The 563,786-nt window shown below is 51.3% G+C and overlaps 14 protein-coding genes and 2 long non-coding RNA genes across 46 annotated transcripts; 7 read left to right on the top strand and 9 right to left on the bottom strand.

The window, feature by feature from the left end:
• Positions 1–1,500: 1,500 nt before the first annotated feature.
• On the bottom strand, positions 1,501–29,103 carry LUC7L (LUC7 like). 4 transcript variants are annotated; one of them, XM_030577025.1, is made up of 11 exons: positions 28,919–29,103; positions 27,545–27,615; positions 26,361–26,455; positions 16,257–16,355; positions 14,396–14,506; positions 13,594–13,737; positions 12,894–13,070; positions 11,146–11,234; positions 7,535–7,564; positions 6,325–6,495; positions 1,501–3,602 (listed from the first exon to the last, which is right to left on the bottom strand). In XM_030577025.1, exons 4-11 carry the CDS (start codon positions 16,350–16,352, stop codon positions 3,461–3,463), a joined length of 960 nt encoding a protein of 319 aa, XP_030432885.1. In that variant the 5' UTR covers positions 16,353–16,355; positions 26,361–26,455; positions 27,545–27,615; positions 28,919–29,103; the 3' UTR covers positions 1,501–3,460. The 4 variants fall into 4 exon arrangements, with proteins under 4 accessions (XP_030432885.1, XP_030432883.1, XP_030432886.1 ...); XM_030577024.1 differs by lacking the exon at positions 27,545–27,615 and adding an exon at positions 4,904–4,965 and having other exon boundaries at positions 3,516–3,602; positions 28,919–29,065; XM_030577023.1 differs by lacking the exon at positions 27,545–27,615 and having other exon boundaries at positions 28,919–29,065.
• A 23,716-nt stretch (positions 29,104–52,819) lies between these two features.
• Positions 52,820–60,048, top strand: PERCC1 (proline and glutamate rich with coiled coil 1). The gene is made up of 2 exons (XM_030578750.1): positions 52,820–53,550; positions 58,628–60,048. Exon 2 carries the CDS (start codon positions 58,675–58,677, stop codon positions 59,506–59,508), a length of 834 nt encoding a protein of 277 aa, XP_030434610.1. The 5' UTR covers positions 52,820–53,550; positions 58,628–58,674; the 3' UTR covers positions 59,509–60,048.
• Positions 59,206–65,005, bottom strand: LOC115659039. The gene is made up of 3 exons (XR_004002427.1): positions 64,602–65,005; positions 63,234–63,384; positions 59,206–59,271 (listed from the first exon to the last, which is right to left on the bottom strand). It is a non-coding gene; the product is annotated as an uncharacterized LOC115659039 (long non-coding RNA).
• Positions 65,006–82,441: 17,436 nt separating this feature from the next.
• Positions 82,442–143,023, bottom strand: CLCN7 (chloride voltage-gated channel 7). 4 transcript variants are annotated; one of them, XM_030577078.1, is made up of 25 exons: positions 142,812–143,023; positions 120,999–121,070; positions 116,518–116,589; positions 116,057–116,122; positions 113,766–113,898; positions 111,802–111,911; positions 108,428–108,508; positions 107,144–107,206; positions 105,778–105,861; positions 104,114–104,207; positions 102,738–102,802; positions 101,994–102,110; positions 101,470–101,524; positions 99,855–99,915; positions 97,503–97,641; positions 95,734–95,827; positions 92,127–92,296; positions 91,552–91,603; positions 90,452–90,579; positions 89,927–90,012; positions 88,104–88,296; positions 86,939–86,998; positions 86,189–86,365; positions 85,787–85,867; positions 82,442–85,666 (listed from the first exon to the last, which is right to left on the bottom strand). In XM_030577078.1, the coding sequence occupies exons 1-25, from the start codon at positions 142,950–142,952 to the stop codon at positions 85,580–85,582; spliced, it is 2,481 nt and encodes an 826-aa protein (XP_030432938.1). In that variant the 5' UTR covers positions 142,953–143,023; the 3' UTR covers positions 82,442–85,579. The 4 variants fall into 4 exon arrangements, with proteins under 4 accessions (XP_030432938.1, XP_030432939.1, XP_030432937.1 ...); XM_030577079.1 differs by having other exon boundaries at positions 121,011–121,070; XM_030577077.1 differs by having other exon boundaries at positions 88,164–88,296; positions 142,812–143,007.
• Positions 143,024–152,746: 9,723 nt separating this feature from the next.
• Positions 152,747–164,270, bottom strand: PTX4 (pentraxin 4). Its single transcript, XM_030578692.1, is given in 3 exon segments — positions 152,747–153,387; positions 161,141–161,957; positions 164,034–164,270. Coding segments are annotated over 3 exon segments (1,695 nt in total).
• A 15,299-nt stretch (positions 164,271–179,569) lies between these two features.
• On the top strand, positions 179,570–190,392 carry ECI1 (enoyl-CoA delta isomerase 1). The gene is made up of 7 exons (XM_030577820.1): positions 179,570–179,642; positions 179,740–179,844; positions 182,326–182,453; positions 183,072–183,218; positions 186,219–186,340; positions 186,775–186,953; positions 189,830–190,392. The coding sequence occupies exons 1-7, from the start codon at positions 179,597–179,599 to the stop codon at positions 189,994–189,996; spliced, it is 894 nt and encodes a 297-aa protein (XP_030433680.1). The 5' UTR covers positions 179,570–179,596; the 3' UTR covers positions 189,997–190,392.
• Positions 190,393–190,484: 92 nt separating this feature from the next.
• Positions 190,485–210,000, bottom strand: LOC115658613 (deoxyribonuclease-1-like 2). Of its 3 annotated transcripts, none has more exons than XM_030577821.1 (9): positions 209,963–210,000; positions 202,366–202,538; positions 200,102–200,190; positions 198,172–198,255; positions 196,279–196,379; positions 194,179–194,291; positions 192,702–192,856; positions 191,877–191,973; positions 190,485–191,105 (listed from the first exon to the last, which is right to left on the bottom strand). In XM_030577821.1, the coding sequence occupies exons 1-9, from the start codon at positions 209,982–209,984 to the stop codon at positions 191,052–191,054; spliced, it is 888 nt and encodes a 295-aa protein (XP_030433681.1). In that variant the 5' UTR covers positions 209,985–210,000; the 3' UTR covers positions 190,485–191,051. The 3 variants fall into 3 exon arrangements, with proteins under 3 accessions (XP_030433681.1, XP_030433682.1, XP_030433683.1); XM_030577822.1 differs by lacking the exon at positions 209,963–210,000 and adding an exon at positions 207,247–207,287; XM_030577823.1 differs by lacking the exon at positions 209,963–210,000 and adding an exon at positions 206,645–206,663.
• Positions 210,001–227,490: 17,490 nt separating this feature from the next.
• Positions 227,491–248,031, bottom strand: LOC115659107 (deoxyribonuclease-1-like). The gene is given in 13 exon segments (XM_030578907.1): positions 227,491–227,544; positions 229,812–229,908; positions 230,944–231,009; positions 231,011–231,087; positions 232,407–232,468; positions 232,471–232,518; positions 233,785–233,838; positions 233,841–233,899; positions 234,563–234,646; positions 236,904–236,925; positions 236,928–236,975; positions 244,033–244,044; positions 247,890–248,031. Coding segments are annotated over 13 exon segments (825 nt in total).
• A 10,484-nt stretch (positions 248,032–258,515) lies between these two features.
• Positions 258,516–273,906, top strand: C10H7orf26 (chromosome 10 C7orf26 homolog). 2 transcript variants are annotated; one of them, XM_030578941.1, is made up of 7 exons: positions 258,516–258,612; positions 260,131–260,329; positions 261,104–261,325; positions 263,109–263,274; positions 263,872–264,399; positions 268,735–268,774; positions 273,378–273,906. In XM_030578941.1, the coding sequence occupies exons 2-7, from the start codon at positions 260,138–260,140 to the stop codon at positions 273,412–273,414; spliced, it is 1,185 nt and encodes a 394-aa protein (XP_030434801.1). In that variant the 5' UTR covers positions 258,516–258,612; positions 260,131–260,137; the 3' UTR covers positions 273,415–273,906. The 2 variants fall into 2 exon arrangements, with proteins under 2 accessions (XP_030434801.1, XP_030434800.1); XM_030578940.1 differs by having other exon boundaries at positions 271,999–273,906.
• A 3,623-nt stretch (positions 273,907–277,529) lies between these two features.
• Positions 277,530–301,363, top strand: NAA60 (N(alpha)-acetyltransferase 60, NatF catalytic subunit). 5 transcript variants are annotated; one of them, XM_030578946.1, is made up of 8 exons: positions 277,530–277,693; positions 289,816–289,835; positions 290,512–290,627; positions 291,490–291,619; positions 292,429–292,525; positions 294,339–294,573; positions 296,202–296,388; positions 297,063–301,363. In XM_030578946.1, exons 3-7 carry the CDS (start codon positions 290,518–290,520, stop codon positions 296,356–296,358), a joined length of 729 nt encoding a protein of 242 aa, XP_030434806.1. In that variant the 5' UTR covers positions 277,530–277,693; positions 289,816–289,835; positions 290,512–290,517; the 3' UTR covers positions 296,359–296,388; positions 297,063–301,363. The 5 variants fall into 5 exon arrangements, with proteins under 5 accessions (XP_030434806.1, XP_030434802.1, XP_030434807.1 ...); XM_030578942.1 differs by lacking the exon at positions 289,816–289,835 and having other exon boundaries at positions 277,531–277,693; XM_030578947.1 differs by lacking the exons at positions 277,530–277,693; positions 289,816–289,835 and adding an exon at positions 277,874–278,249.
• Positions 301,364–305,207: 3,844 nt separating this feature from the next.
• NUDT16L1 (nudix hydrolase 16 like 1) lies at positions 305,208–310,039 on the bottom strand. Of its 2 annotated transcripts, XM_030577932.1 has the most exons (3): positions 309,803–310,037; positions 307,522–307,782; positions 305,208–306,297 (listed from the first exon to the last, which is right to left on the bottom strand). In XM_030577932.1, the coding sequence occupies exons 1-3, from the start codon at positions 310,001–310,003 to the stop codon at positions 305,905–305,907; spliced, it is 855 nt and encodes a 284-aa protein (XP_030433792.1). In that variant the 5' UTR covers positions 310,004–310,037; the 3' UTR covers positions 305,208–305,904. The 2 variants fall into 2 exon arrangements, with proteins under 2 accessions (XP_030433792.1, XP_030433793.1); XM_030577933.1 differs by lacking the exon at positions 307,522–307,782 and having other exon boundaries at positions 309,803–310,039.
• Positions 310,040–318,084: 8,045 nt separating this feature from the next.
• LOC115658687 (forkhead box protein J1-B-like) lies at positions 318,085–332,265 on the top strand. 16 transcript variants are annotated; one of them, XM_030578028.1, is made up of 5 exons: positions 318,085–318,225; positions 323,622–323,887; positions 325,257–325,801; positions 328,248–328,792; positions 330,039–332,265. In XM_030578028.1, exons 3-5 carry the CDS (start codon positions 325,286–325,288, stop codon positions 330,280–330,282), a joined length of 1,305 nt encoding a protein of 434 aa, XP_030433888.1. In that variant the 5' UTR covers positions 318,085–318,225; positions 323,622–323,887; positions 325,257–325,285; the 3' UTR covers positions 330,283–332,265. The 16 variants fall into 16 exon arrangements, with proteins under 16 accessions (XP_030433888.1, XP_030433881.1, XP_030433880.1 ...); XM_030578021.1 differs by lacking the exon at positions 323,622–323,887 and adding an exon at positions 319,599–319,684; XM_030578020.1 differs by lacking the exon at positions 323,622–323,887 and adding an exon at positions 319,596–319,684.
• A 1,359-nt stretch (positions 332,266–333,624) lies between these two features.
• Positions 333,625–351,399, top strand: LOC115659075. The gene is made up of 3 exons (XR_004002440.1): positions 333,625–333,636; positions 336,134–336,141; positions 351,319–351,399. It is a non-coding gene; the product is annotated as an uncharacterized LOC115659075 (long non-coding RNA).
• Positions 351,400–358,579: 7,180 nt separating this feature from the next.
• On the bottom strand, positions 358,580–472,268 carry MGRN1 (mahogunin ring finger 1). The gene is made up of 18 exons (XM_030578844.1): positions 472,101–472,268; positions 450,309–450,427; positions 448,351–448,439; positions 439,721–439,867; positions 431,438–431,555; positions 430,327–430,328; positions 408,463–408,527; positions 395,968–395,977; positions 395,285–395,330; positions 393,230–393,277; positions 384,937–385,005; positions 382,157–382,316; positions 373,615–373,724; positions 369,498–369,721; positions 367,260–367,383; positions 366,429–366,474; positions 364,487–364,594; positions 358,580–361,143 (listed from the first exon to the last, which is right to left on the bottom strand). The coding sequence occupies exons 1-18, from the start codon at positions 472,186–472,188 to the stop codon at positions 360,920–360,922; spliced, it is 1,797 nt and encodes a 598-aa protein (XP_030434704.1). The 5' UTR covers positions 472,189–472,268; the 3' UTR covers positions 358,580–360,919.
• Positions 472,269–493,437: 21,169 nt separating this feature from the next.
• UBALD1 (UBA like domain containing 1) lies at positions 493,438–511,937 on the top strand. Its single transcript, XM_030577764.1, has 3 exons — positions 493,438–493,721; positions 504,815–504,874; positions 510,680–511,937. Exons 1-3 carry the CDS (start codon positions 493,602–493,604, stop codon positions 511,001–511,003), a joined length of 504 nt encoding a protein of 167 aa, XP_030433624.1. The 5' UTR covers positions 493,438–493,601; the 3' UTR covers positions 511,004–511,937.
• An 11,845-nt stretch (positions 511,938–523,782) lies between these two features.
• C10H16orf96 (chromosome 10 C16orf96 homolog) lies at positions 523,783–557,762 on the bottom strand. 2 transcript variants are annotated; one of them, XM_030579013.1, is made up of 16 exons: positions 557,149–557,760; positions 548,254–548,358; positions 546,979–547,059; positions 544,912–544,998; positions 543,748–543,901; positions 541,290–541,375; positions 537,928–538,038; positions 536,324–536,398; positions 533,696–533,860; positions 529,955–530,073; positions 528,791–528,853; positions 528,582–528,677; positions 527,335–527,491; positions 526,892–526,991; positions 526,165–526,254; positions 523,783–524,974 (listed from the first exon to the last, which is right to left on the bottom strand). In XM_030579013.1, the coding sequence occupies exons 1-16, from the start codon at positions 557,569–557,571 to the stop codon at positions 524,835–524,837; spliced, it is 2,052 nt and encodes a 683-aa protein (XP_030434873.1). In that variant the 5' UTR covers positions 557,572–557,760; the 3' UTR covers positions 523,783–524,834. The 2 variants fall into 2 exon arrangements, with proteins under 2 accessions (XP_030434873.1, XP_030434874.1); XM_030579014.1 differs by lacking the exons at positions 533,696–533,860; positions 536,324–536,398; positions 537,928–538,038 and having other exon boundaries at positions 557,149–557,762.
• Positions 557,763–563,786: the final 6,024 nt, after the last annotated feature.

Genomic DNA, 563,786 nt, shown 5'->3' with positions numbered 1-563,786 from the left:
ACTAGGGACTTATCTAGCTGAACACTTAGTTCATGGCAATCTGGGTTGTAAATCTACCCTGCACTAGCCTGCTGTGCACCAATTAATTATCTGCATGGACTCCATCACCCTGCACTAGAAGTCCCACCGTCACTATAATATATATTGCTTTGAGTGGGAGTAAATTAGAGCACACTATGGAACTCAGTGAACAGCTGCCAGGTCCACAGGGACAGTTAAATGTATGGCTGGCTAGAGCAAGTTAGATATGTACCCCCTAGGGTGACCAGACAGCAAGTGTGAAAAATCGGGACAGGGGATGGGAGGTAACAAGAACCTATGTAAAAAAAAAAAAAAAAAAAAAGCTCACAAAATCAGGACTGTCTCTATAAAATCAGGACATCTAGCCACCCTAGCACCACTGCTTGCTGCAAACTAAGTGCATAGACAGAGCTTATGTTAAAATGCCCTGAAAAAGGGGCAGTTGCATGAACAAGATGAAATAAGTCTCACAGTTCTAGTCCCATGCTAGATAGTACCAGATAGCTTAAAAGGCAGGCCAGATTAGTCACAGCTGTAGATCGATTCCTCAACCACTTATCATGGGGGGAGGTGGTAGTGATGTGGAGATTTAGGCTGCTATCTTATGTTTTAACCCCTTCAGCACTAGCCACATGCTTGGAGCTGAGAGGGTAAGAGAAGAAAAGTGGAAGTGCAGCTAAACACACTGGCCAGGAGAACAGTATGCAAGTCATAGCATTGACACTTGCTTCAGTGTTTCTAGCAGAATCCTTGCTCGGTGTATTTGATAAGCTGCAGTATTTGCACGGATTTGGTAGTTTCAACCATGATGTCATACCATATACAGGTACCAAGCTAGTTAGTAAGGAAAAGTATCAGCATTACTTCATTTGCTTAGTAAAACATCTGAAGTGCCAACAATTCCCTCCTTTTATTTATAGGTGAAGTATGGTGCACTTGGTGAATACATTGGCAATGAAAATGCAACACAGTATTGACCAGCATATGCTGTAGAAAGGCACAGGAACAGCCCTTTTGGATAGGGTGACAGCAACAGGTAGGTACAGAGACAGTTCTGGCCAATGCAATAAAGAATTGCCTTGAATTGCAATGAACAGAGTCTCTACCCATTGAGCACTCACTCCAGGAGATGGCAGTAGCTCAGCATTTGGAAATGCACCACAAAGGAAGCTGCACCTTTCCCTATGCAACAGCTTGTTTTCACTCTTATCAATTTCCAAACATTTAAATATAAAAGCAGCAGTGGTTTGCATACATAAGAGGCATTACATTCCCCATGACATGGGGCAGGATTGCTGTCGGTACTGGTCTCCAGAGTGATTGTGCAATGATTTTTCCAAATTTACAGTGACCCAGTAATTTGCAGAACTTATTGGTCAGATAAATGGCTTTGGGATCCATTAAAAGGGACCATGTCAGTGCAACATCAGCAGAGTGCAGACACTAGACTTGTACACAAAAGCCGGAGTACCACTCCAAGCCACAAACATAAATCTTTAATGTGAGTAAGACTGGCAAGAGAACAGCATATTTTACTTACATTTTTATACTTAGACCAAAACTCCTCATAAGCAAAGGTGCTATAAAGAACAAAATGCTCCAACATGATAAACCGCAACATACAACAAATCAATGCATGGTGGGTTCCTTTCTAACACTCCATTACACTTGTGTGATCAGCTTTAGAGTTTTATTTGTTATTAAAGCCTTTGTATTCCTAGAAAGGAAATATGCTGGGCCAGGCCCTGCTCTAAGCAACATGTACACCCCTGCCATTGGCTTCAACAGGAGCTGCAGGTGTAACTGAAGACAAGAGTTGAGCCCAGCATATCAATCAGCTGCCAACCTGTGTGATGTTCCCTCATCATAGGTTAATTTATTCTAATGATGACCTTGTAAATAAGAGCCCTGAAAAGCAGGAGCTCACCAATTGTGATACATAGAGATTACAAAACAATAATTAAAATGCAGTATTAGTTGTAAAACAAAAAGGAACTAGATTCCCCCGCAATACCTAAACATGCATCTAGAAGACTAACACACCAAGGAAAACTCCTGCACCTCTTCAAAAAACAAAAAACCCCACTCCCCTGCAAATTAAAGAAAATTGAAGAGTTAAGTGAATTATCAGAGGCTCAGCAAGGAAAAAAAATGGCTGGAAAACCCTAACACGCTGGCCACACTAATGCAATAGTATTTACAAATACCTTAAGTTTCCACTACGGGAAAATGGTAAGATTTAACTGTTAATTTCAGATACCTGCCTAACCTAATTAATGAGTAGGTGGGAAGTCAAAACTGGACAGCAGTGGCTAGAGTTACATTACTTTAATTCATGATTCTGCACATATTAACTGCTTCAGCTAAATTATTCTGTGAAAAGTCTCACAATAGCACGATCCTTGTGATCGCCACTGTGGCTGGCACAGTGAACTCAGAGGAAGTTTTTCCTCCCTAATTTTAAAATTCATCTAGTTACAGGTATTTGATTCTTCCCACACTGTGTTACAGTCCAGGCTCCTTTCACCTCAGTTGTAAGCACCAATGAGATAAGTCAGTTCAGTGTAAATTCACATACACAAAAACCAGGCCAAGGGCCCACCCTTATTAGGCAACCTTCTGTCTTAAGAGGCCATAGCTCACGGTGCCATCACATGTACAAAGTACAATTCTGCTCCACCCTGATTGGAAGGCTTCCTCCATTAAGCATGACTGAACTCTGTTACAAAGAGATCAATCCAGATACTGTGTTTCACTTGAACACAGGCCTTTTTATAGTAGGTATGTGTAAATATTACTAGGGATAGGCCCAAGTGTATCTCAGTATTGTGCCCCAGGTACTTTGGTCATCGTCATGAAGATGAACTAGAGTTGTTTAAGAGGGAAATTAGGGGCTAGTTTTGTTTGTCCTAAATTAGCTGGAATACAGAGATGTTTCTCAAACACTGGAAACACAAAATGAGTTGCTAAGCACTTAAAAAAAGCAAGAAAAACCTTAAATTCCTCTGAATGTGCACAAACCAAAGGAAAAATGTGAATTGAGGTAGCACCAGTGCTACTGATGATCTCAAACTCGAATTGTGTGAAGGGGCAAGTGGACATTCCAAAAGGGCATCAGTGTTACAAATGATACAGCAGGATACGTTTCCAATCACAGCACTAGCTCTAATTGCTGCATTCCTTGGGTCATGCCAATCAACACATGTAAATCACTGACCTGTGTTGAAGTCAATTCATCAGATTTATTTATTCCTACTAAAACAAAATCCTGGTAACCAGTACGTAACTCTGTATCTCTACAAACTCACAGCTATCTGCCAAATAATACAAATTCAAAACTACAAAAGATGAGTTGTGTTCAGTAAATATAAATGGGAAATTTAGGCTTGTTGTAGAATGTTTATCAGACTATTTACAGTGCAATACAGATCATTTGAGTTCAGATCTCGCCAGCTTCTCTCTCTTCCGATCTCTTGGAACGAGATTTGCCGTTTGTGCTCTCATGCCGTCTTTCAGAAGAGCTCTTCTCTTTTCTCTCTCTGTCTCGTGACTTTTCTCTTGAAGATCGGTCTCTAGAGGATCTGAAGTACAAACCAAACCACTGTAACATTTTGCCTCAAAAAGCATTCATGAATGTGCACTTGATGGCAAAGAGCTGTTCCTATCAGGAAATAAAGTATGTCTCAGGAGGTACATGCACAGATAATGCTAGGTCAGGACTACAGGTCACCCTGCAGTGAACTGAAAGATCAGTCAGTCTCCAGTGAGCTTTGTGAAACAGCCACCATCATCTGACTATTTGTAGAAGTCAAGGAACATTTCTCAGTGGTAAGAGAAACGTGTAGGCTTTGTCACTCTTCCCTTAAATAGCTTGACACAAGAGACTCTTTAGGGTGTTGCCTACAGGGCAACAGTAGAAATGCGTATGGTTCCTCTCACTTCAGCTCTATTTCAGGTTCTCTTACAGCACTTTTGGCGATACTTTGAGACAGTGGCTTCCTGCCTAGAGTGCTCCTTTACATTAAATTGACTCTCCTCCTTGGACTCAAATGTTTGTGTAGTCCTGGGCTTTTGGTACTTTGCCTCTTGAGAACTGTCAGTTTTGCCAGCATCCTCTGTTCAAAACATAGCTGTAATTTTGGACTCAGGGACCACTCTGCTAGCACGTTATCATGAGGTAGCTAGGATTTTAATCAAGGCTTGACTACTTCAGCCTAGGCAGAATTAAGTCAACTAGCTTCCTTAGGCCCAGTCTTCCAGTAGTGACCTATGCTAAGAGTCAACTAGTCATCGAGCAGCCTTCAAGAGGTGCTATTCCCATCAGGTTCCTTACACCTCCGGTACCTTCAGAGGGCATGGGAAGCATTTTATTCTAGAGCTCCTACGATATAGGAACATTTCCTTGAAAGTCACAAAAGGTTGGCATAGAGTTTCATTTACACGCAAGCTTCAATTACTCTAGAAAGTAAGGTTGAGACACTATATCAAACACTTTCATAAGAACCCAGATACATCAAAGCCACCATTTTGTCTTCATCTCTACTTCAGTCATTCAGCCCCCAAAACAAGCTAGCCTGTTTGAGAAGGTGTATTCTTTAGCCCTTCCCCTCAATGGTGCCTCTTGCCCATAATTCCATTAGTTTCGAGACGTTTGGAGAGCTCTGCTTTGCTATGGAACAGTAATTGTCAGGCTCACTAATTCCTTTTTAGAAAATGGAATTGCCACCGACTTTTCGCCAATCTTCTGGAACCTCCCCAGTTCATGAGTTTTCAGAAATGCTTGTCACTGGAACAATAAGTTTGTTAGCCAGTTCCTATGGGGCACATGTTATCCAAGGGGGCTAGTTTGTATATGTTGAAGTTTTCCGAAGTATTCCCTTACCTGCTCTTTAGCAATAGTTATTACAGGGTCTTCCTCACTTCCTAATTGTCCAAACTTCTTTTCTTTATTTTTCATGTTCAAGACAGATTTAAAAAAGGACTTTAGTATCTCAGCCATTTGTGAGTCAACATTATTTTCACGCCCCCCCTTATTTATTAACAGGCTACTTTCTCTCTGTTGATCCTTTCCCTCCCCCTTCACATATCTGTAAAAACCCTTCTTATTCCCCATAGCTCCTGAGCTAGCAGTCGCACAAGCACCATGTGTGCATAATGCGTTGTATATCATTTGCATTGTACTGAGGTGGGTTCAAGAAGGGGATGCAGTACTAAACACAGCTTCCTCAAGCTGTCCAGAGCACCGTTAGAGCATGCTATGGCCGACTTCAGCAAAAAACCTGGTGACATGCGTGCACACACAGGATCAGCATTTAGGTCTTTGGCTTTTGGTCTTACAAGTACTGCAAGGGAGCATGCTCATCCCTTGAGGTGCAGAATATTTAATATTACTTAGATGCCTGCTCCCACCCTTCAATAACCCAGGGACTGTTTTAGGGGCCAGCTCCCAAAGAGACACATCAAGCTCTTCTGTAATATGGGACCTTGAGGGAAGAGAGGAGTAAAGGGGAAATGCCATAACTCCTGCAGTCCCCTTGCCCTCCCAAAACAAGAGAATTCCTAGAGAACCATCCATCCCTCCTGCCAGAACATGCCAGAGACCATCAAGATGTAGTCCAGGCTCCAGCAAAAAATATACCCCTTTCCCAATGACAACCCACCAGAAAAGAACATGTGTCTGAGACCCCCTTAAATGCTGAGATGATATAAAACCATACCAGGAGGCAGCTGTGCAAGCAGTAGCCAGCCCATGGCATGCTGATGCCCAAACATCCTTTTGTACTTTGCTTTTAGCAGGCCAAGAGGGAAGTTCCAGATTTGCCCCAGCAGGCTCTGGCCTTTTTCTATAGAGGCGTGAGTGAGGGAAAGGTTTCCCTAGCAGCGGGCCCTCACGTTGTGATTCAAAAAGGAAAGCAAAGGTTCTCCTTTAGACACACATCTCTAAGCTGGGACTCCATTACACCAGTCATGCCTCAGCTTGCTCCCTGGCACCATCATCTGCAGATGACCATGGGGAAGAACGTCACAGACTTGGGGGTTAGTCACAGTTCTTACAGAACAGTGGTTTTCAATCTGAGGGTCTGCAGATTATGTCTAAGATTTCCAAAGGGGTCCACACCTCCATTTGAAATTTTTTAGGGGTCTGCAAATGAAAAAAGGGTTGAAAACCACTGTCCTACATGCTTTAGTTCCTGACTTTAAGGTTAGCCCCACTCCATCTGGGTGGAAAGCCATTCACAACATCAAGGACTCCCATAGAAGGGCTCCCCCTGCTGGTGGTGTTGTGTGAAGGGGAGTACATACTTGTGTTTTGAACTCCTGTCTCTGGAACCCCGGCGGTGACCTCTGCTGTGGCTGCGTGAGCGGCTCCGATGGCGTCTGTGTCTATCTCGCTCTCGGGACCTGGAGCGGGACTTCCGTTTCTCACGGGAAGCGGATCGTGAGCGCCTTCGTCTCCTGTCCCGAGATCGTGACCTGAGAAAACACACAAGCTGTTTCAAACCCCAAGGTTCTGTAAACGTGAGACACCTCCCTGTCAACATGGTCAAGACAGGGGCATTCCAGAGTAACAATGCATCTGAAGAGACAGCAACAGCCAACTTCAGTTGTGGTTCACTGTACATCCTTCCTAACATAGGAGGCAGCCCAGCCCAGGGAACACACACCAGCCTGGGATGGAGGGCAATCAACCAGAACCCAACGCTGGTAAATTCCAAACGGGAAACCAGCTGGCAAGCTCCTAACCTCAACATCCATTAAACACATGCTGATATAGCGCACAGCTACAGTGCGGCAGTCAGAAATGGATCCACACATTAAAGGAAAAGAAGCTGAGGAATAAATGGCTATGGGAAGTGCCATGCAAGATCCTTAGAAGGACTGCAAATGAACTCTTTCCTATGAAAATGCTGCACTTTAAAAAGTAAACTCATTTCAATCTGTCCTAAAACAAGCAGCAGAGGGTGACAATATATTTGTAAGGAAGTGGGGAGAAAAGTTAAATGATCACAAAGTTGTTCCTGGCACAGAATGCCATTGTACTGGATGTGCCAGGGACATCCGGAATCCATCTACAGTTGCAGGAATCTCAACAACTTTGTACTTACAAAGCGCATTCCATTCAGGGACTGCAAAGCTCTGTGCACACAAACGATACAGACATCTATTGCAAACAGGAATCCAGCACATTCACTTGTTTAAATGCTGGAGTTAATGTGCGCCATGCCTGAATGTCTGGAGTAGTTGACACTTCTCTCAAGTTACCGCATTCCTCTGCCCGCACAGATCACTTTTAGAGACTAGGGAAGTGTAGGGTCCTGAGAGTGCACTTGTGGCAGTTCCCATTTTCATTCAATGAGGGCAACAGGTGGGTCTGGGAAATCACAGCAGCTACTGAAAGTATTACTAGGCTTCTGATTACCATACTCAGGAACCAAACACAATTAAACTAGGCAGGAACAAGCACATGCACATGCTGCATTTGAAGAAGCCTTCGTAAGATTTACACACTCACCTTCTGCGATCTCTGTTTTTGGAGCCAGACCTAGAAAGAAGAGCAAAGTTTATTTCAGAGAGTGAACAACAAGGACGTCACTATGGGTTTTCATAAGATCCTCCAATCTATAACATCGCTGTTCTCAAGGACACTACAGCACACTGAGTAACTTGGCCCCTCAACTGCGGCCACCAGTGTAATGGAAATCAGATGTACATCAATGGCTTGTTCAACTCCAAAAAACTGCACTGGTCCAACTTGGTTTCGGGTGCTCCAGGTAACAATAATTAAATGCAAAACCAACACACCCCCATTCGCTGTAGTGTTAAGGATGCACACTGCCCTCTGTTATGTACAGTCTTAACATCTCATTTATCTACCACCTTAGACCAGTGGTTTTCACCCTGTGGTCCGTGGACCTGAGAGTCTGCAGACTATGTCTAAGGTTGTCATTACTATAGAACAGTGGTTTCGAACCTGGGGTTCGTAGACTGAAAGCCACTGCCGTAGACACATGTAGCTGAGATTTCTTGGGACCAAGAATTTTAAAGCTATCTAAGGAGTTGCACAGTAGTTCAGACTTAAGGTTGCATGTTCAACCTTTAATTCTGCAATAACTCCATTCTGGCAGTTTAACCTTGCACAGATCCATTAACAGAAAATTACATAAAAGAAATGTTGAGTGAAGGGTGAAGTCTTGTTTTAAATGGACATTATTAAACAAACAACACTTGGCTAAGAGAACAGAACCCCATACTCAGGAAGGGACTTATACTGAGAGGGTGCATTTACTGAATGAAGTCAGTATGTATCATGACTTAGCCACAAAGAAACATTATTAGTTAATTAAAGCACTGGAAGAGAAAAAGGGAGCTAGACAGATTGAGCACATGCTGACAAGCTGGGCTTAAGGTACAGCTGATACATGAGAAAGAAGTTAAATCAATGTTGTCTTGCTCCTGTGATGTAGCTCAACTTGACAAACAGAACAGCAGAGCCTTCTTATAGACAAGCAAGGTTTAAGATAATTTTTGGTGTTCCCTTCTGTATCTTCAGATAAAAATGTCACGCTCTAACAGGTATGGAATTTGACAGCTTTAGGAAGAAAATGTTCCCTTCAAAAGCACTGACCACTATCCGACTCTCCAGAAGAGGCCTGAACTTTCAGACGGGTGGGAATGTGTGCTCTGTATGGGTCAAAGGCTGAAGTAGGGCTGTGGTATCTGCTCAGGCAAAGCCATATGGGGAGCCTGCAGGTACCAAGTGAGGTTCCAGGCCAACAGTTTAAGCACTTAGCGTGTATAGCATTGTGTATGTCCAGAAGCATCATGCTCAGCTGGCTCTGGCATGGGATCCAACACTAATAGCTGGCACACCAGCAATCCTACACCTAAGGAGCCATTAACCTGCATCTCCCTCCTGACCCTCAGGAACCAGGCTTTTGGAAGGATATAAGTAAGAAGGAGCTGAGAGGAGGCAGCCTCTGGGGGAACTGAGCCAGCATTGTTGGACAGTCTGACCAAAGAAACTGAGTATTTTCTCAAGGCAGCCAGGTCGGGTTTGGTGAGTTTCTGGCAGAAACAAACTCCACAGTTGAGAGGCTACCATGGAGAGGACTCTCCTTAAATAGACAAACGACAGCATCCAGGCATGCTATGACCGTGAGGTGGGTCAGAGAGAGAGGCTACCAGGAGGCAGCTGGATCGTAAGCCATTTAGGTTTTCATTTTTAGGAACCAGCACCTTGCATTTTTGTGGGTTCAATCCTGGCAGCCAACACAGTGACCTCATCCACATCAGTGCCTGCTGGGCAACCCCCCGATCGGTCCAAGGTAAAGCACATTGTAGCAGCATTTCCTAGATGCCACAAAAGCAGGACGACTGAAGCAAGGTCTCTGATGAGAGCACAGCGCTCCGTTTTTGGCCATCCAAAGGCAACAAAACGATTTTCTGGACACCATGTTGGGGGTCTCGTTGCGGAGATGTATGCAGTAATGCCCTGAGACTGTGGACAATTTTCACAATGAATGGGGAGATGCTGCCAACTGATAGGGCACTCAGATGTTGCCAGTTCCCCCAGAGGCTGCCCCCTGCGAACAGGCACGATCATGTCCAGGCTGAGCTTAAGTCAGCTGGTTTCCATGCAATATCCTTGTCTGTCAGTCACACTGGAGGAAGGAGGAAGAGCGTTCTTTCTGGGTCACCAGCATACAAACACAATAGCTCACGCTGTCTCACTCTCCCCTAGGGTATCTACATCCACACTGAACAAGAGGCAACAAGAACCACCCACAGCTGAAAGCCACCAAGAAGAACATCCTCTGGGATTTCTCAAACAGGAATGAGCAGAACCATAGCAGGAAGATTCCTGGCACTCCTGTTGAGTCCAAAGGTAAGTCAAAAGCCCCTCACTGGTAAGGTATGAAAGGCTGCTGAAGAAAGGGATAAATAGTAAGACAAAATATAGTATTGCCTCTATATAAATCCATAGTATGCCCACATCTGAATATTGTGTGCAGATGTGGCCACCCCATTTCAAAGAAAGATATATTGGAAAAGATTCAGAAAAAGGGTAACAAAAATGATTAGGGGTATGGGACAGCTGCCATATGAGGAGAGATTAATAAACATGGGACTTTTCAGCTTGGAAAAAAGACAACTAAGGGGGGATATGATAGAGGTCTATAAAATCATGACTGGTGTGGAGAAAGTAAATAAGGAAGTGTTATTTACTCCTCATAACACAAGAACTAGGGGTCACCAAATGAAATTAGTAGGCAGCAGGTTTAAAACAAGCAAATGGAAGCATTTTTTCCACACAACGCACAAAACCCGTGGAACTCTTTGCCAGAGGATGTTGCGAAGGCCAAGACTGTAACAGGGTTCAAAAAAAAAACTAGATACATTCATGGAGGATAGGTCCATCAGTGGCTATTAGCCAGGATGGGCAGGGATGGTGTCCCTAGCCTCTGTTTGCCAGAAGCTGGGAATGGGCAACAGGGAATGGATCACTTAATGATTACCTGTTCTGTTCATTTCCTCTGGGGCACCTGGCACTGGCCAGTGTTGGAAGACAGAATACTGGACTAGATGAACCTTTGGTCTGATCCAGTATGGCTGTTATGTTCTTAATTAGTGAATATGGCTGCCATCTGCTCCTTGCCTCGACATCTTCACTCACAGATTGGTGCTGTTTCACTACAATGTCCTCACCTGAAGTCTGTTCATGGAATTAGTGCATGGCAGGAGCTATTTGAGCAGACCCAGCAGCACCTTCTTAGTAATTTCAGAAGGAGAGAGACTGGGCCATAGCTGAAGCCGTGTGTTCAGAGTTAGTTTCTTAAGCAGGGGATAAGCCACCAAATGCCTGAAAGTTCCTAGGAGCCTCTAGCTTTCAGCAATGCAGCTGAAGATTAAAAAAAAAAAAAAAAAGTCTATATAGTGCTTTTTTTCTTAAATCAAGGGCACTCCTAGGAGCTTACACAGGGTCAACAACTTAGCCCTTAATGACACCATTATTTTGGAAAGGATCCGTCTGTCATTTTCAGGACTCTTATAATAGCCACAATTAGGAGAGCTGCACTCTTTTACAGCCCATCCCTGCAGAAGGGCTCACTTGCTTTCACTCACCGTCTGCCCATTCTCTCCTCTCTCTCTCTCTCTTCTCTCCGCCTCAGACGATCTTGGTTTCTTTTCTCCTGTTTTTCTGCCACCATTTTCTAAGTTGAGAAAGAATTCGCACACGGCGTTAGACACACAACAAGGGAGTAAACTAAGACAGCAGGAAGACCTTGCAGTTGGAGGCAAAACGCAGTAATTCAATGGAAAAGGCAAATGTTGCACAAATCTAACACATCATGTCATCTCTTTATTGGTTTGAAAGGGATTCAGATTCCAAGGCCACAAGGGACCATTGCAATCATCTTGTCTGACCTCCTGCCTAACAGGCCACAGAACATCCGCATAGACTCCTCATTTACAATTTCACTTTGAAACCTATCAGCTAGCCAGCTTTTAATCAATTTGATGTGTGCCATGTTAATTTTTTATCACTTGAGTTTTTAAATCAAAAAGTGTTGTGCGGCATCATGTCAAATAACTTACAGAAGTTGCAGTATATTATTACAGTAACCCTACTACCTTTATCAAACAAATCTGTAAATCTCATAAAAAAGACATCAAGTTAATCAGACAGGATCTAATTTCCACAAACCCATGCTGATTGATATTAATTATATTATCATCCTCTAATTCTTTATTAATTGAGTCCAGTATCTATTACATTGCCCAGGATCGATATCAGACTAACAGGCCTATAATTACCCATGCGATCCTGTTTATGCTGGATGTGAGGATATAAAGAACTGCTTATGAGATGAGACAAAACATGGATGGTACAGACTTTGTTACAGATTATTTAACACCTCAAAAGCAGTTGCTTACTTGCCTGCCAAGACCTCTATTCAAAGTCCTGTGTTTCCCTTAAATCCGTTGAAAGCATCACTAACATATACCAGTGCAAGGCATACAGCTCTGGGTGCCTGTGGCTGTTAGGAGTAGCATTAGCGGTTTAGGCTGTAGGCCGTATGGGGCAGGGATTGTCTCTCACTGTTTGTATGTAAAGCACCTAGCACAAGGGGATCCTGATTTTGGTTAATGCCTCTAGGCCTCATTATAATACAAATACTCAATCATAGCACAGAATGGAGAACCCTGATCCGAGCAAGCAGAAAGCACCAGTTCACTTGTAAGGTTTGTGAAGTGACTGACTTGGCTGAGTGTCAGTTCTACCATTCACATGAGCCAAGCTACTGTCTGTGAATCCAACTTCACTTCAAGCTCATGTTTTGAAAATCCTTCCATCATTAATACTTCAGCTTCTGCTTCACTTAGACCTTCATTGTCTGCACTCTGTAAACACACTCTGCAGAGCTACAGCATCTCACCAGTAGGTCTGAGTGCTTTATAAAAACACTAAAAGCCAAAAAATATGTGTGTCATTTGTTTTAAAAATGATAGACTTCCCACTGCAAATTGTGGCCCAGTCCTATGGACTCCAGTTCAGAACATACCAAGAGCCCCATTTATGTAAGGAGGAAGCCAGTCTAGTGTAATTCTTTGCCCTGTTCCTCTATGGGTACAATTTCAGTTACGCAGACATTACAGGGCTGAACCAGAAGTGAGGTTAGGCAAACCTCCACTTGGAGTTTCATCGATCTTGAATTCAGCGTGTTTCAGAACAAAGACTGTGTAGAATTTCTATACAAGCCAAAGCCAACAGGTTACAAAACAAATTAAATGAATAAGTATTCACAGGAGAGCTGTCAGGCCACTGCTGGCCAAAGTGGAGGGATGGGGTTTAAAATATAACTGATTACCCTCAGCTGGTCCAATTTTTCACGGATCTGAATGAAGCCCAAGTGTAATTTGCCTCCAAAGTGATCAGCGAGACGCCGGTCGTTGTCATGGAGACCAAGATACGCTGAGCAGACCTCACAGACGCGCAGCTTCTGCTGCTGGAAACTGGATGCGGGCATGGAATTGCGGTATTCTTCCTGCGGAGAGGCAGACAGCTCAAAACCAGAGGAAACCACCCTAACACATACAGGACACATGCAACCCTCAGAAAGCTTGGAGTGAGTATTTTAAATTTAAACAGGAATCTCATTCTCAACATTTGGACCACTTCCAACGCTCCAGTAAAATCTGTGCAAGAAATTACTATTACTGTGCAACCTCCTGCTTTAAAAAAAAAAAAAAAAAAAAGACCTAAAAAGCACCTACTAATAAGAACACAGGAACTGCCAGATTGGATCAGACCAAAGGTCCATCTAGCCCAGTATCTGCTCTCTCATCATGTCTAGTACCAGCTGCTTCAAAGAAAGAAATCCTGCAGCAGGCATTGTTAGATGGATGAAAGCTTAGAGCTTCTTTCATTCTTTGAGACCAATCACTTGCTAGCTCACTGTGCAGCTGCAGAGGGGAGGCTGCCCAGCTGGCTGCTATGTGCTCTGTTTACTAATTCAGTTCACCATTACATAAAACATGGGAACACAATAAGTGTTGATATTGGCAAACCTCTGCTTCTTTCTTCTTTGCTCGGACCTTCTCCACTTCCATCAGGATCTTTTGGGATTCATCCACATTTCCTTCAGCTCCCAGCTGCTCAGCTTTAGCCAGCAGTTTTCCTATGTCTTCATTCAGCTCGTGAACTTTTTCTGCCTAAAGACAGGAGTTTGCTTTTAATAAGACAAAGAACCCTGTAAAGCTTGTGGGATTTGCAGACAATGAATCCTTCACTTGCATTCATAGCTACAGATACATAGGGACCTACAATAAACTATTCCATCGCCACCATGACCCAGGGCTGGTTCCAGTGACCTGCAGTCCCCCCACAGAGAGGGGAGAAAACTGTCCTCTCTCTCCAGATCCCAATTTCTATCCCTTGTTGTTCCTGCCTGCCTCCCACCACTACCAGGATCTTTTAACGATGACTGGAACTTCCTTCAGGCCCACTCCCCCCCTGCATGGATGACAGCTCCCTTGGGGGATTCCCTCCCTAGCATTTGCTAACACCCCCGCCTGAAGTTTTAACAAATGGGATGGAACAAATAATTACACAGGGAAGGGCCCAACATCCAGGTGCTTGGACCAGCCTTGCAAGTTTCACTGACCTCTCCCCAGCCAGGGCAGCTCTGGGGCTGGGGCCAGGGAGAGGCACCTCTCCCCATCTGCGTGGCCCTTGATAGCCTGCTGTGCAGCACGCAGCTTAGAAGTAACTTAGATCTCCTGTTTTAGAAATCACATTTTACCATAGATAGGCCTAGTCATAACAGTGCACACAGGCCCTCAGAACAAATGTTGAACTGAAGAGTGATACCTTTGCAGACACTTCAGCACTGATCTCCTCTTGAGTTTCGGCCAGGCGTTTCTTAGCCAGCTCAGTTCTCCGGTCACACTCTGCGATAAAGGACTCCAGGTGATCCATAGCCTGTGTGTGTTCAAACCAAGAACTGTAACTATGGATGCTTTTTGCTATACAAGCACCACTTGCTGGGCTCTGGCTCTCTCTCACTAATAAGAGCCAGCCAGGAGGATTCCTTTACGGATCACAACCCACCACACAGCTTTCCTTTTTTACCAGAGTGGATGTAGGGCAACATTTTCAAACTGGGATCAGACGGCCCACTGACCTGATCCAGTACAGCAATTCCTATATTCCTCATGCTGGCAGCACCCACTCTGGGGAACACACACTTGTAAATGGATGGTGGAGATTAGCCTGTCTTTTTCCCTTCATCTGTTAGTCTTTTGAAGCAGTGATACAGTTGGGATTTGAGCTCCTACTCCACAAAGGAGGTTGTGCTCAGCCCTAACACCGCCTCCCCCCCATATATATTTTTTAACTCAGTGTCGTTTACTCCTCTAAGGGGCCAGGATACAGTGTTTCCTCAGGCTATGGACACACTACCACTTACTGTGGTATAATGTACATCACTCAAGGGTGTGAATAAGCCACCATCTTCCCCACCCCTGAGTGACATAAGTTATGCCAACCTAAGCGTCAGTGTAGACAGCGCTATGTCGGTGGGACAGCTTCTTCGGCCGACATAGCCATCACCACTCGCGGGGACAGGAACAATTAAGTTGACGGGAGAGCTCTCTCCTACTGGCTTAGAGCGTCTGCAGTAGAAGTGCTGCATTGGTGCAGCTGAATTCACAGCTGTAAGCTCTGTAGTACAGCCATAGCCTTAGCGTGAGGGAAGAGAGGTAGGATGCGAAAGCAAAGGTAACTAGGAGACCAGGATATCAGTGATCTCATAAAGGGGGGAAGGGGAATGGCAGGGTGCCAGTAATTAATGAGACAGTTGAGAAGACAAATTTACAGGTTTAGCTAGAAAAATACTGAGCTAATAAAGGAGGAGGAGATAGAAAACAGTCAGCAGAAAGAGCATTGGGTTCTGTTATTTCAAGAGAAATGAAATTAGGGAAGGGAGCAACAGAATCAAATGCCAGACTCTTGTGACACCAAGATGAGGCAAACTCAGAGTCAACAGCTGCTTGAATGCTTAGGGAAGGGAATTTCACTGACCCCTGTTCCCCTCCCCACCTTTCCCAGGTAAGTAACGACAGCAGGGTCATTACACCTTATTTTGAACATAGATGTGAACAAAGAGAATGAAGACTGCTCTGAAGAGTTTCTGATCTGGCTGTAACTTGACAAAGTCTCTACATTCTGAGATCTAGCAGGGGATTCACACTTAGATGGCAGATGTGGTGCACTGAAACACCACTACATGGAGAACTGGTGCACACAGATATGCCGGAGTAGCCGGGCTGGGAAAGCTAGCATTGATTTTACCCTTGAGCAGCTCCAATGCACAAAATCAATGTGGAAGCACAGGCTGACAAAGGTACGACACAGAGCAGGTTTCTAATGTTAGAATTCACCTCTGTTCGCAGCTCATCAGAGCATGATATTTCCCGCCTTGCTGAGGACAGTGGCAGTTCTGAGCAGGAAAGGAATGCAGCCTGTTTTTATTCTTAGGTTTTGCAAATGCCGTAATTAATTTTAACCTTTCAATTCAGCATCAGGCTGACATGGGGAAAGGGACTACAAATTAGCAAATAGTACAGTAAACAGAAAGATGAGCAGAAGTGTCAGCTGGACTCTGCTACTCTGATATCAGAAGTTACACTGATCTGTTTACACACAAATAACTAAAAATCACAATACTTACATCCAGCTCAAAAAACAGGTCCCTCTCTTTACTTGCAATCTCATAGTCTGCTCTCAGCGCCAAGTCATGGATCTTTGTACATTCTCCCAGGTCCATGCGCTATGGGAAAGTAAAGATAAGGTCAATGTAAGAACTTTCTACTGCTGCAACAAGCACTGATATTTAACTGCTGACAGCTGTGTAAATGCTCATTTCATGTATCACACCCGCAAAGGCAATTTAGAAACCGATTTTCTTTCTTGATTTACCAATATGAGAAGTGGCCACAAGAGATATGTTTGGCTGGATTATTCTTCCAGGTGCTTCTGAAGTAGAACTATTTGACTATATGCAAGCAAAATATATCATTCAACAGTCAGAGGCAGATAGAATGAACTAGTTATCTGACTCCTAATATTAAAGGGCAACAGGAAAAATGCATGGGGTTACTGAGAAAGTGTCCAAGGAAACCCAATACAACCCCACAGCACTCAGGTGCTGCTTCCTAGTTAAGAGTAACTCAGTCTGAAGGTGAAAGAATGGGGCCAGTGACCAGTATGTCCACATGTCTGCTAGCAACTAACTTGTGGAGTAGTAGTAAGAGTTCCATTGACAGCTACCTTGCACAGGATTAGCCTAATGCAGCTATGGATATGAAGTCCCGATGGACCAACGCGGTGGCCTCTTTTGCAACAAACCATACGATATGACCTGACTAGCAAGCAGGATTGATAAAAATAATAAAAAACACTACTTAAATAAAAAAAGGTGTTTTAATTAAATTACACATTTAAAAAACCTATTTACAATTAAATTTAAAATTGATAAACTATAATTATTAAAATCATGTAATTAAACAAAAAATAGTATTAAGGAGTATGTGTATGCTGACCAGCTTTGAAGAAAGTCAAACCACTGAACTGGTGGAAATCACTAGCTAAGCACTGGGAAACCAAAGTTTGTTGAAATGCTAAACCAGTTTTTGACAACAGTACCCTTTTCCTGCAAGTGGAGAGAGAAATATTTTCTTCACTTCAGTTTATTCAACTACTTCAGGCCCATGACTAGTTAATTTGAAGTTAGGAGTTGAAAAAGCAGGAAAGCTCTTCCAATCGATGAATAAAACTAGGTATGAGAGGGTGACATCTACTAGTTCTAAAATGTTGAAGGACATGGTGACCAGGAACAATAAGGTCAATTCAACTAATTATAGTAATACTTCCTTAGTTTTAAATGCCAAACATGTTTTGATAAAAACTCTTTTCTTATGCATCCTGCATATTTAAAGGAATAAAAATGTGAAATGCTGTTTGTGTGTGTTTTTAATTACATTTGAATTACAATCCAAATAGCGCTTGACACAAATCAACAGTTAAAAATTAGTTTAATAAGAAATGCATCAATCCCCATTTTCTAACATAACAAATAACGTAAAAGAATAAGACTAAGAATATATATAAGCTGAGTTATACAACTGCTTAAATGAAGGTATATAGATATAGTTTATCCTCCTGGTTAGCAAAAAGAACCAACAAAATAACCACCAAATTTAGTGTAAAAGGCTATATTTAGTTGCAATCAACATATGTTAATGGTTACCAGCCAATGAGAATCAACCTCTCTTTAGGAAAATAACTAAAAAGTAGAAACACAAAAAAATTAAAATACGTGATTTAAAATCGCATTGATTTAAAACTAATCCGCCTTGCTAACAAGAGACTAAATGGGACTGCCTCCTTGCCAAAAGAGGCTTCAATCACTTATGCCATCTGTTCCCAATTTTTAAAATCTATTCCAAGGTTATCACCAAAAAATTAGGGGCTTCAAGGTTTTAATTAAAATATTTACAACTGACCCCCTCTAGTTTCATCCTGCGTTTATCAGCATCTACTGCCACGAACTTGGGTTGTTTTGTTTTTTAAAATGGAAAAAAAAAATTATTTACTATGTGGAGAGCTCCAGAGCCAAAAGGCCCATTTAGGAATGGAGAACAAATTCCATCAGAGCTTATAGAGTCATGCTGCAGAGATGTGTCTGTCTGTATCTGTACTCCCAGATGATTAGCGGGGTTGAGCAGGACTAAGGTTAAAACTAAATATCTCTAAAATTAGCTAGCCAGTAACTGAGGAAAATACCTAGAGAACTGCCTACAAATGTCTGATCTATAGGGAACAATCTTGCAGCAGCAGCCCCAAGGTGATGGAGGACAGCTCCAATTTCTATTATTCTGCAAACAAGAGAGAGCAGTGCAAGTCATGCGCACTAGCAGAACAGGTACAAAGAAGGAGGACGGCTAAAAGTTTCAGAATGAAGCAAGCACATTAACACAAAAAACAGACTATACAGAGATGAAATATCAGTTTTTAAATGATTACTTGTGACATCAACATCATTGTAGTTATTAACAATGAAACAACTGCTCTAACTGACTTATCAAGCCATTTACTCTTAGTTTGAGCTGCCAAATGGAGACATGGCTGTGGCCTTTAAATACAGCCACCACTTCCAGGAGCAGCCTTGTTCCAAGATCCCTTTAACAGGGTAACATTTGGATTAAGTCTCTAGAAAAAAGCTCTGAAGGACTAGTAAGATATTACGATCGTGTCGAGCCCAAATTTCTCCAAGGGAATCTAGAGTGGCTTCAGGTCAGTACTGGTAATTACAGCTTTCAGCAATATCAGACTGGAGAGTATCCTTTCACCCCTTTTGTTCTGTGGGGCCATTCTAGCAGAATTCCTTTCCAACACCAGCCAGAGGAGGATTTTCCATGAGATAAGGAGGTCCAGTCACAACCTAGAACCATCTTCTCCTGAAAACAAGGTTCAACATTTTTTGCAAGCAGAGATAACACTTCTCCGATTTGAGAGGCAAGCTCTCAGGCTAAAGACCTCACTTTCAAGAAGTCCCCCAATTCATTCTACACTCTTCCCTTCTCTCTCTAGATCTCATGAAAAAGCAATGCATCTCGGAACTTATCTCCCTTGGGGTAATCATCCTGCTTTCAATCAGCAGAAAAGTCTTGATTTCTCTTCCACTTTTTTTTGTGGTAATCTAGACGTCTAGAGGTTTTCACAGGGCCCTTTACCTCAGCGTACCAAGCTGATTTCCTGTTAGAACACTGGCTTTTCTGATCAAGAAAATCTCCCAGAATTTTTCGAGTTCCACAGGCCTCAACAGGCTTATCTTCATCTGCCAATATTACCCGGCATTAACATTTCTATGCTATAAGGGATGACCACTATCAATTACAGGCAATGTCCTTTGGACTATCATCTGTTTCACGGGTGGACTATGCAATTGATGTCTCAGCATGGCTACCAAAATGGATAACAGGGCACTGATATTTACCCCCTCCCTATCTTAACAACCTACTGGTTGCAGGGTCACCACACTTGCCCTAGGATCTGGATGGCTAGGCATCACATGTTTCTAAAGAAGCTCTTCTGCAGATTCAATAACTCCATCACAAGAACTCTTAACTCCAAAGAGCATCTTTCAGAACTAACTTGGATGCTATGAGTTGCCCAAGGAAAAATTTAACAAAATTCAGGTCCTCATGGATGAGATCTCTGCCATGCCACAGGTTTCATCAGCTCACCACTGTTTCTTGCTAGCAGGCACAATGGTAATTTGTGCCAATACAATTCTCTGGGCGATGCTCCACCTCTGTCACTCTCAAAACTATATGATCAGTTCACAGAGCTACCCAATTTAGGAAATATTACCAGCCGACACTTCCTCCAGAAGTGCTGCAGTCCCTTCACTGGCAGAAATACTGCCATTGTTTGTTCCACAGCAATCTGTTGGCAGATCCACTAGCGATCTAGACAACCACCAGGCCAGAGCTATCTGCATTCACTTCAGGACAAGTAGTCCCTCAGAAATTCCAGCTAAGCACCAGCCTCTGGGAGTGCAATAGTCCACCTCCCTCCTCCATGTTTCTCCACCTGATTGGTTGCAAATTCTGAAGGGTGACAACAAAACAACTGTAGCTTGTTGCAACCCACGAGGTGAAACGGACCACAAAAGCGTAAACAAAGTTTTCTTCACTGGGAAACTCTGTACCGACTCCCTATGCCACACAGGTCTGGAACCAGGCTCAGCAGTCACGAGACAACAAAAAAGAGAATGGAAGCTGAAGCTGAACCACAATGTCTGATAGATTGCTGATGAGGTGGTTTCTCCTGCCAGTGGATGTTAAAAACCAGCCCAATGGGAAGAATGAAATTCCATCCTGGCATTGGCATTCGCAAGCCTGGTGAGTGGACATCCTGTCCCCAGGATAATGACTTTTCATGCTTCCTTGAAATATCCATGATGGCCAGATAAATCTAACAGGAGCAAGCACAGTTGTTACAGGAGGAGAGCCAGCTCTGCTATAGTTAAGGTGAGAGCACCTTTCTGTTTAAAGGTTAACTCTTGTGAGTGCTCTAAAATCTGTATGGTTACTCGAGATGCCTTCACATTTGGTGTGCCTCATGGGGTTGCCAGGTGGTGTAATGATCCAATTTTAGATCCTTTCGGCAAAGGATTCCCAAGGTATATCCATCCTGAATAAAGCACACTAGCTTTTCTTAAGTTGACAGATTCTACCAAACTTTCTTTTAGCAGACCTAGGGATCAAACTAGGTCTCCAAGGTGGTCACATGGTCTGATTAGCTGGACTTTAACCCCTCGGTAGTGCATGGGACCCACCAACACAAATGTGCACATAGGGTGCTTAAGAGTTTGCTAGCCAGCCACAACTCATAGGACCTGCACAGCTCAAGAGGACATATTACAGCCATCAAACCTGAGCAATACTGAGGCACTGTAAATCAAATCCACACTCTGCGGCAACAAACAAAAAAGAAAGAAGTAGGCCTGTTGCTATAATATGCCCCTGTCAAAGGATTGGGGGGGGGAGGGAGAAAATGGGGGGCGGAAACTCTGAGTACAGCAGAAAATTCAGAAGGTGCTCAAATTCTGTCTGAAAATATGATAGATTAGACATATGAAAGGGGAGGGGAGACAGAGGTGGGTGGCAGGGGAATTGGGATGGGCAGGGGCATTGGTTAGACTCACATTCTCCCCTCTAGGAGTGTCTGAGCCCCCCTCTGTGCCACCACATATGTGCCATGATCTAGGGGGCCTTGCCCCTCTTGGGGACGTCCAAGACCCCCTTCGATTCTCCCCATGTGAGCCAGCACCCGGGATAGCTCTGCACTTTCGAGTGAGGAGCTAAGAATTCGCATGTTAGGAACATACACAAGAATATACAACATGCTGAAACTGGAGTAAGGAGTTGAGACTAGACATGCTTGATGTATATCAACCCCCTCTTATGTACTAGGGAGGAGGTGACGAGAACACTCACTGACATGAATGGGGCAGATTACATGTCTCAGTTCTATTTTTTCAGGATGTATTCAACTCCAGGGGGTGCTTTCAATCTGCTGACACCATCACATTGATATGAACTGAGCCTCCTATGTATTCAAGATTATACTGTGTGGGGGATGTGGACACAGCAAAGCACTTGCTGATGATTAATTTCATACAATTATTATAGCAGAGAAGACTGTTCTTTTAAAGGACGATTTTTTAAATGCTCTAAAATCTGCATGTTTACCTTGAAATTTGCTGTGCTTCATCGGGGATGATCCAAATTTGCAATCATTTGGGCAAGCAGTTTCTAAAGCAACTCCTGAAAATTCTACCAAAATTTTCTGTATACACCTGGCTTCTAAAAAGTTGATGGCTTATTAGGATGGGAAGTAGAAGTTGAACTAGAAATGATGGCAGGATTGGAGGCAGTGATGAGAGAGAATGTCTTTTCTCACATGCTTAAAGTTCCTGTAAACCACCATCTAACTGTCAAATTTGGGGACACACGACCATGTTTGACATTTCCCTCACCAGCTCTCTTAACAAGAAAAGTCCAGGACCTTCAGAGTAGCATTCTCTGAAATGCTTTCACTTTCTCCATGTGACAGGTTGAGCGTTCTGGAGGGTGACAACAAAAGAACTGGAGGCAGTCAGACAGAACTGCAGGATCTCAAAGCATGGATGAGAGGGTGATTTTTGGAAGAGGGATTTAGATTTATTAGGAACTGGGGAACCTTTTGGGAAAGAAGGCACCTATACAGGAAGTAAGGGCTCCACCTAAACCAAAATGGAACCAGATTGCTGGCATGAAAATTAAAAAGGACATAGAAGTTTTTAAACTAAGGGCTGGGGAAAAGCCAACAGGCGCGGAGCAGCACAAGGTTCACACAGAGACATCTCTTAGGTGAAGATTTATAAATGGGGGCTACTCTATATCCTAGCAAAGAGAAGAGGATAGAAGCTGATAAAAATACAGGTAGGAACTGAAGAGCAAGTGTAAACAAAAAAGATTCCCATTCAATTACATCAGATGAAGGCAGACAACTAAATACTGACAAAATTTAATAACGCTTGTTTACAAATGCCAGAAGTTCAAATACTAAGCTGGGTAAACTTGAGTGCCTGGTATTAGATGAAGATACTGATATAATAGGCATCACAGAAACGTGGTAGAACAACAATAATCAACAGGGCACGATAGTACTAGGGTATAAAACATGTAGGACTGAGAGAGTGTGTCATGGCTGGTGGGGGAGTGGCACTACATTGAAAGAAAGCTAAGAGTCAAACATAATAAAAATCTAAAATGAATCAAACTGTACCACAGAATCTATATGGATAGAAATTCCATGCTTGAACAAAAGGAGTATAGCAGTAAGACTATTCTACCCAACCATGTGGCCAGGATGGTGATGGGGGACTGTGAAATGATCAGGGAGATCAGAAAAGCCATAATATCAGAAATAGTAACGGGTGATTCAACTATCTCCATACTGACTGGGAACATGTGACCTCAGGATAGGATGCAGAGATAAAATTTCTGAACGCCAGTAAGGACTGCTTCTTGGGAGAGCTAGTCCTGGATCCAAAGGGGAGAGGCAATTCTTGATATAGTCTTAAGTGGCACACAGGATCTAAATCAAGAAGTGAAGATAGCTGAATTGCTTGGAAATAGAGACCATAATGTAATTAAATTTAAAATGTTTGTACAAAGAAAAAAGAAACCCACCCACCCATAGTAGCATTTAACTTCAAAAAGGGGAATACACAAAGATGAGGAAGGTAGTTAAATGGAAATTAAAAGGAACATTCACAAGAGTGAAATACTTGCAAGCTGCATGGAAACTATTTTAAAACACCTAATAGAGGCTCAAACTAAAACATATACCCCAAGTTAAAAAACAAAAACAAAAAAAATAGAGGACCAAAAACCACCACCGTGGCTAAACAGAGTAAGAGACTGTTAAGAGACAAAAAGACATCGTTTAGTATCTGGTAGTCAAATTCTACTGAGGAAAATAGAAAAGAGCAGAAACTCAGGCAAGTCAAGTGTAAAACTATAATTAGGCAGGCCAAAAACAAAACTGAAGAGCAAGTAGCAAGAGTTTGTAAGTACATCAGAAGCAGGAAGTCTGCTAAACAATCAGTGGGGCCACTGGATGACTGAAGTGTTAAAGAAGCACTTATGGAAGACATGGCCGTTGTGGGAGGAGCTAAATTAATTCTTTGCATCACTTACTACTCAGGGAATTCAAAATTAACATCCCTTGCAGATTTTACTTTCCTCACAGAAAAATGGATTCACACGCCTAGGGCATGCGTCTGGTTTAGATGTCAGGAAGACAGAACCTTTCCTCTTGTTAGCAGCAAGTATGCCAGCTCCAGCCCCCATATAATAAAGAGAAAGCTATAAATAGTAACTGCATTTTAAGCAGTTTAGCTTGACTACAGCAATATAAAATGACTTCTTTTATAGTACTTTAAGATTTACCATCAGAAAGCAAGGCTACAGAAATTCAAATACTTGAATTCTTATCTCCAGCATGCAGCACCCTAGTTCTAGTGTGGCGATGACAGAACACATGTTGCATTTTCTTTTGAAATAATCTCAGTTTACTGTATCTGTCTGGTGGTATCCATTTTCCGTAAGTAATTTTTTTCATCTTTACTCCGTTACCCCAAATTAGGATACTTTTAATTGCATAAAATCTCATCAGCACCATCAAAATCCTACACTCTCTTTTTTGCTCCTACAGAATGCATTTGAACTGAACACTCAAGATGAGCCAGATTTTTCCCAGGGAAGGAGGCAGAAACTAGAAAAGCAGGGAGGTGCAACTGGGTTCCTTCTTTCATCTGCAGATTAAACAAAATCTGCTTCGACACTTAAACATGCTACTTAGTCAAACCAGTCCTAAGAACTAAATTACAGTGAACTACAAATTGCCATTAATGCTTTAATATATTCCCCATCAAAAGAAAGTTGTTCCCTGGGGAATCCATCAGGACAGGGCCACATGCAGTAAGATTGGAGACTGGAAAGATGAGGAATTGAGAATTAAATTAGATCGAAGAGAAACAAGGTTGTTTAAAAACATCTCAGAGTTCCACAAATGAGCCTTGATCCTGCCTGCTGAGGGCAGAGGGTGGGCTGGAAGGGGAAGTGGCTATGTCCCATTGAAGATTCATAAATGGCAAAGTCAGAAGAGACCATTGTGATCATTTAGTCTGACCTCCTCTATAACAGAGACCAGAGAACTACCCCACAATAATTCCTAGAGCAGATCATTTAGAAAAACATCCACTCTTGATTTTAAAATTGTCAGTGATACAAAATCCACTATGACTCTTGGTGAATTGTTTCAATGGCAAATTACTCTCTCTGTTAAAAATGATGCCTTATTTCCAGTCTGAATTTGTCTAACTTAACTTCCACAGCCACTGGATCACGTGAGACCATTCGCTGCTAGACTGAAAAGTCCATTATCAAATATTCACTCTCTGTGTAGATACTTTACTTACAGACTGTGATCGTCACCCTTTGAGATAGGCTCAAAGGGCTCAGTCTATCACTATAAAGCAGATTTTCTAATCTTTTAGTCAGTCTCGTGGCTCTTTTCTGAACCCTCTCTAGTTTATCAACATGCTTCCTGATTTGTGGACACCAGAACTGGATGCAGTATTCCAGTCACACCAGTGCCAAACACAGAGGTAAAAATCTCTCTATTACTACTCAAGAAACCTCAGTTTTATGTGCCCACAGATCTCATTAGCCCTTTTGGCTGCACCTTGAGAGCTGGTGTTCTGCTGATTATCCACTATGACACTCAAATCTTTTTCAAGTCCTGCTCCTCAGGATAGAGTCCCTCATCCTACAGTCCCCCGCGGGCCTACATTCTTTCTTCCTAGATGGGTACATTTATATTTAACCATATGAAAACACACTGTTTGCTTGCACCAAGCTTACCAAGAAATCCAGATTGCCCCATCAATGACCTGTGCTCTTCATTATTTTCTACTCCTTCATTTTTCGGGTCATCTGCAAACTTCCCTGATGGTTTTAGGTTTTCTTCCAGGTCAGTGGTAAAAGTATTTAATAGCATAGGGCCAAGAACCAATTCACCTGTTCAGCGATGATTCCCCAATTACAATTACATTTTGAGACCTATCAGTTAACCAGATTTTAATCCATTTAATGTTTGGCATGTTAATTTTATATCTTTCTATATTTTTAATCAAAATATGTGATACCAAGTTAAATGCCTCACAGAAGTCAAGAATATTACATGAACGCTAATACCTTTATCAATCAAACTTGCTAATCTCATTTAAAAAGATACCAAGTTTGTTTGAAATTATCCATTTTCCATAAATCTATGTTGATGGACATTATCCACTTTTAATTCTTGATTAATAAAGTCCCATAACAGCATTAGAAAGTTTCAAAGGCACCGAGTATGTCAAACTGACAAGACTATTCTATTTTAGTACCAGATACAGGATTCCTAAAACCCTTCTCTTCGGACCACTTCCATATAATTCTACAGGCAGATTTTTTTCAACAGCAACATGTGTGTGTCACAGATGGTCATACTGAAAGTCATGCACTAGGTACACTGAGAATGTGCAGAGAGAGTCTGATCTTTCCTAACTGGCATCTCCTAAGATATATATATATATGGCACAGGGATGTGATCTGAACAACTTCCACTGCCTTTTAGTTCACCATATCTTACTACTACCAAGACAGTCACTTACTGTTCCTGCTAGGATATCATGAGGGCAGCAGTCCAGGAGGTGGCTCTTGCAGACACGATCATCTGTAAACTTCACCCTTTGCCTGGTTTCATCTCCTGAAATTCATGTGTTGGTTTAAATAAGAAAGCATTAGAATGCTGATAAAGCATGATGGTGCTGGTATGATCATTTCGCCTCTATATGCAGATTAAAAATACTTCATGTTCCTGTTCCCCAAGATTGTTTGGAAAAGCTTAGAGGAGAATAAGGTATTCTGGAACTTTTATAATTGGCAACTGAAATATTAACATTGCATTTAGATAACCAGTACACCACATATTAAATGCGGTGCTGGAAAGCCAGATAGAGCCATGGCCTGTTACCTCTGCAAATAGACAGCCTAGCCAGGAAAAAAAGACAACCTGGCTGATAGCCCTGACAATTTTTTAATTTTCTCTTTTAAATATACAAAGGATAGGGGCAGGAGATACCGAAACCCATGCTATCAGAGGGCCATGAATCACAAAACAGGGCTGTGCCTGGCAATTTCTACAGGCAACTGCTACTTACTAAATCCAATAAGCTAATGCTTCAATCCTATTGGTTTGGACAGCCAAATATGCAGTGTGTTTTCCAAGGCCATACGAGGAACGAAGCTTTTTAAGTGTCGGCCTGGAACACAAAACATGTACTTCCCACCCCACCATCCCACCCTCAGAACACACTTTACACTTGGGAGCCACTTAAACAAGACAATATCAGAAAAGCAAAAAAGAAAAAAAAAGAAACGAAGTTAGTCAATACACACTGCGAGCTCCAACACATACTATACCCTTCTGCATTCTTCAAGACCTCAGCTGCAGAATTTTATGCCCACTGTTGAAAAGTTTTAAAGGAAAAGTTTTCTTGCCCACACCTGCAGTAAGGAAGTCAGGGGAATGATACATAAAAGTAAAGGCAAAGTGGCAATGGTATGTGACAATTTTATAGCTAATCTGTGTATATGACACAGGTATGTGTAATACTAAAGTATGAAATAGTTTAGGATTTGCAAAGCATCCAGGATTAATGTAGTGTCTATTGAAAATGTTTTTTTTTCTCTCTCTCCTCTTTCTTTCTTTCTAAGCTACACTCTTAAAATTACTTGTGAAAAAAAGCAAACACTTTTTTTGTTATAACAGCTTTAAAAATTGGTTGTGACTCACGGCTCGATGAACATGAGGCTTTTCTGCAACTCCCTTGCAGATTGATGTAGGCAGGCAAAGATACACTGAACCTTTATAAATAAAATAGAGGGGCCACAATTGTTCAGTTTGTATGAAATAAAAATATGGGAAGCAATTCAAAAGCAACTCAATACACAAGAAAGAAAAAGCACTTATTCACTTACGAAAAAAAGTGCAAAATACCAGGACAGCCCTGCTAACGTGCCAGAATAAGTTTAAATATTATTAGCTCAGGAGAAAAGAAAATACAAACCATCGCAGGAAAATAGTTTTGCATAGGATGCAACATTCCTGTCCTTGGCAACTGGTATGAGCTCAGTTTCTACATACAAACCTACCTAGCATGCATCTGCGTGTAAAGCACTGACTGAACACAGAGCTTTTCCTCTGAGCTTAAGGCCGGAAAGTCTCTCCATATAACTATATATTAAGTCAGGAAAGTTAGACTTCCAGCTCACCTTGCAATGCAATAGCAGAGGCACTCAAGGCTGTTTTAGGGGAGGCTTAGATTGTCTCTGTTACAGAACCGCACACTAAGCACATATCCTCTGCTGAAGTTTCCAAAGAGTCCCAAGAGAGTCTGCACAGGCTAGACCTAGGCTACTCTGATTAATTACTATAAAAGAAGAGGCTCCACAATTTCAAACCCAGGCTCCCTATAAAGGAATCAGCCAAATCCCACCTGTGGGAACTCAAGTTGACACAAACAGAGAGAAGTGTCAAACAGGCACTGGAGTCCTGAATCGAGTTGTTCAAAGGTGAGCTGCAGAAGGCCCTGGTGAGACACCTGGGCAGTCAATGTGCCCCCCTCCCGCCCGGGATAGGTACTGAAACACACAGACTCTGGTAACTCTGACCATGCAGATGTTTCCAGCAGCTGCCGAGGGCTCTACACAGATGACGACAGGCGCCACAGCTGGACAGGGCCCCTGCAGGCAGAGGCTAGGGGAGCATCAGCAAAGTTCAGGTGCTGGATACGGAGCCTCCACAGCTGGGGGCAGCAAGAGAACCGGGCTCTGCCCCTGCTCGGGAGAGGGGCTCAGGCCCCGGCGCCAGGGCCCCCGCTGGGACGGAAGCGGGCAAAGGAGCGAAGATCAGTCCTGGGAACCAGACTCGGGCCCAGGAGCCAGGCCTGGCGGGGGAGAAGGGGGCGGGCTCAGCCCAGGAGGCAGAGCTCGAGAGGGGCGGACGGACCCCGGATGGGCCCCCCACGGCGGACGGACCCTTCCCCAGCTGGAGCGGCCCCGCTCAGAGCCCTCGCTGGCGCTTGTCCGGGCCCGGGCCCAGCGCGGCCGATGCCGGCCCCCAGCCAGGCCGCGGCGTTTCCGGCAGGCCCCGCCCGCCCCTACTCACCGTCCCGGGCCGTGCCCATGAGCTGGTCCAGCAGCGCCCGCATCTGGGCCTGGGCCGACATGGCGGGAAGCGGGCGGCGCGCGGCTCCTCACAGCGGGGACGGAGCGAGCGGGGGGCGCAAGCAACGGCTCCGGCGCCGACTCCGGCCGCAACAGCAGCCAGCGCGGGGCACGCTGGGCGGAAACAGCCCCGCCCTGCCCCGCGCGGCATCCTGGGAGATGTAGTCCTGCCCAGAGCCGGGCTCCTAGGAAATTGGGGAGGGGGCCCGCTCTGGTCCATCACCCCCCCCCCCCCCCGCCATGGGCCTTCCCGCAGCCACCGCCTCCGCTCCTCCTCACACTGACCCGCCAGGGCCGGGCTGAGCATGCTGGGGGCTCCCGAGAGCCCCAATAGCACCTCAGCACCAGGGGTCTCTTATTCCAAATCCCAGCCCCCCCCCCCCAACATACCAGGCCAGGGTCTCCAATCTAACCCCACGTGGCATCCAGAGCCGGCTTTAGGAAGTGCGGGGCCCAATTCAAACACTTTCAGCGGGGCCCTGGCAGGAATGACTTAAAAAAAAAAGTGTAAGAAAAAGCCTTCCATTTCTTCCATGTATTATTTACTTTCCATAACTGTATACATAATACAATTGTATAGTATGTACATTGCATCATATATGCTGTTGATTGGTTATTAATGACTGCCGTTTCACATGTGTGTGTCCCTGCCACTCCCTGGGGGTGTGCACATGTGTGGGTCCCCGCTGCTTCCTGCCCCCTCATTGAAGCAGGTGTGCAGGTTACTGGCCTGGGAACTGCAGGGCAGCAGTGGACATGGGGCTGGTTGGAGGCAGGGCAGGGGCTGACTGGAGGTAGGGTCTGGCTGCAGGCAGGGCAAGGGGTGCGGGGCTGGCTGGAGACAGGGGAGTGTGGGGCGGGCTGGCTTCAGGCAGGGCCACGGGGGGGGGGTGCAGCAGGGGTTGGCAGGGCTGGAGACAGGAGTATGGGACTGGCTGGCTTCAGGCAGGGGAGTGCAGCAGGGGTTGGCTGGAGACAGGGCAGGGCGGGGCAGGCAGTGCAGGGCTGGTGCAGGCAGGGATGTGTGGCAGGGGTTGGCTGGAGACAGGGCAGGGGGTTTGGTAGGGGCTGGCTGCGGGCAGGGGGTGCAGAGCTGGCTGCAGGCAGGGCAGGGGGTGCAGCAGAGGCAGCTGGAGCCCCGGCCCTTTAAAAAGCCCCCAAGCCCCCCCGCTATCCCAGGGCTCTGAGGGCTATTTAAAGGGCCCGGGGCTTCCCTGCTTCTACCCCGCCTGGGACCTTTTAAATAGGTGTGGGAGCCCTGGGGAATGCATGGGGGCGGTGGGGCTCCAGCGGCTATTTAAAGGACCGGGATGGCAGAGGCAGCTGGAGCCCTGGCCCTTTAAATAGCCCCCAGAGCCCCCGGCTACCCCAGGGCTCTGGGGGCTATTTAAAGGGCCCGGAGCTCCAGCCGGGGGCATGGGGCTTGTCGCGCTCCGGCCGGGGCCGCGGAGCTTGTTGCGCTCCGGCCGGGGCTCCAGCCAGGAGAGCAGGGCTGTGGGGCTTGCGGCGCTCTGGTCAGAGCTCCAGCTGAGAGAGCGGGGCTGTGGGGCAGCCGCGCTCCCGCTGGCGCTTTGGTCAGGAGAGTGGGGCCATGGAAGACCCCGGAGCAGACCGCAGCCAGGGTAAGTAAAAAAATTTAAAAGGCGCCTAAAGCGCAGGGCCCTCTTAGGCGCGGGGCCCGATTCCCAGGAATCGGGCGAATCGGCCTAAAGCCGGCCCTGGTGTCACCTCTACCCCAGAAGTTCTGCAGTCTCGCTCCAGCCCACCCAGAAAGCTCGACAACCATGGGCATGGAGCAAGGGGGGGATGAGCCTTCTCGGGCCCCGCCTGGCCTGGGACAATTGCTCCTGAGAGGATCCCCACCCATTTATACCTGATGTTCCATGGCTCTGCTGTAGGCCGAGGCCATTAGGCGTAAGGCGTCCCCCCGCAACAGGGAGAGGGGAGCACCAGTGCTCCAGCCAGGAGAAGCTCAGTGGATTGCTTGTAACAAAGGCAGCCATGGACTTCAACCATGCAGGCCTCCTGTCACAACTGCCCCACTTGTACAAGCAGCACCCACACGCATTTTGGCTTGCCGTGGCAGGTCGCAGGGCCCAAAGACCCAACGTCCTGCAGCCCCAAGCCCCTCCGTGATGGGCCCTTGCGGACAATGCCACTTTGTGAGGCACGCCCCGAGAGAATGTGACCTCGGCCAGGCTGTTTCTGCCTGGCCCGAGCTGGGGAGATGGGTGCAGGTGCTATGGGAGGGAAGGGAACAGGAGGCAGAACCCACCTATGGCACCTGACTCTGAGAGGTCCCTCCAAGCACCGAGCCCATTGGTTGGCCACACCAGGCGGGCTTGTCCAAATGGCCTCACCAGCTCTAGATCTCATGGAACAGCTAACCCGGGCCACCCTGCCAAATGGTGGTGCTGGAAAGGGCAAGCATGCAACACCCAGCAAAATGGCGGCAGTGTCCTGTGCCCAGCTTGTGGCTCCAATTGCCTCCCGTGGCCCTGACCTCTTGGAGCATTTACCCTTATTCCACAGATCATTGACCCCCCGCCCCAGCTGGAGGGGCACATGGGGTTAGAATGGAGGCTTCTGGGGTGTGTGTGGGGGAGTATAGAGGAAATACATGGGGTTAGAATGGAGATCCTGGGTATGTGTGTGAGGGAGAGTAGAGGAGACGCATTGGTTAGAATGGAGGCCCCGGGTGCAGTGGGGAGGGTAAAGGAGGCACAAGGGATTAGAATGGAGGTCTCTAGTGGCGGGGCGGAGGGTAGAAGAGGAACATGGAGTTAAGAATTAGGGATGCTTGCACCTCCTCCCACACCTCAATCCCCAGCCCTGAGCCCACTCCTGCACTCCAAATCCCTTGGCCCCAGCCCGAAGCCACCTCCTGCACCCCAAACGCCTCAGCCCCATCCCAAAGCCCACACTCCCTGCTGGAGCCCTCACCTCCTCCTGCACCCCAACCCTCTACCCCAACCTGGAGCTCCCTCCTGCACCCAGACTCCCTCATTTCTGGATCCATCCCAGAGCCAGCACCCACAGCTGGAGTCCTCACTCTGTTGAGTAGGAAAGGTTCAATTTATTAAGTGTCCATAGTTGCCATTTTGGATTGGTAAAAGGACAACTTGTCCTCCATCTTGGCCCCCCTTCTCCTTCAGCTTTTTGGCACTCTTTTCAAGTTTGGAGTCAAAACAAGGAAAAGGTGGGAAAGGTAGTGTCTTGTGGCAGTAGAATCTGCCTAGCAACAGAGTACGGATATAAGAGAGTGTCACCCTTGAACAGCACCATGTGTCTGTGGATGCTGTGAAAGCAGGTCATCCCAGTGAGACATAGAAGACAGAATACCAGCCTTGCTATTAGCTAGAGCCCTGAGGGATTAGGACTTGAGGTGAACCACTAATATCTACCAAGTTTCCCTTAACTTGCTGCCACGCACCTATTCCATCGTCATGGGAGATAGCGTTCGCATTCAGCATGCAGGACAACGAGATCAAAAACATAAGGCAGAAGACACCATACTGAAGATCTACTTTACCTGTCACCGAAGTTCCTGAGATCCTGTTCCTGCAGCGTTCCTGTTTCTGGCACCTGTCCCTGAGATCCTGGTTCCTGTCCCTGTTCTCCTGTCCAGTGTCTGCAAGATATGGTATAGTCCTTCTTGGTTAGTCCTGTGTACCCCATTGTGTATAGGGTTTGGGTTCATTTACATCATTTGTGTTAACAACCAAGCTGTTACTGTATTTTCTTCGTTTGCAGGGGGTCCTAGACTGTTATTGTTACTCTTAATAAATATAACCTGATGTTTGCAACCTCAATCTGCCTTTGTCTTAACTACACAATTACTGATGCTAGATGTGGAGGGGGTAGAATGCTGCAGATAGCCCATCTTCTTGTAAAGTAAAGCCCGTAACAGTTGGAACTAGGTTAACAACCCCCTCCCACACTCCAACCCCCTGCCCCAGCCTAGTAAAAATGAGTGAGGGTGGGGAAGAGCAAGCAATGGAGTGGGGAGGGCTGGAGTGAGGTGGGGGCCGCAGAGAAGGGGTGGGGCAATGGTGTTCAATTGTGTGCAATTAAAAAACTGACAACTCTAGCTAGAATGGAAGCAGGGGGTGGGGGGCAGAGGATAGAGAACACACATGGGGTTAGCATGGAGGCCCCTGGTGTGTGTGTGTGTGTGGGAGGGATAGAGGAGACACATGGGGTTAGAATGGAGGCCCCCGGTGCTGGGGGGCGGGGGGTAGAGGAAACACATGGGGTTAGAAGGGAGGCCCCTGGTGTGGGGGAGAATAGAGGAGACACAGGGGGTTAGAATGGGATTATATGAGTAATTTTACCAGGTGTTCTATATTCAGCAAAGGGAAATATGGTCACCCTAAGTAAAGTCCTCTCATCAACGAGGGGTTCTCACAGCAAAGTTTTTGGTGGCCTCAGTGTGTGGCTACCAACTCTTGCTGGTGGCTGCTATGATAACTTTTTGTAAAATAATTAACTTTAGGAAAAAAATATGCACATATACATGTCCAAACCTTAGTAATTTATTTATGTAGGGGTTATTTTTCAGACTCAATAAAAATTATGTATGGTTGCCTCTATTCTTTACTGCAGTGGTTTTCAACCTTTGCAGACTACTGTATCCCTTTAAGGTGTTTGATTTTGTCGTGTACCCCAAGTTCCATCTCACTTAAACTGTTGTAAAACTAGGCATATGTATAGATGAGTTGATGTACCCCTTGGAAGACCTCTGTGTATCCCAGGGGTACACATACCCCTGGATGAGAACCACTCCTTTATTGGATCTAAACTGAATAGAAACACAAATAAGATACTTTGCATGTTCTTGTCTTTTTTTGTTGTTCCTTTTGCTTTTTTGGTTGCTTTTTTTTTTTTTTTAAAAGACTTGCTGGTTAGTAAGTCTGCTATCACTTTTCACAGCAGCAAACTTGTTAGCTAGCTTGGAGGCAGTGAAAAATTATGTAAGCAGAGTCTGAATGAACTCTCCCCTGACATCTAGTGGTGAGCTGTGGAAAAAGACTTCAGGCACTGATCTTGTTTGCATGGACACCCCCACCCTGGCTACCTGCTCAGCACGATGGGACTGCTTGCCAAATAATCATTTATGGTTGGTGTTGGATCCCCAGGAGCCTTGTTATTGGGGCAGGAGTAATAAAGCGTTGTTATCCTGGTTTTGTGACCCAAGGGCAGCAAAACTGTACCTGGCATACCCTGATGGAGGGACTCACTGGGTGGGGGACATGGATTCCAAAATCCAATGAGATGAGAGAAGGTAGGCACTGGTGTAGATGTCCAGACACCATTTGACTCCTCCTCTCTCAATGGTATAATACAGGGGTCAGCAGCCTTTCAGAAGTGCTGTGCTGAGTCTTCATTTATTCACTCTAATTTAAGGTTTCATGTGCCAGTAATACATTTTAACGTGTTTAGAAGGTCTCCTTCTATAAGTCTATAATATAGAACTAAACTATTGTTGTACGTAAAGTAAATAAGGTATTTAAAATGTTTAAGAAGCTTCATTTAAAATTAAAATGCAGAGCCCCCCGGACCGGTGGCCAGGACCCGGGCAGCGTGAGTGCCCCCGAAAATCAGCCTTCAGCACGCTTGCTATAGGTTGCTTACCCCTGGTATAATACAAGAACTAATTTTGATTCAATTGATAGCTTTGTTATATGCTGCAGAGCTGAAATCACTGATACCTAGGTCTAAATATTAGACCTACTTTGGGACAGTGTCTTATTGCATGAGACTGCCCAGTGTGCACCAGCAGTGAAGCTCCCCCATTAACAGTGGAATTCACTAAGAGCTGTGTTAAGTGGGGATCCTTGAAGATATCTTGGTGAGTGGCCAGCTGGCGAGAGGCGTGGTGAGGCAGTGCCGGTGGTGAGTGGCAGCGGGGTGGCCCGCGGGGTGCGGTGGAGAGGTATGGCGAGTGGCCAGCGGGAGGGCCGGAGCAGAGCCCTGCAGAGAGGCACAGCAATTGGCCATTGGGGCAATGAGCGAGTGCCCAAACAGTGGAGCATGTAAAGTGCCTGCTTACCCTACCCCCCCCTCCACACCACGCAGTCATAAACAGATTAAGGGTTAATGTCTCTTGTACCTGTAAAGGGTTACAAGCAGGGAACGGGACACTGACCAGAAGACCAATCAGAAGACAAGATACTTTTAAATTTGAGCAGGGAAGCTTTTGTCCGTTGTGGGTTCTTCTCTTGGAGGGTCTGAGAGAGACCAGACATTACTACAGGCTCTCTAAGTTTCTTTTCTAATAGTAAGTAAAAACAGGTGGTTTAGGTTTTTTTGATGTTTTTCTTTATTTGCAACTGTGGATCTGGCTGGTTAACTTTATATGTGTAATTGCCAGGAATATTTTGATTTGTTGGTACTGGGAAAGTCTCTTTCTGGTGTCTGTAAGCTATAGGACCCTGTAATATTTACATCTTGAAATTAGGAAAAGTAAAGAATTATCTCTTTCTTTTATTAAAAATCTCTTTTTAGAGAACCTGATTGATTTTGTTTGTTTCCCTTGTTTTAGTCCAGGGGATTGGGATAACCACCAGGACGGGTGGGGGAGACGGGAGGAGGAGAAACAGAATCTCTCTTTGTTTTCCTTGAATCTCTTTGCCTCTTGTGGAAGGGAAGGGAGATGCTTCTCTGTATGGTGATTTAGAGGTTAGATCAGTATCTCTCAGGATAGCCCAGGGAGGGAAATTTGAGAGGGGAGAGGTGGGAGAATGGTTTATTTCTCCTTGTTTTAAGAACCCAAGGGATCTGGGTTCTTGGGGTCCCCAGGGAAGGTTGGGGAGGTCAGAGTGCCCAAAACACTATATTTTGGATGGTGGCAGTGCTATCAGATCTAAGCTGGTAATTAAGCTTAGAGGATTCAGGTGCTAGTATCTCATTTTCTGAACTCTAAGGTTCAGATCTGAGAAGGAATGCTATGACAGGAGGTGAACTCTGCAGATGAATCTCTGAAGTCTGGGGCTGCACTGGCCAAGGACAGCAACTCTGAGTGCGGTACAGAGAAGGGATGGGTACGTTAAAGGAACTTTTGGGTTGCTGGACTTAAGAACCTGAGGGGGAAAGGACACTGCCCAACTTACTTGGGCGTGGGTCTTTTGCTCATGGTTTATGTTTATGAACTCTAGTTGTGGTGTTTTCCCAAATTAATGCTGAGTTACTTCCCTCCTTTTATTAAAAGTTTTTGCTATACAAACTCTGTGCTTTCAAGCAAGGAAGTATTGCCTCTTAGAGGCTCCAGGGGGCGATGTGTAATTGTCCCAGGTCACTGGGTGGGGGCTCAAGCCAGTTTTGTGTTGTATTGTTGAAAAGGAACCTGGCCTTTGTTGCTGCTGGCTCCACCTGGCAGAAGGGTTACAAACGGTTTTGGAGCAGAGCCCAGAGCTGGAGCGCGGAGCAGCTCCAGAGCAGTGGAGCTGCAGGTTTTTGCCTGGAGCTGGAGTTGAACTGGGGCACAGCTCCAAAGCCCTGGTTACAAATATCACTTTTCACAGCAGACTTACTCAGCCCTGTCCAACTGGGGCACAAATTAAGAGGTGGGTAGGGGGGGCACCAAGGGCTGGGGTGATGGGGTGGATGGGTGAGGAGGCAACGAATGGGGTGGTGAGGCTGAAGCCCCACGGCCAGGGGATGGTGCCTTGCGGCCAGGGCCTTGCAGCCAGGGAGTGCCGCTGTGCAGCCAAAGCCTGCAGCCCTAGGTCAGAGCCTGTGGCTGAAGCTGGAAGCTTGCGCTCCACTGCGCCCAGGAGGGTCGGGAACACACAGTGGCTGTCTGCTCCTCCGCTGTTTGTGGCTCCAGAGCAGGACAGGGCCCAGGATAGATCGAAGTGCCCAGGGATACTGTGTGTGCGCCTCTCACTTAAGGCTGTTTAGTGCCTGAGGACTTTATACTTAATAATTGGTTGGTGAATTCAAAGTACAGAACTCACAACCAATTTAGGATTTGTGCCCTGGCTCTTAACAGTCTGCCCTGAGGTTGGTACTCAGGCTTGTGTACTGCAGTACAGCTTGACAGCAACACTGACCAGTGAGACTGTGGACAGTGACTATATACACTGGAGAAATGCAGTTGCCCAAATGCTCCAGGGCCCGCAATACAGGTCTCCCCCAACCCCAGGCTGCAATCACTCCAAGTCCTGCTAGCCCAGCATGAAACCCTACCTGGCTGTGCTGCAGCAGGTCAGGTTGAGGGGAAAAGAGGTTTTACCCCCTGGAGGAAGCGGTGCTGGGCAACGCTCCAGTGCCAGAACGGAAGTTACTGCAGAGTCTGCAGTGAGGTCCTGATGGCACTTGGCAGTGCACCTCTCTCTCCCCTTAGAGAACTGAGATGCCCAAGCCCAGGAGAATCTCCATAGTGGCCTAGGGCTGATCTCCTTTTGCAGCAGGATGCGGCCAGGGTGAGAACAACTAGCTGCAACCCAGAGGGACAGGGTTTTTGGGTCCTTCTTGGCCATGGAGCCCTTTCCCAAGCCCTTGGCATGGTAGGGAGAATGGGGGACCCTGATGTGTGTGTGGGAGGAGGACAGAAGGGAACCAAGCTCTTGGAGTAGCAGGGCAAAGGAGGGACCTCTTCTGTTAATTCAGATGGAAGATCTGGGCCTAAAGAGTTGAAGGTGTTAACAAGACTGTCACTGTCCAACATAAAGTTTTCAACAAGGTGCAGGGTTTGACATACAGAGCCCTCACCTGCTTAGTACCACAGCAGACACACCAGAGTCACGCCACAGGTTACAAATTTACCAATTGAAGCGCACGTGCACGCACACACGCTTTACAACCCCCCCCCCAGTCCCCTTTTGGGTCAGGACTCCTACAGTTACACCATCATGAAATGTCAGATGTAAGTTTGACACCATGAAACTGACTATTTTTAAAATCCTATAACCATGAAATTGACCAAAATGGATCATGAATTTGGTAGGGCGCTCAGTATGAGATTGGCACCACCATTGCCTGGGCAGAGCTGTGGGAATGATCCAGGGCCAAAGAGATTTTTAAGGGAAAAATTAAGAGCTCTGTGGGTCCCCAGGAGGGTGTGCCCCCTCCCACCCCACAGTCCTCAAGAGGATCCATGTGTTGAGGATGAGAAGGGGCAGTTCCCTGTTCAGGGCCTGTGAGTCCATCTCCTAAACTGCTCAGTGACTTGGGAAAGCGGGAGTCAGTCTTTCCAGCCCCGAGGCTCTTCTGGAAATTCACCCTCATCTCTCTCTTGGGTTTGTCTTTCCTCTGGATGCCAGGGGCCCCTCCCCTGATCCTTCCTAGACCTGCAACTCTCAGCCTCTTCTCCCCAGTCTCCCCTCTGTTCTGGGAGCACCAGCTCCAGGCAGAGGCAAAGGACAAGCAGAAGCAAGCAAGGTGGCCATGGAAAGCCCAGCTCATCTGTGCCCCACGGGGCAGCGCCCCCATGCTGCAAGCTCTCAAACGCCCACTAGAGACTGGCGGCAGAAGCTGGACCCCACACGGCCCAGGCACACAGCACCCCACAGGAAGAGATGAAGAGTTGCTGGGACAGCTTGCTCCAGCTAGGGAGGGCCGCGTCCCCGTGAGGCCGAGCAGCTGTAATGCATGTGTCACAAGGTGACCACTAGAGGTCACCCACATTCCACGTCCCCATGTCTGACAGGTTGTGGCTGTTGGGATTCATGTGGGTGGTAGGGCTGACAGTTTCCAAAGTGGCTGCCCCAGTTGGTGGCTGCCCAGCTTGGGAGCCCCTCACTCAGCAGTGGTCATGTTGTGGTGGGAGGGCCCAGCTGCCAGCTCATGTGTGTGGATTAGGGGAGCAATCCTGCTTTCCTTTGTAGATAGCGTCGAGTCCCCCACCCCACTGTGAGGAGAAGCCTGATTATCATAGGGCCTGCATGTCCACAAAGGACAAATCCAAGAACCCCAGATGGAGATGTGTCCTGGGTGTTAAGTCAGTCTGTAATTCTGGGGGGCAGGAGTCATGCTCTGTGAATGCTGGGGACTGGCAAGCCTGAGCCAGGGGGCAGCAGCAAGCACTTGATAGTTCTGAAAATCCAGTTCAAGCACCTTAAGGCTGGGCACCCAGAAATGGAAGCTACCCAAATAAGTAGCTGCTCCTGCAAACATGGGTGCCTGTTCCTTGGTTTACACAGATTATCCAGGTGTGAGCTCAAGTTCCCCTGCCCCTAGCAAGCTGGACATGAAGCCTCTGTCTATCATGGCAGCTGCCCCATAGGTAACCAGGCAAGTTCCCAGGCAGAGCCCTATTTATCACTCTCCTCTAGAATCTGTACATAACAATGTATGGGGCTGAAAATTAGAAGGGGTGCCTCTGCAACAGGTTTCACTCACCACTGGAAGCACCCCTTGGTGGCTGGGCGATCAGCTCTCATCTGGTCTAGTACCCCCTTCCATCACAGGGCTTGGGATGCTCTCTCTTCATGGCTCAGCCCTCTGGCAGGCCATTTGATAGTTTTCCTCTTCTGAGGTATCAGCATCTCACCAGACCAGCTTCCTGGATGCTGACTTCAGCAGTCCTGTGCCACTTCCCAGAGGCTGGTAGGGGGATCCAGGGCCTACCTGCTACTCCAGCTTCCAGCCCAGGGACCCAATGAGCAGCAGCAAAGGTCTGCACAACCTCAGTGCTCTTTCCCTGGACTTCTTCCCATTCTGCCTTCTACATGCTTTCTTTCCCACAGCTCCTCTGGTAAACCCTTCCTGCAGGGCAGGCTTGGGCTCAGGCTTCCCCCCAGCAACTGCAGCCTCTCTCTCTCCCTACAGCCCTCTTCTGCTTGCAACTGCCTGGCTTTATGCAAGCTCAGCCTGCCACCATCTAGCTGGCCTACATCATTAATTAGCTTCATCAGTCAAGCCTGGCTCTCCCCCAGGTGCAGCCTATAAGGTTAATTGGCCCCTTCTGAGCCAGTTGAACCCCCTCAGGGCCAGGGTGAACCCCCCATCACTGCCACTAGGGTGGTGCCTGTGTCATATTTTTACCAAGTTTCATGCAAATCAAAAGGAGGGTTTTGAGGCTGCAGCTCCCCATTGTGTGCCAGGTGCTCACAGCTTGCAAATTCGTATAGTTTGTTTTGCTCATTTGTAACTCTGCGCATAGGGCTGCAGACGTGAACCACCCATCAATGGACTCCTGTGAGCAGGGCTGGGAGTCTCTTAACGTGGCCCTGCCCCTAACAATGTCTGGGGCAGGGTAAGGGGGAAAGCCGTAGGGATGGTGCCCAGTGAAGCAGAGCTCTGAGCTCCAGTCCTAAGCTAGCCTTGGATCCAGTGAACTTCTCCTGCTTTGCTGGAGAGAGAGGGTGCTCTTTCTAGACAAGCTGGCACGTTCTTGTGGGCACAAGTCAGTTGCTGGGAGATTTGGGAAGGAAGCTGTTCCCTTTTGTCACAGCCGGACAGTCACTATGGGAGCGTTAGCAGAGCAGGAGGGAGTCTCCACCCCTCTCTGTCCTGCTGCTCACATAGGCCATACATAGCCAGATTTCACCACCCACCGAAGAGCGATCAAACAAGGTGCTGCCATCCCTATGAGGGCAGAGTTAAAGGTATAGGGGCAGTTTCACCCCCACAAGGGCTGAGTTATGTTGTAGGGGCAGTGTCACCTCGCAAGGGCAGAGTTAAGGCTGTGTTATATGGACAGTTTCACTTTAATGGTGTATTTCCTGGTTCTTCTAACATTTGTTTTGTATCTCAATGCCTCACTAGCGTCATTATAAAGGGTGTGAGTGGCATAGACTCAGTAGAGGTCACACCTTCCTCTGAGTCAGTCCTGAGCAATGCCCAGCCTATGGTGCCAAACAGCACATGAGATATCAGCTGAGGTTCTGACCACTCAAGGCCATTGCAGTCACCATGTCAGGTGAGGGAGGAAAAGGAAGCGGAAGCACAATAACCTGACCATTAATCAGAATGGAGCCCTTGTGTCCCAGGCCCAGCAGGAGCCAGCAGCAATGCAAGGGGAGGAGAGGGTCCTGGCCCTCTAAGGCCAAACAAGGGTGGTAATATGATCTGTCTCGAAGGCTTTTGGCACTGGTGGGCAGCCAGGAGCCAAGTTCAAGGGAGAGTTTCTGGAGCCCAGGACTCTCTGTGGGTCAGACCCCCTGCTGGTGTAGCACCACTGAAGTCATCAGAGCTGGGGTGAGTCACAGCCAGTGAGAACCTGACCCCTGTTTATAAATGCACCTGGTGCATTTGATTTTGCAGCTCCCAGAAGAGAATCAAGCCAAATGGCCTTGCCTCATGGCTCAGGGCCAGGGTTGCAATGCATTGGCTGGCCTGTAATGTGGCAGAGGGGAGCTCCAAGCCCCTTTGTGGCTCCATGGTGCGCCCTCCTAGCACTCCTCCCTGCTGCAGGGACACATGAATTAACCCCTGGCTTTGATTAGCTCAAAGCACACAGAAAGGTCTCGCGGGAGGGCCTAATGTTCTTCTAATGGCTTGGGGCGGGCCGCCGTGCTGCTGTGCTGAGTGGCTGCTGTCATTTCCTGCAGCTCCCCTGGAGTGCTAACATATTGGGCTATTGATTTTCCGGCAGGAAGATCAATAAGAGGTATGAGAATAGCAGAGACTCCGAATCCTCCCAAAGGGATGGAGCAGGCAGGGCCCAGAGCAGGGCTCAGGCTTCCAGCCTGATGGGGTGATAAGGCCTAGGTTGGCAGGGAGCTGTGTTTTGATTGGAAAGAGGAGGCAGAAGAGGCCATTCTGCAGAAGCATATGCTGGGACATATGCTCCATCTTCCCTGACTGCATCATCAGGGTGCTTTATTATTGAACAGCCAACTAGGCGCCTAATCAAACACCCTGTTATGAGGAACAGGTTGCAAGATGTCCCCCCAGCCCGGCCACTCCTCCTCCAGAGCCAGACTTTGGGCTTGATGAAGCCCGCGGCCTCAAACTCCTTTGACTGGGGGGGCCTAGAAATGTGGAGGAGACTCCAGGCTTTCACTGACCAGATCGGTGGGGTGCTGGAAGCTGAAAGCCCAAGTGTGCATCTTCTCCTGGCACCGGGGGCCTGGCAGTATTGGCCACGAGCCCCCGAGTTTCTAGAGGAGTCAGACCCATTTGTGTTGAGGCCACACAGGTTCCCTCCCAGCAGAGCAGGCTCCTCCAGGGGACAGCCAGCATAGCCACTGGCTGAGAGGTGGGGGTTGGGGAGCCCAGGCCACCAAGGGTTCCTGCCTTAATCCCAACTCAGACTCAGCTACTGGAGCACGTCAGTCGTATATATCTCTACCCAATGACTCTGCCCCAGCAGCCACACACCTAGCTCTGGCATGAGCAATCCCTCCTGGCTGTGCAGCCAGCATCCGGCACCTCGCCCGGAGGCAAAGCTTCAGCCCCTTGGCTCTCCAAAGGGGTCAGGGAGGGATTCCCCCCATATGCTGGTTTAGTTTGTTTTTCCCACCCTCCTTCCTCTGCAGCATGTGGGTGCAGGTCATGGGCCAGGATTATCTGGGTCTCTCTCGCTCTTGGGCACGGGGCACCTTGGTTCCCCCAGAGCTCTGCATGTGGCAGGGGACAGTCTAGTCTCCTGTGAGCTGTGATACTTCAGTCTGCTGCAGGCTTTTGGGTGGAGTGGAGGTGGGGGTGGCATTGGCTCTCTTAGAAAGCAGGGCCCTGGAGTCATCACACAAGGTGAGGGGGCATCCAGTGGATGTTCTTCCCCAGGCCTCTTCTCCCTCCAGCTGTTCTGTCCTCAGGCAAGCAGGCTCCCCCCATACCCAGCTCCTGTGTTCCTTCAGACCCATCCCACAGCTGCCATGCTCGCAGCAGGCATAGACTGGTGGCTGCTATCCCTGAGTCGGCCTCCGCCGTCCTGCCCCAGCCGGCCCAAGGGCTGTCAGCCCCCTGCCCATGGGATAGAGTGGGTGTGCAAGGCTCCTCCAGGGGTCACTCCTCTCCCTGTGCCACAGGACTGCCAGAGAGGCTGCTCCATGTCCAGCCCCTGGCGCCCACAATGGGGCAGCTCATCTCAGTTTATCCAGTGCCTGGATCCAGCTGGTGCCTCCACCCCAGTCCCTTGCACGTGTGCCTCCGGGTGTTGGGGGGGGGGGCGGGCAGAGTAAGAGACCACCTCAGACCTATAGATGGGGACAGTGAGGCAATGCCACTCCCTGCCCCTCCATCGCACCAGGTGTGGGGCTGGCATGGAGGGAGTTCCCCATCCCTTTCGCATAGATGGAGGGCCGCAGCAGCCAGAACCCAGGATGGTGGGGCTGACTGGGGAGCCAGGCAGAGAGGCTCCTGGGGTTCCCATGTGCTGCTTGCCTTTGGAAGCACCTTGAGCTGGGCTGCGGCTGGGGGCGCTGGGTTAACCCTTGTGCCCGCTTGCTGAGCTCTGCCTGAGGTAGCCCCGGCAGCTGGCAGGGAGCCTAGGCAGGGCTTTACGAATGTGAGGTGAGTGGCTATGCCGTAACCATGGCCTGTCCCCAGCCTCCCCGGGGCACGCAGCATCCTCTGTGCTCACCCACACACCCTTTTCAAAGTCTCCTGGGCACCCACCACAGCCCCTCTTAGCCCCCAACCTGTCAGCTTCTGAAAATCTGGCCTAAGCCATGGCTCACAATGCCCCAGGTGTGCTATGGCCTTGTGCCCAGCCCCAATCCCAATCACACCGCGACCCTGTACCCAGACCTGGCCCCTGCTGTACTGCAGCCCCATGCTCAGCCACGCCGTGGCCCCATGCCTAGACCCAGCCACAGCAATGCAGCACCCCTGTGCCCAGCACCAATCCCAGCCATGCCACACCATGACTCCAACTCCAGTCCTGTGCTCCATGTGCACCCTCTTGAGAGCTCTGCGTTGGAGACTGCAGCTAGGATGCCGTGGGCTGCGCCCCTCAGTGGGGCAGTCCTGGTCAGTACATGCCTGAGAACCACTCGGGGAAAGTTCTGATCACGGGGGCAGGAAGAGCTGAGAGTGTCATGGGGAGAGGGGTGCTGGGCATCAGCAGGGGCCTTCTGCACATTGCAAACCAGGCCTGGCTGTCAAAAAGCTCCCTGAAGGCAGCCCGGGAGGCTGCTGCTCAGGGAGGGAGGTGAGGAGCAAGTACCTTATCATTACTCCACTGGGAGACGCTTAGACCTCCCTGCACTAGTGCACTGAGAATAGCAGTGTCGCTGTGGGTCCATGGGCAGCGGCAAGAGGGACTTGTCATCCAAAGTACAAACCCACCACAACCCCCTGGCTACGTGCCCCTATCTGCTGCCTGCAGTACTGTGGCTCCCCTACTATTTTAGCACACTAGCCCAGTGAGATCTAGCAGCTCCTCGGGCTGGGAGCCATCCCCCAGCTGCAAGTGGTGACGGAGCCTTCAGGTCCTGCTCGGGGGAGAGGAAGGCGGCTGGCGGAGATCAGGGGCTGTGCACGCAGGACCAGCATTGCTTCTTCCTCTCCCTGTTCCCGTGCAGCTTCAACTGTGGCAGAGTGGCTGGGATGTCCTAAATCAGCCACTTCTGATCGGTTGGCATCATCCTTCCTGGGGGGTCCCCGAGCCCTCCGCAGAGCTTCATCATGCTGATTTTCATACTCGGGAATTTTAATATGGCCTCCAGCTCTTGCCTTTGGACACAGAAATGGGCAAACCCTGAGATGTTCCAGGGCACAGTCTGGGCACCATAGTACAGATCTGAGGAGCCCACTACGTGATGGGGGCAGCCTATTACAGGCCCTACATTTGAAAGGCACCACATCTGGGGTGGGGCGCTGTCCCTGTGGCAGGGGTAGGGGGTATTGATGAAGGAGATCAGTGTTGGGGGCTCAGGCATTTCCAGCTGTGGAAGCACAAAGGTCAGCTCCAGGATGCTCAGGATCGACTGGTGCCAAGGGAGTGCCAAGAACAGTCCCACAGGGCATGGGCACAAATAGCAGAGGTTGACTGCATAGTCCCCGCAGCATTTGTAGCCCAGGGAGGTGAAGTGACAGTGACATCATGGCACCATAATGCAGGCTTGTCAGCTGCTGCTGGGATCTGGCTGGAACTAATCATGTTTGCTGAGCAGGCAAATGGGCTAGATGGCTGCTATTCCAGCAGGATCATTGCCAGTGTGAACGTTTTGGAGAAGAGAACAGTAAGTGCTCCCACAGGGCGGGGACCACCCTGCGAAGGGTACAGGGAATGGAGGCCATGAACAGTGCCGCAGGCCTTTGTGACTGGGCAACAGAGGACGGCTTCCCCTGCTCTCCTCAGCTATGTACCTTATAGGATCTTGTTTCCTGCACGCTGTACCTGCCCAGCAGCCTGCTATCTTCAGAGGGCAGTGGACATAATATTGGAAGGCAGGTGCAGCCTGGCTTGGAGGAGACACCCCAGCAGGGCTCTCTCTCTCCTGGGGACTTGACATTGGTTCTTTCTTGCTTTGTTATTTTCTCCCTAACCCCCAGAGATACAAGGCTGAGATGGTTGAAGCTCTCTGCTGCCTCCTATGGGAGAAGGGGGAAAAGCCATCTCTGGCAGGCTCATTTACATAGTAGCATTTCACCTCAGTGCATTTCTGTGCAGAGTTTCATGCTTGAGTGTTTGGAGTTTGGTGCGTTCTGGTATTAGATGATGTGTGTAAACATATCTGGTGGGTGAAAGAAGTCTGAAAGGTACAACCTGCTGAAAGAAGATCACCACAAGCCAAGAGTCCGTGGTCTCTGGTTGGGTAATGCAACCAAGCTCTCCAGTAAGAGAAGAGGGGCTAGAAGTGGGAAATTGATAAGAAAGAGGATTCTGCTGTACGGGGGATCTCTTGGCCAGAAATTTTGGACTGTGCATGGAATGGAGTTTTGTGGCTGGACTGCTAGAAGGTGAGGATCCTGTTCTGGATTGGTGGTTGCTGCCCCAGCTGTGTGGACTCTGGGGTCTAGGCTGAGGATGCAAAGTAGATTCTGTGAGACTGGACCAAGCAGCTGCAGTTCAGAATAGCTACAGGTCTAGAGGAGCTGCACTGTCATAGGGAGGCGTACAAAGCTTCCATCCTGGTGCCCACTCAAGCACTGCTGAGCCTGTTTGGACTGGTGGGAGGGGCTGTCTGCCTGAGAGCAGGGCTGGCTCTAGGCACCACCAAACCAAGCATGTGCTTGGGGTGGCAAATTTTCAAGGGCGGCATTCTGGCCATCTTTTTTTTTCTTCCAGTGGCAAAAGCCTAGAGCTGGCCCTGGCAGTAGCAGCACGTCATGTCGGGTGGGTGCCCTGGGGCCGCTGTGGTTTGTGCCGTGGGGGAGCAGCACCCAAGGCTGGGGTGGGGTGTGTGTGTGTGTGTGTGTGTGTGTGAATAGAGAGCCCAGGGTTGGGGCAGCAGGGGGTGTATGTGGCGGGGGGGAGAGGGAGCCCAGGGCTGGAGTGGGGGGGGTGAGAGCCCAGGGCTGGGGCAGCAGGGGGTGCTGGGGGGGGGTGGCAAAAAACCTAGGACTGGCCCTGCCCAAGAGTGTGGGCCCCCAGCAAGCAGGGTAGCATGAGGACTGGGATCAGGGAGGCTGCATAGCCCTCTCACTTCCTGGATGTGCTCATTTTCCTTGCAGTGCCACTAACAATGATCCAAAGGGCTCCTGTGTGTGCAGGAAGCACCTGGAAAGGGAGATTGTTTAGCTCCCTGAAGCTAAGAGTGGGAGTTTGTCTCAGTGGGGGACGGGGCCTCAAGCCAAGCCTTGTATTTTGTTTAGAAAAGATCCCCTAGATTGATTATTAGATTCAAACCTCACTGCTGCCATTGACACATGGCAGAGGGGAATATCCCTTAATTAGAGGGGCACCTGGGATTGTAATTAGGTTGCTAGAAACTTTCCATTATAAAAGATTATTGTGATTTTGTGTTTTCTGAGATACTCACTAATGCCACCGCTGTTAGCAGCGGGGCCTTTGAAATTCAGCAGTGAGACGCTCTGGGGCCAGAGAAGTGCCTTTTCTTTGTCTGGGGAACTTCTGTTCAGATGTGGCAGAGATGTAATCCTTTGAAAAGGGCCCTTTCCCTGCTGGTTGGTTGCTTCATCAGCAATGGTTTGGTAGCTTGTCAAAAGAATGGAACATGATGATGTGAATCTAAAGCCAGGCTCCTGGTGCCCCAGCAGCAGCGCGCACTGCGCTGGGAATGCCAGAACCAGACAGCCTCTCTGGGAGGTGAGAAGAGCACGCCAGGCTGGGCACCCCCAGTCCAGCACATGGCACCAGTGGACCACATGGGGGAAGGAGCTCTCTCCCCCGCCTCAGGATAACAACCTTCTGCTGCTGCCAGCTAACATAGTTAGGTCTGTGGTTCAAGCTGTGCTTGAGGGTCCTGCCCAGCGCTGTTCCTATGGAATAGCTCCATGCGTGGGATGAGAGTGGTGAGTGCTCGCTCCAGCTCCCACGTCAAAAACTCTGCTTTGCACTAGCTTGTGAGTTTGTCTCTCCCTTGGGTTGTACAGCACCTCTCACAATGGGGCCTTGAGCTCAGCTGCAAGCATGCCTGCAGCAGAGGCCAAAATTGCCTTAGTCACGATGAATGTGCAAGAATTGGCAACAAAGTTCACGCACAGACATGTTGGGAGGCAGGAGGGGGAGCAGGGACAGCTCAACAGGCAGCCAGACCAAAAACCACCATTCAGTCCTTTAACTCTTTCCTGGAGGAACCAGACACCTGATTCTTGCCCTTTTGGGGCTGGCAATAAACGGGAAGCGAAGAGCAGATCGGAGCACTTCTCTGTGGGTCCATTCCAGCCTGGGCCCCTAGTACTGCAGCATCTCTGAGGGCGGGTGTAATCCACCCCACCACCCTAAGGGCAGACTGCATGCCCTGGAGTTGAGTCCTGGGGACTGGTCCCTGCCTCCCTCTGTGAGGGCATATTGGGAACACGACCCCTGCCTCAGCAAAGGTGGGGGGGACCCTGTGCACATGCCTAACCCCGTGGGAAGCATAGTGGTCCCTTGCTCTGGAGGGGGAGTGAGGCCATTCCACCTCATTACAGGCACACAGTAACCAACAGTCTATGGGGGAGCCCTGGCCCTTTATCCTACAGCTTTTGGGCTGAGCAGACAGCAGTCCCAGCATCTCTTGCCTAGAATGAGTCTGCAGTCACCCCAGGTGTGGGATGGCAGCAAGGGGTAGGGGGACCTGGGCCCATCCTACTCCCCCAAATTCCAGCCCAGGGCACTAGCTGCCGCAAGTGGTCCCGCCACTGGATCAGCGGGGAAACCACTGAAACATGCTACCTCACTTCCCGGCAGCACAACCGGCTCAAGATCTAGTTTCCCCTTGGCTACATCCTACTCTACTTAGTTCCTGGTGCTCTGTTGAGCTGAGGGCTCTGTCTCATTGCCTCGCAGTCAGGTGGCAGCCACTTCAGCCCCTCCTTGGGATCTTGTCTCCTCAAAAAGCAGGGTGCTGCTCCACTCAGCGTTCTGGTCTGGAATCTTGTAGAGGGCAGCTCAGCTCCCCGGAAGAGATGTCTGCTCCCTCCAGTGGTCCAGCCCTAACTGAGCTCCAGGGCTCTCCTTTTATACTTCCTGTCCTGCCCTGGTACTTCTGGCGAGGGAGGTGGGGTAGATTTGGCTCTGCCCACCAGGGGAGAGTGTAGTGGCCCCTTGCTCTCCAGTTTGGAGGGAGGCCACTCCACCTTACTGCAGGGAGTGGTGCTCAGTGTGAGTGAATCCTTGCAATGGGGTTGTGTGTGTGTTGTTGTGTGAGGTCACAGCTGTGTGCAGGCTGCTCCCCTGGGCATGGGTCCTGGCGTGAGCGCTCCCTGCTCCGGTGGGGGGATGATTGGGCTCATCCGTAGCAGATGGGCAGTTAGGCAGGGAGGGGGCCTGCTCCCATGAAATCATTGCTAACGCCACTATGTGGGCCTCTCGGGCTGTTTACAACCCATCAGCTGTTGGAGGCAGCTCAGCGATTCCCTCAGCTGCTGCACTTCCTGGCCTGTGCTCCCCGCTGAGGGGCTGACCCCCCGCTACTCTCCGGGGTATGAACCGCTGCCCACTCAGGATAGCACCCTGCCCTGGGGTGGGGCACAAAAGAGCAGGGTCACTGCAGTCAGGCCCCAGTGGCTGCAGGGGCTTAGCACAGGCCGGGAGGGCACTGCACAGACTGAGTATGGCCCTCGTCTGGCCAGAGGCCTCAGGTCAGTCCCAATCAGCATTTAATGGGGCCGCGACCTGCCAGCCTCACAGCCACTTCCCAAGCCCTGGGTCTGTCTGGGGTTCTGAGGGTTTATCCTGGTGCTCAACGCCGCAAGGCCAGCCTGTGTGTTAACTGTACCCATATGTTTGTGTCCAAGGAGACGTTTCCATCCCACAAATGCAGCTGGATTCCATGAAGCCACCTCAACTGTACCGGTGTTTAGCCTCGATGCCCTTGTGCAGCGCGCTGCCATGGCTCAGCCTGGGAGCAGAGACTCACCCGGCACTGTGGGCCCTCCCCACCTCTCGGGGTGCCCAGAGCCTGGCTCACCCACAGGCCGGATGGGAAAGTCGAATGACACAAACAAGCAAGAAAGAGAGAAGAAAAGCAGAGTCAGCCCCAGGAGGCCTCACTCCATAAGGCTGGTGCCTGCAGCCTCAGCCCCTGCTCCCTAGACTCTCCATCTCTGTGTGTCTGTCTGGTTGCTGGCTTTGGCTGGCTTCACCAGGCTAGTGCCACCCCTGCAGGCAGCAGTTCCTGTGGGTAGCAGCTGTGGGGAGTTTGCCTTGCAGAAAGCAGAGACCGTGTGTGCTCCCAGGCCGTCCTACAGCCCTGTCCTCCCCTGGCCTGGTGAGGGCTGTGCCCGTGGGATCACAGGGCACAGGCTGGCCATGGGGCTGCAGAACCTTTCAGCCAGGCCCCTCTGTCACCAAAGGAGCTATGCTGGCCAGCACCTGGTCCCACCTGACTTGTCAAGCTGCTCGCTGGAGGCTGCCCAGTGCTGGGAACATCCAGTGGAGGAAGGGACAGGGCACCTGGGGTCAGCTCCCAGCTCTGTGAGTGACCTGGGCAAGTCCCTGCATCACTCTGGGCCTCAGTTGCCATCTGCACAATGGGGATATTGGCCCGGCCATGGCACAGGGGACTTGTGAGGATAAACGCATTAGGCCTGTGATGGCGATGGGGGCCACAGGAGCAGACAGACAATGGGAAGCCAGCTGCATGCAGAGCTGGGAGCTGAGCTAACCTCCTGCAGAGATTCTCCCATGGGATTCCTGGACACCAGGCTCCCTGTGGCTTGTGTGCATGCAGAACCCAAGCACCTGGCGCCTGGCCCTGAACATGAGTGGGGCCTTGGGGGAGGGGCCGTGCACCCAGCACGCCAGTGGCAATTTCTGGGCCCAAAACACAAGGAAACGTTTAACGGACCAGCCCTGAAGTCAGGATGCCCCTGGAAACTGGAGCCCTGTAACTCAAACACCTCATCCGAAAAGCGATGAGTCCTCGCTTGGACTGTCCCACTCCTGAGTCCGGGCTGTCTGCCATGCTGCTTCTTAGAAGAGGCTGGGGGGTGGGGCTGTGCTAATCCCAGGAATTGTGGGGCTGGCTGCCCACTGTGCCCCCCAGTCAGGGCAGCTCATTAAGGCCTGTGCATTCCTAGGCTGGGCTGGGAAGCGGGGGGCTGTGGCGAGGGAGCATGCTGCTGGAGGATGCTGAGTCCCCCAGGAATTCAGCACACTCTGGAGCTGTGCTGTGCTGTGCCCTGCCAGCAGAGGGCGGTGGTGTTCCCCCAGCAGAAGGTTTGCAACACAAGAATAGGCCGAGGCCAGATAACAAAGCTGCTGTGTTCTCCAACTGGGTGTTTACTAAATAAAATTATGAGGCTGTTATCTGTAATTTACAATAGCCACTCTCACCAATAAATCAATTACACCAGGGGCTGAGCTTTCCCAGTAAATCACTTACTAAACCATTAGTCCTGAGCTTCCGATCACACCAGCTTGTGTGGGCGCAAGCCGGGCAGGCTAGCGAAATATTTCAGCGGCTAATTAGCCCTGGTGCATTTGGGGGTGAAATGATTCTTGCATAGGGAACTGATGAATGAGTTCCTTGCTCTTATCTGGAATGTTTCAGAGCCAGTGTTTCAGGCAGTGTCATAAACAGATAGTTAAGGCTCAATGTCTCTTTTACCTGTAAAGGGTTAAGAAGCTCAGTAAACCTGGCTGACACCTGACCAGAGGACCAATAGGGGGACAAGATACTTTCAAATCTTGGTGGAGGGAAGTCTTTGTTTGTGCTCTTTGTTTTGGGTGTTGTTCGTTCTTGGGACTAAGAGGGACCAGACGTACATACAGGCTCTCCAAATCTTTCTGAATCAGTCTTTCATTTTTCAAAATTGTAAGTAATAGCCAGGTAAGGCTGATTAGTCTTATGTTTATTTTCTCAACTTGTGAATGTTTCCTTTTGCTGGAAGGATTTTTACCTATGTTTGCTGTAACTTTGAATCTAAGGCTTGGTGCGGGGGTGTCCCTCTGGTCTATATGAATCTGAGTACCCTGTAAAGCATTTTCCATCCTGATTTTACAGAGATAATTTTTACCTTTTCTTTCTTTAATTAAAAGATTCCTTTTTAAGAATCTGATTGATTTTCCTTGTTTTAAGATCCAAGGGGATTGGGTCTGAACTCACCAGGGATTGGTGGGGGGAAAGGAGGGGAGGATGGTTAATTCCTCCTTGTTTAAGATCCAAGGAGTTTAAATCTGTGTTCATCAGAGAATTGGTGAAGTCCCTCAAGGCAGCCCAGGGAGGAGAAGTTGGTGGGGGGGACAGGGAGTGTGCCAGACACTGAATTTCTGGCTGGTAGCAGCATACCAGATCTCAGCTAGTAATTAAGCTTAGAAGTGTTCATGCAGGTCCCCACATTTGCACTCTAAAGTTCAAAGTGGGGAAAGAAACCTTGACAGACAGTGGGAATGTGATGGCAAAGGGTGAGAGTCGCTCGCAGCTGAGGAGCTGAGATCTGACTCTGGGCCTAGTCTGGCACTGCCACCACGGCCCCCATGCCCAGGGATTCATCTGGTTAAACCAGGAGTGTCTAGAAAGTCTAGAAAGGCTGCAGGATGCTCCCTGCCACTCTGGAGTGAGCGCACTCACATCAATGGAGCTGCCCTGGTGTAGAGAGAGATGAATGGAGCCCTGTGTCTGTAGCTCTGCTGTGATAACTGGGCCTACCCGTGTATTTGAATGGTGACGGGCAAAAGGGAGACGGGCTGAATTAGTCTAAACCAAAAGGCCTCATGATAATTCAAGAGCTGTATTATGATCATGCCTGGGAAACGAGACGTGCAGGTCCAGAAATCAATGGAACAAAATCGATGTGTCAGTAATTAGGCCTAATGAGTGAACATAACCCTGAGGGGATGGGCTGTTCCGCCGGCCATGCCTTCTTACCAAGAGGTTTTGGGGGAGAAAGCTGGCTGTGGCGACACTGGAAGACAGGAGGGGAAGGGGCAAACTTCACTATCACAGCAGCCATCTCCTGGGGGACGGCCTGTTTTGCAACCCTGCTGTAAGCTGACAGCAATGCCCTAAACAGTTTGCCACTGGTAGCCATTTGCCAGCCCTCAGGGTGACTGATCAGGCTGTGGGCATGGCCCGTGTTTTCCCTCACTAAGGCTGCAGCTGAAAGCCAGTAGCAGTGCCCGAAGCTGCATCTTCTCTCTGCTGTTCTTCTCTCTCCCCAGTGCGTCTTGTTTTGTCTTCTAGGAAACAGGACTGGACTTTAACAGCAATGACAGCTCCAGTGGGCTCAGCGAACTCCCTTTCCCCAAAAATACCAACGAAAAGACCGCCAGACTAGGGATTCTCTCTTTGAAAGACTCTCGCCAGCTAAGGATGTTGCTGAAATTAAAGCCTTTCTTCATACTTTACATTTCAGACCCTTTTACTGGTTTTCCATCTGTATTTTTAATAAAAGGTTCAAAGGCTGTTTAATGGCGTACCCTGGCACCAGGCAGGCGGAGGTCTCTGTATGCCAAACCCCAAACCTTGTTTAACACTGTTAATGTTGGACAGTGACTGGGTTGTGTTAGCACCTGTGGGCCCCTTATTCCATCTAAACGAACACAACAGATCACAGGCGACTGGGCTGTCTCTAGTCCTGCAGCTGATTCGAGAGGCTGTTTCTAATGGGAAGGCCCCCATCTAGGGCATGTCCCTTGCCCGGTGTGGCCAGTATTTGCACAGGGCTTGTTTGATGAGCATTATGTTCTTCAGAAGATGCCTACTCCAGGAGTCAAAATAGCATGAAATTTAATTTTACGCCTGTTTGACAAACCTTGATTTCGCCTCCAATCAGCAGCGGAGATAAGAGCCCTCTGCACAAGTGTGCAGGGCGGTTTGGCAGCTGTGACTGCAGATTTAATAGGTGAATCTACAGGAACAACACTTGAAAATCCCCTGGGAAGTCAACCATTAAGGTGAGCCCTATCTTCCGTCCCACTGGCTCCCTTGCTGCAGTGTTCTCTGGTTGCTGGGCGCTAAAGCAAACCAAAGCTCTGTTTACTGAGTCTACTATTACAATACAGCTACCAAATATTTGCCAGCCGTCAGTCCAGCTCCACTATAAATACTTCAGCCCCAGGTGGAGGGATGGCCAGGGGAGAGAAAGAGCCTGGGATGCTACACATGGCACGGCTGCAGCAGCGAGGTAAGTGCTGAGGCTCCAGCAAGGAGGGTGCAGTACAGTGACTTGGTGCTGATGAAACCCAGCGACTGGGGACTGGGTAGGAGGCACCTGGCTTGTTAAGGCACCAGGATGGTATTACAGTCGCTTGCGCTCCAAAGCTGGCCTCTTTCCCCCTCAGGCTGATCGCTTAGGGGAGCGAGAAGTATTCTTCCCCATGCACAGCTGCAAGCAGGGCCAGCTTTATGGCCTGCGGGGTCCAATTGGAATACTCAGCAGTGGTCTGGGGCTTCGGTGGCACTTTGGCGGCAGGGGGTCCGCTCCGGTTCTTCCACGGCACCAAAGGACCCCTCGCCACCGAAATACCACCAAAGACCCCTGGAGCAGACCTCCTGCCACCAAAATGACACCAAAGACCACCGGAGCGGGGCCCCCTTAGGTGCAGGGGCCGATTCCAGGGAATTGGGAGAATCGGCATAAAGTCGGCCCTGGCTGAAAGAGAAGCTGTGGAGTTGGAGCCTTCATTCTAACCACTCCCTATTTAGCACCTGGGTCCCCTCTCTCCCCAGCAGCTGAGCGCTGCCAGGGACAGCCAGGGTCAGAGACTTACACCCATGGTGCATTGAATGGGCCAAGGAGAAAAGGGACATTCTGCCTGGGCCTGCTCAGCCCCCGGTGCACCCCAGCCTTTGGCCACTCTGCATGCCCAGTGCTGGCGCAGAACATGCGTGGGCCCTGCAGATGAGAGAGCCCAGCTGGATGGGGGAGGTGTCTGGGGACAGCAAGGCTGGGCTGTCTGCGGTAGGTTGGAGGTGGGTGAGGAGGGGCTGGTGTGAATGAGCCCTGCTTTCCTGGGCTGGCTGGACTTTCCTGCTGTGTGATTCCCCTCGTGAAAATGCCATTGGCCCAGGACACTGGCAGGGGCAGCTGCTGGGTGACGGCACTGGTGGGGTGGGATCCTGCTCTCGTTTGCTGTAGGTCAGAGAGACCCCCTGCTATCAGTGGAGCGTGCTGGTGTGCAGGAGCTGGAGCTCAGGTTCAGGCCCATTCTGCATCTGTCTGTAGCATCCCCCACCTTGCAGCTGAACTCACTCCCACAGTGGGGCATCCCCAGCGTCCAAGCATCTCCTCCCTCAGTACACCCATGGTCCCTGTTCTCCTGGGGCAGCACCATTCAGTGCAGGGGTGATGCAGGGGTGACCCCCAGGCTGACTCCGGCCAGCTGGCTCCCAGCAGGGTGCTGTAGTGTGGAGCATCCTGCCCAGCTCCCAGCCAGAGCATTGCTCCTGCTCTGTATGGGTGGCTTGGGACACTACTCTAGCCCCTGCTAAATCCTCTCTCTCATCACTCATCCCCTCTCATCCCACCTGCATGCACGCTGCATAGGATGGTCCTGCCAATGTGCAGCACACCAGCCAGGCCCTTGGATTCGTGGGGACAAGAGGTGAGGCTGCCCACTTGGCAGCAGGTTGTGTGTGTCAATCATACTTTGCCCTTCTCTAGCATCCTCCATCCACAGAGCACAATGTGCCTCACACACTACAGCAGTGTCACCCTTGCTTTACACATGGGGAAACTGAGGCACAGAGCAGGGACGTGACTTGCCCAAGACCACATGGCAAGGCACTAGCAAAACTGGGAATCAATCCCAGGATTCCTGATTGCCAGTCCTCTGCTCTAGCCACTAGACATGGCTCTCCTACCCATCAATTCCTCTCCTAGGGCCTTGCTGTTTGTTGTGGCTCTCCTAGCTTTCTTTGTATTGGGAGTGCTGTACTGGTAAGAGATGGGGAGCTGAAGCCACCTAGGCACAGGGCAAGTGATTTGTCCTCAGTTTCTCCTCCAAGAACATAGAAATGTTGCCTGTTTCCCAGGGCACTGCTGAGGTGCTGGGACTGTTTGCCAAGTGCTGTAAGATCCTCTCTGGGAAGGGCAAGGAGTTGTTAGCATCTTTGCCTGATGATAGGAATGCCCCCCCACTGAATACGCATGGAGCGCCCTGAAGGCAGTGAGCCAATGGGGGCTGCTCTGCAGGGGACAGGCTGCAGGAAGCTTGCGCTGGGTGCAGGGAGCCCAGTTCTGCAGCTGTCTCTGCATTCCAGCCTGCAGAGGATGGGGATCTGCAGCTATGCCGAATCTAGGCATGGAGGGGCACGCAGCAGCTACTGGGGCTGGACCAGGCCCAGTGGAGTTCCCCAACCTGCAGTCTGCAAGCTTAGACACAGGGTGGTGGCACACATGTCTGCCCCTGCTACTGGGTGGGATGCCACCAGCCCTCTCTGCTTGGTTTGCTCAGGGAGGTGAGTGCAGGGAATGAGGGAACGCTGGCGGATCTCTCTGGTGTTCTGGGGGGTGGGTCCCACTTGCATAACACCTGCTATGGGGCCCTCCCCACCTGCATTACTGGCCTCTTGCCTGCCCTGCCTCACCCTGGGGTGGGGCTTCAGTGCCTTCTCTGAGCTGTGCATGTTCTATCCCCAGCGGTGTTCAGGCTGCAGGGAGGGACAGCCCCTGAGCTCCAGCACCTGAGGGTGGGGGCTCGGGGTGCAGCTATAAAGTGGCTGGGGATGGGTGCTCTCTACACTGGTGAAGGAAGCCAGACACTGGTAAATGCCATGCCCCATGCACGTGGCTAGGGGGCGGGGGGCCGGGCTGCTACTGTCAGCAAGGGATGGGCCTGTGGGGAGGAGTGGATAGGGGCCATGCCCTGGCACCAGCAGCATGCCTGGAGGACTAGCTGGGCAGCACAAGCAGCACCTGCAGTGGGGGGTGCCCAGCAGGAGACGCCCGTGCCCCAGTGGCTGAGTCAGCACTCACAGGTCCCCAGCTGTTTTTCTCCGGCCAGGTGGCTAGTCCTGGGGCAATGGCAGTGGAGCTGTAGCGCAGACAGGGCATGGCAGGGATGTATGCACTGTGGTACGAATGCCCGTTGTGTGCCCGCACCCTTCCAGCCCTGCCAGAGCTGCTGTTTGCTAGCGTAGGGCCTAGAGATAAAGGCCCAAGTGGGGCAGTACAGCCCCAGCCAGTGCAGCCGGCAGGCAGGCTGAGGGAGAGGGAGTGTCTGTAGGGCAGATGGTTCCCTAGCTTCCCTAGGAGAACTGCTGGGGAGGGGAGCGCATGTCTGGAGCGAGGCGCCCAGCTGTGCAGGGAAGTCACCAGCACGGTGTGCCAGGGATCGCAGGGGGGAGTATGTTGTGTACAGCTCCTTACACTTGCCACAGACCTGCGCTTCCTCAGCACCCGCCGCTGGCCACGCACCCGCCTTCCGATCAGCAGCTCATGTCCCAGCGGGACAAGGAGGTTCCTAGTGAGGCCACTGGAATTGGAAGGCCCTATAGACATGACTCTAAATCAGGGTTTCTGAAACAGGTGTCACCGCTTGCCTAGGGAAAGCCCCTGGCGGGCCGGGCCAGTTTGTTTACCTGCCCCTTCCGCAGGTCTGGCCGATCGTGGCTCCCACTGGCCGCGGTTTGCTGCTCCGGGCCAATGGAAGCTGCTGGAAGCAGCACAGGCTGAGGGACTTACTGGCTGCCACTTCCAGCAGCCCCCATTGGCCCGGAGCAGTGAACCGCGACCAGTGGGAGCCGCAATCGGCTGAACCTGCGGACGGGGCAGGTAAACACACCGGCCCGGCCCACCAGGGGCTTTCCCTAGGCAAGCGGCGACCCGTTTGAGAAACCCTGCTCTAAATGCCTACAGACCATGCAGTCTCCTCCCAGGGCTGGGAGGGTCAGTTATGTTCTGTCGGATGCTTGGAGAGTGGCCCTTCCCAGCGCAGCTCTCTGGGGCTGTACCGGGGAAGTGTGGGGGGGTCACAGCCCTGTGCCTTTCTCCCCTGCCAGCTCAGCAGCCACTCCAACCACCTCCCCCCGGCTCAGGCAGGCAGTGTAAAGCCACTGAATGGGCATCAGCACTGGGAGGAGACAGAGACAGAGGAGCTTCGGCTTGAGCCCAGAGGGGCCAAACCCAGCCCCTGGGTCTGAGAATCCCACCCCCCGGGTCGGCTAGCTCTGGGGATCTGAGATCCCAGTGCTTTGGCTATGGGATGTGGGTTGGGCCGTGCTCAGTTCTAAGCAGGTGCTCCAGCTGCACATGGACAATCGGTGCCTCCCTCCCAGAGCTTTCCTGGGGCTGGCCCAGCCCAGGCTGTGCCTGGACCTTAATGGTATAAGAGCTGAATGCCCTCCCCACCCCACCCCACCCCACCCTACCCGCTCAGCACACCCAGGGGAGGCGTGGGGTGACCACCATGGCAGGGCAAGCAGACACAGAGGGGAGATGCTGATCTGTTACCCTGGGTTCTCTCCAGTTACTCCCCATTGACACAGGGCGACCGAGATCCAAAGCAGGGGCTGATCCCTGGCCTGGGTCATGGAAGGGAGGCTCTGCCTCCTGCTCCTGCCAGACCCTGCTGACAACAAATGCCCCAAGCTGCTGGTTGGAAAATGTGCCCAGCTGCACACCAGGTTCTCTCCCTGCCCCCGGCTGGCTGGCTGGCCTTGTGCTTCTCAGGCCCGGCAGATGTTAGGGGGGTTGTTTGTTTGCTTAAGCAGCATAAATCCCATCTCCAGTTGTGCAATAAAGCTGTTATCCTGGATCTGACCTGCTCCACACATGGCAACAGCCTGTGGGCTCTAGTAACGCCCGCACTGCTGCCCCCAGAGCTGCTTCCAGCAGGCAGGGGCCCTGCTATGGGTGTCGGTCACGGAGTCGGGGTCACCATGATCCCATACTGCAAAGCAACCACCTTTGAGCTGTAGAGAACAGGCACTAGCCCCAGATCGCAGCGCAAAGGCAGGGGTGCAAAACAAGACTGCGGGGGAGGTGCATGAATACAGAGCTGCTTGAGCCATTCCCACTGTAACTGACAGATGGACAGGCAGCCCCCAGGCGCGTGGAGAACCAAGTGCAGGATCCTCCAGCTCTCAGCACCACAGTTCAGCGGGGAGGCACTGACATTGCGCAGGAGGAAAGCACCTACACGGCTGGGGTGGGGAGTTAACACACAGAAGGGAGCAGAAGTATCACTGCATCAGCCTTAGCCCTCCACCGGGTCCCATCCACACAGCCCTAACCATGTGTTTTCCCTTGTGTCCTCCAGTGTGACTGCACGGCCCAGCAGCACCTGTCCATACACAGCGAGGTAAGATGGCTGCAGGAGTGATCAGGAACCTGGCAGAGTTCAGGCTGCCCACTTCCTTTCAACACTCATTCCTCCACCCCACCGCTCCCCAGGACATAGACTTCCAAGACCTGTCAGAGGAGGAGGAGGAGGAGGTGGAAGAGGATGAGGACTACGATGTGGAAGAAGACAGCCATCCCTGTCACAGTCCTGGCACAGAGGGGCAGAAAGTCACAGCTGATTGCAGCCAGAGTGACACAGAAATGACCCTGCAGCTCCTGAAGTTCTCCGAGCTGATCAGCTGTGACATTCAGAGATACTTTGGAAGGAAGGCCAAGGATGAGGACCCCGACTCCTGCAACATCTACGAGGACTGCTTCTCTCCCCGCCGGCTGGGGCGGGAGCGGTACTACGCAGACCTGATGCGACTTGCCCAGAGCGACGAGCTGGATGACGAGGATGCCCAGGGCCCTGCGCCACCTCCGGGGCAGCTTGACCATCAAGTCTGGAGGTCCATCTGTAACAAGGACGGGGCGCAGAAGCTGGGGCCATTAGCAGAGCTCTTTGAATACGGCTTGCGCCGCTTCCTCAAGCAGAGGGTGGCTGATGGCAGGAAGCTGCGGCTAGAGAAGAAGTATGCCCACATCATGCCCATGCACAAGAGGAAGCTGCCACAGTCCTTCTGGAAGGAACCGTCACTCAGCCCCCTGTGCATCCTCAACACAAACCCGCCTGACTTCAGCGACCTCCTGGCCAACTGGACCTCAGAGCCCGGGCAGGAGCTGCCCAGCACCGGCAGGGAGCTGACCGGGGAGCTGGCCAGGCCAGCCATAGAAACCGATCAGTTCAGTGTGCTGTGAGGCAGAGGAACTGGGAACCCAGCCAGCCCATGCTGGACAGACGCTCCATGCCCATAAAGTGCTGCTGAGGATTGGCTCTGGATGGGAGCACCATGCCCACCCACAGTTCTGACTCCAGACTGAACCACGCCCCCAAACCGACACCTGGCCTATGCACCGAGGGCCGTAGCCTGCTCTCACCCCTAAAACCGGGCAGGCTCCGAGTCCCTCCCAGCTGCAGCATCAGCCTTTGTGCCGATCCTGTAAAACCATCCACGTCTATGTGTCCTGAAGGGATGCTGGGCAGTGTCAGGCTGCAGCTGCTGCCATCTGATAGTTGCATCCCCACCATGTGCCACGCTGGTTAATGATAAAGCTCACTCCTTTATGAGACAGGGCTCTGATGCCATGGGTGGGGGTTGGGAGACACATCACCTGGGATTTACCAGCAACCCAGACACGGGCTGTGGCAATGGAGATGTTTGATTTTATTTTCCTCGGATTGCAGTGGCATTGGCTAGGGCGAATAAACTCTTCTTTTGAGTGCATGTGTATCAGCAATGCCCTCTGATCCCAAACGAGGGGCCCACGGCACTGAGACAGAGGCTGGCCCCAAGGGCAGTTCACAGACTGGGCCAAATCCTAGTGCCACTTATTTCAGGCTTGGATCTGGCTCCTTGTGCACTGCAGGCAGGTGGGGGCCAGTGGGATGGGGTGTGCGTCCCTGCCCTGTCGGACACACTGTACTCTGGCAGTGCTGAGCGCTCACTGCGCTGGCAGTCGGGGGAGAGGGGCCTGCAGACACTCAGTACCGCTGAGGAGAATCAGGCCTGAGAGTCTCACCGTGGACACCCAAACCACCCGCATTTCACTTCCAGGGCAGGTGAACAGAGGGGACGAGGAGGCAGACACTCCAGTGTGGTTGTGGGGGGAGGCTCTCACTCCACATTCGACTCCAGGGAGGGCCAACTTCTCTTGCTCTGGGTGCCCATGAGCATCCTCTATAGTGGCTCTATGCAGGTGAAGTAGCGAAAGGGGGCATGGCTGAGGAAAGTAGGTGTGGCCTGGACTCCCCAATGCTGAGCCTCAACTGTGTTTTCAGCCCCCTCCTTTCCAGCCAGTGTAAGTTAGAGCAGCCTATAGGCTACTCTAAAGTGGGGCAGGGAGTGCAGAGGAAAGCCTTATGCCACCTTTGCCTGCTCCCTGAGGCTGGCAGCACCATCTCCCCTGCTGGGTACTGTAAGCAGTTCTCAGCAATGAGACAAACCTTCTGTCTACAAGAAACAGCCCAGGGAACACACCCCCATGGAGCCTCTCGGGGAGGGGCCTCTCCCACAGCACACCGATGGGGAATGTCATGTGTTGCTGGCCCTAGGAAGTTGTGTGTGCCTCCCTCCCAAAAAGACTCACCCAGCACCCATGCAGCCAGATCCTGCTCTCCTGGAATGGAGGTGGGGGCTTTTAAATCTCTCCCAAGCAACTCCCACCCTTCCAGTCATCCCCCCTGCTGTTAGCAAACACCTCTTGTTCTGGGGGGCAGCACATGATGGGGATGCTCTACTCACTGTAGGATGGTGCCTCCTGGCCATTGTGGGGATTAGGTCCAGGAGGCCAATGCCCCTTTCTGCAGCTGCATGCCATGTCTGTGTCTCTCTCTCACTCACTCCAGGAGCTTCTACTGCCACTTCATGACTCAGCCCTGGGCCAGGTCACTCAGTGTCCCTCCCCTCTGGGGTACAGTCCTTCAGCCTCTATCACTCCCAGTGCAACCCAGGTAGCCTTCCAGTTCACTACCCACCCCAGGGGTAGGCAGGGGAACCTGGGCCAGTCTACTACTCCAGGTCCCAGCCCAGGGACCCTACAACACACAGCCAAAGTCTGCTGAGTCCCTAGCCTTGCTACTTCCCACTGACTCTATTCTCTTTAGGGTACATGCCCCCATGGGGAGGGAAGGAAGGGGTTGACAACTTTCCCTGGGTTCCTACCTTCCCACTCTGCTAAGCAGACAGTGACCACAAACATCCTCCAAACAACCTTTGCTGCTGCCAGCCTCCTGGGTTTATACTAGCTAAAGCCACCTCTCCTCAGGTGAACTTCCTCTTAATTAGGGCTTTCTCCACCCTTAATTGCCCCCAGTTTGCAACCTAACTGGCTGATTGGGCCACCTGGGTTACCTCAGCCCTCTCCCAACCATCTATTGGGTGTCTGGGAAGTGGGCAGGCAAAGCCCGCCCACTGCTAAAGGATCCTCCCCCAGCCTAAGGGGAGGAACCACAGGGCCACAGAACCCACTGAGTGCGGGGGACAACTAATAAAAGAACAGGGACAGGAGTGAGGTCAAAGGGTCAGAAGGAGGGAACCTAATGGGGACACCGAGCAGAGAACCCCGGACAGCGCCCACTGCTCCTCGAAGGCGTCAAGGGAGCCAGTGGACGCCGCCCAGAGGAACTCCGCCCAGATGCGTGATCGGACCATGGAGCGGAAGCAAGCCCCACAGTCACCGGAGCCTCCGTCGGCCAACCTCCCCTCCCTGGTCGCGTGGATGGCCTTTTTCGCCAGGGCGAGGAGGAGGTTGACCAGGAGGTCCCGGGACTTCGTGGGGCCACGGATAGGGAGTGCATACAGAAGGAGGTGAGGGGAAAAGTGTAACCAAAAACGCAAGAGGATGGCTGTGAGGAGCCGGTGTAGGGGCTGCAACCTGGCGCACTCTAAGTACACGTGCGCCAGGGTCTCCCTCACGCCGCAGAAGGGGCAGGTGTCCGGGACAGGGGTAAACCGCGCCAAGTACACGCCCGTGCTCACGGCCCCATGGAGGAGCCGCCAACTGATATCCCCAGTGGGCCGTGGGACCAGGGTGGAGTAGAGGCTGGCCCACCGGGGCTCCTCACCCTCCAGAGGTGGCAGGAGGTCCCGCCACTTCGTATCAGGGCGGGACACGAGGGTGAGGAGGTGAAGGGTGTGGAGCACGAGCGTGTAGAGCTGTTTCCTCGGCGCGGTTTGGAAACGTACCGGCTGCAGGTCGTGCAGCCGGCTTGCGGAGAAGGGACGGGGGGGGCGGTCGGGCCTACGGGGCAGGGGCCCGATGAAAAGGTCCGGAGGGCTTGGGGTGGGCGGGGCGTGCCCTCCCGCAGGACCCGGTCGAGATAGGCCCGAGCAGCGGGCGGCAAAGCGGCCTCCACCTCCTGGAGTACACGCCGGGGAGTGCAAGGTCTGGAGAGCCCCATGCGGTGAGCGAGCGTCAGGGGATCCAGCCAGCCTCCCCAGTCGTAGTCCAGGAGGTCTCCGACCCTGGTGGCTCCCGCCAAGACCAGCCTCCGGCGCACCGCGGGGGACTCCGCCACCTGCACACGAAGCTGGGGATTGTGTAGCAGGGGCTCCGCGAGGAGGTCGGCCCCCACGGTGGCCGCCACGGACCTGGTCGCAGAGAACAGCTTCCAGGTCCGGAGGAGGTCCTGGTAGAAGACCGGCAGCCCGGAGAGGTCTCGCGGAAGACCTCTCGGATGGAGGTAAAAGAGCTGCCGGTCGTATCGGAGCCCTCGAAAGCGGCGGAGGAAGGCGTGCGCCAATACGCTCCACGCCGGACTACCCGCACCAAACAGGAGTCTCTGCAGGGCCTGGAGGCGGAAGACGTGGACCTGAGTGCGCAGGCACTGCAGGCCCTGCCCCCCCTCCTCCAGGGGCAGGTGGCCCTCTCCCAACCAGTGTGGGGAAGACACCCCAGCACAGGGCATCAGATGGGGAACTAACCTTCAGTCTAGCAGGTTATTTCTCTGTCAGCTTTGGGGCCAGCAGTCCTCTGTGGATGACAGAAGGGTCTGAAAGCAGGATCCTAACGGGCTCCTGGCTACAGCCTCATCTCCAGGAAGGGTGTGACTGCCTCCGGGCACACAGAGTTTCCCTACCAGAGAGCACAGAGATGGGCACATATCATCATCCACAGGCAGCTGTGAGTCCTCAGGCCAGGAATAGGGCTGCCTTATGCCCATAGCAAGGAGCAGTGCAGAGGCCCAGCACCCAATGACTGCTGTGAGCCACCATCACTCCCTGCTCCAAGGGTCTGCCCCTCACAGCAGGAACTGTGGCTTGACTGCTGGTTGACACAGTGGGGTGTCACACCTCCCACCCACTTGTGCCAGGGGAAGGGGAGTAGGAAGACACATTTCCAATGATGAATAAATGTGAGAAAACTGCAGCTTACTCCTGGGCACTTTGGGACCTGAAAATATAAGCAAACTCCACCCAGTAAAGGAGTGGCAGAGACCGGGGGGGGGGGGGGGGATTCACCTTCCTATGCAGCAGGGGGCCTGGGGGGTTAAACTAGTGTAAATGGTGGATTCTTTGTAACTTGAAGTCTTTTAACCATGATTTGAGGAGTTAAGTAACTCAGCCAGAGGTTACGGGTCTATTACAGGAGTGGCTGGGTGAGGTTCTGAGGCCTGCAATGTGCAGGAGGTCAGATGAGATGATCCTGATGGTCTCTTCTGACCTTCAAGTCTCTGAGCCCCAGCTGGCTCTGCTCAGAACAGGGCCAATCCCCAAGCCCTGGAAGTCAGCTGTTCTGTACCAAACACCACAAGGGGGCTGGGACAGGAAGGTGCTAGAACCTTCTCTCTCTTGTGCCCATGGGCAGACTGGGGAGAGGGGTTGGTCATTGCCATGGTCCCTCCCCTTACACATGGTGCACCCTGTCCAAGGTTGGAGAGCTGATACTGTGGCATCACCTTCCAGGAGCCCCCGGGGTCTCATGCTGAGCCTGCAGGAGCTCCTACAGGGCTCCAGCCACAGCGCTCCCTTCAGGGAGCAGGCAGAGTTCAGGGTATGAAATGAGCATTCATTGTTGATGGAGCAGGCAGAGTACTTGCCATGTCCCAGCCTTGCAGTACACACAGACCCAGCTTCAGTACATGTCTGAGGCTTGGCTGCTGGTCACTGCCTGGATGTAGTTGTCCCTGAAGTTTCCATCCAGATCTGCCCTGGCCTAGTCCCCTCCCCAGGAAGCTGATCCTACCCCTCCATGTCCCAGGTGGAGTTAATAAGCCAGGCTCATCAGCCAACATTCAGCTGCTGAGTATAGGGCTGAGTCGACTGCAGGGCCCAGTCTCATTGGGTGCCTACCTGAGTTTGCAGAGAGCCTGAACCAACAGCTGTGAGGATAATTTTTCCATTCATATCATATCACTCAGTGATGATCCTTTAATGTCAATGGTGATCCTTCAGATGGCCCCACTGCTAACTTCACTTCCCAAGTACATAAGGAAGCAGAGGGGGCATCAGACTATGAAGAACTATACACCTGCACGGAGTGGCTGCTATTATTAGTGCCACGAGTGGGTGAGCCTGGAAGTTACGACTTGTATTTTCCCCAATCAAGGAGGAGACATCTGAGCCCCCCCCAAAGATGAGCCAAGCCCACGGCGCCTTCAGAGCTCACACGATCGATGCTGATCGTCTCTGGAGAGTGCTGTCTCACGCTGGTGGCTTGAGCTGAGCTGGTGAATTGTTGAAAATCCCCCCCGCCTCGCATCCAACTGCGTATCATTGATTAGATGAGAGGGAGCTGCCAGCCTGCACTGGTTCTCTATAGAGCAGGGCGGGCTCTTTACCAATGGAGTTGCTGGCTGGTGTGTGGGCATTTGAACACTGATCAATAGCAGCCAGCTTTTAGTTTAGTGTCTGAATCCATGTAGCAGTTGGGAGAGTTGTAGGGTGGTTAGCAGCAGTACTAATACCAGCTCTGAAGTACCGTAAGGGCTGTCTGGGGGCAAGCTATTCCAGAAGGAGGTAGGGTGTGAAATTAAAGCCCAATATCTACCGTGGAGGACAAGTGCCCACAGCAGGAGGTGGTGTGAAATAGCCATTCCAGACCATTCCCTGTGTACACAAACCCTTATGAACACAGCTTGGTGAAGAATAGATTTTCCAATGCTGTGGCAATTTCGAGACATTAGCAAATAATCGTTTCGGGTCAGACTGAGTCAGAAACATTTTCACTGTGTGCTGAACGAAATGGTACATTTGCTTTTGACAGTGTTTGAAGGGCTTTGACATTTCTAAAAGCAAAAGGAAAGGAAATTTGGAAATAAAAAATTGTTTTTAAAAAAAAACAAAAACAAAAAAATCCAAAACATACGTTTGTTTCCTAGATGAAGAGTTTGGTGAACCTGGCCAGAAGGAGAGCCCTGGGGAGCTCGAAAGCTTCTCTCTCTCACCTCCAGAGGTTGGTCCAAGAAAAGGTATTACCTCCCCGACCTTGCCTCACAAATTGGGGAAGCGTTTCGGTGTCACTCACTCTGCATTTTTTGCTCCCAAAAAGCTTCAGCTGAAAAACAGAGCTCATCTCTGGTTACAAACATGAAGCCAGAGACATGCCCAGCCCAGAGCAGGCTCCTGTGACCTTATCACGGAGTCAGCAGAGTGCCATGACTTGCTACCTTGCACGGTCAGAAACGCAGAAGACTGGGAAGCCCCAGGGGTCAGTGCTTCAGGAAAGGGCCTGCGGTTTGTGGAGGGCAGCTGGAGCTGGGTGCATGCACAGAGGCAGATTGAATGAAGGCACAAAGAGACAGTGGGAGAAGCAGGGGCACAAGTGGCTGGGAGGAGTGCGGGGGGGTTGGAGGGAGATCAAGGAGGGCTGTGATGGGGAGGGGTAGCACTGTGGACTGGACACCATCCAGGTCAGGAAGGCATTGGAGGGGTTGGGTCGAGGTAAGGTGGCCAGCTGGCTGCAGGGGAGCGGGCACTCATTCTGTCAGGGGTTCTTGGGTTGTGTTCACCATGCCTGACCCTCTCTCTTTGGAAAGGGCAAGCCAGGCCATCTAGGTTGTTCCCTCAGTCCCCCTCCTCCCACACATACTGGCCCCTGTGAGAGGCCCCATGTGTTTATCTCTGGGCTCTCTGCCTTACTCCCTCCTCTGATAAGAAACTGCCAAGGGCCATGGGCATCACTCCACTCCTGAGTGTCAGTGCCAGGGCCAGCCCTGCCCTGCAGGTCAGCCCGGGGGTGGGTGATTCCTGCCACATGCCCCACTGGGGTTAACGGGGGAAGCACAGAGCAGAGGGGGTAGGGGCTCCTGGAAGGAATGTCTGGGACATCCCCCCAGGGGCAGTGATTGGGAAGAACAACAAACAAAGTAATTTGTCTTCTTCTGAGCAAACCTCTTATCTGCCAGGAACACCCCCTATCTCCCTCCTCCACAGCGAGTCAATAGCTCCTGCCAGACTAGGTAAACCATCCCTCCATGCAGGGGAGGGCAGCTGAGATCCAGCAGCCCTGCGCCCCCTCCCCAGACAGCATGGCTACACCCTTCACTGTGGGGAAGAGCGTGCTTTGGCCCACCCACCCTGACCTGCACACAAACCTGCAGGCCAGGCTGCCAGCAACCAGCGACAGAGCTCGCCTGGCATTGGCTCTGGCCTGTGGTGATGGAGTGACCTGGGCATAACTAGGGGAATATGTAATGAGCAGGGATGTGACCTCCCCCATTGCCTGCCATAGGTCACAGTGGAGACAGGAGGCAAGGGTAGGATCCCGATCCCCTGCCCCCAGCAGAGCCCAGCCTCCCAAGCTGTGGCTTCACTGCTGAAAGGGGTGTGTTTACACTGACTAAGCAGCCTCACTCACACTGCGAGTGCAGACGAGGTGCAGTTGGGTCTTACTGCCACGTGGCTAGTCCTGGTGCATGTTGGTGTCCCCTCCTGGAGTCACCTGGACTAGCCACAGCCCGGTAAATATGCCAAGGCTGCACTAGGACTTGGGGTGGAGGGAGCTGCCTTAGGGTTGTCAGGCATCTGCTTTTCAACCAAAAAGGGACCCTGGCGGTTCTATTCAGCATTGCTGACCAGGCCACTAAAAGTCTGATTGGCTGCAAAGCAGGGCTAAGGCAGGCTCCCTGCCTGCCCTGGCTCTGTGCAGCTCCTGGAAGCGGCCAGCATGTCCCTGTTGCCCCTAGGCCCAGGAGCGGCCACAGGGGCTCCATGTGCTAAGCACTGGCTCCGCAGCTCCCATCGGTCAGGAACCGCAACCAATGGGAGCTGCCAGGGCAATGCCTGCGGGTGAAGGCAGCGTGCAGAGCCCCCTGGTCCCTGAGCCTAGGAGCCAGACATGCCAGCTGCTTCCAAAAGCTGCCTGAGGTAAGCGCCACCCAGATCCCGCACCCTGAACCTCCTCCCACACCCCAACCCTAGCCCTGAGTCCCCTCCCACACCCAAACTTCCTCCTGGAGCACATCCTCCCTCCACCCCCTATGTGTAGGAGCAGCCAGGGGGCTCCACACATTGCCCCTGCCCCAAGCACTGCCCCCTCTGCTCCCATTGGGCAGGAACCACAGCCAATGGGAGCTGCAGGGGCAGCGCCTGTGAATGGAGCAGTTCACAGAGCTGCCTGGCTGTGCCTCTGTGTACTTCCAGGAGCTGCTTGAGGTAAGCGCCACCCAGAGCCTGCACCCTGACCCCCCCTATGCCCCAAGTCCCAGCCCTAGCCCTGACCCCCCTCCTGCCCTCTGAACCCCTTGGTCCCAGCCCAGAGCACCCTCCTGCATCCCCAGCCCCACCCGAGAGCCCACACCCCCAGCCAGAGCCCTTGCCCCCTCCCAGACTCTAACCCCCCAATTTCATGAGCATTGATGGCCTGCCATACAATTTTCATACCCAGATGTGGCCTCAGGCCAAAAAGTTTGCCCACGCTTGGTCTAGACAAACCCTCAGACACCTCAGAGGATGGATGAATGCAGGAGCACTCACAGGCAGGTTTCCATTGCCATTTGTGCTGGGTTGGCGAACATCAGGCTCTGGGGGGTCTCCAGCCAAGCATTTTCCATCTTCATTATCCACTTGTGGAACTGAATGCCCCATTGGGTGCATTTTATAATGCAGGACACATGAAATCTCCAGCCAGCATTAAGGGCACCTGCTGATTCCCTTACTCCCGCCGAGTAGAGCTCAGGCTCCAGCGAGTGCCATGGATTTGATGGGAATACTGCCAGAAGATGGGTATGGGTAAGTGAGTGAGTAATTAGCACATGCTGCAGCCCCCAATTTCTTTGCAATCATAATTGAGATCTGGGTGTCAGGACTGCGCTGTCTCAGGCTAGGCTGGCGTTGGGCCCGAGTGGTTCTGGAGGGGGAGGCATCTCAGTGCCTGCTCCCAGCAGCACAGGCAGAGTAGGGGCAGTGCTGTCCTGTGCATGGTGCTCAGCACAGCAGGAAATCTGCCCAGCCCCTAAGCTTCCAGTTCCAGGGGGAGAGGAAGCAGGAGAGCAGCAGATTGTGCTGAATCCCAGCTTCTTGTATTTAGTGCTAATTTCAATGCACCCTCCTCTGCCCTGCCTGGCCTTTAGGACATGCCCTGGCCTGGTGCCCCCCCGCTCCTAGTCCAGCCCTTCAGCTGGGCGGTCAGTCTGTCATTAGCAACCAGCCCCCAGATTTTGCAGCACACACTGCGAGGGGAACTCCAGAGATACTCAGCAGCGGAGCTATCTTGGCAATTAAGAGCTGTGCGTTCGGGGGTTGTTTATGGATGCTAAAAGCTTGTACTAACACTCCTGCTCTGTGCCGCTCGCCGGGGCTCACAGTGGGAGCAAAGGGCCAGCATCTCTATTTGCAGACCTGGAGAGGCTGCATTTCAGAAATATTCAGCGACTCCCTGCATTAACATTCCTCTTGCAGCGTTGGCACCAGAGAGAGTACACCCGCTAACAAGGGAGGGGAATTGGAGGGCCCCCCCCCCCGCTCTCCTCATGTCTCCACTGGGCTCCCATAATGCTTCGCTGGCTGTGCTGGGAGTCACAGCCCAGGGAACCTCCTGACACACATTGATGTGTGTAGCACTTCCCCAGTAGTCACAAGCCAAAGTCAGCAGGAGAGCGAGTTGTGGCAAGCATGCAGACACAAGCCTGGTCTAGAAGCCCCTCAGCTTTGGGATCACATCACCACTTTGGAGATTGGGCCAGGTCACTGGGGAGCTCTAGTGCGGCACCCCCAGCTGGCGCATCCTGCAAGTCAGGCCTTTTATGTGCACGTGGAGAGTGCAAAGCCAGGACTACTCCCTCTCTGCATCACAGCCTCTGCGGGAGGGGGTGGGCCTGGAGCACTACCCTGGCTGGCAAGATGGCCTCTAGCAACTGTGGCAGCCTTAAGACTGCTCTAAGTTCTGCAAAGAGCTAAACTGGTCTCGAGCTGACCCCAGGATCAGGGAGCTGCAAAAGGTGACTTATAGCAACATGGAGCTCACCCAGCTGGGGGCTGAGCCAAAAGCCACAGCATTTCCTTATCCCCACGGTGACTCCTTGAACAGAGATATAGATTCAGCTGCTGCTCCCCATCCCCAGGACACTGCACCTAGCAAGCCCCCAGCTGCTTCCTGCCCCCAGTGGGCCTGGTGACTCTCCCTCTGTGATGCTGTGCCTGAGGCATCTCACAGCAGCTGGCAGGACTGGCTGGCTGCTGCCCTTGGAGCCTGTGGGTGGTGGGCAGGCCAGGTGGTGCCTGGAGGATCACAAGGCATCCTGCATGGGAGGCTGGTGTGCTCTGGAGGAAGGGGGAGCCGGTGGAGGGATGCAAACAGAGGGGTGGCATAGCTAGCACTGCAGGCAAGGACGACCATCTTTGCTGCTGCAGGGTAAGACAAGACTACAGCAATCATAGGGCCACAAGCCGATGCGAGCCTGAGCAGGAGTTTAGCAGTGTGAAGGGATAGGAGGGGCCTATCTTAGAGATGTTTTGCAGAAAGGATTGGCAGATGTGGCTATAGCCTGGATGTGAACAGAGAGGTCAAAGAATGCCAGGCAGGCTGGGGGTGGTGTTCACAATGATCGAGAAAGAGGATGCAGGGAGGAGTGGGAGGGAAGAGCTGAAGTTCTCTTTTGGTCATGGTGAACATAAGCTGATGGCTAGATGGGCCTGGCTGAGACGGATCTGGAGCAGAGAGGCCGATCTGCAAGTCAGATTGTATTGCTGGATGAGGTGACCCAGGGATGAGCTGTAGTGAGAAAAGGTGCCCAAGGAGAGAGCCCTGCGAAATCCTCCCAGCAAGCTGAAACAGGGCTGAGAAGAAACCTCCACAGAACACACTGAAGGAGCCATCAGAGAGGTCCAGGGGGAACTAGGAGAGGGCAGAGTCAGGGAAGCCAAGAGGACAAGATTTCACGACCAGCTGGGGTGATGGTGTCCCAGGCGCACTGGCTCTGAGCATTGGCTAGAAAGAAGGCAGATTCTTTGGCAAGGTGTAAAGGCAGGTGGAGGGGGTCCAGGATGGAATTGGAGGACAGGAACCTCAGACAGCGATTGCAGATAGTGCACTCAATGGGCTTAGAGCTGAATGGGGGATGGGGCAGTGGCTGGAGAGACAAGTGGAGTCAAGGGGGTGGGGAGTTTAAGATGGGAGAAACTAGAGCATGTTTGTATGGTGAGGGGAAAGAGCCAGAGGGCGTGGTTAGGAGAGGAGTAAGGGAGGGGGTGGGAGGGAGATCTGGGAGGTGGAATGTGGTCACAGGGACCAGCAGAAGGGTTAGTGGGGTCAGACAGACACTTCTGCATTGGGGAAAGGGAAAGGAGAAGAGTGTGGGAGGGGATGGGGGAAGGGAAGGTGAGCTAAGGGGATGGGAAGGTCCTGGTGCACTTTTCAGTTCTCTTGAAAGAGCTCAGCAAGGTCCTATGTGTTGAGAGCACAGAGGCCAGAGAAGGGGAGGGCTTGAGGAGCAGCGAGAAGGCAGCTGGGATCGTGGGTGTGGGCTGCAGTTCGGCTGGAGAAATGGAGCTGGTTCACAGGGAAGATGCCAGGCTGGCTTCCTCCCCTAGTTCTGGCAACAGGGTTACACCAGAGCTGCTTTGCAGCACCAGGGCAGGCTGGGGGAGTGAGTCAGGGCTGGACCTTACAATGGGAGAGGGGTCAAAGAGTCCAGGGGGATGCATGGAGAGAATGGAAAGGAGGGAGGGGAGGGGAGGGCTGAGAGCAGATGAGAAGTCACCAGCTCCAATGGACTGGAGGTCACGGAAAGGCCAAGTGCCAGGGCACAATGGAGGGGGCTGCTGGGCCATGGTGAAGGAGACCAGGAGATGGTCAGAGAGGGGGAACTCAGAAACAGAGAGATCAGAGGTCAGGGCTTGGTGCAGGCCTAGTCCAGTGACCAGCTCTGGTGGTGACGTGACCCAGGGCTGCAGGTCAAGGGAAGAGGTCACGGTGAGGAAAGAAACGGTTACTTACTGTGTATTCCTCTGTGTGTGTGTGTGTGCGCGCGCGTGTGCGTGCGTGTGCGCGTGCGCGCATCTGCTTACCAGAGAATTTGCCTAGCAGTACCTGTAGGGGGCAGTGCTCGCACCTCAAGATGGTAGCTCCTCCCCTGGCTACATGAGGCCATGCAGTCTCCCCTCCCCCCCACCAGTTCCATTGCACCGAACACCCAGAGATGAAACTCCGATGCAGAGGGGATGGAGGGTTGGTCGCGGAACGCACATATGCATTACGTCTCGAAGAGCTACAGTTACAGTAAGTAACCATTTCTTCAAGTAGATGCAGCCGTGTATTCCATGTAGATGACTCAAAAGCAGTACCCCCTCAGGAGGCAGCGCTTGGAGTCCACCCAAGCAAGGATCACAGGACGGCTTTCCTGAAGGTTGTGTTCCCCTTGGAAGATGCAGTAATGGCGTAATAGTTTGTAAACCTATCTGTGGACAGGACAACCGCACAGCAGCCCAGCAAGTGTCCAATACTGAGACATCACCGAGGAACACTTCTGATGGCACTTGCACTCTTGTGAGTTCGAACTCATTTGACCCCACTGAGGGGGCATAGTGGAAGCTATTTCACATGCAGTCTTGATACAAGATGTTATCCATCTAGAGCTCATCTGTGAAGGACTCGTGTGACTTTTCATATGCTTTGCATATGACATGAGCAGGCGGGGTGAAGCATGAACCGGGTTAGTCCTGCCCTGACAGAAGGCTAGACATGTATGGAGATGCTGCTCCTCTGAAGATGAATGTGGCTCAGGAAAGAACACAGGTAAACATACGGCCTGGTTCAAATGAAACAGAGGTCACTTTTGACAAAAGTTTTGGATGTGGTTGTAAAGTCACCTTATCTTTGGAGAATTGTGTATAAGGAGATTCTGCCATCAGAGCCTGCAACACACACAGTCTCTTAGCAGATGTTATTGCTACCAGGGAAGCGGAAAGAGACAAGATGCTAGGGATGCGAATGGAGGTCCCATCAGCGCTGCTAGGACTGTGTTACGGTCCCATGGAGGATGTATACGAAGAAGTCCTTTTAAGAATCTTGGTACCATGGGACTGGAGAAGATTGATCTTCCCTGAATGGACAGATAAAATGCCAGTATCGTTTCCCGGTGCATTTTCTGTGAACTAAGCGCACCTCCCATTGGCTGAAGGTGAAGCAAATCCTCCAGGATGTCCTGGATGGAAGCCAGCAGCAGCTGAATTTCATGGACCAATGGCCACATGGCAAACCATTCCTGTTTTTCTGAATAGGCCATGCTGGTAGAGGGCTTTCTACTGTCGAGCAGAACCTGCTGAATAGCCACCACACACTGCTCTTCCTTCTCAGCCAGCCATGGAGCAGCCACACCGGGGTGCAAGGTGCAGCTGTGATTCTGGGTGAGTAGGTTGGAATGGAGAGGAAGCGAGATGGGAAGTTGAACTAGCAGTGCAAGAAGGTCAGGGAACTAGCACTGCCTCAGCCACACCAGGGCAATGAGAATGAGGTTGGGAGCGACCTGTCCTGTCAGACTGTGTTGTTCACCATGGTTACTACTGAGGAATTTGGAGCTGAATGGGGGGAAAAAACCCTCAAATCCCTGTGGAATGAGGTAGCTTCTGCATGTGCTTAGCTGCAGGCGGTACCAAAGCTGGTGTGCTCCAGCGGGCCTTAACAGGCTCAAGAAGTGCATCGTTAGACTCACCCAGGGGCAGATGGTTGAAGGACATCCACTAACTTTTGGGTATTCTCCTGCAGGAACTCCACTTGGATACCAGGGAAGCAGCAACATGCCACCACAGGGCCTGGTATGCCTTGAAATCCTCCAGTACTGATGGGGAGGAAGAGTCTGGCATCATGGAATTGTCTGGGGATGAGGATGAGGCAGTTAACTGTGCCAGGGCTGGGATGACAGGCCCAGGTAGGACATCGCTGGGGGCTCCTCGGGAGAAAGGTTCACCGGTACCTGGACCTGTGATGGATCAATGATCACCACTATCACCTGGCCCTGGCCAGCTCTCTCAGTTTCGAGTGGGAGCTCCGTGACTGCAGAGTGGCCCATAGATTCCACAGAGACCACTAGTATGGAAAGGGCATTGGTAGCCAGTAGGTCCTGGGACAGGGGCCCCCATCTTCACTGCGAGATGAGTGCCAGTCCTGGTACCCACATCACTCCATGAATGGCCCTCGCTCAGGCAACGGAGAGTGGGAGAAGTAAGACCATGACCTGGACACTGAGGAGGGCAGCGGTGGGACCAGCCCTGAGGGTGCGAGCAGCTAGTCTGACTCAGCCCCCGAGTGATGAGGAGCTGGTGCCGCCAACAGAGACAGTCCCACCTGCACTGAGTCCACTTCTGTCGTTTCTGGGGCCAGGAGCAGTTGCAACCCCGATGTCAGCATCAGTACTGATGTGACAACCGGTGCTAAAGTGCAGAGTGGTGCCTGTTGCCATGGCAACATTGGCAGCACCGGCCACGTGGGGACTGAAGAGGTTCCCGGTGCCAAGGAGGGCCCTGTGCCAAGTCCAGTACTGGCTCCATTTTCACTGAGTGTAGAAGGGAAACCCCAGGGTGTGGTGCTGACAGATCCATAGATTCATCAGCCCACTGAGCCAATGGGGCTACAAAAACAGCCCTGGCAAAGTCCTGGGCCAAGGGAGAGGGTGGGACAGAAAGGCAGAGGATGCCCCTTGCTGCCCGGTACGCCACTGGTGCCAGTGTCGCCCTTGGGGGTACTGGAGTCAACAGTACTGGGTCTCTGACCCCACTGCGTGGTGCTGGGGAGAGGATGGCGGGACCTGCTCCATCCCGTGTGCTGGCATTCGCACCATGCCAGTCTGCGCTCCTCACCGTTTCCATGAGCGACACCCCAGAGAGCTGTAACCACCTGTTTCACTGTGTTGCATTACATTTAACTGGCTTACGATTACTGAAGTGTGAAGTACTCCCAGTCTGTTATTGGGGGCTGCCACTAGAGATCGCAAAGGTTGGGCTCCAGCACCAAGAAATAGAAAAGAAAGGAGAGTGTTCTCACATGTTCCTTTCAAGAGCAAAAGCCCCATGTGGCTGCTGTCCTCGTGTGCACTGAGGGAGTACGTCTGTGGAGAGCTGAGACGGCCATTAGACGGGAATAGTGCAATCCGAGCAATCTCAGCACAGCATTCGAAACGGAACCCGCTGCTCCAAATATGATCCAAGGCAATCCAAGTGGGGATAGACTGGGGGTGGGTGAGCGATTAGTGATGCCCCCTAGTGGCACATACACGAGCCATTACAATTTTAAGTAACAAAACACCAGCTGCAACTTCTGCTCCTGAAAACATCAAACAACAAAAGTGCCATAGCCGGGGAGTCGGAGAGCTGGGCGCCAGGCCCGATCCAGCCCCACCGCTGTACCTAGGGGCCGCAGGCCAACACACATTCTGCCAAGTTGGAGTTTTAATAAAAATCAAATTTTCTAGCCCTCGTGGTTGTGATGAACTCTTCCGGGGCCCAAGTGAAGCCAATGCAGTGCTGTCGGCCCACCTGCACTGACAGCTCAGAGTGGGGGCCTGCCCCCTTAATGTCACTGGGGTGTTGCTAGTAGAGAGATTGTGCAAGTTTACATGTCGGCCTTAATTATCGCCTTGCAGATCCTGTTCTCCTTTCCAGACAGCCATCGAAGGTGGCAGTGTGAAGGCAGCTGGACAGGAAATGCCAAGGTAGGGAAAGCTAGGGAAGGGAGAGAAGCAATAGGAGCCCGCATGGGAGCGGCCAGCTTCGCAGTGTTTAGGGAGAATAAATCTATCCTCACATTTATTATGGCAGTGACTAGGGACCCGGGCTGTGGTGCTAGGCCCTGTACATGCAGTAGCAGATGGCCATAGCCCTGCAGAGCTTCCAGTCTAACTAGAGCAGAGAGAAGCAGGGTAGGGGTAGGGCCAGGGCCAAACCATAGCTGCAGTGTGAACACTAGGCTGGGACCTGGTGTAGGAGGTGCGGGTTAGGTTGGAGGGGATTAGCTGGCAGGAAAGGAACGAGGAGGGTAAGGTGGCAGCAGGAGTGATATGAAGGTGAAGGGGGGCACTAGAACAGAGGGCAGCAGGGTGGTGGTGAGGCTCCCAGTCAGCACTATGCAGGGAGAGCCCTAAGCGCCCTGCATTAGCTGTATCTGCAGCGGCTCCTTGTTCCTTGCTGAGTCTCTGGCAGGCTCCTCCTGCAGTTTCTTGCCACATGCCAGGGGAAAGGAGGGGGGGTGTCGCACGGATCCTGCTGGCACATCTTAGGTGGTGGAGGGTGCCGGTCCTGGCACCCTCGGTATGGGCTTGTCCTGGCCAGCGTTCCACAGGGAAGACTGGGCTGAGCCTGGCACCACTGACAACGCCAACCAGATCACCAGCCCCCTAACTACACTGTGTGCAAGGCACAAAGGGAAGCGCTGAGCCAGGGGGGCTGAAATTTGACCCCTTGTAGGATTCCTCTCTAATCACCAGGGAGGCAAGCGGGAAGGATGGGACATTGTTTCCCACCGGTTCCAGTTGTACAGTCCAGGTTTGTTTCTCTAGTAGTTAAATGGGCAGTGTTGACAGGGCACTGTCCTTCCTGACCACCAGGGGTGGGTGATGCTGTGCCTGGCACTAAGCAAGGACCCTGCAGATTGGCCACAGCCCTTGGCATCACCCAATTGGTTTCCTTGAGGAGGTATCACCAGGATGGGAGGCTCGCTCTACCCAGTGCTCTCCCACTGCCAGCCAGGCCCCAGCAGCTCTGCATGTCCAACTCCCTGGTGCATGTGACAGTAACAACCTCAGCGCCCATTGACGTGGGACCCGAGGGGTAGCATGATGCTCACCAGCCAGACGCTAGCCCATGTGCACCCTTCTGGACCCTCTCCACTTCCTTCCCAGAGACGGGACCATCGCTGGCTGCCTTCGCTGAGGCAGGAGGGCTCAGGATAAACAGGTTCCCAGCAGACACGCTTTCAACTCAGCCCCATTGGTCTGGGAGCAGAAAAGACGGTTACTCACCTTTGTAACTGTTGTTCTTCGAGATGTGTTGCTCATATCCATTCCAGTTAGGTGTGTGCGCCGCGCGTGCACATTCGTCGGAAAACTTTTACCCTAGCAACTCAGTGGGCCGGCAGGTCGCCCCCTAGAGTGGCGCTGTCATGGTGCTCGATATATACCCCTGCTGGCCCACCCGCTCCTCAGTTCCTTCTTGCCGGCTACTCCGACAGTGGGGAAGGAGGGCAGGTGTGGAATGGATATGAGCAACACATCTCAAAGAACAACAGTTACAAAGGTGAGTAACCGTCTTTTCTTCTTCGAGTGATTGCTCATATCCATTCCAGTTAGGTGAATCCCAAGCCTTACGTAGGCGGTGGGGTCGGAGTGAAATGTGGCAGAATGAAAACTGCTTAGCCAGAGGCTACAGCATCTCTTGACTGTTGAACCAGGGCATACTGCGAAGCAAAGGTATGGACCAAGGACCAATGGAGCTGCGCGACAGATCTCGTGGGTAGGAACACGAGCCAGCAAGGCGGCAGATGAAGCCTGAGCCCTGGTAGAATGCACGGTGATGTGGCTTGGGGAAATATGAGCCAAATCATAACAAGTGCGGATGTACGCCATCACCCAAGATGAGATCCTCTGAGAGAAAAACAAACAAGCCCTCCCTTTGGTCTGTTACCGCGACAGAGCTGGGGCACCTTACGAAATGGTTCTGTCAGCGCAATATAAATGCGAGCACTCCACAGATGTCCAGGGAGTGCAATGGTTGCACCCATTGCGTTGAGCTGTGGGTAACATGAAAGGCCGAAACCATCTTAGGGAGGAAAGCCGGGTGCGGTCATAACTGCCCCTTGTCTTTGTGAAACCTAGTGTACGGTGGAACCACCGTAAGAGCTCTGAGCTCGGAGACCCGTCTGGCCAATGTAGCAGCTACGAGGAAAGTTGTCATCCAAGACAGGTATAGCAGAGGGCTGGTCGCGAACGGCTCGAATGGGGGAGACATAAGTCTGGTTAAAACTAGGTTGAGGTCCCAGGTTGGGGCTGGGCGGCGCACCCGAGGGTGCAAGCGCTCCAAGCCCTTGAGGGACCTCGAACCCATAGAGTGTGAGAACACGGAACGTCCACCTTAGCCTGGCTGGAAGGTAGAGATGGCTTCCGAGTGTACCCTCAGCGATGATACCGCCAGGTCCTGCCGCTGAAGGCCAGAGGCAGGCCAAATAGAGGGGATCGAGACCTCAGTAGGAGCAAGATCGAGCGTATTGCAGCTGTAGAAGAAACGCTTCCACTCGGCCCGGTACGTTGACCAGGTGGAAGGCTTCCTGTCACCCCGGCTCAGTTACGCAACAACCACACCGTGAGGCGAAGAGGCTGCAGGTCCGGGTGACGAAGCCTGTCGTTGCCCTGAGTGATGAGGTCTGGGTGGGGTGGCAGGGTAATTGGGTCGGTTATTGACAGGCCGAGCAACATGGTATATCAGTGCTGCCTGGACCACTCTGGAGTGATCATGATGATGCGCGCTCTGCCCCTGCGGAGTTTGAGCAGGACCTAATGAACCAGTGGGAACAGTGGGAAGGCATAATGGAGTTGGCCTTTCCACGGCATCAGGAATGCGTCCAAGATCGATCCCGAGGAGAGACCTTGGAAGGAGCAGAACATCTGGCATTTTCTGCTCTCGTGGTGAGCGAACAGGTCTATGTGAGGAAACACCTCCACTTCTGGAAAGCAGAACGCCTCACATGGGGCAGAGTGATCATTCGTAAGACAGGAAAGACCTGCTGAGTCAAAGCGCCAAGACGTTCCGAACGCCTGGGAGAAAGGACGTCACCAGCTCCATCGAGTGGGCCATGCAAAAGTCCCGGAAATGGATGGCCTCCTGACAAAGTGGGGAGGATCATGTCCCTCCCTGGTTATTTATGAAGCACATGGACGTTGTGTTGGCTGTAAACACCGAGATACCACGGCCTCGCAGCTGCTGCTGGAACCCCTGGCACGCCAGGCGGACTACTCTCATTTTTGGGGCATTGATGTGGAATGCCGGCTCCCGAGAAGACCAAAGGCCTTAAGCTCGGAGGTGACCATGAGCACTCGAGCAGAGAGATGACGCGTCCATCGTCAGGGGCAGTGAGGGCTGGGGCGGATGGAACCGCATCCCTGCCCACACCAGGGAGGGAGTTAGCCACCACTTTAGGGAGCCTAAGGTGCTCGAGGGAACGGTGACTACCATGACCATTGGCTCCCTGTCCGGGTGGTACGCTGAGGTGAGCTGGACTTGGAGAGGACGGAGGCGGAGTTTGGCGTGTTTGGTTACAAACTTGCGGGCAGCCATGGACCCAGGAGACTGAGACAAGTACGAGCCGAGGTCGTTGGGAAAGCCTGCAGACCTCGGATGATTGTTGCCATCGCCTAAAACCGCAGTTGTGATAAGCAGGCTCCGGCTAGGTAGGAGACCAGGATAGCCCCTAGGAAGTCCAACCTCTGCGTGGGAACCAGAGTGGATTGCTCTATAGTAATCATCAGGCCTAGACCTGTGAATAAGACCGTGACGATGCCCACGTGCTGAGTGGTTTGTGTCTCGGAGTCTCCTCGGATAAGCGAATCGTCCAGATACGGAAAAATGCATATCCGACATCAGCGAAGGTAGGCGGCGAATATGGCCGTAAACCAGAAGTACTGACGGTTGGCTAGAAAGCGGAGGTATCTCCTGTGCGGAGGGAAGATGGCGTTGCGAAAGTACGCGTCCTTCATATCGAGGGTGGCATAGTAGCCCCCAGGAGGCAAGGATGGAATAATGGTTCCCAGGGATACCATGCGGAACTTCAACCTTATCCTAAACTGGTTGAGTCCGTGCAGGACTAGGAAGGTCTGAGACCTCCGTTCGAGCGGGGGACTAGGGCATAACGGGAGTAAACCCCCTTGCCCCTTTCGTCAGTCGGCGTCTGCACCTCTTGTACGAGGAATTGCTCGTGAGAGGGGTCCCTGAAGGGGGACAGGGCTGGAACAAATTAGAGGTGGTACCTATGCTCCACCGTGCGCAGGACTCAGCGATCTGAAATTAACTGGGGCCACGCCAGGAGAAAGCGGGATTGGGATCCCGGCCTGTGACTGGTACACCGCCCTCAGGCGCACCTTGGAAGGTTTATCTTTGGTCCCAGTGGTAATTGCGAGGGACCTTGACCTTGGCTCTTTAGGGGTCCTGACGTTAGTCTGCGACCACCTTGGCCTCGCCGTTTGCCAAAGTCCTGTCTCTGGCTAGGCACAGAGTATGGCGGCTGGGGACAGAAAGGCCTGCGTTTGGTCGCTGGCATATGCATGCTGAGAGAGCGCATTAGGACCCTATTGTCCATCAGGCTTCGCAGCCTGGGGCTGTCTCTGCCGCGAAGAGGCCTTTACCAACAAAGGGTAAATCCTGAATGGCATACTGCAGCTCCGCCGGAGGTTTGAAACCTGAAGCCATGAGATGCACCTCATGGCGACACCAAAGGCCAGAGTCCTGGCTGCTGAGTCTGCTGCGTCCAACGAGGCCTGGAGGGACGCTCTGGGTACCTTTTTCCCCCGTCCTCCAAGACGGCAGCGAACTCTTGGCGGGAGTTTTGAGGGAGAAACTCCATAAACTAAACTACCTTCACCCAGGTGCTATAATTATAGCAGCTAAGCAAGGCTTGTTGCTTTGCTACCCAGAGCTGCAGGGCCTCTGCAGAGTACACCTGGCGGCCAAGCAGGTTCATTCGCCAAGCCTCCTTCGGTTTCGGGGCTGGCGCCCGCTGGCCATGCCAATACCTCTCCTTAACAGACTGAAAGACTAGTGAGCAGAGAGGAGAGCGGACAGACGAGTAGTCGTACCCCTTAGAGGGCCCCATACCGGGTCCTCTACCTCTGGGACCTCCTCCACCTCAGGTTGTCGGGGGGCGTATCAGAATCGTGGTCCTGAGCATAAGATCTGCGCATGTGGGATGACATGGATGCGTGTCTGGATGGCCATGGAGGTACTAAAAGAAGGCACGGGCAGAGTCTCTGACTCTATCGGACCTTGCCCAACTCGGCACCGGGGACCGGCACCGGGAGGCGTACCGGTACCTGGAACGAGATCCAGACCTGCAACCAGAACGGTGCCAGGAGGTCGACCGAGATCTCGAGGCTCGGGGAGAGGCTACAGGAGTCAGGTACCTGTCGCGGTGCCGGGAGTCGGAACGGTGCCGATAGCGGGTCGGCGAATGGGATACCGACCGGTGCGGCGAGTGCGACCAGTACCGATGAGGAAAACAGCACCGGGACTGCAAGTGGTGTCGGGTGTGCCGACGGGACCTGGAGTGTCTGCGGGACCGTGATCATGAACGGTGCCGCTCTGCTATGCTGACAGAGGACGGTCATATGAAGAGACTGTATTACCCGCACCGGCGGTGCCGGGGTCAGGCAGCATCGACTCTGTCATGGCAATGAGATCCCTTGCCGTTGGTAATGTCTCCAGCGTGGAGGGAACAGCAGGCTCAACCACAGTGCATACTGGGGAGCTGTCAGGCACCGGATTTGACAGCCCTCGTGGGACTGGGATCGACGGTACCGAGGTCATCAGAGCTTCGGTAGGTGTTGGTGCCGGGCGATCCGACTTAGACGAGCTCTCTGGCTGCGGTGCTGTCGGCACGGAAGCAGCAGGAGCAATAAGCTCAACCACGGCGCGTGCCGGGGAGCTGTCAGGCACTGGATTCAATGGCCCTGGGGGACTGGAATCGACGGTGCCGATGTCATTGGTGCCTCTGCAGGTGTCGGTACCGGGCAATCCGACTTAGACGAGCTCTCTGGCTGTGATGCAGGTGGCACGGAAGCAGCAGGAGCAGGGGGCTCAACCACGGCGCGTGCCGGGGAGCCGTCAGGCACCAGCAGGAATCGTAGGCTCTAGACCTCGGAGAAAGGGAGCGGTGCCGAGTCGACTTCGGTGCCGGTGCCGGCCGGTGCCGAAAGGCCTTGGCAGTACCGGCGGGGTCCGGTGCCGAGGAGGCGCTTCTGCCAGCCGCTTGATCATCGCTCGGCGCCAAAGGTGGAGGGGTAAGTGAAAAGTCCCGCTCCTTTTTGTTCTCGGCTTAAAAGCCTTGCAAATGGGGCACTTAGCGGTCAAGTGTGATTCCCTGAGGCACTTCAAACAGGAGTCGTGTGGATCTCCCTTCGGCATTGGCTTCTGGCAGGCCGAGCCCATTTTAAAACCCGGTGAGCCGTGCATGGGCTCCGGCACCGGGTTCATGGAAGGGGCTACTTCCTGAACCCCGCTAACTATTACTAAACTAACTATGTTAGCAAAGAAAAAAGTATAACTATACAAATATATATATAAAAGGATTATAACTGCATAACTATATACGAGAACTACGAGTAGCTATGGGAAGTGGAGGTCAGCTAAGCCGCACTCCATTGTTCCAACGACCGACACGGGTGGTAAGAAGGAACTGAGGAGCGGGTGGGCCGGCAGGGGTATATATCAAGCACCATGACGGCACCACTCTAGGGGGCGACCTGCCGGCCCACTGAGTTGCTAGGGTAAAAGTTTTCCGACAAATGTGCACGCGCGGCGCACACACCTAACTGGAATGGATATGAGCAATCACTCGAAGAAGAACTCCAAAGCTGCTTCTCTGCCCTCACCCTCCACCTGCGTGCCCAACTGTCTGGACAAGCCCCTGTACACACTGGCGAACGCTGCCCAGCCTGCGTGGCCTTGGCCTTTCGCCCCAACCAATGCTGTAGGGCAAGAGAAAGGAGCTGATGCTGGGATAAAAGTATAAACAGCCTTTATTTCAGCACAAAAATATCTCCAGTGGGTCATCTTCCTATAGAAAATCTCAAGGCTTCCAAGACAGACACTTGGGGTTTGCAACTGCTCCTTTTACAAATTCAGTTACCAAGGTGAGAGGAGAGGCAGAGAAGATGGTGGCCTGCTCTGAGAGATTATTATTTGGGTCCCAGAGGGAGGGCATCCATTGCCCTGCGTGCCCCCCTTCAGAGCCCGATCCTGCCCCCGAGATACAGGAACACACTTGCTGGAGCAGTACTAGCTGACTGTGCGAGATCTGCATCTACAACGCAAGCGGGCTTGAGCACTGGGTGTTTAAAGCAGCTCTCCGAGGAGACACTGGAATCCACTCGGCCTGGAGGGGGCAAGTTCTCTTGGTTGGAAAGACTCTTGTTTCCAAGGGCTCTGGGGAGGCTGATCTCAGCCCTCTGGTAGACACAGGTGTGTAAAATCTCTAGCCCCAGCCCCCTACACCTGGTGATGACCGAGCTCTTGGCTGTGACCCGCAAGCTACTCATGAACAAACTGCTCCACCCCCGAGTAACTGGGACACTGAGATGCGCGCTGGGGCTAGTATTTCAGACTCCAGCGGGAGACACTGGCTGATGAACAGTCTGTACACTACCGGTGATGCACAGCCTGCTGCCAGGGGAGCCCAGCTTTACAACGGCTGCAAGGGGCTGGTCACTACTGCTTGTTTCTAGCAGTGGGTGAAGTCCTAGCTCCAGGACTGTGCCCACAGGGGAGTAGGGCCCGTGGAAGGGGACACAGGAACAAGGCTTGCACTGACCAGAGGCCTCCTCTCCCAAGGCTGCTCTAGGAACCCGTGGGCTGGAGCAATGGCTGACCTGCAGCAGGCAGCCTCTGCCACCTCCAAGCCGGCCAAGATGAGTCCTGGCTGTCCTGTTGTCTCCCCACCTGCAGCCGGCTCTCAGGGCAGTATGATGAGCTGGCGCCCCGGACCTTTCAGCTGTCATGGTCCCTGCCCCTTCTGGGAACTGGCACCAACAGCATCTTTCACTTACCGCTTGGCTCTGAGCGCAGCTGTGAGTTCAGGCCAGACTTTCACACCCCAACTTGTAAAGGCTTTGCATGAGGCTGAGACCGCCATGCGGCAAGCTCAGGTGTGCCGACTGGCCAGCCCTGGCTCCACACGCACCGGCCTGGCCTTTCCCCTCAGCCACGGGGCATCCCTGCTGGGCAGGATCTGAGCTCTGCGAGGTGGAGGTGGGGATGACTTCACGCTAAGCCCCAGTCGTGCAGAGCTGTTTCTTCCTTCCTGAGTCTATCCCCTGGAACCGGACACTGCTCCCTGCCCCGGCCTGACCTCGTTAGATCTCACCAGGCTGCCCAGGAGCGGTGCGACCGGGACGGGGCGCAGATGGAAAAGCAGATCCAGCAGCAGCTGTTTGGTTCCAGTGATTTTATTTCTTACGGTCTCTGTGCATTTCGGCCCCACCCACCTCTCGCCAGGAGCATGAGCTGCACCTCAGGCCTGTGCTGCCAGCACTCAGTGGAGCCCAGGAGAGTGGGCAGAACGGACAGGCGCTAGGGACAGAGGCTGCCTGCCTGGGGCGAACCCCTCTCCGGGAGCAGGGGATCGTTTGTAAATGCTCCACTTCAGCGTCCCACATGGCATCACTTCATCCCATAAATATTCACTAGGCAGGTCCCTCTTCCTTTCAGCCTCCTACCCCATCCCCTAGAGCCCCTCGCCTAAGGGAAGCCAGGCTCAGGATGCCCAGCAACCGGGGAAGGCGGCACAGACTGGACAGAGGGGGCAGCCCTGCTCTGCTGAGACGGCTGCTCTCCAGGAACAGGCCAAGGGGGCCCAGATGCTGCACTTCCCATTAGCAGTCGCATGGGTGCCTGGGACTGGCTGCAGCTGAAGGCCACGGCCGTTGTTGTATAAGGCCTTTGATAAGCACTGTGCTCTACAGAGAGAAACCTCCTGTCCCCAGCATGGGGTCCAACCCTGCCCAGCCCCACAGCTGGGCAGCACTCGGCACCGGGTACCTTCCTGTGGCGCCAACACCCACTCGGCACATACGCCCCAGGAAGACTTCTTCACCAATCGCCTGCATCCAAACAAGCCCTGGCCCCAGGCCATTCAGCCTCCCCAGGAGGGGCCCAGGGTGATCCCCGCCTGGGAGAGACAAGAGGGTGTGAGGAGGGCGGGGGCTGCGTCGTGTCTGAGATGCACAGCACAGGCAGTGCCAGGAGGGGCCGTGCCCACAGGCTGGCCCACGGTCTCAGACAGGCCCAGATATGTCACAGCCAAATAGGGCCTGGCTGCAGCACATGGCAGAGCCAGTTGCACCCAGTCCCTGGCAGCTCGGTCATCTGTGCGTGTCTGTGTCATCGGAGCCCGCCGAGCTGCAGGGCTGGGGCTGTGGAACTAGGGTATGCTGCTCCCTTCGCAGGCAGGTTTAAAAGCCACCTCAGCTGTGGGCAGCATTGAAGACACTGGTCCCCAGTTGGTGGCCCGTGGATCCAGGGAGGCTTTGCGTGGCAAGGTCCCTGCTAGAAGATACTGGACCAGGCCCTGCCAGCTCCCAGGCCTGTGTCCCGGGTGAAGGCTTTGGTACAGAGGAGGCCCAGGCAGGATGGACATTGGTCAATCGCGGCTGCAGACTGGGTCAGATCCACATGATTCTGGTTCCTGAAGTCTGGAGCACATATTCCAGGAGGCAGTGTGGGGTGCGGAGGCGGCTCTGGCTTGTTATGCGCCGGCCGGGGATTAGCCAGGGTATGTCTGCTGCCCCAGCTTTGTAGCATGCTCTCGCTCCCCCAGGGCACTGGGCTCGGCTTCCCCAACCCAGTGCTCTCTAGCCTCAAAGCTGCTCCAAGGGCCCAGCGTGCAGAGGAGGGAAACCAGGAACCTGCCCAGCACCTGGTCCCGCGGGTGACAGGAGAGGAGGCTGCAGCGACGCCCAGCCAACACAGGGACAGGCAGCCAGTAAAAAAACGGGAACACGGCGACGGACAAGATGCACAATCAGGGGCTGGGCATTCGTTCTGAATGCATCGGGTGGCGCAGCAGCCTGTGGGGACCAGCTCCCTGCCAACGCCTCCAGGGGAACGGGGCTCAACACAGCAAAGCAACCGCGCCAGGAGCGTCATGTCTGCGCCAGGGACAGTTCCTCCAGCCCTTCCTTTCCTAGTCGGTATCTTGCCAGATCCTTCCTGGTCACCAGCCCGACCACCTGCAGGGAGGGAGGCAGAGAGACCAATGAGCGCCCCGCACAGCTCAGCCCAGCATGTGTGTCTGTGGTGACGGGGCTCTGCCACAGCTGGCTGCCCCATATGGAACCAGGGGAACTCACCTCATTGTGATTATCCACCACCACCAAGTGCCGCAGGCCCAGCGCCCGGAACAACTTGAAGACCCTCGGCAGAGATGCCTCCTGCAATCCAGAGTGAGGCCAAGTGGTCAGAGAGCCCTGGAAGCTGCCAGCCGCTGCCCATCATGGGGCCAAGCAGGGAGCACTGCCCTTGTGGTGCCAGCCCCCCAAGAAGGCCTAGGGGACTGAGCAGCCCCTTTGTAACAGGCACTCGTCCCCTCCTTTCGCGGGGTAGGGAGCCCCACTGGACTGAGCCCCACTCGCCCCGGGGGATGGGTGTTTTCTTCCCATTTAGAGTGGGCCCGACTCAGCCTGCCCTCCCCCTGCTGGCTCACTTCCAAAGGCGGATCTGCAGCACCATGCCCTGCCCCCAGCGAGCCATACCTGGGGCACCGTGTAGGGCGACGGGTTCATGAACTCAGTCAGGTCCATCATGCATTCGCGCTCGTCCTGGGAGACGTGAATGGACTGGATGGGGGGGAAGCGGGGGTAGGCATCCCGGAAATCCTTCAGCTTCAGCCGCCTCTGAACAAGGGTCAGGTTGGCTCTTTCCACGAAGACCTAGGAGAGGGGAGACCTTTGGTACCAGTGCCGTGGCTCCAAGCTGGCCAGGAGTCCTGATCTGGCAGATCAGCTGCCTTGCACCCCGACAGATCACACTCTGCTCCTGCAGGCCCACTGGCAGCAGCCAGCAACTGTCCACGGGCAGCAGGAATCCCAGCACTGCGCAGATCCAGTTAGTCTGGGGTAAAACCAGGCAGCTGCCACTTGACAGGGTGAGAACGTAATGGAGCAAACAGAGAAACGTCCTTCGCCCCAGAACATCCCATCTCGACAGCAGAGGGGTAGAGGAGCCAGGAGCTGCCGCGGAAGTGGTGGGCATCATGCCCAGTAGTACCTGGGCAACGAGGACAGTTTAGCCCCTGCAATACGACAGGGAAGGGGAGTCCGGTTCCTGGTTCACTGAACCAGGCTGATGCCACCTCCCTGAGCTAGCCCTGGGCAGAGGACGGGAGAGGGGCTGGGCCGGACGCACCCCCCCAGAGGGACAGAGGGGTCACATCCAACGGTGCCCGTCCAGGCCGTTACAGCGAGTCCCCTGGGAGGAGAAAGGCTCCCGATCAACTCATTTACCTTGTGCTTCAGGAGAACAATCAGCTGGGAGCGCAGGATCAGGCCTCGCAATCCCGCCACCTGCAAGAGAGAATGCTGGGTATGGGCAGGGGCTGAGGAGAGCTCAGCAATCAGCCCGACAGGCCAGAGACAGGCCCTGGCTGCTCATCGCCCTGTGGTTACAAGCAGGCAGGCCTACGGGGATGCAGAGCCGAGAGCCCCAGGGTGGACTGTCGGCCTGCACACGCCACGCAGGGTCCAGCCCTGGGGATGGCGAGAGGCCACCATACGGCAGCAATTCAGCACGAGCAGGGTGGAGGACTTGGTTCGCTGTCCCCAGGGGCTGCACAAAGAGCGTCAGGGTGCCCCAGGAAAGGGCAAAGGGGGAGGTTGGGGAAACAGGGGGCTGGGATCAGCAGGGAATGCTGGTTTCTGATGGAGAGTCAGGGTTTGTTCCCCAATGCCAGGTGGTGCAAGATGCTAGCATGCAGGGCCATGCATCACCAAGGCTTTGGCAATGGGACACACATTGCTGCGCGCACCACAAGGCTAGCTGGGGAGCGGGTTGTTCTCCTGGTGTCTGCCCCACAAGACACATGTGCCAGCCACAGCACCTTTGAACAGTGCTGGCACTTTGGGTCACCCCCATACCACCCCATCGGCTCCTGGCTGCCAGCCAGCAGGTCACACGGCCCATCAGCACAGGAGGCACTGGAGAGTCCTAGCTAGAGATGGAGGAAGTCGTGACCATCCCCCTGGAGACCACACCAAACCCCAGCCAGCTCAGCAAGGTCCTGCAGCCCCAAGGAACGGAGCAGCCTCTCCCCCATCACTGCTCACGCTGGGTCGGCTTCACCAGTGGCAGCAGCAATGCTGGGAGCTGCAGGGCAGAGAAGCCTCCAGCCTGAGAACACCTAGGTGCAGAGAACCACGACAGGAGCAGCTAGTGCCCATGAACCCAGGGCTCCTAGGGTACCCCGGAGGCTGAGCTGGTGTGCACATGGGAGGAGTCTTGGTGAAGGCCCCCTAGTGCCCACAAGGATCAGGGAGACGTCACTGTAGCTGCCAGGTCTCCAGTCGGCTGGGGCCCTGCACTGGCAGCCAAATGTTGGCCCGATTCAGTGGTTCAGGCTGCACCCCAAGCGCTGCAGAGTGCCCCAAACCCCACTCCCATTGTGGGTGTTACTTCAGCTGCCCATGGTCCTGGGGCAGGGCTGGCGGCTGGCCGGCCAGTGGTCTGCCCCACCTGCGTGGGGTCCGGGCTGCTCTCTACCACGGGAAAGCCGTTGTGGTTGGACGATGTGTCGCTGAGGATGTCCACGACCGTCCCCACCTTCTCAATCCTCCTGAGGCAGGTCACGGGCGCGCTCATCACCTCCCTGCAGGGGACAGAGCACCAGGTGACGGCGGGCTGGGACTAGCCTCTTCCCCACCGGTGTGGGGGAGTGCGCTGCCCGGCCCAGACAGAGGGCAGTGCCCACCACACCAGCCAAAAGTCGACTCCCCACCCTACCCCAGGCAGGGCCCTGGTCCCCACATTATCACGAGGGCCTTATTTAAACTTGCTAGGCGGGCCAGGTTCTGCCTTTGGGTCTGCAGCTTCTTTCAAGTTCCCGACGTTCTCCCCATGCTACGGCCCAGGACAGCCACTTAGCAGCAGCCTTCCAGAGTGTCCCAGAGTTTAAAGGCCAGAGGGGGAATCTAGTCTACTCTCCTGCACAGCCTGGGCCAGATGCAGGTACCCCTGCGCTGAGCCCAAACACCCTAGCTAGACTGAAGACTAAACTGTCATGTGCACAGGCAGAGAACAGGAGCACCTGAGGTGCCACCAGTGCCCGGGACCCCTGCCAAGGCAGGGAATTTGGTTGGGGAGACATGCCCAGATCCCAACTGGTGCCCCATTCCCCATGCTGCAGAAAAAAGTCGCAGCCCATCTGACCACAGCCACAAATAACCCCCAAACAAACACTACGTTAGCTAGCATAACGGGACAAACAGGACAGTGGCCGGAGGGGTCCGTGGCACAGCTGCCATCGCTGTGATCTGCCCTCCCCAGGGCCTGGCAGGCTCTGTGCACAAACCCGTCTCTATGGGTTTGCCTCTGGATGAGAGCAGCTCCAGACGGCTACTTTCCTTTGCCTGTCACTAGGGGGCAGCCTCTAGGACCAGACACTATCCAGTGAGCGGATGCAGTTCCGGGACCCCTTCTGGAACAGCCCAGGCATCCAATGGGCAGCAGTGACTGAGAACCCAGCTCCACCCTGCTCCATAGAGCACTGTGCGGGCTCTCCCTTTGGGGAGTTTGCCCAGCCCCGGCACCACCTCTCCTCCCCCCAGAGCTTTCTACCCACAGGAACCTCCCAGATCCCATGCAGCAAGTACCATGCAGACGGCCCTGCCTCCTGGGAGAGGACCCGCCCCCATGCCGCTCTTACGCCTGCCGCCAGTCTGAGCTGGGCGCTGGGGAGGGCAGAGAGGCAGACCCCCTGCACTGGTGGGCTGTTAAGCAATCACTCAGCTACTAAGAATGGGCTGACATCCAGACACCATCAGACCGTCGAGAGCTCTCTCTGTGGGGCCCTGGGGCTGGCAGTGGGGGGCTCTGTATCAGTCCCAATCCCAGGACCCCTTGCCACCCCATCCCCTTCCCTTTTTAATCAAACTGCCTAAGAAGTGGTAAAAGAGCTCAGGTTCATCTTGGTGCCACCACACTGACGTGGGGTGGGAAGGGACAGACCCACCAGACCCGCTGGCAGACATGTTCAAAGCTCTCAGACCCAGCGGCACTGGGAATTTGAACTGGCAGATGCCTCCTGTGCAGTTTGCTCTTGTTAGCAGCCAGTCTTGGGAGCTCTGCAGCCCAGGGCACAGAGTTCCACCTGCTCTCCCCTGCCAGACTGCAGCCCCACCCGCTGCGGTGCCAAGGGCTGTTCTGTCCAATGCACCCACTAGAGCTCCAAGGAAGGTGGCCAGGGGCCTAGCAGCCCTGCAGAACAGCAGCTCATTTACCTGGCTGTGAGGGAGTGAGACGTCACTGGAGCCTCCCAGTGCAGGAAAGGAACGCTCTGCAGCTGGATGTGCATGTCATATAGACCCTGCAGCAGGAGGAGAGGCAAAGCAATCAGCCACAGGGCAGGCACGACATGGACACAGGCCGCAAGCGCCCTCCAAATTGCTTGAGCCTGGTCTGCTCCCTCGGCTTCCCACACGCAGTGCTGCCAAAGCCCCTCAGTGCTCAGATGATGGGTCACTAGCCACAGCCCGTTAAGGAGGTGGTAACTCTGCTCCACTCAGGCTAATGGAGCTTGGCAAAGACCCCAACATCCCCACCAATCAAGTGGTCTCCCCAGATAAGCTCAGCCAGGCTGCGTCAATAGGTGGCGGTGCCCAGTCATGACCAGTCAGCAGGCTCCCAAAGCTCCGCCCGCCCCATGTTCACATCCAGCCCCAAACCAGAGAGCAGCCGCTGGCTCCTGCAGCCGTTGCCTCACCTGCTGGCCCTCATTCATAACGGAAACAGCCCAGACTGCTCACCTCCACGAAGTAGTCACCCACGATCTTAGCAGTCATCAGTGCCAACATGATGGGGAATCCGTAGGTGACGTTGCCTGTCGCTTCCATCATGATGACAGTCAGGCTCAGGGTCATTCTCACTATCCCACCTGAGGGAAAGGCACACACGTTGGTGGGACCCAGGAGGGAGAGCAAGGGGAGGGTCCCACAAAGGCTCTGAGCCCCTATGCTGGGGAGTTAGCTGGCCCCCATGGCTGCTGCATGCACCTGAACTTTGCGGACGACCCTGCCTTGGGGTTTGGCCTGGAAAGATGGCTCCACAAAGGGTGTATGGGGTGGGGCAGTGCCTGTGTTGTGTGTGAGTGTGGAATGGAGGCACAGAGTCTAGCAGGAGGGCAGGGTGCCAGCTGGCTCACGTCAGCTGTATCCTGCCTAGCTACTTGCACCCCAGGACGACTCCATGTTTGCTAGGCTCTTCAGTGCCTGTGTGGAGAGCTCTGCTTTCTGGGCTGCTGCTGGACCCGGGGCTCGTCCATGCCAGGAGTTAATGTTAGCAGCAGCGAGGCAGTGCAGAGTAAGGGGGCAGCACACAGAAAGGGGCAGCACCTGCAGCCGGTGTTGCTCTGCGGGGAGCCACTCAAGGGCCGCGAGGGGACGCGAGGGAGCTCTGTGGTTCCACACCGGACACGGTCAGGCAGCAAACAGACAAGCCTGCACTGCAAAGTCTGACGTGTATAACCAGGTGCTTTGTGCCATGCCGCCAGCAGCCCTCTAACAAGACAGGCCCAAGCCAGTCCTGGGAGACCTGCTCTCCATTAACAGCCCCTCCCTTCACAGCACCCCTCTTCCAGTGGCTGCACTTCAGTCTCCAATTCACAGGACAAGCTGAACACCTGACATGCCAGGTGCACGATTCCCTTCAACATAAAACGAAAGATTTTCCCCCACAACAGTCAGCTGCCAACACGCTGCCTGAGGCTGGCCAGCAGCTCTCCGAGCACAGAGAGGCTGGGTTTTCTACCAGATGTTCCCAGTGGAGACACATCCAGACACAGCCCAGTCTCCATGGAACGCAACGAACGCCTCCTACTGGGTGTTTCCTAATGGCGAGCCGAACTCACCCAGCTGCGCTGCGGCCCCCATCAGAGCGTACTTCCCAGGGTCAGCCCAGATCTGAACAGGAGAGACAGGAATAGCGAGTTACACGGGGTGAGACAGATCCATCCAACTTGTACCCCCACAGTGGCAGAGGCAGCCACCCTACATGCCAGCCACAGGTCGAACAACAAAAGCCGCAGCCACTCATCTTCTGGAGCATCCAATACACTGCATGGCAGGAAAGGCCCCTTGACAACAGCCTCACCAAGCTCCAGCAAGCACTGCCCCGGGGAAGCTCTGCAGGGAGCCTTAGCCACTTGGGAGGACTTGTACTGCGCTTGCTCAGGAGCTGCTGCTGGGTGAGGTGGCGAAGGGCAGCAAGCAGGATCCACTTCCCTTCTAGCTGGGATTTTGCAGTATCTACGCTTGTCTTTCTTTCTTCACCCACTAACCCAGCTAAAACTCCAGCATGACCTCCGCCCTCTCAGCTGACCTCCAGACATGGGGCACTAATAAATCTGCAAGCAAAACGTGGCTTCACTGTCAGTGCTCCATGTCTGGAGGTCAGGGCTCCCTCCCCGCCCAGGGGGTAACTCACCGCTCCACTGGTCAGGTAGGCCAACGATATGCCAAAGAGTCGCCCCCAGGCAGCTCCAATCAGCAGGGAAGGGATGAAGACACCTGCCGACACGGTGAGCCCATAGGTCCAACAGGCCAGAAAGAAATACATCAGGGTGAACATCCCCAGGGTCATGGGATTGTAAGAACCTGGGGGGGAGGGAGGGAAGAAGAGAGGTCCAGGCGGTTGGATTCACCCCTTCCACACCTCAGAGCTCATTAGCAGCCCCCCCATTACTGCCACGACGTGGGTCTGAGAGGATGGGCGCCTGCAAACGCACACCAGCCTGTCAGACCAGAAGAGCAAGGTGCATCCGTCTGTCATCGCACACCCTAGAGAACAGCATCCCCGAGGGGGCTGAGAAGGGGCAGAACCAATTGTACAACCTTCCCCATCCCCCGGATCCAGTGAAGCTCCTCACCTCCCTGCTCCAATCCCCCTCTATTAATGGTCATGGCAGCAGGATGGACCCACCTAGCCACTGTAGATGTCTCACAAGTAAAGACTGGTATTTCCCCTCAACAAACGAGATCTTTCTCCCTCTCATCCCTTGGCTGCTTCCGATCGCCAAGCCCTCCGCAGGCAGGTACTTGGAATGCAGCCCCAGCCTGAGACAGTCTGCCCCGATCCCTGCAGCCAGCTCATGCCCTGGAGCTGGACGGTTCACAGCCCTAAAACATTTAAAAAATCTTGTAACTGCAGCTGTTCTCGTGGGCCACACAAGGGCCAGGCCTTTCCAAACCCTGCTCTGCTCCTGGCCCCAGTGTTCTCTGGCCAGGGACGCCACAGGTTACTTGTGCTTTCCTTGCAGCTATTTTATACCCGTTGCCTTTCAATAGCACCAAATCCCCTTGCTCTGAACAAAGGGCTCCCATGAATGCTCCCCCACCCCATTCGTTAGCCAGCAGGCCTTTCTCAGACCCGAGTCACCTCTTCACAAAACACTGTTCTGCAGGAAAGTCTTCATTGCCCCTCCCTGTGCCCGGCTGTCCCTGCTCGCTGCCCCCTTCAGACAGGGCTGAGCAGTTCTGACACGGTTACATTGGGGGAGCAGCTCACTCATTCAGGGGGTTCGGTCTCATTCCTAAACTGATCTCTGCTCCCGTGAGCAGAGGTTTGCGGTGAGCTGCCAGGGTTAATTCAGACTGAGACACTTGTAGGAGCAGATCCGATTCCTCTTCCCACCGGGTTACCCACCAGCTGTCAAGCAGTTCATCCGCCTGCATGCTGCTCATTCCCCCTCGCAGGGTCAGGCCCTTCTACGTGTCTCTCAATCGTCCTGTGACTCGCCCTCACCGCTCACCCCTCTTTCTGGGTTGTTAATTTCATACTGAATTCCAGGCCTAGTCCAGGATCTGCCCACCCCCGTAGCCTTTGGCCACAATTGTTTCATTGGCTTTCTGCTTCTCTGTTTCTACCCCAGGACGATACTCTGACCCTCCCCTTGGAGGACGTACTCTCCTTAACAGCCTCTTGCGAGGGACTTCAAAGACTTTGGAAAGCCCAGATAACCTAGCACAGCCAGTTCTGGAGAAGGCCACAGAATTCTAATCCACTGGAGAGGCCTCGTTTTCCTTTGCGGAAGCCAAGGCAATTCAACCCGGTGTATCGTGTTCCCTACAGTGCTGTGGCATGATTGTTTCCAGGCAGAGCAATGAACCTTCCTGCTCTATATTCACCAGGGACACCCCCTGCTGCTTGTGCATGCTACCTGCCACAGAAGTCTTGCCAGCCATACTGCAGCTGCCTCACTGGACATCACCTGTGTAGAGGCTCTTGTGCAGTGTCCTGAAGTCCCCCCGACCCAGCACTCTCTGGATCTGCATCCTCAGGCAACAGCTGTTTAAAGTGTGTCAAGTAGGTGAGCGCCCCCACCCCGTCCCCGCTGAACATTTCCACAACAGCTGTCAACCAAGGTTTGAGACAGGGGCAGGAACGGTCTGCGGCACCACAAGCTCTCTGGGTCCCATCCTATCTCCATAGGAAAGTCACCATCACTGAGTGCCAACCAGTGCTGGAGTTGCCAGTTCAGTGCACTCAAGGGACAGCCATCTCTGTGCATCAGCTGTCAGTGAAAGACCAGGCATGAGATTCAAGCAGCTGTTACTGAGGTAGAGGCGGAACTTGTGCCTTTTCAATTAAAGTTACCCAGGCATCACGTCAGCCGAGAAACGCAAACCCAGACAGGACTCTCCGGGGCACTGTGAAATGGGATTTCATTTCTAGACAATCCACATTCCAAACATGACCAGAAGGGAAAGTCATTCAGAGGAGAGAGACGTTAGCAAACAGGAAGCAGCCAAAGAACATTTCCAGAACAGACTCCAGCTTTCGGAGCGAGCACACGAAGGAGAACGGCTGGAACAGAGACCGAAGGCGACGACTGGAAAATGCTTGGCTGATAGTTAACAGGAGTGCTCATGGGACACTGCAGCCTCCTTGTCAAGGTCCCATCTATACACAATCTAACACACCACAACTCTCATCCTGCCTGTCTGAGCGCATGTGGCCATGGACGGGGTGCTTATCGCAGGCTAAGGGAGGGGGAATTTTTGTGGGACCATCAATAAAACATTGATACCACTTTGCAGATCCAAATCCAGACCTTGACTTTTAAAAGCCCCAAATCAGCCATTGACATAAAAGCACAAGTCTTCCGACACAGGTCTCCTACTCAGACCTGACGTAGTCACCTCCGGCTGAGTTCGCTTCAATGCATATTCAAGAGCAGATCACCCAATTCATGCTAGTGAATGGCAGGCGCCTCCCAAACAACTGCATTTTATGAATTAGTGAGTACGAACAAAACAAAGCTCTGTTCCTCCGACGAGGTCAGGCTGAAAGATTTAGGATGTCACACAACAGGGTATTTGTAAACGCTATGAAGCGCTCCTGCTGCCTCTGCTCTTAAAGCTTTGCCGAGAGGTATGGAGGGCACGTCATTGCGAGTGAGAATGGCTCTGCACTAGCACCAGCTGGCCCGGGCTGATTGGTGGGTTGCTCCTGTTCCCTGAGATGGGGAGCTGTGCGGGCATAGCCGGGACTGTCCTTGTTCTGTTTGTATAGCACCCGGCACAATGGGCCTTGGCCCACACCCTAGGGCTCCTACGTGACACCACCACCATTAATGTGTTACACACTGCAGAGCCCTGGAGCCTGCACACCCAGCAGGCTCTGCGGAGGGTTGCTATTCGCCAGCAGGGAGGATCTTTTTACAGAGGCTCAGGGTAAATGGTGAATTCTCTGTAACTTGAAGTCTTTAAACCATGATTTGAGGAGTTCAGTAACTCAGCCGGAAGTTAAGGGTCCATTACAGGAGCGGCTGGGTGAGGTTTTGTGGCCTGTGATGTGCAGGAGGTCAGACTAGATTATTGCAATGGTCCCTTGAGTCTATGAGCATTACTGAACAGAGCTCACTCGGCAGGGTGGCAGGGCTGGGCTAACACAAGAACGTCTGACCACAAACTGAGCAACGTGACTTGCTTCCTAAAACTGGGTCTGCTGCCCTGGACCTGCCACACTAGCCCCAAGCCCCCGCCCCGTTCTGCCTGCAGCTCAGCGGCCTGTCAGCCGAGCCGGAACTGACCTGGGGGATTGTGAAAGAGGCTGACGACACTCTTCTCAGGTGTGTTGAAGAAGGCGGTGGCCATCGAGTTATATTCTCCATCCGCACAGAACAGCTGGGGAGAAAAAACAAAGGCTGGCTTGTGAAAACTGGCAGAATCCACACGACGATCGCTGCTGGGACGTGTGGCATATGGAGACAGAGGAGCCGGCAGAGAGCGAGAAGGCAGGAGTGGAAGAGGCTCCTGGTGAAATACACCCCACTAGCAGAGGCACAGAGTTTCATGGAGCCACATGACACAGGCATTGCTAGCAGGGTACATTTGCGTTCAACTAGGTAGACTTTTACGCCCAATATTTTAAAGGTATTTAGATATTTCTGTATGCATCAGTGCAAAGCCTCACTGATTTAGGAGCCCACATATTTTCAAAAGGGATTTAGGCACTTTTGGGAATAAGAATGCCTAAATCCCTTTTGAATAGATTTACACTCCAAGATCAGTTAGGTTGCAATGGTGGGCACACTAGGCCTAGTCTCTCACTTCAGTACCTGTACAGCGTTACCCACCTCAGAAATGTAGTGTCATGATTAAGTTGAAATCTAGCTAAATTTAGCTGAGAATTTGGCACATTACTATTTTTCTTCGTCCCCTTTACTAGCTGAATGACTGTCACAAATAGGGTACACTTCCTGACTATACAGGGGAGCAGGGAAAGCAGAAAGGGTGGTGAGACATTTCTCTCCCATCTCTAGCCGTTCGAGTAGTTTTAAGTATCGGGGGGTAGCCGTGTTAGTCTGTATCCACAAAAACAATGAGGAGCCCGGTGCACCTTAAAGACTAACAGATTTCTGGTAGTTTTAGAGGTTCCTTAACAGCAGTCGGCAATACGTTATCAGAGACTGGTGATTTTTAAATCCACAGTGGCCCCTTTACCAAGGTGGTGCAGTGAACGCTCACGTTATTTTCAAAGCCTTCACTTCTGCTGGTGCACTAGGATGGATCATCAAATCCCAGCTAGATTCCATTAGACACCTTTGCTGAGGCCAATGAGCTCGCATAGACATTTAGCTCAGCCTCCTGCCCCAGTCTTGTCCAATCAGCTGATCACACACTATTCCCTCAAGCATACAGCTCTCTCTGCAACCTTAGATACACACATGCCATCCTGTGCTACTCTGGGCATGCCGCTGCACAAGGGGCAGAGTTCAGGCTGCACAGGTGACGTTACCTTTGTCATTCCCCAACTGAGTGCTTGGTTTGCAGATTGCATGTTCCAGCAACAGTTTGGATGAAGTTACCCAATTCTTTATTGTAGTCCCTTAAACTGTGAGTCTCTGGCCAGACCCTGCCAGGCCCACCTTGCTGGCCAGGCACTCTGTGAACCATGCCCCCCCAGCAGAGCCTCGCCTCATTCAATGTGCACTGCGTGACCCTGCCCAGCACTGCTAGACTGTCTATAATGGGAGCCCAGGAAGCTCAGGCCCTGCCTGGGGCAGAGTTCCTCTGCCATGTATGGAGCCCTGTCTCATTCACTGCCCATCTCAGGGGACAGTCCTGCCTCCCTTAGTACTTGCAGCCCCCTGGCTTGTCAAAAAGCTACAGAGACCTCCCCCCTGCCTGGGCCTAGCCTGGACCCTTTGAGGCCAGCTTCCAAAGCAGGCAACAGAGATCCTGCCTGGAAAATCCCTTAGCTCTGAGCACCTGGCTGTGCTGTGACCCGATTCAGCTCTACGGGGCAGTCAGGAACAGACACTGCAGGGGACAGGGGATTCACAGCCATGTTTCCTACCTGCAATGGATAGGCCACGGAATCTCCTTGGAGGGGTTGGCAATCGCTAGAGCAGTAGATCATCACAAACCCCACGGCTGCCGTCACAGCCGCCACCAGCATGGCCTCGATCACCTGCAGGCATGGGCGGTGGATATACCTGCAGAGTCAGACACAAGCCGTGTGAACAGGGAGAAACCTCCAGGCTGTTCTCTGCTGCCCAGAAGCACCCCCGGGTCGGCTGGTTCTTCAGACCGGTTGCAACTACTGCTGGTGGCGTGGGGATATGGAAGTGGCTGGTGCAGACTGCCACCTTCCAGGGGCGGAAACCAGACAAGCAGCAGGATTTCACAGGCCCAAATGAAGGGGCAAATCACAGACAAGGTCCCTCCCAGCCCAACGTGAGAGCTCATCTAGTCCAGCCCCCTGCGCTGAGGCAGGACCCAGTAAACCTAGACCATCCCCAACAGGTGTTTGCCCAACCTGTTCTTAGCAACCTCCAGTGACGGGGATTCCACAACTTCCCTTGGTCACCTGTCCCAGTGCTTAGCTACCCTTAGAGTTAGTTACAACGTTTTCCCTACCACGCTAACCTGAATCTCCTTTGCTGCAGATTAAGCCCATTACTTCTTGTCCTACGTTCAGTGGACAGAGAACAATTAATCACTGTCCTCTTTATAACAGCCCTTAACATGTTTGAAGACTTATCAGCACCCCTCCTCCCCCCATCAGTTGTCTTTTCTCAAGACTAAACACACCTGCTATTTTTAACCTTTACTCATAGCTCAGGTTTTCTAAACCTTTGATCATTTTTGTTGCTCTCTTCTCTCTTGCTCTCTCCCCCCAAGTTGTCCACAGAAGGTAAACAATCCCCTTCCCCAGCTCTGCTCTTGGATGCTGTCCTGCCCCGTGGAAGGCCATCTGAAGGTTACTGGGGCTGTATGAACGAGGAGCTGCACGGAAATCGCCCTTATACTTTTAACAGTCCTGCAGACTTCTGGCTCATGTGCACATGTGCACAGAACCATCGAACACGGAACGTACCCTCTGCTCTGAATCCCTCAACTCCCGTCTGTTCCATCTGCAAAAGCTACAAGCACTCCCCCCATCCTCCCAGCAGTCACGGGATGTTATTTGTCTGAACTAATTGCTCTTGAAAGCTGAGCTGTGGTGGATAAATGAGAAGCCAGGTCCCAAGAAGGGGGAGGGAGGTATTCCAACATAGAAAGCTTAGCCATTTTAACTGATTTTTGAAGGAAAGTGACTACGGGGACAGTTTCAAAAGCATCTAGTGATTTACGAGCTCACTGGGACTTGAGCGTTTGAAAATGTTCCCCAATGCATTTATATAGCACGTAACCCAAGTACTGAACAGCAAAGGAATGGATAGAGATGAAAATCGCATTGTCCACATAAATATTTGCATCAGAATAAAGAAATCCATCAGATCACCATCACCTGAACTCTGACCCATGGATTTGTTCTAAAGTCTTTTAGTCGATCCTCAGCCTTCAGAATCTATGTGTTTCTTCAAAAAGATACTGTTAGATGGGAGTTGCATCATCTGTTAATATACTTACAGGTTGTCAGTTGAATCTAAAGAAATCCAACGCGTCTCAAGAAACAGTAGTTATACACAGTTCAATAGGAAAGCATGGAAGAGTTATTGAATTTAGATATGGATTTTAGGTGATTAGTGTACTGTGAATGGGCACATGTAATAGAAGATTGCTTTCTCAGAAGGGTCTCTGCTTTAGGAGATGATGGAAGCAGGACCGCTCGGGGGGGAGGGGCAGGTGGGGCAATTTGCCCCAGGCCCTGGAAGGACCCCCACGGGAGTTTTTCGGGGCCCCTGGAGCGGGGTCCTTCACTCACTCCAGGGGCCCTGGAAAAAAAATTCTCATGGGGCCTGGGCCCCTGGAGCTTCTTCCGCTCTGGGTCTTTGGTGGTAATTCGGCGGCGGGTCCCGGAGCAGAAGGACCTCCCGCCGTCGAATTGCTGCCAAAGTGGGCGGCCCCCCGCTGCCGAGGCCCCCCAGACCTCCTGCATCCTCTGGGCAGCCCTGGATGAAAGGGATAGTTACTTTGGGTCAGAGTTACAGTTGTGATGAAATATGGATTTCTCTGCGATAGTAGCTGTCAATTCTAGTGCGTTATAAAGTGATGGCATCCTTAGCTAGCACTTCCTTGCTTTTAAGCACTTGAGTTTTGTGAGTGACCACATGCTAACACCACACATCACTTACCAGATCTGAAGCTGCAGGGCTACAGAAATGAAAGGAATATCCTTTGGTTCAATTAATCGGCCCCAACCTGAACACAACCCATGATAATACTGGGATTTTGTTTTATTTAGCATCTCTTTGGCTCTTACCTGATTCGGAACATGGTTAACCAGTAATTCAAGGCATTGAATATTGCGCCAAGAATTCCACCTGCAAGCAGGAAAGAGGGAAAACAGCTGAAAACCTCCTGAGTGGATTTGAAAGAATCCAATATTCCTTTATGCCACATTCGGGATTTTTCTACATGCAGAATTAAACACATCTTAAAAAAAAAAGAAAAGAAAAGAAAGATTTCTCCTGACTCAGTGTGCCTTTGGACAGTTCTCTGGCCTCGTCAGCAACGTGTTATCACTAACACAACGTTTTTAAGCCATTGACAGCAGCAGTTTTCATGGAAAAGCAGCAATTTCCTACTGTAATACTCAGTGTCAAGCCACAAAAGAGAGCAAGCCGAATGTCACAGAAGAAACTGCACAAGCTGCTGCCATTTCTCCCTAAAGGTACAAATCTCCAGTTTACAAAGACTTCAAAATTGGAAGAGTCAAAATTTAACTCTACTGCTTTGGACGGGGAGAGAAGAATGAGAGTGAACACATCCTTGAGAAAGATCCATCCACACACCTGGCCTCCCCCTTTATTTCTCGTTTTTTCACTAAAGGAAAAATCAGCGCCTGAGCCCGATCTTATTTCTCCAACACGAAGGTCATAGATCAGCATGATGCATTAATGCAACATTAGGACTAAGAATTTTAACAGCACATCAGGCTATTCAGAGGCCCAACGTAGACTATAACTGCCACATTTTCCATTGTATACTGGCATGTGCAACGTGGCTGCATCAGGGTTGCTGTGGTAATGGTTGTTTTCATCGTTCCAGGATGTGTGTTTCAATGCTCAGATACAACGTGGCATTAGGAGAGTTTGTCGCCTTACAGCAGCCAGCCAACTGGAGACCACATTACTCCCGTTTTTGTTCTGAGCAGAGAGTAGTGGGCGGAAGGTCAGAGATCCAACCACCATCCAGACCCCAGGGCAGTGAAAGAAGCAGGTGACATCAGCATCCTGGCTGGGGTCCAGTCCAATCCAAAGGGTAAAGCTTCTACGAGGAAAAAGTTATCTACAAGGAAAGTCAGCAGCAATTCCTCGCCAACTTCAGCCTGACGTTTCCCTGCATTTCTGGTCATTTTGTAAAATCCAGTGGTGGATTGTTAGCAGTCACCTGATTGTACAGAGAACTGAGGTAGAGGTAGGCAAGGCTGCCACTGACAGACAGATTTCTAGATGTGTGCTGTGCCCAGCACAGCAGAAGAAGGCTGTACGGAAACAGCGATCAGAAAATAATTCTCACACAGTTCACGTTCCAAACACTCTGTCTACAGACTCACAGCGGGCAGGGAGTTTTTCCTAAAACACCAGTTTCCTTCCCCCAGCTGCTCAGGGGGCCAGACCTCAGACCAATGTCACCCTGACAGGCTCTGCCACACCCCAACCCAACCTGACAAGGGGGAAGAACAAAGATCAAGATTGGCCAGAGAATCTAGCTGTGGCCCTTGAAAGCATCAAGCAGCAGCAGGCTCCCCAAGGGCCCTCTTTTTTTGTGCTTTTTAATGGCTTTCCTGTTCTCCCCAGGAAGTGGGCTAAGGCAGCTTTTCAGGATGGGATTATTCAGAGATGTTAACGATTGAACGAGCAGACTAAGCTTACCAACCACTCCCATAACAATGAAGATCGGAATTTCCTGGAACGTGTAGCCCAGTTTCTGTAAACAAGGAGAAATGGATTTGGAGACCTTTCAGCACAGCAGTTTGCTTGGTGCCAAATTGCTGCCTCTGCTCAAGGTCTTTATAGCTGGCAGCTGCCTAGAGCAATGGCTGCAGCAGGGCTGCTCACTCCCAGCCCCACAAAACCCCCGCTCGCAGAACCAGAGCCCAGCAACAGCTGGACAAATGCTTCCAACTAAGGGCTGAACAAATGCTTCCAAGAGGCTGCTCGGCAGGAAGTTTGGATCTAGGTGCATCAGACCTTTGCAGAGTCCCCTGCCCCAGCATGACACCCTCAACCTGAGGTGCCTCATACTGTCAAAATATTCAGATGAAGGGCATAAAGGGAATGAATGGCCCCATCTGCTGCCTCCAGGTCCTGCCACTACTTGCAAGGCTGCAGAGCATGCCTGGTATGGGACATGTGCCTGCCCAGTGACGGCACAAACTCAAAGCCGGCAATTTTACCTCGCTGTCGAACCTTCCAAAGTTGATGAGACCTGGGCTGGAGAGGTCCCAGGGGTTCCCGTGGTAAAAGCTCAGGATGGAGTTCAGTGTGAATGTAGAGATCATAGAGGCAAAGAACTGCAGAGAGAAGAAAAAGAGCATCACGGCACGAGACAACCTGCTGCCTTGGCTGCCTGCCATCACATCCCTCCAAACCCCACTCCATCCGCCAGGGGCCTACTTCAGCCCCACTCATTCCCCGAAGTGTTCTTACAGCAAGGAGGGGCAGGATTTAGTTCACACCCTCAACCAGTGCCTGTGGCCCGAATCAGCATGTCTATTACGCTGCAAGCTCCACAGGCAGGAACCATAGCTTCCTGGGGGTCATGCAGCACCTTGCGCTCCGTGCTTATACACAAGTGCCTCGCGCCTCTTCTGTGCTGTTCCCTTTACGTCCCATCTCCCTCTTGCCACCTCTCCGGCACAGGCCACTGCAGGACTCCAAGCAGCTTCTTTGGGAGGGGAACCATCAGCATCCTCCATCTTGGCCTCAGACTCTTACATCAGTCAAAACCTAGATTCACTCGACAGTCTCCTTCTGATGGGGGCGTCTCTACCCAGCGCAGGCCCCTCGCTCGTAAAGGCATCCTGCCCTTCCCCGGCCCGAGTCAAACCCCGAGTCAAAGCCCCAGCTGGCAGCTGAGTTTTTCAGAAGCTGGTGCTCAGCCAATTGCCCAGCCTCTGCCTCAGGCTGCTAACACTTACGATTCTCCACGTCAGGAACTGATTCCAGAAGGAAGCACCTTCTTCCAAGCTGAAAAGAACTCCCCCTAAGGACACAAGAGGCCATGGGGCCATTGTAATGGATCAGCTCGGGTAGCTACCACCTCTCTGCCGAGGAGCAGCTGGGCCTTTCAGGGCGAGTTCTGCTCTCCCAGTTATATGGGCTGGAAGGAACCTGCCCCTTGGGTGTGCAGAGACAAGGGACACAGCTTCACAGGGCTGGAGACCTCACACCCACATTAGGGACCGATACCTGGCTGTGACTGATGACACAGTAGACCCCCACCCCACAGCCTGAGTCCTGGAAGCAGGCCAGCGGTTGGCCAAGCCTTGGGGAGGGTCACAGCTGCAGATGCACGTCTACGCTAGCAGCCCTTGGTCATGCCACCACTGCACTTGGGAGCCAGGAGGCTTTGGGGGAGCATCTCACACGGCCACTTTCGGCGAAGAGACAGAAATGCTGGGCGTTCGGACACCTGTCTCCATGGCAGCGGGAAGGCTTTGCTGTGGGGACGAAGCCTGGTGCCCTTTGGTGACCGCGCTCAGCCTACATCCTGCCACTTTCCCAGTCACTCAGTAGGGAGGAACAGCAACGCTGGGCATGGGTTCACCCTGGATTTGGGCTGCTTGGGGGGGGGGGGCAGGGACAGCTCTCTGAGGGACTAACTCATTCCTTAACACGCAACTTTACGCCTAGATTTCAGGCTCGCATTGGAGGAGGGAACACGCACCAATATCGACACCCCTCCTGGGAGGGCTCCGCAGTCCCTGGGTGGGGCTAACAGCTCTCCCAGCCCTACCCAGCCATGCACGACCCCCTCCGCTTCACTGGCGCTGTCCAGGCTTCTCTTGGCTGGCTCACAGACTCAGCAGTAACAGGGCCAAGTGGTAACCAGGCATTCTGGCTGTATCTGCATGTCAGGACCCAGTTCCCTCTCTCTGTTCTCCAGGGGCTCCTCCCGGCATCAGAGAAGCCCAGCAGAGCCAGGCAGCCTGTATGCGGCTTGTTTTGTTTGCCACCAAGCTCAATGGGCAGGAGCAGAGGGACAGACGGACGGAGCCGCCGTTGTTCTCTAGATTGGCCGCGCTACATGGGAACACGGCTCTGAAAGCAGCAGTTTCAAGCACTGCCCGAGAACAAACATGCAGAGCATCCAAAGCTGCCGCTCCAAGCTCTATCCAGCACAGATCACTTCCTCTTTGAGCGTGATTAACTAACCCACCCATCACAAGAGGGCTGGGAAAGTCAAGAGTCTGGGTGACTCTATCTGCCAGCTGCCCCTAGCTGGGGGGTGAGCATCCTGCCTGGGGCAGGGTCTGGCCTGCAGGGGTACACACAGCATCAGAAGACATCTTACCAACTGGGGCGCCAAAAGCGGCTGAGACGCCAGCAGCTGCTCCGGCCGAGACAAAGTCCCTTTTCTCTGTGTCTCTGCGGAAGTACTCAAAGATCTGAAACAACACGAGGACAGCGGCTTTACCGGCTGCCAGCAGCCCGAGAGTGCCCCCGTAACGTCAGCATGGAGAAGAAAACAGGCCGACATTGCCTGCTCTCCTCCCATGCAGAGAACGCAGCTCGGAGCTATCCCCGTACCCCTGCCAGTGCTGAATGGAGAGGTGTTATACCCCGGGAATAATTTATCACACTGCCTGGCAGCACGACTCATCGCAGCCAGGACGTGAACCAATAAAAGCAGACACACTGTGCACTCTGCTCCCCTCGGGGGTACAGGGACGATGAGGGGGGGCAGGGGAAGCCAGTACAAATTACTGGGCCCAGCGGTCTCGGGCCCGTGGCTTGGCTTCCCCGGCCCTATTTAGCCGGTATGCCCTTGCTGGGGGGTCCCGAACCTGCTCTCGGCGGCCCTGGGGGGGTACATCACAGAGCCGCTGGGAGTGTATTTTCCAGAGGGGTGATACAGGCTAGCTTTGCTCATGCCAAGGTGCTAAAAACAGCAGTGTGGCCACAGCCACATGGTGGCAGCTTTTGCTGCCCACCCGACCTCCTGATGATGCACTCGGGCAGCTAGCCAAACCGCCGCGTGCAATGCCGCAGCCGCAGCTATTTTTAGTGCGTTAGCTCAAGCGGGGCTAGCGTGTATTCGTCCACCTGAGCTGGATTCCTCCCCCAGCCGCAGAGCCAATGTCCCCCTCGCATACCAATGCGAACAGAGTGCACACGGGACCAGTGCCAGCCAGCGGGCCCCTTCGCAAGGGCCACCTAGCCCAGGTGGCAGCATCACGGGGTTGCCATCAAGGCTTTGGCTTCCTGATACAGATCAGTGGCAGTGTGTTCAGTCTGCTGAGACCACTTAGACGGTTACATCAGCGGCCAACTGAATTAAGTGTAACAACGTGGAGAGCCTTTCACTGCCCCCTGCCCTCCTCACTAGCAGTGCCGGACCCAGAGGGGAGGGATGTTCCACCACTCCTCTGTCTCTCCCCAGTGCGCACAACCCTTCTCCCACCACAGCTGCAGTGGGTGCTATGGGGAGAGAATATATTCATTTCAAGCTCCCCCCAGAATGCACTGCTGCTGGGAACTGTGGGATAGGTACCCAGAGAGCACTGCAACTGGAATAGTTTAGGGCAAATGGGATTGGATGGAGCCACCTTCAGCATAGGCCACTATTGCTCCTTCCAAGCCACCTGCCGCTGACTGCTCGAGCGGGGTTCCTGGCCCCTGCCACCCTGGGGAGCACAGCAGGCCGAGAGTTTTGTCTGCATGGAAGTCCACAGCACTCGTGCCTGCAACAGGTCCATCTCCATCTCACCACTTTACCCACCTTTTCAGTAAGGCAGGCTCTTCTGGATTCAGCAGAGCTAGCTGGCTGGCCCTAGATCACACTAGGAAGGTGAAGGGCACTTCGCTATATTGATTCTATCCACTGGACCAGAGATAGATTTGTGTCCTCCCAAGATGTCATGAGCCAGTAACCACAGCTCCTTCCCCAGCGTGTGCGGACACGGACACACACAAACATACACACCCCCGTCAGACTCTGGGAGCAAGCTAACCAACCTTAAAGTCTCGCTTCAAAGAAGTCGACCTTCCTTGCGAGATCCCCGCTGCAATGACTGCTCCGGAATGAATCATTGGCCCTTCCTGAAGGCAGGAAAGCGGATGTCAGAGGAGAAAGGCAGCTTCACTTTTTGGAGCCTCACCATGAAGACACGGTGTGAACTCTGTGCACCCCGCCCACCCCCTAGCTCGATTCCAAAGGCACTCTGCACAGCCCGCGAGGGAGTGCAGCCACACGGGGATTCTACGGCCAAAGCAGCCCTGGCTCCAGCAAGGGAGGTTTCTTCGCAGGAAGTGGAAACCTCACCTTACTCCTGTACTTCCTAGTTCAAACAAGTGGCTCTAAAGATAACATCCAGCAGCCCTGGACAAACCGCCATGCTGTCTAGAGCCTGGGGTGTGAACTCCTGAAGAGCCGAGGATCCCCAAGACTGTGTCAGAGAGGACCCAAGCCCCATGCATAACCCTGCACTGTACCAGTGACTGCATCTCTGTCCCAGCAGGACTCTCTGGAAGGCCACCTAACGGTGCAGTGACAGCATTGTAGGATTCAGTCTCTAGATGGCCTCTAATATGATACTGAAAGAACCAGAAAGCCACAGGGCTGCGACTCCCTTACCCATCTCCTCCAAGTCATGGCAGGTCAGCAGACGTCATTGGGATACATCGCCATTACCCAGGGTCCCCTGAACCCCAGTCCCCCAGGAAAGCACAGCACACTGCTGGTGCTGTACTGCAGTGGTCCTCAACCAGAGGTCTGAAGCCCCTCGGGGGGGCCACAAGCAGGTTTTAGGGGGGCCACCAAGCAGGGCTGACAGTCACCAGGGCCCAGGACAGAAAGCTGAAGCCCTGGGCTCTGAGCCCCACCATCCAGGGCTGAAGCTGAAGCCTCAGCAACTTAGTTTTGTGGGGCCACCTTGTGGCATGGGGCCCCAGGCATCTGCCCTGCTTGCTACCCCCCCTAGCGCTGGCCCTGCCTTTTATATGTGGAAAAACAGTTGTGGCACAGCTGGGCCATGAAGTTTTTATGCTGGGGGGGGGGAGCGCAGCGCAGGGGCTCAGAAAGAAAAGGGTTGAGAAGTCCTGCTGTTCTGGGAGGCACTTCAAGGCAGCCCACTGATGAGGGGCATCAGAGCAAAGGGGAAAGTGGCAAAGTCATTGACCCAGGATAAACGTGAAACAAACTGCTTAGAATGGAGCCACTCTGAGATGCTAGTGATAACTGAGGCATCAGAAGGGCTCAAGCAAGACACACGAGTGTGACAGCAGCAGCTTGCAGGGCCACAGTGCAGCACACGGGGTGACTACACACCAACAGTGAGCTTGGGAAGGTGGCTGAATTAGATTCACTTCCTGGGTAAATTACCTTCCCGACAGCCAGGCCTCCGACCACTGACAGAATGACCCCGCAGACTTTGATCATCAAGGTCTGGAAAACAAGGAGAGAGTCCCTGATTAGCACAGGAGAGAGAGCAAGTCATGGGGCAGTCACTCTCAGTGCCAGGCTGGTGGGAGACACGCAGAGAGCTCCAAAACAGACACAGCTGCTCTCTGCAATCCAGGTACTTGGGAGAGAGCAAAGGGGCAGATGGGGTTACAGCCTCTTTCCCCTGGAAATCACACTCACAAGGCAACAGGTGAGGCGGGTAGCTAGCAAGCTAGCAGTGATAGCAGCATGAGCCAGTGATGCCAAAGAGTTCTTTGGCTCTTGTCTTTGGCTTGCTATTTCACTGCTGCAGCTGCAACATCTAAACTTGTGCTGCAGCAGCCTCTCTCCAGCGTGGAGCACCAGCTCTCTGGAGGAACAGCAGGGCAGGAGTCACGGTCGTTACAGAGGATTGGGCAGTCCAGTAACTGCCCCCCACCCTGCTTCCAGGGGTCAGCAAGTACTTGCAGCACCAGCTTCCCCCATGCGCCTGCTGGAGCCCTGCTGAGCGCTCAGATCTAACCCAAGGGAGTTGTCTTACTTTACAAAGCTCTGCTGTGTGAGAGACCTCATGGCCAACTCTGAGCCCCCCGGTTGCTTTGTAGGGCCTGCAGACCGGAAAAACGCCTTTAGACAGCACACTCATTGCCAATGGGTACACGCAATGACTGACTGCCACTGGAAGGGAGCAGGTGGGAGAGCAGCAGCCTATGTTGGGCTGAGAGTACAGGAGGCTACAAGACGCAAGCATGCACGTGCACCCCCCGGGTACAGTCAGCACCAGCAGTGATACTGCAGTTACCCAGCGCTTCGCCCTAGATGGCCCCAAAGGGATCAGCACTGGTGTATTTATTAGACAGAGCCCCAGGGAGGTGAAGGGACTTGCCCAAGATGAGTCACGAAGCTGGGCAGGACGGCGACCGCTAGGGTCATGAGCTGGTGACTCAGGCCAGTTTCCTCCCCGCCAGAAGATGCTATTATTAGCTGCAGATGGGAGGCCAAGGGACGTCCTCGCAGAGCTGGGACAGGACAAGCGCGGGCAGCTGGCAGCACATGGGGGCACTGGCACGGTGTGGAGGCAGACCGGGCTGGTGAACGCCAGAGGGAGAAGTCCTAGATCCTGCATGCTGCCAGTCTCTTGGTCTGCCTTACCACACTGGTGTGCGGGAGGGACGATAGAGTATAGGACTGCCAAGTGCCTCGCACCAAAACCCAGTGTCTTACCTTGAGGCGGACAACATGAGGAATCTTCACGCCATTGAGGTAGCACTTAATCTGGGGAATCCCGCTGCCGGCAGCTACAGGCTAGAAGCACAGGGAGAGTTTGTTAGCATCAGTCCTTACACAGTGGCCTCCGTCATCCCAGACAGCAGCAAGGGCCAGAGACTACTCCCTGATCATTTCAGCACCCTACCCCCTGCAAGGGGGAAAACATGACAGCTATTTTGGGGCAGTCTGAGCCTTGCTTCCTGTACGGATCATACCCCGTCCCCCTATCCCCTACAGCTGGCCAGGCATGTTCCAGAGGCAAGGCCCCATCTAGCCAGTCGCTCCTTCCCTGGAGTAGGATTTGCGATTAGCCCCCTGAATCTCAGGGAGAGATTATTCCTCTGGCATCATCTCTATTGTGCTTTTAGAGGTAACTTTTTAGCTGTCCTCTAGTCTCAGCCAATCGCTTGTCAGACCTGCCAGGAGTACTGAAGCAGGGTGGACTGAATCGATTCATAAGATATGAGGCGGTTCCCCTCTTTGAAAGCAACTAGGGAACAGACCATGCCTCAGGAGATGTTCTCCAGAAATCAGTTCCAAGGAGAGGACGACTCAACTGAAGCCAGCTCAGCAGATCCTCTGGTGGAGGGCTGAACGGGAGCAGGGCCGTAGAAGGGTTTATATTTGCCTGGCTTCCTTTAACTCTATAGAAAGAGCCAGGTGCTTTGACGGGAGAGCGACGGCCTAGCTGAAAGCGAGAGATGCTGCTAGACCAAACTGCTGTTCAATGCTACTTGGGAACTAACACTCAGCTGGCAGCCGGACTGCCCCAAGAGCACAGGTCAGCCCACGTCACCACTGAGTAACAGCCGCAGCACCATGCATAGTCCAGGCTATTCTGGACCTGCTCCAAAAGGGGATGGTGTGACAAAGAGCAAAGCTGGCCGCCTCTTTCAGGGGGCTTACGAGTGCCGTGTGAACCTTTATTTCTGCACCTGTTCTGCCTCATGGCTAAAGGCCCTCCCCCGCCTCCCCTTTAGACAGGGCAGGACGTTTATCTTCAACTTCCTCATTGCAGAACAGGTCTAGCACACTAGCCAAGTCAGACTCCACTGTGCTTTAAGGTACCGTTACCCCGATTCCCCACTAGAGATGCTGCTCATCTGCCCTGTTACTGTGATTTGTTCCCTTCATCTCACAATAGCTCCCCAATTACAGGCCCCCTCTGGATGGGCAGCAGTTTAAGGGGGCTGCTGTGTGCTTGTCTTAGAAGTGCATTGTTCTGCCTAGAGCTTTTCATCCTTAAACATGTGGACATGCAGGAAATGTAGAGACTGGCCAAGACCAGAACTAGTGTAAACGGGTGCAGGTCAACTCATGTTGAGGGAGCTGCACCATCTCCCCAGCTGAGGATCCGGTCCAGTGGGCAAACCATTACCGTCAGCGTTCCCAAAAGCTCCCTCCTTTACACCTCACCTCCTTGGGCTCTGACCATTGGCTGTGCTCCTTCTACCTGCTGTGTTGGATGCTGTTACCTACGGTTGTGCGCATGTAGCAAATAAAGGATCACACTGGAAAGAGACAGTGCCTCGCTTAAGACTGCTGGCCGAAGGCAGAGCCCTTAAGGAAAAATCCTTGCCTGGCAGTAGTAAAAGAACTCCGTCCCTGTGCTAATCCACAGAGGAATTATGGTTATAAATAACATTTGAAACAACAAAACAACCCTGAGCTTTTTAAATTTTTTCATTTTCTTTCCCTCTTAGAAAAAACACTGGATCTCCAGCCAGCATAATCCTCCTCCAATGTAATCTCGTCAAATGCCCATGGCAGCTGTGTGTCTGCTTTACCAGAGATTTGAGCACTACCTGCAGTAAAGAATTTTTGAGGCCCAGATTCATAAACTCTAGGATTGGAAGGGACCTCGAGAGGTCATCGAGTCCAGTCCCCTGCCCTCATGGCAGGACCAAGTACTGTCTAGACCATCCCTGATAGACATTTATCTAACCTATTCTTAAATATCTCCAGAGATGGAGATTCCACAACCTTCCTAGGCAATTTATTCCAGTGTTTAACTACCCTGACAGTTAGGAACTTTTTCCTAATGTCCAACCTAAATCTCCCTTGCCGCAGTTTAAGCCCATTGCTTCTTGTTCTATCATTACAGGCTAAGGTGAACAAGTTTTCTCCCTCCTCCTGATGACACCCTTTTAGATACCTGAAAACTGCTATCATGTCCCCTCTCAGTCTTCTCTTTTCCAAACTAAATAAACCCAATTCTTTCAGCCTTCCTTCATAGGTCATGTTCTCAAGACCTTTAATCATTCTTGTTGCTCTTCTCTGGACCCTCTCCAATTTCTCCACATCTTTCTTGAAATGCGGCACCCAGAACTGGACACAATACTCCAGTTGAGGCCCAACCAGCGCAGAGTAGAGCGGAAGAATGACTTCTCGTGTCTTGTTTACAACACACCTGTTAATGCATCCCAGAATCACGTTTGCTTTTTCTGCAACAGTATCACACCGTTGACTCATTTAGCTTGTGGTCCACTATGACCCCTAGATTTCTTTCTGCCATACTCCTTCCTAGACAGTCTCTTCCCATTCTGTACGTGTGAAACTGATTGTTCCTTCCTAAGTGGAGCACTTTGCATTTGTCTTTATTGAACTTCATCCGGTTTACCTCAGACCATTTCTCCAATTTGTCCAGATCATTTTGAATTTTGATCCTGTCCTCCAAAGCAGTTGCAATCCCTCCTAGTTTGGTATCGTCTGCAAACTTAATAAGCGTACTTTCTATGCCAACATCTAAGTCGTTGATGAAGATATTGAACAGAGCCAGTCCCAAAACAGACCCCTGCGAAACCTCACTTGTTATATCTTTCCAGCAGGATTGGGTACGGTTATCCAGCCAGTTTTGCACCCACCTTATAGTAGCCCCATCTAAATTGTATTTGCCTAGTTTATCGATAAGGATATCATGCGAGACCGTATCAAATGCCTTACTAAAGTCTAGGTATACCACATCCACCGCTTCTCCCTTATCCACAAGACTTGTTATCCTATCAAAGAAAGCTAGCAGATTGGTTTGACACGATTTGTTCTTTACAAATCCATGCTGGCTATTCCCTATCACCTTACCACCTTCCAAGTGTTTGCAGATGATTTCTTTAATTACTTGATGATTTGTGAAGCCACCTGCTCCAGCAGGGGGAGCAGAGCACAGACAGGCAAATGCAGGAAAAGAAACTGCAAGTGACTTCCCACTCCCCCAAGTAGGGGGATTTTACTAGAAGGTTTAACTGGCTGTTGAGTCTGCATATTTCACTGCAGAACTGATGCAGGGGGAAGTGAGCAAACCAACCTGCCCACTGCTGGTTCTCAACTCTTACCTCTATGAAAGCGACAATAACAGATCCAACCATCACCACGCTCGAGTTCAGAATGGCCCACAGTAACAGGGAGAAGGACAGCCCCCCCTTCTCGGTGAACTTGTCAATATCTGGGAGGGACAGTCAAGAACCTCAAATATCACCGGTTGGAGAACCCACCTCCTCCCCCCATTGCCACTGCACCATCTCACAGGAGACGGAGCACACTGCAAGGCAAACACATACATACAGAGCAGCACATCTTTCAAGGAAGTGTTTAAACAACTTCCCTGACAAGTGTCATGCAATACAGCAGTAAATTCTTACCACCCGGTGATTCAGTTTGTGAACACACTAACGCACCTTTAATTTGAACACATCACAAGGGAAAGTGCAGGCTCCAGGCATCAAAGAGTTAAAGGATTTTCACACTGCACCAAGCCTGGTGAAGAAGATTTTAATACAGGAAAGCAGGTGACTTGGCTGGTGTGTTTCTGCCGTATTTTCACTAGTGCCAATTCCTGAGCTCTCCCCTCTGCCGGGCATCTTCTCCCCAGCTGAGCAGTGCAGGGAGCCAGATGCTTGAGCTCTGGCATTACAGGGTGTTGCACCAAAAGGGACTGGGATATTTCCGATTCAGCCAGATTTTAGCCCTTCACTTTAAGGCCAAAGCGAGAGACCATGATGCACCAGTACGGGGCTGGGACAACAGCTGAAGTGTAGTGTGACTATGCAGAGTCACTAACAAGGCCATGGTGGGACTCCTTGTTTATGCTCTCAGTGACCCACCAGCCAATTTGTTCTATCTGAACGAGAAGGTTTTCCCTAACTGCCAGGGCCTGCTCTCAAGGGAGTAGAGAATCGAGCTGGGTTCTTGCCTTCTCAAAGTGTTTAGGCCACGTTATACAGCAACTTTCATCCTGAAGAGTCCCAGAGTGGATCTGCCTGCTTCTCCAAGTAGCTGCTACTACAACTCCTGGAGGGCCCAACTGAGACGGGGCAGCCCACAGTGCTGGGTGCCATAAGGACAGAAAAGAGGCAGTCCCTGCCTGGAAGCGCTCACAGCCCGATGAGTAGTCATGGCCTGCCACAGGGTTAGGTAACTGGGTATTACACTACTCTGTTGAAGATGCGTGAGGTCAGTTAGGCCGCAGTTCTCCCCACCCCCCTCGAGCAGGGACAGAAGACCGCAGGGTGAAGAATGCTGGCACAGGTTTTAAATCGAAATAGCTCTGGTTTTTGGACATCTGAAAGATGTCAGCCAGCTCTAAGCTGACATGTATTTCAGTCAATAGCACAGCAGCTCCAGCGCTAAGCACACGGGGCTGGTCTGCAGAGCGAGGGGCTGCCGTTTTGCAGAGCAGAACTGCTCTCTGACCATGAATCGCTTTAGTAAGCAGCAAACGTGATAGGAATCAATTGTGCAGAACATCTGAAAGGTACCCACGGTAGGCTGGACCATCTATTCTGAGGGAGTAATGGGAGTTGACCCATCCTTACTCTCCAGGTAGTAGCCAGGAATCAATCACATTATTCCACCTCTCTGCCTTTGACAGAATCCCATCAGAGTTGGGAGCCCCTCAGCAGGCCTGCCTGTTATGGGAAATCTCGCTTCTCGGGAGCTAATGAGACAGGACTCACAGCACGCTGGGCTCCGTATGGTATGTCCACTGTGAGATCAAACCTCCCCTCCTGACATGGATCACATGTGCACCCACTACTCTTGGCCCAGGGCATTCACAGATCTAACCAAAGACTCAGCTTACTCCAAAGACAGAGTTCTTGCAGGGTTAGTTCACTCAGTGCCAACACACATGCACCCGACCCTACAGACATTTCCTTTGGGAGTTCCCTGATGGGTAAATTCCTCTGCTCACTTCTGTGATGACGGCCTCTTGTTCCATCGCCTGGAGAGCACTGCAATACCCTGTCCGCACCTGCCTCACATCATTCGCTCCCCCAGCCGCGGCACAGCCGAAGGATACTGTCTTTCACCACTCTGAACTTCAGCCCAGCCAGTTTCTCCACCACGATGTCGATGAAGCAGGCAACGAGGCCTGTGAGAATCCCAATCATGGCACAGATGACCCAGCGCTTGATCTCCACCGTTCGGAATGCCTGTGAGAGAGATCAGACTCCTGTACCCCAGGACCTCGGCTGCTCCTGAGCACAGCATGCTCTAGCTATCCAAACGCACCCACAGGGTGAAGGATGGTGTCATGCACCTTAACACCCATACCCCTTCCCCAAGAAATGTGACTTACTCGGCAGTGCCGTACCCGTAGTGATTTAGTTCTGCACAAAGTACTCAGGGCAGGGCAGCTGCCAGAGAAAAGCTGATCAGATACATGCCCTCTTCTGATACTGGACAATTACAGTCTGGAAGGGTTTTATTTATTCTTTTGAACATTACAAGCTCTGGTCTGTTCTACTCTTTTTCCCGGCAGTCTGGTGACAGCTGGTAGGATTATACCCAATTCACTGCAGGGGAAAGGATTTTCATTCAGACCATTGAAAACGGTCTGTATTCACTAAACTGGTATTAACAAAGACGTTTTCTCTCCCAAGCGTTCCTTGGATGTTTGAGCTGAAGAGTCGACACTCCAGCCTCTTCGCTTACAGGCTTAGAACTGCGTTCCTACACAGGATGTTTCTAAGGACGTACCATCGACTCATGGAACAGCATCATCATAGAAATGGAACGGGATGGAAACTATGATGGCCACAAGGTTGAGAGAGGGTCTTCCCTAGGAGTGCGGGCAGGAGCTACTCTGCAGCACTGCGCCCTACTTATCAGTCGGTACCACAGCGCATCCTGTTTTGACACTTATCTCCTCAACATCCTCTGTGGTGGAGGCGGATGCAAAGAAATAGTTTTGCCTTTCTGCAGTGCCCTTATCCTTACTACTGTCACTCCCCGGGGGGGCCAGCAGACCCCCGCTCAGTCTGGCAGGTTTCCTTGCTAAAATACTTATTTCTTGTTCTTCCCTGTTTGGCTATTTGCTCTTCCAGTGCCCTTAGGCCTCCTCACACATCAGCAGCCATGGTACATGCTCCTTCCTGTTGGTTTCAAGGTCTTGTCTGGGAGGAGACCTGGTTTGGATCTTGAGGCATTTAGCCACACTACTTGGCCTTCCTGCTTTCATTTTTGTTAGGGGTAGTCGCCTTCTGGGACGGCAACGGTAGCATCGCCGTGCAGTGACTGCAGAATTTAATGTCACCACTTTGGATGTTAAGGCCTTTGGATCAGTTTCCTTCCTTAAAATCCCCCTTGCTGACAGAGGGTCCCACGCCAGGTCTCCCCCAAGCAAGCTGGCATTAATTAGGCCATGGTCACAGCTAGAAGTGGCCCCAAACGTAGCGGAGTGGGCTCATGAGCTAAGTGAGCAGAGTCTCTCCTCTGGGGGGCCTGGGGCTAGCTATTTACGGAAGCAATGGGTATGCTGCTGAGAAGCTGCATCTCTGACCCTTGGCCCACAGTGACATTTGACCAGTTTCCACAGGGGTGGCTGGAGTCTCAGCAGGGCTCAGGCTGGCAGGCCAGTGCTATGGTGTGGCGAATTGGGAATGTTCTTAATGTTTTCGCTGAATACTGTGTTGGTGCCTCAGTGTTCCCTACGAAGTTCTTAAGTATCTAGGTGGTGGGATAAGGGTGTATGGCTGCTGCAGAGCAAAGGGCCAGTGTACAGAAATGCCTGAAACTCTGTCTCCTAGCAACTGATGGCCTGGGCTCCTCCTCTGCAAAGGTGCCAACTGAAGGTGTTGGAGACAAACAGATCAGGTGACTTCCTGGCTGGGAAAGAGATAAAGGCCAAAAAGGAGGGGCTGGAGGGGTTTTCTGTCTAGAGCTGGCTGGAGGCGAGGAGTGAAGTGCAGACATGGGTGTCTGGCTCACTGCCCCCCAAAATAGACCCAGCTGAAGGGTCCCATTCGCTGTACCTACAAGTTCTGTTTTAGACCATGTTCCTGTCATCGAATAAACCTCTGTTTTACTGGCTGGCTGAGAGTCACATCTGACTGTAAAGTGGGGGTGCAGGACCCGGTGGCTTCTCCAGACCCCACCTGGGTGGACTCGCTGTAGGAAGCACACAGAGGGGCAGAGGATGCTGAATGCTCCAAGGAGAGACCCAGGAGGTGAAGCCGTGTGAGCTTCTTGCCCTGGAGACAGTCTGCTCCAAGAGAGAAGAGGCTCCCCAAAGTCCTGACTGGCTTGGTGGGGAGCAGTTCCAGAGCATCGCCAGGGGACTCCGTGACACATGGGCACAGCCAGACTCACCGTGTGATTGATCCGCCTCTCCTCCTCCAAGAACAGCTGGTTTTCGCAGTTGTCGTAGTCCAGGCTCTAGATTCAGGGAGAGGGAAATGCTTTCACTAGGTAACATAGCAGAGGATTAGTTCTGCTCCACCCCTTCCCAATGAAACCTACTTCACCCCCACTGTGCTCATGCCCCCAGTCCCAGCACTCTTCTCCGCTGAAACCTCCCGCTGCTGTCTGGAACCCCACAGATTACTCTGGAGACCGGTGTCCTGCTGTCCCGCAGGGACTTTTCTGCTCTGCAGCACCAGAACAGCCTCAATGCTGAGGTTTTCCATGAACCAGGCTATAACCCCTCAAACCCACTGCCTCCTCCCCCACCCAGCGCCACTCATTCGCTGGCTTGAGCGCCACCAGTTTTCAAATCAGTATGAACCAAAATTTTCTAATCCCAACTAACTAGACATCACCTGGGTGCCTACCTCATATTTGAGCAAGAGCAGCTTCTCGTTGTGAGGAATCTCACTGGGAAACTGGTTAGTGGCCTCCGTTTCCTGGGGGAGGCAAAGATCAGGCGTTAGATCAGCCAAGACACTGCCCCAAAGCTAGGCTGCTGGAGTTTGCCATTTGCAGCAGCTACCCCCAAGTTCCAGCCCCAGTCCCAGCCAACAGCAGCAGCACCCAGCTAGTCTTCCGAGGGACCAGCCAGGGTGCTCACAGCATGCGTGCTAGCTGGCTGTGTCAACAGGTTGCATCGCCTGCTTCCACGCAGCTCCCGCTACAAGCTTCTGTCAGGAAGCTTTTCACAAAGACAACGCGGGGGGGTTGTTCACTGCCAGGGGCTTCAGGCAGAGACATGAGTAGGACAGCGTCTGCTCCAGCTGTTCACACCAACATCCTAGATGTCACCATGAAGCAGCCTCTTTACAGCTGTTGACTTTAATGGGCTATAAACAGAGTCTACTTAATGAAGCAGGACACACCACTGCCTCAGGCACAGAGAGTCCTGTGCAGAGAGCCAGGAACACAGCACGGATGCTGTCTGATACCGGGGGATTTCCTGCAGAACTAAAGAGGACGGGACTGGCTCAGCACGAGCGTACCAATATCAATACCACTTTGCCCACGGAGCTATGAGAACAGCCTCGATGCCACAGCCAGAAACACCTCCCAGGATGGGTGAGCTGACAGCTTTTATTGCTCAGCTTATCAGGCAGAGGGGGACCCCTGCTGTACCTCCCCTCAGTCACCCATTAAGTACAGGGGAAATGTGAGTTAAACCCCTCGGTAGCAAGGCAACTCTGTAATGAGACGTCCTTAACCCAGGAGGGCGGGGGGGAGCTTTTCAAATGCTCAGAACCAAAGCCACCCATGGTGCGGCGAGATTCGAGGCTGGACGCCCTGTGGTGCTCCCTCCTGTGTACATCGCCGCCTGCCCCTCGCTGCAGCACGCTGGGAAGAGCGGCACGTTAGATGTGGAGGTGCTACAGCTACTCCAACATGTTCCCTTGTCCAGAATAGGGAGGTGGTAAGGGAGCTGCACTATTATAGCTATATATTCATACCAATTGATGCTTTAAGACCTCCAGCCTGGTCCCTTGGGAGTGTTTCTTAGGAACAGTTCAAGCCTTTATCGTTGTCATTTGTTCAGGTCTCAGTGACCGAAACTTTTGCCTGAGATACTCATGATCAGCAGCGAGCAAAGGCTGGAGGGGTCACCGGTGATGATTGGCACAGGGCTGGCACATTCCCAGGGCAAGGAAATTCTCCCTCCACTTCAGAGCAAAGCAGGCTCCCAATTAGAGTGCCCACTGGGAAGGGAAGATCTGCTTTAGCTGGGAGACAAGAGGAAACAGAGCAGCTGGATGATACGCTTCCAAGGCGTCCGAGACACCCCTGGCAAGTTACCAACAGCATGCAAAGCAGTTTTCATGGAAATAGTCATTGTTCCCAGGCACTGAGATCTGGGAAGATTCAGGAGCAGATGCTGGCACTCCATTTGCTTCAGAGGGTTTGGAGAAAAAAAGTCAGGCGGGAAAGCACCAAGAAGCACCAAGCTCCACAGAAATTTCTGTCCTACTGTCCTCAACTACGTGCCAACCCTGGACATTAAAAATCCGGTGTCAGACCCCCAAAATCGTGAGATTGGCTTAAGAATCATGAACCATTAAGAAGTGTGAGGGTCTTTTTACTTGCCTTCAGGTGTTAGATCCTTAAGGGGGGGGGGGCATCACATTTTTAAGCTTTTCTTTGAAAGACAATGAGGGCTAAAATTCTTTCTAAAAAGAGAGATGAGAGTTTCATGTATTCACATGACCCAAGGAGCTGGGGCTTGAAGAAAACCACCCAGTACCACAGGAGTTGTGAGAGTCATGACAGTTGGCAACACTGGCTCAAACAGGCTTTGTGAGGTCTTGCCTAGCATGCCAGCGCATGGCCTAGGGGCCTGTGGCACTGCACAGACAGACATCAAGAGGAAAAGAGCTTTAAGAGAACAATCAAGAACTACGATCCAGTCCCAGATGTCGAGAATATCGTCACCCCTCCCCCTTCCCTTCGGGAGCAGGGAGCACAACCTTCGTTGAGCTAATTGATATAACGACTGCGTGCGCAGGGAAGGGGTGGGGTTCATTTACCAGTGCTCCATTGTTGTCCTGGGCCCTACAAATCCCCGCAGAGCGCACAGCAGGGAGCACGGGGCTGCAGAAAGCAAGAAATTGCTACCTCATAGTGGAACCGTAGCTCTGTTACTCTGATCTTCTGCCTGCCCCATTTGTTACTTTCACTTGTATCCTGCCTCTAGAAAGTTTGCAAGCACTGCCGGGCAGGGACTGGTGTTGGTACAGTATCTAGCACAACTGGGCCCTGATGTCAGGTGAAGACCAGCAATACAACCAAGGCCCTGCTATAGGATAAGAGAATGGCTATGAGGCAGCCTTAGTCCCAAGCAAAGACAGAACGTGTGTCCTAGTTCATACCACTGCAGCTAGAAAGACAAAAGAGTTGGAGTGTCAGATCACTGTAGCTCAGCAAACCTGAACACCAGTGAGTCTAGAGGCACTTCAGGCTCCAGTAGCAGTGTGAACACAATCCACCCACTCCTGCTCCCCAGGCCTGCTCACAGCGGTTCGCACTCAGAGATGCCACGTGAAATGGTGCATAAGGGTTACTCTAGATCAATCCCCCTGAGGGCCAGCCCCGCCCTCTGGGGTACGTGAGGTTCCGGAGGAGCTTGGGGGCAGCTTATGAAGGGGTGGGGGACACTTCTCTGGCCCATGGGATCTGACAGGTGAGAAAGAGGGCACAGAACCCAGCTGGTGAATAGAGAGTCAGCCACTGGTGACAGGACTTCTCCCACTACATAGGGTTACGCCTGCCAGAAAGGAAAGACCGCTCAGCACCCACTCAGCCTGTCCACTCTTCAGGCAGGGCCCCTGGTCCTATGGTGTCTGTGAGTGACCTTGTTTGGTGCCACCATAACACAAACAAACAGCAACCCAACGGAAATGGAGGGGGAAGCCCAGGAGCTGAGGGAGGCAAAAGTCAGATACAGGATGTGAGAGGGGAAGGGAAACCAGGCGAGCACCCACTGCTCTGGGAGGAGACATAATAACCGTGATCCCAGAGGGGCTTGGACGGACCATGGCCTCTCAGCCAGGGCTCAGGTGCCTCTTGTCCCTAGAGGGCTGTTTTCCCATTAGCAGGGTATGTTCTGAACCGGATTTCTACCCCCATGCCCAGGATCAGCCCTCACAAAGGTGAAGCTGGGGGCAGGAATATTCCATGAGAATCCAGTCACATAGAGCATCCCCCTGGCACAATGGGCCCCAAAGCACAATCCTGGCACCCTAGTGCCCATCCCCTGCCCTCCACATGGACTCCAGTTTCCGGACTAACAGGTTGATAGGACCAGGTTTGGAGGACAATGTTCAGCAGACAGCTGAACGCCCCCTTCATAGAATATTAGGGTTGGAAGGGATCTCAGGAGGTCATCTAGTCCAGCCCCCTGCTCAAAGCAGGACCAATCCCCAGATTTTTACCCCAGTTCCCCAAATAGCCCCCTCAAGGATTGAACTCACAACCCTGGGTTTAGCAGGCCAATGCTCAAGCCACTGAGCTATCCCTCCCCCCCAAATGGAGAGTACATGTCGGGGGGAGGGGCAGATCCACCCTTCTGCATACACACCCGAGGGATGCTCTGAGCCAGAGGATGCGGCTCTTGCTTGGGGACAGAGCCGCAAGGAAACACTGAAGAGAACACAAGACCAGGGCTCAGCAGCGGGGAATGGAGAGGTTAGTGAGTGAGAGGGGAGTGCAGGAGGCTGACCACGTCCGGGGGTGACAGCATGGCACGTGAATGGCCTGTCCAGCAGAAGCTCTACAATCCAGAGATCTGGCTCAGACAGCAAAAGCGAGTTTTCCATGGAGCCGGATTGGAGCTTCAGCCTCGGATGCTCACTGACCAGCCGTGAGCTCCTCTCCCATGCAGCTGTGCTCGCCGTTAGGTCCAACTCGGCAATGCCACACATGGGCACCAAGTGTGACTTCCATGCTCTTCTTTGGGACTCCCCTTCCCCCATTACGCATACCTGTCGAGTGAGTGCTCCAAGCACAGCCTGGAGCACCGGCTGTGGCCACGTGGGAGCTCAGAGGGGGTATGGGCAGGGAGGGAGGGAGTCAAAGACACAGACTAATTTGTCCAAGACACGTCATCCGTTGACTAAGTTTTTCAAGAGGCATCTCCTGGGTCGGGGGCTCACACATGATAGTTTCCAGGAAGAAGTAGGCAGCTGGTTTTGGTGGGGAAGAGGAAGAAGTTAGGCAGACTTATAATGGAAAGACAGACCCTTGGCAATGGGTTTGCCTCCCACGGACCATGCTGCTGCTCTGTGAGGAGCCATCTGCTGCAGCCTGGCCTCGGTTACCAAGAAGGGGAACGTTTGCTCCTTTCTGTGCCACTCACCAGTTCACGTACATCATCATTGAGATCCACACTGCTCAGTTTCCCGAGGCGTAGAAAGGGTGAATGGGTGATCTGAGAGGAGAATGGAAAACTAGGTCAATGCACAAATAGTCCGCATGGCCACGGGTCAGCAAGCCCCGACACTAGAAGGGAGAAATCTGGGTGCCCCCGCTTTGCCCTCCTGACTCTCATACGCAAGGGGGGCAGAGCAGGAAGGGAAGTGAGGTTAACAGCTGCCTGCCTTTAAGTTCATGCTGCACTCAGCCCAGCTGGGGCATCCCATGCTCTAGGCCAATGACAGCCAAATGCAGGACCCAGGCCTAATGCAACCCATGGTTGTTCTATGTTGACACAGAGAGTTCTATGTTGACAGGGGCCACTAGTTTGTAATGCAGAAGCCACACCAGTCAAGATGGAAGTTGGTACACCAGGATCTGGACTTGCCACAAAGTGACCACATGGCAGCTGCAACCTGCTCTGGTTTAGGCAAATTGGTTGTAACCCTTTGGTGGGCAAAGTTTGGTCGTCCCAGGGCTAGGCTCACTTAGCCAGCGATGACAGGCCCAGGAAGCAATTTGAAGCCCTGTCAGCAGTTGTTATTAATACTATTAACATGAGTCTACCTTGCAAGAGGCTGAATAAATTACTCCCCTCCACAAGTCAAATGCTCCTCGGCTGTGTTTGCTGGAGGAACAACTGAGCTGCTTTTGGATCATTTTCTTGCATCATGGATAAAGCTCTGCAGACGAGCCCGGAGCTGGAAATGGCCCACTTGCTGCAGCAGGGGAGCATTCAATTTTACACTGCACCGTATCGTGCTGTGAAAGGATCTCTCCGAGGCCCAGAGCGGTTAGCTCCTGTGCATGCTTCTTGCTAGTGAGCTGTCGGCCTGTCTCATGGAGCAGAAAAGAGCATGCTGCCATTGGCGGCAACCAACCCACCAGCCAGCCGGCGAGGCCCAGAGAGTTAGGGGCCATCTGTCTGGATCTCTCATAGTACCTAGAACCCAGCACGAAGGGGCTGATCTTAGCTGGGCCTCTCCCTCCATGCTACCTTTCATTCACCTACTGCAGCCAATCTCCTACCCCACATCACTACAGGATGCTGCCCAAGCACAGGGACAGAAGCTAGGAGTTGCTCTTTACTGTGTATGGGGCTGGACACCCCTTGTTCCACTCCCAGCAAGACTGTAAGGCCCTCTGCAGCCAGATTTGGAGACTTCCTGGTTAAATCCCAGGGTAAATCCAGCAGCCCCCCCTAGAGAACAGAGGCAGAAGCAGCACAAGGGAGGGATGCTGGAGCTATGCCACCTCCAGCTCCTTTCCCTGGAGCTCGGGCAACAGGAGCGGTCACCTGAGGCTCCAGCCAGGCAGGAGGCACTGCTCTCTGCCTGCTTTGGGGGACACCTCGCATCAGCGGCACCAAAGCAGCTCCCCTGTGCTGCACTGAGCTGGCCCAGTGTACTGGGGCCAGCACATCTGACGCTGCGCAAGAGGCTTTTCTCCCCATGCATCACACAACCCCAGGTGCAGCCCTGCCCTGCACGTTTCCCTGCTGGGAGGGCCGCTCCAGTCATGCACGTCTCACCCGCAGTCACCATGAAGAGACAGGCCTTTCTACCGTGCATTGTTCAGTGCGCTAGGGCTCTCCAGTGAGGAAGTGCCACAGCCACGTGAAACCTGCTTGTGCCTTGTGGCTCCAAGTTACTTTGGAGAGACTGGCCGTTAACCAATCGCTCCCCAAATCCACCTTCCCTCCTTCCCGAATGCTGGCACCGATTCCGCAGCTCACGGCTCACCTCACCCAAAGATTTCCCTAATTCAATGGCATTACTTAGTTCATAACTAAAAACACCTGCCTGCCCGGGCAAAATCTGCAGCTGCACTGCAGGGAATACCCTCTGGTCATGATCAGGAAATAGTTATTTCCTGGCCTGGAATAAGGGATCAGTTAACAACAAACAGATAGTTTGTTGTGCATTTTGCTCTGTCCTCTACTCTACATGAGCCTGGCCAGAGGAAATGAGCACATTAGTCTATTTAATCTCATCCCCACCAAAGCTTTTAGCTTGCTGAGGCCCAGGAGGACATGCTGCTATTTGCAAACAGCAACACAGAGAAGCAAGCAAGCTGGAGGCAGGAGACAGCTCTGAGCCTGCAGCCCAAGAGCAACCGAAGCTGCACAAGGTGTTTCCCAGAGCGGCTACAGAAAGCCAGGTCCAGGGAGCATTTGCCACAGCCACGCTTTGCTGCCTAGGCAGGTCCCAGACGGGGATGAACCACAGTGCGTTCTCCAGCAGACAGAGTGCACTGGGAGGACCGGTTCTTCTGCAGGGAAAGTTCCCAGAACCGAGCACTGTCAGCAGAGTTGCCTAATACAGGAGTTTGAGAGCTATTTCGGGCACTTCTTCCAGTCACACAACATGAGCAAGGGCTGGGCCTATGCCGGATACTTTGTTGGTGAAGAAGTGGGTTTTATACCCACTAAAGCTTGTGCCCAAATAAATCTGTTAGTCTTTAAGGTGCCACCAGATTCCTTGTTGTTTTTGCTTGGGCTGAAAGCATCTGCGCTGGCATCTGAAGTGTCCCTGCCTTGCAGAGGGGAGCACTACCCTGGCGAGGGGGAGGGGAGGACTAGCCAATCAGACACTGGAGTTATTTTAATTTACATTTAATGGAAATGAGGTTTCCCAGAGCTGACATCTGCCCCTTTCCACACACCACCTCCTCCCTGCAGGGCCAAGAGGCCTATTGTGAGCCACAGCATAGGATGGAGCCATCCCTGTGGTCAGGGGACTAGCATGGCCTGGCAAAGACAAAAACTGTAGTCCCCTGTGCCAGCCAGGAGCCTCTGGGACGCGGGAAGAGAGGCAGCTCCAGGGGCCTGCATGCACATTGGACTCTCTCAGTCTTTTCGGCTGGACTGAGAGAACCAGTCACCAGGAACGGGCTAGTACTAGTCATTATGTACACTTCATGCAACTGGCCATTGAAGGGCAGCAGCCATTTCCAACTTGTGTCAAAGGATTCACTGCATTAGCCCAGGCAATCAAGTCATGGGGAAGTGAAGGCACTTCTCCCACTGTAAAATGGGAGGTGTTGGGTGTATAGCCCCATTAGCCCTGGTCTACAGTACGAGTTTAGGTCGAATTTAGAAGCATTACATTGATTTAACCCTGCACCCGTCCACACGACGAAGCCGGTTTTTTCAACTTAAAGGGCTCTTAAAATCGATTTCTGTACTCCTCCCCGACGAAGGGATTAGCGCTGAAATTGACCTTGCCAAGTCAAATTTGGGATAATGTGGTAGCAATTCGAAGGTATTGCCTCCAGGAGCTATCCCAGAGTGATCCATTGTGACCGTTCTGGACAGCGCTCTCAACTCAGATGCACTGGCCAAGTAGACAGGAAAAGGCCTACAAACTTTTCAATCTCATTTCCTGTTTGGCCACCATGGCAATATGCAGGAGAGTGCAGATCTCATCAGCAAAGGTGACCATGATGGAGTCCCAGAATCGCAAAAGAGCCCCAGCATGGACTGAACGGGAGGTACGGGATCTGATTGCTGTATGGGCAGACGAATCCATGCTATCAGAACTCCCTTCCAAAAGACGAAATGCCCAAACATTTGAAAAAAAATCTCCAACAGCATGAAGGACACAGGCTATATCAGGGACGCGCAGCAGTGCCGTGTGAAACTTAAGGAGCTGAGGCAAGCCTATTAATGAAACAGAAAGGCAAACGGCCGCTCCAAGTCAGAGCCCCAGACATGCAGCTTCTGTGATGAGCAGCATGCCATTCTAGGAGGTGCCCCTACAACTACTCCACCCCTGTGCTTTGACTCCATAAATGGAGTAGCACGCAACAGGCATGTGGGTTTTGGGAACAAGGAAGAAGATGAGGAGGAGGTTGAAGATAGCTCACAGAAAGCAAGTGGAGAAATCATTTTCCCAAACAGCCAGGAACTCTTTCTCACCCTGGACCGGGAGTCAGTACCCCCCAACCCACCCAAGGCTGCCTCCCAGACCTGCCAGGCAGAGAAGGGACCTCTGGTGAGTATACCTTAGTAAATATTATAGTTTAAAAGCAAGCGTATTTAATGCTTAATTTGCCCTGGCATTCACAGCCAGTACAGCTACCGGAAAAGTCTGTTAACATGTCTGGGGATAGAGCGGAAATCCTCCAGGGACATCTCCATAAAGCTCTCCTGGACGTACTCCCAAAGCCTTTGCAAAAGGTTTCTGCGGAGGGCAGCCTTATTCTGGCCTCCATGGTAGGACATTTTACCACGCCAAGCCAGTAGCACATAGTCTGGAATCATTGCATAAGGCATCCGTTCTTTATCTCTCTGTGTTATCCTCAGGAGAGTGATATCATTCATGGTCACTTGCTTGAAATAGGGTGATTTATTAAGGGGACATTTAGAGGTGCCTGTTCCTGCTGGGCTGTTTGCCTGTGGCTGAACAGAAATGTTCCCCATTGTTAGCCACACGGAGGGGGAAAGGATGAAGTGATCATCCCAGAGAATTGTGTGCGTGTGCGCGCATGTGGGGGGGAGGGGGGAGAGGAGTTAGTTGGGTTTGTGCTGCACGTTAACCCAAAACCACAGCCCCTCCTCCTTTTAAACTGTCAACCCATTTTAAATGGCCAGCCCAACGGCTGCTTGGTATGGGAAATGAGGGCACTGCTGTTTGAAACCATTCCCACGTTATGAAGGTTAACAAAGCCAAAAGACTCTGTCTTACCATGGCTGCCTGCAAGCCAAATTCTGTTGCCCAGCCCTGCAGGAATGATCTCTCACACCAAAGCAGCATACCCTCAATAAGAGGCAAAATGCAACCTTGTACCGAAAGCACATGTGCTATGTAATGTTAACAGCAAGGTTTGCCATGAAAGAGTCTACCAGTGTTCTCTAAAATGTGTCTTTTTAACTACCACTCTCCCTTTTTTTCCCCTCCACCAGCTACAAATGTTTCAACGCTCACACTATCTTCTCCTTCCCAGAGGCTAGCGAAGATTAGAAAGCGAAAAAAACGGCACTCGTGATGAAATGTTCTGAGCTCATGCAGTCCTCCCACACTGAAAGAGCCCAGCAGAATGCATGGAGGCAGACAATGTCAGAGCCCAGGAGAGCACAATATGAACACGAGGACAGGTGGTGGGCTGAAGATAATAAGTGGCATCGGCTTGGTGACAGAAGGCAAGAGGCGACACTGAGGCTACTGGAGGAACAAACTGATATGCTCTGGTATGCTGAGGTTCAGGAAAGGCAGCTTGAGCACAGACCACCACTTCAGCCCCTGTGTAACCAACCGCCCTCCTCCCCAATTTCCATAGCCTCCTCACCCAGATGCCCAAGAACACGGTGGGCAGGCCTCCGGGCACCCAACCACTCCTCCCCAGAGGACTGCCCAAGCAACAGAAAGCTGGCATTCAATAAGTTTTAAAGTGCAGTGTAGCCTTGTCCTTCCCTCCTCCCGCACCCCTCCCGGGCTACCTTGGCAGTTATCCCTCTATTTGTGTGATGAATTAATAAAGAATGCATGAATGTGAAGCAACATTGACTTTATTCCCTCTGTAAGCAGTGATCGAAGGGGGGAGGGGAGGGTGGTTAGCTTACAAGGAGTAGAGTGAACCAAGATCGGGGGAGGGGCAGGGGGGCCTTCATCAAGGAGAAACAAACCGAACTTTCACACTATAGCCTGGCCAGTCATGAAACTGGTTTTCAAAGCTTCTGACGTGCACCGCACCCTCCTGTACTCTGCTAACTGCCTTGGTGTCTGGCTGCGCGTAATCAGCGGCCAAGAGATTTGCCTCAACGTCCCAGCCCGCCATAAAGTCTCCCCCTTACTCTCACAGATACTGTGGCGCACACAGCAAGCAGTAATAACAATGGGAATATTGGTTTCACTGAGGTCTATCTGAGTCAGTAAACTGCGCCAGCGCGCTTTTAAATGTCCAAATGCACATTCTACCACCATTCTGCACTTGCTCAGACTAGAGTTGAACAGCTCCTGACCACTGTCCAGGCTGCCTATGTACCGCTTCATGAGCCATGACATTAAGGGGTAGGCTGGGTCCCCAAGGATAACTATAGGCATTTCAACATCCCCAATGGTTATTTTCTGGTCTGGGAAGAAAGTTCCCTGCTGCAGCTTTTGAAACAGGCCAGAGTTCCTGAAGATGCGAGCGTCATGTACCTTTCCCTGACATCTCATGTTGATGTTGGTGAAAAGTCCCTTGTGATCCACCAGTGCTTGCTGCACCATTCGAGAGTACCCCTTTTGGTTTATGTACTCACTGCCTTGATGCTCCGGTGCCCAGTTAGGGATATGGGTTCCATCTATCGCCCCACCACACTTAGGGAATCCCATTGCAGCAAAGCCATCCACTATGACCTGCACATGTCCCAGAGTCACTACCCTTGATATCAGCAGCTCTTTGATTGCGTTGGCTACTTCGATCCCAGCAGCCCCCACAGTAGATTTGTCCACTCCAAACTGATCGGTAGCTGTCTGGTGTTGCAAGCTTCCAAGGGCTATCGCCACTCGATTCTCAACTGTGAGGGCTGCTCTCATTCTTGCGCTTCAGGGCAGGGGAAAGCAAGTCACAAAGTTCCATGAAAGTGCCCTTACGCATGCAAAAGTTTTGTAGCCACTGGGAATCATCACAGACATGCAACACTATGTGGTCCAACCAGTCTGTGCTTGTTTCATGGGCCCAGAATTGGCGTTCCATGGCATGAACCTGCCCCATTAACACCATGACGTCCACATTGCCAGAGCCCGTACTTTGAGAGAAGTCTGTGTCCATGTCTAGGTCCTCATCACTCTTGTCACTGAGCTACCGTTGCCTCTTCACCTGGTTTTGCTTTTGCAGGTTCTGGTTCTGAATATCCTGCAAGATAATGTGTGTGCTGTTTGCAGGGCTCATAATTGCTGCGGGGATCTGAGCGGGCTCCATGCTTGCTGTGTTATAGCCTCTGTGCTGAAAAAAGGCACAGAATGATTGTCTACCATTGCTCTGAAAGAGGGAGGGGCAACTTGGCTCACAGGGAATTAAAATCAACAAAGGAGATGGGTTTGCATCAAGGAGAAACACACACAACTGTCACACAGAATGGCCCCCTAAAAGGATTGAACTCAAAACCCTGGGTTTAGCAGGCCAATGCTCAAACCACTGAGTTACCCCTCCCACCACTATTCACGGAGGGAGGGAACGGGGAGCAAATGAATACAAATCTGGTCTCTTTTTTGTTTTGATCCACTCCATCTTTCTTATACATCTTAGGCTGGCAGCAGACAGTGCAGTACGACTGCTAGCCATCCTCGTCTCCTGGGTGCTCGCCAGAAGATGGTGCAGTACAACTGCAGACAGGACTGAATCTCCAGTTTTAAGGTTTTAAGGACAAAACTTAAAAAGAGAATGACCTGAAGTCAGTCCCATTTATGTCCAGGCACCCCGACCGACCTCACCGAGGTCAGCTAAAAGAGCACCCAGGAGACGACGGCGGCTACCAATCGTAATGCACCGTCTGCTGCCAAAAGGCAATGAGCTGCTGCTGTGCAGCAATGCAGTGCCACATCTGCCAGAACCCAGGAGACATACGGTGATGGTGAGCTGAGCAGCCCATCAGGCATTAGGATCTCAACCCAGAATTCCAATGGGTGGCAGAGACTGCGGGAACTGTAGGATAGCTACCACAGTACAATGCTCTGGAAGTTGACGCTAGCCTCGGTACAGTGGACACACTCTGCCGAGTTAATGGTCTTAAGTGGGGGGACACACAAATCGACTGTATAAAATTGATTTCTAAAAAAATCTATTTCTATAAATTCAACCTAATTTCGTAGTATAGACATACCCTTATAGACAGCGAGATGTTCACACACTACAGGAACAAAGGCCTACAAGACACTTTCTTCTTTCTCCGAAGGTCTCAGGCCAAGCTCTCCCTGCCTATATCAGAGGTATTTGAAGAGGAGATGCAAGATCCCATTTTAGAACAGAGGAGGCGATGCCCGTTTTACATCCAGGTCACAGTGAGCGGCTGCAAAAGGAGCAGAGGCAGATGAGGGCCCGAAGGGGGAGAGGCGCCCAGACAAGTGTAACTGGGCCAAAATGGAGCTGGCTCTCAAACAGGACCCAGACTGACTCCTCATCTCCAGATCCCGCAGCCCTGCTGCTTTGGATATGACGCTACAGGGCTAGATGTCAAGTCATCCCTTGTGAGGAGATGAGTCTCCATGGCTAGAAGGAGACAGCGTGAGTAGCTCTTGAGAGGCCACTGGGAAAGTGGCACTGCCTGACTTCACAAACAGCTCTTTGTGTGCTGGTTTCGTCAGACCCAACTTAGGGCCAGACCTGTCCCACCACTGCTGTACAAGTCTGTCACATCTTATGCGCATTTAACATGTGCAATTTCAGCTTTACGTGGTCGGCAAAAACAAAAAAAACCCAAAAAACCAACAATTTTAATACTGTACCTGTAGTGCGGGTGATTCCGCCCACCATTACACTCAATGTAATTTTAACCATACGCGATTTTTGCTTTACGTGCTGACTGCGGAACGTAACCCCACCGTAAGATGCGACAGACCTGTAATTTACCTTTCCCATAAGAGCCACCCTCGCTCCCCTCCCCAGACTCCTTTAACATTCACACCGACTCCAGGAGGAGCTACCACGAAAGTGATCAGATTCCCAGATCACAAAACTCACTCCTCCCTGCGAGCTTTGGGAGGGGGATGAAGTCGGTTTAGAGTGCTGGCCATGCAACATGCACATTATCAGATAGAAGCAGGTCCCTTCCTTCTCTTCAATCTCCAAGCAATGTGGTCATGTTTGCAAGCAGACAGGAACCAAGATGCAATCAGCTCGTTAGCAGGATCGCAAGACTGTACGCTCAGGCTCCCTTGCCAGCCACTAATGGCACATCTACACTGCAGCTGGGAGCAAGCCCCCCAGCCCAGATCGACAGACTCAAGCTAGCCACCCCACCCGCAAGGTTAGCACGAGTCTCCAACCGAGCCACAGTGTCCACACTGCTATTTTTAGCATATTAGCTTGAATCACGCCCTGCTGCTGTGTAGACTTACCCTACCTTCCCCTTCCCCGCCAAAGAGCGCTGCTTGAAATCCTAATACTGACACAGCAAAGCAATTGCCCATCTGGATTGCAGTGGCTCACAAGGCTGGATCTAAACAACCGCTCCAACTGGCACTAGGCCTGGAACGTTAACCTGAAGCAGGAGCGCACTCCTTCACACCAGGAGAGTTTACTCCGCAGGCCCTGACTCCTCCAGCCCTGGGCTTGTGCATCTCTAGAATGTAAAGAGGATACATTAAAAATATGTTTTTGTGTGTGTGTGTGTGTGTGTGTGTGTGTGTGTGTGTGTACGTACATACACGCACACACCAGTACCACGTAGTCATTGAGCCTAGATTTATTTAAGCCTTTGAAACCTTAACAAGAAGCCTGAAGTCACCTCTTCACCACTGATCACAAGCAAAAAGATTTTTAATAAACTTGAGGAGGAAGCCAAGACTAGCCAGTTTTAGCTTATTCCCCTATATCATCTCAAATGGTTACTCAATCTGGCGTTCCAAAACACAGGTCATGGGAGCCAGTAGCAACCCCTGTATTCAGTTGCCTAACACTTTCCACGGCAAGAAATGTTTGTTGACCTTTTTACAAAAGTTAGCACCTCCATTGCTGGTTGAAGCCTTTGATGACTAGATAAAGGCCAAAATGGATCATTAGATCATCTAGCCTGACATCCTGTAAGTCACAGGGCACAGAATTTCACCCAGTTACCCCAGTGTTGAGCCCAAGACCTTGTTTGACCAAAGCCTCTTCCAGAAAGGCATCCAATGTTGATCTGAAGACATCTAAAGATGGAGAATCTGCCACTTCTCTTGGTCATTTCTTCCAATGGTTAATCATCCTGTGTGACAGACCCAGATCAGTGGGGTACAGGAGTCTGGTAGAGGGCAAATATACTGGTCACTGGCTGAGTAGTTTTCTGTTCCCTGAGTGACCAGAGCATGGGCTGCACTAGAGTAGAGTAATCAGGAACCTGCTAGAACCAATTAAGGTAGACAGGCTGATTAGAACACCTGCAGCCAATCAAGGTAGGCTAATCAGGGCACCTGGGTTTTAAAAGGAGCTCTCTCCAGTCAGATGGGGAGGAGCCAGAGGAGAGGAAGTGCGTGTGAGGAGCTGGGAGCAAGAGGCGCAAGGAGCTGAGAGTGAGAGGCTGTGCTGCTGGAGGACTAAGGAGTACAAGCGTTATCAGACACCAGGAGGAAGGTCCTGTGGTGAGGATAAAGAAGGTGTTTGGAGGAGGCCATGGGGAAGTAGCCCAGGGAGTTGTAGCTGTCATGCAGCTGTTACAGGAGGCGCTATAGACAGCTGCTATCCACAGGGCCCTGGGCTGGAACCTGGAGTAGAGGATGGGCCCAGGTTCCCCACAAACCTCCCAACTCCTGATCAGACACAGGAGGAGTTAACCCGAACTATGGGTTCCAACAGAGGGGAAGATCTCTGAGGCAAGCAAATCCGCCAATAAGCACAGGACCCACCCAGGCAGAGCAGGAACTTCGTCACACCTGTTAAAAATGTGTCCATTATTTCTATCTAAATTTGTCTGGTTTCAGCTTCCAGCCATTAGTTCTTGGTAAGTTTTTCTTCACTAGATGCAGAAGTCCTTTAATACCTGGTGTTTTCTCCCCAGGAAGGTGCTTCCACACCGTCAACCAGCTCCATTTTTTGAGGGTTTTTTGGTAATAAACTATACAGACTGAGCTGTTAGTCACTCACTGTAATACATTTTCTCCAGACCTCAAATCATTTTTGTGGCTCTTTTCTGCACCCTCTGCAATTTTCAACACATTTTTAAAAATGCAAACACCAGGACTGTAAGCAATATTCCAGCATTTTTCTGGCCAATGCCATACACAGAAGTAAAAATCACATTCATACTCTTATTCATTATATACCTGCAGGAACAGATTGAGTCAAATCCATTTCAATCATGATTCAGTCTTCAAGGAGGAAATCTGAATTTATACAAATCAATTTTAATTTTGTTTTGTCTTGTTTCAGCCAGCTTTGAATGAACTACTAGTCCAAATGAAGCGCTCGTTCGCTCTCTGCATTTGCTAGCATTGAAACCAAAAGCAATTCAGGCAAAAGTTTTTCTGGGCAACAGAAACTGACAGTCATTTACATTTGCCAGAAGCTGGGAACGGAGACAGGGAATGGACCACTTGATGATTACCTGTTCTGTTCATTCCCTCTGGGGCACCTGGCATTGGCCACTATCAGAAGACAGGACTCTGGGTTAGATGGACCATTGGTCTTACCCAGTATGGCCATTCTTATGTTCTTATTTGCACTTGGTTAATTTTCCTAAAGAAAGGTGCATTTTTATTGGTGGTTAACCATTAAAACATGCTGAATTGAAACCAAACGTTGTCCTTATTTAAAAAATTGGTACTTTTGGTTAACCAGGAGGATATAGTATAGAAATTATATTCCTACCAGGTACCTTGTTCAAAACGTTTTGGTGCTTAAAATAACTTTGAAATATCTGCCCCACGCCCTTCATGTTTTTATGCTTAATAGATCTCACATCCTCTCCAACCTGGTTTTATTCATACATTGAAAGATGAAAACAAGTTTTCCTGCTAGTTCAATTCCCTCTTGTTTTCAGCCAGCTTTGAATGAACTACTAGTCCAAATGTAGCGCTCGTTCACTCTCTGCATTTGCTAGCTAAACTGAAACCAAAAGCAATTCAGGCAAAAGTTTTTCTGGGCAACAGAAAGTGACAGTCATTTACATTTGGAAAAATGTAAATACCAGAATTTCTCCATTCTACAGACAAATTAATTGACATACCTCAGCAGAACATGACATTGACATTTATAAGGCTTGAGTTGACATAGAAAGTGAGATGGTTTCCCTGGGAAACAGTAAATAATTAAAAAAGCAGCACCATTTACTAAATTAAAATTTGGGGACTCTGACTTTATTTAAATGATTTTAACAGATTGAAGTGTAGTCCTTAAAACTAGCTGTCAATTTCAAATTTAATTTTAATCAGGTTATTTAAAAGGAAAAAGATTCAATGTTTAAGTCAATTTTTATCTACCCCTCCTCCAAGGATCCTCTTAGCCCTTTCTGCCACAGCATTACAATGGGAGAGCCTATTGAGTTGCTTGTCCGCCATGACCCCTAAATCCTTTTCAAGTCCCTGCTTTCCAGGATATAAATTGAACTGTATTTAAACTGCAATTTGGCTGGAAGAAAATCCCCAGGCTACAGAAGTGCTTTTCCTTTCTCTCTTGATTCCATTTGGGTTTGGCTGAGACAGACCCTGTGCTCACTGATACAAGCTGAAGTCACTCTTTCCTTCTCTCGCTTGCTTCCCCAGGGAAATGTTGGCAACCTACCAAAATAACTGAATGTGAACATTCTACAGCCAGGCCCACACCACCACTATGCTGGAATGATCTGGGAGCTAGCTGTAGCAGTGGGAGGGAGATGAGAGAGCTGGGCCTCCCACATGCCTCCCTGGACTTGGCACATCTTCACAGCAGCCCATCCCCTCTTCCCACCAGGGGCATCACATGGGGCAGCAACTCCCCTCCACCTCCCAGAGGGGAGGAAGAATGACAGGCCGGGGGCACCCCTAGACCCAGCACATAGCACCAGCAGCCAAGCCCAGGGACAGCTGCCAGCAGGAAAAGGTTGCTAATGTAGTCAGTTCTATAGATCAAACCTGCTGCTGATGCATGAGGGGGGAGGTTGTTAGTAGTTTAACTCTTTTCTTTTAAAGGAACAGAAGTTATGCAAGATCTACTTTTAACAAAGGGTGCTCGTGTAGCCTTAATTTGACATCCCCCCATGTGTATGGCATTATGATGGTCTTTAATTACATGATCACATACTATTTTGTCTTTAACAGAACTCCTGCCTCAGTGCACAGGCTAGATTTCCCCAGGGAACAGAACTCAGGTGCAAAGGCAGCCATAAATATGGCATTTTAAGTGCTTGCCTTTGCAACGAACATCCGTTTGCATGTGAGCAGCATTTACATCAACGTCATATCTAGAGGCCCCTGATCTGGACTGAGGCCTTGTTGGGCTAGGTGCTGAACAGAGAGAGGGCAACGCAATCCTTGCCCTAAAGAGCTTACATTGTAAAGCAGAGGGGGCTTTAGCGTAGGGTAGAAAGACTAGACCGGGTCGGCAACCTTTCAGAAGTGGTGTGTGCTGAGTCTTCATTTATTCACCCTAATTTAAGGTTTCGTGTGCCAGTAATACATTTTAACATTTTTAGATCTCCTTCTATACATCTATAATGTATAACTAAATTATTGTATGTAAAGTAAATAAGATTTTTAAAATGTTTAAGAAGCTTCATTTAAAATTAAATTAAAATGCAGAGTCCTTCAGACCGGTGGCCAGGACCCAGGCAGTGTAAGTGCCACTGAAAAACAGCTCACGTGCTGCCTTCGGCGCACATGCTATAGGTTGCCTATCCCTGGACTAGACACTCAAGTGCTCTTGAACTGACTGGAAGCACCAAGACGTAACTGTATTTTCTGCAAGGGGCCTCTAACCGAGAAAGGCTGAGCTGGGCTTCCATCTCCAAATTTCATTATGAGGAAAAAAATTACAAAACACAGGCATTTACCTAAAGTTCTTCATGTGTAAGTGGGACCCTATGCACTAGCTAGTTTTAACTCCCACACTCTGGGGTTCTATCAGGTCGGGTCCATATGAAAGATGGCACATTGACCAGATTAAGATTGAGAGAAGATCCTTCAGCATTTGGGGCTCCAACCCCAAGACCAAAGGATCCCTCTGAAGAATTCTCCTCTAGGTTAGTCTAGGGGCAGTGTAATGCTTAGAGTGATGCTAAGCCCAGACTGGACTTTTTCTATCAGCCTGAACAGCATGTGGACAGATGTTTGCAAGAGAGGTAGAGGACAGCAAATATGACTGACTTGGCTGGTATGATGTCACCACTGGTTGTTACTGCGAAAGACTGACACTGTTCTGTAATATCCTGGGCAAACCTTATGATATTAAGTTGAGGTTTGCTGTGCGTGTATTATTGTGGCACTGGATGTGCCTTCTCTACCAGGGATGGGGATACTAATGTAATTTCCCTGCTTACCAGCCCTCTGAAGCCACCCCCAGGAAAGGTGCATATACTGGTTCACACTGGATTCTCCATTGACGAACCCGCAAAGGAAGGACTCTTGGATAAATAGCACCAGTCCTTAGGGAAGGGTAGGAAGGACAGGGCCTACTGAGGCCTCATAAAACTGGGCTTGTTCTGAGCTGAAGCTGTGATGAACAGGTAACCTTAAGGAATCTCCCTTCACTGGGGGTTTGATGGACAGCTCCTATCAGAGCCCGTGCTGGGGTTGGTCTGATCCCTGGGAAAGTGATTAGCATGCAGGTAGGCTTTTTAATGTTTTCTCTGTAGCACGTTTAAAATAGGCTTGCACAGGAAGTGTTGGGTGTTACCGTATAACTTTAGCAACTGCACCTGGTAACCATCTCTGAAGAGCTGGGATCGTTTCTGCCACAGCTCAGTGGCACAAAGGCACTCACTACACAAACTTCTGAAGTTGGCCGATTTTGTCAAGTAAGGTACTGCTAGTTTCTAGCACAGTGGACATTTCATTCATTTCTAATTGCAAGTTCTAGAAAGAGCTGACTCGGACGACATCATTCTGGGACATGGTCCAATGGCTGATTGCTATGAAAACAACCTCTCTGAAAAGAGCTGTAGCAAACCCAGAGTAACAACTTTAATTGGAAAGAAAAGTTTGGCTAAAGTTTATAATATACAGTAAATAGCACTCAAAAATAATTTCCTACCCTATAGGCCGTGCTGCAGGGGTCAGTCTACGATGACATATGAGCAATGACAAAGGGCCCACTATTACAGTACAGTTCAACCAGTGTGGTATTGCTTGGCAAGGAGACCAACACAGCTAGTAGCATCTTGCCCGGCAAGGACTGACTCACCTGGGAGCAGAGCTAGCGAGGCCTACGCCCTGCAGATGGGTTACAACCCCCAACAATGAGAATCCATAAGATTCGATTTAGGCAGAAGTAAATGGTCTATATTCAGCCAAACTATATTATATGCACCATGCATGGTAGGCACCATACCAGTGTTCTACCTTTCAGGCTGACTAGCCATGAAGCAATCCCTGCCTGTGAATAATGGCATGACTTCAATCAAAGCTAATGAACAAAAACATTGACAGAACAAACACTACGACTGTGTACACAGCAAACTTTTTATAGGCTCTCAACTTTGCTCTGAAGAACCACAAACAAGAAGCATTTGACTCAACTTCTGTTGTTGATGAGTAAACTAGGCTACTGCCTGGGAAATGTTATTGGAGGGTTTTTTTTTGTTTTTTTTTTAATTTCCAGAGAAGGGTCACAGGACATGAATTATTTCCTTTCCTTATCCTCTGCACCATCACATGCCAACAGCCTGGCTCTGGATCATGCAGAACATTAAAAAGAAGCTGTGTCCCCATACACCTCCATGCAGCAATTTGAATGACCACACAGACATCATACAGACTGGCGGATTTGATGAGAGAAGATAAATATTCAGTCCTCAGGGCCCTTCCTGTAAACTCAGGCTAAGTTAGAGTTCCTAGTCAGATGCTGAATGGGTATGGCAGGAGAATGGTAACTAGCTTGCAAAGCTGCAGTTATGAAATCGTATGATTTTTGCAGGAAAGCACGTTACCACTGCTGAAATACTAGCTGAAGTAGTAACGATGCCCATATTTCATTTGCTAGCGAGCTTTTCTCACAGGCAGCACAAAGCTATGGTCCTGACAGGCCCCAAAGTTTGTATCAAATCACAAGGCCATGAGACTTTAGTGGAAACCTACCACCCACATGTGAACAAGAAGAGAATATCTGCTCCAGCCCCAGCCTCCATGCACAACACCTTGTGAGACGCCCTGTATTCCTGGCATCTGCGACTGCTGAGAATGGGCCAGGATGCTTAAATTCTTACCAAGGTGCTACCCTGGACCATGCTAGGGGCCTGTATCTTTGGTACCAATCTCTGGTTATCAAACAGCTGACAAATCCATTCCTGTTCTGGCTGCTGGAAGGTAAGGTCTCCCCTTTAAAAGGATGACAGCTGTTCAGCGTAGAAAAGGACTAAGGGGGTGGCGGGCAGGATGTGACACGACAGAGGTCTACAAAAAAAATAAATAAATCACAAAATGATGTGAGAAGAGTGACTAGAGAAGTGTCATTTACCCTTTCCCACAATACAAAAGCCAGAGGCCAGCTGATGAAATTAATAGGCATTGGTTTTAATACAAAGAGGAGGAAGTACTTTTTCCACACAATATTAACCTGTGGAACTCCTTGCTATGGGATGTTGTGATGGCCAAAACTTAACCATTCAAATAAAATAACGACATAAGTTCCCAGAGGATGGGTCTATCGATAGCTACTAGCCAAAATGGTCAAGGATATACCACCATGCTCGGGCAACCTTAAAACCTCTAACTGCCAAAAGCCAGAAGGGGAAGACAGGGTCAATCACTTCAACTGCCCTGTTCTGTACACTCCCCATGAAGTCCTCATACTGGCCACTGCTGGAGACAGGATGCTGGGCTAGACAGACAATTGTTCTGAGCCAGTATGGCAGTTTTTATATTCTTCCTACCCCCCTATCCCACAATCTCCTGGGAACCACCCATGAGGTGAAGAGATCAGTCATCCGAAACTCAACCCCTCCTCCAGTTTTGGGGCCCCTCTTTCTGGAAATGCTCCAGGTTCTGCCTCTGCTGCTCCCCAGAGCGCTCCTCAGCAGAAGCATAAACCTGAAGTGATCCTGGTTGTTTCACTGCTGCCTACAAGGCTGAAGTGAAACTGACCAGAGTCTTGTCATTATCAGTTTGGGAAATTATGTGCAGCAACCCTGAAACTGTCTGTGGACTCAAGAAGTCAGCGTCAAGGCTAAGCGTTCACTCCCAACAGGTGATTAGGCAGGCATATTATCCAGCCCCACTGACCCCAATGACTAACAGTCCTAGGCATGAACTACTCCAAGACTTGTCAGGAATTTGTTTTCTCTAATACAGGTACAGACTTTTCTTCCTTCCCCCTGGAGGAGACACATCCAGGATGCCTCTAATCATAGCCAGCAGGAAGACCTCTGGTGCTATTCCCTGATTGCAGCTTTTTACATCTTGCTATCTGAGCTTCTAAACAAGCATGCAGCTAATCAATATAAGCATACACGGATTACTACAGATGTCAGCATCCCACCAGCCTACAGACTCATACAACAATTTTGTATCTGTTGCGTGGTAGGCTGAGTATTCGCGACCAAGCATCCTCCACATCGTTTGACAAATCCCTCTGCCAACCTACCCTTCTCCCCTCCCCAAAAAAGTTACTCTCAAGGAAAGCAAAAAGACAAAATGAAAGGTAAAGCAGGCACATGACAAGTCATCACCACCATAAAGTTTGCTTTTATCCAAGGGGACAGAAGGCAGGCTCTTGATCTGCACTTCTCAGAATACGTAAAACAAGGGTTGGCAGCCTTTCAGAAGTGGTGTGCCGAGTCTTCATTCATTCACTCTGATTTAAGGTTTCACGTGCCAGTAATACATTTTAATGTTCTTAGAAGGTCTCTTTCTACAAGTCTATAATATATAATTAAACTATTGTTATATGTAAAGTAAACAAGGTTTTTAAAATGTTTAAGAAACTTCATTTAAAATTAAATAAAATGCAGAGTCCCCTGGACCAATGGCCAGGACCCAGGCAGTGCGAGTGCTACTGAAAATCAGCTCACTTGCTACCTTCGGCACCTGCCTACCCCAACATAAAACATTGCTTCCTGCCTGGGAATCGGCGTGTTTGAACAGTTAATATTCAATTTGTGAGCTAGCTTGGAAAAAGATCCGAGCCGATCCAGGGGACTGGCAAGGAAGGAGAAACAAGAGGAGTGTTTTATAAAAAGTCCCTTTCTCCTAGTATCAAGTGTTAAGCACATCCATCTGAACTGTCCAAGCACTTCTCAGGTATCTTGAAAACGCCAAACTGATGAGATGTGCCCAAGATTCAAGTGTTTCAGCGTTGTGAGCATATTCATATGATCTGAATTGTGTGCACGTGCTCGGAGATGTAGAACATAGGAACCACCATGCCAGTTCAGACCCCAGGGCCCCTCACCCAGTATCCTCCTGATGGTTGCCAGTACCAGGGCCCTCAAGAGAACACAAGAAGCTTCATAGAAGATGGTTATGAAATAATCAGCTCACACAGAGTATCTTCCTAACCCTGCCAGTCAGTGAATGGCTCTTACTATGAAACAGAAGAGTTTCATCTCCTTTGAATTCAACATGTGCATATTCATTCTATAACTATATGGATAAGCATATCCTTAAACAGCTCATCCCTTTTAATCCCACATAGCTCCTGGCCTCTGGAAGATCTTATGGGAGTTAATTGAGTCTTGAGCAAATGACAGTAATTTCTTTACCCCATGTGCTGCATGAAATTAAATGAGTCACCATTTAAAGTGTTCGATTTTCCTGTGCTCAGCTGCCCAAGCCCTTGCCTCACTCTGGAGAACAGGCCCAGAACCAGCCTGCTAGGTCACTCCCACACAAACATATGCTTTTAGGTAAGAACTGGGGTAATCTCCCCAGTTCACTGCTTTTGGCCTGCAGCTGAGAGTGCTGTGGAAAGCTGGCAGGGCCCAACAGAAATGGGGAGGATAAGGAGCCCATTAAAAGAGTCGCACATAACGTACTGGTCCCACTCTCCATTCTTATAGACCAGGGATCGGCAATCTTTGGCACATGGCCCATCAGAGACATCTGCTGGTGGGCTGGGACAGTTTGTTTACATGCAGCGTCCGCAGGTTCAACCAATTGCAGCTCCCACTGGCCATGGTTCACTGTTCCAGGCCAATGGGGGCTGCAGGAAGCAGAGCGGGCCGAGGGACATGCTGATCTCCACTTCCCACAGTCCCCATTAGTCTGGAACGGCAAACCGCGGCCAGCGGGAGCTGCAACTGGGCGAACCAGTGGACGCTGCAGGTAAACAAACCGTCCTGGCCCGCCAGTGGATTTCCCCAATGGGCTGCATGCAAAAGATTGCCGATCCCTCTTATAGACCCTGCTACTTCTTACTGGTCACACCTTGATCAGCCAAAAGATTCGCAAGTTACCCATCCGCAGAGACCATAACTTTGAAATGAAGATTTCCTGTATTCATTATATTTAATAAGGATCATCACTACAAAATGGATAGTAGCTCCTGAAAGTATTCCTCTTCCACCCACCCCATCTGTTTCATTGCCATGCCATAGCAACCCCTCAGAGCAACACTGCTCCTCTTGGGGGGTCAGCAGCCTGTCTCATCAGCTGTGCTCACCAAGTACAGCGATCAGCTAGGAACTTGTCACACTGACACGAGAAACACATTGTATGAATCAGATCCATGTGCTGTGTTTTTCCTTGCTGGTTGTCCTAGTCATCCATAGCCTGACTACAGCTCTGTTCCAGTATTGCTCTGCAATAGGAAATCTCAGCTCACTATCTGGTGACCTGTAAAGTTCTGCTTTTTAATCCACTTTGGTTGACTCAGACACAAGAAAGACTGATCTGTCCAAGACTGATCAGTGAATAGTGATAGGCACTCAGGACTGTGCTGTAACTGAAGGCATAAAGTTTCTCTTCTCTGAGGAAAGAAGAGAATATCTACCATGATATTTCCAAAATTTCTGCTTGATTTCCCCACCCCCTGCTCAGACCGTCGCTGGCTGAGCACACCTAATGAGAACCTGGATCCAAATATTAGGCAGCGAGGAATTCCATACCCCCTCTTAAATAATAATCCGAGTACAGTCTCTCAAGGATGACAGAGAGTGACCCTGAAACAGGGGTGGCAAACTACAGCCCGCGGGCTGCATCCAGCCCATCGGACCTCTGGCCCTCGAGCTCCCACTGGGGAGCAGGGTTGGGAGCCTTCCCCAAGCCCCGATCCAGCCAGGGAGCAGGATCGGGGCTTGCCTTGCTCCACTCCACGCATGCAGCAGCTTAGTGTGGCTCCTGGAAGCAGGGGCAGCCAGGGGGCTCCGCATGCTGCCCTCGTCCCAAGTGCCGGCTCTGCATCTCCCAGTGGCCGGCAACCATGGCCAATGGGATCTGCAGGAGCAGTGTCTGAGGACAGGGCAGTACACAGAGCAGCATGGCCTCACCTCCACGTGGGAGCTGAAGCAGGGACGGGTGGCTGTTTTCAGGAGCCACTTCAGATAAGCGCCACCCAGATCCTGCACCCCAAACCACCCCTGCCCCCCAACCCCCTGCCCCAGCTCTAGCCCTAATTACCCTCCAAACCCTTTGATCCCAACCCAGAGCACCCTCCTGCACCCCAAACCCCTCATCCCCAGTCCTACCCCAGGGTCTGCATCCCCAGCCAGAGCCTTATCCCCCCATGCACCCCAATTCCCTGCCCCAGCTGAGAGCCCCCTCCCACCCTCCAAACCCCTCCATACCTGCCCAGAGCACCATTCTGCACCACAAACTCCTCATCCCCAGCCCCATCCCAGAGTCTGCACCAACAGCCGGAACCCTCATCCACCCCTGTGTGCCCCAATCCCCTGCCCCAGCTGGCCCTCCATACAATTTCCGTACTGAGATGTGGCCCTCAGGCCAAAAAGTTTGCTCGCCTTAAGGAAGCAAAGCTCAGATCCCCACCTGTTTGCAGAGGTCAGTGCACATTCAGGAGTCCTGGAAACCCAAAATGAGGCACCTTGCATGCCACCAGTAAGCCGGTCCCTCTCCTCAGTTACCCACCAAATCATTTTGACACCTAACTGATGCTGTCCAGTTACTCACTGCTTGCTCCAAGTACTTCCTAGTCTCTCCAATTCCACTGAAGGCTGTGGAGACACGTTCCAAAGCTAAAGGAAAGCTTCAGGCTCCAGGGAGATCACATGAGGTGAAATCCAACAAGACTAAAGGAGGCAGAACCCAATAGCTAACCCTTCCTCCTTCCCCATATGAATTCTCTGCACCCTAAACTCACTCAACACAAAATCCCCTCTTAAGAATGTAAAGCTCCCCCACCCTCAGGGCTGCATAGATCCTGTAGCAACCATCTGTTCTCCAAACAAGCCACCAGGAGAATTTATTTCACCCTGGCCCCTTGTCACTTCATCATCTACACTGTCTTTGCAATGGTCCAACATTCGTCCAGGCCCTGCCTGTACAGCTCAAGGCCTATCTCAGGGCTCTGCCAGATTTCACCCATTTATAGGTGCTTCCATTCGGTTACACCAGGAAGGATCGGTGCAGGCCCTGGCTGAACTCCAGGGAAGGAAGCACACAGAGCTCCGGCAGGCTCTGCGATGTACAGCAGCTCCCAGAACCGAGGAGAAGTAGCTGCAATAAGTGTGGCGGGGGCAGCAGGGCTAGACCACGGAGGTTTATAAGCCGAGCACAGCTCGGGCAATAGGTTGGGTGAAGCCAATAGGCAAGGATGGGTCGGGGCAAGAGGCAGAGACACAGTTAGGCTTGGAGCTCACGGGACATTCGCTGCTCGCAGGCGAGCTCGGCAGGACGCAGGGCACCAGCTAGAGCGAGCCCAGCCTCCCCAGGGCCGCACCGGATCTGGACTTGCCTGTTCCCCGCCGATAAGCGAGGCCCCCGGCAGCCCCCCCACAACGCCCGGCCCCTGACATCAGCCCCACAATCCGAAGCCCCCGTTCCCGCTCGCTCACCGGCCGGGAGTGCGGGGGGCCGCCCGCCGCCCCCGGGCTCGCGCCGTTCAGCAGCGGGGTGGCCTCCCCGGCGGCCGGGGGCTCGTCCTCCTCGTCGCGGTCCCGGCCGGACCAGGACACCTTCTTGGCGACGTTGGCCATGCGGCCGGGCCGGGGGCGCTCGGCAGGAGCAGCTGCCGCTCGGGGCTCCGCGTCCCGCTAAGCATCGGGCTCCGGGCTGCTCATGTGACCCCGTGGGGCAGGCAGCGCCGCCGTTCACGTGACAGGCGCTACGGCGGCCGCTGAGCCCATGGGAGCGTTGCATCATGGGAGTTGTAGTCTGGCGGCTTCCCCCTGCTGGCGCGCGCGGAGGGTGCCTGTAGTGTACGTATCTTATGCAGGTTGGTGTCTCATGTCTCATGCAATGTAACCTCTATTCGTTGTGTGTGTGCACTCGGGTCAATGGGAGCCGTGCAATGCCTGGTCCGGAGTAGCGCACCAGACACACAGGCTGTATAGCAAAGGGCTTCGTGGGGCAGATGAAAGGGATATGTTCCCAAGGGAGATCAAGTGGAACACTGCACCTATGGGATGTGCATGTGCAGTTCTGCAGGCCTTACCCAATCAGGCCTCTAGTTGGAGTTAATGGGAGGTTTGCTTGACTTAGGAGCACAGAATTTCTCCCTTCATGTGTGGCTTGTGTTGCGTGTATACCTGGCGTAATTTCTTCAAATAATCATGGACCAAATTCATTCCTGATGTAATTTCAGTGATGTTAATCACACTACACCAGAAACAAAGCTAATGGCATTTCAGTCTCTGAAAGTATGAAAACAAGTTTCAAGACCTTTCAGAAAATCCTGCACATAGGGGGCCTGATTCTGACATCTGTTATATTGGTGTAAATCCAAAGTAACACCCCTGGGAGGGGTCGGAAAGTAAAAATGGAGAGATTTCACTGACAGTGGAGTTACTCCAGATTCATATTGGTGTAACAGCACAGAACCAGGTCTACAGTGCTTAAACAACACTACAGTGCCAGTGTTGTGCATGATCCTTTAGTACGGTATGGCAATCCAAGACCAGGTCTTCATTGAATCCAGCAGAAAGTAACTGTTAGGGCATGTCAAGAGCCCAGCAGAACACAGAAAACCAGGGCTAAAGACAATGCTCTTGTCTTGGCTGGAAGAGTTGAGGGCATTTGACGTATTCTCTTTTGCTCTGCCTTACTGTACAAGTCAGATCTCACACAAGCAGCAATGTTATAAATTATCCCAACAGTTTTCTTCTGCATCATCTGTGCAATACAGTTCAATACAACTGTGTTTTGCACAGTATCTTCACTGAGCCCGAACACTTGGCAGAGTTACACTTGATCTTAGCTTAATACACTGTCCAAGAAACCAAACCAACAGCCAAGGAAGAGAAACTGAGAAGTGCAGGCAGATGAGAGAAAACACTGTAACAAACAATGGCCACAGAGATGGAAACCAGGCATCTTTAGCTCCAAAAAAGCCTCTAGCACTCGGTAATAGGCGCAGTTGGAAATTTTCAGAAGAAACTTAGTTTTGTCAGAAAAAAAAAAAGTCTGAGGGGGCGAAATGTTCTGTCAAACTCATTACAGGGTCAACAAACCTTTCACCAAAACACAGTCAGGTTTACAGTTGGTTTCCTAGCAGCCTGCTTTCATTCTGGGTTCCAGAGTCCACAGCTCCAGCTGGGAGCAGCCCTGCTATGAAAATTGCCACAGTGCTGGGGAGCCTGTGGCTACCAAGGCTCCCTGCCACATAGAGCCCTGGATGGGTCTCTTTTCTCCATGGCAGGGTCCTAGCCATGGCTCTCAGGGCTGGCAAAGCTCTATCAAGCTCCCTGCCGTGGAACAGGGCACCAGGAAGCCCTGGGAGCCCCAACACTAGCCAAGGCTTGACTCCCAGCTCTGCAGTTCTCCAAGGAGATGAGAGCCAGGAAGTCTTGGACCAGCTTACAGGGGCCGTGGCTCCAGGGCATCTCCACCATGTGGTGCCAAGAACTCAGGGCTTCAGACTCCCAGATCAGCTGACTCCTAAGATTGCCCATCCGATTCCCATGCAGCCAGCTGGCCCAGAAGTCTGGAAGCCCAAAGGTCACCAGCCCTGGGATATTCCACATGGCAGAGCTCCCCTGGAGCCACAGACCCTGGGAAATCCTGGCAACAGCTCAGTGAAACTGACATTCAGAGAATAACAGCTGTGAAACTAATGCCGGTATGGTCCAATATGGCTGCTTTCACTTGGGGGTACTCTAGGGCCTCCCAGGAATCGAGGCTACAATAGGAGGCCTGGGCCTGTCCCATCAAATAGGGGGCTAGTAGGGTGGCCCAATGTTCTAGGGGCCACCTGGCGGTGGTCACTACCTGTTCGAACGTCACTAAGAATGCCTCTGGGTTGCCTTCCGGCCCCATCTTAGTGAGACGTACCGGCAGTTCTCCCAGAGTCTCACTGGGTCCGGTCCCTGCAGGTATGGCGGCTGCAGCTCCTACCGGGTGTAACAGCGTGGCCTTCTGCTGCATCAGGCGCTCTTGTTGCGTCTGCTGCTGGGCCGCTAATTCCCGGAGGAATGGCTGCTGGTGCTCTTAGTGCTTGGTTATCAGCAGCTGCTGCTGGCTGGCCATCTGCTGGAGAATCTGTACCTACTGCTGCTGCTGTTGGGCTGCCTGCTCATGCTGCTTTTCCAGCATCCACTTTAGGAGCTTCTCCGTCTCCATCGTGAGGCTTGGCGGGGTTCCCCCGGTTTAACTCCTTTACACTGGACCTTTCAACAGGCCTGAATCACTGCCCACATTCTCCACTACATGTGAGGATTTATGCCCCTCGTTGCAGGGTAGTCTGGCCTAGTGGACAGCGTCTATAGAATCGCCCCTCATTGCAGGGCAGCATGGTCTAGTGGCCAGAGTCCATAGAATTGTCCCTGGTTACAGGGTAGCATTGCCTAGTGGCCAGAGTCCATAGAACTGCCCCCAGTTACAGGGCAGCACGGTCTAGTGGCCAGAGTCCATAGGATTACCCCTGGTTACAGCACCGTAGGACCTTGCCACTGGCTCAGCGGGGAGATCCTACCAAAACACGCTGAGGCTTACCGGGGACAAGGTACCAGTCTGTCACACACACACACACACACACACACACACACACACACACACACACACACACACACACACACACACACAGAGGTTGCTTCCTACCATCTTGAGAGTTGGGGTCTCAATATGATGGAGAGACTGCTGAGACTCCTCAAACCCTCGGATCGCTACCCCTTCCTGCTTTTCCATGTAGGCACCAATGATACTGCCAAGAATGACCTTGAGCGGATCACTGCAGACTACATGGCTCTGGGGAAAAGGATAAAGGAGTTTGAGGCGCAAGTGGTGTTCTCGTCCATCCTCCCTGTGCAAGGAAAAGGCTCTGGTAGAGACCATCGAATCGTGGAAGTCAACGAATGGCTATGCAGGTGGTGTTGGAGAGAAGGCTTTGGATTCTTTGACCATGGGATGATGTTCCATGAAGGAGGAGTGCTAGGCAGAGACAGGCTCCACCTAACCAAGAGAGGAAAGAAAGAGCATCTTCGCAAGCAGGCTGGCTAACCTAGTGAGGAGGGCTTTAAACTAGGTTCACCAGGGGAAGGAGACCAAAGCCCTGATGTAAGTGGGGAAGTGGGATACCGGGAGGAAGCACGAGCAGGAGAGTGCAAGAGGGGAGGACTCCTGCCTCAGACTGAGAAAGCAGGATGATCTGTGAGTTATCTTAAGGGTCTATACACAAATGCAAGAAGCCTGGGAAACAAGCAGGGAGAACTGGAAGTCCTGGCACAGTCGGGGAATTATGATGTGGTTGGAATAACAGAGACTTGGTGGATGAGGGGAAAGCAGTGGACGTGTTATTCTTTGACTTTAGCAAAGCTTTTGATACGGTCTCCCACAGTATTCTTGCCAGCATGTTAAAGACGTATGGGCTGGATGAATGGACTAGAAGGTGGATAGAAAGCTGGCTACATTGTCGGGCTCAACAGGTAGTGATCAATGGCTCCATGTCTAGTTGGCAGCCAGTATCAAGCAGAGTGCCTCAAAGGTTGGTCCTGGGGCTGGTTTTGTTCAATATCTTCATTAATGATCTGGAGTATGGCGTGGATTGCACCCTCAGCAAGTTTGCAGATGACACTAAACTGAGAGGAGTGGTAGATACGCTGGAGGGTAGGGATAGGATACAGAGGGACCTACACAAATTAGAGGATTCGGCCAAAAGAAATCTGATGAGGTTCAACAAGGTCTCAAGTTGCAGTGAGGGAGGTTTAGGTTGGATATTAGGAAAAACTTTTTCACTAGGAGGGTGGTGAAGCACTGGAATGGGTTACCTAGGGAGGTGGTGGAATCTCCTTCCTTAAAGGTTTTTAAGGTCAGGCTTGACAAAGCCCTGGCTGGGATGATTTAGTGGGGGATTGGTCCTGCTTTGTGCAGGGGGTTGGACTAGATACCTCCTGAGGTCCCGTCCAACCCTGATATTCTATGATTCCAAAGTGGAGCCCCATGGGAGGTTTGAGGGACAACACCTCAATGGGGAGGCACGTTCTAGGCACCATAGCTCAGATCACACCGAGGGGATGCAGCAGTGTATGAGGATGCTCCTGTTGCCCAAAAGAAACTGTTCTGGCTTTAGGTTTTTTTACACTCTGGCTCAGCACTGGTGCAGCTGCTCTGCTCTAAGTGCTGGGGAGGCTGGGCTCAGGCACAAAATCTGGGACAAAATCGTCAAAATTGTTCACAAAATGAAATTCAAAACAAAATTCATTTGGGTTCAGTCACAACGGTGCACTTGGACACATTGGTTTTGTTTCGATTTTAAAGTTTTTAATACACTCATCTTGAAACAAAAAGCCATATTTAACATGAAAAGTTGAAACTTTTCATTCCCAAAAGTGTTGAAGCAGGAACTCGCCCCTCTGCCCCCCGGCATTTTTTTCTAAACAAAATGTAGCCAAAATGCAACAATTTCATGACATTTTAGTTGAAATGAAACAGCATTTTCCAATATGTTGGTGATTTTTTCCCCACCAGTTCTAGTTACTATTAGGAATCTGTGTATCTGTTTCCCCTCCCTTCGGATGCCCTCCATTGCCCCTGTGCTGTTGGTATAAGATGCTCCAGGGCCCTTCTCTGATGTGTTCTGCTGTTTGTACCAGTCTCAGAGAACTTGGGCCACATGTGAAGGCCTCACTTATGCATATAAATGGTGCTTCATCATGTGGGTCACTGGGGTGTTATGGGCAGAGAAATCTGAGCTAGCCAGCCCGGTGGGCCTTCACACTGCTGCTCTGCCATATAGAACATGCCCATGTGTTTCCCCTCTCCACCCACACAACAGAGCTGTGTGGGAGGCTGGCTCCTTCCTCCCTCCGTCTCTACCCCACACAGGAAGGCATTACCAATCCAGCCTGCAGAGGGCACAACTCTTGCCCACTTGCTTTCACAATCAGGAGGAGCAGGCTGCCACTCAAAGCTCCCAATTACCCCTAGATCTTCAGTGCATGGGATGGGACCAGCCTCTCCAGAGAAGACCTTTGCCTTGTCTCCTCCAGACACAGATCCATGACAGTGACAGTGACCAGCCCCATGTTGGGCTGCCTGCTCTTGTCTGCCGTGGACATGAAAAACAGAACCACCAATCGGCCTCTCTTAGTGGAGACGACCAGGACATAGCAAGCTGGTAAATCCTCAGAGCAGTTCTGGGTATGGCTGCTTGGATGTTATGAATGTAATAGCTTCTGAGGGGGTGTCACTTTCCTACAGCGACAAACACTAGCTGAGGTGTCAGTGACTATTGCAGAACATCAGGGTCACTCCAAGCTGCATTTAAACATGCAGGAGACTCCGACAGCAGACCCGGGCCCGCGAAGTGAGAGAGCTAGGTGTGAGACAGCTGGAGCTGGCCAGCACTAGCCCACTGCATTGCCATGCTCTGCCTTTAAGCAGCAATACCAAGCCAATGGGGGAAATAGAGAGAGCAGACTGTTTAATAAAAGTGTAGGAGAAGTGGCACTGCCTCCAGGCCAGGGCAGGATGTGGGGACCAGAGCAGAATAGCTGTTTTGGGAGCCCAGCTAGTGCCACTGAGGAAAGAGAAATAAAGAGGAGAAAAAGCAGCTGCAGAGCAGGAGCGATGGTGACTAAAGGCCCCAAGTCTTTTGGGTCATTACCAGTCACTGCTGTCTGTTTCCATCCTGATGATCTTCCCCCATTGCTGAGACATCAATGAATCATGTCACTGATGGGCCTTACAGGGCACCTGACAAGCACCTGCCAGTGACACAGCTCAGGGCTTGATTCTGTACAGTGCTGAGAAGTTTCTGGAGGTACCAGGTGCCTTCACTTCCCACTGACATCCACAGGAGTTAGAGGGACCCAGCCAGCACCTTGCAAGATGGAGCCTTTGGCTGGGGAGCTAGCCCATGACCATACATTCTTGGGGTTGGAACCTGCTTCTGACTGGCCCTTTGATTTTAGGAATAAAATGACCTTCAAGCTTGTAAACATGATGGAAAGGGGCAGAGTCAATGTAAAAACAGACATCGCTCCTTGGGCATGTTACTAACAACTTAGATGATTAAAGGGACACGCTCAACTTAAACCCATCACTTTTCTCTTGAATGATATACCTGCTTGCTAGAAGTGGCAGCTAATGGGAGAGATTAGCCAGAAATGAGGCTTTTCTCTATTTTCCCAGTTCTATGTAGTGTCCATTTGACAGCATTCTGTGCATCGTCAATTTCACATTTCCACAATAGTCAGTTTCCTGGACTGCCCGGCTGAGATTTTCATCCAGCGACAGGAGAAAACAATTTCTTTTAAAGCAGAATATACATGGCTCTAAAACCCGCTGGGTCAGCAGGAGCAGAACCCAAAAGGCTTTCGACAGCATGTTCTGAAACTGACTAAACGTCAAGCTGATGCTGTCCTTTTCAAGTTGAAATAATCTTAAAAATCTCCCTTGCCCATCCCCATTTTTGCTGTTCACTTCGGCAGTATGCACTTTACACACAGACCCATTTGATTGTTTCCTTCTTTATTTGAAATGTTGCCAGATTCCAGCTGCAAGAGACACAGGCCTCGCGTTCACGAGAGAGATGCAGCATTGTTCTAGCCAGCTGCAGTACCACGTACAGGTTATTGTGGAGGCGCCTCATCTAAACCACTAGCCCACACAGAGCCTCCACATTCCCCTCTCCACACACTCCTGTGGCTTCCCAAGGCCATGCTGGATGCATTGGGTACCTGTTATACTGGAGCAGGTTGGTAGCTTATTGGAGCTGTTTGAGGCTGCAACCACAGCAGCCAGACTCTCCAAGGCACTTTAGACTTGAGGCTGTTTCAGAGGAAGAGCTTGGGCCAGGGGAAAGGCACCATTGCTGTTTCTGTCCAGTTTTCACTGTCCAGCTCTCATTCATGATTAGATCAAGGCCATTTGATTTGGGTGTTTGGCACCACAGGGGGATGTAGCCAGGGCTAGGGCTGAACAAAGAGGCAGGGATCGGCTGTTGACCTGCCCTGTTAGCCAGGTTAGAGCCCAGCACGAATTGTTGCTTCACTGCGGCACATTCCGTTTTTGAACTTCATTGGACTCGGAGAGGTGGGGTGGCCCTTTAGGGAGAGGGAACTCAGGGCAGAGCCAGGGAGGTCCTGCAGGTAGCCCTAGGAACAATCTGCCCTTTGGAGAGAGCTTAGGTGGAGGTTTCTACTCTGTTATTGTTCCTTGAGTTAGTCAGAGTCATCAAGCCCAGCCCCAGGGGTAAGCTTGACCCTCTACGACCAGGGTACACACCGTCTGGTACACAGTTCCTGCTGATGTTTCAAAGAGCACTTCACAAACTTAGACTGCACACCTGGGCAGCGTTACCAGGGCCACCTTCCCCCGACTCCTCCTTGGGCTCTCCTGGGAAGAATTAAGTGTCGAAGGCAAGTTCCGTCATGGTCATTTCACTGTGTAAACTAACTGCAATAGTCATTTGCGCCTCATGTTGGAAATAGAATCCAAGAGCCTTTCCCCCAGGCTGCTGTGCTTATATGTGGCTACAGCACCTTGGGCTGGGCTGGTGTTAGCTCTGTGGGGTTTGCTTAGGTCAGTATTCGGCGGGGAGCCCTTCCTGGAAAAGTGGGACTTATCAGAAGCAGTATTTGCGGGAGACAGCCCACTTCCCTCCATCTCTGGGCCACCCTATGCCCAGCATGATATTATGGGGCTGTCTCTTGGATGAGATCTAAGACTAAGGGCTTGTCTACATCAGAAAGTTGCAGCGCTGGTGAGGGAGTTACAGCGCTGCAACTTTGAAGGTGTACACATCTGCAGGGCATCACCAGCGCTGCAACTCCCTGTTTGCAGCGCTGGCCGTACTCCCGTTTTGTCTCGGGTGTAGAGGATCCAGCGCTGGTGATCCAGCGCTGGTAATCCAATGTAAACACTTACCAGCGCTTTTCTTGACCTCCGTGGAAGGAGGAAGCCTCTGGTAATCAAGCTGGTCTCCTTCCCCAGCTTGCTCTCGCGTTCCCGGAACCCCAAGCAAGCAGGTCTCCTTCCCTGCGGTTTGCAGGGGGGTTCGGGAACGCGACAGCAAACCGCGGCGAAGCGGGTCTCCTTTCCCGGTTTGCTCTCTAGTTCCCGGAGCCCCGAGCAAGCAGGTCTCCTTCCCTGCGGTTTGCAGGGGGTTCGGGAACGCGAGAGCAAACCGGGAAAGGAGACCAGCTTCGCCGCGGTTTGCTCTCCCGTTCCCCGAGCAAGCAGGTCTCCTTCCCTGCGGTTTGCAGGGTGGCTCCGGGAACGCGAGAGCAAACCGCGGCGAAGCGGGTCTCCTTTCCCGGTTTGCTCTCTCGTTCCCGGAACCCCGAGCAAGCAGGTCTCCTTCCCTGCGGTTTGCAGGGGGTTCGGGAACGCGAGAGCAAACCGCGGCGAAGCTGGTCTCCTTTCTGGTTTGCTCTCTCGTTCCCCGAACCCCGAGCAAGCTGGTCTCCTTTCCTGCGGTTTGCAGAGGGGTTCGGGGAACGCGAGAGCAAACCGCGGCGAAGCTGGTCTCCTTTCCCGGTTTGCTCTCCCGTTCCCCGAACCCCCCCTTGAAGCCGCCCAACAGCGCTGCAGTGTGGCCACATCTAACACCACTTGCAGCGCTGGTTGCTGTAAGTGTGGCCACTCTGCGGCGCTGGCCCTATACAGCTGTACTAATACAGCTGTAACAACCAGCGCTGCAAAATTTTAGATGTAGACATGGCCTAAGGTTTGACCATCACTGGGAATTAAAAATTCGGTGACAATTTCCGTAAGGGCAGTGTGCTGTGTTCCAGTTTGAATGTTCGCATTCTATCTAAATCCCACCTGAGGCTTTCATCTCTTGTCCTAATCTGGTGTGTGGTATTGCTGTGCACTGTTAAACAGCTACCATGCCCCTCCCCAATCCTCCCCAGAGCTGGCTGCATTTCACTGGTGGGAGACGTGATTGTTGGGTCTTTGCTAAGGGTCTGGAAAAGCGCTGCAGGAGGAAAAGCAATACAATGCTGAGGTCTGATATGAGCTGACCTTTGGCTGGCTATCCCTTTGGACACAGTCATCTCAGTATAGCTGGACCCTCGACACAGCCGCACTGATTTATGGACTCAATGAGGAGACATGAGCAATCACATGAAGAAGTTTCCATTAAATTGGCATGGGAATAATTGAGTGATGCTTTTATGCCTCTCCGGCTCTCCATGGTGATGGCTGTGTCAGTAGAGCCCCTCGGCTCTCACCCGATGGAGAAAAGGGCTTTGTGCCTTTTTAGCAGGGCAGAGGAAGTGTTCTGGCAAACAGGCACCACAGGCTGATGTCGATAACTGCTCAGCATTTGGACTCCGGGCTGCCTACAGTCTGTATTGCTGAGGACAGCCCGGGAGGAGGCAGGCTTGGTTTACAAACAGTGTTCCAAGCAGGTGCAATTCACCTTCTGTATTGATCCATTCAGGGAGGAGACATCAGCCAGCCTCAGGATGGTGCCACGGGGCAGGCCCTTCCCGATTGCTATGCTGGAAACCTCCCCAGGCATCAGAGTGCGGTTCCAGATGGCAAAGCCAGCCAGGCGTCCCACAAAGGCTTCTGAGGGGTCAAACCCACCCCCAACCACATCCTGCTCCTGACCCAGAACAAGCGACCCGCCAGGGGGGATCTCATAGCCCTCCTGGAACTTGGAGCCTGTGGATGCCAGTCTCCTGTCCACATAGAACCAGTACTTGCCTTGGATGGAGGACCAGATGACACACATGTGGTGCCATCTGCCATCCAGGAGCTGCCCCACCGGCAGCTCCTGGAAAGCTGGGTCACCGATGACGAAGTGGATGGAGGCCAGGGCTGCGGTGTTCCGGCCGTGCAGGACAAGCTTGTTATCATTCTCCTCCGTGGCATAGGACAGGATGGTGCCCAGGGAGCGAGCGTGGGTGCTCACCCAGCTGCAGACCGACAGCTCGTGCAGGCCAGTCTGGAACCCCTGGCCGAAGGTGGCAAGGTTTTCAGTAGAAGCGTTGGGGAAAAGCAGCATGGAATCCACATTGCAAACTGGAGAGGGGAGAGAGAAAGCCACAGTCACTGCCTGTCCCGAGCACATAGGGCTGCTGCTTATGCATGCATTGTGACAATGGACCAGCCTCCTGTCCCCCCTTTTCCCCCATAAGAACATAAGAATGGCCATAGTGGGTCAGACCAATGGTCTATCTAGCCCAGTATCCTGTCTTCTAACAGTGGCCAACACCAGGTGCCCCAGAGGGAATGAACAGAACAGATAATCATCAAGTCTTCTATCCCATCACCCATTCCCAGTTTCTAACAAACAGAAGGACACCGTCCCTACCCATCCTGGCTAATAGCCATTGATGGACCTATCCTCCATGAACTTATCTAGTTCTTTTTTGAACCCTTTACAGTCTTGGCCTTCACAACATCCTCTGGCTAAGAGTTCCATAGACTGACTGTATGCTGTGTAAAGAAATACTTTCTTTTGTTGGTTTTAAACCTGCTGCCTATTAATTTCATTTGGTGACCCCTAGTTCTTGTGCTATAAGAAGGAGTAAATAACACTTCCTTATTTACTTTCTCCACACCAGTCATGATTTTATAGACCTCTATCATATCCCCCCTTAGTTGTCTCTTTTCCAAGCTGAAAGTCCCAGTCTTATTAATCTCTCCTCATATGGAAGCTGTTCCATACCCTTAATCATTTTTTGTCCTTTTCTGAACTTTTTCCAGTTCCAATGTATGTTTTTTGAAATGGGGCAACCACATTTGCATGCAGTATTCAAGATGTGGGCGTACCCTGGATTTATATGGAAGCAATATGATATTTTCTGTCTTATTATCTATCCCTTTCTTAATGATTCCCAACATTCTGTTTGATTTTATGACTGCCGCTGCACACTGAGTGGATGTTTTCAGAGAACTATCCACAATGACGCCAAGATCTCTTTCTTCAGCGGTAACAGCTAATTTAGAGCCCAGCATTTTATATGATAGTCGGGAATATGTTTTCCAATATGCATTACTTTGCATTTATCAACATTGAATTTCACCTGCTATTTTGTTGCTTGGGCACCCAGTTTTGAGAGATCCTTTTGTAGTTCTTCACAGTCTGCTTTGGACTTCACTATCTTGAGTAGTTTTGTATCATCTGCAAATTTTGCCACCTCACTGTTTACTCCTTTTTTCAGATCATTTATGAATACGTTGTACAGCACTGGTCCCAGTACAGACCCCTGGGGGACACCACTATTTACCTCTCTCCATTCTGAAAACTGACCATTTATTTCTACCTTTTGTTTCCTATCTTTTAACAAGTTGCCAGTCCATGAGAGGACCTTCCCTCTTATCCCATGACAGCTTACTTTGCTTAAGAGCCTTTGGTGAGGGACCTTGTCAAAGGCTGTCTGAAAATCTAAGTACGCTATGTCCACTGGATCCCCCTTGTCCACATGCTTGTTGACCTCCTCAAAGAATCCTAGCAGATTGCTGAGGCATGATTTCCCTTTATCAAAACCATGTTGACCCTTCCCCAACAAATAACGTTAATCTATGTGTCTGACAATTTTGTTCTTTACTATAGTTTTAACCAGTTTGCCCAGTACTGAAGTCAGGCTTACTGGCCTGTAATTGCTGGGATCACCTCTGGAGCCCTTTTTAAAAAGTGGTGTCACATTAGCTATCCTCCAGTCATTTGGTGCAGAAGCTGATTTAAATGATAGGTTACAGATGACAGTTAGTAGTTCTGCAATTTCACATTTGAGTTCCTTCAGAACTCTTGAGTGATACCATCTGGTCCTGGTGACTTATTATTGTTTGGTGACCCCGCCGTACCTGAGGGTCAGTCAAGGACAGCTCTTCCCGCCCCCCCCAGCTGTCTGAGCACGGTGATCATGCAATTAGACACCCTCCCTTTCACCTGGCATAGGAGCTGCCTTGCAGGCAGCCCCATGTATTTCCCCCCCACACCTCATCTAGATAATAATTCCTAGTGCCTCCCTCTGGGAAACCCCGGGTGCTTCATGAACATGACACACAGGGAGGCAAAGGGCCAGGTTTTCAGTGGTACTGAGTCGTTCTGGCTGCTCCACAACTCAGATGAATCAGCTAGCCCCAAGTCACCCATGGAGTCTGTGCCAGAGCTGGGCCTAGCTAGAACCCAGATCCCTCAGGCCACCCTCCCACTCCTAGCAGGCACAATTGCAGGCATGGCAGCACCTTGCATGAGACAGAATTTGGGGCCATCAGTCATTGTCCCAGAATAGCACTGCTGGAGGTGACATGAGTGAGCTGGCTGGGGGGCAGCACCCCCAGCCCCACCCCCTTCCTCAAACCCCAGCAGCATAGTGTAGCATGGCCATCACTAACCTCCCCCCTGCCCGGCATGTCAGCAGGCAGTGAGCTAGGCTGGCCGGTGGAGAAAGGATGCAGCCATGGATATTGTTATTTGCACTATGATTCAGCCAGGAAGAAGCTTGCACCCTTCTTGCAAGACCTGTCTGGTTGCCTCCTGCTCAACCTTGCGGGGTCCCAGGTGTCATGAGCTGTCCTGCAAATCCCTGCTGAGTTGTTACTTCCCCCTGCAGAACTGCAGTATTTCAATGAGGGCCTGTTTTCAGCTGAGCAATCCCCAGAGAGCCATGCCAACAACCCAGAGCAGGCCAGAAGTTCCTTGGTGTAGCCAGGTGGAGGGAACAAGGGGAGCGATAAAAAAAAAAAATGCCACCCGCTGCGGCGCTTTTACTCACCCGGCAGTGCTCCAGGTCTTCGGCGGCGGGCCCTTCACTTGCTCTGGGTGTCTTCGGCAGCACTGAAGGACCCGCCGCTGAAATGCCGCTGAAGACCCAGAGTGCCGCCAGGTGAGTAAAACAAAAGCGCTGCAGTGGGTGGTGCCTTTTTTTTTAATCGCTCCCCCAGGTGAGTACAAAGGCACCACGAAATTGATAAGGTGCCACTTGTACTCGGTGGGGGAGCGGCCGCTTCCCCGCTCCCTCCCTAGCTACGCTACTGTGTGGGGGAGGGGGAGAGCAGGGGCAGGAATAGGCGGAGCGAGGGTGGAAAGAGGTGGGATGGGGTGGGGTCTTGGGAGAAGGGGTGGAGTGGGGGCAGGGCCTGGGATGGAGTAGGGGTTGAACACCTCCCGTGGAAATCAGAAAGTTGGCTCCTGTGCTGGGAACTTCAATTCATAACTTTGCAAGGGACTAAACATCATGGACTTGATAAAGGCATTGGATTTGAGGCTTCTTACAACAACCTGTAACTCACTAATCCGCTTCCTCGCTCCTTCTCTCCCACCCAACCCGTTTTTGTCCTACAACTACAAGGGTGTTAACGGGCCACTTCCCCTAGAATGGTCCCTTGGAATATGTACTAACTACTTCTGCTAAACTATCTGCTCCACCTTATATTTAGCTGTGACACTGAGTGCCTTTCCCAGCCCGGAGGAAGAGCTCTGTTTGGCTTGAAAGCTTGTCTCTCTCACGCACAGGAGTGGGCCCAATAACAGATATCCCCTCCCCCACCATGTCTCTCTAAGGGCACGGCTACACTTGTGGGTGTAGAGCGCTTTGAGTTAAACCAGCCTTCCTAGAGTGCGGTAGGGAAAGCGCTGCAGTCTTTCCACACTGACAGCTGACAGCACAGTGGCGTGGCCACATTAGCAGCTCTTGCAATGCCACAGAGAGCAGTGCATTGTGGTAGCTATCCCAGCATGCAAGTGGCTGCAACATGCTTTTCAAATGGGGTGGAGGTGGGGTGGAGTGTGACAGGGAGTGTGTTGTGTGTATGTGGGGGGAGAAAGAGTGGGTTTTGGGGGGGCTGAGAGCATGTCAGCATGCTGTCTTGTAAGTTCAGACAGCAGCAGACCTCCCCTTCCCCCCCACCCCCGGCCTCTCTCTCTCACACACAGCCAGGACTGGCTCTAGACACCAGCCTACCAAGCACATGCTTGGGGTGGCACCTTGGGACGGGGTGACACTCGGGGTTTGTTTTTGGTTCAGCTGGGCGGTGCTGGGGGGAGGCGGGGCTTGGGAGGCGTGGCACTGTGCTGGGGGGCGGGGACTTGGGCGGCGCTTGACAGAGGCAGGTTTCAGCAACACGGCGTGACGCTCGGGGGGCAGGGCGACACTCTTTGTTTTCGCTTGGGGCGGCAAAAATGTTAGACCCGGCCCTGCACACAGCATTCCACAGTAATGGCTGCTTTGTCTCGGAGCAGATAAGCAGCTGGCTGTCAAACAGAGCTTTCAAAGGGCATATCCAAAACAAGACAAGAGTGGCCACTTGACTTAAGGGGATTATGAGACTTTTCTGGAGGCCAATCAGAGCACAGTAATGCAACACCCCTTTCACACTGGCACTGCAGCACTCCAGCGGGGGCGCAGCAAACGTTATTCCACTCACTGAGAAGTACTAGCCGTGGAGTCGGAGCGCTCTACGTGCCTTGCCAGTGTGGACGGGTAGCGAGCTAGGGCATCCGGGGCTCATTTAATGCGCTGTAACTCACAAGTGTAGCCAAGCCCTAAGATTCTGGGACCCACATGGCAACACCACCAGTGATCACACCAATGTCGGCCCAGAGCAGGGCAGCGGATGAACCTTTGTGGAGCAACAGTGCCACCCAGTGGCTGCTCTACAATCCCTCGGGCCTGCTCGGTTTCCGACTGACAGTGATGCTGCACTAGTTGGGGCGACAGCGCAGCGCTTCGTCTGAGAGCCTCATGCCAGTGGATCCACCCAGCCTCATGGTTTAACTGACTCAATGAACCCTCCACTCGGCCAGCTGCCCTCCCTTCCTCTGGAAAGCCTCCCTTGTCAGGTCTATGTCATGGTCCTGTTTGATGTTGGAGAGGCCGTGGAGATGGAGGGAACAGGGGTGTAACACCTGTTTGGGTGCAAAAGAAGAGACGCAGCTCGGTCATGGCAATAGCTCAGGGGTTTGGGGAGATGGGATGATCTCTCAGCCCCTGCCAAGGCGGACAAAGAAAGATCCCCAAAGGCTGCAGGCATCCTAACAAGAAAGCATCACCAGGAATAGCTACTTCTGAGCTCACCTGTCCACTGGCCCTAGCCCTCCCAGAGGCCTGCTGTTTATGGTGGAGCCAAAGGCCTGGACAAGAAGTTTAAACTTGATACAGGAGACAAGGGGGAGGCAGCAAAGGACCCTGAGTATTCAAGGCTGCAGAGAGATCAGGGAGGCTGAGGAAGGAACAGAAGCCCAGAGGTGATGCAGCGACAGCAAAGTCTCTGTTCCAGGAGCTTAGACTACTAGGAGAGACAGGAGTCACAGGCTGGGTGGTTGGGATGGGTTTTTTGGTGGATGGCGCATCCTACCAGGGACTTGTCCATTGAGGGAGAGGAGCCAGGGAAGGGAGGGAGAGGGGCTGAGGGCAAGGGTGACTAGGTTTGGGGGTCAGAAGTGGAGATTAACTGAGAGATCTCAGAGTCCATGAGCAGGATCCAGAAGGAGAGGGGGAAGGGGAGAAGTTCACACCATCTCTTGTCCAGTCGACTCTCTTCAGTGCCCACTCTCAGCAGAGCAGGATTCCGAAAGGCCCAGAGAGCGGCTTGCCTGGTGCCCTGGAGATCCCCCTTACAGAGCCAGCCTGAGCTTGAAATTCCAGGGACAGTCCCCGTAGCAATGCTGCTGGTGAGACCCCCGAGTGACCCTCTCCAGCAGAGCCTGCTGGCTCCATTGCTACATCCGCTAAGCTCCTCCATTGCTACATCTCCTCCAGGGCTTCCCGCACAGCCCCCCTGAGACTCTTCCCCCTCTGGGCTCTCCATTCCTCGCTCCGTGATGGTGGGGACATGCTGCAGAGTTGCAAAGCAGGACTGAAGCCAGTCAATGCCAGAGGGGAAGAGAACTCAGCAGTCTAAGATCTGTCAGCTTTCCTGGGCACTGAGAGCCCAGTACTACTCAGCTGCCTGTGAAACCCTGTCAGGGCGAGCAGAGAGATCCTGAACAGCACTGTCCGGTGCACATGGGAGCAGAATGGGGCTAAGTCTGAGATGGAGCATAAAAACCCAATAGAAAATCCTGCTTCATGCATGTGGGAAAATATCAACGCTCCCAACTTCCAACCCCCCTAGTGCAATTCCCAGCCGGCTTGGCTGGTGCTTCAAAACCCAGCACGATCTATAAAAGAAGCCGAGTTGGTCCAGCACATTTTGGGTGATGTGTGGCCAGCCTTTCTGATGGGAACTGATGGGTAAGGTGGTTTATTTATGGTTGGTGTTTTAAGAATGACAACACAACTGACCAGCTTGGCTGCTGAAACCTTCCAAAAATCTCTGCACAGTGCATAGGGCCTGAATTCTCACTGACACTACAGCCATCTAGATCACTCTGGCAGCATAAAGGGGCCTAAAGGGGGTGGGGAGTTACATTTACCCTTTATGCTGCCAGAATGGTACAAGGGTGCCCTAGCACAACTGAGAATTCAGGCCTGGCCCTGGAAAAGTTCAGCCCCAAAGGAATTTGTTTGTCAAAATTATGAGCAGCTGACAAAAGGGGGGTTAGAATGGAAGTTGTACGTTGCCCCCATCACCTATAGAAAGCGTTCCCAGGCACCTGCTGTAATGCAGCGTATGTGCCCTATATTGCACATGCCACATGCGCACAATTACATGTAAAAAGAATGTTAAAAGAACATAAGGACAGCCATACTGGGTCAGCCCAATGATCCATCCAGCCCAGTATCCTGTCTTCCAATAGTGGCCAGTGCCAGGTGCTTCAGAGGGAATGAATAGAACAGGGCAATTTATCAAGTGATCCATCCCCTGTCGCCCAGGCCCAGCTTCTGGCAGTCAGAGGTTTAGGGACACCCAAAGCATGGGGTTGCGTCCCTGACCAGCTTGGCTAATAGCCAGTGATGGACCTATCCTCTGTGAGCTTATCTAATTCTTTTTTGAACCCAGTTATACTTTTGGCCTTCACAACATCCCCTTGCAATGAGTTCCACAGGTTGACTGTGCCTGTGCATTGTGTGAAGAAGTATTTCCTTTTGTTTGTTTTAAACATGCTACCTGTTGATTTCCTTGGTTGACGCCTCATTCCTGCCTTGGGCAAAGGGGTAAATAACACTTCTCTATTTACTTTCTTCAGCCCATGCATGATTTTATACCTCTATCATAACGTTCTTCAGGCTGTAAAGCCCAGCACTTGAAAATTAGGAAATATCTGATTTAGAGTTGCTCACACAACCCTAATTTGGCCCCACGTGCGGAAAAATAGGCATGTGGGCATATGGCATATGGACAGAGGGGTGAATTACGTTTGCAAAGGCAACCACAGACTTGACATTTCCTAACTTCCAAGTGCTGGATTTTGCAGCCTAAATAATGTAGGACTTTAAACATTTTCTTTGTATGTAATATCCTAGGTTATTTTTAAAAGGCAAAATAAAGCCAGATTCTGTTATGTGCAACTAACACAAGCTCCCCATCATGCATCAGTGTCAACTTTCAGCGCTACACCGCAGCCTGCTACCATTCGACATGCAAGTCTAACTACATTAGCTAGCAGCAAAGAGAAGGCTGTAATCCTGGGGAGAACGGTTTGCTGACACCATGTGTTGGGTCCAGGGGATGGTCAGGAGGAGTCCAACCTAGCTCTCTCTTTCTTCCCGGGACAAAGAAAAGGCACCTCTCTAGCCTGAGGGGTTTGGGTCTGCTGAAGATCAAAGGCCTGCTGCAAGCAATGGAGGGCTGAGCTTTCCTTCTACAAAAGCACCCCCTAGCATAACATCATGTGGGTATGTGTGCTGGGGGAGACAGAGAGAATGTAAACATCTCAACATACTTGTGCCTGGCTTCTCAGGTGACAGTGACTGCAGCTGCTCTTGTGAGATCTTGGCAACCCTGCGGAGCTGCTGCCTGGCAGCTTGTGGCTCTGACACAGTGAGTGTCTCTGGCTGTCTCTCCTGCCCGGGGGTCTTATTGCCATGGAACAGGCTACTCTGCAGCCTCCTCTTTGCAGCCTGGGCCAGGAGCTGCTGCCTCTTCTCCCCTAGCTTCTTCCTTTGTTTGTGCTTGGCATGCAGCTTCTTCACGTTTTGTCCCTGGCTTCCCCCTGCCTCCGGCAGCTTGTCCTGGGGTGTCTGGTTCAGTCGTTGGGCCACAGCCAGCTCATGGTGCCCAGATGCCAGGACCTCCTTGTGCAGCATGTTCTTCAGCTGCTGCTCCAGAGCCTCCAGTTTGGTTCCCTGGCTCCGACTGGTCTCCCGCTGGCTCTCCAGCTCTTTCTGTAGGGTGTTCCTGCTGGCGCGCAGGGCGGTGAGGTCCACCATGTGGCCTGCAGTCTGCAGGGTTAGGTTGGACAGGAGAGTGCTCTGCTGTAGCCTCTCCACAGAGCTCTGCTTGTGGCTTTCACTCAGGGACTCAGCCAACAACGAAAGTTTAGAAGCCAGCTTTTTGGTTCTTCTCTGCAGCTTCTTCATCCAGGTTTTCAAAGAGCCCAGGTCCTCCTGCAGGGCGGCATGCGATACGTTGAGAGCAGCCGCAACAGTGTCGTACTGATCCGCCAGATACTGGAACCTGGTGTCGATGTTATAGGAAATGTTGTAGTTCCCGGCAATCCCCTGAAGACGCAGCAGTGTCACCTCCTGAAACCGACGAAACTGCAAAACACCCAGAACCCTGAATGATTCCCAGCACTTAGATCAGGGATTGTTTCTGGGCAGGGATGCTGAACACTTGCAAATCAACCCTCCACAACCCCAGGGACTTCAGCAACTCTTGGACCACTGGGGAAAACTGACACACAAGCATTAAGGGGTAATCTTTCACATGGGGCCTCTAATTGTGGTTGCTTTGGTTGTGGTCAGCTCCCACTGACTGCATATTGGAACCACCCCCAAGGGGTCTCACACTGAGCACCTTCACCCAGAGCCACCCCAAATCTGATGCCACTTTTATAACTAAGAACCAGAATCTAGGGCCAAAGGCCCCCCAGGCAGAGCTGGGCCTGGAATCCGGCCCTTATCTACATAACCAGACCTCTCCAGCTGAAATTCAGCAATTGGGTGAGCCATGTGCCACAGAGTCTAGAGAAACCAGGTATTGCCTTCACACAGGACTGCCGGCTGGAAAATGCAAAATAATATCAAAATGCTCCGTAACTCAGGTCTGCGTTGCCCTTTATAGCTCGCAGGCTGCTAACCCAGACACTTCCCAGGAACTCAGCCCACTCTCTGACTGGGGACTATCGTGCCCTCACTGGAGACTGGATTTGATGACCTAGTCAGTGTTCTCCCATTTCTAGTTTCTGGGACACTACGTACATGTGATCCACAGGGCCGGCTCCAGGCACCAGTGAAGGAAGCAGGTGCTTGGGGCGGCCAATACAAAGGGGGCAGCACTCCATACGGTATCAGGGCGGAACCACCAGGTCTTCAGCGGCGGGTCCCTCAATCCCTCTCTTCCTCTTTGAGCTGCCACGAAAGTGCCACCAAAGAAGAAGAGAGGGAATGAAGGACCTGCTGCCAAACTGCCGCCGAAGAATGGAGCGGCAACTGAGCAGCAGCCGAAGTGTTGCCGATCAGCTTTTTTTTTTGGGCTGCTTAGGGAGGCAGAAAAGCTGGAGCTGGCCCTGGTGTTCCATACACACATCGTGGAAACTGGATCATTTACACTTTGGTCACTATAACCCTGACTCTTTGCTCCTGTGACCCCCTGGACTCCCCGACATACCAAGCCCAGGGGGTCCCCAGCCAAATCTTCACAGGACAGAGACATTTCTCCCTGCAGTCTTGTCCTCTGATAACTCACAAAGGGGGCCTGGGTCTGCTGTGCAAATCAGAGAGCCCATGCCCTATTGTCGGCACTTTCCTCAGTAGAAAGAAACAGCATTCAAAAGCGAACCCCTAAAGCCTGACCCCTTGATCTAAAGTTAGACACCTCAAGAAACAGTCTGATCTGCAGCGGTGCTGAGCAGCCAGCAGCTCCCAGAGATCTAGCTGGGAAAATGCTGGGTGTGTATCTCTAATGGCTATCACAGACTCATATGTCTGCACAGACATTACAGTCTCCTCTAGGGCAACAGAGAGTCAAGACTCAGGCAAACTCCAGGCAAAGGGAGGGAAGTTTGGCTTGAGTAAAAACCATGCAAGTAAACGGTGTTGATGTTCTGTATATTCCAGGGGTGGCCGAGCCATATGTGGCTCTTTTACAGTAAAGTGCAGCTTGCAGAATCCCCCGTCACACTCCCCCATTCTCCGCCTACCACACTGGCGGTGGTGGTGGGGAGCTCAGGGTTTCTGCCCTGTGGCAGTGGCAGGGTGGTGGAGCTAGGGGCTTCTGCCCTGCAGGGAGGGGCGTCTTGGGTCTTCAGCCCCCAGGAGATGCCTGCTGGGGTTTGGGGCTTCACAGAAGCCCCTAACCCCACTACCCCACCCCAGGGTAGAAGTCCCGAGCCCCAGCAGGTAGGTCCAGCTCTCAAATGTCTGAAGATTATCCTAAGCAGCTCGGAGGGCCAGTAAGTTTGGCCACCCCGATATAGTACATCCATGTACTTCTACAGGTAAGTTCCAGTGCTGGGCCAGCTGGTGAGACAGGTACTGTAGGAACACATGGGTAGACATGCTGATATCGGAGGGATACACTGCAGACTCTTTGGAGTAAGTAGGTCTTACTCCTACTGAAGTCAGTAGGATTTGGCCCCATCTGTCCAATAACAAAGAGCCATGAATATTCACCTGCTCCTCGAGTCTCCTAAACCTTTCAAAGAATGGCTTTCTCTGGTGCCTGGTCCCGGCCTCCTGCAGCAGGCTCCCCTGCAGACACACAGCAGCAAGAAGAAGGCAAACGGGCAGCATTTTCCTCACCCAGCGCATTCGGCAGCAGAGAGCCAGGAGTCACAGAGTCTTCTGGTAGCTCCTGAAATGGAAGAATGACTTTGGTTCAGTGTCTGACTTCTGTATTCTCCTCTGCATCTCTCTCGCGGGTTTTTGTGGCTGATCTCACTGGTTTCCCCCCCGATGCAAGGGGCTTATGTTCCTCCCACCAGGCAAAAAGGAGCCTGTGGTTTCTCCTCAAAATAGATGAGATCTGCAGACTCCCTTAGCATTCCCCAGGAGCCACGTTTAGCACGGAAGCCAGCGCTTTCTTCAGGCGCAAGCTGGCTGGCGGAGGGGCTCTGCTGATGGTTAGTACTGGGGGAAGGGCAGTGTTTGCACCAGTCCTGTTTATACAAGCGCTTGACACCCCCTGGCCCAGAGTCAGCCCTGCTGGTTTATGGCCCCTTGAAAATCTCTGCATGCAGGAGGCCAGATGGGTTTTGCAGAAGTGCGTGGGGCCCTGCTGACTCCTGCTAGTACTCCCCAGGGTTTGAGTGGAATCAGCAACGTTTACCGATGGCTTCCACTCAGCACAGTTCACCAAGACATTAATAACAGACCCAGCAGCCATTGTCACCAGTAGTTCTTTGTCTACATGCACCAGAGCAGGGCTTTATCCGCACCAACCCTGTTTTCCCTGCAAAGGCCTCCGACCTGCTGGGCCTGCTCGGCCTCCCACCTGCCTAGGATCAAGGCTCTGCTGACCATGTCCTGGGAGCTGGAGGCAGGAGGAGCGGCAGATGCTCAGCAACTCCCAGCACAGGTTCAGCAGGCCTTAAAGCACAAGATTCACATGTATCTTCAGGCAGAGCTGCAGTCTTTTTTGGTGCAGTCAAATTCCCCGGATTGCAATAAAAACCAGCTCCTCTATTGTGAGATGGGGGGGCAGGGTAGGGAAGCCAAGGAGTGAGCTGCCCTGCTTGGGGATAACAATCATCCGTGCTAGATGATCACCATCTGATGGGCCGGGTAAAAGAAACACAATAATATGAAAGCAGGGAGACTTCCTGTACAGTCACATTAACTGCCGTGGACAATATGGACCCTTGCTGGAGGCCTGTGGCCCAAGATTCTTTGCTCCCTGTTTGCATTGTGAGGAAAGGCCCTGCCTTTGAAACCAAGCCCAGGAGAAGTGACCAGGGAATGCGAGCTGAGCTCCTTAACCATTGAGAGGGTAGGGTAGCAATGAGCCAACTCTAGCAGCAAGGGAGAGAGGGGAAATCTGCCACACCAGCCAGAACCAGTGACAAGCAGGCCCAAGGCAGAGCAACCCTTCCACGGACCAAGAGCAAATCAGCTAATGGGTGTAAACCCTGCTTCCTCCTGCTCACAGCACTGGGGACAGGATTGGGCCCAATGCCTATTCCACATGCTGCAGGGGGATGTGCAGAGAGCACTATACTCTGTGTCAGGCTGGTGCCATAGAAACCTGTATTCCTTGCTCCTTGCCTCCTCCTATCTCTGTGCTCTGGGACCAGAAGTCACCAGGTGAGAGCCAAGCGTTCTGCAACTTGGGGGAGTAGGGGAAGAGGGCATGGAACACCTTCATCCCACCAGCAGCCTCCTTGTGGCAGCCGGTGGTCCTGCAGACTGGAGCACATCAGCCCCACTGCAGGACTTGGCCTGTGACCTTTCTCAGCTGAGGTTGTCAAGCGGAGTTTCACTGGGTCTCTCTCAGGAGCCGGGTATTTTAGTGGCCTTAATTCTAGAGTCCATGGGCAGGCAAACTGTCAGCTGACCGCCGAAGTGCCTGATGGTCCCAGCTGCCAGTCCCTCTCTGTCCCCTGGGGCATCAGCTCGCTTTTGGTAGCTGGGGATGGGTGGAAGGTCTCTCCTGCGGCAGGTTGTGACATCTCTCTTCCCTGGCCGGGACATGGCTCAGGGGGCAGAGACTCCTCTTCATGGGCAGGGGAATTCAGAGTGCTCGGATGAGGCCCTCCTGGCTCTGCTTTGCCCACTCGTCCTGCAGCCTTCTCTCACAGGGCACGATGACACTGCAATGGCTCCTCAGCCTGCAGCTTGGGTAGACACGCCCATGCCAGCCTCACCCACCTTAGCGCAGCTAAAACCAGTGAGCATTGTGAGTACGTACTCAGGCTCCCCTCCCCAGCATGCTTACACAGCACACAGTGAAGCCCAGGCCCCTGTACAGTAACTCCTCATTTAACGTTGTCCCAGTTAACGTTGTTTCATTGTTACATTGCTGATCAATTAGAGAACATGCTCGTTTAAAGTTGCACAATGCTCCCATATAACTTTGTGTGGCAGGTGCCTTCTTTGTCCACTGCTTGCAGAAAGAGCAGCCCACTGGAGTTGGCTGGTGGGAGCTTGGCACCAGGGTGGGCTGGCAGCCCCCCATCAGCTCCCCTAAGTTCCCTGTGTGGCAGCCGCCCAGCAGGCTATCAATTGCCGCAGTTCAGGTGTTCCTCCCCCCACTGCCATGTGTTGCTCCTGCCCTCTGCCTTGGAGCTGCTCCCTGGAGCCTCCTGCTTGCTGTGCAGAGGGGAAGAGGAATGCTAATGTCAAGGTGTCCCCCTCCCCCCGCTCCCGTACCTCATCTCCACAGAGCAGGTGGGGGGAGAGACAGGGCTCAGGACAGAGGGAGCTTGCTGGTAGCAGATGCTGTCTCAACTTGCTGATCTACTTAAAAAGGCAGTGTACTTAAAGTGGGGCCAGTGTACTTAAAGAGGCAATGCATGTCTCCCTCTCTCTCTCTCACACACACACACGTCTCTGTCTGTCTCTCTTTCTCACACACACAGTGTGTCTCTCTGTCTCACTCTCACACACACACGCACCCTCCATCCTCTGCACTTTGGAAAGTGGAGGGAGTGGTGCGCTCCAGTGGGATAGTGTGGGCTCATCACCCCTTTCAGTTTCCAATATTTGCAGCCACTGCCATGCTGTGTCTCTTCCCTCCATTTGTGCTGCCTTGTAAAGTGTGAGGCTACATTAACAACAATGTGTTAACCCTTGAGGGCTCAGCCGAGTACTATTCATCATTTAGCAGTAAGGCATTCCTTGGGAAATATCCCACCCTCTGACTCCACCACCTCAACGAAGCTTCACAGTCATCATTGCTGTGTACAGTATTAAACTGTTTGTTTAAAGCTTATACTGTGTGTATGTGTGTGTACATAGTCTTTTGTTTGGTGAAAAAAATGTTGCTGGAACCTAACCCGCCATATTTACATTAATTCCTTTGGGGAAATTGGATTCGCTTAACATCATTTTGCTTAAAGTCGCATTTTTCAGGAACATAAGTACAACATTAAGTGAGGAATTATTGTATCTACATGGCTGTTTTTAGCCATGCTAGCACCGGCATGTCTACCCAGACTGCAGTCATACCTGTTTGCAGCATAGACACACCTACAAAGTACGTCTGTCTGTTTTGCTGTGCAGGACTTCTGATCCCTTCTCCTTAGGGAGACCTGGAATAGGTCCAGCCAGCTGCCTCTCCTTTGCGGCTGACTCCCAGAGCCATCTGATTGGCTTGTCTCTTCTCCCACCACCACTCCCCCCGCCCCGCCTCATTACACAAGTTCCAGAGATTCTTTTCTCAAAGGGATGGCAAAGCCAGACATCAAAGAGCCTGTGATCCTTGGCCTGCCCGTTTTCAGCCTGTGATCCCAGTCCCATCATGCCTGGGGGATCAAAGGGCCTTCAGTTGCCATCTCATTTGCAGGCGTTTCCTTGTCAGAGTCTCTGGGTGAGAGAGAAACCGAGACTGCATGTGCAAAACATAAAAATAATTGTTTTCCAGTGTAATCGGTGGTGGATAAGCCACTGGGCAAACGGGACCCATGCTCAGGGGCCCTGGCCAATTGGGGGCCCCCGGAAAAATGGGCATCCCTGTGCCCCAACCCACTCTACCTGCCAGAGAGTTGGGTCAGGCTGTGGGAGCTTGCCCCTCTCTGCCTGCCCAGCACTCCTCCTGGGAAGTGGGGTGTGGGGTCTTGCCCCATTCCCTCCACTCTACCGGGGAGTAATGTTGGGGCGCGGGGGCTTCCTCCACTCACCAGGTCTTCCTGCTGGGAAGCTGGGGAAGCCTCCATGCCCCGACAGGAGCACCGGGAGGGCGGGGCAGGGCAAGCTCCCACGCCCTGACCCCGCTCCCAGCAAGAGTGCCAAGGGAGGTGGGGGGGACTGCAGGTGGAAGTGATGGGGTGAGGTCCCCACTTGCTCTAGCCCAGGGCCCCACAAACCCCTAATCCACCTCTGAGTGTAACCAACAGATCATGCGCATGCTGGTCCCTTCCTTCTTGCTGTCCCATCCTACACCCTTCTGCAAGGAATGCAGTGACAGTATAACACCAAGAAGCCAAATCAATGCTTTAGTTTGCCAGAGTATTTTGTGTGTGTGTGTGTTTAATTTTGCAGTCCCATGCCGTTCTTACTAAGTGAGCAGTGACAGCACAGAACCAACGCGTATTTTCAAGGTGCTAAAACAAAATCCCATAAAACACGGCTGATTAAAAAGGAGGAAATTATACTTCCAACACCACCCCTACCAATGGAAGAATTCTGACTGTGTCTATGCTGGGGATTAGGTAAACCGAACTTCACAGTCACAAGCAGGGCCGTCCCTACCTATACACAAAGAATGCAGCTGCATAGGTGTCATAACTTTAGTCCCAGATTTGGACCTTAGCGTCCAAAATATGGGGGTTAGCATGAAAACCTCCAAGCTTAGCTACCAGCTTGGACTTGGTACTTGCTGCCACCACCCAAAAAATTAGAGTGTTTTGGGGCACTCTGGTCCCCCTGAAAAACCTTCCCTGGGGACCCCAAGACCCAAATCCCTTGAGTCTCACAACAAAGGGAAATAATCCTTTTTCCCTTCCCCCCTCCAGGTGCTCCTGGAGAGATACACAGACACAAGCTCTGTGAATCCCCCTCTCCGTTCCCAGTCCTGGAAACAAAAGCACTTTCCTCTTCACCCAGAGGGAATGCAAAATCAGGCTAGCAAATCCAACACACACAGATCTCCCCCTGATTTCTTCCTCCCACCAATTCCCTGGTGAGTACAGACTCAATTTCCCTGAAGTAAAGAAAAATTCCAACAGGTCTTAAAAGAAAGCTTTATATAAAAAAGAAAGAAAAATACATACAAATGGTCTCTCTGTATTAAGGTGACAAAATACAGGGTCGATTGCTTAAAAGAATATTGAATAAACAGCCTTATTCAACAAGAATACAAATCAAAGCACTCCAGCACTTATAGTCATGCAAATACCAAATAAAAGAAACCATATAACTTACTATCTGATCTCTTTGTCCTTACACTTAGAAACAGAAGAGTAGAAAGCAGAAACTACTTCTCCAAAGCTCAGAGAAAGCAGGCAGACAGACAAAGACCTCAGACACAAAATTCCCTCCACCCAAAGTTGAAAAAATCCGGTTTCCTGATTGGTCCTCTGGTCAAGTGCTTCAGGTGAAAGAGACATTAACCCTTAGCTATCTGTTTATGACACGCCCCCCAAATTGCAGACAGTGGGGAAGCTCACTGGCGGCGATTTCCTTCTAGAACTTTAAAATAAACAGATTACTACAACACATGCACCTTTACATATACTACTAAGTATATAACTAACAGACTTTTACATTTTAAGAACACTTTTAACTACTGAATCTGGGAAACTCTCACGGGAGAGTGCATCAGCAACTTTGTTAGAAGCTCCTGTGATGTGTTGAATTTCAAATCAAATCTTGGAGAGCTAAACTCCAACGAAGAAGTTTCTTGTTGTTCCCCTTGGCAGTATGAAGCCACTTTAGTGCAGCATGGTCAGTTTGTAGTTGGAACCGCCGTCCCCAAACATATGGGCATAGCTTTTCCAGGGCGTACACAATGGCTAGCATTCCTTTTCACTGACTGACCAGTGACTTTCCCTCTCAGACAGTTTCTTGCTGAGAAACACGACAGGATGGAAGTTGTGATCTGTTGCTTCCTGCATGAGCACTGCTCCTATACCACGCTCAGATGCATCCGTGGTTACTAGGAATGGCTTGTCAAAGTCCGGGGCCCTGAGCACAGGGTCAGACATGAGTGTCGTCTTAAGCTGGGTAAAGGCCTTTTGACACTGATCAGTCCACTTAACTGCATTTGGCTGGGTCTTTTTGGTCAGGTCGGTCAGTGGGGCAGCGATTTGGCTGTAGTGTGGTACAAATCGCCTGTAGTATCCGGCCAAGCCTAAGAAGGATTGGACCTGCTTCTTGGACCGTGGGACAGGCCACTTTTGGATAGCATCCACCTTGGCCTGTAGGGGGTTTATGGTTCCTCGACCCACCTGGTGCCCCAGGTAAGTCACTCTGTTTTGGCCTATTTGACACTTTTGGCCTTAACAGTTAGTCCAGCCTGCCTGATGCGCTCAAAGACCTTTTCCAGGTGGAGTAGGTGTTCGGGCCAGGAATCTGAAAAAATGGCCACATCATCGAGGTAGGCGACTGCAAATTCTCCCAGTCCAACTAGTAGACCATCTACCAGCCTCTGGAAGGTGGCGGGTGCATTTCGAAGGCTGAAAGGAAGGACATTGAATTTATACACCCCCGCATGGGTGACGAATGCTGACCTCTCCTTGGCAGGTTCATCTAGCGGTACTTGCCAGTACCCCTTGGTTAAGTCTATGGTAGAGATGAACTGGGCACGTCCCAACTTCTCTAATAGCTCATCAGTACGTGGCATTGGATAGTTGTCCGGACGAGTTACCGCATTTAGCTTACGGTAGTCCACGCAAAAGCGTATTTCCCCATCTGGTTTGGGTACCAGAACCACTGGAGATGCCCATGCACTGGTAGATGAGCGGATTATACCCATCTGTAGCATGTTTTGGATCTCCCGTTCTATAGCAGCTTGGGCATGAGGAGACACCCGGTAGGGTGGGGTTCTGATTGGGTGAGCATTACCTGTATCAATGGAGTGGTATGCCCGTTCAGTCCGTCCTGGGGTGGCTGAGAACAATGGGGCGAAGCTAGTGCACAGCTCCTTGATTTGTCGCCGCTGCAGACGTTCCAGGGTGGTTGAGAGGTTCACCTCTTCCACGCCACCGTCTTTTTTCCCGTCGTAGTAGACACCGTCAGGCCACTCAGCCTCATCTCCCTGGACTGTAAACTGACAAACCTGTAAGTCTCTGGAATAGAAAGGCTTGAGAGAATTAACATGGTACACTTTAGGCTTTAGTGAGGAATTGGGAAATGCTATGAGGTAGTTTACAGTTCCCAGGCGCTCTTGGACCGTGAATGGCCCTTCCCATGATGCTTCCATCTTATGGGCCTGTTGCGCCTTCAAGACCATAACCTGGTCTCCTACCTTGAAGGAACGTTCTCTGGCATGTCTGTCATACCAGGCCTTTTGCTCTTCTTGAGCATCCTTTAGGTTCTCTCTAGCAAGGGCTAAAGAGTGTTGGAGGGTGCTTTGTAGGTTGCTTACAAAGTCCAGAATGTTAGTTCCTGGAGAAGGCGTAAACCCCTCCCATTGCTGCTTCACCAACTGTAATGGCCCCTTAACCTCGTGACCATACACAAGTTCAAACGGTGAAAACCCTAAACTGGGATGTGGTACAGCCCTGTAGGCAAACAGCAACTGCTGCAACACTAGGTCCCAATTATTGGAGAATTCGTTGATGAATTTTCATATCATGGCCCCCAAAGTTCCATTGAACCTTTCCACCAGGCCATTGGTTTGATGGTGGTACGGGGTGGCAACCAAGTGATTCACCCCATGAGTTTCCCACAGTTTTTCCATGGTCCCTGCCAGGAAATTAGACCCTGAATCTGTAAGGATGTCGGAGGGCCAACCTACCCTGGCAAAGATGTCTGTTAGGGCCAGGCACACAGTATTAGCCCTGGTGTTGCGTAGAGCTACTGCTTCCGGCCATCGGGTAGCAAAGTCCACTAAAGTCAGTACGTACTGCTTTCCTCTGGGCGTCTTTTTTGGGAAAGGACCCAGAATATCCACAGCTACTCGCTGAAATGGGACCTCAATTATGGGGAGTGGCTGGAGAGGAGCCTTGACCTGGTCTTGAGGCTTTCCCACTCTTTGGCATACCTCACAAGACCGAACATACTTGGCAACGTCCTTGCCCATCCCCTCCCAGTGGAAGGACTTCCCCAACCGGTCTTGGTTCTGTTCACCCAGCATGGCCACTGGGATGATCATGGGCTAAGCTTAAGAGCTTCCCCCGGTACTTAGTTGGAACCACCAACTGTTTTTGCGACTGCCATTTTTCCCGGTGTCCACCAGAAAGAATTTCCTTGTATAAAAGTCCTTGGTCTATAACAAACCAGGATCGATTAGAAGAGCTGAGAGGTGGTGGGGTGCTCCGTGCCGCCGCCCAAGCTTTCTGAAGGCTGTCATCTGCTTCCTGCTCAGTCTGGAACTGTTCCCTTGAGGCTGGGGTCACCAGTTCTTCCTCAGACTGTGGATTTGGGCTTGGTCCCTCTGGAAGCGATGTAGATGATGGGGTTGTTTCCGTTGCTAGTGCACCTGAGGGTATTTCAGGCTCTGGCTGAGCCTTTTGGGTATGGCTGTCTTTTGCTTCTGCCAGTTCTGGCTCGCTGGCGCCCTCTGGCGTTGAGTTTGAAGATGTGGTTGCACTTGCTGGTGCTGGTTGCTGTTCCAGTTCCGGGCCTGGGACTAGAGGTGCTGTGGCTGTTTCAGTGGTAGGCATGGAATCCGGGTCCCACTACCTCTGTCTGGGTCTCTGGTAACACAGACGGGGCCTCTGTGGATGGCTCAGGAACAGGAATGGGTCTGGAAGCTTGCCTGGTTTGGCTACGTGTAACCATTCCCACTCTCTTGGCCCACTTCACCCTGGTTGGCCAAGTCTTCCCCCAGTAGCATGGGATAGGATAATTGTATAGACTGCAAAGTCCACATTCCTGACCAGCCTTTGTACTGGACAGGCAGTTCAGCTATAGGCAAGTCTACAGCTTGTGACATGAAGGGTAAATTCGTAACTTTGGCCTTTGGGTTGATGAATTTGGGGTCTATGAAGGATTGGTGGATAGCTGACACTTGTGCCCCTCGTGTCTCTCCACGCAGTAACCTTCTTTCCGCCCACTCTCAACTTTTCCCTTCGCTCCAAGGGTATTTGAGAGGCATCTGGGCTGGGGATCTTTGGTGTGATGGTGGTGTAATGAATTGCACTCACATGGTGTTCTTTGGACAGTTGGCCTTGATATGTCCCAGTTCATTACACTTAAGCATCTTCCATCTGATGGGTCACTGGGCCGAGGTGAGTTACTGGAGACTGGTGAGGTGGAAGAGTAGGTGCGTCTTGTGGCTTTACTTTGGGTGTATGTGGGGTCTTTGGCTGTCCTCGGTTGTAGGGTTTATGGTCGGTGTGCCCCCTGGGGTAATCGTTCCCCTTGACAGTAGCTTTCTTGCTTTCTGCCACTTCCATCCATCTGGCTCCAATCTCCCCGCCTCAGCGAGATTTTTGGGTTTTCCATCTTGTATGTACCGTGTTATGTCCTCAGGAACACCATCCAAGAACTGCTCCATTTGTATGAGGAGGTGCAGTTCTTCCAAGGTTTGAACGTTGTGTCCTGTTATCCAGGCCTCATAGTTTTTTGCAACGTAGTAGGCGTGTTTGGGAAATGACACATCTGGTTTCCACTTTTGGTTCTGAAGCGCCGACGGGCATGATCTGGGGTTATCCTCATTCTGTATCTGGCCTTGGTTTGAAAAAGTTTATAGTCATTCATTTGCTGCTTAGGCATTTCAGCTGCCACCTTTGCTAAAGGTCCACTGAGCTGTGACCTCAATTCTACCATGTACTGGTCTTCGGGGATGCTGTACCCAAGATAGGTTCTTTCAAAATTTTCCAAGAAGGCCTCAGTGTCATCACCTGCCTTGTAGGTGGGAAATTTCCTGTGCTGTGAAGCAATAATTGGCGCCGGGTTGTTAGGGTTGGCTGGCACATGCAGCCCAGCTTTTGCCAAGTACAGTTCATGTTTTCTCTGTTTTTCCTTCTCTTCATACTCTTTTTGTTGTTTTTCCATTTCTCTTTGTTGTTTTTCCATTTCTTTTTGGTGTTTTTCCATGTCTGGGCGGTGGGCCGCCTTTTCTTCTTCTTGCTTCCTTCTGTGGGCCACCTCTTTGGCTGCCTGTTCTCTTTGGTAGGCTGCCTCTCTTTCTCTCTCTCTTATTTCCATCTCTGTTTGTTTTATTTCCAGTTGTCGCCTGTGTTCAGCATCTCTAACTTGTTCTTCGGCCTCAATTTTTGCCTTAGAAGTCATGGTTCCTGTTTTCTTGTGTTGGGGTTCCCTCCGGTGTTTCTCTTCTGAACTGCAGGCTCTCTGTTGCCTCCTGAAGTCTGCCTAGCAACAGTGCATATTTCCCTTTCTTCCTCTAGCGTAAACTAGAAAAACCACTTTATTTGCATGTATATAGTGCTGGTATTTGCCTCCTAATGGGAGTGCTACTGTGTCACAAAAGACTCCTTTGTCACAGCTTAAATGGCTCCTTGCTTAATATGCAAGCCAGAAACTTGCCAGAGAGAGCAGAAAAAAAATTCTCTCTGGTTCCCTTTTAAAACCAACGTTTCTCTCTGCTTAAAAGCCCCTAGCAGAGAAAAGAAAAATATAATATCCTACTGGCTTCTGGATTCTCTCTATCCCACTACGCTGCACACCCATATCATAACTCTTAGTCCCAGATTTGGACCTTAGCGTCCAAAATATGGGGGTTAGCATGAAAACCTCCAAGCTTAGCTACCAGCTTGGACTTGGTACTTGCTGCCACCACCCAAAAAATTAAGAGTGTTTTGGGGCACTCTGGTCCCCCTGAAAAACCTTCCCTGGGGACCCCAAGACCCAAATCCCTTGAGTTCTCACAACAAAGGGAAATAATCCTTTTCCCTTCCCCCCTCCAGGTGCTCCTGGAGAGATACAACAGACACAAGCTCTGTGAATCCAAACAGAGCGATCTCCCCCTCTCCGTTCCCAGTCCTGGAAACAAAAGCACTTTCCTCTTCACCCAGAGGGAATGCAAAATCAGGCTAGCAAATCCAACACACACAGATCTCCCCCTGATTTCTTCCTCCCACCAATTCCCTGGTGAGTACAGACTCAATTTTCCTGAAGTAAAGAAAAACTCCAACAGGTCTTAAAAGAAAGCTTTATATAAAAAGAAAGTAAAAATACATACAAATGGTCTCTCTGTATTAAGGTGACAAAATACAGGGTCGATTGCTTAAAAGAATATTGAATAAACAGCCTTATTCAACAAGAATACAAATCAAAGCACTCCAGCACTTATAGTCATGCAAATACCAAATAAAAGAAACCATATAACTTACTATCTGATCTCTTTGTCCTTACACTTAGAAACAGAAGAGTAGAAAGCAGAAACTACTTCTCCAAAGCTCAGAGAAAGCAGGCAGACAGACAAAGCACCTCAGACACAAATTCCCTCCACCCAAGTTGAAAAAATCGGTTTCCTGATTGGTCCTCTGGTCAGGTGCTTCAGGTGAAAGAGACATTAACCCTTAGCTATCTGTTTATGACAATAGGGCACCAGGAAATTTGGGGCACCACATTTCCTGGTGCCCTACACAGCTGCATGCTGCTCCAGCCTCTGCTCCGCATCTTCCCCATGGGCCCCGCGCCTGCTCCACCCCAGTCCCGCCCCCACTCCACCATTTCCCCAAAGCCCCTGCTGCTGCTTTGCCCCAGCCCCCCCTTCTGCCCCTGCTCTGCCCCACCCCCACCCCCACTTCCCTGAGGACTGTGGTTGGGGTCGGGCCTGCACTCACCAGCACGGTGGTGAGTAAGTGCAGTGACCTGGCCCCAGTCTGCTCCACGCCACTGGCTCCCAGCTGTGCCACCAGTGAGTGCTGGGGGGGCGGTTCCCCTTTGCCCCCCAGTCTCAAGGCTGGGAGCCAGGGGAGCAGAGCGAAGCAGGCTGGGGCAGGGCCAGCTCTAACAATTTCGCCGCCCCAATTCCGGCAGCACGCCGCAGGCGGTGCTCTGCCACTCGCCGGTCCCACGGCTCCGGTGGACGTCCTGCAGGCGTTCCTGCGGAGGGTCCGATGGTCCCACGGCTCCAGTGGAGCTGCCGCAGGCGTGTCTGCGGGAGGTCCACCGGAGCCGCGGGACCAGCGGACCGTCCGCAGAAACGCCTGTGGCAGGTCTACCGAAGCCGTGGGACCAGCGGACCCTCCGCAGGCATGCCTGCGGCAGATCCACCGGAGCCGCCTGCTGCCCTCCCAGCAACCGGCAGAGCGCCCCCTGCGGCGTGCCGCCCCAAGCACGCGCTTGGTGTGCTGTGGCCTGGAGCCGGCCCTGGGCTGGGGCCAGGTTGCTGCATTTACCCACTGCTGTGCCAGTTGCAGTCCTCAGGCTTGGGGGACAGGGGAAACCGCACCCCTGCACTCACCGGGCGGCAGGAAGTGGAGTGACCCAGTCCCAACCCCCTCTGCTCTGCTGGCTCGTGCTGGGGAGCAGTTTCTCCCCTACCCCCCGAGCCTGCTCCTGCCCCACCACGGAGGTCTGGGGCCAGCCCCCTCCCCCCGTGGAGGCCTGGGGCCCCACACAGCCCCCCAACAGGGGGGCTGTGTAGGGCACCAAAATGGCTAGGAACAACCCTGCTCACAAGCGTAAATGCTTCAGCCCCTGAGTGAAGTAGCTTGCTTGATCTAATTTTTCAGTATAGACAAGGCCATAATCTGAGGCTGATTTCAGTTTAGGGCAATAGGATTCTGGCATATGTAGTCCAAATGAACTACCAGAGCTAGCCAGGAATTTGGGGAAGAGGGACAGCTGTGTATAAGGTCCCTTTCCAGTGTGATCTTGGGAGAGAATAGGATCTCTCTTGTTCTTTGGAAGGATGATTCAGAGATCCAGATGGACAGGGGTAGTCAATTAATTTTTGTCAGGGTCCAAATTTCTTGGTCAAGGGTCAAAGGTCAAGACTCCAGAGAAACATTTTTCACACCGCAAATGCCCTATTCAACAAATACATCCAATGCTGTGTAACATACCAAGGGCCTATTGCTTATATTTTGAGTGCATTAAATGAAAAATAAAATCAAGCCACTGTGTAAGCTAAAAATAACCCCTAAGAAAGATGTCATAAATTACATTAGAGACTTTGAGAAAATACATAAATAAAATGTCAAATAGATGCAAATATTGGCATTAAAACACTTTTAGACAACTGCTTTAAGTTTTTGGATTTGTTTTGAGTTTACAAGAGTATGAACTTTGGTTTTGTCAAATAAAATTATTGTAGGTTATAACCCCTGATTAACCGCACTCAGTTTCCCTCCCCTAACACCCTGATGCTCCCCACCCACAGTTTAGGGTTACTATAATTCAGGTTCCCCAAAAGAGGACACTGCTGGTAAGGTAGAGTTGCGGGGTGTTGGAGGTGTATTTGAGGGGGTGCGGGCAAGGGTGTGTATGTAGTGGGAGGAAGGTATTTGGGGTTGCTAGAGGGGTGTGTGTGCACTGGGATGGAGTATTGGGGGTGCATGAGGGGTGTGTGTGCATTGGGAGGGAGTATTGGGGGGTGCTGGCTGGTGTATTTGGGTGATATTGAGGGGGTAACTACAGCCTCACACTCGAGGTGGGGGGCAGTGTCACTCCCTGTTATGGTGACAGGGTGGGTGGTGCAGGCCTGGGATGCCGCCAGCGAATGCCTCCTTGTGGATCTCTCCCCCTTCCCAGGGCAGGGAGCCGGGGCTTGGCCCTGTCACCCCTCCGAGCCAGGCTCTGAGTCAGGTGGCCCAGCCAAGAGGTGCTTGGCTGCTCCGCTTACCTGATGGGCCCAGCTCCCTCAACTTCCCTCCTCCCCCATTGCCTGACCACCCCACTCAGAGAGGCTCCCACCATCTCACTCACTAAGCCTGTAAAAGCAGCAAAGAATCCTGTGGCACCTTATAGACTAACAGACGTTTAAGCCTGGACACCAGTGCCTGCTGGTTCGCCCACATGGCCACTTGCCCTATCCCTGCGCTGCTGCCAGCTGGTAGAGGGTGGAGCAGGTGGGGCTCCACACACAGGTAGGGGACACACTGCGCCCTGCAGCCAGGCCACCCACCCACACCCTGCTCCATATGGCTCTGTGTGTGTGTCAATGGAGTGTGTGTGTCAGTGTGGGTGTCTGTGGATGTGTGAGCCTGTGCACTCGTGTGTGCCTATGGTGTCTGTGCACATATGAGTGTGTGTCAATGGAATATGTGTATGTGTCTGTGAGTGTGTGTGTCACTGTGAGTGTGAGAGAGTCTGTGCAGATGTGAGTGTGTCTGTGCAGGTGCATGTGTGTCAATGGAGTGTCTGTATGTAACTGTGCACTTGTGTGTCAATGGAGTGACTGTATGACTGCACTTGTGTGTCAATGGAGTGCATGTGTGTCTGTGCACATGTGAGTGCGTCAGTGTGTGTGAGATGGTGTGTATATGAGTTGGTGCATGTGTGTGTGTCAACAGTGTGTCTGCACATGTGAATGTGTCTCTGTGTGTGTGTGTCAGTGTCTGTATGTCAGTGTCTCTGTGTGTCTGTATGTGTTAGTATATGTGTGCTAATACTTCTGTATGTATCAATGCCTCTGTTTATCGCTGGGTGACAGTATCTGTGGGTGTCAGTGTCTAGGTGTCAGTCACTGTCCCTGGGTGTGTCACAGTCTCTGGGTGTGTGTCTGGGTGTCAGTCAGTGTCTATGGGTGTCAGTCAGTATCTATGGGTGTCTCTCAGTGTCTGGGTGTGTCAGTGTCTGTGTGTGTGTCTGGGTGTCAGTCAGTGTCTATGGGTGTCTCTCAGTGTCTGGGTGTGTCAGTGTCTCTACGTGTGTGTCTGGATGTCACTCAGTGTCTATGGGTGTCAGTCAGTGTCTATGGGTGTCTCTCAGCGTCTGGGTGTGTCAGTGTCTCTGGGTGTATGTCTGGGTGTCACTCAGTGTCTGGGTGGGTGTCAGTCAGTGTCTATGGGTGTCTCTCAGTGTCTGGGTGTGTCAGTGTCTCTGGGTGTGTGTCTGGGTGTCAGTCATTGTCTATGGGTGTCAGTCAGTGTCTATGGGTGTCTCTCAGTGTCTGGGTGTGTCAGTGTCTCTGGGTGTGTCTATGGGTGTCGCCCAGTGTCTATGGGTGTCACTCAGTGTCTGGGTGTGTCAGTGTCTCTGGGTGGGTTTTAGTGTATGTGCGTGTCTGGGTGTGTGTCAGCGTCCGGCGGGGGGGAGAGGGGGTCAGTGTCTGGGTGTGTGTCAGCGTCCGGCGGGGGGTGTGTCAGTGTCTGGGGGTCAGTCAGCGTCCGGCGGGGGGGGAGGGGGTCAGTGTCTGGGTGTGTGTCAGCGTCCGGCGGGGGGTGTGTCAGTGTCTGGGGGTCAGTCAGTGTCTCTGGGCGCGTCAGTTCGCCCAGCCCCGGCCCGGTCCCGCCTCGCCCCGGCCGTAGGCGGCGCTGCAGCGGGCCGGCAGACGGAAGATGGCGGCGGTGGCGGGGACCCTGGTCCGGCGGCTGCTCCGCTCAGGTGCGGCCCGGTCCCGCGCGTGGGGAGCCGCCCGGGCCGTTCCCGGCGTGCGCTGCCCCCGGCCGGGCCCCGCGGCTGACTCGTGTGTGTCTTTCAGGGCCGCGTCCGGGGCTGTGCGGAGCCGGAGGCCGAGAGCCGGGGGCTGCCCCGCGCAGAGCGATCGGGCACGGCCGGGTGGCGGTGGAGCTGGACAGCAGCGCCGGTGAGGGGCGGCCTGTGTGTGTACCGTGTTGTGGGGGGTGTGCAGCGCCTGGTGTGTGGGTGTACAGTGCTCGGGGGGCGGGGTGTGTGTACGTGTACAGCCTGCTGTGAAAGCTGGCTGACCCCCCCTTAATAGATTACAAGCGGCCAGTAGGTGGGGGGGGAGTAAGTACTGTTCATGGACACAGTAGCTTGCATTTTTTCACTCTCTCTTTTCCTCTGCCTCAAGGCAGGAAGATCCTGCTCCTAACCAGTTAGTTCTACTTAGATAAGGGAAACATGAGACTTTACACTTACCAATCAAGTATTAACACGCAAGGGTCTTTGTCTGAATGTGTATAAAAGGTCTGTGAAATTTGTGTAAGACGGAGTCTTTTGTACCAAGGTACAGGCTCTCCTTTTTCTGCAGAATAAAGCATTTTTCCTTATCCCTGTCAGGCTGTTAATTGGCTCTCAGCTAGGCAGACCCGATATTTCAGTAACACTGCCAATGTGTGTATAGTGTGCTGGGCTGTGTGTGTACATGTATAGCGTACTGTACGTGCACAGCCTGCTTGTGTGTGTGTGTACAGTGCACTGGGCTGTGTGTGTATGGCACATCAGGGTGTGTACATGTACGGCACGCTGGGATGTGGGGTTTTACGGATAACGGTGCTCTAGGATCTGTCTGTCTGTGTGTACAGTGCGCTGGGCTCTCTGTAACAGTGCTGTGCACAATGTCTGCCGTAAAAAGTGCTGACACTTGGTAATGGGTCCAGAAAAGCTGCTGTGATTGTTTTAACATGCATGTGACTTGTCTCCTGCAGTGACTTAGGCCTATGGGCTTCTGCACATACACGCATTTGGATGAAGGAATAGGCCTTAAGCCCTGCCACAGTTTGCCATTATGATCTTCACAAGCACACCTCAAATCTATGTCAGGGGTCAGCAACCTTTCAGAAGTGGTGTGCCGAGTCTTCATTTATTCACTTTAATTTAAGGTTTCACGTGCCGGTAATACACGTTAATGTTTTTTAGAAGGTCTCTCTCTATGTCTATATATTATATAACTAAACTATTGTTGTTTCGTAAAGTAAACAAGGTTTTCAGAATGTTTAAGAAGCTTCATTTTAAATTAAATTAAAATGTTGATCTTACGCCACCGGCCCACTCAGCCCACTGCTGAACTGGGGTTCTGTTCACCTAGGCTGACAGCGGGCTGAGCAGAACCCCAGATCGGCTGCAGGCTGAGCGGGGCCTGCGGCCGGGACCCCAGACCGACAATGGGCTGAGCGGCTCAGCCCACTGCCGCTCCGGGGTTCCATCCGCCGGCTCCTGCCAGCCGGGATCCCAGCTGCCGGTCTGGGGTCCCGGGCCTGCCCACATACAGTGGGTACCTACCTTCTCCCTGATTCTGGCCCATTCTCTTCTCTCTGCACTCTGACGGTGGGAGTGCACTGAGCACAGGGCTGGGGGTGAAGGGTCTGGCCAGGAGCTAGAATGATGGAGGGGGCTCAGGGTTGGGGCAGGAGGTTTATGTTGTCGATCCCTGATCTATATCTAAAGTACAGAGTGCGTGTCACTTCTCTATGTGAGCACAGCCAGTCCCACTTGGGTGCCTATCAGGAATGTGACCACAATCAAGAGAACTGCACTGAAGTCAGTGAGTAGTTTCTAGTGGTACAGGAGGAATGTTGAGTAGGTGTTTTGGAGAAAGCCATTGCAAGCTTTACCTGCTAGAAACAATGGGACGTGCTGTTTACTCCTTTTGATGGTAGCTGCCAGAGCTCGAAACATCCTATTTCTCGTTAATGTAATTCCCGTAGAGCTGCATTTCAAGGGGTTCTTCCACAAGATGGGCAGTCAGGAGAACTGGGTTCTGCCACACTGTGACTGTGGCTTTATATCTTTCTGTACTCCGCTCCTCATCTGCAGATGGGGAACAATGTTTCACAGAGTGTTATGAGGCTAAAATGATATTAGTGGAGTGCACAGATCTTTGCATGGGAGGAGTTAGAGAGATGCCAGATACCCCTAACAGGCATGATACGGGTGGAGAAAATCCGGCAACTTAGTTATGTAAACTGGCATGGCCAGTTACCCATAGACTTTAAAGTCAGAAGGGACCATCGTGATCATCTAGTTTGACCTCCTGCACAAGGCAGGCCACAGAACCTCACCCAGCCACTCCTGTAGTAGACTCCTAACTTCCAGCTGAGTTACAGCAGTCCTTAAATCATCATTTAAATACTTTAAGTTACAGAGAATTCACAGCTAGTTTAAACCTGTAAGTGACGGTGCCCCATTGTGCAGAGGAAGGTGCAACCCCCCCAGGATCTCTGCCAATCTGACCTGGAGGAAAATTTCCTACGCTAGCATCCAGGCCTGATCCAGTCTGGTCTCAGGAACATTCAGAGATCTGGAATGTGCTAATTAGCGGCATGGCAGACATTGCTACGGTCATCTCCAGTGGATTCTAATTCTTCTATTTGCTGTGGTGCAGGGGTAGCTGTGATGAAGATGGAGAACCTTCCTGTGAACAGCCTGAGCTTGGACTTTCTAACAGAGTTTCTAATAAGCCTGGAGAAACTGGAGAATGACCGAGGCTGCAGAGGGGTCATCCTGACGTCAGTACGTATTGCACTGAAATGAGGATACTCTTTACAGGGCCAGTCTTGGCTGGCCGGTAGTACCAGGTGTTGCTATATGCAGGATGTGTGAGTGCCAGACCCTGGTTTGTTCCTTTGCTTCATGCTTAGCCATATTGCTCTCTAACAACCAGTTCAGGCGATATCAGAGCATGGCATTGGTAGGCTCTGAAGGCTATCATACTGAGCCACCTCTGCCTGAGGGAGGTCATTGCTGCAGGGGCCTTCAAGAATGGAAAGAAATAAAATGGGCTACAAATGGGCTCTGATTTGGGAGGGAAATACTTTGTCCTCTTTCTTTTTTAAACTCACCTGTCATTTTCTGGCATCAAATTAGAAATAAACCACAAGCATTGCTAAGTAAAAATAATTATTCCAAAGAAATGAATTTCCCCTTTATTCGTATGTTTCTTTGTTTTTCTTGCTGGTACGGTCTCTTGAGGTATCCGTTAATGTAACTCTTAGGAAATTTGCAAAATATTAAAGATATTTGTGTGCAGAGTTTTGTACACATGTGATCAGGTTAGGTTCTACCAGACCATGTTGCTAACAAGTTGAAAGGTCAGTTGCTACATTTGATGTTTTTCTTACATTATTTTAGGGTGCCCCCAAAATCTTCTCCGCTGGCCTGGATATTATGGAGATGTACGGGAAGAGCGCAGAGCACTATGCAGAGTTCTGGAAGGCCGTTCAGGAGATGTGGCTCAGGCTGTACCAATCCAACATGGTGACAATAGCAGCTATCAATGCAAGTCGTCTTTATACCTGACTTCATAGAAGGCTCTCAATTGTTAGTCACTTGCCTTGGTTTCTTGGTACCGTGGGGGCAGGGACAGGAAAGGCAATAGGCTTTATATACCAACACACGTGTGTGTGTGTAAAATATACATGTGTATGTTTCACATGCTCCTCCACACAGAAATATGCAGGGTCCCTACAGTTGCAGGTTGGTTCTGTTCCTGATTCTCAGATACAGGCATGAATGAATCAGTTACTCCGAGATGGTTTTGTGTATCGCAGTGGGTGAACGGCCATACGTTGCACCTCGGAAGTGCTGAGCACTTTCCGCTCCCTCTGGTTCCAGTGGGACTTGCTCAGCATGGCACAGGAAGCCTGAGCTCCTCGGTGCCTCACACGATTGCACATGCAGCTCGCTAGCCGTCTTAGCAGCCTCTTAAAGTGACAACTCACAACAGGATCTCCTGTAGGCTGCTGGCTCTGATTGAATTCTTTGTTTCTGCTGCACAGACATAGCAAAGAGTGCACCCAGCCCCAGGAAGCCCTGTCTAAGAACAGGGTTATCCCAGATGCTGTGTGTGCAGGAGGGCTTGATGGCTAGCTGGGGAGGGCACCATGGAAAAGTGGCTACTCGTGGTGTTACGATTTTTTCCCCCATCCTGAGATCCTCCTTTCTTGGAGTCCATGAGTCCAAGGACTGTAGGGACAGGGGAGGCTGGAGCACCATTCGTGGTACTTCTTGCTTTATTGTTGTCATGGTACAATTCCCCACTCTGAACCTTAGCGTCCAAAAGATGGGGTACCAGCATGAATTCCTCTAAGCTTAATTACCAGCTTGGAACCTGTAGCGCTGCCACCACCCAGGAATTCCAGTGCCTGGTACACTCTGGTCCCCTCAAAACCTTGCCCGGGGACCCCGCAAGACCCAGACCCTCTGGATCTTAACACAAGGAAAGCAAACCCTTTCCCCCACCGTTACCTCTCCCAGACTTCCCCTCCCTGGGTTATCCTGGAAGATCACTGTGATTCAAACTCCTTGAATCTTAAACAGAGAGGAAAATTCACCTTCCTCTCGCCTTCTCTTTCCCCCTCCCAGACTCTTCCTGAGAGAGAAAGTAATCCTGACACAGAGAGAAATTAGCCTCTCTCTCCCCCATCCCTCCTTTCTCCCTACCAATTCCCTGGTGAATCCAGACCCAGTCCCCTGGGGTCTCACACCAGAATAAAAAAACAATCAGGTTCTTAAACAAGAAACTTTTAATTAAAGAGAGAAAAACAGTAAAAATGATCTTGTAAATTTAAGATGGAATAGGTACAGGGTCTTTCAGCTAGACACTGGGAACACCCTCCCAGCCTAAGTGTACAAGTACAAATTAAAATCTTTTCAGCAAAATACCAATTTGAACTCCTTTCAGCCAAATACACATTTGAACTTCTTCCAACCAATACACATTTGCAAATAAAGAAAACAACCATAAGCCTAACTCACTTTATCTACCTAGTACTCACTAGTCTGAACTTACAAGAGCCTGTATTGGAGAGATTGGAGAGAAACCTGGTTGCACGTCTGATCCCTCTGAGCCTCCAGAGTGAACAACAACCAAAACTAACAGCACAGCACAAACACTTCCCTCCCTCAAGATTTGAAAGTATCCTGTCCTCTGATTGGTCCTCTGGTCAGGTGACAGCCAGGCTTACTGAACTTGTTAACCCTTTACAGTCAAAGATATATAAAGTACTTCTGTGCTATTAACTTTTCTTATCTGTTTATGACAATTGTCCCTGACACAGCCTACACTTTCAAATGGCAATTTGGTTGGGAAGTCATGCCGCTTGGATTAGCATTAGCTCTGGGCTAGTGCTGCCCATCTAATGAGGGACATGGTAAGGGGTGGTATCACACCCGAAGAAGCCATGTTGCCAGGGTGTGGGAGAAGCTAGCAGACAGTTCCATAGATCCTGGGTTTTCCCTCCTTTCCAGCTCCCCTCCATCCCCTCACCTCCCCCAAAGCCCTCCCACTAGAGGAGACGGTTGCCTAGAAACTCCATCAAATGAGCTCTGATTTGTTTCCTGGCCCCTCTGGCTCCTTGCTAGGGTTTCTCTGCAGGAGGGGAGAAGCCATTCCTATGTTACAGGCGTTGTGGAAGGAAGAGGTGATTGCACTCTTTTGTTACTCCCACAGCAAGGGCAGTTCAGATATCTACTGGCATAAGTTATTATGCAGTAATTGGTTATTGTTTCTTGGGTTACACTGGCCTATCTGGTGATTCTTGGCCAAGGGAGAAATGCATTCTGAATTTGTATATTTAGACATGCAATGTCTGTGTATTGTTTGGTCACTCGCTTTTATTTTTCCGCAAAATAACTGCTGGCCGGCTGTATCTCTGCGACTAGCAACTCTTTTGACTTTCTCGCCGAGGCTGAATGTATGAGGAAAAGAGGCAGTTAGGACTTTTAAAAAGTGACACCATCAGGTCACGTACGGTCTCAAGTGTAGGTTTCCCAAAGCCCTAGGCCAATGGAAATGTTTCCTTGGAGCTTTTAAATATAAATTCCCCCTGGGAAAATATTTTTGGTTTAAAAAAACAAAAGAAAACCCAACCCCACTCCACTGCAGCGTTTGCAACCCAAACAAGGCAGCCACCTGCTAGAGCTGGAGAACCTGAGAGTAACACTGACAAGGAATAGAGGTGAAATTGACTAGTTCATTTCCCAGTCTAGGAAAGTTCAAACAGTGAACCACATAAATGGAGAGGGGCGGGGGTTAAAATGGAAAGAATTAAAAAAATATATAGGTCAGGAATTGTTTTAATGCCTTTTTTTACTCTGACCATGTTCCTTTGAAGATTTATAGGGACATGACTTCAAAGCCTTATCCCCAGTGCTGTTCTGAGCACGTCCTGTGTGCGATAGAATGATGATGTTATGGTGAGAGGAGACTGAGTGTTTTAGAACTGGAAGCACGTTGTGGAGATTTAACTAGACCCAGTCTCTTCCTTCCTGCGCTAGGGGTCCAGTCCAGCAGGGGGCTGTCTGATGGCCATGTGCTGTGACTACAGAATCATGGCGGAGAACCCAAAATACAGCATTGGCCTGAACGAAACGCAGCTGGGTATTGTTGCACCTTTCTGGTAAGGTTACACTGTAATCAGACAAGTGTATTTATGTGGGGGGACGGGCGCAGTGCTGCTCTGAAATGTGTATTCAGAGGCACCACAGTCATGGACTATGGGGGTAGCGCATAGAGTCCCAGCCCTATTGCGCTGGGTGCAGTACATACATGTAACAGAGAGAGACAGCCCCTGCCTTTTAGAGCTTACAATGAAAGTATAAGACGAGAGTATGGGTGGCTGCAGAGGGGGACTGCAAGGCAACATAGATGATACCAGTCAGTCTGCAAAGCAGCCAGCATGCTTGCCTGACCATTGCTGAGTGGTTTGGAGGCATTCCAGCAGAGGAGAGTTCTAAAGAGGGATTGGAGGGAGGACAGGATGGTTACTTAACATCAGCTCTTTTTCACTGCTTCTCTTTACGCGTTCCCTCACCTTAGAGTTTCCTCTCCTAGGTTTAAGGATACAATGGTGAACACTATTGGAAACCGAGCTACAGAGCGTTCCCTCGAGCTGGGGCTCTTGTACTCCCCGCCTGAGGCCCATAAAATAGGCCTTGTAGATCAGTTAGTACCAGAGGAGAAGATACAGAGCATGGCTGCTGCTGTGATGTCACAGTGGTTAGCTATTCCAGGTAAGAGACTTCCAGCCACAGGAGGCTGCTGCCATTCTCTGCTCCTGTCAAAGCACAGTGAGCCCGCGGCCGGAGCGTGCTGGTCACCTGGTGTAGCACAGTGAGAGTGATGGAGGGGAATGAGACGCAATCGGAGAGTGAGGCTTAACAGTGCCCAGTTCATCTGCATGTGGTAATGTCAGCAATATTTATCCTGGATTGATTAAAAATGAGGCAGAAGAGTATTGGACCAGATCCACTAGCAAACCTCTGAGAAACCCTGGGCGGGCGAGTCCCAGAGGGAAGGGGGACGATAGAGAGACCCATGCAATTGGACTATAACGGTTCAGTGCAGCCTCTGGAAACAACTAGAACAGGCCAGGCTGTAAGCACATATGGGAGAATCCAGTGCCAAATAGCCTGGCATGGCTTGGCTCTAGTGAGCTCAAGGGGCCCAACCCCTTGGCTGTCTTTGGAGAAGTTACCAAGTTCATGGCCAGAGCCAGCTCCCACTGAAATGAGTGGTAAAGCTGTCGTTGGTGAGATCAGAAATGAAGGCAGTGCAATGAGCATATTGGGGTTGAGATGCCATGGATGGCAGGCCGGCCATCTCACCTGGCTAGCGTGGGGTTCAGACACACAGCTTCACACAGCTGCCACTGCCGTGAGGCCAGTGAGCCACTGCTGGCTAGGACAGTGTGTGGAGGGGGAAGAAATTCGAAGCTCGCTCTGTGACTTGGCTCATGTATGAATAGTGGTGATTTTCAGCTCAGCGTGCAACGAGCCTGTGTGAGGGCACGTGCTGTCCTATGCCTTAAAGCCGTTGCCTGGGGTTTAACACAGATCTGAACATTAGAAACAGAAGGTGCCCAGCCAATGGGAAATGCGCTCTGCATGTGCCTTCCACTCAGGGAATGAACTGAGAGAGACAAACCAAGTCTGGGCCTTCCCAGCCCCTCCCCACTACATGTAAGAGCTGGATATAATGTATCATTGGCTCTCACATTCCATTCCCGATTCCTTTGCCTTCTAGAATCTTTGTAATCTGGGACTGACAGGCAGGTGCCCAGGATGCTCCCACATATCCTTGGCTTAGGAGCAGGTCCCCAAGCATCTCTTGGGCCCTGCACTCCGAGGATGGGAAGGGTGTCAGGATGCCCATCAGTCCCTGGCCACTTATCCTAGAGGGGAGCAAGTCACCAGTCCCCTCTTGTCTGGCTTCCTGGAGGCTCCAGTGCAGATCTCACAATCCCCACACTAGGTCCCTGACCTAGTACCAGTTCTTGCAATGCAGTTATATTAACTAGAGTATGTGCTATACAGGGGCCCTGGTGGGTTATCACCTAGAGGAGCCTCCAGTATATGTGTGGGCAGCTGATCTGTTTCTTTCCCAGATTTGCTCTTACACAAATATCTGGAAAATGAAATGTGTGTTGCACTAATGCACTCTCGTGTGTTGCACCAGTAAAACGCAAGGCAGACCATGCTAGAATGATGGTGCTTGCTCTGTATAATGCTGCTGGCAGAGCTAACTTGCATTTACTGACTTTAACTGAGTGATCAAACCCTCATGAGAATGCTTATTTAATTACTGTCTCATAATCGATGTGCATTATAGAAATCGGACACTGGTGCGGGAAAGGAAAACATTTGGTTAGGAGTATCGAGCACTGCACAAGCAAGTAAATTCTGCTCTGGTGACTGCTCTGGTTTTCAGAGCCAGGTTCACTTCTGCACATCAATTTTTACAAGAGCTCCATACAAGTAGGAGAGGATTCAGTGGAGTGGAAATGCTGGAAGAATAGTCGCTCTGAGGAAAGCTTTAAAAGCATGTGGGGTCTTAGAGGGAAGGTATGAGGCAGAGCAGAGGAGGGCTGGACAGCTTTGGAAACGGAGGTGGTGGGCTGCCATTCGGATCCTGCTGCAGGATTTGGTTTATGCAACTGGTGGCAGACAAGCTCTTCGTGCTCTCTAACTTTGGTTGGTCTCTTCCCCACTTGAGAGCTTACTCTTCCCTTTGCCGTGTGCCTGAGCCAGAGATTCCTCACTGGAGGGCTCCTTGGCCATGCTCCCAAGGATCTCTCCTGATGGGGATGTGGCTGGTCATGTCATGGAGAATGTCTGTGGTCTGGGATAGGCTTTAGGAGAGTTTCCAGGCTGTCCTGGAAGTGAGATGCATGGAGAGTGTCCATAGTGTGGTGGGGATGGACCTCCTTAACCCATAATGACATTGTCTGTGTTTGGAACTCAGGGCCGCGTCCTCTTGCAGCTGATGTAAACTGGTGCAGATTCCTTGAAGTCCATGGAGCAATGCTGAGTGTCACCAGCTGGGAAACTGGCTTTATTGTGCTGTTCTGGGAGCTGATTCAGAGGACGTGCCCCAGGGGATGGGGCAGTTAACGTTTGCTCATGGTGGTATCACTTGTGTCAAACAGTGTTGACAAAGGGCATTGATTTTTAAGGCCAGAAGGGACCACTGTGATCTTCTAGTCTGATCTCCTGTACGGCACAGGCCAGAGAAGTTCACCAGGTTATCCCTTCACTGAGTCCATCCCATGTGTTTGACAGAAGCGTCTTCCAGAAAGGAATCCAGTCTGGCTTCGGGGATGCCACGAGATGGAGTGTCCACCACTTCCCTTGGGAGGTTGCTGTGGTGGTTAATCACCCTCACTATTAAAAATGTGTGCCTTGTTTCCAATTTGCCTTTGTCTGGCTTCAGCTTCCAGCTCTTGGTTCTTGGTCTGTCACTCCCTGTTAGAATCAAGTGTGTGTTAGGACCCAGTATTCTTTTCCGCAGGAAGGTAATTACACCCTGTAGTCCTGCTGAGAGGCGGACCTCTGGCTGTAATGTACACTGACCCTGCGCAGCCAACATGATATCTCTCTCTACTCCACAGACCACGCCCGTCAGATCACCAAGTCCATGATGAGGAAGCCGACTGTGGACCGTCTGCTCACCCACCGCGAATCTGACATTCAGAACTTTGTCAGCTTCATCACAAAAGACTCCATTCAAAAGTCTCTCCAGATGTACATGGAGATGCTAAAGCAGAGGAAAGGCTGAGGAGGCGGCCTGCCCCCACATGGGGTCACTGGCCTGGAAGACTGAAGAGCCATATGCCAACCTCTGAACACCCGGCAATAGCTTTAGATTTTTAAAAGGAAATATTTTTCAGTGTAATTGATCCGATTTACCTGGCTGTCACCTTAGCCTCCTGTTTCTAGCCCTCTCACGCTGGTGCCTTGTCTTATGGTGCCTAATACTGATGCCTTTTTCCTGAAGGGCTACAGGAAATGTTTGATTGGATGTCCAAACAAATAAATGAGTGGTCAGCCCGTTCCTACTGTGAAACATCATACGCTGGCATGGCTGGGGCCCTCTTGGCGCTCAGATATTTGCCTTCTGAAAGCGTGAATGTTAAAAATGTGATTGTCCAATAAAATGTCTTGACAGGAGGCCAATTGAGAGAGGGACAATTGTTTTCCCGTGGGCTGTGTCTGTCCATACTGGGCACTGAGGTAAACGTACAGCTCCTCCAGACTGGAGAGTGTGACTGTAACAGCCAGGCGGCTACAGGCAAAGGGGTTGTTTCCCTTCACCTGAGGCCATAAGTTACAGTGTTTACACATACAGTAATTTTGGATAAGGAAACCCTGGGACCAGGTGCATCCTTCCAGGCAAGTATTGCTTGGAAGTCAGGCTGCAGTTGGAATCCAGCCCAGGTTCATAGCAGCTGAAGGTCATTGTGCTCTGATAGATGGAGGGTGCTGCCGAGGGCCTGAATGGACCTTGGTAGATTGAACCCTGCTTACAATTGGGCTGCTACAGAGCCAGGCTGTGATGGGTGGCAGATGGGCTGCCAGCTGCTTGTGCTGGCTGTCATGTGAGTAAGTGCATCAGGGCTGCCACACTGGCTCTTTGCTAACGTGGCATTGACTTAAATCCGGCTGCCGAGGAGGGCTGTTTCGGCCAATGCTGTTGTCCTGAAGAGATGGCAAATGCTGATGCTGAGGGTCCTTTCAGGCTGATAGTTACAGTTGGTGGAGCTGGGCAGCCAGGCTCCACTGCTGCAGAGGGAGGGGATTCTGAGCAGGTGCTGGTGAGGGCAGCCTGGAGCTTCAGTGAGCCTTCAGCGTCACCTCCACGGGGAAATGGTCGCTGACAGCCAGGGCCTGCATGGGAACAGCAAGTGGGGACACAGTGTAACAGCTCTGCCAGCCTAGATCCACCTGGCGACATGCAGCGGGTAACCTTGCCAGGGGACTTTCCCCTGCCCAACCTCGAGACTGGCAACATCCCCAGCTGGGTCTCAGAAAGGGTGAAGATCTCCCTTAGCCTTACAGAGCTAGAACTGTCCCCACGCTGGAGGTTCCTAGGGGAAGGGCCTGACACCCCTGACTTTCAAGCTGTATGTTTCTAGGGAGAGAAGAGCTTGTTTAGAGAAGTTTTAAATGCACTAGTTATTGTTTACCTTATCCGTGGTGCCCTGTATAGCTATGGATTCCTGGCCACTAAAGACACCTACCCTGGAAGGGATGAAAAAAATAGTTCCCATCGCCTTTGTGACAACTCTCGGATGCTGCTGGGTAGCATGGAGCGTGCACAGAGTGAGGCGGGGAGCTGTGGTGTACAGAGCTCATCGGTGACCTGTTTGCTTCATCACTTGTGAGTGCTGCAGGCATCCAAAACTCCCTATGATAAAGCCTTGAGCGCTCACCTTTTCCTGGCTGAGTTGCAGACATCCCTGTCATTGTTTCAAAATGTTTTATAAACGAGGATGCTTGGGTCTGGCCAGAGGCCCTGTGTGGTCCTTAAGGGTGCCCCTAGTATGACTGTCCCACACAGCCAGGGCATCTACCCTGGAATTTAACAGGCAGGAAAAGCTTCACTGTCTAAAGGAATTAAATGGTTGCTCTCTGGGGATCAGTTTCAGCCCACCATACCTCGGCTTCTTCCAGTTTGAAAGCTTGTTGGAAATCATAGACAGCAGCAGACTTGGGCTTGATGGTTTTCTTCAGCTTGGAGCCACACACCACAATCCTGGAAGACAACAACAAAGACTCAGGGTTAAACCCTGCACTTTCCAGGGGCTTTCATTTCAGATTCAAACACAGCAAGGCAAAGCCCCGACTTGGGGGCTCTGGGGTTAGTATCAGCGGGGCTGAGAGAGAGCTCAGAGCTGGGCTAGTCCTCAGCCCTTCTTTTTCCAGCGACCAAATGCTGTCTGCCATTGTCTGTGCCTGGCCTCCGAGAGCGGCTCTCTGCTGAGAAACAAGAGCTAAGACCTAGGCAAAGAAGCCCCCCACCCAAGGCTTTCACTGGAGCTCTCCTAGTTCATAGATAGGCAGCCAGCAAAGGCAGAGTGCCATGTGAGTCCTGATCACAACTGCTCTGTGGATCCACCAGACTGAGGATCCCTGCCAGCAGCTGCATTCACTTGCATGTCCTCTGTGTGCTGCGTTCATATTGCCCACGCAATCGACCTGCTGGCTGCAGCCGACCCTTCCCCCAGAACGCAGGCACACACCTTCCCACACACAGCCATTCTCCTGACAGGCCAAAGCCACTCAGCCTGTTCTGAGATTTGTTAACACCCCACCAGGAAATACAGAGGGAACCCTTGGAAATCTCCCCTGTCTGCAGGTGGGTCTCTGTGCCAGGAGCCAGGGTCTCCCTGCAGGGTCGGAGGAACGTTAAGGCCTTAGGGCTGCACCATGCTTGCCAAGAGAAGCCTGCCCATTGCAACGCTCAGAAAGGCGGCGTCTCACCTGTCATAGGCACAGTCTGACTTCCCAACAGTGGTGTCTGCGCTGTCAGGGATGAGCCACTCGAACACCTCACTGGTGCGCAAGCGGATGGACCCCCAGTCCCCTTTCTTGACGTAGGAGCAGTCGGCATTGAAGTCTCCCAGGAAAATGATATTCTGTGGAAGGAACAGCGTGAATGGGCTGGGTGTTTGGTGCTGGCAGGCACTGGGACCGGGCATGAGAGAGACCGGCATGCGGGCAATAGCTCCATTAGATGTTCAGTGCCTGAGCACGGGCTTTGGGCCCTTTGGACTGCGCTATGAGGACTGAGTGAAAAGCAGAATTTGCATCCCAGGGAAAGGCTGAAACTTCACTGTTTGGTTTTGTCTTGAATTGGGACAAAAAGTCAAAATATCAAAGTTTTACATGGAGTGGAAAGTTTTGATTCAGAAAGGTCTACAGCTTTTGTTTTGGATCAGATGTTAAAAGATGTGTGCCGAAGCTGTTGCATTGCCTCATGGGAGTTGTAGTTCAAGGGCCTTATACCCCCATTCCCCAATGGGCCATGTTCCCTGACCAGACTACATCTCCCATGACGGAACACACCATGGATCAGGCAGAGGGGAGACTGTGGTGTATCATGGGAGATGGAATCCATCCAGAGATCCCATAGGGGAGAATGGGTAATGGGGCGCCTGAACTACCACTCCCATCAGGCCATGTTACAGAGCTGGCAGATGCAGTTCACTGCCAAACCTCCTCAAAATGAAATGTTTTGATGCCGTTCAACAATCCAAAACCCTGTACTTCAGGTCAACATGACCCTACATCAGATGGTTCATTTCCATTTTCCTGCAGAAAAATCAACAATTTTCCATCAACATTTCCCCGAAGATTTTGCAGAAACTGCATTTTCCATCAAAAAGGCTTTTTGCCAGCCACCAACCTCCCAGAGACATGCTACTGATGCAGGACCAGGCACTAGGCACAGAGCTCTGGCACTCTGCCAGCAGAGGCTGTCCATGCAGGAACAGCCTCCTGGAACCAGGGGAGCTCTGAGTCTGTCTATAAACTGCCCGGTCTGTGCCCCACAGAGCCAGGCCTGCAGGAGGTGGTGATGGCACATGGTCTGTGTCAGAGAAACGTGGGCGTTTTTGTGGCATTTAGCCACTGTCCCACAGAGCCGGAGACACAGACGGCTACTTACAGTGGGGGCAAGTAAGCCTGTTGTTAGTGGAACTATGCCATCATCACCCTGGAGCCATCTGGGAGCAGACTCCAGACCATGGAGCATCCCGGCCAGCTCTTCTGGGGATGAGATCTCAGCTGATCGCCTGCACAGCATGGTGGGAGAGGGAGCTGGGTTCTCTGGCCTGGATGATGCAGGAGCTCAGACTGGATGGTCAGAACAGGCCCTTATGGCTTTAACAGCTGTGAATCTAAAGCCCCTTCATACGTTCACATGGGACTGGGTTTGCACCCGGATACATCTGCTTACATCAGTCCCCCACTTGTCGATGACATCTAAGTAGACATCGTAGAGGGCGTCGATCTCTGCCACAGCCTCGCTGGGGGGCGTATGCAGGGGCACCAGCACGAACTCCTGCCCCTCTGCCAGAGACAGAAGTTACAGAGTCATCACACACATCACAGAGAGCCATCTCGCACACATGCAAAGCTCTCACAGGCACACAGTCATCACACACATGCGCGCACACACAGCCATCTCATGCTCACACACACCCAGCCATCGCACACATGCACACAGAGAGCCATCTTGCACACACGCAGAACTTTCACATACACAGTCATCACACATGCACACACCCAACCAGCCATCACACACACACAGCCATTTCGCGCACACACAAGTTTCACACAGAGTCATCACATGTACACTCACTCAGCCATTGCACATATACACACAGAGAGCCATCTCGCACACATACGGAGCTTTCACACAGACACCTCATGCTCACACACACCCAGCTATCAGACACACATTCAGAGCCATCACGCATGTGTGCACACACTCACAGCCATCATACACATGCATGCGCACACACCTCACACCATAATACACACATACACACACACAGCCACCATACACATGCAGTCCTGTACCGTAAGATTTGTCCATCAGCTTCAGTAACACCCCCAGCAGCGCTGCCCTGGGGCACCCTGACCTAGTGGGGACAAGAGTGCCCTGGCCCAGGGGACATGTTCAGCTCTCTCTCTTCGTCTACATAGGGGTGGGAAATCTTTTGGCCCAAGGGCCACATCTGGGTGGGAAAATTACATGCAGGACCATGAATGTAGGGCTGAGGCAGGGGGTTGGGGTGCAGGAGGGAGTGCGGGGTGTGGTGCGCAGGAAGGGGCTCAGGGCAAGGGGTTGGGGGTTGGGTGCTCAGGGCAGAGGGTTGGGGTGCAGGAGGGGTGTGGCAGGGGGCTCAGGGCAGGGGGTTGGGTATAGGAGGGGTGCGGCAGGGGAGTTGGTGTGCAGTAGGAGTTCGGGGTGCAGGCTCCTGCCTGGCGCCACTTACCTTGAGTGGCTCGGGCAGGCAGTGGTGCACAGCAGGGCTGAGGCAGGCTCCCTGCCTGCCTCGGCCCTGCGCCGCTCCCGGAGGTGGCCAGCATGTCTAGCAGTGGCTCCTGGGCGTGGGGTAGGGCAGGCAGCTCCGCCATGTGCTTCCCTCACCTGCAGGTACCACACCCAAAGCTCCCATTTAGTGCAGTTCTCCATTCCTGGCCAATGGGAGCTGTGGGGCTGGGGCCTGCAGGCAAGGGCAGCACACGGAGCCCTCTATCCCTCCCCCTCCGCCCGGGGCTGCAGAGACATGGTGCTGGCCGCTTCCCGGAGCGGTACGGGGCCAGGGTAGGCAGGGAGCCTGCCTTAGACCTGCTGTGCCATGGGGCTGGCAGTCCCACGGGCCAGAGTGAAAGCCCTGATGGGCCAGATCCAGTCCGTAGGCCGTAGTTTGCCCTCCCCTGGTCTACATCCATGAGTGTCCTGTCCCCTATTAGCCAACATAGCCAAAGCCCCATGCCCCACAGGGTGGGTGAGAATGGGGAATCCGGAGGTGAGATTTGAGCATCTCGCGACATGCCCCCTGTGCAGCTCTCACTATGCACATACACCAGATTGTAGCTGAATGTGACTGCAGGGTTCAGTCCCCCGCATACTGTTTTAGCCAGTACCCTCACCTGGGGGGAGTGGACCCCCACAGCCACATTTCCCAGACCTAGCAGAGTCTTCCTGCAGCAGCCCTGAGCCCAGAGCAGAAGGGCCAGGTCCCCCTCTGCTGGAAGCAGTGACAATGCACCCATCCTGGGGCCATGAATCTGTCACCCCCTCAGCGCAGCACACGAGCCAGCACGTGTCTCCTGCATCGCTCAGAGCTACCCCTTCCCAGACATTCACCCTACTCAAGGATGCAGCTGGCCAGCGTGCTCCAGCTCAGTGGGGCTCACAGCTACTCTGAGCCTCTGACTGGTGCCTTGAGCTCCAGGATGGTGCAAACCGGGGGCAGGGCCCTGCGTGGGGTTGGGCAGGGACTTGGCAGGGCTGGAGTCACTCCCATCAGTGGGCTCTGCTTACTCGAGTTGGGGGACGAGAACTTCACGATGAAGGGCTCCCGACTGAAGGTGTTGCTTGGGTCTGGGTACTGGTACGTGGCCACTACAGACACCGTCTGCGTCCTGGGTGGAAACAGCAGGAAGGGGAGAGAGTCAGTAAGAGGATGGGAAGGGGGCTCTGGCTGTTCATGCCGAAGGGTTTGGCTTGGTTGGGGCTTCCCACCCCTCAGTCCTAACCCACAGTCCCCTACTGTCCCAGCCCTTGGCTCCCCACCCACAGCTGTGTCAGTGCCCCTCAATCCTGACCCCCAGCCTCCTACTGTCCCAGCCCGGGCTCCCCACCCACAGTTCTGCCAGCACCCCTCAGTCCTGACCTGTAGCCCTGGGATCTCCACCAACAGCTCTGCCAGTGCCCCTCAATCCCAGCCTGCTGCACCCTGGTCCCCAGCTATTACAGTGCAGCTCTGCCAGTACATCTCCAGCCTAATGTGTCACCAGAAGGCAGACCTCTCATGCCCAGTGGATCACCTGCTGCTACAGCTCCTCAGTGCTGAGATATTCCTTGTCAACACAGGAGACATTGGTCCTGAGGCAATGGGCCAGATCCTCAGCTGGTGTCAGTTGATATAGCTCCACGGCCCTCAGTGGTGCTGCACTTGTCAGCATCAGCTGCAGCTCTGGCCCATTGTTCATTAATTCATTTGTTCAGCCGTTTGAACACAGTGAGATGGCCTGGGACAGCAGGATCCCTTTGGTCCATGTCAGAACCAAGCCAGCCCCAGGGTGCTGAGAGCATCAGGCAGCAATGGTTCACTATACATTTTGTTCATTTTCGTCCATGACTCTTTTCTCTGTTATTTGACTCGGGTTTTAACACATCAGGACTGCTCAGATACAGCCCGATACTCATGTCCTCTAGAGCTATGATTCTCAGCCTCTGGTCTGTGGACCCCTGGGGGTCCACGGACTATGTCTAAGGGGTCCACAAAAGATTTAGCCTGAGACCCAGGTGAATGCCCAAGCTCCTGTGGATGCCCAAGGAGTGACAGAGCTACTGAGAGCTGCATAGGCTGAGAAGCCCAAATACCTTGGAGATGCCAGGACCACTGCACCTGGACAGCATAGGAAGGATCTCAGGGGAATTAGTCAATGTGCTGGATGGTGTCAGTGTGTTTCAGATGGATGCCCTTCTGACAAAGTGGTAAATATACTTGGCACTGAGCTGGGATCCGGTGGAGCAGGGAGGGACAGGGTCCCCCTACTTGCCTGCTGCCCACCCTGGGTGGTGGCCCACTCCCTACTGGCCATTAGGCCCACAGGCCTGAAGGAGAGGGCAGATATACTAAATCCGGCCGTTGGGCCACACAAGCCCTGAGGGAGGGCACTCATATTGATTTTTGCCCCTTGGCTACACTGTCCCAAGACAAGGGGTGATCGTACAGACTCACCGGGGTGGAAATAATAAATCTCACCCTGCCCCAAGAGGGGCTGGGGGGTGCTTGTCCCATGACATCCCCCAAGCAAATATCGCCCCGGCAGGAAATGCTGCATGTGGGACATGCTGCCCAACAGATGTGTTTGGAAGCATAGAAATACACAGCTACTGTGACACAAAGGGCCTTAGCTCTGACCCCCAAATCCCAGCCCTCACTCCCCCCAGACTATGAGATCGCTTTGTGCCCAAACACTATGGGTGTCATTCTTGTTTAAACTAAGACCCCTCTATACCACAGTGCCAGCTTAAAGGGACCTGAGAGGAGGTGTGAAGGGACCACTCTGTGTGGGGCCAGGAGCACCACAGACGCCGTGGGTCAGGTTCCCCAGGAATTGCTGCTGATGTACACAGGGGGAGGCAAGCCAGGCCTGTCTCCAGGCTGGCAGCTGCTGATCCAGCCTCTCCCATGAGCCCTGTTACCTGTAGATGAAGAGGTACATCTCCATGTAGTTCTCCCGACCCAGGGGCTCGCTGATCTCATAGCTGTATTGATGCTTCGATGCACTGTGGGGTGACACAAAGGAGAACAGCAGTGATGACTTCACAGGCTGGCCTTGGGTCTGAGTCTCCCTCTCCGATAGTGTCAGTAGGGTGCCCCCAATGTACCCAGTGGAAGTGCCAAGGGAACCAGGCCCTAGGCACGGACCTGACAGATAAACACGTCCAGTCCCCCATGAGCCATTCCCCACTTTACTCTCCCAATGCTCCCCTTTACCCTGCTCTTTGTGTGGGGCAGAGGAGGGTCCTGGCACTAGGCACTTACTTGGCACTCAGGTCTTCTCCCTACAGACACCAGCTAATTAGCCAGCCCACAATGCTCCTGCGCCCTGTGCTCACACCTTTCACAGCTGATCTCCAGCCTGCACTCTTGTGTGGCCCCTCTGTGCGCCCACCAACTGCAGAAGCTGAAGGAGACTCTCGCTGTCGGGCCTAGGACACATGGTTACGCGCCATCTGCTGCTGCGCAGGGCACACATCCCTTCCTGACACTGACACAACCCTATGCACAGATAGGTGGCCCCGTCCAGCTGAGGACCTCGTGCTGACAAGGCTGGATTCAGCCTCCCAGACCCTGGAGCATGGAGCCAGCCGCTTTGCCTGGTGGCTGCTCTATGGCCTCGTTTATCACTGTGACATTGTCTAATTAAAATATGACCATGCAAATCATTGTTGCTACCACTGTTATATAATTGCACCAGACCTTATACAACGTGTGATGTATGGCCAGGAAGAGTTAAGCATCCTTCCAGATAAATGACACAGAGTCAACCATTAGAGACGTGTGAATGGTACTTAGGACCACTCCATCCTAGATAGGCTAGAACTTTGAAATGCAAACCTGTATTGTTAGAGAAATGGAGGGGACGGTAATTGTATGTGTGTACTTGTATCTTGTAAATGTTAGCCAGGTAAACAGACCGTTCCTGCCTGTCACTATAGCTATTGATTCAGAGATCAAAAAGGAATATTAACATTTAAATGAACTGTGAACATAGGCTATCACTTTGTTTGTCTCTCTCTTTCAAATGTATAGCAGATCACCTGAAAATGATGGAAAATGGGCAATTGTTTTATGTTAATCTGTGTGGATAACTACTTGGATCCATTTCAAAGTCTGCTTGAGTGCCTATTGTTTGCCTAGGGACTTGAGCTATCACAAGAAGGCCTGAAGATGTATAAAGGTGCCTTGGGTCCCAATCTTTTGTATCTCTGACGTGCACGATGCTTCATGCAGGGAAAGCTTAAGTTGTAAGGCCGAGATCCCAGTCCTAAGCTGGAACACCCTGAATATAAACATTGAACTATAACATATGAACTAATTCTGAAAGAACTCTGCAACTACAAAGCTCACCATCTCTACTATGAATTTAATCTCAAGAACTGTACTCATGTCTGTATGTATAGATCTTTTAACCAATACCCTCTACTTTTTTTAAATAAATTTTAGTTTAGTTAATAAGAATTGGCTGTAGCATGTATTTGGGTAAGATCTGAAATATTCATTAACCTGGGAGGTAATGTGTCCAATCCTTTGGGATCGATAGCACTTTCTTATATGATGAATAAGACTTTCATCATATCTGACTTGGGTTTCTGGGTGGAGGCGAGACGGGGTTGCTTTAAGGGAACTGTGCTATTGACTTCTGGGTAACCAGTGAGGTATTATAGAAGCAGTTTTGCGCTAGTTTGGTAAATCTAAGTATTGGAATATCCCCCAGCTTTGAGGATTGTCTGCCTCATTCTTTGCAGTTCACCCTAATTGAGAGACCTCAGTTGGCTCCCCTGGGACTCTGGTCAGAATCACTAATGGGGACTGAGACATGTCCCTGCCACCCACTCTGGAGGTTACCTGTTGAGCTGGTCCAGGAGGTTGGTCACAGCACTGAGATCGGCATCCCGCACCTCCTGCACCAGGGCAATGTCATACCGTGACAGAATCTGTGGGCGGCACAGGGCAGCTGTCAGCGCACAGCTGGGAGCAAACGACAGGGATGGTTGGAGGGGCAGCTCTGTTCCCTGCCCTGACGTGGACCGGCTGTGGACTGGGTGCAGAGCGCTGGGCTCTGCGGTCCGTGGACACCGGCACGGTACAATACACAGCCCCAGAGAGGGACGAAGGTGGCTCCAGCGCCATTTGAATTGTACATGTGCAATGGGCCAGCCTCACTCACTGGGGGATGGACGGAGCCCCCGGACTCTGCAGCCTGGGGAATCAAGATAGTAGCAGGCGCCTGTGCCCTGCCTGTTTCACCAGGGCAGGGATGTCATCCCCGAGAGGGGGAGCCTGGGGCACAGAGAGGGGCAGGGACTTGCCTGGGGTCACACAACAGTGAAGAGCCTGGCCTCTTGACGCACAGCCTCAGCACTCCCTTGGAGCCAAGAGACAAGGAGGGGGCACTGTGCAGCAAAACCCAGGTCCCGCTCCAGGTACTGGCCTGGGTCACAGCAGATCCTGTCTCTGCCTGGGCCTGCTCCACATACCAGAGCCCAGCCGCTGTGTAGGAGCGCACAGCACAAGGAGTCCAGGCTCAGATTTGGGCTCGGTTGGGCCCATCTCTGTGGCTTCCCCCAGAGGTGAGCACAGGAATGGTGATGCCTCTCCTCTGTCTTGAAAGATGCTCCCTTTCCAGAGAGGAGGCAGCTGAGCCTGCCTGTCATGCTACAGGACTGTAAAGAACCCTGGGCAGGGTGCAATTGCAGTGCACCCAGCCAGCCCACAGCCCGGCACCTCCTGGCTCAGTGCTATTTGGTTTCCCCAGTGTTCAGAGCTAGGGATGCCTGGCTGGTGGGTCTCTTTGCTCCTAACAGTATGTGTGTGTGTGTGTGCTGGGGGTGGGAGGGAAGGGTCAGGGAGGCAGAGAAGCCATATCTGCAGGCCATAGGCTGGGTTCAGCACCAGAGGAATGGCCAGGCCAGCTGACCCTGCAACCGCTGAGCTGGCTGGGCTCCAAGCAAGGGCTCTTGGAAAGGCCCATCCCACTGCCAGGCTAGGGTGGTCCTGGCAACCTCCCAGCCATTTCCCAGGGTGAGGGAGCCTTGTGACTAGCTGAGTGGCATCTGTCCCAGGGTGAAGGAGGATCGGGGAGTGGCACACTGAGCTCAGGGAGGTGCTAATGTACCTGGCTGCTGAGCCTGGCATCCCTGGCCTTTCTTCCCTGCCACTGGCCCCTCCCGAGGGACACTATAGAGGGGCTGCCAGTATGGGTCCTGGCTCTCCCCACCACCTGCAATGAAGTTACCCCAGTGATGGATTTGGCCCAGCCTTTCACAGTCGTTTTCTGCCCACAGCCACTTTAAAGGGCTGGAACCAAGCAAGTTCTTGGGATACCAGCTCCCTGCCTGTCTCCAGCAGGAGATCCAGGATCCCAGCAGCCGCTCTGCCTCATCCTCCCTGAATATCCCCCCAGCAGAGCAAGTGTCACCAGTGGAGCCTGCCCGGAGTAACTGGGAGGTCCCCCACTGCCAGCCCCGGCAGCGAGTGCCCCCCGTTACCTAGCATGACGAGACACGGGGCAGGGACTGTAGGGGCCACCCACCCCAGCCACTAGCCTGTCTACTGTGTTCTCCCAGTCCCAGCCGCTCCTCTGCCAGCTGGGAGCTGCTGAGGATCCGCCCCGCCCTCCCCCCAGAGACCATGCCCTGGGTGATTGGGGCGTAGGGTGACCAGGTAGTGAGTGTGAAAAATGCAGGTGGGGGTAATAGGCACCTATATAAGAAAAGCTGTGAATATCAGGACTGTTTCTATAAAATTGGGACATCTGGTCATCCTTGGGCAGGGGGAGCTGAGTCCCAAGGCAGCAGGGTGTGGAGGGTGAGTGTGATCAGCTTGGATCCACTTTCATTCCCCAGCAGAGAGATCATTAGTTCTGTGACCCCCTGAATGAACCCCCAGTCCTCTGAACAGTAGATACTGATCCCCTTTCCGTCCCCTGGGACTCCCCTGCTGTCATCCCCGAGACGGGGCCCTTTTAAAACTTTGCAAACACAAACCATCCCTGGCTGCCACTGAGTTCCTGAACTGGCCCTAGAGCCAGCACCACCAGTGCTTCAGCCCTTACTCCTGCCAAGCCATAACCCTAGGCAGCCTGGAGCCTGGCGGCCTGTACTACTCACTTTCACGATGATGCCTGCGGTGGTCTCGTCGGACAGCTTGCTGTCTCCAAAGCTCTTGATGTTGAAAGCGCAGATTTTCAGGGCAGCAGCTGTGCGCAGCAGGTAGGCCAGGGTCAGCAAGGCCAGCGCTGGCCTCATGGCCCCCATCCTGCAGGCAGGAAGGGACACAGCGTCTGTGGGGATCAGCAGAGAGGTTAGTGTATTGGCAAGGAGTAGGAAGCCGCCTAGAGGCGCTAGCTGGGCTGGAATGATGGGGGGCCTTGTGATGGGTGTAGCCTGCTGCCAGAGGATGCATGTACTAAACTAAACTGCACCTGTCACAACACTCCGGGAAGTCAGTCAGTGTCATTATCCCTAATTTGCGTAAGGAAATTAAGGCACAGAAAGGGGAAGGGACTTGCCCAGTGTCACCCAGTGAATCAGCAACAGAGCTGGGAAAAGAACCCAGGAGTCCTGGCTCCCAGTCACCTGTTTTAGCCCACAGACAACAGTCTCTAAAGCTACCACAGGTATGGGGCAGCCTTTCTGCATGTTCCCTTCATTAACCCTGCATGCCTGTATATCTGAAAATGGCCCAGAGCAAGTGATTGCATTAAACAGCGTTAATGTGAACTTGGACACAGAAGGATGAGAGAAGCTGGGACAGGGAACAAGCTGCTAGTCACCTCTGTTGGTTCTCATGTTGGCTACAGATCCACTAATATTCAAAGCTGGGAACCCTCCCACTTCCTCCCCGCTCACACGCATCTTCCCCATTACTTCCCCAAAAGGGGCAGGGACAGTTGCAATTTCTTCCACATTGTAGCAGGTGTGGCTAGTTCAGGAATTGGAGGATCCCTTACCACTAAGATGACAGATTTGTATGGTGTCTGCATGTCACAGACTGTTGGACTGTCTGCTATAGGGTTGCTAAGGTTATACAGCCCTGCATTTGCAGGGTTAATTACTAAAACAGGAGGGTTGACTGCAAAGACAGGGGTGCTCACTCTATAAGTGAAAAAAATGTTCTGCTTTCTCCCCCGACCACTTTGTTTTAGCAAGAAAATTAGTTACAGAAATTTCCCCAAGCTTTTTAGGGTTAATTTGTGTATTATATAAATTAAACGTTTTCAAATATTTATATACAGCATACATTCTAATATCGAGTACAGTTTTACACATAGAAGAAAGGAAAATAATATAACAATTAAATAAAATATAGCCCTTTGAGTTTATATAAACCCTCTGAGGATAATAAACTTTCACTGCCTGCTTATCCTTGGGAGATACAGGTAGAAACCTTTTGAAAGGTTTTTTTCCTCAGCTTTAACATTTTGCAACATTGTTTAAGGTTTAACTTAAGTCAGTGAGGTTTGCCCAGGATAGAGCAGGAACTGGCGGATCTGTCTCAAGAGGCAGAGGGTTGGTGCAGACCCAGCTGTAGTAAGGAATTCATGCTTTCAGCTGCATATGATTTGGGTATGGATGTGCTATTGGGTTAGGACCTGGAACAGTAACCATAACAGGCATTCTTCACAGTCATGCTTATACTGAGCAAAGCTGAGGCTCTTGCTTCAACCCCAGGTTGCACAATATCTGGAAAAGGATGAGTTTCATAAAGACAGAGCGTAACAGGCAGGCTTTGGAACTGCTGCAGTGACATGGCAATCAGTTATTGCTACATGATCATTTCCCAAAGAACAGCCAGTTGCTACACACAGAGATGGTTAGTTAACTCAGCAATGCAGCCCTGGTGAACCATACAGTCAGACCCCAGCATATTCCATGGTTCCGATAAACAGGTTAGCACAAAGCAGTGGAGCCAAATCACCATGATCTCGGGAAGCAGTTCAGAAAGAACAGAGGAAACAGGGTTACTTACAAAAGTTTCAGAAGTGAAATGTTTTCTAGAGGAGTTGAGGAGAAATGAGGGTTGTCTTCATGGAGCATAAAAATAACAACTCCTGTATCTATTAACTTATTAAACCAACAACATTTAACTAATAGCCCCCATGACAATAAGCAAGCAACAAAGTGTTCTCTACGCATGCTTAATACTTCGATTTACCTCCTTTTACTTTTTCTCCCACCTTTCGCCCCCCTCCCCCCGCACTTTTTTGCAGGTTAGAAGGGTGGCGAGTAGGGTTTTGTTTTCCCCCATTTGCATTTACTAATTTCATTTTGACATTTGCATCAGGTATCACCTTGTTTAAAGGGGCATCTATTTCAAAGGCTTGGTGTCATTGCTACAACAAAGCCAGTTGAAATGAGTTACTTGTGTTCGGCTTCAGAGTCCAAGATCCATTGTTTAAATATAAAACGAAGGTTTGAAGACTTCAAAAATTAATTGCTTTGTTGGACATTTGTCATGTTTTAGGACCAGAGTCCATGGGCAACAATTCTTAATGCCCATTAAACCAAATCCTTGGTTAAAAGCAATTCTGCTTGTCTAGTTAGTTTTTCACAGACAAAAACCATTTAACAGTGCCTGCCAGGAAAGGCAATTCCTCTTTATCTTTGTACAGCAATGTGATGGCTGCTAGCCTCAGAGTCCAGCAAATGTTGCTGCCTTTTGTTTTTCAGGATCCTCTGTCAGCTTTTTGACTTGGAACCAAAAATCGTAACTTAAAGGCACGGCAACAATTGAGGACCTAATACCTTTAACTTTAAATTATCCCAGGAATTACTTTAATAATACTTTTACTTTAACAAGGCTAACTTGTCTCACCTTTACCATTTCATGTTCAAAATCAAAAATTTTAGCTCTTTAATTATTGAAGCAAATGGATTTTTAGCGGAATCCTTTGAAAGCCAATTTATTTGACACATACGTTTCACATACCCCTTCCTTTTAAATAGGGTTGTATTGACAGGGAGGGTTCATTTAGGTCCTTTAAACCTTTCACAATCACACAACTTTATTGCATCTCCTGTTAAGTACCTTTTGCTTAAAATTTGAATTAATTTTAATTAATGGATGGAGCCATTTTTTCCATTCCCTTAATTCAGGCTCATGTGATCTCATGGACACGCACACCCATGCTCCCAGGAAGTGGGCTGAGTGGCATGAATCACACCAAGATGCCAATTTCCAAAAGCATTTTATGGCACATTCAAATTTCCAAATCATCCAGTCACATGGCAGGAATTTTAACTGCTTTGTAGCCAATAGCCAACTATATCTTTTGGGATCAGTCTAAAATGTGTTAAAATCAAAGTGCTTTCCTTTTTAAACTAGTCATTTTGGTTGTTTTAGGATTAACATTACAATTTCCTTTTAGGGGTGTGGTCTGGATCTACCATCAGGCTGATTTGATCTTTATTCCAAGCTGGTTGTTTCCCCATATAATCTCTCTCATCAGATTATTCACCCACGAAAGTTTATGCTCCAATACATCTGTTAGTCTTAAAGGTGCCACAGGACTCTCTGTTGCTTCTCTCATTTAGGTTATTCTCAGTTTCTCCTTCAAGACAACCACTGGTGTTTCTTGGACCTGCATAGCTGCATTCTTTCTTTCATCTAATGAGCACCTGAGTCTGTTTGAGTCTGTGATTAATTCCTGCATAGTTTCCTTCCCTTGCTCATTTAATGTTCTTAGCTTTCTGTACTCCTCAGCTCTCTCACTCAACGCTGCAATTTGTCCCCTTCACTCACGAACCTGTTCTCTCAAGTCCTCCTGTTCCTTCCAGCACAGAACACGATTCCCCGGGATACTCTGCTTTGCCACAATGAATTGCTCTTGTGCCACCCGGGGAGCACTTCTCAACTCCTTAGGTTCTTTGTGCCAACTTAACTTCCTTACCCTCATCTCACCACAATCAATCTGACTTTCCTTGAGCTTTCCTCGTGGCCATACTGAGCCAGAGCCGCATTTACACTATTCATATTCATATTCTCAAGCAGCAATTTTAGCTCCCCATTTTGCTCCCTCTCTTAACTCCTTAACCTTAGGTGTCTTCTCAGCTTTTAACGTAAGCCATGAACACACGTGACCCCGCAGATCAGTCTTAGATTGGATTAGACACACTGCGGTGTGCTAGACCAGGGGTGGGCAAAACTGGGTATGGAAATTGTATGGCAGGCCATGAATGCTCACAAAATTGGGGATTGGGGTATGGGAGGGGGTGAGGGGTCTGGGGGTGTGGGCTCTGGGGTGGGGCTGGGCATGAGGGGTTGGGGATGTAGTAGGGTGCTCTGGGGTGGGACCAAGGGGTTCAGAGGGCAGGAGGGGGATCAGGGCTGGGGCAGGGGATTGGGGCATAGGGGGGGTCAGGAGTGCAGGCTCCGGGCGGTGCTTACCTCAAGCAGTTCCTGGAAGCAGCAGCACGTCCCCCCTCCGGCTACTACATCTCCTGCACACTGCCCCATCCACAGGCGCTTCCCCTGCAGCTCCCATCGGCAGCAGTTCCTTACTAATGGAATTTACGGGGGTGTGCTTAGGGCAGGGGCAGTGTGTGGAGCCCCCTGGCTGCCCCTACACATAGGGACTGGAGCAGGGACATGCTGCTGCTTGCGGGAGTCGTGCAGAGCGGGGCAAGCCCTCGACACTGCTCCCTGCTGGAGCACTGGAGTGGGGCAAGCCCCAGACCCCACTCCCCAGCGGAAGCTCGAGGGCCAGATTAAAACATCTCAAGGGCTGGATGAGGCCCCTGGTCTGTAGTTTGCCCACCCCTCTGCTGAGCTCTCCACTGGCACTATACTAGGCCGAGCATTCCTGTCTGATACGCTCTCAAACACTACTGCCTATCAAGGTGCCCATCTGGGCCACCAATTCGTTACCAACAATGGTTTTAGTAAGGTTTGAATTTATTCAGTGATTAAAGAGACCTCTGCATCAGTCAGCTTGATTGGGATTAAATAATTAATTAACTAGACAGCACAAAGACTAAGAGTATAGTTACCACAGTCCGTGAGCCTGATTCTGCAGCTGGCGACAGGTACCTCGCCCGGTTTGGTTCTGCAATTTGCTTATACCTGGTTGGTACTTATAGGCAGGTTGTTAACAAATCCATTAGTTCATCTTACCGTAGGCTAGAGGAAACCACATCTTGTTTCTGGTACATTTCCTAGTTCCGTTTCCCTGATTTGGACATCTGCCCCTTCCTGTCAGCCTATGGTATTTACAGTGTAGAGGGTACTGCTGATTGTGGTGAAACCTTGCTTGTGAAATCAGAATGACAGAGCGGCATGTTAAGGGTTATGGCATCTTTCTCCTCTTTTCAGTCAGCTGGTCTTTTTTCCCTTCGCAGCATGATGCTTAAGGTGGCAGGGGGAGGGCGGCCTCACAGCCCAGCAATCAGCCTGGACAAGCCTGGTTCACAGGTCAGAGCGCGGGAGTGTTTGTGTGAACTGGCCCCCAGAACGATGAGAGAAGCTGGGACAGGGAGCAAAGCTGCCCAGTTTCAGACAGGCTCCATGCAGGCCCCTGGAACAAATGCTTCATAGCTGAGCTTTGCAGTCTGGACTCATCTCTGCTGACAAGCCTGGACCAGCCAGTCACCTTTGCTGGTGCTCATGTTGCCTACAGGTCTCCTTGGTCCCCTCCCACTTCCTCCCCTCTCCCACACACGTTTCCTCCTTGGCCTCTCCACAGTCAGGGGCGGCTCTACGGATTTTGCCGCGCCAAGCACGGCAGGCAGGCTGCCTCCGGCGGTTTGCCTGCACAGGGTCCCCTGGTCCCGTGACTTTGGCAGACCTCCCGCAGGCGTGCCTGCAGGAGGTCCGCCGAAGCCAGGGGACCAGCGGACCCTCCGCAGGCAAGCCACTGAGGGCAGCCTGCCTGCCACCCTCGTGGCACCGGCAGAGTGCTCCCCGCAGCTTGCCAGCCCAAACACGCGCTTGGCGTGCTGGGGCCTGGAGCCACCCCTGCCCACAGTCACCTTCCAGAGCTCTGCACCAGGCAACCCTGCAACCTGGGGAAGGCTGGGCCTGGTTCCCTCCCTCCTGGAGCACTGTGCAGAGCATGGCTAGCACAGTAATGCCAGGCACACCTGAGGGCTCCACGCAGCTCTCCTTCCCTCCAGTGGCCAGCCAGGCAGCGCCCCACTGGCACTGTCTGATAGCTCTCAAGCTAAGTGCTGCTGTGGACAGTTTCCTTGAAAAGATCAGGGTCTGCACTGCTTAGCTTGAGCCTCTGGAACCATTTGCAAAGGTCCTTGTGGCCCATAAGACTCAATCATCTTCAGGATAGCACAACCAAGGACAATGTCCTGGCTTCTCCTAAGGTGTTAGATAGCCCCACTTGTTAGCAATCTGCAGTGGGGTCTGTAAGGAACCCACAGGGGGAAGGAGACTGTAGGGTCTAGATGCTGACCCCTCCATCTCCACTGTAATGCCGGTCTCCAGAAGGGCCTCCTATGGGCTAATGGGCAGCACTAAGGGATGGCTCTGCTTGAAGGTAGGCAGTCATCACTCTCTGGGAGTATCTCTGGGTAGCGTCCCTGGCACGTGGTGTCTGCTTACAGGAGAACTGAGAGACCTCTGCCCCTTGGCTGTCACCTGCAGTTGAGAGTGTGAATCTAATCACCAAATTCCTCCTGGTGTTTCGTGCTCAGATTCTCCTGATGGGTGACAAGACAGCCCACAACTTGCCGCTGATTATCTGCCCATAGAGCAGTGGCACTCAACCTTTCCAGACTACTGTGCCCCTTTCAGGCAGCTGATTTGTCTTGCATATCCCAGGTTTCACCTGACTTAAAAACAACTTGCTTACACAATCAGACATAATAATACAGAAGTGTCCCAGCACACTATTACTGACAAATTGCCGACTTTCTCATTTTTACCATGTAATTATAAAATAAATCAACTGGAATACAAATATTGTACTTACATTTCAGTGTGTAGTATATAGAGCAGTACAAACAAGCCATAGTGTGAATGAAATTTTAGTTTGTACTGACTTCGTTAGTGCTTTTTATGTAGCCTGTTATAAAACTAGACAAATATCTAGATGAGTTGATGGACTTCCTGGAAGACCTCTGTGTACCCCCAGAGTACACATCCCCCTGGTTGAGCAGCACTGTCATAAAGCACCTCCTGCAAAACACTCCTGGAACCCATAGGCAGGGTTCTTGCTATAACTAATGGTGCAGCCACGAGCTTTCTCTGCACCCAGCAAGATCCAAGGCGAGCTGTCCCTTTGCTCTCCAGTTTTACTCTCAGTCAGTCTGTCGGTAGCAGGGACACTGGATGGGGATCTCTGGGCAGCCTCCACCTTCTCTCTTGCAAATGTCTCCAGCTGAATCTGCATTATCCCTCAACGCCTTCTCTGCATTTTTAATTTCTGATCCCACCTCCCTATTGTGGGTTGGATTTGGAGTTTTTTTTGAGTGTCTATCACAAATCCCAATGCTCAGGTCTCAGCCTTGATCCACAGTAATTCTGCCTTGCTTGTGTCTCCCCGCAAACTTTCATCCCATTTGACTCCAAATCTTCTGGGACTTTCATAGCTGATCCCACCTAGTCGTCCTGATCTCTGCTAATAACAATACATCTCACGTTCAAGAGTGCAGACAAACCTCTGCCTTCGTTAATAGCCAGTCCAAAGCTACAAAGATCACGTTGCCTGTGAAAAATAAAATGAGGCATGCTTTAAAAAGAGAGGCTAGCTCTTACTCTGTAAGCAGCTCCCAGGCATGGGTCTGGAGGGAGAATTTGCAGGAAGCCGCCCTGCTCTCCTGGCTGATAACGCACGGCCCACAATTCTGCTGCTCAGACTGCCCCAGCAGGAGCACAGACAGGAGGCCAGAGGCAGGCGGAATGAGATGGACCCTTCAATGCACGTTTTGGCTCTGGACTGATGCTTCTCTGTAGACAGGGACGCAAACACTCATCCCTGGGAAGGGTGAGTCTGCTTTAATGAGTTCTCTCTTACACTAGAATTAAATAAAAAAGTGCTCAAGGGGAAAACCGATACATTGCCTAATCAGAAGCAGCTAATTTGGTTTGGGAGTGGCACAGAACCCTGAGAACAATGCAAGACAAGAGCAGCAGGATGATCCCTAGCTAGGCAGAGTGGAGAGACCTGCTTGCTCATGGTATTTGTCATAGTATCATGGGAACTAACTCCGTGCAAGTTAAGCAGAGTAGAGAGAGCTGCTTGCTCATGGTGTTTGTCATAGTATTGTGGGAACGCAAGCTCTATGCGTGGCCATCCTTTCCGGATCAAAGGGAAGGGGCATCAGCCTGCTGGCTTCCAGCTGGCCAGTGGTCCCTGGTGGGCTGCAAACCAGACAATCAAGGAGAAGGGAAGCTGTGGCTTAAAAGGAGAAAATTATAAAGGTCTTACTCAGCTTTTACTCAGCCCGTCGACAGCAAAGTCACCCTGGCATCATAAGGCCAGAGTGACACTTGGGCAGAGGCTTTGGGCATTGGCTTTTGGGGCAAATGAGCTTCCCTAGCAAAGCAGGAGACGGTATCGTTCTGAGACACCAGGTGGAGGAGGATTGATGTATTGACGCACCTAAGCACTGTGGCCAGGAATTGGGGACATGGAGGGGGACCTGAAAGAGGCACTGTGAACTGGGGAGTCCAGTGAAAGCCGAGGTGAGTCTCATCACTAGGGCATCAGTGGGGTCTGATCACTATAGGAGAGAAGGAGAGTGTAACAGGATGGCTTGTCAGGGGATGGAGACCTGGGACTAAGCCAGCCCTGATTCCAGGGCAAGTCATGCCTGTGTTGATCCCAGGGCAAAAGGCAGCGGGAAGCTGCAGGGAAGGGTTCTTGCAGTGGTCCCCGAATGGTCCTCCTCAGGGAGGAGGGGCGGTGCTCAGCTTAAGCCTGGGTGGACGAATGGTCTTTTGTGTTTGTTTTCAGAGCTTTGTTAAGTTAATTAAAAACCCAGCCCCAAGACAGGCTGTGATTGGCAGAGGGACTGTGTAGAGTATGCAGAGGAGGCTGGTGAAGGGGGAAATAGGGGCAGGGTGCTGCAGAGGGGCATCTTTGGCCACGAGGGGGCACTGGGGTGGTGGCCGGCCCTGTTACAGACAGGAAATAAGAGAGGGTACTGGGCTGGCTGTGCCAGAGCTTTGGCATGGCAATGAAGTGTGTGGCAGAGGTGCCGAGTTTGTGATTTCCCCGAGAGTGCTCAACCACAACTCTGCCCCAGGCCCCACTCCCACGCCGCCCCTTCCCCCAAGGCCCCGACCCCACTCCACCCCACCTCTTCCCATCCCATTCCATCCCCTCCCCTGCCCTGCATTTCCCACATGCTGCTGAACAGCTGATCACTGGCGGGTGGGAGGCACTGGAGGGGAAGGAGCTGATTGGCAGGTCTGCCAGTAGGTGCTGAGCACCCAATTTTTTTTTTCTGTGGGTGCTCCAGTCCCAGACCGCCCCTGGAGTCAGCACCTATGGAGTGGTGCTGTGGTGAAATTCTCTGAATGAAGATACAGAGAGTGGAAAACAAAGGGGACCACAGGCCCAGAGCAGAGGAAAGCAAGAAAGAAACATTCCTGTGGCCAATCTGGGGGTGGCCCAAACCACAAGAACCTACTGTGGGGGTATCAGCTACCCGACAATCTGCTGGGAACAAGCCCATAAGCACGGGTCACCAGGGCAGTCCTGAGGCTGCAGAGAGGATAACAAGCCACTCCTTGACACAGTAGTTCCGTAGCTCTCCTCTCAGTAAGGAGATGCAGACATTCTGGCTCACTGCAGCACTCAACTGGGTTGTGTTGACCCCTCAGAGTGGTTTTCCAAAAGTCACCCCCAATGTGTGTTTCTCCCTCCTTCATCCTGACCTCTTACAAGGGTCAGGCTGGAAATCATTATGACTTGGTTTGTCTTTGAAGTTTCAAAGCCAGGAAAAGAATTCCCCAGCTTTGCAAAGGCCACTCAGCCAACAGCAAAGCATCAAAAGGCAGTGAGCTTGTTAAAGGTGATTCAGCCCTGAAAGCTCTCTTTCAAAGCCCAGGGAAATGGGCAAGGAAGTGAAGCCATATGGGGCATGTCTCCTTCCTCAGTATAGTCAGGCTGAGTGTCTGTGTTGTTGGTACCCCCTCTCAGAAACGACTCATCATAATCCAACTAAAAAGCCCCTAAACACTTGCTGTGCTCACACCCTGTTACCCAGGGTTCTTTTACCCAAAGCTCTTGGTAACTTTTACTCTATGCAACGTGGTATCAGGAAATAAATCAGGGGAGACATGGCCGTCCAACCGATAGATGGCTGGCACAAACAGGACAACACAAGAGTGCTTTCACTTAAAGCTAAACTTTACTTAGTCTCAAGCACTTACACACGTCCACAACAGGTTAGTAAAACACCCCCAACCCTTGGTAATTACCAAAGCTGAGTGTGGCTCTCGAGTGGCGCAGCAGCAGCCTGTCTGCCCCTGGGGACTGCAAGATGTATCCAGAGGGAGAGTCCAGAAAAGTCCAACTACCTCAAACTTTTCCCCCTTATTTATACATTAGTAATAGAATGACATGTCCCTTAAAGAAACCTTGTCAAGCAAACAGTTTCAATGGTCAAGCAAGAGGTTCCTTCTGATTATTGATTAACCAGATGTGGGTTTTTTCAGAGTTTGCAGCCTTGAGACCCTGTTAGACACATTCCAGAGGGCACGTCCTGCTCTTCTAGCAGCTTCAACACAGTTCTTATCAGGAAAGATGCGGGGTCAAGCTGCCCTTTCTGTGGCACCTCAAACCCTCTCCCCTCCTGACTTGGTCAAGCTGAGGCTGAGACATGGCCAGTTTACAGCTTGCTGACTTGGCTGCTTTTAGCCATAGTGGTTTCAGGCACTTTACTGGTTTGCCAAAAATATCTCCGTACAACTCTGCCTGCACCAGCTCTGCCTGGCAGGCAAGTCTCACCCACCCTGAGCCATGCTCCCTGCCCACCACACGACAATGCTTACACCAAAATTCATCTCCTCGTTTGAGATCTCTGTAATGTTCTGGTAAGTCCATGTTCTTTAAAGGAGATATGCCAAGGCCTCAGGGCTCCATCAGTGTTTGGACAGGATCATGAGTCTCGTATTTTTTGATGGTTTTCTTGAAGTCCCAGCTCCTAGAATCAGGATATTACATGAGAATCTCAGCTTGCATTCAAAACAAAACAAAGTCTGTTTCTAGCCCTCACAGATGCAGAGAAAAACTTGAAGACGTGATTCATGTGTGACATAAAGGCTACGAAACCAGAATGCAAAAAAAAGAAGAAAAAAAAAGAGCCCCCAAAATGTTTTAAAAAGAAAATCTTGTGATTTTGGGGGCCTGGTTTAAGATTTTTGAATGCTTGGGGTTGGCACCATTGCTCCATCCCAGCCATAAAGAACTGTAAGAAGGGAAAAACTATCCTCCTCAGACAAAGTCCTAGATGCTGAGCCCTACTACATTGCACTGGAGCGACAGAGAGGAAAATGCTTTTTCTTCTTTCAAAGGCTAATGCTCATTGTTATTTTGCTCAGTACCACAGTAGGTGCTATATAAAATCATAAACTGGACACTCATATGGCTGGATAGATAAATGGATAGGTGTGTACCAGGGTGGACCCTGGCTCCTGCCATGAAGGGGTAAAAACAGCCCTGGGAGGGGGCTGTGGCTGGAGAAAGCAGCTTTTAGGCTGGGCTGATTAGGGGAAGTGGCTGCAGCTGGGGCCATGCCCCAATCAGGCCCAGCTGACCCCTATAAGAGGCTGTGAGCCAGAAGCCCAAACAGTCTCCCTCTGCCTGTAGAAGGAGAATGGTCTGGTTGCTGAGAGCTAGAGACAGGGTTCCTGAGTGGAGCAGGACTGGGGACAAGGCAAAGGAGCTGGGGAGCTCTTGCCTCGAAAGCCCCAGGCTACAGCCTAGCACTGGGCTAAAAGGTACTGGGGGTTGCAGAGGGCAGCCCAGGGCCTAGGCCAAGGCAGCAGGTCCAAACCCAACCTTGCCAGTGATGAGCAGGCTGATACTGCAGTCTGCCCCGGGGCATGGGGCTAGACAATGACTGGCAGTAGCTGTATACTGAGGTGAGGTGGAGGGGAGACCCTAAGACTGAGGGGCACCCCAGGTAAATGGGCACCGGGTCCAGGGAAAGACACGAGGGCCAGAGGACAGGTGGATCACTGGCCTGCAGAGGGTGCTCCAGAGCTGGAATGGAGCTAATTCCCAGGAGTCACCAGCTGGAGGCGCCACAGGGCTGAATCTGCTCATCTACAAGGTGGATGCATGGATTAATAGGAGATAGATAGAGGTAGAGGTGAGATGAGATTGGATGGTAATGCTGGCAGACCAGCTCTGATTTGGTGTGAGATCTAAGGTGCAATTCATCAGCCCTGTGGGACTGAGAATAAGCTGAATAATACTGTGAATCTGTGTTAGGGACCATCTATTACAAATGTAGGCTTACCTGTGAGGTGAGAGACATCGGAGGACCTAATGGGACTGTCTGTGACTCCAGGTTAAGGCTGTTATAATGCCTGAGGGGTTTATACTTAATAACTGGTGGGTGAAATCTAAGCATGGAACTCTCAGCCGATTGAGCATTGTGTCCTGCTTCTTCCCAGTCTGCCCTGAGGTGGGTCTTCACCCTTGTGAGCCACTGCAGGGCAACTTCACATGGACCCCGCCCTAGATCTGTCACCCTGAACTGCAGCTGCTGTCCTATGTATCCGACTCACCCCCCAGAGCAAGGCCCCCACCATGTCCCACTTTTGCAAAGTGCTATGCATCCTAAAGTGCTCTAGCAATGACACATCATAAGCATGGCAGCAGAGTTTTTAAAGCGCAAATGTTTCTCCTGGCAGCCTGCCCTTCCCATCTACCCCAGGGCTTTCCCGAGTCCCAGGAGATGCCAGCAGAGATGTCACAACCCAGCTCAGAACTCTACAGAGAGACACTCTGTGACCTCCGGAACAGCTCGCACCCCACAGGAGCGGTGGGCAGGGTCCTACAGACGCTACTGACACAACTCAAGGATCAGGGAATGGAGGGGAGAATACACTTTCTATTTTAGACAGTGTGCCCTTGGCTAAGAATGGGAGAGATAGTGAAGGCACAGGAATGGATGGGGCCAGGTGTTTCCCACTGTTGCTCAGAGCATCTCAACTTTGCCTGCTCTCCTGTGCTGTCTCCTGGCTGTGTGGTGAAGGAGCCTCTTGTACCTGGCTCAGGGTAACAGACCCCTGTAGAGGAGGCTGCAGCAGGTAGGAGCCCAGAAGGAATAGGAAATTAACCACAGACTTCTGGATGCTGCAGCTCACCAAGATGTCAAACATACCTGCGAGAGATAGCAGCATGCACCAGCTTAGGATGATGGCGGAGGGGTTACTGTGTCTGAGAGAGGAGGAGGGACACACCAGAGGGAGCCAGAAAAAGCCCATCTAATCTTATTCCTCTTTGCAAATCTCTTCCTTTCCTGGGTGAGGCAGGGACTAAGGGACACTGGGGTTCCACACAGGGGCAGGCCCCCTAGCCCAGTGTCCTGGCCTAGCTGTGACCAGTTCCAGAGGAACACAGGCATTGGCAGACTGGATCAGATCCCAGGTCTGTCTTGTCTAGTAGCCTGTCTCTGACAGTGGCCAGCACCAGATGCTGCAGAGGAAGGTGTAAGAATCCCAGATGTGGGATTATCTGCCCGCATACTAGGTTTCATCCTGGTCTGTAACAGTACAGATTATCTTAATGTCCTTTCCAGCATCTGCTGTCGTTAATGATGCTCACTCTGGATATTTGCATTGTTCACAGGAATGTCCAATCCCTCTTTGAATATTGCCACATTCTTGGGCCTCAACTACTTCCTGTAGCAGGGAGTTCCACTGTCTAATTATATAACATTGTGTGAAAAAGCATTTTCCTTTCCCAGTTTTGAATTTACCACCTTTCTCACTGGGGGGGAAAAATGGTCAAGGCCTAAACTTTAGTTAAGCAGTCTGTATAGTATGGCCTGAAGGTAGAAAAAGGAGGGTGAAGGGAGGTAGAAAAAGACGGGTAAAGATAAATCATAAAAGCAGAACTAACTGCAGAACCTATAGAAGCAGAACTAACTGTGCCCAGATCTAACCACTAGCCACCCTGGCCACCATTGGTTGTACTCTGTGAGCAAATTAAGGGCAAAACCCGGTGCCCTCTGGGGCTCTGACCCAGCCTTGGGATGGACACGGCTCCAGGCACAGGCTGGCTTCTGCATCAAAAGATTGTCTTTCATGGCACTTTAAATGGGAGGGTTTAGCGAGGTGGTCACCAGCTCCTGCCCTCAGAGGTTTAAAAACAACCCAGGAGAGGGCTGTGGCCAGAGCAAGAAGGGCTGATTGGGGAAAGTAGGCTCAGCTGTGGCCATGCCCCAATCAGGCCCAGCTGGCCCCTATAAGAGGCAATGAGCCAGGACCCAGTCAGTCTCCCTCTGCCTGTAGAGGGAGAAGGGCCTGGCTGCAAGGTTCCAAAAAGGGAACCTAGATTGGAGTAGGACTGGGGAAGGGCCAGAGGAGCTGGGAGCTCTGGCCTAGGAAAGCCCCAGGCTGCAGGCCTCATAAGGTCTATTAGGTACTGGGTTCTAGGGAGCAGCCCATGGGTAGGCAGAGGCAGCAGGTCTGAACCCCCTTTCACTATGATGAGTGGCTTACAATGCAGTCCACCCCCATGAGTGGGGGCTAGATGGAGACTGGCCTAGCACTGAGGTGAAGTGGGGATAGTGGGTGGGGGTTCTCCTCGGAGGGGGAAACCCTGAGGCCGTGAGGGGTTACTGCCAGAGGGGCAGCACCCCAGGTAAAAGGGGCACTGCATCCTGGGAGGGACATGGGCCAGTGGTAAGGTGGATCACTGGTGAGCAGAGGGCGCTCCTGGCTGGAAAAAGCTAAATCCCAGGAACAACCAGCAGGAGGCTCCGCAGGGGTGGGTCTGCATCCCTGCAGAGGGAAATGCTTCTAGCCAGCAGCGTGTCACCTTCTGTCCCAAGAGATGGATTGTCACTCCGCACCGTTGCTTATTATTATTAAATCTGATGGTGGCTGTATGTGTATGATCGTGGTGCTGAGAGAGCCCAGCTGAGGTCAGGGCCCCATTGTGCCAGGCATGGCACCCTCATAGAGCGAGTCGCTGCCCCAAGGAGCTGAACAGATACAAGAGCCAGGGGAGGGAGGGCTAGAACATACCCTTGTCCACTGAGCACCTCTTTTCTTACTCATCTGCTAATGGAGCAGCCCAGCAGGTGTGGTAACACCTGTAGGTGTGGGTGCTTCCCCAGGCAACACTCGCACAGCAGGGTTCAATTATCATTGCCAAATACAGCTGACAAGGTGCTGGCACATCTCTGGGAAGGGAGGGGTGGCAGACAGCTGTCAGTCTGGCACTGCGTAGTGCTGGCTGGCCATCTAGTACAGGCCCAGATGACATCTGGGACCAAGGTTCCCGGAGGAGGTTCCTGACCAGTGCCTGCTGTGGGTGCTTCCAGAGTGTTGGGCAGCCTACGCACATACAACATCCCAAGGAAGGATGGGCTGGTGCTTAGAGGATGGGGCTGTGAGTCAGATCTTGCCTCCCAGCTCAGCTACAGACCTTGGGCAAGTCAATTCCTCTCTATGCATGGCGACCTCATCTGTAACTGGGGCAGATAATAATACCCACCTGCCTGAGCGACGGTCCTGGCTGGGCACAGCCAGAGCCCTGGGTCATCGTCAGGGCTGTGTGGCAAGGACATGGATGGCTAAGGCATGGTCAGTGCCTGAGGAGATAGGGTATGGCTTCTGTGCCCACCTTGCTCTGCCAGCTACTGATGCCAGCTGGGCACAGTGGTGGATGCAGTAGGAATAACAGAGAGGGACAGGTTAGATTTGATTACAGTGAGTCTAGGAGCCATTGTGCGTAAAGACTGTGGTTCACATTGACACTGGCCAGGCATCCCCCTACAACTGCTTGTCAACAGGTGTCAGCGTCCCCTGCCAATCAACCTCTCTGCTACCTCCCCCAGGAGAAGCTCCTCTCTGCCAGTTTGCCTCCAGGCCCCAGTAGGGGAGAGAAGTGGGGGAGACCTGTGCCAGCTCCACCTGGGGCTGGTGCTAGGGTGGAGCTGGGTATCATCAGGCTGATGGTGACACTGGAGCCTCACCCTTCTTCCTAGCTCCGCTCCTGGCTGCACAGAGCTGCTGAGCAGAGGAGGGAACAGAGCTGAGAAGTGTCACAGGGACAGAACAACCGCCCATGCTGCAGAGCGCGGGAATTCCTGCCCATCTGCTGAGGCCTGCAACCAGAGAGCTCACATTCCTAGCCATGCCCAGCATCCGGAGAGGACCCTCCTCCCCATTGGCACTAGTGCTGCTCCTGTCCTGTGGGCCCTCTGACCCTGCCACAGCTGGCCTGCCACAGCCAGCCCTAAGATCCCTCCCTGCCAGAGGTGGCTAGGGCGACAGCTGGCTGGGATTCTCAAGGCCAGGGCTGGTTTCTTTAACAGAGACCTGCCTGCAGCTGTGTCTCCAGCCGCTTGTCCCCTCTGAGGAAGGCATCAGTGATGCCTTCCAGGAGGGGGCCAGGTATAAGGATAAGGCCTTTTCCTGTAGCTGTATTCTAAAGCCTATTTGTCTGCAGCCATATTAGCAACTGTCTTGTTCAGGGGTGTGTGCCAATGATACCGTGCATATGGACCTGATCCTGATTGGCCATCAAGAAAAGTTCATGTCTTATTAGGGGTGGTGAGCATTGTATGTGCAGCTTGTGCATTCTGTTTTTTGGTGATTATAAATAGAGGGTAGGCAGGATATTACTGTGTAAGGTAAAAGACCCTGCAAACCCACATAGTGTAAGGTTATGCCTGAGCCCATGGAAGGGTAAGGGTGGGAGTCTAAATTAAGAGGGTTACACCTGAGCCCTAGGAGCAGGGTAAGGGTGGATGCCCCTAGAGTGTGTGTAATAGAGAATTTTGTGCGGGTAACAAATTTGGTGGAGAATGCCTAGGCAGTCTAAGGTCTTTTGGGCTGAACTGTTAGAGTCCAAGACAGTAAATAATAGCAGAGTACTTGTGCCTTCTGTCAGAAAGGGTCACTACCTATCTGGCAGAATGACCACCCCAGAGCAACAAGAGAGAAAAGGAATAAAGAAAAGGGACCAGGAGGGGTGGGGGCTAGTTGAGGAGCCCACCCTCTTTGCTAAATGGGTAGTTGGACAATGCCTGTGTCCATGAGAGAGGAGGTTTCAGCAATGAAAGCAGGACCGGGCCAGACAAGCAGGCAGGTAACAGATAAAGAGATTGGAAAACAGGCTGGGAGCTCTGAGGGGGCATAGTGGCAGGAGTAAGGGAAGCAGTAAGTGCACGCATGGGGAATTCAGATCCCTCGAACAATACTTGGAATGGTGATGAAGAAGGTATCGTTCTGGGAGGTAAGCAAGTGATTTAAGGAAAGAGTGAGAAGTTAACTCTGCAGAGGCTGGAGGGAACTGAGCAGCTGAATGCTGTAAAAATGTTGCAAAAGGAAAGGTATTATACGGAGAGAATTCTTGGTTTCTTTGCAGCCATTCTGAAGGAATAATGGGCCCTTTTCCAAAGGAATGTCTGTAAATAATCCAGGCAAAGAGACAATCTGATTTAAATCATTTGATTTTGGACAATTTAGTCAAAATCACTAGAAGAACATAAGGGTTTTCCACTGGAATTTAACTGCCTCCAAATGTATAAAAGGGAATGTCATATGTCTAAAAATTATTAGAGCGGTACAAGGGATGTTAAGAAAAAGAGAACGTGTGTGTGTGTAAATATATTGTGTTAATATGTGAGTATTTTTAAGGACCTAAATCAACTCCTAGTTTGTAAAACTCTTGTTTTGTAGGTTTAAGATGAATTGGTTTTGTTTTAAATACCACTAAAAATCCATTTGAATCTTTCATTCAATAATACAAAACTAACAGACACTTTTTTTGCCAGACACAGGTAATTAGTTTTGGCTCCACAGAGAGTCTCCCCCATGTGGAGGAAGCTCGTCCTGGGGAGAGGGAAAGCTTTAGACACCAACCGTCTTTCAGCCGTGTGGGCTGTCCTGGAGTGGGGGCTATGTCTCAAAGCTACTGGTACATGAGCATTTGTGGATCTGTGTGGTCCACATAGGCACTGCCACATGGCTGGCTGTGGGCATGTGGCAACATCGCTGAAAGGCAGGTGCTACTGGCAGCATCAAGCATGCACAGACAGGCTCTAGGTGCGTGTGTGAGGGTGTGTATGTATATGGGTATGTATGGGTGTGTAAAAGCCAGGGCCTGAATAAGCTCTCCCTCCTATCTACTGTATTTGCATAGCCACACCTATTCTGCCTAGGGGATCAGCAGCCAGGCCTGCTTTGTCAAAGTGATCAGTTTTGGCTCTTTTGGTTTCAAATTCACTTTAGCTTTGAACGCAGGAGTGAGGAAATGTGGTTATCCTGACTGCGTGGAAAAGAAGTAGCAGAACTGTATTTATTATGCCTTGACTGAGGTGGTCACCCTGACCTAAGCAGGGGGTTGTGATGCTAAATGTAAGTGAAAGGCAGGCGATGGGAACAGATGCTCTTAGGTGGTGGTGGGGATTTTGTGTAGGTAGTTTAAACACTGGAGAAAGAGAGGTCAAATGTGATCTAAAGACAGAGCTGATCCGAATGAATTGAGAGTCTTGTTTCTGCTGAGTGATCGCCAGGGGGCTGAACCTTAGACCTGGTGTGAAAAGCAGCACAGAGGCTGCAGCAGCAGTCAGGTCCCCTACCACCTGGTGAAATCACTCAGAACTGGGCTAAGTGGTGGAAACTCTGAACGTGGCATCACAGATAGAGACAGGGCAATAGTGAGTGGCAGGCAGCAGGAGAGGCATTGCTTGACCCCCACCTCTATCAGGGTGGGTGGTGAACCCATGCAAATGTTCCCCTGAATTCTGGAACTACACTGAGCTGAGACAACCAGTTGTGAATGGGGTACAGCAGAGGGAAATGGAGTGCTGTGTTAAAGGGATATTCATCTGTTGGACTTCCATACGGCAAGGTAGAAAACAGAGAGGCAAAGGATATGGCGGGGTGGGAGGTTATTTAATGTTTGCACGCTTTTGACTCATTGGTGCATGGTTTCCCCAAATTCATGCAGAGTTCCCTGTCCCTATTAATGAACATTTGCTTTGCCTCTTTACAGGCCCGGGAGTGGGGGGATTTGGGGTGGAGGTAGTTTTCCCAGATTTCTAAATAGTGGCTTGAGCTGGATCTGGTTTTGTAATGTTAAGAGGAACCCCTAGATATAGAACCCAGCCCTTGGTGCTGCTGATACCCCCTGGCACAAGGGTTATATGCAGATGTCCAACTCTGCTGTAGCGAGCTGCAAAGTCTCCACTGCCACCTAGAGGGCAAGGGAGATGTAGCAGGAAACTCGTTCCAATAACACAGATCATGGACATGGGGGAGAAGAAATGACTAGTTTTTCCCCATTTTTTCCTGTCACAAGTAATAAAGAACCTAAGAACGGTCACACTGGGTCAGAGCAATGGTCCAGCTAACCTGGTATCCTGTCTTCTGACAGTGGCCAATCCAGATGCTTCAGAGGGAATGAACAGAACAGGCAATCATTGAGTGATCCATCCCCTGTTGTCTACTCCCAGCTTTTGGCAAATAGAAGCTAGGGACACTCAGAGCATGGGGTTGCATCCCTGCCCATCCTGGCTCAGTGGGATATTTTGGTGCCTTATTTAATAAGTTAGAAGAATCATTAGTCATGGTTTAATTTGTTCTAAAATAAAACATTTTGTAACACGGCAGCAAAACCCTAGCAGGTGTGCGGTCTCTCTCACACACACTGACTGCACTAATGAACTCCAGCTCCTCCCGCACCCCGACAGCTCTCTGAGAGGCTAGGTACCCCCCAAATAAACAGGATGCTCACCGCAGCCTAGACGGAGGTTGGTTTCATTCACTCAGGGCCACCACTGAGCTGTTCTGAGGGCTTTCCATGTATTGTGGGAGCTGAGAGACTGCTGCAATAGACAGAGGCATTCCCACTGCATGCCCAGTGAGCCACATGCCTCCCCCATCCCAAATCCTGTCCTGTTCCCACAGCCACAGTCTAGTCCAGTGGTCCCCAATGCAGGAGTGGCGCCAGGGTTTTTGGTGCCCTAGGCGGGTGTCCTTCCGCGCTCCCGGTCATTGTTGGCAATTCTGCGGCGGGGGAGTCCTTCCGCGCTCCCGGTCTTCAGGGCACTTCAGCAGCAGGTCCCAGAGCGAGTGAAGGACCTGCTGCAGAATTGCCGACGATGACCCAGAGCGCAGAAGGAACCCCCACTGCCGAATTGCTGCTGCGGGCTGCCTAGGTCACCTAAATGGAAGCGCCGGCCCTGTCCCAACGCAGTGCCAGCGGGCACCTTGGCGCCTGCCAGGGCATTTATGTGCGTCCACCTAGTGTCCAGCAGGGGAGAGAAGCTGCGGCCCAGCGCTTGCCAAGGACAGAGAACTCCGGGGCTGTGGGTACTGGTGTTCTCGGTCCCTGGCAGGCACAGGGCTCGGCTTCTCTGGGGCTGCAGATTGCAGGCACCGGTGTACTCGGTTCCTGGCAGGCACAGGGCTACGGCTTCTCTCTGGCTTCTCTGGGGTTGCAGACTGCGGGCGCCAGTGTTCTCGGTTCCTGGCAGGCACGGGGGCTGCGGCTTAAGCTGGAGAGAAGCTGCGGCCCCATGCCTGCCAGAGACAGAGCACTCTGGGGTTGCAGGCTGCGGGTTGTGGGTGCCGGTGTTCTCTGTCCCTAGCAGGTGTGGGACCCGCCTAGTGCCCAGCAGGGGAGAGAAGTTGGGGCCCCATGCGTGCTGGGGACAGAACTCTGGGGCTGCAGGCTCCGGGCGCCGGTGTTCTTGGTCTCTGGCAGGTTGCGGGGCCATGGCTTAAGCCGGAGAGAAGCCGTGGCCCTGCGCCTACTAGGGACAGAGAACTCTGGGGCTGCGGGCGCCAGCGTTCTTTGTCCTCTCGGCTTCTCTCTGCACTGCCCAGAACTGGTGCCAAAAAAATACTCCGACTCTGCAGAATGGATGGAATGCTGCCCTGTAGCATGTGCTGCCCCAGGCACATGCTTACTCCACTGGTGCCTGGAGCCAGCCCTGTATGTGAGTAATTGTTGGCACCCGCCACACTCTTCTGAAAACATGAATGTGCTACTGGCCACAAAGGTTGGGGACCACTGATCTTGTCCCTTCCCTCCTGGGGCCGAGCTGTAGTCTTGCTGTTGCAATAGCATTTGTTGAATAGGGACCCTGCCATGAGCAGAGAAATACCCCTCATTACAGAATCTGGCAGCTCAGATGGCAGAGGCCTTCAAGAGCATAAATGACCCCCCAAAAACACTCCAAATCAGATACAGATGCATTCATTTGATTCTCCGGGCCCTTTGATTATATTAGTGTCATTAGTGCAAATGGAGGATTATAAAAGGCAAGCCGTATTAGACACAGAATAGAATCTCTGCCCTGAAATTGGGATGGGGCACCACAGCAAATGCTGTCCTGTAGGGAATGACTCCATGCGGACAGACAGTGACAAGAACAGTCAGGTTCACGGAGTTCATGGTCCAGCCTTCATGCATGTGGCGAAAAGCTGAAAGATGTGACTAACTTCTCGGTGCTCAAACCCCACCAGGCCAATAAACAGAACCCACCACTGATTGTTTTCTCATCTCTTGTGAGTTTTAAACCAGTCTCATGATTTGGGGGGCCTGGCTCCTGAACTCTGAACACTTAACATGGAACATAAGAAGGGCTACAATTGGTCAGAACAATGGTACATCTAGCCCAGGATCCTGTCTTCAGACAGTAGCTGATGCTAGATGCTTCAGAGGGAATGAATAGAACAGGGCAATTATCGAGAGATCCAGCCCCCCACTGTCCCATCCCAGCATCTGGGGTTGCATCCATAACCTAATAGCCATTGAGCGCGGCAAGCTGCCCCGCGGCTCCGGCTGGAGCCTCGGTCTCCCAGCTGGAGCTCCGGGCCCTTTAAATAGCCCCCAAAGCCCTAGGATAGTGGGGGGATCCAGGGGCTATTTAAAGGGTCAGGGCTACATGGAGGGCAGGGCCACAGGGGTGTGTGGCAGGGGGTGGCTGGAGACAGGGCAGGGGGTTTGGCAGGGGCTGGCTGTGGGCACGGACTGCAGAGCTGGCTGGGGGGTAGGGCAGGGGGTGCAGCAGAGGCAGCTGGAGCCCTGGCCCTTTAAATAGCCCCCAAGCCTCCTGCTATCCCAGGGCTCTGGGGGTTATTTAAAGGGCCCGGGGCTCCCCTGCTTCTACCCCACCCCGGACCTTTTAAATAGCCACGGGAGCCCTGGAGAATACATGGCGGTGGCAGGGCTCCCGCGGCTATTTAAAGGACGTGGTGGCAGAGGCAGCTGTAGCCCTGACCCTTTAAATAGCCCCTGGATCCCCCCACTATCCTAGGGCTTTGGGGGCTATTTAAAGGGCCCGGAGCTCCAGCCGGGAGACCAAGGCTCCAGCCGGAGCCGCGGGGCAGCTTGCCGCGCTCAATGGCTATTAGGTTATGGATGCAACCCCAGATGCTGGGATGGGACAGTGGGGGGCTGGATCTCTCGATAATTGCCCTGTTCTATTCATTCCCTCTGAAGCATCTAGCATCAGCTACTGTCTGAAGACAGGATCCTGGGCTAGATGTACCATTGTTCTGACCAATTGTAGCCCTTCTTATGTTCCATGTTAAGTGTTCAGAGTTCAGGAGCCAGGCCCCCCAAATCATGAGACTGGTTTAAAACTCACAAGAGATGAGAAAACAATCAGTGGTGGGTTCTGTTTATTGGCCTGGTGGGGTTTGAGCACCGAGAAGTTAGTCACATCTTTCAGCTTTTCGCCACATGCATGAAGGCTGGACCCTGGCTCTTTTAATGAAAGCCAAGATTCTCCTATAATCACATGACTCCAAGAGGCAGGGCTTTATGAAAAACACCAGATATCACGCGACTGGAGAGTTGGCTTCTAGCCAATCATCAAGCACTTATAAAACTGCCCCTCATTCATTCTATGTTAATTGCACGTACCCATTGGCCACAAAATCAACTTCCCCCCCACAGCCCTGTTGCCCAGCATAACACTCCAGGATGCCATGAGACCAAAGATTTCAAAGCTTACTAACTACATTGCATGAAGACATCTCCCAATGGCATGGCATGGATGTGCCAGTTATCCAAGTTCCAGTAAGTGACGCTGATGGGCCATTCACTGCAGCACCTAGAGACAGGGCCGGCTTTAGGAAGTGCGGTGCCCAATTCGAACATTTGCGGCGGGGCCCTGGCAGGGATGACTAAAAAAAAAAAGTGTAAAAAAAAAAAAAGCCTTTCATTTCTTCCATGTATTATTTACTTTCCATAACTATATAAATAATACAATTATATATTATGTACATTGCATCATATATGCTGTTGATTGCTTATTAATGACCGCCATTTCACGTGTGGGTCCCTGCCACTCCCTGCCCCCCTTTGAAGCAGGTGTGCAGGGTTACTGCCCTGGGAACTGCAGGGCAGCAGTGGACATGGGGCTGGTTGGAGGCAGGGCAGGGGCTGACTGGAGGTAGGGTCTAGCTGCAGGCAGGGCAAGGGGTGCAGGGCTGGCTGTAGACAGGGGTGTGTGGGGTGTGCTGGCTTCAGGCAGGGCCGCAGGGGGATGCAGCAGGGATTGAGAGAGCTGGAGACAGAGGAGTGCAGAACTGGCTGGCTTCAGGCAGGGGAATGCAGCGGGGTTGGCTGGAGACAGGGCAGGGGGTTTGAGGCTGGGTGTGGGCAGGGTGTGCAGGGCTGGTGCGGGCAGAGGTGTGTGGGGGTTGGCTGGCTTTGGGCAGGGCCACAGGGGTGTGTGGCAGGGGGTGGCTGGAGACAGGGCAGGGGGTTTGGCAGGGGCTGGCTGTGGGCACGGACTGCAGAGCTGGCTGGGGGGTAGGGCAGGGGGTGCAGCAGAGGCAGCTGGAGCCCTGGCCCTTTAAATAGCCCCCAAGCCTCCTGCTATCCCAGGGCTCTGGGGGTTATTTAAAGGGCCCGGGGCTCCCCTGCTTCTACCCCACCCCGGACCTTTTAAATAGCCACGGGAGCCCTGGAGAATACATGGCGGTGGCAGGGCTCCCGCGGCTATTTAAAGGACGTGGTGGCAGAGGCAGCTGTAGCCCTGACCCTTTAAATAGCCCCTGGATCCCCCCACTATCCTAGGGCTTTGGGGGCTATTTAAAGGGCCCGGAGCTCCAGCCGGGAGACCCCGCGGGGCAGCTTGCCGCGCTCCGGCCGGGGCTTCCAGCCAGGAGAGCGGGGCCGCAGGGCAGCTGGCCGGGCTCCGGCCGGGAGAGCGGGGTCGCGGGGCAGCTGGCCGGGGCTCCGGCCGGGAGAGCGGGGTCGCGGGGCAGCTGGCCGGGGCTCTGGCCGGGAGAGCGAGGCCGTGGGGCAGCTGGCCGGGGCTCTGGCCAGGAGAGCAGGGCAGCTGGCCAGGGCTCCGGCCGGGAGAGCGGGCTGCGGGGCAGTTGGCCAGGGCTCTGGCCGGGAGAGCGGGGCAGCTGGCCGGGGCTCCGGCCGGGGCTCTGGCTGGGAGAGCGGGGCTGCGGGGCAGCTTGCTGCACTCCCCACGGTGCTTTGGTCAGGGGAGCGGGGCCATGGAAGACCCCAGAGCAGACCTTAGCAGTGTAAGTAAAAAAAATTTAAAAGGCGCCTAAGGCGCGGGGCCCTCTTAGGCACCGGGCCCGATTCCTGGGAAACCGCTGAATTGGCCTAAAGCCGGCCCTGCTGCAGGGCGGCTTGCCACGCTCCGGCCGGGAGAGCGGGGGGGGAGGGCTGCAGGGCGGCTAGCCACACTCCAGCCGGGGCTCCGGCCAGGAGAGCGGAGGGGAGAGCTGCAGGGCGGCTTGCCGCGCTCCGGCAGGGGCTCCAGCTGGGAGAGTGGGGCTACTTGCCACGCTCCGGCTGGGGCTCTGGCTCTCGGCGCGGGGCCTGATTCCTGGAAATCAGCTGAATCAGCCTAAAGCTGGCCCTGCCTAGAGAGGTGAGTTTGTGACCAGCCATGAGGATGTGCCAGGAGCAGCAGGTAGATGCCAGGAGACTGGTATTTGGGTATAATCGTAGACACTGAGGTTCGGCCTGGGGAGCTCGTCTGAAGGCATTGGCGCTGCAGCCAGCAGCAGCCAAAGGGAATATGAATGCAGTAGAAATTGCTTTGCTACGTCTCCTGGCCTAGCGGGGGATGGAGCAAAGCAGGAGCAGGCGAGCATCAGCGAGCCTTCAGAGTCACTTCCACCGGGAAATGATCACTCACGGCCAGGGTCTGGACACAAAGGGGAGAAATCACAGACCCTAAGTTGTGGGGCTGCTCAGCAGGCATCAGATACAGCTTGTCCATGACTTTGTGTCATGGCTCCTGTTGTCACATGGAACCTGGCACTTCCGGAGGTGCAGCAGGAGGCAGAATGGGTTAATGGCAGAGCATCTGTCTAGATCTCTTCTGTGCCCTGATACTGACTCATTGCATGGCCTTGGGCAAATCATCCAACCGCTCCAGGCCTCAGTTTCCCCCATCACAGGGCTCTCCCAGGGTCAGTCAATTAATATTAATGAGGTGGTCTGAGATCCTCCTATGCAAGGCGACTCATCAAATGCAGGGGTCCCGTCAGCTTCCTGCCTTTGGGGAGGAGAGCGCCCTGCATGGTTTTAGATCAGCTCTCAGGCGGCATTCCCAGCAGGAGTGTGAGCGCAAACCAGGGGATGCCCGGCCTGCGCTCACCCCACGGACATCGAGGCCAGCGGCACGTGCCGAACAGGAGGCCAATGCCAGAATGAGCCAAGGCTCCCCCAGCTCCTCCCTCGAGCTCAGAGCCCTTTACGGAGGGGAAACTGAGGTATGGAGTGGTGAGGAGAACTGGCCACGCAATTCAAGCCTAAGGTTTAACCCTCTCCTGCCCTGTGCCTTGGGGAGTCTTTCAGACCAGTGCAAAGAATATGTAAAATGCTTCCAGGCTGAGCTGGCCTGGAGCGTGTCACTGTCACTTCACACAACCATTCTAACCAGCCACACAAGGGGAAGGTCCTGGGCTGTCCGGCCCTTGGCCTCTCAACGCCTGTTCCTGCGCCCTAGCCACTGGGAAACGCTGCCTACACAGTATCCCCAAGAGCACTGCCGTCTACACACATGCAAAACACAGCCACAGACCCCAGGGGAGCTGGCCTCCCGAGGGGCTGAATGGTTCTGTGCCGTGAGCCCCCTCTGTGGTGGCATCCAATCAGGTAAGAGCACAGGACGCATGTGCTGCAGTGGATGGCACTGCTGAGAGGAGAGCCAAGACCTCAGTGTAATTCACCCTCTAATTCCCCAGCGCTGTGAAAGGAGCAGCTGGAGTCTCCTCTCTCACCTACACCCAGAGGCGCTAACTTTTATTTTTCCCAAGGGGTGCTTCACTCCTGCTCTGCCCCGAAGCCCTGCCCCCATTCCACCCCTTCCCCCAAGACCCCGCCTTCACTTCACCTCTTCCTGCTCCCACACCACCCCTGCTCCGAGGCCCCCACCTGCCTGCCGCTCTCTGCTCTCCCCCAGCCACCAAACAGCTGTTTGGCTGCACTGCATATCAGCTGTTTAAAGGCATCTCCATCAGCTGCTTCGCAGTGCCCTGGATTAGTTGATTGGGGGCACTGCCGAACAGCTGTGGTTGGTGGGTGCTGAGCACCCACTATTTTTTTTTCCATGGGTGGTCCAGCCCTGGAGCACCCATGCAGTTGGCGCCTATGGCTATACCAGTTTATTGCTGGTCAGCCAAGAACAATGGTTACCCCACTGAGAGAGCAGGATCAGGCCTGGGGTTTTAACCAATGGCAGGGGCTAACTGCAGGTATGGGAAGATTATACACAATGTCCATAAGAAAATGGCTACTAGCAACCACCAGCTGGGGCGGCGCGAGCTGTACAGCATAGAGCCAGCAGGGCCGTCCAAGTGGAAATGCTGTATCCTGGCCAGGAGGTGATGTAACTATATCTGGGGCCCATCATCCTGCCCTTTGGGCAGTCAGTGATGCCACAGCCAAATGCATGTGAAAGGCTGTCCTGTAGATCCTCCGCTCTTACCCTGCCCCAGCTCTCACTCTGCACAAGGTGCAGGACAATGGAGAATCAGGCCTCCAGCCTCGTCTACACCCACAAGCGGTGCCCCTTTTGGTCCCTAGTGTGGATGGAGTTAGACTGGTCTAAAGTGCTTACCCCGGATAGCTCTTCCCATATGGAAGGGGAATAAGCTATCCAGCCCCTTTATATGGTATAACTGCCTCCACACAAGTTCCTGCCCCTATAATTACAGCAGTAAAAAATCACACTCCAAACCCACAGTTATAGCAGGACAACACCTGTGTATAGAGCAGGCCTTAGTGTAGCTGAGCTGGACTAGCCTTTAACTCTGGGAGACTCACCGCAAAGCTGGGTGCAGTGATCTCTGAGCCTGGCCCCAGTCCTGACCAGCTGTCGCTGTCCCCTGGCTAGCTAGCAGCTGTTGTCCCCGCTCACAGCTAGCTGCTCTGCGAGTACGCAGGCAGGTTGCCAGCTTCACTTACATCCTCACGCTGCAGGTGGAAAGTCTCCTGGAAGTTGTTGACCTTGGCAGATCTGGCCACCATACCACGCTGCAGCTCAGAGCCACTCACCACGATCCTGTGACACGCCACAAGGGACTAGGGTTAAACACTGCACTTCTCCGGCAGCTGGGCTTCAGAGTCACACCCTGCAGGGAATGCCCTCGCCTGCCCCAGAGCCAGGCTGGAGCCCAGGGCTAGCGATGGCAGCACTGCTGGTGAGGTTCCTCACCAGCTTCCTTGAGTCGTGGAGCCAGGGAGAGTGCTGGGGGGAGCTGACAGGGTGGCCTGGTTTGTGCAGTCCTGGGGGGGATCCCTCTCCCCAGTAGCTAGATCCCCGAGAGCAACCCCAGGCTCTCAGCCAGCTCCATCTGGTACAGGACCTGCACTCAGTGGAGGCAAGTGACAGCTGAATGTGGGGAAGTGAAATTGGCAAAAACCACCATGTGCAGGGCCAAGTTCCAGCAACACCTGATTCAGAACCTTCTGGAGAGAGCGGGGCTGCCTATTGCACCTGGGTGTGTGGGGAGCACATGCCCACAGCACAGCACAGGGCAATCAGGGTTAATGAGAGTCCTGGCTGGGCTACAGACAGTCTCTCTCGTCTGGGGTCTGTGCCAGAGGAGTGGTTTTCCACAGCTGAGGTGGTCTCTGAGTATTCCCAGATGTGGTCCTATGAGTGATGGCCTTCTGTGCTAGGGCACTACCCACCTGCAGCCCTCTCCTTGTCGCTTTTCATCCCCTCCCCGTTATTTCCTATCCCCAGGGCTGGCACTGGCTGTGCTGGGCTGTCTTGGGGCTGCTGTCATTCTTATATCTGATGCACTGTGGCATGCATGCGGTACCCTCCTGCCATGGTGCTGCATTGCTGAGGGGCTGGCTGCCCTAGGGACTGAAACCCACTACTGACTGGTGGAACAGGCACAGCCTGGGCAGCGGCAGCACAGGCTCCCATGACACCCCACTGCCCATCTGCCTCAGCACTGGCCCAACCCCCAAGGGCTGACGGAGACCCCCTCAAGCCATATAGCCCCGGGGCTTCTTGGTACAGCTGCCAGGCTCAGGCCCAGTAGCAGCACTAGGGATGATGATCAGCAGCAGCAGCTCTCCTCACTGGTCGTAGGCGCAGTTTGTGTACAACACGGTGGTGTCTGCACTGTCCGGGATGAACCACTGGAAGGCGCAGGCGGATGGAAGGCCAGTCCTGAGGCCCGACATAGGAGCAGTCGGCGTTGAAGTCTCCCAGGAAGATGATGTTCTGCCAAGGAAGTGCCAGGTCAGTGAGAGGGGGCCCAGCCAGGCCAGCCCCCACACCTAGCACACATTCAAGGCAAGAACCTCACGCACGGCAGCCTCCCCGAGCCCTTCGCTCTGGAGTGTCTCAGGCAGCCCTGCCAGTGCCACGAGCTGAGGTCTCGCTGACTAACCACTGCTCTCCTTGGCTGTATGTGTCTTTGTGGCTAAGGCAGGGGGAAGAGCTGACACAGGGTGGTCTGGGGCTCTGTCACTCCCTCTTGCCATTCTGCTGGTTCTTTCTCTGCACAGGGGGGTTGTCTTCTCTGGGGCTGGGGTCATGAGGCTTTTCTTCCGCTCAGCTACATGTGAGGTCCTGACACTGCAATGACCTTAGCCTACGGGGCTGACACTTCATCTGCAGAGCAGCGGCAGCACAGGCAGGGCCCTCCACGTCTCCTGCTGATGTACTCAGCCCAACCCCGGAGACAGCAGCTCTGGGGAGGGAGCGCAGTGCAAGTGCCTGGGCTCTGGTGCCAAGACCACCCCTAGGGTGACATGCGGTGTGCACCTCCCTGGCTCAATGTCATCAGGGAACAGCTGGCTTTGGTCACCACTGCCCTGGGCCCAATTTCAGCAGGTGAAAGGGCCTATGGTCCATTCCTGATTGCTCAAGGCGTCGGCACACTGGGCCCGTGCTCTCCGGGCTGAGCAGCAGAACCCATCGATTTAGCTGGAAGCAGGTCCAGGATCCTCATTTGCCATCCGTGTGATGAGACCCTGGCAGGGAGTGGGAAGGAGCCCACATCTCCCCACCCTTGGGCACTCTGCCCACAGTGGGGTTGGAGCTGAGCGAACAGCGACCATGGGAAGGCAAGGGTCCCAGAGGGGTTGTGTGCTGGGGAGGGGTGTGGCTCTGAGGCCTACAGCTGAAGGGGTTGGGGGCAGCGCAGATGGGCCTCTCTGCTCCACAGCTTTGTTTGACACAGATCAGCATGTGGATATGGACAAAGAGGGATTCGCTTTACCAGAGGCAAACCCTACTGGTTAGCTCCAGAGCTCAGTGCTCAGCCACAGCAAGTGGTGTGCAGCAGGCCTGGCTGCTCCCTCCAACCGTTCCTGGTAACCTGCACTGGCCCAGGCAGACAGAGCAGCTGGAGGGGCTCTGGGCAGGAAGTGGGAGGGACGGCATGAGTAATAGACTAGCTAGGATCTTCCACAGCCAAGTCAGCTGACGTCCCATTCAGGCAGCAGCAGCCTCAGACAAGACAAGCGAGGGAGGGAACACCAGTGAGTTCATTCACACGGCAGGTGCTGGGTTTGCGCCCAGCTACATCTGCTTACGTCAGTCCCCCAGTTGTCGATGACATCTAAGTAGACATCGTAGAGGGCATCAATCTCTGCACAGCCTTGCTGGGGGGTGTATGCAGGGGCACCAGCACAAACTCCTGCACCGCTGCAGAGACACAAGTTACACAGACAGCCATTTTCTGTGTGCACGCAGAGCCATCACCCATCACTATCTATGCTATCTCTCTCTCTCTCTCACACATAAACACATCTGGGACTGTTCCACTCTGGCGTTCCCAAGACCATGCTCTCCGTGTGGACACTTCCCCTCCCCCTCAGAATCAGGCAGGACTGGGACTTGAACCCAGGTCTCCCATTACTCGTGCTCGCTCTATTGTCTCTTGGCAGTTCCTACAGTGCTAGCAACTCCAGTCAGCTGCACTAGCCTCCCCTGGTCTCTCTGCACCTGGGCGCTGCCTTCCTGGGTCAGCATCACCCGCAAAGGTGCTCCTGGTTGGCTTTGTGCTGAAGCAGCAGCTGTCAAAGAAAGCTACAGAGCAAGGGGTTAGTTGCCAGTGAAGCCTCTAGGCTGGGCTCCCACTGGCCAGGACTGTCGCTGCTTCTCTCCCAGCTGCTCTGAGGAGTTCAGCCCCCATGAGAATAGGCTGCTGTGGGGTTTGTACGTTAGTGCAAGCCACCCTTCCCCTCCCTCGTGACCAAGCCGTACCCCAAGGAGCAAAGGGATCGTGGGCTGGAGAAGGGGTGGGTATACTCACAGCCCCATGACCCCCAGCTGAGCTCTGGGTCCCAGCTGCACCTGGCTCTACAGTGAGCTGAACTCATCTCCAGCTGCTGAACCCCAGCCAAGGCAAGCACTCCCCAAGCCAGCATCCAGACCCACACCCATTGGGGACTGCAGGTCTTGAACCTTGGTCCACAGGGCGCTTCCACACCAGTGAGCGCCAAGCCACCACCCACAGACCTGCTAAATGGGATCTACCTGCTAAGGGCGGCTTTCCCTGCCATATCTGCCTCTGCGACCTGCTAATGAGCTCCTGGTAACCTGGCCCTGCCTGACCCAGACCTCAGTTTGCCCTCTGGCCTGTTGCAGACTTTGACTTCCTGGTATCAGACTGGCTCTGACGCCCAATGCCGCTCCAACCACTAGGTCAGGCTGCCTACATACCAGTCAGAATGAGTCCCCAGGCCCGGATCCAGCCCCACGCTCCCCCTATTTGGATCGAGGCCTGTCTCTGAGTTGAAGCATCATTCCCAAAGACTTTGCCGAACTCTCCATGGTAATGTTTCTTGTTCCCTGGAGGGAGGGATCAGCGTGTGGGGGAGCAGGGGCTTCTCTAGCTAGCTGCGGGATGGTCTGGGGTGCTGCTTCTCCCAGTGCCACGGGGCAGAGAGATTCCTGGGCCCTGCTTACCTGTGTAGGGGGAAGAAAACTTCACGATGAAGGGCTCCCTGCTGAAGGTGTCGCTCCGCAGGGCTCACAGCCGTCATCATAGTAGTAACTGTTCACCACCGACACCACACCCGTCCTACCAGGACGAGAGATGGAATGACCACACACAATCAGGTGGCTCCACTCTGGGGTGGGCCCTGATGCACCCAGGGTAGGGTGGCCAGTGCCTGGTTTTCTGTTGGAAAGTCCAGTCGAAAAGGGGACCTGATAGGATCCAGCCAGATCTACTGACCAGACATCCAATGTCCAGTTACTGCAGGCCTGATAGGCGCCAAGTCATCACCCACATCAGCCCTATTTAGCCAGGGCCGCCTCCTACCTGCATCACATGGCTGCAGCTCCAAGCACCAGCAAAGCAGGTGAGTCCCTCCTGACCTGGGTAGAGGGGAGGGAGGGGAAAAGCAGTTAGTGACAGGAGGGAAGGTGGAAAAGGAGTGGACGGGGCAGGGCATCAGGGGAAAGAGGTGTGGAAGGGGCAGAGCCTTGGGGAAGAGGCATGGCAGAGGTGGGGCCTCAGGGGAAGAGGTGGGGCAGGATGTGGCCTCAGGGGAAGGGACGGGGCGGGGGAGGTTCCAGTTTTTAAATATTATCAAATAGGCAACCCTAGCCCAGGCGCCTGCATGCAGAGAGCAGCAGTGGCTGGGCAGGAGACTCAAGACCGTGGGGGATGCTTTGGACATCACCTGAGGTGAAATCACCTAGTACTGTCTCTAGCTCTGGCTGTTTGCTGGATCCTTACCTGTAGACAGAGAGGTACTGCTCCTTGTAGGAGTTCCGGCCCAGGGGCTCGCTGACCACATAGCTGTATGGCTGCAGATGTGCCCTAGAGTAGGGGCAGCAGAGAAGCCGGCAGTGAGGTCCGTGCTGGAGCAGGGAGGGCCGTGCACATATCCAGCACATCTCCCTGATCTGCACCCTCTCCCACTGTTCCCGTCTCACCCCCAGCCGATCTCCCAGCCAGCACAGGAGTGACCCTGCCTGCTTTACGGCTGAGACATCTCTCTCCAGGCAGACCCCTTGCCACTCTGTTCTAGGAAGCCAAGCTTGGAGGAGGGGGGTGCCTCAGGGAGCATCGTTCCCCTGGGGCCCCTTCAATATGTAGGCTGGCTTGACATGAGTAATTGGACATGGGTGAGGCCTTATTTCTTGGGAGACAGGATTAGGGAGGTAAGTGGAGCAGCAGGCTGGAAACAGACTGTCTGTGCTAGCTAAGATAAGGGGGGATCCTCAGGGAACCACTGACAATGGACAAGATAATAATGGATAAGCGAAGCTTGGAAGGTGAGCTGAGGCAAAGAGAATTATGTGCAAGGACAGTGCATGCTGTACAAGAACTGGGTTCCGCAAAGGGAGACGCTCATCCCCAAACAGGGGATGCAATGGCATGTATACATGTCTATAAAAAAGAGGGTGGCCGGTCACTTTGGATGGGTGGTACCGGTATGCCCTATCCTCACCCCTTCCACTTGAGTCTGATCAACTCAGCGTAGCTTCACCGTAGGCTCAATGTAGTGATCTGAGTGACAGGAATGGAGTTGAACTGAGTTCTTGGGAAGCTGAGTGGAAGAGGTCTTGTGGGAATCCCTCCGCCACGGAGGTCCTGAACGCCTGTGACTTCCTCCACGTCAGGGACAGCTGCAGGTCCAACCACCACCAACAGAGTCAGACCTCACTGGTGTCATGTCACCCCTGGCCTGAGGCTGTAGATCTGTCCACTGCACTTCCCAAGCCCATTCCAGCCCTCTCCACCCCTTTGACAAGCTTCTCCTGAGGGGCTGGTGGCCCTTGTCCCCAATTCACACCCATAGGGTAGGGTTCAGTTCTGACCTTACACCGGTTTCACACTGGATGGCCTCCATCGGCTGTCATGGAGTTACACCTCATTTATTCCTGAGTACATGAGATCAGAATCAGTGTATACAGTCACTTTGGACTGGTGTAAACGGCTGCACCATGCCCTGCTCTGTATCTGCACCTTGCTGATGTCCTCAGGGAGTTCTGTGCTCCTCTGTTTGTGCTGTCTTTTGTATACAAGATTATTGCCCTGAAATGTGCCACCCTGGTACCACTGTACCCCATATCATGCTCGCTTTGTGAGAATGGCGGCGTGTGGCACCAGGCAGGGATGCCCCGCGCCCCTTCTCATGCATGTGCCTTTTGGTGGTTAAAAGCTCCAGAGGTCCATGAGGGTGTCTGTGATGTGGCATTCGCCCCAGACTGGCCAGTAAGGGATTAATAGAGCCCTAGGGAGGCTGCATGAAAAGCTGCCAATAGAGAGGGGCTGTGAGGAGTGGCCAATCAGGGACTGGGAAGGCCCATATAAAAGACTGAGCAGGGTCAGTAGCTGGCTGGAACTTGGGGGGGGGGGGACCTGTGTCTGGAGGTGGCTGCAATCTGGTAGCACCTTGGACAAAGTACTGCAGGTAGGATCCTGGGGAGAAGAGGAGGAGCTCTGGATAGGCTGCTGAGACTGAGGAAGGAGCGGTGGCTGCAGGGAAGTGGCCCAGGGAAATGCAGTGATAGTAGAGGCAAAGGAATACAGTAAGTGACTGTGGTTTGGAGGGTTCCTGAGCTGGGACCCAGAGCAGTGGGTGGGCCTGAATCCCCCACTCACCACTGGGGAAGTGGCAGGACTATTGAGGAGGTAAACCTCCCCTGGGAGGGAAGAACCCAGATAGTGATATGGCTGGAGGGCTGAGCCATGAAGAGGATGCTGCAGTGCTTGATGCTGCAAGAGGGTTGCAGGTGGACTGTGGCTGAAGTGAAGGGGTGCAGACTGTGGGATGGGGTTGTTGGCCTTGAGCTAATCTCCAGAGTGACCAGGAAGAGGTGCTGGACCAGCGGTGAGTGATGCTCCCCATGACACTGTCACTGAGTCAATTATGCCAGAACTACCTGCAGAGCCACAGCTCCAGCACTCCCTTCATCTAAGCTTCTGTGGGCAGCAACGGAGCATTCCCTGTGTGGCTGGGCTGGGTCCTGCACCTGAAGGGGCCTTGTTTATACCTGCTCTAAAACACTCCAGACCACAGCAATGTTTTAGGCTCCTTCCACTCCCTTCCATGTAGGTTGGAAAGCACCTGTTGAGCTGGTCTATCAGTTCCTGACAGCACTCCCATCAGAGTCATGGACCTCCTGCACCATGGCGATGTCTATGTCTGCATGATCTGGGGGAAACACGAAGTGCCGTGCTGTGAAGCTGAGCCTGGTGTTAGGCACTGCACATGCAGCCTGCATCCCTCGCCTTTCTCCCCAGCTTCCCTTAGAGATGCACAAACACTGGGAAAATTTTTGAGAACATTCTGCAAAATCCCAGGCTGCAGCCAGCCACCAGAAGGGTGGTGTCCCCAGGGCTGACATGCCCCTTCACCACCAGCTGAGCTGGGTATTTAACCTCCTCTTCTGCAATGCATGAGCTAGGGGGAAGGAGGTGAGCCCTGGGCGAGTTAGATGGGAAAGCGGAGGAGAACAGGATGAAATGGCAGCTTTCAGACTGCTGCTGTTCCAGGAGGGTTGAAATCAGCCAGCAGGATCCCAACACAGCAGTGATTGTAGAGGATGAGTTTTACTGCCATAGGGAATGGCTGCCAGAGTTACCCTCTGTCTGTCTTTAAAACACTGGGATCTGAAGTGGTGACAGATATAGATAATGGTCCCATCTGTGGGTCTAAACTTTTGGTGAACTTTGGGAAGCCAAAACACACCCAGACTGGCCGTCTCTGCATAATCCTTTCTGAACCCTTTATCGAACAAAGCACTGACCTGCAAACTACTCATGACACCCCCTTTCTCAAGTAGCCATTAGCCTTTATCGCTATGCATTTACTTGTTAAACGTGCTTTCCTGTAAAATCTTGATTGATTATGCATGACCATTATCTTTTGTTAATCACTTTGTTTACTTCTGTGTATAAATATTGATGCTCACCCCTAATAAAGGCGCCACACTTATTCTAAAGCTTTTGGGATAGTGTGAGCCCGTTGATCAAACGCATGTGGTGTCTGGTCTCTGACAGAATTGTGTGCCCATACCAACTCCGCACGAACTCGGGTGCTGGAGAGGTGAGTGAGGACCTTGCATTATTACCTAACAATTTGGGGGCTCGTCCGGGATTCCTTCTGGTGCGGTACCTCTGTCCAGTGGTCAGACCACTCATATATGAATTGGCAAGGCGCCACAGGAGATTTCTCCCAGCCAATTCAATATTGAGGGGTCGTGTATTGACAGCAGGGTAAACGCCAGTTGGAGGGCTCCTGTCAGACACCATGGGTCAAGGGACTAGCGTGCCTCTTGAGAGTCCGTTGGGGATTGTAAATAAGTATGGAACGAAGGGAAACTCCCAGTACAGACAGGAATGTCTAGGAAGAAATTGTACAACACTATGTGTAAGGAATTGGACTGGTATACCGCGGTATTGGCCGACCCGGAGATGAGTGGGCCTTCGTATGGCTCTTTCGAACAGGCTGCCTTAAGAGGAGTAAAGAGCCAGATCGAAAAAGACCATCCGGACAGTTATGTTTACTGGTTTTGTTGGGACACAGCAGCAGAGCTGTGGAATCTTTAAAATTATGGCAGTCAGGTACTCTCCCGAGAGTGACCCCCTCCAGGTTATTTCGATGAAGGGTGTAGACCACGGCGTGTTTTGACTCGTCAGCTGGTCCCCTCTGCACCTGCCCTATTCCTCCGCAGGGGGACTCTCTCCTTGTAGCAGAGGGGAATCTGCAGGATACCAGATTGGAATTTTCTGCAGAAGGATGAGGAGAAATGGAGAGGGCAAACCTCGGGAGGAGTAGTTACTAGGCTAATGTCCAAGCAGGTACGGCAGGGTGCTGCCCCCCGCTGAGGATAGCTCAGAGGATGTCTCCGTCAAATCTCTTGCGAGTAATAAATGTATAGTTAGAGAGATGCCTTTACAGGTGCACGATCAACCTTATATGGGCAAGATGGACGGTTTACAACATGCTAGTATTGTGGAATATAAAGGATGGCTAGAATGGGACTTGAAAGAATGGGGACAGTTGTCAGAATAACGGGTCCTTTTGGGGAAAATCCCCGAAAGATCATAGAACTTCTAGAAAGCTTGTTTTTAAGTTATAATCCTACTTATACGGATGTGGATCAGTTGTTAAGTAGAGTTTTGACCGGAGAGGAACGTAGTAGATTGTGGATGGCAGAAAGGACATGGGGAGATAGCAATGCAGTTAATCTTACTTGGATGGATAGGCGGGATCTGGCCGCTGGCTGGAATCCCCTAGACTGGACTCAGCCAAGGCTGACTCAGCTGCGAGCAGATAGAGAGCGATTGTTAGAGAGACTCAAGGAAATGGCTCGCCGCTCGCCTAATCAGGCTAAGTTCATGCAGATTCGGCAGGAATCTGATGAGCCACCCAGAAAGTTCTGGTCGAGGCTATTGGAGGGGGCCCGAATGTTCACTCAGATGGATCCTGAGAGAGAAGCAGACCACCCTACTCTTATTTCATTTTTTGTGAATCAGTCGGTGCCCCCTGTAAGGGATTACTTCTTAAAGTTTCGCCCTGGTTGGGGAGGTGAGTCAGTCACTTCAGTGTTGGACGTAGCTGATTTTGCCTGGGAGAAAGAAAGGGAAAGTAGTAAAAAGAAAGAGAAAAAGGAAGAATATAAGCTGATGGCTTTAGCTTTTCACGGCGGTGTTCGAGGCAGTGGCCGTGGCAGGGGATTCCAGGGTGCTCGGGGAAGAGGGTCCTGGCGACCCCAGCCATCAGGAAATTGTTTTCAGTGCGGACAGCCTGGTCACTTTAAACGTGAATGCCCCTGGGGACGCCCAGAGGGTCTGGTTGCATCCGCAGATGCTTACACAAGTGAGGAATACACCCCTGCACCACCAGCTCAGCCCATTCCCCAGGCCTGGATCAACTACGGGAAACAGCAGCAGCCGCAGCAAACTCAGCCTCCTCAATAACGGTACCCCGGGGGCGAAGGCAAACAATGTGATGGTCTTATTTCCTTAATGTCTTTAGCCAGCTCCTTTCTCACTTTCTCCCCTCCCAGCAAAGAGCCTCGTTTAACCCTTTCAGTCCAGGGACTGCCTGTCTCTTTCCTCATTGATACTGGGGCTACTTTCTCTCTTTTAAATCATGCCCCCTCTCCCTGGCTATCCTCTGAGGTTAAAACTGTGACTGGGGTGGAGGGCAACCCACAGTCTCTGGAACTCACTTTGCCTTTGAATGTTGTTTATGCTGATAAATGTTTTCCTCACCGTTTTCTTTTTTCCCCAGCTTGTCCGATCCCTTTGATGGGCCGGGATTTACTCTGTAAGCTTGAGGCTACTTTAACCTGCACTCCTGAAGGGGTAGGATTATTGATAACAGTGTTAGGAGATTCGGCCCCTACTCAGGGTAATTGGGAAACACCCCCCTCTCTCTCCCCTGACCTCACTGACTTGCCTTCAACCCTCTGGGGAATTTCTGACACTGATATTGGCCTGCTCCTTTCGGCAGAACCCGTAAGGATTCAGGTGAAGCCTTCCTTAACCCCCCCGTCAGTCCCTCAATACCCCCTGTCGCTGGAAGCCCGGAGGGCATCCGCCCCATTATCGAGGGATTCATTGCACAAAAGCTAGTCCGCCCTCAGCGCACTCCCTGTAACACCCCTATACTGCCTGTCAAAAAGCCTCCTAAAAAGGACGGAGACCCTGTTCGTTGGCGCTTTGTACAGGATCTACGAGTTGTTAATCAGTATGTGGTCCCTCTTCATGCAGTAGTTCCTGACCCAGCTACTATCATCAGCCAAATCCCCTGGGATGCTGAGTGGTTCACTGTTATTGACTTAAATCAGCTTTTTTCAGCATTCCTGTGCACCCAGACTCTCAGTATCTCTTTGGTTTCACCTGGGAGGGACAAAGTTATGTCTGGCAACGACTTCCTCAAGGCTACAGAGACAGCCCCACGATTTTCAGCCAGTGCCTCCGCCACGACTTGGAAGGTTTCACCAGTCCGCAGGGATCCACATTGGTCCTATACGTAGATGACATCCTATTAGGTAATCGCGAAGAAGCTGCCCTCCGCATCGATGGTAAGGCACTTTTATTATACCTACACACCAGAGGCCACAAGGTAGACCCTAAAAAGATTCAGTGGGTCTCACAGAAGGTCCGATATCTGGGCTTCCTGTTAACCCCAGAGGGAAGACAGATGGACCCAGCCTGCATAAAGACTATTCAAAACTGCCCTCTACCGAACACCAAGAAACAACTTCGAGGTTTCTTAGGATTAATTGGCTTCTGTCGCCCCTGGTTGCCATCCTGCGGGGAGTTAAGCAAACCGCTCCACCGACTCACTGCTAACCTTGCTCCTGACCCTTTGCAGTGGTCCCCGGACACTATTAAGCCTTTCAGTTACTCAAGGACAGTGTGGCCTCCTCCATGTCTCTCCGCCCCCCAATTACAGCAAACCCTTTCACCTTTTTGTCCACGAGAGGGGCGGAATTGCTAGTGGTGTCCTTTCCCAGCTGAGCGGGCCCCACCATTTCCCGCTTGCTTTTTACTCTCAGCAAATCGACCCTGTCGCTCAGGGAACCCCATCCTGCACCCGGACTCTGGCAGCAGCTGCCCTGCTGATCACAAAGGCAAAGAGCCTAACCCTGGTCATTTTACCACGGTTTGGACCTCTCATGCCTTGTCGCCCTTCTGCGTAGGGCACAACCCAAGTCTTTTCGGCCCCTCGTCAGCAACAGCTAAATGCCGAACTCTTAGAAAGACACTAACCTAATTTTTGAAAGGTGTGGACCCCTTAATCCAGCTACCTTGCTTCCTGACCTGCCAGTCCTCCAGGATCAGCATGACTGTGTGGAAGTAGTTTCCAGCATCTTACAGATAAGGGACAACCTGTTTGACGTGCCACTGGACAATCCCGATTGCATCCTCTTCTCGGACGGAAGCTCCTTCTATGTTGATGGCAAGCGTTTCACAGGTTATGCTGTCACCTCTGAATGGGACATTCAAGAGGCCGCCTCACTGCCAGGCAACTGGGGAGCCCAAGCCGCTGAACTCTATGCCCTGGCCCGAGCTTGCCAGTTGGCCGCTGGTAAGACCGTTACCATTTTTACTGATAGCAAATATGCTTTTGGAGTTGTGCATTGTCATATCCACCTCTGGAAGTTTCGAGGTTTCCAGACAGTTGCCGGTAAACCCATTCAGCACCTCCCCCTCATCCACAAGCTTTTGGACGCCCTCCAAAAACCCTCTGTCCTGGCTGTAGTTCACTGCCGGGCCCATACTAAAGATAGTAGCCCTGTTACCGTGGGAATGCCCTGGCTGACGCCTCCGCCAAGAAGGCTGCCACCTTACCTTTAGCCATGCCCACATTGGCTATTGCAACCTCCTCCTTTACTCCACCGCACCCCGTACCAGTACCCGCTGCTGAACTACAATCGTGGGAGAGCCTCGGGGCCACTCTGGTCAAAGGGACCTGGCTTATGCCAGATGGCCGAGCCTGCCTCCCTCGCTCCACATACCCCGTGGCAGTTCGCTGGCACCATGATAAAGGGGGTCACTACGGCACGCACGCCCTCGTGGACACTATCGCTCGCTTTTGGTATGCTCCAGGCATTCACCCTATTGCCTATCAATAGTGAAATGCAGCACATGTCAGCGTAATGGACCTGCTCCGCCTCTTAACAAAATTAAGGGTGGAAGACCTCCGCCTGCTGCTCCATTTCAACATCTTCAAATTGACTTTGCAGATATGCCAAAGGCTTTTGGGAAAAAGCACCTCCTTGTTTTGGTTTGCTCTCTGACTTCCTGGGTCGAAGCTTTTCCTACTGCTAATTGTACTGCTGCCACAGTGGCGAAGATTCTCCTTAGAGACATTGTACCCCGTTTTGGCATCCCTCTTGTGCTCGACTCAGATCGCGGACCTCACTTTACTGGTCATGTCCTTGGCCGTTTAGAACAAGGACTGGGCATTTCACACTCCTTTCATACACCCTACCACCCCCAGTCTAGCGGGAAAGTAAGTTGAGTATGAATAGGGAACTTAAGTTTACATTGGCTAAATACTGTCAGGAAACAGGATTAAAGTGGCCTCAGGTACTTCCCTTGGTCCTGTTTCACCTTCGTACTCGCCCAACCCGCGCATTGGGATTATCCCCCTTTGAACTGCTCTATGGACACCCCCCTTTCAAAGGCGGGGCGCTGCCACGTGCTGATATTTCACTATTGGGAGGGGATCATATGACCGCGTGTCAGTTTCTCTCCCTACAGGCTCGCCTCCGTACCCTTTGGAAAGCCTCGCAGTTTTCCCAGACCGTGCCGCTGGAGGAACAAATCCACCCGTTCCAACCAGGGGACTTCGTCTGGGCCGAAAAGTTCGTTCGTGACGACACCCTCCAGCCAAGGTTTACTGGACCCCACCAGGTTCTTTTGACAACCCAGACTGCAGTGTTCCTGGAAGGACGCAAATCTTGGATCCACCACTCCCACGTCAAGCCAGCCGTAGTGGACCACAGTGACGGACCAGCAGCTCTTGTCACCACTGAGGACACTGCCTTCGACCAGTGGACCAGCTTACCTCTCTCAGACATTAGACTTAAATTGACTCGAAAAAAACGAGAGGACCCGTTATTCTGACAACTGTATGTTTTTTTTTATGCTTTTTTAGTTTATTTTCTGCTTATGAAGATAATGCTTTTATTAGATATTCCCACGAGGTTAAAACTCGTATTTTAGGAAATAGAAGTGATTGCTGGGTATGTACTCATTTCCAGTAAATGCAGCACAGGGACTCCCCTTCACACCCATTCCCCTAACCACTGCTAATATGACTTGGATGCCACCGACTAGAATAAAAGATCCAGTCCAACCCAATCTTACATGGGACAAAACAGGAGTGCTAATTAACAAATACAGGGTAACCAATCAAACAGGATCACTGTGTTTTGTTAAAGAAAAAGGGTCAGCTTTTGTGGGAACAAGTAAATGCAACATTATTTTAATGGCACCGCCTTTAGTAAAAATCTTGGCTTCAAGCCTTGCGCATCCCACTTATCCCATATGTGGATCCCTCACCCCGATCCAACCTTTTCAACTTTTTCATGGAGGGGCAGGTTTTCAGAGTCAGTTTTTAAAAAGCCCTGCTCAGATCTCGAGGGTGTCCAACTAATTGTTAAAGGATACACAATTGCCTTCTACAACTGCTCAAGCAGTACTACACTGCCCTTTGAGGACAACACTACCAAATTGTGCCTCTGCAGTTCACACAACGACCCCTCTGCGTTACCAGGGGAACAGTGGTACAACGGGCGGGGGTTACCTCCTACTTTGAGAAATGGAATACCCAAAACGCATTATATGGAACATACTGGGTGTGCGGGCCCAAGGCTTATTATTTTCTCTCCCCTGATTGGGCAGGTCATGTTATTTGGCATGGCTAGCACCGCCTTCTCGCATCTCCCTCACTCCCCTCATTTTCCCCACGTTCGTAACATCCGTGAAACTGACAGAGATATTAATCTCCGTGATGGTTTGTCCTGGCAGCGGGTGGGCTGGTCACACTAGCTTGAAGGGTGCTATCATCCGTCTACAGGGACTATTAGAATCTTTGACCAATGAAACTGCAACCCTATTTAAAAATCAGGCCGGGGAAATGTCCCAGCTGCGCCAGTTAGCTTTGCAAAACAGAATGGCTTTAGATATGATGTTAGCAGCCCAGGGAGGAACTTGCACCCTCATAAATGAAGAATGCTGTGTTTTTGTAAATGACACCTACTCTGACACTTTTCAACGTACCAAACACCTAAGGGAAATGGCTAAAACTACTCCTCTGGCCAGCCACCTTACGATTGGTGGGGAGCCTTATGGAATTGGCTGCCCGGACTTGGGTGGGTTAAAAACCTCTTGGTGGGTGTTGTTGGGGCCATAGTAGTCCTTATAATACTATGTTGCTGTATTCAGTGTGTCCCCTCCCTCATAAACTCATGTAAATCAGTTTTCTTTTCCCACTTCAGCTAAAAGCCTTACTCTCTTCGAATTGGCCCAGGCTGAAATTGCCAAGCAGCCCTTGAGATCTTGAAATAGGGTGTAGCTTTTTGATTAATAGTTATCTCAAAGCTACAAATGGAGGAATGTTGGGTCTAAACTTTTGGTGAACTTTGGGAAGCCAAAACACACCCAGACTGGCCGTCTCTGCATAATCCTTTCTGAACCCTTTATCGAACAAAGCACTGACCTGCAAACTACTCATGACACCCCCTTTCTCAAGTAGCCATTAGCCTTTATCTCTATGCATTTACTTGTTAAACTTGCTTTTCCTGTAAAATCTTGATTGATTATGCATGACCATTATTTGTTAATCACTTTGTTTACTTCTGTGTATAAATATTGATGCTCACCCCTAATAAAGGCGCCACACTTATTCTAAAGCTTTTGGGATAGTGTGAGCCCGTTGATCAACGCATTGGTGTCTGGTCTCTGACAGAATTGTGTGCCCATACCAACTCCGCACGAACTCGGGTGCTGGAGAGGTGAGTGAGGACTTGCATTATTACCTAACACATCTAGCCCAGTATCCTGGTGCCAGATGCTTCAGAGGGAATGAACAGAACAGTAATTATTGAGTGATCCATCCCAGTTTCTGGCAGTCATCAGCCACATGGTCCCCTATAACACTGAAGTGAAACCAACGTCCCAGAGAGATAGCTATGTAAGCAGGGGAATTATCCTGCTATTGTAGGGATCTTTCCTGGCTTATACACAACCCTGGTGAAATGGGCTAGCAAAAGGATCTGAGTCTTTGCTCCCATTTCCTTTACCCAGAGGCCTGCCTGACCTCAAGGGCTCCCTTCCCCCTCTCCTATGTGTCAGAGTCCTCGTAACCCCAACAAGGCTGGGCCCAGGATTCCTGGTGGTCTCAACCCCCCAACATTGTCGTGGTCACTTAGGACAGGTGCTAGTATGTTCCCCACTCTGGGGTGCTCTCTTTGCACTGGATGCTTCCCTGACCCACTGATCATTGCATACAGATCAAAGCAAATACAGTTTATTAAACAGCAATCAATTATAAGGGAAAAAATGGGAAAGGTTAGAGGAAAAGATGTCACCCTGTTCTGTAGCACGGGGACATCACAAGCAGCATCTCTGGAATGTAAGGAAAGTTCAGTCTGTTCCTCACAAGTCCCAGGCCGCCTCCTCAAGCCCTGGCTGTGCTGCAGGGACGCTGCGGGTTGGACACTTGCTCTGGCGGTGACCACACACCCTCAGGCTTTAGGTGGCAGGACCCTTCTTCCCAGCATTGCCCCCATCCCGTTGGGGTTACGATCCCCCCTCCAAATGTGGCATGCAGGGCCTCTTGGCTGGGGGCATCTCCATGAGCTGGCCCCACTGCCCAGGGTCCTCATCACTCTCTCCAGCTGCTCACCACACTCAGCTCTGGACTGCTCCAGCTCCACTCTGCCTCAGCACTGCTGGTGCTCTGCCTCCAGCTCCCTGGGCTGCTTCTCTGGCTATGTGGCTGCAGCCCTGCTGCCAGCACAGGTCTGCTTTGTGGGCTGGTTCTGTAACTCTGCTCCCAGCACTGACCTGCTTCCTGGGCTGTTTCTCTGGCCGCTGTGGCTGGCACGGCTCTGCTCCCCAGCTCAGTTTGGGCCCCTGCTTTCTCCTTAACTCGGCTCCACTCTGTCTAACCCAGGCAATTCCAGCTCACATAGAAAATGGGATTCCCCTGATTGACAGGGCAGGCAGGCTAATCAGGCTGACCTGGAGCACTGGCCTCTCCCCATTGTTCCTGGGGACTGTCAGTCTCAGGCTTCTGATTTCCCATTGACCCTTCCCAGTTCTTTTGGTACTGGGAGCTAGCCAACCAAAACACTGCCACTAAGTTTTAGTAAGGGGACAACAGTCCCCTTACATAGGGTGACCAGATAGCAAATGTGAAAAAACAGCACAGGAGGTGGGGGGCAATAGGTGCCTATATAAGAAAGTCCCCAAAAATGGGACTGTCCCTATAAAAATGGGACATCTGGTCACCCTACCCTTACAGCTAGATCGATCGATCTATTTATCTATCTAGGATCTTGGTTTCCCTTCTCAGTGTTATAGGGGACTGTGTGGCTGATGACTGCCAGAAACGGGAGGACCACTCAGTAATTACCCTGTTTTCTTCATTCCCTCTGAAGCATCTAGCACCAGCTGCTGTTGGAAGAGATGGACCCATTAGTCTGATCCAGAATGGCCATTCTTTTGTTCTGATAGACCATCTATGCCCATACATAACCATCCATTGATCTATCACCACCTCACTTGGACCCTGGTTTCACTTCTCAGTGTTATGGGGCACAGTGTGGCTGGAAAGTGTCTCCCCACAGGGGTTCCTGGGCAGGGCTCAGATAGGCTGTCTCCACTTGTAACCAAGAGGTCTAGGGCATAACCACCATGGAGGAGCCACTAACCAGCTTTACCATTTCTTAGCCAATCATGCTGGAGTAAGCAGAAAAACAACCCAGCACTTGGCCCTTCATTGCTGCCCTTTTAGTTGGGTTTCTAAGTAGCCTTCAGCCCAAGTGATAGCATACTCTTGTCATGGAGTGTGGGGGAGTCCGGTCCTGCACCCCTCTTCCTGGGACCCACAGTGACTCTCAGCCAGCCAGTAAAACAGAAGGTTTATTGGACAACAGGAATGCAGGTTACAGCAGAGCTTGCAGGCACAGTCAGGACCCCTCAATCGAGTCCTTCTGGAGTTTCAGGGTGCTTGGGTCCAGCATAGGATCCCCTGAATTCCCCTCACCCAGCCCACAACCGAAACTGAACTGCCCCTCCTCCAGCCGGCAGATTCCTTTGTCCAGCTTCCCGGGCCAAAGTGCTAACCCTCTCCTCCCTACCTGGCTCAGGTTACAGGCTTAAAGATCCTGTCCCTCACCTAAAGACATCCTCGGCTCTCCCATCCCCCACACAGACAGCCCCTACTCCATCACAACTCTCCAGGCCCAAAGAGAAAACACTTCTGAGAGCCCCTGGACCAGCTGTTTGATAGAATCCTGGGCACCCCCAGCTCCCAAGAACTGCTGGTATGTGGGACCTCCCCCCAAACCCCCAGCACTCAAGTTCACGATGATGCCTGCAATGGTCTCATTGGACAGCTTGCAGTCTCCAAAACTCCTGATGTTGAACGTGCAGATTCTCAGGGTGGCAGCTGTGCGCAGCAGGTAGGCCAGGGACAGCAAGGCCAGCGCTGGCCTCATGGCCCCCATCCTGCAGGGAGGAAGGGAAGCAAAGCCTCAAGGGATCGACAGAGAGTTAGTTACGGTAGAACTGCGTCGCCGCCCCCAGTCCCTGTGTCATGCAGTGATGTTACCTGGCACAGGTAACAATCTTGAAAGCAGCCCCTGAGATTCCCCCTTCCTTGGAGTTCACCCTCACTGACATTCACCCTTGAGACTCCCTGGATTCATCTTCCCAACATCACTCAGCCAGAGAGAAAGGCTCGATTGTTTGGCAGAGGGATGGGGGAGGGAAGGGAAGTGCAGGCTGATGGTGCAGGATGCTTCCCTGGGGGCTCATATTTCTGTGCAGTTCTCAGTTCACCTGTGCCATTGGATTAACACAGGGCCATTCCCTGAGCATCCCACACAGGTGAAATGTCCATGAAATTCATGAAACCAATCCTGATGTACCAACTCCAGTAAACCCAGCCATACCCCCCAGCACCCTATGCCAGCACTGTCACTTCCACCTACACAGTTGTCATGGGAATGATTCTCCATGCTCCCATTAAAATATCTCACATGCTCATTCAAAGGTCATTGTTTTTGACACCTCCATAAGAGAGCTCCCTCCCTGTGCACCCTTCCATCCAGACAATTGTGTGGTACCTTTGGTAGAAGATCATCACTGTTTTGCCACCACCTTATGTTGGCCCTTTGATTGGTGTCCCAAGACACTAGATGGTACATGTGGTTCTTACACATAAAGGCTGAAGTCTTGGCTCCACTGAATCAATGGGAATTTTGCTATTGACTTTGATGGGGCTAGATTTCACCAGGTCTTTGTAAATATAAGAGAGATGCTATGTGCACTTTTCTAGTCTCTTTATTCAGGCCATGCCTAGGCTACAGGTGCTACAATGACACAGCCGAAGTGCTGCAGCTGTGCTACTGTAGTGGAGCAGCTTCCTACAGTGACAGAAGGGGTTTTCCCATCACTGTAGGAAATCTTCCTCTCTGTGCAGCAGTAGCTAGGGTGACAGAAGAATTCTTCTGTTGACCTAGCCATGTCTACACCTGGGATTGGGTCATCACAGCTGTAGCATTCAGATGTGAATTTCACCCCCACTCCCTCCGAGTGCTGTAGGCATACCGACCTAACTTTTCAGTACAAAACTTCCACTGAAGTAAGGAGGTCAGGATCAGGGCCTATAGGGAAGTACTATAATCCAGAAAACACATCTCCCCAACGACTGTTAATTGGCTAGTTTACCCCAGCTGAAGATTTGGCCTTAGAATACTGTCTGGTGGAGAAAAATCTGATCTCCAGAAAATTAGTTGGAACAGCTGAAGTCTACAGCTGTAAGAAGGAAATGAAAGTGCAATTTACCTTTGATGTTGCTCCGTATGCCCCACAGAGAGCAGAAGTTCCCTGGCCCCTATTTATGAAAGTTTGTGAAGTCCTGACTTTGCCAAGGGGGGGATTCCACTGTTTGCTCACGGCCTGGTATAGGCTCCATATGGTCACTTTCAGGAAAGCAAAGGTTTGCTCATTGAAAAAATAGCTCTTCCTATCGGAGTTGTTAACGATATCTCCAGCCATGGGGTCCAACATAACTCTAGGAAAGGATGCTAATCAATAGCAACAGCCCTTGTGGTGGCAGAGAAAAACTTGAAAACACAAACCCAGAAGGCTCAAAAATCACAACGTCAATAGAAAGAACCCAGCATTGATTATTCTTTACAAATCTCATGAATAAATAATAATCTCATGAGATTTTGGGGCCTGACATATGATTTTTGAATGTGTAGGATTGGCAACATCCCCCCAGTCTGAATGAGCCAGCCTTCCTTCCCAATGCCCTGTTAAAGGCAGACAAGTGCAGTATGTCAATCATTACCACATTGGTTCAACTATTATCGAAAATGTTGTTGTCACTTCCCAAATATAACAGTATAAAAAGTGGGTTGCTTGGTTTAAACCAGAGATACAGAGTGAAACCAGCTCCATGGTACTTTGTGGCTGGGAGCAAACCAAGTCCATGTTCATGTAAAAGAATTTTAATGTCTGAGGGGCGGTAAGACACACAGAGAGGTGCACACTTCTTCCGAGTAGCGTCTGGGGAGAGAAGCAGTTGCGCTGGGGGTTTTCAACACAGACCTGAAACCCTCAACTAGAGCTTCATTTGGGAAAGCCTGATGCTGCCATGGATACCTCTTGATGCCCCTAAACCCCAACCAACAACAAAGGAAATTAAATGTATATATATAACACATCTTACCCAAGCAGAGCTTTAACTCTGAGGAGGGAGAAGAGCCAGAGACTCCATAAAATCCAATAGGGTCTTCACTATTCTGTGGAAGATAAAGGCAGGATAAGACACATACTCATTTGTTTTCCCTTGTGAGAAGCATTAATAGGAACTATGTTCATACTGTTACTAAAATAAACTAGGAGAGTCTATCCCAACTCGGAACATTCCCATCTCCTCCCAGGTTATACCCCACTCCAGCAGGGAAATCCTGGCCCCACTGAAGAACTCACTGGGAGTTCTGGCAGCTATTGAGCAGACTTGGGCTTGCCAGATGTTCCAGGGACAGGAAGAGGCAGCTGGCGAGGGGTTGTTCATTCCTTTCAGCTCCTACACAGAACTCAGGGGGCAGGCACCCATCTGATCTACCGCACCCTTCTCAAGGGGCTCAATCTCCTCAGTCTCCTCCTATGCCTGCAGACCTAGAGCCCAACCCTTCAGGATTGTTCTGGAGTCTCCAGGAATTAAAGATTAATCTTTACTTAAAGGCTACCTCATGTGATGAAATCTTCATGAATACAGCCAACTCAAATTGGCAACTCTAGGCTGCTTACTCTCCAGTCCCTAGCCAGGACCCTTCAACCTCCCCAGTTGCTACTTTCCAGAGGAGGGATGAATCTTTAGCCCCAAATGCCTCTTTGAGTGGCACTGTCAACTTGTCAACTAGGGAGACCTCAGTCTTTATGGCCTTTTTATAAATCTTCCCCCCTGAGATGGTGGTCAGGAAAGAACTCATCTCATGGAGGATGTGTCCATCCCCTCCCCCCCGGCCCTGCCCACCCAGCCTCATTTCCTAGGCTCTGAGTAGTGGCAGGACCTGATTCTCCTTTCTCTCTGTGCTCTCATGCACATCAATGTGAGTGGGAGCAGAGCAAGGCCCAGAGCCTCCCCAGGTGGTGCAGCTCTCCACAGCCCCACCACCTCGGGCGTGGGAGATGTCTCCATAGCTGGACCATCCCCAAGCTTGCGGAATCTCTGAGGGCAGCAGCTGTGGAGGCTTGTCTGGGCTGGGTAGGTTATGCAACATGATGGAACTCATCTCCCCTAGGCTCTGCATGTCGCTGCTCTGCTCTGCTCTGCTCCCAGCCCTGCCACATTACAGCTGTCCCCGTGTTGCCTCTCCTTTGGTCACTTGAGTGCCGCTCTGACTGGAACAGCTGCTTTTATTTACATCCCTTTATCTGCCAAGCAGGGCCGGTGCAAGGATATTTTGCACCCTAGGCGAAACTTCCATCTTGCGCCCCCCTCGCCCCCCCCATCACGCTTTAAGTTTAGCAAATTTAGAAACAAGTTCCTCCAAGTCAATGCTGTGAGCAATGTCATGTTCTAGTGACAAGGTAGATAGCCCAACAAGTCTTTGTTGCAACATTGATGTTCGCATGTATGTTTTTATCAACTCGAGCTTTGAGAAGCTTCGCTCGCCACTGGCCACAGAAACTGGGAGAGTCAAGAGGATGCAAAGAGCAATAACTGTGTTAGGGACGCTATTTGTCAGCTGGGGGTCAGGGCTGTGGGGAGGATAGGGTCAGGGGGTTTCCAGCTCAGAGAGACTGGGCTCAGAGCTGGGGGTCAGGGCTGTGGGGGGGATGGGGTGAAGGGGTTTCCAGTTCAGAGGGACTAGGCTCGGAGCTGGGGGTCAGGGCTGTGGGGAGGATGGGGTCAGGGGAGTTCCAGCTCAGAGGGACTGGGCTTGGAGCTGGGGGTCAGGGCTGGGGGGGATGGGGTGAGCGGGTTTCCAGCTCGGACTGGGCTTGGAGCTGGGGGTCAGGGCTGTGGGGGGATGGGGTGAGGGGGTTTCCAGCTCAGAGGGACTGGGCTCAGAGCTGGGGGTCAGGGTTGTGGAGGGGTGTGTGAGGGGGTTTCCAACTCAGAGGGACTGGGCTCGGAGTTGGGGGTCAGGGCTGTGGGGGGATGGAGTCGAGGGGGTTTCCAGTTCAGAGGGACTGGTCTCAGAGGGGGTCAGGGCTGTAGAGGGGATGGGGTCGAGGGGGTTTCCAGCTCAGAGGGACTGGGCTCGGAGCTGGGGGTCATGGCTTGGGGGGGATGAGGTCGAGGGGGTTTCCAGCTCAGAGGGACTGGGCTTGGAGCTGGGGGTCAGGGCTGTGGGGGGGATGGGGTCGAGGGGGCTTCCAGCTCAGAGGGACTGGGCTCGGAGCTGGGGGTCAGGGCTGTGGGGGGGATGGGGTCAGGTGGGTGCCTAGGGGCACTGGGGCAGCTCAGCTCTGCAGGCTGCTGTTCTCTCCAGCCATCCAGGCACAAGGGGAGCAGCAGCAGGGACCAGCCAAGGACCAAGGGGGCAGGAGCACAGGCACCTGAGGCCAAGCTGTGGGGAAGCACTTGCTTACCTTGCCCAACGCATGAGCATTGCGGTCCTCTTTCTTCCTCCACTCCACCAGACCACGGCTGAGGCTCTTTTCTTCTCCTGCCCCTCGCTGGGGCTGACGTGGAGGCTGAGCCAGGAGGCAGCCCCCGCTTTCCTCCAGAAGCCCTTGTGTCGCACCGTCGCAGGGCTCCTACCACGTGCGCTAAGCACAGCTGTGCAGCTCTGCCCAGCCGCCGGCGCCCCCGCCGGCAACGAGAAAAATGGCACAGACTGGAGCCCCTGCTCTGGGAGGGAGATGGATTCTGAGCTTCTGCCTGCAGCCCAGGGATTCCCCTGGGTCAGCGCGCCGCAGGCAGCCCGAACCTCTGGGCTGCCGCGGCGGCGCCCTGACCCAGGGGACCCCTGGGCTGCCGGCTGCAGCGGCGGCGCCCTGACCCAGGGGACCCCTGGGTTGCTGGCTGCCGCGGCGGCGCGCTGACCCAAGGGGGGCCCTGGGCTGCTGGCTGCCGCGGCGGCGCCCTGACCCAGGGGACACCCTAGGCTGCCGGCTGCCGCGGCGGCGCACTGACCCAGGGGACGCCCTGGGCTGCCGGCTGCCGCGGTGGTGCGCTGACCCAAGGGGGGCCCTGGGCTGCCGGCTGCCTTGGCGGCGCCCTGACCCAGGGGATGCCCTGGGCTGCCACGGCAGCGCGCTGACCCAAGGGGGGCCCTGGGTTTCCGGCTGCCGCAGCGGCACACTGACCCAGGGGACCCCAGGCTGCCGGCTGCTGCGGCGGCGCCCTGACCCAGGGGACGGACTCGCTGCCGGCGGCCACTGCCGCCGACAGCTCAGACTCTCTGTCCCAGCAGTAGCGGCTGCTCAACCATTTAAAAAAATTTGGGGGTGCCGCTTTTTGGCACCCCCAAATCTTGGCGCCCTAGGCAACCGCATACTCCGAAATGGTTGCACCGGCCCTGCTGCCAAGAGCTTTTCATCCTTGAAATGCAGCTGGTGAGTTTCTCACAAGGGTGGGGTTGGATCCTCCCAGGAAGGGGCTTGGCAGCAGAGTAGAACCAGTGCAGCAGGGAGCACATGCGGCAAGAGGCGGCTCAACTGCTCTTTGCAACGTCAGGACGTTCTTTCCCAGTCCCACAGGTAGAATTTTGCCTGAGTCACAGGCTTCTGCTGCAGCAAGGCTCCCCTACATCCTTTTCACAGCTCAGGCCAGGGCCTGAAAACACCATCTGGCTCTTACTTGCCTTGCTCACTGTTCACCATTGTTATCCTACCTTGACAGGAGAATGTAAAATAGGATGCTGGGCTGTGATAGTGCCTGTGCAAACTTGTGCCACTAAAGGGCATTGCATGCCTCCTGGAACAGCCAAGTGGGAAGAAAATCTTCCAACCATGCAGTGTCTAGAGGACACAATGCTGGCTGCTGGTGCTGGAGCTTCCAGGCACCTGGAAACATTAGCTGTAAGCGGTATGAGCAGCTCCATTAATTGCCGTGGAATGTTAGTTTTGAATAATGATCATGATCCAGGACAACACAAAAATCTGCAGCCCTTTGAAAATGTGGGTGTAGCATGGAATGAATTGCACTGGATAAGTAACAAAGTGTCTGCTGTGCTGACTGCAGGATTCACTGTCAGGTTTCGTTCCATAAGCCTTCATTCTTAAAATGACTTGACTCTGCCACAGAACTTCCATTCTGCCTTCTCTAGTGGAAGAGGAATCTGGGGATTTTGTTGCTGATTGAGGCCCAGCATGTTGCAAAATACACAGGGGCATGATTATAATTGGAACCGGAGCTATGTTACTGATTCATATCCAGCTAGGTCAACAGAGGATGACTTTCCAACAAAAAGTTAACCATTTTGAACCTCATTATGACAGATAAAGATGATGAATTAATCATTGGACTGGAATCAGTGGTGGTTGCCTTGCCACTGTCCACTGACCATGACTTGATTACATTCAATAAGGGCAAATGAAGGCCACTCCCAACTGGTCATTATACTTTGTGCTTCGAGAGGGCTAATTTCCCAAAGCAGAGGAAAATGATGAGCAAAGTTAACTGGGTAGAAAAATGTAGACAGAAAAATATAAATGAAATTTGAGAGTTCTGAGAGTGCTTTAAGAAAAGTTTATTAAATGGCCAAAAAGCAGTAGAGGACAACTTTGGCTAAAAACCCATTCCAGTTCCGTGACAGTGTAAAGACTGCAAGCAGAAATAAAAAAGCAATATATAACAAAAGGAAAAAAGGGGAAATAGCAGTCAATATAAATTAGAAGTTATGAAGTGTAGAAGATTGATACAGGAATCTAAAGTCATCAGGGGGAAAAATTCATAGTTAACAGGGCTAAGAACAATAAGGAGTTTTTAAGATTTCTTCTATTGCTGATATACTCTTAACAATGGTATAAACCCTGCAGACTGCTGTTATGTCCCTAACACCCAGGAAGGCTTGACCTCCACATTCAGAGTCTGTTTCAGGCCCCTTTTCTCAGGGTTTTGACTTTATTTCTTCTAATTAACACAATTCAGCACATCAATAGTCCTTTAGCCCACAAAAACAGTTCTCTTGCAGGAGCCTTTCTACCCCCTACAGCTCTCTACCAGTTTGATTACAGAGCGTCACGCTGCTCCAGGGCCTGTATAAGCTAGCCAAGTTCCTGCAACTCTCTACTCCCAGCTAAGCTGCTTGCAGGTTTTCATAATCAGGTGATCCCTAGATGATCAGTCTCAGCTGGGAGGTAACTGATCCATCACAGGTGAGGCTTGGCCTAACTTCTCTTTAAGGACCAACTATCCTGTGACAGAGATGGAGATGGTAAAATTGATAATGTTGCAAAATAAGGCAGATGTGTTCAATAAATATTTCTGTTCTGTATTTAGAAAGAAGCAGGATGATGTGCTTATATCACACAAAGATGATGAAGTACCTTCCAGTCTATCAGTAACCAAGGAGGATGTTAAACACAATCTATTAGTGATAAACATTTTTAAATCAGCAGGTCCAAGTATCTTGCACCTAAGAGTCCTAAAAGAGTTGGCTCAGGAGATCCCTGGCCTGCTGATGTTAATGTTTAATAAATCTTAGAATACTGAGAAAATTCCAGAAGTCTGGATGTGCCAATATTCAAAAAGGGCAAGTGGGCATGTACTTGGCACAGCTCAGTGGTGCCTCTGTTTCCTGTGCTATCGCTGCTAAATTGCAATTTATACTCATGCTAACTCAATTACAGTTAGCAAAAGTAAGTGTACATGAGCTGGGGAATTGCACCCCTAGCTTGTAGTGTAGATGTAATCTAAAAGTTGTGGCTGTGGGATGGGGTTGAAGATCTTGGTGCGGGTGGGTGGCAGGATCACTGTCTCTAGGGACACAGCACCAACCCAGTGGTGCTAACATCTAACAAGCTTCTAGAAGGAAACTAGAAGAAATAGACAAAGGTTTCTAACCATTAGAGAAGTGAAGTTCTGGAACAGCCTTCCAAGGGGAGTAGTGGGGGCAAAAGACATATCTGGCTTCAAGACAAAGCTTGATAAGTTTATGGAAGGAATGGTATGATGGGATAGCGTAATTTTGGCAATTGATCTTTGATTATCAGCAGGTAAGTATGCCCGGTGGTCTGTGATGCGATGTTAGATGTGTTGGGATCTGAGTTACTACAGAGAATTCTTTCCTGGGTGCTGGCTGGTGAGTCTTGCCCACATGCTCAAGGTTTAACTGATCGCCATATTTGGGATCGGGAAGGAATTTTCCTCCAGGGCAGATTGGCAGAGGCCCTGAAGGTTTTTCGCCTTCCTCTGCAGCATGGGGCATGGGTCACTTGCTGGAGGATTCTCTGCAGCTTGAGATCTTCAAACCGCAATTTGGGTACTTCAATAACTCAGACTAGGATAGGGGTTTGTTATAGAAGTGGATGGGTAAGATTCTGTGGCCTGCATTGTGCAGGAGGTCAGACTAGATGATCATAATGGTCCCTTCTGACCTTAAAGTCTATTATGACAGGAGTGTCCAGAAATTACCCCCTTGCAAGTGAGAGAATGTCAGATACCTGAACAAAACCAAGGAGGACACTGGGCGCCCAGGTATGAACTGCAATCTGACCCCTTTACTCCACTCCTGAGGCGTATGGGCCTGGAAAGAGGCTGAGGGCCTCCCGCTAGAAATTCCACTGATGCACAGTGGTTATCCAGACAGCATAGGCACAGGCCAGGGGTAGGAAGGGCCATTTCAGGGAGGCCAGAGCATTCTGCATCATAGTTAATATGGCAGCAGTGCAGAGCCTATGGCTGGGGGTGAGGGAGCTGCTGAAAATAAGCAGGGGCTGCTCTGATACTTGGCCTCAAATTCAGAAAGCACGACTCCACCAGGAGCAGCAAATGCCAGCTCTGGCTGGTGGTCGGACAGGCCAGTGCAGAAGGAACCACTCTGAGAACAAGAAGTGGCCATGTGCTCAGAAAGCCATCAGGGTTTGGAGATGGAAGGTCTATGTCCCAGAAGAGAGGCTAATCTTTACTTCTGGCAATGGGTTCAGGCTAACTCCCTTTCCACCCTTCCTGAAGGTCTCACTTGAAGGGCTGTATTTAATTAACTGGCTGTATTGATCTGCTGCTGTTCTTTTAGGGGCTACAATATTTCCTTTACATTTAAAAAAAGAGGAAAGCTGTATGAGCATCTACTAGAAAGCATGTCTATGGGCTTTGGCATGTAACACCTGGCTGTATCTCTGATGACTGAAGCGGGTTTGAGTATTATTTGCTTATTAACTAACAAGAAGTATCTGATACAGTAAACACAGTGCTGGTATTATTATTTATTTTATTGTGGTCACACCTATAGGCCCCAAACTCATTGTGCTAGGTACTGTGTAAAAATATAATAGAGAGCCGGTTCCCATCCCGAAGAGCCTGCAATCCAAGCACTAATGGTGCTGTAATCTACCTTGACTAAATCCTCAAGCATCAGCTCTGAGCTGCAGGCTGTATGCCCCTTTTGCTGCCACTGGATTCTGGGGTTGGGTGGATGCCACCCCAGACCACAGCATAAAAAAGGGGCGCTCCCAGGGCTTCTATAATTTAGGCCGGGCTGCATTCCTAGCGGCCATTCCAGCAACAGAGATTAGCCATCTTGCAGCATTGCTCCAGCCACACCTCTGATGCACCCCTGTGCTGACAAGGGGATGGCTCAGCCCTATGCCACTGGAGGAGGGCCCTACACTAGCAGTATTCACTGGGGGTTAGCTTAGCTGATTTTTATGGTGCAATGTAAAAGAACAGACCCTATGGTGCCTAAGGGTCTGCAGCTGGCTCTGGTCTCTGTGAGAATCAGCAGGGACCATGGCACTACAGTGCCCAGGGCTGGAGGTAACTTGATACACCCTGCTGCTCTCAACCCCACATACATAAGGCACCAGGCCAGCCCTTCCTAATGCCAACCCAGCACAGGGGAAATAAAGAACAGTTTCTTTACGGTGAATGTGAAAAATTGGGATGGGGGTGGGGGGTAATAGGAGTCTATATAAGAAAAAGACCCAAAAATCGGGACTGTCCCTATAAAATCAGGACATCTGGTCATACTAAGTCTCTTACCAGCCCTCCTGGCCCTTCCCAGGCATCAACCCACACACCCCTCTCCCCCAGGAGTACCCGCCCCGCAACTCCCTCTCCCCTAGGCACCAGCCCCACAGCCCCTCCTCCTGCTCCCCTCCCCAGGCAATGGCCCCACACCCTCTCCCCCTGCCCATCAGCCCTACACACCTCCTCCCTCCGGGCACGACCCCGCCCCTCTCGGGCACCCGCTCGGCGCGGCCAGCAGGTGGCGCTGTGGGCGGATGTCCGCGTCCCATCCCCCTTTTTGGCCGGGCCGGGCCGCCGTGCCGCCCGTCCGCGTTGCGCCGCCCCGGGCCGCGGAAGGCCCCGCCGCCTCCCCTCGCCTCGGCCCAGCCCGGCCACGGAGGCCGCCCGGATATGCCCGCCTGAGCGGGCCCGGCAGGAGGTGCGGCCGGGAGCGGGTGCGCGCTCAGCGAGGCCCCGGACCGAGCCCCAGAGCCGCGCGCGGCCTCTGGGGCCGGGCCCGGGGCGGCCTCGTGGCTTCCCGGGGGCTGCTAGTAGGCGGGGGCACCTGGGGGAAAGGGGATTTGGGGCAGAAGATGGGGGAGGGGCACCTGAGGCCCGGGGTAGAGGATGGGGGAAGGGCACGTGAGGGGGATTTGGGGGTTGGGGTAGAGGATGGGGGAGGGGCACCTGAGGGCCGGAGTGAGGGGGGGATTTGGGGGTAGAGGATGGGGGAGGGGCACCTGAGGGCCAGAGTGAGGAGGGGATTTGGGAGACCTGGATATGGGGGGGAGCACCTATGGGAAGGGGGAACAGCAGGTTTCGTGTCTGTTCTCCTGACATGTGGGGGCATCACACACCCATGACCTGGGCCTGTAACTGCCCAGCGAGCGCAGCGCTGCTCTACCTTGCCTTAGCCTCCTCTCCCTGTCTGGAGACGCACTGCTGTGCTTGGCACCCCAGTAGAGAACCTGAAGCAGGGCATGGGTAGCACAGAAACATTACAGGGTTTTTGACGTGATTGGCCCTGGGGCTATGCCAGCACTTTCTGCAGTATCTGAGTTTTCATTTACCAGCAACGCCCCTAGCCCTTGCAGTTGCCCAGAAAACTTTCCAAATGGGGCCTGTGTGTAACTGCATTTTGATGTCATCTTGAGCCTGCAGACAGGGCTCCTGCTCCTGGGAGGTTTGCAGAGCTGCCCAGACTGAAGCTAATATGACTGGTCAGTTTCACGGTGGTTGTCTAGAACTTTGTAGCAGTGAAACTCAAGAACCAGGTATATTTCACTCCAAAGCAGTTTGAGAAAGCACTGAGCTGCAGAAGGAGATCTGGAGCCACTGGCTCTGGTCTTCTCCCCCACATGCAGAGGCTTCAGGCTGCTAGGTGTCTGATAAATTTTTCAAGTGGAACCACTGCTGCAGATAGACATAGGGTGACATTTTTGTGCTGCCCTAGGTTAGTTTTAGAATGATTTTTTTTTCCTCATCACTTTTCCACAAATTGGCAGTATTTGAGTCACATATATATAGATCTATGTGCTGCCTCTGTGCTGTGATCCTGACTTTGTGACAGCAGTACAGCAGCTCATTCTACATCCTTCAGGGGTTGCTCATTGTTTTCTCAAGAGTCCTAAGCATATTCAAGAGCCAGTGCCATTAATCCTTTCAGTATGAGAAACACTTTTGTGTTTCTTGGCTTTGCTTGTTTGCTTAAATAAAAGTAGAGTGAGGTGTGGGCCAAAGAAAACTAAAATCAAAGGTTTTTTGGGAAAGGGTGACAGACGCCTGCTGTCTAAGTCAGGGCTGTTCTGCTCAAGGGTCCCTACGTGCAAATACAAGAGAACTACCACATAAAAAGCAGAAGCCTCTCAGTTCCTTGAGGCAGAAGAACTGAGATAGATGCAATTGTTGTTGTTGATATTGAGGTTTGCTCATCACTTTTTTGTCTCTTTTCTTGCAGGTGCACAATGAATGACATTCGCCATTCCCTGCTCCGCCGGGATGCCCTGAGTGCTGCCAAAGAAGTGCTGTATCACTTGGACATCTACTTCAGCAGTCAGCTCCAAAATGCACCTCTTCCCATTGTGGACAAAGGCCCAATTGAGTTGCTGGAAGAGTTCATATTTCAGGTTCCCAAAGAGCGCAACTCCCAGCCTAAAGTAGGTAACAGGTCCTATGAGCAAAAATACAACTGCATTTGAATTGGCTGATAATGTCTTGATGTTGTCATGTACTTACAATCTAGGCCCTATTCCTGCAATCAGATCTACACAGCTGGAATCTTGTATCTCTGTAGAGCCCCACTGATTAAACTGGGGCTACATGTAGGTGCAGGGGTCCGCCCATGTAGATCTGGGTGCAGGATCAGGGCCTAGACAGATAATAGGCACTGGAAAAACCAGGGAAAGAAATCACTTTTAGACCTTTTTTTTTAATTTTTGGTTTCATTTCTTTTGGGAGTTCTCTTGGGTCCCTCTCTAGACTTTATCCTTTGCCTTGACAGCAAGCTCCATGCAGTTACCCTGCAAATAATATGATTAATAAACTTTCTAGCTTGATAAGTAATGTTTATCTCGGAACCAAGCATGTGTACACTGTACCAGAGAGGATGCAAGAACTGAAAGGTGGTAAGGCAGGCTACAGTGTGACAGGCTATGAAATCTGGGCCAGAATTTCTGCTACTGTTCAGAAACCCTCAGATTCCATTGTTGCTGTTTGATCTTTCAGCCAAGGAATTTATATGGTCCCTGAAATTGCTGGTCAGTGTGTGTACCCTGTTCTACAGGCAGTTCATGGAGAAGTATGGCCAGGCTTGCCCACGAGCAGGAGATTGAAGTGTGATGAGGAAGGGAGAAAGAGACATATTCTTATAATGCTTTTCTGGACATGCTACGTTGGGATTTACTCCATTATCTTCTGGTTTTGTGTTTTAGAGGTTGAATTCTCTTCAGGAGCTTCAACTCCTTGAGATCATGTGCAGTTATTTCCAAGAGCAAACCAAGGATTCAGTCCGGCAGATCATTTTCTCAGCCCTTTTCAGCCCTCAAGGAAACAAAGCAGATGACGGCAGGATGATCTTGCTAGGAAAATTGGTTTCTATGGCGGTAGCTGTGTGCAGAGTTCCCGTTCTGGAATGTGCTGCATCGTGGCTGCAGGTAAAGCTGGTACATGGATAGGACAGTCTCTAAGAGCTGACTAGGTGAACATGGTGTGCAGGTGGGCGAACTGAAGAAAAGGGGCTGTCTAGTGGCCGAAACAGCAGGTTTAGTACTGAGGGTATGGCTACATTTGGAATTTCAAAGCACTGCCGCGGCAGCGCTTTGAAGTGTGAGTGTAGTCAGAGCGGCAGTAAACCACATCCCTTACGGGTGTAGCGTGCAGCGCTGGGAGCCGCGCTCCCAGCACTGCTGCCCTGATTACACTGACGCTTTACAGCGCTGTATCTTGCAGCGCTCAGGGGGGTGTTTTTTCACACCCCAGTTGCAGCGCTGTAAAGTGTGAGTGTAGCCAAGCCCTGAGAGGTGGGCTCCAGAATTCAGTTCACAGAACTCATATCTGCAGTGCAACCATCATGGACCCTCCAATTGCAGACTCCCGTGCAGCTTAGGAAAGTCGACAGGGCAGTGCAACAAGGGACATTCTCCCTACTGAGATCTATGCCAGGCAAAACTTTGTAGCTCTCCAAGCTTCTCAAGCTCTCATGCCCCTGCTCCTGTGGATTTCTTAATATCTGCCTTAGGGGAGCCCCACCCTGATGTGCCTCCTGAGGTCCACAGGAGTGAGCTTTCATTCCTGCACCCTTCAGGAGATGTGCAGAATCAGGCTGTTCTGCAGACAGGGGTATGGGAGAAGTGGAGAAGGGCAGCAGAGGGGAATTCCCCACCCCCCCCCGCCCTAAGATCTGCAGTGTAATTGTTTCTCTGTATAGGTCTCCTAAAGGCTGCAGGAACAGGAAGGGGTGTAATGTGAGTGGCAGGAGACTTTGAAGGGGTGGCTTATTGTGGTGCACTGCTTCCTTCAGATCTCTTAAGTACATAAAGGTTTCCATGTTAAAAACTTGGTGCTTAAAAGACGTTGCAGGGATGGTGCTGTTCTGGTGCCTTCCTATTTCTCACACGCCTCGCACTCACTCATTTTCCTGAGAACCTTAGGCAGGGGAGTCCTGATCCTGATCCCCTTCAGAAATCCCTGGGAGCGTGGCTTTCTTCCTCTGGGCCAGGGTGGTCTTCAGAATCAGGATGAGTGTTAAGTGAGGGACTGTGGTTAAGAGGACTTGGATAGCAGTGGACAGAGGACATTGCTGTACCCAGTTCATAAAAGTAGAACACTTTCATGTGAAGAGCAAAGGTTAGTGTGGTGATTAAACATCACGCTCTGTATCAGATATGTGTAACTTTGGCCAGCTGTAGAAATTCTTGCAAAAGTTTTTACCATTCAGTTACTGACTTGTACCCTACACCTTAATATTTTTGTTTGGGAATGGTCAGTTTACAGATCGGTCTTTCATACAGTAATGAACGAGAAAACATTTTTAGAAAATAGGGACGTATAATAGTTGAAATAAAAAAAAAACTGTCGGTGATATGGACAGATGTGGTGTCTGAAACACCTTTTAAATCGTGTTTGACTAGAATAGATAGTAGATTTCAAGTTAATAGTATTTCTTTAATATTGTTTTTTGGCACAGAATTATTATTATTATAATAGTCTACTGCAGTAAAGCTAAAAAGAGGCTTATAGATGAGTTTGTAATAGGTGACAGTCATGGTAAAAAAATGATTGTCCTGTTCCAAAGTGGTGTTTGTATCCATTTTAATGAAGTTACCCTCCCTTTCATGTAACAGCCTTAGTGAAAAACTCTTCATCTCCCCATGGGCTGGGCTCTGCAAAATGTTTTATGTCTTGGTTTGCTTACTTGTTACTGCAAATCTCTTTCAGCGAACACCTGCAATCTACTCTGTGAGGTTAGCCCGTGCCCTAGTGGATGACTACTGCTGTTTGGTGCCAGGTTCCATTCAGACATTGAAACAAATATTCAATGCCAGTCCTCGCTTCTGCTGCCAGTTCATAACGTCGGTTACTGTGCTCTATGACCTTTCTTCAGGTAAACTGCAAATAGGCAGCATTCTCTTCTTGAAACACATGCCGCAGTGCCTACTGGCTGTTATGGGCATGTTTGTGTTTTCAGCTACCTATTGGCATTTTAATGGCACTCAGCACCATAGTTTTGCTAGACACAATGCTGGGTGCAGCACTTATCCTTTGGTGTGTGTGTAGGAATCTGAGACGTACAACACAGTGGTGAGTGACCTCAGTCCAGTTTGTAATAGAAAACTGTCCATGTAACGATTGGCCCTGTTGTTGACAGTTTTGAAGAAGGGCAAGGAATGAAGGGGTCTTCTCGAACTAGGTTCAGATGTTGCTACAGAGCCAGTGAAGGGGACTAGAGCTGGTGGTAATTTGGCCCAGACTTCCTGGAGTGAGGGTATGTGACTAGCATTCTGAAGGTTAGAGAGCTGGGATTTAGGAAGACAAAAGAATAATTGCAGTAGTTGTGATAGGAAGAGAGTGATGCATGAATAAAGATTTTAGCAGAGGCTGGGCCCAGACTTACAGATGAAAGAGAGGGGAGGAGAATGAAATTGCTGTCCCTATGCCAGAGAAGGGGACTTGCTGAGTAGTGTCTCATATTTTCTTTCAGATGATCTCATCCCCCCTTCGGACTTGCTCGAGATGGTTGTCTCTTGGATCTTTGAAGACCCCCGTTTGATACTCATAACCTTTTTAAACACTCCTATTGCAGCCAACCTGCCAATAGGATTTTTAGAGCTCACCCCCCTCACTGGACTGATCCGCTGGTGTGTGAAGGCCCCCTTGGCTTACAAAAGAAAAAAGAAGGCCTCTCTCTCAAATGGTCACCTCACCAATAAAATTGCCAAGGACTCAGCCACTGGAGCTGACAAAGACTGCCACCTGCTGTATTCCAAACTGCATCTAAGTGTCCTACAGGTTCTCATGATGCTTCAGGGGCACTTAACAGAGAAGAACCTATATGGCCGACTAGGTCTAGTGCCCTTTGACCACGTGGTTCCACTTGTTGAGGAAATTAACAGACTGTCTGACGAACTCAATCCACTCAATGCTTCCAAAGAGATTGAACTGGCTCTAGACAGATTGGCTCAGGCTCTGCAGGTGGCCATGGCATCAGGAGCATTGCTGTGCACGAGAGGTATGTTGCTGAAAGCAGCTTGTGAAGAGCCTGGCCTGAGATCACTTTTCTCCAGTATGTAGGGGAGGGAGGGATAATACATGGGTAAATGCATTAACAGAAGAAATATCTACAAGTCTTAGGAAATAAGAGATTGCTAGAGCTACAAGCTGAGTGTAGCAAATAGCTCAGGACAGAGAGTAAGAAAGGAAAGACCACTGATGAAAATAAGGGCTATGGACTATCAAGAAAGCTTATTGCTTTGGGGATTTGGGAGGCAATATTCTCTTCATACTTGCACCGTTGCTGCCAGGATGGTTTGTAGTTTGTTTTTTGACATGGGAGTATGTTTGTCCTCTTCTGGGCCCATAAACAGAGCCTGAATGGTACAGGTGACATCAAAACACTCCTACACAGTTAGATATTTGTGGTTACAGATACATGTTTTTAAACCCTGTTTCCTAAACTGGTTTAAAACTATCAAATTAAAGAATTACAGTGTAGCCATCCATTGTACATACATTAGAGAAGGATTCAGACTATGATTCTCCTTTGAAAAATGATACAATGAAAATTAGAGTGACAAGGCGAGTGAGGTAATATCGTTTGTTGGTGTGAGAGACAAGCTTTCAAGCTATACAGGGCTTTTCTTTGGGTCTGTGAAAAGGAGTCAGAGTGTCACAGCTAAATATAAGGTGGAACAGATTGTTTAGCATAAGTAGTTAACATATTTCAAGGTGTGCAGTGGTGGTGTAGTAGCCATATTGGTCTCAGGATATTAGAGGACTTACACAGAGATCTTCAGGTCAGAAGAAGAGCTCTGTGTAAGTTCGAAAGATTGTCTCTCATATCAACAGACTTTGGTCCAATAAAAGAGATTACCTCACCCACCTTGTGTCTCATGTATTTCAAGGGACTGTTCAAGGTGAAGTGGCCCATTAGCACCCCTACAGTCATGAGGGGGAGTGGCTGGAATGGGAGAGTTAGGTGGGTTACAGTTAGAATTTATGGCTCATTACAACCGTATGTCATTTTATCAGGAGGGGATGGCTGTGCGTGTGCAAATTTTGCCCCAGTAACTCCAGGGTAAACTTGCCCTTTTACATACATTAAAAATGTGTGCTAGTCCTTCCAACACCCTGAAATGTGAAAGTCGATCCAGGTTCTTGTGAGCACCTGAATCCTGAGTTACATTGTACAGCCCATGCCTTCAAAGTATTAACTGAGGCAGAATTTTGCACTGCAATTAGAAGTTAGTAAACAATCCTGATTCATGAGCCAGAGTAGAATCCAGTTTGCTGTTTGGCTGGTATATTGGTTCTGCAGTTTTAAAAGAAGTCAAATCTTACTGTGCCATATCTGACTCTGGGTACAGGGAGACAGTTTTTCATGACATTTCAGAGTAGGGAAAAACACAATTTGTGGCTCTGTGTGGGTGGGCCCATATGACTGAAAAGAATTACTGGTTTGCCCCAACACAATCTCTGACAGGACCACTGTTCTCTAAAGGAGCTCTGGGGAAGGACACATTTTCAGTTGTTTAAAAGGAAATGGCATCCTGTTTGTTCAACTCAGTGGTTTCTCTGCACTGGATGAGGGCCCATGAACTAGAGCATAGGGTATAAACATGACATGGAAAATAACCTAGGTGGTGGTTTTAGCTGAAACATTTTTGAAGTCTACCTGTCTAGTCTTTTTCATCATGGGAGAAGCAAGATTTGTTTGGGTGGGGCTTTTTTTATGTCCCCTGGCCTATAATTTTTAGTACTTTTTGCACAAGATGGTAAACTTATTTCATTAGCTAAGCATTTGGATCATTATAAATCTGAGGCCTGTTAAAGAATCTTGGTGAATTTATTAAAGGGACACCAACTTGAAAATCCAGTCAACTTCTAAAAGCTGTATTAAAAGTGGGGCAGGTGTAATAACTGGAACTAAAGTCACCCTACCAATTTGTATGGCCCAGAAATGTCTGAAAGACCCACACAAACAAAAAATAAAAATGGCTGGTCAAGTGATTCAATCCAAATGCAAGGTCAGCCAATCATACCATTTTCTCAGAGCAAATTTTATAACAGAACATCCGTTAACATAACACCAGAAATCTAACAAACCTTCCCCCGCTCAGGGCGTCTGACCAGACCCAAAGGTTCAGAAAACAGCCTTTGTTCCCTGAGGTGCCTGTGTGAACTTGAATCAGCTCCTCTCAGCACCTGTTACACTGACTGTACACAGTATTATCAAGTGCACAAAGCCAACTATAAATCAGGTTTTTCTCTAAGATTTTAGTTGTTGTAATCTTCTAGTATAGCACAAAACAAGCCAAAACATGAGGTTATGTGTGTTTTGTGTTTTTGTTTTGGTTTTATTTCGTTTTTTAAGCTGTCCCTTTAAACTTCCTGATTTCCTAACTACTTACTTGGCCCTTCTTGTGTGGGGATTGCTATACTAGATAGAAGACGAAGGGAATTCAGTATAAATAGCTACTAATCACATTTTGGGGTATTCAGTTTTCTATAGAATTGGGAGGAATTTGTTTATACTAGCATTAAAAGAACCTCACTACTGTATATTCTTTAGAGTAGGATTCTTTTTAAATTGGTTGGAAACTATTTTCCCCAATAGAGCCAGTGTCCCAGATTCCTTTACTGGAGTCTTTTAACACAAATCTGAAAATACCTCTTGAGGAGCGTTTCGCCTCCAAGCCTGCTTGGCAGGGTGCAGCTTTCCTTGGTGCGTAAATGAAGCAATGCACAGAGGAATGGGGCACATAAAGGTACAAACAGTGCCAGGACTGGTGCCCTGCTCCCCAGGTAACAATTGAGGAAGAGGAAGGAAGGAGCAGCACACTTTTTTGTCAGTAACAAACTTTGATACAACAATATAAAGTACAGTTATAATGGGTGGGCAAACTTTTTGACCTGAGGGCCACATCTGGGTATGGAAATTATATGGCGGGCCATGTATGCTCACAAAATTGGGGGTTGGGGTGAGGGAGGTCTCCGGCTCGGGGTGCGGGATCTAGGGTAGGGCTGGGGATAAGGGGTTGGGAGTGCAGGAGGGTGCTCTGGGCTGGGACTGAGGGGTTCAGAGAGGGGAGGGGATCAGGACTGGGGCAAGGGTTGAGGGGCAGGCCTCTGGGCAGAAGCTCCCAGAAAAAGTGGCATGTCCCCTCTCCGGCTCCTATGCAAAGGTGCAGCCGGGTGGCTCTGTGCACTGCTTTGTCAGCAGGCACTGCCCCTGCAGTTCCCATTGGCTATAGTTCCCAGCCAATGGGAACTGTGGGAGCAGCACTTGGGGCAGAGGCAGTGTGTGGAGCCCCCTGACTGTCCCTATGTGTAGGAGTCAGAGGGAGGACATGCGCTGCTTCTGGGAGCCGTGCTAAGTGGGGCAAGACCCTGACCCTGCTCCCCGGTTGGAGCGCCGGAGTGGGACAAGCCCCACTTCCTGGCAGGAGCTAGAGGGCTGGATTAAAACTTCTGGAGGGCTGGATGTAGCACCCAGGCCATAGTTTGCCCACCCCTGAGTTATAATTAAGAAAACCAGTTAGAAAGGGCTGCAAGCGGAGTACTGCTACAACAGTGGGGAAAAAACAGGCTGGTACCTTACGAAATGTAAGCACCACTTTGCATTGGGCAGTGATATTTCTGATATTGCCTACATCTTGGCTGCCTGTTTCCCATGACTTTACTGGAATCCCTTGGGAGTACAACTAGCCAATTTCTAGCCTTTGATACCAGGGGTTTTGAAGATCTGCTCTTCCTTCTTGCCTGAATCATTCCCAAAATGTTTTCTTCTACCTCAGCATGACGTGAAGCAGTCTAATACTTGATAAGGGGTACTTTGAGTCTACATTCCTTTCTTGTCTTGCTCAAGATGGAATATTGCATGAGGGGACATGTAGTCTTCAGGCTTCCTATTTTAACTCTACTTCTTGTTAAAGATGAGATGACCATAGCAGTCTTCCCTTATATGAATTGGGTGCTGCTCCCCTGGCTCTAGTTGAGTTGCCATTGTGGCTGCCCCAGTTGGGCAAAGTTCTGTCTGTTTATCCACTGAGAATTTGTGCTAGGGTTTGTCTGCCTTGCAACAGATTGAATTTCTGTCCACTTAACTTAAATATAAGGCAAGTGGGAGAATGCTCAGCTGCAGATGGATGATGTGTGAAATGGTTTGTGATGTAAAAGATATAGGGAAATGTTCTCTATACATATCTTAATGCATAAAAGGATGAAATTTTGGATCTCTACTAGTTATTTTATGAAATCTGACTAAAACTTTCCAGACTGAGAGTAGAGGGGAAAAATCTCTTATTATGCGTTATCCACACTTGTTTTTCTATCCTCTTGGATTCAGATGACTTGAGAACAGTGTGCGCTCGGCTACCCCACAACAAGTAAGGGACTTTCTAAACTTGTATTTATTTAATGCATATTTTAAAGCATTTCCTACATGTTTGTTTGAGGCAGACCTCTACCCTGAAGAGCTTATAATGTGTTTGTGCTTTTTTGGAAGGTATGCTTTAGTCAAACACAAGTTTGGGGGATCAATACAGGGGCAACTGGGTGAAATTTCACAGATTTATAGATTCCAGGGCCAGAAGGAACTTTGTGATCATGTTTAACACAGGCCAGAGAGCTACCCCCAAAATAATTCTTAGAGCATATATTTTAGAAAAACATCCAATCTTGATCTAAAAATGGTCAGGGATGAAGAATCTGCCATGACCCTTGGTAAATTGTTCCAACGTTGAATTATCTGCACTGTGAAAAATGTAACATCTTGTTTCCAGACTAAACTTGTCTAGCTTCAGCTTCCAGCCATTGGATTTGTTATACCTTTCTCTGCTACATTGAAGAGCCCTTTATTAAATATGTTTCCCATGTAGGTACTTATAGATTGTGACAAGTCATCCCTTAACCTTCTCTTTGTTAAGCTAAATAGACAGACTCCAAGAGCTCAAACACTATACGTAAGGCATGTTTTGCCTAATCCTTTAATCATTCTCATGGCTCTCCTCTGAACCCTCTCCAATTTAACATCCTCCTTGCATTTGCGAGCACCAGAACTGGACACAGTATTCCAGCAGCAGTCATTCCAGGGCTAAATACAATGGTAAATTAACCTCTCTACTACTGGAGAGACCCCTCTTTCTGCATCCCAGGATGGCATTAGCTCTTTTGGCCACCGTGTCACAATGGTAGCTCATATTCAGCTGATTATCCATTCCAGCCCCAAATCTCTTTGAATCACTACTTGGCAGGATAGAGTCCCCCATCCTGTAAGTTTGGCCTTCATTCTTTAGTTCGGAGATGTATGTATTTACATTTAGATATATTAAAACGCATATAGCTTGCTTGTGCCCAGTTTACCAAGCAATGTACATCGTGCTGATCACTAACCTATCTATCCTCTTTGTTACTTACCACTCACCAAATTTTTGAGTCGTCTGCAATGATTCCAGGTCATTGACAGAAATGTTAAGTAGTATAGGGCCAAGAGCCCATTCCTGCAGGGGCCCACTGGAAACACACCTGCTCGATGATGATTCCCTGTTTACAGCTACATTTTGAGACCTATCAGTGAGCCAATTTTTCATCTATTTAATATGTGCCATGTTAATTTTATAGTTTTTTTTTTTTTAATCAGAATGTTGTGTGGTATCAAGCCAAATGCCTTAGAGAAGTCTTAAGTATATTAGATCAACACTGTTACCGTTCTCAACCAAATTTATAATCTCTTTCTCTCAAAAATATACCAGATTAGTTTGACGGGATCTATTTTCCATGAACACGTGTTGATTTGTTGTACTAATTACATTACTGTCCTTTCATTCTTTGTTAATCGATTACTGTACCAGCTGCTCCATTATCTTGCCCAGGATACAAGTCCAGCTGTTAGGCTTATAATTACCTGGGTCATCCCATTTACCCTTTTTAAAAATTGGTACAGCATTAGCTTTCTTCCAGTCCTCTGGAACTTCCTCAGTGCTTTGACTTATTTAAATCAACATTAATGGTCCAGCGAGTTCGTCAGGATGCTCTTTTAAAACTCGTGGATGCAAGTTAACTGGAGACCTGTTTGTTTAAAAATCTCTAACTTCACTAGCTTCTGTTTAATATCGTCCAGAGACTAGTGGAATGGAATGTTACCACCATATGATGAGATTATATCATCTGTTTTTCCTCAAATACAGAACAGAAATATTATTGAAGGCTTCTGCCTTTTTCTGCATATTACTGATAATTCTACCATTTTCATCTAGTAATAGACCAATACCATATTACTGATAATTCTACCATTTTCATCTAGTAATAGACCAATACCATATTACTGATAATTCTACCATTTCATCTAGTAATAGACCAATACCATATTACTGATAATTCTACCATTTACATCTAGTAATAGACTAATACATTTTAAAAAAAAACCTCTTTATTCTCCTTAACTCTGCAGGCCACAGATTTCTCCTTGTGTCCCATTGCTTCCCTTGTCATTTTTCTACAGCTCCTAACTTCTGATTTGTATTCATTACTATCAAGCTCCCCTTTTTTCCCTTTATTGTATTTATATATTTTATAACTGCCTTCACGTCCCCTCTAAACCAGCATGGCCGCCTTCCTCAGTTGTGGAATTATGGCTTTTGGGGAATCTATTAAGTTCTTAAATGATTCCCAACTATAATTCAAGATAGTTTGACTTGTGGTATACAGGAGGTCATATTAAATGATCTAATTGTTCCTTCTGGCCTTAAAATATGTACAAATCCCCAAGTCAGGCAGACCCCATTAAAGTCAATGAGACTACTCCTTGGTCCACCCACACAGATCAGTTTGCAGGATGAGAGCTTGGATTAAGACAATTAGAGTAACAGGACGGTGAAAGTGAAATGCAATTTTAAAAATTACCCCTGCCCCATCCCTAATTCCCACCTATTGTACTTAGACTTAACTGTGCTGGTTTTTGTTATAACTGTTACATATTTTCTTTTTAATATTAGTCAAAATATTAAAACCTGAGTGTCTAAAGGTAGGCTTCTATATCTGAAAATCAGGCCATTTCTATTTAGGTTTCTTAGTGTGGATTTAGCCTAACTTTAGGCACCTGCAGTTGAAAATGTTGGCCTTAACGTTTGTCTATTTTTTAAAAATGAACCCTTGCCGATTTTGTGTATTCAACCCTATCTTATATAAACCATTGACAGTCTCACTCCTTTTTATTATCCCTCTGAAACCTGAGCCCTCGTCCTCTCTCCTGCAGCCTGGCTGTAGAGCCTCACAGAGCATTGCCCTTTGGAGAGATGGTAACCAGAGCCCCCTCTTTCTTGACAAGCCAGGTGTTCAACCAGGATTACTGAAAATACTTAACTCTGTTGATTGTCATGTGCATATACCTTGCAGCATACACAGTGAGTCTTCAGGATGTCATAAGCATAATTGCCCTCTTCTGTCCCTAAAGCGCTTTCCAGTGTTTGAGCTTATGAATGTTGCTACGCATTGGCAAGGGCTTTTTAGTGACTCTTCTTGTCACAGAGCAGGCCTTCTGTCAAGCTGCTCCTTGTTTGGACAATTTATTATTGAAGTAATTCTTACATCTATCTGGGTCTTCTTTTCACAGCCTACTCCAGCTGGTGATTTCAGGTCCAGTGCAACAAGCAACCCATGCTGCTTTGCCACCAGGATTTTATCCTCATATCCACACCCCTCCACTGGGCTATCCTGCACATGCAGCACACCCCGCGTTGCCTGCGCATCCAGCTCATCCAGCACACCCAGCCCATCCTGTGCAGACATTTATACCAGGCATGACTTTCCCATACAGGCCTATTCGCTAAAGAACCTATCTTAAACTGTACGGTGTGCACCCATTTTCCCCTAACTGGGGAAGCCTTACAGAGGAAACCAAACGTTTATGGAACCATATTTTCCTCTTTAATATTGTGTTGTGTGGTGTCTAAAAGATGGAGTTTCTTCAGGAGTAGGGGAGAGGCAGATGCTAGGCTGCTCTAGCCCTGAACATGGACAGTTTCTTATTAATCCATATTTATGGATGAAAGAAAAAAAACCAAGCCCTCTGGAATGTACGGGGTTTTTAATATCAAATAACTCATCTAATGAGCAGTACCACTGTATTTCTTGATCGGAGTGTTTTCTCACGGGTACACATCTGTCTGACTCAGTAGTGAGACCAGCTACTTTCTTGCACCTTCTCATTTGTGAAGGACAGAAGGAAAACCATACCCAGACTTGCAAGTTAGTCCCTTGCCCCTGTTCCTTCTCTTTGTAAATGTTTGTACCCATGCCAATAGAGCGTGTGTACACTGTATATTTTTGGTACTGCGAATGCTTGCTTCTGAAGCACAAGGTAGGGGAGGGTAGCGCTTCCTCTGAGAGGAAACCAGTAAAGAAAAGAGTGAGAAGTGATAGCTTTCGTCACTTTTATCTCTCAAATGGTATTCAGCAAATCCAATTTTTATTAGGCCTCTGCTAGGAAGGAACTTATTTCCTTTGCAATTGCAACATCCTTGGTTTTTTGGTCAGCTTCTGGAATATCCTTTTCATATGTTCAAATCAACAAATTTGTGAAATTTAGAGATCAAATCTGGTATCACTAATGCTGGTTGGCAAAAACAGCTCAGTGGCTTACTGCAACAAATTAGTTACTGATGTTTAGAAGTTTAACCTTTTACTGCAATTAATTTGCAGCCACACCAAAAAATACATACCAGAATTGTTCCAGAGAAGGTAGGTTCCCAGTGCCACAGGCTTTTAGTTAGAAATGGTGTACTCTGTGGAGAAATGTTCTAGTCAGGATAATATGTTTGTCTTCTGTATTACTGCAGTGAAATATATAATGTATCCCCGCTCAGAATTGGGTCATTTTCTAGCACAGTGACAATAATGCAATTCTCTAAGCCTCTTTCATTGGCTTTAGGAGGAAGCAAGGGCATCCTTTTCAAAGGAGTCAATCACTTTATTTCTTTATACATATTTCAGATGTCATGCTAATGGACAGAGAGATGTGTGGCAATAGTAGCTATCCAATTACACATTCAAATCAAAGGACAAAGAGATGGAAGCTGGGGCTTGGCACTTGTAATTCACTCAATAAATTACAACTGGAGGGAAATCTTGATGTTTGTCTACTTTTCTTTCCCTGGAGAGAGAAAATTAATCATTTGGTAGAAGCTCCAACAAGATGAAAAGGTTCTGAAGCTAAGAACTACTGAGCATAAAGGAGTATGGAAAGTTATTTATCAATACTCATTGTACCATGTCTCCTTTGAAAGGTTACCTGAAAGGGGGAAGTGGAGGTGGTGATAACCCTGATGTGTAACACCCATGTTTATTTTATTTTTACCTGTAGTTATTTGATTTTAAATTGTCTCCAGCCTGTTTTCCAAAATTTGTGCTCAAGGATGGGCCTCCATTTTTTTTGTTTAATTAAACTCTTGGATTTCTTTCTTGTTTTGTACCTCTGACCTATTTCAGGCATTCAAATTAAAAACCTTACTTTAAAACTTTCCTATCATCATGGCTTTGAAGGATTATAGTTTCAGATTGGACGGTGTCACCAGACAATTAACCTACCAAATGAATGGGGACTTTTGTTATGGTGGAGGGACCATTAACCTCTACCTCTTGGTGATTTGGGTTTGAGAAAGGGTATCCTGGATATGCATAGCATGATGCATGCCTGGATTCCATGCTGCTGTCAAATAGTTCTAGAAGGAATTTAAAAACCACTGACCTAGAGTATTTAATGAGGGGCCTGGGGCTCCCTGGGGGGCAAAAACAGGTTTCAGGGAGGCCATCAAAATAAACCAGAGAGCAGGCCCGGTGTTAGACGCAGTGGGGCCCAGGGCAGAAAGCTAAAGTCTGAGCCTGGGACTGAAGCTGAAGACTGAGCAACTTAGGCTATGGCTACACTTGAAACTTCAAAGCGCTGCCGCGGCAGTGTTTTGAAGTGTGAGTGTGGTCGCAGCGCCAGCGCTGGGAGAGCTCTCTCCCAACTCCCAGCTCTCTCCCAGCGCTGCACGTAAAATACCCGATGAGGAGGTGGAGCTTGCAGCGCTGTATCTTGCAGCGCTCGAGGGTGTTTTTTTCACAGCCCTGAGCGAGAAAGTTGCAGCGCTGTAAAGCGCCAGTGTAGCCAAGGCCTTTGCTTCATGGGGACCCATCATGGTGTGGGGCTCTGGGCAATTGCCCTGCTTGCTACCACCTAATGCCAGCCCTGGCTATTAATCTACTAGATTTGCCAAAAAAACAGTTGTGGAACAGGTTGGCTGTGGAATTCTTATAGCATGGTGGGGTGGACTCGAAAAGGTTGAGAACCCCTAATTCCTATGTTAAGCCAGTTGGCATGTCATTTACACATCTCTGTGAAGCTTGTAGTAATTTTGATGATGGTATTCAACAAGTGTAGAATATCCCATGATGCTCTCTCCATTCAAAATGAAAATGTGCATGATGGATTCTTGCTGTGTATTGGGGACCATTCTGGCCATTGGCTGAACTTTAAAAGACAAAGTTTACTGTAGACTGAGTAGAATGGTGAGAGCAGCTGCTGTCATATCAAACTGCATCTGGTACAGGAAGGGCTTCCATCATCAGCTGTTTGTCATGTAGTGATCTGCACAGTTCTTAGAAAAGCCAGCAAGATAGCTTACAGCAGCAGTGCTCTGTTTGTGTATGGTGACCCTTTTGTCATTTGCAGTTGTCCATAGTCATCTGCCCACTCGTAACAGGATCCTGTCATTTGTCCCATAAGCCTCTGCACTGATTGCTGTTGAGCCACCTTTGAAGCACCATGGCTACTGGAGCAGAGGCTTATGGGGTGCAAGTGGCTAGTAAAAGGGTCTCTGAAGTTAAAATGCACTAGCTTATCTCACTGCAAAAGTTTATGGATGTCAGCTTTGTGATTGTAATAAATTCTTCCAAGGTATATTTACAAAGTTCCAATGGCACAGCTCTTTCAGCAGAGAAATTCTGTCAGGCTGTATTTTCCCAGTGCATGGGCATGAAGGTGAAACGTTCATCTTAAAATTCTAGATGAATGCATGATTTTGTCTCTGGACCCAGAGAGAAATCTGCATTATGCAAGAGCTACATTAAAAAAAGCACTTGAATAAACACTCCCTTGAGCACTGCAGGTTTCAGCGTTGCAAAGCGCCCCTGCAGATAGTGCACCACTGCTGGTAGCTATTCTTCCCTTGGAGGTCGGTTTTTTATAGCGCTGGGACCTGCAACTACACAAGCCCCCCGCAGCAGTGCTTTAACGTTGCTAGCGAAGACATGCCCAACATGATTTTTAGGTAAGTAAATTTGGAAACAGCTTGTTGACTGGTAAAAAGTCATGAGTTTATGTTGTGCACCAGGGACTGATTCCTGACTCATTCCTCGTGCGAGAAGCAGCTGTGCTGAAGACAAGTGGGTTTTTTTCCTAAATAAACTGAGGGCTTGTCTACATCAGAAAGTTGCAGCGCTGGTGAGGGAGTTACAGCGCTGCAACTTTGAAGGTGTACACATCTGCAGGGCATCACCAGCGCTGCAACTCCCTGTTTGCAACGCTGGCCGTACTCCCGTTTTGTCTCGGGTGTAGAGGATCCAGCGCTGGTAATCCAGCGCTGGTAATCCAATGTAAACACTTACCAGCGCTTTTCTTGACCTCCGTGGAAGGAGGAAGCCTCTGGTAATCAAGCTGGTCTCCTTCCCCAGCTTGCTCTCGCGTTCCCGGAACCCCGAGCAAGCAGGTCTCCTTCCCTGCGGTTTGCAGGGGGGTTCGGGAACGCGAGAGCAAACCGGGAAAGGAGACCCGCTTCGCCGCGGTTTGCTCTCCCGTTCCCCGAGCAAGCAGGTCTCCTTCCCTGCGGTTTGCAGGGTGGCTCCGGGAACGCGAGAGCAAACCGCGGCGAAGCGGGTCTCCTTTCCCGGTTTGCTCTCTAGTTCCCGGAGCCCCGAGCAAGCAGGTCTCCTTCCCTGCGGTTTGCTGGGTGGCTCCGGGAACGCGAGAGCAAACCGGGAAAGGAGACCAGCTTCGCCGCGGTTTGCTCTCCCGTTCCCCGAGCAAGCAGGTCTCCTTCCCTGCGGTTTGCAGGGTGGCTCCGGGAACGCGAGAGCAAACCGCGGCGAAGCGGGTCTCCTTTCCCGGTTTGCTCTCTAGTTCCCGGAGCCCCGAGCAAGCAGGTCTCCTTCCCTGCGGTTTGCTGGGTGGCTCCGGGAACGCGAGAGCAAACCGGGAAAGGAGACCAGCTTCGCCGCGGTTTGCTCTCCCGTTCCCCGAGCAAGCAGGTCTCCTTCCCAGCGGTTTGCAGGGTGGCTCCAGGAACGCGAGAGCAAACCGCGGCGAAGCGGGTCTCCTTTCCCGGTTTGCTCTCTCGTTCCCAGAACCCCGAGCAAGCAGGTCTCCTTCCCTGCGGTTTGCAGGGGGTTCGGGAACGCGAGAGCAAACCGCGGCGAAGCTGGTCTCCTTTCCGGTTTGCTCTCTAGTTCCCCGAACCCCGAGCAAGCTGGTCTCCTTCCCTGCGGTTTGCAGAGGGGTTCGGGGAACGCGAGAGCAAACCGCGGCGAAGCTGGTCTCCTTTCCCGGTTTGCTCTCCCGTTCCCCGAACCCCCCCTTGAAGCCGCCCAACAGCGCTGCAGTGTGGCCACATCTAACACCACTTGCAGCGCTGGTTGCTGTAAGTGTGGCCACTCTGCAGCGCTGGCCCTATACAGCTGTACTAATACAGCTGTAACTACCAGCGCTGCAAAAGTTTAGATGTAGACATGGCCTGAATTACAGCGAGTTGCACTAAATGGGCCGGGGAAGAGACTCTACCACTGTCCTTCTAACGACACTCCGGCGGAGCCCTCGGCCAGGCTGAGCTACAGCCGCTTGGGGCCGGGCGCACTGCAGGGAGCGCGGCGCTCCTGCCCAGGGCCAACTCCCGCGCTGGACCAGCCGCAGCGATAGGGGCAGAGCCTCGAAGCTAGCGCTGGAGCGGGGCGGCCACAGGCCTGCAGCCGCCTCTGACCGGCGGGGCTCTCGCACCACGGGCCTGACCCCGACCCGGCGGGCCTGGGAATCAGCTGGCGCGCATGCGCAGACGGAGTTCCGGCCGAGATGGCGGTCCAGCTGTCACGTGGGGCCGGTGAGCCTATGGGGCGGTGGCTTGCTGGGGGGTCGCCGGGAGGAGGCGTCTGGGCCTGTGGCCGTGGCTCCTGCTGGTTCCGCAGGGGCGGCCCTGTAGCCTCCGCCGGCTCGGAATGTGCTGAGTGACGTCGCCGCCGTGTTCCCGCCGCAGGCCGAGGCAGCCGCCGCCCCGCCCGAGGTGAGTGACAGCGGCGCCGGAGTCCCGGCCGCTGGGACCGCCAGGCTCGGCTCTGCCTCAGCGAGCCTGAGGTCCGGAGCCCCTGGCCCGCCGCGAGTCCGTGTCCCCGCGGAACCGCCCCGCCCCGCCCGGAGAGCCCGTGAGCCTGCGGGGCAAGGAGCGGCCCGGAGCGCCGGGGTCTCGTGGCGCCGCTTCCAAGCGCTTAGTGGTGTGTCCGCACACGGAGCTTTCGCGGACCGAGCTCGCGTCTCTTAGTGCCTTGCGCCTGGTCGGGGAGAGCGACGCCGTGTGGACACGCCCTTAGTTTTGGTTCCAAATGTTCCTCTTGTGCTGTGGGAAGAGGTAAAGGAAGCGGCTTCCGAATCGTGAAACAGTCCCATGTCTTCAGTGCCGGCACTGGGATTTCTTGATTCCCTGCAGAGTCCCGTCAGGCAGCTCTGTTCGTCTAGATTGTATCAGATCCGTGATCTGATGCGGAGAATTCAAGGATCACACACTTCCTGGAATCCATTCCTCCTCTGGTGTCACCATTTCATGGATCTTATTGCTGTAATTTGTAAGCATTTTCTGGCAGCATTAACTAGCCTAGTCTGGGACATTTATTGCTGTGATACAAGTATCTTGGAATCTAGAGTTAATGGAAAGACTTGGGCTGATGAATGTGGGTCAGGTCTTTAGTGGTTTGATACAGAAAATGCCTGAGTTGTAATCCCAACTTGGTCACTGAGTCTCTGTGTAGCCCTGTTCAAGTCACTTATGGCCCAATTTTCAGAGGTGCTGAACACATGCAGCTCCCATTGACTGCAGGGGGCCAGTTCCTTAGAAAATCAAGCTAATTTCTTCGTGCCTTGCCTCATTTGTAAACTTGGTAGTAATAATACTTCCCTGCCCTAGAAGGGTATGTTAACTTAATGTTTGTAATAGTGGATGTGGGGTTTGTTTGTTTTTTTTACTTACTTTGGTTTGGTTTCATAGTCGATTAGCTATCTGGTATGAAATGAAAGCTTATGCCCAAATAAATTTGTTAGTCTGTAAGGTGCCACCAGGACTCCTCCTCCGTTTTATTTATTTATTTATTTATTTTGCTGACACAAACCAACACGGCTACCACTGAAACCTCTCTGGTATGAGTGTGACAACTTAAATCCTCATTGTCTAATATAAACTTTAGTGCGAGAAACAGAAAAGATCTATAAATCAAATTTAAAGGAAATTATACCTTGTCTCATGGCTAACTATCCAGGCATAGAGGCTGGAACTGATTTTAAATTAAGCATTTCCTACTGTTTCCTGCATAGTCACTTTTAAACGTTGATTCGTGGTTGGAAATGCTGTTTGCTGCTCTAGACTGCCAGGCTGTACTTTGGTAGCTGCTATAAGGTGCAACTTTATTTTACCTATAATATTGTGAAGGGCGAGCTTGCTTTTAAAATTAGATTAGGCAGGCAGCACCTACAAGTTTTAAGGTATATTCTCATTCTGAAGGGCTCACCCCCCCTCCCCCCATATTGAGATGGAGCAATTTTATTTTGTCTATTGTCTTTCAGTCTGAAAGATCTCCTAGCATTTTACAATTTTTCAGACATTGCTGAGCCTGGGATTTGTGGCTGGAGTAGATCCCTCCCCTGCATTTGTTCTGTTTTTTAGTATGATTGTATTTTAATATGGCAAATACACAGGTGCTTTTTGTTCTGTATATATCGGTACATATATGCAAGAATTTTCACCCTCTACTGAAATGCAGCCATCTGGGGTACATTGCTGCATGTTTTTAATGGTTCACAGCAATGCTGCAACAAGTTAGGACTAGGAATGTAAAATATTAAATAGTTAACCTATAAGCATCAGTCTTAATGTATTCAGTAAATGTTTAAAACAGATTGTTTTCTTATGAAATTATTTTACCAATCTGATACCTGAACACTTCAGCTGCAAGATGAGCACTGGTAATTAGTAGAGGATATCTTATTGCTACTTTCCTCTTTAAAATGCGCTACAACTGCCATGTCTGCTGAACAGTCAATCTTATCCAAACTCCCCTCAGAAGCGACACTCCTGTCGAAAATGGAAAAGTCACTGATTTCAAGGCTGCTGTTTGTCACTCAATGGAGCATTGCATGAAACCCAGTGATCCTGCCATAACTACCAAACCTGCACTTATTGCCTCCTTGTTAGATCCACATCATAAACACATGCAGTTTCTGTCGCTAGTTGTCCAGATGGCTACTAAATCAGAGCTTCTGCAACTTACATTGATGTTAGAAATAGAAGAACCTCCAAGTGCCATGACTGAACTGGATGAGCCGATAGAGCCAGTACTGAAAAAAATGTGTGAAACTGAGAAGAGTGCTTTAGTGAAGCTTTTAGATGAAGATTATACCAATGAGGAGAGTGCAGTAGAAAATGAACTGGAAAATTACTTCAGGGAGCCTTGTCCTTCATTGGAATGCAGTCCATTGGCATGATTTAAGGTCAATGCACAGCGTTTTCCAAGGCTTGGAATGCATGTACCTGTGCATTCCAGGATCTTCTGCCTATAGAACAGGGGAGGGCAAACTGTGGACTGTGTGTGTGTGTGTGTGTGTAGGGGGGGTGTCAGGGCAGAGGGCTTGGGTGCTCAGCTTGTAGAAGTGCTCCCAGCCCTCTACCCTGAGCGGCTCATGGCAGAGGGCTGGAAGGGATATGCCCTGTTCCACCCCCTTCCCCAAAGCCCCGTCCCTACCTCTTCTCTGCCTCCTCTACAAGTTGCATGCACGCTGCCGCTCTTCCCCCTCCCCTTCGCTAGGGTCATCAGCTGATTGGCGTAGGGAAGGAGAGCGGGAGTGGCAGGAAAGCACCACCCTGGGGGAAGAATCGGAGGAGGGGGGAAGCTTGGCTGCCACAGGACCAAGCTTTTGCCTCCTGCCCCCGCAGGGGAGAGTGGTGGGCGGGGGGGGGCTGAGTGGGGCTGGGGACCGGGACTGCGGCAGCATGCCATTCAAAATCGGCTTGCTGCTGTAGGTGGCCGACCCTGCCCTACACCATTCTTGATTGTATAGATCTCTATCATATCCTCCTTTAGTGTTGTCTTTTCCAGGCTGAACAGTCCCAGTCTTTTTATCTCCATACCAGTAATCATTTTTGTTGTTCTTTTCTGTATCTTTTCTATTTCTAATAATCTCTTTTGAGATGGGGGCAACCAGAATGGCATGCAGTATTCAAGGTGTGAGCATACCGTGGATTTATATAGTGGCATTATGATATTTACTGTCTTATTGTCTATACTTTTGCTAATGGTTCCTAAGGTTCTGTTCGCTTTTTTGACATTCACTGCACATTGAGTGGGTATTTTTCAGAGAACTATCTACAGTGACTCCAAGATCTTTTTTGAGTGGTAACAACTAAACAGTTATGTTCCCCATCCAGAGCAGCCATGCCCAGTAATGAAGATCCACAGTAATTCTCAAGTCTGGCACCCTCCACAACTAAAGAATGACTTGTAGCACTGACTGATTCAGCTGTCCATAAGAACAGAATGGCTGGATCATGGGAAAATCAGGATAACATTCCCTAAATTATAGGATCCACTAATCTGAAGAAATCTAGTTGTTCTTTACCCTTTTATCCACCCTCATTTCCTTCCACTGTTACTTCTGTTCCACTTTTCCAATGTTAGGCCTGGTCTACACCTAAAACTTAGCAACATTGGTCGGGGGTGTGAAAAATTTCACACCCTGTGTGCTATAGTTAGTTTGACCTAACTCTCCACTGTAGATGCAGCTGAGTCAATGGAGGACTTCTTGGTGAGGTGGATTTACTTCAGTGAGGGGAAAAACCCCTTCCATTGCTATAGTTAGGGTATTTGGTACAGCAGCATAGTTCAGATCAGAGAGTTGTACTTATGTAGGATCCCTGTGCTCCTGCTTCTTTGTTGGCTTGTATGCTTCTCCTCCATCTCCTGACCCCCGCTTGCTGCTCTGCTCCCTTCCTCTCCGCTGCTGCTGATGCAAATTGCCACCATCACCTTGTCTTCAGGAAATCCCCTCCAGCTGCAATTGATTCCTGTTGAATTTAAGCTGATTTCAATTGACAGTTGAATTTAAAATATAAATAAATAAAAAATTATTTGGTGGGTTCCCTTATAACTAATGCACATTGATGGGACAAAAATCTGCTTCCTAAAACCAGAGTTATTTTTCTAAACTTTTTATATCACTGAAGGGGGAGACATAAAATTAGTTTAGATACACATGATCTTTCCCTTCCTGTATTTTTTCACAGCTTTTCAGCACTGTTTAAAATTCAATGGCACCATAACATGTATCCTCCTTCTGACATCTGTAGGCTTAGCGGAATATTAAGCCCCTTCCACTAAAATTTAGATCAGTGCCATTGCCCAAAGGTATAAGGGGAAGGAAAACAATTAATTGTCTTTTTCAGATGCATAACTGCATGATCCAGACATGCAACAACAAATGTTGGTGAAAAGGGAAGTTGAGAGTAATGAATATAAATCAGAAGCCAGGAATTATAGAAAATTGATAAGGGAAGCAAAGGGACATAAGGAGAAATCTGTGGCTGGCACAGTTAAGGACAAAAAATTTAGGAAGAAAACAATCCTAACAATGGTACTGGTCTGTTACTAGATGGAAATGGTAGAATTATTAAGAATGAGAAAAGGAAGAAATGTTCAATAAATCTCTGTTCTGTATTTGGGAAGGGGGGAAATGTCTAATGACATCACAGTACTCATGCCATTCCACTGGTATCTCAGGAAGATATTAAACAGCTACTAAAGTTAGACATTTTAAAATTGTCAGGTCTGGATAACTTGCATCCAAACTGGTTTAGGAGCTTGTTGGACTGTTAATGATGGTGGTTCCTCTTTTCCCTCCTCTCTTCCTCCCCCCCCCGCCCCCCCCAATAAGCCTTGGCACACTGGGGAAGGTCCAAACACTAGAAGAAAGCTAATGTGCCAGTAAATGGGATGACCAGACAATTATTGGCCTGTTAATCTGATACTGATCCTGGGCAAGATAATGGAGGGGCTGATATAGAACTCTATTAATAAAGAATTAAAGAAGGGTGATGTACTGCCAAGTAACATGCAGTTATGAAAAACAGATCCTATCAAACTAACTTGTCTTTTTCAATGAGATTACAAATTTGGTTGATAAAGGTAATAATATTGACATAATATAGGTGGACTTCTGTAAGGTGTTTGACTTGGTACTACATGACATTTTAATTAAAAAACAAAACCAAAAAAACCCTAGAACAATATAAAATAACATGACACACATTAAATGGATTAAGAGCTGGCTAACTAATAGGTCTCAAAATGCAATTGTAAATGGGGAATCATCATTGAGCAGGTGTATTAGGGTTCCACAGGGATTGGTTCTTATTATTTTTTTTTAATTTAATCTGGAAGAAAACAAAATCCTACTGGCATGCTTTTCTTTAGTTACCTCTCCTGGTAACTTGATCCATTTGTTTCTCTCCCTTGTTGGCAGTAGCTCTTCTTGAGTATACTTTCCTATGAATTTCCAAACCAATCACCAGTGGAAACAGTTGTTTTTCTCTCCAGTTACATGTCCTTGGAGAACAGTGAAACCCTTCCCAGCTGCTGTAGAAGGAGCTTGAGGGTTACATACAGACCAGACTAAACTTGGCTTCAGGAGTTCCCAGGAGGCAAGATACACAGAGAACAATTACACAAACAGAGCACAAACCAAAAGATGTAGTAATAAAATACAAATACCGTACAGTATTTCTGCTGGAGACTGCTGCTGAATGCTGTGATATAATGTAACTGGATGAGTATGTCCATGCTTGCTTTAGCTTAATCTCATTTACCTTTGGTATCTTGGCTCAGAGACATGTTAGGTTGTCCTCTCTCAGAATGCACAGGATCTGCCAGACTAGAAAGGACCAATGATCCTTCTAATCAATTGTCCTTTCTGTCATCATAGCAATATGGGAGGTAGATGTAAAACCCTTCAAAGTGTCTAACTGTGAATACAATGCTGTTCCAGCTGGTAATCTGCTGAAGTCTGAGGATTTGATGGGTCTTGTAGTTGTTAGTCTAGCTGGTATCATTGCTATGCTGTTCCTGCTCATATGTGACCAATCCTCTTTTGAAACTTACTAAATTACTTCCTTTAATATCCTGAGATATGTTAATTATAGGCTGCATAAAAGTAGTTTCTCATCTGTTTAAATGTGGTGGTTTTAATTTCACCTGCCCTCTTGAAGTATGGAACTGAACCATGTCACAATGCTGCTCTGTGTGAGGGCCCAGGTCAAACTGCCCCTCTTGCCCCTGCCGGGGCGGGGGGAGGAAGAGGAGGGCACTTCTGGGGTATGCACAGGGTGTGATGGGAGGGGCAGTGACAGGCAACCCACACCCTTCCTGTGACCTACTGATGGAGCCACCATTTGGGAAACACTGCCCCAGGACTGTTGTAAGCTTTTCTGGGTGGGGGAAGGGTTAGCAAAGTTTTATTCTTAAAAGTGAGAACTGCAGAAAACACTGATAATAATACTCAGTAGTTTGGTATAGTGCTTCCCATCCTTGGATCTCAACGTGTTTTAAAGGATAGGAAAATACATTTATCTCTATTGTATTTTGGGGTATCTGAGGTTCAGAGAGGTGTTGTGGCTTGTTCAGGGTCACACAACGAGCCAGTGGCTGATCTCCTAGATCCCAGCGTGGTGTTCAGTCTGCTAGGCCACAGCAGACCCATATTATTGGAAGAATGATGTATGGTCATCTGTTCCAAGTACTGTTTCAGAAACATGCCTGTGGACTGCAAAAGTGCAGTGGAAGAATGCCAGGGTCGTGGCTGAAGGTTCTCATTAGTATCGGTAACTGTATCCCTTTCTCAGGGTTTTCACTGTTTTCCAAGGACCAGGTATCCTGGGAATCTTCTGGTCTTGCATAGAAATATTCTGCATTGCGATTGTAGCTGTTCTTTTTGGATAGCTTCAGTGGATCTTCAGCAGGGAGTTGAATTGAATGCATACTTTGCTACAGTCACAACTATTAAAAATGTTTTCTCCAAAATTGTTCCTAAGGACCTCAAGGAACATGTTGTTCCCAGCTCCCTGGAGGATTGGTCAGCACTGAATGTGCTGTCAGAGCAGCTCAAACCCAAATCATTGCTGCAGTTGCTTGCTTCTCTTTATTTGACTGCCGTAGAGAGCTTTATGTAACTGAAGTGATTTTGTAATCATGACAGTGTTTTAAATCGCACACCCTGCACAATCACAGCATGGACTGGAATTGAATCTCTTCCATCTCAGAGTACTAGGATCAGAGGTTTACTGGAGCATCTGTGTATTGGGCAGAGCCCCCTCTTCAGCAGTAGGGGATTATGCACTTGCTTTCACACACTGTTCTTTTCGGTATCACCAACCCCAAACATTCAAAAATCACGAGTTAGCCCTCCAAAAATTAGAAAACTGAGTTTAATATCTTTGGTTTAAAAAAAAAAGATGGATTTTTTTTTTCCCTTTGGCCTTCTGATTTCTGAGCATTTAGGTTGTACTCTATTCATGTTCCTGGCTTTTCTCTAAATTTGAGGGCTAGAAGCTTTTTTGAAAGATGTGGAGATTTTTGGTTATATGAACCTGGGAGCTGAGTCTTTAAGAAAAATACCAAATATTTTGAAATTCACAGTAAAATTGTCAGAGTTGGTAACCACACCTCCTGCGACAGTATAACTGAGCAAGATTGCTCAGTGGCCTGTGTGAAATGATTTTTGGCCTCTCTCCACTTCTGACTGAACAGATATCTACATTACAAAAACCACACTTGAATTAGCCCCCTCTTAGCAAATGCATCAAGGATGAATGGACTCTGGACCATGTACTCTCCTGTTTGCCAAAGAGATGAGCCCTCCAATTTGTAGCTGAGTCACGTTCGGGTCACTTTGTGTTTCTGCTCTGGCTGTACCCATTCTGTGCATAGGGCTGTGAGACAAGCACCTCTTCATTTAGAGAAACATACCAGATGGTGGGATCATGTGTATGCTCTTGCTGGCCCAGCTGGGGAAGCACAGACATAGTCTTCTGCTTTGGGGATTCCCGCAGTGGGATAGTATCAGGATAATGTTAAGTCAGGCGTTCCCAAACTTGGTTCATGGCTTGTTCAGTGTAAGCCCCTGGCGGGCCGCAAGATTCTTTATTTACCTGAGCGTCTACCGCACCGCTTCCCACAGCTCCCATTGGCCAGAAATGGCAAACTGTGGCCATTGGGAGCTGCGAGCGGCCATCCCTGCAAACACTTAGGTAAGCAAAGCATCTCGCGGCCTGCCAGGGGTTTACCCTGAACAAGCCACAAACCAAGTTTGAGAACCCCGGTGGTAGGTCAAACTAGATTATCCAGTGGTCCCCTATGGCATTAAAATTTGTGACATGAGAGCATGATCCTCCCGGATTTCCCACAGTGTTACAGATGGGTCAGTAATTTTCCTGATTCTTAGTATTAGTTGGTTTTGTTGTCTGTCTCCTTGTTACTAAACTCCATGTGCTGTGGACCAGCCCAGTACAAGGAGGTTAATGGTGGTCATTCTATTTCCAGCAAAACAAAATATAGATTCCAGGTGCTTTGTCTCTGGGGTACCTTATTCTAATCCTATACTTAACTACGCTTTCTAAAGATAACCTTTTTCTCTATATCATTACCTGTGGTAATGTACCTGTAATCAATCAAAGCCACGAGACAAAAGGAAAAGGGCTTCTGTCTTGCAGTTGGGGTCTTTGGTCTTTACACTATCACTGGGCTCAGACAAGTTAATGGGGTGACATCTGATGGATGGGTGGAGTGACTGCAGTCAGAGGCTTGAGTGTCTGCATCCTGTCTCATTGCTCATTCTGAATCTGTGAGCACCCTAGTTCTGAGTGCCCCACTCATGAAACATCCAAGTCCATAGGACAGGGTTTCTCAGACTATCTTACGCTGTAGCTATAGACCAGTGGTCTCAAACTCAAATGACCACGAGGGCCACATGACTGACACACACACCCCTCGCTGTCCCTGGCTTTGCCCCCACTCCACCCCTTCCATGAGGCCCCACCCCTTCCCTGCCCCCATTCCAACCCCTTTCCTGAAGTCTCCGCCCCCTCCCTGCCCCCAGAGTGTGCATGAGGGGTGTAGTGGGGGTTCAGGACAGGGAGTTGAGGTGCAGTAGCGGGTTGGGGTACAGGCAGGGGGCTCAGGGTGCAGATGGGGTGTGGGATGCAACAGGGGGCTCAGAGCAGGGAATTAAGGGGTGGGGTGCAGGAGGTCTTTGGGCTCCATCGTGGCAGCAGTGCACAGTGGGGCCAGGGCAGGCGGCTGGCCCCGGCCCCGCTCCCGCTCCACTCCAGAAAGTAGCTGGAACCATGTCCCTGTGGCCCCTTGGGGAGGGAGGACGCAGGGCTCTGCAAGCTGCTTCTGCACCTCCAGGTACCTCCCCCGAAGCTTCCATTGGCCGTGGTGCCCCGTTCCCAGCCAATGGGAGCTGCAGGGGGGGTGGTGTCTGGAAGCCAGGGCAACACACTGATGGAGCCCTCTGCTTCTTCCCCGGTCACAGGGACGTGACGCCAGCCGCTTCAGGGAGCGGCGCGGGGCTCTAGGGGGGCAATCTCATGGATGTAGTTTGCCCACCCCTGGCCTGGAGGTAGGCTGGGGGCGGGCGGGCGTGGGCTGTTTGGCGGGCCGTGTGTTTGAGACCCCTGCTATAAACCATGTCTTGACAGAGATTCTCTGGTGGACACCACCACTCCCTTCCAGCTCTATGCCTTCCTCAGGGCAATTTGAGTCACTAGGACAGAATTAGAGAGATCAGATGAAAATAAATTTACAGCAATGTGATGGGTGTGGCTGCTTGAGTACTTCCCTTTCTTTTGTGCATCTGTTTGTCTCTAGGGGCATGTCTATACTTGCCATTTAAAGCAGAAAAAGTCTTTTTTTTTTTTGGCGCAAAAACCATGGGAGCATCTACACTTGTTAATGACTTTGTGAAGTGAAACTCAGCAGGTAAACAGACATCCATCTCTCCCCCTGTAAAGCCTTGGGAACTTTGAAAATCCCCTTCCTGTTTTCTTGGCAAATTCTCACTTTTTATGGCCAGGTGACAAGGCCTGCTCCCCGGAGCAAATGATTTCCTGCTTGGAGCAATGCTGAGCTACTGGAGTTGATCAGTGTTTGGGGAGAGGAGGCTGTGCAGGGACCCAGGATGCCCCCTCCCATCGCCTCCGCCCCCTTCACACAAGACCCATCCTCAAACTGGAGAGAGCTGCACTGTGGGATAGCTGCCCTAGACCGCTGTTCTCCTCCGGATTGGAAGTGCTGCTAATGTAAACACTCTGATGTCTGAGGAATTAAGGGAGTACACAAACCAACATGGTATATTCACCTGTGAAACTTAGTGTTAAAACTCTGCAAGTGTAGATATACCCTAGGATTTTTACAGGTTGCCTGCAGCCCCCATTATGTCCTTCACTGCTTTCCCTTGCAGTTTTGCTGTTCTGATATTTGATCACTTGAATTTGACCCAGAGAAGCACCAGACAAAAAGAGGGAGCCGTCTGGTTTTGAGTATTCATCAAACAAGCATTTGGAAATCTTGAGAGTCCTGAATTGAATTACATCTAGTAGAAGGCATTGCTTGAAGTACTAAGAAATGCTTCATGATTGTGACCGAGAGCTCCACAGATCATCGAAGAGCTGCTGTAATAGGAAAAAACTCTGAAGCTGTAGGATCCTGGAGAGGGGAGGGACCAATAGAGGAACTGATAACTAAAGATGGCTTGTGGGGATTCAGATTAAACAGTTGCTGTTCATTCAGTTCTTGTCGCTCTGGCTCCGCATAACATGTTTACTACTGTAGACCAGTGGTTTTCAGGTTTTTTTTCTGGCAACCCAGTTGAAGAAAATTGATACCCATGGCCAGGGGAGCTGGGGATGAGGGGTTTGGGGTATGGGAGGGGCTCGAGGCTGGGGCAAAGTGTTGGGGTGCAGGGGTGAGGGCTGCAGGGTGGGACCAGGAATGAGGGGTTCAGGGGTATGGGAGGGGGATCTGGGCTGGGGTAGCCGGTTGAGGTGCAGGAGGGGGTCAGGGCTCTGGGCTGGCAGTGCAGGCTCTGGAATGGGGCTGGGAATGAGTGGTTTGGGGGGGGGCTCAGGGCTGGGGGAGGGGATTGGGGCATGGGGTTGGGGCATGGAGTTACCTTGGGTGGCTCCCGGTCAATGATGCAGTGGGGGTGTTAAGGCAGGCTTTCTGCCTGTCCTGGCACCGCGAACGCGCTGTGCCCCGGAAGCGGCCAGCAGCAGGTCTGGCTCTTAGGCAGAGGTGCACAAGCGACTCCACACTGATCTTGCCTGCAGGCACCCTCCTCTATCCCCCAGCTTGGAGTCCTGTGTGCAGCTGGTGTTTGGGGTGAGGACAGTGCGTGGAGCCCCATGGCCTCCTCCCCCCCTGGGAGCCAGACCTGCTGCTGACTACTTCTGGGGCACAGCGTGGTGTCAGAACAGGTAGGGATTAGCCTGCCTTAGTCTGGCAGCACCGCCGACGGGACTTCTAACGGCCTGGTCAGTGGTGCTGACCAGAGCTGCCGCTACCCAGTGCCTTACATTCCATGACCAAGTACTGGGTCACAACCCGCAGTTTGAAAGCCACTGCTCTAGGCCACCTGCCACTTGGCATCTTGTAGAGAACGCTTGTTCTGACTAGCAAGTGTAACTTGGCTCTGTGCTTCCTTCGTGCATACCGATGTACGTGTTTGCTCTGCCATCTATTGCTTTATTCTCTAGTACTTAAATACATTTGACAATATTGTCAGAGAGAACTTTCATTTATAGTTTTGCTATAATTACACTAATTCTGGGGTGGGAAGAGATGGTGGTGACAAGGTTTGTATTTAAATATTCCCTGCAGGGTGGATTGATTTACATCAATTACTTAAATCCTAATTTAAATTACTAAGTGGAAACTTTTTGATTAAAACTGATGATTCAAATCAATATTTCCATTCGTACTTCCTTTATTTTCTAAAGAAAAGTGCTTCTTATTGGTTCAGAATTGTTAAAACCTGTTTATTTACAATTAAATAATGCCTTTACACTGGATTTAATACATTTTTTTTGCCATTTAGGAGGGTACACCATAACTAGAGTAAGTATCCATGATGAGTGGAATCATAAATACTAATATTTGAGAACTGAGCCAATTACAGCTCACGTACAGAGAAACTGTAACATAGGAATGTGTGATCACCCAGGTGGGCTCAGCGGATGATCCTGATGAGATACAAAGATGATGTCTCCTGGAGTTAGAGGCCGGGTCTCAGTGCCTGTGATGACTTTGCACGTCTCTTGCATCCAGTAGTATGGGCCTGAATCTCCCACAGGCTCAAGCTCCTAATATAGTACATGACTTATTGTGCCATAGTTATAAAGCATGACCTTCAAATTTGAATGTTTTCCCCATAATTCTGGCTTTATATAGAAAAGCAGCCTTTAACCCAAAGCTTTTTGGGTGGAGGCTCATGGATTCAGCATATTTATTTTTTTTATTTAACATATTTTGTACTAACGTCAGATTTAATTTTAAACAGATTATTTTTAAAAGAAAAACTTGTAATTTAAATGAAAAAAATTCCATTTTTTTTTTTTAAATCATGATTTGTATTTCCCTGTGCCATGCAGAACTCAGATTGGCCTAAGAATGACTTGCTTGGCAACGAAGACTCCCCCTAGCCCCAGTGTTGCCTGTATTCCAGATACTAACAGGTCTCAAACCTGAAGCTTTCAGGTGCATCCTTCCTAATTTTCTTCCTTTCCCTTTGCAGGTGTGAATGACAGAGGAGGTGCCCCCAACTGCAGTTAGTGACATAAACCTGCGTCTTCTCTGCCACGATGACATAGATGTAGTGAAACAGCTCTGCGGTGACTGGTTCCCAATAGAGTAAGTAACACTCCTGCGGAGGGTGGAGGGGGCGTGCAGAGAGACAGTCTATAAACAATTAGTGTGAAAGTGTGGAGCTGAGAGCATAGGCAGGTACTGTGACAGCTGCCCCACATTCCAATGTACTTCAGTCCTGACCATCACCTACTGCCTGTCCAGTCCTGTGTCATCTATACAGCACTGCCAATTGTCCATCAGAATTCAGGGGATCTTGAGAATGAACAGCAGAAACAGATAAACTCTCTTGTTTCAAACAATCCCAAAGCCCCCACCAAGGGAACTGTGGGCATCTTATAAGGAGCTTTGTAATAAAGGGGAGAAATCTTACAGAGGGCTGCTTCTCCCCCTTCCACGTCTTCCCCCCCATTAAGGGAATACTTTTGGAGGGAGGGAGTTGGGAGTCATGTTTCCACAAGAAATGATGGAATCTGTGTCAGTCGGGTTACTGATAGCATAGAATGAAATTACTCAAGCTGTGATGTGGTCCAGACACCTGGGCTAACACTCACACCTTTACAAAAAGTGCCATGGGAGCTTTAATGATTACATGCAGAGTCCTTAGTTTTAACTCCATCCGGAAGAGATTCCCTCCATCAGCAAAGCTTCGTAGCTTGGATATCTATTGACTCCTGTAGAAGAGTGCCCCCTACTAAACTGCCAGCACTACTTCCTTCAGCATCTGAGTGTTGGTTGCAGGTCTCCCACTGAAGTCTTATTCTGGCCCAGCTTATGTTGTAACCCTGCCAGATTCCACAGGGTGGTCTGACTGCAGGCTCGTGGCTCAGTTTGAAATGCTGTGTGTTCCCTAAGCATTCATGGATATTGCTTTTTTTTTTCTCTCTCTTCCCCCTCCCCCCCCCAGGTACCCTGACTCATGGTATCAGGACATCACTTCCAACAAGAAGTTCTTTTCCCTTGGAGCCACCTACAGAGGCACCATTGTGGGAATGATAGTAGCTGAGATAAAGAGCAGAACAAAAGTGCATAAAGAGGTAGGCAAGCCATAGTCTAAGATGAGATGTGTGTATACCCCCAAATGATTACCTGCTCTGGGGCCCATTTCTCTCATTGCCTGGCTACTCATTTGAGCTGTCAAAAGACCAAATTTTTCAAGACCTTTTATTGTGCACCACCAGCAGGTCATTTTACTACGCTCCAGTTGGTTACACCTGTGCAAACCCCATTTGAAGGCTGTGATGTTGCTGAGGGCATAACATGGCCTGTAGAACACTGTATTACTATTGATGTGTAAGAAAGAGGATCCCAGCTTGACTCAGAGTCTAGAGTCTGTTTGCAGAAGCTGGAGTGGACGACAGGGCATGGATCACCACTGTCTGAAGACCGGATACTGGGCTAGATAGACCATTGGTCTGACCCAGTATAGCCATTCTTATGCAGAGTTGGCAGAAAAAGCACATTCTAGCTGGTAAACTGCTGACATTTGATCTGGGCACTCAAACATGGAACCCCACAATGCCATTTAACACTTTCAGTAAACGACTAAACATGAAACAAGTGTTTGGTTAACAGTTAACTGTGGAAGACATTAAAGGAACTAAATGATTACTATCCCCCAACTGGCAAGAAATATGAAAATAGCAGAAACTCCTCCCGTAGCCCAAATAGATTCTTTTCTTTTCCTCCATTTAGGGGGCTGTTTATCTCCCCATTTCCAACAGCTCCATAAAGGCACCTGGGATAAGAAAACTCTTCTGTGAACCAGATGCGTGCTTTGTTTTGACATTATACACTGTGCTATACACATGTATCCTACTAAATGCTTTGTCATGTCTCTACTCAGGATGGAGATATTCTAGCTTCCAGTTTTCCAGTCGATACTCAAGTTGCTTACATTTTAAGTCTAGGAGTGGTGAAAGAATTTAGAAAACATGGAATAGGTAAGAACATTCTAAATAGCTTTTCTATGTCTGTTGCTGAGCACCAATCCATTGTGTGGTTTATTTATCGCTTGTGACTCATGTTTGGTATATGGGTGAAGCTTATAGAACTAAGACTGTCTTGACTCTGCCCACTTCAGAGAGTAGCTTGCACACTAAGCTTGTATTGAACTTGTCATGTCTCAAGGAATTGGAAATAGGATATAGATTACATTACACTAGCTCACTGTTGCATCTACAGTGTGATTGAGAGTCCTTACCATCTGGTGGCTGTTCAGTGGCCTTTGAAAACAGTAGATGGATCTCAGTCCCATTCCCAGTGGATAGCTGACCATGCTGAAAACACTGTCATAAACTATCAAACTTGCTAGCAGTGCCAGCAGATCTGCTATGGACTGAATGGCTGTGGAGACAGAACTCCTAAAGCCCACGAAGCTGTTAACCCCATCCTGGAGGGGAGGCATGCTGATACTGATGGCGAGGGGAGAAGGGGGAACGGGCACTGCCGTTGCTCATGCTGTGCCTGTGTTGTGCTGTGGGGGAGAATTACAGGCCTTGGAGGCTGCAAATGTGTGACATCTTCTCCAGCTGTTAAAAAGCAGGGGAGGAACAAGAGGGGTTCAAGAAGTAGCATAATACTGTAGATCAGAATATATCCATCAAGCGAGTGGAGTGATCAGAGTGAACCCCAGCTACAGCACAACAATTTCACTGCCTTGGAGAAATCCTAGAGTAAGAAGTCTTCCCTCTTTAATGTGGCAGAATGTATGCTTGAAGGCCAGATAAAAAGCTTTGCTTCAAATGATTTGCACATGTGTATTCTACTCTTGGGGAGTGTGCACAGCTGGTGGAAAATTTTCCCTCAGTGGTATCTGTTGGGACAGCTCAAGCTTCCCCTGCTTTCACTCGCTACTGCATGCAGATATAAAGGGGGGAGCTGCCCCAGCCCCCCTCAGTTCCTCCTTACTGCCCATGATGGTTGTTGGAATGTATTTGTCTTGTTTTAATAAGAACTCTGTGTGTTATAGTTACTTGTTTGTATGGGTTTTAGTGTTGGAACTTTTACTAACCAAAGTTTACTACTTTCTTGGTTCCCCAATTTGGGGTTCCATTGTTGGGACCAAGGAATCCTCAGTCACTGGGCTTCAAGGCCTGTCTTTCGTGTTCTAAACAGGGGTGGGCAAACTCCAGCCCCTCAGAAGTGGCCCTCGGAAGCGGTCCTCCGGTGGAGGGACTGAGGGCTCCATGTGCGTTGGCCTTGCCTCCAGGCACTGCCTCCCACAGCTCCCATTGGCCGGTAATGGGGAACCCTGGCCAATGGGAGCTTCGGGGGAGGTACCCGGAGGGGCAGCAAGGGCAGTGCATGCAGAGCCCTCCATCCCCCTTCTCCCAGGGGCTGCAGCCCTTCCTGGAGTGGCACGGAGCTGAGGCCAGGGCAGGCAGGCAGGGGGCTTGAGGGTGGGGCTGAGGGTTGAGGTGCAGGGGGTGAGGGGTGGGGCTGGGGATGAGGGGTTTGGGGTACAGGGTGCCCTGGGGCTGCAGTGGGGAGAGAGGACACCCCGCAGCCCTCTCTTGCTGCAGCAGCTCTGGGCCGGGGGAGGGGCTCCTCTGGCCAGGCAAGGGGCGCCTCTCCCCACCTGCCTGCATGGCCCTTGGCAGCCTGCTGCACGGTCGTGCAGCTTACAGGGAACTTATTCTAGGAGCTTCGTTCAGAGGCACTGATGGCTGGTGCAGAGGCTTGGCTGCACTCTCCACCCTGTCCCAGTAAGAGCACTGCTGCTCTGTGTAATGCTGTTCTTCCTTCCTTTGATAGGTTCCCTCTTACTTGAAAGCTTGAAGGATCATATATCGACAACTGCTCAAGACCACTGTAAAGCCATCTACTTGCATGTCCTCACCACCAACAACACAGCAATTAACTTCTATGAAAATAGAGACTTTAGACAGCACCACTACCTGCCCTATTATTACTCTATCAGAGGGGTCCTCAAAGATGGCTTCACCTACGTTCTATACATCAATGGTGGACATCCTCCTTGGACAATCTTATATCCTTTACCCTGGATTTGATTAGCTGCAGAGCGAGATATCCCAAATACCATGTGTCTGGTTAAAACAAACCCTGCAAACCAAGTCTGTTTGCAATTGACTAATCCTAGTTTAAGGGTAGGCTTCACTGAACTGGATTCCTTGCTTTCCAGAGGAGATTTGGATTTGTCTCTGACATGTTCATGCCTGACTTCCTCAGGAGTGCTATGGGATCTGTTCAGTAGAACAGTACATGTCTCTTGTGAGGTTGGGATGCTTTTCTACGCTGGACGACTGATGGTAATACAACTGTTTAGCTAGGACTAGGTGTGGATGGGCACTGTGCAAAACTCACTCAGCACGGCTCTGCTGACTGCACCTGAGGCAAGACCTGCAGCTCCTCCCCTGGTATTCCAGTCCTGGGCTCCCCACATGGCTTTGTCAATGTATCTAAGGGCTCTTGTATACTGCATATGCTTTGCTGGCATAGCTGTGCCAGCAGAACCCCCTAGTGGAGATGGAGCACAAACCAACACTGTTTCTGTCAGCCATAGCTAATGTTGTTTGGGGAGCTGGTTCTAGCTATACAACAGAAGAACCTTTCAGTCACCATAGTGGTGTCTACACTGGGGGGTTTGCCAGCATTGCTGTGCTGACTAGAGGTTGTGATTTCCCACCCCCTACGCTCCCCGCTGACACAGCTGTGCTAGCAACACTTAGTGTCCAAGCCTTAATCCCAACTTACAGCATCATCTTCGGATCCGGTCTTGGTTCCACTTGAGCAGAGACTGCTCCATTGCATGGTGCTTCCACCAGGTGCCTTCCAAATGGTTTTCACTACTGATGTGATTGGGGATTTGAAGTCATGGTCTTCAGAAATGAAGGGCTAGTGAGCTGTTCTCCTCCGGTCCAGAGAAGACAGGCAGGGTTTGCCCTTTGTTGGGTATATCAGAAACTTGCTAACTATTGTAGATCATGCAGATAGAACCTTCCCAATGCTAATGGTGTGTTAGGCTCCAAATGCAGTTGGAAGCATGCTATTCAGTAAGGTATCTTACTCCACTCTTCTGAACAGCTCTAGGGATTCACACACTCCTCAGGGAGGCAGGGTGGGTACAAAACACAGATGACAAACTAAATTATAGGATATGCTTCAGGTCAGTCAGTCTGGGGGGAGCATAAATCAGTCCCTTTTCCCTAACTCCTTAATGGTAACCAGGGCTTTGGAGCTGTGCTCTGACTCCGCTCCAGCTCCAGGCAAAAACCTGCAGCTCCACTGCCCCAGAGCTGCTCCGGGCTCCGCTCCAAAGCCCTGATGGTAACATGTAGTTGTAGCTGAGCAATGAAAATGTCTCTGCTGCCAGACGGGCCATGGCTCCAGCAGCTGGAGTGCTGTGGAATGAAAGTGATTATTCAGCTAAAGCATTTCCTGGGCATATTGTAAGGAATGTTCCCAAGGTGTCTTACTCTTACTGTGCGGTACAGACCTGCTTATTTGTACCTGAGCAGTTAGCTGGCCAGTGCTGCTTTGCCTGGACTAGCTCTCATTGCCTACTACTGTCCTACAAGCTGCTGTCAATACAGTATGTTTTAGATTGTTTCTTACATTTCACTGTAAATGTCCCTGTTGTTCTTAACTGAGGCTCACTGACTACCTACAGCATATTGGCTCAACGCTCGCCAGCCTGAGTCCATGTTCGATTCCTCACCGGATATACCGCCAAGCTCAGAGTCTCCTCCGCAGCCTGCTGCCATGGTCTGGCATTTCTGCAAAGAGTGGCATTGAATACAGCCGGGCAACGTGACCCAGTCAGAGCGTGGCAGCAAAGCGAGAGGTAGGCAGCTGAGAATGGGGTTTACCTTCTCTCCGGAGCCCTGCACTGCAACAAGCCAGTGGCATAACAGATCCACCGTAGCGCCTGGGGCACATGAGGCAAGATGCCTAAAGCAAGGGACACTGCAACATAGACTGTGTGCCTCAATGTGCAATTCAGCCTCTTGGAAACAGCTAGAGCCCAGCTTCTGAGAGCGCTGCACCCCAGGATCCCTCTGTGAAGGACTGTACACTGGCAACTATTTAATAATCTTGCCTCTTTTGTTATTGACTTAGCTCCTGCTACAGTTGATGGCAGAATGCCTATTGACTTAAGGCTTTGATTCCCCCATCCCCTCCCCCCGAGAATTAACTTGATGTAATTTATTTGGGCCCAGTGAATGTTGTTAAAAGCAATCTCCCGTGCTGCAGGTGACCCCTTTCCTTGAGCGTTTAGGGCAGCTCAGCTAGGCCCTGAGCATTTGAGACTGTGTCCCCCCCACCCCCAGTTCTGCAGGGTCTGGAAATCAGAATAGCTAACTCCCCATTCTCCTCCCACTGGTTCAAATGTGCAAAGCCTCAGCGTCTTAGACTGTAAGCTCTTCAGCACAGGGGCTCCCATTTTGTTCTGTAAAGCACAATGTCTCTCCTTTCCTTTCCATGGTTTTCAGACAGCTGTTCTCTTGTCTTTAATAGGATAATTCTTCCCTTTATCTCCTGAATCATCTGGCTCTGCACTGATTCCAGTGATGCGGGCTTCCTATCAAGAACCCAGCCTCTTAAAATTGACCACTCAGCTGTGGATTGACTGAGATTTGGTAGACCATATGTTTGACTTGCTGCAGCCTCGATTTGCCGTCGTCTTGGCCCAGAGTCCCAAGGAATCCTGTTGTGGATTGACAGTCGTTGCTGTCTTATAAGGGGTGTCACTGTGCTGTAGGCAAGTGGCCCTTCCCATTACAGCTCTGTTTTTACACCTCCCCTCCCTCTCTCCTTGCTTTTGGCCAGTACTCACATAGATGCACATAGTTGTACATGAGATGGACAAGGATGTAGTCATCTGCTTTGCCATAGCATAGCTAATGACAGGAATACACAATAAGGCAATCAACATGCACTGACCAACCATGTTAGAGCCCACAATACATCAGAGGGCCAGGGCTGGAGTGGGCCCGCCATGTCCTCTCAGTCCAAGGGCAGATGGAAATGGGGCACATTTCTCTTGGGCTCCCATGCTCCTGCTGATGAGTCTGTGTTGCTGCTGCTAACACTCCTGCCCACTCACAGGAAGGAAACTGCTGCTGAGATGCCCAGAGATAGTCATCACCCCATGACTTAAAAAGAAGCATCTGATTCATGATGCTCTAAAGTAGAACACAGGGATTGAAATTGCTGTTTCATAGTGAAATATATTTATAATATACTGTGTAGATCCTTCTGCCTTGAGTCTGAGCTAGAGCTCACCAGGATAGGAGTGGGGGAGATGTATAGAGTTATTCCTGTAGTTGGAGCCCTAGAGGGAAGCGTGAGCCACCTCCATTCCCTTACACTGTCAATGTTGGAACCTGAGTTAACCTCCCTCAGGCTGTTTAGGAATGAGACTTGTTCACAGATTGCTGCTTTTGAAGAAAATTAGCTGCTGCCCCACTTGTGTTTATAGAGACTGCAGGCCATGAGAGATGTGGAGGGGGTGCGCTGACCGGCAGCCTTGCTCGGTCCGTGCCAGGAGTTTGGTATTGAAGTCCCTGTGGAGGCTGCATCGTGACTGTCAGCAGTGAAACGCTTGCTTTGTTTGCACAAGACTTGTGCAGGACACTTGTCTCCTTATGTGGAGCTTGCCAGACATTGACCTCCCCAATAGGCCGAAGGCCCCAGACCTCCCCCCATACTGAATTAGTGTGCAAAAAGACCTCATAGCCACAGGAGGGGCACCTGAGTGCTAGCAGGACATTGCAATAGTGCTGTCCCATCGGCTCTGCTAGTGGGATCAGCTGGGACTGAGGAAATAGGAGCAAAGCATACACTGTGGGTAAATGCCTGGCCTCCTTCCAGCAATTGTCAAGCCCCTTCTTCCCCTGGCAGAGGCTGTGCCCCCTTGGCTCTGCACCCCCATTCCCACTGTTCATGTGGCCACTTTGAAACTGGGAGTTGGCAGAGGATGTTTTGAACTAAAGCTGGGGTGTTGTCTCCTGTGGGTGGTAGGTAACTAGGAGGTTACTACAGAGACAGGGACTGATGGGGTCTTACAGTGCAAAGTTGGCCTCTTAAAGTAACTTAAATCTGCTGGAAGAATTAGTTCTCCAGATGTCACCTAAAGACAAGTAAATGTCTAACTGTAGAGGATAACTATCCTCTTGCTATTACCATGTCAGCTGCTATCTAAGTGGGGTGGGAATAGTGTCCTATCTTATCAGAGGCCTCTGCCTGGAACTGCTAGCATCCTAGATAAAGGACAGTCTTGGCAACCCCCTCTTCAGGAAGCCCTTAAAGCCTGTTTTTAATACAGAATGTGTGCTGCAAATACAGCTTGCACTCTGTAACCCTGTCCCATGTGGGGTGGAGCCAAGGCCAGGAAGTGAATGACTCGAAGGGAGAGCGCCTTTGGGAGGGGGGGGAGAACTAGAGGATGGGTTGGTGGTGGGGCTGTGCAGCCATCGCTGTGTGTCTAATTCAGTGCATTGAGGCAGGTAGAGCCCCTGCCTGAGAAAGAGGGTAGTGACTGACCAGCATGGGCTGGGGCCAGTTTTGTGGGGAAAATTCCAGTGAGGAGGGGAGATCTAGACAGAGCCATGCAGTGATCTTCACTCATTCAGACTGAGAATCAGCCTCCTCTCCCACCAGCTCTGCTTTGTTTTTGTGCATGTCAAGTCTTTTGGCTGGGGGGCCCTTCTCTTGCAAAGAAGTTGCCTTCCCAGGAGGAATGGAATCTCTGCAAATGTATGTGCATTCCCTGCTCTGCAGCCAGAGGCAGCCCACCCAGCAGGCTGGGCAAAATGACAGTCCTCCCCTCCTGACACTGAAATGTCTTAGATCCAGCTGGTAGCTGGTCCGGAGGTGACAGTTAGGCTGCTTAGAAGTGGGTTTTAGAAAGGGCTCCTCTGAGCCAAGCCTGTTTCCATGGGTTGGGCTGACACCTCAGAGCAGAACTTCTCAGCCTTGTTCTCCCATCACCTTGTTTTTTCTCTCGTTTCCCTGGCCCACCTGCCTGGTATGGATACCAGTGTGCTCTGTATTTTTTGAGGGGCGAAGAAGAGAAAGAACTGTTCCCTACGCTGATAAAATTTGCTAAAAGTTTCCATTGGATTATTAGGAAAGTTCTAACCCAGTATTCATTATGCACTCAAGTGCTGGGCCACATGGGATGTTAAAGGCTGCAGCCCTTGTGGGGCACATCCCTATGCTAATGGCAAGGGCAGCCTCCCTCTGAGCTGCCCAGCCCAGGTCTCCAGACTCTGGCTGATTTACAGCAGCCTGAGGTTTCCTCTCCCTTCAGTGCCCATCTGCATTCTAGCCAAGAAATGCCATCCTGCTTCCCCTGTTAGACCTGTGCTGTTGGTGGTATGGGAGCTAAGAGGGTGAGGAGACTTGAGACCTCTGAAATAGACTGGATCTGCCCTTCACTGGCAACCTGCTGTCTGAGCAGTTAGGAGTGGGTGCCATGCAGCTTCCTCCTGATTGCCGAGCCTTGTACTGCTCCTGGTTGGGCCTGAGTGGAATCTTTCTAGTTGCTGTGGGCAGGATGTGGAGGAAATGTGGACAACCTAGGACTGATGGGCTTTTCCTGGGGAGGGGAAGTTACCCTGTAGAACCTCCTTGTTCACTCTCCCTATACCCATGCATGTGTCCTAGAACTGCATTTGTACTTTGTGTGCACTAATGAAGCGGAGGGCCACATGGCTGAGTTAGCCTGCTCTTATACACACAGGAACCACAAGGGGGAGAGATCAGTCTGTTTGGGATGCAGCCACTGTATTAGCATGTGCCACAGAGGAACAGGTTCTCTAGCTGCCAGTAAGATCACCAACAATCCTTCAGTTGTGGGGCTACCACAGAGGCACTCAGAGACTGGGTCTGATTGGCTTGAACTCCTATTATAGACCCTTCGTAGAGAGGCCTTGCCATTCAGTTGTGTGACAGATGGCTTTATTCTCAATGTGTTTTTAGATGGGGCCTGTTGGTTCTTCCCACTGTAAATGAGTTGGGTCTCCAGTGGAAAAACCCCTGAGCACTCCCTTCTGTGCCAGGGAGATTTTCCCAGGCAGCACAGCCATTGACAATTTGCTTTGGCCCAGGCTTGAAACTCTTCCTGGTAATGCTGTATAGAGGCTCCTAGCTGTGAAATTACAGGGGTACCTACTCAAGCCCAGCTCCCTGCCCAAGCAGACTTAGCCAGATGCACTGTTTGAGCTCCCAATCATGTATCCTACACTGTAGTATTTAGGACAGTGAATATACCAATGTAAATGACCCTTGATCTAGTGGCTCCTGGCAGATTCCATTTCCTCACCTCCAGAGAGGCTGTGGTTTCTCAAAGCAGCTTAACCTAATTTGCAGTAACTGGTTTTGTATTTTTTTCCCATATGTAGCTCATTTTTTAAAAAGTATACACTTGTGCTTGAGGAGTTAGTTGCTGAACATGCTTCAGTGTGCAGTGGGTTTGTTTTCCTTGCACTTTACTATCTCTCTGAAATGGCTGTGCAATACAGAATCTTTTTTCCTGTAGGCCTAGGTTTGAACTCTTCCAACTGTTTTTGTACCTGTGGCTGTTGTCCATTCTAACTCCCAGTGCCCCAGCAATGAAGCACGTCCAGAGAAGCCAAGCTACTTCTCCTACCTGTGATGCCCCTTTATGAACTGTCCTCATTGCAAAAGCTTGTCAGCCACACATCACCCTGTCACAACCCTCCTGCCCCCTGTATTTATTGAAGAGCATATTGCTGCCCCAGTCAGCCTGTCTCTCTAAATGTCTTCAATTAAAATGATTTTTTCTTTTGTGATTCTCCTGCTTGCTTTCAACTGCTGCTCTTGCCAATGGCAAGGACATTAGTGTGCTCTATAAACACAGGTGACAAAAGCAAAAAGCAGCTGCTGCTCTTGGAGCAATGGGTGAGACAGCTGGGCCATGCTTCCAGACAAGGTTTGCTCTAGTCAGCCCTAGCAGGGAGCATGGCTGAGAGGCTTCTGTGACCCTACTGCTGGAACAATCGTTTCCCTTCAGAAAGTGGCTGGGGAGAGCCCTGTGCAGGCTCAGCACAGTCCTGCACACCTATGAATTTTGGTTGAAGTAACTTGTGCTACTTCCCCTTTACAGTGGCATGTGGTAGTGTTCTTGGCACTGTCAGGGCTCTCCACAGAGCAGCTCTTCTCTCAGCATCAGGTCCACTTGCACCATTTTATCAGCAGGTCTCTCTCCTGGGGAGTTAGTAAGATTCTTAGTTCACCCTCTTCTCACCCCTCCTCCCCACCCTAACTCTTCCTGGCTGCCTGCATTAAAGGGGTTCTATTGACAGAAGCATCTCACCATTCCTGATCCAAGCACATCCCTTGGTGCTGCTGCTATTTTTGCACCTCCCCCTCATGTAGATTTAGGGGGGGAGAAATGGCATCTTATGTGGAAGTCATACCACCCCCTTCCTGGGCAAGCATAACCCCAACATCTACTCTCTCCAGCTCCATGGGGGCTGGCTGATGTAATACTTGATGTCACTTTATCTCAAGACCTTCCTATCTTCTCTGGTCCTTCTGTCAGAGCTCATAGAGCCAATAGCCTTAAAGGACCTAGGGGAGCCTCCCTTGCTGACTACTTAACCAGCACAAGCATAATGGGAGGAGGCTTCTGCCTCTATTTCAGCCCCATTGTAGCTGCCACTGACCTCCAGTGAGGCCTCACCAGAGCAGTCTGTCTGAACTAACCAGATCCTGAGTGGCTGCCAGTTATCCTAGCCCCATAGCATTGGCATTACACAACCCTAGCAATGAATCTGGTAGGTTACAAGGACAGACTGATGAGGTGACACCTATCACTGTAGTGCATGGGGATGACACATATGCTGCAGACAATGTCCAGGATTGTCAGTGATAAAGGTTAACAGACTTTCCTGAAACTACATACAGCTCTGCTTTTTAAGGGTAACCTGATCCTTTCCCAGTCTCCAGGGCAATCTAGTTAAGGGCCCCTGCTGTGACTTCAAGGGAGCTGGACCTAGCTCCTCTTGAAAATAGCAGTGGATTGGCTCTAGCAGAGATGATTAACATCTCTCTGGGAAAACCATGGACTATTCCACATTTCTATTCTGGTTGACTGCCTCCAGGTGACTTTTTTAATTCCAGCTGTCTCTAAGAAGCAGGCAAGGGGCAAAACATTGTTTTTCAGTGTTAGAAAAGTACAGATATTTTTGTGAAAGTTGCAGTCTCCCATCTTTATCTGTGAAAATCCACCCATGTTTGGCCACTTAAGCCTTTGGGAAAAGGAGCTTGCCCATGCTTTGTGACGACTTGCTAAAGTTTAACTGCAAAAATCTCCAGAGAAGTTGGTCCAATAAAATGTGACTCACCTTGTCTAATATCAGAGACCAACACTGGAGAGAAAAAAAATCTCCAAAGACTGTCTTTATAGTGCGTTTTCCCTCCCCTTCCAGCCCCTAATGTCAACCTGACTGCATGCACCAACCCTAAAGCCCCACTGAGCATGCTCAAGCCCAGGGCTATGGGAGCAAAGCCAAACTTCCCTTGTAATGGCTGTTCCTGCGTGCAATGGGGCTAGGTAGTAGAGAAGCTGTCTTTCCTGGGTGCTAGGTGCCATCCCCTGCCCCCTCTCGCTGGCAACCAGGCACTGTAAAGGGCAAAGCCATCCCACTGAAACACTGAAGTGACTAGCAGACCTGGGGTGCTGCAGAGGAGGGCTCGGGAGTAGATGGAACAAGGAGCCAGGGAGCAGAGACTGGGTCTGGAGACCGGGTGCCAGGGAGGAGGAAGGTGAAACCAGTGGGTAGGGCAGGAGAGGGAAAGGTGATCAGATGAGGAGCCTGGGAACCAGCAGAGTGTGGGGGAGATGAAGCTGATAAAGAGCCAGGTGCAGGGGGAGTACTGAGTGGCTGGCACAAGGAGCTGGGGGAAATGGAGAATATGGGACAGGAGGCAGAGTAGGGAATTAGAGGGAACCAACATTGACTGGACAAGGAGACTGGGAATAGGGAGAAGACAGTCTGGACAGGTAGGACGAACTTACTGGGCAAGGAGACGGGTCAGAAGCATGAGGAGTAGAAACTGGAAGAAGTGGAGGGGCTGGTCAGCTCATCTCGGTGGCCCACCAGGTAACAGGTTGGTGACATTTGGTGTGAGCCGTGGGATGCCCCAGGGGCAGGGGATGGGGGGGGGCAACCCAGGGGATGGTCAGACTCTGGCTCTCAATCTAGAGGAAACACATCTTCCACTCCAAGAGGAAGAGGGGGCAGGAGAAAGAGGGAGCAGAGAAGAGGATTAATGGGAAGAAAGTATCAGAGGGGTAGCTGTGTTAGTCTGGATCTGTGACAGCAGCAAAGAATCCTGTGGTACCTTATAGACTAACAAGATGTTTTGGAGCATGAGCTTTCGTGGGTGAATACCCACTTCGTTGGATGCATCCGACGGGTATTCACCCATGAAAGCTCATGCTCCAAAACGCCTTGTTAGTCTATAAGGTGCCATAGGATTCTTTGCTGCTTTAATGGAAAGGAAGTGAGGGCCTGGCCACTCTTGGGTTTGAAGCCTGCCTCAAGTATCCTGCTACAGCAATTTGAGCCATCAGGAAAAAGAGGGCTACGGAGACACGCCCACAGTGGGGAGCTAGTGTCTCAGTTTAGAGAACTCCCTTGGCTCAGAGTGATTGTTCAGTGACCAAAGCAAAGGGCTTGGTAGGAGTACCTGAAACATGGATAGGGCAGCACCAGGCTGCACCCTATGACCCTTGATAGGGCAAGGTTGGGCTGCAGGGCTGGGAGAATCTGCTGTAGGATGGTGCATAGAGAGCTGAAATTATCTCATCTGTTAAGCAGGAGGAGACAAAGCCAGGTGTGAATGAATGGAAATAACATACCTGGCCACAGGAGGAGAAGGGGACCATCTGTTTGGTTCTCCTGTTGACAAGGAAAGCTCTGGATGCAACTCATGCCATCAGCAAGGATTTGGTATATGGTTATGCAGAAGTGAAGGCAGCAATTCTTTGAAAATACCAAATTACAAGACATTGACAGTGGTTCATGGCCACTGAGATAGCTCCAGACCAGACCAGACAGCTCCAGTGCCCGAGACACAGGCACTGGCTGCGGCCAAGGCGGAGACCTGGGAACAGTTCCTAGCCATACTGGGCAAGGAATTCAGTATGTGGGTTCCGGCATGGCAACCACAGTCCAGCACAGACATGGTGATGTTGGCAGACCTATAGTGGTGATGCCTGGTGGATTTCCAAATAGGGACTGCTCCAGTTCCACCTAAGAGTTTGGAATTGAATAAGAGAACTAAGGTTGTGGCCCAGGGTGGACTAAAGGAAAAGGAGGTGAGAAATTTAAGGGTAAACTGAAAATGGCAAATCCAGTGGAAAAAGGAAAGGTGCCCATCAAGTGCTATTACTGTAGTCAGAGGGGGCACAAAGCCCAGGATCACCTTACAATGAAATCTAAAGTTACTCACTTCTTATGAGCCTGGCAACTCAGCAAAGGGAAGCTCCCAGCAGTCAAACGCTGGCTGCTCCATTCCACGTAGATGCAGACACCAAGGTGTACAGCCACTCAAAGCGTGCTAGCGGGAATAGCTTTGCTCTCCAGTTTTCATTAGAAGAAAGAAAAGATCCCAACAGCAAACAAGTACAGCAAAGCCATTTATTTCATTTTCCTGCTCCCCCAACTCTCCTTATGCAAAGCCACACGCTGCCTTTCTGCACCCCACGGGGCACCTACAACTAAGCCACCTGGGAACTGCCACTAGCCAGGTAAGCTGCCACCTTCAACTCTTCCATGTGATAGCAAAGTCATGAAACCTGGGAACACTAGCAGCCCTGCACTGTTCCTACAGGAGGCAGTTTCATTTCTGCACCTGGCATGGGGCTAGAGTGGGCAGACATGCCTCTTTTCAGTTGGGTCCACTTATTCCCCCATCCCTTCCCCAACACAGCTGTGACTGGGTTCACAACACTGCAGCAGGAGCCTAAAAACCCTCCTTGGAACAATTTTAAAAGTAACATTTCTGTTCATTAAAACAATACCTAAGCTGGGACATGAATGGAGCAGAGCATCCCTGTAAATTAAAGCATTCTAAGAGAGTCCTTGGGTAAGCACACGGACTCCAGAGGGGGGCAGTTAAGAGAGGTCTGGAAAGCTCGGTACTGTTTATGGGCCTTACAAAATATAGCTTTCCATTGCTTCAGGCAAATCTAATCCCATCGCACCTGAGGAGCACTGAGGTGGAGTCACCTGGACAGCATTTGCAGCCAGTGACTGTCTGGAAAGTTAAAAGTCTCTAGTCTCTTTGCCCATTTTTAACCAAGTCGGAAAAGAAAAATTCATCACTCTGCCATAGCCTCAGCCGCTGGCTCAGCGGTGGGCTCTGCTGCTGGCTCAGCCATTGACACAGCTAAAGGCTGATTTGCCAACTCATTTGCTGGCTTAGCCACTATCTGATTGGCCGTCACAGCTGCTGTCACAGCTGCTGTTGTCGTCGTCACATTGGCCGTCGTCACATTGGCTGTCACAGCTGCGGGCTCAGCTGCCGGTTTTTTTTGCTTCTGGGTGGCAGCCACCGCCTCTGCCAGCTTCTCCTCAGGCACCATATTCAAGACCTTCAGGGCAAAGAGCAGCTGGAATTTCGCAGTCCCGATGAAGGAGTTCCCCAGGAAGTTCGGCAGCCCACCCATGCGGTCCTTCTGGGTGTACAAGGGGACGCGGACCATTCCCATCACCTGCAACAGCACAAGCAATTCAGTAACAACAAATTGCGCTTTCAGCCCACCCTCCACACAAGCCCCACCAGCCACCCTGATCCATGAAGGTGCCATACCTCACCAGACCACACCCCAGCACCCAGACCATGCATGCCTTCCCCAGGATGAGCACAGATGCGACATCCAACAAGCCCAACCCCCAGCATGAATACCACATCCCTGCCCATTACTCCATACCAAACCCAAGTGATACCCCACATACCCTCTGCACAAGCACTCTAGCCCCAGTCTGACCACCCACCCTACCGACCCATCCCACCCCTGACACTTCTTCCCTCCAGCATACCACACCTTACCCACTGCTCCATCCCATCCCCTACCATCCCCCAGTATGAGCACCACAGCTTACCATCCCACCTTTCCCTACCACTCCCCACCACCACCACCACACCCCCAACAGCCCAGGTGTACCACCAACTGCCCCCAGGGATGACCTATGTTCTGGGTCTATGCCTTGCCCTTCATACCACTCTGCAAGAATGCTGTGGCTCCATGTCCCCCTCAACAGGTGCCACAACCCAGGGTCACATTTAGTGCACACGCAGCATCGCTCCTGGCAGATCACAGCATCGTACCCAGGCTGTACAAAGAGTCCTCCACCATCTGTGTTCTACATCAGGGGCATTAGATGACCTGGCACAAGCTCACCAACCCTGCCAGAGAAACCTGTAGCACCAGATTCCCCAAAAAGAAACTCATGTCTCTTTCTCTGACTTCTTACCAACTGATGTGCAATCCAAGCTGGGCCTAATACCTTGTTGATTAAAGCAAGGCACTGCCACATAGAAGATCACAGTTCCAGTCATAGACAACACATCCAGACCTCGCGTGATGCCCACCAGAGCTGAGGGTTACTTAAAGTTCTCCCAACCCCCATGTCAAAGGCATTATCTTTATGACTGAAAAGCAATCAGAACCTCCCCTTCAAAGTGCAGCACAAAGTCCTCCCTATGCTACCACCTCCTTGCCAACTCCCCAGTGAAGGGCCAGGACTCAGACCTAGGGACTGCCATGTGGCAGTGCATAGCACTCGCCAGTTGCCATTTGTAGCTGTTAAATGCGGTGCATTCCCCTGCCCAGCTGCAATGGATAGCAGCCCAGCAGGCCTAGTGAGGGAAGTTTCATTTCCCGATGATGTGAAGTCTCAGAACTTCCAGACACCTCCCCCTCTGAATACCCCACCTCCAGCCCGTGGTCCCGGGAATGCACCGCGCAGATCTCGATGGTGTGCAGCTCCTCCAGGGTCAGCTGCCTGGCGTAGAAGTGCGCCACCACGCGATGTGGCCCCTCTGTCAGGTGCGAGCACAGATAATCAGCTTCCGTCAGGCGCACACAGCCCAAACCCAAGCCCAGCACCCGATTCAGACCATCCTCCAGGGACCAGTAACGGCGATCCACGAACCCCCCAGGAAAGCCCAGTAGTCCGTCAAATCGCATCTGCATCTGCAATAGAGGCGCATTACGTTAATGGGGCACAGTACATAGCCTCAGGGACGCTGTGGGAGAGGAGAGGGTACCCCCAGCCAAGAGCTGGACACTTACCACCACAGGAAGCCTCTCCAAGACAAAGGGGCCAAACCATGTGAGGCACAAGACAGTCTATACCCTAATCAGAGAGGTTTGAGGCTTTATTGTACCCCTTTTCCATTGCCCCATTTGCTTCGGCACAATATTAGCTTCTTTTTTTAATTGCCTTTGTGAAGGAAAACCTAAAACCTGACCCAGTGCTGGGCTGTCAGACAGTTTTTGTAGCTGATAGGTGTGAACTGCCCCACTCATCTCATTAGGAAATAAAAGTGCTGAAGGCCAAACAGCTCTTTCACTACAATCATTTTTAGCAGAAAATCCTGCTGCCTTGGTATTTGAGTAGTTTGATACTGTCAGTTTTGCCTACTCCTCCAATTTTTACCTAGTGGTAGCCCCAGAAAGCCGATTCCTACTTCTCTGCAGGACGAAGCTGAGCCTCAAGCAGGTCGCCTTCTTATGAGATACCCAGAGAATGACAAAACAGTACTGGGGAATCCTGACACATCAATACTGCACCATATGGAGAGCCTAAAAGGGAAACCCATCAGCCTAGTGCCACTGTTGGAGTCAGGTGACCTGCAAGCAGCCAGCACCAAGGCTTGACAAGCGTACCAGGCACATCACAGCCAGAGGACCAAGCCTACCAACCAGAGATACACAGAAAAGACAGACACTGGTGAGCTCAAGGGGCACATTCAGTCCCCACCTCCTAGCTACTGTCCAGGAGCAGAGTGCCAGTTTCGGAGCTCCATGTTTTGGATCAGCCTCAGATAGGGGATGGTTAAAAAATGTGAAGCTCCAGCCTCTGTACCTGCAGGAAGGGAGATGCAGCTCTCCTCTGCAGGCTGCTGTGAAGGGGGCATTTCTGCTGCTCTGCTCCTCCCCTACATCTGGGTTTTAATCCTTCTCAGTGACTACCTCCGGGCTCTGCTCAGCCCTTCCCAAGGTGCAGCCGAGTGAAACAGACATGACTGTTGTCAGTTTCAATGTCACTTACAGCACTGTGGAGAGCAACAGCAAAACCCACTAGTCTTGTTCAATTCACTTTGTTCTTGTTCAGCAAAACCCTGTGGGACAGCAGAGGCAATGAAACACCCCATCTGCAAACTCTGGCAGACAGCATAGCAGAGGTTCACGTCTGCAAAGCCATCCTCACAGCCATAAGGGCCATATAACAATATGGTAAGACATATGCACACACACAGCCCCTCTCTATGGATTAAAGGGTCTTTTCTGCAGCAGCTGCCAGCACAGAATCCACAGGCCTAGGGCGACCCTGCTAAACACGCTGGGATGGCTAGTGATGCCTAGGGGCAGAGGGTTAGCCGCTGTCCTGGGGCGAGGCACGGCCAGGCAGGGTAGAACTAGCAGATCTGTGTTTGGGCAGCGACAGGCAGCCCGCAGGGAGTTGGTGCAGTAGCCCGGGGAAGGCCGCAGCCCTAGCCCTGAGCGGGGGGTCACAGCTCTCCATCCCGCCAAGGGGACTCATGAGTCCCGCACCCTGAAGGCCGGGGCGGTTCCCCGCTCCCAACCGCAGGCCCCAAATCGCCACCCAACCAGGCCCGGCTTCCCGCTCCCGACCCCAGCCCTCGCCCAACCGGACCCGCCCCAGGCCCTACCCCAAACCCAGGCCCTACCCCAGCCCCCAAGTCGCCCAACCGGACCCGCCCCAGGCCCTACCCCAAACCCAGGCCCTACCCCAGACCCCCAAGTCGCCCAACCGGACCCGCCCCAAGCCCTACCCCAGACCCCCAAGTCGCCCAAGCGGACTCGCCCCAGGCCCTACCCCAAACCCAGGCCCTACCCCAGACCCCCAAGTCGCCCAACCAGACCCGCCCCAGGCCCTACCCCAGCCCCAGGCCCGGCTCCCCACCTCGCCCAACCGGACCCAGCCCCCGGGCCCCGCCCCACGGAACCCGCCCGAGGCCCCGCTGACCAGCACGGCGTAGCGCAGCGGGATGCGCCCGAAGAGCATGCCCGGGTTGGGCGCGTACAGCATGGCGTGGCACGAGTGGCTCCAGCCGGGCCCGAGCCGCATGGCCTCGTAGCGGCTCAGCGGCTTCAGCTCGGTCACGCCGGGCACCGAGAGGGAGGGCAACAGCCCCGCCGCGCCCGCGCTCCCCGTCAGAGCCGCCATCACCACACGGAGCTGCGACCAGGGAGAGGCCAACCCTGCTGTGTGAGCTGACCTATCACAGCGCTGCAGGGCGGAGCCACACCTGTAAGAGCCAATCACCGAGCCCGATGTCCGCATCCAGCCAATCACAATACGGCGTGTAACACCAATGCAACAGCCATCACCCAATCCGACCAATGCCATTCCCAGGAGGCGGGCACTGTAACGCCATTAGTGGCCCTAGTAGCCAATTAGATCAAAGCTGTGGGCAGCGAGGCGCGGCCGCGCGGCATGCTGGGTTCTGGCCAGGGCGGACGGGGGCGCTTGACTCCCAGGCGCAACTGACCAGAACCTCCTTCCCGGGGGAGGGGGCGGGGCTCCTTAGCTCCGCCCTCTCATGACCGCTGGCTGCTACCCACAGTCGTGATTGGCTGCTGGGACCAAGCGGTAGTGCAGTGAGGAAAGGCAAGGGGGTGGGGCGGGCACTCAGTGATCTGGCGGGCCTGTTACCAGTGGGTCCGCCTGGCTGGAGGAGCTGGGGGAGGAATTTGGGGCACTGTGACGAGGGTGACCAGACAGCAAGTGTGAAAAATCAGGACAGGGTGTGGGGGGGTAATAGGAGCCTATATAAGAAAAAGACCCAAAAATCGGGATTGTCCCTATAGAATCAGGACATCTGATCACCCTAACTGTGACCATGGGCTGGGGGGGGCGGCCCCGTGACCCCAGGTGGGAGGGGGTTGGGGGCCATACTGTGACCCTGGGTGGGAGGGGCTGAGGGGGCTGCACTGTGACCTCAGGCAGGAGGCGATGCGGGGGCTGCACTGTGATCCTTGGCGAGAGGCGCTGGGGGGGGCACACTGTGATCCAGGGGGCCTGTGCGGTGGTTGGAGGGAGCAGCTGGATGGAGAAAACTGGGTCTTGGGGGGGGGTGTCCCCAATGTCTGGCCACTAATCTACATTATACTGTTCAGCCATTAGGTGGCTCTGCATATCCTACGCTCCGCGCAGTGGTCCCTGTCAAAGCTTTAGGGACGAACACATGTGGGGTGGGCGCGAGCTCTGTAGCCGGCGTCTACATCAGTATACGTGACAGACGTGAGGCAAGATGGGCATTTGGGACTGCAGCTGGGTTTGGAGGGCTGCCCTCCCTCTCCCCAGATCCCTCTTCCGGCCCAGCACATCACTCCTGTTGTGCAGCTTGGACAACACTGTGCAGATGCTCGGGTGTGGGTGTCTGCCCCTGGCTGGGGATTTCAGAGGGAGCACGGTGGCCTTGGCTGGAGGATTACGCTCCCACCCCCTCACGCTCCCCCGAGCTTCAGTTACTGCAAAGTTGAGGTGGGAAAGCTCCAGCCATCCTGTTCACCCCACCGTGGGGATGGCCTGTTTGTTCACATTGTGGTACTGGAAGGGGATGACTAGAGCTTCCTGTTCTAACTGGACAGGCTCCTTTCTCTGCAGTAGGTATCAAAACGTTGTGGGCGGAGGAGACTAAGGTGGCTATTTCCTTCGCAAATCAAAGGCAAAAGCCCAGCTCCAGCTCCCTTGTGCACCAGCTGTGGCTGAAGTGTCTTCAGATCAGCTGGCTCTGCCCAAATTGTCAATAGCATCCGCTCAGCCTTCTTGTTGGGTTCTTTTCAGAAGTTCTGGTGGGAATCAACCCTCAGATGACTGGTCTTGAGGGGGATGGAGGGATTAGGGGGCTGGGGAAGGGGAGAGTGCTCTGCCCGCACGGGATGATACTGCCCTCTTTAGTTACCTTCTCTTGATTAAATGGAGTGCCTGCAGTCTGCCTGGGAAGAGCTTGCACAGGCAGATATATGGGCTGCCCTGCCTGGTGCCCTTCAATAGCTCTGTGGTTCGTGCAGGGTGCTGTAATGTGCTTGGAATTATGCCCTTAGATTCCTGGTTTGAGTCCAGCTGGGAGGAATAGTCTCTCTCCTGAAAAACAGCTGTCCCAGGGCCACTCACACAAAGCATGTTAACAGCTGCCTGGCATTTGCTACCAAAGCCTTAGGCTTCCCTTTGGAAGCAGAGATGTAAGGAGATCTGTGAGTGAAGGAGTGACTGGATGAAGCAAGGACACCCAAGGCTTTCTCTGAATAGAAATGTGGCGGTTGTACCTCGAGAGCGACCATGGGGTGAAGGTGGGCCTGTCCCAGACATCGCTCTCTGGCTATAGATGTTGCAGTTTAGAGTGTGCTTCTCCGGCTGTAGGTCTGAGGGAGGCAGACCCCCTTCCAGGAGTAAAGCAGTCCAAAACCAGCAAGGGCAAACCAAACAACATTAGAGCCCTGTAGCAAGGTGGTGTGGCTCCCCTCCTCCCCAGGGAGGGTTGAGACCCATCAGGTGCCAAAAGGGGCGGGGCCACTGAGCAGTAGTCCCACCCCTCAGAGGGTCAGGAGGTGCCCCAGAAGTATAAAAGCAGGCCCTCAGCTAGAGCCCTGCCACCATTGGGAGTGGACCTGCTAGAGGGTGCTCCTGACTGGGAAGCTGTGGAGGCCTAGGGCCGTTGCCCTGACTGGTCAGAACTTCCCCACTATGATGAGGAGCTGCTGGAGTGCGGGAAGGAACCAGACGCAGACAGCTTGTGTGTTCAGGAAAGCGCGCCGCCGTGAGGCGTGGCAACCTTTTTATTCTTTCAGTTACAGCGTCATGCATAGCTTACAGCCTTGTTTACTTGTTTCGCATTGGTGGAGGACTCTTTCTTCCCCTTTTCCCCCCACCCGCTGCGTGTGGGCAGAGCGTGCTGTACTTTCCTAATCTTGTGATAGTATGGAGTCAGCATTCTGAGGCGAATCAGCATTCTGTGGCAAAAGGGGGTTTTGCAGGAAGCGGTTTCTGGTGGCCTGCCAGCCAGGACCGATCCCTACATCTCCCCCTTTTCTTTAAAAGGAGAGGGCAGACGTTTGTTTGGACCATGGGCACCCTTGGGTGCACAACGAAATTAAGGAGGGGATGCACTGTACTGAATGCCACAGCAGGCGAGTACGAGGAATAAAAGGCAGAGTCCTCCATAGGTTATTAGCTGACGTAGCCAACCCCATCCTGGCAGCCAGCTAGATAGCCAGTCCCACCAGGATGAAAATGGGTCATTGTCAATTTGAATTTGAACAGTAAGATTCTTAATAATGGCTAATTGATTGTCAATAGCATGAGAATGATCAGAAATATTAAAACAACACATATCATTAACTTTTTCACAGCCATAATGATGCAAAAGCAAAAGATAATCAATAGCAGCTCTATTTTGCAAAATGCCATGGCGTAACTGCGTTTGTTCCTCATTAAGCAATGCCACTGCAATAGACGTGGCATTAAGAGCTTTAGCTGCTGAGCAGGCTAACCGGTTAAGATTTTTACTATTCATAATTGTTAAGCCAGGTATACCAACTAAGGAAGCAGCCAGAGCCACATACTCAGTTTTGGACAGGAGCTCAACTTTGGAATCGCAATCAGCTGACAGCTGAGTATACGAACGCTTTGCTCGTGGTGTATGCTCAGACCGGGGAATAAGAATGAGGGATAGACGGCTGATGCAGCAATAGGTGCCATCAGTAAGATTAGCTGGGATATAGTTAAAGGTTCGGTCAGTGCATGTCCAGAACCATCCAGGGGGCAATTTTATGTGCTTGTAAAGGTAAGAAATATTATATGGCCTGGAACAATTGAGGGGGGTGGCAGGGAGAGTGACACAGGTGTGCGCTGTGCAATTGGTCATACGTGCACAGCTAGCATTTAAATCAGCAACATAAGGGGTAAGCAACTGAACAGCCCCATTTGGAAGATGTTGGGACTGGGGTCCCCAATTATGATAGGCTGAAAAGCCCAAATTCTTAATTGTGGTGTTGCTTTCTAAGCTGGAGTAAAACCAGGTACTATTTTTTTATCTCATTGGCATCATGGCAAACTGGGATAAGGCATGTACCAAGTAATTGTCCTACTGCTGTTTGCTGGGAAAGGCAGAAATCGGTACGATTAATAAAAAGAGCCAGAACCTCCCACACGTTGGTAGCCTGGGAATAGGGGGGATGTATTGCTGTCCCAGATCCCAAGGGCAGACAGACAACAAATATTATTATGCTCAATAAAACACAAGAATTAGCATTTAAACAAGCAATGAGGGCAAGTAAAAAATTCTCCGGGGACTTCTCCTTATCTTGTTGCTTTAGCAGGTGTTCAGCCTGTTGGGAGAGAGACTTTATCTGCCCCCACGTTACTGGAGCATTGGGAGGACCGCGGTATCGCTCTTGAGACAAAGTCACTGTTGTAGTTACCAACGGGTTAAAATTAGGAATAGGATTGTTAAGGCCCTGGTGCCACGCCATGCTGCGGGCCGCCTGTGGGGTCCTCTTTCCACGGACGGATGTAACGGGCTGGGACCCACACAGGCCCCTTAGGTATGTTAACGGCTGCGTAACCTCGCCCCCAGGTAATCAAGGGGACTGGGGCACTCCACGTTGTTCCAGGGAGTTGTCGATACGTTACTTTGGGGGGGGGGGGAGTTCTTCCTTGCACCGAAAGTGTTTTTGTAAACGGGATATATAATGGTTACCATCAAAAACAAGATTTAAATGATTGATTGTATAGAGCACAGCTAGAGCAGTCTTTCATTGGTGGACCTTTATATCAACCCCGTCTCCTGGTTCCAAGGAGTGGCAGGGCTGCTGGGGTCTTTGGATAGCGCTTCTTTACCTGTGAGAAAAGAAACTTAACACATTTTGTTAGTGCCTGGCAGTGTTTTGCAAATCTTATAGCTGCTTGGGCACATTCAAGCCCCACCCCCCTTTTGTTGGTTATTAGCCAAGTCTTAGCTGTGAGCAGTGTCCTTGAATGAAGCCGGTGTTTTATTTACAGTCTCCTAGCTATTTTTTTTTTTTTTTTTTTTTTTTCAGTTAACTCATTCTGTTCGTTTTTTCTTCTCCCTTTTTGGCTTCTTTTAACCTACAAAGGAAACTTTAACTCTGCACTCATACACCTTTTCCCAACAACGAACACATAAACATTGCCATTATACAGTACATGAGTTTTATTATTTAATGTATACCACATATACTCTTTCACTAAAATAACCTTATTACAGAACTTTGGAGCAACGAGCTAGAACAAGCACACCCACTTTGAGGAGTTCATTTATTTTAACCTCTAGTCCAATAGCCTTCCACCATCCCCAGCCCTCTGGCTAGAAATCTGAGGTAGCCAGAAAGATCCCATGTACAATATGGGGAGTGGGTTAACTTTTCATGTCTTTGCTTTCAAAGACTGTTGGTATGCAAATTTTAACAACAATTTCTTTAATTAACAATTTGGCCAATGAAGCTTCTTTTTCTTACTTAAGCAAATGCATTAGACTTTAGTGTATCACATTCTCCTGATTTATTCAAACACCTTGTATTCCAAAGTTGAATAAAACAAGTATCTGCATTCAACCCTTCTATTTAATTTTAACTAGACTATCCTATGAAAATATTAAACACAACAATTTTGGCCACGGGACAAACACCACAAGACAGGACATAGAACACAAAACATAATTCCTGTTGTGCCAGTAAATGCATGATACGTGGAATGCTGTTCAGCTGGCATCAGTTTTTTTCTGATTATCTGAAAGACAAAAAAACAGAGGTCTACCCACCCCTTCTGGGCAGACAATCATCGCTTGAAATATACAAATACCCTTGTTGACTTCAGGCAAAAACAGAGGAATTACCCCATATTTTCTTATATTTGTTTCATAAGCAGCCTAGGTTTTTAATTACATAACACTGTATACATTCTTCAGCTAAGTTAACTAAATTGTTCATAGCCAAACCAAATAATAGCAATCCAATAATTTCTTTGCCTAAATTTATTTACAAACATTTTACAGACACCAAGAGCCCTTTTCTTTAGCATTTTTACAAAGTTCAACTGCTGTTTCCTCCAGCAACTACAGAGTTAACTTCTCACTCTCCCTTAAATCACTTGCTTGTCTCCCAACAGCCACTTTTATCAACTTAAATCACCATGCCAAGTAAGTCCTGGGTATTTGAAATCCCCATGCTTACACTTACTGACTCCTTCCTTCCACTACACCCGTAAAGTTTTCCAACCTGCTCTCCAATCTCTCTCTCTGTTGCCTGCCTGCCTGGGCCCGATCCTGCTTTTTTGCTGAACCGTCCCTTCCATGGGCACCAACTTGTTCCACTACCAGTTTAGCTAGGAGGGTGGGCTTTTTAACTAGCCCCCACCCCTCCTGGTCTTTTCCCTTAAACCTTCTTACTCACAAGACTACCCGAGTCCTCCTTCATGAGGCTTGCCACCTGGACAAAAATCCAAACCCCTTTAGAGAGTTTACCTGAGACCCAAGAAATTACACAGAGCGCAGAGGGAATTACAGTCTAAGTTAGACTTTCCCACTTCTATACACTGTCCGCTACAGGGGACGGGACAGAAGGATCTCAATTCAACCTTAGAGCTTCCTCGCACTCATGGCTTCCACTCCAAGGAATTATGAACGAGAGGTTCAGTTCCGCTCACACTCCTAACGCCCAAATGTATACAGAGCAGAAAAACAGTAACCGGTTAAACAGAACAGAACCAGAACCAAATAGCGTTTCCTTATCCTATTAAGGCATATTTTTACTCATGCAATTCTCAACATATAGCACCAACAGTACCAAGCAAAGCAAACACAAAATAACAAGGGTAAAACAAATAGATGGTGTAAATTCTGCAGTGCTTCCCCCTTCTTAATTGCTCACCAAGCTGTGACAAATCTCTGTTACCAATCTATCCCTCGTGTCAGGTGATCAGGCTGACACTACAGGATTGCTGGGGGAAGATAAAGAAAATACACCATATAACTGAATTTTAAAGCTTCATTAATAAAATAATAAAACAACAATGGAGAGTGTTGGGAACGCTCCCACATCACTCAGGAAAATATTAATGCCCCAAGCCCGAAGCTCCTTTCATACTTACACAGGTACGTCCAGACTGGCCACTTCTGTGTGTAATGTTCAGAGGAGGGGGAGAGGTGGAAGGGAGATTATCCTGTATACAGCTTGTCCAGAATTTCCAACATGCTTCTGCTCTTGGGAGGGCTGTTCTCTTACACCCTGGAATCTCCTGCGGCATCTCTTTCAGAGATTCAGTCCAGGTCGGCTGCCTGTGGCTTCTTTGGTGTCACCAAGCCACACCGACTCCAGGGTCACAAAGGCACACTGTTGGGTCTTACTGGACAGTTAAGCTTTGCAAACGTAATTTCAGTTCTGTAGCTTGTATTTCCTTTGCTCCGCCTCTGTCTATATTTTTCCTTCACAGCCAGCTGGGGCCGAAAGCAACCTGTACTGCGCTCGGAGCCGGAGGGGGCAAAGGGGGGGGCGACGACAGCAAGGACTCAGAGGGGGCTAGACTAGGGGCTGTCGCCCTGGGTGCAGGACTTGGGGTTTCAACCTCCGTGACATATGAGGGAGGTGGGGTAGGGGTGGGAGAGGCAAGCGGGGGCGCCTCCTTTCACAAACGCCCGATTGCCTCTGCACAATGTTGCCACAGCAAGATGTGTTGGATGGGCGCTCGTGGCTCCTTTAAGAGCCGTTCGCCTACATTTTGCCAGTCAGAAACCTCGAGAGACCCTCTCTCGGGGTACCAAGGGCACTTAACCTCTATGACATGGAGCAAATCCTCCACATGTCGCTGTGATGCTGTGGTGCTACCGGTTACCTTGAGTAACTTAACCAGCTCTTTCGCATGAGCCTTCTGTTGCACGGACAAGTCCCCCCCCATACTCACGAGGGAGTGCGCGAAGACGCACTGTGGTGCACCACGGCTCGACCGGCCGGTGGGTACGGAGGGCTGGAATCACGTCGGGGTCACCAGATGCGGGAAGGAACCAGACGCAGACAGCTTGTGTGTTCAGGAAAGCGTGCCGCCGTGAGGCGTGGCAACCTTTTTATTCTTTCAGTTACAGCGTCATGCATAGCTTACAGCCTTGTTTACTTGTTTCGCATTGGTGGAGGACTCTTTCTTCCCCTTTTCCCCCCACCCGCTGCGTGTGGGCAGAGCGTGCTGTACTTTCCTAATCTTGTGATAATATGGAGTCAGCATTCTGAGGCGAATCAGCATTCTGTGGCAAAAGGGGGTTTTGCAGGAAGCGGTTTCTGGTGGCCTGCCAGCCAGGACCGATCCCTACACTGGAGCCCCGTCCCTGCCACTACCCTGAGGAACCCCCGGACCAGGCCTGGCTGGACTCATCTAAGGTACTACCAGATCTACTGCCCAGCCCTGGCCAGGAGGAGCCCATGCTACTAAGCTTCCCAGGGACTGATGGCCCTGATCAGGTAGGACCAGAGGGGGAGATAGGAAGTAGCCAGGGGCAGCTGACCCCAGTCAGACTGCAAGTATGCCGGAACCCATGTCAGTGTGTTTCAGTCAGGATTCCTCACTGACCATTAACAGTGTTAACAGCTGCTAGGGCCCTGGGCTGGAATGCAGTGGAGTGGATGGGCCTGCGTTTCCCATGCCACCCGTACATGGGTGGCAGAATCCCCCTCCCCCTGGGCTAAGGAGGCCCATCAAGCCTGAATTATTGACTGCTCAGCCCTGAGCCACAAGGGCCTGAGCTATTGTAACTGTGGGTTTGGGTGCCTGCCCGAACCAAGGGCTGGGCCCCCTTTGACTGTGCTACTGCTCGGTCCTGCCTACAGGGCCTGAGCTGCCTGAACTGCTGGCTGCTCAACCCCGAGGGCAGAGGCCCTCAGATGATGTGTAGTGAGGCAGTGTGGCTCCCCTCCTCTCCAGGGAGGGTTGAGCCCCGGCCGCACACTGTCACAAGCCCACAAAGAGTCCAGGCTCCCACAGCAGTTGCCTGAAAGGTAAGAGGGCAGGGGTATCTGGGAGGGGGGCCTGGCTCCCTGACCACTCTTGTCTTGAGGACATTAGGCTGAGGGCCCTGGGCTCCAAAAAAAGTAAGGATGGTCCCTCTACTTCAGGGGATGCAGGCAGTAGAGGCTCTTCGGTCCTCCTGGTAAGCAGCCCCTTGGGTTAGGGAGCTCTTCTCTCTGAGTGCCATGTGCATGTGATTTGAGTCCTCCCTTTTAAAGGGCCACCCCTCTCCAAGTTTGACAGGCTTCCCACCTGTGCCAGGTTGGGGCTGACTGTGCCCAGCTGAGCTCTGTAACCCCTTCCTGCCTGAGGGGTGAGGACTGGCCTGTTCTACCACAGGAACATTCACATCTCCCAGGCAGCAGGCACCGAGCCAGGCACCCAGAGCACTCCTGCAGCTGGTTGGGTGGCCATAAGGATTCCTTTCCTTCCAGCCCCAGGTAGGGGCAGAAGCTCTTTCCTCACCTTCTCTATTTCACAAAGGGCGGAGTGCGCTTAGGTGCTGAGTATGAAGCTGTCCTCATTGAAAAGGGCCTCCTTTGGCAAAGGCACCTGATGGGCCTGCCAAAGTCAGGATTGAACCAGGTACCTCTAGGCAGTCAGTGCTATGTTTGCCCGAGGGCACTGAAGTGCTGGGCTTTGGCTTTTTCTCTCGGGGGAAGGGCCTTGGTAATGTGTCATGAAGCTTTAGTGCAAAACTTCCTTGAGACTTCAACTATCACAGCTGCTGTGCACGTTCTTCTAGCAGCTCTCCTGCCCAGAGCCAGAGCCTTGGATCAACAACCCTGCTGCTTCCCCTAGCGCTACAAGGAATGAGCCACCCATGCACCACAGGTATTTCCGAGTTGGGCCAACGCAGTCACCAGGAATTGACCCCCTCCCCTCCTACCCCAGTCTGGCAGGTATCCCTAGACCAGCACAGGTCTAGGGTGTGTGGTGTGCCCTGAGTGTCTGAATTTCTGAACACCCACATGGGAAATGCCTTTATTTTCACAGGCTTTTTTCGGGGGCTGTCTCCACAGCCTGTTTCTTGCAGAAAGGAATTGGTTACCTAACACTCAGCCTGCCTGGATGCAGGTGGTAGATTCTGTATGAGCGTACACAGGATTATAGTCCTAGGGCCATGGCTCTTTGCCTCCCACTCAGACCTTGACCATATTCAGCCCAAAATCCCACAGTGCAATCTGACCTTGGCCCACCATAGCCAGGACATTCAGTGATGTCTGCTGGCCTGTATGCCAGAGGAAGGGGGTGAACCATTAATGAGTGACAGCAATAAAAGCACTGTGTTAGCACATGAGTGAGGGGTCACATACCCTCTGGTGGCCCATGTGCATGGGATGAATTTGTGGCTGCAGAAAGGTCCCCAGGATGATGTGGCAGAGCTTTGGTTGGGGGCCCCAGTGTTGGTCACCTGTAGGTCTAGTGGTGACTGGTATCCTTGGCAGCCTACACTAGCCAAGAGTCAAACAGGGTGGGACGGGACAGGGGTGCTGGTGGGACGGGACAGGGGTGCTGCCAGCTAACACCCAAAGCCTTTCAATCACCAGCATTTCCAGCCCAGCGTGATCCCTGTCCCTGCATCTCACAAACCCTTCAGCATATCTGGCCATGTCTGTGCCAGCGCAGCAGAGAATGAGGTGGATTCCCATCCCACGAGCTCCCCCCACATCCTGGACAGCCACAACACCTAGTTGCAACTTCCCTGGGCTAGGTCAGAACCAGTGACCTGGCCATGGGTCCCTGGCCCAGGCCCCCTTCCTGCCTCCCTCTCCCCAGCTCTTGCTGGCTGTTGGTGGCTTCCAGAGTCCAGCTCTGGTGGCCAAAGCTCAGGATCTGGCCTCCCCTTTGAGGCCCTGGGGTGGGGAGGAGAGAGGGGAATATTGGGGTTGAAGCCACTAGGACTAGAGTCCAGGGGAGAGTGAATGTGTCAGGCATTGGGACTGGCCCTAGGAGCTGCTCCAATAAGTTTGGGTCAAATAAAAGCTGCTCGGGCAGAGTCCTGCTGCCAGACAGGGCTGCACTCCTATCTAGCCCTACCCTGCCCCAGAGCCAAGGCTCACCAGGGAGCGGGTGCAAATAGAAGACTCTAAACACAGTGACTTGTGGGGAGCTAGCAGCTTGACATGCATGTGCATTGAGGTCCTTGCCAGTGCCTCCTGAGGCAGTTTGATTTCTTTCCTTCCAAGAGATCCCCTCTGCCCTTCCTCCCCCCCCCCCGACCTCTGAGTAGCTAGGGCTGGGGCTGTTTAGTGTATCAGACTGGTGGAGGGAAGTGCTGAAGCAGAGGCTAAGGTGTCCAAGCTTTGCAGCCCTGAAGACCATGCTAGGACCTGTAACATCCAAGGACTGGATCATGTGCTCTGGTGGGGAGGGAAATGCTGTAGCTGGTGTTTAAACTGGGCTAAGAAAAGTCTGGGGTCTGTCATTGTTCATGGAAGGTTAGAGCGGGGGACTGGGAGACAGGACTCCTGGGTTCCATTCCAGCTCTGTTCTGGACTTAATGTGTGACCTTGGGCAAGTAACTTTCCCTCTGAAGCTATGCCTCAGTTTCTCTACCTTGGGCTTTGTCTGTGGATGGAACATAGTGAAGGTGCCACATTTAAATACAGTCACACTGCCCTTTGCCAGCAGCCAGCTCATCTGGGATGCAACTCAGAGGCCTCATTTGGGGTAGGATATACACCCTCTGTCATCCCACTTGCTTGGAGCTGTGCCTGTGGTCTCCATGGCCTGCTCTGGCCTGTATGGGATGCTGCATGCTGGGATTTGCAGGCTCTGTGAGCTGCAACATGCTTTGCAGCTGGCGTCGCTCTATAGACCTTTCTGGGCCTCCTCTGAAGGGCTGATTTTCAGAGGTCCCGAGGCTTTGAAAGCTGCAGATGGCTGGACATCTTCTCCAGCTCTCACACCACTCCTTTGCCCTCCCACACAAGCCATCCACTGGCAAAGGAGCTATGCAGAAGACGCTTTCCCCTCTTCCTGAGTTTCACAGGCAGCTAGCTCTGGCGATTTCAACATGAGCCTCCCAACAACTGGTCTTTTTCTTAAAGCCTGGGCTCCTGGAGTCAGGTGATGATGTGAGACTCAGCTTGCATTTTAAAATCCATTCCTAGCCCTGGTGGTTGTGGAGAAAAGCTGGAAAACATGACCCCCAAAGGCTCTGAGACCAGGAGACCAACGGGGAGAAGAAGCCAGATGTAGGATTTCTAAAAATCTCCTGAGGTTTAAGCCAACCTCATGGTCTGGAGGCCCAACTTGTGCTCTTGCTCTCTGCCCCTCAAGTCAAGGTGCTTTTCTTTGTCCAGCATGAGAATTTATAGAGGATCCCTAACTGCTGAGCGGCTGGGAGCCTCCCTCCGGGCTTCATTGGCCAGAGGGCACAAGGGACTCTAGAAACCCGCAGCCAATGGGACGCCCGGGATCGGTTTAAAGGGCGCCCCTGCAACCCTACAAAAGGTGATGCGGGCCCCCTGCCAGACCAGCCGGGCGGAGGGGGCGGTAGCAGGAGGCGTGGAGTGTGTCTGTACCAGGCCAGACAGGTGCCCCCCTGGGGACGCCACCCCCAGCCCGCACCTCTCTGCAAAGGTAAGAGCTCCGCTGTCCCTGGCAAGCGCCCGCCCCTCTCCCGCGTTAATCCCCTGCGGTTCAGCCCTGGGTTTGGCAAGTTCGAGGGACAGACTCCCCTCCCTGCTCGGGCACTGCCCCAAGGGGCTGCTGTTCCCCAGCACCCAGGCTGCGAGGCACGCAACAAGCGCATCGGGTGGTCTGGACAGATGTGCAGGCATCGGCTTTGGATCTGGATCTCGTCTGAACGTGGCTTCTCTCCTGATCTGCCCCCAAAGGAAAGGCTGGGTGGGGAGAGCAGGTCCCGGGGGGGTGGCCTTGCAACGCTGGCTCCATCGGGTGGCACCAGGAGCTGGAGCTATGGGTCCGATCGGATCCGTGCCTCTAGCCTAGTTGCATAACCAGTGTCATGTTCACTTTGTGGGTGGTGGCAGAGGGGGTCTCTCAGACGGTAGGAGCTTTGAGGGCTCTTCATCCCCTGCCTGGGTGGGGGAGGGGGGGAAAGATTGCCTTCAGCAGAGGCTCTGAGGCTTGGCCAGAAACTCTTGTGTCCTGGCTCTGAGTGACCTGGAGAGACTAGCTCTGTGCCTCAGTTTCCCTGTCTGTAACTGGCTATGCTTGACATTGCCCTGTCTCCCAGGTGGCAGTAACCCCTGAGTGCAGAGCAGTCAGGGACTCATGAAGCCAGTTGTGGATCTGGCTGTGTCAGGCATAGAGTGGAAGAGCCCCTCTTTTAGATGCCCCTGGTTGGCTCTGCCTGGCTCCACGCTGCCTGCTGTAAGGTTTGCTGAAGAGCCCAGGAGCTGATGAGTGAGAGGAGACTTCTTGAGCTGCCCCATCCTTCCATCTCTCTGGTCTGCTGGGCAGCTAGCGATGGGTCTGGTTCTCCAGGCTCTCTGCCATGCTTGTGGCTGCTGTTCCATTCTCAAGCTGCTAGTGCCTGGGGCCACCCTGAGCCGCCCTCCCCCATGGCATTGTGTTCCCCGTTTGCTGTGCAGCATGTCCAGTCTGTTGGTGCACTACCGTAATGAGACAATGTGAGCCCTTTAGTGGCAGCATTTGGCCACCTGTGGGAACAGGAGAAAGCCTCCCTGGAGGCTGCCTCAGCACTTTGTTTTCTACACTGCATGTCCCAGGTGAATAGGGCAGAGCCAGGTGCCAGTGTAACTCATCTCTCAGCAGGTGGATTCTGTTTTGTTTGCAGGTGGCAAGTTCTCGGTCTTTGTCTCCGTGCTGGCTGCACAGCTCTGTCCATTGGCTGGGGAGCAGGGGACTCTAAGTCTGGGCATTGCGCTCACTCAGCGCAAAAGGGGAATGCTCATTTGAGGAGCGTTTTCCAAGGATGAGAACCAGCTGATTCCTGTCCATTCTCCTTGGCGCTCCCTGGGCAGGTCCCTGTACTGCCTCAGTTCCCCTGGTGTAAATGCAGATGGTAACGCACGGTTGGAAGGTGCTTTGAGCAGAGCCAGTGTAAGGAAATTTTGCATCCTAGGCGAAACTTCCACCTTGCGCCACTCCCCCACCCAGCTAACCCAGCCCCCCACCTGGGGATCCCACCACCCCCACCCCGTGCGGCAGCTAACCCTGCCTGGGGAGCCCCCCTCTCTGCGACCGCTAACCCTGCCTGGGGAGCCCGCCCCAGCTCACCTCGGCCCTGCCTCCTCCGCTGAGCACGCCAGGGCCACTCTAATTCTCCTCCCCTCCCAGGCTTGCGGTGCAGATTGGAGGAGACTTAGAGGGCTGTGTGCCCAGCGGAGGAGGCAGAGTGAAGGTGATCTGGGGCAAGGAGCGGTTCCTCTGTGTGCTCCCCCCAACCTCGGTTACTGCAGGCGGCCCTCCCCCACACCTGCTCACCTCCACTCCACCTCCTCACCTGAGCGGGCTTTTAGGCACCCCCAACCACTAGGCGCCCTTGGTGGCCACCTAGTTTGCCTAAATGGTTGCACCGGCCCTGATTTTGAGGTCCCTGCTTGAAGGTGCCATAGATATGCATGTTATATTGTGCTGGAGACTCCTCCAGCACGGTCTGTCTGAGCTCTTCCCTGAGACTTAGTAATGAGCTGGGGGTGAGGGGCTTCAAGGCCAGACTGTATTTACATGAACACACCCACTCTGCCTAGGTGCAAGCAGGCAGAGCTGTGTTGCCCAAGTTCTCATTTCTGGCTGGTGCTGGGGTACAAATTGCTTTAGTGCTGAATACAGGGATCATGAAACATTATTCCTATGAGTGAAGGGCAGCAGGCCTGTGCATAGCCTGGCCTGATTGAGGGGGCTCACGCTCAACTGAACTGAACTCACTAAGCATTGGGTTCAGATGCTGTCTGCCAACAGAGGGGGAGGAGTTTGCCTGTAGGGTGACCTGTTCCACACAACTGGTTGCTAGAATTCCTGCTAATCAGGTCTTAGTGCTGACTGGCTTGCAGCAGTGAGGTTCCCCCACTGAGAGCTGAAATCACTGAGTACTGGGGGCACAGGGGAGAGGCCAGGGGCAGCAGACAAATGCAGCTGCAGGGACAGCATTGCTTGAAGTTGCTTTCCTCCCCTGTTTAGTTTTCCCTGATTACTGAGTGGAGGGCTTGAATTGTTAAGAGGGACCCCTGGATATTGAAAACCCGGCCCTGGTTGCTGCCAGCTCCACCCAGCAGAAGGGCTATGCTCTCAGGGAAAGATCCACATGGCTGTGCTGACCCCAGCAGCTCCTGGAAGCCCTGGCCTTAACTGCCCATGCCTGCAGCCTGGGTCTCTCTTCCGTCCTCCCTGGGGTGCTTCTCACAAGGAGCTGTGCAGGGCATGGGAGAGGGCTGGCCTATGGCTGATGTGCCTCTGCTCTGCTCTGCAGTGGGACTGGAGGGAGCGTGTCAGCAGAGGATGCCCATCCTCATCTCACCCGACATCGCTGCCCGGTTCAAGGAGAAGTGGCTGCTGCTGCACCCTGAGGACCAGGACAATGTGGGTGGGGCTGTGACCTTGGATGACAGCCTCACCAGCTTGCAGTGGCTCCAAGACTTTTCCATTGTCACCACTGATCCGGAGAGACCACCTGTCCCCAGCTGTCCTCTCCAGCAGCCTCCCCAGCAGCTCTTCCAAGGGTCCGAGGCCCCGGCCAGCCCACCAGCAGGAGACACTGCAGCCAAGGGGATGCCCCCGCGTCTAGGCAAACCCACCTCTACAGCCATCTCCCCTGGCACCAGCTACCTGCCTGGCCTTGGTGCCACAGAGATTGATTACAAGAGCAACCCTAGGGTGAAGCCCCCTTACTCTTATGCCACCCTCATCTGCTTGGCTGTGCGGGCCAGCAAGCAGGCCAAGGTCACCTTGTCAGCCATCTACAGCTGGATTATGGAGAACTTCTGCTACTACCGGCATGCTGAGCCCAGCTGGCAGGTGAGTTGGTGGCTTGAATAATTAACAGCCCTGTTGAGGTGATGGACAATAGAGGCTTCCGTCTGTCACCACGAGGACTGGGGCTCCACAGGCTGATAAATGAGCCGTGGTATTTGATTCCTTCTGCCTTGGTCACCCTCATCAAGGCTGCTTGTGCCGAGGCGGGGAGTGCAGGGCACTTTCTTTCTCTCTCTTGCTTCTTGGAAGACCCCAGCAAACACCGTATTTAGCTGTGGAGCTGCTCCTCCACAGGTGTCATCTGGAGTGGGGGATGCTGGAAAGGTGGCTCATCCACCCTCTCTTTCTATGGAGCCTTTCACTCTACAGGTGATAGAGCGGGTATCTGTTTGGGACTGAAATGCAGGCACCTCTGGGGCGGGTCACGGCTGTGGGAGAGCTCCCAGGAAACCTACTGAGCAGTCTCCTCTCTCAGTGGGTCAGCTATGCCAGCTTGTCATGGCCATGCTAATTGTGTCCCCACCCTCTGCTGTGTGGAGAGGAGGTTGCTGGTATTTCAGAGGAATAAGTGACAGGACTGGGGTGGGGGGAGGAGGCAGGGGCAAGAGCCAGTGTCCCTGGGTTCATCAAAAGCCCCTTGCTATAAAGAACAGGGGATGAACAAACCTAGCTTGTGTGTCTAGACCCAGGGATGCTAATGGGGCCACCTGAGCTCCAGCGTGGGGGTCTGGTCTCAGGAGACAGTGGCAGGTCTCTGACCATGCTGACAAATGAGCCTGGGTATGTTGTCCCTGCTCCTGGGAGCTGGACTCAGAGGGCGTAATGCTTCCAGGCACCCATGCTACCCACCCCAAGCGTTTTGATGACACCACGCCAGTCCCAAAGACTCGGGAGACTGGCTGAAAAAGACTGTGGTTCTAACACAGGAAGCAGTGGGTGTCTTTTCCCCTCTGGGTGTGGGAGCCTCTGTGGACTGTGTTTTTCAGCTTCTCTTCCCCCCACAACACGCATTCTTCTTAGACCAAGCTGAGGTCCCCATTAGCAACATACCAAGGCCACATGCTCCCGCTGGGCACTGTCAGGACAGGCTGGACTAAGTAGTGCTAATCTGCGGGACTGCTGCCAGACCCCCTGGTGGCTGCAGCTTAATTCCAGCCCAGCCACCCCCCAGCTCCAACGGGGAGTCAAGCCCATGCAGCCACAGTCCTGGCTCCACACTGCCCCTTCCCCTGGTGTTCCTGCAGCAAGTGCTGCTCTGCCCAGCCAGCTCTCTGGGGGCAGAGCAGAGAGCCTCTGAAACACAAAGGACTAGGGGCTCTTTGCTGGGATGCCTGGAGTGTTGCAGGAGAGGAGCTGGGCCGGGTGGGGGTGACACCTGCCCAGCGTGTCCCAAAGAGCCCTCGCTGCCAGCATGGCACATCCAGTCCAGCGCTGCCCCCACAGGCTGCACCTTAGCTTGCCAGCAGTCTTCTTATAAGCCTTGAGCTCAGAAAGGTGCCGGGGGCAGCTCTGGGATGAAGCATCTCCATGGCCGCAGCCCATGCACCCTTCGCTCCTGAGCCCAGCTGTGAGGGAGAGCGCTCCAGTGTCTGTGGCCCATTCAGCTGGATGGGGCTGTTTGTGACACGGGGGGTTGGTTTAGGACCTGCCTGTGCCTTCACAACAGCCGCTGCATAGCTCGTGGGGGTGTCACTGCACCGGGGACCAGGGCTGCCTCAACTCCTGAAGTGGACAGGCTCTTCTCTGCACTTGGCCCAGAGCTGCCTGTCGGGGGCAGGGATGGGCCCTGTATCCGTATCTGGAGGCTAAGGGACAGCCCTGACCAGCAGAGGGGCTTGGCGTTAAGGCCCCATTGAGATGCACGGGGCATTTTTCCCGTATCAGAGAGTGCTGGGGGTCAGGCTCTCAGCAGACTCGGGCAGATGCCCCGCTTTGGTCGCACTCTAGACGCATTTCTTCCCAGTCGGGACTGAAAGTGGAGATTCTGCTCTGCACATGACTGAGACCTTGGCCTGGCCTGTAGCACCTGAATCTCCTGGCCCCCAGCCCCAAACACTCACACAGTGAGTCACATGTATGTTATTCTGCTGGCCCCATCTGTGCAATGGGGCCTGGATATTGGCAATGTGCAAAGCTGGCAATCCTGCAGGGTTATGGGGCTACCCCATGCACATTACTGGGACATGGAGCAGTGAAGGGACTAGCTAGATTGGGTAAATGGTGTTAATGGTTGGGACTGGGAGTCAGGAGACCTGGTTCTGATCCAGGTTCCTCTCCACATGAGTCACTTAGGCCCAAATCCCAAAGATCTTTAGGTGCCTAACTCCCATGGTCCCTAATGCCCAGTGCCTCAGTTTCCACATCTGTCCAATGGGGCTAGTGCTATGCACTTTCCAGATGCTGGGAGGGCTCAGCAGGCCCAGGTACTGGTGGTCCCTCCTTGCCGCCATGTCCTTCATGGGCCTTTTCCTCCTTCTCTTGGCTGCAGAATTCCATCCGGCACAACCTGTCCTTGAACAAATGCTTCCGGAAAGTGCCGCGGCAGAAGGACGAGCCAGGCAAGGGGGGCTTCTGGGAGATCGACCCTCAGTACGCCGATATGTTCAGCGACGGTGTGGTCAAGCGGAGACGGCCGGCGGCCGCACCCTACAGCCCACCATGGCAGCGCCCTGCTGTGCCTGCCCTGGAGCCTAAGTGCAGCCTCTTGTCCCCTGTGCCCCACCTGGGGGATGGGCAGCCAGGGCACACCCCTCACCAGGCCACCTGCTGCCTGGTGCACCAGCACAGCCAACGCTGCCCCCTGCTGGATGCCCCCAGCCCTCTGCCGAAGCGCAGCTGCCCAGCAGCCAGAACTGCCCAGTCCCCTCTGCTGCCCTCTAGTGGCAGAGATGCAGAGGCCCTGCGAGGAGAATTCGACTGGGCTGATGCCTTTGACGATGTCTTCCGGGGAAACAGCAGCAATTTCGAGGACCTGGATATTAACGCAGCGCTCAGCTCACTGTCCACAGAGATTGACCTCGCCATGCAAGGCAGGTACCTACCCCCTGCTGGCAAGTGGGGCGCCCCAGCTCCCAGTCACCCCAGCCCAGGGGCTTCCCACTGGGAGGATTTCACCCCCTTCGCTGACACCCCTCAGCACCCCTGGGAGGAGGCGAAGGGGGAGGCGCTCAGCAACCCCTGGGGCTTTGAGCAGGGCTTCAACTTCTGTGATGGCTTCCTCAGTGAGATGCAGCCCTGGGACAAAGTTGACACCTTCATGTGATCCTCTTCTCTCCTCTGGGGTGGGGCCCTAGGTGCCGCTGGGCTGCAGCGCCCAGCCCCCCAACTGATTGCTCTTCTGACTGCCCCTCACTCAGCTGAGCTGGAGCTGAGCCCTGCCAGGTTGCCAAGGTGCAAGCGTTCCCCTGCAGGGAGTGCTGGGCCCCTGCCTCTCTTCTACTCACTGGCATGAAGGCAGGCTGAGTCCCTTCTGCTCTCCCAAGCACTCCGTGGGCGAGGCCCTGTCCCTCCCCGACTGCCAGTTCCTATAGCTTTGAGCCCTTAGGCAGGGTCACACTGGGAGTCCATCTCCCTCCCCCCCACCCCCAGCAAGCTGTAATACTGCAGACTGGTGACTTGGCTGGAAAGTGACTGTTCCAGGGCCAGCTGGACCTTGGCCCTGAGCCCCAGGAGGCTCTGTGCCCTGTCATGGCCCCCAGGCTGCAGGGGGGGCCAAGGGGGCAGCAGCTGTGGGACAGGACCCTGGAGGTAACATCTGAGGAACCTGAGGGGGAGGGGTGGGCAGGAGGCTTGGAGGGAGCTCTGTGAATGGCATCGTGCCCAAAACAGGCCAGGATGGTCTAGGGCAGGAGGGAAGAGCTGGCACCAGAGTTGCATAGCCTGCCCAAGCAACACTGCTCTGAGTGACCTGCTTCCTTGAGCTGGGAGGGGCCTCTCCTGGTATTGCCCCAGGCTGGCAGAGGGAGGGCCTAGGAGGGAGCAGCCCTGCCATAGGGTGAGCCCTGCTGCCAGGACCCAAGTATTCAGCAAGTGGCATGGAGACTCAGCTGCTCCTCCTGCTGGAAGCTGCTGCCCAGCTAAGGAGGGGTATGAGCTGGCAGTGAAATCCCCTCCTGCACTCACCCATTGCGGTAGCTGAGCCTTGAGCTGCAGGTCTGCCAGGCAAACCAAAGGAGCCTCCCCTGGCTGTGTGGCTCCAAGCCAGGCCTGGCCACTCTGCGCCTATGAGGGAAGCACCTTGCTCTGCAGCAAGGCCCCAGCCAGCTTCACCTCTCCACAGGAACACTGGACCTCATCTGGGCTGGCTGCTAGGCATAGCAGCCACCCCTCCCCCTCAGGGTGAAGATGGCAGAGCTCACCCTGCCTTGGGAGTGGCCCGTGCTACCCTCTGGAGCAGGAAGACAGTGATGAGCAGAGGCAAACAGGCCAGCTGGGTCCTGTTCCCTCCTGCCTCTGCCGTTATCCTGTACTGTGACCTCAGGTACGTGCAGCTTGGTGCCTTAGTTTCCCCACCTGTGAAATAAGAATGATGCTGCCCTCCCCCTTGTCATGCACATGAGTGACACTGTTACTGTCCAGCCTGCCCTACAAGGCCAGGCTGGTACCGCCCCACCTCAGCAGAGCATCTTTCTGAGCCACGTCTGGTCTTAGCTGACCACATGAGTCAGCGAGCCTGAGTTTACACTGGCCACATCCCACCTGGGGCTACGGGCTGGCCCGAGCTCCTAGCATGCCCTGCTCCAGCCAGGGCTCGGCAGCATGGTGGAATGGCCACACAGTGAAGAAAGTGGCAGTGGGGAGCCAGCCTGGGTTGTAACTGGGGCAGAGGGGAACATCACAAACTCTTCAAAGGGGGGCCCTGCTACCACCGTGCCGCAGCTCTGCGAGATGGTGCGTTCTGGGAACTGGGCAGCTGTCCCATGGCACTGCCAGCCCTGAGGCCATGCACTGAGCAGTGCCAGCAGCATGTGGGACAAAGATCTTACCACTGGGAGGGAGGATGGTGGCAACACAGGGCCACTGAGAGACCTCCCCATGCTGCAGAAGCAGGGTGCTGCAGGGAGCCCCAGGCTAGCCAGCAGCTGGGGTGAAGCACTCTCATTTGCCTGGCTTACCAATTATGAACCCAACTGCCCCCATGCCCTGAGCTGAACTTTCCCAGGCACCCCTAGGGCCAGCACCACCCACAGTGCAATTGCAGCTGTGGCCCCTGCCAGGCTGGGAAACCCCAGTCATGTCAGGGGACGACATGGCTCTTGTGCTGCAGGTCCCCTTTCCACCTGCTCGAGCCGCTGGAGCCATGCTGCAGGCTGGGAAGGGGGCAGGGTTGCTCGAAAGAGACGGAGGCTAAAGCCAGCAGCGGTGAGGGGTCCGAGGGTTTGACCCTGCTGGTGCTGCCAGTTCCTAGTGCTTACTGTGAATGGCCCACCTGTGCAGTCCCCACAGCTGGGGCTGAGGTGGCCTCGTGCAACAGCTCCTGGGAGATCCAGCTCCTGTCCAGGGCCTTAGGTGGCCACGCGGGGAGGGAGGTAAGAGCTGGGTTGAGGATGATCGGCATAGAGTTGTTATCCTTAGCTAGCAATGGTATTAAGAGTAAGGATGTAAAATACTAAATGGTTAACTGGCTAACCGACCTAATCGTTAGCCGCAGCCCCATGGTTCAGCCAGCCAGAGCAGCCCCAGCCGCAGAGGCCCCAGCCTCTCTCCCTTTTATTGCTTAACTGGTTAAGTGACCTAATTTTAATCATTTAAACGGTTAACTTTGTAAATGGATATTTACATCCCTACTGAAGAGGGAAAAGAAGCAGAGTGTGAGAGGGAGAAAGTGTGGCTGTGGCTGTGTCCCCTAGAGCGATTCAGCTTGCAGCCCAGCTCTGCAGGGCCAGGCCGCAGGTGTTCTTGGCGATTTTGAAAACAAAGCACAAAATCTCAATGGATCTGTGGAGTTTTCTCAAACCCATGCCCGTGGGAGCTGTGCCTGAGCACCCAGAGGGCAAATGAGCCGGGCTGAAGCACATCCTTGTGGCCTTTAACCTGAAATCACTGGGCTTGCGATGGCCCTGCAACCTGGCTGAAATTGTAAACATGCACATTCACGCATGTCAGGAGAGTCCAACGTAACGTTTCCCACTTCCACCCACATCCTCGCATCCCCTGCCCTTCCTGGGCCTCAGACACAGCATCATGCAAACGGCTCCATACGTGTCACTCAGGTCACAGTGATGACTAACTCTCCACCAGTGCTCAGTGCATCTGCGCCCAAGTGACATGGACCGGGCAGCGCCTGTTCCCTGGATGATGCGCTGGGTGCTGCTGACAGTGTGTTCTTTCCCTGCCGGTGTCTGCGTGCAGGGAACGGGCCTGCCAACCTGGCATGGCGCTGGGTTTCCTGCGAGAAACCACAGACTGAAGTCTCGGACTTGTGTGGCTTTTTGTGTTTAATTCCCTTGGGTTTTTGTTTTGTTTTTTATTGTAAAAGACAAAAAGAATAAAAATGGATTCCTCCAACAGTGTGGCATTCAGTTTCAGAGTTCGCAGCTCATTGCACGTGCTGGGATTGTGCCCGGCTGCCCCCCAGCACACAGCGGCATGGCTTCTGACGCCAGGCTGAGAACACACCAGCCCATTGGTGTGCCAGGCAGTTCTAACCCCCGATGGGGAGGAGGTGGCAGGGCAGCCAAGCTGAGCAAGCCTGGTGTGGCGAGCAGGGCTGATGCCAGCTCGGCTGGCTAATATGGGCATTGCTGTATCCAGGGGTCCAAACCTCCAGTATGGGGTTCCCTGTTCCAGATGTGAACGTGCCAGGAGCCTCTGTGTCCCAAGGCTGCCAGGCATCACCCTGCTTGAACCATCGGGGCAGCAATCAATGCTCAGCACCTCAAGCCAGGTGGAGTCTAGCCCCTCTGCCCCTCCCTCCTTAGCTTTAGGAGAGCTTCAGGTCATTCCCCCTTCACTGCTCCCCAGCCCCACCTCCCTCTCTGAGCCTCCACCGCACTGACCAGCCAGAGCCCTGGCACTGCCACACCCAGCCCAAGGCAGGCTTAGCCAGGTGGCTGCTGGCCCCCATGATCCCCCACTCCCACCCCATTCTGTGTGCTGAGCACTGCTGGACTCTTCAAGCAGAGCTGAATGGCTGCCTCCTGCACAGTAGCTGAATGGCCCAGGACTCACACAGTTCACCCTACCAGCCCTTCACAAGCCTGCTGCAACTCTGGCACCTCTGTTGTGCCACCAGCTTGAGCTGGGTGCTGCCCTGCCTAGTGCAGGGAAGGTGAGGAGGTGTGATCTGGGAGCGTTTCACTCTCAGGCTGCCCAGGGGCATATGGCCACACAAGGTGCCAGGCTCTGGGGGTCTCATCACACTTGCCTGGGCACCTGCCTCTTCTGCACAAGGGGGGAAAGCCACGGTCCATTTCAAACCCATCTGGGCACCTCGCTGGGGCCATGCCCCACACCATTGCCCTCTGCTCCCCCCACAGTTCTTTGGGGCACAGAAAGGGCCACTCAGGGTGACCATGGCCAGCAAGGGGCATGATGCAGGACATGGGGGTAATACCGGAGGAAGGGGGTTGTCACTGAAAGCTCAACCCATGGGGTGGCTGCTCAGGCCAGTGGGAGGTTCAGGGCCCGGGTCGCTGTGCCAGCCCACCCAGGAGGAGTTTGGAAAGAGCTCTTTGCTCTGCCTAGTGTCAGTGCCGCAGTAGAGAGGCAGCTGGGCTCAGCCTGCCCAGGAGAGGCAGAGGCCTCCTGGGGTCTGGCCCTTTTAGTCATCTCAGCTCACGCCCCCAGGCTGAGGGACATGACACAGAGACTACCCTGGGCTGCGGGACATGGCACCGCTGCTCTGGGTGTTAGCATGCTGAAATCCGGCTGGGGCCGTCCTCAACCCAGCTGGCTCTGCCCTCAAGAGCTGCAGCTGCACCCTGCCTGCTGCATGCTCTGCCAGTCTCCCATCCCCTGGCCCGGCAGCAATGGCATGGGAATCAGGACAGAGGCAAAACCCTATTTTCTCCCTGCCCCTCCCCACTCAGTTTAGTGTTAGTCTGGGTCACTGAGTCAACAGCTCACTGACCCGCATAAGCCAAAGTGCCCAGCGGCCCAGGCCCCTCGTGGCTGCATAGCCCCAGCGAGCACAGCCTTTTGAAGCCAGGAGCTGTAATTAAAGCAGGAGACTGAATAGCATGAGCCAGAACTGGCTCAGAATCCCTCCCAGGGCAGCTAGCAGGGTCCCTGAGCAGTGGGACTGGCTCAGCTAGCTGGAGCTAGGACCAGTGGCTGCCTCTCACCATTTGGCAGCGCTGCCCCAAATCCACTTCACTTTCCCCCATCCCTGGGGCTTGTCAGCAAATGCTCAGCACAATGTGAAGTGGGCTGCGCCTGGAGGCTCAGCACTTTGGGCTGGCTGCTGAAGGGGTCCCCAGAGCCAGGCTGGGAACAGAGATTGGGGCTTGCGGGGGCGGGGGAAAGCAGGCACTGGCTGGGTTCAGATTGCTGGGAATGCTGAGCTTGCTTAGCAAGGCTGATGGCCTAGGCCAGTGAGCTGCAGACTGCGGTGCATGACCCTCAAATGGCTCCTTAATGTGTCTCCTGCTGCACTGTGCAGCCCACAATATTAAACCCCTGTGTGATTTAATTATTAACTGATCGGCGTTATTAACCGACGAGGAGCTTTTTACTATGTAATTAACCAATTGTGGTTGATAAAATAATAAACCTTGTCAGTGATTTTGCTGTGAGACATCGCTCTATAAATAGAAACGCAGTATTTCCCCTGTCATGCTGGTTAAATAGGAATAGCGTGATAATGCTAGAAACAATGAATTCACTGTGCCAGGTTTCTGGGCAATGGTGAGTGCTAATTTGCCTCCTGAACCACTGAGGTTTATCACACTGGCCTAGGCCATTTCCATTGTCCGCTCTAACCACTGCCCCCCACTCCGCCTCCGGCTGAGGGCTGGCTTAGGTGGGTGCCCCATGTGATCACATTTTGGGCAATGCCATGGGTGATATTTTAGGTAAATCACTTAATGAGCTGATTTGCATATTTGAAATGAACCGACACATACCCATACCTGCTGCTGCAGCTGGTGAGGGCATGGGTGTCCGCCCTGGTGAACATGGCCCTTTGTGTCCCTGCAGGGCCTCGGGCAAGCTACCCTGCCTCCACCCTCCACCCCGCCAGCCTGGCACAGCCTGATCTGGAAATTCTGGGGGCAGTGGGAGCCTAAGGGTCACTGAGGGATTGGGGTTTAGTGTGACTGCCCCCCATTGTGTCCCTTTTCACACTCTGCCCCTGTCCCCATTCTCCCCCTCTTTGCTGCTGCCTCTTCTCTGGCAACACCTGTGCCTTCAGCCTGTGGGGGGGGCGACCCTGCCCCCCTCTGCAGCTGGGTGCATGATGTTGCAACTGGGCTGCAGCAGGCGTGGTTGGGCTGCCATGCATATCAGCCCACATGAAGTGCTGGATCCTTGGCAGCCCCGGGCATGGGACACGCATCCCCGATCTCTAGGCCTCACCTAGCACATGCCTGGTGCCCTGCCCATCCTGGGGGTGTTGGAGTGCAGCAAACTCCCTCCATGAGGCTCAGGGCCAGCCTCCACCCGCCATTGGTGGGGGGGCTCGTGCTAGGGCATCTCTCCTTTCAGTGTCATTTGATAAGCCATTGGATTGAGTCTCTAGGCTCTTGGAGAGCCAGGGCTGGGCGTAGGGGGGGCTGATGGGTTACAAGCCCTGCTGAAATCTCAGCACCTAACACTGGGCACAGACCCACCCATGGCACCCAGAGCTCTGGGCACAAGAACCTACATAATATGGCGAGTGCCCCTGTGGGGCCTGATGAGGCCCAACCTGCTGCCTTGTGGGGCCCTCTGAGCTCCCCACACCCAGTGATTCAAACAGCCCTGCCCAGCTGGGCCTTCCCCACACATTCCTGTAGAGCAGGGAGGCACACAAACCTACACAGGGGCAATTCCCCCGAGCTGGTCACGTGCTACCAGCAGGGACAGTCAGACTGAGGCCCTGTGATTGGCCAGCCTGGGCCCTCATTTCCTTCACACCTCCTCTGAGCAGCCCTTGGGCAGACGGGCACTGGAGACCCAGCAGTGTGTGTGAGGGGGGGTACTGGTCCCCCTTCTGCCAAGGGATGGGGGGGTCTAACGGGTCTGTGCTGGAAGCTGTAACCCAGCAGGCCTCCCAGGGCTCCCAAGCTCTCTGCAGGGTCCTTTCCCCTGCCCTCCGTGCAGACTGGCTCTCTGGCTCGCTGCATGGGGCTGGCAGGTGGAATGTAGGTGGCATGTTTGCACTCAGGCGGTAACTGTGAATGTCACGCACGAGCGCAAGGGCCTGCATGGCGCGGGCTGCGAGCGGGAACAGAGCCCAGGGGGTGGGTGCTGGCAGTTTCAACCAGTGCCAGGGTGACCGGCACTGAACCCGGGCACACAATGGCTGATTAACTGCCGGGCTGTGGGACAGGTGCAGAAGATGGGTGCTGGGAATATGGGCCTGTCACCTGCAATATCACGCTAAGCTACTTGCAGGAAAGAGCTGGCTGAGCTTCAAGTGCTGCTTCCTGGAACACAGCAAAGCAGGCAGAACTAGCTGGGCCAGCCTTGCCTAGGAATGGAGTTGGGAATCCCCACAACTGAGCCCCAAAGAGCACATCCCCCTGGGGCTTGGGGCCAACCTGAGCTCCCACTCCACTTCCCTAAAGCAGGGCAACATGGTGGGGTCCTGCACAGCCCTTCCCCTTGGGGGGACCAAGAGCAGCGCACAGGAGCTGACCCACTTCCCTTTGCACACCTGGCAGCTTCTGGTCCAGCCTAGCAGGGGTTGGCAAGGGGTTGCCTGTAATGATTGAGGGGCAGCAGCTTAGCTGTATGTGTGGGGAGCCCTGGGCTGGGATGCAGGGGGCTGCAGGTGAGGGTTGAGGGGCAGAGATGAGGACAGAGGATTCAGGGGTATTGGCGGCGCTGGGTGACAGCCTAGGGTTGGACTAGCAGGGGAGATGAGGGTCAGGATTGAGGGGCACCAGCCAAGACAAGCAGCATAGGTGTAGTTTCGAGGGGGTAGAGTGTGGGGCGGGGGAAGCTCCAGTCAACACTGGAGAGCTCAGCTCTCTGGACTGGCTCGAAGCCTCTCCAGAGACAGGGCCCAAGGGTTCAGCACCAGGTGCTGGAGGGAGCCCTGGGGAGCAGTCTGTGGGCTGACCCAGCCTTGGGGCCAGGCTGCCTGAGACACAAATGGCCCCCTCTATCGCTCAGGAGTCTCGGCCCTTGGGCATATCATGGGTCAAGTCCAGGAGCTTCCCCAGCTCAGTGTCCTGGGTGAGGATGGGCGGGGAAAGTGGAGCTACTTCCAGGTAGCTTGGCCCCAGGGCAGGGAGCGACTCGCTGAAGAAAGGCCCCATTAGCAAGTGTCTGGTGCCATCCCTGCCAGCGCTGAAGCCTAGGCCTCCCATGCCCCCAGTGCTGAGTCAGGGCAGCCCATGGCTATCCAGCCCACCCAGCATCACATGGGAGAGTCTCCAAAAGCCAGCGCCCAGCGGCTCTCCACGCAGGAGGGCACACTACAATGGGGTGCATAGGCCCCTGGGTATTGGAGGGCACTGGTGGGTCAGTGTGCGGTATGCATATAAGGCCCCCCACTTCACCCTCCCCTACATAGCTAGGGCAGGGGCCACAGGTGTGCGGGCTAAGGCTGAGGAGGGAAAGCCCCCCCGGTAGCTGCAGGCAGGACACGACCCTGAACCCACAGACTAACACCATGCTGCCCTGCCTGCACTCCCTCCCACAGCATGTCCTTCCTGCTCCGTGTGTGCCTCCCTCTCCCTTCCTCTGTGTGTAAACCCGCCCACCCCTCCCCCCCATCGCCCATCAGGAGCACTGTGCGTGTCTGGGCTTGCCTGGCAGAGCCCGCCATGTCTCGTGGCACTCAAGCGAGCCGAGCGTGCCAGGGCGCGAGAGAGTGGGAGGCGCAGGCTCAGAGAGCAGCATGGGGTGCACAGCGTCCCGGCCCACATGAGAGTGGCCAAATCAGCCGGTGCAGCCACATCATTTCTGCCTGTTTGACTTGGCACAAACGAGGCGCTGACTAATCCTGTCCCATATGAGGCCCTCCTGGCACCAGCATGTGCAACTTCTGGGGGCATGGCCCCAGCACAGCTCCCCCCCCGCTCCCCCGGTGACCAGAAAGGTCAGGCTCCTACACTCCCATCCACCCCCCTTCTCTCACCCCAATTCTCCCTCCTCCACTCCTTAAGATGTTAGTCCCCCTCCCCCTCCCCCAGATTGCTGGAGAGGCACAAAGGGCTCACACCTCAGGGAGGGCCCCACAGCCTTTGTGCATGACCAGGGGGATGTGATGGGAAGGAATCGGTGACCCCCACTGCAAAGTAGGACCTTGAGCCCGAAGGGCACCAGTGCCAGCTGGGCAGAGACACTTCCAGACATGCCAACTCTCACAAATGTATCATGAGAGACGTGAGCTCTAAGTAAAATTAAGCCTCATCCAGGATCCCGTGATAGAAAACTCAAATCTTGGGGTTTTTTTTCTACTGGTGCAATGCACATGAACAGGGCCAGCCTTAGGGGTGGGTGACCACCCAGGGCACAGTGCGGGATGGGGGGGCATCTGAGTGCCACTCACAGAGGTGGGGGGGGAGAGTGCAGATGAGCCCAGGGCTGGAACCCCTGGCCAGCTGGGAGGGAGCGGGCAATGCCCCTTGGAGCTACAGCAAGCCAGCCTCTGGATCCCCCTTCCCATGGGTATGGTGCTCGGGCGGGGGTGGGGGGGGTGTCCGATGGAGCTCCCAGGCTCAGAAACGCCTCCCTGCGCAGCCCAGCCTCGGTGGCCAGAGAGCAGCGGCTGCTGGCTGGGTGCCCAGCTCTGAAGGCAGCACCGCCGTCAGCAGCAGCACAGAAGTAAGGATGGCATGGGAGGCATGGAGGCACCCAGGGGTGCTGGAACAGGAGTGGCCAGGGGGCCATGCCCCCCCTCACTTTTTACTAGCCATAAGGGCAAGCGATGGGGATTAGGGGTGGCGAGGAGTGTGCAGCGGGCAGGGCCTTGGGGAAGGGGCAGTGTAGGGGCAGGGCCTCAAGGGGAATGGTAATGTGGGGCAGGGCCATGGTTCGGGCACCGGTGGCCCACCCACTTTGTGGGAGCTTCTACCACTCCTGCAGACCCCCACATGGGACATGGTTGGCACTCTACAGTTCAGGTGGCTAAACAGGACACGGAGACTGAGGAGCAGGAGGGACAGTGTGAAAAGGGAATGTGGAGAGTGAGGAGAAGCAGGAGGCAGATTTAGCAGTTGCAGGGAAATGGGGTGCAGGTGGATGCGGGGACCCCAGGAAGGAGGCTGGGGGTGGCGGCAGAGGCTAGTGATGGGGTGGGAGATGGAGGGGCTTGGATGGCAAGGCCCCAGGCTGGGTAGTGGCGGGGAGGGGGAGTACTCTCGCAGTAGCCAGGGAAAGGCAGTGTGGCAGAGTTGCCAACTCTTGCCACGTGATTGCCAGTCACAGGAGTTTGGGGCCTGCAGGAGCCAGCCAGGAGCTGGCATGATGACAGGCCTGGGCCCATGGCAGAGCTCTGTGTGGCAGCCTTGGGGCTAAGGAAACAGACCTGACCTGCCACGGAACCAGGTATAGCCCTAGAGCAGAGCGAGGCCAGGAGCAGGAGGGAACAGGGGAGTCAAGGAAAAGCTGCTGTTGGAGCCTCCCACTGCTTTGGACCTGCTCCTCTACTTGGGATCTGGAGAGAGGAGCAGCCAAGGAAGGGGGAGTTGGTGAGGTGGTGTTGGTGGGCCAGGGAAGGCGACCTCCCAAAGGGGGCCTATGGAGAACCCCCCCAAAAGGGGAACATCCAGCGGCAGGTCCCTCCGACCCACTCAAGGGGACCCACGAGATATGGGCTGCTATCGCTGTGGCCAACGAGGTCACATACGGGCCCAGTGCCCCAAGCTCAGGGACAGACCAAGCAGACCCAACCCACAGAGGGTGGACTGGGTAAAAACCCAATTGGAGGAGGGGCTACATTCCCAGGAAAGGGGGGTTGGCAACATACCACCTGTGGATGCTCCAGGCTCCGGGTTTTTGGTTTACCGGGTGGGCGCAGGGCTGCCCCTCCGGAAAGAGTGCATTGTTTCCCTGGAAGTGGATGGGAGGAAGGTCACTGGGTACTGGGACACAGGCGCAGAGGTGACGCTGGCCCGGCCCGAGGTGGTGGCCTCAGATCGGATGGTGCCCGACACCTACCTGACCCTGATGGGCGTGGGCGGGACCCCATTCAAGGTACCCGTGGCAAGGGTACACCTGAAATGGGGGGCCAAGGAGGGCCCCAAGGATGTGGGGGTACACCAATATTTGCCCACTGACGTGTTAATGGGAGGGGACCTTGAGGACTGGCCTAGTAACACCCAGAGTGCCCTGGTCGTGACTCGTAGTCAGAGTCGGCAAATGGCACTGCTCCCCGACAACGGGGAAGGTACTCGACCTGAGGTGCAGGACCCTAACTCAGGGAACGGGGAACGCCCAGGGGCACGGTGCAGAGAGGCTGCGGCCTCAGACCCAGCCAGCAAGAGAGAGCCAGTCCCCATTCCTGTAGGCATGCAGGGAGGGTCAGTGAGGTCTCCATCTGAGCAGCCAGCGACAGGAGATTTTTGTGTGTGCATTAACAGCTGACTTTTCTATCACACCTGGCCAGAAGTGTGTGTGTGTGTGTGTGCAGGGGGTGAACCAGTGAGCCCATTGGTGCCGCAATGACTTCCTGGCGTAGGCGAAGGCTCCCGCACCAGACTCACTGAGGCAGAGTTGACGGTGCTGCCAGGGAACCGGGGCTGGAGGAATGGCCCGACCTGGGTCGCACTCCAGGGCCTCTCTTGATGCGCTCTTTCTGAGGGTTTTTTTCCTCAGTGCCAGAGCTGGAGACCAGCATCAAGCTGCGCGGTGCCGGAGGGGCACTTCGTCCCGGAGTGCTCAGTGCTGAATCCAAGCGGCTTGGCTCCGACGCCGGTCTGAGCAATTGCCATTCAGAGAGCCCTAAGCTAGCCTCTCTCTTTCTTCGTACGACCGATCTGACAGCACGCTTGATCGTGAGCCTCTCCCAGACACTTCGGCCAACTGGAGCATGAGTCACTCACCAGCATAGGTTTGCCATGGGTGGCACAAGGTTTGGCACCCAGGGACCAAGGCATGCCTGGCCGCAGGGGCAAAGGGAGCCCTCTCCCCTAAAGGAGGCAGGCTAGCTACATGTGCGAGATTTACACTATTTATACTACTACATTAAGACTAATAAACTAAGCTGACATGAAAACGACTGACACCTCCTTGCCTAAGCAAGGGGAGTTGTTCCAACAACCACCACAGATGGTAAGAAGGAACTGAGAGAGTCTGGGGCTGGCAGTGCTCCTCATACCAGCGCATGAGTGAGCAGCACAAAAGTGCACTTGAGCTGGCCAGCCGGCTACCACTGAGGGAACAATCTCTGGCACCGGGCATGCGGCGTGCGCACACCCAGTGTGGAATGGACACGCACAAGCACTCGAAGAACCCCAAATAACACCTAATGGGCTAGTTCCCTAGCAACAGCAAAAACAACCCTCACCATTTCTACTGCTCTGCAAAGCAACTTCTAGCTGTAACAGTCAGACACCCAGCTCCAAGGTCAGCTAGTCACACTCCCATTCTCATGGCTATCACTTATTAATCACTCTGATTAACCAAAGTTGCAGCTGTGCTGCTCTGGCTGCCTCAGCAAGGTCACATTATCTTTTCTGACTATGTGGGTTTCTTGTTCTCAGTTTATGGTGGGAAGAACACAAAATGGCAGCGGGTTATGCCAAGTCCAGGGCTCTCGTACCACGAGGGGTCAAGTCAGTTAAACCTTTGCCAGCCCCCCACCCCCCACACACACACCTGCTCCACAAGCCCTGCTGTTTGGGGAAGCCAAGGTGTGGCCAGTAGCAGGCTGGGAGGAGAGAGTTGGGTGCGGGGGCGGGGCTAGGCAGCAGGTGACTACAGGGAATGCAGAAAGTGCTGGCAGGGAGGGAGGGTCCCCAGCACACAGCAGTGTTCCCAGGTGCCATCCCCACCTGCCAGTGTGAGACTGACAGCCTGTGCCACACACTGTGCCCACACTGCACACCAGATGCTGGCCGAGCATGGCAGGAGTACGGGCAGTAGTTGTACTCCCCGTGGCACAAACACCCTATGCTGGCTCCCTGCCCTGCCCGCTTTGGCACCCCATGCTGAGCGGACAGGGCAGGGATCCAGCTTGCTGTGCCTCTGTCTGGCAAAGGCAATGGGAGGATGGAGGCCAGCTGGGCTGTCCTGCTGTTACTCGGTCCCTGCTCAGATGCAGGAGTGGGGGGAACCTCTCTCGCTAAGCAGTGACCGGGCCCAGGCACAGAGCAAGGGCAGTGAGCGTTGATTGGCTAGGCCGGCCTTTTTGGGTGATGGCAAAGCCACACCATAGCTGAGACTCATCACTGCAATGAGCTGTCAGTCCTGAGGTCTCCACCAGGTGCCCTGGATCCAGGTGGTAAAGGCCTGTGGGTTGAAAGCAAGTTCCAGCCCTGCCTGAGACCCTAGCACTGCTCAGGCCTGGCCCTGGCATACACCATCTGCTGTGGCTTATTCCATTGGGGGCGCTCGTCCCTTCACTTCAATACTATAAAGTAGGCCAGGGCTGTTATTTTCTTTTGGCAGGTGGAGAACTGAGGCACAGGGAGATCTGGCCTAGGTTGCGCAGAGCATCTATGGCAGAGCTGGGGTCTGACCAGCGAGCTCCTGTGCCCTGGGATGGTGCTTGCAGAGGCTGGGCTGCTGTTTCAGATGAAGGAAACTTGACCTCCCCATAAGCACGTGGCTCACAGGGGGTCCCCAGCACAGATCACATGAGCAGAGGGGCTGATTAAGTTGTCCAGACACATTCCGCGGTTCTGGCGGGACCCAACTGAGAGTGCCAATTCAGGACCACTTGCTCAAACAGGGCAGTCACAGCCCAAGGCTGGGGTTTTTCCACCTCTAAGGCAAACCAAACTAGCCAGACAAAAGTGACTTCCGTTTCACCCCACTGGCTAACCACAAGTCACACAAATGATTTCCTTAGACACTCCAGTCTCCCAGTATCACCACCAGTCCCATACATCCTGGGGATGAATGGTTATGAAAACCAACACCCCAATTAAAAGAAAAGGTTCGCTCGATCCCAAAGGACCAAGACCCAGACCCAGGTCAATATACACATCAGATCTTACCCACAAATCACGCTGTTGCCAATCCTTTACAATCTAAAATCTAAAGGTTTATTCATAAAAGAAAAAAGATAGAGATGAGAGCTAGAATTGGTTATATGGAATCAATTACATACAGTAATAGCAAAGTTCTTAGTTCAGGTTTGTAGCAGTGATGGAGTAAACTGCAGGTTCAAATCAAGTCTCTGGAGTACATCCCTAGCTGGGATGGGTCATCAGTCCTTTGTGCAGAGCTTCAGCTTGTAGCAAAGTCCCTCCAGAGGTAGGAAGCAGGATTGAAGACAAGATGGAAATGAGGCATCCGCCTTATATAGTCTTTTCCAGGTGTAAGAACACTTCTTTGTTCTTACTGTGGAAAATTACAGCAAAATGGTGTCTGGAATCACATGGGCAAGTTCCTGCATACTTTGCTGAGTTACAAGGCGTATCAGCCTCCTCTCAATGGGTCAATTGTGTAGCTGATGGTCCTTAATGGGCCATCAAGCAGGCTAAGCAGATCTAACACCAACTTGTCTGGGGTGTTTCCCAGAACTGCAGCACCAATTTGAAATACAGACAGTATACAGCCAATACTTATAATTTCACCTACGTAATGATACAGACATACAGATAGCATAATCATAACCAGTAACCCATAACCTGGTCTTAGGCACCTTATATGACCCCCTTTACATAGGATTTGGTGCCACTACAGGACCTTGGTTGCAAACCATGTTCTATATGGTCCCAGATTATATCAATAACGTCACACCAGTGAAAAGATTTTCCATGAAAAAATGGCCAAGTGTAGAAAAGAGAAGTTGAGCAAAAGAAATGATCAAATGTTTTGTGAAAAATCTTTTTCCATTTAAAAAAAATATTTTTTCCCCCAGAATTGTCGGCCAAACGGTTCTCCAAACGAACAAACCTTTTCAATAACATTTTCCAACAGAAATATTAGGGGGGGGAAAGAGAAAATGTCAAACAATGAAAACCGGCTCCGTTTCAAACGGAACCAATGCCGCAAGGGCAGTATTTTTGGCACAGAGTTTGATTTTTCAGTTGACTCTAGTTGTGTGTGTGTCTCTCCAGTTCCCTTCCTGCTGCAATTTGGAGACATTCTTCTTTGCTTCCTGCTCTGAACTGTTGGGTGGTGCTGCTGAGCAGTGTTAAAAAGCTGCCCTGCTCCACCCTAGAGGTGGCTGTAGTTCAGTGGTGGGCAAAGTGATTGCTGGGGCTATAGTGAGTAAAGCGCTTTGGAATATCTCAGGCCTAGAGATGAGCCTGAAGCAAAACTCTGGCTCGGAAAAGGCCCCTATGGGGAAAGTTTGGATCCAGCTCGGCATCTTGTGGCTTGGGCCTGTCTTCAGTCCAGGTGAACAGGGCTGTGCCAGGCAGGCCTCGCTGTCACAAGAGTCAGAGTGTGCAGGCCCCCTGCTGCAGTGGGGCAGCTCCTGGACTTCCCTATGGCAGCAGCAAAGCAGGGTGGGTGGCCACATCCTGCTGCTTCCTCTGAACTCCCAGGGGAAGGAATGAAACAGCTGCTCCCCGACCAAGGCAACAACCCCCCCCCCCCAAGGGGCTGTTCAGACTGGGCCAACCCAGCTCCCAGAGCGCCAGGGGACAGTGCACAGGGACAATCCTTGCTCTCCTAGCCCCCTCACCTGCTGCTGAGGCAGGAGCAATGCCAAGGGGAAGGGGCAGCTGCACGGGAGTGGGGGAGTACATGGAGAGGCCCACGAAGCCCCAGCTGGGCTAACGGCATGTTCCCAGCCTGTGTGACACCAAGATCAGCCCCTGGGACTCACCAAATGTGAACCAGGAAAGTTTTTAAAGTAAACAGTGTCCATTCTCCCCCCGCCCCTGCCCCTGTCCCAAGTGAAAATGGCCCCATTATTCAGCTGCAGCCCCTTTCCCATCAAGCACCTGGAGGCTCAGCTTTGGGGGAAAGACTAGCTGCCCCAGTGGCACTGAGATCTCAGCTGGGGCGGGTGGGGCCGGGCACAGCCAACATGGTGATAACGTTGGTGCCTAGCACTGCGCAAGGGGCTGTTCTCATGGTTAACATTCAGGAAACCTCGGTGCTAGTCCCTGCTCTACCACTAACTCAGGCAAGTTCCCGGCTCTCTGTGACTCAGTTTCCCTGACTGTACAATGGGGATGCTGCTGCTGACCTGTCCTGGGGGGCTACAAGGATTAATTACTGCAGCCTGTGACGTGCTGGGAGCCTAAGGGATGGAGGCTGTGAAAGGAGCATGCTAGACAATGGACCCTAAGAACAGTGCGTTCACCCCACCAGCGCTGTTGACCCTTGACAGGTCCGGTGCAGAGCCCTGGGGCCTTTGGGCTGGGAATCTGCTCAGCGCAGGCTCTCCCCCGACATTCCCACTTACAGATTGGGCAGGCCAGGAGAACTCCTTTCCTTCTGGACTTTCTGCTTCCTAGGGACCTTTGTTTCTGTCTGCATGGGGCGTGGCTGTGAACCTGATCGTGTGTCCTGCATGTCTCCACTCTGAGTCAAAACCATCTCAATGCCCCTGAGGAGCCTGAGGGCTGCTCCAAACCCATCCCCATCATTCTGATCTGGCGGCCGGATCCAGCCCACCCCCAAGGGGTCTGATCCAGTGCCTGGGTCCAGCCGGGTCCAGCCCGTCCCCAAGGGATCTGATCCAGTGGCTGGGTCCAGCCAGGTCCAGCCCATCCCCAGGGGTCTGATCTGGGAGCCGAGTCCAGCCCATCCCCAGGGGTTCTGATCCGGGGGCTGGGTCCAGCCCATCCCCAGGGGTTCTGATCCGGGGGCTGGGTCCAGCCCAACCCCCGGGGGTTCTGATCCGGGGCTGGGTCCAGCTGGGTCCAGCCCATCCCCAGGGGTTCTGATCTGGGGGCCGGGTCCAGCCCATCCCCAGGGGTTCTGATCCGCGGGCTGGGTCCAGCCAGGTCCAGCCCATCCCCAAGGGGTCTGATCCGGGGGCTGCGTCCAGCCAGGTCCAGCCTGTCCCCAAGGGTTCTGATCTGGGGCTGGGTCCAGCCCGTACCCAAGGGGTCTGATCCAGGGGCCGGATCCAGCCAGGTCCAGCCAATCCCCAGGGGTTCTGATCCAGAGGCCGGGTCCAGCCCATCCCCAAGGGGTCTGATCTGGGGGCTGGGTCCAGCCCATCCCCAAGGGGTCTGATCCGGGGGCCAGGTCCAGCCCAAACATGCCCCAGTGCAGGCTCCCAGGGGTCAGTTTAGGAGGCTCTGGGCTGGAGTTTGGGGGAACGCTCACATAGGCAGAATTCGGGGCAGGGGAGGGGTTGGCTGAATTTGGACCTAGTTGTGCAAAGGTTTGCTCAGCCCCTGCACAGGTTGGGCTGTAGCACAGCATGGACCCACCGCCAGGGAGAAGCCAGGCTGGGGTCAGCAGCAGCCCTGCACCGTGGGTGGGGTCAGGGACTGGTTACTAAGAGGGTCACAGCCTGCCCCAGCACTAGGGTGACAGCAAGTGTGAAAAATCAGGACAGGGGGAGGGGGGTAATAGGCATCTATATAAGAAAAAGCCCCCCAAATCGGGACTGTGTCTATAAAATCGGGACATCTGGTCACCTTACCCAGCACTGAACCACTCAGGATACTTCCAGAGAGCAGTTGGGACTTGGTGCAGAGCCGATACCCAGGGTCTGGTTTGCCCCTGGCCACAGGCTCTTAGGGCCATCTCACCTACCAGCTCCCCACATTAGCTGCAGGCAGCATGGGCCAGCCGATGCCCCACAACTAGTGTGCAGTCGCAGTGGTGGCACTGCCAGGCAGGGCATGGGGAACCCTGCTCTAGATGGCGGGTGAGGTGTGATGTGGGATGGGGCGGGGAGGGGGTCTCTGAACAGGCTCTGACAACCCTGAGAGTTCAGCCAAGGCCTGGCTGAGGATTGCCTGGATGGGTTAATGTTGCCCTATGGGTGGCCGAAATGCTGAGTTTCATGACCGAGGTGCGATTTACCCTCCTGCGTGTCATGGAGAAATTCCTCGGAGCTCCGTCTGCTCCTGAGAGCAAACCCCAGCTCGCCTGCACCTCTGCAGAGGTGCGGCCCCAGCCGTGGCCTGCCCCTGTCACCTCAAGCCACCTTCAGCCCTTGTCCCTGGGACGGGAATCAGCAGTGTTCCGTGGCTGCAAGCGTGATGTGCTCCTACAAGAAGATAGAGTGAGGACTTTGACCCAACCCCACTACCTGGCTCAGCTCTGAGAACTGGCTGAGCCTGGCGGAGGCTCCTCCTGGCTGAGCCGGGACATTTCATAGGGCCACAGGGCTGGAAGGTTTGGTCTGTCTCTGCTTGGCCCATCGTATCTTTTCTGCAAACCGATTCCTCTATGACCATCACCTGCCAGAGCTCTGGGTGAGGGGCAGCCACTAGGGTGAGTGATGGGGTCCTGACATGGAGACCTGGGGGAGTCCCCAGATCACCCCCCAAGTGCCAGGCAGAATGAACAAGTAACCTGGCCCAGGTCTGGGGCTTTGGAGCTGAGTTCTGCCCCTGGCTGAGGAGGGCACTAAGGCCAAGCCAGTGAGCTTTGATGCAGGAGAGACCAGCCCTGTTCCCTTTGGTTGTTGCTCCTGAAGTGGCTCCAGGCACCACTTCTTCTGTTCCTGGCACCTTCACGCCCCAGCCTAGTCAGCCTGCCACTGCACCTGGACCTCCTACTTAGCGTGGGGCACCTGTTCCCAAGCCTGACCCCAGGGACGACACCCCCAGGGACTCCATCTCCACTTGCTTTTCAAGCACCTTGAAGCCTGCAAGATTGCAATGTGCTTTGCAAACTACGTGCCCAAGAATTGCTTCCCTCCTGGCTGAGATGCAGCCGTCTCTAGGGTGGGACATAGCAGTTGCTGAACAGAGCATAGCAATGCTATCCCACAGTTCAGGAGAGTAGGGAAGGATGCCATTTCCCACTGAAACTGCTGGGTGATGCATGGAGAGGAAATTCATTTGCCCATGTTTGCGACATTAACGAGCCGAAGCTCTGTCTGAAATCCCCTTCAAAAGGCTGCGCTCTGCCCCCTACACTGCAGAGCGGCAGGGACCAATGAGTTACCAACGCTGCCCCGAGCAGCACCCACGACCCACAGAGGCCTGAGCCATCTCCCATGGGAGCCCTTCCCCCAGGCTGACACCCACCATGGCTTGGCTGGCGGCACCTTGCAGCCCCATTGCTTCGCTGTAACCGCTGCCCGACTCTTGATGCTCTAATAACCTTGCCTTGTTCTGAGAAACTCTGGGGCTCCAAAGTGCTCCGCCAACCCCCCGAGTCTCCCTCTGCCTTCTCCAGGATTAGTGAGCTGGAGGCTGCTGGCTTTTGTGTTTGATTTTGCCAGCAGAGAGCTGCCCCTCGCCCCCAGGAGAACAGGGGCCCCCCAAAAGCAGGGCTGGTTTTGATGTGCTAATGGGGGTGGAAATAAACCCGGTGAGTTAACAAGGCGGAAGCAAAACTTGGAGAGAGGAAGAAGGAAGCCAAAGAAAGGTGCTTGGGAGGTGTGGGAAAGCGCCACAGAAGCTCAGCCCCTGAGATCAGACAGGCTGTGGGGCTAACAAGTTGGGGCAGTCTGCAGACGAGTCACTTGGAGACCTGGGGTGGGGCTTACTCTGGCCTGTGGCTCAGTAGCCCCTGTGCCCTCGTTGGTTAAGAGAGGGAGGGGGAGGGGTGGCATAATGCAGCAGCTGTCTGGCCTGTTCTCACAGGGCTGATGAGGTTTGGTCATAGCACTGGATAGGGGTGTCTCCCCTTAGATGTGTGGGACAATGTGCTCTAGGCTTTTCGACCCATGGGAATCCAGCTGTGCCATCTGTCACGTCCCCCCACCCCGCCAGTACAGGGGCCAAACCCCGAGCTGGGGTAAGGAGCCACTGACGCCAGCTGCCCCTGGGCCAAGTCTGGCCTGTTGGCTTGTCCCTGCTTGGCTCTAGCTCGAGGGGTGGGGGTGGAACCACTGTCAGGGCCTGAGGCTCCTCCTCAGCACAGGCTGGTCCCAAGGTGAGAGTTTGCTAGTGGGGATCATGAGGATCAGGACCCTGGAGGGGGCGGGGGGGCTCCCCTGGCCCTTGTGCCCATCCGGCGGAATCTGGGGCATACACAGTCTGGCGGGCTCAGCCCATAGCCAGAGGCTGTGTGGTCAACCCCTCACTAATGTCCGGTAGGGTTCAGGTGCGGTGAGAGCACTAGGGGCTGTCTGTGCCCACTGGGCCCAAACAAGAGGCTTGCCCGGCTCGTCTCTGCCAATCTGGATGGGAGCGCTGCCAGGCTCTTATTGGCTGGCTAGTTTGGAGGCAGAGATGTTTCCCCCCCCAATTCCTCTTCCCCCTCTCATCTGGGGCTCACAGAGCCGGGTCTCTTGCTCAAAGTGTCTCTTCCAGCCCAGGCCCTGAGTGTCTGGGTCTGGGTCAGGGCCAGTGGGGGAGAGGAAGAGGAGCCTATGCACCTGCCCCACCGTGGCACCAAAGCCATGGGCCAGAGCAGCAGCGAAGGAGGCTGAGTCTGGGAGGACAAAAAGGGTCCCTTCCCCATGCTGGCCCTGCTGGACGGGGCTGCAGGGAAACCAGATCCCTCTCACTGCCTCTCCCTTGTGCATTGTCCCTGGGTCAGGATTTGTGTGAGGTACTTAGCACAGGGCAAGCTGGGGCTTGCTTGCACCACCAGACAGACGCACCTGCCCTGCTCCGCATTCCAACCACCACCTCCCCCTCCCCGCCTGGCCATTGTTCAGTGGGTTGGTCACTGGCCTGAGCTGTATGGCACAGGTCCCGTGTGGACTGGGGCGCTGTGCCCCATGCATGTCCCAGCAGCTGGAGCAAGGCCCAGTCCCAGGTGGCAGGGCCTGGGGGGGAGGCAGGCCTGGGGAGGAAAGCCAGGGCCCCTTTGAGGGGGTTCTGGGCTGTGGGGATCCAGCCTTGGGCTCGACTTCCCCTCTCTGACCTTGGCTGAAACTTGTGCCTCATTCCCTGCCCCAGGGGCTAGTTCTGTCCCAGAGGCCCCTCAGGGAAGCTGAGTCTGAGGTCCCTGCAGGGGGACTCGGGGCGGGGAGCAGTGGGATGCAATGGGCCCAGTGAGGTTGGCTGTCTCTGGGACCCCCAATTCTGTGTAGTGCTGGGTGTGTATGGGGAAGGTGGTGGGGAACCTCATGCTGCTTGACAGGGACTCAGGGGGTGTACCCTCCCAGCACCCCCGCTGTGTCTGGGTGAATCTGTGCCCCCCAGCCCTGTGCTCCCCATGCCCTCTCTGTGCTGCTTCCCCTCCCACCTGCTGGGAAAGGGCCTTGTACGGAGCCCTCCCAGGACAGAGCAACTCCTCCAGCCCAGCCACTGCCCCCCTCGGCCCCAGGGGGGCACACAGTGGATGATCCCATGTGGAATGGGGGCGGGACCAGGCAGGATGGTAGGGGCTAGACTCAGGGACACTGATTCCAGACAATATGGGGACCCACACACCTCTTCCAGTGTCCCATAGCTCCTGCAGCTCTGTTGATGCCACTCAGTCCTGACCTGCAGCCCCTTGTCAATGAGACTATGCCCATGCCTGGGCAAGGCAAAGCCAGAGGACACTTGAGTCAGTCGTCCATCTTGGGCATGGGGCACAGACTCAGCAACCCATCTAGTAGCTGGCTCCCACGGGGAGCTGGTGCTCATCTGTATCAGCAGTTTTATCTGGCACAGCGAATGACTGCAGGTTGTGGGGCTGCAATGATCTCAGGCTGTTCTCAGGCTGTCTGTGGGTGAGGTTCCCAGCTTGCTTTCATGGAGCCAGGTGTGGGATGGGAGTGCCTGGTGCTCGCTTTTGAGCACTGTGGGATGAGCTGAAGGCTGGGTTTAGGCACCTGATGCCGATGCTCATCAGAGTTCAGAAAAGGTGCTCGTTGGCACAGACAGCAGGACGTTGGCTGGTGGGAATCCAAGGATCATGTAACAACTCACCTGCCTGGAAAATAGAGATGCTGGAGCTTTGGGGCCATCCCCAGCCACTGCCAGTGATGAGAGCTGGGGGATCTATGCTGTGACAGGCAGGAGGGCCGCTGAGGTATGGGGCCAGGGGCAGCTGCGGTAGGTGCAGAGCTTGGTGGCAGTAGCAAATATTCAGATAAGAACTCTGAAGGCCAGAGTGGAGAAGGGTAAGTAGGCTCGGTTGGTCCAAAGGGACGGGTGAGAGCCATTCCAAAGAGATGTTGCCCTCAGCCAATCGAAAGGGAATCGGCTGAGGGCAACATCTCAGGCAGATCCCCGAATCCGGAGTGGCGGAGATGAGTGCAGCGAGACGTCCAGTGCGGTAATGCAACCGATTGCGGAGAAGCCAGTAGGAGCGCCGGGGAGAGTTCTCTTTTCTTTGTGAAGGGCAGGGCGCCCTGGAATGGGTTCGCTCCGAGAGAGGAGCCCGAGCCTTGGAAAGCGTTGCAGTTCCAGCAGCATCCGGAGAGCTCTTGCTGGGCCTTGAAAATCCAAAGCAGATGGTGTAAACCTCGTGTTAGCTGTACCCATATCCACAGCAGGTCTCCAAAGGAACAGCCTCTGGCATGTGTAGGAAGGGAAGTCAGCAAGTCAGATCGGGATAAGGATTGGCTCTAAGCCAGGCTGGGTCAGTCGGGTTTGGGTGTGTAGCGGGGCTGGATGAGATGCCCTCCTGCATATGAGCCAGGCCCCTCCTGAGGATTGCCAAAACTTCAGCGGGCATTGCTCACCTCTGGCCTTCTGGGGGGTAGCTTCTGCCCTGGCTGGCACCAAGTAGCTGATTTAGTACCGGTGGGAACAGGGAACTCCAACAATTTAATTCACACAAAGGCCTGTGGGGGGCGCTGAGGCAACGTGAATTCTGCTCAAAATGTCAAAGTGAAGCAGTGCCATAAAGCGCAGACACAGACTCCGGGTGGGCGGAACTAGGACTGGTGCAGTCTGACTCTGAGGTCCCTGGCCTGGAAGCAGCCCAGGTCTTTTAGAGCGAATCGATGTGGCTCAGTGGGCCCTGCTCGAGTGGCCCGTTCCTCAGAGCAATCCCCAGACACAGCCCCATGCAGATGCAAGAGGCACTTGCCAAGCTGGGCTCCTCACCTATCCTGGGCTGGGACACTTCTGTTCTGTTAAGATCTCTTTGATGTCACTTGTATTCAAGGTTGTTTTTTTAACCTCACTTTTCCTTAGCTGTCTTTCTTGCTGTGCGAGTTGGGACCCCCCTGTCAGGAGCACTGGTTCTTGGAGCCAGGCCGGGAGGGCAGTCGCCCCATTCCAGGTGCCCGGGCAAGGTGAATGGGGCTGAAGGATAATCAAACTAGGCACTGGGAGAGAGGAAGATGGGACCCCAGGCAGGAGTTGGGGGGATTAGACCCATCGGGGAAGGGTCAAGGGCAGGGGCAGATGACCGGGTGGGTGATCCAAAAAGCAGGCTCCACACAGGTCAAGGAGAGCAGCTGCAAGGCAGAGCTCAGCCAGGACACAGCTGCACAAGGAGGGCTGAGACCCTGCACCGATCGGGCCAGCTGGCAGGCTGGGGAAGCACGCATGTGAACCACCCAGTGCTCAGGAGGCATGTGGCACCCCAGACGTGGGTGCAGGGAGTCATAGGAGGACTCTTCTGGGAGCCAGCTATGTTTAACAAACCAGAGGGGTGCACGCGTAGCTTCTGTGGGCTGAGCCCCAGGAGCTCCCTGGGGGCTACGCTCCCACCACCTCTATTGCAGGGAATCCCTGGAAGACCCCAACCTCACTCCTGCCTGGAGTTTTGTGCACCCTCCAGTCCCAGCTCCCCCAGCTCCAGGGTACCCCAGGCCAGTGGCTCAGTGTGCACCATTCCCACTCCACCCCATGCCCTCCATTCCCCCCAGTGCCAGGGGTTCTGTTCTCCTCTCCCCCAAGGCCTCCACTCCATGCCAGACCCCATGTGCTTTGCGCCTACACAGAGCATCTGCCTGAACTGCACAGTGGGAGTATAGCTGGCCAGCTGTGATGCCCAGCATCCTCCCGGTGCTCCTCACCTGGCAGAGTGGCACTGTGCCAGGGGTTGTTGTCTGTGTATACAGTAAAGTGAGCAGCTACCAGGTACCTCTGAAACCTCGGACAAGGGCCAGCAGTTCTAATGGGAAGTTGCTGTAGTGGCCATTTGCCATATTTGAGCTGCTCAGTCCCAAGCTGGCATATGCTACCCCCACCTGCCTGTCCTGGGGGAGCCCTGCACCCACCCCACGTGGCAGCATCTAAGTAGCATTTGAAGGGAAGGCCGTAATCTGGGTAGGCTGGTGTTGGTGCCACCAGCAGGGCAGATTTCAAGCACTGGAAGGGCTCCTGGCAGCCTTCAGACCAGCCAATGTGACTTCTTGGCACCCGTGAGAATACAGAGGTGGATCTAGGGCAGTCAATGGTTCTGTGATGCGGGGAGAAGGCCACACAGAAGCATAGTTCCCTGTCCTCACAGGACAGTGGGGACTGCCCTGGCTATAGCTTTCTCCAACCACAGGCAGAAGGCACGCAGGGACCTTGCTGTGGGATGGGGGAAGAGAGGGGCGCTTTCTCTTATACATGCAACTACCACCCCACCCCACCCTCCAAAAAAGGTCCCAATTTTTCATACTATCTGGTCACCCTATCCTAACCCTGCCCTTGACAACTTCCCAGGTAGGTCTTAATAACCCCAGCACCTGTCCAGGCCATGCGGGAGAGGAGAGTTCGTCCTCTGATATCAGTTCCTCATACCAGACACTTCAGCCTTCAAAGTGATAACTCTAAGGCAGGAGTGGGCAAACTTTTTGGCCTGAGGGCCACATCTGGGTATGGAAATTGTATGGCAGGCCATTAATGCTCATGAAATTGGGGGTTGGGGTGGGGAGGGGGGCAGGATCCGGGCAGCACTTACTCAAGCAGCTCCTGGAAGCAGAAGCATGCCCCTGCTCCGGCTCCTATGCAGAGGTGTAGCCAGGCAGCTCTGCGCATTGCCCCATCTGCAGGCTCTGCCCCTGCAGCTCCCATTGGCCATAGTTCCCTGCCAATGGGAGCTGTGGCGGCCACACTTGGGGCAGGGGGCAGCATGTAGAGCCCCCGGCTCCTCTATGCATAGGAACCAGAGAGGGGACATGCCGTTGCTTCCAGGAGCTGTGCGGAGCCACAGCACACACAGAACAGGGCCAACCCCTGCCCCTGCCCCTGCCCCTGCTCCCCAGCTGGAATGGGGCATGCCCCAGACCCAGCTCCTAGTGGGAGCTTGAGGGTGAGATTAAAACATCTGGAGTGACAGATACAGCCCCTGGACCATAGTTTGCCCACCCTTGCTCTAAGGTGTATTATGTGTTGCTGAGTAGATGGTGGTGACTTGTGTTGTGCTGCTGGAGAATGGAGTAGATCTGGGTGGGTGGTGAAGGGTGGTGGTGGTGGGAGCTGCTTTAAGAGCTACCTGTGTTTGTGGTCAGTGTGTGTGCTGGGTATATTGTTGTGTTCCTTTGTGTCTAAGTGGGTTGTGCTAGGAGGTTTGTGTTGATTTGCGGGGGTAGCAGTTGGGACAAGAATCCACCATCTGTGCAGTCTCTGATACAACCAATGGAATTGTTGCATGCAAATAAGTGGTAGCATAAGGGTGGTGATTGGTTGAGTTCCCTCTGCTATCACAATTGTCTAGGACTTGTGGCATGGCATAGATGCAAGCCTGGCTGTCACAAAGGTGGAATTCCTGGTCAAAACGGCTGAGAACTTAAAAACTGTGACACTACCAGATCATTAAGCCCAGTGACAATTGACCCTAGTGATATTCTGAACCCAAAGAGCCCCTGATTGTAGCTGTCTCCATCATTTCACACTGACTCAATATTCTAGGCTTCAGTGTGACACACAGCTCAGTAATGCTGGGAATTCAAACTGGAACAGGTACAGAGAAGGGCTACTAGGATGATCTGAGGAATGGAAAACCTGTCTTATGAAAGGAGACTCAAAGAGATGGCTTGTTTAGCCTAACCAAAAGGCAGCTGAGGGGAGATATGATTGCTCTCTATAAATATATCAGAGGGACAAATATCAGGGAATTATTTAAGCTCAGTACCAATGTGGGAAGTTTAGACTTGAAATTAGATGATTTCTAACCATCAGAGGAGTGAAGTTCTGGAACAGCCTTCCAGGGGGAGCAGCGGAGGCAAAACTAAGCTTGTCGTCAAGACTAAGCTTGATAAGTTTATGGTGGGGATGGTATGATGGCATAGCCTAATTTTGGCAATTAATTGATCTTTGACTGTTAGTGGTAAATATGCCCAATGGCCTGTGATGGGACACTAGATAGGGTAGGATCTGAGTTACTACAGAGAATTCTTTCCTGGGTGTCTGGCTGGTGAGTCTTGCCCACACGCTCAGGGTTTAGCTGATTGCCATATTTGGGGTCGGGAAGGAATTTTCCTCCAGGGCAGATTGGCAGAGGCCCTGGGTTTTTTTCACCTTCTTCTGCAGCATGGGGCATGGGTCACTTGCTGGAGGTTCTCTGCACCATGAAGTATTTAAACCACACGTTGAGGAGTTCAATTGCTCAGACATAGGTCATGGGTTTGTTACAGGAGCGGGTGGGGGAGATTCTGTGGCCTGTGTTGTGCAGGTCAGATTAGAAGATCATAATGGTCCCTTCTGACCTTAAAGTCTATCAGTGTATGAGCTTCCCTTATCAATCTTCTACACTTACACCTACACACACATGCACTTTATATATATATCTATATTTATCTATATATAATTTCACTTCCCCACTGAAAAAGGATAGGCTTTTAACCAAAGTTGTCCTCTTTCTCAGTGTTAGAATAATAGTTTTTGGCCAACGTCATGGGGGCAGGGCATCAGTGAGGGTCCCACAGATTAAGACAGGGATTGACCTGGAGCCAGTGGGGGGCAGTATATTTTGAAGGGAGGAATGGGGGGGAGGGCAAGGATGTGGGAGTTGGGAGGCACCGCTGAAGACCCCCAATACTTTCCTGCACAACTCTGACCCATTTTCTTCCCTATACTCTCCTATCCTGCTCTGAGCTCTTCTTTCTCCCTAGAAACAGCATCATTGGCGGAAAAGGGGTAAGCCTGGTGCTGTGTCCCCATGCCTGGAGGGAGCATGGGGAAGTGGGGAGTTCTAGGTTCCCTTCCCCTATTGGGGAGCAGCAGAGGGAAGTGGAAACCCTTGGGCTCACCCCCAACCTGGTGGAGCAGCCACAGGGAGGAAGTGTAGAGGATATTGGGGGTATTTGTAGGGGAAAAAACAGATTGTTCTCTGGGGCTCAAAACCACTGCCAGAAAAGGGAAAGTTGGGGTAGCAAAGGCCCCTTTGAAGACCATCCCTTTTCCACCAAGGGATCAAATTCAGTTTTTCATCAAAACTCTAGTCACTGAACTGGGGTTTCTAAAGACAGGGTTTGGCTGGTCCCCTACATCATCTCCAACCCACCATATTCTCGCCTGCTGCTCTGACCAAGCCCCCACTGCTCTGACCACTGAGTTATGCACCACTCAGCTGCCAGCTCCACTTTCTCCTGGCCCCTCTATGCCCCTGGCAGGCCCATACCATGCCTTGAGGGGAGTTGGTGGGGCTGGGGAGGTGGCGGGGCTGTGAGGAGCACATGAACCCGCCAGAGGCAGGCAGGAAGGGGCTGCAGAGTGTAGATACAGAGGCCATGGCTAAACTGGCGCTTTACAGCGCTGCAACTTTTGTGCTCAGGGAGTGTGAAAAAAACACACCCCAAGCGCTGCAAGATACAGCGCTGTAACGCCTCAGTGTAAACAGTGCCGCTCCCAGCGCTGCAAGCTACACCCGTAAAGGATGTGGAGTACGTGCAGCGCTGGGAGAGCTCTCTCCCAGCGCTGGCACTGCGACCACACTCGAAACTTCAAAGTGCTGCAGTGTAGCCATACCCAGTCTCTGCTCCAGCTCTGGGCCCTGTGAGGCACAGAGGCCTCTGCACATCCATCTGTGGCTGCAGCACAGGGAGTTCTGGGAACTGTGAAGTGGCCCATTCATCTCAATGAGGTGTTCTCAGCTGAGTAAGAACACTCATGCGGATGAATGCAGCCTGAAAGAAGAGATGTCAACTGTTGCATTCACCTTGGTATTCTCAGCTCTCCCTCCTGGGGACCTGTGCTAGGCACTGAGCATGCCCATTCTCAGCTCCCAACTATGATCTCAGAGCCGCACACTGTGCCACACACCAGATGTGCCCATTCTTAGCTTCCCACTTCCGTCAGGGGCTCCTGGACACCAGGCAGAGAGCAATAGCTTTGGAAACATTTTGAGCCTGGCTCCTGGTCCCATTGCTCAGTGTCTCAGGGCAGGCCGGGCCTGAATATTTTTGGGGGGCGGGGGGTGGTCAGGGCCTGAGTTTTGTCTCCTTCCTCTGCAACCCAGTTATAAGAATCTAAAAATGATAAAAGCAGCTCAGGCTGAACTTTCTGTCTCTGGAACCCCTCATCCCACCCCCAAATGCACCCCGGGCTCCAGCAATGAACAAGGATGGCCAAGCTGTCCCCCGGCTCCAGCTTCCCTGGCTCCCAATGAACAGCAGCTGGAGTCTCTGACAGTTGGGGGCAGGGAGGCCAGGCTGAGCTCCTGCTCCAACATGTGAGTGGGAGGGAAGGGACCAAGGGGCCCCCACCCCCACAGGGACCTGCCCCTCACAGCTGTCTGTAATCAGGGTGTTTTCTGCACTGTGACCTGTAATTAACCCTTTGAGTCCGGGAGTCACAGTTATCACCACTGTTACTGGCTAGGAGCAAGCTTAGGGGACACATGGCAGCAGCAGGGAATGCCAGGAGAAGCCTGCTGCCTGAGGGTGAGTGGGCACCCTGTCAGAGCTGAGGGGAACACCAGGGCGCCCACTCCCAGTGCACAGCCAGGTTGGCGGGATGGGTGCGTGCCACCAGCTCAGCAGCAGAGAGTCCAGACACCAGCTGGAAAGAGCCCATCCTGCTTGTGTGGCAGGGACATCTCCCCACCACCAGTAGATGAGCTGGCCTGCGGGTAGGGAGGGCCATGGCCTGAAGAAGCAGTCATGAGTGGCAGGGCCCCAGCAGCTCCCGGGCATGTGGAGCCTCCCTGCCCACAGACAGATCCCATGCCTGAGGCCCTGCAGATAGCTGCTTGGGGAGAGAAGTGCTGCGCTCAGAGTGCGGGGCTGGCAGAATGGGGACCCCTTAGCACCCCTCCAGCCCCAGCCTCCACCAGACCTCTCCCGGGCCCGCTGTGCACTTCCGGGGGTCTGAGAGCTGTAGGGTAGGAGGCCTGGCCTCTGCAGAGGAGTCAGTGTCCACCCAGTGTCCTGCAGGGGGTCACCCTGCGACAGGGAAAACCCAGGCCCGAGTTTGGGCTGCTGCAGGGGCAGAGCACCGGAGACTGATATGTGCTCCCCAGAGGCATGAGAAGGGCCCAGCGCTGGCTGCCCTTGGAGAAGTGGAGTGATTGCCCTGCCCTGTGACTAGGCTGGAGTTTGCAGGAGTTTCAGCTGGGGCCAGCATCCAGGGGGTTTGGTTTGTGAAGCTGGAACAAACCCAGAGCTCTTCTCAGCCGCCTGCCCTGGAATGCTCTGCTCCCCCTGCATGGAGCGGAGGATGCACACGGCAACTCCAATAACAGAGAAACAGAGGCTATTGCTCCATGGATTTATTACTCTAAACAGAGGAACAAAGGGAGGAGCCCCCAGAAATCCCTGCCGGGGGAGACAGGGAGCTGGCCCATCTCACTGGGGAGCAGCAGAGAATGAAAAGCGTGACGGCGAACGGAAACAGACGGCAGCTCCCAGCAGCCATGCACACAAACCTGCCCACGGGAACACGTCCTTGTGGGCACAGCTCCCAGCAGGGACAGGAGACTCCTGCAGGGTCCGGGCCAGCTCCAGGGGTGGGGTGGGGGACTCCCCACAGCACAGAAAGCAGGAACAAGGCACACGGCAAGGTCACTGCACTGAGCGACATCGATCAAGGCGGGCAAAGGGGGCACCAACGAGGCCATGGGTGCTGGCTATGTACAGTGGGGAAAGGCAGGTGCCCAAACGCCCCCTGCTCCAGGTCCTGGTGTGAAGCTGTGTGCAGAGTGCAGGGCTCCCTCAGCCCCGTAGGCTGCCAGCACCCCCATGCCCCGCTAGCAACCCTGCCCAGTGACCATGCAGCAGCAGGTCAGGATGAGGGGCAGAGAGTCATGCCGCTGAAGCTAGTGGTGAAGGGAGCTTCCCTGCTGCCAAAGGGAGTCACCACAGTCAGCAGCGAGGGCTGGGGGGTGCTTTTCATGGCATCTCCCTGTGCCACGACCACGCCTGCTCTCTGGGGCAGGGGCCGCAACACGAGTATTGGGAAGACTGCCCCCTCCGCTGCTACCATGCACATCCCATCTCCTCAGCAACAGACATACCCGAGCCCAGGATCGCAGTGGGGGCCCAGGGCTGATCTCCTGCCTCATAAAGGCCCTACCTGGGTGGGGGAGCTGGCTGCAACTCAAAAGGACCCTGGTTGGGGCGTGGTTCTCTGCCATGGAGGCCTTTCCCAGGCCCCAGCATGGCAGGAATCCCATAGCAGGGGGCAAGACCCCTCTCGCCCTCTCTGGGTCTCATTGCTGGCAATGCCGCATGCTGAGCTTTGGAGAGATGCTGGGCCCCACCCCACTCAGAGCCGAGTGCTTGACTGATCGGCTCTGCCCCAGCCAGCATGAGACAAGCTGCCAGGCTGCTCCTCCCTGAGCTGTAACAGGGCCTAGCACTGTCAGTGCGCTGCTCCCCACTCTCTGCAGGCTGGGCTCCCTGCCCTGCCAGGGCTCAGACATACCACAGTGGTGCAGGGACTACGGGGAGATGCCAGGGGCTGGAACTGGGCCCGGGAAGGGTCTCTCCAGAGCTGGGAGGAGCAGGTGCCCGGGCCTCACCGCAGCAGGGAAAGTGGGCAGAGTAGTAAAGGACGAGGAACGGGCTATTCTCCTTAAGGGCTCCCCTGAACAGTGTCACTCAGCAAGGCCCTGCTGGCCCTGGCCTTGCAGGGAGCCAAGCGGGTGCTGCTGGTGGCTGCCTGGCAGGGCAAAGTCCCCAACTTCCAGCAGGATGCTTGTGCTTGTGTCTAAAGAGCTCCAAAAGCTGTCCTGGAGCCCGCCGGTGCTGACAGACCAGGCAGCTGACTGTGAGCTAGGTAAGAGCCTGCCTGCAGCCATGCATGACACCAAGGGCCCAGGAACCAGGGTCTGGCAGGGAGGAGCCACACACAGGCTGGAGGGGGCAGGGTAGCAGGGGCAGCTGAATCCAAGAGCCCTGGTGCAGGATCAGGAAGGGGAGTGGCGACTCATGTCCCACACTGGAGATTCGGCTAGATCTTTCCTGGGAAGGACTGACCCAGAGCACAGGGGAGCCGGGGCCCTTGTCCCTTTGCAGGGGAAGGCATGAGCCCGGCCATCCAGCTCCTCCCACACAAGGCTGCAGGGGAGCGAGTGCCAGCTGCAAAGCAATCATGGGGTCACCAGCTGGCCAGGAGGCAATGCCACTCCCAGGAAAGCGATGCCTGGAGGAGAGGGGGTGCCACATGGAGAAAACAGCTGGAGACCCCCCTGGGCTGGATGCCCCTAGGAGAAAACAGAGCAGAGCCTGGCCGGCCTGCAAAGGGCGACTGGTCCAAGACGTATTTACAGGGGAGGGGTGGAGCCAGCCCACAGCTGCGAGCAATCATCATGTGTACAAAATATACATGGGAGTGTCCTTCATTTGCACACCCCCCCACCAGCCTCCTCCCACTGGCTCCTCTGGGGGGGAGGGGCAGAGGGTTTAGAACGGGAAGTACTTTAAACATCTTTAAAAAACCAACCTGTGCAAACGTTGTGCCCGTTGGTGAGGGGAGCGGCCAGTCCCAAGAGGAAAGTGGGCGCCAGGGCCCCAGGCTCAAACCCGCTGCAGGGGGCAGCACCTGCCTTCCTCTTGCCCCATTTACAGACTCATTTAACACACCCGAGCCATGATCACAGTGTCAGCTGGGGGCCCTGCTGGGCGCGGGCGGCTCCTGGCTCCCTCGGGGAGAGGAGAGCTTGTGCGTGTAGCTTGGGACGCAGTTGAGACTCCCGTAGGCCTGGGCGGAAGGAAAGGCTGCGCGAGTCCTCCGGGCAGAGCCGGGGCTGGTTGAAGAGGAGGGGCTGAGTGGGACTGTTGGTGCCATGGCTTGGAAGGGTCTCGGAGTCGGACAACCCTGAGCAAAGGGAAAGAGAGAGAGAGAGAGATCGATGTCACAACCTCTGCTGCCCTCTCATCAGCCTAGGGGTGGAGCAGGTGGGCGTAGGATGGGCTGAGCCACAGCTGGGGGGAAATCAGCCAGCATGTGTGCACTGCAGGAGCCCAGTGGGCACAGGACCTTTCTGGGTGGGCCAGAGGGACCCCATGCTGCAAACAGGATGCTCCCCACACTCCAGTATATGCCAGGTATGCCCCGCTCTCCTTTGCTCGGGAAGGGGACTGCCCTGCACTGGCTCCCAGGACAGAGGGGCTGGGTGGGGACCCACAAGAATTTCCTGTCCAGTTTCTTGGCTTTGCTGTTGAGTGCATGAGCCCCATGCCCTCTGCCACAGTTCAGCAGGACATGGACCCAACAGGCACTGGGGCCCAGACAGGAACCCCCATAGGTTTCAGGCTCTTGGTCCCCCCAGTCTTTGGGGAACCCTGCACATGATGAGTGGAAGCAGATGAGATCTCCTTGTGTGTGAGAGAGGGGGGGTTTCTGGGCCAGCTCCACACCTTGACACTCTTGCTAACAGGGCTGAGTTATTCACATGCTTATGGGCTCACATACAGCCATAGGGTCTCCTGCAGGAGCCTTCAGTGAGGAGCTGGGGGAGGATGCTCAGCATAGCAGGGACTGGGTTCCTATGTTCCCATCACAGCAGCAGTGGTTGAAGGCACCCTGTGCCCTGAGTTGCAAGGAGTGGGCTGAACTCACCTCGCTCTCTTGGGGAGAGGGCCAGTGGGTGCTCTGCCCAGCAGCCTCCCCTCAGAACCTGGCAGGGTGCTTGGCCTAGCTAGCGCTGGGCAGAGGGGACTCAGGAATGCTGCCAGTTGCTGGGATCAGAGCTGCCAGGTCAGTTTGCAGACAGTATACAAAGGAGGCACAAGCTGAGCAGTCTGCCTTATGAAAGGAGACTCAAAGAGCTTGGCTTGTTTAGCCTGGCCAAAAGAAGGCTGCGGGGGGATATGCTTGCTCTCTATAAATATATCAGGGGGGTTAACATTAGGGAGGGAGAGGAATTATTTAAGTTTAGTACTAATGTAGGCACGGGGACGAATGGGTACAAACTGGATATTAGGAAGTTTAGACTTGAAATTAGACGAAGGTTTCTAACCATTAGGGGAGTGAAGTTTTGGAACAGCCTTCCGAGGGAAGTAGTGGGGGCAAAAGACTTATCTGGCTTCAAGACTAAACTTGATAAGTATATGGAGGGGATGTTATGATGGGATAGTTTAATTTGGGCAATTGATCTTGGATTATCACCAGATAAGTCTGCTCAGTGGTTTGTGGGGAGATGTTGGATGGGATGGGAACTGAGTTACTGCAGAGAATTCCTTCTTGAGTGCTGGCGGGTGAGTCTTGCCCACATGCTCAGGGTTTAACTGATCGCCCTATTTGGGGTCGGGAAGGAATTTTCCTCCAGGGCAGATTGGCAGGGGCCCTGGAGGTTTTTCGCCTTCCTCTGCAGCGTGGGGCACGGGTCGCTTGCTGGTGGATTCTCTGCAGTTTGAGGTCTTCAAACCAGTTTTGAGGATTTCAATAACTCAGTCCTGGGTTAGGGGTTGTTATAAAAGTGGATGGGTGGGGTTCTGTGGCCTGCCTTGTGCAGGAGGTCAGACTAGATGATCATATTGGTCCCTTCTGACCTATGAGTCAGAGTCTGGAGAGAGAAGCCCTGGGAGCAGCTGAACTCCAGGATTTCAGGCCAGTTGGCTCATCACATACTTGTCTCCCACGCCCTGCTCTGGGGCCTGTTACTGCCACCCTGTGGTGAGGGATAACCATTGCAACAATGCACCATCCTGGGCAGAGCTGGAAGGGCAGGGAGGGGAGAAGGGGCCAGCCTGGTACTGACACATTCAGTTAGCCTGCCCCCACCCTGAAAGGCTCCTGCCGCCCCATGCAATTCCCTGCACGTAAGAGAGAATGAGACGACGTACCAGCTTACTCCTCTATCCCAATAGAGCAGGAATCGGGACCCAGTGCTGCCCAGGGCAGGAGCAGGGAGGCAGACAGAAGGAAGGAGACATTAGAGAGATGCTCAGAACAGACCGCGACTCTACGGGAGAGAACAGGCTGCAACGACTACAGCTGATGGAGCTGCGCTGGGAGCAGCTCAGCCATGAAGCCCCCCAAAGCGCAATCCCCTACCCGTGGCACAGTGAGTGGGGCCCGGCCTGCCCAGAGATGGGCCCCTCCCCCTTACAGGATGACCCCAGTGCGCCATGTGTGGACTGTGGTGATAGCATGCATGCTCAGGGGCCACAGCGTGGCAGGCCCTGCCTCTCCCTCCCTGGATCAGCTGTATGGAGACAAGGAGCAATAAAGATCCCAGTGTGCCCAGCATCTGCTGCCAGGTGGGCTCTTCCCTTTGGTGGGAGCTCACAGCTGGACCACCAGGGCCAGTGATCAGATGTGGCCGTCACTAGAGGAGGGAGACCAGGAGTTTTCAGCCCCCCACCACGTTATGCCTCAGCTCACGTATTCATGAATCTTTGGTTGTAGGGTGGGGAGAGAACTTCACCAACTCACATGAGGAAGCCACTATCACACTTGCAATTGTGTTGCCCTCTAGTGGCTGCAGCCCAAAGAGCAGAAAGGAGGAAGCGGGTGGGGTGGAGGGCTGGAAGCAGCAAGACAAAAGGGTGGGGGAGGAGGGGACGGCAAAGGGAGAGAGAGGGGCAGGGCTTGCTCCAGGCCACAGCGCACCAAGCGCGTGCCTGGGGCGGCACACCGCGGGGGGTGCTCTGCCGGTTGCTGGGAGGGAGACAGGCAGCTCCGGTGGACCTGCCGCAGGCGTGACTGCGGATGGTCCGCTGGTCCTGTGGCTCCGGTGGACCTCCCACAGACATGCCTGCAGCAGCTCCACCAGAGCCGCGGGACCAGCGGACCGTCCGCAGACACCTGCGGGAGGTCCACCAGAGCTCCGGGACCGGTGACTGGCAGAGCGCCCCCCACGGCGTGCTGCCGTGCTTGGGGCGGGGAAATTGCTAGAACCAGCCCTGGAAAGGGGAAGCAGAGATATAGGGCAAGTTATCTCTCTGGGAGCCCCACTCGCCCATGCCCCTGGGGGCAGCAGTTAGCGCCACATGATCATGGCAAGTGGGTGCTTTAGGGGAGAGTTTTGCTCTCTGCTGGAGACGAGCTGCCTGAAGAGCCGATCCAGGCAAGCAAGCTGCAAGCAGGGTGGCTCAGCCCGCAGTGAGTACACGCAGCACAGACCCCTTGCCAAGCCACGGCAGTGCAGCCACCCACCAATCAGAGCCGTGCCAGCACAAGGAGATCTCCCCCCACCCCCGTGCTGGGCTGTTACCTGGCAGGTACACATTGACCGCGGAGTCACTCTCTGACTGCGTAAGGCTCCTGTGCTCACTGCAGATGTTTTCCGGCAGGATGTCTTCCATGGAGGGCAGGTAGCTACCTGGAGTCAGCAGAGAATGTCCCGATGCATGGAGTGGGAGGGAGACGGCAGGCCCTGTGCTGCCTTCCCTCCAGAGGAGAGGCCAGTGCCAACAAGCCCCCCTCCCCCCAGCATGGGGGGAACAGGTTCCTTCCCCACTGCCCCTTGCCGCGCCCTGCAAACGCTGCCAGGTGACACAGCCAGCGACTGAAAAAGGCACCTCTCTTGTCTGCAGCTGAGACGCTTGAAGACACATCCAGCCTAGGGAGCCCAGCAAAATCACGCAGCGCCTCCTGCCATTTGTCCTGCCAGCCCAGCCCTGGGCACTGATCACAGCACCAGAGGGCAAATCTTAGCAGCACTGAGCCAGCCCCACGCATGCAAGACACAGCCTGGGTCTTGCCCACTGAGCAGCGCTGGAGCAGGGAGATGGCCACCTGGCATTGGGCAGGATGGAGAACCCACCCCCAGGGCTCTCCTCCCTCCCCATGTGGAGGCCACCTCCCACAGCAGATCAACAGGCAGCACCTCCAGTGTGAGGGTTTGTCTAGGGAATGAGATCTAGGCTTTTAAGTTGCAGTGAAATTTCCCATCAAGTGTTTGGGAACAGTGGGTGCTGCCTGACACAATGGCCAACTGAGAGCCTCTGCCTCCCTCCTGGCCCTTGGGCGCAGGCTGGGGAACATGGCGACAGCAGCAAAGGAGAGGGAAATGCACACAGCCAGCCTGGTGCTACACTACTGATCTGCCCCATCAGCCCACCCTGGAAGAGCTGAGCTCCCGGGAGAGCCGGCTGGGAAGGAACGCGCGCGAAATTTCAGTCACTGTCGCTTCCCTCGTTCCCAGCTTCCCCTTCAGCTTCGGCCACTGTTCAAATGCAGTTTTTAAACACTGCCTTGGGAAGATCTGAGACACGAGAAACGCTGGAGAGTGTCGCAGCGCACAGAGCTCTGCAGATCTTGGTAGTTCTTCACACAAAGATCCCTGTCACACAAAGTGCATGTTTCAGTGAAGAACCACATCTTGGCCCCAGCAGGCACCGGTCAGGCATTGAGTCTGTGCACAAGCACTAGGGGGCGCTCAGTCTCCAAGGAAATCCCATGGACAAAGCTCAGGCTTGTCTAGAGAGTTAGTGCCTGCCTGTGGCTAACTGGCCGTGCGGACCCTGCTACCACACACAAAGCTCCCTAGCGCTCAATGCAAACCGGGGAATGTTTACGTCTTGCCTTTGAGCTGGGAGGTGAGATTCCCAGCTCAGGCAGGCATGCTAAACACAGCAGTGTAGCTGGGGCTGCTCAGACCAGCCACCTGTGTATGTTCCTGGGATCCAGGCAAGTACATATTCCAGCCACGACCCATGCTACCCCAGCTCCACTATTTTTTGCGTGCTAGCTCACGCAGAGCAAGTGCGGGTATGTCTGCACAGGCTGGCAATCACACTCCCAGATCAAAAGTGCACATACCCTGAGCGCATGATTGCAGGATCCAAGTGGCCAGTTAATACGCAGCAGGCTAGTGCGCTGCAGATTTACCCTCCAGCTTGCTGCCAAGACAGGCCCTCAGACTGGGGAATTTCAGCTGATTAGCCACTGTCAGACTGTCAGTTCCAAGAGGAACTGTAAACCCCAAAGCCGGTCCCTGGCAGAGGGATTCCCACATTCAGCAGAGATTAGTGACCCAGACATGTGATCCCAGGCTGAGACCATGTCCAACCCCAAAGAGTACCTTCAAGGGGGATCAGGAGGAGCCCTCCATAAGCCGAGAGAACAGGGCCAAGAGGCTAGCAGGGGGTCACTTCCAGCCCCAGACTCCACCCTCTAGACTGACTTGTCTCATAGGTATGGGAAGGACGTACCTTGCTGCAGGGACGAGATCTCCTCAACTTCTTCAGCCACCATGCTCTGGAAAAGGAGAGAATAGAACAATCTCTGCAGGCTGGAACCGCTCCCCTTGGACCCAGTATACTCTACCAACACGGTCAGCAGGCTGTGCCCAGTATGGGGGGCGGGGGGCAGCCCATCTGATGCCCCAATACAGGGTGCCCAGTATTATCCCCACACTAGTGCCGTTCTGGCCTGGGGAATGAGGGTGCCCACCTGTTCGGGCACAGCACCCCCTGCTGAACCCTCCTGGAGGTTCCCAGGTGTCAGTCAGATGCTGATTGTAGGTGCACCAGACAGGCCCAGGCTGGGGAGTTCAGAGCTAGGAAGCTGCAGAGCCAACTGCAGTGATTGGAGCCAGAATTAACCTAGCTCTCTCATGAAGGATGCCACCCAGGAACCCTTTTGCCCCAGCAGGAGCATACCATGTTAACAAAACCCTTCAGGCGCCAGCCCCAAGGGGTTAGAAATGCCCTCCCTGGCTGCAATTGTAATTGTTCCCATTGTGCCCAGGGAGAGGGGTTGGCAGCATGGGAAACCCAAGGTATTGGGGGTGGGGGGTAGAAAGCTGTGGAGTTGAGGGATGAGGGGAAGTGTTCAGGGTTCCCCGGGAGTGAACTCTGGGCTCCTTCCTGTCCTACACTAAAGGGTTAACCCGGAGCCCCGTTACTCAGGAACAGCCTGCCCGGAATGCAGCTCCCCAGACCAGCACCCGTAGCCAGCTGCCAGGGAGTGGCCCTTTGCTGGTGCAAGGCTATGGGGCAAGGAGCAGCCAGGGTTGAGCAGCGTTTGAGATGGGGACTTACTCCAGGAGAGCTGTTTTCCCTCAGCCCCAGCTCGGCCCCGCTCAGCGCTGGCTGGGAGTCCGAGTCCTCAGAGAGCTTCTCCTCATCCTCTTCATGGATTGGAGATGAAGGAGATCGTAACGCACTGGGGGGGGAGGATGGGAAGAGTGACACTGCAGAGAGCCACAAAACACAGTGACTTCCATTCCCAAGGCATCGCCGAGCCCCCGCAGGCACAGCACAGTGGAAACGGCAGAAGCACAAGAGTGCAGGCAGGGGAATGTGTGATCACAAACCTCCCTCTCATAGAAAGGGACACAAGGGCATAAGCAGCTGCTCTGAGAGCTCAGACCCCTGGTGCGTCTCATCTGAGACACACGCCAACTGTCACTTGCACAGAACCTGCTCAGCAGGGCGAAGGGCCACCTCAGGTCTGTTGGGAGCTGAACCTGGTATTCCCAGGAGTTTCAGTCCCTTCTTGCAATGCTTGTCAGGGCTTTGCCTCCCGACTGGGCCCCAACGTGTCAAGGGGAGATCCCCTGCAGCCCTGGGCTTGGGGCGCACGATACCAGGTAATGCTCAAAGGAAGCATGAGCATGGAACTGGGGCTGCAGGACATGCAGGGTGTAAGAGCATGGATGAAAAACCAGCTTAAAAATCGGGGGCTGCTGCTTCCCAGCCTCACACTGCACTAGGACAGCAGATCGTCCTGTGACAAGGAGCCAGGAAGGCTACTCCCCTGCTCAGTATGCTTATCGACAGCTGACGAGAGAAAGCTGGGGACCTCCTGTGACGCAGCCTGTGAAGACAGAGGGGAATGGTTCGTAACGCCGAGCTCTCTAGAGATATTTTAGAAGGCACGTGCAGGGAAGAGGCCTTGGGGGAGGGATGTTTCCAAAGTTAGCAGCTGCTGGTGGAGCTAGGGCACATGCTCCAGGCGTGAGAACGAGGAGCGGCAAAGGAGACTGACGTGCAGCAGCAGGGCCAGCTCCAGGGCACAAAAAAATAAAAAAAAATTGAAAAAAGCCGCAATCGCGATCTGCGACAATTCAGTGGGAGGTCCTTCGCTCCGAATGGGAGTGAGGGACCCGCCACCGAATAGCTGGACATGCCACCCCTCTCCGGAGTGGCCACCCCAAGCACCTGCTTGTTAAGCTGGTGCCTGGAGCCAGCCCTATGCAGCACAGAGCACATGGGAAAATCAAACGCTCTCTTGAAGGATGCTCCAAACAGGGAAATGTGGGATTCAGAGCAGGAAGTGAGTTTTCTGATAATAAGCCTTGCTCAGGCTGGCACTGGAGGTATTACAAGGGGGTTGGCCAACGTGTCTGACTAGCCTAGTGGACACATGGTATCTGACAAGGTGAAGCTAGCTGAGGGAGAGCCTAGAGTCCAGGCTGCCTTGTCTGCACTAGACTTTTCAAACAAGGTGTTAGTTAACCCACCACCACCACTTTCAATCCTCATCTGGACACGGCCTGCAGAGCTCACGTATCAGGATCTCTCTGTTAGCAGGAGATGAAGTCACTGCCCATGAGAGGAGACAAGGGCTGGGGAGGCACAGCACAGCCAGCAGCTAACCCACTTTCGTCCTGGCTCTGACATTGCTTTGTGCAGGGCCACTTTTGTCCTGGCCCTGCACAAACCATGTCAGAGGCGACCTGCGGTGGGAACATATATGCACCCGCCCATTTTGCTTCTGGGTGATGGATAAAGGTGGCTTCAAAAATTGTAACAAAGGTTTTTGTCTTTGTTTTTCACACTAGAAATTCCATGGAGTCCTCCATGGAGGACTCCATGGAGGACTGGAGAACCAGTAGAGTTATGACATCATGTATACAAAGTCAGGGACACCTGGGTAATTGGGAAGGGAAGAGGTTTCTTCCAGCCTGTTTAAAACTCTGGAGTTGTCTCACCAGCTATTGAAGCCAAAACACCCTGGAAACAGCTGGCAGAACAGATCTGCTTGGTAAAAAGTCAACTTTCTTCAGTGAACAATGAGCCCTCCATGGAATCCTCCAGCAATCGCAAGACAGGCATTTCTAAGTCTAACATGCAGGCACCACCCCAAGCTCCCAGCTCTGAGCAGCTGTCGTCCACCCACTGCTGCAGGATTAGCAGTGCTGGGATCGCTAGGCGGCAATGCCGAGCCATGGGCCAGGCAAGCCAAGGAGGAGATGACAGGGCTGTACTGTGCTGGGGAGGACCCGAAGGGCCCATGTGAGGCGCAGACTCCTTTGTTCCTTTGTTGGGGCTGACCTGTCTGGAGATTTGCTCCGCTTGCTCTTTTGAGGGCTGCTCTCCGTGGCTCTGTCAATCCCAGCTAGTGGGCGGCCGGCAGGGGGTAGCCCATCCACCATGCCAGTGTAGCTGATTTCCTCGTACAGAGGAGCAGAAGGGATGGATGGGGAGATGGAGCGGAGGCCATTCAATGCTTCCAGCAGCGAAATGGGCTCATATCCTGGAGGGATGTTGTCGGAGCTCTGCAGGTGAGGAAAACAAGGGGTAACGTTAGGCAATCCCACCAAACTGGACCCAGTGTGAAACTGGGATCCCTGCTTTATTCTTCGCACAGTAAATCCTTTGCTCCTTTAATGGTTAATTTAAAGGGGCACCATCAGCTTAAAGTTTTGCGCACACATTTGTTTCAAACAACAGTCAAAATTCTCTAAGGGAAAGATGAGAGAGAGCAGAATGGTATGTGCTTGCTATTGTCAGTTTATTTCTATTGCACATCCAACAGCCCTGCCTGCTGCTTCCTCCACATACCGAGTTTCCTTTGTTGTCTGTCTGGGACTTTCACATGACTGGGAAAGCGGGAGCTGAGGGGATATGCAGTACATGTTGATTGTGTCCTGTTAAAAGCAGTTAAACCAATGTCAACTGAACCCAATTATTAATCACCAGCAGCAGCAGCAAACTGCACCTCCATTCTGCATCGCGGTGCCCATGTTTTGGGGGTGGGCTGGTAAATTCACGAAGGGAAGTTTTTATTGTGCTGAGAAGGAATATAAAGAATATGTTCAGCTCAGCATCCCTGCCACTGACTGAGTTGTTATAACCAGTTCTCTTTGTGATGCCTTTCAGTGCCAACAATGTCTGCACTGACAAAGCACGAGTGACTGGTAGAGGTCGGTGCATGCGTGCTGGAGGACATGGCAGCGAGGTACAGCACATTGTGGTTTTAGGCACTTGGAGAGGCAGTGAGGGACAGTGGGCTATGCGAGCAACGAAATACTTAATTGCACTGACACTAAAACTGTCCCTAGATTCCAGGATTATTGCCCCACCAAGCTGGAGGGGGCACAGTTTACAGACACCAGCTCAGAGCTCCTGTTTTAGGAGGCAGCAGATGTGAGGAGACAGTAACAGACTGGTTTATATTGGGGATGTTTTCGTCGCAATCATGAGGGGCAAGAACCAACCTTTTGATTTTGTGTTTTCTTTTTAAGCGAAAGCTCAGGTGCTGTAGCTCAGTTCCACAGCAGGGGCCACGCAGAGCCCTGCGAATCAGTCACTGAAACTTGTACACATCTTTAAGCAATGGCTCCCTCTCGCTGGGCACTAACCACCCAGCTGTCCCTGAAGCCTATTGCTTTGCCTACAGCACCATTGCAGGGTGCCCTGCATGACCCTCAGAAGGCTACGGTCTCTTGTCAAGCTTGTATAACAGCATCAGACGACAGCCCTCATCTTTAATGAAGAGATGTGACTTGCAGAGAACACAGGTCCCAGTGTGCCACGCTCCACCATGAGCCAAGCCCCCAGGCTGCTTCGAGAAAGAGGAAGCAGAAGTGTCCCTGGTGCTGAAGATGAGGGTAGCTGCAGGCCTCATGGGATAGGTCTAGGGGATAAAATGGACCGCTCCTCCCTCTCTTAGGTCCATCACTTGCATTTATACTTCAGCTGTGCTTCCCCCTCCTGCTTACCAAGGCACAGTCCCTGCCCGGTGGTGGTGGCTGATTCGCTGCGCTGCACCCCAAGCGTGAACAAGTCCCAACATGCAAACACTCCCTCAACTGTCAACTAGAAGAGTTTTTGAGGGTTTTTTAAGCAACTTCACAACCAAAGCTGTTTTGCTTTACACAAGGCATGCAGGGGTCTCTTTCCCAGTCCGTTCTGCCTGCATCTGAGACTTGGTTTGACTCTGCTATTGTCAACCCCAACCTCTCTGAACGAGTTTTACAAAGAAAGCCCAAGCATGCCCTTCAAAGAGATCAGGGCTAGACAAATCCAGATAAGCTCCCACAAGCAATCCCATGGGTGGAACAGGAACTTGACAGAGGCTCTTTTGCCCAGTCCTAGGAGTCTGGAGCAGGAAAACAAGAAAGAAGGGGTGTGATCTCAGCGTTCCAGTACAGGGTGGGGGCCAGGAATCCCTGTATTCTGATACTCACTCCCTTTGGACTTCAGGCAAGTCTCCCAAAACTCTCCGTGCCTCAGCTTATCCATCTGTAAAACTAGGATAATGCTGCTTCCCTCCAGCACAGCAGGTGGGGGTGAGCGAACATCTGAAGGGGGCAAGTGCTGTCAGAATGAACGGGAGCAGGGGTTGGGGTCAGGGCACTTTGGGCTTCGCTCCTTCGTAATGCCCAGTGTGTTAGCAAGCCCTCGCACGTGGAATGGTCTCACATGTCAGCGAGACTCCTGGTGATTAATGCAACCACTCACTGTTTCCCTTGCACATTTCCTGTTGGGTAGGGAGACAGTGCTCATTTTGGAGGATTTAAAGGGACAGTTAAAATCATAATCATATTTGAAACAGGAATTTTCCTTTCCCGTGTCACTCCCAGCTGAGACCATTCCCATGGACAGAGCTTTATAACTAAACTGACTAGCTCTTCGTGAGGCTGTCTCCACCTTACTCTGCACCCTGCTTCAGCAGTCACACTGGCTGGGGCAGGTTCATTTGCTGGGTCTCAGCACTACTTCAAGGCTGCTGGGTGAAAACTGGTTGTAACTGAGCTTTTACAAAATGCCAGGAATGCCCGTTTCTGCTCCCGTCACAGTTTGTAAAACAATTGCCCACAAAATCCCACCGTGGCTACTTATCAGCACCTCTCTCAACGCACTGACTGCCTTTCCGAAGAGTAGCGATTGGCCAAACAAACTTGCTCTCTGCTACGCTGAGCAGAGAGGGTCTTGCTCCCCAGCCCTTTGCCTGGCAAAGCATTGGATCCTCACTGCCATTTGGAAATCAGCCAAGAGACTTTTTTTAAACTGAAACTTGCTCAGTTCAGTCAGGTCAGGGAGATACCATGTCCAAACTCTGCATTCTGGCACCCACTTCTTGTCTGTAGTGACCGCTTCCCCCTGAGACAGGATTTCATGAGCCAGGGGAGCTTAAAGATGAGTGATCCAGGCTCATGCGGTGAAAGGGTCCCAGCCGCTCAGTCAAGAAGGTCTATTTGTGATGTGGTTGCAGAGCAAATCACTGACAGCGAGCGGTGTCAGCCCCTGTGAACATTGGGCAGGATGGAGGCTTCCATTCTAGAGTCGGCAAAGGAACAGGCCAGGACGATGGGAACTGCGTTTACACCTGCAGGCCCCAGTATCTTGAGGCACAGCAACGAGTACGTATAGCGATACATCAGAACAAGGGCAAGGGGACCAAGTCTCTGAACAACGCACTGGAGCCGTCTTAGGTTACACCTCCTTCGTTCAGAACAGCTAGCAATGCTGTATTTGATAGCCCTCCAGTGGTGCTGATCACACCAGCTCTGGGAGATCTCACGTATCTCTACAATTAGCTGTGCACTTCCACTGGTTGGGATGTGTGCTCCCCTGGGAGAGCTGCACATATGGGGTTACTAGACAGCCCACGAGCAGACCTTAGAGGGCAATCAGGAGGACAACAGCATTTCATCAAAACAACCTGCGGATGCAGATTTACACACAAGCTCAAACTGTAACCAATTATTCTTCCAACCCCAGTGCTTGGCCACCTGCTCCAGTATGGGCACTGTATCCTGCATGGCCCAGGGAAACCTCTTCATGCGATGGCACACGGTGGCAGTTCCCACTCAAAGTCATGCTGGCTAACAAAGGAGTGGACACCCGGCCTGAAACAGCTTCATAAACCTGGTGTGGGGGGTAGCAGCCATTCTGAAAAGCCACAAGCCATGGGGAGGGCTGCCCCCTAGCTATCAAGGGGTTCAAGAAGAGCAGGATGTTCGAATGCTCAAGCATGAAGCTGATCCTAGTAGGAAAGGCTCACCAGGGCCTTGGTCAATAGCCCCAGGAAAGGACATCCACAGACAGACCAAGCCAACTGAAATGGAGCCTGGGCATGGAGAAACAGAGAGCCTGCCGATCTCTGTTCCCTGGGAGGGGGGGGCATAGGGCCAGAAGCCACGCAGGGTTGTGAGTTACTTACAGAATGCTCATCATGGTCCATGGTCTGGGCCAAGACGGTGCTGAACGAGACAGGCGACAGAGCCCCAGGCTTCTTCCTCACGGCTCGGATCTGCAGCAAGGCACGGAAGGCTAGGAGGGAACATTGTACAGGTGACTAGACGGCCAAAGCAGCGTGTCGGACAGCGCCACCTTGTGCCACAGCCACTCCACTAGGGACACGGCTCAGACACTGCATTAGTGGGTAGAATTCACCTTGGTGAGACCCTGCACCTTGGAGAGCAGGGGCTCCTGGGGGGAGCTGCCTCCAGCTGACTGGCACTAATTTCAGGCTAAGGTCTTGCAGCTGAACACATGGAAGCCAAGTGCTGGTGTCCAGTCCCCTGAGCTCATCTGCTAGTGCAAGAAACCAGAGGGAGGAGCAGTTTGCCAGCAGACAGAGCCCTTGGCCTCAAGCAGCGTCTGTAGCGAATGAAATGGCAGCTCTATTTATATGGAAATACAACCTCATGCCATTCTGGAAGTGCCCACTCTCATAAGTAACCTGGGAGGTGCTGCTTCACCTGAGCATGGCCTTACATCTGCTGCCAGCACCAGCTGTGTCAGTCTGTCCCCAGCAAGCAATTCTCAGGGAGGTGAGGGGCTGACGCATGGCAAGAGGCCAGAGGTTGGTGCCCGAGTACACTGTGGCAATCCCCAACACAGGCCCAGGAAAGATGCAGCCACCAGGCCCGAGCACCTTGGGGCAACACTGCAAGGCCCTCAGACTGGCAGGGGCCCCAGCCATGGCTCAGGAAGACTCCATGGTGCATGGGGTGCTGCACTAGTGCTGAGAGGTGTGGGGATGGGGCCAGGCCTGGGGCTACTCCCAGAGAAGTGGGAAGGAGAAAGAAAAGCAGGCCAGGCCCTGACAGATTTGCACGCAGAATGCCAAGGAGACTGTCAGCAGCTCTCTGTGACTGCTCTGCAAGAACTGCACCGGGGGGAGAGGAGGGGGCAGGAGACACAGCTCCCCCTGCTATTGCCTTAGATTTGTGGCTCCGGGCCAGGGTGGGGATGAGGAGCTGGCCACTGTGTTAATGAGGCATTAAATTTCTGGTAACAGGGGTAGTTAAATGATGACTTGTTCACACGCTGGGGCTAGGAGGCACATCAGATGCGCTGAAATCCCCCAAGGAATAAGACTCCGAGATGGTCTGAAATGGGTCCCCGCACATCCCATACAAAGGGATCAAGGTGGTTAAATTTGGGCCCCCTTGTTTCATTGCACAGAACGTTTCATTCATAGGCTCACGTTTGCCTCCATGTTACTACCCTACAGCAGTCTCTACCCAGGGTGCAGACAAATAAATGGGTTCTTTTGAGGGGAAAAAAATTGATTTTTTTCTTCACTATAAATCAAGGGTTGCCATTTAAATTACAAGTTTTTCTTTTTAAAAAGAAACCTGTTTAAAATGAAATCTGAATGTAATACAAAATACTTTAAGGCCTAATCTTACTATAATTTTTAAAACATTTAAATAAAAAATAAATATATTGAATCCATGAGCCTCTATCAAAAATTCTGAGATAAAGTCTGCTTTATTGGTGTAAAGCAGGGATCAGCAACCTTTGGCACACGGCCCACCAGGGCAAGCCCCCTGGCGGGTCAGGATGGTTTGTTTACTTGCCGCGTCCACGGATTTGGTGGATCACGGCTCCCACTGGCCACGGTTTGCCGCTCCAGGCCAATGGGGGCTGTGGAAAGCAGCGCAGGACAAGGGATGTGCTGGCTGCGGCTTCCCACAGCCCCCATTGGCCTGGAGCAGTGAACCGTGGTCAGTGGGAACAGCAATCGGCTGAACCTGCAGAGGCGGCAAGTAAACAAAGCAGCCCAGCCCACCAGGGGGCTCACCTTGGTGGGCTGCGTGTCAAACGTTGCTGATCCATGTGTAAATAATCCAGGGAACACATCTAACTTTTAAGGTCAAGCTTTATAAATATGGCACATTAGGTAATGCACTGTATTAAGGGCTTATTTTATTTAATAAAAAAATCAATTTTATGTGCTATTTTGTGTTTAATTAAATTCGTTACCATCCTATTGCAGCTTAACACAAATTCTGAGAAAAAAGTTAATTAGCTAGTAAATAAACAATATATCAGTCACCATTTTCTAACATACTAAAAATATACAATTAATAAGAATTTGAAATATTAAGCTATATAATTGCTTAAATAAATGTATGCAGTTATAGTGTACTGTCCTAGGTAGCAAAAAGATGTCCTAAATCTAGAGTAAAGGTTCTATTTAGTTGTAAATCAACATGTTTTAATGGTTATATCAACCAATGACAAGGCACCTTTCTGTAGAAATAACTGAAGTACAGGTGGAAAAGTTGATTTAAATTGATTATTTCAATCAAGGCTGTCAATGTGGCAATTTACATCAATTCACCCTGCCTCCATCTCATTTCTTGCCCCAAATCACACTCTGGAGAGTTCTAATTTTGTCACTTTGCTCAGACTTAGGTTAAAGGGAGCCTATGAATATACCAGGCTTGCAACTTATGCAGCTTGCAGGTTGCTTGTGCTTAAAGACAACCCAGGGATTAGTGAGTTTCCCTGTTGCACTCAGCTGCTAGCTGAAGCCAGAGGTTACAGGGAGTTGGAGCTGCATTGGCTGTAACTTTGTCTAAATTCAGTTTCAGGCCCAGACAAGAGCCTCTGATAGGATTTTGCTACTGCTGGGGACATGGATGCGTGAGGCACTTCCCACTACCCAATTGTCTAGGTAAGGGGAATGCTGGACACCTAGGCAGTGCAGGCAGGCCAATACATGTGCCAAGCCAAAGTGGAGCTCCAGGTATTGGCTGCGTGTATCTCAAGCTATAATGTGAAGGTGCTTCTTGTGGCCTGGATGTATTACCAGGAGTACGTGTCCTGCACATCGAGGGCAGCATACCAATCTCCACTCTCCAGGGAAGGGTAATGGAAGCAAGGGTGACCATCTGGAATTTGATTTTCTTAATAAAACAGTTCAACTTCCTGGAAGTTTTGAGGAATTAGGAATAGAATCCCTCTGTGATGACAATGAACCTTTTCTATCACTTCCAATTGCAGAAGAGACCATACTTCTTAGAATAATACAGTCTTGTGAAATGGTCCCTGAGAAGGGACGGGAAAGGTGGGCTGGGGAGAGGGAGGTGAACTGGATAACACATTCCTCTTCACAGTGCTGAGCACCCACTTGTCTGACGTTATTTCCGTTCCAAGCACTGTAAAAGTGCAATAGGCATCTTCCAAATGGTGGGATACATGGAGAGACTGGTATGCTGTCAAAGTGACTGTTAAGAGGCTGTCGATGTCTAGTGAGAAGGGCCTGATGGAGACAAAGCTGCCTGGTGCCATTGAAAAGGCCTGGATCATCTCTTAAAAGTCCTGGAATCTCTGCTGGAAATGTGATCTGTGGTAGGACAGAGGTCTAAACTGTTTCCTCTTTTATATTGGAGAGTATACCCCTATTGATGAGTCATCCAGGAGTTTTTCAGTCTTTTGAGAGAATAATTCAGCCCACTCAAACGGCAAATCCCAGAATGCAGCTCCTTTGGAATTCCAGACACCTGGAGCCACGGGGAACATTTCTTTGCAAGGACAGTGGCTATGGATCACAAGGCCGTATCAGTTGCATCAATAGTTGCATGAAGGAATGTTTTGCCATGAGGTGTCCTTCAGAGCCATAAACTGTTCCCTAGGCTTCTCTGGTAGTCTGGCTAAAACTGTAAAATTAATACAATTATATTTGGACAGGAGAACTTGACGGCTAGCCACCCTCCTCTGCAGAGTTAACTGTAGAGTGAGCTTTCCTGCCATATATAGCCAGTCTCTTGAGTAACTTGTCTAAGTTTGGCTTTGAGATGAGACAGGTGGGAATGCTCATTAGCAGCCATAACCACCAGTGAGTTGGAGACGTCAGAGAGTGTGATAACTGATAACAATCAGAATCCATTTGAGGAGCCTGGTAGTGCCTTTCAAGTCTTTTGGCTGAAGGTGGAATAGAAGCTGGGGTCTGCCCAAGGGTTTTCTCTGGCCTCAAGCAGGGCTTCTTCAATGGGAAGGACCACACTTCCCCTAGCAGGCGTTTGTACAGCATCGAGGAGACTGATGAGATTTTCTTGAACGAACTTCAGGAGTGCAGGTGAAGAAGCGGCCACTCTTCACATTAGGTCCTGGACAACCCTGAAGTCCTCTGGAGGTGACTCTGCGGGTGACAGCCTTGTCTGGAGACTATGAAAAAGTGCACGGAAGAACATCCAGAGGTTACTTGAGTATCTCATCCTCCTTAATAGGGGACAGTCAGAGGAGCCTGTGAAAGGCTTCTTGGACTGGAGAAGGGGACCCCAGCTGGTCTGAGATTCTGAAGGAGGTCTCAGCACCCTTGGAATGGGCCACGACCAGTATGGCCAAGGGGGGAACTCCACAGTTGGAGCCTCCCACAGCAGAGAGCACCATCTTGGGGCTTCCTTGAAAAAAGATGAGTCATAGTCCTTAGAACCTATTCCCTATCATGATGTCTATGAGGTGATCTGAAAGCTCAGGATGGTGACAGAGTTCCAAGTCTGAAGAGGGAATGTATGACTCCTCAGGAAACAGAGGGAGCATTCCTGTTGGGGCTCATGGGGGTCTTGAGAGAGATGGGCCCTGCAGTCTGTATATAGCATGGGATAAGGAGGTCTGAATGCCAACGAGGTAATGGGTGTTGGCAGCGCTGAAGTCAACTGTATCAGTGATGACAAAGGCTTCGGTTGTGCTTATTGATTGGTGGTCCCGGGTATGTTGAAAATACCAGCAATGTCTACTGCACTATATGTGTCTGTGTGGATGCTGCCAGATGTGTCGACAGTATGGACAGTGCCAGTGGTGCTGATAGAGCTGAGAATGCCAAAGACCCTATGGTGGTAAATACCAGAGCTGGGTGCTGCAGTTATGGAGAGGCTGGTAAAAGGAGACACCCAAGATCTCTTGCAGACAGGAAGGCTTAAGGAGCCAGAGGCACTGACTAGATCATTGATGGATCCAGCATTGCCAAGGTGGTCTGGATTGTCTGTACAGGTGAAGAAGGGCCCAGTAAAGACAAAGGCACAGGACTCAATGGCCCTGGAGGAACTGGAGTCTGACAGAGCTGGTGAGTGCTTATGTTTACAATGCCTCAAACCGGTACTGAAGGCCTTACTGGAAGGCTTGCTTGATGAAGACTGAGATTTCAACCGCTTGTCAGCATCAGAATGCTTCAGGTGCTTGGAGGAGGCTGACGGTGAGAGGAAGAGCAGTGTTTTTCTCCTGACTTGCATTCCAAGACGCAGGCAGCTGGAGGGGCATTCCTTGTGGATTCAGAATCCATCATCTCATGTGCAGGTTCACAGTGAACTTTTCGGCGGAAATCCTTCTGCTTTTTTCTTTTAGTGGGGGAAGAGGTACAAACTGGATATCTGTCCCTCATAAGACCTTTCCCTAGTTAGGTTAAGCAGCTTTTGTGCCTGTCCATGCCAAGGAACAGAGAGGGAGGTGGTAGACATGCCCCTTTCGTGGCCTTGGCTCAATGCACAGGGAGAGTAGGAGTGTATGTGCCACCTAGTGGTACTGCTGGCAAAAGCCTTTGACTTGAAGGCACTGGGCACCCGTATGCCGCAGTGGAACATACATGTGCACAATCACTTGTTTTATCTAGTAGTTATTCAAAAAAATCCACACACTTCAGCCCGTCTCCCCCCAGCGTGCGTCTTCCCCTCACTCCAGTTCTTATCCTTTCCCACCACTTCTGTCTACTCCTGAGTTCTACATTCCTCTACTGTCAGCAAATAGAAACACTCTGCCAGCAGGTTTCACAGCTCATCTCCCTCCAATGGCCAGGTCTCAAGGAAGATAATAGCCTTCTATTACTACCAGTTACTCAGCTCAAGTGGCAGAGATCTGTGCTGTGGATCTAAAGATCCCAAACCCACTGGTGACCCATGTGAGGGTCAATATGGTTCCACATGAGGGCATCAGTTTTTTCAGTAAGCTTTTTGAAAAAAAGAAAATGATATAAAAGACTATGTTAAAAAGAATGTTAAGATTGTAAAGTGAAGCACTCATAAGTTAGCCTTAAATCTGGTATTTCCTGTCTGTACAACCTTAATTTGCCCGCCCCTCAATGCACATGCATTATGATATAGCCTTTAGTTACATGATCAGATGCTGTTTTTTCCACAGGATCTTCTGAAGACCCAGCTATCCTTTATAACAGTGATCTGGAAACAAATGGGGGGTTTCTTTGTTTGCTTATTTATGCATAAAGAATGCCTGAAAGGGATTCTGTGTTGTCTAGAACAGAGGAGTTCGAGAGTGCTCTATGGTGCACACTACATTCTAGGTCTTGGAAGCCACCAGAAACCAGCCAGAGCAGCAGTATATATGAAGCCAGGCCGTGTGCGCGTGCATGTATTTATTTAACATGGTTATTTGGGACCCAACTGTGCCTTTGTTGCTTGGTCACATTATTTTTGTTATGTAAACAGCAAAAGCGTAAGTGTTTTCTATTTAAAAAGAGGTTACTTTTGAGCGGGGAGGGTTCTTTTTCTTGGGAGTGCTCTATGGATCACTTGTTGATTCCCTGCTCTGTTCATTCCCTCTGAGGCACCTGGCATTGGCCATTGTCAGAGGACAGGATACTGGGCTAGATGGACCGTTGGTCTGACCCAGTATGGCAGTTCTTATGGAGGACTAGAGAACTAAGGTGATATCACAAGTATCAAGGAAGTGAAACCCAAGGAATGACAAGGAGAAATGATGTCTAGTGGGGCCATTTAAAAGTCTCTGTTGAAGATTTAAATATCCCCATCCTTTCAATTAAGGACCTATAAAGCTACTGCTCCCCTCCCCATTTCTCTGCTCTTTTCCTAGTAATTATTTCCCTCTCCCTCAGCTCCCCCATTACCCCTGACTCACCCCAGCCTTGCACTGATTCTGGGGGGTGTGGGAAATATGGTCCTGTGTTTCAGCTTAAATGAATTATTACTCAAGAGTTCTGTATTAATATACCCACTAAGGAATCTATTGGTCAAAAAACATTTCCTGAATCTTTTGTTGTCTGTATTGTTACAGATATACTTGCTGACAGGTATTTTGAAATAAATGACCAAAAATAATTGAAACTGGTGTGATTATATTGTGTTATTTTGACAAATAAAATATGCAGCATTTTGCAGAATTTTAAAATATTGTGCACATAATTTTTATTTTTTTGGCACAGAATTCCCCCAGAAGTGGTATTTGGTACATTTATGAGCACCAGAGAGAACACTATCTTCTGAAGCAGCTGGGGACACTTAAATATTTATATTGCAGTAGCTCCCAGAGACCTCAAGCAGGGTCAACTTCCCAGTATGCTGGGCACTCCACAAATGCATACCAAGACAGGCCTTGTCCCAAAGATCTTACAGTCCAAGACAGTGAGTGGGAGACAGACTGGAGGGGATCCAGGATGGAGAAGGGGGAGAAGACCTCAAGGCAACAGCTGTAAATACATGTTTGAGGAATTTGGAGGTGAAGGGTACAGGGGAGATGGGGCAGTAATTGAAGAGGTAGGTGAGTATGGAATAGATTCAATACATCTGATACCATGGTTTGATTACTGCTGATCATATGGCTTTGGGGTTGCCAACAAACAAGCAGGGAAAGCCAACTGCTTCAGGCCCTTTCAAACCATAACACTGAGCTGTTTAGTTTAAGGTTAGCCACCCAGCCCCAGAGACACACTGGTTACAATTCAACGAGCTTGCATCCATGCTAGGCCCTCCTGAGGCTCAGAAGAATGCTCATGCCTGGAAGAGCTCATGAGAGCCAAGGCCCAACTTGCAATCCCCCAACCTGCCTGATCAGCTCACAGTACGGGGACATGCTTGTGACCTAATCCAATTTGCCGTCCTATCCCCGGGAACTGCTGAAATATTAACAGGGCACTTAGCTGGAGACAGGGCTGCAGTTACTCTGTTCTGCATCAGGCATTCATTTTTTGAATGAATAGGCCCTGAATTAGCCGATATGGAAAGGATTTAACACCTCCACATGCCGGACAAAAAGCAGGCTGGTGGCAGAAACCAAACAGACTCCTCACTCCCAAGAGCGCCATTGATTTAACAGAATGCCAGTGAGTTAGCATCGACCCTCCAGAGTGACAATTTGCTTCAGGAAAAACAGTGGTGCTTATATAAAAGACACGGCCCTTTCCTCTCCCAAATGGGGCTGCCAGCTTGACACACAGAGTGAATGGACTGAAAGGAAGATGAAGGTACATGCTGCTGGGACACTAGGTCCATCTGGATGTTGCCTCCCCTTCTGGTCCCGCTGGCCATGCAGGAGGGGAGAGAATCAGACTACAAGTTACTGCCCCACCCACGATCCCAGGGCACCAACCAGTCACTTGTGTTGCTGGTAGGTAAAGCCACCCTTGCCCAGCTAGGTTAGGGCTTTTGTACCCGAAAGGGGAGACTGCAGCTACCCATTGGATGGCAGCAAGACCAACGCCCTCTCTTGAGTGTACTCACGCAGCCTGCAGATAGGGCAGTTGTTGGCCTGGTAGCGCAGGGTGTCCGCACAGGAATTGCACAAGCACAGGTGCCTGCAGGGCAGGATGAGGGTGTCTCGCAGGTCGGACAGGCACACCACGCACTCGTTGCTGTTGTCACTGTTCTCATCGTCGGAAGGCTGTTACGAGAGGAGAGGCAGTGCCACGTGAATACAGGTGCTTCGCAGGGAATGAAAGGGACACTGCAATTCAGTGAGGTCCTTGCAGCTCAAAGGTGAAATATGGCTCAAAAGGTAAAGGGGCTGCAATCCATACTCAAGGAGCTCAGTTTATTTAACTTAAAGAGAAGGTTAAGGGGTGACGATCAGCCTATGGGTATCTACATGGGGAATGAATATTTGATAATGGGCTCTTCAGTCTAGCGCAGAAAGGTCTAACACACTATACATTTTTTAACCACAGCAACAATTTACCAAGGGCTGTAGTGGATTCTCCATCACTGGCAACTTTTAAAACTAAGACCAGATGTTTAGAAAAACATTTGTTCTGGGAAGCATTTTGGAGCAGGTCCCTGGCCTGTGTCCTACAGGACCGCCTCTAGATGATCCCAAGGCTCCTGTCCAGCCTTTTTCCCCTGCAACCAAACAGACAACCAGCAGGGGAGCTGCTGAGCAGCAGGAGGGAAGGGGCACCAGCTGCCCACAGCTCAAACCAGAGCTGCACTGGGGACGCTGGGGCAGCGGTGGTAGGAGGTGATGGCACCTACCATCTCCTCCTGCTGATTCAGACATATGAATTTCGAAGGCCTGGATGCAGCTCAGGGAGCACGGTCCATCAGAATCCAACAGTTGTGACAGTCACCCTCCAGGGCCGCAATGTAGAGCCTCAAAGGCTTCTAAGCAGCCCTGGGGCCACAGGTTGCTGCAGGGAGTTTGTGGCCTTGTTAAAAGTGAGATACCTAGGGTGGGAGAGGGAAGATGCCTCTGTTCCCCCTGGTGTAATACTGGTGAAGTCTGGGCTCTATTATACGGCTTTCATTAAACAAAGCCCTGGAACTTGCAGCTGACAGTCAAATGCAGCAGTTGCTACAAAGAGGAACTTGCTTCCAGTCACAGCAGCTCCCTGTTGGGGCCTAACCATCAGTGACCTCAGTGATGTGCACAGACATGCTTGTCCTTTCGTGTGAGTTCTCTTTGCTGACGCACGCTAGGCCACACGCTGCACTGTGGGATGACCGAGACGTAAACAAGAAGACAGCATCTGCTCCTGCCAGATGAGTGAGCCAGCCCGCTGACCACGTTAGCAAGCGGCTGGAAGCTGCCTGCGGACATCGTGTGCGCTCCTGATCTATTTCAGGGCTCCTGCGTGTTGCGCAAGGACATCCTTCCTCTCCCCTTTTCACACTGGCTGCTCAGTGTACTGGAACTGAACGACAAACAACCTGAAGTCATGAACTGACTGGGCTCTGTCTGAAAGAACTGGGTCCAAGGGCTCATCAGAAGACAGCAGGAGCACAAAGAGGAGTCTCTTAGGAGACCAGGTAATAGGATTTGAAAAAAGTTCCCAGCCTCCCCATGGTGCTACTTGGTGGAACAGCCACACAGAGGGTACAGATTGTTAGCACAGGACTGGGAAGAGGCTGGGGGAGAAGGGGCAGGGCTTCCCCTGCTCAGTTCCCTTCCGAACCCCGCTCCCTCCCGCAAGCGCAGCATTGGGGAATTGAGTACAGCACTCACAAATGCAGTCAAATTTGTAGAGGCCAACACCTGGCACTCACCATGCTTCTCATCTGCAGAGCACTTCACAGATGAACACTCTCAGCCTCCCCCTCCCCGTCCCCCGAGCTGGGAAGATCAGCATTACGGATGGGTAAACTGAGGCTCAGAGAAGTTACATGACTTGCCCAAGGCCATGTAATAAATAAGAACCCAGGATCAAATTCCAGGCTTGTCTTCTCAAGAAGGAGCTGATTATGTTTGTAGATGAAGCATTTTCCACATAATCCCTTTGGCACTAGTGAGACTACCCAGAGTCAACTCCTCCACTGCTGCAGGGACACGCAGAGAACAGCAGTCCATTCCAACACCTGGCTATGCCCAAGGGATGCACTGCACTGGTAGGTTTGGCACATGGGGAATCTTAACCCCTGGTAGTGAGGAGCCAGCCTGCACACACTAACAGCACAGCCACAGTAGCAAACCTCAGAGATCACGAGGAGAGAGCCCTCCTCAGCCTGCCCCGTGCTAATGGACAAGTCATTTGCAAGGAGTGATCTCGGAGGGTGGGATCAAGGGCCCACTTCCGGGGGAGGAAAAGGAAGACATTTCTGGGCTGGGAAGCAGCCTGTGCAGGGCACCAGAGACAGAGCGCACAGTAGCTAAGACCGACACGGCTCTTCTCGTGATGGATCGTTATTGGTATGGGCTATGCAGAGAGGGGCCCACTGAAACCCAGCAGCAGCTGGTGCCTAACTCCCTCTAGCTCCTTTGAACGTCAGGCACAGCGCTCATCCTCAGGCTGCCGAACAAAATCTAAGGGGACAAATTCACCACTGACTGTGGCATCACAACAGAAGGGCCTGGCCTGCCATGATTAATCGTAAGGTTACATGGCCTATTTCAATCCTGAACTGAGTGAGGGGCAGCGGCTGTGAGGAGTCTCTGATCAACCCCCGCCACCTCCGGTACATAAAGTATCAGCCCATAAACAAACTCCAAGGAGAAGCCAAGTCCGGCTGGCAGCACAGCCAGGCCCCACATGTGGCTCAGCCTGCAGAAGGGGGTTTCTAGGCGCCAGTACCTTTGTCTCCTGGTTGTTTTTATTCTCGATGCCATAGATCTCCTGAAGCAGGTAACTCACTCGATCCACCTAGGAAAGAAAGAGACATCACTTAGCCTAGGAGTCACAGCTGCTCCATTTACATTTATTCCATTTTAGTTACTTCACCGGCAACAACGGAGAGAATGGGCTGGCACCTGGAGCCATTCCACAGCCTGAGGAAGGGGTAGGCAAACTTTTTGGCCCAAGGGCCACATCTGGGTGGGGAAATTGTATGCAGGACCATGAACGTAGGGCTGGGGCAGGGGGTTGGGGTGCAGGAGGGAGTGCAGGCTGTGGGAAGGGGTATGGTGTGCAGGAAGGGGCTCAGGGCAGGGAGTTAGGGTGCAGGAGGCGATGCAGAGTCCGGGACGGGGCTCAGGGTAGGGATTGGGGTGCAGGACGGGTGTGGCAGGGGCTCAAGGCAAGGGGTTAGGGGACTCAGAGCAGGCGTTTGGGGTGTGGGGTGCAGGAGGGGTGTGGGGTGCAGGCTCCGGCCTGGCGCCGCTTACCTTGAGCGGCTCCGGGGTGGCAGCAGTGTGCAGTGGGGCTAAGGTAGGTTCCCTGCCTGCCCTGGCCCTGTGCTGCTCCTGGAAGTGGCCAACATGTCCAGCAGTGGCTCCTGGGGGGGGATGAGGGGCCGGGGCGCACGGAGCCCTCTGCCTCCCCCACTCTCCCTCAGGGGCCGCAGGGACATGATGCCAGCCACTTCTGGGAGCAGCGTGGGGCCAGGGCAGATAGGGAGCCTGCCTTAGCCCTGCTGCGCCATGGGTCTGGCAATTCTGCGGGCCAGACTGAAAGCCCTGATGGGCTGGATCTGGTCCACAGGCCATAGTTTGCCCTCTCCTAGCCTATACAGCAAAGGAGAGAGTGTGGATGAGCCATCGCCAAGCAGAGCCCCTCCCTTCACCTTCATGCTGAGGAGGGGGCTTCAGAGAGGGATGTCGGAAGAGGGGGGGCTCAAGGGGCCATTTCTGGTGGTAAGGGCAAGTGAGGTGAAGGGGGGGAGAGGAGCGAGTGGAGGCAGGGTCTTGAGGAAAAAGGTTGGGTGAGGGCAGGGCCTTTGGGGCAGGGGCAGGGCATTGGGGACGGAGTAGCACTAGGAAGTGGGGCTACGATTCCGGCACCAGTGGCCCCCTCCACTTTTAGGGATCCTCTGTCACCTTGGCTTCAGAACTGGCTGAGAGGCAGGGATAGAACAGTGGTTACGTCAAACACAACTGATAATACTGCACTTCAAAATGCACTTGGCTCATAGCAGGCCTAAAACAGGAACCTGCAACTTCTGCTGGCTTCAGTGGTGCTGCAGGACCTGGCCCCTCTTGATGGCTTAGCTTTAATCATGGATGGCCATACTGAAATTCAGACCCGCCTGCTCAGTTCCATATAGCAAAGGTTGGACAAACACAGCAGCAGCAGCAGGCCTCACTTCTACACTGTGGCAGCCAAGTTTCCCCAACACACGCTACCAGCATGTGGTGTTCTGTGTGCAGATACACATGAGTCAACAGAGACTGAGAAATGGTTCCATATGAGAAAGCTACTTCAGAGGGTCAGGCTCCTGGGAGAGTGAGCACTCCGTGAGCGCTGTGCGTTTTGTTAAGAATTTACCTAGAGAAGTGCTCGAGCCCTTGCTGTGGCTCCACTTTAGGACTGTACATGGATAATTACTGGGATGGCATGTGCAAGCGCAAAGAGGCACAGCTGGCAAATTGCGATAACTGGGTATGGACTGTACTGCAGCTGCTATGCACCCTTGGCCTTGCCATGTGCCCAGCTTAGTGCCTCTCCACATGAAAATCCACGGAGAACCAGGATCAGCAGCTAGTGTGGTGATGCCTTGGCCTAGAGCTTGTGTGCATGTAGTAACTAGATTATAGGTGCAATTCCCACTGGGGGAAGGCTTCTGAGGTTATGGTTTCTCACACTGGAGAGATGTGGCAAGGCAGGGGTCTGCCACTGCATCAGGAGACACCTGGGGTAAGACAGCGCACAGGATCTTTTCTTCTGTTCTAGGAAAGGGTTGAGGGGGAGACGCTGAAAACTAAGGAGAGGAAGAAGGGCTCAGTACTCAGAGCAGACAGGGGACTTGCCAGCAGGTGCTTTTACAGAGGACGGCTGGGGCGGCTGCGCTGGCAGGTGCAGTGCTAATCTCACCTGAGCTTTCTATGCACTGAAGCGCCAAGGTAGCGGACACAACCATTTATCACTGCACTTCGTTGCAGACGCTATATAGTGAACTCCACCAAAAAGCAAATCTCTCCTGGATCCACCCAGTGAAAAGCCCGGGGAGGGGGCGAAATGGTAGGGCGACCCTCAGTACTGTCCAGAGTGACATCCTGAAGATGGGACATGGAAATGTTTTACTGCATATCCCAAAACTGACCCTTTGCCACTACACTGCGAAGCCACCTGGAATCAGACACTCGAACTCTCCCGCCAGTCGGCCAGTTGAGTTTTGCACCTCCAGCCAATAACAAGAACTTGGTTGTTTGAAGGGCTGTGTTTGTGACTAAGAGCTTCAGTGCTGCACGAAGCACCACACACAGACGATGCAGGCCAAGCCTAATTATATCCACCCCACTTGTCAGTTTAAAATGCTCTGACTCATGAACCAGCAGCTTAATTCCAGTGTCTCCCTGCTGAACTCAGCATTGAGCCTACATCCATTCTGGAGCTGCATTTCAAGGCAATGAGGTCAGTGGTTGGACTTTGGAGTGAAATCCTCCACAGTGTCTTCCAGCTACAGGCTGGGGAGTTTTAGAATTATTGTGTGGGAGCAGAGCATTTATAGCTGGACATTTCAAAGAGGGCCTTGTTCCATCCTCCTGACTCCTTGGGTGATCAAAATGTGCAGAGGGGGTCAGCTCCGAGGTCACCGACGGAAGGAAGCGTGGGCACTGGAATCTAACCAGGGTGATGTGTTCCCTTTATTGAAAGGTCTCTAAAATAGAATGTAGGATCACATGCAAGTAAGAAATATACGAGGGCCATTCGATTGGGAAATCCACTCTTCCACCAAGGTAGAATGCAACTCCTGCTAGAGAGACCTTCAGGTATTAATTAGTGCAATACACCCAATCTAGCAAAGAGAAACTCAGCTCAGATCATTAGCTCCAGCCCTTCTACTACCAAAGGGCTTACAGCACTGGGCAGCCAGAAGATCTCAGTGAGTAACAGATGGTTACAATGGTAGGGAGGGAAGGAAAGAAGTCTAATGACGGTAGGAGAAAAGTTTACATTAATATACACACACCTCACTCCACTATTTTTCAACTCATTCTACACACACAGGGAATAGACTAATGCCACGTTAGTTTCTGCAGTACTCTGTGTTCTTGTAGGAACAGCTTACAAGTCTATTTTAAAAACCTGGGAACATTATGGGAGGGACTGTTTAACTCCTAGATTTTATGAGCTGAAGAGGAAGGGACAATTAGGAAGGCAGAGAACTGTGCCAGCAAAGAGAGAGAGACAAATACACATTATTTCAGAGCAGTAATGGGCTCACCATATTGTGGTAGGCTGAGAACTGTACTGGCGGCCAGTTAAAAGGAAACAGCTCTCCATTTAAGCAGGCTAAAGTACTAAGGGAGAACCACGCACATGTAATGCAAGTCTGTGCAGTAACCTGCATTTATTTGAATAGATCATTGCCATGTGGGCCAATGCTCTGCCATCAGCAAACTTGGCAAGAAGAACAGGCTGTTTTTGTGAGCTTGTAAATGCAACATTTCTTCTTGCTTTAAAAAAAACCGCAAACAAAACCAACCCTGAAGAGGAGACACTGTGATTTCACAGCCGCAGGGCAGCCTGTAGGCATTCTCTACACTCTATACTGCCTGGGAGTTCTCAAATTCTGAACAACGACCATTGGGAATAATCCCTTTCTGGGCTTTACTTTACACGCCAGTTTGTTTTCTGGGCTGAATTCTCTTGCTCCATATCTTGAACCTATTAATGGAAGCTCCACAACCAGAGCAGAGACTTAATTTTAATACAGCCAAATGCAAAGGCATCTAGCAACAAGGAATGCAGGTCAGACCTTCTAAATGGGGGACTGTATTCTGGAAAGCAGGAACACTGAAAAGGATTTAGGGGTCAGAGTGGACAAGCACTTGAACATGAAAACCCAGTGCAATGCTGTAGCTAAAGGAGCTAATGTGATCCTTGGATATGAAGACTAGGGAACAGTGAATACAAGCAGGATGTGATTTTAACTCTATATGGCACTGGCGAGACCAATGCTGCAATACTGTGCCCAGTTCTGGTCTCTATATTTTAAAAAGGATGTTGAAAAACTGGCCAGGGTGTAAAATGATTTGAGAACTGCAAAAAATGCCTTACAGTGAGAGGCATACAGAACTAAGTCTGTTTAGTTCATCCAAAACGAGACTGGGAGGTGACTTTGTTACAGGGTCTAAGTACCTTCATAGGGAGAAAATACCAGGTATCGAAGGGTTCTTGAATCTAGCAGAGAACGGCAGAACAAGATCCAGAGGCTCAAAGCTGAAGCCTGACGTATTCAATGAGAAATAAGGCACACATTTTTTAAGAGTGCAGATGATTGACCTTTGGAACAAACAACCAAGGGAAATGGTGGATTCTCCATCTCCTGATGTCTTCAGATCAGTGCTGGCTGCCTTGCTGGAAGATATGCTTTAGCCAAACACAAGTTATTGGGCTCAATGCAGGGGTAAGTGGGTGACGTTGGTGGCCTATGATACACAGGATGTCAGATTAGATGGTCCCTTCCGGCTTTAAACTCTCTGAATCCCCAATAGCCTAAAGAAGAGTATGGGCTATGGTGAACATCAGCAATTCATCCCTCATTGTGGCCTACTGCAGATGAATGCATTTCCCCACTGCTTGAGTTCTTAGATGAGTACGTTTACAGCAGCTTGAACTAGAGAGAGCAACTCTGGCTGTGTAGATGTCCCACAGCAGGAGGCTTGAGACACTTTTCACACTGCTTTGACTCTGGAAAGCTCTTCTAAGGGCTCATCTACATTTGAAACACTGCAACTGCACTGCTGTAGACATTACTTACATCGACAGAAGGAGTCCTCCCATCAGCGTAGGTAATCCACCGCCCTGACAGGGAATAGCTAGGTCGATGGAAGAATTATTCTGTTGACCAAGCACTGTCTAAACCAGGGGGTAGGTTGGCTTAACTATATCACTTAGGGGTGTGGATTTTTCAAACTCCGAGGGCTGTAGTTGGGTCAACCTAACTTTAGTGTAGACCAGGCTGAAGTTAAGAAGATACCGCTTTCAGCCTATATCCCCAGCAGTACTGGTCTAAGCCACTAACTCCCTCCGGGCTGCAGCTACAGAGGCAAAATGGGCCAGCTCTGATATGAACAGTAGAGGAGACTTATTTGACAACAAGTTTCCAAGATCAGTTCCAGAGTCAGAAGTTTATTGAGAACAGCTGTTTCCAAGTAGCCATAGTTTAACTGCCTTTTGTATTTGCAAAGTTTCCTGGTGTGGAGCCTATATTTTTCTTTACACTATTTGCTCCCCTTTGTTGGAACCTTTGGAGAGACACCGGGATTGAAATGAGTCAGACGGAGCTCCCTTCTCTCCCGTACAGGTGACCCCCTCCAGGTGACCGCCTCCTCTTGCTGTGGATTAACAGAAGTGTAAGGCTTCATGTCCCATTCCAATTCCCTGAGTAACTCAGTTTCCATAGCAAGCCTTCTCCCTCGCCCCCAAGTTTCAGCCTAAAGCAAAATTTAACATGGCTATATTAGAGACGGGCTATGATAGATTTCATCCTTTGTGCAAGTCTTGAAGAAGCAACTGGGAGGCAACTCAGCCCAGAGAGGATGCAGTTAGTGAATAAAGACAACAGCCCAGCCAGTTGCGTCAGATGCGCCACGGCAATAACAGTATTTACCAAGAACAAATGACAGGTGCAGAAATTAGATCACCGGCTGTAGAAACAGGCAAGCAAACTGAGTTACTGTTTGCACAGCGCTGGGAAAATGTCCCTTATTAAGTATTATGATTATCACAGATCAAAGATAGAGTCCACTACTAAAAGACCAACCAGAACAGCAACTTATTAATGACGTCCACATCAAACCAAGGCATCACATCATTTCACATCTTAGCGGCTTTTTACCTTGCTATTTTTTTTCTCCCAAAAAGCACTACCTAAAAGCTCCAGAGAGGCATGGTTTTTAAACCTCCCCCACCCACCGAGTTCTATCAGCCCATCAGGACAAAGTGCTCTAGCAGGCAATGCTCTCTATAAAGCAGCACAGGGAAAATGCAGCTTCATCCAAAAACTGAATATATTCACATTAGAAATAAGGCACACATCTTCCAGGGAAGAGCAAACCCCGGCACTCAAAGTCTTGGGGAGCGCTGAGTGAGGTGCAAAGAAGAGGGAGACATGATTAAGGTGATGGGAAAGGAGGGGATGGGCAGTGGCACTGTGGGTGGACTGGAACAGGGGAGAGGAAAGAAACGGGTGGGTGCAGAAGTCTTTATTCAGTGTCTAATACAATGGTGTCCTGGGCCATGACTTTAGCTCCTAGGAGCAACTGCAATACACGTCATAGAGTCAAGGTGGTCATCAGTCAGGGTGCCACAGAATGGATGAATTTGGTAGTGGGGATAGAGAGGAAGGAACGAGTTTCCAAAATGCAAAGAACGCAACAGTAGGATTTAGGAAGGGCCTGGACGGGAAGAGAAAAGGCCAACTCAGACTTGATACCAACTCTGCAAGCTTTGGCCATGGGAAGGGAAGCGAGGCTGCCAATGGCGACTTGAGGGAGAAGGGGAAGATGATCAGGCTGGGTTTTTGCCATGCTATCAATCCTGTTGCTATGCTACAAAGAAGTCTAACTGTAAATAAACTGCTGCTCTTTTTAAACTCCACATCACTGGTGCCTCCGGTCCTCAGCATGAGATGTGCTGGACTAATTCCTCCCTGCCGAGCAGACCTGATGAGATCACCAGCTCATGTCACAGTGAGCTCAGACAAATTCCCACGAGGGAAAGGACCACCTGTAAAAATATCATATAACCAGTTTAGAATGGTCTTCCAGCAAGGGTATGAGTGGAAACTGCACATACCCAGTCTGCTTCTGGATCAGATTGAATAGCCCCTGCATTCACCACAGCCTGCTCTTCCGTTACCTCAGCTGTACATCTGTGGCTGCATCTTCTTCAAGGCCCTGCGCACTGCAGGTGCCCCCAAGCCACCTCACCTTACGCCTGGCAGAGAGATCACGTCAAATGTCTCCCCCAAAGTCTGAATTCCTTGGGAACCTCGGTGTCTTGTGAGTCTTCCAGCTCTCAGGATATTCCCTTCAACTCTGCTTGGAATTATATGATGGCTTCACTGTTGCTCGTCCTGGCTAGGCAACATCCATGCCATCTCTCTCAAGCCCCTCTGCACTGGCAGGAGGATGGATCAGGTAAGTTAACAGCTCTTCTATCTCTGCTTTCTTGCAGTTGTTCCCAGGTTTCCTTTTAGCTGCCTGTGGATCAAGCACCCTCCATTTAGATCTCTTTGGACTGCTCCTGTCACCCCAGCTGTTTCTAGGCTATCACCAGAAAAAGACTTTCCTTTCCTCAGTGAATAAGGACACTTGACACATTGTGCAGGGAGAAAACAAGTACAGAGATCCCTGCAATTAGCTAAGACGCAGCTGTGCAAGGGAAAGAGCTAACAGTTCTGGGGAGGTAGCTAACACTGGGATGGCCAAAAAATGGTCCACCCAGTTAGACTTCTAGAGCCTCTCTCACAGAACAGAGCTGAAGGGACACAGAGTAGATTCTGAGCAGGTGGTGTTTGTGCTGCCCGACACATCCAGCAATGATGCAATTCAGATAGGCCTCAAACTGATGTTGATATAGTTTAGTGAAGACATCAGGACAATAGATATTTCTAAGGCACTTACCACTTTGATATGCCTAAGTCTGATATGGAGACCCAGGAGCACAGAATGACAGATGTTGATCTAAACACAATGCACCACTTAAGCCAGTGCAAAGGGTGCTGCCCGGTGACACTATAGGTCCCACAGCGCAATGCTGGCACCTTTTGGCTGCACAGGCCCCACTTTCACAATAAAGAAGAGGAAGGCTACAATCTGCTCCTTAATCCAGACAAATGAGGTGCAGCCCTTGGGCTCCTGGCTATCTGCCAATGCAGCTGCCCATTGGGCACATATGGGCATCTCTGGGATGGCAGCAAACATCTTTACCCAGCACATTTTTTTTCTGTAAATGGTATAAACAAGGACCATATACTTACAATTTGCTTCTGTTTTAATGGCTTCACAGAGAAGCTGCCATCCACGTGCTGGTGGGGAGATAAGACAGAGAAGTTAAACAGACTATACGGAAACAACCAAAGCAAAATGCAAAGACACTCAATGCACAATTAGTGTGTCCACCCAGAGAATGAGTGCATAGTACTTAGTGCATCCCAGGTCCTGAGAGCTTCTTCCCTGTGTAGACAATCCTTCAATGCTGCACCAGGACTAGACCTTACTTTATCTATCTGCAAGTGTCACTTGAAGCTTTACAGGACTAAGGGCCTCATCCCACAACCAGGCAGAGCTGTGGTTTTCCCAGCATTTGCCAGACACACAGAGCATGTGGCAGAGAGTCAGATCGGACTTACAGATGGTCACCATGTGCTCCTGTGACTGCAAACTTAGTTACTGCTACCACGCTAATGGGCCTCGCTTACTTAATCGACTGTAAAAGCTAGACCAGAACAGAATCTACCCCAGCTTCCCAGCACAAGACCCTTCAGCCACAGCTAGGCTCAATGTTCTGCAGAGCCCTTTGATTTTGTAATTGAGGCAACGTGTGCTCCAAAATTACCATCAGCAGGGGGGAAAAGAAAAGCCACAGCTTTTGCTTTGGGGAAGCAGCCACATTGCAGAAAGGGCTGTTTGGGAGTTTGCCATCCAAGGATAAAGTTACTTTCACTGGGAGCACAAGCCAAAGGGTTGCTGTGAAGTCAGGAGGGGCCTCCTGGTGGGATGAGGGAGATTAGTTTTATCTAGTACCTGGGTTATTTTAAGTGTATTGCCTTACAGAGTGTGAAGGGAGTAAGAACATCTCCAGAGACCTAGTGACAAGAGGAAATACAAACACTTTCCCTGCAGAGTTTCACACAGCTTGTGTGGTCTCCTTTACAGACCTACAGGGAAGGAAGGAAACTAAGTAAACAGAATCATTTACACTGGCATTCCCCAAAGCAGTTCTGTATGGCAGGACAATGGAACTATGTCAAACTGACTGGTAATACGTCCAGCACCATGTGCTCCTGCTTTGGGGCAGTGCACCGCAGATAAGGGGCTGTAATTACCAGGAGGAGACAGCTCCATCCATTGAAAAACAGAAGCCAATGAAATAACTATTAGATATATATATATTTTTTAAACTGAAGTTGTTTGTACATTGGCCTGTGGCCTCATGAGCAAACCACACAGGCCGCCCAAGGGGACGCAGAGAGACTGACTTTTCCTTTCAACCACAATCCTGAAAACAAGTTCATTTGGGCCTCCAGTAGCAGGTCCTGGGCATCATCTGCATATTGATAATGGACCCAGCCACAGGAAGCTGCTCGGGTCAAAAAGTCAGAATCCCTTCAAAATGTATCTATTGCCAGGCCCCCACTAGGTGCTACCCTAGTGCAGGAGACTGTTCTCATGCGACTCCCACACCAAGCCAGGAGATCTGGAGAAACGTCCCACGGGTGGGACCTTATCCAAAATGGGACATTTGCCCAGTTGGTTTCTCTAGTAGGTGATTTCCTGATTTCTGAAGCTGCCACTACACTGCTGCAGCTGCTATTGTAACGTAAGGAAACTAACTGAAGACAAAGGAGCATCTGTCCCTGGGACTAGACTCAGACCAGCAATGGGGTTCTCTCAATAGACCGTCTGCCTGTGCCTTTGGTGTCCCTGATCTCGCTAGAGGTTTGTCACAGTCAGGGTTTGTTGGGAAGCAGCGCGAGTGACTCTGGCAGGTTTTCCATGTGGTGTGTGCACAACCATGTAGCACCCCCAGAGCATGACAGCGGGGTCTGTCTACCCTACGGGGATGACACTGTTGTTTTGTGTTTGTACAAACTCTTAAGTTTGTCAGCTGCTAGAAAGAAGGCCCCTATATATGAACTGGCATGAAGAGCAAGCAGCTAGTCTCAGCTAAAAATTCCTGCAAACTCAGTGTGTCTTACTTTATAATTCAGACATTTCACTATGGTTTCTATCCTGCTACTTATCGACACCCGAGCACAGGAGAGGCAGGCATCAAACATTTATTTGTGAGGCTACCACAGATTTCTAGTGACATCTTTCTCAATGCTCCCGTTGAGGAGGTGCTCACCTCCCGTCACCCTGCTTCTGTTACCACCTCAGTACCCGGTTGTGCTAGATGGAAATGCAAACCTGCTGAATGATTTTTGAAGCTAGGAGCTTTTTAAAAACCTGTTAAACAATTAACGGCTCTACAAATACATCTCCGGATGCAAAAATGACAAGTGAGAGAATTGATGTGGGCTAGAAAGAATGGATGTGAATGGGCAAACGTACAAGGGTCATGTCGGGAACTTGGCTGGTGGCAGCAGCCAGAGCTGTAATTTTACCATCAAAAGGTCAGCAGGACAGAGGGGTCAGGTAATCAAAGGGGAAACACCTACCACAATATGCCCTCTGCAACTTCACATAACAATCAGGTTGAAGGTGTGGCCTAGACCAATGGCTCTCAACCTTTCCAGACTACTGTACCCCTTTCAGGAGTCTGATTTGTCTTAAGTACCCCAAGTTTCACCTCACTTAAAAACTATTTGCATACAAAATCAGACAAAAATATGTGTCCCAGCACCCTATTGCTGAAAAATTGCTAACTTTCTCATTTTTACCGTATCATTATAAAATAAATAAAATGGAATATAAATATTGTGCTTACATTTCAATGGACAGTATACAGAGCAGTACAAACAAGTCACTGTATGAAATTTTAGTTTGTGCTGACTTCACTAGTACTTTTTATGTAGCTTGTTGTAAAACTAGGCAAATATCTAGATGAGTTGATGTACCTCCTGGAAGACCTCTGCGTACCCCTGGTTGAGAACCACTGGCCTAGAGGAAAGAGAGCAGGGCAGGGCTCACAGACAGATACCCACATAAGCAGAAAGCGCCCTTCTCTTTTCGAGATTTTAAACATGAAGACGCACAGCCCAAAGCATGTGTTTTAAGGCCCTTGAATGGCTATCTTGTCACTCTCTAAGACCCAGATTTTCTCTAGCAACAACAATGACAAATTGAATCCCACTTCTTGCTTTAGAAGTGTCTGAACAAAGCAGAGATGGGCAGACTAGAGGAATTCGAACAACAGATACAAGAGAATATAAGCTCCCTAATGAAGTCTGTCACTTAATGATGCTCTCAAAGGGCAATATGCAGATATTGAATTTTGCAACATTTACTTTTCACATTTACCAGTCAGAGAGCAGAGAGGTAGGAAAGTGACTCCAGAAGGTCCCAGTTCAGTCACACACCTATTATTTATTTATATATATACACACATACACACCCACCCACACAAAGAGCACCATGCTGTAGAGTCATCATCAGGAGCATGCTACAGAGCCTACAGACTAACAGTAAGCCATGACACTGGAAGGAAGGATGCATGGGGAGAACACAGGCCTGGGAACCAGGAGAGCTGGTGTGACGTGGCACTCCATATGCTTCATGAAAATATGCTTGGAATGTGAATATAATGTAACTGAAACATGCTTTATGCAAGAGGTCTCTTGTAAGCTACCATTACAAAGTTTATAATCTACCGAGTGTGTTCATCCTATTTGTATGAATGTATCATTCTTGTATCTGAAGCTAGAAATATGAAGTATTACTCTGAAGTCCTATGGTAACTATGCAAAGCGTGGGCCATTAGTGGTGCCTTGGAATCTTGATGGCTCCCATTAACTAGGACAATTGGTTGTAAATGGCTCTGTTTACTTGTAAACCTTCCTGTATAAATGAGTGCCAGCAGTGAGTAAAGAAGTCTCACAGGACATGTGAACTGGAATCCACCTTAAACCTAGTGTTTTTCCATTTAGAAGGAAGGGTGGAAACCCAGAGAGACAAAGTTATTCCTGCTTTGTGCCAAAGATATAAAAGGGGGTAGAACAGAACAAAGGGGTTGCCAGTCATGAGAAATCCCCTAGTTACCACCTGAGCTGGAACTAACATGAACTGTACCAGGGGAAACAACTGGGCCCAGATTAAGAAGGAGTCTAGACTGTGAAAGAAGCTTACTGGAATATCTCTGAGGAGGAGATTTACCTGTAATCAGTTTCTTAAATGTATTAGGCTTAGACTTGCGTGTTTTGTTTTATTTTGCTTGGTAACTTACTTTATTCTGTCTGTTATTTCTTGAAACCAATTAAATCCTTCTTTTTATACTTAATAAAATCACTTTTGTTTATTATTAAACCCAGAGTAAGTGATTAATACCTGTGGGAGCAAACAGCTGTGCACATCTCTCTATCAGTGTTATAGAGGGCGGACAATTTATGAGTTTACCCTGTATAAGCTTTATACAGAGTAAAACGGATTTATTTGGGGTTTGGATCCCATTGGGAACTGGGTGTCTGGGTGCTGGAGATAGGAAACCTGCTGAGCAGTTTTGGTTAAAGTCTGTAGCTTTGGGGGTGTGGTTCAGACCCTGGGTTTGTCTTGCAGTGGAGTAGTGTGTCTGGCTCAACAAGACAGGGTTCTGGAGTCCCAAGCTGGCAGGGAAAACGGGCTCAGAGGTAGTTTCAGCATGTCAGGAGACAGTCCCAAGGGGGTCTCTGTGACCGAACCTGTCACAGCTGGGTCATACTCCTGGCTTTGCCACAGATCATGTGTGACCATAGGCAAGATACTGAGTCACTCTCTGCCTCAGTTTCTCCCTTCATAAAACGGAACCAATTCCCACCTGCCTCCCAGAGGCTAAGGGCCTGGATGAGTTTCTGCAAAGTGTGCTGAGGTTTGTAGATGGAAGGAGCTCTAAGCACTTGGGATCACTATCAACACTCGTTAAAGAGCGGTATCTCTGTGTGCTTTTAGCACCCTTTTCCTTGAGACTGCCCAGGATCATTAGCAGCAGTTTCCCAGAACCTCAGGACCACCAGGCTGGGCCATCCCTCACTCTCCCCTTTCATTGAATTTTCTCCTCAATTAAGATGCACTTCAGAAGAGCCCAAACTCCCCCACTTGACCATGGCCTAATATGTTCTATAGCAAGTGTCTCAGTTCACTGGGGTCCGGAGGATTCCAGGACAGCGCAGGAATCAGCGCTACAAAGGGACTGAGCTCTCAGCAAAGGAAACAGAGTATGGGTCCAACTTTGCAGGAGGTTCTCACAAGAAATGTGGGAGGGAAGAAAACCAGGACTGAAGGAAGAACAGCACAGGTAATGCTCTCCTTCTAGCCAAACAGCTTTGTTTATCACTTAATTGCTACCTAAGGGCTTGACAGGGAACTTCTAACTATACTGGTATAATCCTAATGCGATAGCTGAACTGCTGTAGCTATACTGGAATAACTCCCTGATGTGGACATACTTATTCTGGAATGCTAGTGGCTTTTGTTCCAGTTTAGTTCAAACTCCTTCCAGAGCAACAAATTGAAACAGAAAAGGTACTCCTACCAGAATAAGAGTGTCCACATGGAGAGTTATACTGGGATAGCTACAGTGATTTAAATTCACACTTTACCTACTACCGGAATAACTGTCCCATGCAGGCACACTCCAAGAGTTCCATACACTTTTAAAAACAGGGGGAGGAAGGAACTGGGGAACTCTGTTCGGCACTGGTGAGACAATACCTGGAATATCGTGTCTAGTTTTGGTTCCGCCACCGAAGGGATGTGGACAAATTAGAGAGAGTCCAGCGGAGGGCAACAAAAATGATTAGGGGGCTGGGGCACATGACTTATGAGGGGAGGCTGAGGGAACTAGGGTTATTTAGCCTGCAGAAGAGAAGAGTGAGGAGGGATTTGATAGCTATCTTCAACTACCTGAAGGGGGGTTCCAAAGAGGATGGAGCTAGGCAGTGGTGGCAGATGACAGAACAAGAAGCAATGGTCTCAACTTGCAGTGGAGGAGGTCTAGGTTGGATATTAGGAAACATTAATTCACTAAGAGGGTGGGGAAGCACTGGAATGGGTTACCTATGGAGGTGGTGAAATCTCCATCTTTAGAGGTTTATAAAGCCTGGCTTGACAAAGCTCTGGCTAGGATGGTTTAGTTGCGGTTGATCCTGCTTTGAGCAGGCGGTTGGACTAGATGACCTCCTGAGGTCTCTTCCAACCCTATGATTCTATGAAGACTGAAAATCAGGGTGTTAAACTTCATTTGTTGCAGATGATATTTGAAAATGGAAGGGGAAGCCTTGCAAAGAAGTCCAGTGAAAAACAATTTACAGGGCATTTCTTCACTGAAAAGGGACATGTCAAAACAGCCCCGCCTTACTCAATAAGCCTTCTCCCTGGGGGTATTCAGAGCCAGAACTCTTTACACACTAAAAGAGATTACTCCGTTTTACTGCGACGAGTGCTCCAAAGCCAGCCCAGCTCTGAGATGGGGACCTGGAATCTAATCTGGCTCTTCCACACCCAAATTATCTCAGTAGCATCCCATTGGAAAATTGTTGCTGATGAAGAGTGAGCCAAAGAGAGCACTGGGGAGTGTGCAGGGCTGGCAGAAAAGCCATCTCTTTAGTTGCCAGCTGTGTAGATTTGATCTCGAGTCATGGACACAATTAACATGGAGCCCCATGATACCATTTTCAGATCAGAACTGTATTTAACTCATCTAGCTGGCATGTCTAGAGTGGGAATAAGTTTACAAGTTTACATGCAAAGAATGCTAGAGGTGGGACTCCGAGGCACTGTGCTTTTTTCCATTTCCTCCATGTTCCTGGGGACACTCAAGGGGCAACTAGTCAGTTACAACCCAGGAAAGAAGCAGCTGATTGAGATATTTTGGGGACGGGAAAGGAGATTTACTGCAAGACATTTAATAGCCCTGGGAAACATCTAGCAGATAGATAGGTGTGTACATATGTAAGCACACATCTGTTCACTGAGGGAGTCATAAAAAGGAAAGAACTGCATCGTTAACATGAAACACAAAAAGACTCAAGAGCCCTATTTTCCAGTCAGACACCAAGCTGCCAAGTCTACTCCTCCAACAGAGCTGCAAGGCCAGCAGACTACACACCTACTGCCAAGGTTACATGTTTGTTTTACCAATATATAAACAGCAAATTACTGAAGCCTGCTGGTATGTCCGAGTTCTGCGAGCACCCTTCTCCGTTTGCTCTGGTGGCCCCGGCCGTAACTGGATCCTTAACAAACAAAACTGCTTTGGATTAATGGCCTGCACTTCAAACAGCCCAGGACCTTTCTAAGGAGAGTAAATGTGATTTAAGCAAACAAGGTTGGGGAGGGGCATGGATGGGATGGCGGTTGTCTGGAAGGAATAAAGCTGTGGCTGGTAGAGCAGAAAATGTGCAGCTTCCTGGTTGCTTGAAGCCTGTATTCCTTTTATGAGCAGTGTGGGGGCTGCAGGAGACATTTTGCTGATGTTCTACCTATGCTTGGATTTGCCTTCCCTAGCCTGCCAAACATGGGTGGTGGGTGAACCGTGGGCTCGTGAAGGTTAGCTTCCTTCTACCTGAGGCCCCGTGCCCTTTTCCCACCAGAGCCCAAAGGCCACACACATCCCAGGCCACCTGAGTGCCCCAGGCCTGGAGCGCCAGGTGGGCAGTGTGAGCACCAGCTCCAGCCACCCAGAGTTCCTGGCTGCAGGCTGGCCCCCACTAGCCCCAGCCTGGGGCCCCGGTCATGGGGAAAGCGCCACAGAGCGCTGGGAAGCAGGAGAGAATCTGGGGCAGGAGTGTGGGTAGAGCCATGCAGGGTTGTTTGGGGAGGCTCAACCTCCTCCTAGCTCTGATATCTGGCACCCATGATGCCACAGTCCTTATGGTCATTGCACCTCCGAGCTCTCTGTTCAGGACTGCAGTGGGGTAGCTCAGCCTTGCGAGCAGAGTTCGGAGCCATGACAGAATCACGGCAGGATGTTCTCTCAAGTTACAAACACGCATCACTCATCACTGCATCACAATCCATCAAGCAAGTCAAGGGACCATATCCCGATTCCATGGCTCCCTTGACACCCTCCCCCGTCTCCCACCAAGACTCCTAGCTGCTTAGCCCTCTGGTGAAGGGTCCTAGCTGCTCCCTCCATTTGCTCAGCAGTAGGTACCATGTCCGGAAATTGCCATTGCAGGACCCAACTGGCATCAGCCAGCAACGTGAATTCCATGCAGGCACCTAGAGATCCGGCCTGCTGCATGAGCAATCTGAGGGAGGCCAAGGCTGCCCTGGGGATATACACATTGCTCAGTGATGGAACTGATAAAGAACCCCCGTCTATAAAACACCCTAACGTTAAAATTGTACAGTTCCCACAGTCCGCCACTCACTACAAGTTGCCTGCTGGCAAGGTGCAGGCAACAGTGCTCCTCAGCCTGCAAACAGGGAACCAGCTACTCCTCTTCACTGCCACCCCCCCTTCACATGCCCCAGCCGACCCTCTTTCAACCCTCCTGCACTGCATACATCTCACACAGGGGCCATGATCAGGCCAACTCCCCCACCACCGTGCTCCCAAACACCAGCAAAGAATAAGCCTCCATGCTCGCCAGTAACCCAGGACACAGGGGGCCAAACAAGGAAATAAAGGAGATAAGCTGGTCCCTCGTAACATGGTCAGGATGTGGGAGGCTCCCCAAAGAAGAAGGTGTCCTGCCTGACTGTCCCAGGCCCAACAGGGGAGGGCTGGTCTGCATTTAGCCTTTAAGGTGACATTTAAGAAGACACAGGAAACCAAGGGCCAGCTATGGGGGCAGGAAGATGGGGGGGTATGGTTTAGGAGAAGGAGCCATGGGTGTGTCCCACCTCAGTCTAGAATCAGCTGGCCATCAGCCCCCTCCACAGCATGAGAGGAGCACCATGCAGTGATCACAGACTCCCTATTGCCCCTGGACTCCATCCTCCATTCCACACTGGCTGGACTGAAGGCAGGGGCTGCTGTGCAATGCTCCCTGACGCAGTCTGGCAGCTAAGTCTGCCAGGAGGCACTCAGGACTGCCCAGAAAACCACCAATACCAGAGCAGGCTGCACCAAGAGTGGGTGATGCCCACTGGTGGGCAAGCAAGCCCAGAGCAGCTGGGGAGTGAAGAGGAATGATGGTGCACTCTCAGTCCTTGTGCTCAAACATGGGGTATCAGAGAGGTCTGGGCACTGGACTGAGCGCAGCACCATGATGCAATGTCCCAGGGCAGCTTTAGGTGCCTTTGAGTTTGCTGAGCACCCGCTCTGCTCTCTGAATATTAGGGAGCCACTCATCTCACCTGGCAGAAGGTGCGCTTGGCATGCGTCCCCTTCAGCCGAAACCCCATGGACCTCCATGTTACAATAGCTGGGATCTCGGTGTTCTATGCATCAGGTCAAAAGCACCCAGATCCTTGGAATTACAGGTTTGGCCTTTGGATCTTCTGAAGCTGAGAAAATTCCAGGAGGGCTCAGATCCCCGAGATCCTTTCTGCCCTTGCTTGGAGAGTAAGCAGCCCATGGGCACTTTGTTGGGGGACAAGATCATTGTAAATTTCAGCTCCTCCCCACCGGCAACATACCGGCCTGGGTTACTGGGTCTGCCTCTCTCCCAGAGTGAGCTGAGTGTCGGTGTCACTGTGCATCCAGAGCGTTGGACTCTGGGGCAGAAGAAAGTGCTATTGAAATGGAAACTATCACAGCAGCCCTAATGATTTCTAACAGAATTAACATGCCACCATGGAATGTTGCCCCTTCTGGTATCAGTCACAGTGAGGTGCCAATTCTCACAGCTCAGGAGACAAAACTTGCTCCATCAGCCAGAGGCCCCGGGGAACAGATGTCTATAAGAAGTGTTTATAATAAAGGCTGGCCACATGGTGCTAGAATATGATGCCAGGAATGCAGAGCCAGGTTCATTTCAGGACTCCAGCTCCGTAACCACAGGAGGCTGGGCACTATGCAAGAGTAGGGAGCTCGGTCTTCTCAAGCAGATAGTGGCGAGACAAACCCCATCCCTCTCACTGTCCTGCATACAAATTACACTGGCAGTGGATTTGGCTCTAGCTACTGCCAAGAGGGCACAAAGGCGGCAGCGAGGGAATAACAAAGGGTCTTGGGGGCAGGGAACGCTTGGCTACAGATGTTAATTCACGGGCACCAAGCAACATCATTCACTTTTGTCTTGCATGGAAACAAGGGTCTGATCCTTCCCATATCTCGTCATAGTCCAACGGGTCCACCTAGAGGACTTCCTCTGCAGGCAACAGCCTAGCTTCTGATCATCGCAGGCTTCAATACCTGCCCTCCTCTTGCCCAATTCACAGTATGGGCAGAGCCAGATATACTGGGAGAGAGAGCAAGTTTGCTCTTCCTGCTCCAGGAGAATTAGGGAAGGGGCAGGAGGGAATTCCCAGGGGAGATGAGAGCTGCCTTTTCCTTGTGCTAATAGTTCCCTAGCTGGCAGATGGCACCCCCAGCTGTGCTCTCTCCACCCAAACGGAGGGCCCCAACCCAAGGGCTCAAAAAAAAGAAAAGCAAACATGCTGCTCCCTCTAACTGCTCTGCCAGCTCCTCCTGCCTCACCCTCAAGAGCAGCTTGCATCACTGCACTCACTGAACAACCTCAGTATTCCCACTAAGAGGCCTTAACAGCTGCAGCATGGAGCAGCAATAGCTGCACTGCTATCAGAATCTGCCTGCCGCAGGGGGAGACGCAATCAATACAAGGACCTATCCACACAGAAGAGTTCCCTGTAATATACCATGGTTTAGGCTTGCCCTCTGGCTGGGAATAAGCTACTATTACCATGATCCCAAACACTGAGGACTGGTCTTCACATATGACATAGCACCAGTCTTTAACAGGATTAATCTCAGACCAAGAGTCATATAGCAGATCTGGTCCTGCAGACGGATAGATCTTAAGGCTCTGACCATATCCCATGACAGACTTCTTTTGTCTAAACACCACCGCATTTTAAACCATCTGGATGCTGGAATCATTCCAATCCTCAGGGGCCAGGAGATGTTGCTACAATTGTCTGGTGACCACCATAACTCTATGTACTGAATACACCTGTATGTTACATATTATGGTAGCGTCCGGGCGCCCCAGTCCTGGACCAGGAGCCACTGTGCAAAGTAGGAGCTGTACAAACAGAACAAAAGACAGACAGTCTGTACCATGGACACTTCCATCCACGTGGCTATGCGGACACAGGAAAGGAAGCCGAATGGCAAGACTCATTTACCTTTTCAAATGCAGAGGAGAACATGAGGCATGGCCAGTAACTTCAACCCCACTGGGAAAGAGGGAGAACAACATGTTAAAATCTTGAAAAGGTCGGCACCTCTAAGCCACACACAGAAGGAATAGAACGAGGGTTACGCTTTTCACCCTCATTTTTCTGGGGAGGGGGATTTCATGGCTATTGCTTGTAAGGCCAATCCCCTATGGTTTGGAGCATGTTGGGGAGAAGTGGTTCAGCATGAAGAATGAAACAGCCCAGGTAATTATGACTGGGAATCCAGCTGCTGCACACAAGTTGAATCCATCCATTTTCCCGCTTTAACTGGCCCATGCTGCATTTTAATCTTTGTCTTGCAGCATCAAGAGCTCTCCCTGTTATACTGTCCAGGAATTCAGTTAGGACTTCTCCATATTAGCCCCTGGAGAATGGTAAACCTTGGGCCCAGAGAACAGACCTGTAGGGCCAAAATGGCGCCTCCAACCTGCAGACAGCCTGTGAACCACGACCACTCAGATCCATTTTACCAGCTGCATCTCTCACAGTTGTTCCGTACAATCCGGCTTCACCTTTACAGACACCAGTGAACCAAAGCAGTGGGAGCGGAAAGCTGCTGGGTTCCTTTTACTCCCCTAAGCTTGTCATCCTCGCAAAGAGACACATCAGGCTGGTTTATCTACAGCTGGCAAATCCTCAATGTTTATTGTCTTATTTACTCTAGTCCTAGGGATTCCCACATGCATTTATTAATTGTCCCAGCAGTTTATCTAGTACGACATAAAACATTTTGGTTTCATTTTTTGGTCCCTTCTGTCCTCCTTCCCCAAACAGATATCACGTTGGCCCCTCCCAATTGGAGGTCTCCTCATTCTTCCAGGAGAGCTCAAAAGCAACCTGGTGAAGCTTCCAGCATGTACGTATGGCTCCATCAACACTCAGGAGCCAGGCAAAGATAGTGTGTTTTAGGAGTCACGATTCCTGAGCTTGCTCCCAGCACTGATTCCTATGACCCCCTTTCCTGATCCCTCAGTTTTCTCCTATGAAAACTGGGGATACACTTCCCTACTCAGAGGTTCTGGGAGGATTAACCAGCAAGTACATGCACAGCCTCGGATGAGAGTCTGGAGGAGTGACGAGGCAAGGAAAAGGGGTATAACTGCCTTTGGTTTACTCACACAAACACATGCCAACTAGCTAGGGAGGCATGTGGAATGGTTCTGAGTGACCAGCTCCCAGGGCGGCGCTACCATTTAGGCGAACCTAGGCAATGGCTAGGGCGCCAGAATTTTGGGGTGGGCGCTATTTTGCCGAGGGGGCGGCCACGGGTCCGGTGGAACCTACCGCAGTGATGCCGGCGGACGGTCTGCTGCTGGAAAGGCTCCGGTGGAGCTGCCGCAGTCATTTCGGCGGACGGTTGCGCTGGTCTAAGGCTCCGGCGGACCTACCACAGTCATGCCTGCGGCAGGTCCACCAGAGCTTTAGACCAGCGGACTGCCCGCCAGCATCACTGCAGCAGCTCCAACGGAGCCTTCCAGCAGGGACCGTCCGCCCAGCATGACTGCGGTAGGTCCGCCGCAGGGGGCGGCGAAATGGCCGTCGCCTAGGGCATCAGAAACCCTGGCGCCGCTCCTGCCAGCTCCCAGGCTAGCAACAGCAGAAGGAAACAACTGAGCTTCCAAGGAAGGAGCTCAGTAGTTCCTTTGCAGCCCCACAAAGGCATAAACGACAAGGTGACCCATCATTGACTCTGGCTTAAAAAAGCCACATGTGGGAGGAGAAACTATGGACACCCCCCCCTGCAAGAGTGATTGGGGACACACCGAGCTCTCACGACGAGTCTTAGCAGGTAAAGCATAGTTGGCAAAGATAACAATGTGTGTATGGGGGGCCAGGAGGTGATCCCTCCCTGCTATCAGTGAGGGGGAAACAAGTCCAGGAGATTTTTCTGCAACCAAGCCAGCTAAATTTTAGTCTGAGCAATGGAATTAACTTTAGCTCTCTCATAAGACATTTTAAAGCCAAATTAGAGATCTGAGAAGCTGAACGGGAAACTATGCTTTTTCGTTCAGGCAGCTTGCAAAGTCAGAACTAGGCAGTCACACATTGCACAGAAATCTCCCCTCCTTAAGGCTTTTAAACTTAGAGCAGTTCCAGTTCCAGCCCCAGTAGCTTTATACTCTCAGTCTGCCACAGAAAGGAGGCATCTCCTGCAGCTTTCAGACAGACAAAGCATTTTGGCTGATTGCTCTTTTCATTTGCAGTTCACTTTTATTAAATGCACAGGCCTATAATTTACCAGGCAATCAGAACACCGCTCTTTCATTCATTAAAAGGAAAGAAAAGGGCACATCAGATTTTCTCAGATCCCTTTGAAGTGTATATACTGTGTGTGTTGATGTTTTTCCAGGAGGGGTTTAAAAGCCATTTCTGTCTAGGTTATTAGGACAGATTTACAGAGTTTATTAAATCAAATGAGAGTGCATCATTGACTAAGAGGACACTGCAGTATGCACACAGCTGTATGTTGCTTCCTTAGTCCTCATCTCTTCTTGTTCTATTATTGGTCACAACAGGCATTTTTATAGTATGCATCACTGCAGTATACAAGTATATTGTCAAAGCACTCCCCAGACAAATGTAAAAGTGTTTTCATTAAAAAAACAAAAACTTCTTTACCAGTGTTACTGACAGCACCTTAGATATACAACTGCAAATATTTTACAACTCCTTTCCTTCATACGTATTACGCTGATTGCTCAACTTTATGTTGCGTCATATTTGGGATTTTTCTCAACTAGTTTTGCTTGACATCAGTTTCTGGACAATTCACGTTTCTGGTTCCCATGCCCTAGCACAATGCTGCAATGTCTGTGCTGGAAATGGAGTTACTGTAAATAATCTCTTGTCTCTGTTTTGGAAGACAGTATTAAAAAAGTAGGGTGAAATCCTGGCCCCATGACTTCAATAGGGAAAGGACTGCGTTTAGGACAAAGGTAACCAAAATGTCTCCCATTATCTGCTGACATCAGAAGGCATGGTAGCCACACAAAACAGCCTGCAGAGAAACAAACCTCATGCAACATGAATGGCAGTCTAGACATATATCTATTAGCAAGCCCTGCATCAAAAAATAGCAATGAATTTTTTAAATGGGAGAATGTATAAAAAACAACAAATAAAAAGCTGCTCTGGCGCTTGTCAAGTAGGGCCGAAAGAATCAGCTGCCCATTAAATTATCCAGAGACTTTCAACATTCAAAGTTAGTTTTCACTGTAAAAAAGTTTGATTTAACAGTGATTTGAACAGCTTGGAAACATTAACATTATTATAACAGCACCTAAAGGTTTACCCAGGTCAGGGCACTACCTGTTTTAGACACTGCACGTACACATAGCCAGAGGACTTGCAGTCTGACCACACAAAGGGCAAGTATTACTATCCCATTTACAGATGGGAATGAGGTTGCAGCGGGATGAAGGGACTTGCCCCAGGTCACACCACAGTCTGTAGCACAGCCAGGAACTGAACCAAGATCTGACCTAGCCAGTGCTTTAACACAAGATCAATCTTCCTCTCCAAATGAAATCTGAGCGTAAAAGGCAGATTTGACTGTTACCTGGGCCCCTTTCCCACGGATGTTAAGTCACATGCCTGAAACATTTTTAAACACATGGAGTCATTAAGCCCCCCCCTGCAGGAAGCATGTGTTGGGGGTAGCAGCCCTCTACAGCTATCTCTACACTGCAAGCCAAGGGTGTGACTCCCCGCTTATGTACATATTCTCATGCTGGAGCTAGCACAAGTATAAAGAGCAGGGTAGCCGCAGAAGCATGGGTATTGGCAGTGGAGGCATGGTTGAGTCATGCTGAGTCAACCCCCCCCCCCCCGAAACTGGTGGTATGTACTCGGCACGGCTCAGCCATGCGGCTGTGACACCCCTTGTGTTACTGTGGCTACACTGCTATGTATGCTCAGGGTTAGCTTGATGAGAGCTAGTGTATGTGTATGTGAGAAGGGGGACTCAACCTTCGAGCTCACAGTGCAGACAAAGCCTACAAGGAGTTGGAGAAACAACCAATCAATGAAAAAGCATCTAGCTTACCATCCCCTTCATCCACTACGGCTTGGATCACTACAGGGAACACACCACGATCCAAATCAAGTTCGCTGAGAAGAAGAAAAGAGGGTTTCAACAATGAGAGCCAAAGCCCATGTTAAGCCAATCATCAGGACAGATTGAAAGTAAGGCTGAAGACTGGTGGCTGGCTATGGGAATTGTACCGGGATACGAGCATGGCCACAAAAAGATGCTTCTTTGTTGCTAGGCCTGGGTGTGAGCTCCCCTCCCAGCTTTAGGGGGTGGGGCTGCCAAAGTAGAGCAGAGGCACTCTGGTAAGGTAGTATAGGGGGACGTCTCCCTGGGCACCTCCTGTGCTGTACTTGTTCTGTGGAGAGAGGACATCATTCCGAAGGGCTGTCAATCCTCACTTCAATGAATACTATGAATCTGTACCAACATAGAAGACCCTTATCTTCCAGAAGGAAGAATGAACATACATCTCTACCTCACTATACGCAACCTGAAATAACACGAATTTGGATATAAGCACTCCGGTGGATCAAAGCACGTTCGCTATCAAGCAGTAAGATTTTTTTAGCTCTCGTGGATAGCATGATATCGAGGTAGAGGGTATTTATTACGGGTACGGTGATTAAACAGGAAACAGGCTAGCAAACTAAGGAATCGGAGCAATTTGGATTTATTTGCATCCTACCAATTCACATATCCACTGGTGCTCTGTGTGCAATTTCCAGCTTCTCCAAGTATTTAGAAATAACTAATGCCTTAGTGATGTGTCGGAATGGTACACTATAGTAGCAGTATCTAATTGTAGTGTTGCAGATTATGCTTCCTACTTTATACCAAACTAAGTATCACAAACTAAATATGAGTCAATAGTGAAATACTACTGCAAAAAAAGCAAACATCATTCTGGGATGCATTAGCAGTAGTGTTGCAACAAGGCATGAGAAGTAATTCTTCTACTTCGCTCAGCACTGATAAGGCCTCGGCTGGAAAACTGTGTCCAGTTCTGGGCAGCACACTTCAGGAAAGATGTGGACAAAATTGGAGAAAATCCAAAGAGGAGCAACAACAATGATTAAAGGTCTAGAAAACATGATGTGGGAGGAGGTGACTGTAAAAACTGGGTTTGTTTAGTCAGGAGAAGAGAAGACTGAGGCGGGGACATAACAGTCTTCAATTTATAAAAGGTAGTTATAAACAGGAGAGTGTTATATTATCTTCTTATCCATGGAGGACAGGACAAGTAATGGGCTTAATTGTAGCAAGGGACTTTTAGGTTGGACATTAGAAAAACTTTCAACTCTCAGGGTAGTTAAGCACTAGAACAAATGACCTAAGGAGGTTGTGGAATTTCAGTCAAAGGAGGTTTTTAAGAGCAGGTTAGACAAACACTTGTCAGGGATGGTCTCTAGATAATCCTTAGTCCTGCCTCAGTGCAGGGGACTGGACTAGATAACCCTTGAGTCCTGCAGTTCTGTGATTCTATGACAATGGTAATGTCCTAAGTGTAGTGGTACAGATTTTGGTTTCCACTTTATACTTCAGCACAGTAATAATAGGCTACAGCATTTTAAAAGCATGTTATTCAGCTGATAAATTGGGACCCTGCCTATGCCACAAAAGAAACCCAGAGTGCCACATACAGTCCTTGATGTTAGATTAGCACACAGCAGATCAGTAAACTTGCAATCTGGATAAACCTCTCCCTCCTGAACTCAAAGCTCCCCTGAAACACAGCACACAGATTTTCCTCTCCTGCCATGTTGTACACCAGTAGGTGAGGAACATGAATTTCAAAACAACAACAGTGACAATTTAAATCTTACTTGAGAGTGCACAGCATAGGCCCAAATGCTTCCATTGCCCGCATTTCACATAGCACTTTAAGAAACCACAGGGAATCTTGTAAATTACAGAAAATGGAACTTAAAGTATCGTCAGATGCCAGAGGAAGAGGTGTTCTCAAGGATTCATTTCTGGAGTTTTCTGAAATTACTGCATCAGTTCCCCGGCTTCAACTTGCAAGCATGACTAAGAAGTCTGTTAGCTACAGTGCTCTAAGTGGCTGCAGTTAGTCATGAAGCCATGGCTTCTCTTGTGCTCAGGACTGGTCATGAGATCTCCAAGGCAGAGGAGCAGTGTGAAAGGGACTGGCTTCCAGCTGGAGAAGGCACCAGCCCTGGGGGGAAGGGTATGGAGGAGGGCAAAAAACCCAGCACCTGAGGCTCTTGAGGCTGGGGTGACCCAAACAGGCTGGTTTTCTTGCCCTCCTCCATGCCCTTCCCCCACAGGGCCGGTTGTGTCCATGCCCCACTTGCCCACTAAGGCTGTTTTCAATTTTAAACTGAAGGCTGACTTGAGAAGCCAGCCAAACCCTTTCTTTTGGGCTCCTAATGAGCAAGAAAGAAGAGTCCCATTGGGTAAAGATGGGGCCTATTATTCACAGGAGCCTCTTGAGGGACCACAGATTTATTTTAATCTGAACAAGTGATCATCCTAGGTCAGACTATCAGAAATGACCTTTCCAAGGCCTCTTCCTGCTCTCTGAGCCCTGCCACAGTTCAGAAAATAGGAACATTTAAATACAGCACCTATCTCACAATAGTACCCAAACACTGTGTCCGATCTACCAATGTCATACACACTTACAGCACACCTGCTGTCAGATGTGCACAGGGGATCTGAACTACAGGAGCAAGCCTCACACAGACATAGCTGAATACCACAGCTAACTTCCAATTTGCAGACCAAGAGTTCTCCCCCTGCACTTCAGGATAATCACCATTGTTCTACCAAACAGCACACACATTCCCCCAGGCACCCATCTATGGCAGTATGAGAAATGGCGGTCCAACTGGTAACGTACTGCATTTGGTGGGAGAAAGGATACATGGTTAAGCGTTAGAAAGCCCCTGAGCCAGATCTCTGAGGTATCCAACAAGTCCTCCAACACCAACAATATAACAACGAAAACCCAATATTCCTACAGAAAAAAAAAAAAAAGAAGCAGATATTTCCTTTTAGGCACCTTTACATAAGCAGCAAAACAGCCTCACAGTGCAGATACTTTTCCTCTTTTATCAGGTCTCATTTATCAAAGCCACCAGGCCAACCAAATGCACAAGGCAAGGAGACCCTATTCACGGTGTCTCTCCCTGGACAGATAATTTGAAGTTCCCTAGCAATAATCAACTTTGCCTGCAAACAGAACCATAAAGGGCTGTTGCGGGCAATATGCTGCTTTCAAAGCCATCTCAAGTTGTTAGTTGACATTAATGGCCTCATCATTATAGCTGTTTACTGCATAAAAAAAGCACAGAAAGGAGTCAGCCTTCTGCTCTTGCCGGCAACTGAGAGCAGTGCCTTAAGTGACATCGACACCACGAGCTCGGGGTGTGATTCCCCTGTTCATGCTACCTGAGTATAACTAGATGGGTAGCCAGGGTAGCACAGGTAGATGCAGCAAGGGATAGCTGAGCCATGCTGCGTATGTATCCGCTAGTTTCAGGCAAGTTTGGCTCAGCCGTGCCTCCACAGCAGCTAACCAGGCTATCACAGCTACACTTCTATTTACATTAGCACAGGAGTCTCAAACATGCATCCCACGGGCCATGCCAAGTGGCCTGTGCCCACCCCCCCTGCCTACCTCCAGGCCAGGGGTGGGCAAACTACGCCCGCGGGATTGCCCCCCTCAAGCCCTGCGCTGCTCCTGGAAGTGGCTGGCATCACGTCCCTGTGGCCGGGGGGAGGGAGGGAGAATGGGGAACCGCGGCCAATGGGAGCTTCAGGGAAGGTACCTGGAGGTGTGGCAAGCAGCATGCAGAGCCCTGTGTCCCCCATCCTCCAGGGGCTACAGGAACATGATTCCAGCTACTTGGGAGCAGGAGTAGGAGCACGGCCAGTAGCCTGCCCTGGCCCCCGTGTGCGCCACTGCCACCCCAGAGTCCAAAGCCCTCCTGCACCCCACCCCCCAACTCTCTGCCCTGAGACCCCTGCCTGCACCCCAATCCGCTGCTGCAGCCCAATTCCCTGCCCTGAGCCCCCTGGTGCACCCCACACTCCAACCCCGTATCCTGAGCCCTCGCAGCACCCCACAACCCAACTCCATGCCCTGAGCCCCCTGCTGCATCCCACACCCCTTTTGCACCCCAATCCCCTGCCCTGAGCCCCCGCCTAAACCTCAACCCTCTGCTGCACCCCAACCCCCTGCCCGAACCTCAGTTCCCTACTTCACCCAAACCTCCTGCCCTGAGCCCCCTGCTACATCCCACACCTCTTCTGTACCTTGAGCCCCCTGCCTGCACCCCAACCCCCCGCTGCACCTCAACTCCCTGCCCTGAGCCCCCACCACACCCCTCATGCACCCTCTGGAGGCAGGGAGGGGGCAGAGTTGGGGTGTGGACTTCAGGGAAGGGGTTGGAATGGGGGCAGGGAAGGGGTGGAGTGGGGTCAGGGCCAGGGACAGCGAGAGGGGTGTGTGTCAGTGATGCGGCCCTCAGGCCAATGAAATAGCCCTCATGTGGCCCTCGCGGTCATTTGAGTTTGAGACCCCTGTATTAGCACTAGCTTGATGGGAGCTGGCATGAGTGTGTGTACAAGAGCAGGGGAGTCACAACTCTAGCTCCTGGTGCAGATGTAGCCTTACACACACACACTTTGGATGCTAAGAATGCAGATGCTCCAATGTAGCGAATTAACAAAGCTGGCAGGAGTGGGGCCTGCTGATTCAAAGGAGAGAGGCTGGAAAACAACACACGCCGGGGAAAGATGTTGCCAGGCTCATGAGGTTCAATGAACATCTGGCCTTTCCTTCCAATAGGGTAAAAATGGACTTGAAGTGCTCCTCCCATCCCAAACTCAAACCCTAGAACTCCTATGCCTTCAATTTCACAAGAACAAAGAGACCAGAGCACGTGTCTGTACAGTATAAGAAGAGACTGTAGCCCTTTAAGCATCATTTCAGAAACAAACGCTGCATTTTATAACCTCTACCCTGGAGCTTCTTACCGCAGCTTCTTCAGAAGTGGCAGCTTCTTCAGAAGTGGCTGATAATGCAGCCAATAACATGAAAAAAAAATCTCAGCCTGCCGCATGATTCTACAGGTCCCCGACCTTGTTTGCCAAGGCAGAGCAATGTCACATTCTTTAATGGTAATCTATTAACTCCAGCTAGATAGGCATCAATTGAAGATTGACCTTCCCACTGCCCTGGAATGAGATCTGTTGAACCACAGTAGAAAGCAAACAAGGTACGTTATTGACATACATGTGAGTCCTAGCTTAGACAGCAGCAACTCTGCTGCAAGCTGGGGGCTGTTTACATTGGCTGTGCCCTATAGTAAGTTTGCTCAAGGGACACACACACAAGTTTGCATATTAAAGAGGGGGGAAAACTGATGGGCCAAATCTTGTAGTCCTTGCTCAAGCAGAACCATCCACTGATCTTGGTTATAATCATTAGTGAGGAGATCAACAGGGAGCTGCACAGGATTTGGCCTCACTGTAAAAGAATATCTAAAGTGAAGGCAAATCTCCCAAAGCACTGGAATTCTTGAGGTTGCTAAATACCCTCAACTTTGTCCACTGCAGTGCACATGGGACAGAGGGTAGTCTGTACTTTCAGACACTTGAAAGAGATCATGTGTGCTTCAGTGTTTACATAAAAACTACTGTTCAATCTCTATAAATTGCTGCTCCATCCTATAGCCTAAATTGCTTATTTCCAGGCCCTGTGAAAGAGTGTACTGCCTCTTTAAGAGACAGGCTGGAGCACATAACCCAAGGAGGGCTCCTCCCTGCCCTGGTACTGGATAATTTAAACAGGACAAGGAAGCTGAGTGGGGGAGAAGGGACTAGAAGTCCTGCTGACTGCACTCTCGCTGGGTTTTGTGAATCAGGCTCTGAGTGAGAGGGAAGGCAAAAATTGTTTTGTAATGTTCAGCCATTAGGTGGTGCCATGTGTCACAGACCTTGCCTCAGCTGGTAAAAGCTGCACTAGGCAGTGCATCAAAACATCTCAAAGAGAGTCTCTCTCTTGTGTTTCTCTGCATGACGGAAGCTCTGTCCAAATCTGGTACAGAAGCCTGACCTGCTAGTAACAGCCCTGCAGTGCAGCATGTTCAAGGAGTACATGACACTGAGGTAAAGACCTTCTGAACTTTGTTCAGGTTGCCTCCTTCCCCAGACCTTCCTAATAACCATCGGCTTCCCCTTGCACAGGTCCATACAGAGCCCATCAACCCTGCAACAAGGTTGCATGGTTTCTGCAGCACTGCGGGATATTTATACCAGTGTCAAGTCAGTTAAAGATGTGAGATTTATTTAAATATGAAACAATGAGCCAACTGGCACCTTGATGCGAGTTGTTACAAACCTCCATTCAATTTATTTTATGACTGGCGCCTGCCATGGGCCGCAAAACATATTGAAGACATAACTGCATCTTCAAATGTTGCCGGGAACAAGGGGGAAGAGGAAGCATACTAGGAGAAGCAGTTAGTGACTATAGATTAGAGCACCTTAGTTGAATGTTTTTGCTAAAATGATCAATGGTGAAATCATTAATGCTGATAACAGTCACCTGTATGCTTCAGAATTCACAACCCTATTTAGATGCCTGGGGCTGCTCCACCATGCAGTTATTCTATCTGCCACAGACTCAGGAAGATGTTGCTACATTAGTTACAATGAGGTCATATGGTTTAAGGTTCTCTTCACAGCATGGACTAGAATAGACTTTAAAAGAAAGCTTATTAGAGTTTAGAGCAAGGAGTGGATTGTGAGGCAAATGGAACTGCAGAGCATCTGAAGCCCTGCTTATTTTGTTTGCCCTTGGCACCTGGGTCATAGCCTCCCCAAGCAAACTGGCACTCTAGGACATATATTTCCATGAAGTCATCTCCTGCCCATACAGGAACTGGCTTATCAGTCCATTTAACAATCCCACATGCTCACTCACACCAAAAAGGAAATGTATTTAATAAACCATCTCTTCTGGTTTAAATAAAGGATCACACACAAAGAGCTTCAGCAACATAATCAGTTTTAGCACAGAATGGTTTGTGAGTGGCCTGGTTGGATCTACAATACCCAGAGGCCTGCACAAAGGTGACATTATCTCCTACAAGCCTCCAGGTCAGAATGTAATTTATCCATTCCTTGCCACACAACTGTGCTCCAGAACCTATCAGTACCTTTATTTTTTTACATCATTATGTTTATGACTTGACGTTAGCAAAGTAACCTTGGAATGTGAAAGAGAATTGCAAGTTGCTTCAGCCCTACGTTCAGCTCCTTCCTAGCAGCTTCTAAGACGCAGTTGCAACCCACGGGTCACTGCGTTGTTACGAGTCATCCTCCATGCCCAAGCCAGAGGTGTGGTCTGTCACAGTTGTCAGAGAGAGCCTAGCTCATGCTGCAGAGCCTCAGGCTTTTAACTCTGGCATCCCCGGTTCATTGCCTGGGGCCCGTTATGCATTCTGGATACAAAGCACTGTGGCATACCCTAAGATGAAAAGGTGGGAAAAGAGTAAAATAAATAGAACTGAACACATGCACACAGATCACAGAGGCTCTACTGTCACAGCTGCATTATTCGTTTCCAGCCTGCTTCCATTCAAACTTCAAATCTGCCACCACAGAATTCCTAATCGACGCACCAGCTGAAACCATGCATCTACCGAAGGGTTCAGGTCGCTGGCCCAGCAGGCTGTGGTTCCACAGCGCTTCCCATCCGAGAAGGTGCTACCACCACGGTGCCTCTGAGCCACTCACAGAAATGAACGAAATAATGGATCCTTTGTCCTATTTTACACACAGGCGTCAGATTCAGAGCGACTGCCAAACACTCCAGCAGGGTCAGGCCAGGCTGTGTAGCTGTGTCTTCCCCACAGAAGAGGGTCCAGGACGGCGGCGCCAAAGCTGCAGCACTAGGGCAAGTTACCAGGATCCAAGTGCTTTCCTAGACACGCAGAAGGCTGGGTCCCCAGCTCAACCCCAACTCTGCCAGATCTCATCAATCCCTGGGGGGAGGAGAGGTGCCTCTGCACAGGAGATTCATAAGAAGTAGGTTTAAGGAGGAGAGGGGATGATAGGCACCTGGGAAGTGAAGGCCAACTCCAGAGGGCAGTGAGAGCAGGTGCAGAGCTAAGACCTGGAGATGGTAGAGAGGGGCCAGGGAGCAAGAAGGAGAGGAGGGGGAAATCAAGGCAGAGATGTAGACAGGTGGGAATTTAGAGCCCTGAAGGGGAGAACTAACAGCTTGAATGTTACACAGAAGAGGGAGCCAGTGAAGAGTAGGGCGGCACAGAGCGCATGGAGACAGCTCTCCAGGGCGCAGGCGTGGTTTGATCACACTAGGTACCAGTCCTCCATTAGCTACTCATAAAGCCATATTTTCAAAAGTGTTCACAGACAGACAGATCTTCAGCTGTCCTCTAGATGCAGCTTGGACCCAGGGTTTTTTACAACCACTAAACTCCCCAAAATAGGGGATGATGAGCGAGCTGACAGTCCCTTAACTCAAGCACAGCTATCCACTGGGCTATTCTGGCCCTCAGCTCAGGAGTCAGGGGAAACTTGCTGCATGCAAGAGACAGGAGTAGGAAGGATTTGAGGATGTTGGTCCTTGATAAGAGGGCTGGGACTGTCAGGAAACACACTCTTTTCCCTAGGGGAAAATGCAACATATCGAGCTTTCTACCCCTTTCTCTTGCATCTGTTTGTGGAGTTGCAGTAATGCTGAATGCTGCGTATCCTCCTTGCCACAGAGCGAATCAGTCAGGCATCAACAGGGGCTGGAAGAAAATGAAAGTGCACAAGTAGAAAGGGATAGAGTCCTTCCCACTGTCACCTGCTCATACTCCAGTTCCAACCCACCAGGCGGGCATACGCCCAGGCACGTAGCAACAACAAACTAAGCCAGCGCTCAGGGCAGCTGGATCTGCTGCTTACGGAGGTTGCAAAGTTCCATTTCTACGGCAAAAATACTGACCAAATGGAGCCAGTAGGCAATGTAGGAGCCATATGACCAAGGGCTCAGTAGTACGATTCTTAATTACTTCTGCTCAGTTGCAGTTCACAAAAGCAGTGCCAAAATCTTCCACTCTGACAGCCTCAAAACCTGGTCAGCGTCCTTCAGTCAAGGAGGGGGACCTCTCTAAATACAAACAAAACTGAGTGGCAGGCACCAAGCATGAGATTACAGTTGTTTTTATCATTTGGGAGGCTGAAATCCTGCCTAGGGCTATGGGACCACTTAAGACAGGGGGGGCAAACTTTTTTGGCCCAAGGGCAGCATTGGGTTTCGCAAATGGTATGGAGGGCCGCTTAGGGAGGGGGCCCATCCACACACCCCTACTGCCCCTGCTGCTCCATCCAACCCACATTCCTTCCTGACTGCCCCCGAGAGCCCTGCCCCCATTCAAACCCATTTTCCCCCCTACCCCCTATCCACACTCCCGACCCTGACCACCACCCTGAACTCCCCTGCCCTCTATCCAAATCCACTTCTCCCTGCCCCCTTACTGTGCTGCCTGGAGCACCGGTGGCTGGCAGCGTTACAGCCGCGCCACCCAGCTGGAGTCAGGCCACGCTGCCACCGCCGTCACCACACAGCACTGGGTCAGGCCAGGCTGTGTAGCTGTGCTTCCCCAGGAGTTCACAGCCTCGCTACCCAGAGCATTGAGCTGGTGGCAGAGCGAGCGAGCTGAGGCTGCGGGCGAGGGGCCGGGGGCTAGCCTCTTGGGCCAGGAGCTCAGGGGCAAGGCAAGACAGTCCCACGGGCTGGATGTGGCCTGCAGGCTGTAGTTTCCCCACCCCTGATCTAAGAGCTACTGTTTAATGAGTCAAGTGAAGCAAATTCTGTTTCTAACAATCAGGGCCCATCAGTGAGAGGCCACAGGCAGTGCCTCATGGAGACTGACCTCTCTTCTCGGCCTAGACCTGGCCCTCAAGTAAGTTGCCAACATTGTATTTAAAAATAAGGAACAAACCTCAGATGGCCCCAGTCTGACTTGAAACTCTGAGGGCAAGTCCCTTTCTCCCCACCTCCATGCTTCCAAGGTTTCTCTCTCCCAGCTCTGGATGCTTCAGAGAGCCCAGGGCGTCAGAAACTGGCCAGCAGCCGCTGTGACTGCCATTCAGGGTCTGCAACAGGCGCCAAGAGTCGAGTTGGAGGCTGCATGGCTGGTCTTTGCCTACTGTGTTCTGTGCCAGACAGAGGTTCCTTCCTGACCCTGGCCGTTCAGCGCAGCACCGGGGCACACAGCCCTGACCACTTGCCCTGCCAGACAGAGCCTGTGCAGGGAAAGCAGAGGGGACTGCGCTCAAGGGCTGGAGTCAGCAGGGAGCCCTGGCCAGGAGGGGGCCATACTCATGGATGCATCTGTTCACTCCCCTCCTGGCCCTGAGCATGGCCCCATCTGCTTTCCCTGCACAGCACTGAAGGGCCAGGTCAGGAAGGGAGTGGAAAGATGCACCCGTGAGTACTGGCCTCCTGTTGTTGAAATACTGGATAAAAGGGTGTCCCAATTTAGTATGGCACGGTAATTTCCATTTAAATAAGGGATGTCCCTTGTAATACAGGACTGCTGGCACTCTACTCTCAAACCCAGGCTGAATCACAACGGCAGGAGGTAACGGAGGTGTGAGGGGATGACACTGCCCAGGCTCATTCCATGACTACCTGACAGCTTCACTTTCCAGCCCTGCCAATCCGGCAGTAGTGACAATAAAGAAAACAATGCCTGCATGCTATGCGTCACTGGAGTCTCTCAAAGCCACAGGAAGACCCAATTCCAGAAAGGGCTCTCACAGCTGCTTCACAAAAGCAAAACACTGTGAAAAAGGAAAGTGTCTGTTCTGAAAGGCACCAGAAGAGATTGGACACATCCGCACATGCCAGTGTTTGTGTGCGTGCACTGGAAAAGGAAGAGAACAATGAATTCTTGTAGGAGGTTACAAAAAAAGTTCCAGATGCTCAAGGTTCACTGTGGAAATGAGGCATGAGAATGATGGTCCACAGTATAAGATGGGTTATACACCACATCTCCTCCTTGGGTCACAGACAGGCATCCAGATACGCTCCCCCTGCTAGCTGTACTGATGACCAACTTCTCTGGATCCAACATCAGGCAGCTGTTAAATAGACACTCTCTCTCATTAGTTTGATCAGCAGCAACAGGTCAGAACATTTTAATCTTACATTTCGCCATTCTCACCCAATGAGTCAAATGGGAGCAGGTCACTCCTCTCAGAGGTATTGTTTCAGGCTGTTTGCAGCCAGAGGCAAGTAGCATTGCACAATGTTACAGGCAGTTTGCAATTTGAAGGTTATCTTCATGGGGCTAGAGACTTAGGTCTTGGCTACACTTGCAAGTTAGAGTGCATTAAATCAGCCTCGAGTGCCCTAACTCTGGAGGTGTCCACAATGGCAAGGCACGTAGAGCGCCTGGACTCCATGGCTGGAGCGCCCCTGGTAATCCACCTCCATGAGAAGCACAGAGCTTGCTGCGCCTTGGCAGGAGCACTGCGGTGCCAGTGTGGATGCCCTGGTCTATTAATTCCCTCTGATCAGCCTCCAAAAGTGTCCCACAAGGCCTGTTCTAGTCACTCTGATCATCACTTTGAACTCTACTGCCCTGCCCTCAGGTGACCAACCATCAGACCCGCCCTTTACATTCTCTGGGAATTTTGAAATTCTCCTTTCTGTTTGCTCAGCAAGGTGTGTAGTGCTCTCAGCACATCCTTCCAGGTGACCATGCCTCCATGTGTCAGGCAATCCCCAGAATGGAGCAATGGCGAGATGCTGGACCTCATCAGTGTTTGGTGGGAGGAAGCTGTCCAGTCCCAGCTGCACTCCAGTCTTAGGAATTACGATACCTACAGGCAGATATCAAGGGCCATGACCAGGATGCAGTGCATTGAAGGGTTAAAGCGAAGGAGCTGAAGAACACCTACCACAAAGCGTGGGAGGTAAACCGCCATTCTGGTGCTGTGCCCACAACCTTCTGTTTCTAAAAAGAACTGGACGAAATACTTGGGTGCAACCCCACCCCCACTTCGAAGAGCACCATGGACACTTCAGAAGGCGTGGCAGCCCAGAGCTCAAGAAAGCAGGAGGAGAAAAGCGGGAGCAAGGATGCTGAGGAGGAGGGGGGCCCAGAGCCAGAGTACGGCATGGTATCCCTAGATGCATGCAGCCAGGAGCTGTTTTCAAGCCAGGAGGAAGAGAGCCAGTCACAGCGGATGGTGCTTGTGGAAGAACAAACAGCAGAGCAGGTGCCCAGTAAATGGCTTTTATTTTGGGAATGGAGTTGTTTGGTGTGGGGTCTTGGGGCGAGGAGGGTTGCCAAAAAAAGGGTTAGGGCTGCGTGCGTACCTAGATGCGGAACAGGGCATTGATGTGCTCTCGCTCATCACAGTAATCGGCCTCAGTGATCTCATCGAAGGTCTAATGCAGAAGCTGGGCAATCCACTTGCGCACGTTCCATGGCAGAGCTACTGTGCTCCTTGTCCCAGTAAGGCTAATATGTCCAAGCCACTGTGCCATGAGGGGCAGCGGGACCACTGCTGCACACAGGTAAGCTGCATATGGGCCAGGGCAGAAGCCGTATTATAGTAGAAGACCCTCCCTTGCTTCCCAGGTCACCCTCAGCAGCGAGATATCTTCCAGGACGAACTCATCCTGTGGAAAATGTGGGAACAGAAATAGGGGCCCCTTGCAGCTGTTGGCTCTTCCAAAGGCACAGAACCCCAGAGGACAGTACAGCCCTGAAACAATCAGTCCCCCTTGCCTCTGTGCTTACTCATCACTTCAGGGCTCTTGTGGGTTACGTGTACTCGCTTTGGGACAGGCACTTTCTGCTATTGTGTGCACTGTACTTGTCTTTAAGTTCAGCCGAATCATGGCTCTGTCTAGTGTGAACAATGCTACCTCTGTTAAATGTTATGTTTTGGCTTTACAGATGCAACCTTTAGATCTCAGCCATCCTTCTTATCAACAGCCGAAAGGCTGCAAAGAATCAGGAAGGGTCCACGAAGAAGCAGAGGGCCTTTTGCATGAAGTCAAAAAGTACCGAAAGGAGGCTCCGCCAGGAGAATGCGGATCGCCAGCAACAAACCACGGCGTGGCTCCTAAGCATTATGAAACACCAAGCGGACTCGATGCAGGTGCTCATAGCACCGAAGATGAAGCAGATCCGCACCCACCCCACCCGCCCCCCTTGTCATAAAACTCTTTCCCTTGTGCCCCCTTGTTACTGCCAACCCACTTTTCCCAATATCTGGTTTCTTATTGCCACCAGCTGCCTCCAACAACCTGTAGCTTCACCACCCAGCCCTGCAAACTACGACTCTTACCCACTACACTCAACTCCCATCACCATGCGTTTTAACCAGCCTGATGTGTAGTGCTCATTGCATGGCACTCCAGACAGGAAGGCTGAATATGATAACAGGACATACGCAAATCTGTGATTGTCCTGTTCCCACTCTGCCTCCTTCCCTCCTCCCACACAGCACAGATATGTCATGCCATGTGTGTTTCCCCAGCAGTTGTGTTTCTTTTCAATAAATGAATTTTTGGCTTTGCAAACATTCTTTATTGCATTAAGTATAAGATAGCATAGCCCAGGAAAGCAACAGGCACTGCAAGTCAGTGCATCATACGTAGAAAACACAGATGCCTACTAGCACTGGAACCACAGCTCTTCATTCCCGTGTAGGGCACCAAGCATTACTGGTGTCTTTCAGCATCAAATTGCTCCTTCAAGGCATCCCTAATCCTTACAGCCCCGCGCTGAGCCCCTCTAATAGCCTTGCTCTCTGGCTGTTCAAATTCAGCCCCCAGGTGTTGAACCTCCGAGGTCAATACCTGAGTGAAGCTTTCAGCCTTCCCCTCACAAATGTTATGAGGGTACAGCACACGGCTATAACAGACAGCACCAGCGGCCCTTTAAACAGCCAAAAGCACACTCAACAGTCATTCTGCATCAACTCAGCCTGTTGTTGAACTGCTCCTTGCTGCTGTCAAGGCTCCCTGTGTATGGTTTCATGAGCCATGGCATTAAAAGGTAAGTGGGGTCTCCAAGGATCACAATGGGCATTTGGACTTCCCCTATGGTGATCTTTTGGTCTGGCAAGAAAGTCACAGCTTGCAGCTTCCTGAACAGGCCTATGTTCCAAAAGATGCGTGCATCATGCACCTTTCTGGACCATCCTGCGTTAATGTCCATGAAATGCCCACAATGATCCACGCTACCTGGAGAACCATAGGGAAATACCCCTTCCGATTTATGTATTCGGAGGCTAGGTGGTCTGGTGCCAGAATTGGAATATGTGTCCCATCTACTGCCCCTCTGCAGGTAGAGAAACCCATTAGAGCAAAGCCAGCCACAATGTCACACATGTTGCCCAAAGTCACGGTTCTGCTGAGCAGGATGAGATTAATGGGCCTGCACACTTACATCAACATAATTCCAATGGTCGACTTTCCCACTCCAAACTGGTTCGCAACCAATCGGTAGCTGTCTGGAGTAGCCAGATTCCAGATTGCAATAGCCATGCGCTTCTCCACCGGCAGGGCAGCTTTCAATCTCATGTCCTTGCGCCACGGGGTGGGGGCAAGCTCAGCACATAGTCCCATGAAAGTGGCTTTCCTCATCTGAAAGTTCTGCAGCCACTGCTCGTCATTCCAGACTTGCATGATGATGTGATCCCACCATTCAGTGCTTGTTTCCTGAGCCCCAAAGCAGCATTCCACTGCGGTGAGCATGTCCATGAATGCCACAAGCAATCTTGTGTTGTATGCATTATGCATATCAACATCGTCAGACTCCTCACTGTCACTTTGTAGCTTAAGGAGTAACTCGACTGCAATTTGTGACATGCTGGCGAGACCCATCAGCATATTCCTCACAAGTTCAGGATTCATTCCCGCAGATCGAAAGGGAAGACAGAGTGTGCAGTACACAAATCGTTGAAAGCTGGTGCCAAATGTGGATGGAAGCACAAGGATTGCTGGGATGCGAAGCAATGCATCACAGGGCACTGGGACAGGATCCAGGATGACCCATGCCCCCACTCACGCTTCCCACAAGCCACAGCGCCAGAATGGGAAGAGGTGCTCTGTGGGATAGCTGCCCATAATGCACCGCTCCCAATGCCGTTGCAAGTGCCATAAATGTGGTCACGCCACTTCACCTGCAGTTGAGAGTGTGAACATGTGGCAGTGCTTTCCCTGCTGCAGTCTCAGAGGGCTGGTTTAACTCTCGGCGCGCTACATCTGCGAGTGTAGCCATGCCCTTAATTTCAAAGCAACACCACTCATCTTATAGAGCACAAGAGCAGTCACGAGCCTATCCAATTGGACCCCTTACCTTGTTTTTTCCCCAGACTTCATCTAGGACTGATTTTATCAGCTAGTATCTCAAAAACAGAACTCTTTATAACTGTTGACAGCTGAAATTCCAAACATCCAGAGCATTCTTTTTCAGCTGTGTAGTTTCTCAGCAGGAGACCCTGAGTACATCTGGCAAATGGGGGGGAGGGGGGGGCAGAAGAGGAGGAACAAAAGAGAGTAAAGTCCCATGTAGTTAAAAGCATAATACACAAGAGAGCCTCTGAGTATGGATAACTATTCTGCACTGAACTTGAAGTTCTAGTGTGTCTTTCCATCTCTAACTGCTATGAGTTTAATTTTATACCTAGTATCTTACCCACAGTTGTTCATGATGTTCCTTCAGGGGAGCATTTTGCATGCTTAGAACAGCTTCAATTTCAAACCACGGCACAAGGGGCACATCTATAGAAAACAGAGACCCACCGTCCCGTTATCTTTCTCTGTTCAGTGTGCTTCCTTCCATTAATTAATTAATTAATTATAATCTAATATTAAAAGGTGTAACAGTGGTTCTCTTATGCCTGCTCTACACATAAAAAATTAGGTTTGATCCCGCTAACATCACACAGGGTTGTGAAGATCAACACTCTGAGCGATGTAGTTTAGCTGACCCAGTACAGAGCGCGCTAGGTTGATGGCCTCATGGGTAGTAGAGACCCCTCCCAGCGGTGTAGGTAGGGTCTACACTGAATCGTTATGGCTAATTTTTCACAGTTAGGAAAGTGTTGATGGGATCACAGGGAACACTTAGTGACATCAGTGTGGGCTGGTCAGGGAGTTGCATGATGCTCTCTCATTAAGAACACAGAACTATTCAGAAAAGCTGCAAGCAAGGACTTTCTTTCAGCATTGCAGAATGACAGTTGAGCATACTTTTGGTCGTTTGAAGGGAACGCTGGCGTTGTTTACATCAGTAACCTCAGTGAGGAAAAATAGTCCAATGGTTATCGCTGCCTGTTGGGTCCTGCATAACATCCGTGAAGCAAGAAGAAAAAGTTTCTGGTAGATGGAGGTGGAACAGCTGTCCTGCTGATTTGAACAGCCAGATACAAGGCTATTAGAAGAGCTCATGCGGAGCTACACAGCTCAGGGAAGCTTTGTAAGACGCATTTTAAACAGTGAGCCAGAGTAGCATGTGGTGCGTGGTGGGCTCTACCTCACCCCTGCTCTTTACTGGCCTGGCAGGAATCGTGTGGTGATTGCTGTCATATGTAGGAATATAACATTGTTAATGCACCTATGAATTTTGTTTCTGAATGACCTTATGACTTGTGAGGACACTGTGCAGTAATAGGTAATTGGCTGCTTTCAGAACTGCTGAGCATTCAGCAGCACATGTTGTGAACTAATACAAATGAAGTTACAAATAATAGAATTTATTCTGTAACAATCAGTGCAAAAAGAACCTGTGCAATTTCAAAACAAATCCATTACAAATGGAACAAAATTGAATTTATTAAGAGAACAGAACTTGTGAAGGGGAAAAAACATTTATGCCCATTTCAGCTACAAATACACTGACTGTAGCTGTCACGGGTCAGTGTATGTAAAGCTGTGATTGTTTTTCCATGTGCCCCCGGGTGGAGTGGCAGGGGTACTGCAGTGACCCCTGATTCCGCATGGAATGTTGACGGGGGGGTGTAGAAAGTTCCTAATGCTGGGCTCTCAATGAGATGCAGAGAGGCGTGAGCCTGAGATTGTTAAACCTGCACCAGAATCTGCAGGATCTGTGTTTGCTGCCTGAGAAGCCCCATTATGTCCTGGTGCATCTCCATCTCTTTGTCCTGCTGGGACTCCTGAGCCTTTCTTCTCCACTTGCTCCTTCTCCAGGTTGTCCACACAGTTCATCCTCCAGGCCCAATGCTCATGGTATGGTACAGACACAGGCTTGCACGATCTCATTACAGAGGTCATCCTGAGATCTCCTTTTTCTCCTGCCTTATCTGGCTCCATGGGTGTGGAGCAGGAGACCCCTAAAGATCACAATGGCAGCAGCTTCAAATAAAACACACAAGGTACCACTCTCAGCATATTCACTACAGAAAGCGAAACTTAAGATGCTGAATTCACCCCCCTTGCTCCTCTAAAGTTTTAAGCTCTGCATTCTCGCTTCTGCTTGGGATTGCTTGTGCATGGCAGCAGTCACTGCACCAGCCATGGTGAGTATGGTCCATTGGGGGCAGGGGAAATGAGGAGGGAATTGGTTAATCACATGATTCTAGTCATACAGGGCAATGGCACTGAATACTGAATGGCACAGATGGTGGTGATTCTAGCTGATATCTCAGCCCTGAGGGTAACAGAGGCAGAGAGCACAGCTGCTGCTGGCATCCCAAAACTGCCCAGCCCGTATGCTGCTAGCCTGTGTACTACAATGGTGCCTGCTAAAATGATCACCAAGTGGCATGGGACAGTGTCTTACCATGGAAGAAGAAATAAGACAGCCCTCCCTAGCAACCTTCAGCTGACAATGGAAGAGGACTGTCATGAAAGTTTCATTGAGATCTCTATGGAAGATTCCAGGGACATCCCTCTGTACATAACAAACTGCTTCACGTGGTCCCCGCGCCTAACTCTAGAGGGGATGAAAACCTGATAGCAACTCTACCTCTCTTGGTTGTCCCACTCCCCTCTTCTACATGAGTCAATTAATAAAATGTCCTGCTACTTTGGGGATGCCACCCCCATAATTAAATATTTATCACAGACACTTACCCAAGGCTTCTTCCCCTTCAATGGGCTTGCCTGGGATCAACAGGCAGGACTGGCTGGATTGCGGTGGAATCAAAAAGAGGTTCTCACTGTGCAGCAGGATTCCCCTGGTCACCTGTCTCCCATATCCCTCCTCTTCCACCTCCTCTTTGTTGTTCACGGTAGGGACCTGTGACTCAGGCTCCTCAGAGATATTCACAGTGCGGGGGGGGGGAGGGTAGAGTCTCCACCGAGGATGGCATACAGCTCTTTGTAAGAGCAGCAGACTGATTGTTGGCCTTCCTGGCCTTCTGATACATGTGCTGCAGTTCCTTGACTTTCATGCGACACTGCTGATGGTCCCTGGTCATGCCCCTTCTCTTGCATCCCTGAGCAATCTGCTCATAGATGTCAAGGTTCTATTGCTGGTTCGGAGCTATGCCTACACAGCCTCTTCTCCCCACAGGTCCAGGAGAGCCAATATCTCCTGCCTACTCCAGGCAGGAATTTGCAGACAGCATGGTCAACTGGGCAGTTTCAATCAACAACAGACAGCTGCTAGGTGTGGTCGCTAAGCCAGGCATCAGGAAAAGGAATTTAAAAATTTGCAGGGCTTTAAGGGTGGGGCGGAGGGAGGGACTTCCAGTCTCTGTGACCTCGGGGAAGCAGAGTTCACATTGGTGACCAATGCAGTCAGCATTAGGCATTGTGGGACAGCTGCTGGAGGACAGTTAAGGCCGACATAAGTAACACAGCATCTACACTTGCACTGCATTGACCTAAGTAAATGGCTATGGCTCTTCACTGCTCGGGGCGCTGATGTTAGTGTGTCAGCATAATGGTGTGCTTACACTGGTGGGAGACAAAGTTAAGAATAGACACATGCACACTAGGTCCACGTAAGCTGTCCTGCATCGACCTAACTTTGCAGCGTATATCAGGCTTTACTTACTTTGTGGAGTGTGCGGGAGAATAGAATATTTGGAATCTACTACCTTTTTGTTCCTAGCTCAGTCTAATCATTACAGAGGCCAAATATTCTACGAAATGTTAACTATATTTAGTCTACAGGCTTCCCAGAAAAACTTCCAGTTCTCACTTATATAATGACACAACTGTGTATCAATTCAGACCAGTTACTATTAAAGGTCTTGTGACTGCAACCACTTCCTGTCTCAGCTCACCCTCAAACATTGAGAGATCCTCTGCAGGGGTACGCTGTGTCTCTAGCTAGCCATTTTCAAACTACCATGTCTCGCTCCAAACATTCTCAACTCATTAAAGATAATTGACTAAAGTGTTGCTGAAAGCAGCTCTTAGGTTCCTGCTTTGCTTCCTGCTCCAATCTACTACTGCAAGAGCACAGCTATGTTTTTGCACATTTGGTGGAGAAAGCATAGGCCAGAACTACTTTTGCTTTACAAGCTGAATTTGTGCAGCATCTGACTGTATGGTCTCCCAAAGGCTGCACTTCACATTCACTCTTGGATATGTAGAAGATAGTCTTTCGACAATGAAAGCCTCTTAGTACAGCTTGCCAATGAACCAACACATTTGTAAAGACAAAGTAAAACATGCACTTAGTAAAGTTTATCCAACCACCTACCCCAGGCAATAACACTTTCCATCCTGTCATCTGGTCAAGGGCTATGTCATATACCAGCATTACAGTAGGCAAAAGCATGAACTCCATCTTATTCTGACAAACCAGCAGTGAAGCTGGCAAGCAGTCCACAGGGTTTAAGAGCATACAGCTGACGAGCAACACACAGTTTGATGTCAGACAGAGGAGTGCTGCATTTCAGAGAGTAGTTAGGAAGCTCTAGCCAAATGCATGTTATTGGGTGTGGAGGGGGGAAGGGAAGATAGATACACACACAGAAGGGCTCCTCTGAGTCATGCTGCCTGTTCTACATTTGGTCCCCAAGCAGAGCTTCCAGTGAAGTCAGTTGCACACCTGCCAGACGGCAATATTGATTATGCAACAGATCGGCAGAGTGGATCAGCAGAATTTGGTCTGAAAAGGGGACAGGAAGAAGGTTTATAGCTTACACTTCTATAGTATCTCTGACTCCAAAGAGCTTGAAGACTTGACCAACAGATGCGCAATACACAGATCACCTCCACACAGCTGTTTTAAAGATGAGCTGCAAAACTTTTGCTAAGAGTTAAAAACCTGTCTGCACAACTACAAGTGACTCTAGCTGGTCAGAAATGATATTAACAGAGGATTTGAACAAATTTGCTTTTCTAAGAGGCTGAGGAGAGTCTGGACTGCCAGCATCCTGCTTCCTTCGTCAGAGTGAGTGACAAAAGGACCAAAAAGCGGGGCTGAGAGTGGGACAGTTCTTTCAGGCCATCGTAGGTGTACTTGTGAGGTCATCTATTGGCAGAGAAACCAGAAACATCTGCAGCCCAGATTTCTGAGGATCATGGGAAGAGGCTGGTAATTGCCTTGCGATTTGTTTTGAAACTATGGTTAGGGGTGTATTTTACCAATGGCTATTCGCTCTGCTGGGATTGCACAAAATATATAGGGTTTTCCCCCCACACATTTAACCATGCACTGCAACATTACAACAGTTTATGGCAGGAAGTGAATTCATCATATCCAGTTGAGCTTGGACAGTAGGGTGAGGGTTAGGAGAAGGTCCCTATCTTGTCTGGAATCTGGCCAAGACACCCAGATTAATAGCACTCATAATTCTCTTATGAGAAGAGAGCATCATTAACCACAAATGGCCAAGACCTTGGTATTATGGCTCAACAACAAGACCAGTACCTCTAGCAGCACAGCTTCCCACAATTCCATGCTGGGGCATTGGTATGTTACTGACTCAAAGGAGTATTGTGTCACCACCACTTCCTCTAGCACATAGGCAAGGTAAATATTCAGCTAAAGAAATCCAGCCCTTCCACAGCTAGTGATATGTGCCAAGTTCCGAGGATAAGCTAAAGGAAATGGTATCAAGGAAGCTAGTCAGATGTGCCTATTAATCTTGTCCCAAGAGACAAAAACAAAGGGAACTTAGGAACTGAAATGAGGCAAATTTAAAACCAATCAGAGAAGATGCTATTTTGTACAGAGTGTAGTTCACATGTTGATCTCAATGTCACAGATGCAACCGAGATAGACTTCAGCATGATTAAAATACTAGGCAATTTATATGAACAGAGAACCTTTAAACTCCCTAGCTAGGTTTAGAGGGATATTCACCATCAGTATTTTAGTAATTTGACAACTATGCTGTCCAAGGGTGGTTAACGTCAGTTATGGTAAACACAATATTTTAAACTGAGAAAGATCCCACCCAATATTTACCTAACTGACAGGTGCTGGGAAAAATGGAAACAAAAGAAAAGAAATGCAGTGGCTGGCTCAGTCACCTCTGACCCCACAATCCTCCTCTGCAGTAAGGTGCACCATAATTTTGAAATGAAGTCAGCAGACATAAAAGCCTCACCCTAAGGATGATAAACCAGATGAAAACAATGAAATTGAACATACCAAAACTGCTGTTAAACATACAAAGAACCCCAGAAAAAATATCAGTATTTTTTCTCGCTAATCTCCCAGTTCTAGGAAGGTAGGTAAGTTACTTGTAATAACTGTAACTAACATGTCACACAGAGTACGATTCTGGAGGTCACATATCCCTTTACGTTTTGGGCCCACATGACTTGATAGAATCCCTTTCATCTTCTTATAAGAATCTTATCTATCAGATACCAGGCAAAGGGAAGCTTATGGAAGGCTATACATAAATGCTCACTTTCCCAACCAACACAGCTTCAGCCATGGTGATCTTGAGTTCTTTGAAACCCTTGAATGAACACAGATATGCCTTATAGGCTCAATTACCTTTGCAGCATCTTTCCAAAAGGGCTGCGGTGAATTCTCTGTCACTGGCAATTTTTAAATCAAGATTTGGAGGATGCTTTTCTAAAATACCTGCTCTAGTTCAAATAAGAATGATTGTGGGGCAGTTACCTGGCCTGTGTTAGACAGGAGATCAGGCTACATGATCGCATAGGTCCCTCATCCCTTCGGGCCTTGAAATCTATGAATACATATGCGCCCCCTCAATATTCTGTAACAGACACACACTAGGAAAAAACAAACACACACTGATTCATCAGTAGGACATTATAAGAAGTGGAATACTAATACTAATACGCAGCTCAGAACACAATTCAGAACGGTACTCTTTTCTAGAGAAGACAAGTATTTATTTTCAAAGTGATCAAATTCAACCCTGCTTGGACGATTCTGACTTTCTTTGATGGCGTAAAAAAATAGTCAATATTGTAACTGGAGACTCTCTCTTTAAAAAGAAGTTTACTTATCAATCATGTGATTAATACATTTGCTACAGAAAGTGGACACCAACTTTTTTGCAGGCTCTGTGTAACCAGACACGTTATTAGGTGATAAACACCTCTCTGAAGGGGACTTATGTTCCTGAGCTCCCATAGGGCCCTGATCAGTTGGGAGAGCACACACCAAGACTGGCTGAAAAACAAGCAGCTTCCTTTAGACATGGCACCAGTATCATTCACCCAGAGAGCTGTAGACAAGTTCCATCCTACTCCAGGTATCTGAGATCTCAAGAGACAGTCCAATCTGCCCACATCCCATGCTGTTTTTTTTTTGTTTTTTTTTGTTTTGGGGGTGGGGGGGGGAGGCGGGAGGAGAGGCTTAATGTACCTACCCAACAGTTGTCCTGAATATTTCAGACCCATTTTTCCCAGGGCCCTTCACCCCATGCTGACAGATCATGCCACGGCAGCTGTGACTGATAATTTTCCAGTTACAACTCAGGAAGTTAAACAAACAGAGCCCAGTGTTTCTGGAACAACAGGGTTTTGGAGAAGAGGGAAACCTAAGGAGAGATTTACCTCATCGTCCTTCCAGTCTGAGAAATCAATCTTGAAGGAAGGCAGAGAGAATTGCTGGCTCACCCCTCTCTTGTAATGAACCGTCTCTGACTGCAGAGAAGGATTCTTTGTGCTGTATCTGGAGAAGGGGCAAAAAAGAAAACTCAGTGTAACAAGTGATTGCTCTGTGCTGGACTCTAAGAAAGTCATTCACGCTTGCAGCCTCCCAGGAATCACAAATGGCTGCTCTAAGAAGCGGAGCTGGCAGGCGCTGACAGCCATTCACTCTGGACACAAAAAGGAAGGGAAAGTGGGCTCAGGAGAGGGAAACAGTGCAGGAACACAGCCCTGATCTGTAGTCAAGTTGATCAGTTCCATAGTGGCCTGGCTGGGAATATTAGTCATCATGGCAGCACACAGCACTGCAGACAAGGGGCCCAGGCTAGCAAAGGGTGACCCCACAGATCTGGAGTACGACAGGCTCGGGTCTCCTCAATACTTTTGAAGAGGAAGCCTGGCCCCTCCCCCCACAGGAAGCTGAAAGCTTGAGCAGTGATCTAACAGTGATAAATCATTCCACACCTTCCCCCCACCTGCAAGATGGCATTCGGTGCCCTCTAATGGCTGCACATGGAGAGCAGTGGCAGCTCAGCATTGGATCAGCATTTGGGCCAAGCAGCAGAAACTAAATTTGACATCCTCCTCCCACACCCAAGTCTTCAAGTCCCGTGCCCCCTACCGTCCCTGCAAGAGAAGCACCCTTGATCTGAGGGCAGTATGACTCCACTAGCTCAAGGGCACCCCCACTAGCTGCACCAACAACAGATCCAGGGGTGTGGCCGACTCTCCCTCCACACCTACAGCGGAGTGATAATTCTTCCACTGTATAGGGTCTTACTCTGAAATCAAGGCATCACCTGGAGCAGCAGGGCCAGCTGCCACCCTCCAGGCCTTCTGCACTTGTAATCGGCTGGATTCTCTGCTCTCACCCAAGTCAGAAGTTCCAGCAGGACTGTAAGAATCCAAGGAGATTTCCGCCTGGTGCAACTATTTACCATGTCCAGGATGTAAGTGATGTCTTACAAGTCATAGGGGAAGCAAAGGGGTGTTTAGAAGAGTTCAAACCCAGGACCTACAGTCCAGACCCTTATGTAATTGAGTTAAAGGCGTAACTCCATTGGTTAGCCATAGTAATAGGCGGTTATCCTCAGTATCCTCCATTGTAAGGAAGAGGAATAGCAGTGGCTCTGTAAAAACAAATGGTTTGAAACAGGGGCTTTGTGCTTGCTCAAAGAGCAGAGGATGGAGAGAAACCAAGCAAGAGAGGCAAGGAGAATGGGAGGTGAGGCTCTTGCGGTGAAAGAGAATGAGAGAAAGGCAGAGGTGTGTGAAGGGCAAGACCATGGCTCTGAGGAAAGTGTGCAAGGAAAGAGGAAGCCAGGAAGTAGAAGCATCGCTAGGAGATCCAGATTCAGCATCTTAAAAGGATTAAGAATCTGATTAGCCCTTTTGTGATATAGAAGCAGAGCTTGCAGACTGGTAGGAACTAAAGCGCCTGCTGTGGCTGGGAAGGATGCTTGCAACTTCCACAAAGTACAACTTGGCCAAGGTAACCAACGCAGCGTGTGCAGAAAAGAGATGGTAAGGCACAGCTCCCACGAGAGCTCCAAAGAACACGACAACAGCCACCACCACCTACTGTACCCTGCCTCTGCTCCAGCCAGCAGCACGATGCGGCTCCCACGTATTTATACAACAGCAGTCATCTCCCTCATGTCTTCTGCCTTGCATTCGAGCTTAAAGCTTCCCGGAGCGCCACAGCGATGCTTTTGTTGCCATGGTTGCATGGTACAGTTGGTTGGCTCCTTAGATGAACTTTTAACTAGCTGACAGTTCCATTTCCAATTTGCTGGTTGGCTGTCCAAAGCAGGGGATATTCTCTCTGGAGTCCACAGCAGGCTGCTTCAGGACAGCTACATCACTCAACCACCTAACAGCTGAGAGATGTAGTGCCATTCTGACACACGTGATCACTAGTTAGCTATCCACGGCCTGTTTTGAGCACCGCGGCACACATACCATTAAAAAGCACCAACCCAGAGAAAGCGCCTGCTCATCTGCCCCTACCCTTATGCGCTCAGGCCACTACTTTCAAACTGGGGGCCTAAAGTTAGGCTCCTAAATCCACAGTCGAGTCCTTAGGATTTAGTTGCCCAATTGTCAGAGAAGCTGAGCACTTACAAATCCCACTCACGCCTGTGGGAGCAGGAAGCTTGGAGAAAGAGAGACCACTTCTATTTGAGGAGTTTAAACTTCTGATTTTAGGCCTCCCAGTTTGGCCTCAGCTATCTTGGTGATGAGCACAGCATAAATGTCTGGAGGAGAAAGAACTGAGAATGTCTTGCCCAGCCGGCCTGAGCCAAGATTTACATGCCCCAGGCAAGTGAGCATACAGGACCTCCTCCCCGGTTGGTGTAAACTGGCATAGTTATACCGGAAATCCATTGCCACGACGACACTGACACCAGCTAAGGACCTGGCTGGTAGAATTTTGCCAGGCTAATTAGACGGTCAGTGGACTCACTTGCACGGGGTGCAAAAGACTGATTTTGCAAATTGACAGATGGGCAAATAATAAAAACAATCCATGGGACTGCACTAAAACGAGCTTTGTTCATTCTCGCTGGGGTAGTTTCATTTTAATGATTTGTGACAATACTTCATAATGTACTCAAAAATATTCAGACCAGTACAGCATAAAAATAACAGCTGTAGTAATAGGAGATCTTGCTGCAACCTCTGTTATTAAAGTGCTATGGGGAGGTGGGAAGTGACAGCTGCTTTGTCTGTGAATTATAGGGTATGCAGGTGAGTGTGGTTTTACTTATCGTACAGTCAAATCAGCGAAAGCGAGCACATGGTGTCCCTGTCTGACTCCTTCCATCAATGACATCAAAGAACCAACTCAATTGCTGGCTTGGTGTTAACGGTCCCATCATACAGATGAGGAAACTGACACGGAAAAGGAAAGGGACTTGCCCAAGGTCACATCCAACTGGGAGCAGCACTGGGAATGAAACACAAATGCCTCAAGTTCCAGTCCCCATCCCCTGAGCTAATCATTAGACAACTCTTAGGGGGAGGGATAGCTCAGTGGTTTGAGCATTGGCCTGCTAAACCCAGTGTTGTAGGTTCAACCCTTGAGGGGGCCATTTAGGGAACTGGGGTAAAAATCTGTCTGGGGATTGGTCCTGCTTTGAGCAGGGGGTTGGACTAGATGACCTTCTGAGGTCCCTTCTAACCCTAATCTTCTATGATTCTATGATTTGCTAGAAGAGATGAGGGACAAGACAGCCTTCCGCAGCCACAAGACTGTACTTCATTGTTGCTTGCACAGCATTTGGAGCTCCTCAGATAAGACCTGCTAGAGAAGGCAGACGTTCTCATCGCAGCTAGGAAGATATTTTATCGATGGGCACAACTACCACCACATGGACTGTCAGCCACTGTAGTCATCATTCCACACCAGTCCCAAATTTAGAATTATCTTGCTTTAAAAGCCTGTATGTACTGCCCGTGTGCAGCCTGCAGTACAATGAGCATCACAGAAGACAATTTAAGAGCATGGGTCTGCCTTTTGGGGATGCACTTGAGTTCCACCTGCAAGTCTGAGTGTAGACAGCTTGCATTTTGGTCTTGGTGTTCTTGGTGGATTTTCATGCTGACAGCAGCAAGAGTTGGGAAAGCCAACAGTGCTTTGCTGATGTTCTGAGTCCCAGGAGTTGGCATGGAATTGACACCCCGCTCCTCTATACTGCCTCCTCTCCTTTCACCTAGGAAAGGGATCTGAAGTCAACTTTATTTCCCCTTCAGACGTAAGCGTATCAAGTCAGGCATAGGCATCACCTCAATTCAATGAGATTTTATTGGCGGAATAAGCTAGACAAATGTTGCTAAACAGCTGAGTATGAAAAGCCAGACCCCTCAGGTCTCTGTGAGAGCAGTTAGGACCCATGATGGACAGATCACACACAGTGTTTGGGGTTTGATCTTGTATCTGTTTGTGTGTCCATTCCTGACCTGGTGGCAGCTTGCCACATAGTGCAATGTCATCTCTCTCCTTTCTCTCAGAAAGAGGCACAGCTTCTCCGCACCAGCCCCAGAGAAACTCTGGCCTGCTGAGTGTGTGAAATCTGCCCTTTGGCAGGCAGGTTTCACCATCCCAAGACTGTAGCTGATTAGATTTGCTAGCTGGACTTGCTGTGTAAGAGATGCTGCATTCATATTTACTCTAACCAGCATGCCCAAGTTGCTCAGTTTCTCTGCAGCTGCACTAGCATGTAAGGCAAGGTGGGGGGTAAACTCTTATTTACCTGTGAGCAGTGAAATCTCTGGAATTTAGTTTTATGGAATATGAGTCCCAGTTTTATGGCTGCTATCTGTATGGCTCAAAGCAGTCTTTGGCCTTAAAGACAGGAGTAGGCTTGTGCCCAGCAGCATATACCCAGCCCTGGACTGCTTCACACACTTCTTGATTGTACAGAGAAGCCAAATTAAGCATGAATAGCAGAAAGGACTTTCACAGGCCATGAATAAGCATGAGACTATTAAATGACCTGAGGCTCATCTAGTACTGCTGCCTCCTTTTCGTACACACTCAACTGAATGCAGCCAGTAGGCCAAGCCATACATTTGATTGATGGTTCACCACCATCAAAAGGAATTAAGTTCAAAATCCCACATGCAAACAGAATGTGTAACAGGTAAGTGACCCGGTGTCACATGTGCTGTCAGTTTAAGTGAGAGAGGGTTGAGTGGAGTGGTTTTGCAACACCTAATACTAATAGAAATGAAATGTAATAAATCATTCCAATGAAATCAGCTGTGCTTCATTGTGCCTGCAAGAAAACAGCGCAGCATAAGTCATCTAGGGAATAGTATCTCTTGTCATTAAAGCACATGGAAAGGAAAAGTCCTGCACAAGTACTGAGCAGTATCCTCATGCAGAGTTAGAAACCAAGACTATCAGGTCACCTTTGGCAGCACAGAATTGTTTCTTAAAGCGCATGTCCAGCCCAGATGGCTAGTTTTAAGTGATTCCAGTCATGGGGCTGACTCCAACTCTTTCCCTTAGGGGACTACTGAACCCTCAGACCTCACAGTTAGGAAATGGTTCTGTGACATTCAGCAAGACAACTGCAGCTGGGAAATCCCTAGGTATCCTGTTTTAACGAAGAACATGACATGTCAGTGTGGTGGGAGGCTTTGGACAGATGAGGGAAGGGATCTCAAAGCTACTAATCGTGCAAGGAAACACACAGGCTGCTCATACAGCACACACATGCCATCTTCCCCAGCCTAACAGATTCCAGAAAACGCAGCTGGTCCCATGAAACAGACAGACAAATCTCAGATAGAGAAGAGACAAGTCTTCCCTCCTTGTGTCTTCAAGATGGATTCCCATGGTACTGATGCCATTCCTTTTTTAATTGGAGTGTTGAGCCATTCCAGGAGGAGATTTCCTTTTGTCTGTGAAATGGACGCCCATTCTCTTAGCAAAGGGAAGGAGACCTATTAGCTCTGGATAGAGCTGCAGGATAAGCAGGCCATGGGGGGTTGCGGTCCATGGATGAATGGTCTCTGCACAGGATACCTCTCCCCAAGACCTGAGAGTCCCTCATCCAAAATGCAGCAAAATGACTCTAAGAGGCCTAAGCCATGCTCCAAGCAGGGGACTGAAGCAAACATCATGTAGTATGACTAGGGATTGTGGGGTGGGTCTTTCAGCAAAACTGCCAGGGAAGTGAGCTTCAGCCATTTAGAACTTCCAAGGAGCACACTGCAGGCTGGTGGTTAGGAGAACACGTTCGCCTTGGCACCCTTTGGAGGAAGCCTCTCCTGCTTCAAAGATTGGTTTCCACTTAAGATGAAAAAGTGAGTTGGGTTTTCAGAGAGATCCTGCTCCTCCCCCCGAAGCGCTGGGCATATCAGTCTGAAGGGGGGTGAGAGCGCTGATTCTAAAACACACAACAGTTATACACACTGACCCTTCAGTTTAGATGTTACCATCAAACCAATGGAGATAAAGTACCCTCAGTGATGGTGCACTCCAATTAGTGTGCTAAAAATGCAGCTCTCCACTTTGAGGTGTTCTAAAAATGCAGCCCAGAGTTTTTTTTTTCCACCAGAACTTGAAGAGAATAAATCAAAGTAATTATAGTGTTTGCCCTTACAGAACTGCTTGGCAAAGCTAAAATCAAGGTTTTAAAAGACGGTTTTTAGTAGCAGCATGCTAAATCCAGAGAAGCAGAGATACCCACTTCAGGCAGCTGCACAAGCCCCAAGATGTGCGTACAGAGCCGCCACCACCATCACATGGGAAAATACTCTGGCTTGAATTAAAGCAGTTTATAAAGTCTATATTTGCTGCTCTCTTCCCCAGATCCCTATTACCTACCACATCTGCATGAAAACAGGATTTTGGCTTCAGAAGAGTCCATCGGCTTCTGTTGCAACTGTAACCACCACCACCACCACCACCACCCGTCATAAGCCCTCATTATCCTCCTTGTATGGGCGGGGAAACTGAGGCATGGTTGATTTGCTCAATGGTCAATGAAAGGCAGGAATAGAACCCAGCTGTGCTCTTTCAGTCTAAGGACTTGCGCACTGAACAGCTATGCCACCCCAACATAAAGGCATAGTCCCTAAAGATGGTCCCCTTTCCAGAGGAAGGGTGAGGAATATTCTGCTGGGTAGCAGGAGGGAAGCTGGCACTGCTGCCTAGCCATGTTGCACCAGTTTTAGGGACAGAGGACTTCAAGTGCCAAGAGTGTCAAGCCAAGACCTTTGCTAGCACTAAATTCACAGGAAACATTTTTAAAGACTTACGAAAACATAACATGGAAACAGTTAGGATTTCTAGGAGCCTGCCTATATACTGCTCTGCTCAGGAGAAACTGGGGCTAAAGAGTCAGCTTTTCAAAGCTTCCCAAGAGGTGCCAAAGCTCTGTAAGAGAAGCTAATTTATTACTTCTCACAAAGAGTAAAGAGAGCTGCAGGCTTTAACAAAACTAGAGACGAGCCTGATCAAAATCCTGACTTTGGACACTCTCCAAGTTTAGAGGAATTCACATCTGGATGGGAATGTTCAGCCTTTGGCCCCATTTCTAAAAATAACATTCATTGATCATTAGCAGGATGTTTATATTGTGCCTAAAGCAAGCCTTTTGACATGAATTCTGTTTGATTTTTTTCTGCTTTAATCATCAATAGATCACTTATCTTAAATTACACAAGTTTCCTTTGAAAGCCAGTATGATATAGAACACAATTGCAGAAGCCCTTAATGCTAACTGTAGAGAGATGTCAGTCATCAATTAGAGTTCTACATTAAGCTTCTCCAGCTTGCAGATTTCTGTTAGCAACAAAAGATGCTGAGCTATTTATAAACAGAGGGGTCTAAAAATCATGCCATCAGAGGCCTGCACTAGTAAGTCACCAGGCCCCCAAATGTGTACTCAAATTGCATGGAATAAAAGAAAGTTACAAGCACTCTAGGTCTTTAAACACAGAAGCATGTCCCTTGAGACTAAAACCATCCCAAAAATATGAAACTCTGCCTTGATTGGACAGAGCCAAGACATGCTGACCTAGATTAAGCATTGCATACTGGGCCTTTGAGTCTTCATGACTGAATTATATTGACAATACAAGCCACACTAAAACTGCATTGGTCAAACTTTGACCACCCCCATCGACCATGCAAATGTTAGAGTAGGCAACTGGAGGGAAACATCTAACAGGCAGTACTGCCTATAAAACACAAGAGAGCCCCTTCAGTATAATTAATTTTATAAGATGGTCATTTAACCACAAAAGGAGGGGGGAGGCGCCTCGATTCCTTACATATTTTTCCCTCTCCTGATCCTTGAAGGGCGCTCATTCTCACTGCATCGGTTCCATTGACCCAGGGGTCCCAATGAAAAGGGACTGCCTCTTCAAATCTAGTCAGTCAATTTAAAAAAATGAGTTTACACCTTCAGGAGCTACACCTTGTGTCTCCCTGACAAACTGTATGGTTTTAGTTTTCTTTTCCCAAATGTGCATGGAAAAACCCACACGATCAACCAAGAGGGGAAAGTACTAATATACAGAGCTGCCAAATGCACAAAGCAAGCAAACTGGAAAGGAGAAACCTCGCTCTTTCTCCTGCCTGTTAGTTGTATCAGGAAAAAAATTTCAGACAGACTTGTGACCTGTAAGTCGCCAGCGCCCCTTTAAATTGGTTTTCCCATGACTTACACTGCCATGCCACTGATGAATTCCTCTGTAGCCTGGCAGTAGATTGTGATGGCAACGCGGGCATCAGCATCAAAGGTGAATTCTAGGCTGTACAGGACCTTCTGCTTCCCGTTCTCCTCAGTAGGACTGTCTAGGTCATCTTTATACCTACAAGAAAAAGCCAGAGTCAAGACAAATATTATAGATGGAAGATACTTACTACCTCACCTACTTCATCCCCAGAGGCCAGCGCAAGAGTGTTCCTAGAGTACAGTCTTAATGACTCAAGCAATGGGTCACCAATGTCACTGCAGAGAGTTCCACCGTTCTGGCAGAGCTCACTGTCAGGCAGATTTTTCAGATATTCAGCCTAAATTTCCTTGTTATCTGCCTCAGATCAAGATACCCCCCTAAACCCATCCAAGTCACTTGTTCTTGGGAGTAACCCCAAGAGGCGCAAGTCTCAGTGAGATGAGCATTTAAACCAAGAAGAGGAGATATGCCCTAAGAAGCAGCTGAAACTCATTCAGAGGTTACCTAACTGCAGAATGCCTGCTATTGAAATCTGTTAGCTGATCTTGGTGTCAGTCTATTCAGCCCCAGGGAGGTGACATTCACAATCCCATAGAAGAGAAAGCACTATAAATGAAGATATTCGCACAATGGACAATGCACACTACAGCCTGGTTCCCGCCAATGTAAGTGCCCTAGTACACCGACATAACAACTACATCTCCACGAGAGGCATAGGGCTTACGTCAGCATGACACTGTTCCTTACATCAGCTGCTGTTGGCTGTAATTCTTGTCAATTTCACGGCTCTGCTGGAGCCATAAAATTGACAAGAAAGCCAGCTCCCAGCTAGGCTGCTGTTGGGTCTCCGCCCCAAGCTGGGCTGCCACTCAGGCTCCTGGCTTAGGCTGTCACCCAGGCTCCCAAGAGGGAGTCCGGCTGTCCCCTGGCGTCTCAACTCCCTGCTGGGAGCATGGCAGCTGACCAGACTCCAGGCATGGATCACCCCGCTGGAGGTAAAACACACAGGGCAGCTTCCCCTCCACTCTCAGCAGGGAGGTAAGAAAGCCTGGCCAGGCAGCTGGCCTCCCGGTAAGCAGTGCAGAACTGAGAGCCCTGGATCGCAGCTCCCCACACTGCCCCTCTTCAGTCAGTGGAAGTGCTCCTAGTGTGGACGCGCACCACCAACAGGAGGGCAGCGTGGACATCAGCCACCACATTAATTACTGTGGTGGCTGTAAGTTGACCTAATATAGGTCAATTTAAGATTGTAGTGTAGACATGCCCTAAGAGAGAGATACAGAAAGGACAAGATGCACTTGGAAATCAGAGAAGTATGTAATTTAAAATGCTACTCCACCACCGTCTTTATGTTCCTAGGGCCATGCTTCAGGGTTTCAGCCGGACACCTGCAGGAGTCAAGAAGGGATTCCCTTCACAACACATTTGAGGAGGGTTTTTGTTTTGTTTTGTTTTTTAAATATCTCCTCCTTTCATCAGCGATGGGTATGGCTGGAGATGGGACACTGGGCTCTGAGGTGGCACCAAGCATTCTCTCTCTCACGTGCTTAGACGGCTGGCTGTTGCTCACATGCTCAGGGTCTAACTGATCGCCACATGTAGGGTCAAGAAAGAATATTCTCCTAGATGAGATTGGCAGTGATTTGGGGCATTTTTCACCTTCCTATGCAGTTTGGGCTGCAGGTCACTTGCCAGGATTAGCTGGGTCTATCTCACTTAGTTCCTTGGCAGTGCAGGGGCCTCGAGCGCTGGGCACAGCCAGAGGGCCATGCCTAGAAGAGGATACTGCAATCAATCCAGAGAGCGATGCCGGTCTTAGAGGTGGAGCAGAAGTGACGGTGGTGAGACACTACTAGAGGAAGGCTCACCAGCAACCAAGAGCTAATTCCCAGCATGGCCAGCAGGAGGCACCGAGGTGGTGAGTCCCACCCCATTACAGTGCCTTAGTTATTTATGTGCTTGTAGAAAAGTTATTTCTGCGGATAGGTTTTAAACAGATTGCCTTTTAAATGCCATAATGATACTGAGCTTCCTGCCCAAGCCCAGCCTCTAACATTCTACCAGCAGCACATCTGAGGCTCAGCTGGTTAAATTAGGTGGACAAACCATTCAGGAAGGTGGGATAACAAAGGGGCTTTTGCCTAGAATCCTTCTGGCTCTACAGCACCTGTGGATCTTCTCTCCCAAATGGCCATATAGCGCACTCTATGAGGCTATCCGGAATACACAGTAGATGTAACTAGATGTAACTTTAGCAGGATGTCTCCAAGGGAACCCACTTAGACTTCATTCAGTGAGATCAATAACTGCTGCTTCCTCCGGACAACACCAATGTAAATTCGACCTTAAGCGGACATTTAATAGGTATGAGGTTTTAAGGCATCAATGATTTAATATAAAAGCTGCCAAGTAAAGATTAAAAATAGTCAAATTAAACAAGCAATGCAGAGAATGGTTACCGCCTTATTTTTATTTCCTTAGTGCACAGCTATCTGGAATATTCCACACAAATCAAGCAGGAGATGGCAGACCTTTCTCCAGGGTTCACCTAGGTCAGAACAGGAACTGGCTTCTTCACCAGAGCTCTTCCAACTTGCTAAATTGAAAAGGACAAAAGCAAGAAATAGCTGCCATTCTCAAACTGTGGCTGCTGTGACCTACATAAGGCAGCTGAAGAAGAACGTGACCAGGTTGTGTTTGCACTATTACGCAAATAGATACAGACCTGATTTAAGTGTGGTTACCAGTGCCACTCAAGAGAATAAATTCACGTAAAGCTCAAGGTTGTAAGTGTGGCAAGGCATAGCCGGATCAGCAAGCTCTCCGAGCGAGCGAGTGTAACTTCGGAATTTCAAGCAGACTGACAGCCTGGGACACTGAAGGAAGCAGAAATCTCTAGACCAGCAGTTTTCAACCTTTTTTCGATTGCAGATCCCTACAGAATTTCAAATGGAGGTGCGGACCACTTTTGAAATCTTAGACAGTCTGTGGACCTCCAGGGGGCCGCAGACCACCAGTTGAAAACCACGGCTCTAGACAGGTACAACACAGAGAGCAGCAGCGCAAGTTTCCCTGCACCATCCCATGCCAGTGTGCCTGCCCCTGAGCTTGAAGAACCCCCCCAATGGCTCAGGAGAGGTCTGTCTCCATGCCACCAACCACCACTGACCGCGGGGAGGGGGGAGGAGGAAAAGAATCAGTACCAATTTTGAGGGGGAAGAGGATGGTGACGGGGACATCTCTCCAGTGGGAAATGCACCAAAACCTAGACCTCATTTCACATAGGCAGGCAGGCATTGGCCAGGAATATCATTGGCGGAGACATGGTATAGGCCAGTTTAGGCTATATCACTGTTACAATATCTGTGCTTAATGTTAATGGTGCACAAGGCATACCAATATATTTATATGTTGCAGATAATATGTTAGTGTGTACACACACACACACACACACACACACACACACACACACGTGTGCGCATGCTAGCCAGCATACATTAGCCAACAATTTTCATCAAATTTCTGGAAGTAAATAGAAATCTATTGATGATAAACTTGCAGATGACACAAAGATTGATATAATGCGAAATAATGATGGAGGACAAGGCAGTCATACAGCGCCATTTGGATTGCTCATTAAACTGTGCCCATTCAAACACACCATATTCATCCAGCCAAATGCAAAAGTTACATGCCTGGGAACAAGGAATGTAGGCCAGACCTACAGAATGGGGGACTGTATCCTAGAAAGCCGTGACTATGAACAGCATTTAGGGATTATAGTGGACAAGCAACTGAACATGAGCTCCTAGTGCAATGCTGTCGCAAAAAGGGCTAATGTTTTCCTTGGAATGGATAAACGGGGAGTAGTGAGGAGTGGAGAGCGTTTTCATGGCATTGACAGGACTGATACTAGAATACTACATCCAGTTCTGGGGTCCACATTTTAAAAAGGATGTTGAGAAAATAGGAGAGGGTGCAGAAAAGAGCCACAGAAATGATTCAAAGGCTGAAGAAAGTGCCCAGAGTAAGGGACTTAAAAAGCTCAATCTGTTTAGTTTATGAGAAAGATGGGGTGGTGCTTTGATTACAGTGAACAGGTACCTTCACAGGGCGCAAATACTGAGTACTAAAGAGCTCTCTAATCTGGCAGAGAAAGGCAGAACAAGAACCAATGACTTGAAGCTAAAGCCAGATAATTTCAAACTGGAAATAAGGCACAAATATTTCAGTATTAACAACAATAATAAAGTCTATTTCTTACAGAGCTTCTTTTATCAGCAGATCTCAATGTGTTTCACAAAACCCCTTGAGGCAGAGAAACATCCCCATTTTACAGATGGTAAACTGAGGCACTGAGAGGCTTGCCCCAGGCCACACAGGGAGACTATGGCAGAGCAGGTAATTGAAGCCGAGTCCCCCACATCCTTTGCCAGTGCCCTAATCACTGGACTATCCTTCCTCCAGTGAGGGTAATTAACCATTGGAACAAATGACCAAAGGAAGTAGCGGGTTATCCATCTCTTGATGTCCTCAAATCCAGACTGGCTGCCTTTCTGGAAGATGCTTTAGTCAAACACAAGCTATTGGGCTCAACACAGGGGAACTGAGTGCAATGTAATATAGCCTGTGATATCTAGATAATCTAATGGTCCCTTCTCATCCCTGCCCCAAGGAGCTTACCACCTGATTCCAGAAGTGATACAAGTGAGAGCAGCAAATGCCATGTGTGACGAAGGAAGGGCAGAACAGGACTGTGTGGCCCCTAAAACAACCTGGGCCAAGTTAAATGAAGTCACACAGCAGTGAAATAGCCCTGCAGCTCCCAGTGCTGTCAATGAAAGATGCATAGGCAGTTGATTTTCTGCTGAGCACCTACACATTCCAGGGCTGCTTTGATCCGAGCCGCACCCACTGCAACATGGATTCCTCTGCTTGTCTCTCTTCCTTGAAGTTCTCTCTTGGGGACAGCAGGAGTTTTACTTTCTATCCCTTGGCCTGTTGGTTCTCAGCATGAGCTGGCCATGAAGCAGGAGCCGAGTTACAGAAGTAAGGTGATGTGACAAAGATGCAGGCCTTAATTACAAATAAGCAACTATTCGCTGCTAGCAAGTGCGAGGTAAATCGCTCTGGATAGACTCCCAAGCGGTATGCTGCCTGCCTCTTCCAGCATTCCCATGCAGCCTCCCTATGCCCCTACAACTCAGGCAAGATGTAGACAAATTGGAGAAAGTCCAGAGAAGAGCAACAAAAACGATTAAAGGTCTAGAAAACATGACCTATGAGGGAAGATTGAAAAAATTGAGTTTGTTTAGTCTGGAGAAGAGAAGATTGAGAGGGGACATAATAGTTTTCAAGTACATAAAAAATTGTTCCAAGGAGGAGGGAGGAAAATTGTTCTTCTAAACCTCTGAGGATTGGACAAGAAGCAATGGGCTTAAATTGCAGCAAAGGCGGTTTAGGTTGGACATTAGGAAAAACTTCCTAACTGTTAGGGTGGTTAAGCACTGGAATAAATTGTCTAGAGAGGTTGTGGAATCTCCATCATTGGGGATTTTTTAAGAGCAGGTTGGAGAAACATCTGTCAGGGATGGTCTAGAGATAACACTTAGTCCTGCCTTGAGTGCTAGATGACCTCTCAAGGTCCCTTCCAGTTCTATGATAAGTCCAAAGAAAGAAGCAGCGGCAGAGGGCAACAAGATCCCACCACAAGATGGCCTCTTTCCACACACACAATGCACCTCAGGACTCGGAATCTCCCTCCGAGAACTGGAGATGCCATCCAGGTTAGGAGCTGCTGACCTACGCTGGCTTCCTGATTTACTTTCAAACTTAATCACAGCACCAAGAGGAGAAAACCTTCTCAGCCATTTGATTCCCAGGACAGCGTGGTGACAATTTGCTTGCAGTGTTCTGTCTCCTGTGGGGTCTCAGCAGATGGCAGAGTTCCTACCAGGAACTCACAGTCAGCTTATGAAGTGGAAGGGCAAGAGGGAAGTGAGGCCATCTGACTCTGTTACATTAAACAGGAGAGTCCACCCCTGCCCCTTCTGAAGAGTTAATCTGGTCCTGGCAGGAAATCAGGAATTCGCAAAAGTTCTCAAAGACACAGATGTCCAGGCAGAAACGTTCATGAGTGTGGAATTTCTTCAGGTGACCACCATAAATACTTCAGGATTGGCAACACTCTGAACTTTGCTCACCAGTCACAGCATGGCCGGGAGCCAGAGTGGAAGTTTCCTCACACCCTCCCCCTAAAGCTCTGAACTGCAGTCTAGAAGGATCACCTCACCCTCCAGACAGGTGAGACTCCAGCTAACAATCTGGAGCCAGGAAAAGCCAAAGAGCTGGTGAGAATTTTACAGTCAGATCTCACCTTCCATCAAAAAGTGAGCCAAATTCAGCCTCATTTTACAGGGACAGGAGAGAGAGAAGAGGAGAATCTCCAGAGAACTATCAACTGGCTGTTTTTCCATGTTTGCAAATCACAAAGAAACCCTTGCTGGACAGGTCAGGGAGGGGCTTTTGCATGTTCCTAGAGAGAGGGGTCGAACTTCCACTCAGAACAGGCAGCACAATGCAAACTGAGACTGTTCCCTTGTGAAAAAGGCTGCTATCCCTTAAGTGTTAAAGGATTCCTTATGCGTCTAGGTCACTAGAACTCCTAAACATACTGATCTCAAGAGAAAATTAAACAACGCAGCGCTAACCACACTCTGGAGCTGACCCAGGACCAGTAAGACTGGCTGCCATGTGAGAGGCCAACTCTTGAAAGCAGATAGTGCTACCACCTGCATCTATGTGGGTTCATCGCTGTGGAACCACTAAGCACCTTACAAACAGCAATGCAGCCTCAACTCCCCCGGAAGGCAGGTCAATCTCATTCTCCGCACTTGACAAATAGGGAAACTAAGTCACAAAGCAGGGAGATACCTCGTCCATCAGCAGGCCAGTGATAGAGCTAAGATCAGCACTTACAAATTCCTGTACTAGCAGCAGCCCTTTCACAGAGGTAAGACTGCATACCTGAGTGCTGGTGAGTTCTTAATGTATGCTTCCTAGAAGACTAAGACACTGTTTACAGAGCAAGTCCTGGCTTCAGAGGAAGCAGAAACTAAGGTGTTATTCCAATAGAGACAGACATACCCTTTAGCTGGAAGAGCCAAGAGATCTTCAGAACATGGACGTTTACCAAGGCCCACTATCTGAGCAGTAGCGTCTTCCTTCTTCACCTGTCCAGCTCATTCTGAGACCATCACTTTGAGTTTTTGACCATTAAATAAGACAAACCAGAGTTTTCAAAGAAAAACAAGGTTGATAGTTTCAAGTGCAGTTCTGGCTAATCTAATCCCTTTTCTACCAGGAAAGACAAGGTAGGTAAGGCAAATTATTTTATTGGACCAACTCCTGTTGGTGAGAGAGACAAACTTTCGAGCCACACGGAGCTCTTCTTCAGGGGTGGAAAAGGTACTCCCAGTGTCACAGCAAAATGCAAGGTGGAACAGAGTGTTCAGCCTAAGTAGTTAGCATATATCTTATGTTCTTATGCCCATTCAAGGTGGTCATAGTGCAAAAAGAGGGGGTTAGTAGGTTACAGATTGTTGTAATAAGTCATAAATCTGGTGCCTGTTCAGTCCATGATTGTTAGTGTCTAGCAAAGTAATACATTTAAGCTCCCAGCAGCTACAACTACACTGCCATACACTTTATACCAAGGCACCCAAACCTTGCCCAGCCATGACCTGAAAGTGGCAACTTGCCAGGAATGCATAATTTTCCATAAAATGACAAACTGCACAGAAACTCCAGGGGCTGTATGAAATGCTCCATGCAGCTACCAGCCTGCTCAGACTATATGCTGGGACCTAGATCTACCCCAGGGCTCTACACCTGTATTAAACAAGTACAGCCACAGGGTGATTATTAAGACACTCCTCAGCAAACAAGTACAGCCACAGGGTGATTGTTAAGACACTCCTCAGCTAAGTTTAATCCACAGATCAAACTCTAGCTATCGCTGCATTCAATTTAGGTGCAGAGCAGTGAGATAAGGACCCGTTAGGCTAGATGATCTATTTCCCTACAAGTGTGGGATACAGTCACCTAAAAGGGTGTGGATACAGTGGGATTACACCGTGTCTTAGCCAGCATGAAAAATCCGAGGCAGAGTTTTACTGAAAACTAATCAGTCCTCCTTGCCTGGGCCTTGCACCAAAAACAACTTCTGCTTTGCAAACACAAAAGTTCAGAAAGAAATCTGTCTGCAGGTTAAGTGACATGACTAATGTTTTCCATTTGTTTTAGTGTTCCTGAGTGAGACCCAAGTGTCACAGCTTCCTACCAAGTAGCGTTTGCTCTACTCAGCCTCTGGAGAAAGATGCCTCCCCAGTACAGGTTGGAAATGCTGATTACTTGACGCTAGGGAAATAACTAATGGGCATTATCTGAACAGGCCTGGACAGCACTAATCACATGTGAACCCTGAATAGTCTGAACTCCCTAGGGAGTGACACTGGAATAAGGCTTGTCACTTAGTGCTCTGAAGAGAAGGCCACCAAATGTAGGTATGACCCACCCTTTGCCTTCAATGCAACAAACAGTTTGGTCAGTAAAGGTACCTCACAAGACGTAGAGAATCTTTGCGGATATTCACCAAACTTCTCAGCGTCTTCACCGGCTCATGTGGGGCTGGTGTGACATAGGGAAACTAGAATGAGAGGCAAGGAGTTGCTTTGTTAATATACCAGCTTGAGAATTAATACTTTAAGCAAGATGCAACCTATCTAATACAAGAAACATCCACACTGTCCGAGATTATGCTTATGTCAACACTGGGCTGCAACCAACCACAGCTGGCACTAACCAGCAATCCCACTGGCAGGCTTAGTAGAAAGACTCAAGGTGAATAGGCTAGAGAGACTAATCAGTCCTCTCTAGCTCAGCAGCAGTCCCCACAGCAGAGTGTATGCACACTGGCAGGACACAGTGCAGAGCCTGTACTGAAGCTGCCCATGCTGTCCCAATGCTGCACTTTTCACCACAACCAGACACTGATCTTTTAAATACCCCACAGCTCACCCACATCTACTATTAAATTGTCTGCCACAGGCAGGAGGCAGCACCTCTTCATGCTTGCGCTTTCCACTCCCCTCCTGGAAAGTTTGGTATTTGTTTAGTCTAAAATAAATCTCCATCCTTAGTTTGATAAGAAGGAATGCAATACGTTCCTACTTACTACAGCCTAGGCTTGGCCACCTGAGCTCTTCTCCTGCTCAAAAGGAGGAAGTCTGAGGAAAAGTCTCATGGTGAAATCCAGGACCAAGACTATTGTCATTGTTCAAGAGAGACCAATTTACTTTCTCTCCCAGTCAGAACCAATAGCCTCAGAGGTGCACACAAAGGGGAAAAGAAAAAGGTCTTTGACAGGGTCTTTGGCAGCAGGGAGTTGGCTGAAAGCCTGCACTGAAATTATCCCCAGGTCTAAAACCTCCCTGCAGGAGAATCCAGGAGGTCATAGCAGTGCAACAGGTTTACAAATGACTCCAAGGTAACCATACAGGAACCAGAACAGAAGTACTTGTGGCACCTTAGAGACTAACAAATTTACTCTGAAACCTATACAGGAATCAGTGTCTCTCATCTTCAGTGCTGACATCAGGTCAGAACTACTCAGCTCAGCAGTCTGCATTAAAGGGTAAAAGAACTAATGGCAATTAGACTATTCGTATCAAGGCTGTTCATAAACTTGGAAGCTTGTATAAAATGCCAAATTTGAGAGTCAGGAGCTGTCACCCGTGACAAACTGAACCATGCAGCACTGTTACTTCCTGTTCATACCAAAGCAATCACGAGATGAAAAAAATCTCTCTCCAAACAGAGCAGTCTGCAATTCCATATTGCTGTTCATGCCAGGATCTCAGACCTCTTTAGTCTTGTCAGCAGGGCCGGCTCCAGGGTTTTTGCCACCACAAGAGGCGGAAAAAAGAAAAAAAAAGCCACAATCGTGATCAGCAGCAGCTCTACCACCGCTGCTTCAATCTTCGGCGGCAGGTCCTGCCCTCTAAGAGGGACTGAGGGACCCGCCGCCGAATTGCCGAAGAACCGGACGTGCCGCCCCTTCCCATTGGCCGCCTCAAGCACCTGCTTGCTGCACTGGTGCCTGGAGTCGGCCCTGCTTGTCAGACACCTGAAAGGTAGGCATTATCCCATATTGCAAATTGGAAAACAGAAGCAGAGACAGGCTATGTGATTTGTCCAAAACCTGTGCTGCAGTGGGGCTGGATCGTAGCAGGATGGCACTTCTGCCACATGGAGGATGCCATTTTGTTCTCAAAATGGCATCCTCCATGCTGATGGGGGCATTATACCAGACACCCACTCGCAAATATACCACTGCCCAAGATCACACAGCAAGTCACTGGTAGCGCCAGAAATGGAACACAGGAACATCCTGATCCCCTAGTACTGTGCACCACCTCCAAGACAATGCTCAGTCAGCTCCTGGGTAAGTATCAAAGCTGGGTTGCCTACTGAGGGACACATACAGATGTGAAATTAACAGTGCATGTGAACTTGCCTGAACGGGTCTGTTCCCCAAGAAGTTTAAATCCATGTTCTCACCAAAGAGGTAACCCTCGGGATGTGGGGTATCAAACTTCTCACCTCCCATGAAAAAGTGACTTGCAAAGTAGTTTCCTGGAAAAAGAGAAAAAAATTCACAAATTCATGTGAGATTCATTCCTGGAGCATGGCAGAAATATGCCGCTTTTAGCTGGGGGGAAAGCGGCTGAGCGGGGGAGCATAAGACACAAACAAGACTTTTTTTAGGCAACAGCCATAAATCGCAGGGCCACATTAGACAGCTCTTGGCAACGCTGCATCATATGGAGTCAGCGCCAACAGCACTGGGCAAGAAGCAGCAACCAGAACCCTACAGAAAACAAGTCACTGGACGTTTTTCATAAAAATATGCCCTACTTCAAATGGGACTTACATCATGGACATTCTCTGGCCTGTGTCATACAGGCGGGCAGAAGAGATGACCACAGTGGGCCCTCATGGCCTTGAAATCAATGTATTACAGGGTTGTTAACCCTATCCTAAGTTTCTCCCCCAAGGAAGGAAAGGGGCAGATTCTTCACAACACTGCTGAATTCTGGGAATTCTCCCACTTTCCATCCTAATTTTCAAGGTCTGCCATCTGCCTAGCCAATGAGGAACAGACACATTTCCTTTCAGATCCCATGAATGTAGTTCCTCATACAGTCAGAGGAGTGAAAAGACATTAAGTCTTTACAGATAGGGTGCTAGAGGTAACCCACACAGATGCTCTCCTTGATTAAACACAGATGGCTATAACTGTAAAAACATAGATCTCTGTAAGAGATAAACCCCAAGACTGAACACAACTTTCCCTCACCACAGATTCATCTAATTCCATTTCAAGGGGATGCACTGAGGTGGAAAACAGTGTGAGACAAAGCTGAGAGCAAGGTCATTGAACCCCCCCCACCCCCCAGCAGTAACTGAATTACTCACAATGCCACACTCAATCTAGTCACTTGTAGAAAAGAGCCAGCCGCTTTGGGCAAGTGTCGCTCTCAAATGCAGCTGTCACATGTTCACAACACAGAGAAGTGAGAGGTGGTACAGACCTATTAAGCCCCATCCAAGCAGTCTTCCCGCAGTTTTGAAATGGGGCTTTTCTACACCCACAATGAGAAAGGAAATAGGACGAATATAGCTTCACTGTCTTGGCTCGGTGCAATATACAGGAATTTTGGGCCCCTCAAAAGAGCACTACCTAGAATGACTGCATCTGGAAGGTTATGGAGAGGAATTCGATGGGCGGGATTCTCCATCCGTCTGGCTAGCAGAACTGGTGAGCTGCTCTCTAAAATCAAGAGGGGTTTCATGAAAGGTTTCTGCTTTTTCAATTATATTTGTTCCTTTTGGCACCAAGAAAGGCTTTTTTTTTTTTTTTAACCCTGCACAGCTGGTATCACTTTATGATGAGCTCCCCACTGCTGAGCTCAGCTAACAAGCTCACAAGCCTCCAGATGTTTGTGTTTTAAAAACAAGCCTGCTCCCTGGATACACCAATCACAAGCTTCGCCTAGGTCCACAATCTAGCTGGTACCAAGTCCACTGCAGCAGCATGGCAGTATTGAGGTATCCCAAACCACAGACCCCCAGGCAACTAGCGGCAAAAGGAAAAGCTATTCCGGTTACAAATCCAAGCCAGGTTTTCTGCTCAATATAGCCACCCAGCCAAGGATGCATTGTGATATTTATGCTTATGCTGTGGTTTGTGAAAGCAGGATTTAGGAATCAATTTTACATTTTAAGTAGCTCACACAGGAGGATGTTTTGATGCATTTGATCTGATTAACTCCAAGGAAAATTCCTCTGCAAGAAATCTCAGAATTGCAGTGGCTGATTATCCTGGCTCAGTGTCAGATGGCTTGCTCTTGACTTTGGTTTGGTATTCTATGAATGGGACGTGTTAACAGGGTTATAGCTCATCTCAATGAATCTGGATTTATGTGCAGTTCACATTAACATTACTGTACACAAATCCCCATATATTCAAAGAAGGTTGTATCCTTTAGTAGCCTCATCAGAGCATCCATGGTGCTTTTTCCTCCCACAGGAACTCAAAGTGCTTTATACAGCAATGAACCAACCTTGCATAGACTTATTCGTGTGAGTAAGGTTTGCAGGAGCAGGAACTAACCCCACGTGGATCACTTTGCCCACCACTGAAATGCAGCTCCAGCAGCTGTTCAAAAGAGCACAGCAATGCTATGCTACGTAGCAGTTCCGGACGAGAAGTGAGGCAGAATATCATAGCCAACTGGAACTGCAAGAGGGATTTTAGGAAGGTGGAACAGAACTGGCTGACTGTAATCTGGCCAGAACATTGCAGCTAGTATTTTCACACTTCTGAAAAGTGCCATTAGGATCTTTAATGTCCACAAATGATTAGGATCTCTGTTTTTGTTCTCATCCAGAAGATGGCCCACCTAGCAACACAGCCACCCTCTACATGCAAGCTAGAGCATCTGTTCAGTACTCAGTCAAGAATCTCTTCTCCACTATATTACATCCTGGAGCACACAGGATTTTACCTAGGGCAGTGGTTCTCAATCTGTGGTCTACAGACCCCTGAGGGTCTGCAGACTATTTCTAAGGCAGGGGTCTCAAAGTCCCGGCCGGTGGGCCATCTGCGGCCTGAGAACCTCCCCAATGTGGGTCACAGGGCTCCAGAAATTTTAGGACTGGGTCTCTCCCTTGGTCCCGCCCCCAGGTACTCCTCCCCCTACGCGACCCCTGGGCGATTTAAAATGGCCTGGGCCCCGCTCACCAGCAGGCAGAGCAGAGCTGAGCGGCTTCCTACATGGCCCCTCCCTGCAGTCTCAGGGCAGGGCTGTGCCTCTGCACGCTGCCCCCGCCCCGAGCGCCGCTGCAGCCAATGGGAAGCTGCACGTGTGGAGTCCCCCCAGCCCGCCCCACCTTGGAGCCCCAGGTAAGCACTGCACCCCCTGACACCCTCCCAGAGCCTGCATCCCTACCCCTGCCCACATACCCCCTCCTGCCCCCAAACTCCCTTCCAGAGCCTGCACCCCCTCCCCAAACACTCCCCAGCCCCTAAACTCCCTCCCAGAGCCTGCACCCATCCCCGCTCCTCCCTCCCAGAGCCTGAAACCCCACCTCCTCCTCCTGCATCCCCACCCTCTGCCCCAGCCTAGAGCCTGCACCCCCACCCTTTGCCCCGGCCCAGAGCCTGCACCCAGCACCCAAACTCCATCCCAGAGTCTGCACCCCAGACCTTGTCCCTCACCCAAACTCCCTCTCAGAGCCCAAACTCTCACCCCTTCTGCATCCAAACTCTCTCCCAGAGCCTGCACCTCAGTCTCATACCCCAGACCTCCTCCCCCACCCAAACTCCCTCCCAGAGCCTTAGACAGGTGGGGAGCGGGTTCTGGGCGGCATGAGTGACATTATTGGACGATTTGAGGACTGACGCTGGCCCTAAGGTAAATTGAGTTTGAGACCCTTGGTCTAAGGGACCCATGAAAGGTTGTTGTTACCATAGAACAGTGGTTTTCAACCTGTGGTCATTGGGCCCCTGGAGGTCTGCAGATTATGTCTAAGATTTCCAAAGGGGTCCGCATCTCCATTCAGGGCCAGCTCCAGGCACCTGCCTGAGGTGGCACATGCTAAGGGACGGCATTCTGTCCACTCTTTGGGCAGCACAGTCCGGGTGGCCTTTTTTGTTGTTGTTGCTTGGGGTGGCAAAAGTTGTAGAGTCGACCCTGTTTTCATTCAATATTTTTTAGCAGTCTGCAAACAAAAAAAGGCTGACAACCACTGCCCTAGAGGCCTCTCATTCACAAGTACTGCCCAGGCCTGACCTCACTTAGCTTGCAAGATATCTGACAATCTCACAGCCCTAATTCAGATGGGTGCTGGAAGGATAATGAATGTGTGAGGCACTCAGTGCTGCGGAGAAGTCTATAAATAAACCTTGCCATACTGACGGCAGGCTGTATATGCCATCCAAAGCTGGGGAGGATTTCCAAGTCAAAATGTGAATTCTTGCTCTGCGGATGGCCCTTCTGCCTTAAAGTAGTCAGGGTCTGCCTTGAGCCAGTGGCGCATGGTCCAGAGGACAGCCATTATGTGACCCCAAACGCTATTCCTCCACCCCTCCCCTAGGGCAACTAGTAGATGTAAGAGTGAGTGCACATGCACGTAAAGTGCTCATTGAAAGGCAGACATTCCAAGCAAGAAACGCAGGACTGTGCAAATCCTAGAGAGCACAGGGCAAGGAGTTTATAGGAGCTAAGAGGAAAAGAGCCAGAACAGCATTAGAAGCTCTTGGGGGTACTTGGGGAAATATACTAAATTAGTGCTAGATGGTTACCTAACAAATCAAAGATGGCAGTTACCTGTGGTGACAGATTCATAATACAGTGTGCAATAGTCAGGAAAATTTAAGCAGGTGAACGCTTTTCACAAAGTGATCATTCTATGTCTGACCTATCAGGCCTCATCTGCAAAGGAAACCCGCCCAACACTTTCAAAAGATGAACCCGGGAGCTTAAATTCATAACTTTGCTAGACACTAATAATCATGGTCTTAATAAAGACACGGGATTTAAGGCTTATTACAACCGCCTGCAAGCCATTAACCCCCATTTTTGTCCTATGACTACAGGGGTGTTAATGGGTCTCTTTACCTTTATTGATTCCTTACAATATGTGCTAAGTACATACGCTAAACTATCTGTTCCACCAGTGACACTCTTAGCCCTGGTCTATCCTACATAATTACTTCAGAAGAACTGTCGCCGAAGCGCTCCTTGCTGCTGTCCAGGATTCCGGAGTAAGGCTTCATGAGCTATGGGGGAAAATGGGCAATGTTCCCTCTAATTAATTACATCCATGTGCAGAATTAATTTTGTTATGTGCACCAATATGGAAGTGATGTGTGGTGGGGGGGGCGAGGGATTTGGGTTCCAGCTGAGGGTGTGGGCTCTGGGGTGGGGCTAGGGATACAGGGTTCAGGGTACGGGAGGGAGTTTAGGGTTGGGGCAGAGGGTTGGGTGTGGGGTGGTGAGGGCTTTGGGCTGGGGCTAGAGATCAGGGGTTCAGGGTGTGAGAGGGGGCTCAGGGCTGCGGCATGGTGTTAAGAGTGTGGGGAGGGTGCAGGCTCTGGGGTGCAGGCTACCTCAGGGCTGTGGTGAGGAGAAAGGACTCTGCACAGCTCTCTCGCATCGCAGCAGCTCCGGGACCAGGGGAAAAGGCGCCTCTCCCTGGCCGTGGCACCTCTGGGGCCAGGGCAGAGGCGCCTCTCTCCTCTCCAGTCCAACCCCTGTGGCTGCACATCTGTTCAACTCTTGATAGCCTGCTGTGCAGCCGGGCAGCTTAGAGGGAACTTAAGTAAGGGGTAGGCTGGGTCTCCCAAGATCACGATTGGCATTTCAACATCCCCCATTGGAATCTTCTGGTCTGGAAAGAAAGTCCCTGCATGCAGCTTTCTATACAGGCCAGTGTTCCTGAAGATGAGTGGGCCATGCACCCTCCTTGACCACCCTACATTGATGTCAGTGAAATGACCCTGGTCGTCCTCCAACACCTGCAATACCATAGAGAAGTAGCCCTTTCTGTTGATGCACTCCATCGCAAGGTGCTCTGGGGCCAAAATTGGGATATGGCTTCCATCTATCACCCCACTGCAATTAGGGAATCCCATTGCAGCAAAACCATGCACTGTTTCCTGCACATTGCTCAGCATCAGTCCTTTGCAGCAGGAAGCAATTAATGGCCCTGCATACTTGCATCACCACAACCCCAATGGTGGATACTTCCCAACTCCAAACTGACTTATGAGTGACCAGTAGACATCTGGAGTTGCCAGCTTTCACACAGACATCGCCACGTGCTTTTCCACTGTGAGGGCAGCTCTCATACTGATGGCCTTGTGCTGCAGGGCAGAGGTGAGCTCCACACAGAGTTCAAGGAAGGTGGCTTTGCGCATCTGAAAGTTCTGCAGCCACTACTCCTCATCCCATACCTCCATCACAGTATGATCCCATCACTCAGTGCTTGTTTCCTGAGTCCAGTAGTGACAGTCCACTGTGTGCAGCTGCTCCATGAATGCCAACATCAGTCTTGAATTGTTTCTTTCCATGGCACACAGCAGGGTTGGCAGCACAGATTCTTGTTCAGATTCACAGCTCATGAAATACTGCAGGATCAGCCGCGCTGTGTTCATAACGCTCAGCACATCACTGGAGAGCAGTGCAGGATCCATGCTTTCAGGCAGAGATGGCGGCCACACTGTTCACAGGGGCAGTTGAAAAATGGCACAAAACGTAGTCAGAAGCCCATGCATGATGAGGTGGTGAGCCTGCCCCTATGATGCACCTACTCATGCACTCCTTCAGTGAAAGACCAAGTAGGAATAAATTCTACATGAATAGTCCTACTGAAGTCAATGTGTGTCAAATTGTAAGTGTTAGAGGCCTCTGCTTACAAAAACAAAATGCCTACTAGCGATAGCAGAAGTCTGCTATACTCCTTGTATACAGTATTTGCTTCAATAGAAGGAATGTTTATTAAAAAAAGCAGGAGCTAGAACTCAACTTTCATTCTAGCGTCTCTGCCCATCACATTATCGTCTTGTAAATGACTAGCATCTCTCGCTCTTTGCTGCTGGCCAAGTTTTGTTAACAATTGCCAGCTGTGCTAAAGGATTATGCTCAATCCTTTGGCCCAGTGGCTAGAAACCAGAGCTCAGCAGCTTGATCAGAGGAGGAAGCTAAGGAGGCAAACAACAGGGTACTGCATACAAGGTTTGGAGAGAAGCAAGTGATGCTCCAGGACAGAATCCAAGTGAGTTAAATCAGTATTTGGGAGAAGCCTAGACAATCCCTTTAAGCATCTTGACACTATGGTGACACTTTATGGAACCAGAATAGTACAGTGAAAGCATGCCTCCATACCTCTCTGGTTTCTAACTGAGTTTGCTAACTAGGATGGATTCCCATTAGACACTTTGGCCCAGATCCACAAAAGGACTTAGGTATTGCAATGCCCAACTTTCAGGCACCTAGAAAAAAAAATCAGGAGCATTACTGCAATCCACAAAGCCTGATTAGGGGCTTTGTCTCCCTATACAATGAATGGGGAGAGAGCGACACCTTAGAAGGCAATTCACAAAAGCCGGCTCACTAGGCAGGGACCCAACGAAGCTTGCCGATTGGAGATGCCAAGGAGATGGGTGTGTGCTAAGCCTTTTCCCTCTCTCTGAGATAGGTAGGTAAGTTCAGGCTGCAGGGAGGTGCCTGTCTCTGCTTAGCCACCCACAAACAGGAACCTCCCCTCCCCTTCTCGCCCCCCACTCCAGTCAGGCAGCTGCACCTATTGTGTTTCTTGTGGGAATGAGTGAGGCACCTGCCTTGTTCCACACAAAACGGCCAAAGGAAGAGGCAAGCATCTCTGGATAACGTGTGCAATGAGGTTTTTGCTAAGAAGAACAAAACACATGAGAAACTGCCACCAAAAATGGCCTTCTTCAGAGAGCACCTGAAAAATGCAAATCATCAGTCAGCCATATGGAATCATGCAACAGTTCAGTATCTTCACTTGTCCCGTCTGCAACAGATGGGTGATAGACGGCACAGGACATCTTGTACTGAACACAATGGCGCTGCCGCCTGCTCCAGAAGCCATCCTCACCTTTGTGCAATATGGCTGAGAGTGTACCAGTGCAACAAGGAGATGCAAATGTCGCAGGGAAGATTTGGTGTGCTCCAACGCATGTAGCTAGGACAGTGACAAGGGTAGCAACAGACTAACAAACTCATCAGACACAGATTCTGAGGGAGAGTAGAAATGTTTCAACTATCTGCAAATTACTGTGACTATTTTTGTGACTAAATATAGCTTAAAGAGGTGTTGCATTAGACTTTGACTAGCTCATCGTTATATGTACGAATTACATAAGAGTAAGTGGTTATACTTCATTATTCACAAGGTATGTTCAAGGCATTCTACAGCCGTTATATAATACTAATGAGACTTAGACGTCGTTTACACGTACTATTGTATTCAGTGATAGCAAGAAGATAATTTTGACAGTTGTACCACAGGAGCTTTAGAGCAGATATCAAAAGTATGTTTTATAATAAGGGGGTAGGCCTGATCTGCCTAACTGCATAAAAATAGACAGAAATACTTCTCTCCAATCAGTCCATTCTACAAATAATGACAAGTATTTTGAAGTATTACATGGTACAAACAAGTTCACATTGTCATAGAACTACAAACTTTGCTTTAACCGAAGGCAGAAAAATACAGGAAAATGCATATCACCTGGGGCTAAATATTTCCTGAACTTTCCAAAACAGTACAATTTGAGCACCAAGATAAATTAATTGGATTTAGAAGCTTTCTGACCATTTTGGTCAAAGTTAAAACTACATTTCTATGAGTTATGGCCCTTTTAGAAAAAAGAACGAGGAGTACTTGTGGCACCTTAGAGACTAACAAATTTATTTGGAGATAAGCTTTTGTGGGCTAAAACCAGAGGGATAGCTCAGTGGTTTGAGCATTGGCCTGCTAAACCCAGTGTTGTGAGTTCAATCCTTGAGGGGGCCACTTAGGGATATGGGGCAAAAATCTGTTCGATGACTGGTCCTGCTTTGAGCAGGGGATTGGACTAGATGACCTCCTGAGGTCCCTTCCAACCCTGATACTCTATGATTCATCAGATGCATGGAATAGAAAATAATGTAGGGATGGATATATATGTGTGTGTGTATATATATATATGAAAAGATGGGGGTTGCCATACCAACTCTAACGAGACTAATCAATTAAGGTAGGCTATTATCAGCAGGAGAAAAAAAACTTTTGCAGTGATAATCAGGATGGCCCATTTCAAACAGCTGACAAGAAGGTGTGAGTAACAGTGGGGGGGGAAATTAGCATGGGGAAATAGTTTTTAGTTTGTGTAATGACCCATCCACTCCCTGTCTTTATTCAAGCCTAATTTAATGGTGTCCAGTTTGCAAATTAATTCCAGTTCTGCAGTTTCTCATTGGAGTCTGGTTTTGAAGTTTCTTGTTGAAGAATTGCGACTTTTAGTTCTGTAATTGAGTGTCCAGGGAGGCTGAAGTGTTCTCCCACTGGTTTGTGAATGTTGTTATTCTTGACGTCTGATTTGTGTCCATTTATTCTTTTGCATAGGGACTGTCTGGTTTGGCCAATGTACATGGCAGAGGGGCATTGATGGCATATATTACATTGGTAGATGTGCAGGTGAACGAGCCTGTCATAAACATATAGTTAAGGGTTAATGCCTCTTTTACGTGTAAAGGGTTAAGAAGCTCAGTAAATCTGGCTGACACCTGACCAGAGGACCAATAAGGGGACAAGATACTTTCAAATCTTGGTGGGGGGAAGTCTTTTGTTTGTGCTCTTTGTTTTGGGGGTTGTTCGCTCTCGGGACTAAGAGGGACCAGACATCCATCCAGGCTCTCCAAATCTTTCTGAACCAGTCTCTCATGTTTCAAACTTGTAAGTAACAGCCAGGCAAGGCGTGTTAGTTTTATTTTTGTTTTCTCAACTTGTAAATGTTCCTTTTTGCTGAGAGGATTTTACCTCTGTTTGCTGTAACTTTGAACCTAAAGCTAGAGGGGGTTCCTCTGGGCTATATGAATCTGATTACCCTGTAAAGTATTTTCCATCCTGATTTTACAGAGATGATTTTTACCTTTCTTTTCTTTAATTAAAAGCCTTTTTTTCTTAATACCTGATTGATTTTTCCTTGTTTTTAGATCCAAGGGGATTGGATCTGGACTCACTAGGGATTGGTGGGGGGAAAAGAGGGGGGGGGATGGTTAATTTCTTCTTGTTTTAAGATCCAAGGGGTTTGGATCTGTGTTCACCATGGAATTGGTGAAATCCCTCAAGACTACCCAGAGAGGGGAAAGTTTTGGGGGGACAGGGAGTGATCCAGACACTGAAAATTCTGGATGGTGGCAGTGATACCGGATCTAAGCTAGTAATTAAGCTTAGAAGTGTCCATGCAGGTTCCCACATCTGTACCCTAAAGTTCAGAGTGGGGAAGGAACCTTGACATGGTGGCAGAGCAGTGGGATCATTTTAAACCAAAAGCCAGTAGGATTTTTTTTCTCCTTTCTAGCTGCTTAGAAAGCAGTCTGAGGGCAGAGGTGTTTTTCAACAAGGGTCTTTGTTAAGAGAAGGCTTCAAGCTGTGAGCAAGCAGCCAACAAAAGGAATTTACAAGCTGAATTGTTTTTCTTTCTTTCTACCTTTTGGGTATAGCTAGTTAGAAAGTCTCTGTTAACCAAGCAGCCCTGAGCTGAGTGCATCCCAGTTTCAATGAACTGCAGAGGGGTGTAGCCAGCACAAGAAAGCAGGAAAATGAGTACCAGTGAAGCAGCTAACAAACTAGAACTGGATAGGCTGGAAGCAATGGAGAAAGACAATGAACATAAGAGACGGATGGAACTAAAACAATTAGAAATTAATGCAGAAAGAGCCAGGGAAGAAGCTGCCCACAAAAGAGCTATGGAGGCGAGAGAAAAAGAGATGAAGGCGAGAGAAAGAGACGGAGGCGAGAAAGAAAAAAGAGAAAGCCAAAGAGGCTGACCACCGGAGGGCTACGGAGATCCAGAGGGAGGCCAACAAGCATGCCCTGGAATTAGCAAGGGCTAAGCAGGAGTTACCAGCCAACCCTAACAATCCTTCTCCAGGTACTGTTTCCCATCCCAGAAAATTCCCCACCTACAAGGCAGGTGATGATACTGAGGCCTTCTTAGAAAATTTCGAAAGGGCCTGCCATGGGTACAGCATCCCTACAGACTAGTACATGATAGAGCTGAGGCCACAGCTCAGTGGACCCTTAGCAGAGGTGGCGGCTGAAATGCCTAAGGAACACATGAACGATTATGAACTTTTTCAAACCAAGGCCAGAATCAGAATGGGGCTAACACCTGAGTATGCCCGTCGGTGGTTCAGAGCCCTAAGGTGGAAACCAGATGTGTCATTTACCCGACACGCCTACCACACTGGAAAGAATTGGGATGCCTGGATATCAGGTGCAAGTGCTAACTCTCTGGAAGAGCTGTCCTTCCCAATGCAAATGGAGCAGTTCTTAGAGGGTGTTCCTGAGGAAATAGAAAGATACATCCTAGATGGGAAACCCAAAACTATAACCGAGGCAGGGGAGATTGGAGCCAGATGGGTGGAAGTGACAGAAAAGAAAAAAGCTACTAGCAAGGGGAGTGAATATCAGAGGGAGCAAACTGAAAATATACCCTATCACCGGGGGCAACCCAAGACCCCACCTACAACCCAAGGAAAGCCCCAGACACTCTATTGTCCCGCCTCACCAGTCTCCAGCAACCCACCTCGGCCCAGTGACCAGTCAGCTGGGCGATGTTTTAAATGTAATGAACTGGGACACATAAAGGCCCACTGCCCCAATAACTCCAACCGATTACAGTTCATTACACCACAATCACACCAAAGATCCCCAGGCCCAGATGCCTCTCAAATACCCTCGGAGCGAAGGGAAACCTTGAGAGCGGGTGGAAAGAAGGTTATCGCGTGGAGAGACACTGGGGCACACGTGTCAGCTATCCACCAATCCTTAGTGGACCCCAAATTCATCAACCCAGAGGCCCAAGTGACAATTCACCCATTCATGTCAAAATCTTTAAACTTGCCTACAGCTGAGTTCCCTGTCCAGTACAAGGGCTGGTCAGGAATGTGGACTTTTGCAGTCTATGACAATTATCCCATCCCCAAGCTACTGGGGGAAGACTTGGCCAATCATGTGAAGCTGGCCAAGAAGGTGGGAATGGTCACACGCAGCCAGGCCAAGCAAGCTTCCACACCCATCCCTGTTCCTGAGCCGTCCACCAGGGCCCCGTCTGTGTTACCAGAGACCCAGACAGAGGTGGTGGAACCGGATCCTCTACTCATGAATGCTACAGCCATAGTGAATCCAGTCCCAGAACTGGAACTGGCAAAGGAACCAGCACCAGAACCATTGCCAGCACTGACTCCAGCGCTTGCAAACCCATCTACAACTCCAACACCAGAGGGCACCAGCAGGCCTGAACTGGCAGAAGCAGCAGACAAGAGGCTCAGCCAGAGCCTGAAATATCACCTAGTGCACCAGCGGAGAGCGGTTCACAATCAGCAAAAACAACCTCATCACCTACATCGCTTCCACAGGGACCAAGCCTAAGTCCACAGTCTAAGGAGGAACTGATGTCTCCAGCATCAAGGGAACAGTTCCAGGCTGAGCAGGAAGCAGATGACAGCCTTCAGAAAGCTTGGGTGGTGGCATGGAGCACCGGTTTGCTGTTGAACAAGGACTTTTATACAAGGAGACTCTATCTGGTGGACACTAGGAAGACTGGCGTCCTCAAAGACAGTTGGTAGTTCCAACTAAGTACCGGGTAAAGCTCTTAAGCTTAGCCTATGATCATCCCAGGGGCCATTCTGGGGTGAACAGACTCATAGACTTTAGGGTCAGAAGGGACCAATATGATCATCTAGTCTGAGCTCCTGCACAAAGCAAGCCACAGAACCCTACCCATCCACTTCTGTAACAAACCCCTAACCTATGTCTGTGTTATTGAAGTCTTCAAATTGTGGTTTGAAGACCTCAAGCTGCAGAGAATCCATCAGCAAGTGACCCATGCCTCACGCTGCAGAGGAAGGCGAAAAACCTCCAGGGCCTCTGCCAATCTGCCCCAGAGGAAAATTCCTTCCTGACCCCAAATATGGCGATCAGCTAAACCCTGAGCATGTGGGCAAGACTCATCAGCCAGCACTCAGGAAAGAATTCTCTGCAGTAACTCAGATCCCATCCCATCTAACATCCCATCACAGACCACTGGGCATACTTATCTGGCGATAATCAAAGATCAGTTGCCAAAATTAAGCTATCCCATCATACCATCCCTTCCATAAACTTATCTGGCTTTAAGACTAAGCTTGACATGTCTTTTGCCCCCACTACTCCCCTTGGAAGGCTGTTCCAGAACTTCACTCCTCTAATAGTTAGAAACCTTCGTCTAATTTCAAGTCTAAACTTCCTAGTGTCCAGTTTATACCCATTAGTTCTTGTGTCTACATTGGTACTAAGCTTAAATAATTCCTCTCCCTCCCTAATATTAATCCCTCTGATATATTTATAAAGAGCAAGCATATCCCCCCTCAATCTTCTTTTGGTTAGGCTAAACAAGCCAAGCTCTTTGAGTCTCCTTTCATAAGACAGGTTTTCCATTCCTCGGATCATCTTAGTAGCCCGTCTCTGAACCTGTTCCAGTTTGAATTCATCCTTCTTAAACATGGGAGACGACTGCACACAGTATTCCAGATGAGGTCTCACCAGTGCTTTATATAACGGTACTAACACCTCCTTATCTTTGCTGGAAATACCTTGCCTGATGCATCCTAAAACCGCATTAGCTTTTTTAACAGCCATATCACATTGGCGGCTCATAGTCATCTTGCGATCAACCAATACTCCAAGGTCCTTCTCCTCCTCTGTTGCTTCCAACTGATGTGTCCCCAATTTATAACTAAAATTCTTATTATTAATCCCTAAATGCATGACCTTGCACTTTTCACTATTAAATTTCATCCTATTACTATTACTCCAGTTTACAAGGTCATCCAGATCTTCCTGTATGATATCCCGGTCCTTCTCTGTGTTAGCAATACCTCCCAGCTTTGTGTCATCCGCAAACTTTATTAGCACATTCCCGCTTTTTGTGCCAAGGTCAGTAATAAACAGGTTAAATAAGATTGGTCCCAAAACAGAACCAAAGACAGGTTGGGGAAGTCCTTCCACTGGGAAGGAATGGGCAAGGACGTTGCTAATTATGTCCAGTCTTCTGAGGTGTGCCAATGAGTGGGAAAGCCCCAAGACCAGGTCAAAGCTCCTCTCCAGCCACTCCCCATAATTGATGTCCCATTTCAGCGAGTAGCTGTGGATATTCTGGGTCCTTTCCCCAAAAAGACCCCCAGAGGAAAGCAGTACATACTGACTTTCATGGATTTTGCTATTCAATGGCCAGAAGCAGTAACTCTAAGCAACACCAGGGCTAAGTGTGTGTGCCAGGCCTTAGCAGACATTTTTGCCAGGGTAGGTTGGCCCTCTTACATCCTTACAGATTCAGGAACTAATTTCCTGGTAGGGACCATGAAAACCTGTGGGAAGCTCATGGGGTGAATCACTTGGTTGCCACCCCTTACCACCATCAAACCAATGGCCTGGTGGAGAGGTTTAATGGGACTTTGGGGGCCATGATAGGTAAATTCGTAAATGAACACTCCAATGATTGCAACCTAGTGTTGCAGCAGTTGCTTTTTGCCTACAGGGCTGTACCACATCCCAGTTTAGGGTTTTCACCATTCGAACTTGTGTATGGCCATGAGGTTAAGGGACCATTACAGTTGGTGAAGCAGCAATGGGAGGGGTTTACACCTTCTCCAGGAACTAACATTCTAGACTTTGTAAGCAACCTACAAAGCACCCTCCAACACTCTTTAGCCCTTGCTAAAGAAAATCTAAAGGATGCTCAGGAAGAGCAAAAGGCCTGGTATGATAAACATACCAGAGAGCGTTCCTTCAAAGTAGGGGACCAGGTTATGTTCTTAAAGGCGTTACAGGCCCATAAGACAGAAGCATCATAGGAAGGGCCATTCACGGTCCAAGAGCGCCTAGGAGCTGTCAACTATCTCATAGCATTCCTCACCTCAACCCTAAAGCCTAAAGTGTACAATGTTAATTCTCTAAATCCCTTTAATTCCAGAGAATTAAAGGTTTGTCAGTTTACAGCCCAGGGAGGAGATGACGCTGAGTGGCCTGAAGGTGTCTACTATGAAGGAAAAAGTAATGGTGGCGTGGAAGAGGTGAACCTCTCCACAACCCTGGAACGTCTGCAGCAGCAACAGATCAAGGAGCTGTGTACTAGGTTCGCACCAGCGTTCTCAGCCACCCCAGGACGGACTGAACGGGCATACCACTCCATTGACACAGGTAATGCTCACCCAATTAGAACCCCACCCTACCGGGTGTCTCCTCATGCCCAAGCTGCTATAGAACAGGAGATCCAAAGCATGCTACAGATGGGTATAATCCACCCTCTAACAGTGCATGGGCATCTCCAGTGGTTCTAGTTCCCAAACCAGATGGGGAAATATGCTTTTGCGTGGACTACCGTAAGCTAAATGCTGTAACTTGTCCCGACAACTATCCAATGCCACGCACAGATGAGCTATTAGAGAAATTGGGACGTGCCCAGTTCATCTCTACATTAGACTTAACCAAGGGGTACTGGCAAGTACCACTAGATGAACCCACCAAGGAAGGGTCAGCCTTCATCACCCATGCAGGGGTGTATGAATTTAATGTGCTTCCCTTCGGGCTGCGAAATGCACCCGCCACCTTTCAAAGACTTGTAGATGGTCTCCTAGCAGGATTGGGAGAATCTGCAGTTGCCTACCTCGATGATGTGGCCATTTTTTCTGATTCATGGGCAGAACACCTGGAGCACCTGGAAAAAGTCTTCGAGCGCATCAGGCAGGCAGGACTAACTGTTAAGGCTAAAAAGTGTCAAATAGGCCAAAACAGAGTGACTTATCTCGGACACCAGGTGGATCAAGGAACGATAACTCCCCTACAGGCCAAGGTGGATGCTATCCAAAAGTGGCCTGTCCCAAAAAGTCAAAGAAACAGGTCCAATCCTTTTTAGGCTTGGCCGGATATTACAGGTGATTTGTACCACACTACAGTCAAATCGCTGCCCCACTAACAGACCTGACCAGAAAGACACAGCCAAATGCAGTTAAGTGGACTTAACTTTTAATATCGCTATCAGTAACAGAGGTAGATGCAAAGGGACAGCATCAAATTAAAAATCTTATTAAAAACAAGTTTTAACTACCACATTGTGATTCACAAATAATTAAGACATAATTGCTTTGCATAGTTTAACTTCTGTATTTCTCCCAGCCTAGACCATGAAATCAAAACTAGTCACTTGCATTTGTTTCCGGTCTATTTCATTTTCAGTTCTCAGGCCCATGTCCTCTGGTAGCCTATCTTTCAGCCTAAAGGCCAAACACGTTATTCCCAAAAGTCAAGGGTCACAAATCAACAGTTTAGGGACAGATTTTCTGCCCTATTCTGCTCCCTTTGCACTGCTTAGGTGGCGCAAAAGGAGCAGAAGCTATCTGCAGACCCCTGCTGTGGATTTACTTTTTGCTGTATTCATAACTTTTTGTCTCCAAACCAGGATGCAGCTATCTTAGTTTCCAGTGAATTATTTATTTTCTCCAAGGGATCAACCTTTAATATTTATATAACACTAGGGCAAGCAGCTTTTCCATAAGTGCTCCAGGCTCTGGATTTTCCATCTCTGCTGGACAGCCCAGAATACACGTGTTTTGGGATTATGCTTCGTCTACTGGTAGCTCTACCTGGCTTTTCAACCCAGCACTGTCTTTTGTCAGTCCTTTGTTCTAAACAGTAACCACCACTAAGGATGGAGTTTGTACATTCAGTCCAGATTGAGCCAATTTAATCATTTTAATTTCTCCTCCAAAAAAAGTCAGAGGGTTGGAGTTTACCTAGTCCAGAAACAAGGTCACTCTAAGGCCTGGTCTACACTACAAAGTTAGGTCGACGTACACCACCTTGCATTAACTTGCTGTGCATGTGTCTCCACGCTTAAATTTGTCTCCTGCCGATGTAAGTGCTCCATTACAGCAATGCAGTAGCACCACCTCCCTGAGATGTGTAGAGCCAGGGTCGACATACTGAGATTGATGCAGTGAAAGTGTAGACACTACGTTATCTATGTTGACCTTAACAGTCCTCCAGCAGCTGACCTTTAAAACCCTGCAGTTTTTTGAAATGCCTTTTCCTGATTGTACAGCTTGGCAAGCACCCCTAGCAGTCACCTACTGTTGTGTGCAACTGCCCAGCCGACTATGCCTATTACATGCATCCAGGGGCTCCAGCTATACCTCGATCCAGAATCCGTTTGAGACTCTACTGCAGTTCAGTCAGTCACGGCATTGAGCACAGGCGAGCCTGATGCAGGGGAAGGAACATCAGGTAAGTGTGTAAATGTATGTCTCATTATAATGATATACTTACTGATGGCACCCCAATGTAACAGCTATCACCTTTGCATTAATTTACTTACACTAGGAGAGGTAGAGGAATTCTCAGCTTTTCATTATTCTGTATAGTTTGACAAAGGGGGCCATATGGAGCAATCTGTGTGCACAGGGATGTCCCTTGAATCCTCCTGAGAGAGCTCAATGAAACATTCCTGGAGGCACTTTACAATCCTCTCCCAAAGATTTCTAGGGATGACAGTCTTATTTCTTCCTCCACAGTAGGAGGCTTTTTCACACCAGTGGATGATAACATCGCCAGGTACCATTGCAGCACACAGGCTAGTAGCTTCACATACACTGACCTATGAAAGCCCTGGCTGCTGTATGTGTAGCCAAAATGGACATGAACATTCTTTCTCCTCGTTAAGTTCAATACCATTCATGTATTAAGATTTTTATGTATTTGCTTTTAAATTGCAAGCACGAAAATTTTTTTTGCACACAGGTTTTGTTACTCAATAAAATTCTATTGTTCGGAAAATAATTCATCTTTATTAATTCCCAACATGAGCTGCAGAATGTCTAGCAGAACTGAAGGCATCCACTTGTTACTGTCAGCATGACGCAACTCATAGGATCAGTGACAGCGTAATGATCATAAACGTACAGCAAGCACCACCAAATTAATAGGTGCATTGGCAGTGTTATATTCACAGATGTACACCAAGCAGCACACAACTCCTAACAGTCCCCCAAAACAGCAGAGCCAGGTAGAGCACAGTACACCACAAGCATTACCGAAAGAGCGTTTTAACAGTGAGCCAGCCACAAGGTCTCCCTGAGCTGTACAGCTCTGCATTGAGCTCTTCTAATAACCCTTGCTGCCAGGGTGCAACTCTCCACTGAGCCAGATGCAACTTTTCCCCTTTGCTTGACAGATACTACGCAAGACACAGCAGGCAGCTATAACCATTGGGATATTTTTCTCACAGAGATCCAATCTGGTGAGTAAACAACATTAGCATCCCTTTAGTCTACCAAAAGCACATTCAGCTGGGATTCTGCACCTACTGAACCAATGAATCTCTCCCGTGGTACTGTCCAGGTAGCCGGTATACAGCACCGTGAGCCAGGGGAATTAGGGGTAGGCTGGATCCACCAGAATCATTATTAGCATTTTAATATCACCAATGGTAATCCGCTGGTTGGGAAAGAAAGTCCCTGCTTGCAGCTTTCTGAACAATCCTGCATTCCTAAAGATGTGAGGATCAAGCGCATTCCTGGACCAGCCCACGTTGATGTTGGCAAAGTGTCCCTCATGATCCCCCAACACTTGAATAACCATAGAGAAGTATCCCTTTCTGTAGATGTACACTGGGACAAGATGGGATGGTGCCAAAATTGTACAGTCATCGCAGTTATTAAATCGTTTGTATGCACACACTTGGTTTCTTGTGTCGGCGGTGCGTGTCCTCCCCAGGAGCACTTGTGTCGATTGTACTATCAATGTGGGACAGATCCTGAAACCCAGTAACAGTTGACATAAGCAACGCAGTGTCTACACTGACACCGCGTCATCCTAATGACATCGACCATGACTCTATGTTGCTTGAGAAGGTGGTGTTATTAAATCGTCGTAGAGAGGCACTTACGTCATGAGGAGCCAAAGTTAAGTGAAGACGCTTTCACAGCTAGGTCAATGCAAGGCAATTTACTAACTGTGTAGCGTAGACCAGGCCTGAGTTTCAAGCCTTTTTAGGCAGGGTCAGGACTGTGCATGCCTTTAGGAAGCAGGCCCATCCCTACAGAACACAATGCTGAAGGTGGCTGTCCATCTCTGGAAATTCAGGGTCAGGAGTTCTGTACCCACTGTGGGAAATAGAGAACTGCCTGGGGACCAATCAATGAACATCCCTATAATCAAACTGCTGCAACTGCTGAGAAATGTCTTATGAAGAATGTCTTCCGTCCATACATACTCTGAGCCTCTTCAAATAAAATGAATTAATTCATCATTCCCGCTGCAGAAATGCCACAGTAATCTAAATACCATGATGACCGACAAATTACAGCCATCAGGTGCCTACATCTAGAACCCACTGTGATGACTGGCCTTACATCCCAATTACACAAAGCAGCACCATAAGTCTCCTGCGTTTTTAGTTAGTAGGCTGGTTCCCCTGTACATTTCAAATCACCTCAAGACCACAAACATCCTCCTTCCTTTCCCCCTCATCAGGCCATTTAAAGATTCCATTGACACACTGGTTTGACCACTGTTAACATATACCAGTGAACAGCGCCTCAGGTTTGTTGATCACAGCAGTCTCTCTCCAGAACAAGCACAAGGTCATCTGCTTAAGAAGCCCTTGGGAAAAGAGACAGCCACCTCTTAAACGGTGCAACACAAACACTTCTACCCCCACTGAAAGCTTCACCTTTAAGTCTAATTTAACCCACATCTCTACAATCCCATGGCAACAGATGCCCCTGATTTATTTGAATGCCAATTAATGATCCTGGAGAGGGTAAGAGACACAAAGGATAAAGAGTCACATGGCATTGGCAATACAGATTTTTGTGTGTGTTTGTCATTGCTAGGAGAGCAGCTAGAAGACCTGACAAAAATGTTTCACGTTAACAGATAAGTTAACGCATCAATCTGGTTCCTATATTCCCTTGCAAACCAATACTCAGGAGCAACTTTTAGGAGAACCTAGAGTCTTGAAAGCTGTGGGGATTCAGGACTGGATGTCCCAAACTAAGTTGCCTGCAAGCTGCGCCTACTAAGCACTGCACAGGCACTCAAGGACCCCGCCCGGCCAGGATCTGCCACGGCCGGCGGAGGGGTGCCTCTCCTCAAGTCCAAACTCGGCCCCAGACCTGTCACAGCTGGGGCATCCCTCCCCCGGCACGAACCTGCTGCAGCTGGTGGAGGGGCACCCCTCCCCAGTCCCAACCCAATCCATGTGTGGGAAAATTTACAGGGAACACTCCCAACTCTCTTTAACCAATGACAGGCAATCTTCAGTTCAGATTTGTGCAATCTTCAGGCTGGAGCTTGGTAGTCACATTCTGGGGTCTCCGGACTTCCCAGTTTGAGGAATTCACCAATCAGAAGAATCAAACGACCTTGTCCCATGGACTATAGACAAAAATCCCTCCGTAAGCAGAATTAATAACACTAAACAAGCCTCCCGTTCATAGGAGAAAGGAAGAAAGGAAAACGATGGATGGAATAAAACAGAAGTGGCAGCCATACAGGTCCCAGGGAAGAGTGAAAGGAAAAAAATAATCAAATGAACCTTTTTATTTAAGCAACACATTTACACTGTCAGGCGAAAAAATCCTTTCTGTAGGACTTTAGGGGCCAGACAGCCTGGAAGTAACAGATTTATTGATCTAGTAAGAATCAGGTTTCCCTGCTCTGTGGAGGCATGCGTTTCTTGTTAAGTTCTGGTGGTGCAAGGGGCTGTCTCCAATCCATGCAGTCACAGCAATAAGCTTTTAGTCTGAGGAGATGCTGTCTTCTTACTGCAAAGTGTTGCTTTCTGTGTCTTTAACCCTGAGGTCAGATACTGGCCGGAAGGAAGCATTATCCCACCCAGTAATTTTTGTTGAGCGCCACACACCCTGTACTGTTTACACCATACAAGGAAGTTAAATGCAGAGACAGGGAAATAGAGAACAGCCCTTATGGTGTAAAGAAGTCAGATGCTCTGAATTTTAGAGAAGCAGGGCTAAGCCACAAAAGCCCATGAAGTGCTCTTAAAACTCCACTTGCAGATCCACACCCATTCTTTTCCCAGGGAGCTCCCCTCTCCTGTACTATAACACAACTCAAAGGACTCCTGGCAGGCATTACAGGCCCATCATCTAAGTGTTTGATAAGCAAAGGTCTCTATAAGATCCATGATGAAAAAAAATCTTCCCATGATGTAAATTCTCCCATCACGTGTGCAACCCAAACTCTGTACCCTTGGCCTTGGACAGGGGTCCCGAAAGAGGGACCTGGCCGGCTGCGTGCCACCCAAGCAGTGATAGCAGCAATCAAACTGCACAGGTGAGGCCCATCAAGCGCTGTCTGAAGTAAAGTATCAGAGGGGTAGCCGTGCTAGTCTGGATCTGTAAAAGCAGCAAAGAATCCTGTGGCACCTTGTAGACTAACAGACTTTTGGAGCATGAGCTTCTGTGGATGAATACCCACTTCGTCAGATGCATGCACGAAAGCTCATGCTCCAAAAGTCTGTTAGTCTACAAGGTGCCACAGGATTCTTTGCTGCTTTGTGTGAAGTAACAACTTCACTGTCAATAAGACAAGTAGGAGGTGTGCCGGATGGGCGTTAACGGGCCAGTGGACCTTGAGACTGCGCTGATCACACCTACATCACACGGCGGCCTTTAACCTCCAACCTTCCCAAGGCCCCGGGGAACGGGTGTAGGGTGAAAGCAACCTCCTGGGGCAGAGACGCGGCCAGGCCCCAGACCTGAGCACCGCCGGGGGGGGCCAGGGCCCAGCGCGATGTCCAGGGGCGCTGGGAGGAATGGAGGGGCCGAGGCCCGGGGCGAGCGCTGGCGAGCTGGGAGGAGGTTGATGCGGGGGCAGGACCCAGGGGCGCCGGGGGAGGCGGGGAGGGCCGGGGGGGCGGTCTGCCCCCGGGCCGAACCGCCCTTACCAGACTTGGGCGGGTAGCGATAGGCCGAGTTGGCCTGGATGTCGATGTCCTCCACGCCCGCGATGCGCCGGCTCAGTAGGGAGCCCATGGCGGGACCGGACCGGACCGGCCGAGGAGCCAGCAGCGGCGACAGCGGCCAGCGAGCGCCGCGGACCCAGCGACTCGCACCACCACAGCCAGTCGCGGGGCAGCACGGGAAAGCGAGTCCTCCTGCCCCGTCGCGCAAGGCAGCTCCTGCCCTCTGGGACTACAACTCCCAGCAGCCACTGCGCCCGGTCCGCCACGCCACAGCCTGACGGCTCGACCGGGCCGTACCAACAGCGAAGTTGGGGGTGCGAGTAGGGGCTGTGCGTGCCCCCTCACCCAATGGACTTTTCCGGGAGTGTGGCAGCTGTAATGCGCAAAGCCGCCAGCAGACGGCGCTGCCTCCTGTCCGGCAGCCAAGCCCAGCCTGGGAAGATTGAGCTTGCTGCAGCCGGGTCAGCTGGAGCAGCCCCCGCCAACGGGCCCACCCCGGACCCGCAGCCAGGGCGATGGGGATCTCTGATAGGGAAGCCCCTGCATAGCTGGGCAGGGTGATGGAGCCTCCCCGCACTGGGATCCCCATAGTGTAACCAGACCACCCCCAGCAGGGTGGGGGAGGTTGACAGGAGCCCTCACTCAGACATCCTAGGGCCATGCTACCTAGAAAGTGATGGGGTCTAAATTAGCTGTTACCACTCAAGAAGGAGATTTTAGAGTCACTGTGGATAGTTCTCTGAAAACATCCACGCAACGTGCAGCAGCAGTCAAAAAAGCAAAGACAATGTTGGGAATCATTAAGCAAGGGATAGAAAATAAGTGAAAATATCATATTGCCTCTATATGAATCCAGGGTATCCCCACATCTTGAATACTGAATGCAGATGTGGGCGCCTCATCTCAGAAAAGATATATTGGACTTGGAAAAGGTTCAGAAAAGGGCAACAAAAATGATTAGTGGTATGGAACGGCTTCCATATGAGGAGAGATTAATAAGACTGGGACTTTTCAGCTTGGAAAAGAGATGACTAAGGGGGGATATGACTGAAGTCTATAAAATCATGACTGGTGTAGAGAAAGTAAATAAGGAAGTATTATTTACTCCTCATAATTCAAGAACTAGGGGTCACCAAATGAAATTAACAGGCAGCAGGTTTAAAATAGGGCTGTCGGTTAACTCACATGATTAACTGAAAAAATTAATTGTGATTAATTGCAGTTTTAATTGCACTGTTAAATAATAGAATACCAACGGAAATTTATTAAATATTTTGCCTATTTTTCTACATTTTCATATATATTGTATTCGGTGTTGTAATTGAAATCAAAGTGTATATTATTTTTGCTTACAAATATTTGCACTGTAAAAATGATAAACAAAATAAATAGTATATTTCAATTCACCTAATACAAGTACCGTAGTGCAATCTCTTTATCATGAAAGTTGAACTTACACATGTAAAATTATGTACAAAAAAACCTGCATTCAAAAATAAGACAATGTAAAATTTTAGAGCCTGCAAGTCCACTTAGTTCTAGTTCTTGTTCAGCCAATCACCCAGACAAACAAGTTTGTTTATATTTGCAGGAGATAATGCTGCCTGCTTCTTGTTTACAATGTCACCTGAAAGTGAGAACAGGGGTTCTTGTGGCACTGTTGTAGCCGACGTCGCAAGATATTTATGTGCCAGATGTGCTAAAGATTCGCATGCTTCAACCACCATTCCAGAAGACATGCTTCCATGCTGATGACAGGTTCTGCTCAATAAGAATCCAAAGCAGTGCAGGCAGACATATGTTCATTTTCATTATCTGAATCAGATGCCACCAGCAGAAGGTTGATTTTCTTTTTTTGGTGGTTCGGGTTCTGTAGTTTCCTCATTAGAGTGTTGCTCTTTTAACTCTTCTAAAAGCATACTCCACACCTTATCCCTCTCAGATTTTGGAAGGCACTTCAGATTCTTAAACTTTGGGTTGACTGCTGTAGCTATCTTTAGAAATCTCACATTGATACCTTTTTTGTGCTTTGTTAAATTCACCCATGAGCGCTTATGCTCCAATATATCTGTTAGTCTATAAGGTGCCATAGGACTCTTTGTCGCTTTTTGATGATTACCTGTTCTCATAGACTCATAGACTTTAAGGTCAGATGATCATCTAGTCTGACCTCCTGCACAATGCAGGCCACAGAATCTCATCCATCCACTCCTGTAACAAACGCCTAACCTATGGCTGAGTTATTGAAGTCCTCAAATTGTGGTTTGAAGACCTCAAGCTGCGGAGAATCCTCCAGCAAGCGACCCGTGCCCCACGCTGCAGAGGAAGGCGAAAAACTTCCAGGGCCTCTGCCAATTTGCCCTGGAGGAAAATTCCTTTCAGACCCCAAATATGGCCATCAGCTAAACCCTGAGCATGTGGGCAAGACTCACCAGCCAGCACCCAGGAAAGAATTCTCTGTAGGAACTCAGATCCCACCCCATCTAACATCCCATCACAGACCACTGGGCATACTTACCTGCTGATAATCAGCACCTATGCATGAACTTACTTAGTTTTTTTTTGTACATATAATATTTTACACACACAACATTTCTGCATATCGTCTCCACTTTTAATGGGGGCTCCAACGTGAGCAGTTATCTTTTACTATACAAAATCTAATGCAGATAATAGCAACTACTGTTATCTAAAGGGATCTGTTCATTCCCTCTGGGGCACCTGGAGTTGGCCACTGTTGGAAGACAGGATACTGGGCTAGATGGACCTTTTGTCTGAACCAGTATGGCCGTTCTTATGACATGATCTGCAGGCTGGGGGCATTACAGACAAAGGTAGACCTAGCTGCCAGGGTAAAGGATTGGTCTTGCCCTGCAGTGCTCAATCACGGGCAGGGTGCTACCTGCAGGGATCCCACAGGCATGGGACCATTCCCCCAAAGGGGCCTGGCACTCTCTGTGCCCACTCGCTTTGTCTGGATCAAGGGGGACCCGTTAGGTACTCAGGCAGACCCAGGGATGTCATGGAAGGAATGGGTGAGGTTGGAGGGGACATGCCCTGGACGGGAGATGGCTTGGGCTGTGGAATGGTCTTGGAATGGCCTCACTTGGGCCACTTAACACCAGAACAGTGAAGCACTGGCAGATATGCACTAGGGAGCAGTCCTGTCCCAGCCCGGGAATGGAAGGAGGATGCTCAAGGATGATTCCAGCTCTGACTGCTGACAGGGGATGGATGTTGCTGGAAATGCTACTTCTCTGCTGTGGGTCCTATGGAGATGACTGGCCCCCGTGAGATACATCACAATCCAGGCAGCTTGGATCGTGGTGGGCTTGGCCTCAGACTACACTTGGCACGTAGTCTCCAGGGACCCCCGCTTGAATGGAAATACGATGCTCCGTGTTCATGCTAACTAAAACACCCACCCAAGGAACAGGCCCGTCATATGACTTTTACTGCCTCCCCCCATACAAAGTTTTCAGTGATCCACCCAAGGTGGGTCCCCATTGTGCACTTTGATCTGCAATTGTCTCCTGCCGGAAACCTGTGGAGGCAGCCTCTTTCCAGCCTGGGGACTCACATCACAGCACCCATCTGTGGGCCTGATCCTGCAAAAGGCTGAGCACCCACAGCTCCCATAGTCACAGGAAGAGGAGGGTGCTCAGCACCTCCCAGGATCTGGCCCTATGTGAAGGCTGCACTGGCAGGACATGTGAGAAGGTCAGAAGTACCTCATGATTCTCAAACACATATTTGTTTAGATACATTCACCTGGGCCGTGTTACCAGAGATACAGCTAACCTTCCAAGGGACCAGAGATTCACCAGTTCAGACTTCTCATCACGGGCCAGCCCAGCTCCCCACCTGGTGTCAATCAGTGTAGCTCCATAAAGTCAATGAGCTACGGTGATTTACCTTGGCAGAGGGGATGGCCCTCCATAGGAAGGGGTCCAGAGCAGGAGTGCCAGAACAGGAGAGGCCAAGCGCCATGCCCTTCTCACTTTGAAAAGAGGCCGGGCTATGCCCTTCACACTTTTTATCGGCCCCAAAGATGAACGACTGTGGCGGGGGCAAGGATGGAGTTTTGTGGGCTGTGTGAAAGCGGAGCTTCTGGGGAAGGGGCAGCATAAGGGCAGGAGCTTGGGGAGAAGGGGCGGTGTGGGGATGTAGCCTCAGGAAGGATGGTGCGAGGGCGGGAGCTCAGAGAGAAGGGACTGGGTGGGGCGTTGGGGAGAAGGAGCTTGGGGAAAAGGGGCAGGGTGGGGCCTTGAGGGAAGGGGCAGGGCAGGGGAGAAGGGGCAGTGCAGAGGGTGGGACCACGGTTTGGGCACCAATGGCCCACCCATGGTTAGAAAGCTTCTTGGAGTATACATTTAGTTTGAGCCTCTGTCATGGTACTTTTAAAAAGTTTCCATGTGGTTTGCAGGCATTTCATTTGTGTGAGTGTTCCTTTTAATATCCATTTAACTAGCTTTCTCATTTCTCTGTAGTTCCCCTCTTTGAAATTAAATGCTACTGTGCTGGGTTTCTTTGTAATTTCTCCCTTACAAAGATGTTAACATTAATTACATTATGGTCGCTATTACTGAGCAGTTCTGCTACATTCACCTCTTGGACCAGATCCTGTGTGTCACTTAGGACTAAATCAAGAATTGCCTCCATCCTTGTGAGTTCCAGGACAAGCTGCACCAAGAAGCAGCCATTAATAGTGTCTAGACATTTTAGCTCTGCATCCTGTCCTGAGGTGACATGTTCCCAGTCAATATGGAGATAGTTGAAATTCCCCGTTATTATTGGGCTTTTTGTTTTTCTAGCCGGTCTAATTTCCTTGAGCATTTCACAGTCACTGTCACCATCCTGGTCAGGTGGTTGGTAGCATTTTCCCTACTGCAATACTCTTATTATTCAAGCATGGAATTTCTATCCATAGAGATTCCAGGGTATAGTTTGATTTATTTAAGATTTTAAATTTATTTGACTCTATAATTTCTTTCACATTATAGTGTCACTCCCCCACCAGTGCGACCTATTCTGTCATTCCTATATCTTTTGTAGCCTAGTATTACCATGGCCTATTCATTATCATCATTCCACCAAGTTTCTGTGATGCCTGTTATATCCATATCCTCATTTAATACCAGGCACTCAAGTTCACCCATGTGAGTATTTCGGCTTCTAGCATTTGAATACAAGCACTTATAAAATGTGTCACTATTTAGTTGTTGGCCTTCATGTGATGTAACTGAATGGGACTTTTATGCTTCGTGCAGTGGTGGGACTGGAAACAGGGACCTGTGAAAGCTGGGGAGGTAGGCTCTGACCATGGGGAAAGCTGATGGGGGAGAAAGACAAGGGAAACTGGTTTGATCCGTTCACAAGCCATGTAAGCAGGAGAGTTGTGGGGGGAGCTGAGTGATGGGGACATCGAGGGCCAGACAGATGATCAGGAGAACAAGTGTTGGGGGGGGGGGGGTTTGATAAGGCAAGAGGCAGGGTCTGAGGCATGTGGCAGAGCAAAGGAAAGTGCAGCATTAACACTCTTTACTGAGGGGACAGCACAAGAGTCAAGGTTTCTGGCTCCCTGTGCCTGGTAGTGGCTGAGCTCTGAGTGCAGAGGAAGTCCCAGGGCTGGACTTTGTACTCCTGGTGTGTGTGCATTCCCAGAGCAGGAAGTGGAGATGAAGGACATGCCCTTGTCACTAGAGGAAGGCCTGGCTTGGCTTTCTCCTTAGCTGCTTTGCATCTGCTTCCCCGACCTGCTGGTAAGTTGGGCAAAACATCCCATCAGCGCCTCCCTGGACACCAGCTGTGCTGCTGCCTCCTCACCTCTCCCCCATCCACACATATATCCTCTGCTCCCCCTCCCCTTCCCACATCAGCCAGCCATTCTCGAGCCCTCACCTCTCTACTTCCCAAGCATTGCACCGCTCTGTGGCTGTGCCTACGTAGACAGCTAACTAGCCAATAGATCAGGTGTCAGCGGATGACACTCAAGAACAGAGGCCCTGGGTTTGGCCCGACGGAGCTGTGCCAGCAAGTGGGTCTGTACGGTTATACCAGTATAGTACACGGCAAGGTATAGCTAGGATACAGGATACTGGTATAGCTATACCAGCAAAGCGCTCACCCTGGTGTAAACTGTGCTGGAATGGTGGAAGAATTCTCCTGTCAACCTAGCTACCGCCTCTCAGGTAGGTGAATTAACAACAGCAAGGAGAGAACCCCTCCCATTGCTGTAGGTACTGCCTATGCTGCAAGGCCGATACAGCAGTGCAGCTGTGCTGCTATAACATTTTAAGTGTAGGCACAGCCCTAGTCTCACCATTGCTGGTGCAAGAGCCTTCTTCTCTGCAGCGACCATTTGTCATTGCAGCCTCTGATTATATCAGACTGGCCCACCAGGCACTTGCCCAGTGGGCCTTTCACTTTCTTGGCTGTAGGGCTATCCTGCCCATCTCCTCACAGACTGATACCTTTGTCCACAGGCTGCTGCCTGAATGAATGACAGAGAAGAGGCAGGAGCCCTGGGGATGCTAGGTGTTTGCCTGTAGGGGAGGGTGGATCAAATAGTGTGGGAGAGAGTGTTTTTGGATGCAGATTCTGTGTGCGAGTGGGATGTCTGTATGTGGGTGAAAATGTATAAGTGGGTGTGTATGTGGAGTATGGGAAAGAATTGTAAATGGTCCAGGCCAGACCAGGATGAGGAAGCAGATGACATCCTAATCTCCATGACTGGGTCATGAGCAGCTACTTAGCTGGGAAGGAAGTAGCCAGCCAGAAGACATCTACGCAGAGTGCATCACTTGCTGTGACCATCACTGGGCAGTGTGAGAAGCCAAAAGCAGCCTGATCTCAGTAGAAAAAACTACAACCCACAGGTGGGCCCAGAGGGACATAAGAGCAACCTAATCAGTGCCGGGAGCAAAGCAAAGGGTCTGCTGAGCTGTTTTCTGAGTCCGTAATCGTCCAGCAACTGAGCTGGGAGAGTCAGAGACTGAAGCTGTATTTCCCTGGCTCTTGCTCGTTGTCTCTCTCTTCCCCTTTCTGCACTTTTGTCTGGATTCTCTTAAGAAGAAAGAAGTTGTTAGACCTTAAGAGCAGAAGTTCAGAGCTACCTCACATATTTGGGAGGCAGTGAGGTCTAGGGACAGAGCACTGGACACAGGAGACAAACAAGAGGAACTGGAATTGCTCTTTGATTAGCATAAATTTTATGTAGTTGCTATTACTGAAACCTAGTGGGATGATTCCCATAATTCAAATGTTACAAATCAATGATCATAATAAGAAGGATCAAGTGGGCAAAAGGGAAGAGGGAATGACACCATGGGTGACCAGTGACCCAGCCCTTAGGGGAGGCTAGCCCTCGGCCCTGCCCCTTGTGCCCGATACCCCTCCCCTTCCCCTCCTCTTCTGCCACCCCTCCCACACAGGAGCCCAGAGTACCCCACCACAGCTCCTGGCCCCAGCCTGGGCAGTCGGGCGGTACGGTCGCAGCATCCCCACCCTTGGAGCACCAAGCAGCAGCATCCCCAGCCTCAATGCGCCATGTGGCTGGGCAACGTGGTTGCAGAATCCCTAGCCCTGGTGCACTGGGAAGCCAGTCCCAGAGTGCCGGGTGGCAGTGTCCCCAGCCCCGGTGTGCTGGGCGGCCAGGCATCCGGGTGGCATGGCCACAGCATCCCCAGCCCGGGTGCAGGGAGGCCAGGCAGTGTGCTCACAGCACCCCCAGCCCTGGCGTACTGGGAAGTTGCCCCCAGCCTCGGTGTGCCGGATGGCCAGGCATCATGGTCCATGTACTGGGAGGGAGGCAGGCAGGCCAGCCCCTGCCAGCCTGGGCCAGGGCAGAGTGCCGGAAACTGTGGAGAGGGCCTGGGGATGGAGCATTCGTGGGGCCATGCTAGGCTGTCTGGAGAGGCACAGCCTCCCCCAGCATATGAAACCTGCCGCCCATGAATGACACTCTGTCAAAAATGTCATTACCTGTTTCCAGGAGTGGCACCAGGGTTTCTGACGCCCTAGGCGGACGGCCATTTTTCCGCCCTCCGCGGCCCCGGTGGACCTACCGCAGTAATGCCGGCGGACGGTCCGCTGCTGGAAAGGCTCCGGTGGAGCTGCTGCAGTGATGCCGGTGGGTGGTCCACTGGTCTAAAGGCTCCGGTGGACCTGCCGCAGGCAAGCCTGTGGCAGGTCCACCAGAGCCTTTAGACCAGCACACTGTCTGCCGAAATGACTGTGACAGCTCCACCGGAGCCTTTCCAGCAGTGGACCGTCCGCCGGCATCACTGCGGTAAGTTCACCGGACCCACGTGCCGTCCCCTCTGGCAAAATAGCGCCCCCCCAAAATTCTGGCGCCCTAGGCCATTGCCTAGGTTGCCTAAATGGTAGCGCCGGCACTGCCTGTTTCCAGGTCTCAGACAACTCATAAGAAAATGATCCTGAATGTTTATGGGTCAATGTCCTACCAGATACAGCACAAGATGAGGTAGTGGCTGGTGTCTGCTACAGACTGTTAAATCACACTAGGGGACAGAAAGACATTGGAATTTCTAAACTTTATAGATGACCATTTCCTAACTCAAAGTGTTGCATCCCACATGGGGGGATTCTATAGTAGCCCTCCTCTTGAGAAATAAAGAGGAACTGATTACAGAACTAAAAATTAATGCTAACTTAGGCAGGGTTGGCTCCAGGCACCAGCATTCCAAGCTGGTGCTTGGGGTGGCAATCTGAAGGGGCGGCAGTCCCTGTTGTTTTGCCCCCAAGCAGCGCTCCAAATTGCCACCGTGGACGGCGGGGGCAGTCCCTGTGCCCTTAGGGTGGCAGACGCGTTTCCGCAGCAGCGGCAATTTGGCAGCAGCTTCTACGTTTAGCTGTCCGGGGCGGCTTCAGATAAACATAGAAGCTGCTGCCGAATTGCCAACACCGCGGAAACGCGCCTGCTGCCCTAAGGGCACAGGGACTGCCCTTGCTGTCCGCGGCGGCAATTCGGTGCGCTGCTTGTGGCAGCAAAAACTGTAGAGCCGACACTGAACTTAGGTACAAGTGATCATGACTTGATCCTATTTATAATGCGTGAAGAGAATAAAGTCCTAACCAGTGATATATATAGTCAATGCTTTAAAAGGGCCAACTTCACAAAGATTAAAATAATGATGAGCCAAATCAGCTGCAAGGAAGAATGTAAACAGAAATGTGAATGATAATTGGGAATTCATAGATTCATAGATTCTAGGACTGGAAGGGACCTTGAGAGGTCATCGAGTCCAGTCCCCTGCTCTCATGGCAGGACCAAATACTGTCTACACCATCCCGGATAGACATTTATCTAACCCACTCTTAATATCTCTAGAGATTGTTTAAGAACACCTCACTAGATGCCCCCAAAAAACCCTCACAGTCCTCCAATTGAGGAAGAAGTCCATATTGGTTAAAAAACTGATCTGATTTAGAGGGGAAGTAAGGCAGTTATATATATTATATATATTCATTGAATACTTCTGCCTTTTCTGCATTATTATTGATAATTCTACTATCTACATCTAATAATGGACCAATACCATTGTTAGGATCCTTTTTGTTCCTAATATACTTAAAAAACTCCTTCTTATTGTCTAAGGTTTGTCCTTGTGCCCCTTTGTCTCTCTTATCTATTTTCTACAATTCCTAGCTTCTGATTTATATTCATTATTGTCAACTTCATCTTTCTTCCAAATGGAAGTTGACAATAATGAATATAAATCAGAAGCTAGGAATTGTAGAAAATAGATAAGAGAGACAAAGGGGCACAAGGACAAACCTTAGACAATAAGAAGGAGTTTTTTAAGTATATTAGGAACAAAAAGGATCCTAACAATGGTATTGGTCCATTATTAGATGTAGATGGTAGAATTATCAATAATAATGCAGAAAAGGCAGAAGTATTCAATGAATATTTCTGTTCTGTATTTGGGAAAAGAGCAGCTGATTAGTCATATGATATGATAACACTCTTTCCATCCCACTAGTATCTCAGGAGGATGTTCAAAAGCAGAACTTGCAACCAAGAGTTTTAAGAGAGTTGGGTGAGGGCCTTGCCAGACGGATGTTGATTTTCAATAAGTCTTGGAACACTGGGAAAATTCCAGAAAACTGGAAGAAGGCTAATACTGTGCTAATATTTAAAAAGGGTGAATGAGACAACTTGAGTAATTACAGGCCTGTTATTGATTCTGGGCAAGATAATGGAGTGGCTGATACTGGACTCAATTAATAAAAAATTAAAGGAGGGTGATGTAATTAATGTCAATCAAATTGAGTGTACAGAAAATAGATCCCGTCAAACTAACTTGATTTTTTTTATGAGAATACAAGTTTTGTCGATAAAGGTGATAGTAGAATACACCTTTACCCTGATATAACACGGCCGTGGGGAGCCAAAAATCCCTGCTGCATTATAGGTGAAATGCTGTTACATCGGGGTAGCGGTGGCAGGACTGCAGTGGTGGTTTAAAGGGCCCGGGGCTCCCCGCAGCAGCCCTGGGCCCTTTAAATCATGGGCAAGCCCTGCTGACGCAGCCCCCGGGTAGCAGCGGCAGGGCTCCGGCTGTGATTTAAAGAGCTCTGGGCTCTGGCCACTGCAGGGAGCCCGAGCCCTTTAAATCGCCGGTGGTGCCCCGCTGCTGCAGCCCTGGGATAGTGGCGGCGGGGCTCCAGTTGTGATTTAAAGGGCCTTGGGCTCCCCGCAACAGCCGGAGCCACTGGACCCCGCTGCTACCACGCTATATGCGAACCCATGTTATATTAGGTCACGTTATAGTGGGACAGTGGTGTATTTAGACTTCTGCAAGGCATTTGACTGGGTACCACATGACATTTTGATTAGAAAATGAGAAACATATCAAATTAACATGGCACACATTAAATGCCTTAAAAGCTGGGTAACTGATAGGTCTCAAAACGTAAATGGGGAATCATCATCAAACAGGTGTGTTTCTAGTAGGGTCCGACAGTGATTAGTTCTTGGCCCTACACTATCTAACATTTTTATCTGTGACCTGGAAGAAAAACACAAAATCATCACTGGTGAAGTTTACAAATGACACAAAAATTAAGGGAATGGTAAATAATGAAGAGGGCAGGTCACTGATACCAAGCAATCTGGATTGTCTGGTAAATTGTGCACAAGCAAACAGTATGTATTTTAATATGGCTAAATGTAAATGTATACATCTAGGAACAAAAAATGTGGGCCACACTTGAATGATGGGAGACTCTATCCTGGGAAATAGTGACTAGAAAAGTTTTGGAGGTGGAGATGGATAATCAGCTGAACATGAGATCTGAGTGCAATGCTGTGGTCAAAAGTGCTTATGTGATTGTAGGTTCCATAAATGGGAATACAGCGTCCAGACTCACAGAGCTCAATCTATGGAGGTAGCTGGAAAGTGGAAGGCAGCTTGGGCGAAAGTGATCATGAAACAGGGTGACCAGACAGCAAATGTGAAAAATCGGGACGGGGTGATGGGTAATAGGAGCCTATATAAGAAAAAGATCCAAAAATCGGGACTGTCCCTATAAATTGGGACATCTGGTCACCCTATCATGCAATGATAGAGTTCATGATTCTAAGGAACGGTAGGAGGGAACATAGCAGAATAAAGATAATGTTCTTCAAGAAGGCAGACTTCACCAAATTCAGAGAAATGCTGGGTAAGACTCTAAGGGAAAAAAGACTCGGGAGAATCGGCAGTGTTTTAAAGAGTCATTATTAAGGACACAAGAGCAAACTATCCCAATATGTAGGAAAGATTATAAGTATGGTAAGACACCACCCTGGCTTAATCAGGAGATCTTCAATGACCTGAAACTCAAAAAAGAGAGTCATACAAAAAGTGTAAATCAAATTACAAAGGATGAATTAAAAAAAAAACACAACACAAGCATGTAGGGACAAAATTAGAAAGGCTAAGGCTCAAAATGAGATTAAACTAGCTAGGGGCATAAAGGGAAACAAGAAGACGTTTTAAAAATACATTAGAAGCAAGAAGACCCAGGACATGATAGGCCCATTACCTAATGAGGAGGGAAAGACAAGAAAAGAAAATGTAGCAACTGTCGAAGTGTTAAATGCCTTTTTAGTTTAAGTTTTCACTAAAACCAATGATCCAATGACTAACATAGTGAACATCAGTGTAAATGGGATAGGATTTGAGGCTAAAATAGGGAAATAAGTTAAGAATTACTTAGGTTAGATGTCTTCAAGTTGCAGGGCCTAACAAAATACATCCTAAAATACTTAAGGAACCAGCTGAAGAGATCTCTGAGCCATTAATGATTATCTTTGAGAACTCATGGAGGACTGGAGAGATCTCAGAAGACTGGCACTATAGTACAGTATGTATCTATAAAAAGGGAATAAGGACAACCCAGGGAGTTATAGACCAGTCAGCTTATCTTTGGTACCCAGAAAGATAATGGAGAAAATAATCAAGCAATCAATCTGTAAGCAAGTAGAAGATAACAAGGTGATAAGTAATGATCAGCATGGATTGATCAAAACCAAATCTTGCCAAATCAACCCAATAGCCTTCTTTGACAGGGTAACAAGCTTTGTGGATAGGGGGAAGTGGTAGATGGGGTGGTATATCTTGACTTTAGTACTTTTGATACTGTCTCACATGACCTGCTCATAAACAAACTAGGAAAATATAGCCTAGATCAGTGGTTTTCAAACTGCGGGTCGCAACCCAGTACTGGGTGGTGGAATGTAAGGCACTGGATCACGGCGGCTCTGGTCAGCACTGCTGACCTGGCTGTTATAAGTCCTGTTGGTGGTGCTGCCCAGCTAAGGCAGGCTAGTCCCTACCTGTTCTGACACTGCGCTGCGCCCCGGAAGAGGCCAGCAGCAGGTCCGGATCCTAGGTGGGGGGGCCACGGGGCTCCACACACTGCCCCCGCCCCAAGCACTGGCTCTGCACTCCCACTGGCCTTAGCACCCCTTCTGCACTGCTGACCAGCAGCCTCCCCAGGTAAGCCCATTCCTGAGGGTTTATTTCTCATCTTGGAGGCCAGGGGCCTGAGTTATAGAATATCTGCATTTGGGCCCTGCTGTACAGAATCCATGTGCTAAAGGCAACAGAGAATTGTTTCATCAATTACATGCGGGAGCTGGGATTGGACATTGCCCTTCTGCTACAAAACCCATAAGCCCAGAATTGCTTGAGTTAAAGGGCACCACCCTCAGCTGACTGCAGGAGCAGGTCCTTCATCCTCTGTGGCCCAGGGCTGTCACGCACAGAAAGCCAGACTATTACAGCGAGTGGCATGTTGAAAGCAGCAGGAACAATTCGAGGCCAGAACAGCAGCACAACACACGGTCACATAGAGATCTGAGCCAGATCCTGCCACCCTGGGAATGCTGAATGAGGGCTGGCTTCAGCTGTTGGGAAAGAAAGGAGAGTGCTTGTGACCAGTAGCACCCCAGCAGCTGCGCAGGGCAAGAGGAGAGCAATCAGGTCTTCTGCTTTTGTGGGCAGCATGGTCACAGAGGCCAGGGAGGAAGCTTCTGTGCAGCAGTGCGCTGCTGGCCAGGTGAATTGGGGCAAAGGGTCATTTCTTCTTAGAGCAGAGGCAGGATGTGCACCTGATGCAGCAATAGCCTGCTCCCATCCCATGAATCTGAAGCTTGGGTTGTAGTTTGACTGCAGGAAGCAAGCAGGCTGTCACTGCCACAGGGACAAGCCTGGCACAAACAACAATCCCCAGCCCTTATCCTCAGGGGATTTCAAAGCACTTTACAAAGAGGCCAGCGTCATTATTCCCATTTCTCTGAGGCAAAGAGAGGGGATGTGAGGTGCCCACAGTCGCTGACCAGCAGAGCTGAGACTGGAACCTGAACTTCTGAATCCCAGTCCAGTGCTCAATATACTCAGCCAGTGGTTTTCAACTTGTGGGGGTCCACAGACTACATCTAAAATTTCCAGAGGGTTCACAACTCCGTTTGAATTTTTTTAGGGGTCCGCCAATGAGAAAATGTTGAACACCGCTGTGCTAGGCCACGCTGCCTCCCTAAGGGACACTGCAGTGTCTACACTGCAACTGGAAGGAGACATTCCCAAGCTAGCTGTGATCACAGCTAGCTTGAGTAACAATAGCAGCGAAGCCCCCTCAGTCTCTCTGCTGAAAGGAGCTGCAGCTGGACAGGCAAACGAGCTCTCATTTGCACACTCACAGAACACCAAAATGTGCCTGTGACCATTTTCCATATGCCCCATTCTCTGACCAGATGAAACTTGGCAGGTAAAATTTGGGCTAAACTGAGTTCTGAAATCTGACTTCACTTATGCCAATGTGAATCAGGAGTGACCCCAAGTAAGCATATGGAGTCAAGTGGTGTAAATCAGGACAACTCCAGTGACATCTAGGCAGTTAACTGGTGTAACTCCAGTGAAGTCTACCTGCTATGAATCAGGAGTGACTCTGGTGAGGCGTATGGAGTTTCACCGGGATAAAGTGGAGTATGAGGTAGATCAGGCCCTCAGTCTTTATTAACACTGCTAAAGTATTTCTCCAGCTAAAAAGAATTGCCCTTCAGCTGCCTCCTGGGCTACGAGGGAGGCGTGCTTGTTTGAATAAGGAAATGTGTTTGCCTGCAGACCCTAGAACAACAGAGCAGCTCATCCAAAGTCCAGTGCTTTAGGATTTTATTACCCACTAAAACAATCTGGTTTGTCTTTCCTGCTAGGCATCAGTTTCCCCCTCACTGCCACTTGTGTTCCAGCTGTAAAAGCCACCGTTCACCACCTACTCCTAGAATAACAAATACATGTCCTGGAGATTCAAGGCAATTTATTTGTGACCTAGGAGTCCTGACTGTGACCTCTGCCTCTATAAACACCACCCTGCTCCCAAGAACTTTGAACACTCTTCTGTTGGCTTGGGGCCCAAAGCCTGCCCCCCTCTAAAAAACCAATCAAAGGTAGTTTCTAAAAATATCTATTTTTCTTTAATTAAACCAGCTTTGGGGGGAAATTTGTTTTCTCTGCCGTGTTTTCACCTTGTCGGCTAAAGATCCCTCTGGGCTGTTCTGTGGGGGCTGGCTTGACCTTATAAAAGCACCAGTTGCATCCTGGAACACGGCGCACTTCTCCAAACTCTGTGATGGGCCTGGATGATAACTGTCCTATAGAGTGCACTGCTGTTATTGTATGGTCACCTTCCAGTGTAAATGTAGACCAATGGGATCAAGTGGGTGTAAGGCCTGCCCTGCTTTGCACCATGACCAGAGGTGAAAGAGCTGGTACGCCGTGCCGTACTGGACCGGTTTCCCAGGCGGTAATTTAAAGGGCCCAGGGATCCAGCCACTGCGGAGATCCCCGGGCCCTTTAAATCACCACCGGAGCTCCAACAGCCGGGCTCGGGTGGGGATTTAAAGGGCCCAGAGTTCCAGCTGCTGCAGGAAGCCCCAGGCCCCTCAAAGTGCCGCCGGCGGAGCTCTGGCAGCGGGGCTCAGGCGGTACTTTAAAGGGCCCAGGGCTCCCCGCAGCAGCTGGAGCCTCTGGCTCGGGTGGGGACTTAAAAGGCCCAGGGCTCCCCACAGCGGCCGGAGCCTCTGGCACTTTAAATCACCACTGGAGCCCAGCTGCCGGGCTCAGGCGGGAATGTAAAGGGCCCAGTGCTCCAGCCGCTGCGGGGAGCCCCAGGCCCTTTAAATCACTGCCGGAGCTCAGGCAGTGGGACTTGGGCAGTACTTCAAAGGGCCTGGGCTCCCCACAGCAGCTGGAGCCTCTGGCCCTTTAAATCCTCACCAGAGCCCAGCAGCCAGGCTCAGGCGGGGATTTAAAAGGCCCGGGGCTCCTGCTGCTGTGGGGAGCCCCGGGCCCTTTATTTCGCCCCTGAGTCCTAGGGCTCCCAGGCACCTCTGCAGCTGGTAGCTCCGGGGTGATTTAAAGGCCCTGGGGCTCCCAGCCACAGCCAGAGCCCCAGGGCCTTTAAATGCCTCCAGGGCCATCCTTAGGCATAGGCAACATAGGCAGCTGCGTAGGGCACCTGAAAATTTGGGGCACCACTGGGTCTTAGTGTCCACCCTCTTGTTTTCCTATCCCTGTTCTGACCCTTCCTGCAGGCTCCCACAGATGGCTGCTCTAGCCTGGTGAGTCTTCCTTGGGAGGGAATCTAGTAGTTAAAAGTGAAAAGACCTCCAGCCTGCCAGATCTATTAGCACAACATTGAAACTGTTAAAGAGACATTCAAGGGGTAATAAAGACATTTAACAGGCATTTGCCAACCCCAAGGTATATACTGACAGGTTTCAGAGTGGTAGTCCTGTTAGTCTGTATCAGCAAAAACAAGGACGAGTCCTTGAGTCACCTCAAAGACTAACAAATTATTTGGGCATAAGCTTTTGTGGACTAGAACCCATTTCATCAGATGTCCATGAAAGCTTATGCCCAAATAAATTTTTATACTGTCAGTTTCTGACTTTACTGACAAAAACAGTTGTGCATTAATGTAATATTTACACAGAACATGTCAGTCTACAGGACCTTAGTTTAAAATTTGCTTTAAAAATATTTCATTAGTGAGCTGGTGCAGATTATAAAATCACATTTCTAAAAAATGCTTGCATAGAGTTTTAGATGCACAGTCATCTTTAGCCTTAAATGTGTGGATCTTCAGACATACAGTTTTTTAAATAAATCCTTCAAAAGACCTCCCTTATCTAAAATACACATTTTAATTACTATAGTTAAAAAAAAAAGTGCTTCCAAGTCTTCTTGTGTCCTTTCTGTCCATCCCTTCACCACCTCTCCCCTCACTCCCCACTGAAGAGACCCCATAAAGGGACAACAATCCTTCCCTTCCAGATAGCTGGACAAAGAGTTTCCCTTTCTTTACTTCTGACTATCTGACGAACTAGTTTTAAAAGAACCCTCCAGCAAAATCAGTACCTTAATAAGACAAAATCCTTGTTATATCTAAAATCTTTGGAAATATATTTTTTTAAAGTTGGTGAAATTTCATAACCATGTCTCTTGTTATGGAGATCACACAAAGTAAATTACTGTTCCCTTTTTCTAAAAGCAATGAACATTGTTATGAACACACTAAACCTCTCTGATTAATTTAAAAGCATGTCTTTGTTTCAGTGAGTTAAATATGTAGTAATCTAGAACACTGGTTTAAGATTTGAGTACATTTAAAATATAAATTCAGTTTAGAAATACTGATTAAGAAAATGTAAAACAGAGAAGAGCTGCATCATGTATTCCATTATATGTAATATTGTATTCAGCAGGACAGCTGACTCACCCTTACTATGAAGTTTTTGCAAATAAATCTCTGACAAACTTCAGGGCATATCAAAAAACCTGTGACTGACATTTTTTATTCCCAAATTTTAGTGTTTTTAATTAGGTACTTTCTTCATGTCCATTCTGCATGAGGGAGAGGGCATGGAAGTCTCTGCGGGGAACTGTGACTCTCCGCCACCATGAGGCAGGCCGGGCATCTCATTATCCTTTGCTGTCAAGGCCCATCCTCCCCCTCCCCCACCAGGCTGTGAGCTTGGGCTGCCATCCGGCATAGGGGCACCAGTTTAATAATACTGCGTAGGGCCCCATAAATCCTAAGGACGGCCCTGAATGCCTCTTCTGGTTGAGGTCACGCCCCCACTCAGGACTCCGGCGTACCAGTAAGTCCTTTCAGTTACTTTCACCCCGATCATGACTGCAGCACACCCTAGTACTAGTAATGGATAATACTGAGGTATGTCTGTACAAAAGCAATGGAAACCACTGCAAATCACACAGGTTAGATATGAGACCTGCTAGTGTGCTTTCCACAAACCCTTCTTCCTCTGACATATGCAACTGCACCCAAAATTCAGCCCAGGGATGGAGGAGTTAGAGAGCGATGCGCTCGGATGGCTCCTAGACTAGTGCTCTGCACCCACCACAAAACGCAGCAAGGAGGCCAGAACTAAACAGCCATTGCTGAGGGCCTGCATGCTCATTGCTAAGCACAGGGAGCACTGCGGACTTGGGAATGTTTTTTTTCCCTTTCAGCTCCACTTGCCATTTTCCCTTTGCTTTATTATCTCCCAGCCTTTCACACTGAATGTCCAGGCCTGCTTAGCATTCCCTGGTACTTAGCAACGCCATCATTTCCTTGTCTCCCTTGCTGATAGCGCCGAGTAGCCCAGCAGTGCCTGCCTGGCAGCCTGCTTTCTTCTGCTATGGTAATGCTGGGTTCTCAAAGGAGCCTTTCATGTCACCAGGAGCTCCCGGCCACTTTCCAGAGCATTCAGCCACTATGGGCTCTTGTTTTACAACTATGTAAAGGGAATGAGAACACAGTTTAGCAAAGCCAGAGACCTGAGAATGGGCCCGCAGGCTGCGCAATTCACTATCTTGCTTTGTTTATTAGTAGTATTTAGTATTATTTATCATTTGTGCTGCGGTCACATCTAGGAGCCCCAGTCATGGGCCAGGACCCCATTGCGCTAGGTGCTGTGCAGATATGAGAAAGAGCCATTGTAACTGGATGGCTTGCCCTGCTGGGCTGGAGACCTGGGGCTAAGCCAACCTTGGCTTTGGAATGAGCCCCACCTGAGGGGAATCAGGCACTTCCCTATAAAGAGAACCAAAGAATGAGAGATGACTCTGGTAGCGGGAGCTTGGAGGGTAAAGCCTAGTGAGCAGGAGGCAGGGGACCCCTGACTGTGTTTGGGATTGGATGTCAGAGCCCCAGGGAGGGAGCGCTGGGAGGACTGGCCAGGAGCTAAGAGTCGAAAGAAAAGCCCCGAGACTGAGAAAAAAACACAGTGCTATGTATGGACTTCAGTTTGGGACTCTGGGTTGTTGTGAACTGGCTCTGATATTAAACTAGCCCCAGGCAGGGGTATTGTTAAGTAATCAGAGAAAGCCTCTGTGAGTTCTTAAAGGGCCCTGAAGACAGGAAACAAACAGAGGTGGGGAACCTGCAGAAACACTCCTGCCAAGGAGGGGGTCCTCAGTAAGGGACCACCCCACTACAAACAGGCCCCGCCCCAAAGTGCTTAACATCTGCAGCAGCTTTAGTTCTGCTTGGGTAGTGATGGGAGCAAGGGAAACAGTTTGGATCTATATCACAGATGCTGAAGTCTGGAGATGTGGGACTGCAGGGAGGGGATGTTAGTTCAGCCTTGAGCAGCTTCTGTTCTTTCTACAGTTACTAGTTTGGTGCCAGTCGTGTGCCCAGAAATGCACACAACAGAAAGACAGCCCCTGGCCCAAATGCTTTGATACAGAACATCATGTTTGGGGGTTTGGGGAGCTGGGGTTCAGTTTGGCCTATTATGCACCTGGAGCTCACTTGAAGAATTAGGATCCGGATAAGAATTTGTCTTCCCAAAGCTCAGACACATTTCAATTTGGACAATAGGTTCCAAGGCCACTGTGAGACCATTGTGATCATCTAGTCTGGCCTTGTGTATAACACAGGCCAGAGAACTGCCCTACTGAACTCAAACCTGTTTACCTGAGGAGTTGGATTCCTGACCCCTGGTGAATGTACCATACAGATCATTACTATGTGTACGAGCACCATAAAGGACAATGTACATTGAAAACACATCCATGATCCGCCTAATGGACAATGCAGCTGCTCATAATAATGAATTAATTGCTGTAGCTTTCCCTGGTTAAACATTACTCTGGTTTAACCAGAACAACATATTGATTGCCCCTGCAGATTTTCATGTGGCAGTAGACCCTGAGGAACGCTAAAGTGTACACTCCCCAGCCCTGTCCTGCAGCCTGCTAGAATCCAGGCACCCATAAAACGTCCTCATGAGTCTCATTATCAACGTGGAAGTCAGATCAGAGGTGACAATCTCCAGCCTATGGTGCTTTCTGCTTGGATGCATACAACACAGGAACCTGGAACCTGTCACTGCCATTCTCAGTGTGTATGGGGAGCAGCGATCCATTACCTTTCACATCCCCTGGCTACGGGCTAATCAGCCCTTAGCTGGGCAGCACTTGGGGATGGGCTGTATGACAGGGCCTTCCCAAAGGGTGTATGGCACAGAACCCACTGTACCTTGGCACTCACCCAGCTTTGGCCTAGTTTCAGACAAGAGTTTACACACAATATGGCTTAAGCCAGCTCCCGGAGCCCCTTAGTACTAGTGCATTAGCTGCAGCCTGAACCTCCCTGCACACAAACAGGAAGCTGCATGCGGCTGATTGTAAACAGTGCGAGCCTCCCTCCCATGCTATTGCCATGCTGGCAATGGGCCCAGGCGCAGCAAACCCAACCTCACTACAGCCGCGGCTACTCCCAGCCCAGCGCAGCCCCGCACCCACCTCCCTCGCGTGCTCATTGGGGCCGCCAGATTTGTTTACCTTATATGGTCAGGTACTAACACAGCATGGCCGATGACTGGCTGGCCTGACACGTCACTCAGTACACGTCAGCCCCCCGTACAGTTTTGCAAACAAACCAAGGGCTCCTGGGAAACGTAGTACTGGGTGCCTTACCTATCTCAGGTGGGGTGTCTGCTGGCTGCTCAGCCTGGTGCAGGGTGGGAACTGACTGCTTGGCAGTACTGGTACTAGCCCACTGAGGGCCTTAAGCAGGAATATTTTGGGCCCCCCTGCTCACACAACTCGTGGAGCTGCTCCAGGTCTGAAGTAATTGATTTGTTTAGTTATGCATAATGCTGGCTTTGCTGGCCAGAGTCGGGAATGTGAGCGCTGCCATTGGGTCTGAGAGCAGCTGGCACAGCAGCCGTGGGACAGAGGCATCCCTTGCCAGACAGGGCTGCTATGCAACTGCCCTGGCGCCCAGGCACAGCTTCACACACTCCATGTGATGTCATAGTTCTCAGTTACAAGTGTGTGCAGGGTGAAGCCCCCATGGGCGTTGAGCAGAGCCTACAGAGCAGCCCTGCGGTGCTCTTTGCTTTTAGAACTGGACCAAGCAAAGGAGACATGCTAGGAAGCAATGCTGCTATCACCTGGGTACCAGCGGTGGGCCTATCCCCACCTCCTTAGCCAACGTGAACAACTGCGGCCTTGACACAGCCTACGAGAGCCTTGCGTAGGCCCGGCTAGCCCATCAGTCCATGGCAGCGGTGCATGGAGTTGAAGTCCTGCAAATAACCCATATTGCTCTGTGGTGCGAAGAGCGAGACTTGCTCTGCAAGCCTGCCTGGGTGCACTGGTGGATACCTCCAAAGCTTCTCTCTCTCTCACCAACAGAGGCCAATCCAGTGTCAGCTGTTAACCCACTCGCCTGGCACCGCAGCGAGCCAGCCCAGCCTCTGGACTACAGCTCCCAGCCTGCCCGCCCAGCCCCGCCCTGGCTGTGCCGTCAGGGAGGCCAGGCTGGGTGAGTCAGTCCCCTGCCTCCAGTAAATATTTGTATTAGCAGGAGCCGGCTCTGTAATGGTGGCTGCGCTGTGAGCGGCACAGACCCAGGGACCCCAGGGCACGGCAGGCAGCGAGCGGCGGCGGCATGTCGGTGAACATGGACGAACTAAAGCACCAGGTCATGATCAACCAGTTCGTGCTGACCGCGGGCTGCGCCGCCGACCAGGCGAAGCAGCTGCTGCAGGCGGCGCACTGGCAGTTCGAGGTGAGCCCCCGGGGCGCGGCAGAGCTCGGCTAGGGGTGGGGGGTGTCCTGCCGGGGCCCCTGCGATCGCAGTCCATTTGCTGCACCTGCGAGGTCTCGGCTGGCCTGGCCCTGCAGCCAGGGGCGCCGCGGAAGGGATGGGGCGGCCCTGGGGCAGCTGGCGAACAGACCTCGCTGAGCCGGAGGGCGCGGGTGGGGCCGTGGGGGCTTCCTGGCGCTGTGCTACAGCCCGCGACGGTGGGGGGGGGGGGTCGCTCAGCCCGGCCAGCCCCGATCGGTGCCTCTGGCGCCCCAGTCTGGCACTTCGGGCGCGCCGGGGGCTCGAGCCTAAGGGGGCGCTAGAGGCAGGAGCTCCTGGGCGTGGGGCTCCAGGGCCTGGGCAATGCCGCTGGGGGGGGGGGTCAGTCCGGGACAAGCCTTGTGCCCAGGGAATGAACCTAGACATCTGATCTGCCCGCCTGGCTGCTGTGTCCAGAGCAAGCCCCGAGGGCGCTCACAAGGGCCCTCAGCAGGCTGCCATTGAGTGAATGTGGGGAGCAGAGTGCCTCGGAGGCCCCAGTGCCATGTGCCCCCATCCTGCCCATTAGGAGGCTAATCCCGGGCACATCCAACGGGCCTCAGCTTCTGCCCACCGTTGCAGGTGCCCCAGGGTATGGCGGAATGGCAGGCACCATGGCTGGGGGTACCACCACTGTTCAGGGAGTGGGTGGTGAGACTGGGAGTTGTTTGGGATACGACCGCCTGTGCCAGCATCTCTGTGCTACCCTGACAGACGTGTGTGTGCTGTGTGCATGTGCTCAGCACACCTACTGATGGGGAATGCTCCATGCTGTCATGGTGTTGCTGTTTGTCAGGTTCACACTGGTCAGCCTCCCTAGGCTGGGGGTGGCTTTTCTGTCTCTAACCCTTCTTGGGAAAGGAGATGCCATCAGTACTGTCACTCCCAGTGCTGTTTTAGTGTTGGTGTGAATTGTGTGTGTGTGTGTGTGTGTGTGTGTGGATGGGGTATATGTGTACAGCTCTGTGTGTATTAGATACATGTGTAGGAGTGTATATATGTCGTGTGTGTTTGTATGGACAGCTGTCCATGCATGTGAGTACTGTATAGCAGGGGTGTACCCTGTGTATGGGGTGTGCTTGTTTTCTGCCTGTGTTATTAAAGTGGGACTGGTTTTCATTGCTCCCCGATGGTCAAGGTTTCCCCGGGCTGGCTGTAGCAGATCCGCAGGGGCCACTCACCCCTTTGTGGGTCCCGCTCAGGAGTGGATTTGCTTTTAAAAGGAGGTGGAAGGAACACACACAGGGCATACATGCAGTGTTAGGGCGAGCTCTGGCACTGCTGGGGCGGTCTTTCCATGCTCACCTATACTTGGTGGGAGCATAGCAATAACTGACCTTATGTGCACTCCCCCAACACTTCCCCATTCCCTGCAGGCAGAATGATGCCTCTTAGTGGCTATGGGTTGAAGAGCCTCAGTCTGGCCTTTCCTGTGTTCCTGTCTCCTGGGGTTTGATTCCTAAGGCAGCACCAGGAGAAGAGATTTTGCTGGTTAAAACTTAATTGGCTCCAGCTGCTTATTCCTCTGGCCTGGAGTCAGGATCCTCTGTGACATCAGCAGTGATTGCTGGGGAAGTGACTGTGATGTCACACACGGGATTGCTGCTTCAGGTGGGGAACATGCAGGCGGACTGTGCAGGCAGAGTAGTCCTGCAAAGCTCCCTGGTGGTAAAGATTGGGAGTGTGTGCATGCTCAGGGGATGTAGCAGGGAGGACTGTGTCCAAAGAAAATGTTTTCCATGCGGCACCAGCAGCTCTTTGCAGCTCAGTGTCATGGTTTTGTCACTAATGACACTGTTGTAATTAGCTTGTCTGTTCTGTGACACAGAAGGAGGTTTGAGTCAGTGTAGAGAGCAAGAGGTTTCTTTTACACACATTTGCATGGCTGGGGCATCCCTTGTTCCATGTGCACTACAGCCCTGATCTGTAAAAGAAACAATTCTGGGTGTATTTTATAGCATGGAGTCATTTGACTCCCTGCGCTGCTGGTTTGATCAGGTATTTCAGACAGCCAGATACTGTAGTCATAGGTTTTCTGGGTGCAAAATCAGAGGCTGCTGGTCAAAATCAGACTCTGTGTGTGTGTGTGTGTGTGTGTGTGTGTGCAAATCCAAACAAATGAATATCTCACTCTCTGTGCACTGTCTATGCACACGGAAAGAGGCACCCACAAGGCAAGCACACTTGCATATTTACAGATTTTGCAAAAAGAAATATTGGCCACATTTACATGTGTAGTATGACCTTGATTTTGTTCATCAGTGTAAATCATGAGCAGCCCGACTGGACATTGTAAGACAGGTGTGAGAGAAGGATCAGACCCTACCACCTTTTACAGGTGAAGACCAGGAGTAGGAACTTGCAACAGAAAGTTATAGTTTCAATTACATTTTCCAGAAATTTGCCACTATTTGGCAAATTGCACAAGTGGAAACAGCAGTGTGCTGGCTGTGGGTCTCCCCTGCTGGTTTGGCACTCACATGACTCAGAGGAAGCTCAGCTGTAAACAACCCAATGGGTCAAGTTACCAGTCACTTTTGGTGCAAAATGGTCAGATAATTCCCTCTGCAAAATGTCTGCTGAGCATGCCCCCTTCTCAGAGCTCTGCTCTAGGAGTATTGTCTTCTGAGTACTCCAAATCCCTCTCAATCTGAGCCCAAGATCTGCGTTTGCAGAGTATTGTTACTCCACCCCCTTTCACAGGTGCCCTTCTCCAGGCTGGACCAGCTCCTTGGTGTGTATGACTCCGTGGAGTTCAGTGGAGCTGTGCTGATTTACACCTGCTGAGGACCTGGTCCACTGGGTGGTCTCCTTGGTTTCAGAAGCATTACTGCTGCAGCAAGGGATTGCTCAGTGTAAAGGTGGCAGAATCACACTCTGAGGGTATTGATGCATACAATCTCTTTCACTTGGGGGACCACATTGCTCCTGTTACTCAGAACTCCATAACCCACGATCCCATGAGCTGTGCGCCGAAAGCATTATTACCATGCCACTCCTGCATCACACCATGGTCCAGGGACAGAGAGCGCGACCCAGTCACCAGTGTTTCGCTGGCAACTGATGCTCCCACTTTCTTTGAGCAGGATGGTCCATTCCCGTTTAACATTTCAAGATAATAAATTGCCTGACAACGAAGCTGAAATGAGCCAGAGGGTCTGGTGACAAAGCAACAGGAGTTGGCTGTTCCCGCTGCATCTTTGGGCTTGTCTCGAGGAGAAATTTACCAGCATAACTCTACTAGTGTAATTCTACCAGTCTAGTTACAGCAGTATCACCTCTTGTGTGGACACTTTAATATCAGAATAAGGATATCCTTCTGGGGTTATATCGGTTTAACCAGAGTGGTTTTCATAGATTCATAGACTCTAGGACTGGAAGGGACCTCGAGAGGTCATTGAGTCCAGTCTCCTGCCCTCATGGCAGGACCAAATACTGTCTAGACCATCCCTAATAGACATTTATCTAACCTACTCTTAAATATCTCCAGAGATGGAGATTCCACAACCTCCCTGGGCAATTTATTCCAGTGTTTAACTACCCTGACAGTTAGGAACTTTTTCCTGATGTCCAACCTAAATCTCCCTTGCTGCAGTTTAAGCCCATTGCTTCTTGTTCTATCATTAGAGGCTAAGGTGAACAAGTTTTCTCCCTCCTCCTGATGACACCCTTTTAGATACCTGAAAACTGTTATCATGTCACCTCTCAGTCTTCTCTTTTCCAAACTAAATAAACCCAATTCTTTCAGCCTTCCTTCATAGATCATGTTCTCAAGACCTTTAATCATTCTTATTGCTCTTCTCTGGACCCTCTCCAGTTTCTCCACCTCTTTCTTGAAATGCGGCACCCAGACCTGGGCGCCGCATTTCAAGAACAGTTGAGGCCTAACCAGCGCAGAGTAGAGCGGAAGAATGACTTCTCGTGTCTTGTTTACAACACATCTGTTAATGCATCCCAGAATCAAGTTTGCTTTTTCTGCAACAGTATCACACTGTTGACTCATATTTAGCTTGTGGTCCACTATGACCCCTAGATCTCTTTCTGCCATCCTCCTTCCTAGACAGTCTCTTCCCATTCTGTATGTGTGAAACTGATTGTTCCTTCCTAAGTGGAGCACTTTGCATTTGTCTTTATTGAACTTCATCCGGTTTACCTCAGATCATTTCTCCAATTGGTCCAGATCATTTTGAATTTTGACCCTGTCCTCCAAAGCAGTTGCAATCCCTCCCAATTTGGTATCGTCTGCAAACTTAATAAGCGTACTTTCTATGCCAACATCTAAGTTGTTGATGAAGATATTGAACAGAGCCGGTCCCAAAACAGACCCCTGCGAAACCCCACTTGTTATACCTTTCCAGCAGGATTGGGAGCCATTAATAACTACTCTCTGAGTATGGTTATCCAGCCAGTTATGGTATCATTACACTGGTAGAGTTATGCTGGTAAATTTCCCCATCTAGACAAAGCCCTTAAATACATACAATCTGCCCCATTTACAGCCCTTCTGGACAGCTCCATGCAGCAGGGTAGTGCTTTAACCTTTGAACACTGTGCTGTTTCCAAGCATGTGACACCTGGGCTGTGTTCATTTAAGGGCTGGAGGGAGTGGATCTGGAGCTTGAGAAGTGTTTCCAGCTACTGGAAGGCAGGTTGCACGGGATCACATGAACATACATTGCAAACTCTCTGAGGGCAAGGGCTGTCTGCATTTGTACAGTGCCTAGCACAATTGTGGTCCTGCTCCATGACTTGGTTTCTGGGCCCTGTGGTTAATGCACATCATACTAATGAGGGGGCATTTCCTTCTGCAGGGCTGGGGTGCACAGTGGGGAGGGGAACCAGCAGTGGGTGGAGAGGCCAAGTTGGGGTGCTCTGGGCCAGGGGAACTGGAAGGTGATCTTGATGGGAGGGAGCAGGGATCAGCATTTGGGGGAGCTGTAGGAGGCATTTGTCTGAGGACAAGCACACTTATCTTTAGTTGCTTTGGGGTGAGCTTCACTTGTTCTCGGCATTGTAAGGGTTAGTAGTGAATTTCTGGGCTCCTGTCATTTTGCCACCCAGCCTCTCTGGGCTATTTGGGAATTTCCAAATCTGTGCATTCACATCAGAGGAGAATTCCGGTCCCGTAAGAGCCCTGGTACCTGGTAACCCACGCAGGCTCAGGGAAAAGCTGACAGACAAAACAAGGGGCTGGGTGTTCTTGATTCACTCGAGCTGGGGATTGTTGGTAATTTACTCTGTAAAATGTGTGTTGACTTTGGCCTGATCAGAGGCTGGTCTCCAGAAGGGATTTATCCAGCATTTCCCAATGAGTGAAGCTTAATCTGTTGCCAGCAAAGCCGATATTTCAGGGATCCCATCCGCTCAATCATAGTGGTGTACCTCAGGAGGAGACTCACTCAAGTCTATTGAATTGTTCCAGATTCATCCCAATGTACTTGAGAGTAGAACCTGGCCCTGCCTGTCGGTAACTGTTGGTAGGTGAAGCACCTTCCAACCATGTATCCTCTGGGACAAACCCACATGTTGACATCCTTGTGCAATGCAAACATTACTGTGTTGTGATGCGCTGCCATGGGGTCAGAACACTGCATGGTCCCCAGCCATATTACATGATGCTCTCAATGTCCTGCAAGTCTCCATACAGCCCTGTCAGATCCAGCAGGCCAGGAGCTCCCAGTAGGTGTCTCATATCAGTGGGGAGGGAAACATCACCAAAGACAACACACACTTGTGGGGCAGGAGTTTGGGAAACAGTTAGATTGTATCCATGTAAGAGGATCTGTCATGGTACAATTCCCCACTCTGAACCTTAGCGTCCAAAAGATGGGGTACCAGCATGAATTCCTCTAAGCTCAATTACCAGCTTAGTACTTGTAGCACTGCCACCAACCAGGAATTCCAGTGCCTGGTACACTCTGGTCCCCCCAAAACCTTGCCTGGGGAACCCCAAGACCCAGTCCCTCTGGATCTTAACACAAGGAAAGTAAACCCTTTCCCTCACCGTTGCCTCTCCCAGGCTTCCCCCCCCCCCCCCCAGGTTACCCTGGAAGATCACTGTGACTCAAACTCGTTGAATCTTAAAACAGAGAGGAAAATTCACCTTCCCCCCTCCTTCTCTCTCCCCCTCTCAGACTCTCCCTGAGAGAGAAAGTAATGCTAACACAGAGAGAAAATTAACCTTTCTCTCCTCCTTTCTCCCTACCAATTCCCTGGTGGATCCAGACCCAGTCCCCTGGGGTCTCACCAGAATAAAAAAAACAATCAGGTTCTTAAACAAGAAAAGCTTTTAATTAAAGAAAGAAAAAACAGGAAAAATTATCTTTGTAAATTTAAAATGGAATGTGTTACAGGGTCTTTCAGCTATAGACACTGGGAATACCCTCCCAGCCTAAATATACAAGTACAAATTAAAATCCTTCCAGCCAAATACACATTTGCAAATAAAGAAAACAAACAAAAGCCTAACTCGCCTTATCTACCTAGTACTCACTATTCTGAACTGATAAGAGCCTGTATCAGAGAGATTGGAGAGAAACCTGGTTGCACATCTGGTCCCTCTGAGCCCCCAGAGTGAACAACCAAACACTAACAGCACACACACAAACTTTCCTCTCTCAAGATTTGAAAGTATCCTGTCCCCTGATTGGTCCTCTGGTCCGGTGACAGCCAGGCTCACTGAGCTTGTTAACCTTTTACAGGCAAAAGAGATATGAAGTACTTCTGTTCTATTAACCCTTAACTATCTGTTTATGACAGGATCACAGCCTATAACACATTAAAAAAGGCCTGAGAAGGAACATTTTTCTGTCTCTAGGGAATGGAGTGGCTCCGGGGAGTTGGGGGTATTTTGAGGATTCCATCACTGGCTCTTTCACTAGCCCTAAATTCGCTCCCATTTGAATACAAAAACCGGAGCAGATTTTTCTCTGTGCGCCTTTTTTTTTTTTTTTTTTTTTAAAGTTTGCTGCTGTTGCAATGATGTCAACTTTGTTGCCACCGTTTAGGGGGTGGGATAGGGTGTGTGCCACCAGGGGATTGGCTGTTCCCAGTGCTGCTCCTCCTGGTAGAGGCCTTCTATCCTTGGATTAGACTGGTGGCTTTCCAGAGCTCAGGGAGGGGTACATTCAGGAGCCGCTCTTGGTGGGTTACTCTCCTCATGGGCCAGGCTGTTATCAAGGGGCCAGGAACAGTAACTCCACCCAGCCAGTGGAAGGACCAGAAAAGGGTTTTGCTGAGATATTTACAGAGCACACATGGGGCTGTTTGTGAAATATAAGAGTTTACAATAATTCCTAGTGCTCGATTCCCTTCTGCTGCTGTAAATTGCCCGGAGGGAGAGGAAGAGGAGAGACACCACTGAAGTCAGTGGGGCTGCACCAGGGTGAAACCAGAGTGAACGAGAAGAGGATTAGTTGCTTCATTTTGCATGTGTGCATGCACTTCTGTGTCCTGACTAGGTGCATGTCTGGACCATCCACTTCACCCACTTACATTCCTTTGTTGCTGTAAGGCAGGGCAAACTGCAGTCCTGCCCAGTGGCCACATCCTGCTGCCCTTCTCCCCCAGACTCTGAAACTGCAGCCCATGCTCGCCCTCCAACTGCTGAACTGACCTACTGCCTGTTCTGTTGCTGGGGAACACAGCTAACGAGCAATTATTAGGCCTCTCTGGTGAAAGGCAGGAAGACTAGTAACTCTGCCAGGTGCATTTAGTAGCAGTGGGCACCAGGATCAAACAGTGCCTGGAGTCCTGTTTAAATTAACTAAAACCAGAGAGTCTCACTCTTCCAAGCTTCTGTGTCCGAGCTCTTTGCACACACCAGACACTCCCTGTAGGCCACCCTCCCACCTCCCAAGTATTGCAGGGACTTGCTACAGACCCCCACCTTCTCCCTCATGCCAGGGCCACTGTGGCCCTCCATTGTCCCCATGGCCACATGCCAAGAGCTCAGGGCCCTCCAGTCTCCCCATGCCAGGGACTGTCTCCTTTTTCTCTCCTGCGCCAAAGGACCTTTCATCCCCCTGGACAGAAGGCAGGGGTGGGCAGCTGGTGTCCTCTCCTCCCACCCCCAGACTGGAGCAGACTTTGAGCAGGCTGTGAACGAAGTCTCCTTTGCTCTCTTTGCCCCCGACTTCCCTGCTGGCTGAGCACTCACCTTGCTGCTGGGAGGCAGCTCAGCAGGGAGCACAAAGAGCCATTGTTAACTGCTGAACACTTTGAGCTCTACTGGGGAGCTTTGGGGGCCCCTCCCCCCCCACCAGGGGCTCTGGGGTCTCCTCATTCACCCTTCCCCCCATGCCAGGGTCTCTGGGAGCCCCTCCCCACTGACCCTTTCCCCCATGTCAGAGGCTCTTTGTGCCTTCCATTCTCCCCACCCCCCCATTCTTATTTCCTTTCTGAGTGTCAGAATTTTAAAGTCCTTGGGAGGAAGGGCAGAGGTGAGATGGGTTATTGTTCTGCTAGAAGGTTTTAATGGCTCCATCCACCAGTTCTTTGATCCACTGACAATTTCAGACCTGATTACAGCTAAGAGGTCTGCCAACTAGATGCCAGGGGCTCCATATGTCCCCTATTTCCCCCCTCCCAGTTTTCCACCTTTCCCCCAAATCAACAGGGTTCTGCCCATTGAGGTCTATAACGTTGCCTGGAATTTGCATTTGATCAGATTTAGCATTTAAAAATTATCACTTTACATCAAAACAGCCAAATGCCAGCAACTTGAGTGTAAGGCCTCAGAAGCTCAGCTAACAGAGGGTGCCTGTCCTTAACGGAAACCATATGCCCCTCAAGGGTTTGGGACCAAAAAAACCCCCTTAAACTCCCTAGTCTCCTTCAGCAGTAATTGCCTTCCCCTCTCTGAGTTTTGTTAACATTTACGGGGATGTAACAAGCCAGCTAAACGACTACTAGACCAACCAACTGGCTGGTAGCCAGCTCCCATAAAACCTGAGCTCCCAGCCCCACCTCAGCCATCCACCCCAGCTCACATGACTTCTCTCAACCGATAAGCTACCCTCTGCAGTTCCTCTTGACAGGGCCCCAGCCCCTGTTTTAAGGTATGTCTGCCTTGTAATCACGGTATAATTACAGTTTGAGTAGCCGTATCCAGACTAGGTGAAGTCCCAGTGCAATGAAACTGCAGCGATGTGTTCTCAGCATGGGCTGTACAAACCCACCTAGAACCTGTACAATTAGCCTTGGGCCGAGGCCGTGCTAACACATTGCCACAGCTTCACAGCCACAAAGACCTGAACTAGTGGGATTAAAGCTAGCTCAGAGCTATCATCACACCCAGTGATTACAGTATAGACAGACCCTCAGGCAAGCACCCAAAGCTTGGTCCTGGCTATCTACTTTGAGCCCATTTCCCCTATTAGGTAACCCCAGGTGTGTTCACATTCACTTCCCCCTTCACATGCCTGCCATCACACAATAAAAAGATCACAGTTTGGGAGTGTAGGGAAAGGCCAGACTGCTCAGTTTGGGGCATGCTATTGAACCCCCAGAGGTATAAGCAAACTATACCTGCCAGCAGGTACGGAGACCCTCAACTTTCCCAGTTTGCCTATAGGGGAAGCCAGAGAGCACCATATGACTATTAGTCTATTATCCGGTAGGAGCCCATCCTCTGTCCTCCCATATTACCTCTGGAGAGAGGCACACCTGTTACCCCACAGTGTGGGCTTAGACAAGCAGCTAGCCAAGCAGATGCCGCCGTGGCCCTTAGTATTGCAAACATTGGCACCTCTGCACTAACTGGGCATGGCACACTGTTCACTTCTGCCCCTGAACTATTCTGCAGCGTTGCTGTCAACAGCTGCTGTGGTTTAGCGCAGAAGTGGCTGCATTTTGGAGGGTGGTTGAATTGATTCCTATAGGAATATTGTTTGAGACTCTGTAAAATGCTGCAAGGGTGGCAAAACTTGCTACAGAAATCAGTTAACAATATTATGAAAACACATTGCACCAGGGACATACAGTAAAACACCACAGACCTGATTCTTCTCTCATCTCTGTTTTTATACAGTGTGAATCACTGACGTACCTGGAGTTACTCCAAATTTACGTAGTGGGAGAGGAGTGTCCAACCCCTTCCATCCAACACTCCCCCTGGTCTGTTTGATTGTTTAATTCTCCAGAGTCTCTCAAACTCCCAAATGATTTGGATGTTTCTCAGAATGTCAGCTAAATGGGGATTTCTACACCAGTGCCTCAGGCTGGTGTGAGGGGGTGCTGTGCTGCTGAAGGTGAGACATAACAGCAAGGTCCTAACTGCTTGTGGTCATTATAAATCCCCTGGCACTTTCCATGAGCGTAGGAACGCTCACCCTGGTCTCCTTGTCTCATTCAAGCTTGGGTAATTACATTTCACTAACCTAAATTCTCCCTAGAGTCCCAGTTGGATTTGGTAGTCTTCTACACTTCCTGTGCTAAACTGCTGCATAATTTAGTGCTGGGCTCCACCCCAGAAGTGGCTGCATTTCATCAGTGAGTGAAGTCTGTCCATATGTGCAGCATCTGTCTGTGAAACTAAACGGCAAACACTGTTTGCTCTGCAGGGGCCATTGGAGCTGTTCCACGTGCAGCATTGTGCATGTGTTTTTAAGAAGTGTCAGGCTGGTGGGGTTTCTCTGGAGCCATGACATGTGCTGACCAAGGGGGCTGTACCTGTGTTTGCACAGCATGGAGGCCAGTGCCCAAAGGGGCTATTTCAGGGTGGTTAGAGGGTTCTGATTGCATGAGTTGGGTTGGAAGTGAAGCAGGATCTGGAGTTTGGTGGCAAATGGAGGGGTGATTTTGCTTTCACACACACACAGGTGGGCTTCTTCTCCACTGCCCTGCCCCACCCAGCAACAGAGAGCAGCCGAGAGCCACCCCTGCTGAGCCGAGAGTGGAGCTGTGCCCTAGGACCCCGATCCCAGAGCCCTCCTCTGGGAATGAGAGAGCTAGACCAAAGCCTAGGCTTGCGCTCCAGAGGGCCAGGTGGCCTCGTTCCCAGCCACATGATAAATCTCTTCCTTCCTCTTTTGCAGACTGCACTCAGTGCTTTTTTCCAAGAAACAAACATCCCCTACAGCCATCACCATCAGATGGTAAGTGCTTCCCTGACCCTTCCCTCTGCTAAATCAGTGCAGCAGCAGCACCGGCATTGCACGGCTGGACTGATGTTGCTCATGTCCAGGCCTCTGTTTCACCCCTCCGGGAGGGAGGGCAGAAATACACAGCAAAGCCACGGGGCGAGGGAAGCGGAGGGGCAGGACGCTTCCTGCCGAGAGAAGCTGGAGATGGGCTGTGTTCTGGAAACATCGCTTGGGGGGAACCGAAGGCCACAGGCAATGTGGCTTATTTGGGGTGAGAGTAAACGAGGCCTGCAAGACAGGGTACATCAGCGTGCAGTGTGCCCTGTACAGTGGAGGGTGCTCTATAGGGAAATGGGAGGAGAACAAAGCTGTAACTTTCACCTGTCGGATAATGCAAAGCAGAGACTGCGGCAAGAGGGAAGGAATGGGTGGGCAGGTGTAGCGGGTGGGAGGGAGCAGAGATGGGGGGCAGGCATAGAGGAAGGGGCTGGGAGGGGGACACTCAGAGCAAAGCCAGGCTTGTCTGGAAGGCTGATCCATGGTGCTCTGAGTGCAGGAGAAGCAGGCAGAGAGGCAACGGGAACAGGGCCTGCACCCAGCGGCTTGGAGCTGAACCAGACTCACTGCCGTTGGCCCCTCATCCCCATTAATGGGCCACCCTTCCCTTCCCCTCTTGGGGCTCCAGCTGTGAGAGCCTCCCTGAGAGCTGTGAGCTGGCTAGCTCCATCAAGTCCCCCAGCCCAGGAAGGTGCCTGACAGGAAACTGAACCCTGCTCTGCCCAGTGGGAAGCTTTCTCCCAAGAGTCCGTCTGTGGGTGGTGCTGGAGGTGAATGCATCCATGGAGTTCAGTGTAGTTCAGTGCACTGGCCACAGGCGGGTGTTGGTGGCCCACTGCTGTTTGTGGTGGCACTGAATGTCCCATGAGCTACTGAGCTGGAATGAGCAGCCAGAGCAGGAATGTAGCTTTTTCCTGCCCCTCCTGCTGCATGCTGGGGCTAATCCCATTGCCCTGCACTGCGGATAGCCAGCCAGGCCCTTTCTGCTGCTGGCTGGGGAAGTTTGGGTCCCAGGAGAGCCCACAATGCAGCCCGCACCCCTGACACTAAGGCTGCACAGAACCGCAGTGTTACGGGAGCTCCCAGCGGTGCCTGGAAGAGCTGCCAGCTCCATGGAGGCAGCTGTGATGCTCTCTGGCCTGGAGACCTGAAGGGGCCAGGTGGTCAAGGCTCCACATCGCTCTGCTCTTTGCACTGCCAATGGCACTTGTCCTGTCTGCCCCACCACAGGAGGGCTCAGGTGAGTGGCCCAGCAGCAGGGCCAGGGATTTGGGATGGCAAAGCTAGCTCGGCCATTTCCCCTGCTGGGTGCAAACAGTCCCGCTAGACAGTCGAGGCAGCTGCTGCCAAGTGGGCCCTGCTCCAGGCAGCACAGAGAGGGTGACTGGCTGTGGAGATGCGGCTGGAATGTGTGTGGGCTGGGGGAGAGGGGGCCTGTGAGAGCCCTGATGCCTTGAGCATCATCAGCTCCTCCCCTGGGCCAACGGCATGGGGGCAGCAACTCGGGTGGCAGCTCCTGGCCTGTCTCTTGGGTTGCTGCAGCAGAGCCGAGCCCTAGTGAGCAGGCTCCAGGACAGGGGGAGGTTGCGCTGCTCTTGGGCACCGCCTGGAGGCCGATTGAGGAATAACAGAGCAGCCTGCAGGTGGGCGGGGCTCTTGCAGCCTCCCACAGAGCCCCTGGCCCTGACAGAGCCACCCCTGCCTCCCCTGCATGGATCCAGCAGCACTTGGCCGTCATGTGCTGAGTGAGGTGAGGGGCGGGCGAGTGGCATCCCAGACAGAGGGGCAGTGGCTGGTTAATGCTCCCTGCCCCGCTGAGCAGGGCTCCTGGCTGCCTGGGCCTAACATGGACCCAGCAGCGGGTCCACACGTCCTGCACGACCCAGCAGCACAAGGTTGATGTCTCGGTTGGGCTACTCAGTTCTGGGGGAGCCCCTACCCCGAGCAGCTCCCCTGAGGTAGGTGGGCTGAATGGAGTCCAGGAGAAGGAACTGAGCCCCCCCCCGGACCCACCCCGAGAGAAAAGGACCTTTTTGGGCCCTGGCATTGGTTCCACTGTGAGTCCATGGCAAACCAGTCTGCTCTGCACCTCCCCTGCCCCTCCTTGGGAGCTGCAGCTGGGCTCTGCTGGCAGGACAGGCGAGAACAAAGGGACCCTGCCCTTGTAACGTCGCAGATACACGGACATGTGCAGACACACAGAGACATGCAGAAACACATGTATGCTCTCCCAAATGCCTGCTTACACATGTGCTCACGGGTGTACACACACACACACACACACACACACTCTCTCTCTCTCTCTCTCTCTCTCTCTCTCTCTCTCTCTCTCTCTCTATTTCCCTTTAAATCTCTCTTCTCAGCGGCCCCTGGGCTGACCAGCACCCTGCCAATTTGCTTCTTGACAGCCTGTGACCCCTCCTTATCCTCTCCCCAATGCTTTTCTCTGTTAAATCTCCCCCAGCAGCCCCTGGGGTCCCTGTGCTCTGCCCCTTTAACTCTTGTGCCTGGGCAGCCTGTAATCTGCCTTTGCAGATGGGTCCCCGGGATTTGCTGACTGCCGTGTCCTCATCTGACTCCGCCGTTCTCTGGGGCAATCAGGGATTTGGAGCATGCAGTGAGCATGCAGAGCGAGCACCCAGCAAGAGCCACGCTGCAAAGAGCCCCCAGCGCTGGCAGCCAAGGAGTCGGGGATGAGCTCACTGCTCCCTCCCATCCCCAGCAGGAAACAGCCCAGTCTTGCATGGGGCTGGACACCCTGGAGTTCGTTGAGCTGCAGACCATGAGCTCAGGGCAGGGGCTGGCTGTGTGGAGATGGTGTCCTGGCCAGTTGATTCCTGGGGTGGCACAAGCTCGCAGGCTAGGGGGAGCCCTGGCTTTGGAGTCCAATCCATCCCAGAGCAGGGGCTCTCAGGCAGGGCCCCCCCCCCGTCCTTCCCAAACTGAATAATGTGTCCCCAGCTGGTTAGATGGGAGGGGGATCCTGCTATGAGCTGGGTGATGGGCAGCAGGGGCTGAGCATACACCAGAGGGTCAGGGCATTTGGACTGGGGGAATGGAGTTGTATTGACGGTTCCTAGAGATCTTTCTGTGCATCAGAAGGGCCCCTGGCATATGTCATAAACCACAGTGCGGATGAGGCCCCCACTTACCCCTCATGGGCACCCGCGAAGGGTCTGTCCCCGGGAGGGATGAGGGTGCAGGGAGGGGCTGCATCTCAAGGGTACCATGTACAGCTCCTGTCTGGGATGTTTGACATAAGCTCTTGAAAGAGGATTAGTTCTCGGTGGCCTGAAATAACTGCTTCTTGCAGGGAGCAGCCTTGATAGGAGCTGGCAGCCTGGTGGAGCCACCCAGATGTGCTGGCTCCATTACCCACCCCTGCCGAGCGCCTGCTGCAAGCCGCTTACCTGCCTGCACAAACCTGCGAGGAAGCTGCTGCCGTGGGCACTGCACCACCTGAGGAGGGGGAGAGGCTGCAGGTGCAATCGCCCACCCCAGCCCCCACTACAGCCCCTGTGTCAGGACCCAGCAGAGCCTCAGCCCCTCTTGAGTGCAGCGTGCGGGGCACCTTGCTGCGCCTCACCTGGCCACCCCCAGACACTGGTCAGAATGGCGAGTGATGTAATCTCTGGAGTGGGGGGGTTCTGAGTCAGCATTGGCCCCCGTGCAGTGCTAGGGGACACTGTGCTGCAGGGGCTGGGATGGGGGCTCAGTAGGGGGACTTCTTACGCAGTCAGTGCTGTCCCCAGTGCAGAGCTAGGGGCCCTTTCCCTTCCTAGTGTGGACCCCAGGGCATTATAGGGTGCAGAGCTGCAGCATGGTTCAGTAGGGGGCACTCTATGCTGGGAGTGCTGAGTGCACTGTGGTGCTAGTGGGTGCTGTCCTGCATGGGGCTTTAGGATGAAACATAAAATGGCTGCCCTGCACCCTTGTGGAGTAAGGCTCTGAGATGGTTTTCTCAAATAATAACAGTGTAATGCTTAGTACGAACCTAGCACAACTCACAAGCTGTGCACAGACATGTGCGAGCTGCCATCTGGGTGTTAACGTGAATGTTCATGTCAGCGTTTGGACTGAATTCCTCCCCAAATCCACCCCCTGCAGTTTCAATTAGGTACGGTGCTCTTCACTTCCCATCCCAGACTGTGGTGAGGTGCTGCTTTGCCGCTCAGGGCTACGCCCCAAGGGTGGATGTATTTGACTGCTGAGTGATGTGTTCCCCGAATATCTCGACCTTGGCAGGGTTCATTAAAGCCCTGGAGGAGGAGGTGTTGTGGTAGCAATAGCGATTACTGATTGCAGCTTGCCATGGAGTTCGGGGTGGGGTGCTGCCTGCCTGCCCGGGGGTTGGATGCTGGGATCCTCTCTGGCCCAGGTTGAGCTAACACAAATCAGTCGCACTCTTGCCCCAGTGGTAAGGGAAGACGACAGCTCCTGGCAAGTTTGTCAGGGACACAGCGGCCCCGAGTTCTGCGAGTGCTCCTCGCGCCCCGGACAGTCCCTGCCAGTGCAGGCTGTGGGGAGGCAGAGGCCTGCAGTGTCCTCCCCTTACTGCTGTGCATTGTGGAGGCCACATCTTCCCAAACACAGTGACGGGGAAGCCACAGGGACCTGCCTGACCTTGCAGTGGCTCCTAGCCAGCTCCAGGTTCTGTCGAAGACCAGCGCTGCTGGGAAGGCAGAGCAGAGAGGAGTGCAGAGCCTCTAACTCCACCGGGCAGCAGTAGAGGCATAGCAGGCCTGCGGGACCTTGGCAGAGCTTTGTGTGTGTCTGGGCCGGGGGGGAGCCCAGGACTGGAATTGTAAGGGGCTGTGGTTAGGATAGAGCAGGGGTTCTCAAACTGGGGGTCGGGACCCCTCAGGGGGTGAGGTTATTACATGGGGGGTCACAAGCTGTCAGCCTCCACCCCAAAACCCGCTTTGCTTCAGGATTTATAATGGGTTAAATATATAAAAAAGTGTTTTTAATTTATAAGGGGGGTCGCACTCAGAGACTTGCTATGTGAAAGGGGGCACCAATAATAAAGTTTGAAAGTCACTGGGATAGAGGGACACCAGCAGAGCTTGCCCAGCAGAACCGTGCACCGTGCCCAGCTCTAGCTAGGGCTGCGAGCCCCTTGCTTCCACGGGCATCAAACTGATGCACAGATTCAGCGGTGGGCTGCACGAGGAATGTGCCAACCTACTGGTACTGCCATAATTCTGCTAGCAGCACTCCCTGGGGGGCACTGTAGCTCCTGGAGTTACCCTGGTATAACTGCTGGGGGCTCATTATGCTGATTAATTTCCCTGCATAGACAAGCCTTAGATAAATGTTCCATCCCTGGTGCCCTCTTCCAGCTGCTTGGCCTGCTCCAGCTCTCCCCCAGCCCTGCCTGCCTGGACCTGGCTAGTGCTTGGGTAGAGACCACCCAGGAAAGACCCAGGTGTGGCAGGGAACTGTTCTGGCCATCCAGCTGCCGGTGCTCTTGCCAAGTTAGCACTGATGCTCCTGTGTGGTGCTGGGGGTCCTGGGCTGCTGGCTTTTGGGGGAGACCCTGAGCCCTTGGGTCATTAACGGCCTCCTGCAGTCAGCCTCCCTAACCGCCTCTGCAGCCTCCCTTGGACGTTAGTTCTCGCCCTCATGACTGGTGGGGTATTCCGTGCTGTTACACTGCGCCCACGCTCTGCTCCAGAACTGGCTGTGTACTGCACTGTCTGGCCCTGGGGGTGAGGGGCTGTGTCTCTGACTAGCTTCTGTCTCTTTGTTCCCCTGCAGATGTGCACTCCAGCCAACACGCCCGCCACGCCCCCCAACTTCCCCGACGCCCTCACCATGTTCTCCCGCCTCAAGGCCTCCGAGAGCTTCCACAGCAGCAGCCCTGTAGCATCTATGGCAACCTCCCCTCCTCCCCCACCCCCACCGCTCCCCCAGCCCGGGAGCTTCAACCCAGCCTGGCCTGCGGCTCTCCCCTCCAGCCAGCAGCAGCAGAGCATGTGGACTTCGCCCCCGCCCTCGCAGCCGTCGGGCTGGCCTGCCACAGTCTCCCAACAAGCCACGTCAGAACAGAAAGCCAATGTGACCATGGAGGCCGAGAGATGAGGCCGCGGGAGAGAGGGAACACAATGTGGGGAGGGCCCACGTGGCCCCAGCGTTCTTTTCCCTTTCCCCTTTCCGAGGAGGAGAGGAACTTTGTTGCCTCGGAGACTGGCAACCACATTCAGACAGACAGACACATGAGCAAATAGCCACCTTGCATGGGTTTGGTTTGAAGTAGTTTTTACTTGTCCTAGAGCTGACCGGAGCTCCCCAGAGACCCGGGGAGGCCATGCTGAATGCAAGAGCCATCTCTGGCTTCTGCTTCCCAGAGCCTGACTTTATAGGAATCTCTCAATGAGGGGATCCTCCTCCCATCTTTCCTGCTGGGATGCTGGATTTTTGCATGCTAGTGACTTTTGGGGGGGAGTGGTAAATCCCTTTCTCATGACCCACTTCTCCCTCCTAGCACCTGGAGGGGTCCCACTGGCAGGCAGAATGGGGCTGTGGGTAATACACATCTCCCCCTATACACGGTTCCCCCAACCCTGCCGAAGGGGGGGGGGGTTAAAGAAAAATTGAAAAAAACAATTTCTGCTCCCTGTGGGCCTCGAACCCATGCACTGAACTCGCATTGTACTGAGAGGGAGGTGAACGGGGGCTCCTTTGGAGAAATATAGCCACTTGTTTTCTATGACCCCAGCTTTCTGCTTTCCCCAGGGCGGGGACCTGCACCCCCTCTCAGAGCCTGGGGGATCAGATTCCCATTGAGACGTGTGGGTGAGGCTGGCTGGGTGCAACTGGGCAGTCTCCTCATGCCGCCGGGATGGGGGGCTGGTGCCCTTTGCATGACAGCGTATGCCCCACGGAGGCTGGGCTTGCTTTGACACCCTCTGTTCTTTGTTCCTTGCGGGGCAAAGGCCCTTCGGATGCACTCTGGCGGCACCAGGCCTGGGCATTCCGCAGTGGCCGCTTGCAATACACGCTCTTCTGCTTTGAACCCTAGTGTCTGTGCTTCGTTTTCAGCGGTCTGAATGTCTTTTCTGGGATCAGGGACCTCACCTCAGCTGTGCCTCATGGCGCATGCCCAGCCAGGCAGTCACACGCAGACAGGGCTCATGAGGAAAGGAGTTCTGCTTTATGATGCAGTGATGGGGGAGGGGAGTGGGGCTTCCTCCTGCCTCACTCCCAGGCCTGGGCCATGGGGCAGCACTCACCCTGGCCTCACAACTGTATTGACTAAAGACCTGAGAGGGGAAGCTTGACAGGCCGGGAAACCCTGGGTCCCCAGAGGTAGTTGGGGGCTGCTGAACTCCTTACCAGGGCTCAGCAAGAGATCCCCCCCCCAGCCCCACCCGACAGAGAGACCCAGGAGAGTTGGGATGAGGAGACATCTATTGCCTCCATAAATTGCCCCTGCAGCTTGGCTGGAGTGCCCTTTCCCCTCACTGCCTGTGTGGGCTTGCTGTAATGTTATACTGTGGCTGCGTTCTACCCCAGAGGTGGCTGCATGGGGTGGGGCATGTTCTGGCCTGAGAGGCACTTCTGTTCGAGGGTGAGGTCTTATGTGTGGGGAATTGCACCAAGGGGGAGCAGGAAAGCAGCTAGCCCTCAGGCTGCAGACGTAACTGAAAGCGACATTTCCCAAGGACTTTGCTGCAACCATATCTGAGGAATCCAGAGTTGTGTGGCCCAGAGACAGACAGGCTTCATACAGGTGGCGGGAGAGGAGCCATTCAGAGGCCATACCACTAAGAACTCCCCAAGCTCTCCTTAGCCTGAGTGACTGCTGGCGTGTAAGCAAAGCGTGCTAGGAAAGCTACCCTGCTCCTCGCTATGGCAGGACCTCCCACAGGCATCGGGCAGCATCCTCTGCCTAGAAGCAGAGCATTAACCAAAGCTGCTTGTGTGCCTCATATGAGGGTGCTGCCTCGCCAGCGCTGAGCAGCACGGGCATTTGGCATCCCTCGATCAATCAGTCAGGACATTGGCCGAGGCCCTGGATAGGAGCAATCAGTGGGGCGAAGAGGGGACAGACTGGTGGCCAGGAGTGAAAGCTGGAGTGTCTGAAACAATGAACCCCGTGGGATTGTGAGTGAAATGCAGATATCTGAGCTGCTTAGTGCTCTGTCCTGTGGAAGCCAGGGGTAGTGGGTAACTGCTGGGACATGGCTATGCATGGCCTGCTCAGTGCTGATGCCGTGGGTCTGACGTGGGAGATGGGGTACGGGGTTGGAGGCAGCAGGACCTGGACTCTGGCTGTGGCAGTAGCCAGTGCACTGATCCTTCCAGGTGTCGTGGCTGCTGGAAGCGCAGGATGGGCTAAGCACATCCACAGGGGCTGGGGCTGGCATGTTGGGGGGCTGATGGGTAAAAAAGCATGGCTGGGCTATGACACACCCCAGCAGAGTGGGGCATGCTGCTCGGTTTTCTCAGAGCTCCCTCCAGCAACAGGCTCAGCGTGAGGCATGTCCTGGCAGCAGGATGGGTCTCTGGGGAGCAGCCAGTGGCACAGACCAGCCTGGCACAGCTCCCTGGGCAGGACCAGAACTCCTCATGTCCAGCATGCCCCTCCCCCCCAACAATGGCCTGGAGTTAGGCCTCAAAACCAGGACTTCTCTACCCAAATTGCTGCAGCTTTCTTGGCCTGCCAGAGAGTCAAGGAACTTAAGCCCATTCTAGCTGGTTGAGGGGCACTGCTGATTGGGGGCTTGGGGTCAGTGCTCTGGCCCAGAGGCTGCCCGAGTTACCTGGGTCAAATGTATGGGAGGATCTGGAAAATGGCTTGGAAAGGAGAAGATGCTCTAGCCCAGACAGGCCTTGGGGCAGGGATGGGGAGAAGCCCAACCCAACATCACCCATGGGACCATTTGCAGGCTCCATACAGCTCTTGGGAGTTCTGTGCCTGCAGCCCAATGCATGGCTGCTTTGGTGGATCTCTGCACTGGCCCTTTGGCTGTGCCCATTGCTGTAGGATCTGTCCTGCTGTGGACCCATGTGGCAGGGGATCTCAGAAGGGATTTCAGTAGATTTCACTCACAGGGCATTGGCGTTGGGAGGTGACAGTGTGTCTGCACATGGGCACAGAGGGCAGAGCCCGCAGTCAGCTCTGTGTGGGCCCTAGGGCTGGCAGTCAGGAGGAGAAGTGGTCATGTGCAGCAGGAGTGAGACGGTCCCTCATGCTGTCCCCTCATGTAAGGTCGATCCGTGGCATGGGCCACATCTGTCCCGCCATCCTCTGGTTCTGCCCTGAGCAGCTGGCAGCCCTTCCAGGAAGGTCATCTTTCAGGATGCAGGGATGGAGAATCGATGGAGGGTCCGTCCTGGCATTTCCTACATGATCCTGGGACACGTCGGCAGGAGTGACCAACTTTGGTGTGTTGGATGAGACCACCGCAAGTGCAGGCACATCCCTCTTCAATGCCTGACGCCTGGCACGAGCTGGCACTGCCAGCAGAGGAAGCTCTGTGCCCATGCAACATCTTTGAGCTCCATCCTTCCACGCCCAGCCCTTGGAAGAAGCTAGCTTTTCCCATGCCATCCTTGTCTTTCTTCTGCTCCCAATGCCCTCAGAGCCCTGCTCCCTCTGCAGTGTGGCAGTTCTCTTAGTGACAGAAAATGGGCCCAGGCTAGATGGGGCTTGCACAGTGCAGGAAACAGATGCTCAGCTGCACTGGAAGCAGATTTGTAAGCTGACAGCTCAATGCCAGCTGCTCTGAGCACCCCCAACCCTCCTCTTTAGCCACTTTGTGGACCTCATGGGGTATCAGTGTATGTGGCGTAGTCCACTGGCTGGGCAGGACTGCCCATAGATCCATCCCACTGAGGGATGGTGTCCGGGCTCAGCAGCAGGCTGCCATATGCAGATGTGCTAGGATGGGACCACTTTACATGCAGAGTCTCCAGGTTAGTTAGCAGGCTCCAGGTCCACCCTCATGGCCCAGGGCACGGTAATGCCTCCAGGGGCTGGCCACCAGAATGGCCCAACGCTCCCATGCTGGTCCCACTGCCAGCAGTTGGCACAGTGAAACCCTAAGCCATGGCTTCTCTCGTGCTCAGGGCCAGCCGTGAGGTCTCCAAGGCAGAGAAGCAGCGTGAAAGGGACTGGCTTCCAACCAGAGAAGGCACCTGCCCTGGGTGGCAGGGCATGGAGGAGGGCAAGAAAACAAGCTAGGGGGAGGGCCAGCTTCCTGCCCGTGCTGAACCCAACCTGCACCCCCCAGTTTCCATTCCCCCAGGGGAGGGCGCACAGCCAGGTCAGTGCCATGTTACTGGCGTGGGTAGCACTGGGGTTCCCAGCACATCACCTACAGCATGGGGATCCCTCTGAGCCAGGCCCAGGATGCACAGCTCCAGTCCAGCCTCCACTCCTGGCCACAGACCCAGTGCTAGGCATGAGGAGACTTAGCAATGGCTTAGGGCCCCGAGCAGCTCAAGGGGGCCCCCTATTCGCTTTTTTAGTGTATGATGTGTGTGGGGAGGGATAAACATATTTCTTCTTGGGGTCCCCAATGGGCTAGCACTGTCTCTGCCCTGCCAGCAGCGCTGGGAGAATCTTCCGATTCCCCTTCTGTCTGGATTCACTTACTAGTTGCATGCCCAGCCCCCTCCTTTCACACCTATCCTGGGCCCTGGTTCTTCTCCTGCTCCCAGGGGGTACTGTCACTCCAAGGGGCCCTGCCACGGCATCTCCCCGGGCTGTAACAATACTGCTACCACAGTAGTTGTGGACTCTCATTAATAATTCAATCTCTTTTTTTGTGTGTTGCTAAAATAAACGCCAGCCCTACCAACAATACCATCCATGAGGCCTACTGTCTTCCTTCTGCTGGTGAAAGGCCCTCCCTCCATACGCCCATCCACTTTTAGGCTGAAAGCTCTCCAAAGCACTCTACAGATTAGAGTCGCTTCACCCACCACTGAAATGCTACCACCTCCAGGGGGGATGGCACAATGGCTGTTAAAGAGAAACAGCAACACTGTCTTCTATCCGGTAGAGACTGCAGGGGAGTGTAGATAGCAGGATGCACTTGGAATCTGGGCAGAACCCAAGGGTTCCTGTTTCATTCATAACTTTGTGACACTGAATGCAGGTGAAGTTGAACAAATGCAACTTTATTAATTCCAGGGAGAATTAATCTCTGGAATTCCATCCACTGAGATGGCCATTGACTGAAAACCGCAGGACACGTGGGAGGGAATCACATTCATACAGGAACACATCTCTGTCCCTCCAGGACCTGCGAGAGTGGCGTTCTTCAACTGGGCCACAACTCCACCCTAGCAGGACACTTGGAGCGATATAAAACCCAACTGACATCCTGGTACTTCTGATGGCCCTAGATGAGCTCCACAATAGAGACTTGTCACTTCCTGCCAGGTGTGTGCCCTCACCATAGCCCACACCAGAGACCCTGAATTTTCCTCCAACTTCTGGACACCCCACCTTGGCCCTGGGAACCACTTCCTTGAATGTTGTGGTGGAACTACTGGAATCCAGTGGTTTCATGACCATCCTGATAGCAGTAGATCACTTTTCTAAATGGCCCGCTTCATTCCCTGCATGGGTTTACCCTCCACTGGGGAATCCACCCGGCTCTGGCTAAACAATGTAGGCCTTCTTCATGGCCTCCCAAATCATGTCACCTCTGAAGGGGGGCCCCAATTTACTAGGTGCTTCTGGCATGAGGCCGTACATCTATTAGGCATCTATGTACACCTGTCCTCTGCCTACCACCCTCAGTCAAATGGCCAAACAGAAAGAAACAACCAGATCCTAGAGCAATGCGTACAATGTTACACCAGCCATCATTAGAACGACTGGGCTTCACTGTTACAGTATGCCAAATTTTCATTTAATAATGCAGACCATGCACCCACAGGCCACATCCTTTTCTTTGTCAATTATCATTACCTCTCCCGATTTCACCCACAACAACCCACGTCCTCCCACAACCCATTGGCCTCAGACCTAGTACAACACATCCATCACATCCAAGAGGAGGTGAAGGGACACCTTGAGAAGGCAAAGGAAGGCTACGAAAAGCAAGCAGACAAGCAAAGACAACAAGGCCTTGCCTACTCTGTAAGACAAAAGTTATGGCTTTCTACAGAACACCTCCACATGGACACACCCTCTCAAGAAATGAAACTATCAATTTCTCAGCCTGTACCAGATTTGGCAACAAAACAACCCAATTAACTTCAAGCTCCAGCTCCCTTGATCACTTAGAGTCCCCCCTGTATTCCTCCTCTCACTTCTAAAGCCCTATACTGAGAACACATCCCCATAGAGTCCAATCACTGCTCCCATCAGTGCAAGGTCAGCAAGATTATGTTGTTCATGAAGTCCTTGATTCTAAGATCAATCAAGGTACCTGATGTAAGCTCCTAGGGACTAGGACCCAGGTCTACAGAGCCTGGGACAACTGATGTTCCTATGGCACCATCAGGGGACCTTGTAAAGATACAGCTGGGGCACTCTGGAAAGTAGACGCTGCAGGATGTACCACTCAAGAAACCCAGAGTGATGGTACCCTGTGGCCCTCTGATTGGCCAACTGCTCTATTTAACCCCAGGGGATGCCCTGGGAAGTTGTCTGGGCAATCACACAGACTTTGGCCTGCTGCAACACTAGAGTTCACTTGGTCTCCAACTCTGACCCTGATTCTAGGCTGGTACTGCCTCTGATCTCCAGTCTCCAACCCTGGCCTGACTCTGACCCTAACTCTTGCTTATGGTACCTGGCTCTTGCAATTCCTCCAACAACTACCATCCCTGGTGGGCAGACCTCATCCTAGCTGTGACCGCCAGCTCAGACCGCCTATGCGCCAGTCCCTTACAGTTTGTCCAGACCCGCTTTTCATCCACTCTATGGGAGCCCCTTGACAGAGATATGGAAGGGGCAGGTCTGCCATCACCCACTGTATCCCATGGGGTACTGGATCCCCAGGAGTGGATTGTGCAACTCCAAGAACTATCTGCTGCAGTCCCAAATGACACATCTCCTAGCAGAAAATCAGACACTCTGCAAGCAGCTAGCATGGTTCCACGAGGAAAATTCTGTGCTCCAGGCCCGGGCTGGGCCACTACCCTCTGACCCAAGCCCCATGTTATCACTACCCGAATGTTTTGATGGGAGCCATGTTGGGATTCTTGAACCAATGCAGTCTTCCTTTCCTGCTCCACCCTCGAATGTATCCAACTGACCAGGCCAGGGTGGAACTAGAAATCAATTTGCTTAGTGGAGAAGTGCTGGAATGGGCCTCCCCACTGCTGGAGCAGGGCAGCCTGGTGTTAACAGACCGGAATGCCTCCCTGGGAACATTGTTCATCATCCATAAGAACCTTGAATATCTGTGGAAGGCATGAGCCTTGAACCAAAACAGCTCAGGTTGGCATTATTCTTCCCTCGGTTTGATTTTTGTCATCACCTATTGCCCTGGGAACCAGGAATGGGAAAGCTGATGCCTTATCTCGAAAGGGGTAATACTACCAAGAGGGTGAGTAGCCTAGCCAAGAACCACCCTGTTTCCTAAAACCTTGTAATGTTCTCAGTGCCACACTACACCAAGACTTGCTTGATCTAATCTGGTCCACTTCGCAGGGCAATCCGTTAGTCCAGGAGGTGACAGAACAGTCTGAGCAAACAAAAGCCAGAACCAAGATGCAACACTCCACACAAGATGAGATAACCTACCTCGATGGGTGCATATACATTCCACCAGGGCACCCCCAGCTAGAAGTGCTCCATCTCTGTCATGACCCTCCATTGGCAGGCCACTTTAGCTACCTTAAGACCTTCCACGTGGCTTCCCATTTCTTCTGATGGCCATGTATGCAAGCCAAAGTCAGTCCAGGACAGCTAACTTGTGAGCTGTGTGCATGCACCAAGATGCCACGTGCTAAGCCCTTTGGCACCCTAGTACCTCTGGAGATCCTGTCTAGACTCTGGGCCTAAATCACCCTGAACTTCTGATGGCCTCAGTGTTCTTGACTGTTGCAGATGAACTGATCATGTGGTCTATCTTCATGAGTTTCCAGACTGTATCACCTCAAACTGAGGCCCGCAATTTGTCTCATGCTGAAGTGCTCTGGCTAATCAACATTCATGCTTTTACCTCCTCCACATACCATCCCCAGACAGATGGGCAGCCAGAGAGGGTAAACCATGTAGTAGAGCAATACCTGAAAAGCGTTGTCAACTACCATAAAGTCAACTGGTTCTTCCTCCTTCTGTATGCTGAGTTCTCATACAACAATGCACAGTCCCTTCTTTGCCAATTATGGTTTCCACTCTCGCTTCCACCCAGCCTTGCCAGCAGTCTCCCTGAATCCTGCAGTTGCCAACTGGATCCAGCAAATTCACCATATCCAGGAGGAGCTTAAGGACCAGTTTGGAAATGTGTAAAGAGGCTATCCTTGACTCTAGAGGGAGAAACTGTACTATCCAATCAACTGGAAGGCTATGGTCCTGAAAAGTGCTCCTGGGAACTTTCTGTCCATGCTCCTGACCTGGTAGAAAGGTTTAATCAAGATCACCCAGATAAACCAGGCCCAGCACCCACCCAGAGGAGAGTTATGTAAGGATTGGGGGACTAGAATCTGGGTCTGTACAACCTGGGACAGCTGATGTTCCCACAGTGCCACCAGGAGACTGCATGGAAGCACAGCTGGGGGCACTGTGGAGAGGAGGTGCCACAGGAAGTACCACCCAAGACACCCAGATTGATGGTACCCTGTAGCCTGCTGATTGGCCAACTGCCATATTAAACCACAGGGTTGCCTGAAGTTTTCTGGGCAACCACACAAACTTTGGCCTGTTGCAACACCAGACTGCCTGATCTCCGGTCTCTGACTCCAGCCTGACTCTGACCTTGCCTCCTGATTCCAGCCTCTGATCTCCAATCCTGGCCTGACTCTGATCCTGATTCTTGCTTATGGGACCTGGCTTTTGTGATTCTTCCAACTCCTTCTTGGCAACTGCAATCCCTGGTGGTCAGACCTCAGCTGTGACCACTAGCCCAGACCCCGGTCCCATATATTGGGAAGGTTACATCCCAGAGGAACACACTTGGGAGCCAGCTGAAAATGTTCATGCTCTTGCCCTGGTTCACGTCTTCCATAGGAGTGCCCCTGAGAAACCTGGACCAACATTGCCTGGTAAGGGATGCCCCTAGGGGAGAGGTTGATGTCATGACTCCTGGGTCTTGAACCCGAGTCTATAGGAGCAGCCATGCTTCAACCCTCCATCTAGCAGCCTGCTGACAACCACTTACCTAGGACCCATGAAGCCAAGCCCCAGTTTAAGACTCTGCCCCCGAGATCCTATTGGAAGAGTCCCAGAGCAGCTAATTGGCCTGCTGGCCCTACTCAAGCCAGCAGCAAGAACAGAAAACTGTCTGAGCATCTGGGCTCCACCCTGCTCTGGACTGTGTGCTTTGTGTTTCCAGTGCCTGTTCCCCTGGCCTGACTTCCAGGCACCCTGGTCCCACGTGACGTCTGGCATCTGATAGTGGTTCCTGACCTCCAGTTTGTCACCTGCCTCTGACCCTCTGGCTCTTGACTTGTAGTTCTGATCTCCCGCTAGCCTGACCCAGCTGACTCTTGGCTCCCATCTCGTGACTGTGGACTCTGACTACTGGACTGGCTGCCCACGACCTGGCCATGACATCAATCCAATTCCTTTTCATTTGACTGCCCAGGTGACTTTGAACTGACTGTAAACACATGCCTCATTTCCAGTGAACTCGATGGAAATCCGCACCTGCTTTCCTACTGTAGGCAAGGCCCTAGGCTGCCCGGTGCTCCCCACATGGCTTAAGGGTTTCTTACTCTGGGCCATCTCTGCTTTCGGGCTGCCTGATTTCTCAGGGTGTGTGGGAAGCCCAACCCCAGCTGAAGTCAAGGGGGACAGCAGGTGCTTAGTGCCTCTGGGAACCAGCGTGCCATGTCTCAGGTTGGGCACTGGCAGGACGAGGTACCTAAAATCAGTGTCACTTGGCCTTCCCCTCCTCGCTGTTGGGCTGTACTCTGCTGGGCTGCTGGCTTTGCAGCAGGGCACCATGGGACAGCACAGCAGGGCTGCTTTGCCCCACATGCCTGGCATATTAGGCAGCAATGAATATTTTTTAAGGCATCTTGGTGTAATTTTCCCCCCTGTATATTAAAGATTACCCATCACATAATGTGGAGGTGCAGGACTGTTGGAAGAGGGGATGCGTCACTATGCTGAGGGCTAGATTAGCGAGGGTACAAGTACTTAGCTGGGCCTTCCAGGGTATCGCTGCCCCCTATGGTTTTCAAACTTTTTTTTCTGGTGACCCAGTTGAAGAAAATTGTTCATGCCCATGACCCAATGGAGCTGGGGATGAGGGGTTTGGGTGTGGGAGGGGCTCAGGGCTTAGGAAGAGGGTTGGGGTGCAGGGGTGAGGGCTGTGGATGGGGCTGAGAATGAGGTTCAGGGTGTGGGAGGGGGCTCTGGGCTGGGACAAGGGGTTGGGATGCGCGAGGAGGTCAGGGCTCTGGGCTGGGGTTGCAGGCTTTGGGGTGGGGCTGGGGATGAGGGGTTTGGGGTGCAGGAAGGGAATCCAGGTTTGGGGTGGGGCTCAGGGCTGAGGCAGAGGATTGGGGCACGGAGTTGGGTCTTGGGCTTACTGTGTGTAGCTCCCGGTCAGCAGTGCAGTGGGGGTTCCCAGCCAATGGGAGTGCAGAGCTGGTGCAGAGGGCAGGGGCTACCACGCCTAGGAGCCAGACCTGCTGCTGGCCACTTTCGGGGCGCAGCGCGGTGTCAGAACAGGTAGGGACTAGCCTGCCTTAGGTGGGCAGCACCACCGACGGGACTTTTAACAGCAGGTCAGAGGTGCTCACCATAACCGCTGCAACCCAGTGCCTTCATCGATTGCGAGTTATATGGGCCTGTGGTGCCTGCTCCACCAATATTCAGGAATGTGGGCCCAGCTCCACCAATGTTTGGGCTTAGATTTTCAGAGCCATCCCATCCATAGGACGGACCGAGGCAACCGCCCTGGGCCCTGCACTTCAGGGGGACATGGAGTCCAGGGCAGCCTGGGGGATTAGCTGGGGGTGGGGAGCCTAGCGCCCGCAGCAGCAAGTGACCTGGCCCCAGTCTGCCCTGCTCTGCTCCACTCCACCTCTTCCTGCCTCTGGTCTCTCCTGGCCCCACTCCGCCCCTTCCCCCAAGGCACCACCTCTTCCCACCCATTCCATAGTGCAGGGGCACGGCAGTTGCCCCGGTCTGTCCTATGGACTGGATGGCTCTGCTGGACCTGTTCTGGACACCACCAAAAATTATATAAACCTGGCGCCTCATTGGACCAACCTCAACCCCTTGCTCTGTTGTGAAATGGGTCAGGATTGTGTTGAAATGTCCTGGAAGGCAGGAGGGGGGAGCCAGCTTCAAGGCCCTGCTCTGCCTGACTCAGAGCAGATTTTTTTTATCCCAGGCCACTCAGAACCAGGCAGTACAGGAACTTGCACCCAGGGCTCCCCCAGGCCAGTGCCTGAACCACCAGGCCATAGTGCCTCAGAGAGGCTCTGGCTGAGCCAGAAGTGACACTGATGGTGCCCACACTTCACACAACAGGTGCCACTTGCCAGGCTGAATTTTATAAATGCGATTCCACTCTGTGTGGGCATAGGCCTGACACGCTGCCAGTGGCTGGCAGGGACGCACTGCATGGCCATCCTGTTGTCTTTTGCTCTCTGTGTTTGCTTGACAAGGACACTTGTTCCCAGAACAATGTGTGCCTTGGCTCTGTCAGAGGGAGCCCAGCATTAAATATCAATGCTTCTGCACCTCAGCAATGCTGCTGCCACTCGTTGCATGCATTGGTGCTGGCATTGCTCCAGGACCAGATCTCATAGCCCAATGCACCGCGACACTGGCCACAGACTCTGCTCCATGGGGCTCTGTTACATTGCTTTGGAGGACCCAGCTCTCCGTTCCCTCTCAGGGACAACCCCTCCAGATTCAAGTGCTCTCAGTCTTTCCCAGCTAGCTTTCCCCAGCTACAGGCACCAACACTGCAGGCCTGACTGGTGGGCAAGAGCATGCCGTTCTCTCAGAAGCGCAGGGCTGTGCAGATGCCTGGGAGCCAGGATCGCCTGCATTCTAATCCCACTGCTCCCACCAACTCCTCCTTACAGCCCTGGGCAAGTCACTTCACCTGTCTCCACCTTTTCTCCCCCACCCATAATGGGGGGACAGTTGGGATACATGAGTGTAAGCAAAGGCAGAACTAGTCCCAGATAGGAGAGACAGAGTCTAGTGATTTCAAACCATTGCAGCCAGAGAAATGCCTTCCTCAGTGTGCAGGGGGAACACGGCATTGGACTGATACGCTCCCTCTGAGGCCACAAAACAGGGACAGCACCAATGTGCCTCACTGCTCTGCCATCACAGCTCTCTCGTCTTTGGCCTCACTGAATACTACGAGATGGACCAAGGCTAGCACAAAGCTGCAAGGTGGGAACAGCTTTTCTCTTGCCATGCTTGGGCTAGATGAGAACCTCTGACCTCGAGACAAAGGGCTGGCCACTGATCTCATGCTGGTGTAACTCCTATCACTTTGGGATTTACTCTGGTATAAACAAGGTCAGTGTTGGCCCCAACGGTTCTGCAGGTGTAGGACACAAGGTGCTACTCATGGTCTGAGGAGATGTCCCCAGCCATCCCTCATGCCCTTTGGCCCAGCGCCCAGGCCTCAGTGAGCATGTGATCAGTAACCTGTCCCCACCCGCAGTGGGTCTCTCGCCTCGGTACCAGCAAGAAATGATCCCACCTAAAGCCACTTAGAAAAGTGAAAACTTTATGGAGTTCCTTAAGTTAGTCTGTTGTGAATGCACAGCTGCAAGGGCGGCCAGCAGCTCCGGGGCACCTGCTTTCCAAGCTCAGTGCTGGGAGGGAAAGGGGGAGTGTGTTTGCAGGCTAAACCAAAGGGTCCCTGCTGGATCTGGAGAACGGACAGGCCCAGGCGCAGCAAGCCGAGCTGGCGCTGTCTGGTGGAGGCCTGCACATGCTGCCATGCTTGGGCTCTTGTTCAGAACCCCAGGCCTTAGCACCTCGTGGATCAAGGTGAGCTATGTAGTGATGCACCCCGCTGGAGGTTCATATCCTCATGTGCCAGGACTGCTGCACCTAGTGGAGGGACCCAGTTTGTTGGAGCCGTATGGGGCCCTGGAAGTGATGTAGCAGGAGCCTGCTGGTCTGGTGGTGGCAGGACAGAGGGAGGGAATTCTCCTGGGAACCCAGTTAAGGCTGATGGAGGGAGGCAAACCAGCTGTGTAAGGACCAGAGATCTCCCACTGCAGATCCAGAGGAGCTCCTGTGACCTCAATGCAACACATCTGGGCCTGGGTGATCATTATAATGATTCAACAGCCAAGCTAGCCACAGGCCCCTGAGCAAGGCAGCCTTTGGGACTCGTCACAAGCTCCCATGGCCTAGGGAATCCTGCTGGTAGGGCGGTTGGCTCAGCTCTACCCCAGGGGTCCCACTGTGCCTCGTGGATCCTGGCTGTGACTCTGTGTTAATGCAGAGATTATAACGAGGTGACACATGCGGTCAGGGGCAGCCCTCCCAGCCCCCATCCTGCCCCCCGCATGGCTGCCCCCAGCAGAGCTCCTGGTGAAACTGATGGCTGGTGAGTCCCTGCTGCATGGAGCGTGCCCTGCCCAGCAAAAACCCCTCTCGTTGGCCCAGTTGTAAGGGAGACAATGGGTCTGGCCTGCTGGTGGTGCCGTCCAACGGCCATGTTCTGCAGGAACGCCTGGCGATGGCCATCCTGCGTAGCGACATAGCACAGTATTTACACAAGGAATGGTGGGTAAAGGAAGGGGGGGCAGGGTCTGTGGAGCTGCCACAGTCCCTTGTGGCTCACAGGCCGGCCACCCCGCCCTCGCTTGGCAGCGGTCCCGGGGAGAGCTCGGTCTTCACCCGCACGGTGCAGGCCAGCAGCTCGTGGGCAAGCTGCGACTTGCTCCCTGTGGACGTGGCCCTCATCCGGACGACAGAGGCTGCAAAACATGGAGGGAAGAAAACACACTCAGCCCATTAGCTGGGTGACTCAATGCACCCCCAGGCCTAGGGAGTCATGGCTACCAGCCAGCAAGGGGATGCTTTATAGCCACCCCTGGAGTTCAAGGGGGTGAGACAGAGAAGATTGCCGACCCCCAAGTTCCCTGGCAACTTGGGGTAGAGGGTGGAGCTGGTCCACAGGGGATGCTGTGTGGAGGCTCCAGGGATCTGCCTCCTCTCACTCAGCTGTGACTCTGCCCAGGGGACAATGAGCTGAGTGGGCCAGAGCCCACAGTGATGTGATGGCTGTTGCAAGCTAGAGCCAGGGCCTGGTTCCTGCTCCCTCTTTAACGCTGACTTCAGTGGGGTTCCTCTGGCGGCCTCGCGTGCAGCTGGCACAGCCACACCACTCTCACCACCAGGAGCTACCTGGCACCATGGCAAGGCACTCACTGTGCATGTCATGGATGCTGGGTTGGCCAACCCCACCCCCTGACATCAACAAGGATGGCAGCCACCAGGTCCACCTGGGAGACCCACATCCACAGTGGGGTATGCCGGCCACTGGCCAAGGGCGGCTGGAGCTCTGTGCTGCTCCAGGGCAGCAAGCTGGCTGGCTGGCCTAGCAGCTCGCTCTCCTCTCCACTGCCTGCAAGTCTCTGAAGCTCAGATCGACCCTGCATAGTTACAGACCCGCTCCTGGATTTGCTCCAGACTGTCTCCAGACCCTGCCCCTCCTCCCTTTAGTCTCCTCCCTGCTGCCTCTGCTCATCCAGCACACACTCACCCTGCGCTGCTGCACAACCCTCCCCACAATCCCCCACTCCCTTGGTGCGAGAGCCTTCTGCACTGCAGCCACTGCCACATCTCCAGAGAATGTCACGCCCCCGTCCGTCAGGTCTTTCCTACTGCCCCTTGCCCATGCCCGGCTCCCTCCGCCTGCATTCCCCGACTCTTCACAGCTTGTGTGCAGGCTAGTACACAAGAATGGTGTCGCGCTGTGTGACCCTGGCTGTTCCCAATGTCATGAGCCTGCCAGATGCACTCCCCCTGCCATCACAGGCACGTATCTCACTGTGCACTCATAGAGCAGAGTTCTGGAGCCAGGAGCCGCTCTAAATGCTAGCCAGGAGAGGCAGGCCTTGGCCAGCCCCTCGGAATGCCACCCTGCAGGGACACCAGCACTCACATGCATAGGGTGATACATAGTGGCTGCCATACGTGGCAGAGCGGGTCCTTTCCATCCCATGTTTGGAGGGTGGCCGGGGGGTCTTTGCTTCTGCACAGTGAAGAATTGAAAGAGACCGGTTAGCGTGGCAAGAGGCCAAAGCCGTGTCCAAGCAGTACGGGGAGTGCAGGGAGGCCAGCCCAGCAGGGATATCCCCAGGACAGAGCAAGACTGGGGGTGCATGGCTACCAGGAGGAGATCTCACCTCTGAGCAGCCATCTTGCGCTCTGGCTCCGTGTGTATGGAGCAGGGTGAGGACAGGGATTCATGTGAAGCCCCCATGGGAATGTCTGAGTTGCTGTCCACATGGCACTCCCCACAGCACCTTTCCAAGGCTCTGCTCATGCCTCATGGCCTCACTCAGTCGGGCTGGGCACATGGCGTATGTCCATCAGGTACCCCGTGGCGCCCAAACTGCCCAGTCCAGGGGGCTGCACTGGGAACCCACTAAGGCCACTTAGGACGTGTATACAATGGAGCTGATTGCAGCCCCCTTCATCTTCAGGGGCACCCATGCTGACTACAGATCCCAGCATGCAATGCTCCATTTTGGGCGGAGTAGTTCGAGTGCTAGGAGCTAGTGCGTTGCATTCCAGGGGCGGGGTCATCTGCGCATCTCCACTCTAAAAATGCAAGTGGCCCCAGCTGTCCCACACCCTCTGCCAGAGGAGCTGCCTCTCCAACCAACCTGAGAACTCCTTCTCCAGAGAGACACTCTGGTTTGCCGGCTGTGAGCTCACCCTGCCCTTGTAGAGAACTCCGTTGATGCCCAGGATATCCACTTCGCTCTGCAAGGAAGAACACAATGTGCATGGAGATCTCACCTGAACATTGCTCTCCTCACACCAGGCACCCCAACTTCCTCCCTGCTGCTAATCTCTTCCTCTCCCCCCCGCCACCCACCTCCCGACACTGCCTGCCTTAACCCTCTTACCCACAGCCACTGCCCTTCCTGCCCCCCTGCCAGATCAATCCCCTCCAGCAGGTTCTCCTGGTGGCCCCATTTCCCCATGCTGGCCCTTGGCTCGATGCTCCAGTGGAGAAGTGGCCCCAAGCCAATTGGTCTAAGGGAAGTGCTGTGCTGAGGTTAGCATTGGAGGGGAACACACAGGGCAACAAGGGCTGGCTTACATTATCATAGGTGAGGACTGTCGGGTCTCCGTAGGGGTACATGGTGGTAAGAGCCTTCACCTTGGACAATCGCTTGATGGGGTAGGCAGCATGTGCCTGGCATTGCCAGCACTGCTGGGAGGAGAGCCGCCCATCATTGCCCTCTACAGCTTGCTCCCTGGGGAAGGAGAAAGCAGGCAGTTTGCTGCAGAACCCTGACCTTGCCCAGCCAAGAATCAGCCAGTCTCCTAGAGGAAAGCAGATGAGCAGGGACCTGCATGGATCTTGCAATCTAGCCAGCCTGTGCTGCCGGGAACTTGGAGCATCCTTGGACTGGCTCAGGGAGTTTCAGAGACCTGGAAAGAAGCAACTGGTACTCCAAAGAGAGAGAGAAATTTCATGCTAAGCCAGGTGCTTCAGGGGTGATGTGCTGGTGCTGGTGCTGGTGTCCGTTCCCTTGGGCTGCAGACGGGTGTCAGCACCAGCAGAGGGCAGGCTTGCAGCAAGGTGACAGCTCTACAATCTGGTTAAAGTCCCAGTGGGTGAGGAGTTTCTCCCAGGTCAGAGCAGCAGGGCCGCGACAGCGAGTTTGGGCCCTGGTGAAAAAATTTTTCGGGCCAGCCAGCAAGTGCAGACTGGCTAAACAGGGCCAGGGAAGCTGGGCCTCTGGCCCCCTTCCAGGCTGCCAAGCCCTGATAATTTGTTCCGGCTTCTCCCCTCTCTTGTCAGCCCTGCAGAGCAGTGCCCTGGAGTAGGGTATGCAAGAGCAAGGGTACGTAAACCTACTGCCCGTGGCAGGTGTCTTGCAGAAGTGACATCCACTGGCAGTGCAGGAGCCCTGTGGCAGGGACTGGGAACCCGGTTCCACTCCTGCTCAAGTCACTCACAGGATTGAAATACAGGCCCCTGCCTCACCAGACACAAGGGCTGAACCAGTTGCCTGACCCCAGCAGGGCAGAGAGCATCTAGCATCCAGTGATGGGGCACCGCTGAAAGGAGGCAAGTGGCTTAGCATGAGCCTGTAACGGGACTGCAGGTCTTCAGAGTGAGAGAGGGGCTGATTCAGGTGCCCTGGCGAGCCAGATGGCGAGACGGTCACCCAAATTAGAGCGCTGGGAAGTACACAGGCAGCATGTGAGGAGTCCGCCATGCAGGCCCAGGAGCAGCCAGGTACATGGCACGTCCCTCGTCAGATGCAACTGCACGAGCAGAGCCTCCTGGCTGGTTTGGCTGTGCTGGGACCTGCAGCTCCCTGGGGAATTGCTCACCTTGCTCGCTGCTGAAGTGCCAGGTACTCGTAACCGTTGGCACTAGCCGGACGGGGCCGGGAGAGCAGATTTGCTTTTCGGACCGTCACCAGGTGCCTGCACGAAAGTAATGGTATGAAAAAAGTCAAACAGTGCCCTCTAGTGGAAACACCCTGTGCTCACTTGGCTCAGCCAGAACTGCGGGAAATGGGGCACTGCTTGATACTCACGGCCCAGTCATCATGGCCACGGGTCTGTCACAGGAAATGCACTTCACTCGTTCAAAGAGCTGCCTGAAACAGACACAGTGACTTGCCTTATGCCGTGGTTATGCTACGCTGTAGCCTATAGCAGAGCTCACAAGTGGCACTGACTGTAGCTTATAAACTCATTTATTTTGATTTGCATTATGGTAGCACCTGGAGATCCCAAATGAGATCAGGGCCCTGGACATGTACAGTGAGAGCCAGTCCCTCCCCCAAAGAGCTTACACTGTACAAAGGGGAAGGAGGAACCAAAGTGGGGAAGTCACTTTTTCAAGGTCCCCCAGCAGTTCAGGAGCAGAACCAAGACCAGAAGCCAGGTCACCTGAGCCCCAGCCCAGTGCTCTGTCAACTGGCCAGAGTGGCTTTCTAGAGCCCCTTCTATGAATCAGCCCCAGGAGCTCAGGTTAGTGATTCTTGCCTTGGGCATGAGTAACAGAGGAAAGAGAAACATTAACTCCATTCTCCAAACAGTCTAGGTGAGACCGAGCATTTGCTGCAGGTGTTGAGGAGGCCAATCTGTCCTTCGCTTTTGACACATGGGCCTTGTGTGTGAGGGCAACTGGAGGGGTTGTGGAGCAGCTGCTCCAGTTTCACTGAGAACCTTGCAAGCTGCCAGGTTAAATCCTGAGCTTCAGGAGAGAGCAGGATCTCCCATGATTAAGGGTCTGTGACTGACTGCTTGTGAAGCCAGAGTTTATCAAACATGATGCTGACAAGCCTGCTAGAATCCAGACCATTGGTCATGGCAGGGCTGGTGAAGTCCTGCCTGTAAGCCCTTGTGTATATAATGCTCTCACAGCTGCCCTTGTCTTTAAAATTGCCCAAAATTGATTACAGCTCCCAGCAGGTAATAGGGGCTCCGTCGTGGTGCAAGGATTTGGCGGCTAGCAGCAGGATGCAGCATTGCTTGCTGGGACTAGTGGTTCACTTGCGGCATCTCTATGAACGTGGCTGCCTTTGGCTCCATTTTATCCAGCAAAGTGCAGCCCTTGACTCTGGGCTGCCTGCCCACACAGTCCTTGGCAGGGCACAGCCCACCTGCTCCTTTGTGATCTCTCCAGGGTAGAGCCAGAGGGAGGGCCCAATACTCCAGTCCCCTCCACAGGACCCCGCCTCTCACACACTCACCTTTTAAAGCCAGCGGCACTGTCAGCATCAAAGCGGGGGCCCTCACTCAAATACTTCTTAATGAATTTCCACACTTCCTCCAGCTGTTTCCGCAGAGGGTCCAGGGCCATGTGGTCCAACTGCATAGAGATGGGGGAGAGAGAAGCCTGGTGACCAAGAAAGGAGCCCTGCCAGCAGCAGCAGGCATCTGTCAGTCTGCACTTTACTCTCCCTGTAATGGAATGCTAAATTGTATTATACTGTTCAGCCATTAGATGGCACTGTCTGTAACAGACCTTATTTAAGCTAATCTCAGCCACACCTGGCAGAGCACTAAAGGATCTCATAGTGAACACATCTGATGTGTACCTCTCTGAGAAGTAAGCTCTGCAGTCAGTCCATATTTGATGCAGAAGCCTGACCTGCTAGTAGCAGCCCTGCAACCTACTGCGTACAAGAAGTACATGACATGGTGTCAGAAGTAAGCTAGTGCCAGAGGGGAACAAACAGAAGGAACAAAGCAACAAAGGTTGCAGGAGATCATCAACATGCCACTCTTCAATGCCCCAGAAAACGTCAGTTTTGACAAACCTTCACAGTGGAAGCAGTATTTTGCAAGATTTCAAATTGCTACGAAGCTCCACTAGTTAACTGGAGATATACAGGTATCATTTTTAATTTATACTTTGGGGAAGCAGGCAAAGCATATCTTTAAATCCTTTCAGTTTACTGAAGACAGGCACAAAGATGACTAGGAAAGGGTTCTGGTTATGTTTGATGCATACTTTATACCTCAGAGAAATGTGGTTTATGAAAGAGCATGTTTTCACCAGAGGATTCATTAACCATGGAAAAATATTGAATTTTTTATAAGAGTTCTGCGTGTATTAGCTGAAAACTGATTTTGGGATTGCAGAACGTGAAAATTGAACCCTAGCTACAGCTATACAGATAAGAAAAGCAGTCTGAACTAGTCAGACAGCAGAATCAAAGGCAGGAGCAACTTGAAAAACCTGAAACTAGCTTAGAAGCTATAAACACACAGTTGAATGTTAAAAGTCATTATCATGTAACCCCTGAGGTAAGGAGAGAGAACTCCCAGGCTAAGAGGGTCAAATTCCAGCCTACGTACACACAGTGTAGAAAAAGTCATATCCCAAGAAATGAACCATGTCCAGCCAGAGACTCACAGACACAAAATAGGGACACTTTGCAGCTGTTTGCTGCACAAAAGCAGTCAGGGAGTTGACTCAAGTGCCATGGCTTCTGGGATCTATCACTTGTGATGATACAGAACCTGCCTGGAGAGTGAAACTGAATATTCATGGAAAGACTATTGACTTTAAAATTGACTCAGGAGCTGACAGTCATCTCAGAAGGGACTTACAATCACCTTGAACCCCTTTCAGAGCTGAAGTCACCTTGACACCGCTCTGAATAGCCCCGGAGGTATTGTGAACTGCAAGGGCCAGTTCACCACAGAAACAACTTACAAAGACAAAAGCTGTGTATTCAGAATGTATGTGATCAAAGGACCACAGAGTAAAAGCCTTCTCAGTCGCAGTGTGGTCCAGTGAGACAGGTGGAAGAACTCGATGGAAATATTTTGTGATATTGGAATTTGAAAAGAGCTCCAGTACAAATCACCTGAAGACACAATGCTAAACCCTACAACCGGCAGGGAAATGAGTTAAAGAGAACGGAGTGGATTGGAATATCAAGAAAATGTCTGAACCAACAGCATGGTGTGCCCCGCTGGTACCGGTTACAAAGAAAAATGGAAAGATACAAATCTGTGTGGATCTGAAAAGACTTAATGAAGCAGTTGTCAGAGAAAAATATATCCTCCCAACATGGGATGACTTCCCCCCAGAGTGAAAGGAGCTACAATATTTTCCAAAATGGATGTCTCAAGTGGACTATGGCAAATTCCTTTAGCTAAAGAAAGTGCTAAACTGAGTATATTTATCACACCCTTTGGGGGATTTTGCATTTGAAGTTTACCTTTTGGGATTGCTAGTGCACCTGAATGTTTTCACAGAACGACAACAGAACTGTTAATGAACACACATGGAGTTTTCATGGACAATATTTTGATATGTGGGTTTTCAATGGAAAGACAAGACAAAACCCTCAGCAAAGTCCTGAGCCTAATCAGTCAGTCCGGACTGAAGCTGAACAAGGAAAAGTGCAATTTCCATCTACCCCAAATAGGGGGTTTGGGACAGACAATAAGCAAAGATGGAAAAGTCCCTTCCTGCTGGTGGCAGGGCAGATAAGCCCATCAGTGCACAGTGCAGCCAGCAGTGGTTAGAGAATGGAGCCCAGGCCTGTGCCCTTCCCTCTCCATCCCTGTGCCAGCAGAATGGATCCCTGTAGGGGTTTGGCCAGGACTCGTGCCCCTCATGTGTGGCTGGGAACCAGGCTGCCTCATTACTTAGGTCCGGTGAGTCGGGGAATTAGCCTGGCTTGTCGGCAAATAGTCAGCACCCCAGGCCCTCAGGCAGGGGCTGAGCGAAGAGTTTAATATTAGCAAGCCCCGGCCCTGGGTCAGAACGGGGCAACGAATAGTCAGTGGCTCAGGCCCTCAGGCAGGGCAGAGCAAACAGTTCAATAACAGGCCCAGGTCCTAGCTCCGAAGGACCAGGGAGGGGGGAGATGGCCACCCGCGAGTTGGGTGGCAGGGGTGACACAGACCCTCCCACTCCACTGCGTCCCAGCCCACGGCCCTAGCAGCAGCAGAAGACCCACTGCTGCATCAGTGGGGATCCTGGCCGCAACACACTGACATTGGCTCTAGATGTGCTGCAGCCAGACTCGGGTCGGCTGCCCCCGGCCTACTTCCTACCTCCCCCTCTAGAGGTACCTGCATCTGGATGGAGTCTTCCAAGGAGTCAAGCACCATGGGCTCCTCTGGGTACCTGGCGGGCAGTAGGCTTGGCAGCTCCTCTGGGTAACTTGCCAGCGGCAGGTTTACCAGCTTCTCCGGGGTCTGGTCAGCATCTGGCCAGTCATTGGGTTGGCCGCAAGCTGCAGGAGTCTCCCAACTGGGAGCTAGGCCACAGGTGTCTGGCTTCTCCGGCGGCCGGGCCTCTAGTGAGCTCTGGGGTTGGGCTTTTGTACTTCCTGTCCTGCGCCCTGACCTCTGGGGGGCGGGCACAAGCTTCACTGGCTCCACCCACTTCAGCGTCCGGAGGGGCTCATCCCCCTTCGGGGCAGCTGGGAACCAGGCCGCCACAATACAATCCCTCAGTGAGGTATCAGCACAGGACTCGAAAGCAGGGGCAGCACACTCCCTCTGTGGGGAGACACCTGCCACATTAGTGCCCTAGGGGTAAGGCATCAGAGCTCGGAGCAGCCCTAGGGTAGAAGGGAGTATGTGGGCCAGATTCTGCTGCTATTGGGAGGGACTGCATTTACCCGAGTGGAACAGAGCCAGGCCTACCCTGCATGCTTCCTTGATCTCCTGCCCCTCACACAGAGGGGAGCTGGTCAGCCTGTCCCCATGCAGCATGCTGTTTATCCAGGGAGCGAGCTGCAGGGAAGGGGGGCAATAGGGAGAGTGATCCTGGTCTCACTCCAGTTTCACTCCAGCAGAGTCCGGTGTCTTTCCATTTACATGGTGTGAAAGGAAGATCAGGCTGATGGTGCTTTACACCCTGTTCAACTGCAGCTTGTACCTTAGGCCCCTCCCCCCACTTGCTCTGGAGTGTAGTGATTTCATGCGCTGGCCATTCCCTCCCTCCCCGGTGAAGCTGCTACCTTGGAATCCATGTCACTGAACAGCTTCTCCAGTGCCTTCTGCCAATCCTTGTCTTGCAGGGACATCTTCTGCAACAGATCCTGCATCATCTCGCTCAACTGAGTGGTGGCGCTTTGCAGCTCCCCATGGTTCACCATGGCCTCCAGTGCACTCTTGTCTGCTTTCTAGTGGAGAGGCAGCATTTCAAAGGGCTCGTCCCATCCTAAGTGGCTGTGATGCAAGGACTCAGACCTGGTGGGTTTTGGGATTCCACTGCCCCTGCCCTATGGCTGCAGCCTACAAACTGGATACCCTACAAGCTAGGACTTTCCCTCAGTTCAAGGGGTGGGGCCTGCAATTCAGGAGCAGAGGCTGCTGAGCTCTGTGTAGGCTGCCTGTGCAGCATCACTAAGGACAGAGTTGGTTAACATGTGGGCAAAGGCACTGTAAGGGGTGTGAGCCAAGGGGTGGTTACTGTAAGGAAGCGATTTCTAGAAGAATTCATAGACTCACAGAACTGGAAGGGACCTCGAGAGATCATCTAGTCCAGTCCCCTGCTCTCAAGGCAGGACTCAGTATTATCTAAACCATCCCTGGCAGGTGTTTGTCCAACCTGCTCTTAAAAATTCCCTTTGATGGAGATTCCACAACCTCCGTAGGCAATTTATGCCAGTGCTTAACCACTCTGACAGTTAGGACATTTTTCCTAATGGCCAACCTAAACCGTCCTTGCTGCAATTTAAGCCTATTGCCTCTTGTCCTATCCTCAGAAGTTAAGAAGAACATTTTTTTCCCCTCCTCCTTGTAACAACCTTTTATGTACTTAAAAACTGTTACGTCCCCTCTTAGTCTTCTCTTCTCCAGACTAAACAAATCCAATTTTTTCAATCTTCCGTCATAGGTCATGTTTTCTAGACCTTTAATCATTTTTGTTGCTCTTCTCTGGACTTTCTGCAATTTGTCCACATCTTTCCTTAAATGTGGTGCCCAGAACTGGATACAATACTCCAGCTGAGGCCTAATCAGCGTGGAGTAGAGCAGAAGAATTACTTCTCGTGTCTTTCTTACAACACTCCTGCTAATACATCCCAGAATGATGTTTGCTTTTTTTTGCAACAGTGTTACACTGTTGACTCATATTTAGCATGTGGTCCACTATGACCCCCAGATCCCTTTCTGCAGCACTCCTTCCTAGGCAGTCATTTTTCCTTTTGTATGTGTGCAACTGATTGTTCCTTCCTAGGTGGAGTACTTTGCATTTGTCCTTATTGAATTTCATCCTATTTACTTCAGACCATTTCTCCAGTTTGTCCAGATCATTTTGAATTTTAATCCTATCCTCCAAAGCACTTGCAACCCCTCCCAGCTTGGTATTGTCTGCAAACTTATAAGTGTACTGTCTATGCCATTATCTAAATCACTGATGAAGATATTGAGCAGAACCAGACGCAGAACTTTTAAGGCTGGTCCAGGTTTCTCAGGCCTCATGGGCCAGACCAGTGGTGAGGAGCCAGGATTTATGTAATGAGAGACCTGGATTTTGTACCAACTGCAGGATCCCACCTCTCTTGCTTAGAGGGGATTAAGGGCCCAGTTCTACCAGGTGCTGCACAACCTCTGCATGGTGCTGCAAGCTCCCATCCAGGGCCAGCTCCAGGCCCCAGCACGCCAAGTGTGTGCTTGGGGCAGCATGCTGCAGGGGGTGCTCTGCCGGTTGCCAGGAGGGCGGCAGGTGGCTCCGGTGGACCTCCCGCAGGAGTGCCTGCAGAGGGTCTGCTGGTCCCGCGGCTCCAGTGGAGCATCCGCAGGCATGCGTGCGGGAGGTCCACTGGAGCCGCGGGACCGGCGACCATCAGAGCGCCCCCCACAGTGTGCCGCCGTGCTTGGGGTGGCGAAATGGATAGAGCCGCCCCTGCTCTCATCCTATCATGGAGGGAGAGAATGGAGACAGGCAGTGGTGACAGGGCATGACTAGGGTCCAGAGCATGAAAAGAGGAGCAGATCCCTGAGGCTCAGTCAGAGACGGGTGGTGTCCCCAACCCAGGCAAAAAACAGAAAAGGTTAAATGCCTAGCACTGAGGCCCTGGTCCTAAAGCAACAGAGGTACCTATCTTCCTTCTTCTCCCTAGGTGACTAGGCTACACTTCAAAAGAATGCCTGGACCCAGCTCCATTCACAGCAGGAGAGAGAGAGAAATAGAGATACTGAGAAATTCATCTCAGCTATAGTGGAGGGAACGCCTCCTGTTCAGACACCAGGTGGTCGCAGCGCCCCCTGTGAGCCCACAAAGAGAGCAGCGACTGGGGCTAACTGAGATCCCCCGGGAAAGGCTGGGCCACTCTACGCACCATGGTCAGAATTTAAAGTCCAGGCACCAGGCTTGCAGCTGCTAGGATTTATTCCCTTTGCTGGATTCTTTCCTGTACTCTTTCCTAAGCTTCAGGACCTGCCTGCATGGGGTGAGATAAGTGCCAGGCTTGTGCCCTGCAAGTTCAAGGGCACCATCGGGAGAAATGTGTTCTGTGCCTGGGCCATTTGTGCAGTGAGCGCTGAGCTGGAAACCTGTACTGCAAGGCCAAACATATTATGAGGGAGGAGGGAATAAACCCTTAGCCTTGAGATCGGTGCCACAGGGTGTCTCCACTCACCACATTCATCTCCTGCTCCAGCAGCGCTTTGTCTGCTTTATTCAGGTCCAGCTGCTGAACCATCGTTTGCAGGTTCTGTGGGCAGGCAAAACACGCTGTTGTAGTCAAGCATTTCCTAGATGCTTAGGCCAGAAGGGGCCACTACGATCCTCTAGTTTAGTCTGTATAACTCAGGGTAGAGAACCTCACCTTCCTGCGCCCAGCCCAGGAACTCAGGGCTGAATGAGAGCAGCTGTTTTACAAAGAGATGTCCAATCATGATTTAAGCTTCAAGGGATGGAGAATCCACCAGGTCCCTGGGCAAGTTGTGTCAATAGTTAATTCCCTCCTTTAAAAAAAGTCTGAATTTGTCTAGCTTTAGCTTCAAGCCACTGGGTCTCTCTCACTCTACCTGCGTCTGCTGGATTAAATCAGAAACCCTCCTCCCCATGTAGACTCTTGGAAGCCATGATCAAGTCACTCATCTTTTTGATAAGCTAAACAGACTGTGCTTCTTTAGTCTCTCACTGGCCCTCAGCTCTGCCTCATTCTTCTCCTATAATGTCAAGCTGCCTGTATGTGTCAGTCCTGGACAGAGAGAGTCAGCACAGAACTTCAGGGCCAACCAAACCACAGGGGGGTGGCAGATGCTAGGGTCACAAATCATCCCACAGTCTCTGACCATGAGTGGCAAGAACTGGCCATGCCATTTTCCCACCCATCTGGGCACCTGGTGCCCCATCTACCCCCTGGCACAATGGGGTTTGTGGCATTCCCACAAGGCACAGTGACAAGGAGCACGGGCTGAGCTACATCTGCACTGCTGCTTTTCTCACCACACGACTATACGCAGGGCCGGCTCCAGGGTTTTTGCCGCCTCAAGCAGAAAAAAAAAAAGCCGCTATCGCGATCAGCTCTACCGCCGCCACTTGTCTTCAGCAGCAATTCGGTAGCTGGTCCTTCGCTCTGAGAGGAACTGAGGGATCTGCCACCAAATTGCTGCCGAAGAGCCTGACGTGCTGCCCCTCACCGTTGGCCAACCCAAGCACCTGCTTGCTGGGCTGGTGCCTGGAGCCGGCCCCTGACCATAAATCAGCCATGTTTGTGCTGCAGCCCCACCAAGCTGCCTAACTGTGTTTGTCCCAGTGCCTTCTGGGAAATCTGGGCAGCTCTCCCTTCGTGCCTGGTGCATGCAGCACATGTGGCATTCCATGAGTCATGAAGGGCCCAAGGGAAAACCTCATTCAAACTATTTAACCCCCTCCCCCATCCCTATGAGGTCCCAAAGCAGCCAGATGCCAGTTTCCTGAGCGAAAGCCCCTGGGATCAGGAAAACAAGAATTTTCTCTGGTTAGGGCCAAATTGTTGCTGGCTTTAGTGCACATGTGTGAGGAGGAGAAAGGCACAAGAAGCCTTCCCCACCCCCTTGCTTCCCCCACATGGGGGGCAGGCCAAAGGCTGTCCCTGCTGGTGCCCTGGTGGGCACTGGCCTCCCCTATGGTGGTGCGGGAGGCTCTGTGCCCAGCAAGGCTGGTCAGACACACACAAGGGGCCCTGTGCCTGGTCGCCTTTCCCCGACCCCTCCTTGGATGGTGCCTGGAAGGTCGCACTGGATTTGCTCTTACCTGGAAATCCCCCATGCTGCTCAGCAGCCTCTCCGAGCCTTTCTGCAGCTTCTCGTACTGCTCCTTCAGCTTCTGCACCTGGGCCAGCAAGTCCCTCTGAAATTCCCTCCCCTGAAGAGAGCAAGGCACAGCGCCGTCTCAGATGCCCAGCACAGCGATTGCCACCTCATGGCCTCTAAAGCTAAGGCTGCCAAGCAGTTTCCCTCCAACGCCCGGCTTTCAGATGCTCTAACCTCAGGAATTCCCCAAACGTCCAGATGGGTCAAATGTGAAACATGAAGCCTTGCAAGGACGAGACCTCACTGGGGGCCAGTGGATGGATTTCATAGAGTAAAGCTGACACAGGTTGGATGGGACCCATTAGAAGGTAATTGGTCCAGCCTACCTGTGCCTCATTAACAGCCTTTCAAATAGGGCCTGGTGGAGGGCAGCTAGTCTCTATAAAGAGCCAGAGAAGAACAAGAAAGTGTGCAGATGGGAATAGGTACATCCCTTTTTGCAGATGACTGTGCTCTAGGGACTAAGCATAAAAGACTTAAAAGTAACCACAGAAAGACAAATGGGAAACTCCAGAGCATTTCCAAGTGGGGAAATGATTAGGGATTGAAATTCTCACTTACAAAAACCAGCGGAATGATTTTAACCAGGAAGAAAATTTGGGAAGAATGGGACTTATTTTTTTATGGTGAAAAAATTCAGATAGTTCAAAAGTTGATGTTCCTAGGAGGAGTGTTTGAAAATAAATTAACTTGGAAAGATCCCATAGATAATATCAGACAGAAGTGTAAAAGTTGGATGAAGTTACTTAAAAGTGTAGCTGGAAACCAATGAAGTACAGATAAGAAGGTACTGGTGATGACATATAGAGCTTTACGGATGCCAGGTTTAGACTACGGTTGACAAGCTTTTGATTCAGCCTCAAAAACAGTTCTTAGACATTTGGAACTGCTCAGGCTCAACTCTGCTTGGCATGTGGTGTAATGATAATCCCACCCGTGTATGCACTGCCAATAGCCACTGGAGAAACACCGATAAATTTAAGGATGAAACGGTTAGATCTAACCTTTTGGGCAAAGGTAAAAGGAGTCATGAAAATAGAAGTACAGATTTATGAGGATTGCTGGGATCTTAGCAGACAAAATAATATGGAATCCCACAGACTTCCTTATATTATCAGGGACAAACACCGGGTAAAGGTGACATGTGCAAAAGACAAATGGAAAGAATGAAAATTTTTTAGTCATGGGAAGTCCAATTATAGCTGGACAATCATTCCCCCATTTGTGGATTTGGAACTGTATGAAAAAAAAATGAGGGAAGAAAAAAACCCAAACATTTTATGACCAATGACATTTCTGCATTTACATATGGAAAATGGGGACAGCTTTGCCAAGTCTATATAGACAGATCAAAACATGACAACGTGGATACTGTGGGAACAATCTTCTGTGTTTCTAGCCTTGGAACCCAGACATCTAAAAGGCTATCAAATTATGTGCCATTTTGACAGCTGAACTAATGGAGTAATGTTGGCACTAACTTGAATAAGAGCTGAGTAACTGGCTGCAGTTGTAATTTTATCTGAATACTTGTCAGGCATAATGACAATCAGAACAGGAACAGAAAGATGAAATGACCTAATAAGTGAAGTAATGTTCCTGACTGCAGAAATAATGTGTGCCATCTGTAAGGCCTGGTAAATCTGAGGATATCCACTTTATATCTGTGGATATTCTATGATATCCGCGGACCATGTGTGTGGATTGGATCTGGATACAAATTTTGTATCTGTGCAGGGCTCTAGCTATCTGTGTAACAATAGCATGGAGTCCTGTGCATATGGGAATACCAGGAAATGAGATGGCTGACAAAACAACAAAGCATGCTCTAAAAAACGAGGAGGTGGATATTAAAATACCCTTACGTAGACAAGAGTGTGGTCCTGAAGGTACTCACAAAGGAATGGCAAGACTTATGGACTAAAGAAACAAAAGGATGAAGGTTTGATGTATGCTCAAAAATTGAAGATAATACTACAGTAGAACCTCAGAGTCCGAACACCTCGGGAACGGCAGCTGTTCATAACTCTGAAATGTTCTTTCAAAAGTTTACAACTGAACGTTGAGTTAATAAAGCTTTGAAACTTTACTATGCAGAAGAAAAATGCTGCTTTCCTTTTAGTTTTTTCATTGTTTATGTTTAACACAATACTGTGCGATTTTTCTTTTTTGTGTGTGTCTCTGCCACTGCCTGATTGTGTACTTCTGATTCCAAATGAGGTGTGTGGTTGACTCTGGTATTTGTAACTCTGAAGCTCTACTGTATGCGCCTCAGTCATGACAGAAAAAGTAAGTAGTCATTTTTAGAGGGTTAACATGTCATTGCGCCTTAAATAATAAGTTAAACATATTAAAAAGACAGAAAGACAGGCTGTGTAATGTTGCAAAACCAAAGAAATTGTTGATTGTATCCTACGGTACTGTGGGCAATAGTCCATGGAAAGTAAATTTCTTTATGAAAAATTAAGTTGGCTTGAAATCAAAGGGACTAGTGAGAATGTCAGGGAAATGGAATAGTGCAACAAAAGCCTTACTGCATTTTCTACAGGATACTAGACTGAGTGCAAAGGCATGAAAAAAAACCCTGGCAAAAAAAGAATGAAGAAAGTGGCGGTCCTAGGCTCGTATGACTGCTGCATCAAAACCAAACAAAAGACAAAAAGAAACAGGGAGAGGAAGCTGCGACAGAGGCATGAGAAAGCAGGAGGCGCCTGTAGGAGACCCTTGACCAGGGTGAAAGGTTTGGGCCTGGAAGCCAGAGCTAAAGGGCTGAAGAAGGCTGAGGGCCAGGGAGAGCTGACTCTAGCCAGAGTGGCCAGCAAAGGCAAGGAAGAGCTGCCCAGAGCAGACTCCAGGGGAAAAAGGGGAGAAGAAAAGCCCCCTGGCCTGAGTTTTGTTTTCAGTTTTATGTCAATAAATTGGCTCTAGTGGAAGAGCATTACTGGATAAAAAATGTGTGTGACGTTTAATACAGAGACCTGAAGAGGGGAAGCTGAGGGCAGCTGCACAGCCATCCCAGGCCATGAGGGGGTGCACAGAAGCATGGGAGCATTAGCAAATCACACCCTGTGCCCATGCAGTAGAGAATGCCCTTACACGGGGCACTTGGCATGCATGCACACTTAGGCAAGGGAACACAACTACCATTGTAATCACTTCATTTCTGCATCTATGCCCCATTCTGCTCCTGTTCCCTCCCCACTCTCATTGTAGCCATTGCAAGAGACCATGAGAGAAATAAGATGTGCTCTGAGCTACAGCGCTATCTTGGAACAAACACGCACAGCCCTGGACCCAGATCACCTTGTCTTCTTTGCTTTGCAGGCTGCTTATTTCGTCTTTCATTCTCTCCAGATCTGCGGCTACGTCATCTGAGATCCCAACTTTGGCTGGAACCAAATGAAAGACACCAAAGCTGTGTCTGCATGGAGAGCTCTAGGGAATCCCCCCACCACTGTCATATTACAGGTGCAGCTCCATCCCTGCCAGCAATGGTCTTGTAGTCCACTGCTAGCGGTTCTACCACTGGCTCACCTAGTCCTGCTCTGGGAACATCCAGGGATGAAGATGCCGGAGCTCTGTCTACACTAGTGCTCCCAATATTGCCAGTCCCAGGTGAGCTGCACCAGTGTGCTAGAGCTGAGGTGAGAGACTGTCCCACAATTATAGCATGCATATGGTTCTCTATAGGGGCAGGGTCCTGAATGGATCAAGCAGTAAAGGAACCACAGAAAGAGGGTTTGCTTGAAATCCAGAGCAGCCTTTGGGGGCTCCTCAGACTTGGATTCATAGTAGGAGCCCATCATTAAAGCTAACTCAAGATCAGGCAATGCCTCTCAGAGCTGCTGGAGAGAAGTCATCGTCTTGTGGGATAAAGGGTGATGGTGCTAGTGAGGCCAGCAGTGGTAGCTGGAGGAACTTCTCAATGCTTTAGCACTCTGTCCTCCTGCCCTCGAGCTTCCCTGCGAGAGCCCCCATCCAAGGCAGGGTGTTCCTGCTGAGAGCAGCCTCACTACAAGAATAATGTTTCCCTGGCAAGTCAGCTCTAGGGAAGGTCATCAAAGGCAACTCAGCTCTGCAGACAGACTATAGACCTGGTGTCAAGGTTTCCTGCTAGGTTTGCCAACTTTCTAATTTCTGAAAACTAGACCTGCCCCCACACCGCCTCTTCCCCTGATGCCTCGCCCCCCGCCCCCTTCTTTCCAAAGGCCCTGCCCCCCTTCTTCCCCCAAGCAGGGCCGGCTCCAGGTTTTTTGCCACCCCAAGCAAAAAAAAAAAAAAAAGGAGCCGGAGTGCTGCCCCTTCAAAAGTGCCACCCCAAGCACATGCTTGGAACGCTGGTGCCTAGAGCCGACCCTGTCCCCAAGGCCCCTGCTCCCCAACTCTTCTTCTCCCCACTCCTCATTGCTCACTTCTCTCCCCCATCCCCCTAGCTCGATCCTCTCCACCTCCCTCCCCACTAGCTGGGCTCGCTCTACTCCAGGGCTGGGATGGGAGCTGCAGCCTGACGTGGCACCTGCTGCCTGGCTGCCCATAAGATGCAGGTAGGAGGTGGCCCTGGCTGAGCAGGGGCTGGTGTGGGTTGATGACCCAGAACTTCCCTTCCCACCCGCTCCCTCCACTGCCCGTGGTAACCAGACTTTTAGTGTCCGATCAGATGTACTGACTGGCCACTGTACAGGTTCCCTTTCAACCAGACATGCTGGTTGAAAACCGGACATCTAGCATGCCTAGCTCCCTCACTTACTGCATCTCTGATTCCTAGATCTACTCTCTTTTCAGGAGGCAAGATGCAGGGCCGTCTCTAGCTATTCTGGGGCCCTACACAGCCCCCCCGTGGGGATGAGGGGTGCAAGCCTCTGCAGGGCAGAGTGAGGGGCTGGACCCAGGCCTTCATGAGAGGGGAACGGGGGGGGGAGGGCTGGCCCCAAGCCTCTGGGGGGAGGGGCAGGGCTGACTTGGGGGGCAGGATGGAGCTACCCCCCAGAACTCATGGGTGGTGTGGCTGGAGCCAGGTTGCTGCACTTCCCGCCACCAGTGAGTGCGGCCCTGGCCCTGCTGCAGAGGTCAGGAGAGTGGGGCCAGGGCGGGGCGGGGGCCCTGGGGAAAGGTCAGAGCAGGAGCTGGAGCAGCACACAGTTGGCAGGGCATCAGGAAATTGGTGCCCCAAATTTCCTGGTGCCTATGCAGCTGCGTATTTTGCTAATGGGTAAGGACGGCCCTGGCAAGGTGCTTTTCCCAGCTCCCAGCCCTATAAACTCCCCCTGGGCTGGGCTCCCTCTGCTTTCAACATCACCAACAGGAAGAAAGATGCTGCATTCGGGACAGTGCCCAGGCCCCAAGCCAGGATAGTCCCCTGCTCCATCTCCCTGAGAGCTCTACCTCCCTGAGAGCCAGCTTCCCCTCCCCCAGAACCGGGCTGGGCCCTGCAAGGACAAACCCCAGTTCCTCTCCCCTGGAGCTGGGCTGGGCCCTGCCAGACAGACATCCTCCCCCTGGGTCCCCTCTCCCAGAGCTGGGCTGGGCCCCGACTAGACCCTGACTCCCCTCCCCAAGAGCCAGGCTGGGCTCTGCAGTAGTGGCTAGCCATCCAAACTCATTTGTGTCCCTCCCTCCAGGCAGAGACTCTGACTGCTCAGTAGGAAGGAGCTGGCTGCACCCAGTCAGGTTTGGGCCCTTGCTGCCTTCTAAGGCCCCGGGTTTCTCCTGGAAGATAGGCCCAGCCCAGGGGTGGGAGCCAAGCTGGACACTAGGGCCTCACCTAGGTGATCTGCTTGCTGCTTGAGCTCATTCTCCAGCAGGCTGATGCGAGTCCCCAAGGCTTCATGCTTGTCCGGCAGCTGGCACAGCTTGCCAAAGGCCTCCCTGACCGTTTCCCGTTTCGAGTCGAGGCTGGGCACTGGGTCTGAGGGGCTCTGAAAGAAAACACCCCCGTGCTGGCTTTATAGCAGGCTGGTACCTGCAGAGAGCTCAGAAAGGGGGTGCTGATCAGAGGGGAGGGGGTGGGGGTGCAGGGGACTGGTCGGGGCAGCTGGGTCATATTCGCAGATTCCAAGTTCTCGCTATTGGAAGAACAAAGCAGCAACCAGTGTCCAGCTACCACCTTCTGCCTTTGAGGAGAACTGTGCCAACACCAGAGCCATTCATTGGCCTCCCCGAACCATAGGGGTCGGCTAATACAGACACTGAACTCACTCCTCCCTTTATGGCATCAATCATGACACCACCATGCATTACAAAGCTCAGATCAGCCAGGTATCCAGGCTAATCTTGTTAGTGTGCGGGCTCAGGGGTGTCTTGAGTGAGGATGCAGGCTGGTGCCAGTTGCTGTACTCAGGATGCAGGGCTGTGGCTCTAGAGGTCCCCCATAGATTTCAGAGGCCCAGTAGCACAGTGAGTAGAGCGATTGGCTGGGGACTATAACCAACCCCTGCAATAATCCCTAGGAGGCATTACTGGACGCTGAGGAGTAGTCATGAAGGGGCGAGCCAATCGCAGCAGAGGGCATGGACTGCTGAGTTACAGGACAAGTGTGTGTGATGGCAGAAGAGTTTAGTGTGACCTAGCACACCCTGAGAGTCCAGAGGCTTCAGCTTTGCAGCATTTTCTTCCCTCTCTGAGAGAGACACCAGCCCTCTTGTGCCCTGGATTGGAGCTGATCAGTGATGAGACCCACATGATCTTGATCTCAGCATGAGTCAGTACAGTAGCCCTGCCTCATCCTGCAGGCTCTTTAAAATCTGATCAAATGGTGAACAATAACCCACAGCATATCCAGAGGGAGCTGTCTTGCCCCATTCAAAGAGTCGTGATGGACACTGGAACACAATTCTCATTGCTCCCAAAATGCTTCTGCTCAACTCTCCCTTGAGTGACCCCTCAGTTAGAGATAAGGTCCCCCAGGCAAGTGGGAATCTGCACCTACCTTGTCAGTGAGTGAATCAAAGAGAGAGCTCCACTGCACTATGTCCACCTGTTCGGGGAAAGAACTCAGCTGTGCCTGCATCTTGTCCTGCATGCAGAGGAAGAGAAAAGGAGCTGCACGTCAGAGGGGAATGGTCTTGCTCTTTATACTGGAGCGAGGGAGGGCAATCCAGGACAGGGCATGCAGGAACAAACCCAATCCTGCCTCCTGCCAGACCCAAACCTCTCATCAGATTCAGCAATGGCATCACCCCCATAGTATCTTTCCCTTGCACGTGGCCATGGAGTTCAGGTTCCACCTGGGACTGGAAGTGCGGAAGTACCATGATAAAGCCTGTCTGTGGGGGATCTCCAGCCCCAGGAATTTGGAGAGAGGACCGACCCTAGGAACTGGTGGCCTTCTAAGGTGCCTGAGGGCGATCTATTGTGGGCACGCAGGCAGGGAGAGGCCAACGTGCATGTCACTGCTCTGGGATGTGGCTGGAGGTGGTTCTCTGCAAAGGGGATCAGAGAGGACTGGGAGGGGAACCTGACACTTTTTCACAGTCTGTGTAGGGGTCATCACTGCTGGTAAGCACAAGGGGGGGTAGTCAGACCAGAGAGGCATGCTGGGACACTGCACCCACACAACAGGGCAAACCCTGCACAGTGACACCCTTAGCCTGCTCTAGAGCCAGCCTCCCTTGCATAGTTCTCCAGGCACTCCCCCAGCCAGCACCTCCCCAATGGGCAGGCCGATCACCCACCACCCACTGCCGTGCAGGGTGCTCTGCTGAGCCGAATGCAACTCCTCCTGTGTGAGCCCCAGGCAAAGCAAGAGCTGATCCGAGCTGCCAAATTCAGAGCAGAATGCGAGACCCAGAAAAGGTGCATGTGGCTCATGGGCCATGGACTGAGTATGGCTGCTACGCCCTGTGAGCAGCAGGGGACGTTACAGCAGATAATCAGGGGCCAGTGCCCCAGGCCAATACCATTCTCAGGAGCAGAGGGTGGGGCGAGGATGGGATACACTCTGGATTCCGCACAGTCACCCACTGAGTGGAAAGGCAGCAGGAGCCTCTGTCACCCTTCCTGTGGGCACCCTACTTACAGCTCCCTGCACTGGACGGGCAGGGTGCACCAATACTACAGGCTGCCCTCTTCTCGGGCTGCACAGCGCAGCAGTGGGACACAGGCCAGTGCTGGCAGATCCAACCACCTTGAAGACAAGTTGGTTCCCCCACTGCCAGTGGATGGTGTGAAGCAGCTGCATGAATGTTGACTGCGCAGCCTTTGGTGTAGAGGCCTGGCCGTGCTGTCAGCTGCTCACCCACACAGAGCCCGGCTTCCAGTCCAACGAGCACACAGGTAACATGGCTACTGAGCTGGAGACATCTACGCATCCGGATTGACCAGGCATAAAGACTGCCGCAGGGACTGTGTATATTATACACCGCATCTAGCTTGCCCTTTGGCGGAGCTGTTTGTTACAGATGCTATTACAAATACAGCCATGCAGCTGGTTAGGGAATGGAGAAGGATTTCACCAGGGGAGGTGAACCTGTGGGTCCAGATCCTCCACTGGCGTAAATCATCCTCGTTCTGCCAAAGTCAGTGGAACCCTTTTACACCAGCTGAGGATTTGGCCCATTGTTCCTAAAGATTGCTTTGGATTATCTTTGCAGCCCAGGGTTGTTTGTGAGCTGCTCCCTTGCGCTGGGCATGGATAGTGCCTCGGGACTGGTCACCTGCACCAAGTGGTATGGAACTTAACAGCGTAATTAACCCTTCAGAAAGGCCACACTCTGGGGTCTATGCGAAGGGCACTAAAAATGTGGCATCACTAAGCTCTGTGCTCTGCAGGGCTGAGCAGAGTGGCCAGGGGAGCTGGGCAGCTCACACCCTGCACAAAGCTCTGAAAAGCTATCTCCCGCGGTTCCCAAACGAAGGGGCCAATGCCCACAGTCGGGCTGGAGCAGGCTGCGGCAGCCCTGCCTGGCTCCTCTTAGCTGCGCTCCCGGAGTGTGCGGGCCTTCTCCAGAGCCCTTTGCCACCAGGTTCTCTCTACTCCCAGAATCTCCCCACTCACCAGCCTGTCCAGGATGGCTTGGATGAGCTGGCTCTGCTGATCCAGCTGCGCGAGCCGCTCTCTCATTTCATCCATGCTGACCTGTTAAACAAACCATCGGCATGATGTGCAGAGGGAATGAGCAGCCAGCGGCGTCCTGCCAGCTCCGCACTCCAGCCTGTGCCCTGGCTCTTGAGCAGCCAGGGAATACCTGACTTACTGCACAGTCGAGAGCTAGGGCTAGCTGAGGCTCACTGATCTCTGTAGTTACACACAGCACACACCACAGCACGAGAGGGCTGGAGAAAGGCTGCACTGGGGCTGAGCCATGCAGGGAGCCCAGTCTTGTGCTCCTCACATTAGCAGCTCAGCTCCTCTGATGGTCAGCCAATGTTCTCTGAGACTCAGCGGGGCCCGCTCCGTGTAATTCAGGAATGCCCTTGGCCAAGGACACTGTGTCCTGGCTTCACTGGTCGGATGGACGGGAGCTGGGGGACAGAGCCTTGGAGGGAAGGGTCCCACAGGGAACAAAGCAGAGGCGCTTAGGCAGGAAAGGGAACTGGCTCACTTGAAAGACAATAAGCATGTAAAATAATCCCCAGCAGGGGGCAGCTTCCGGCTACATGTCAGCACCCAACTCTGTCAAGGGGGACCAGGCCTCATGCCTTAGCTCCGCAAGGAAGAGCATGGACCAAAATGTGAAAGGAGCCCCGTGGAGCAGCCCTGGAAGGATGTCAGCAGCACTTCAGCAAGAGTGTGTGCATGCCATGATCTCAGGGCTGTGCTTGGACTCAGGATTTCACGGCTACTTAATTTTGTCTAGGGGGAGGCACCAGAGCAGGAAGCAGGTGCTTGAGGCGGCCAAGGGAAAGGTGCGGCACGTTGGGGTCTTCGGTGGCAATTCAGCAGCAGGTCCCTCAGTCCCTCTCGGAGGGAAGGACTGGCCACTGAATTGCTGCCGAAGAATGAAGCAGTGCGGCTCAGCACGGCTGCCGCAAAGTGCAGCCGATCGCAGCTTTATCTTTTTTTTTTTCTTCGCTGCTTGGGGTGGCAAAAAAGCTGGAGCTGGCCCTGCTTGTTGTTCCTCTGTCCCCACATCAGAGCACCCAGGTCTCACTCCAACCCGCACCCCCCTCATTTTTCTTTGCTATGGCGAGCAGGAGCCCAAAGGCAGGGAAGCCGGATTCCCTGCAGGCCAGTGCAGTGCTACTGAGTCACCAGGGCACCCCGTTGCCAAGAGAGCTCTCCAGGGGCAGCACCCCCAGCCGCCCCTTTGCCACAGGCAGACGTACGTACTTGTTGGAAGTTATCCTTCAAGACCCCCAGCTCTTCCTGAAAGGTGTTGACAGTGCTTTGCAGGGAGTAGATGTTGGTGAGCAGCTCCTGCAGTGTGTTCATGGCCTGAGGACAGGGAAATGAAGGAGTCAGCACCAGCCTGAAGCAGACTAGGCAGGACTGGAAACAAGCCAAGAGCGCTCTGCATGGACAGTCAGCCTGGCGTGATGCAGAAGTCCACACGCTGCCCACCCTGGAGCCAGAGGGCCATACCCAACTTGCTGCCAACGGAGCCGACTACAGCCAACCAACCTCTTCTTTAACCCAGATCGCAGCCATGGAGACTCCAGGAGCCCAGAAAACAATGTTCTATCTGGAGCCAAGTAGCCTCTCCTGGGATCAAGATGCAGCATTGGATGCTGGGATCTGTAGTTTTCACGGATTACGCCTCTGTGTTAAAGGGCAGCTGGTGCAAACTCCGTGGGAGACTCCCAGGTCACATTGTCCATCCTGCAGAAATTAATGAGTGGCCACAGATGAACTGGGGCAGAATACACCCTCAGGGGCCTCTGGGAATGGTCCGCTTCCTTACCTGCCACCACATGCTTATTACAAACAGCACCTGGGCGTTCCCATTGACCTGTCAGGTGGTGACAACTATTGGAAAGTCATGGAGAGTGGTTCAATGAGCCCAAGGCTCTCCTGACTATGCCACAGCCTATTCTGTCCTAAGGTACAGCTGGAATAGCCATGCCTCCCTGCTGGAAATCTGGCTTCCAGTTTTATCCTGGGGGGTGCCGGGTTCTGATCAGTCGAGCATCCATGCCATCGCTCAGATGGATTCAGTTCAGCCTCTATGAGCCCAATTCCCAGTTCCTCTCTAGTCATTGGTTTCCTCCCACTGTAAGGGTCCTTACCATGGGAAGAGCAGTGTGAAGTGGTCTTTGTGCAAATGAGAATCAGACCCTACATCTTCTGCCAGGACACCCAGGAGAGCAGTGCCATGCCCTAAGAGGTGTTAGCCATCTCTGGCAGTGGTGATATTGACTCTTTGCACAAGGCAGCTTGTTGGCTGTTCTCCCTGGGGAGTCCCTCAGGACTCAGTCCATGCAGAGCAGTCTCTCATGTACAGAACACCCAGCAGAAGGCTCTGCCTAAAAACAATCCCCAAATCTGGTTTCCAGAAGGGATTTGCTCTCTTCTGTTGACCTGCTGGAGCCGGAGCAGAGAGGGCTGAGCCTTGCTGAGGCTCTGTGATGTCATTTACACTCGTGCAATGTGGTTCTAAAATGCTACCAAGCGAGACCCCCGCATGCGGTCATGCCTGCTTGGCATGGATGTAAATGGCTCCATGGCGGAGAGTCCAGCCCCGTACATCACGGTGAGCATGAACTGCTGTAGGTCAGAAGAGAATCAAATCCTGGATACTTTACAACGGAGCTGTGAGGGGGATGCAGAGACCCATGCGGAGGAGAAAGGGACCAGAGAGGTCCTGGGGGCAGGGCTCCTCCACCTCTCTGGCCCTGTCAATCACGCAGGACAGGGAGGAGAGGAAACCTTTAAAAGGGAGGAAGCTGCAGTCAGTGAGGGGAAGGAGTGGGATTGCCCTAGGAGTGACTCCTGAAGCTGTGGAGGGAACTGCCAGGCAGGAAACCTTCACCCTGCCCTGAGGAGAGTACAGTGGACTCCCTGGTAAGACAGACAGCTGAGCCTGCCTCCCAGTCTCAGCCAGAGCCATTGCATGGGCGCTGGTTTGTTGGTAGTGCTGTAGATTTGCCACCCCTGGAGTGTGTGTGGGGTTTATGACTTTCCTTGTGATCCCCCAGCTGGAGAGACTTAAGGAGGTCCACAAAGGGCAGAGCCCCCCTGCAAGGAGCAGGGAACTGGAGCCTGGATTGTGACCACCTAATGGATGTTGCTTGGGAAGAGATTAAAGCGAAACTGAAAAAGCTGCTCGTATAAGAGCAGCCACATGTAAGATCAGACTGGTATAACTGTGACTGATTCATTGGTAAAACTTCCTATGCAGACAAGCCCTCTCACTGCCAAGAGGCAGGAATCTAATTCTTCTCTCATGCTGGTGTAAATCAGAAGTAACTCCCCCAGAGTAACCCAGTGTGAAACCAGTGCCTATCAGATCAGAGTCAGGCCCAGGCAATCCAAAGGCAAGGCTGAGTCTCTGGCCCCAATCCTTGGCTATGGCCAAGGACTGCACAGCGCAGCTCAGTCCAGGATTGGTTGGACATCAAGCTGGTCTCCAGCCTAATTTAGAGCAGCCTGGAGGCTGTGTAAAGTTGTGCAAGCTAGCAACAGCCACAAGGGATTGACCCAGCGACAGCACTCAGCAGAGTGTCAGGCTGCCCTGATTGCAGGGCAAGGGTGGTTTAGAGCCTTCACTTTCAGTTGCAGTTCAGGGCTCTGACTCTGACCTGTCAGACCCCATAGCAGGCTGGGTGGCTCCTGCATTGTAGATATAAACATCAGGAGCAGGGGGAACCGAGTCCCCCCTGGGAGTCCACTGCTTTGCTGTCCTGCCAGGCCCAGAAGGCCCAGTGCCAGGTCCACTGCAGTGCTCACACCCAGGGCAGTTAACTCTGGGGGATGCCCATCTCTCCAAGAGGCAGACACTGCCCTCTGCATTCCAGTGCTTCCTACACAAGGGAGCATGTCGGACTCGGGCTCAGCTGGGGTGCCTGGGAGATTGTTCGCTGTTAACAGAGCCCCCACAGCGGGACTCACATGCTGAGCACAAGTCAGTCTTGACGTGTCCAGGCTTGTGCTCAAACTAGCACTTGACACAGTGTCTCTCAGGCCCTGACAGGAATGCCCCAGGGAGAGGTAGGGTTGCCAACCCTCCAGGATTGTCCTGGAATCGCTAGGAGTTAAAGATTAATCTTTAATTACAGATGATGTCATGTGATGAAAAGTCCAGGAATATGTCCAGTGAAAATTGGCAACCCTAGGGAGGGGGCAGGTGTGTGCGCACAAGGAGGTCTGACACTGCTTGGCAATCCTCCCTCCCCACCTCCTGCCCCAGGACGGGTGTGCAATGCAGAGCAATCCCATCCTATGGAGAGCTCTGGGACCCAGGGATTGTGCTTCCCCACAGCACAATGGGGGTGGGGGGGATAATCCCTCCTAGAACTCCCTGCATGCTGGGGACTGCCCCCACCCTCTAGGAGTGTGCAGCTCCCCTCTGCAGGCTGCCAGCTGTCCTGTGAATTGGGGAATGCCCTTTTGGGGTGGATATGCCCCATGGCACAACCAGGGGACAGGCCTCGGGCTCCCTCACTGGCCCTTGCAACATCCCACCAAGTTGCAGTTAGAAAGCTTTGCAGGGCCCTTTAAGGCCACATCCAGACTAAGAAATCAGGCCATGTTTTAAAACACGCCCCCTGCTCAGGTCAACCCTGGGAGGAGCCTGGACTGGCCCTGGCCAGCTGTCACAGTGCTGAGACCATTGCCTCATGGTCTTCTCGTTTCCTTGTGCTCTTCTGTCTTCCCCACTTGTTACGTCTTGTCTTTCTCTTCTGTGTCTGTACAGCGCCTAGCACACTGAGGCCCCAGCCCATGACAAGGGGTCCTAGGTGCTAGCGTAGTACAAATAAATAATAATTAAACTCAGTTTGCCCTGCCTAGGCCAGGTGCAAAGTTCTGTGCCGGAAGTGATTGCTCAAACAGGTGAGCTAGCACATTTCCAAACAACAGCCAGCCTGCCCCAAGAGACTGTGGGAAGAGCTGGCTGTGAATGATGCTTCATGAGAACATTTTAAAGAAGATTTTAATACTATTGTTGGAAGGGAAAATCACGCTGTTATTTTTTTAATCTCTCCTCCCCCCCCTTCTTTTTTCCTTCTTTCCACTGGAAAAAAGGTTTTAAAAGAGAGAGAAAGAAAGAAATGGGATTTTTCATAATTTCAACCCAAAACATTTATAAAAATTTTGATTTTTTTTCAGTTTTAAATTTTTCCTTTTGAAATTTCATTGGAAAACAAAGAGCTGTTGATTAAAATTGACATTTTTCTGCAGGTTTCAGAGCAGCAGCCGTGTTAGTCTGTATCCGCAACAAGAACAGGAGTACTTGTGGCACCTTAGAGTTTTGTCATCCTCAAACCCCCATTTTTTGGTTAAAAAACAAAACAAAACATTTTTGATCAGCTCCTGTCCCAAGCCTGACCAGAGGGGCTGCTAGGGAAGGGCGGGGCCAGGCACCACCAGGGTAACAACATGACAAACGTGGAGCACGCTAGTTACTTCTCGAGTCCATGCCCCATTGGTTCCGTTGGGGTGAGAGGTTACCAGGGCTTGACCTTGCACCACAACTCCCATTGATTCTGTGGGCACCCAGTATCTTTGAATCAAGCCACAGGTTGGCTGCACTCACAGGTAACGAGGGCAGCTGGCCCAGCCCATGTTAGGAGCCAGATTATAGCAGCAGCAAGAGATCGGACTGTGCTTGGTAGCTTTCAGCAACAGGAGCCCCTGTGCCATAATGCATTTACAGCCTACAAGCAAGCAGGTTCCACCCCAACACACAGCAGCTGATTGCCCCACACAGTTGGCGTTCACACAGAGAGCTTTCCTCCCAAATGTCCCCTCTGGCCACGCAAGGGGAAGCTAGAAACATATCCCTCTCCTCTAGGTCTGATTCAAACAAATTAAATACGAAATCTGGGCAATTGCTTGCCCCAAGCCAGCACTGAATCTGTTGCATTAACCCCTCCTAAGGGCTTGCTAACCTTCTCTGCCCTGATGCTGCTTATCCCCTGCTGCCACACACAGGCAAGAAAAAGGAGCAGGCTGGCAGGCTGGCACACCAACAGAAGGGGGGCAGCAAGCCCAGCTGGCTGGTTGCACATGTGTTGGTGTATCAGCAAGCAGAATTGTCCCAAATAAGGAGCTGACACAACAGCAATCCCCGTGCACCTGTGCCAATCCCTGGGCAGCAGGGCTGGGTAATCTCTTTGTTTACATAGAAACAACTTTCTCATATTCCTAACTTGGGAGGGAGAAGCACCAAACAACAGGAGGCTAGCTAAGCACTGCAACAGGGCACCTGGGGAGGTCATGGCATCCTTGGCTTGTCACTGAAGGTCTTTAAGAACAGGTTAGACAAACGTGTCAGAGAGAGGTATGGTTTACTTGATCGTGCCTTAGCATGGGGGATAGATGAGATGACACTCAAGCTCCCTCCTAGCCCTACATTTCTATGATTCCATGACCTAGTGCTGCTATCAAAAATGCTTCCATTTTGTCCTTGAAATGTTTATTTAAAAACATAATAATACCAGCTGTTTCTAGACTAGAGTGCCCTAAAGGAGACTGTTACGGTGATATGCAAACTCTAGTATGGTGCATGTGTGAATCACTGCACCTACCACTGAAATGCAGTCACTTCTGGGAAGAAACCCAGCTGCATCGCCACACAACAATTGATGAGAAGATGTGAATGGGAATGCTACCTCTGACTGAGCTGACAGAAAATTTAGTGAAACAAAACGTCAAGTCCCAGGAAGTGGGTTTCTAACTGGCGAGAGCTTGACAGACAACAGCTGAACATTTGTCAGCCAGCAAGGTCAGTACACCACTAATTCAACACGGGCTTATGCTGGGATAATAATCTTAAAAGGCAAGATGACTAAATATGGCAATTACATTCTGGCCTCCATAAATTCCCCCTGCAGGTTCAAATGAATCTCATTTCCTGTCCATCCTAAAATATTGTGTGATGTTGCTGTGTGCTGTTAAGCAGCTGCCACATTCCACCCCAGAGATGGTTACATTTCAATGGTGGGTAAAGTCCTTGCTCTATGTCCTTCTTGTGCTTCACAGGTGTGTTGTCAGTTGTAGTCAGTTAGCATTTGTGAAGCACAGCAAGGCCCTCAGGTGAAAGGTGCTATGGAAGTGCAGAGTATTATTAGTGTTGTGACTTACAGCATGTTTAGCAACATGCTGTGTGGTTGCTGGTGGTACTGGCTGTGTGCCCCTTCGGGGGGCCAACCTACTGATATGATTTGCTATGTGGCATGTGCCTGTACAAGGGAGTTCCGCCAGCTGCCCAGACTGCGATGCTGGCCCTTTGGTACCATATGCCGGGGGAGTGCAGGTCTGCACTATTTGTTCTCCTACTGCCCCATTGTTTTACTCCTTTCTCTCACCCCACCTGGCTCTCAGCACCATCTGTCAGTCATAGGGAGGAAGTGCACGCTCTGCCAAGGTGGCCTTCCCAGGTAATAAGACTCGGTGCTCCCCACTCAGGGCACGTCACATTCATCTGTGTGCTCCTGCTCACGCTGTTTCTGAACCCTCATAGCTGAGTTAGATTCATGGAAATGCTGCTGCACGCAGAGAAGAAGTGGACAGAAGTGACTCTCTGTCCGCAGTGGAGAAAGGAGGCAGGAGAATGACCCTGAAACAGCACATGGGACCCATGCGGGGAAACTTCAGAACAGCCCATTACAGCCAACCTGTCCCTCCTGCTAGGGGCATGGCAGCCCATGAGCCATGGGACTGGTGGGAAATACAGAGCAATTCTTATTCATCCCCTGGGTGACCGCCACCCCCACCCTTTCCCAAAAGGGAAATGAATGATACTCAAGGGGAACTGCAGAGACAGATCAAGGATTACATCAAGGGCTGTAGGTGGGATGAGTGTCACAATTCACCAGGCTCAGGGGGCACCAGCACCCCCTTCCCCACTGATCTGGCCCAGAGGCACTGGCACTGCCACCGCTGCTAACCTGGCTGCTAATCTGACAAGATCATGGGCAGATGGCTAAGGAAAGCCCCTCCCCATCTGACCAGGAGCAGGACGAGGAGATGGTACTTAGAGAACTCACAACTTTCCCTTGTTTCACATTCTCAACTACACTCTAACCAGGCAACTGGACTGGACCTAGACTGAACACCTCTGTTCAGGCAAACACTCCTGGAACAACAATGCTGGTCAGGGGTAAACTGCCTGCCCAGATGGTGAGAGAACACTAGCACTTGCTACCTGGATGGAAAGCCAAAAGGACCATGGGAGGATGGGGAATGGAGGATCCTAACTGGGAAGCAACAGCTGAGATAGTCGTGCTGCTTTCTGTCTGTGTGAAACTCTGAGTGAAGGGGCTTTCTCTGACTATACTAGGAAGGGGTTAGACTCCTGTGTTTCCAAACTCCCTTCCTGAGCAAGTAAATGAAGAATTTAGCATGTGTTTCTGCTCTGGAGAGGGGCTTGGTGACAATCACGGGGTCCCAACTGCCAGATCAAGTGGGCTCCGTTTACAACTACAAAGATTTTTTTTTTGTCAGTCCTGTGTCCTCCCCATGGACTCCGAGAGCCACACTGGGCTCCTTCCTTCTACACATCAGTAGCAACAGTAGTGAGGACTTTACAGGTAAATTATGTCCTCACAGGCACTTCTGATGATGCAGGAGGAGGTGTGGATTCCAACCCCTCCCAGAGCCAAGCAGGGCAGAGGGGAGATTAAAGCGCTAAGCAGTCATGGCTAGAAGATAATGCTGTTTTTACATAGTCACATATAAGGGTGACAAAATAAGCTGCATTCTGAGCAAACTGAAATTCCCTGTGCAATTGCAACGCGTTTCCTAGGTACAATATGGCCTTTTAACACGAATGAGGTCTCCAAGAGTTAAGTCCATCGATTTAACATGACAGAACAGAATAAAAAAAGATCAGGTTTTAGATACCACAGAATGTCCTTCCTTGCCTGGAGAGTGATAGATAAACTCCCAGGGTCACAGTCTGACTCCATCTACATCTGTGAAGGACAGGACAAACTGATAGTACTTAATGAAATAACACAGTAGTGATGGAGTAAGAGGAGGTACCAGAGGAACCATCTTTCTCCTAGTTCTTTTCCAGCTCTGCCATCAGTAATGTCACTCAAAGCACGGAGGGGCTGCCAACTAACTACATGCTCAAGTCTCCTCTTTGGCCTGTCACTCAAGACCAAATGCACTGCTCTTCTGCAGTGGGTGGACCACCACTTCCCGGGAAAATTAACACCCCACTCTTACCCTTGAACCCATGTCTCCAGAATGGCTGTGTGTATCTTTAGCTCAGGCCAGGAGATGATGTGTCTCAGGGCCTGCTTCCCCATTGCCTTGCACCTTGTGCAGTCATTCCCACTAGTGCAGAGAGGATGTGAGACCATTCTGATTCGGTGGCGGTTTATACCCACCTTGTCCTGCTGTCAATGATAACACAAGATGTGGGGCAGCAGAGAAGCGGGCCCTCTGGTTTCCTTGTCCAGTGCTGAGTCTTACCAGGGGCATGGTGTGTCAATGGGTAGAGGATCTTGGTTCGCAGTAATGACCTATCAATACTGAAATGTGCTGTGGGAAAGGTCTAGGAGAGACCTTTAACAGGGGTTCCAGGCCTGCTAAGGACTTGAGCCTGCTCCCAGTGGAGTCAAAAGCAAAACGGAAATAGACTTCTTGGGACTCCAGAGGGGCCCCCAAGTGAGTTATTGCTAGGGACAGGCATAGCGAAAGCCTATTCCAGGGGAGCAGGGACTGAAACCCAGTTCTGGGTGCCCCATCTCTTCCTGGAGTGGATTAACAGCAGTCTGAGGGAGTCCTCTCCATGCTATGAAATAGACCACATCAAACCAGTGCTCTTCAACTCAGTTTGATCCTTCCTCTATGAACTGGACCAAACTGGGCTGTAACCTGCTCAGATAAACCTGCATTAGTGCTGATCAGATTCTTAGGAGACATTTCCCTACAGAGTCTCTCTCTGGATTCCTGTGGACCAGACACCCCTTCTAGCTGGCTTTCGCAGGACACTGCCCTGGGTATGTCAGTGGCAGGAGCTGTAGGCAATACAATTTACACCCAGTGAGGATCTGGCCCTGACAGACTGGAGGGAAGGGAAGCAGGAGCTTTCCCAAAGCAGGTCTGTCTCACCTTAGTCATTCCTTCCTCATTCATTTCCATCTTCTTCTTCAACTGCATCATTTGCCACATTTCCTCGGCAGGCTTGTTGTGGGGCTCGCTCCGAGATAGCAGCTGTTCTGTGGTAGGGGGACTATTCAGAAGAAGCAGCTGACTTTCGATCCTTGACAGCCTCTCCTGAAGCTGGTGAAAGAGCGAGCTGGATTTCTTCTCCGGGGAGACCTGCTTCTGGACCTGGCCTTCCGCTGTAAAGCTAGGTGCAGGCTGGAGAAAATCCCTCTCCTCCTGGGAGATCTCCTTTTTGACACCTTGGAGCTGGAGGTGCTCCAACAGGCCGTGCAGCAGGACATGAAGGGCATTGAAGTTGACGTTGCCAAGTTCAGGCGTGCCAATCGCAATGTTCACTAGCTCTGTGAATGTAACGGAGAAGCTCATTTTTCGTTCAGTCTCTAGCCTTGGGAGACCAGCAGCTGCGAGCACTGAAGCGGCCTCGATACAGTGAGGTTACTTCCCAGGACCAGTCGTCCTAGGGATCCACGATAACACACCCTGATAGGCTCAAAGTTAATAAGTCACGCTCTGGTCTGTGCTCTCCTCGGAAAGTTTCTGCTGGTTGCTAGGATACCAAGGAATGTGCTGAGATCTGAAAGGAGATGGACAACTTAAGAAAGGTGGCGAGATGGTGATGAATGGGGTGAGTCACTGTGCTGTTCGGCTGCGGACCAGGGACAATCACAAGCACGGTGACACCTGGTACAGGAATAAAGGAAAGTGCTCTTGGAAGCAGGAAAGCCTGATTGTTGAGAGCATGAGGTAACTGTGGCCGGTTACCTAGGGATTCTTCTTGAGATTCCGTGCTCGTCTCTCTCACACCCGGGATTTTCTCATCTCCTAGGGATAAAATACAAACCACTGGCAAAGGCAAAGCCCCCCAGTCTGGTGGGAGAGTTAGACTGTGTAAAACACCCCGGCCCGGGACGTCCTCCATCAGAGAATGAGTGTTCGCCCCAGCAGCCTGACCAGATTCCAGTGGGAAGGATTATATGGCACCTGCCTAAGCTGACCCTCATCATGTTTTCTGGAAAAAGATGCCCCTTGCTTTTCTGTCCTTGGCATGTCAGGGTAATTCCACCTCCCTGGCAGCCAGGAAAGTTTATGTTCTCAGGGCCTGCTGGCATCCCAGTCACTTCTATAGAAACAGCTGGCTGGTCCTGGTTTTTGCAGCCCTCATCGGACTCTGGCAACTTGAGGCAGCTTTTGGCCAGCTGAGCCAGCAAAACGCCACAAGCTGGCTGAGAATCGGGGGTCCCCTGGGCCATGCCTCTCTGGGCTGCCATCTGGCAGGATGAGCCCCGACCCAAACAGGGAATTGCCAAGCCCCAGCATTTTCCCCTGGATTATTATTTTATAGCATCTAGGAGCCACAGGAATGTCCCAGGGCCCCGTTGTGCTAGGTGCTGTACAGACACAGGACAAGAAAGACAGTCGCTGCCCCAGAGAGCTTAGGCAGTTTGTAAGTCTGCTCCCAGCCCTGATGTATGGCTGTAGGAAGGAGAGAGTGAGATCGTAAGGCCGTTTGGACAAGAGACTGTGTCTACCTCTCTGTATATACGGCTCCTAACTCAATAGGATCCTGATACCATCAGATCTCTTAGGTGGTATAATAATAATTAATTGGCAGGCACCCTTTCCCCCTCCCCTCAAGCTCCCACATCCCTCCCCAATGCACCTTCTTGGCTCCCACCTAGACCTCCTCCATCCTGCACTCTCCTGTCCCCACCTCCCTGTAATTATTGCTTTGAAAAGCTGATCAACCCCAGAGGTGGCTGCATTACAAAGATGGGTGAAAGGGTCCCCCTCTGGCATGGCGTGTTCAGAGATTCTCCTGGATGACCGCCACTACAAGCAACATGTCTGGGCCAGATTCTGCCAGCAGTTAGCCCAGGGTAAATCTCAAGTCACTCAATGAACTTGACTGGAGTTGCCCAGGGTAGAGTAACTCCAGTGGAGTCAGTAGAGTTACTCAGGCCATGTCTACATCTAAAATTTTGCAGCGCTGGTTGTTACAGCTGTATTAGTACAGCTGTATAGGGCCAGCGCTGCAGAGTGGCCACACTTACAGCAACCAGCGCTGCAAGTGGTGTTAGATGTGGCCACACTGCAGCGCTGTTGGGCGGCTTCAAGGGGGGTTCCGGGAACGAGAGAGCAAACCGGGAAAGGAGACCAGCTTCACCGCGGTTTGCTCTCGCGTTCCCGAAGCCACCCAGCAAACCGCAGGGAAGGAGACCTGCTTGTTCGGGGTTCCGGGAACGAGAGAGCAAACCGGGAAAGGAGACCAGCTTCGCCGCGGTTTGCTCTCGCGTTCCCGGAGCCACCCAGCAAACCGCAGGGAAGGAGACCTGCTTGCTCTGGGTTCCGGGAACGAGAGAGCAAACTGGGAAAGGAGACCAGCTTCGCCGCGGTTTGCTCTCGCGTTCCCGGAGCCACCCAGCAAACCGCAGGGAAGGAGACCTGCTTGTTCGGGGTTCCGGGAACGAGAGAGCAAACCGGGAAAGGAGACCAGCTTCGCCGCGGTTTGCTCTCGCGTTCCCCGAACCACCCTGCAAACCGCAGGGAAGGAGACCTGCTTGCTCGGGGTTCCGGGAACGAGAGAGCAAACCGGGAAAGGAGACCAGCTTGATTACCAGAGGCTTCCTCCTTCCACGGAGGTCAAGAAAAGCGCTGGTAAGTGTCTACATTGGATTACCAGCGCTGGATCACCAGCGCTGGATCCTCTACACCCGAGACAAAACGGGAGTACGGCCAGCGCTGCAAACAGGGAGTTGCAGCGCTGGTGATGCCCTGCAGATGTGTACACCTTCAAAGTTGCAGCGCTGTAACTCCCTCACCAGCGCTGCAACTTTCTGAGGTAGACAAGCCCTCAGATTTAGGCAGGTGTAACTGACAGTATGGTCTGCCCCATGATCTTTATGTAAAACCCAGGACTTCCTAACATGTATTTCTAGCCTCAGGCAACACTAACTCCAAAATTCAAACCCTAATATAATAAAGACAGCACCTGATTGACCAGTAAACTCTGTCTGCTTTGCAAAGCAGCTTTACACCCAGTGCAAATGGTTGGCTGCACTGGAGTTATGGCTGCCCTGCTTCACCCAGCTCCTATCAGCAAATCTGCTGGCCTACTGTCCGTAGCTCTTTGCAAAGCCACAGGGTTTTAAAGAGCTCAGTGGGCTGCACTGTTATTTTGCAAAAAACAGTCACATTCCAGTTCTTCCCCTTAGGCTGTGTCAAGATGGCACCATGGTAAAAACACCTCTGTCCTGGATATATCGCCATTGCTGGAGATTTCCTGACAAACAGAGTGAAGTCGAGAGCTAAGAGATCACATGTGCTTAATCCATGGAGTGTATGTCACAGCAGTCTGGGAATTCAGCATGGAAGAGAGCTAATGCCTATGCGTTGCCATCATACCCTCCCCACTCCCTTCCCACTTGTTTGTCTCTGCCATGTGTTATGTATGTCTGGTCTATAGATCGTCAGTTCTTTGAGGCAGGGACTCTCATTTGTCACCTGTAAGTACAATGGAGTCCTGATCAGCTGAGCCTATAGGTGTTAAGCTGTCTACAGTGGCCCAAGAAGGTGAGTGCCAACCTCAGGGCAGTCTGTTAGAAACCAAGGCACAAACCCCAAATTGGCTGTGAGTTCTTGTGACACAGTGCACCTGCCCTTTGAGGCCCCCTGCTGGAGGCCCTACAGTTCTACCACACCCCAACCCAGGAAGGAGCAGCAAAGGTGGGTCCTCCAGGCTTGCCAAGAAAGGCTGCATAGAGCACAGCCAATCAGAGCACAGCAGGCTCAGATAAAAGGAGCTATAGGGGCTAAGTAGGGCAGTCATTGGCTGGGACCAGAGGAGCAGGGGCATGGTTTGGCTCGGCTCGGCTCAGCTCGGCTCTCATGCTGCATGTCACAGGAACTCAAAGGTGTCCAAGAGGATAGATTGTGGTGGTATTTTGCACATAGCAGGAAGGAAGAGGATCTGAGAACTTCAGCCCTGAGGTCAGGACGAAGAGAAGGGGGCTATGGAGGAAAAGGCCCAGGGAATAGCAGCAGTGAACTGGAGGCAGTGATACACAACTTCTGCATGTAGTGTCCCTGGGTTGGGACCTAGAATAGTGGGTGGGCCTGGGTTCCCCCACTGTTAATTGGGAAAGTGGCCTAAGCCCTGAGAATGGAACAAGGCTTGTTTAGAAACTTGAGTGAAGAGTGGGAATTACAGGGCCCACAGATGGGGCTGGAGACCCCGGTGAGAGCAGATAGTTTTGCTAGACTTTTGCTACCCCAGAAGGAGATCATGACACTCTGCACCTCATATTCACCATAATGATATGATTATGACATAATTATGATGCATTTTCTACAAAATGTCATGTGAGGAGTCAATGGAAAAGTAATGGTTTGCTGAATATTATTATCCTATCTATATGCATGTAGCATTTTTGTATCTGGAGTTATGAATATTGACTATACATCTGTATTTAAAATGTGCTCATTCCTGGGTAAGGTAGTTTATATCCAGTCTAGCCAGCATGTTGTGAAGGGACTATTCAAGGTAATGGCCCATCAAGGAAAAGAATGGGCATGGGGAACAACTTATCCTCACCTGATGACTTTCCTGGGGATGCTTCAGCCAGTATATGGGTAATGGCTGCTATGACTCATCAAAGCATGCAAGGGCATGTGACTAGATCATGTGGTACTAGACTCCATGCCTGTACTTTTCCAGAAACTGTTCTGGGGCTTTGGGACAATGAAGTTCCCTCCACATGGAAGAAGCTATAAAAGGGGGAAGTGACATCATCACCTTACAACTCAACACCTGGAAACACCTTAGGAACAAAGACTAAACTGGGGAAGGGGGTCCCAGGCGGGAAAGAAGAAAGCCCTGCCTCTGGTCAGAAGATTGGTGGACTGTTTGTACCATCAGGGTGAGACACTGCTTATTTCTAAGGCTGCGAGTCTGTCATTGAAGTCACAGATTCCATGACTTTCCAGGACCTCTGTGACTTTTGCAGCAGCTGGTGTGGCTGACCTCAGGGCCAGCCCAGCCCCTGGGACCAGCTGCTCAGGCAGCCTGGGGCCAGCCACCCTGGCTGCTGCTGGAGCAGCCCCAGGTAGCTGGCCTCGGGGGCTGCCGGAGCAGCAGCAATCCTAGGCGTTGCCCTGGAGCAGCAATGTTGCCCCCACCTCTGGAGCAGCAGTGGAGCCCCAGGCTGCCCTGGAGGAGCAGCAGCAGCAGTGTCCCATAGCCCCCCAGAGCACCTAAGATTTAGTCAGGGGTATTTATAGTACAAGTCATGGACAGGTTATGGCCTGTGACCTTTGCTTATTACCCATGACCCGTCCATGACTTTCACTAAAAATACCCATGACTAAATCTTAGCCTTACTTATTTAAAACCCGATCCAGTTTATAGAATTTAGATTGCGATTTTGTTTTTCTGACGTAACCAACTTTGATCTGTACACTTATAAATACTTAAAATCTATCTTTTTGTAGTTAATAAATCTGTTTATTTTTTCCCTAAAACAGTGTGTTGTTCTTGCAGAATCTGCTTAGGAACAAAAAACTGGCGCATTGTCATCTCCACATTGAGGGATGGACTGGGTAGTAAACTTACATTGTTCAGGTTTTTGACCAGGACAGGACAGGACAGCTCTAAGATTTGGGTGGGGGGAGGGAGCTGGCTGGAGTTTCTCTACTGTTAGTTCATGAGTGGCTAGGAAAAGCCTTCATGTAACTGCAGTTGGGTATGTCCCTGCTTGTATATAGCAATGTAAGACCTGGAGAGGATTGCAGCTTGTCACAGCCTGACAGCTTCAGAAGAGACCCAGATTGGTATGCCAGAGGGCTCAGTGGTATCTCAGTCCCAGGTTGCACCCTGGAGAAGTCTGTCACAGACATTGTCCATTATTGATTGTGTGACTCACCTGGATGGCTGAGCTGCTGAAGGTCACTTAGCAAGGTTGGCAACCTACATGGAGTGCCTGGAGCAAGAGAAAAAAAGATTACAGCACCACACCCAGCTGAGAGGAGGCTCTCAGGTGAGGTTCCCCCTGTTACAATTCTGTACTTAAATTTCACCAATCAGTTATCAAGTGTAAATTCTTGAGGAACTGTAACAGCCTAAACCTGGAATCACAGATAGTCTCTTTTGCCACCCAGGTAAGCTTGCCTGGCCTGTGTGATAGATAGTTCCATACACGCAGAATCACAGCAATATTCAGGTTACTCCCAGTTCCAAAGGACCGGTCACTTACTCCAGATCAGTTGTCCTACAGACAATGCTTGTAGCCAATCCTATAATAAGCTACATGAAGATTTTTTAATAGGAAAAGAAAATGAGAGCTATTCACAAAGTTAAACAGATGAACAGACACACACAAATAAGTTACAAGCTTAAGTTTGAGAAAGTTATAAAAGTTTCTGTAATAAGCAAGGTCTATGTAGCAGTTAGGGCTAACCCAGGCTAAGCATTGGGGATTTAGCATCATTATCTCTATTTTACAAATGGGGAAACTGAGGCACAGCAAAGGATATGACTGGCCCAACAGCAGCTCAGTGACAGATTCAGGAACAGAACCTCAGTCTCC

Source organism: Gopherus evgoodei, chromosome 10, assembly GCF_007399415.2.
Source record: "Gopherus evgoodei ecotype Sinaloan lineage chromosome 10, rGopEvg1_v1.p, whole genome shotgun sequence".
Taxonomy (NCBI): domain Eukaryota; kingdom Metazoa; phylum Chordata; order Testudines; family Testudinidae; genus Gopherus; species Gopherus evgoodei.
The sequence above is the reverse complement of the archived record's forward strand: the minus strand, read 5'-3'. Positions and strand labels throughout refer to the sequence as shown.

What these genes read in the sequence shown, in the direction of transcription:
- ECI1 (XM_030577820.1), top strand. Translation starts at nt 179,597, where the DNA reads ATGGCGGCGGTGGCGGGGACCCTGGTCCGGCGGCTGCTCCGCTCAG. An exon ending in CCGGCGGCTGCTCCGCTCAG is followed by an intron (nt 179,643 to 179,739) that starts GTGCGGCCCGGT and finishes TGTGTCTTTCAG; the next exon opens with GGCCGCGTCCGGGGCTGTGC. An exon ending in GGAGCTGGACAGCAGCGCCG is followed by an intron (nt 179,845 to 182,325) that starts GTGAGGGGCGGC and finishes GCTGTGGTGCAG; the next exon opens with GGGTAGCTGTGATGAAGATG.
- C10H7orf26 (XM_030578940.1), top strand. Translation starts at nt 260,138, where the DNA reads ATGAATGACATTCGCCATTCCCTGCTCCGCCGGGATGCCCTGAGTGCT. An exon ending in GTGCTGCATCGTGGCTGCAG is followed by an intron (nt 261,326 to 263,108) that starts GTAAAGCTGGTA and finishes AATCTCTTTCAG; the next exon opens with CGAACACCTGCAATCTACTC. An exon ending in GCTCTATGACCTTTCTTCAG is followed by an intron (nt 263,275 to 263,871) that starts GTAAACTGCAAA and finishes ATTTTCTTTCAG; the next exon opens with ATGATCTCATCCCCCCTTCG.
- UBALD1 (XM_030577764.1), top strand. Translation starts at nt 493,602, where the DNA reads ATGTCGGTGAACATGGACGAACTAAAGCACCAGGTCATGATCAACCAG. An exon ending in CGGCGCACTGGCAGTTCGAG is followed by an intron (nt 493,722 to 504,814) that starts GTGAGCCCCCGG and finishes CCTCTTTTGCAG; the next exon opens with ACTGCACTCAGTGCTTTTTT. An exon ending in ACAGCCATCACCATCAGATG is followed by an intron (nt 504,875 to 510,679) that starts GTAAGTGCTTCC and finishes GTTCCCCTGCAG; the next exon opens with ATGTGCACTCCAGCCAACAC.
- MGRN1 (XM_030578844.1), bottom strand. Translation starts at nt 472,188, where the DNA reads ATGGGCTCCCTACTGAGCCGGCGCATCGCGGGCGTGGAGGACATCGAC. An exon ending in AAAACAACCAGGAGACAAAG is followed by an intron (nt 382,317 to 384,936) that starts GTACTGGCGCCT and finishes CTCTCGTAACAG; the next exon opens with CCTTCCGACGATGAGAACAG. An exon ending in GGGAAAACAGCTCTCCTGGA is followed by an intron (nt 366,475 to 367,259) that starts GTAAGTCCCCAT and finishes CTCCTTTTCCAG; the next exon opens with AGCATGGTGGCTGAAGAAGT.
- PERCC1 (XM_030578750.1), top strand. Translation starts at nt 58,675, where the DNA reads ATGGCTGCAGGAGTGATCAGGAACCTGGCAGAGTTCAGGCTGCCCACT.
- LOC115658613 (XM_030577821.1), bottom strand. Translation starts at nt 209,984, where the DNA reads ATGCCTGGGAGCTGCTTACAGA. An exon ending in ATGTACCTCTTCATCTACAG is followed by an intron (nt 196,380 to 198,171) that starts GTAACAGGGCTC and finishes GTTTCCACCCAG; the next exon opens with GACGCAGACGGTGTCTGTAG. An exon ending in GTTCTCGTCCCCCAACTCGA is followed by an intron (nt 194,292 to 196,278) that starts GTAAGCAGAGCC and finishes TGTCTCTGGCAG; the next exon opens with AGGGGCAGGAGTTCGTGCTG.
- LOC115658687 (XM_030578013.1), top strand. Translation starts at nt 325,142, where the DNA reads ATGCCTGCAGCCTGGGTCTCTCTTCCGTCCTCCCTGGGGTGCTTCTCA. An exon ending in ATGCTGAGCCCAGCTGGCAG is followed by an intron (nt 325,802 to 328,247) that starts GTGAGTTGGTGG and finishes TCTTGGCTGCAG; the next exon opens with AATTCCATCCGGCACAACCT. An exon ending in GACCTCGCCATGCAAGGCAG is followed by an intron (nt 328,793 to 330,038) that starts GTACCTACCCCC and finishes ACCTCTCCACAG; the next exon opens with GAACACTGGACCTCATCTGG.
- NAA60 (XM_030578946.1), top strand. Translation starts at nt 290,518, where the DNA reads ATGACAGAGGAGGTGCCCCCAACTGCAGTTAGTGACATAAACCTGCGT. An exon ending in GAACAAAAGTGCATAAAGAG is followed by an intron (nt 291,620 to 292,428) that starts GTAGGCAAGCCA and finishes GTCTCTACTCAG; the next exon opens with GATGGAGATATTCTAGCTTC. An exon ending in ATTTAGAAAACATGGAATAG is followed by an intron (nt 292,526 to 294,338) that starts GTAAGAACATTC and finishes TTCCTTTGATAG; the next exon opens with GTTCCCTCTTACTTGAAAGC.
- C10H16orf96 (XM_030579013.1), bottom strand. Translation starts at nt 557,571, where the DNA reads ATGAGCTTCTCCGTTACATTCACAGAGCTAGTGAACATTGCGATTGGC. An exon ending in ATGAGGAAGGAATGACTAAG is followed by an intron (nt 548,359 to 557,148) that starts GTGAGACAGACC and finishes CCCTGTCCTCAG; the next exon opens with GCCATGAACACACTGCAGGA. An exon ending in TGGAGCAGGAGATGAATGTG is followed by an intron (nt 533,861 to 536,323) that starts GTGAGTGGAGAC and finishes CCTCTCCACTAG; the next exon opens with AAAGCAGACAAGAGTGCACT.
- NUDT16L1 (XM_030577932.1), bottom strand. Translation starts at nt 310,003, where the DNA reads ATGGCGGCTCTGACGGGGAGCGCGGGCGCGGCGGGGCTGTTGCCCTCC. An exon ending in CGCTGCGCTACGCCGTGCTG is followed by an intron (nt 307,783 to 309,802) that starts GTCAGCGGGGCC and finishes CCTCTATTGCAG; the next exon opens with ATGCAGATGCGATTTGACGG. An exon ending in CCCGGGACCACGGGCTGGAG is followed by an intron (nt 306,298 to 307,521) that starts GTGGGGTATTCA and finishes GTGCTGTTGCAG; the next exon opens with GTGATGGGAATGGTCCGCGT.
- CLCN7 (XM_030577078.1), bottom strand. Translation starts at nt 142,952, where the DNA reads ATGGCCAACGTCGCCAAGAAGGTGTCCTGGTCCGGCCGGGACCGCGAC. An exon ending in TGCTCTTGCTCAAATATGAG is followed by an intron (nt 116,123 to 116,517) that starts GTAGGCACCCAG and finishes CCCTGAATCTAG; the next exon opens with AGCCTGGACTACGACAACTG. An exon ending in GTTCAGAGTGGTGAAAGACA is followed by an intron (nt 111,912 to 113,765) that starts GTATCCTTCGGC and finishes TGTCCCTCCCAG; the next exon opens with ATATTGACAAGTTCACCGAG.
- LUC7L (XM_030577023.1), bottom strand. Translation starts at nt 28,979, where the DNA reads ATGTCGGCCCAGGCCCAGATGCGGGCGCTGCTGGACCAGCTCATGGGC. An exon ending in GAGGAGAGAATGGGCAGACG is followed by an intron (nt 7,565 to 11,145) that starts GTGAGTGAAAGC and finishes TCTTCTTTCTAG; the next exon opens with GTCTGGCTCCAAAAACAGAG. An exon ending in GACAGGAGTTCAAAACACAA is followed by an intron (nt 3,603 to 6,324) that starts GTATGTACTCCC and finishes TTTGTACTTCAG; the next exon opens with ATCCTCTAGAGACCGATCTT.